The sequence below is a fragment of the Botryllus schlosseri genome, chromosome 9, assembly GCF_051294905.1.
Source record: "Botryllus schlosseri isolate E-star chromosome 9, Bs_hap1, whole genome shotgun sequence".
NCBI classification, from domain to species: domain Eukaryota; kingdom Metazoa; phylum Chordata; class Ascidiacea; order Stolidobranchia; family Styelidae; genus Botryllus; species Botryllus schlosseri.
Window position 1 is genome coordinate 8,079,701 of NC_137244.1, and position 576,716 is coordinate 8,656,416.

A 576,716-nucleotide genomic window follows, 5' to 3' on the forward strand; every position below is an offset into this window, starting at 1 on the left:
CTGTGAACAAGCATTCGTATCAGATTAGTTTTGCGCTTTGTCGGACAAAACGCATTCCAAGCGATATATTGGCCAGTGGAAGTGGCTTCCCGGAAGTTAGAAACTTCTGATTGAACTTTTTTACGAAGACGTCAAGGAATGCAAGAGAATTGTTATGTTCCTTTTCCATAGTAAATTTGAGCAACGGATGAAGCTGATTTAAATGCCTCAAAAATATATCCCATTCCGATTCTTTGTTAAAGACCACGAAAGTGTCATCAACGTACCGATGGTATATTTCCAAGCTCCCTTTTTAGTCGTAATCTTGATGTGCGGGGTGCAAGAGATTTAACGGTAAGCGCGGATATTGGAATTCGTTTATTATTATTAAATCGCGTTTCGGGTTTCTCTGGAGACAGGGCAGCTTTTGAGCCAGATTTTATGCAGCAGTGCGATCACAGTTATTTGAATTATATTCTTGAGTAACATATTTTCCGTTATAACCTGCATATAACGGTCCGCATTAGCGTTTTCGCTTATGTGAATAACTGTTTTTGGTACATTTTTAATTACAGCTCTGAACGTAGTGTGCATTCTTTGGTTTATCGAAATTGGGTGTCAATGTCATTGACTTATTGCTAATGGTAACTAGAGTGAAACTGCAACACTGTTGTCGGGTGATTATAATGTGACCTACATGCTCGACAATTGCGGCCTCGAGGGATTATTTAATGGAGTGGTTCCCAACCTTTTTCGTCTCGTGGACCCCTTGGTCGATATTTGAGCCAAAATCCCCCCCTAAGAATAAGTTGTCTGGTGACTAAAAAGGTGCTTTTTAACAAACAACCATTTGTTGACTAAGCAATATTTACCGAAACATATTCAGATATGCCCAAACTCTGTTTAATGCGGACCGCATTACACTTTAGTAAAGTACCGCGCACTACTTCCATAGCAATTATTTACCACTGGGTGTAGTTTTATTTAGAAATTAACTAAATCAAAGGAAATTAGGTCATTACTAGGGCAAGTTTTTGCAACTTTTTTTATAGCTTCTGACAGCTTCCTAGATACTCAGAATCTATGAAGTTTTACGCTGTTTGGATGGATTTTATCGTGCAACTTTTTATCCAATGTTGCGTTGAAATGTGAATGAGTGAGTTGAAAACATGTTATGAACTATTTTTAGTATGGTTCTATTCTGTTTGATTTGCAAAACAAAGAGCTGTTGTGTCAACTGCGTCTCATTGTTATCTATGACACAATAGCTTACCAGCAAGAAGTTCAACTACTCCTGCCAAGTACGACCGTGCGCGAACAACATGTAAATAGATCGCTTCATTAAATCTGTCATTTAAATTTGAAATAATTTCCAATTTCATGAGCTCCCAGGCGAGTCCACTGAACATTACATTTTCACTGAGTCACCTTTTTCAGGCTATTTCCTTTGTTAAAGTTACAGTTTTTCTGTAAAGCTTTGGGTCAAGTTTGCAGACCTAGGGGGTTTGGGGTGTGTTATTAGACTGGTATTTGGGAAAGGGGTATCGCTATGCTGTTTGACTTTTTGTGTAAAATTATTCCCCTACTGCGTAATTTTCTTGCTATGTGCCAGAAAAAAAAATTTTGTGGTTTTGCCCGACCGTGCGTTAAATGGCAATAAAGTAACATATTTGACATCTCCGGGGCTATTCAACGGAACCTTACAAGTATCTAATACCCTAATAATTCCACAAACATTATTAATGCAACTTTCTACTGCAACTTTTGTTAAAATGAAATGCTACTTTCTCCAGATTTTAGTGCAACAAAAACTTGCCCTAGTCATTACTTTCCGCTGTGGTGACATTGCTTTAAATTCGGCCTGGTTTTTACCAGTCGGGTAGCTGCTAACTACAAATAAATCACCATTAAGTTCGATTGTCCGATGGCCTTGCGTTGAATCGATGAATTTTTTTTGCTGGCTTAATAAAGGTAAACATTTTCCCCAGCGGTCGTATGCTGAGTTCAGCATGAATTTTCCCTGCCTATTAGCAATTTGGTCGAGAGGCTATTGCGGGCCCAACAAAATCGTCTCACGCGTCTCATTTTTTCAGGGGGTAGAATTTCTACGGAAAGGGAGATTTTAAAAATCATTTTAACATATATCTAGCTAAGAATCCGCCAAAAGAGACATACAATTGTATTGAATTATTTTCATACTTTACAGTTCTATCATAAAAGTCGAAAATCTTGTGAACCACATGTATCTTGCGTTACAACCCTGGTACCAGATTCCCCTCAAAAAATTTCAAAATTCCCCCCGGTTGGGAACCACTGATTTAATAGAAGTTTTTCTTACAAAAATCTCAACATTTGTTTCAAATGTGCCGGATATTACAAGCATTTTTCAATCTATTCTGAATTGCTTCGCGGGCCGAATGCGGCCCGCGGGCCCTATGTTTGACACCCCTGGTGTACAAAAAGGTTCGCGTTCACACGAACCTGAACCTTTTAGGGTGTCGCACCATCCCTATATCTTACCACTCCGATGGCGCATGCCAATCTACCGCCATATCTCAAAAGATTAGCGGTTTGTAGAGAATTCCTGCCAATAGCAACGTCCACGCGTACGTCTTCTGTTCCACGAGAATTTCTCCACAAGCAGACCAAGGCCGAATCAGTGGATTCGTAGTCGAAGCCCGTAACTCGTCCCGGCACTGTTAGAATACAAGCAAGCGGATAGAAGAATTCCACGTTGACTAGGAACCTACTCAACATATCGGGAGTACTTAAAATATACGCAGATAGCAATGACTATTACCATAAAACTGGCTACTTTAAACATAGCAATCATTGAAATCTCGTTCAGCAAACATTTATCACCCACACTGTAAAAAATCTGGTAGATTTACTGGGAAATCTCTGTAAATTTTACCACAAATTACCGGTCGCAGCCAATTACTGTGCGTAGCTAGTCATTTTACATTTTGATATGTAATATTACCTTAATATAGCTGTAACGTAAGTTACCAGAATTTCTTCGCAAAATTACTGACAGTTACTCGTTACTGCAGTTTACCGGGCTATTGGCAAAATTGATTAGCTTCAAAATCGCTGCAGCCAATGTATACGTAGAACTGAATGTTACTGATATATCATTCTATAGAGGCGATTTGACCTGATTGAACCTCGTTTGCGAGACTGGGGTCTGTCATACCGAAATTGTTGGCCCTAGTATCAATTTAAGCTTAGCAGGGTACAAGAAATAACTGACGATCGTAGCTAATGTGGTACACCGTAGCCATATTATATTATAAGGCAATGGCTGTACGGCCAGTCTCGCTGGTTACATTCGTTGTCACGGATAAGGCTGATAAGTTAGAAAATTAGTTCAGGATGTATAATATTGCTCGGGGAAACTAGAAATATCAGCACCGCATGCTCAGCTAACCATTTGTTAATGGCGGACAAGGCGACCTGTAATAGGTGACATTAGGTGACTGCTTTTTCTGAGATTCGTAGTAAACAACCAACGCACAACTGTGACATCACAAGCAGCGTCTGGTTAGGTAAGTACAGTAAGTAGTGAACAACACATGGAATATACATCAATTTATACGAAATTAGATGAAAAAAGGGACTATATGCAATGATAAATGTTTCTGTATGGAAAAAACGACCCAGATCAAACATTATAACGTGGCCAGTAAATATTATTGGTGTCATGTGTCAGCGGATGAATACCATTTATTTCGAAATCGTTCGAGTGTCGTCTGGCCAGTGGCCATTAGTGAGATTTGAGCAAAGGGTGGAGCGAAGCTTGTGCTTGAAGAAAGTGAACACGATCGTTGAAGATTCCTAGGAATGCTGAATGGCATACGCATCTTAAAAGGTAATACAGTACTACATAGTATTTGTTACCGTGAATATCTGACTCTGCACACCAGCCCTCGATGACTTAGATTTCATGATTGATATATTTCATTCGCCGCATTCTCTGTTCTATTTTGGGATATTTGTCGACTTATATAGTGACCACATACTCCGCTGCGGAGGAGTTGAAACTGTTGGCTTGTTAATGTCATTTTCGGGCCATAGCATAGATATATTTTCATCCACTGCTGGATTTGTTTGCCACACCTTAAATTAGGAACCTTTTGCTTCAATACAGAGATAAAGTCATGAATCTCTGCTATGTCATGTAAAAGGCGGAGCCGTCATCACACAATGTGCCAGTACCGGTACTTCAAAACATGTTATATTTTTGTTAGCCTATTTGTCTTAGTCTTTATAATGTCATGTCCACTGTCCAGGTTAGGAACTTTGCTTTATATAGCTACTTACGCACGAATTCTTTTTAGTGGAACTGCAAGATACTACTTACACAGAAGGAATGAGAACGAGAAAAAGAAACAATTGGAAGTTTGGCCGGTGGTGGAATTAATTCACGTTTTCTTGAGACCACTCGTGTTACTGCATGTCTCCTAAAGAAGAATTAGACCTCCAGCAGCAATATTTTTCCATCGATAACCACTTCATCGTGATATCATGAATGAATATACAGTAGGGCTGTTCAAAAATAACTTTTTTTCCCCGATTCAAGCCGGTCACCTCTTAAATCGTCAAGTTGCAGTAGAAAACCTTGCTCACCAAATTTCACTCGATTCCAACCAGTAAAGGCCTCCGCAGATCCAATTAAAAATTTTAATTTATTATGGAAAATTAAAAAAAAAAATTCCAAATTTTTTTGCCAACCCCATGAAATTGTTGAGCTGTCTTCAAAGACGTTGCAAAACAAATTTGAGTCAATTCCGACCAGTAGAAGCGGAGTTATGTGAGTTTTTCGTTGCTAAATCACGGATTATCCACCAATCAAGGATAATCCGAGAAATATCATCGAAAAACTCACATAACTCCGCTTCTACTGGTCGGAATTGACTCAAATTTGTTTTGCAACGTCTTTGAAGACAGCTCAACAATTTCATGGGGTTGGCAAAAAAATTTGGAATTTTTTTTTTTAAATTTTCACTAATAAATTAAAATTTTTAATTGGATCTGCGGAGGCCTTTACTGGTTGGAATCGAGTGAAATTTGGTGAGCAAGGTTTTCTACTGCAACCTGACGATTTAAGAGGTGACCGGCTTGAATCGGGGAAAAAAAGTTATTTTTGAACAGCCCTAATATACAGTTTATTCCAATGTCGTTTTGTGGATGTGAAGAAAATGTTGCGATATTTTTGCATCGGGTTGCTTTGCGATAGGTATGGATGTACGTGAATTTACAAGCTGGTATGTAATCCTGATTTACAGGAACAGCATGTAGGTAGGTAGGCGGTAAAATGACAGTCTCGATCGCAAATGTACAGGAGAACATGTAGATTAGATATACCGGAGGTGACTGTAACATTACAGTCTGGCGTGTAAAGTGAGATTACCGGACGAGTGTAAGTTAAATTTACATTGACTAACGGTAATGTTAGATTACCACGAAATGTCTGGCTACCGTGCTTCCAAACATTTCGCGGTAAATCGAGGTTTTTATTTTTTACAGTGCAGTCGCATGAAAATAATGGTGAAATTGCATCTCAGAATTGAAGCGATGAATCACTTAAATTAGTCATTAGCAAAGAATGATTGGAATTTATAGATAATAACCCATATGAATATATGATAATAGTGATTCTTGCATATGATCTGCGGCCTGCGTAAATGATCAAAAAGAAATACAATAAAAATACGTACAAGTATAACTCTTAGAGCACTTCATCGCTAATCCCGGAGAAGTCGCTTGGCAAAAGGTAAGGGTGATGCAAACCTCATATAGATAGCCAGCACCAAGGCCCGAGAATTCCCACCGTGAATCCGTTGTGCTAAAAACAGGACATGATTACTATCGTTTTTCTGAAACATATGCAAGATTTTTCGATACCTGACTTCCCTGTTGTCTTCAATATTGAGACCTTTAAACGAGATCAAGTATTCCGTGCCGTTGTATGGTTTGTCCCAAGATGCAAATATTGAATCATTTGAAGCTCTCAAACTTGGTATTGGTGTCTCATAAGGTGCTAAGAAATTTAAAAACAAGCACAATTTACAAGGTAACAGGCAGAAATTAAATTACTGACATGGACGGCCAAAAATCCACACTTATACCACGTCTTTCATTGCGTTGATTGTCGTGGTTTGTGTCTAATCATTTGCAGCAAAAATCGTACAATCCAGTCTAGGATTGTAGGATTGGTACGCCGATCGCACGTGACAAGCGAAGGGAACTCGCAGTTTCAAGTTACTTGTGATGTGCGATAAAACAGTAAAATATTTAGCCCTCGTTGTCTCATCTCCACTGGTAAATCAAGCTCGGCGTGAAGATTTGATATGGCTTGTAACTGATAACAACTGGGTTTGCTGAAGAACGTGGAGTAAATGCATCCAAACGGTCCACCATCGCTCCCTCATTAGACTAAAAATCACGCTACGAAAGTTTGAAAAGTTTGCTCGATATGCCCAGCTTTCCGTTTGTGAATACTTAGTGACTTTCTGCCGTCAGCTTCACCCGCAATCACACAGCATAAAAAACGAAATAAGCTACATGTAGGTGGTCAGCAAGTTGTGCTTACGGTAATAATATAAAGAATGCAACGTTTTCTACTGTAAAAGTCCAAGATGGATAAGGGACTTATCTTGATTTAATATGTTTATTGCATCATAAAAATCCAAATCCGTCCGATAGGGCTCTTAGCAACCGTATAACTTGATTTTGCGGTAATATCTGTCGGAAGTATGAAACTGGTTGGTCACTCAGATCAGTATCAATGTAGCAATAGTCAGATAGCTGGTGAACATATTGTCCCGTCTAACCTAGTCCGATTAGGAGTTGGCGAGTCCGCGTCGAAATTGTTGGCCAAGCGACGGGATGTATTGATTTGATATTATATTATTGTTTGATATTGATTATTATTGCATTTATTGTTCCAGTTGATGAATTTGCTGGTACTCAAAAATGTCAGCCTGCACTTTGGCATTGTGGCCTAATGTTGCCAAGTCGTTGTTGGCAAGTCATTATTATAATACTTCGTGGAAACGTAAAATTGGAGGTAGCAATATGACATCACGATCATCGTTCCCCAAATATTGGGAACCGAAAAATGGGCATACAACCTGTAATCACCAGCGAGTTGATTAACAAAAAGGCCAACTTTCTGCATTGCTCGACCTCGATATTACACTTTTACAGCTAAATTTTCGTGAGTTGACTAAAAAAAGCCATTGCTCAGACTTGACTCCAATATAGCCGTTTTAACGCGTCATCGCCTTCCTATCGCCCCTTCGGTATTTTCGCCCCCTAGACCGGCAAATCGCCCCCTGGGGGCGATTTCGCCCACGTTGCGGACCACTGGTGTAAGCTAAGTGAAGAAATCCATTTGAGCACGGATAAACGGTGGGAGTAACTAGTAACCCATCGTATTAATCAGTACTCAAGAAATAGTTCTTGGTTTCAAAAAGGTTGGTGACCCCTATGACGCACAAGGCTAATACTTGTGATGTAATAATGGGCAATCGAGTCGAAAAATTCCATGATTTTTTATGAATAACCCAATAGAATATCGCACTATTCCTGTTCATCAATGTTCATTGTTCAATCACTGTGTTGGTTCTTGTACAAGAAACAAGAAACCCTTCATTTGCAAAGAAATCGATTAGATATGTGAAATAAATCGATTACAATTACGATTACTTCCGATTTTTGTGAATGTAATCGATTTCGATTACGATTACAAACACGACTACCGCCATGTCTGATCCCAACCAACAACGCCAAGTTCTATGAACCTAAATATTGGGCCGTATGCACCAACATTGAACACGTTCAAGTCTGATCGTCTGTTCGCTCGAACATAACTCAAACGAAACATCAGTTCAAAATTTCTCGCGATGCACCATCAATATTTAAACGCCGTTCAGACGAACTGATGATCATTGAGACGAGCTAGCGTTCAGTAAATAGATGCTCAATTTGCACCCTGAAAAGCTACTCAAGGCCGACCGAATGGTAAACAAAACAAGTTTTTTTGTGGTACTCAGCGGCAGGGCATGGTATGGTATGGTATGGAACGAGAATTTTCCATACTCCATACTTGCCTTACTCGCTCCATACCATACTTGCAATTTTCCATACCATACCAACATTGTTCCATACCATACTTGATACATATTCCATACTTTCAAATACTAAAATATCGTAAGTATATTTCCTTTTCTAGCACCTATATTATTGATATTTCGGATGTCAATATTGCTTAAACTAGCCATGATGCGAATCTATCTCCTGGTAATAGTTTTACAGAGTCTGTTTTGGTGAGGTCTAGTCCACGGTGGTGTGGTACCGTGTAAGTCTACTCCAGTGGCGTATCCAGGGGGGGGGTTTAGGGGGTCGGAACCCCCCCCTTTTCAAAATCCTAAAAATTCATGTCAAATATAGCCTCTAATATTTGCTAATTTATTAGTTCAACATATTCATTTTTACGTATGAGAAGGTGAATATGGCGTCTTAATGTTATTTAAGGGGACTAAAACCCCTACAAAATATTGGAATTATGCGCCGAATTAGTCGAAAGGATAAAATAGGTCGTTATATTTCGCTAATTGCGTACGAATTCTGCGCTTGGTCAGCTACATTTCAGCTGTGGCAGATGCTAACGTTCACAACTTTCTTCCCTCGATTTCTCTCTCGCCTTGCTAAAACGAGAGACGCATTTTAGGAAAATCTAATCTAATTGGCCGACGCGATACCGCCGATACGGACAAAGACAAAGTTGTCGGCAATGAACATCGCCCGCGAATTCGCTATGCCTGCTCGCCTTGAAATCCTAATTAAGAATTGCATGGCGTGTTGATTGATCAGCGAGACGCAGACACGGCGGCACCGGTACGACAATGCTATTCTCAAATCCACATTGTCTTCGCGATTATCGGCGAGAAATGCCCTACGATTGAAATTCACATTTCAAATTACAAGCCTAAAGCGATACACGTTCAGTCGTTCAAGTTCCCGATTGTTAGGTGGCTGTCGTTGAAATACAGGACTATGTTGCCGCTGAACGGGAGAATTGAGTAGGCCTATTAGTAAAGTTAACGTAATGATATCGGCTGACAAGGTCCTCTGTCGCTCAAGTTATTATCCCAGTGTGTACTCTGTATTAATAGAGTGACTTGCGTGCCTGCAATTAAGGGCTAATTATCTTCGCGCGTACTACACGCTCGACCGTGCTAGCCTCGACCGTAAAGCCATCGAAATGCACACATTCGTGTACAGCTGTACACTCCACACCTCTCTGTGGCGATCGCGATCGCCCTCGTGTATGCTACCGCACTATTCCGCGCTTGTTCGTCCGCTGCGATACTACCGGCTGTGCGCATAATATAGTCAAAACCTAACAAAATCGTGCATCTCTGGCCGGAACTAGGCGCTTGGAGACCGGCGGCGTTAGTCGGTCGGCTCATGACTAAATGTGAGCATTTACGAATTTCGTTCAATCATAACGTAAAAACACGAAATTTCAGGCATTGTCTGTATCGAATTCGTACATCTCCCACTCACCGCAAATCTCTTTTAATTATTGAACTATAATATATCGTAAATATTCGCCTTGGCGTGTAGACGAGTGGTCGTAATTATGACGTCATAATAGGTAATTTCACTTAAACCCCCCCCCTTTTTCGCGCTCTGGATACGCGCCTGGTCTACTCTATAGCTTCCGCGAGCAAAATGAGATAGTCAGCAGATTGTTATCGAGGACCGTCCATAAAAGGGACAGGTAACATACGGCCCGCGACGAGATTTTGCCCGGCCCGCGGACAGTTTCCCGTCTTACATGATAATGTGGCCCGCGGCCCCAGTCAGCCGAGATTCTCCACCACTTGCTTGAACGTAAAATTTTAGTGACTGCGTATGTAATTAAGGTGCGAGAGTGCGAGAGTGGAGCTTACGCGTAAGTTCGTCGAAGCGAGAAGACTTGCATTATCGGCATTTATCATGTACTCAACCATAATGAATTGATATATCTTGGTGAATTTTGGGTACCGGACTTATGAAACGCTTTGAAATCTTAATTAAGGATTGCACCGTGAGTTAGTTGATCAGAGAGAAGCAAACATGGCTACGCCTGTATGACAATGCTGTTTTCAAATCCACATTGTATTATCATTATCGGCGAGAAATGGTTTTGAAGCGACATTGCTGTCGATAAAATACATTCATTAAATACGATTTATTCCCTGTATATATATGCGCAAATAATGTATCCATTCAGCAATCCGGCTTGCCAAGTACTTAATTTTCCTATATACGGCCCACCGACTAGCGAGGTTGCCCGCCCCTGCTCCAGAAGAATATCATCGCATTTCCGCTACATTGGCATGATGCACATGCAAGTTTGAAGTAAATACTCGCACCCATAAAATATCCCAGCTACAGGCGATTAATACTGCAGCGATCTGCGTGATTATTAGTACAGCATGTGGTTGGAGTGCGAGAATTTCAAATGTCTACCCCACACCCTAATTTATAATCCTAATGCGAGAGCGTTTGAAATATGACCAATAAGATATCTCGGTATGCAAATAGTATAAATGTGCGGAGCGGACAATCTTTCAGAAGAAATGTAATTATCAATCGCATTGAGCAATTAGTACGTTGCATCATGATTAGAGCCCGACCGATATTAGATTTTTGGGCCGATACCGATAAAACCGATATCTAACACTTTCACCGATAACACCGATATATTCAGCCGATATTCAAATAAGGTGGAATCTACCTCAAAAGGCGCATTTTCAAATCTTCAGAGCATTCATTTCAACAGCTCTACAGTCATTGACATACTTGAACATGAAATATACTGGAAAAGCTGTATCTGAACATATTGCAAGTATAAGCTATATGAAATACAGCAATATTCCCAGTCTAGCGGTCAAGGATTATAGTTTTCTGACTTCCTACCACCATGTGACGTCACGAAAATTGCCGATATATTTTCACCTCCAATGGCCGATACCGGTAATTCTTTCAAAGTGTGATATCGACTCGATATTATCGGCGAACCGATAATCGGTCGGGCTCTAATCATGATTGCTTGTGAGCTGTCGTCACTCAAGGAATGAGGTATAGTTGGAGCTGCCTACATTGCCAATTATTGCGTCACGTGATAGACTATGCTCGGAGACGTCGTGTCTAGACTCAATAGAATATCAGATCAACATCTGTTGTCATTATTATATCACAAAATCATGTTATTTCAAGTGCTCCTAAAACCGTTGCACAAGCGCGTATTTGTACCTATACAGCGTCCACACATAACAAAAGCGATCGTGTATTGAGTGAGCAGCGATCAACGTACGATTCATGAAGCTTGCACAGATCACGATAAAATGTATAAAATACCAAAGTATGGAAGTATGGAAAGGTCGTTCCATACCATAGATTAAAATCTTCCATTCCATACCATACTTGCATTCTTCCATATTCCATACCAAAATATCGATCCATACCATACCATACCATGCCCTGCTCAGCGGTCGCTAGCGCGATGTCCATTTCAATGATGAGCACCTGAGCACCTGAGCCCATTCACAAAACTCCGGCTATATTTCTGTAACCATTTTCGAATCAAATACCATTGCTAGCTTTGCCATCATGCTTTTAAAGTTCCAAAATTATGTCATGGCTTTACTGGCGATGCTCTGCCAGGAGGTAAATTGAAGTACAGGGCGAAAATTTACAATATCCTGGCTTATGAATATATATTTGACACCACACTGTCTGTAAAAATCGAGTGCCAATGGCGCTTTTCACCCACTGTCCTCACCCCGCACAACTTGTTCTGTGTGTTCACAGTGCGTGTTTTGTTGTTCATTGTTTTACCCACATTCGAATCTAACCCGAACGGAATGAGTGTCCTGTGCTTCCTTAATTCCTTGGAAGTACCGTACTGTCACCTTGAGAATCATCAGTGCTCCCCTAATCAATTGCGCAAAACTTGCCGAGATTCCACCATTACTGTGTTCTCTCAATAGCCCGACAATCCAATCCAACTACCATATCTGCACAGCATATATTCAACATTCTGAACTGATAAAGTAACACAAATCGACAGACTTATTTCATTGTTCATGATCATGTTGTATACTTGAACAGTTTGTGAAAAGAACTGAAATCCTTCAATTTGCATTTTTGTCAAGTAAATAGGAATCTCCAGGGTCTGGTCTTCATCATCACACAATAAATTATCATGATAGCCAAACACATGAAATGAAAATAGTCTACAAATACAAACTCATCCAAGTAAAAACCTTTTCATTCAATCATGAGTACTGCACAGTGTGCACACCTAACATTTTCTGCTCTAGACACGATAAAATACCATGCTATACATACCCAATTCTTTCAAGCATTATTGTAAGCACCTTGCTTTCATTCAATCATGAGTACTGCACAGTGTGCACACCTAACATTTTCTGCTCTAGACATGATAAAATACCATGCTATACATACCCAATTCTTTCAAGCATTATTGTAAGCACCTTGCTGGAGATAAAAGATTATTTGTTATAGAATATGTAAGATTTGTACATCCCTTATCATAGTGCCAACCGAAGTATTCTTCAGAGTCGATCTAATCATTCACTATATTTCGATTGGTGGTATATACATATTTTTGGCGAGTTGACTCAAGCATCAAACTTCGGAATGACGGTCAGTCAAAATATAAAGTAATTGACTTTCGGACCAAGGTAGTTAGTCCCATCATCACACAGGCACAGTAGGCTACATCAATATCAGAATGGACAGCCTTCAGTTGCATGTTGATGCTATTGTAGAAATTGAGATGAATGTGGTCCATGTTGATGTAGGCAACATTCCCCCAACATGGTACAATTCCAAATCGGTCGAGCGAGATCGTGTAATGGTTATGCGTCCGGCTTCTCGAGCGGTAGGTCGTGGGTTCGATCCCCGGCCGGGTCATACCAAAGACTCGAAAATTGGTATCCGCAGCTATCCTGCTAGGCGCTCAGCAATCACGGATAGCATGGAGGAGAAAAAAAAACGGGGGCGCAGACTAGATGACCTCATGGGGCCGTATCGCAACTCCGTCGTCAAAGCATCTCGATGGTGCAGGCGAAAAAAAATATCATATCTCTCTCTCTCTCTATTTGTACATTTCCATGACTGGTTTATTCTTGATTTCACGGTCCTACCACTCGAGTATTCTTGTAGTCATTGACTTTTAGGGGAATTTGACACAGACAGCAAACTTTGTAATGATATTCAGCCCAAATCTCTAGCAATTGACGTTCGACCCAGGGCAGTTTGTCACCTCTTTGAGCATGAGCAGTAAATCAATATCAGAATGAATGACCTTCAGTTGCATGTTGATGATATTGTAGAAATCGAGATGAATGTGGTCCATGTTGATGTAGGCTACCTTCCCCCAACATGATTCAATTCCAAAACAGTCATATTATGCACATTTCCATGACTGGTTTTTTGATTTCTCGGTCCTATCACTAGAGTACTCTTGCAGTCATTGACTTTTAGGGGAATTTGACTCAGACAGATAACTTTGTAATGCTATTCAGCCAAAATCTCTAGCGATTGACATACGAGCCAGGATAGTTAGTCCCCTCTTCTTTGCGAAGTACATCAAAATCGGAATCGATAACCTCCAGTTTCATGGTGATTCTTTTGTATATGTATGTGTCTTCTTCCAACATAATATTATTGCATATTATGCACATTTTTGAGGATGGTCTCTTGGCCGACATCACTTGATAATGCTGGTTCTCATTGACTGTGACCAAATCCGAGAATCTCCAGATTAGTGAAACGCTTTATCGTTGTTAGGACGTGTATATATTTCACTCATGTAACCTAAAACCTGTAAAATTACTATAATATAGAGATTTGCAAGACATGCGGCTCCAAAACTACAAAACTACAGCCGACCGCGAGCGCAAATCACAGGACCACGATTCCTGACGTCTAGTACAAATCCATACAACTTCTGCTCCCACTACTCAATCGACAGCCTACATCATTAGCAAGCAAATCAACTTTCAGTTTTGTCTTGGGTCCATTTTACTAAATTCCGTACTCATACTTCATACTAAACTTAAAACAGTTACATAAAAGAGGATTCAGCAATTCATGACATGACGTGACATTGGCAGCCGACAGCTACGTGCTTTCCATTTCGCCAATATGGAATCGGTGTCTCGTGCACATCAAAGATTCTACTAATACACACAGGTGTGACGCTGAAAACCGTCGTGGTACACCAAATATATTACGCTAAACGTACCGGGATTCCAACCCGGTCATTTGGGCTATGAGGACAATCTACTGTAATATCGGCTGTACTGGCATAGCTTCAATGATGGTGAAATATATCAAACTTTATAGGGAAAACGCCTCATCAATTGCACCCAGCAGGGTACTTCAAAAACTGTACACTGTATACAGACGTCAGACTTGGTCATAATTTTCATTTATTTTTGACCCAAAAGTCTTTCATTCAAACCTACAAGGCGCAATACAAGAATATTGCATCTTCATTACAGGTACCTTGAGGCAGTCATATGGATTTCCTGGTTCACCACTATACTCGCTAATACCGGTATACCGATCAACTAACAGTAAACTGTAAGCCATTCGGCCTCACATTGGTGTAACTGGGTTCGGAAACATCTAAAATCTATTCACACAGCTTAGAAAGTCTGCTAATTTACGGAAAGATAGCAAATTGTGCACCTACGTCTTCAACATGAACCAATTTACAGTCAACCAGTCGCGAGAAACAGGAGACCACAATCAGCGACTATCAAGCCAAAGCACTGAACTACATTTTAAACAACCTCCCGCGGTTGTTTACTTTTCGATCAAATTCGGCGCGAATGAACGCTAGATCACTGACGTTTCGGTGTTGGTGCTTTGGAAATCTCTCCTGAACCCCTGTTTGAGCTCAGTTTGGGTTCAAAACATGTTGGTGCATACGGCCCATTATCTAGTGATAGCGATGTTTCAGCGGAAAATACAGGTCTTGCAATATCATGGCTAAAATCCCCAACCACAGTTATTACTTTCTGATTAGATTAGATTCCAACACACATGGAATACACAGATCCAAGTAGAAGATACACTCACGGACAAATATCGTTTCATTGTTGATTACGACGTTTGTAGAAGCATCATATAAAACTATCCGGTATATTAATCCCGGTATAAGGTCCGTTACATTGGTGCCTGTATCATTGATATTAATGGTGAAGAACTTTCGCTCTATAAAAAGAAACAAATACAAACATGTTCGTAGTACAAATTAATGTGCAAATTTACCTGCTGGTATGTCACCGCAAGCTTGCATGGATGTTATATTTCCTTCGTAATTTGTTATGATCCCCGTTATTTCCGAGACAACTACCGAACAATTGATAAATGAATCTATATCCGTTTGAGACTGCAGTATTGAGCAATCGGCTGTAAAAGAACGGGGCTATTATAAATGTTTTGAAGTGCTTAAACCAGACTTAAAGACACGGTGACTTTGATCCGTTGATAATATGGTGATTGCGATGGCGGCTACTATGTGAAGTTGGCAAACACGTGATAGAACTAGTATGTCTGTGTGATGTTGCAGTAATTTTTCAATCTATATATTATTATAGATCGCTCATTCCCGAGTTCACTTATTGCCGTTCCGTAGTTGGATACCTTTTATTATTAAATCAGCATTCGACTTGCCGTTCCTTGCTTCCTATCGTGACTGTAGTGTAAAAGACCACAGGCGTAAGATGTGCAAGTGAGAAAATCTCGATATTGTACGCGAGTAGGCTAGGCTAAACGGAAAGGAATGTGTCAGGCGTAAGGGTCATCGTCACGACTATAGTGTGAGTCAAACTTTCTATTCTTCCGACACTGTCTCTACTTCACCTAGTAGCCTACTATTGATTTTACCTCGGTAATTAAAAAATGTTTTTCTCAAGTTGTAGAACTTTGCCATACTTCTGTGATCACTTAAAAACATGTAGTATGAGTCCTCGGACGATTTTCTCCTAACATAGTCGACGTATACGATATGGAATGGTTCAAAGATATTTCGGTCAGTCTAAGACATGGGTCGGAAGCCCTTTTCGTCAAAGAAGTTATCTTCACCTTATATTTTCAATTCTCAATGTCATTCCAGCGTTACGTCACAACTTACAGACCATGACGGCTGAAAAAATAAATAAAATAAAAAACAGGTAACTAGCAAAAATTTCAACTTGTCACTGCAAAAAGGTTCAACACTGAAATATTACTCGGTTTTTAACTACGCGTGTACTTGGCTTCGAAGAAGGCTTTGATCCTTACTTGTGAGTCATGTAAATATATGCCAGTAGATTCATAAATGGTATTTTGACTTATCGGTGATGTATTAACTAGAATGGAAATGGAAACAACTACAGCTAAACTCACGGAGACACATTCCGTTTCGCCGAATGAATCCTGCATTGCAAATTGAATTATTGCCACAGTTGTTGAAATAAGATGAGTCGCATTCAGCGACATATTGACATTGTTTGCCGTTTCCAGTGTATCCATCATTGCAGGTGCAAATGTAACTTCCATCAGTATTGTAACAAGTAGCATTTTCGTGACAACCGTTGTCGTACAAGCGTTCACATTCATTGAAATCACAATATGTGCCATTTCCAATGTACCCTATAATACAATTGCAATCATAACTTCCATCGGTGTTAGTACAAGTGGAATTTTCGTGACATCCATTCCCGTTTGAAATGTGGCATTCATCTAAATCACAATAAGTGCCGTTTCCAGCAAAGCCCTCATTGCAAGTGCAAAAATAACTGCCCTCGGTGTTGGTACAGGTAGCATTTTCGTGGCAGTCATTCCAGTATGAGGTGTGACATTCAACGAAATCGCAATAAGTGCCGTTTCCACTGTAACCAACACTGCAATTGCAAGTATAACTGCCCTCGGTATTGGTACAGTTGGAGTTGTCGTGACAGTCATTATCGTAAGAGCTGTGACATTCATCTATATCGCTGCAATATGTCCCGTTTCCACTGTAACCGACGCTGCAATTGCAAGAATAACTGCCCTCGGTATTGGTACAGTTGGAAATGTCGTGACAGTCATTGTCGTAAGAGCTGTGACATTCATCTATATCGCTGCAATATGTCCCGTTTCCACTGTAACCAACACTGCAATTGCAAGTATAACTGCCCTCGGTATTGGTACAGTATAGGAGTTGTCGTGACAGGCATTGTCGTAAGAGCTATGAAATTCATTTAAATCGCTGCAATATGTCCCGTTTCCAGTGTACCCGTCAATGCATATGCAAGAATAACCTCCATAAGTGTTGTTACAAGTGGCATAATCTTGACAATCATTTTCATAAGAGCTGTCGCATTCATCGAAATCGCAATGTGTGCCGTTACCAGTGAAATTTGCATGGCATTCACAACTATAAATGATGCTGTTTTCATTCGCTCTTGTAACATTTTGACAAGTGGCGTTGGCGTGACAAACATCACTGGCACAGTAGTCGATGAGCACTGAAAATGGAAAATATTAGCATTTCAGATTTCAGTTTTGAAGGAAGTCATCATTCACTCGCAAATAGACCTACTATCAAATACTTCGCTTGGTATTTACACTTTATGGTATTTGAGGTAGCATTCTGATGCGTTTTGCATTCCAAATCTGGAACATGTCGAAATAGCGTTTTTCCGTGTTTCCAGCTTACTCGTTCTTGTTACCCATATCAGGGAAACGGTAAATTGACGGACATTTCACTCGTTCCTATATCCTTTACTTTGCTTACTCTTTATAAAAATAATCACCTTATCATGAAGTGACATCAATCTAGGCAATAAGGCAACGTGAAATTTTTCAATAAAGAAGCACTGCAGTCTTAATATGTCGTGGTTTCCTTCAATTAAGTAGCGTGTGGAAAACATATGATGTGTCACTCACATTTGTTGCAGATGCAGTACCATATCGTGTGTACTACAAAAATACTCTCATTTTTCATCAATAAGGATGAGGCACAACCGGCACCATCTTCGTTATATCGTTCTTGCGGATTGTCTATTCAACAATATACATCTACAAACATTAATTCCCCATTAGATCAGAAGGCGTTCGCACAGAAGTACTGGTAGCGTATAACTATCGAATTTGACCAACTGAACATGGAACGACAACGACCGAATTTTTGCTCCGTTTTACTTCGCTCGGATTGAGAACAGGATTGTTCGCAGCAGCGTCTGTGTGGGATCCAAATGCAATCGTCCAGGACGTGGAAGCTACTGAAACCGGTCTTGATTGGAAGCACATGTTGCAAGTAGCGTCGAGAGTCCGTGCTGTACTATCATGTGGGTGCAAAGTGAGTGATACATCATATGTTTTTCACGTACTACTTGATGTCATGATGCATTTTCCACTTGCAGCATTTTGTCTGTATCTCATTTCTATGACAAGTTATGCCAAGTGCAGCAACAATTTTATCCAGATTTTTAAAAATGTGTTTTTTTTTGCAAGGCGTGGATACTACGATACAGTACATCACATGTTCAGGATGTGCGTGGAATGCCAGTCTGCAAGGTCCCGTCAGATAAGGCCTACTTGGGAAAACATTGAATAGCCAAGCCCTATCACTGATGCTGCGGCCCGCGGCGTCATCAAGAATTAGGAAATTGGCCCGCGAGCACATTTGAGTTTGAGACCCCTGCAAGCATAATAGACTGAGATCAGATTTCTAGTCTGACCGACGCAGATTTCGTAATTGAAAATGCAGTACTAGCACCTATACGTTACAAACCTATGTAGTCACAAGCTTATGATATGTCATAAAGTTAATGATGTATTATGATATAGTAACAGATCCTATATGAGATCTAGGGAAAATAGCCAGTGTCAAAACAGCAAGTGGCGAAAAAGCGATTCCAAAATAGCGAGGCATCAAAAATGGCAAGTATTAAATTAGCGAGAGTCATGAAAGTGAGGGATTTAACATTGCGACGCAGTTAAACAGCGGAGTGTTAGTGTGGTGCCACGTAGGACATGTTCATTGACCATGTAAAATATCGAGAACCAGTTACTAAGATATTTTGAAATTTTTTAATCGATATCAATCATTTCCTGAAGACAGGGATATCTAGATGTCCCTGATAATAGAATTAAAATTCGAATGTCCCAACTGTGATTTAACTTACGTGAGGTGATATTCAAGTTCCCTACCGCTACTTCTGTCGACATGTCGTTGTTTCTGTACGTCAGAGTGATGTTCACTGATTCCTCTTCAGTTATGTTGCATACGGGCATCTGAGATAGATTAAATATTGGAAGTAATATAGAGCAGTGGTTTTCAACCTTCGGTCCGCGACGACCTTCGTGCCGGTCCGCCAGGTATTTTACAATTTTATACCTTGATTACAAGATGCGAAAGGTACGAGCTAACTCACCAAACCGCGCAGTTTGCATGATCATTCGTTTTCGATTTATTCATTTCGTGCAGAACCGTAACTACCGCACCCAAACCCCTTATTGAAGGAGGCCCAAAGTGATTTCGTGAATGAACATAAATTATAAAGTATTTCTTTGAAACTTCATCCAACTTTAAAAAAAAAAAAATCCGCGCTTCTCCCGATTTAGTCTCACTAAATGCCTTGATTATTGGGTGCCCTTCCCCCAAGAAACACGCATGATATATAGGAATAGGCATTCCAGCGTCAGCCATTGCCGCGCTGCGACGCACCAACACATAATGAAGTTTAGGCGAACCTAGGACTCCGAAAAGTGTGCCAAAGATTCGGCAGAGAGAACACCTTGGTCGAAAAGGCCTGCCCTTTGTTGACCGAAAACTTCGATATATATGTGTCACATTGTCCATAGGCACCTAAATGGCTGGCGCAGAATCTCGCCGTCCTGACAATCTGTACCCAACAAGACAAATACCATCTCACAGAGTACAGTTATTTTCCAGTGAAGAAATACTTGGAATTGTGTGCGTATTCTAGTTTAGTGCGCTTGGGCGATACCAATATCTATTCACTATGTATAACAGACAGTGCGTCATGAAATAATGACATACAACAAAGTAATTATTCCAACACGCCCGCCGAATATGTTTAATATTGATGACGTGTCCTGAATTTTCCAAGACAACGCCTTACTCAGCTCTACAGGAAAATATGATAATTCTGAAAAGATTAAAAAAAATTTGGGCAACATATACGCAATTACTAATATTATTGACCGATTTGGTCATGAATTATAAAAAATTTCCGCACTTCGCGCGATTAGGCTTCATATACTCTCTGCATACACGGAGTAGAATGGATGTGTTCGCGGTACTTGTGAAAAAATCCATCTAACTGTAGGAGGAATAAGACCAATCCTTTTTGAGGGGTTGGGTGACGAAGTGGTTTTGCGGCTCCGGTTTTGTGGATGGCCAGGTATAGCTGTGGTCAGGTGTTTTCGTGCGGCGCATTGTATCTGTTAGCAGGAGTTGCCTACGTCTGGTGTTGTTGGCAATAAGCATTGAGCAAGGTAGCACGACAAGGTGCTTGGTTCGACTCCGAAACACTTCTTCTCTCGATATTGTCGAAGAGAAGAATATTATTCCAGTTGGCGTGGTCGGTTACATCCATGGCCTACGGCGCGAAAGACTGTAAAAGACTCTCGACGATCGCACGTGTATCTGGGCAAGGCAATTTTACTTCGACTCAGCCGACTCACTACCGTAAAATCACATGGATGCCATCATGAACATCATCAATTTCGGTCAAACCCCTCAAAATGTCACTCTATAGCACCATATACTTGCAAAAAAACGGCAGCATACTTTAACTTTTCGGTTGATTTCAAATTTTGAAAGCCACCGGTCCGTGAAGTATTTTTCCAAATTTTACCGGTCCGCGAGGTGAAAAAGGTTGAGAACCACTGATATATAGCACAAAGAAGGGCTGTATAGTAAAAAACTGTTAGGAATAGTCGCTATGGTAGCCAATATTTAACTTGTGAACAGTACTTAGCTATTGGACGAGAAAATCATCTCATTCCATATCTCCTTTATAGTCTATTATTCAGTAACAATATCTACCAGTGGTTCTCAAACTGGGGCCCGTGGTCCTTTTAGGGTCCGCAAGAGAATTATTCAGGACCGCGGAGCACGTCCCAAAAATTCAATCGATTCAGAAAAAACAAATTTTTGGATTATAAAGAATTTCAGGCAACTTATTTTCAAACCAAACTCGATGACAGCCCGATATTGCATATCGTTTATCAACACATATTAGAGTACTTTGGTGCAAATTATTCACCTTTAAATGTCACTGTATTTCATGATCTTATTGAGCCTATGAATACCCACCCAAAACAACGCACTCACAATTTTACAGAAATAAGTCTACCTGTATTCTCAATTATGACAGCATCGCTTGATGGCATTGAAATACTATATATTCTAGGGGCGGGAAACGTGCGGGTACATCATTGGCATTTCGGCTGTGATGATTTCCGCACCAGGACACGAAATATATCAATTAGGAATGGTGGGAACCCCTAAAAGGTTTAGGTTCGTGTGAACGCGAACGTGAACCTTATGACGCCACATGACGTCATATTGCCAATTCAAATGCTTCATTTCAGTGAAGTGATACATAAATGTTCACGATAGCTAGCGACGTCTCAGGCCTCATAAGCCACAATGCTTAATGAAGTACATGCTGGCGTTTAAAACGTCACCAAATGTATCAACTGGAGCAATCAAATGCTATAATAAAATCAATTTTTTCGTCGCTTTGCCAACAATTTCTACGAGGACTTGCAAGGGAATACAAGCTTGTGCCTCAACGGTTCAGGCCAGACCGGACAATGTATTAGGCGTCTGACTATTGCCACATTCATATTATGCAGAGGGTAAAACGGATTTTCATACTTGCTACCGATATTGCCCCATTAACAAGTTATGTAGTAGCCAGCAACCCAATCGCATGTATTTGGTTTTTATGATATAATAAACATATCAAATCAAGTTGGATCCCGTACGCCATTAGATAACATTGTATCGTTTACATCAATTTCACTGATTGTTTGAATAAGCATAATTCGCTGACTTCCCACATGTAGGCTACTGTATTCCGTTCTTGATGTTGTGTTATTGCGGGTCCAGCCCAGTAGAGAGTCACTAAATATCCACACAAGGAAAGCTGAATATTCCGAGCAAACTTTTGTAAAAAGAGCAAGTAAAATATTTGAGATTGGCAAGATGTATTCTCGTTTAGTGTTTTTTTTTCTATGCTACCAGTGCTATGCATAAAGTGTGCCGAAGTTGAAATGCGAAGAATTTCAACTAATGATGCTATAATGACATGAAAAATGGTAATATGTGAAAGTCGTTCACAGTGCAGAACCTACCCAGGTTCGTTTGTGAACGTTAACCTATAAATTTCGGAGGTCCACACACAGAACGGGAACGTGAACCTCACGTTCACACCATATACCTAATATCAATGTCTGGCCAACATACGACTTCACGAGAAGTGCGCTGTCAAAAAGATCACTGCTGATAAAGCCGTGGCCCAAAATCATCACCGGATGTTTGCTGTAACCTTCGATATTGATATGTCGAAGCATCGAATAGTCCCAATTTAAGCCACTCGCGGTACAAATGCGGCCCGCGGAGGAAATTGATGTTCCCTGTGTAAAAATGTGAATTGAAAAGGCCTTCGCGCTTCACGCGACAAGAAAACAACTGCATACTGATTTTCATAACACTGGTTGTTGCTTACTAAGCCGATAGAAGCAAATTAATAGGTCTTGCGTCTGCCGTTAGCTATTTTGGTTCGGTCACGAATCGCGTAATTCCGTTTGTTGGTCTGGTATACAAATGATAGTAATGAAATTAAACGTAGGGGTAAGATAGGTCGGAAGGATTCACCCCCCAGAGATTAGGCTGATCGCCCTACGAGGCAAAGGCACTGTTTTCGTGAGTTGATTGTGAATAAAAACCGGTTGAATATGATTCACGATATTGGAGTTGCGTTCTCAAAAACCCAACCAAACATTGCCGAGCTGGTCGCGTAAAATCTACTATACCTGTCACTAGGGTTGCATTTAAAACAAACGGTATTTTAAAACACCAAAGGCCTTTTAGAGAAAACAATTTTTTTTTTAATTGTAAAATTATTTCATAATTGTGCAAATACTTTCCCAAAAACATGTTGTATGAGCCTACGGACAATTACCACCCGATATAACCGACATATATCGAATTTGAATGGTTGGAGCCCTCAAAATAGTCTGTTCAGCATTTATGGTACAGATATTTCGTCAAAGGAGCTATATTGACCCTATTTTTTCAATTGTAATTGTCAATCAATTATGACGTCACAATTGAATATTTGTGACGTCATGGTTAAAAAAAAACATGTTTTAAATTAGGGCCTTGTTTTAAACATGTTTGTTTTAAATATAGTTTTGTTTTAAATGCAACCTTACCTGTCACATTGACACCATAAAATCAAACGATCTGTTTTGTTTATTTTGTAAGCCTGTAAGGGAACGTGAGTCTTTTAAAAATTGCGAAGACTCCGTTTCGTGAATTTTTTAAAAAGTTCGAGAACCACTGATCTATACCAACCCATATACGCTGTATTATTCGCAAATCTTTCTATGGCAGTTATATGATACATGAATGGGGGAGCAGGCAAAGTGGGGATGTCAAAGCACGACACCATTCGACAGTTCTCTTCCAAGAGTATTGTACAGGAATTGCTGGTAATATGGTGATAATAATTTGACCAAGGAGCTCAAAAGTTGTCGCAGGGTAATCTAGCAATTAAGTAGACGTCGAGGGCCGCAGCAATACAATAATGTTGTTCAATCTCTAGCGAAGAAGGTCGCATATGTGGAGATATGGAACAGTGTTATAGAAAATGAGTCGATTTTTATGACTGTAATTCACAGAGGTGGTCAAAGTAGTCATCGTCAGTACTTAAGTAGAAGAAAAGTACCAATAGCGGTACCACCCCTTTTTCTGTTGCCCTTGTTACGTCGTCCGTTCGACACCGTAAATAAGTATATTAGTCTATAAAAGTACTTTTCAATCTTTTTCAGCACAACCCCCATTTTTGTCGAGAAGAAAGATTTCATTCCCACGAACCTACCGAAAGTTGTTTCACAGAAACATAATGAAGATATTTTGTTCAGATGTGCGACAAGTAGGCAACGTATTCATGATAAAGACAACTCTTTTTCCTAGTTTTGATTTCGACTAATTTTTCCAAGTACAGCTCAAATGCGAATCTCTACTCAGCTAAGTATCGACCGATACTCAAAGTTGAATGCACGCCAATTTTCGCGACTCAGATGATGTGATGTGTTCCGTATGCGCGGTGTCCTACAATAAGCCTAGAGGTGGGTCGTGCTACAAGCCGGCAGATACGGATGAAACATGAAAAATATCAGCCAGGTGTAAATGACTTTTGTAGTCGACACACACCGTGAATACCACAAACAAACAAACTATTCGAGTAAAGCTCCATACATGGGCGGCATTTTAAACGAGAGGTGTTTTTAAAACTCTTTGATTAAACATATTTTAAACCTGCGGTTCTTAACCTTTTTTCCTGCAGCGCTCCTTTTCGAAAATTGCTTAGGTCTGCCCCGCACCGCATTTTAAGGACGTTAATAAAAACAAGGGGTAAGAGTTCGAAGTCCATACCATCTGGTACGAGCCCGGTGTACACATCCCGAATTCACCTCTGTGACTAGCAATTAGGGAGCGTTAATTGTATTGGGTGTTGTTTCATTGCTTTCTGTGACAATTGCCACTGAAGTTTCAATTTTCAATTTTCAAACGTTGTATAATTGTGCCGTAATTGGATAAATATTGTGGACTCGCAGAAAAGAAATAGTTGGCATATGCAATATTGAGAGATTGGGATCCTCAACATTGGCGTGGCTTTAGCAGTTAACACCCAGGCTTTGATATCACTTGAACCGAATTGATGGTTTGGCCGTAATAACGCAGCATGATTAAGTAGTCCAGGCTCAAGACATTCTTTGGTCCGTGGTTCACAAATTCAGCTTCAGTTTCAACTAGCCTACTTCTTTGGCTACAACTGTGTAACTAGATATAGGATTCGATTTTTCTGCAATTAGGGTACATTGATTGTATCGAGTTTAATATAATACTGATCGATACGCGAAGTTTGTAAGGCTCTTTGTCGCCATAAGCCAGTGGTTCTCAATCTTTTTTAGACACGCCCCCCTTTATGATTGTGGCAAATTTCGCGGCCTCCTTATCGTCATGTCACAGAATGCAACCACAATGCAGGTAATCCTAAAGGATAGTTTGATGGCAAGGGCGGTTATTACTGTTGATGAGAGAAATATGAAATATGAAAGTCGGGCTATACACAGAGCAATAACTATGAATTGGAGGCGAAGCGCGCGAGGCGCGAAAAGAAATCAGTTTAACGCAGCTTCGCGCCCCCCTTCAGATGATCTCACGCCTCAAGTTTGAGAACCACTGTCTTAAGCAGAAACAGGCCAGAAAACAATACAGGACTCGACGCCTGGCAAATTGACAAATCTCAGCATTGAGGTGGAGCGTCAAAATAAATGTAAGCTATATGTGGGCCCTAGTCATGTATGATTTTGAACGCATATCATGTTGAATAGCATTCACTTGCATTTATGTCGCGCCATTCTAGAGTAGTGATGGTGAATATTGAATGCCTGTCACTACTCGGTTTATTTACAAATGATGTGACAGGATACGATTGACCCACTGCAAAAACTACAGCAGCGGATTCTCCGTATCATTGCCAAGTTCCCAAAGGGGCCTGAATGTGCAACTGATAAATTGCAACTAAAAAGATTTGGTGTTCTAAACATAAAATATGAGAACGCAAAAAAATTGCCAATTTCATGTATCAGTTTTATTTCGGTCACTGCCCCACTATTTTTTAACGATTACTTCATCTCGCACACACCGGCGTCCTCGAGGAACAAATGCCATATGATCAGAGCGGAGTACAGCTTAACAACGCTCATGGCTGCATCAAAAATGCCGGACCAGAAGTGTGGAGCAGCATCTTGCAGTTTAACCGATAATCGCCGAGCATGTCCACATTCAAGTCGAAATACCAGCAACTTTGCTAAGTCAATACCAGTCAGCCCTTGAGAGTATCGAGCCAAAATCTGACACATCGACCTCGCCTACCGACATAAAAATCCTGCATTCATTCTCGTCGCTTTCTTTCGTGTTGTCTTTTCCTCAATCCTGTGTACATGCCTCTTATCTACATAATGTAGGCCAAGTTCGGTATCTGATTAAAAGACTAACCCAAGTCGTTCCGGCCACTCGTATCTTTTCATTATGTCGCAATCTTGTGGTGTATTGATTTGAAAAAAAAAATGATGACATGATGATGAGGCCAACCATCCAGTGTTGGGATCAAGTCACTACCTTCGAGTCACGAGTCATTTCGAGTCATTGCACATTTTGACTCGAGTCAAGTCAAGTCAATCGATTTTCAAAGGTGACTCGAGTCAAGTCAAGTCACTCGGCTTTTGGAGGTGACTCGAGTCAAGTCGAGTCAAGTCAAGTCAAGTCACGAGTCAAGCCACAATTCAAGTCAAGTTGCCTTTCCAAGTATGAAGCATGATAACGTCATTGCATTTTGCTAGCTGTCTAAAATACAGGTTGATTGGTCATTGATTTCGAACCGATGAACGAATATAGTGTTAAATATACACGAAAGAAGGCGCTCTATCGCTCACATATAGGCTACGTAGAACTGCTAAACTACGTAAGTAATTGCATAGCCTCAGTTCATAATTACCATCCAAAATAAAGAATTGAGAAACGATTTGATAGGATATGCAATACATTACCCATTTACAAATTGATATGACACAATTCGAGCCTGCGCCAATTGGTGAGGACCAATGTTCCCCCTAAGCCGCGCACGTGCGCAAATGCGCAGTGCTGACACTGTCTCTGCGCACAGAAAATCTAAGTTGCGCACAAAAAATCCGAAGTGGTGACCTTTTTTTTAGTCGTTACGCATTGTTGTCCAAGGGTCTGCGCAGTGAGTTGGTGACTGTGCGCAGATTGGTCAAAAATTAGAGGGAACATTGGTGAGGACTATATGTAAACTATATTCGAATTCAATTTCAATAAAAGAAGGGGTTTGGTTAAGGTAAGAACAGAGAAGAGAAATATACATTTTGCTATTATATTACTTTATAATACTAGTTTACGACAAAGTTGAGTTGTAAGCTTCGACTTTGTTTGCGGTCAATATATTTGTTAGAGTGAGAGAACAATGGAGGCTCAGTAAAACGCACGATCATTGAATGATTGGTCGCTCTCGCGGGTTACACCAGCGTTTCGTGAACAAACCGAACAGACACAAGATACAGTGATTTTTATCGACACTGATTACTTGATGACTTGAAATTGACTCGTGAATTTTGCTCCGAGTCACGAGTCAATCCACATTTTTGATACGCCGAGTCAAGTCAAGTCAAGTCATTTTAGCAAAGTGACTCGAGTCAAGTCAAGTCATACCAAAAAGGTGACTCGAGTCTGACTCGAGTCAAGTCATGACTCGAGTCATCCCAACACTCATTTATACCTTCCACAAATCAGATCCGTCCAGCTCATATTCCTTCAATATTTCGTTTGTCGACGATCCGGTAATATTAACTTGCACGACTTTATCGTGCACGGGAATGCGGAGAAGCCAGCATGGTCCATTCTGCAGTGGTTCGATGGCATAACCCGTTGCGGTCCACGGCGCAGGACCTATAAGGATAACGCAAAAACGGTAATAAATCGTCGGGACCAGATAAAAAATAAAGGGAAGTACTGCAAGTAAATTGAGCTCCTTTTCAGGTCTGATTACGCACAATTTAATTTCCGAATATCTCGGTCAACGATGTTGACAAGACGGCAAATATTACGTTTATCATATGTATTCATAAGTAGGATTTGTTCCCTTCAATCAATCAACCAATCGACAGATTATATTTTCATCTGCTCAAGACACACACACAATGTACAATGCGGTATAATGCGATGAAATGAGCAGATAGGGGGATGCCGAGCGGCCAATCAGTTCCGGTCTCTTGAACTGGCATCAACCTCGAACTATAGTGCCCGATGCCACAGTCTTATTCGATGTTATTCTTTTTTCGTGGGTCCTATTTAGAAGCTATTGCTTGCTCTTTTCCTTTATCGGGTCTTTTTTCTAGGCTTGTTTTTGTCGCCGTAAGAACAACGACACAGGGGACTAGGAGCCCAGAATAACCTCCGACGGCGGGGATCGAACCCGAGCGACCTGCTTGGATGGCCCCGACGCTCTCCACCACGCTATCTCCTTCGAGGACGCTCAATAATGCCAAAATGTCTTTTTTTTTTCAAATATCAAATTAGTTGCTCACAATTACAACAAGACTTTCAGTTGAACGTTAATTTCATGAAAAAAACGTAGTTAAGAAACTTGCAAACGCTGGTTTGAAAATGGTTTTCCAACAAATTGCCATACTAGTTTATATTCGACGAAATGTCGCAGTTTTTCTAGCGCATGTTCGAACTTAACAGACATATTATAGTCCGATCAGTTTATAGCAGTGCTTCTCAAACTTTTTTAGACACGCTCTCCTTGATGACAGTGAAAGAATTTGCGCTCCCCCTTTATCGCCATATCAAAAATATTTAAAAAAAAAACACACACATCGAATGTTTGCAATCCCAATGCATAGTGTGACTGCATGGTAGATTTTGACTGCTGAAGGAATTCTCAAATATTAAATCCGGACTATATACACGGAGCAATAACCATGATCTGGAGGTCAAAGTTCACTGTACTTGACTGCCTCGTAGCACATTATAAGTATTTTTGCGATCTTGATGTCTAATCCCTACCATCACCCCACTTGGGCATAGCTAACACGTAAATCAAAAACCTATTGCGCGGACCGCGCGCCCATAAAACTGTAAACTTTTTCACAGGACAAACAATTTTTATCTACGGGTCCTGGGTGTTCGGCAGGAGAATAATTCAATTGAGTACTTTTGGGTTGCGTGAAAATGCGCTTCCTAAGAATGACATTCCGCAAAATGTGTCAAAACTGAGTAGCCTATACACAGAGCGGCTACTCCGAAGTTGTAAGCCACTTCGATCCAAATCTTTGTTTCTTAAAGTGCATATTATGCATGGCACATGACATGGCCTTACAAAGAAGTATCTTATTATCCATACCTTTGGGCCGGTCTGCGCACTCTAATCAGATCTTTAATCGTAATAGCATCAGCTAACTTGTTGCACGATTTACACAGTTAATCTCAATTCAGAGATCTCATATGGTCGGCGATCGGTATCGGTCAAAGTCTCTAGCATCGGTTTATGGATGATACGATGCAATAATAACCTTTAAAATAGTGGCATATTTAGGGTAATTGCCGTTGTTGAAACGTTTTTTTTCGCACATATTAAACTCATTTCAAGTTCAGGAAAATCATTCTCTCAGATGGCTTCGTGCCCCCTTCAAATGCTTTCACGCCCGCAGTTTGAGAACCACTGGTTTAGAGCATCTTGACGGTTTCGTATAATTTCAATGATATTTCCTGTGAACAATTTCACGAACTCGTGATCATCCGTTATGGGCAAAAGTACTCATGCTCTGAATATGAAAAATAAATTGATCGACTCTAATTGTTTCATTAATCCGGACAGTCTTTAGCACCGACTAGCGCGTTTTAAAATGAGGTATGACTACATTGTCCGTCAATATACCGTCACATCAGTAATGCTTTGCCTATCCATTGTATATTGGAATGGAATTGCACTGAATGAAAGAGTCAAGAATTGACTAGATGACTAGGCTATATTTGGCCATCTCTTTTTTCATCTTTGGTTATCTCTAAGCCTGCGAAACAATTTCATGCGGTCCGCGAAACCTTTAAGTATGTAAAGTGATTGATAACCCAATTTTTATCTTTTTTAATCAGGAAAAGCATGAGACAGTTTCGCTCAATAATTGCTGAAACTTTATGACTCTCGTCATTAAAATGGTTATCTGGGGTGAAATATCAGACTGTGAAAGTGTGCAAACTCATTTTAGTTGTCAAGTTACAAATAGCCAGCCGATGCAAACAAGTTGCTGTTTAGTGATGTGTTGCTGGGGTTTGTAAGAAAATGAAATGTTGGACATAGCATTTTGGATTTGGAGTTTTCAGTCTCAGCAAATTAGTAACCGTCGTTTGAAATAGAAATTCCTGAAATTGTTTCCCAATCCCTCCCAATGAAGGAATTGAAACCTCGCCACGAAATCTATATTTTATAACTTCAAGATGAGATGCTATATAGAAACGACTATACTGCACGTGATTTTTTCATTTTTTCTCATTTCAGACCAAAAGCAGTCGTCGGAAGCGTTACGCGTCAATGTTACATTCGCCACCGCCTTTTTCTTGTGGAAATGGATTTTAGGCACTCGTTCATATCAAATCGAAGACGCGGATTTTCAAGACAATAAATACTGTTGCAACATTCGCTTCGAAATAATAGAAGTCTACCCAATTTCTACATATAGTGTGATGTTATTTTCAATAAAAGTCATTTTGTGGCTGTTCATCAGTAGCTTAGTCTAATATTTGAATGGGACAGATTATGGTTGCACGATAATTTAGCTAATTTTGAACAAAAACTTGAGGGGATCCGCGGGGATCCGCGGTGGTCCGTAGCGGTCCAAAAAAGGTGCGGGAAGACAAAAAGGTTGAGAAGCAATGCTCTAAGCTAGGGCTGCTAATCACATAGTGTCTGTGTCGACTTATTTTTGCGCTATTTTCCTACTGCTTTGCCTGCTTTAGAATTTTCTTCAGCGGATGTACTCAGTGTGCACTGTGCAAGTCAGCATTTCAGACACATTCTAAATTTTGCCACGCCAATTAAGATAATTGGCCTTCAGCTACTGTGGTTCAACTCCACTCATCCATGTATCCGAAATACAGCACTGTATTGTCGTTCAGGACGTGATAATGGAATTGGTGCTCGTAACGCAATAAACGTTTACTTTAAATACTGTTAGGTCCAGAGTGGGGTTACCATATGTCAGCAACCCAAATTCCATACACTATTTAGCGCCGACTAGTGGATTTCAAAACGTCACACTAATCACGTCGCACTAGCAAAGCTTTGCTCATAGACCAGAGGTGGTCACGATCCGGTTCAGGAGTATGTGGCTGTGTGTTATGTAATCGGGACCGATAGCACATGTTTTCAGCCCCCTCCCGCCCAAATAAACAATGATTTTGAGCCCACACTTTAGAGTATCTATGTCACTTGCCGGTGCGCACCACAGAGCTTTATAAAAAAAATCCAGTGGTTTCCAAACTTTTATGGTCGCGACTAGGGATGGTGTGAACCTCATGACGTCACGTGACGTCATATTGCTAATTCCAACCCTATATATCAGTAACGTGATAGACTATATTGATGTGTACACGATACCTAACGACGACTCGGGCCACATAATGCCACAATGCTGCATTCCATTTTGACGTTTTACACTTCGCCAAATGTATCAACCAGGGCAATCAAATGATATAATAATCCCATAAAACCAATATCTTCCGTCGCTTTGCCAACAATTTCGACGAGGACTTGCAATGGAATATAAGCTTACGCCTTAACGGTCAACGCCAGACCGGGCAATGTATTCGGCGCATGAGTATTGCTACATTGATATTGAGCAGAGTGTAAAACTGGTTTCTATAGTTGCTACTGATATTACCCCAATAACAAGTTATACAGCAGTAGCCAACACCTCAGCCGCACGGATTTTTTTTTTTTTTATGATACAATGAACATATGAAGAATGACACCGTACGCCTGCTGGATTTATTTTTATATCGGATAACGGTATCAAGTTTCTTGATTGGTTGAATTAGCATCATTCGCTGACTATAGTGTATTTGGTCTTGATGTTGTGTGATTTCGAGTCAAGCTCACAACAGAGAGTCACTAAATATTCACAAACGGAAAGCTGGATATTTCAAGCAAACTTTTGTAACAAAGCAAGTAAGATTTTTGAGATTGCCAAGGTGTATGGTCGTTTAATGTTGATCTTTTTATGCTGCCAACGCCATGCATAGAGTGGCCCGCGCAGTTGAAATGCAATAAATTTCAACCAAAGATGTTGTAATGAAGTGAAAAATGTAATATATAAAAAAAGGTTCACAGTGCAGAACCTACCAAGGTTCGTTTGTGATCGTGAACCTCCAAATTGCTGAGGTTCACACACAGAACGCGAACGTGAACCTCGCGTTCACACCATCCCTAGTCGCGACTCCATCTCCAATTTGAAAATGTTACATGACCCAGATCAACATTTGACGAGCTGATTACTAAAAGAAGTCAGCACCTTTGCCCAGACTTACTCACGGGCTATTTTGGAAGCTGATTACGTTCAACATATTCGTAAACCCCAGAATAAAGGCAAACGAACCCCCCTTCCCGTTTGGAGCCACTATCTTTGAATAAAGCATTTAGGCGGCCTTAACGATCTCTAGCAATATACCGTTCTCCTATAATTGCGATTACAATTAGGCTTATTCCAGTAAATGAAGATTGTTTTTAGTTACATTTTATTGCAGTTTTTGCAAAGGTGGTAGTCTCCATATTAAAATAAATAAATGTGATAATAAATCGCACGCAGCGCGAGGAAAAATATCATGCATCAGCATAAATATTCCCCCCCCCCCCAATTTTTTTAAATGGTGATTTATGAAAAAGATATGAGCCTACGTCAAGTCTTGAAAAGTCCGGACATTTGGCGTATTTTAGAAATTCCTTCCGGACACTAGTTTGAACAGTGAAATTCCGGACATGTCCGAGAAATTCCGGACGTATGGCAACCCTAGTCCAAACGAAGTACTTCCACTTTTTTGAAGTACTCAAGTAGTTTTCCTCTAATTGGGTACTTGCTCAAGTAGATCTAATTTCCTGCAACTTTTACTTCGTAATAATTTTTGATCGACTTACTTACTTTCCTCTATTTTCAGTTGGTCAAGTAGAACTAGTTTGTAGGGATGGTGTGAACGTGAGGTTCACGTTCGCGTTCTGTGTGTGAACCTCGGAAATTTTGAGGTTCGCGTTCACAACAGAACCTTGGTAGGTTCTGCACTGTGAACCTTTTTCATATATATTACAAATTTTACTTCATTATAACTTGTTTGGTTCAAATTTATTGCATTTCAACTGCAGAACACTCTACGCATGACGCCGGCAGCATAAACAATCATTACTAAACGATCATGCACCTACACAATCTAAAAGATTTTACTTGCTTTGATACAAAAGTTAGCGCGAAATAACCAGCTTTCCGTTTGTGAATATTTAGTGACTCTCTGCTGTGAGCTTGACCGGCAATCACATAACATCAAGAGCGAAATACACTACATGTAGTCAGTGAATGATGATTATTCAATTGATATCGTTTTCTGATGTAAAAATCTAGCAGGCGTATACGGGTGGGTCAATCTTGACTTTATATGTTTACTGTATCGTAAAAACCAAATCTGTGCGATTGGGGTGTTGGCTACTGTTGTATAACTTGTTAATGGGGTAATATCGGTAGCAAGTATAGAAACCTGCTTTACACTCTGCTCAATATCCAGCAATACTCAGACGCCGAATATATTTTCCGGTCTGGCCTATAGACCGTTAAGGCGTAAGCTTATATTCCCTTGCAAGTCCTCGTCGAAATTGTTGGCAAAGCGACGGAAGATATTGATTTATGGGGTTAATTTGATTGCCTCAGTTGATACATTTAGCGACGTTTAAAACTTCAATATGTACTTCAGCATTGCGGCATTTGTGGCCCGAGTCGTCGCCAGGAATCGTGTACTGTACACTGTACAGTGTACATTAACATAGGCTATCACTTCATTTAAATATTGGGTTGAGATTAGCAATATGACGTCATGAGGTTCACGTTCGCGTTCACACAGAACCTTTCAAAAAGGTTCGCGTTCACACGAACCTGAACCTTTCAGAGGTTCACACCATCCCTACTAGTTTGATCCTCTAATCTGAAAGATAGCCTGATGAATTTCAGGGCTGTTTTCACGGAGTATCAACATTTAATTTTCATGAAAGCTGAGTAAATCCAAGAATTTTCGTCGCGCTTCTCGCACAGTAGACTGATGTGATTTCACGAATGATTCGGTGAATGTAATTAAGGTAGCGGGATCCGTGGTTCCGTTCACGCCGCATTGTCGCCCATATGAAATCTAGCATTTACCTATCATATCGTAATCTAGCAGCCCATGGCGTGTACTATCCTAATCTGAAAAGTGGACTCTGACTTTTCTTAGCTTTAGACCTGTTTTAGAAGACCACTGTTGAAACTTTCTTGACAAAAGACATGAAATATATTCCCTCTTTTTTGAAGTAGTATTTATATTACTCTTTCAATTCCCAGTATCATACTTGAGTTCTTATTAGTTTCGGTTCTTTTGTGTGGCGAACATAAATGATGAAGCATAAAAGCAAGTGTAGTAATAACTCTATTTTCCGAAAATAAAGCTACACTCTATGGCATTTTTACGATCAGCCATATTTTTAGTACCGTTTACTAATCGCGCAAAGTGGTAACACCGTATCCGACACCATATCTCCGTGTTGCTCTTCGACTAAACTACGGGCCTTATAATATGGGGGACGGCGCCATACCATGTCGGACGTAGAAATCCTTGGTAAAATCTGCACGTAAACATCAGATAGATTGGGGCGCAGCTTTGTCTTGTTATTGTTCATGGTCGACAATATTGGCTCGCAAATGTAGATCATTCGTCGCTGTGCAATAAGTATGGTAATCGCTTTCAGTTACTGGGTTTAACTAATTATGAACTCGCAATGATGATTTCGTCGCGCAGACTGATCACTACTGCTCTGAAGACTGCTGATTGCCCAGTCCTGAATTAGCAAATTTTGTCTTGCGTTAGATCCTTTTTTCGGATATCACACTGCCATGTATTCTAACTTTTTGCTGCCAAAGATCACTGTCGAAACCGTGGTGATAAGTGCGCTAATTCTAACTCTAACCTCATGTGGACTTTCAAACTTAATTTATAAATAAATATAAATTTATAAATTTATAAGTAAATAGTTTTCGTTTGGGAAATGTCTCAAAATACAGGCGAACCAACAGAATCATCATGCGATTCAACTTTGGGCCGCAACCCATGAGATGAGAACTACCGCATTACCGTACCTGTTGTGTATAGTTGTGGTTTCACTATTCTTCCGGTTAATGCGGGAGAGTCAGCGTTGGAATCCAATTCTTGTATAATATATAACATTGTATATATAGTCTTATTTCCAGTCTGTGGACAATCTTCTATCAGGTACTCTGGAGCGACTCCGTAGGTGGTACTTGGGGTTAGAATGAACGTTGAGGTATCAAATGAAATGCTTCCATCGTCTAAAATATTGAAAAATACCAAGTAAGCGAAATGTACTTATATAACAAGGCGAAAGATTCAAAGTTGAAATACGTTCACGGTATGATTACGCGCAAATAGCAAACATAAACAGAACATAGTTGTCTACCAGCTATAGATTTGCCATCGATCTGCCGGTCAGGTGCAATGCCAGGTTCAGCGGGTTCTTGTGCTGTGATAGTAAATGTTTCTTCATACTCCTGGGTAAACAGTAGACTTCTAGTCACAGAACCAGAGCTCTGAAATGCAAATATTGATGCAAAACGTTGCTTAATGTTTCTCCTAGGTAAGAAGTGAATTGGACACGAGCTCAAATAATGATGTCAAACAGTGGTTCTCAAATTGGGAAATATTGCCCGTAAGGGGTGATTATGAGAGACGGCGGCAAAAACAGGTGTTGAAGTGCAAGTAGACAAGCAACACTGCACGAGTAAGTCGACATAACCTACCTGAATACTACGGAAAACTAGAAGGACAACTTTCCTGATGACAAATCCTCTTTAGTAAAGGCGATAGAGATATTTTGAGCCTGATAATGAGGATATGGGTCAAAAACGTTCGGGAACTAGTGCTGCGAAACATTCGTTTTATTTATTTCCATGGCGAACGTGAAGAAATTGCTCATGTAGCAGCAGAGACAAACGAATTGAAGGATACCATGTAGTTGGTCAGTACTGAAGTATTTCCACTGTTCCGAAGTTTCATGTGGTTTCTATACATGCACTACTTGCTTAAGTGGAAAAGTTTTAGACTAGTTTTACTGCTACTTCAACATTGTCGAATACAATAATCTTAGTTTACCCTTTTTTGATATTTTTTTTTTAGATCAAGAGCAATGTACGACTAGATTCTCATCACCTAGATATGAGCGACATGGCAAAATGGTGATGCGGTCCGAAACTGACGATAACAGATGAAACCCCGAGGATTACCATCAGTCATTTAGCGTTAGCCACATAACGTGTATAGTAATTCTGGACATAACATCAAAACCTATTTACTTGAGTAGACTACCTAATTATCAAAAATGTTACATTCTAATTCTAAATAATATGCTGTTAAAATCGCAACCTTTCTATTTTGTTATAGGAAACTTAAATCGCAAGATATGGATTAGACGAGGGATCTAGAATCTGCAAGATGCATTTCCGCATCCCTACACTTTAAACATTTATACACATTGATTGGTGGTGCCACAAATACAGGCGATAAAGGGATTTTTATCGGTTGTTATCTGTGGTTGTCAGTTATCCATTGTTAGGACTGTCACTCAGAAACCGTTATATGTAATAGAAAATGCATTTTCTACTAGAAATAAGCCAAATCAGTAAGGTACGAATAGTCAGTATAGGTTTGCGTGAAAATCCATTGAAGTAGAAGGGGAAGCATCATGAACACCATTCTCGGAGTAAGCAATACAAGTAGACTAAATTACTTCTTCATAAAATACAAATAGGCTACAGCCTTGATATCAATAATTCAGCTCATATTTCCACTGTTTGTCCCTCGTCACCCCGGAATGTAGTTTCATTTACTCGTTTCCACTACTTACGGATAGTTTGAAAAGTTAATAGATGCCGATGATCCTGAAATTATTTGCTTCCTTCGAGCTGTCTTTCTTGTACAAGAAACACTACTTAAGTCCTGACCTTAATAAGCAGATTTGGTACTATTTCCGATTACTCAAAGACGTTTCGACATGTCTCTACTCCTTACTCAAATGGTAATGTTTTTTAGACTGACGCTATTTCAACTTGGAGAGTATTTGAAAAAAGTAATCTTTCAGTTTACTTGTGAGTAAACCCTTCTGTGAGTGATATTGACATACTCACAGGCAGTGTTGGGATGACTCGAGTCGTGACTTGTTTCGTGTGTAGTGTATTGTACGATATCAATTTGTTTCAACTTTTCAAGGCTTTGTATTCGATCCTCAATTTTGGATGATAATTACTAGGGATGATGTGAACGTGAGGTTCACGTTCGCGTTCTGCGTGTGAATCTCAGAAATTCATAAGTTCACGTTCACAAACGAGCCTCGATAGGTTCTGCACTGAGAACCTTTTCAGATAATAGAATTTTCACTTCATTATAACATCTTTGGTTGACATTTATTTCATTTCAACTGCAGGCCACTATATGCATGGAGCTAGCAGCATGAAAATCAACACTAGACGTGCATTCACCTTGACATTCTCAAAAATTAAACTTGGTTTGTTGCAAATGTTTGCTCGAATATTAAGAGACTCTATGCTGTAATCTTGACCCGCAATCACACAACATCGAGAACGAAATACGCACTACATGTAGGTATAGTCCGCAAATGATGCTCGTTCAACCAATCGATAAAATTGATATCGTTGTCTGATGTAGAAAAATCTATCAGGCGAACGGGGTCACTCTTGATTCCAGATGTCCATTGTATCATAAAAACCCAAATCGTGCGATTGGGGGTTGGCTACTGCTGTATAACTTGTTAATAGAATAATATCGGTAGCAAGTATCGAATCCCGGTTTACACTCTTCTCAATATCAACGTAGCGATGCTCAGACGCCGAACATTGTCCGGTCTGGCCTAGACCGTTAAGGCGTAAGCTTATATATTCCATTGCAGGTCCTTGTCGATATTGTTGGCAAAACGACAGATGGTGTTGAATTTATGGGATTCATTATGATATCATTCGATTGCCCCAGTTGACACATTTGGCGACGTTCAAGACGTCAATTAGAACTTCAGCGTTGTGGCATTACGTCGGCCGATAGTCGCTAGATATCGGGTACATTAATATAGGCTATCATATCACTGAAATGTGGGTTTCGAATTAGCAATATGACGTCACAAGACGTCATGAGTTTCGCGTTCTAACAGAACCTTTCAAAAAGGTTCGCGTTCACACGACCCTGAACATTTCAGAGGTTCACACCATCCCTAATAATAACAAACTGTAGCATGTAGCTGTACACTTGTAAAGTTACTCACGTGTCTTATCAGCAGTTCTACGTGTGCGCGTGAGTGATACAACGCCTTTGTGCATATATTTAACTTTAAATTCGGTATTTGATTCAAGATAAATGGTCAACTAATCTGTATTTCACGAGGCGAGCAAAATGTTTCGACTTTGAATCATCAGTCATACCTTGAAAATTCAATTTGACCTGAATTGTGACTTGACTTGACTCGAGTCACCTTCGAAAATCGATTGACTTGACTTGACTCGAGTCAAAATGTGCAATGACTCGAGATGACTTGTGACTCGAAGGTAGTGACTTGATCCCAACACTGCTCACAGTTCGTTGGTACCCCTCAACCATAACAATAGGATATTATTTCAAAAGTTGCAACTATAGCTGTGACATTATGATTAGTCAATCCGCAGTATTCACAAAGATTCATCATGCAATTTTGAAACTATGAAGTCTAGTAATGAAACCAGTTTCGCCAGGCAATGAAAGTCTCTACTTCTTTCTGTAATTGAATGTTGCTGGTTCTGCATACACTCTCAGAATAGTTTTCATTCTAGCGACATGGACCTATTCATTCGTGATTAAGTTATCAACAAGGAACTGCTTGTGATGTGCCGCATTCTACCTTCACAAGAATGTCACCTTTTTCGGAGCAATTTTTAACGGATAATATACACACAATTGCCTTGGTAACGCGCTGCTCATCCCTAATAGTAGGACAGCATGTTCTTGCGAGTTACTCACTAATACTTTTTATCACATTGTTTGAAGAACCAAAGTTTAACCTACACACTGGCATGCTTCACAATCACGAAGGATTCGTATTCGCATTATATCTCACAGCTAGCAGACTACATTGTACTCGAAGCTACCTCTGTAAAAGATATAAGATTGGGAGATAGGTTAGTAATTTAACTATATTCAGGAGGCGAAACGGATCGCTATGACTTTCTGAATCAACCAAGTTTATTCTCTCTCATTATTTATATACACAGTCATCATCATAATTATGAATTATAACTATATTGTAAGAAACCTCAAGATACGATTCGACTTGAAATGGAAATTTAAAAATTTCACTCCTGCTTACTTCACATGATCCTATCCGAGCATAACCCATGTCATACCGGAAAACAACATTTCCTTCAGAGACACTTTCTCTTCTCATGTAGGAGATGCCTGGGTCCCCACCTAGAAACATAAAGATGCGTTGAATGATATGCGGTGTGGGTTTGCCTAGTAGTCCAGTCCATGGTGTCTCTTAAATATCACTATATATTAATGTTGACATCATTTATATGCCTTGTTTTATGTGTTTGCTATATGTGTCTTGTTACCATTTAACCTTTACGAGGTGGTTGTATCATATGACATGGCATGTCTCTGTAACCGATTTCTCCCTGTTGACACGCCCCGGACATCGAGTACTACGTTTTTCGAGAAGCTGAGACTTTTCCGATTCATTTGGTACCTAACTCAAAAATGTTTGGTTTGCAAAAATAAAAAATTAAACACAAAAACGGAAGAAAATTGGTAATCACCTAAAATTTCCGAGTGGGAAATAATGTCGGAAATACTGCCATAAAGTCAGAAGTCGAATTGTACGATATACCATATGAATAGGCCATTTGCAGGAATTCGATCACGTGACTAGATACGCATAGCAACCACAAATTGGTTAGCAAGCTACTTTCTCGCGCACCTGCTTCAGTGCTAAATATCGCATACTGTACTGTTGATTTCTGGTTGTAAACGTTTCAGAAATTTGTTGTGAAAGTCATCAGAGATTCACCTATGCTAGACGTCAGTCCTGTACAAAGCATTTCGAATGACATCGTCAGAATTATGCAGAAATCCATCTGTAACGTAGTCGTATTACGGTACTCAACTCTGATCATATGTACTTAAATTCTGGCATTTGAAGTAGAGCGATTGGTTTAAATTCTAGTAAGAGTATTTGTTAGTTCAAGTAGTACTATATGTCTGTTGTGGAGCCTGATTTTGGATGGAAGATATGACTGAAGCAGCTGAGACCAGCAAGGATCAGAATATACTGTCTGCTCTGCTGTCGTGCTGACATAAAACAATGTCGCTGAACACATCGGAAGTATCTTTTGGGAGAACCTGACATCAAGACTAAACAAAGCAGTGCACTTCATTGTTGCCTTATATAATGCTGATTTTATTAGCACAACTTGATTGACTACATGATATTCAATGCAGCATTAAGTTTGGTGGGGATAGTATACTATAGCCTACTATAGTTCTATTGTATAGTGGTAGTAGGTAATCATTGCAGTATTTTGATGATTGATATCGTTTGCAATATATATAGGATACCGCTATTTTTAAGCCTGAAGAGACAATGACTGCCAGTACGTTGATGTGCTAGGAATTCATGCAACACGCTACATACAATACATATATAAAACATCCTATGCTATTGTATGGCTTCTCAGTAAACAATTCAAAATATTTAGACCTCTATACAGTGGCGGCTCGTCCTATAGGGCAACTGGGGCATTGCCCCACCTAAAATTCTGTTCAATAACAATTTAACCATTTATAGACGCACAGCAATCAGTATACACCGAGATCACGACGAAACCCGCATTATTCTTGTGCTTTCGCTAACAAATGCCCATACATAGCGAAGTCTCTGCGAAAATCGAATTCTCTTCTGTGTTTTCGCTTTGTGAATGCCTAGCCGGGGCTTGCCCCGGTAGCGCTCATAACAAGCTTTCACCATAGTGTCCTATATGGTGTCGACACAAGCAAATCGCACGGTTCAATGAAATTGTATCACGTCACAGTTTCCATTTGGCTACAGGCAATTTGACGGTGATTTTTGACCGACTTGCCGAGCATCAAATTTGATAAAACGGGTATCAATCGAAAGCTGCCGCCGTACTGATTACGAAAATATAAATTTTATTCCGCTCGCGGCCCTGGAACCCCCACAATCAGCCTCTAATTTTTCATTGTTATGGAGATTGGCATTGGGACGCAACAATGCTGTCTAGCGAAACGAGACAGGTGCTCGAGAAAAAGGGAGCCAGACAGTATTGTTGCGTCTGTCGTTTCGCCAGACAGCATTGTTGCGTCCCAATGCCAATCTCCATAACAATGAAAAATTAGAGGCTGATTGTGGGGGTTCCAGGGCCGCGAGCGGAATAAAATTTATATTTTCGTAATCAGTACGGCGGCAGCTTTCGATTGATACCCGTTTTATCAAATTTGATGCTCGGCAAGTCGGTCAAAAATCACCGTCAAATTGCCTGTAGCCAAATGGAAACTGTGACGTGATACAATTTCATTGAACCGTGCGATTTGCTTGTGTCGACACCATATAGGACTCTATGCTTTCACTATCTATTCTCTCAAAGCCGCGCACAATAAAGAAACGGTGATTTACTCTCTCCTATTCGTAAAATGGCTGAGCAAGTGGGGCAACTATGCCTGTCGCCCTTAAGGTGTGATGTAACAATCGTATCTATATCTGAACTCGGTTACCGTGATATGCGTTGACTCGACCTTTGCTGGTATATGTCGATTTTGACGGTGTTTCGCACCATGATAATTCTTGAAACTTGGTACGATATGTCGTGAAGGTAGTATTTAGCACTGCTCCAAGTTTCAGGCTTGCTACTCAAAGATAAGGGTGGTAATTTCGTTTCCGAAGTTCAGTGTGTGCTGATCTATCATGTACATTGTACAGCAAACAGATTTTACTCAAAAGCCGGTATTGGTCTCCATTGATTTTGACGATGTTCCATACCGAGATCGGTCATGATATTTGGCACAGTAAGTCTTAATGTTAGTATCGACCGCTGTAATAAGTTTTAAGTTTGTCACTGAACTATGTGGGTGGTAATTTCGTTTCCAAAGTCGAGTGAGAGCTGACTCTTCATTTATCGCTAACAGATTTACGCAAAAGCCGTTATTGGTCTCTATTGATTTTAACGATGTTCCATACCTAGATCTGTCATGAGCTTTTGCACGGTATCTCTTGATTTTAGTATCGAACGCGGTGCCAAGTCTTAAAGTTGACGCTCAATGATTGAGGCAGTTATTTCGTTTTCGAGGTCGAGTATGGTAGAGATGCGCGCTGATCTGATACTTAGCCTACCTACATCATTGCGGATCTCACGGAAAAGCCGGTGTCTGTCTGTGCTAATCTAGTCTGCGTTCCATAACGAGATCGGTGATGATATTTCCAATGGTATATCTCGATGATCGCATGAAACAGCTAACTAAGATTCTCGGTTTGCATTCAAATATTCACATAATTTTATGTTCGCCAATGTGCATTTCACTGTGAAATTGTGGCCTTCAAACCATTTGCTTACAATCCCCTGTCAAATGCGATAGCTATTTCATTTTCGATGTCGGCTAACAGCTGATCATTCGATCAGCCTATTCCTCGATCTATTTTACTCAAAGTTCGGTGTTCGTCTGTTTGTATTGATTTTGACAGTGTACCATGCCGGAATGGGTTATGAGATTGCGAATGCTACTTCTCGATGATTTCATGTAACAGTATGCTAAGTTTACGGCTTTCATTCATGTATTTATTGATTAATATATTTTCCAACGGCGATTTGGCAGCAGACAGTAAGCCGTATGTGCTGCGTCACAATCTCCAGTTTCAAGGCCAAAATGTACTATGTTGTTCCGAGACCGAAGTTCCGAGGCTGCTGTCCTTAGTTCTTCAAAGACCATTCAAATTGATGTTCTGGATTCAATATGACAGGCCCAATCTATGAGATAACAATTGCGTATGTGTCCGAAGTCGTTGACCTCTGCAGTTAGGCTTACGCAATCTCTCGAGTTCTAGTCATTGGAATTAGTCTGGTCAAGTCAAGTGCGAACATGAATCGTATTGAATCTTTGCTCCGTACGTAGGCTAGTTTACGCAGTTGCCTTTAGAGCGAAAATTAAAGGTCTAGAAGACTACTCCTTGTCGCTTCGACATCTTCCTGTCTTTTCATTGTATCGCATTTTTGTGGTGTATTGAACTGATAAAATTGCTAATAAACCAATGATGATGATGATAGAAATTGTCCAGTCCATTGATCCAATCGTACGCCGGGTACCTCCGCTTTGGTTGCCTATCACCTGGTCGTAACTCGTAACCACCAGCTCAGTGGTCGTAACACACCAGGATCGTGTACGAAACACTTTCGGACGGCCTATCGATTTGCGTAATCTCTAACTCTACCATGAAATCATAACGCATGCTACTAAGGATGACCTGATAATTGATTCGTGGCATAGGGACGATTCTTAGTTCACGTACATTATGTAAAATAATCCTTTGATTAAAAAAAAAATGAATAAAACATTTGTTACCACACTTCAAGTCACGGCTCACCGGCAAACCTCTCGCGGCACCTACGTTAAAATCACTGTTGTCGGGAAATTCATGTGACCATCATATTAAAGTTAATTTTTTACGTTGGAAAACGCCATTGTGACGTCATGTTGATAAAAGTCGCTCGCAGCCCTTGCCCCACCACCCGATATTGTCACGAGCCGCCACTGCCTCTATACCTATATTACAAGTCATTGATCGATCTGTCATGCTGCCAAGGGCCACTACCCGACGAAAAATGATCATCAGCTCCAACTGATGATGCAACAAACTGTCTGGATTACTTGATTGATTGCCTGGATTGGATTACTTTACTGTTCGGCACATTGCAAATATCTTGAGTTTCACGACATGGCTTTACCACATGTATACGAATTAATGATCTGATGGATTATCCCAAGAGAGCCGAACATAGGCCACTAAGAAATCGATGATGCCCTCGTAAAAAAAATCAGCCTGGAGCCAATTATGATCACCACATAAAATTTGGTCATGCGGTAGCGGTAAAAGGCAGTGAGGTTTCATGCCGACAGAAATGTCAGCGGATGATCTGACCACTGACTAACTGTCCTGAACTTCTTTCCCGATGCTGATATCTGCTTTGAAAATAATATTTCATTTGCGTACAGCAAGATAAGCGCTCTTCCGTAGATGCTATGAATCTGTCTAGACAAGTGGTTCTGGAGGCAGAGGAAAAGACATGGGCATAAAGTGTCGGCAGTTATTGAACTTGATAAGGTTGACATGCATTCTTCAACTATTTTTTATGCTCTTGGTATCGAATGCAAAACAAAAATTAATAAATTACACTTCTTTCCAAGTATATTTGTAAATTCAATGAATCAAACAATATCATTTGTTCAGAATATTACGAAGTCAATGCAAAAGAAATAATGTTCGTCGTCTTTAGAGGATGTTTCTGAGTTGGTTGAACCAATATACAGAGGGGATCAGCAGCGAAGTACTATTTTACCTGAGTTCTCGCGTCATTATGAGTTAGGCTACTCCCACTTCTACTTGACACTTTTTGTCAGACTTGAAATCTTGTCAACTAGAAAGTAGCTTTGGCGCATGATTGCCTTCCCTTCAAGCGTGAGGTTGTCATAGCAACTGGGCATAATAGCCCCAGTACCACGGTAGCTAAATCAATTTTTGAAAATTGCACTTATTTGTAGTGCCATTACTCTTCTGCGTTGATTAAGAAGATGCACTGTGCAATGTTAACAGTTGTCACCTGGCATAAATTTCTAAAACTAAGCAACCCTCAACCAAATCTACTTCATGTAACGAATTTCTTGACTACTTTTCAGAAATTCATTTCTACTTCTACTTGAAGTACTTTTGACCTGTCTTGGAAGTAATTAGTTCTACTTGAACTGGAGTATAAATTACGGAGTTAGTTCTACTTCTACTAGGTTCCCAACAATGGCTACGTTGACCACCTCTGGGTATAGGATGACCAATCTTGTCACTGCGGTTGAGCTGCTCTAAGATTTATTTGATAGTTAGGGGAGATGTGGTACCGATGGATCACTGGGACCGAAAATACTTGAACAATTATCCATGATAATCCCATGATTACACTCCGTGAATATGTCTACAATTACATGCTGACAGAATCTCTCCTCACATGCTAAAAAAATCGACCTGCGTGAGTTATGAGGTCTGTGGCGGATGATTTACGTTTTAGAGGGTGTAAAGTAAATTTGGATCGACATTTGCATTTTTCTATATCACCTTTCAGACTAACAAAACCGCCATAATTTTTGATGTGAAGTATAGGGCTTGTATCAGGGTATATAATGGCACATCTTTTTTGAATCAATACCATCCTCGAATGGACTGTTTTCAAGTCAATTACAATATTTATGGGGTGGGGCACCTATGGTACCATAGCCAAATCAAGCAAAATAGATGGACCTACTAATCACTTAACAGCAGAAACTCGCCTACATATATATTAGGGTGGAGTGAAAATGACTTTTTTTTCAAATCAAAAAAAGGGCTTCCTCAATCCTGACAAATGACCTAAAACTTCAATAAAAAGTGACTTCAGGGTATTACCCCCATTTTCCAGCCGGCAACCCCCCAATTTCTGCGCGTGGGGGGAGGGGGGTAAAATGGCCCATCTCGGCAACCGCTGGTCGCAGAGTCATGATATATAGCTCAAAATCTGCGGAAACATCATGTTTCTATCTGTTATAAGAAGAATGTTTTCACTATTGTGAACACAAAATGAGTTATAGCCAAAAAACAATATATACGCACATTTTGTTGAAATTCAGCATTTATTCTGACAAATTGTGATTTGTCACTAGTTTTTTTGAAAAGAAAAGTAACACACTGACAATACCGAATATTGGGCCCATAATACAAACATATTCACAACACAGTCCTTTTAAAATCGGTTCAAAACATCATAATGAAACATTCACATTTAACGACTTATTGAAAATGCATTTTTGTGTCAAAATTTTTCATTAGTTTACGAGACTTGATTTTTTGGCAAATGAGGCCATCTCGTCCTTCAAATCCCGAAACTTGCGCTGATGCTTCTGTTACGAGCTTTAGATGTCGTTCCACTGTTGGATTGTGGCATAGATGAAACAAAATCAGAGGCTTCTCGTGGCATTCTTCCAACTCTGCATCAGTTAAGTGCTCAATCGCTGGAGGAAGTTGTTGATAAGTTTCAATATCAACCAACTCGTGGTATGCCTTTGCTGCCAAGTTCAACTTTGGCAAACAGAATAAACGAATAGGACCGCAGTTCAATTGGTTGGAACTGCTATGACTTTCAATATCCATAAGTGAATTTTGTTCAGCGGCATGTTTTCGAATCGCAAGCACCTTGCTCACACCATTATTTCGTTTGTCTTCATTATCATCTGCCAGCATTGCAATCATAATATTTTCGGGGTGTTCGAAATAACCGTTTCTTATCACCACATTCAAAGCAATTTTACGAACGTTTTGGTCAGAGAAATTCAAAACCCGTTGAATCAAATTGAAGAAGTTTCTGGATCCGTGTGTTATATGTTTGTTTAGCTTGATCTCAAACCAAGTCGGAAAATATACTTCAAGGCAAAAACGAACCAGAATCTCCAGGTTCAAAGGCGGTTCATCAACTGTCACATAATACCGTAAATCTCTGCATCCCAAAGTTAGCCATCTTGAATGCACAACTGGTCCAACCTACAAATAAGCCAGATCATCATCAACATTTCCTTGAATAACTGTTCAGCACATTTTATAAGCATATAGCTGGTCCGTAATTAAGTCATTCACAACTTCGGATGGGAGCTTTGGAAAGGCCAAAAGTGGCGGCGGGAGCTTTTTGAATTGAGTAACTGGCCAACAAGATACACTTCCATGTAGTTTTTTTTTTTCAATTGGGTGTGGTCCACCAAGGTGCTTGCGATTCGAAAACATGCCGCTGAACAAAATTCACTTATGGACATTGAAAGTCATAGCAGTTCCAACCAATTGAACTGCGGTCCTATTCGTTTATTCTGTGTCCTAAAGTTGAACTTGGAAACAAAGGCATACCACGAGTTATTATTATTATTATTGATGGAAAGTTGAGTGACGCTTTCGCCTGTGGATACCACGAGTTGGTTGATATTGAACCTTATCAATAACTTCCTCCAGCGATTGAGCACTTAACTGATGCAAAGTTGGAAGAATGCCGCGAGAAGCCTCTGATTTTGTTTCATCTATGCCACAATCCAACAGTGGAACGACATCTAAAGCTCGTAACAGAAGCATCAGCGCAAGTTTCGGGATTTGAAAGACGAGATGGCCTCATTTGCCAAAAAATTAAGTCCCGTAAACTAATGAAAAAATTTGACACAAAAATGCATTTTCAATAAGTCGTTAAATGTGAATGTTTCATTATGATGTTTTGAATCGATTTTAAAAGAACTGTGTTGTGAAAATATTTGTATTATATGCCCAATATTCGGTATTGTCAGTGTGTTACTTTTCTTTTCAAAAAAACTGATGACAGATCACAATTTGTCAGAATCAATGCTGAATTTCAAGAAAAATGTGCGTATATATTGTTTTTTGGCTATAACTTATTTTGTGTTCCCAATAGAGAAAACTTTTATCTAAAGACAGATAGAAACATGATGTTTCCGCAGATTTTGAGCTATATATCATGACTCTACGACCAGCGGTTGCCGAGATGAGCCATTTTACCCCCCCCCCCCCACGCGCAGAAATTGGGGAGTTGCCGGCTGGAAAATGGGGGTAATACCCTGAAGTCACTTTTTATTGAAGTTTTAGGTCATTTGTCAGGATTGAGGAAGCCCTTTTCTCGATTTGAAAAAAAAAGTCATTTTCACTCCACCCCAATATATATGAGCTATATATCATAGGTACCTGTGGGGTTTTTTCGATATTACGAGGTATTTGAAAGTCAAAATGTCGATTTTCGGGTAATATGTATGTGGCATTAATTTTGTAAGTTTAGGCGTGAATAAAAACATGATTTTATGCCAACAATTGAGTTGATATAATCTATTTTATTTTTGAAGGTCGCGACGAAACATTCTTCATTGGCTTTCTGTAGCTTAGCTTATAGTACACAACAAAACAAGTTAACAAATTTGAGTTTTTGAGCGTATGTCTCATAGGTCCCATGGCCGTGTGCCTTTGGACCCACCGGGTGGGGACCGATGACACGTTCGAGCAACAAATTTTAAACGTTTATGAATATTTTTTGAAAAGGCGGATATTCATGTAAATATCCGCGATAGGTAGAGCTTGTAACGAAGTGTTGAGGCAGCAAAAGATCTGCTATTCTCTGTTGAAGATTTGAGGGCCAGAGATCATTTTGCAATTTTTGATCCATCGGTAGGCTACCACATCTCCCCTACTTCTCGTAGTTTCCTAAATAGCGCACATGTGACATCAACTATTTGTCAAAATCGCGTTTGATTTTCTAAATCCACCTCCATCGCAGTTGCGAAGTAGTGCTAATAAAATCAGCATTGTATAAGGCAACAATGAAGTGGACTGCTTTGTTTAGTCTTGATGTCAGGTTCTCCCAAAATATACTTCCGATGCGTTAAGCGACATTGTTTTATGTCAGCACGACAGCAGAGCAGACAGTATATCCAGATCCTTGCGGGTCCCAGCTGCTTCAGTCATATCTTCCATCCAAAATCAGGCTCCACAACAGACATATAGTACTACTTGAACTACCAAATACTCTTACCAGAATATAAACCAATCGCTCTACTCCAAATGCCAGAATGTAAGTAGGAGAAATGTGGTACCGATGGATCACTGGGACCGAAAATACTTGAAAAATTCTCCATGATAATTCTATGGTCGCACTCCGTGAATTTGTCTACAATTACATAATGACAGAATCTTTCCTCACATGCAAAAAAATTTGACATGCGTGAGTTATGGGGTCTGTGACGAATGATTTACGTTTTAAAGGGTGTACAGTAAATTTGGATCGACATTTGCATTTTTCTATATCACCTTTCAGACTTACAAACCCGCCATAATTTTTGATGATAAGTATAGGGCTTGTATCAGGGTATATAATGGCACACATTTTTTGAATCAATACCATCCCCGAGTGGACTATTTTCAAGTCAATTACAATATTTATGGGGTGGGGGACCTATGGTACTATAGCCAAATCAAGCAAAATAGATGGACCAACTAATCACTTAACAAAGGAAACTCGCCTACATATATATAGGCTGTAAATCATAGTTACTTGTGGTGTTTTATCGCTATTACGATGTATTTCAAAGTCAAAATATCGATTTGCGTGTAATATGTATGTGGCATTAGGTTTGTAAGTTTAGGCGTAAATCAAACATGATTTTATGCCAACATTTGAGTTGATATAATCCATTTTATTCTTGAAGGTCGTGACGAAACATTCTTCATTGGCTTGCTGTAGCTTAGCTTATAGTACACAACAAAACAAGTTAAGAAATTTGAATTTTTGAGCGTATGTCTCATAGGTCCCATGGTCGTGTGCCTTTGGACCCGCCGGGTGGGGACCGATGACACGTTCGAGCAACAAATTTTAAACGTTGATAAATATTTTTTTAAAAGGCGGATATTCATGTAAATGTCCGCGATAGGTAGAGCTTGTATCGAAGTGTTGAGACAGCAAAAGATCTGCTATTCTCGGCTGAAGATTTGAGGGCCATGGATCATTTTGCAATTTTTGATCCGTCGGTACCACATCTCCCCTACATATGATCAGAGTTGCGTACCGTAATACGACCACGTTACCGAGGGATTTCTGCGTAATTCTGACGATGCCATTCGAAATTCTTTGTACAGGACTGACGTCTAGCATAGGTGAATCTCTGATGACTTCCACAACAAATTTCTGAAACGTCTACAACCAGAAATCAACAGTACAGTATGCGATATTTAGCACTGAAGCAGGTGCGCGAGAAAGTAGCTTGCTAACCAATTTGTGGTTGCTATGCGTATCTAGTCACGTGATCGAAGTCCTGCAAATGACCTATTATCACCGTTTCGAACATCAATAAGTTTTCTGAGGGTTTTGTTAATTGCGGTCACTCTTCGGTCATTTTCAAGATCTAGGTCAAGATCAAGTCCAAATTCATGACGGCATATGAGTCATAAACTGGTTTACTATGTTTGCAAATGGTTGGATATGACAAAAGAAAGTATACTGCGTTGTTTTATGCCATGAACCAGGGGTTCTCAACCCGCGGAAGCATATTCCGCTGCCCCCGGCCTGTTGATTAAAACCGCAACTCTCATTTTGATCAAAACCGCAATTATTATTCCGGTACTGCTACGTGTTGATATGCGACTATCGCAGCCTACTCGTCCATCTCTATTCGATATACACACTAGCTGAGGTATGAGGCATAAATTAAAGTGGTTGAATTATTGTTCATCCAAATTTTAAAAATTGTGAAGTAGGTGATTAATTACCGGTACTGACTGGATTCTGAAAATTTTTCCTGTACGGAGATCATTTATTGAAGGAAAAATTATTCTATCATTGAAACGATTTGATGTCAGCCAAAGCCACTGGAGTCTAGATTTGCTTCCTTAGTTTTAAAGTCATGGGTGTATGGCTGATTTTCTATTTCGAGGGGAGCCTAGCGCCTTAATTCAGTTACTTCGCTCACTCATCCCTTGATCGAAAGCTATCGTCGCACTGATCACAAGAATATATAAATTACAATTAGCTCAGGGCACTGGATCCTAACGCAAAATCATCGTCAACATCCGAAATCTCCGTTGTTCAGAACAATCGGAGTGTCGCAAGCCAATGATCATAACAATGACCTATTGGGCCATTCCATACACATCAGAGATGAGCATGGATTAGGATTAGGTTTTGAAAAAACAGGATTTGTCAAATTTTTTCGGATTTGGATTGGATTTGGATTATACATTTTTTTCGGAACGGATTGGGATTTGGATTGGATTTACTTATTTTCTGGGAGATTGAAATGTCGTGTGGCGAATGGCGACAAACTTTATTCAGATCAGTTATTAATGTACTCATGGTTACCAAGTTATCTTGAATCAAGTGAATCGTCGGTTGTGAAAGAAAATTTTCGAATCCCTCCATTGCATATATTAGTATTTTTTTCTGAATTTCCAGTTGGAATCGGATTAGGATTGGACATGGACTTGAATATGAAAAAGTTATGGAATAGGATTTGGATTTGGATTTGAAGGTTCGGATTTGGATTGGATTAGGACAGAGAAATTTCAAATCCGCTCATCTCTGATACACATACAACCGATGTTCACATCACTACCTCTTCAAATCTCCTGAAATTTGGTACACACACAGAGGAGCTAATTTCAAACAGGATGAACTTTATTTTATGAAAATTGGACTTTGGGGTCAAAAGTTACGCCACTTTGAAAATTGACGATTTTCTGCTCATTTCCGGTCTGCACATCTCAGGTTTTATCAATGAAATATTCCAGAAGGTGTAGCTAGATGCTGGACGACAGTTGAGATACGGCACTTGGATTTATCTGACGCTTGTCTGATCGGCCACATTTCCAGGTGAAATTTGATGCCCTGTAGATTAGGCCCAAAGGTTAAATTGAGGGCGAAATCTAAAATCAGTCAGGCGTTACACGATTTAGACTGCGAATTGCTCAAAAACACATTAAAATATTTTGGAAAAAACGATCTTAAATGAAAGTTTGCTTCAAGGATGATTCGTTCATAGCTGTTTGATTTTGGTTTTTAGACTGTTAAGTGATGAAATTGCAGTTTCAAGAGCACACTTCATTTGTATATGGAAATGCAGTACTAGTAGGGCGTGTTCGGACATCGAGTCTGGGATGTGTGCGGACATCATGTCTGGGGTGTGTTCGGACTGCGTTGCCATTCGGACATCGTGTCTGGGCTGAGTTTGGACTGTTTTGCCCCTCGGACATCGTGTCTGGGGTGTGTTCGGGACATCGTTTCTGGGGTGAGTTTGGACTGTTTTGCCCCTCGGACATCGTGTCCGGGGTGTGTTCGGGACATCATGTCTTGGGTGCGTTTGGACAGTTTTGCAACTCGGACATCGTGCCTAGAGTGTTTTCGTAATGCGTATTTCCATTCGGACATCGTGTCTTGGGTGTTTTCAGACATTATATCTGGGATGATAGGACTGTGCTGCCCCTCGGACATCGTGTCTGGGGGGGGGGGTGTTCGGACTCTGTTGCCATTCGGACATCGTGCCTGGGATATGTTTGTGCTGCGCCAGACATGCCTCAGACCTGATATCTGCTCACTTTTTTTTATCCGGTGCTGATACCTGCGCACTAAATTCCCCCAGGCATGGCTCGGAACAGATATTTGCGCGCTTAATGGACACAGACATGCGTCAGACGTGATACCTGCGCCCTGAACGACGCATGACCTTTATATCAGTGTTTCTCAACCGCCGGTCCGCGGACCGGTGCCGGTCCGTGACGACATTCCTACCGGTCCGCCAGGTATAATACAATTATATACCCTAATTTCAATATGCAATGTTAAAGGCTTTTGTCCCTTGTTAAAATAAATCAAACATCAAATTTTAAACTCGTTCGGAACTTCGTGGGGTAACATTAGGGCCGGAGACATGAACGATTTGACTTGAAGTTCAAGACATGTCATCAGACGACATGCCAGCGACAAGTACAGAACAGATACGAGCAGACTCATCGCTAAACAGCGCGGTCTGCGCGATCATTCGTTTACGATTCATTCGTTTTGTGGTGGACCGTAACTGGGGCACCCCGAATCGCCCAATTGGAGGAGGGACGAGCTTGAAAGGGAGCCATAATTCTTTCGCAAATGAGCATAAATCATGACGTATATTTTTGAAAGTTTTTCCCTCGTTTTTCAATTTTTTTCGCGCTTTGCGTGATTTACTGTCAATAAATGTCTTGCTTATTAGGTGCCTTTCTCCAAAAATACGCATGATTTATAGAAATAGCCATTTCGGCGTCAGCCATCACAGCGCCACGACGTATCAACACATAATGAAGTTTAGGATAACATGGGACTCCGATAGCTGTTCAAAAAATTAGACAGCTACAGAATCGATTCAGTCATGAATGATCGGAAATTTTCGCTATTGGCGCGATGATGCTACATAAACTCACCGCTTACACTAAGTAGAATGAATGTGCTCTCAAGTACAGGTAAAAAAATCTAACCAAATGCTGGGTCTGGGGGCGAAGCCCTCGGAAGTTTGGCTTATCACCCTGTGGGGGCCCAAGACCACTGTTTCTGGGGGTGGGCTGGCGAAGTGCTTTATCGGCCCGGATTAGCGGATGGCCGGTATAGGTGTTTTCGTGCGGCGCATTGAATTCGTAGTTGCCAGAGTAGCCTGCGTCTGGTGGTAGTAGGCAATGAGTAAAGCGGCACGACAAGATTCTTGGTTCGACTCCGAACCGCTATTTCTTTCGATATCGTCGAACAGAAGAATATTATTCGGGTTGGCGTAGTCGGTTGAAGCCAAGACCTTCGGCGCGAAAAATTGTAAATGACTCTCGGCGGTAGCACGTTTATCTGGACAAGGCAATTTTACCTTGACCCTGCAGACACACTACCATAAAATCACATTTATGCAATCATGAAGATAATTATTTACGATAAAAATTCTCTAAATGCCACTCTTCGCCGCCATATAACTGCATAGAATTCTTGCAGACTTTACATTTTGGCTTCATTTCGATTTTTGAAAGTCCGCTGGTCCGCCAGACATTTTTTGAAATTTTACCGGTCCACGAGGTGAGAAAGGTTGAGAACCACTGCTTTATATGACCTATATGTCTGCGGTTTTTGCTGATATGTGCGATAGCTGGTTATACCTACAGTAGTGATAGATGAGTATATATCCACGCCCACAGTAGTGATAGCTGTACATGTCCTGGAAGAGTCATATTCAGTCCTAGCTAGACACAAAATTATCACCGAAGTGCGGCCTGTTCTACAGCCTACAACCTGCATTTCATGCCAGCCTGGGTTCTTCTGATACTCTTTAAATCCCTAATCTAATCGAAGTTACAATATGGCATCCTCTGTTGGGGTGCTGCCAGGAAAACTGCACTAAACCCACTGTAAAAACTACAACATAACGTACTCCGTATCATTATTGCGGCCCCAAAGGGTCCTGGTTGTCAATCCAACAAGTCGCTGCTGAAGAGATTCGATGTCCTAAACAGAAGATATGCGGAAACTAGAAATCGTCAAGTTTATGAATCAGTTTCACTGCGGTCATTGCCCCGAATATTTCAATGACTTCTTTGCTTCGGAATCAAAAGTGCACAAGTACAACACACGCGCGTCCACGTCGTTCAAATATCATATGATCGACCGAAAAGATGATCGCTCTATCAAATATGCCGGACGTGACGTTTGGAACAGTATCCCGCAGGCCATCCATCAATCGACGAGCATGTCCACATTCAAGTCGACATACAAACAATTATTACTAAATGAATACTCGTCCATCCTCAAGATTACCGGACCACGACCTGGCCTATCGATACTCATCTAATACTACTGTGGCTATACCAGCTATCGCAGATGTCAGCAAAAACCGCAGAAATATAGGTCATATATAGGTCACTCGTCGTTTGGACGCTGGTATCACGACCATTAAGCGCGCAGATAGCCGGTCCGGACCATGCCTGAGGGTATTTATTGCGCAGGTATCAGCACCGGAGCATGTGCGGATAAAAATAGTGCAGAGATATCAGGTCTGAGGCATGTCTGGCGTAGAACAAACATATTCCAGACACGATGTCCGAGTGACAACACAGTCCGAACACCCTTCCCCCCAATACGCGATGTTCCAGTCGTAACTCAGTTCTAACATCCCAGACACGATGTCCGAATGGCAACAAATTCCGAACACACCCTAGGCACGATGTCCGAGTTGTAAAACTGTCCGAACGCACCCAAGACATGATGTCCGAACACACCCCAGACACGATATCCGAGGGGCAAAACAGTCCGAACTCACCCCAGACACGATGTCTGAATGGCAACGTATTCCGAATACACCCCAGGCATGATGTCCGAACACCCCAAGACCCGATGTCCGAGGGACAATACAATCCGAACACACCCCAGGCATGATGTCCGGCCATCCCCCAGACACGTTGTCCGAGTGGCAGCACAGTCCTAACGCCCCAGACATGATGTCCGAACACGCCCTAGACACGATGGCCGAATGGCAACACATTACAAACACACCCTAGGCCCAATGTCCGAGTTGCATAACTGTCCACATGCACCCAAGACATGATGTCCCGAACACCCCCCAGACACGATGTCGGAGTGACAACACAGTCCCAACACCCCCCCCCTCAACGGGATATTCCAGTGGCAACACAGTCCTAACATCCAAGACATGATGTCAGAACAAGCCATAGGCACGATATCCGAGTTGCAAAACTGTCTGAACGCACCCAAGACATGATGTCCGAACACACCCCAGACACGATGTCCGATTGGCAACACAGTCCGAACACACCCCAGATATGATGTCCGCACACACCCCAGACTCTATGTCCGAACACGCCCTACTAGTACTGCATTTCCATGTACAGATGGAGTGTGCTCTTGAAACTGCAATTTCATCACTTTACAGTCTGAAAACCAAAATCAAACAGTTATGAACGAATTATCCTTGAAGCAAACTTTCATTTAAGATCGTTTTTTTCAAAATATTTTAATATATTTTTGAGCAATTCGCAGTCTAAATCGTGTAACGCCTGACTGATTTTAGATTTTCCCCTGAATTTAACCTTTGGCCCTAACCTACAGGGTATTAAATTTCCGTTGGAAATATAGACAATCAGACAAGCTTCAGATAAATCCAAGTGCCGTATCTCAACTGTCTTCCAGCATCTAGCTACACCATCTTAAAAATTTCATTGATAAAACCTAAGATGTGCAGACCCGTATTGAGCAGAAAATTGTCAATTTTCAAAGTGGCGTAACTTCTGACCTCAAAGTTCAATTTTAATAAAATAAAGTTCATCCTATTTTGAATTAGCTCAGGAGATTTGAAGAGGTAGTGATGTGAACTTCGGTTGTCTGTGTATGGAATGGCCCTATTACGATGATCCGATTATCATCGGACAATGCCGTATTGCCGACTCTGTACGCGAATTCCGGGCTCATTCACATTCGATAGTTATACTATAGAGTATGAGTCATACTCTATAGTTCAGTGGTTCCCAACCGGGGGCCCGTGGCCCCCTTGGGGGGCCACGAGACAGTTGCTGGGGGGCCACGATAACGAAAGATTTTTCACCAACTTTTCCGTTTGACGGTTTTGAATTCGTGCTATTTCTTCGGTGTCGTGCAGTCTGCTGCGTAAGATCGGAACCACTGCATCACAGTGGGTGCTTCGTACGTCACTGTTACGTTAACGCGTAAAGTTTCAAATATGACATCACAATTGTGGTAAAGTCGAGGATCAGAGATGGCTGAATCTGGCATGCAGATAACGAAGACGAGGTCCTAGTCAGCGGTTGTACCTCCTCAGCAGGCTAGTTGTAGTTTCTCTATCATTCTCTGTCGGGAGTAAGGGGTTGGTACGATATTAAACAATATGAGTAATGAAGTTACGGTTCGACGATATCGAGTAAATATCTCGGGTCTACGAAAAAACGCAGATCGCACCGTTCTAGGCTAGTCTTTCCCGGCACGTGATGCCCGAAGAACTATATCAAAGGTACGTTCATTACAGCCCTGGGGCAGGGTTTGCGAATGGTGGCCTACGGTGGGTGTTCCCAGCTGGGCAATGTCTGTGACTTGAGCCTGTACCTGTGTGTTGTTCTGCCGTATGAGGTGGGCGGTATGCCGATATGAAAATCATGCGGTATGCCGTACGTGAGAAATCTGTAATGCCGGTATCCCTGCATAGTTGTATAAGGCTACGTCAAGAAAATGCAGCTACTAGTCTCGTTCTCAGGAGCTCAAAATTGAATCTTTTCATATCAAGTATAGAGAACCAACGGTCAAACCTAGCCTATTTTAGACTCAAAAAGAAATTACCGTAAATTTTAAATTCAAAATGCCTAAAGTTCGAAAATGGAAAGAAAGTTATGTTACTTTCGGCTTTACAAAAGTTCTCCGAGATTGCCTAGAATGCGCGCAATGTATGCATTGCTCGTATGTTATGTCCAATGAGTCATTACGTCCATCCAAACTCAGAAACCACCAAGAATTATCCGCGGAGAAATGACATTGGCAACGATGCTTTCGACCGTGAAGCAACACTAAGCCATTTCGGATTCCTGGCGGAGGAAAATCCAGCTCTTCAATGCAGCTATGAAGTGGCATATCGGATTGCAAGGTGCAAGATGCCGCACACTATAGCTGAGGACCTTATCAAGCCATGTGCGGAGAAAATGGTAGAACTACTGATAGGACCTGCAGAAAAGAAAAAGATTCAGCAGATTTCTCTTTCAAATAATACGATTCGCCGACGCATTGATGATATGGCTGTTAATGTATGTCAGCAAGTTTGCTCTGAAATCAAGCAAAGCAAGATTCAGCTGGACGAATCTACTGATTGCGCTCTGGAAAATCACTTGATTGCCTTTGCTCGCTATGAAAAAGAGGGAAAAATAAAAAAAAACAATTCTTGCTTTGCAATACCATGCCAGGCACCACCACCGCAGTAGATGTGAAGACTATTGTGAACTCGTTTTTCGAAGCGAATGGGCTCGGCTGGCAAAATTTCAAACATATATGTACGGATGGTGCTCCAGCGATGGTTGGAGTCAAAGGGGGGTTCGTCACACTTGTGAAGAAAGAATGGCCCCACGTGACGTCCTCGCACTGCTCATTACATCGGTACGCTCTTGCATCAAAAACTCTACCTTCCAGTTTGATAAAAGTTATGGACGACTCGGTAAAAGTGATTAACTTGATACGTGCGAGGGCCAAAAACCACAGACTCTTTCAAATTCTTACCAAAGAAATGGGAGCTGAACATGTTCGGCTCCTATTTTATACAAATATTCGATGGCTATCCAGAGGGAAATGTCTATCACGGCTATATGAACTCCGTGTTGAGATGGAAATCTTTCTGCGAGAAAACAAAAACAATCTCCACGCCCACTTTCAAAATGAAGAGTTTGTCATGATACTGGCGTATTTGGCAGATGTATTTGGGTGCTTTAATGAAATGAATCTTTCCCTACAAGGCCGTGATGTAACAGTCGGTGACGTTCAAGATAAACTAGCTGGAATATGCGCTCGAATTGGAGTTTGGGGAGAACGAATCAAGGTACGCTCAACTTCCTCGTTCCCTCTGTTAAGCCAATACCTGGAAATTAAAAAAGTTGAGTTACCCGTGGGCATCCAAACTTGCATCTCTGAGCACCTGAGAATCGTCTCTGCTGAGTTTGAATCTTAATTTCCCGAAAAACGTGTGCATATTCCGTGGTACAAAGACCCGTTCAACACCGAAATTGACCCTATTAAAGAAGAGGCAGAGGAACTGGCAGAACTAAAGGTTTCAAATGCACTAAAATTGGTTTTTGAAAACAGAAGATTTTGCCAGTTTCAGGATGTCTCTTTACGATTTATATCCGCTACTCAGGAAGAAAGCTTCTGTACTGCTGGTTCAATTTGCCACAACCTATCTTTGTGAATCTGGGTTTTCTGATCTGGCTACCATCAAAACAAAATCTAGAAACCGTCTCGATGTTGGCAGTTACATTCGTCTTGCTGTGTCAAAGATTGAGCCAAATATAAAGAGCCTCGTCAGACGATCCCAAGAGCAAATCTCGCATTGATGGTCAATTAAACTTCGTTGACTTTGTTTCGTTTTGTTTTGTTTGCTTTTGAACACCATCAAAGATGGCATTAAAATAATAAACGCAAGCACGTTCAAACAAATCTTTTTTTAGTGGTAAGCAGGGAGCCACCAGTGGTAAAAGCCTGCGCAAGGGGGCCACGGGAAATAAAAGGTTGGGAACCACTGCTATAGTTATACTCACCGCGACCGACTGGAACATATGGCGACAGAGAAAAGGAAGGTGAACGACGAAAATAGGGAAAAATGAATTTGCTTTTACCGAGATAAATGGGAAACCCATGTGCCTGATTTGTCAGAGAACAGTGGGCGTGATGAAGCGAGATAATTTAAAACGACACCACGAAAGGCTTCACCTGGAGTTCAAAAATACTCATCCACCTGATAGTGGTCTTCGAAAAAATAAATTCCAAGCGTGGCTAGCTAGTTTTCAAGCCCAGCATGCAGTTCGTATTTCGCGGCATTCGTAATAATGCGGATAACGTTACAGAGTCATCGTTCACAGTGGCTTGGAACATTGCCAAAGCCAAGAAGCCTGCTACAGAAGGTGAGTTTTCAAGAAAACACTGGTAGACTGTGTGAATTCCCTGTTTTCGGAATTTAAAAACAAGAACAGCATCACCAAGCTAATCTCGAAGCTGCAGTTGTCTGATTCAACCGTGACCAGACGAGTAGAAGCAATCTCAGACGATCTTTTATCGCAGTTGCTGAATCACGTTTAGAGAGCTGAGTACTTTAGTCTAGCATTGGATGAACCGACCGACTCCACAGACATTGCGCAGCTAATTTTCTGGGTGCGTTTTCTCAAAGTGGACACGTTTGCAGAAGAAATGTTGGCTTTGATACCGCTGACAGGGCAAACGCGGGGCGAGGACATTTGTGCCGCAATGATGAGCTTTTTTCGAGGACCCGGAAAAAACATCAACTTGAAAAAGCTGGTTTCTGTAACTACTGATGGGGCTCCGTCCATGGTAGGCCAGGGAAAAGGGTTGATTAGTCTGCTCGGAAAAAATAACGAAATGCTCAGAAAAAATTACGAAATGCCAGACTTCTTCTCATATCAGTTCATTTTGCACCAAGAGCAATTGTGCAGCAAGCTGAGAGGTGGAGAGCTGAAAGTAACAATGGATTCCGTGACAAAACAGTCAATTTTATACTTGCTCACGCATTGAAACACAGAGAGTTTTGTTCTCTTGTGGAAGGATATAAAAGTGCATATACCGACTTGACAATGCATGCAGAGGTGAGGTGGCTTAGTCGGGGAAATGTTTTCGCACGATTCATGGAGCTGCTTCCGACAGTCAGCATATTTTTAAAAGAGAAAATTCGGCATGATTTACTTGCGTCACTGGAAGATGAAATATTCATACAGAATGCAGCTTTTCTAACTGATATAACGCGCCAATTGAATTCATTAAATCTTTTCCTTCAAAGAGAAAAAATTGCCGACGATGATGAATGATGTAGCCGCATTCGAGACAAAACTAAGCCTGTTTGTCCAGCAGCTTGAGGTCGGTGATTTCACGCATTTTCCTGTTCTAGAGACCCGAGTGTCACAACAACCATGCTTTTTCTCAGCAACCCCTTACTGCACCTACGTCAGGGATTTGATAGCTGTGTTTTCATCTCGATTCGCGAACATTAAGTACCTACGACCAGTGCTATCATTCACAGAAAATCCGTTTTCTTGCAACGTTCAGACTACTTCATTGTCAGTTAAGGCAGCACAATTTGAAGTAAAAAGGGCTGAATTTGAGGAACAATTCATCGAACTGCAGCACAACAATATCCTCAAAGACAGACAAAAGGAGGAGAGCATTTAAACATTCCGGATATCCTACGTACTGAAGAATTCATACTCAGCATTAATTTTGTGTGCTCATAAGATTCTCTGCTGTTTCGGATCTACTTATTCATGTAAAACTTCTTTCTCTGCCATGGGAATGATAACATCAAAAGAGCGCTCCCGTATCACTGACAGAGCTGCTACAAACTGAGCTAAGACCGGATTTTAAAGTGCTTGTGAACAGAATGCAGACTCAGAACTCTTACTAAATCAACAATCGTACTATGTTTTCATATATTGCAAATAAAGGAACAGACACTTGTTGTTTGGTATAATTCGCACTAGGACAGGATTACAACTGCAGATTTACAAATGCAGTCCAAGTATTCCCACTTATGTTTTAGAACGCATAAAAATTAATTAGACATCAGTGTAGGACAGGTAAACAAGCCGACGCGGAACCAAATATTACGAATGCGTTGTTCTGCGGCCCGTTGCATCTGTTGTTGTTCAAATGCGACCCGCTATGTTTATGAAGTTTAGAACCCCTGCCATAAACCGTACGGTAGGGGTCTGGTTGGGTCTTGATCATGAACTTAACCTCTGTGACAACTCAGTAACCACGCCCATTTGCTAATTTTCCATTTTTAGATATCTGACGAACAGCGCGGTTTACAACCATGGTTGACCGCTTGTTTGAAACCAGGCAACGGGGACTACGGATTGGAGTGTCATTTTTGTCTCTCTGACGCCATCCTGAGGGTCAGCCTTGATAAATGTTAGCGAGAGAGAGTTTTTGCAGATTTTTTTTAATTTAAGATTATTAAAAAAAACATGTCATGGGATGTCGATTAAGGGTGGAATCGGTAGAGGGGTATACTCCACCCATTCTTAAACCAGAACGGCCAAGATCCAAGTCTTGGCGGGGTCACGGTGTGAATTTGAAAGGTGATGGTCAGAGCTGCAAAATATGACGCCAAGTCGTAAGGGTTAAATACATCAGAAATGATGTGTCCGTCCTCAAACAGATGAATTTCAACTAGCGCTGTGACTTTATCTGTAGCTATATTTATTGCAGACGTCACTCTTACAAGTGGGATGGAATTATTTGGGCAGTGGTTCTCAAACTGGGGGGCGTGAAAGCATTTGAAGATGAGGCGCAAAGCTGCGGTCAACTGAAATAATTTTTTGCGCTCCGCGCAATTTACCTCCTGTTCATTTTTCTTGCTCTGTGTATAGTCCGAATTTGATATTTTAGGGCTGGGATTGCTAGCATTCTGGTTGCATTTTGTGATATGACGATAGGGGGGCGCGAAAATTTTCACTGTCGTGAAGGGAGGCGTATCTAAATAAAATTTGAAAACTAATGGATTAAGGAATTTCGAAATACTGAACTTAATTGATTACTCAGTGGTTCTCCACCGGGGTGCCGCGGCACACTCTAGTGCCGATTGGACTGCTCAGGGGTGCCGCGAGAAAATGTGATAAACAAGGTCAATGTAAAACAAAAACTAAGGAATCCGAATTCTGAGTTTGAAACAAGACACACTATGTACAATGCGACGCAATGAACAGACAGGAGAATATCGAAAGAGCCAAGTATGGTCTCACAATCTGGCCTCCTCCTCAACCTAATGCCAGTTTTTCGATCCTTATGTTTCATTTATAGTTTGGCTCGCTCTTTTCATTTTCTTCCCTGAATTAGTCCTTGATCCAGTTGTTCTCTGGGCTATTTATTGCGAAGAAGCTGCAAGCACAGTGATAAACGTCCAGCGCTACGGAACTTGCTATTGCCAAGAATCAAACCAGTGCATTCATCGTCAATAGGCGTGGGACGCTAACTCGCTCACATATGGTAGCATTTGTAAGGGTGATAACTAAACAGGTCATCACCCCGGAAATTGGGCCGTGATTTTGGAATTTGGCCGAAGGTTCTGACCTTTTTTCTTGTTACCCCCATCGGAACTGGGGGCTGAATAGTGACGTGATGATGGTTGCTGACCTTTTTCTGTTTCTTTATTTAGACTTCGTCTTGCCAAATATTTGTCATCTAGAGTCATTTTACACCAGACCGATATTTCTTATTATGATTCCCGAGATGCCATGTTACAGCACGCCCTACTCTCGCTCCGGACTCAATGTAAGACACCTATATACAGATCGGATGGCGAGGTGAAGCCCCAACACATAAGAAGGGATTCTGGAGTCTATGGCTTGTTGAGACTCAAACTCGCGACCAATTTGTGTTTAGGGGTGCAACGTACCACTGCACGCGCCACTCAAGGTATACTCGAAGTATTATTTGGTGTCGCGAACTATTTTCTGCTTTGACAGGGGGCCGTGAGATCGAAAAGCTGGAGAGCCACTGCGGTAATTCTAACAGATATGGTATGTGCTAATTTAGGAAAATAGCGGGGGTCTAAACACCTTCAAGCTTTCCAGCGATGGAAAATTGTGGCGCAGAGATTTCGGCAATGCAACTCAAATTTTTCATCAAATCATTTTTTACTCTTATAGCTCCGCCCGTACAGGTTGCAATGCAGCCAAATCTGATCAGCAGCGTTCTTGTAGGAAACCTTCGGATTTTATCAAAATGACCAGTAAAATTTGAAAGAAAAATATTTTTGTTGAAACACCCTACCGTACGGTGACGTAATAGGCTGCGATTGTTCGTGAAATAGCGTAACACCACGAGCTGGCTTATAGGGTAATTGTGTTCAAGCAAATAGCCTACTTGTAAAGACCATTATAAGAACAGAACTAAAATGGTGTGAACAAAGCCATTTTTAATATGTGAATACTGCATATAGATAGAGCTATGTCGAAATAAATACCCTGCTCATATGAAAAAAGCACACTAATATGCGACGCTGTTAATTTCAGACCAATAATGGATAAAATTCGGGCGTCGTAATCAGAAATAGTCCGATTGTTCGGTTTCATCCTTGATTGTTATCTCGCAAATTTCGCGAAATATTATCATTATTCATTTTTTACATGCTGGAGGTTTTACCAGAATTAACAGTAGGCAATTGATACATCACTAAGCGATGTCACGAACATAAAAGTTCTGACTCAAAGAGAGCCGAAAATATGAACGCTTAACGCTTAACGCAGTGCTTTTCAAACTATTTTTGGTAATGGCCGACGTTACAATTTGAAAATGTTTTGTGGCCCACGTCGCAGAGCGGGGGTCCTTCACATGGGGTCAATAGACCCGTTGACAGTACACGACCTAGTTTTAGAGTCCCTGAAAGGCCAATATTGAAACAACAATTTCAAAACTGCTTTGACCTTATTTTAGGTTGTGTTCACCACAGGTCATACCAGATTCACGCACGATGCGAACACTAATAATATTTGTACTACAGCCGTTAATGAATGAGGCCGTGACGAGGTCTGGGCATAAGTGACGAACTTTGTTTTTAGTAAACAGCTTCATAGTGTTTTTTGTTTAGGAGTCCATACAACCATCCAAATAAATTACTGTTCCCCGCCTGTCAAAGGTCAAAAAACGCTGCCCCGTTCGCTAATTAGTAATGAGGTCTGTAATTGCAATGTAATAGTCGCAAGCTGTTATGTGTCTGAAGATTGCAAGTAAACCGGGACGAGGGTAAATTGCTACATATATATGACAATCAATTATTGCAATGTGTGGTCTGACGATGATCAGCAGTCCGGAAGATCCGGAAACCTCAATTATTCACCGTTTTTCGCAGGTAGGTGAGCCGACCCGTAATTCCTACTGCATGACGGTCGAATGGTAGCCTACTGTCTTCTCAAGCATTATAATACAATGACACAAATTAGTTAGCTTGTATCAGGACCGAAACAGCACTTCGTTTGCCCCAAAAACTTTGGTCTCGGGTCCTCTTAAGGCAGTGGTTCCCAAACGGTGGGGAATTCAGTGGTTTCTAGTGGGGAATAGACGCGTTTGTTCAAAATTATCTACAGCAGTGCTCTTCAACCTTTTTCGTCGTGGTACACCCTTTTAACATTTTCTCAAAACTCGTACACCCCTGACCGTATAATACACCGACAACGCCGAAAGCCGCATTTGATTACATATACAATACGTCCGGATTCCAGCGGGGATTCACCATGGCGCATGGACGACAAATGCTCATATGAAATTTGATACTGGGAACTTAACACCGCGGAGAGCCCTTGTGATGTCCTGTGCCTTCACTTATTTATTGAGATATGCAATGCGCAAATTTTCTTATTGTAGAAGCAAAACATCCCAGCAGGCTTACAATATATATTTTATGTACCAAAATCGCGAGTATAAATGTCAAGAAAAGACACTAGGGTTATGTGTGTAGTCGCGCAGAGCACGAAAATTTTGCCCCTTGAATGGATGTCATCGAAAATGTTGGTAGTTTCACGTATTATTGTCAAAAATTTATTCATTCTCAGCTCACGTGATCACATTAACCCAGGGGTGGGCAAACTTTTGAGCTCGCGGGCCGCATTCAACATCTGAATGCATTTGCGGGCCGCACTATATGGAATTGTGGTTATAAACCAAAACGCAATATTGGTAATTGATTACATAGTGAGGACATGGAGATAATATATGTGCTTATTTAAAACAAACCAAATACTGTGTTGATGATATCGTACACGCGTCAGAAACATAGTGAGAGAGAGAGAGAGAGAGAGAGATCTGATATTCTTTTTCGCCTGCACAATCGAGATGCTTTGACGACGGAGTTGCGATACGGCCCCATGAGGTCATCTAGTCTGCGCCCCCGTTTTTTTCTCCTCCATGCTATCCGTGATTGCTGAGCGCCTAGCATGATGGCTGCGGATATCAAATTTTGAGTCTTTGGTATGACCCGGCCGGGGATCGAACCCACGACCCACCGCTCGAGAAGCCGGACGCATAACCATTACACTATCTCGCTCGATGGCGAGATTTCATAGGCTGGTAGACCTCTATAACCAATTTGTAAAAACTATAGAGATGAAAGTCGGTTGTCCCGCTTTTTAGAACAGGATTGAAATTTAGATCTATGAGCAGCGATCTGTTCATAGATTTACTAATTCCAGTTTTGGTTCTGTTCCATGACACACAATGCTGACAGCATCATAACCATGTTAGCTTCAAATACACTTCTTCTATGTGTAGATATAATATATTATTACACCGATTCTACGCATACAGAGAACGAATCTACCTAAAACACGCGCGAATCGTTTTTATAAGCACATCACTGAAATAAATAAAACTGGAGTATAGCCAATCTGAAATCACACTCGTGATCCGAATTATGTCAATCTCGTTTGGGATTTCTGTGATGTTCAGCAGTTGAAACCTTTCAAACGGCGTGGGTCTTGAGATCGGGCTGTCGCGCCAGAAATTTAACATAAAAAAGAATATAGGAAGTATTTACCCTAAAACAGTGGTTCTCATTTTTTCAAGACACACGCCCCCCCCCCTTATGATGGTGAAAGATTTCGCGCCCCCTTATCGCCACAGTACAAAACGCAACCACGATGCTAGCAGACCTAACGGATAGTTCACTGGCATCGAAGGTTACGACTGTGGATGAGATATTTTGAAACATGAAGTTCAGACTAAATACAGAGCCAGAATTATGAATTTGAAGTAAATCGCGCGGAGCGCGCAAAAATTTTTCGTTTAGCTCAGCTTCGCGCCCTCCTTTCAGATGCTTTCACGTCACCCAGTTTGAGAACCACAGTCTTAGAATTATCATGGTCATTTATACTAAGAAAAAGTTTAATCAAATCCCTGCATTAATTCGATTTTTTGTACGCATTTTATCAATATTTAAAAGAAGTTTCCATTGACTCTCGCGGGCCGCACAGAACGGTGTTGCGGGCCGCATGCGGCCCGCGGGCCGTAGTTTGCCCACCCCTGCATTAACCCGTAAAGCTGATGGAGGGTGTTGTCGAAAATATTGGGTACAATATTAATGATGATGCATCTTGCGGTTCTTATTAATCACTTAGTTGCATGTTGTTATTTCTTGGCCTCCCACCAGGATTGTTTGTATTCTTATTGCTAATATTTGATTACACCTCAATGACAGTGGTGATAATCGCCTGTTTAGAAATTGTGCGCCACGACAGTGCATTTCCTAAAGTTTAGTATTTTTGCTTTGGGTAATGAGGACGACCTTCGCTTGCACGCGCACTCCCATTCTTCTAATTTAAATATGTGTAGAAGATCGCAAAATTATGGTTATGCGACTGAATGAGGCCGTACGTCCGCAGGTTGAGCACCCCTGGCCTAGCCGAAATAAGGATGGACATTTGAGCAAGGCTGCAACGTATAATAAATGATAAATACGAATAAGGGCTCGAGGTTACTTGACCACCATCTAACGCAGTGGTTCGCAAACTCGACCTCGTGGCTGCGTAAGCATGTATTCTGCGCTGTTCATAAGCTGGCCGCAGGAAGCACAAATTCAAAATGTCCGAGATTTAGCGGTGGTTTCCTCGAGAATCATCAGACAGATATCGCAAGTTGAACACATGCTAACTCCACCCTGCTCTACTCGAAAAGGAAGTAATAAGTCCATTACCAAAGGTTGAATGATTAGAAACATTTGCTTATGACATCACATTGTACGATATTACACATCCAGTCATTCTGGTTTGAAGCATAAACTGGCGTATTTTTGTGATAGCTATATAGTCATGGTATCATCGGTTCATCATAATGTGGATCTGGTACACCCTGTACACCCCATCCGAGCGGTACACCCTTTGAAAATTCTGGTACACCCTAGGGTGTACGACGACCTCGGTTGAAGAGCACTGTACAGTATTCACTGGACAGTATTCATATTCACGGAGACACATGCGCAACCACCGTTACCGGTTAACTGTTCTGGAATGAATGTATCGAAAATTATATTGCGTGTTGTTCACAAAACCTCATTGTCAACTCTGGATGGCCAATGATGGCGTCGAAAACGCATCCAGCACGACTAGTTAAACGTGAAATAACGCTTTCACGTAATTTTGAGTGTTACTGATATCAGTTCACAATACGTTTTACGTTGCAGTTATAGGCAATTGTATTGCGTACTGGTGTGGTTGTGTGTCTTCTGTAATCAAACCAGCAAATAGCTGCTATGTGATGACAAAAGTGTTGGGTGGTGGGAAACAGGACCCTAACTGCGGCATCCCAAATCGAGCTCGAAGGGGCCCAAAATGATGTCGTGAATTAACATAAATTATAGAGTATTTTTTTGGAAATTTATGTCACTTTTTAAATTTTTTTGCGCCGGGCACGTGATTCATTATTACCAAATATCTTGATCACTTGGTACCCTTCCCCCACGAAAATACGTAGATTTTATAGAAATTGAGACTTCGGCGTCGGTCATTACTGCGCCACGACGCACTAAGACATATGAAGATATAGGCCATGTAACATGCGACTCCAAGAATTGTGCCAGAACGATCAGCAGCGAGAAGACCTTGGCCGAGAAGGAATGCCCTTGTGGTGACAGAAAACTTCGATATATATACAATATACATATATGTTTAGTTGTCCATAGGCGGCTAAATGGCTCGCGCTGAATGTTCATTGTTCATGTCCTTGCGATCTGAACCCCACAGGACAAATGCCATCCCGCATGGAAAAATTATTTGTCAGTAAAGCAATACCAATTTGAAATCGTGTGTGCCTTTTAGTTTTGGCGATTTCCATATCTCTTGACATAGTTGATATATGAGGTCACGAAATAGCATCATGTAATGAAGTCAATATATCAACGGGTCTGCCCGAAGATGTTCAATTCATATTTAGGGGTCCTACCTTTTCCAACACACCTCACTCAGCTCTACCGGTAAATCTGTTTACGTGAGCAGAGAGGGGGTAAAAAATTGATAGCACAATATATGCAATTCCCGATCATATTGACCGATTCAAACATGGAATATATAAATTTTTCGCGCTTCGCGCGTTTACGGTCCTGGTGGGGAATGAAGGGTCGGAATAAATCTGAAGTGGGTAATGAAGACAAAAAGGTTGGGAACCACTGCCTTAGGGTGATAAACCAGACTTATAGGGGCTTTGCCTCCAGACCCCCCATCAAGATATGCGTTTTCACCACTATTTTGTAAGCGAGATTTGTTATACTCATTAGATAATCGGTTTATATCGCCTAATCGCGCCAAGCGCGAAAATCTTCTATATTTCGTGATTGAATAACACCGGGAATTGCATATATATCGCTATGAATTTTTTATCCTCTCTCTGCTCATCCAATCAGATTTACCAGTAGAGATGAGTGAAGTGTTGTCTTGGAAATGTAGGGCCTGTAAATAATGATTGAACATATTCGAGCGGGCCCGTTGGTCTGATGAATTCGTTACATATGATGTTATTTCGTGACCTCCTGTCTGCTATGTCAAAAGATTTTGAAATCACCCAAACGATCTCGCCCAAACGTACTAAACTAAAAGACGCACACGATATCAAATTGGTATTTGTTCACTAGCAATAATTTTCTTTGTCGGATTGCATTTGTCGTGTGGGGTTCACATTGCCAGGAATGGAACATTCGGCGCCAGCCATTTAGGCACTTATGAACAATTAACCAGATATCTATGTATATATCTATCGAAGTTTTCGGTCAGCATAAGAGCAGTCCTTTTCGGTCAAGGTTTTCCTGCTGCCGATCGCTCTGGCACACTTCTCTGAGTTACATGGCCTTAAACTCCAGGTGTCTTGGTGCTTCGTGGCGCGGTAATGACTGGCGCCGAAATGCCTATATGTCTATAAATCAAGCCCATTTTTTCTTGAAGGAAGGGTACCCAATATTCAACATTAAATCGGCAACAAAAATTTTTAAATAAAGTTGCTTGATTTTCATAAAAATACTCTATAATTAACGAAGTAATTTTGGGCCCATTCGAGTACAGCCCGCCAGTTGGGGGGTTTGGGGTGCGGTAGTTGCGGTCCTGCTTGTATCTGACAGTAGAGAAAACGCAAGAACTGTTCGAGTATTAGTGCTGTCGGTAATCTGCAAAACTGGTCGCACGCATTTTCGGTGCTACACGTTCCGGACTGTGGCGGTCAAGTAGGGAATTTCGTAAAAGGTTAGGAATCGGTGTGTTGTGGCCTTGATGGCACAGGGTTGCTGCATAACAATGGCACCTTTCGTAACATTATTTAGCTACAGTTCGAGTACGGTAGCTTGATTAGGAAAATGACTTCTACCAAAATGCTTTTTCACACTTTGAACCTTATATTGAGACCACATCATGTTACAGCGCATGGAGCCTTTACGCTATAGATAAGTCAGTTAGTAAGTCAGCGGTACAAATAAACAAAATGCACTTCGGGACTTGGGAGCAGAGCACATCTAATTATTGAAAGTGCAATTTGCACATCACCACTTCGTATTGAGTATGCACATTTAGGATTACGATGATCATACCGTTCCGGAAGGTCCAGTCACTGAAAATGCCAGATGAAATGTTGTTTTTTGTTGGCTCTTCTCTGACATCGATCCTGAAATGCACAACCCCATCGACAGTCTCTAATATCGTGACGTCCCCGTCAACAGGCTGCCCAGAATCATTTAAGGCTTTCTCGATATCCGTTGCTTCGATTTCCAGCGTAATGTTATCTTCGACCACTTGAACTCGACCGGTTACTGCCAGGTAATCTGAAACAAAACAGTTTTAGGTAGTATCACTCTGGGTCTGGGAATTCAATAAATCCTCCTGCTGTCAAAAAACTATGCTTGAGTTGAGAGTATATGCTTAACGGGTCTTCCGAATAAAATCCTAATTTGCTTAGGTGTTTCGGATTGTGAGACATGAAATGAATTTACCGTGAGACTATAGAGGATGTCTCTACAATCTCTATAGTGAGACATCGCGAATTGAGTAAAGAACATAAAATGAGTTAGGAATCTGTGGAAGTTGTCTCATGACCGCTAATAAAGGTATCAGGACACAAATCATTATAACCCTGTAACGCAGTGCTTCCCAAAACTTTTCTATGCGCGGGCCATTTCGATAATTTTCACTGAGCTCACTTACCAGTTACCACCTAGTTATGTCGACCACAACAGAGGTCACTAGCTCGAAAATGTTGAAGGCCACTAATTTAACGTGATCATAAGTTAATATAGTAGGCCTAGTTAGCCTTGGTCAGCGGACTGGTGCCGGTCCGTGGCAAGTTTCCTGCTGGTCCGCCAAATATATTAAAATTTTCCATCTAAATCAAAAAATGCAAGAAATTCGACGCTTGCCCATTGAGAAATAAATCACCAAATATTAAATGGATGTAGGAGTTTGGGACGTATTTTCTGCTCTGTGTCGTAATAGCAAATTCATGGTCTACTTCAGGCGATCGCGCAAGTGTTGTACGAGACTATTTGCAAGTAGACTGCAACTCGTTTCGGACAAATTACATGTGAAAGCTACGGAGACTATTAGTCGACACTTGGTAGTGTGATAGAGGCTTCAGTAAATAGCAAAATCGCATTTCTTTCGAAGAAAACCGAACAGCACTTCGCTTACTTCGCCTTGAAAAAACTTCAAAATTTTCACGTACAAATATCCAATATCAAAGCGCCAACATTAAATGAAGTTTCCAACAGCACATTTGAATTGACAGAGTTGCATAGATAAGTCGTAATCAGATTTAGGGTTAATTTTGATTTTTGAAGGACCACCGGTCCGCAACATTTGTTTCTAAGTTTTACAGGTCCGTTAGGTCAAAGAGGTTGGGAACCACTTTATAACGTCATAACAGTATTATGATATGAAAAGTTTGAATATGTACCTTTTATGCGACCACATAGAACTTAATTCCAGTTATACATCACATTAAAGATTTGTGACAACGCTATGGGTTGGTCACGACTTCAACGATATGCGATTGCCACTAACGTGCGTGTAGTACATGTTTTGTATGATGCGATACTACCAATCCAGGTCTACAGCCTTCCCCAGTGCAAAACAGTGTCGAAACTAAAATTCTCATGGCAGGGAACGTCTAACTTCAGTACACGGAAAAATGATCTTTTACTAATCGACTGGAATCAAAAGAATTAATACTCGATTCAAGTTCTTTAATTCTTAAAGCATTGTGCCCAGCCCCAGTCAAAACTTGGCTGATGCGACATTATCGCGTAACTCGTAAGACTGAGAATTGTCCGCCGACTGTCCAAGCCCGAGGGTCATATGTTACCCACTTTATTATGCAGTGTGTGATGTTGCTGTAGCATTCGACTTTTTTTTGGTATTCAAACATCTGTCTATAAGAGCGATTCCCAACCAGCTCTGATTGACCTTTAAACATGTCACAGAAATATATTGCATGACACTTGCTGTTTGCTATAGTTGTTGTCAATTTCTGAATATGAATGCTGAAATGAGGGACATAAGTTATGTTTAAAATCGTCCAAGGCCGCTTCTGAAAACCGAGAAAAAGAATTCTTGCAGACAAGCGTCAAACGCATAGATAAATACCCGTCAGAGAAGGATAAATTTCCAGTTCTGTTGGACATTGACCTTTATATATCGTCTCTGGGAAGAGTAAATTTCCAGACAATTTTACTAACATCGAAATAACGGCTTATAGTCAAGTATAAATTGCAATTGCAAGTCCAATAATATTCAGCTTATAATACCCCGCAAACTTGTGCATTAACTGCTGGAATTTATGAAGAGCTATCACATAACGACACAATAGTATGCTGTAGTATTGATTTGCATTTTCGATGCATAGCACTCGCCAATCTGCGTCTATCAAGGCGAAAATAACCGATGTAGGATCTATAGAAGTCTATGTGCATGCTATTGAATTAGCTGGAGGGTGAGATCCAGAGGTAGGCTAGCTACCTTTAAGTTTTCGTTGTAGCTCAGCCTACTGGAGGGTTTTTGGCGGCTTCATAGGCAGGGCTTTGGAGCCGGAGCCGGAGCAAGAAGCCGGAGCCGTGTATTTTCAACGGAGCCAGACCTCTAAATTAAATTCTGATGGAGCCGGAGCTGGAGCTCGATCGTTGTTTGAAAAGTAGTTCCGGCTCCGATGTGGTCTATAAGATGCTTTGCTAAAAGTTTTGGCTGAATTCACAAAATTTTACGGTAATCGTTCAAAAAATTAGGAATTGTTGTCTCGTTGGCGCCACCATTTTTAAACTTGGGTATGCGAGATATGCCGTGCATTACTATATTCAGGGACGCAATACCCGGAATTTCGTCATCAGCATAACACTGATGGTCAATAGAGCGATTTAAAAAATATTGATCACTATGTATTTCACAAAATGGGACTGTTGCTTATGTGAGCTTGGCAAATTGACTAATGAGTAGGTAATTGTCCAGTGCAGTGCTTTTCAACCTGTGTGACGGTTCGCACTTGTGCGAATGAAACAAATTGCAGTGCAAATGACGAAGGTGGTGCGAATAGTGCGAATGAAAATCCGGATCAAGTGCGAATGACGAAGGTAGTGCGAATGGTGCGAATGAAAATCCGGATCAAGTGCGAATGAAAATCGTGATTAATTGTTAACTTTTCTGACGTGGAATAATTCAAACAAACCTAATAGGAAATTGAAGATCAGTGTAATTTTTGTAGTTGCGACGCAATTGTAAAACTTGATACGACGCACCACTCATCGTAGCTCTCACAAGCCGTAGCGAATTAATATTCCCGCACTCTAATTATTACGTAATCAAAAGCCTGGTTGGAAACTGGTGTAGTGGCAGTATAGAGATCTCTACAATCTCTATAGTGGCAGACACACAGCACATCAGCCCGTCTGAGCCTGCGGCAGGCTGAAAAATGTCAAATTGACTGTCTGCTTTCTTTCGCTAAACAATCATCATATTTTCGTAATAACTGTTCGATTTGCGCGAGACACGAGGATAGTAGTAAATATCATCATTACAGACTCACATTTGCAAGTTACTGCACCGCAAATTTTTACCCCTTCAAGGGTTATTAAAGTATGGACCGCAAAGGGTGTAATTTTTGGTCTACACGGTGTCAGAGCTATATGTTAATATGTATGTAATATTTATTGAGTTTATTGCAAAAAATCCTGCGATCGTTTCTACATATCGTAGCCAATAAGCGAGACGCGCATTAAATGTGGCTTTATCATGAGAATTCATGATAAGATTTGTCCGACTGTTTTTTCTGGAAGACATGGTCGAATACCGTTGGGATGAACTAGTGTAGGGGTGTGCATTGTGCAACGAGCGAGCTCAGGCCTATGAGAGTCATTCATTTCGAGGCCAACCCCTTCTGCGTCGGGGCACATGAAGACGTAAAGTTTTAGCGAACAAACCGCTGATAAAATGCGGTGCCAAAAACATAAGCGGCGACAAAACCTCGGTCTAAAAATTGCCGATGTCGGATGGCCAAACCTGTCGAGATTGATAGGATATGTTCCGTTGTCTGCACGGAATGGTCCCGTTCTTGCAATCTGAGTAGACAGTAGTACAACTGCGATGCGCAGAGGAATTTGATTCGCCCTAATTTGAAATCGTCTGCGTCAGACTTGTTTTGTAGAGCTGTGTTGGGTAGAATTGTGGTGTGCGCGTTCTGTATGTCATACATGCCCGTAAAATCGTAGCATACAACTGTAATGTTAAAAATCAATTCCTTTTCATGGGTGAGGCTGGGGTCGCGAGATGTCACAAAAACTCAGATTTTGGTGGCAGTTCAAAAGCTGCTTTACCGATATTAAACTGTCATGAATTCTCAAGTTAGATTGAGCTAAAGAGTGGAACACACATTATCGTGAGGTATTTGCTCTTCTTATAAACTTGCGAGACAGATATTGGAGCAACGTATCATCAGGTAGCCAGCTCTAATGTGCCTACTCTTCTTGATCGTTTTGCACGTTATGTTCCAAAGAAATAAAGCAAAAGCCTCAAGACAATCAAGTGGGTTTTTCATCCTTTCGACAGACTGGAGCCTCGCGGGACCTTTGTGTCAGCTCTCAAGTACGATTTCTGCCAGCAAGCATTTTTCACTCGCGAATAATACGCTGTATTTTGGATTGGAGTGCAGAACAGATTCTACGACCTGGCCATCCACGCACTAGTAGACGTTTTTGTACAAATTCCCAACAACATTGTTTGGCCGAGAAGGGTTTTAGTGAAATAATTGGAAGCAAATCGAGCGAACAAAGTTGTCTTCGTATTGAGACACTTGATAGCTTAAGCTACATAGTAGCTAATTAGTTGCACATCTGAACAAAATGTTGTTAAGTAGGCCTATCTTCATCCACTTTTCGTATAACAATTTTCGATTAGTTTGTGCGAAGGAAATTTATTTTACAAAAAAAAGTGCGAACGGAGCACAAAAAGGTTGAAAAGCACTGGTCCAGTGGTTCTCAAAGTGTGGTACCCGTACCACAGTGGTTCACGAGAGCTTCTTAGGTGGTACGCGAAGAGTTCCGTGAGTAATGTCGTACCTCAGATTCTGCATAAGACACAGATGCAATCATCTCATTAAATTGTGCATTCTTGTTATCCATTGTTGTTGCGGTATAGTACTAACAGGAATAACCAAACAATACCGGTACATTCAAGAAAAATATTTAATTCAGGTGATACGACCTGTAGTGAAAAACAAGTTAGTGGTACGCCGTGTGGTAACAAAAAGCAAATTAGTGGTACGCGATGGGAAAAAGCTTGAGAAACACTGAATTACATGAAGCGACGCCAGAGGATAAACGTCACCTTGCTGAACTTGCACATGTCGATTTGGAGGCGCGCACGCAGAGATACCGTACTCTGCCTACTCTCTGCATTAGGCGAGCAAATGCCCGTTCTTTGGTGATAGCTTTTTAATCATACGCCGAAATGCAACAGTGTGTTATTGTGTGTGCTTGCGAATTTGAATTCAATCCTGCGTATGATCGTGTATTGCCGTAGGGATCTGCGAACGTAACTACTAACTAGATAAACGTATCCTAGAAAGCCGTTATAGTCCGCGAACAATTTTCGCGATGCGAGCAAGTCACTTCGATGCCCGAACCCCATGGTGTTGGATATAATAGAAAATAATGAGTGATTGAATGCGCGCTTTCCCGTAGTTAATCATCTAATTTGTGCATTTATTCGTGTCTGCTTGAAACAGTGGTATTCCTGAATTGTCACGGAATGAGCGTGTATAGTTTAATTCGTTACTGACATAAGTGTACTGCACACCACACCAGATTCTCGGCGTCACTAGTTCTGCATTTATTCGATTCTTTTGAAGGAAAACTTTCTATATTCCAGTAAACTTGATCTACACCGGACGGACTGGTAACGAGCGCATTAAAATCGAATTCTAACCCATTGGGTACTTGGTAGAAAGCGAATTTCTGGTCGCGACATGCGCTCATGTTTCGCTTGATTCAAGTTACACTTGAACGATGAACAATCTCACACTTTCAAGAGTACAGTCATGATATGATCAAGTGCAGCGCCGGTATTAAAACGTCGCATTAGTGTTTTGATGTGGTGCGCCTCAATGCTGTGAAGTGAGTTCTCATACGATTATGACGTTTCCGACAGCTGACATTGAATAATTATGACGTCATAGGACTGTGCATACCCACACGAAATACCGGTTCGACGCGACGACCCCCGGCGTAACGATAGGTATTGAATACATGACTGAACCATTCAATAGTTTACGGAGCCGGAGCAGCGGTATCAATGAGCTCCGGAGATTGGAGCCGGAGCTAATGCATCATAGAAAAGAGCGCCGGAGCTGGAGCAGTTTGAAATTTGTGCCAGCTCCAACGCCCTGTCTATAGATATTTTGACGTTTTGAATGCGGCTCCGACATCCGAAAAAGTTGAGAACCACGGATCTATACTCATTATTCATACACCACAATCATACGTTTGTCCTTATCTGTTAACTTCTAGCGTTCGAAGGAGCCGTTGGCTCACAATATCTGTAAGACAGTGACTATACGAAGCACTGGTGGTGGTGGTTTGTTTTGTATGTTTCATTGAACAATTTTGACGCTAATCACGACTTTTCATCAACATGACGTCACAGGGGCGCTTTTCAACGAAAAAAAGTAACTTTATGATGGTCACATGAATTTCCCGTAAACATTGATTTTTAACGTAGGTGCCGCGAGAGGTTTGCCGGTGCCGTGACTCGAAGTGTGATAACAAATGTTTTATTCATTTTTTTTTATTCAAATGATTATTTTACAAAATGTACGCGAACTAAAAATCGTCCCTATGCCACCAATCAATCATCAGAGCATCCTTAGTTGCATGCGTTATGATTTCGTGGTAAAGATTATGCAAGCGCCGAGTAAGACTACCTACACATACACAGACTAACTATACCTACAAAGAGCATTCGCGTGACACTTTCCGGCCTTTTAATTGTACCATACTCGGTAATTCTGTAAAGTATAGCAGCGCCTCCGACCCGATTTGTATGGTAGGTTTCGCGTCCCGAAAGCGAGGCAAATCGATTGGCCCGTCCGAAAGTGTTTGGTACACGATCCTGGTGTGTTGCGATCAGGTGATAGGCAACTAAAGCGGTGGCACCCATAAGCGTAAAACATTATAAAAAGTCAGCTGTTATCCATTGAAGATGAATTACGAGTCTGCCTACCACCATTTCAAGCATGAATCCAAGCATTGTGTTTATTGAAATGCGAGCACATATCGCATTAAACAATTTCATGAATATATTATTTTATGTTGATGAATTTTTCACTTCTTTTTTTATTGCCAGATAACAAGATATATTGGTAAATTAGCTGTCAGTGTGCCTCGAGTAAACAAGGATGAAAACCACTCACTTTTCTATAGCCATAGACGTGGTTGAATTACCCGGGCTCACTTAATTGAAATTATTCGGAAAGAACATGATGTATAGTCGTCCGCCCACCCGCATATAGGCTACTTTATTGCTTGTATAAGTATTGTGGGCGGTGTGATTTATTAGTAGCAATATGTTCAATAACGAGTTTATTGAAATCTGGAATACCCAGAATTAAACATCGTTGTGAATCAAGAGCACAGCCAACGCCTTGAGCCTATTTGGACCCATCCTGATTCTGAGAAAGGTCTTGATGCGTTTCAATGTGCTGGAGCTGCGCTCGGATTCCGCAGATGAAATCGGGGTCGTCAAAATGATATTCAGAAAGCTAATTACTGTAGCAAAGTTGATCGAAAGCGAATTTTCAACTAGAAATTTTGAAAGTTCACTAGTGGTTTTAACTGCCGAAAAAGATGTATTAGAATACAAACAAGTCAACTCGCTCTCCATCCGAGCAATGTCGATCATCGGGTAATAACGAGGCCTGCTGCGCAGTAGTCCAGAAGGAAAATGAATTTTGTAGGCAGGGGAATTTCTCGGATTTAACAGGCCGAAAGTAAGCAACTGGTCATTATTCAGACGATGTTGGATTTGGGACATCAGTATATCTAGGATAGCATTTAAAACAAAAATCAAGTTAAAACAAACATATTAAAACAAGGCCCTAATTTAAAACATGTTTTTTATGTTTTTTTTTCAAAGTCATGACGTCACGAGTATTCAATTGTGACGTCATAGTGTATTGGCATTGACAATTGAAAAATAGGGTGAAAATAGCTCATTTGACGAAATATAAGCCTATGTACTATTGCTGTTGAACCGACTATTTTGAGTGTTCCAACCATCCCATATCGATATACGTCGGCTACGTCGGATGGTAATTGTCCGTAGGATAACACATGTTTTTGTAAAGTATTTACTCAATTATGGCATAATTTTACAACTTGAAAAAAACACAATTTTTTTATTGGCCTTTTTTTAAAACACTGTTTAAAACATGTTTTAAGCAAAGTGTTTTAAAACACCGTTTGTTTTAAATGCAACCCTAAGTATATTGTAGCATTCGTAAACCGCAACAAGCAGATTTTGTACACTTATTCCACGGCGTAAAAGCACATTGTCACCGGCGAGGTGAACATTCTCCCGGATATGCGAAATTGCCTCACAAAAATGTGCAATACACAATTGCGCAGTAGTGCCATCGGTCTTACGCGACTGAAAAGTGCTGTACATCGTATCGACGTGCATGAAAAAAAGCTTTAAAAAGAACAAAAATTGTTCATCTTCCAAGAGTCGTTTAAGCCCCACCGCTTCACGTACGGAAGTATCATCCCAAACGGGAGAGGTTTCAATCACGGAGAAGGATTCCAGAAGCTCCACCCTTCTATCTGACACGCGTTGCATAACTCTGGATTGGAAGTTCCACCGTGTTGACACGCATCTAGTCGGTGCTTGTATATGTCGCGCAATAAATCAGATCGCTGTGGCAAAACAGAGAAAAAGGAGAAAAACCCTGAAAGATTTGCAAAATAATATTTTGACAGAAGATATTCATAGGCACATTTTCTTCACTACCAGATTGAGACGATGCACGTAGCAATGCAGAAAATGCGCATGCGGGTGAACTTCTTTCATTAAAGCTTGTACGCTATGTCGCGATCCGCTCATGACAGACATGGGGTAATCGCGATTAGTAATCGTAATCGATTACGACGATTACAGCATTTTCAAGTAATCGTAATCGTAATCGACTAGTTCCCATATCTAATCGATTTCTTTGCGAAAGTACGATTACTTTTTATTTGTATAAGGACTATGACATAAACTGAACATTCGTGAACAAGGAAGATATATTATACCAAGTGAGTGAAGAAACAATCGTCTGATTTACAAACGCCACTGCTCATTATTACGTCAGAAGTATTAGCTTTGCTCGTCATTGCGTAAGAAGTCTCCGCACATATAAATACATATTCGATGTAGGTCAGGGTTGTCAAACTCAACTTGCATGGCGGGCCGGATACAAACCTCCAAGTCGCTCGTGGGCCGCACTATTCAAATAATTCCATAGTGTTAGCTCGAAATCCATTGACTGGTATTTCACTTGAACACTTTCATTATATTACGGATCATATGGGTTTTATTCTAGCAACACCGTTAGTACCATAACAACAAAATTGGCAATTACGATGATGTACCGGTTAAATACAGCAGTTATTACCACTGAAACAGTTGCTCTAACGGCAATATAAGTTGGCATATTTCAATGCTCCCTTTGTTTTAGCCGGGCTGCAAGGGATATATAACTGTAAACTCGGACGTTGATATTTAGCTCATTAGGCTAATATGAAATCTGGATACGGTTAGCTCTGGAAGCCGGGAACTTTTAAGTCAGAAGGGAAACAGTACTGCGAATCTGCGATCACGGATATTTGAAGTATATTTTCGTGTAACTTGAATATAACAGTTTCGCACTGGCGATTTCGTTTCTGTGAATAACTATTTCTCGGTAATTTTTGGCATATAGAACTCGAAATCCAGTGTTGGAATTGGATGCTAATATCGCCGATTTTGTTTCTAATGATGTATAGAGTTAAAATACAATACCACTGTCAGATGGCTTTAATGTGACCTGACCATGCTCGACATTTGCTGTCTTGCGGGATTGTTTGATGGAAGTAATCCCTACTAAAAATTCAACAGTCGTTAGAAATGCGCTGGATATTAGAAGCATTTTCAATCTACTCAGAATGGCTTCGGATGAAATCGTCTGACGGGCCGGATGTTTGACACCCCTGATGTAGATGGTAGTGTGATTGTAAGAACACCCGCCGTGCTGTATATCAGGTTATCAATACACTTGAGTCGCCATTCCCTCGCAACAGGATAATGATCACAACTCTGCCTAGTTTCAAATAGTAACTTATGTATAGTATGTTTGGTTATGCTTAGTTAAATGCAGTTTGACCTCTGCTGCTTGGCGAGCAGCAGGCCTATGTAGTACATACAAACGTATACTGACTGCACAAAGATTTGAAAATTTGTACTCGCCAAATAATACATTACGATTTCGACAACGAAGCATTAAAAATCAGCAGCTGTTGATATATATCATAACCAAGCCGTTATTTGTTGTTTCTCGTAATGGCAGCTTGCAGTAGGCTATCTGTATTATGTGGATGGCAGAATTTTATTTTCTTATTCTTAATCTTATTCTTATATTACTATCCTTGAATGGGGGCCAATCGTTATTTCGTAATTCTTTACTAAACATTTCGACCTGCCGCCATAGCCGTCCACTTATACACCATGTTAGCGTGGGTCGTAGCTAGAATCAGGACTAAAACAGCAATTCGCCCCCCACTTTAAACGTTGGTCTTGGGGCCCCCATAGAACGGTCAATTTTTCAAGTTGAAGACTGGATTTCGTCAATAATATTGGTAATTGCATTAAATTACTCTTCATTTTTGATCCTCTCCCGATGGCCAGGTTTACATTTAGAGCTAGGGACACGTAATTCATTATTATAACATCTGGTACGTTGTTATGATATGACTTTATTGTATGTTATTGATTCGTGACCTCCGGTCTGTTCAAAAGATTGTTGTCGCCCAAACGTAGCAGACTAAAACAAAACCTTCGTGAGACGCACACACAAATTCTCATGTCTTTATTCCTCTGTGGATGCCCCAGGTGGCATTTGTATTGTGGGCTCAGATCGGAAGGACAGGACTATTAGTCACACCCACCCAATGGGGCTATTGACAATGGACACATACCCAAAGTTTCGACCAATTTCTTTCTTTACTATAGCATGTCGCATGTTGGCCGAAAGTGCATGACTTTTGGTGTGTCGTGGCGCGGTAATAACCGGCAACAAAATCCCCATTCCTATAAATTATGCATGCCTTTTTCTTGGGGAAGAGAAGTATGCATTTCAATTCACTACAAGCTATCTAGAGACATTTAGATCGCGAAGCTCGAAGAATATTTTAAAATAAATTAAATATCTCGAAAATACTCTATAATTTATGTTGGTTTACGAAATACTTTTGAGTCCCCTTTGAGGTCGCTCCCCACCCCAATGGGGAGTTTGGGGTGCGGCAGTTACGGACCTGGCAAGAATGCAAATCGTATGGTGTGATATGCCGTCCCCTGTTAAGTAGGGCAATGGGTACATTATGACGTAACAAACAAATGGCGCATCAATTAAAAGAAAGTTGTTTTCTCATTAGGCCTTTTCATCGCAATCCTTATATTGTCTTCCAATATATGTTCTGAGTTTAGCTCTAAGAAGCAAAATAAATGTAATCGTGAGTAATCGTGATTACTTTTCCAATGTAATCGTAATCGTAATCGACTACTTCCTGATTTTGCTGTAATCGTAATCGTAATCGCGTGATTCAGAAGTGGTCGTAATCGCAATCGATTACATTCATGAAGTAATCACCCCATGCCTGCTCATGACTGCTGCGCCGTCGCAGGTTTGCGCAATAAGTTTTGACTCAACTGAATAGGGCAGTAATATTATTTTTATTTCGTAAGAAATTCCGACAGCCGTGCGTTCGTCAACAGCCACATAGCTATGGAATCGTTCGACTGGCATACCCAATTTCGTGAACCGAAAAATTACAAGCTGTGACATGCACGTAATGCCGGTATTTTCGTCAGAATGAATAAATAGAATTCCAGCGTCAACAATTTCGGAAAACAAATGCCGTAGATAAATGTGATATATCCAATCAAGCACATCATTTTGAATAGTGCTTGAAGTACCCTTAGCTACTGTCGCGGTGTCGAGATGTTCGAGCTAAATGCTATCTATAGAAGCCGTGTATTTAATTAGATCCAAAAATACCCCTCCTGTTGAGAGAGCATTCTTTCTCATCGTGGCCTCGAAGGGGCAATTCATGAACTCCAATAAATTTAATGGCATCAATCACCCGAGAGAGAACAATAATATGCCTATTCTTATCTACAAGATCATATAGTGCTTGCTTGCAGACAGATACACTATAACTTTCATTGAGCTGCGGCTTTACACCAACTCTACCAAACAATTTATATTTAACTGCATTAGCCATGTGCACTTGGGATTTTTGGTGTGCTTTCACACGCTCTGACAAATGCTTCAGATCGCGAAAACCAATATTGTTCCAACAAGAGACATAACTTCCGGTACCGGCACTGTTGAATAAAAGACAATAAAAGCAAACAAGGCGTTCTTATCCCCGCTATAAGTCAGCCATTCATTTTTATGGAAAACGCTGAAGAAAAGGTACGAGTGCGTTTTCCTCCGGCGTACGATTGGATCAATGGACAATTTCTAGGCTGATAAGGACCTATTCTTGCTCTAAAGGCAATTGTGTAAAGGGCGAGGATCAGAGATTCAACACAATTCATGGTAGCACTTGACCTGACTAATTATCTGCAGAAATGGAAGTGACTGGAACTCGAGAGATTGCGTAAGCCTAACTGGAAAGGTCAACGAGTTCGGACAAATACACCATTGCTATCTCATAGCTTGGGCCTGTCATATTGAATCCAAAACATCATTTTGAATGGTCTCTGAAGAACTGAGGATAACAGCCTCGGAAATTCGGTCTCGGAACAGCAGGAGATTTTGGCCTTGAAACTGGAGACTGTAACACAGGGGTGGCCAACCTTTTGAGTCGAAGGACCACATTCGATTGACGAGCTATGGCGCGGGCCACCAGCCGCGCGAAGCGCGAAAATTTTTTGAAGCTCATAAGTCAATAATATCGTCACTTGACTGTGTTGCGGGCCTGCTGTATATCGCTGGGCTCAGTTTGCAATGACTGGAATATTCGGCGCCTGAACATAATAATATCGAAAGCTTCAAACAACTTGCGTCAATCGTTTTGTGCCGATAGGTTTCATAGTCGACGGTCTTTCTGCAAGCGCAAACGTAAGGTCGCATATATGCTGAACGACACTTTGTCTCGTAATCGCGAAGGGGTAACAATATTAAAAGCAAGAAATCAAGTGACAACATGTTGCGAGAAGCGTGTAGAACATTTTAACTTTTGATAAATCGATCGCAAATTATTCTGCTTTATCGTAGTGTACGAAGATCTACCAAAATGTGACTGATTCATGGATCTGCCAATGCGTCGGAACTGATATTTTAGTCATCACATTTCAAGTGTTGCGGCCAGACTAATCAACTTATTGGTTGGCGTTGCAAGTTCACAATCTGTGCAATCCATTTTTGATAATATCACTAATTTCGGAAATTACCTCGCGGGCCACTCAAAACCTTCTCGCGGGCCACGGGTTGGCCGGCCCTGCTGTAACACAACACATACGGCTTACTGTCTAAGTGTCTATATGTCTGCTGCGAAATCGCCGTTGGAAAATACATTACCGAATAAATAAGTGAATGAAAGCCGTAAACTGTACACTAGGGCTGTTCAAAAATATCTTATTTTTCTGGATTCCAGTCATTCAGTGATCAAATTGTCAGGTTACCCTAAAAATCGCTGCACTCCAAATTTGGTTCAATTCTAACAAGTATAGGGCTCCACAGATCCAATGAAAATTTTTAAATAAAACAGGAAAATTCAAAAATAAAATTTTCAAATTTTTCTGTCCACCCCATGAAATTGTTGAGCTGTCTTCAGAGACGATGCAAAACAAATTTGACTCAATTCCAACTAGTAGAAGCGGAGTTATTGGAGTTTTTCGTTGATAATTATCGGATTATCCTTGATTGGTGGATAATTCGAGGATTATCAACGAAAAACTCCGATAACTCCGCTTCTACCAGTTGGAATTGAGTCAAATTTGTTTTGCATCGTCTCTGAAGACAGCTCAACAATTTCATGGGGTTGACAGAAAACTTTGAAACTTTTTAATTTTCATTTTTCCTGCCTAAATTAAAAAAAATAATTGGATCTGCGGAGCCCTATACTTGTTAGAATTGAACCAAATTTGGTGTGCAGCGTTTTTTAGGGTAACCTGACAATTTAATGACTGAATGGCTGGAATCCAGAAAAAAGTTATTTTTGAACAGCCCTACTGTACACTGTTACATGACATCATCGAGAAGTAGCATACGCAATCTCATGACCCATTCCGGCATGGTACACTGTCAAAATCAATACAGACGGACGAACACCGAACTTTGAGTAAAATATATTGAGGAAGAGGCCGATCGAGTGATCAGCTGTTAGCCGACATCGAAAATAAAATAGCTATCGCATTTGACAGGGGATTGTAAGCAAATGGTTTGAAGGCCACAATTTCACAGTGAAATGAACATTTGAGAACATAAAATTAAGTGGATATTTGAATGCAAACCGAGAATCCTAGTAAGCTGTTTCATGCGATCATCGACATATACCATTGAAAATATCATCACCGATCTCGTTATGGAACGCACACTAAATTACCCCCGACCGTCACCGGCTTTTGCATGAAATCCGCAACGATGTAGGCAGGGCCGTAACAGTACTTCGTCATCCCTTCCCAAAAAAAACGTTGGTCTTGGGCCCCCCATACGGTGATAAACCGAACTTATGGGGGGCTTCGCCCCCAGACCCCCCTTTCCCAATCCAATCTTTCCCGCTACTTGTCATCTACATTGGGTGTGCGTTTAGTAAGTCAGGTATTCCCGCCTGGACGCGCGAGGCGCGAAAAAATTATATAGTTCATGATTGAACCGGTCAATATTATCGGGCGTACACCCGTTGGCAGGAATGAAACAGCACTTCGTCAGCCCCCCCAAAAAAATTGAGTCTTTGGGTCCGGTAGGGTGATAACCCACCCCCTCCCCCATCACGTTGTTCGTTTTTGTCACGAAATTAGACGTACTGTCTAGTGAGCCAGCGCTAAGCGTGGAAATTTTCGATAATTCATGATGATAAAAGCGGTCAATAAGATCTGGAATTGCATATATATTGCTATCAATTTCTTGTCCTCTCTGCTCCCGTTATCAGAATTACCGGAAACTGTAGGGCCCGTAAATAATAATTAAACATCTTCGGGCGGGCGGACCCGTTGGTATGACTTCGTTACATGATGTGACGTGACGTGACCTCCTGTCTGCTATATCAAAAAATATAGAATAGCCCAAACGTACTAAACTAAAAGACGCAGACGATTTCAAATTGATATTTCTTCACTGGCATATAATTTGTCCCTGCGGGATGGTATTTGTCTTTTGAGGTTCAGATTGCCAAGACAGGAACATTTGGCGCCAGTCATTTAGGCGCCTATTGACAATTAAACCTATATGTATTTTGTATATATAACGAAGTTTTCGGACAGCGTAAATGCGGTCCTTTTCGGCCAAAGTTTTCGCACTGTCGATCGTTCTGGCACACTTCCTGGAGTCGCATATAATATGTCCTAAATCGTTATATGTCTTGGTGCAGTAATGGCCAACGCCGATATGTCTAATTCTATAAATCTTGTGGTTTTTTCTTGGAGGAAGAGTAGGCTACAAATATTGAAGATGTTTGGCAGCTTGACATCGCGCGCATCGCGAAAGAATTTGGAAAAAGTTGCATAAATTAAAAAAAAACTCTTTAATTTATGCTAATTCACAAAATAATTTTGGGCCCCCTTCGAGCTCGCCCCCCCCCCAATTGGGGGGTTTGGGGTGCGGCAGTTACGGTGCTGGATGTAGGAAATTATCAGATCTGTACACATCTCTACCATACTCGAACTCGAAAACGAAATAACTGCCCCAATCATTGAGTGTCAAAGTTGAGACTTGGCACAGCGTTCGTGTACCGTGCAAAAGCTCATGACAGATCTAGGTATGGAGCATCGTTAAAATCAATAGAGACGAATGGCGGCTTTTGCGTAAATCTCTCAGCGATAAATGATCAGTCAGCTCTCACTCGACTTAGGAAACGAAATTACCACCCACATAGTTCAGTGACAAACTTGAAACTTGTTACAGCGGTCGATACTAACATTTAGACTTACCATGCCAAATGTCATGACCAGGCCTGTTTATTTTTGGATATTGGGTTTTAATTTTGGAGATTCTCCAAAAATAAGATTTGAAAACATCCAAAAATAAGCTTTTTTGAATGATGTTTTTTTAAGTTTTTTTAGTGAAATAAACGAGTCAGAGCGGCTTAAATACTGTTGCAACAACCAGGGAACTCACAAAAACACGCAAGAAACAGCATGTGTGTGTGAGAGGGGGTCTCCGAAGCGCTAAAAGTACTTCCACTTACTGGATTGATCAGAGGCGTGGCGACAAGGGTTGAACAGGCGGCAGCGTATGAAATTGTGTGAGTGCGGTGCGGGCTGCGCCACTGGACCTTGTGGCGCAGGCCGAATACCGCCAGCTCTACAAGAATCACTTCGTCCACACGACAATGGGACTGAATGGCTACCTCAGACGGCAACAGAACTTGATCCAGGAGATGAAAAAGTACCTGCCCCAAGTTTGTTGACACCGGTTGATTGTCAATTAGGAACGTGAGCACTTGCTTGACTGGACACGGTACCAAACTACTCGAGGTTATCAACGAGAAAAGTCCGGCCTGTGCACCTTCGTCGCAGTGGTGGATCCAACTGATAGTCCTCGATCGCATGGCCACAGAGCTGAGCACCATCGTCACGAAGCTTCAAGGACTTGGATTTCTGATCGTGAAGCAGCAGGAGGTGCTACATCGCCTGGTCGAACGCCTTCGAGCTCGGTGCTCAGCTGAGGACTGGGACAATGTCACCCACAGCAAGGACGGTTTTCTGGTCAGAAGGTGCTGGGCTATCAAGTTCACTGAGGCACGCAACTTCGTGGAGGATCAGGAGTGTGCAGTCCTCGACCTCGAAGGCGTTCGATCAGGCGACCAGTCCTCGACGAAGAGGAGACACAGCCCACGTTCGATACAATCGGGAGCCTTATTGCAAGGCTCATCGACGGCAATAAGAATAGCGAAGTTGCCGACAATGAAAGGGTCCTGCCCTGTCTATAACACCCAGCGGTGCAACCTCGTGGGCCGTGAGAGAGGACACAACAAACACTTGCTCTTTTTGATTCTAATAATATAAACAACAATGATACATAGGCTACTTCATTTGCGGCTCCGTGAATTGATCCACAAACACCGAGGTCGGCTGTCGATCAAGTGGACATCCGAGTAAATGCAGAATGTCGAAGACCAATTACAATCCATGTCTTTCCGATACAAAATGGACGTCACTTTCCAAGAGCATTATTGACCAGCGCATGTCAGGAGCAAAGGCTTGGAAGATTGAAGAGTTTGAAGCCATCCGACAGTCCTTTGGGCCTCTATCGGCTCGATGTTTCCCACAACTGCGACGGTCGAAGCCGATTTTTCGAAAATCAAATGCGAGAAGGGTCTCTGAAGGGCGTCTGTCACTGATTTTGGAGGGCATTGCACATCATGCACGCATCATGGTTTGCTTATGTAGTGCGCACAGATCGTGGCTAGCCTATATGTATGTCATGCGTTGCTAGGCTACAAGAGTGAGTATATATGCCGCAAATACATCAAGTAAAAAATACACAAAACGTCCCATTCATCGTCCCTCTCTCTCTCTCTCTCTCTCTCTCTCTCTCTCTCTCCCTCTCTCCCTATATAAATATATATATATAGGCCTAGTCTATCTATTACCGGTTGTGAAAGTCATGCATGGTGAGAATTCCACCTCCTCCGCAGTAAGTTCGCTGTCGTGGTCGGTGACTTTGAGAGCTCTCGCGGAAATACTGTAAGTGGTGTACGGTGCAAGACCATCGAGTCTGAAAAAATTTGGAGGGCTAAAACGATGTAGCAATAAAGTGTCGGGGATATTTTGTATTTTACACCGATGGTTTTATTAGCAGCGAATTAATATGAAGGCAAAACCATCTTTCCAGAATACCTCGAGTGAGCATGTCCCCTATTGTAGGTCGAACGCATCATTGACACAGTGCTGTGTGGTAACTGTGTATATAGTGTATAGGCTACTCGTGCGCCGTAGCCAAATGAATCATCAAAGCGATATCTCGCTTTCACGAGCGGCCGCAGTTCAAGTAGGTCACTGCTAATTCATAAGAACATAGGTCGTGTATCACACGATATCTTCGATTGTCGATTGGGCGAATCGAAACATGGACTCTATCAGATATTTTGATATTAGTATCGCCATTTGGGCAAGTGCTCTATCGCATAAATATAATCCATAAATGTCTATCACCTGTTAAAAATCGATATATATAATCCGACCCTGGTATGCCACGGAGGTAGGCCTACGACGTACGTCCAATCGCAACGCGAATATCACAAAGTACTGCGGTCACGCAATTTGATGGAATTCTTTTACCGGTTTCAAGTACCGCCCTGAGTAACGTTGATTAACGAATGCTTTTCATGAAATCCAACCGCAAATGTCAATCAATAGTATAACGTACGATACGTCAGATTATGTGACAGCTAGCCTACTCATGCCGGCATATGCACATTGCACATGTTTGCGGATAATGTAGCCTACGTTGTACGATATTCTATGTTGGTATATTTTTCTGTAACTCACTGGCTGTGAGGAGATCCCCAATTCCTTGAATTTCTAACGTACTGAATGGGGAGGATTTCAGAATTACAGAACTTCAATATTGATTCTTTCAGGATAATCTTCGACCGACTCATGTACATACCGAAAGGAATTCAGCCAGCGTGTTGGTACTAGTAGTAAAGTCAGTGGTATGTGACACATGCACATGACAAAACAATTTGTGAATGCCTATCATGGGTAGAGCCGAAGATGCATCCCATCATGTCACGAGCGTACGTCCATGAGTTTGAAACTAAGTGCAGTATATAGTCCGCAGTCATTCTCTTTTCAGTTTTGAAAAGTGCTGTACAGCAGTGGTTCTCAACCTTTCGCACTTTGTGAACCGGTAAAATTCAAAAATATATCTGGTGGAACAGTGAACCTTCAGAAATTGAAATCGACCCAAAATGTAAAGAATGTAGCCGTCTTTTTAGCAAATATTATACTAGAGCAGGGGTCGGGAACCTATTGCTCGCGAGCCATACATGGCTCTTTTGGTGATATGATATGGATCTTAGAAAAATTATTAACTTGCCACTTAATTCGCATCTTATTTATCAATCTGTTGACTTTTCTTGTAAATCTTGATAACGATCGAAATCGTTGTTCTAGTGGTAGCTGAGACAAGTCTTTCTAGCGTTAAAAAGTAGCACATCCAAGGGCGTTAAGTGCTTTGAAGTTGGAATACCCTTTTTAAATTCTCAAAATTATTGTCAAATATTGCCAGCTGGTAATTGCTTATTTAACAGTCCAATGTAACAAATTTATTTCTCTAAGAGTATATATACTTCAATTTTTGGGGGTCTTAACTGAACACAAATCTAATCGGTCAATCCCGATAATTGATAAAGTTTGTATAATTTGTATAGTTGCAAAATGAAGGTTGCTATCGCGCAGGTCCCCATGCTTTGTCATAATTCGCTGTACCTCACATCGCAAGCATTCCTAATTTCAAACATAGGCATCCGAAACCCGATTGTTAGCTACTGCTAACTCGCAACGCCAATAAAATATAGGTTTTAGCGCAACGTTATGTTACTGCTGCAGGATTTGAAAATTGAGTGATTAAGTGAACCAAATGATATCGGTTAATAATGGTATTCGCCGGTGAAGTTTTTTCCCGGGATGGAGCCACTGAATGAACTGCGCGTCACTGTCAGTAGAACTGTGTAACAATTGAGGCTACCCTTGTGCACGTTGCACCGATTCCTTGGAATGTCGTGCTACTGCAGACAATGCAGTTAATTATATTTCGTGCGTTTACCCTTGTCTATGATTGTTGGCAACACGCTAGATTAGTGCTGATGTTATACCAGTTATAGCATCACACCAGTGTTTATGCAGAATATATGGCGCACGTGACGAATCCATTATGTAGTTAACTTTGCTTTTGTGCCTCTATTACGTCACAGATCTTCGATTGTGACGTAACAGTTGATATCGATGTATGGCTCTTTGGGGTAAGATGAGCGGATTTAAAATTTCTATGTCCTAATCCAGTCCAAATCCGTAGTTTCAAATCCTAATCCTAATCCATCATATTTATATATTCCAATTGTAATTTTATTCCTAATCCAATTCAGAATTAAAATTCCACTGCCTATAATTCTGTAAAAGGAAATAAAACGCCTAATTAGTGCCAAACTACCCGAAGTAACTTTGGTAGAACGAAAAACTTTGTCGCCGTTCGGCACATGACATCAATCTCCCCGAAAATCGGTCAATCCAATCCTAATCCTAATGCATTTAAAAAAACAATCTCAAATCCTAATCCATCAAAATTTCCGAATCCGGTTTTTCTAAATCCTGATCCTAATCCATGCTTATCTCTGTTATTGGGAATTACATTTGAAAATTTAGGGTCAATATGGCTCTTTTGTTAAAAAAGGTTTCCGACCGCTGTACTAGAGAGCAATGTTCCCACTAATTTGTGACGCGTCTGCGCACACTCACCTACTCACTGCGCAGACCCTTGGAAGACAGTGCGTAACGACTAAAAAAAAGGTCATCACTTCGGATTTTTTGTGCGCAACTTAGATTTTCTGTGCGCAGAGACCGTGTCAGCACTGCGCATTTGCGCACGTGCGCAGCTTAGAGGGAACATTGCTAGAGAGTGACATTTGAGGGTTTTGTACGTAATTAAAAATATTATCATGATGCGTATTCAGATTCATGTAATTTTACGGTAGGGAGTTTGCTGAGTCGAGGTAAAATTGCTATGTCCAGATAAATGTGATACCGCCGAGTGTTGATTACAGTCTTTCGCACCGAAGATCGTGGAATAACCGACTACGCCAACTCGAATATTTTTTTTGTCTTCGGCAATATCTTCGGCACCTTGAAATTAAGGTATGAACTTTTAATATACGTGTCGGACCGGCAAAAAGATGTCGTGGACCGGTACGTGATCGCAAACCGGCCGATTAGAACCACTGCTCTAGAGCAGCTTACACGGGTTTCGCACTCCTAGACTAGAGCATCGCAACGGACTCAAACGTTCTCTCGCAATTGCGAATACATTTTTTGAGTGAATTTCCGATATTAAAATCAGTAAACTGCTTAATCATTATCCCAAATCCACAGAATAGGACTCTAAGGGTGGAGACCAAAAGTTTTACCTTAAAACAGACGCTAAACGCCGAAAACACGCTCACGTAAATCAGTCTGATATTCTTAGCTAAACGGTGACCAATGTTAATGACTGTGACTGGTTTAGCGGAACCTGAAAATTAAACAAATGTGCTGACTCATGAATCCACGCGCTCGCGAACTGCTTGAAATACGTCATCCTGCAACGCCGTTGCCATGACGGCCGCCTTGACGTTAACCGGAGTGAACAGTAGAAACGACGTTGTACCAAAACATCTCAACTATACCACTGTTTGTTTTTGTATGAAAAAATACAATCGATATCGCCTGCACGAACATGGACTGGCTGGAACATGTCCTTTAACTTGGATTGATTTGCTTCATTGCTGTTTGATAACCAAGTAGTTGCCACCAGCAGTGTTGCCACTCCCTCTAACTTTACACCATATCATGTTCTGCAGTGTTTTGAACCAATAATATATGAATATGTGCAGCCTAGTCTCATCACCGTTTCTTCAGGATAGATGGGGTATTTGCCTCATATTCATGCTGATACAGCATTGTGGTCTACAGGTCTATGGTATTTCCGACTAGCTGATGTGACGAGATATTTCCCTCTTACCTGATATTCGTGTTGACGACGCAAAGAGAAAGCAATACTCTGTCATTGGTCGATAGATGCAATTTAATCAAATTCAAGAACAACTCAAAATTAACAACAGTAAAATAATATGATCAACAGACAAACTATTTAGCTAGAAAATTCATTTCTCCAGCTGCTTCTTCATTACATCAATTTTAAACCTATAATACTCCATCTGTATTCGATGGAGTTCAACTTGACGCAATCTCTCTTCTTCCCTCAGTTTATTTTCTTGCGGGAGGTTTGCAAACTGGCTCTGTAATATTTTTTGTTTCATCGTTGTTCCCCTCCGCGAGTGTGTGGGACGATCATCAGTTATCGCAGCCTCTGAACCGATCCAATCTGCTGTCTGACACATAAAGCCTGCGGTAGTGTGGCCTGAAGTACGGGGCTCACTGGTCCGGCTCACACCAAGAAAACTATCAGAAATTTGCCCAGTTTGATTCAATGGGCCATCGGAAAGCAATTGAACTGTAAACGAATGGAATAATGAGTTAATGACAAGGCCTTTACTTAACATTTCCAATATAGCTAAGCTATGAAACTATACTCACATGAAACATCGACGAATGTATCATTATCGTCGTCATATTCATTCGTAGGACATGATATCTGCTGCGGTATTAATGCTGAAATAAAACTTTTTTCTTTTAAACACGGAAGTTTCAGGATATCCCTGACATTGTTTTACATATACCTTCAACTTCACTGCTTAATGGATCTGGTTCAAAATCCATAAGACCTCCCCCTGTTTTTCTAAGCTCGCGTTTCCTTGATGCAATATCTTGTTTCGCTTTAGTCTTCATGTTTTTCCACAAGGATTGCAAGTTCTTTGTGGTACGATGACACTCTCGGCCCATCGCATTAAAGTCTACAGTTAATTCTGCCCATGCTTTGCATTTTTTTTTGTTGACTCTCTCTGTCTGTCTTCTTACATTCCAGCTCCCTATATTTTTTCATTAACTCGATCAACAATTGTCTCTCGCTCCGGGTGTAATTAATAGATCTGTTCCTATTCATCTCTCCTGTTGTTTCTAAATAACTGCTGAAAATGCAAAATAAACATTGATAACTTCAGAACTGAACTGATCCAGAACTGAACTGAAAGCTATAGCCTAGTACAAATAAAGAATATGTACATTGTACAGTGTACAACTGTACATGTACATGTAATTCAAAAGTACTCTTGCAGAATTTGATTTCGAACAGTTCTGCCTAACGTTATAGCGGTTGAAGGGGGTAGAGCTGTTGCTTCGACCAAATCCTCCAAGTACTCATCATCATCATCATCCAGACGTTGGTGTGTTGCGATGGCAAAGTTGTGTAGGCAGAAGATTGCGACAATAGCTGCGTGTGAATTCTCCAGTGCCATGCGTAAAGGTGTACGGAGGGAGCGAAATCTCTGCTTCAAAATTCCAAAGCTTTGTTCGATCCTCGATCTTGTCTTTGCATGAGCATAATTGTAACGCCGCTCTTTTTCTGTGGCTGGTGCACACACTGGAGTCATCAGATACCGGCGCAATGCATACCCTCCATCTCCCAAAAGCAACCCATCATGCAATCCTTCTTCCAATTGGTCCCGAATTATTGAATTTTCAAATATGCGACTGTCGTGACAACTTCCAGGCCACCGACAAACAACATTCGTAAATGACCTACTCGCATCACAGACTGCCTGGACATTAATCGAAAACCAACCTTTGCGATTACGATAAACCTCGGCTGATTCTCCTCCTGGGGAAACTATGGGTATATGAGTACAATCTATGCAACCAATTACCGATGGAAACTGACTGATTTTATAGAAATCTGCCTTTGTTCGATCTAAATTGACAGGGAATTTGCTGAATTGACATTTCTGTCTCGCAATACACCTCGAAATCCTGTGTAATACCCGTCCTGCAGTTTGGCGGCTTACACCCATCAAGTCGCCATCTGTACGTTGGAAGTGACCTGTTGCATAGAATCGCAATGTCAGTAGTAGCTGCTGTAATTTTGGCACAGCATGCTTGTGCTGGTTCAGTTCTAAATCGCTTTCAATTACTGCTAAAATATCCAAGGTTGATTTCTTGCAAAATCTAAATCGATCTTGGAACTCCGAATCTGAATATTTTTTGAGTGGATTCTTCAAATCTACCAGGTAACAGCGTTGTGGTCTACTCTCCTCGCATAATTCATCCAAAAGCTCAAGTACGTCCATGTCTGTCAACTACCTATATAATATACTTCCTGAGTTGAGAAATAGTCAAGTCCAACTGTTATACATGATAGGCTACTACTACGTAGGATGATGGTGCGATAGCCTACGGTATCAGAATGATAACTAAATAATAACAAAGTCGACTTGAAGAAAATGAAAGTACTGCGGGACTCCTGAAGTGTAGATCACCTGCGGCCCAGCGGCCGTACCAGAAACAACAACAATAACAACGCAATGCGATCTCGTATCTGTCACGTCACACAAGTTCAGTTAAAATTACAAAATGATCAGGTGAGCTTGTGCCGCATTCCGCGATAAATGAGCGACTTTACAGTTAAACCAGCGAGGGTAGGTGGTTTAAGGATCTGAGGTTTAGCGGTCGCAGATTTAACAAAATCACAATTTTGGTCACCGGTAAGTCTAAAATAACGCGCTAAGCGCCCAACAGCCGCTTAGCGGAACTTTTGGTCTCCACCCTAATTCACTGATTCCCAAAATCTGCTGGTTATCAAAAACAAATCCTACTTTTATGCGTGAGGATAACATGCATTTTAGATCCTAATCGTAGGGTGACGATGAACGGATTTGTGGTACATCTACGATTTAATTGCTTGTTTTTTAGCCTTTTCACTACGATTTTGATCGGACGTCCACGCGCTCCTTAAAACTCCCTAGCTCCCTGCAGTAGAGGAAAGAGGGATTCGATGGGGCGGAACCGACCAGTGGTTTCGGGCAGAGGTGGTCAAAGTAGTCAAGAAAGCTACTAAAGTAGAAGTAGAAGTAGCGACGAAAAAATCTACCAAAGTACGAGTAGAAGTACTTCTTCCATGAGCAACCTAAAACTACTTGAAGTAGAAGTAGAATTGACTGACTTTAAAAGTACTCAAGTAAGTAAGTAGTTGTGAAAACGATCCTAATTCGTTCACATGGATTGTAAAAAGGTGCAAATTGAGCTATGCGAAAGGTGACGAGCTTGATTCATATTGATGGATGCATACCAACAGGTATCCAATTTTCGATAGCATAAGCATTCATCAACATCATGATAGTATTGATATGGAAATGCGATACTAATCCTTTGTTTTCTCGAATAGCACGTTTTAGAAAATAGCATGGTACATCGCCATCCCCCATATTATAAGGCCCGTAGTTTAGTCGAAGAGCAATACGGAGAAGTTGTATCGGATACGGTTTAAACACTTTGCGCGATTAGTAAACGTTAATAAAAAATATGGTGGACCGTAAAAATGCCATATTGTGTAGCTTTATTTCGGGAAATTAAAGGCATTACTACACTTGCTTTTATACTTCAACATGTATGTTATCCAGACAAAAGAAGTGATATTAATTGTATCTCAAAGTATATGATACTGGGAATTAAAAGTGAAATATATTAATACTACTTCTAAAAGTGGAGCATGTATTTCATGCCTTTAGTCCAGAAAGTTTCAAAGGTGGTGTGCTGAAACAGGTCTAAAACTAAAAAAAAGGCAGAGTCCACGTTTCCAGATTAGGACACGCCATGGACATGCTAGATTACGATATGACAAGTAAATGCTAGATTGCGAAACATCATCAGTTTCAAACGTTATGATGAGCCATATATACTGTGATGAATTATTTCATATGGGCGAAGGGCGACAATATGGTGTAAACGGAACCACGCCAACCCGCGACCTAAATTATATTCACTGATACTTTCGTGAAATCATACTGGTAACTCCGTATCCACTGCGCGGGAAGCGCGACGAAAATTCTTGGCTTCACTCAACTTTTGTGAAAATTAAATGTGGATACTCCGTGAAAACAGCCCCGAAATTTCTCAGGCTATATTCCAGATTGGAAGATTGAACTACTTCTACTTGACAAACTGAAAATTGCAAAAAGTAAGTAAGTAGATCGCCAAATATTACGAAGTAAAAGTAGAAGTAGCGAAAATCAGATCTACTTGAGTAAGTACCAAAAGTAGAGGAAAACTACTTACTTCGAAAAAGTAGAAGTACTTCGTTACTGACCACCTCTGGTTTCGGGTTGGGAATGCGAATTTAAACCGGTTTCATGAGATTCAGGATATTAGGGTATGCATCCCGCCATGTCATATTCTGCGGTCGGCGACTGGTTAGAGATTTCAGAAAAACAAATTGGAGCCCAATAAAATCATTTCTTTCAGAAACAAATCCCATGTTTGTCCGTATCACCAAATGTAAAATTCGAAAATACTCACGAACAAAACACGAAACGAAGTTTTGTAGCAAGTGTTTTACTAGGCAACGCAACGTTTCGCGAATCTTGACGAAATGCCGATGACAAAATGAATGTCACTAAATCTTTCATACGTTCGCCACAGACAGGCGAACATTTTCAAACAGGCATTGAATAAAGTACGACAGGGGTCGGCAGAATGTAAAAATTTTACCAACTGGCGTGCCAAACACTTTTAGACTGGTCATATTTAGAGCGTTTTTTTTGACATGTCAAATTTTGTCAAAATTGTAGCGTTAGGTCAAAATTGCTTAAAAAGTCTTCACTGTCGGTGAACTTGTCAATTGATATTTTACAGCTTGTAGCCTACTTTATAGGCCTACCGTTGTAGAGAGTCCATTGTCTGCTCCTTGTGAATCATAAACGGTCAAATGAAACAAATAGGTTGACATGGTGTTATGATCAACATACCGCAATATGCTAACTGAAGCAAGACTGCCTGGGCATTGCATGTTTCTTATATCAAGAAGCGCATGATGAAAAATTGTGATGTAGATAGCATACTCGGAATGAAGCAACACGGTGCGTGCACCAGCAGTGTACGCACAACTTCAGTATTTCAGCCAACAATTGCTTCTTCGGGCGTTCTTTCTCCATTCTTGGCAAGCTACTTAGTGGGCCTAAGGACAGACACTTTCTACCCGAGAATGCAGGAAAGTATCCTTCGTTGTACTACAGCAAATTTTATTTATTTCTACCATAATACGTGTAACTACTGGAACTACTGGAATTCTTCATAGGGCCAGATTTCGTTGAAATACTAGATTTTTAATGTAAAAATTTGTCAGTTTTCAAGCCACAAACGTGTTTTCAGGCCAAACTAATGCGTAAGGACAGACAGTTCCAACCAGAAATGAAGATAAGTAGTACAATTTTAACAATATATGCGAAAACACCTAATTTGCATACGTGAAGTCAAAATTTGGTCAAAATTTTGATTTTTTAGGTCAAAATCTTCCGTATTTTAGGTAAAAAAACCGCCCTAGTAATATTTATAGATCCTAACAACTGCTTATCTGAAGCTGACAACGGTTTACCAATTTCGCCAGTGGTTCTCAAATTATTGGTTGCGAAGTGTTAGTTTTTACCGCACCAGAGCAACACTTTAATGAATGACTAATATTTGCTCAACTTATTGCAAAAAAATTTATTTGCCCTAAACCGATTTTCTGTGGCTGCTTCGGTCATTTCGAAGTTCATCCTGCTCGGTACCGTAGCTAATCAATGACAAGTGCGCTAAGGTTATTAAGACGACACGGCTTGATAATGAAAATTGGTCAACCATCATGTATCATATATGTCAGTTTGATGTCAAATCTTAGGTTGGTCTGAAAATGAGTTTTTCTGCAAAACTCTACAGATCGATGTCAAGATTGTCGCTGCTCAAAAATATATTGGAATCGCTTACAATCGTACATGTACCAGGCGAAAATAAAAAAAATCTCCGTTCGTGCTATGTTTTGGTGTCTCTTAGCGTGGATATACCCAGCTCCAAAATTCCAATTCCTATAATAATAGCGAACCCACAGGTTGCAAGGTCCACACCACTAGAGCAAAAGTAACCCAACGGACTAACACTATGGTAGGATGCCGTTTTCTAATAATTGCTAATACGATTGGATAATTTTCTCTATATAGTGCATATATATTATTTTCGATATTTATTAGGGGGATTGTACCCACACTAAAACAAAGAAATGCCGTACTAGTAAATCACATCATGTGAGGAGAAAATTTTCAAGATGAATAACATCTGCACCAAAACACGCTACTTCATGTTGATTTACGAAATAAGTTTGGGTCACCTTCGAAATTTTTTCATTTTGAAAACTTTTGTTCCACGACAAATATGGTTACAACGCGTAAAATCATTTGGCGTGCAATGAAAAATTATCTCACGGGCCAGGGGTTGCCGACTCCGACCTACCGTATTTTTCACCCTAATTAACTCGTAACGATCAAGCGTTGCCAAACATCGGGTGTGATTCATAATACAAATGAAAATCGAGTCCGCAATCGTGTCATCTGATTTTTTAAAGTTTTTATTCACGTTTCTTCAGCAGATGTAGTAAATATTCTATCGCCCGAATCAGACGAAAAGTGACATAGTGAGTGACACAGAATCGTAGCAATGTATTTCAAAGCGCGGCTTATAACTCAGTAATGTTTCGATATTGCAATATTGCGGGCCCGCGGCACCATACGAAGTTGGAAAAGTCGGTCTTTACCCATTTGGAGTTGGTGATCTATACATCTTTCAGAATTTTGACGCAGTCATCCACTTATCTTTCGTGTTAGGGAATCTTACTGAACATTTTTTCGAAATAGTATAATTGGTATTGTCGGAATGATAGTACTGTATAATCACCTGTTCTATTTTTTTATACACTTAAGACACTCAATATAGAATGCGATACACAAGGCAAAATATAATCTTATGAACAGAGGATGTCGCAATGAGTGAGTAAGCTCTCTTAATCTAGCATCCACCTCGGCTTAATGCCCGATGTAACAGTGGCCGATCCAGGGTTGTAATTACTCGAGTCATGACTCAACTCGAGTCCGACTCGAGTCACCACTTTCTGATGACTCCACTTAACTCGAGTTATTTTTTCAAATGCATAAAAGGACTCGACTAGAGTCAAAATGTGTATTGAATCGACTTGGCCTCCAGTCATTGCGCATGACTCGAATCAATTTATATGACTCGAGACTCAGACGGCCAAGGCCGACATTTCATTGTGCTTTACTCGAATTTAAACTATAAAAGTGAGAATGACTTGTGACTCGGAGCCTGCATGGTGACTTGGTTACAACCCTGGTCTGATCTTGATATATTCCGCTGTCTTTCCTTTTTTATACGCTTTGACTTGCTTTTTTATTCGTCATTCACTACGTCTTGCACTCGGCTTTTAGGGAAATATACCACAAGTACAGAGACGTAGGCGAACAGATGTCCAGATATAAACCTTCAGCTCATCGACAATTTGAAAAATGCTACTACCAACACTGAAACCAGGGTCTTTTCCGTCGATGGCGGGGAACTTACCAACCACGGCAACTTCGCCACAATGGGGAAATAAGGTGGCTCAGGATTAATATACGACGATTGGCTACGTCGAGCCTGCGATATAGACTAACGGCAAGAGATGTAGCTTACAACATAAAATCCAGTGCTACAGTAATGTTGGAAGAATATTGATTGTAAAACAAGAATATATTTGAAACAGCTTCACATATGCCTTACACTTCCAAGTTTTCGAAATTCAAGTGGAACTCACACGTAAGCATAATACTCGTTTTCCGTCGTGTTGATTAGGCTACCGTTGCTGGAGTGCGGCTCATTGCAGAAACGAATCTGCCACTGCGAAACTCTGGAATTGCGCGCCGATTTGAAAAATACGAAGACCGAATCCTGTAGCGGCGTGGATAAATGAAGAATTGGAGGTTCCGGCACTAAAAGGGGGCAAATTCATTTCAATTCCAAGCGAATACTTATACACGAATGGAATGTCATCAAAGAAGTTACTAAAGGAAAACTGCGACTAACAAAAAAACGTAATTTACGGACAAATAAATATGCTACAGTGACATTTCCACAATCACATCGGTATAATCCAATCAATATTATTGCGATAAAATGATTAAATTCTAAAATGCATCGGATCACATCAGGACTATACGCATAATTCACTATACAATTGTTATTTCCTTAATCCATCCTCATCCTCAGTCAACAGTCACATCAAATTCGATTTGCAAAAGTCAGTAACAAGGCATCAGGGAAGCACAAGAAACGATAATAACTTCACAAGAAACTCACAGGTAAAAACGGTCGTCGCAGTACTGTCGGGTGAAACATCACCGCTGCCGTCCTGTGCTGTGATGATGACGTCATAGATTATGTTCGGAGATAGATTTGTGATCTAAATACACGATCGGAATAGTGGCGTCTGATACCGCGGCATTTTTGAACATTCGCCTCATCATACTGTATCTCCACTTGTGATATTTCTATACTCGTATGAACCAGATGAATGTCGTTTCATGGCGGTGACCGTGTACTCCGTGGCGTCAGCTACCGAATCGAACGAGATATCGAAAGATGTAGATCGTACGTTCGATATTATAGGAGCTGTCATCTGATCTGAAATAAAAATTGAAGGATTTTTAGAAGTCATTTTGGAATAATATATTCAGTAACTGTGACTTCGGAGTTTCACCTACCACTGATTGTGAACTGGTGTGACACGGATAAAAATAGGTTTAACGCAAAAGATAACTATAAACTAAAAATATCTTCATACCAAATATTCGAACACTATTTATATATATATGCCTGCCGCACAAAATTACGAACTTGGTGTCTTCGGAAAATTATTGGGATTGAGTCAGTAAATAGTTCACGGTTCAAAGCAGTGGTTCTCAAACTGAGGGGCGCGCCCCCCTTGTGGGGCGTGAAAACATCTGTCCTCTTTTTTGAGAGTTTTGGTTAAATATAGGGTAAAAGTCGACCGAGTACAGAAGATCATCGCTTAATCAACATCCCGGCCGCTATTTCGGGAGCTGAGCCGGTAAGTTGACCTTATTGTTTAGTCAACCAACCACAGAGTCGAGAAAAATTCACCCTTTTTTCCGTATTTCATTCCAGTATTTTAAGTCCGGAAATTTTGAAAAAGTGTCCTCTTATCAGATTTCCAACATATTTAAAAATTCTTGAACAACGAGTAGTGCGATATTATATCAGGTTATTGATTGCAGGAACTTCTGATTTTCAAACTCCATCGCTCATTATGACGTCACGTGTATTAGTTTTGTTCGTTCATCATTGCTTAACGAATTCTACAATTAGTAAATATACATTCGATGAAGTAGTATGATAGAAGGAACAACCGTCATGCCGTCAAGCCGAACACCTCACAAGAGGAGGATAATATTCACCACTCAGCGTAGTTTCAAATAGTAACGTACTCATAGGTCTTTCGTTTTTCTTAATTTAACGCAATTTGAACATTGCTGCTTGGCGAGGAGTAGCCTATGTCAATGTTAACCGGACAAAGATTTGAAATTTTGTAATCGCCAAATAATTAGTGATGATTTACACATCGAAGAATTAAAAATCAACGACTACTGATGTAAAACATGACCGGACTGTTTTTGTCCGTTAATTGTAACGACAGCTCCCAATATCTGATGAACGAACTATCTTGACCTGATCGATTAGGGCTTGAGATATATTTTCAATCGAACTATATTTATTACAGAGAAGCAGATAATCTGTTTTAACAGCTGCAAGTAGGATCCAACGTAGAAAAGACAGGTAAATTAACAGCAACTGCTAAGGAACACACGAACGCATTTAGACACTATGTCCTAACCCAGTGGTTCTCAACCGGGGGTCCGCGAAGCAATTTCAGGGGGTCCGCGAGACCTCTAAATTTGCGAAACGATTACTAACCTAATTTGTAATTTTTTTTCCAATTAGGGAAATAATGAGGCAGTTTTCCTCCACAACCGCTAAGACCTCATTACTCACATCATCAGAATAATCGTCTGACATGAAATATCCTACCGTTCAAATCCATTTTAACTGTCAAATTGTCAATAACCTACTGATCCAAACATATTGCTGTTTAGAGACGTTTCGTTGGGGTTTGTGGAGAAAATAAAAATATGGAGATAGTAAGGTCAATCAGGATGACTTCGTAATGTTTGAGAAACCTTTTCGATTTCAAGTTTTCAGTATCATCAAATTAGAAAACAGTCGTTTGAAATAAAACTCTTATGAAGTATTTTCCTCATTTTTCCCAATGAAGGGATTGAAACCTCGCCACGAAGTCCATTTTATCCAGCGATATACGTAACCACTATTCCATAATAACTTCAAGATGAGATGCTAGATAAAAATGACTAGGCTGCACGTGACATCTTCATTAAAAATATGTTTCTTCATTATAGTGCCATAAATGTTGCGATCACACCAAAAGTGTCGTCGGAAGCGTTTCGCGTTAATATTACATTAGCCTCCATCTATCTTTGTGGATATGGATTTTCGGCACTCATTCATGTCAAATCGAAGACACGAATTTTCAAGACGATATAATTCAAGAAATACAGCTGCAAAATTAGCTTTGAAATAATTTAAGTCTAATCAATTTCTACGTAAATAGTATGATGTTATTTTCAAGAAAAGTCATTTAGTTGCTGTTTATCATAAGCCTGCAGTTCATATTGGCACAAGACAGATGACGGTCGCACAAAATTGAGCCAAATTTCAACTAAAGCTTTAGGGGGTCCGCGAGGGTCCGTGACGGTCAAAAGGGGGTCCGCGAAGCCAAAAAGGTTGAGAACCACTGTCCTAACTCATAGGTTCTCAACCTTTTTGTCTTCGTGGACCCCTTTTGGACCGTCACGGACCCCGCGGATCCCCTAAAGTTTTATTTCAAATTTAGCTCAATTATCTGTCTGGTGCAAATGTTAACTGTGGGCTAGTGATAAACAGAAACCAAACGTATTTTCTTGAAAATAACATCATACTATTCATAGATCGAGTACCATAGGTGTGTGTGTATATGCATGCAGTATCCAAAGTAGTTAGCAAATGAATTTGGAACTTGTTGTTGGTTAAACATGTACATGAACTTTGCTAATTCAAATATATATGTCTACAATTTTGAGAATGCGACGTTTCTTATAACATGGAGATAAGCGATGATAGAAGGACAGTCCAGCAATGGCCCGAATGGCTTTATTCTGCAGTACTTGTAGAGGTTTCAAAATAGTTTGGGTTGCAGATACCCACATAATAATACCGTATTGCAAATGACAGTGAACGATGGAGAAATAAGGACTTCTAAGCAAATGCCTAGAAACAATTCTATTTAGACGCCACCATATAGACACCAGTATTACGAGAGCAATGAAACAAAAACCAATACAATTAACTTCACCATATTGCCAATCGCAGAGGTTAATTCGGGATGTTTACATCGGCCTAGTGTCAGATGGTATGAGCCGCTCACGATGGTTGCTATATTAACCTTGATTTGATGCTGAATATAGCACATACTATTATTAGCGTTGATTAGTCGAGTGGTCCTCGGGTGCGATTCAAGTGCTAAATATTTCCTATAGCAAAGTCACAACTCCCAAAGTAAATACGAACCGGACCTTTTACCCATTGTTTTTTACTACAGTCCTTAAAGTACAGGGGGGGGCGACAGACCTACGCAATTTAAAAAATGGCGCTGCAGGAAAAAGGTTAAGAACCACTGCCCGACATGAAGAGGGAGCCAATCGTTATTTCACAATGCTTGAATTCATGGATCGTTTGAATCTGCCGCCATAAACATCGGCAGCTTACACAGTGCATGCACCATATTAGCGTGAGTTGCAGCTAGAATGAAATTCGTTGGGGCGAGAAATCGTCAAACAAGGTTGAATAATGTATATATTGTAACGTAACAATTGAATGACGTCACATTTAAATAGAAAATTGTTATCTCTTGAGGCCTTGTTGACGGATGATCATCGCAAGCGGTGTATTGTCTTCAAAAATGTATCCAAGGCTTTGTTGTAAGAAGTTAAATCAATGTAGTCAAGAGTAATCGTGTTTGCTTCTCCATGTAATCGAATCGTAATCGAATACTTCACGATTTTGCTGTAGTCGGGATCGTAACCCCATAATTCAGAAGGAATCGCAATCTAGGGTTACCATATTTCAGCAACCCAAATTCCGGACACTCTTCAGCACCCACTAGTGGATTTCAAAATGAGTTATGACGTCACACCAGCAAAGCTTTGCTCATGGACCAGAGGTGGTCACGGTCCGGTTCAGGAGTATGTGGCTGTGTGTTGTGTAACCGGGACCGAAAGCACGTGTTTTCAGCCCCATCCCGCCCAAATAAACAATGATTTTTAGCCCACATTATAGGGTAATCGATGCAACTTCCGAAGGGGAGTGCTTGCTATATGAATCTAGTTTCTATATGCATCTGGTCGTTAAATTATTTGAATGAATTCTGTCAATAATATTGGTCGTTCCATATATTACCATATAGATACTACTCTCCGCCCACATAATCAGAGTTAGCGGTAATGCTGGTTGAGGATGATGAGCTCGAAAATGCTGGGAGCGTAATTGCACATCGTTAACTCATGTTCATGTCCTACCGATAAGATGGATAATCAGCCTTATGCCGGTCAGCACCACGGAGCCTTGTAAACACCCCACATCCAGTGGTTTCCAACCTTTTATGGTCGCGACTCCATCTACAACTTGAAAATGTTTCGTGGCCCAGATCAAAATTTTAGGAGCTGATTACTAAAAGAAGTCAACACCCTTGCCCAGACTTACTCACGGGCTATTTTTTAAGCTGATTACGTTCAACATATTCGCAAACCCCAGAATAAAGGCAAACAAACCCCCCTCCCGTTTGGAACCACTATCTTTGAATAAATCATTTAAACGGCTTTAACGATCTCTAGGAATATAACGTTCCCCTATAATTTCGATTACAATTTGACTTATTCCAGTAAATGAAGGTCGTTTTTATTTATATTTTATGGCAGTGTTTACGAGGGTGGTAGTCTCCATATTAAAATCAATAAATGTGATAGTAAATCGCGCGCAGCGCGAAGAAAAATATCATACATCAGCATAAATATTCCCAAACAAAATTGTTTTTATGCTGATTTACGAAAAAAATTATGAGCCTACGTCAAAATTCCGGACATTTGGCATATTTTAGAAATTCCTCCCGGACGCTAGTTTGAACAGTGAAATTCCGGACATGTCCGGGAAATTCCGGACGTATGGCAACCCTATCGTAATCGCAATCGATTGCATTGATAAATTAATCACCCCATGTCTGATCAAAATTGACGCCAGAGCCAATATTAGGATATACATTGCACATAAAACATCTCAATTATCGCAGAGTAGGCTGTATACTTACCAACTCCATAAGCATGGTGCATCGATATTGTAAAAAGTAGTGTCGTCAATGCGGCGTGCATGCTGTCTGTTCGATCTTGAACAATAATGCTTTATCACAGATACGCCATATTATTACCTTACGGATATAGATTACAGATAGGCTCTGCGAAAGATATGAAACAAACATACCGCATTAATATTGTTTGTTATTAAACATGCATGGGTTCGTTCAATAGAACCCGCCGAACCCGCGCATTACCCTGTGTTTTTGTGAGCATGCGAAATACCATCAATTTCGACCACAACACCAGTTTTGGTTCGAAAGAATTATCGATCCAAGTGTCAGAACGTATTGACGCTTATCTGGGCAAAGTAACGACATGTACAAACGTGCATGTCTAATTTGAACTCAATAATTAGTCATCAGACGAGCTGACTCGACCTCGTTGAAGAATAGATTAGTTTTGGAAGCAGTCAGTTTTCTAAGAAAACCCCCGTATTCAAAGTATACAGTCCTATCGCACTGCATGTATCTCTGTGTTATCGAGGTCTCGGTTTATCGCTTCTTAATCCATGGCGAAATTTCTGGATATTCCCTGGCACAGGCTGACCCCCATTTAAAATATCTTCATAACATTAGCTGACGACTATGGCAATCTTGTTCTCCGGTGGACTGATTATTCGCGCCGGTAACGAGCAACGTTGAAAAAATTTATGATAATTATAAATATTTTCTGTAATAACCATTACGGTTTTCAGTTACAGTTGCTGAAGATCTTACCACACTGACTGGTAAAACTGCATCCCGATTCGCATAAATCACCACCGAACGCTGTTGCTGTCAGTAAAACCAATTCGTAATGATCAACTGTAACAAAATTTGCCTATAGTCTTACTTCCTTTTATAGTTCACAAACTGTAGGCTATATAAGAACAATTTTGGTAAAGCTAATCGACTGGACCAGTTTTCGTCATGATCGTATGCTACATATTCGCTTTAGCATTTTAGTTCTAAACACTTCATCGAGAAACCGTCTGTAACCAATATATTACATGCAAATAGCGTACGGTAAACATTTCACTATTGAAGTGCGACAACCCATTCAGGATAATATAGTTATCTCAGGTCGGTATTGGGGCAAAAATAGATAGCGCCTAGAAAATGCCTTAGCTCGATTTTCTCACTGCCGTCGAGTAGCCAGTTGCCCGTGACGATCTTCCACATATTTAGGCGCGTCTCATAACATTTCAAACAAAATAAAACAGTGACTCATTGGAACTTACTAGAGTCAGACTTTGGCCTGGGTCAACTCCCTAACTTACACGAAAAGACATTACAGACGCTGAACCATAAGCAAGTGTGTTTTTATTTACGTAATAGCCTAAGCGCCAGCGCGTTAGGTGACGGTTCCACTTCTCTTTTGCATGGAAGCGTGAACTAGATTACACCAGATGTTGTTGATGTTGTGCATGCGTCTATGTTGATGTCAGATGTGTACTTCCTTGCCAACATCACAAATATTAGATGCTTCGCCTTTACCGGTCATTTATGAGTTGTCATGCTCAATTACCATGCAAGTCGTATTTGTCGGAGATCAGGAAATTGTATTAACCCGACTTTGACTTTGATCAAAGGCGTGAAGAATTCAAACGTTCTAGAGTGTAACTACGCCGGCGTCTTATGTCTCTGTCCACTGGAGTTAGCGATATCTAGCGCACGTTTTGAGAACAAATCATGCGTTTAGTCCGCGAGAATGAAATATTTATCCACACGAGTTAATTTCGCGAGGTTCAAAAATGCGCCGACTAACTTGATAGAATACCAGAAGTTGCCGTCTAACCCAGGGGTGGGCAAACTTTAGAGCCATCGGGCCGCATTTAACATCTGAATCCATTCGCGGGCCGCACTAAATAAAATTGGGATTATAAACCAAAACGCAATATTGGTATAGTGAGGACATGGAGAAAATACACATGCTTATTTAAAACACACCAAACATTGCTTTGATGATATCGTAGACGCGTCAGAAACAGTGGCGAGATTTCATAGGCTGGTCGACCTCAATAACCAATTCGTCAAAACTATAGATATAAAAGTCGGTTGTCCCGATTCTTAGAACAGGATTGAAATTAAAATCTGTGAGCAGCGATCTGTTCATAGATTTACTAATTCAACTTTTGGTTTAGTTCCAGGACACACAATACTAACAGCATCATAACCATTAGCTTCTAACACACGCTTCTACTATGTGTAGATAAAACATAAATACCCAAATCCCACGCATACAGAGAACGAATTTAGGAAGACACGCGCGAATCGTTTTTTATAAGCACATCACTGAAATAATTAAAACTGGAGACTCCAGTCTGGAGTGGCCAATATGAAATCCCACTCGTAATCTGAATTATGTCAATCTCGTTTAGGATTCATGTGATGTTTAGCAGTTAAAACCTTTCAAACTGCGTGGACCTTGAGATCGGGCTGTCGCGCCAGAAATTAAACCTAAAAAATAACACAGAAAGTATTTACCTTGGAACAGTGGTTATCAAACTTTTTAAGACACCCCACCCCTTATGATGGTGAAAGATTTCGCGCCCCCCCCCTTATCGTCACATCATAAAACGCAACCAAGATGCTAGCAAACCTACCGGATAGTTTGATGGCATGGAAGGTTACGACTGTGGATGAGAGATTTTTAAATATGAAATTAAGACTAAATACAGAGCAATGATTATGAATTGGAATTAAATCGCGCGGAGCGCGAAAAAAAATTCAGTTGAGCTCAGCTTCGCGTCCCCCTTCAGATGCTTTCAAGACCCCAATTGGGGTGCACACCCAGTTTGAGAAACACTGCGTTAGAATTATCATGGTGATATATACTAAGAAAAAGTTTAAACAAGTCCCTGCATTAATTAGATTTTTAGTACGCATTTTATCAATATTTTTAATAAATTTCTTTAGACTCTCGCGGGCCGCCTGCGGGCCGCAGGCCGTAATTTTCCCACCCCTGGTCTAATCACTGCGAATTTAGAAAAATACTTCCTATGCTCAAAACCTGTTTGTTACTATCTATACTATGATATCTGCAACAAGAATCCCATGTCAGACATCGCCAGCGTGAAAATAGGTCAAATTCACCCAGAACAAGTATACTACTGTCAAAACGTATCCAAATTATTTTTTTGCGCTGGAACACCTGATTAGCACTCATTATGTGTGGATGATTTATATTGCAATAACAAACTCAAAGAATGACTAGGAGCGAACAAAGACAAATCTATATTATCGCGATCAAATTGTCAACGATATCACATCAATATTTGTATAGTAAGTTGAGCGACGATGATGTGTTGGTTATATGCGATCCGTTACAAAATATCTTAGGAACGAGCATAGTATGATTGACGTTTTGAGCATGATTCTGCAGATATGATGCATCGTAGCCGTGAATTGATTTATCGTTATAGGCTATCGTCAGTCATATTTTATTTAGTATATCTTTTGATGTTTAATATCTAGTATACTCTTAGCGAAAAGAGTGTTATTTCCACCCGTGTACCACCCCTGATATACGGGATGAATATACACTTATGCCACACGAAATCAGGACTTACCTCAGACTCACACCACGGTATAAATCGAGTACAAGATTTCAATCCAAGTTATGCATGCACGTAGGAACGTAGGATTTATGACCGCGACATAATTCTGAGTTAGGTACTGTTTCACGTATCACCCTTTTCGGCCCTTTGGGTGTGAATGCACACTCTTTTCGATAAGCGTGTACGGACGATATAAATATCGAATGAAACGCGCACATTTTTCATTCAGGTGAAATTAAGGTTCTACATAATTATGAGGGAAAAGATTATAATTTTCGTGTAAGTTAGAGAGAGAGACGAGACTAGTTAAATGCGAAAGCTTCATCAACCGTGTTTTTTCCAGAGATGGAAGTCGGGCCGGGCTTTTCGGGTTCGGGCCGGGTTCGGGCCGGGCTCGGGCCGGGTTCGGGCCCAAAGTTATAAAAATTATCGGGATTGAATCGGGCCGAATAGTCACTACGAAAAGCATTGACTTCATATACAAATTTGATTTGCAATTTTGTTCGAAAGTGGCACAACTACATATAAGATACACCAATACCGTATCACGTATAAGTATGGCAATATCTGTGAATAAATTTTATACGAAGTACGAACCCAGATAAATTTCATTATAAGACGGCCCGAAGACTATGATTGAATAATGAAACAATGTCAGCTAAATAGTAAACAAGTGTCCCAAAAACGCCAGACATTGATCATTGTTCAGGCCACATTGTGACGAAAACATGACTTACGGATGGATGGATTACCATGCTGGAGTCTGGATTACTACCAATTTAGTTTTAATTTCGATGACGCATGCTGAACTGAACAGCTAGAAGCAGGTGATGAGACGACGGCTTCCGTTGTGGCACAGCAGAATTGATCGATAGATGTGTTACGGCGGTGTTAATATTTATTAAAGAAAGCTTTTAGATGCGCCATAGGTCTATACGGAAACTAACTTATATTGTATTAGGCTATGTGACAGCGGTAGTATTGTTATATAGCAGTGTTGGGATCAAGTCACTACCTTCGAGTCACGAGTCATTTCGAGTCATTGCGCATTTTGACTCGAGTCAAGTCAAGTCAATCGATTTTCAAAGCTGACTCGAGTCAAGTCAAGTCACTCGATTTTTGGAGGTGACTCGAGTCAAGTCGAGTCAAGTCACGAGTCAAGTCACAATTCAAGTCAAGTTGCCATTTCGAAGTATGAGGCATGATTGCATCATTGCATTTTGCTAGCTGTCTGAAATACATATTGAGTGGTCCCTGATTCTGAACCACTAAACGAATATAGAGTTGAATATACACGCAAGAAGGCGCTGTATCGCTCACATATACGTAGAACGGGTAAACTACGTTGATAGTCACCAGCCAAAATAGAGAATAGAGAATTGATTGAGAACGAATTGATAAGATGCAATACATTACCCATTTACAAATTGAGAGACGAACCCGACTGTATCCAGTAACTGTTGAGGCTATTGAAATAATCAATTCTTCGTATAACGTGTGAATGCAACGCCCTTTGTATGGATGACAGTTGACTTGTATTTTGAACACACTATTTTTTCTCATCTTGGCCAATTTCATTCCTTTATTTCTTTAATTTAGTTTAATATTGAACCATTTAATACAGTTCACATTTTGCAAAAAGGATGGTGGAACTAAGTTAACAGTGGGGCTGTTTTCAGCGTATTCTCATTCAGATATATTAAGTTCTCTTGCCATATGCAAGATTGCTATCGAAAGAAAACAAAGTGAGAGCATTGAAAAGCTCGAAATTTGAATCGTATATCAGCTTATTTGCTCGCAACAGTTGAAAATTGCTATTTGAACTTGGTTTCGGGCCGAAACGGGCTCAAAACTCGACCGCCGGGTTCGGGCCGGGTTCGGGCTGAACTTGTCGGGTTCGGGCCGGGTTCGGGTCCGGCTCACCCGGCCCGCTTCCATCTCTGGTTTTTTCTGAACAATTCGTAGACTCATTAAAAGTCTAAATAAATGTAATATGTTCAAAGTCTCCACCAACATCGTTGCGACGGAAACGTGGTAAACGTTTGCAATGCTCCCAGTAGCCGGCCGATACATCTTATACACGTTATGAATCCATAAAATGAACAGAATATATAAATGAAAATGTTCGGTGAAAAAATTATTGTAATTAGTATTACAATAGTCCTAATTTCAGAACAAAACAGTTTTAAGTCTCCGATGCATGCACCACACATTGAATGGGACTGAACACTGTTTTGTTGAACGCAATTCTCTGACTTTTCTAGCGCTTTGTTAGTTATATGCGTACCGTGGTAATTGTTGAGCGTGCACCGCACAATGCTCAATGCACAGTCCACACGTTCCTATCCTATGTGTAAATTCACCAGTGATCACGAGCAATTAGATATTCGTAATATTCCCCTTTTTAAGTAGCAACGCTGAGACGCAAATCGATTGATTCGCTTTACATCTGGATTAGAATTGTTCACTTTCAACTACCCGTAAAGCAATGCCTGCACGCTTCCATTTATTTAGTAACGAATGACTGCCAAGCAGACGCATGCTGCTGTAAGCGCCGGCGGAACTGTAACTCTTGTTAATATATTATACCATATCGTAGCGTTAGACGATAACGAAATGTGATTTAAACGAAAATAGAGTGAAGTCATTAAGAACATAAAATATATGCGACTATACAGAGTATCCAGCTTGATGTTGACACAATATTATTACATGATGCCAAGTGACACTTCAACCAGACCATTATCTGTGGCACAAGTGTAAGCTCATTCGTTTGTTACGAAATGCATCCATTATTGCATCAGTTCTGCAACGATACAACCGAGCCGTCGTATTTCCAAAGAGTTGACGAGTCCCGTGGTCTTACTTTATTTTGCGCAGTACGTCGGAACATGGCCTACTAAAAACACGGCCTTACAGTCTGCCTATTGACCTGAAAATTAAGAGGCCTAAAGTCTACTTTCCAACCCTTACCAGCTGTGCACTCAATTGGTCAGAAATGCGATATTTTTATAATGCTACCTGTCTCTGGTACTCTACTAACACACCGGTGCAGAATGTATGTAAAAAATAGTCTATTGCAGCAATATATAACGAAAAAATTAAGAACGAAATTTGCATAATCAAAGAAAAATAGGTGCAGAAACTCTTGAGTTAGAGCCTTAGGAAACAAATATCACAGCCTTACAGGACTATAACTTCTTTTGCCTTTGCCTCGCTTTAAATTGGCGAACTGAGTCTTCCCTGAGTGAGGAATTTGCAAATTTTTGCTGATTATTGTAAAATATGTTCACAATTTTCTTGAACGCGACATTTGTACAATTTTCACTATGTGCATTGCAACCAATTCGGGATTTACCTAACACAACTTTCAACACACGTAATGCTGCACGGCGCAGAGGAACAGTTTTAGCCAAAACTAGAACTGCGAAGGAATCAAATACAAAATGGGCCACTTCAACGGCAGGTACAGTCAACCGTCCCCTATCCACCAAACTGAAATATTCATCATATTCCTCTTCGGTTTCATCAGTCGTGCGGGATAAGCTACACTCGGTGCAGTCCGCAGAATGACAGCATTACCAAGACCTCTCTGCTTGCTGTTCACAACACTCCACCGTCACATATATATGACTTTGAGGTATCCGCCTTATCTGGAAGTATTTGGAGCAAGCTGCTATGGTTTTTTCATCAACGATAGCCAGTGCCAGGTTGACGTTCTGCTTGTTGTGGCCAGGATGTAGTGCTTTTTTTGTTAGCTTTGGAGCCATTCGCAAATTACACTCCAATTGCCATGCAATATAACCAGCAGGGCTAATTATGGATATATCGCCACCTTTAATATAGAATGATGGAAGGAAAATCTCCCAGCATTCAGTAGATTGTTGCGAATGTTCTTCACCAAATGAACGTTGTCATGAAATAGATAGATTTTTGTCTTGCAACTTGGATGATTGATGAACAACTCGGAGTTTGAACCAAACTGCGATGACAGTATATTGAAAGCACGAACGTTGGTACTGTGGTTGTCAGAAACAATACCTCTCATATTAAATCCTAGATCCAAGATTTTCGTGATGCAATCAGACAGCTTTTTCGCTAACCAGGTACCTTAAAATTGTGTTTCTGGTAAAATTTGTAGGACTAACGGAAGTGATTTTCAAGTCCCTTGAACATAATCAATATGACGCCTTTGTAAAGATTTCCATCTTCATCAGCACCATAATATTTGCCACCATGATATTGCAGACTTTTTTGCAGATACATTTCATTTTTCATCCACCATCATGATAACATCCTCAGAAATTTCCATGGCCTTCGAAAAATCAATAGTCCCTTTAGTCTTGTTCGTAAACAGCTCAAAGATGGCATATGGAACGTTTCCAAACGTGTCTTGTACGCTTGGCAAGGAATAGAACGCAAAAGCAAGCAGTACCGGATCATATTGCCAGAGTATTGCCAGCCTTGTGGTATCTTGGATTATGCAGCTCCTCTAAAATATCTACTTCGGGATCCGGATCAGTTAGACTATCCAAATAGCTTGGGAAGTTTAGTAGCTCGCATTTCCTTTTGAGCAGAGTATTTCTGCTTGTGCAGAACCATGTTGGTAAAGGCACACGTATCCCATTGTATTGCATCTGCACTAGGGCTGGGCAAAATCGAGTACCTGGGTGATTCGATTCTGAATCACGTAAAATGCTTCGAGTCGAGTCGAGTATTCGAGTATCACTCATTATGACGTCACAACCTAGTGTACTATGTCAAAGTTCAAATATGTACCATTTATACCACCACGAAGAACATAATGCGTCTTATCCGTCACATTCAAGATACTTTGGTATTTTTTTGACCGTCCCGATTTCATTGCACTTCTTGACAATGTTGTGGGATGATCATGACTTCGGAAATGTGTTATTTCCAGTAACGTTCCTAGCTTTGTACTATGTCTCGTATGCTGCGATACGGCCAATCAAGATTTCAAGACTTCCTCATTGGAAAAGAGTATCAAAACTATAACTCTCGTTAGTAAATTAACTTTTAGTTGCGAGGAGCGTATAATTTTAGTACTCGAAAAAATCGTCTTTTACTACTCGACTCGAATCATTAAAATTAATACTCGATTCAGATTCGAGTACTCGAATCATTGTGCCCAGCCCTAATCTGCACCCTCAATTGACTGTCAATTTTTATGGCATTCTTGATTTTCGGAAAGCCTTCCAAACATAGCTCATCATAGTATACAACATGCTGATCCCCTGCTTGAGACTTTGGCAGATTTGGCAGTAGTATATCCAGAAGTACACCCAACCACGCGACACTCAAGAACCATCGCCTATTAACTACACTAGAAAATGAATATTAACAAATTATACATCACTGAAGCAAAATATTGTTCAGGTACAGCACCCTATCCAAGCCTTGCAACAATTAATGAAATTCTATAGAAGCAGTTAAATGAACATGCCTTCGTCATTATATATGTCTTAGAACCAACGCTACCAGCTATACAATTCGTCAAAATAGACTACCATATCCAAGACTATGTTAGCGAGCAAGCAGATTATCATACTACAATGGAGCCGTTCGAACACGACGTTATTCGCGTCAACTTGAACCGCTGGCATTATCGAAGAACCGTAACCTGATTGCTAACTAAACTATCAAATGATAATACTGACCCTCAGCTCGTGAATATACCCTAGATAGCGAAAGAAACAAGTGCAATGCGACGACCAGCACCACACAGCTCAACCCGAACAACTACAAATGTCTACTCTTGACTTCAACAACAACAACTACAACAACTGTATTCATCCGCACGAGTTTTTGCAGTAATATCCGTGGATTGTCCACCTGACTGGCAGCTCTTTTTGGACTAAAATAATTATTTCCTTGTTAAAACGATACTCCATCATCTTAACACAATAAATCCTAGTCAGAATCCACTGTGATTTTGACTTGCGCGCTACTTACCATCTGTGTAGGTATAACCGTGACATTTACACTTTTTCAGAACTGGCCTCTTAATTTTCAGGTCAATAGGCAGACTGTAAGGCCGTGTTTTTAGTAGGCCATGGTCGGAATGATTCCATTTTGTCATAAATGCGTGAGTAGTCAATGCGATGCAATACAAAAATGGTATGCGATAGTCGCAGTATCTTTGTAAGATTTACTGAGGTTATGTTGCCTGTGGTAAAGTTACGAAAGCTGGCGTGTAGACTATGACGTCAAAAAACTATCTGTTTACACGAACTGCGAATTCGATATGTATTCTCATTATTCTTCAAACCAGCGGAAGCAAGACTAAGAACTAGACGCATTTTATTTGATTTCTTCTCAACGGGCTGTATTGTCGCGTTAGTTAATGTCGAGCCAAGCGAATCGCTTTCACGCAGCTGCAATTATCCAATTCCTACTTCTACGTTACGATGGATGAACCAACCCAATTAATCTCTTGCTCTATGACACAAAAAGACGGTTAGCAGCATTTCTGAAAATCAACAAACCAGAGGCTGTCTCCTGACGCCATTACTACAGCCAAATAACATCATTGGTCAAGATATTGCCAAAATCTGCTAATATTTAAAGTTATGGCTATGGAAGGGAAAATGTTTGGATCCAGAAAAAATATAACCATATGACACTTGAATCCGAAATGTAGATGTTTTTTAGTCATTTAACGTAATCCTAATTGGTTTTGAATGTTTAAAAACCTAGACGGAATAGTGTCGATGTCAGTATTTAAAATCTTGTCATATCTGATTCCGATCCGTATCAAACAGGTGTTAATGGAATGGTAACGTTTAGCGACTGAAACTATGGAACAAAGTGCGTATAAGCAACACACTGCCAGTGACATTGTACTTTTATCGCCACATTGGACCCACTAGCTGCAGATAAACAAAATCAGAGCTGTCGTCGATTGTGAAATCCACTGGCATTCTGGCAAATTTAAATCACTCATATTGACCCTTTTCTTTTGAAAGCGTGTTCAAATGCCATTCGATTCGCTTTCGTGGGTCGGTGTCGTGGGCGGAGCCGCAAAGGCTAGGAACCACTAATTTAGGTAACGAATCCATGCATGTAAAATAAGTCATTCTCTTCACACGGGTTTGGAAAATTTACATGCAGAAGTTTGGCAATCAAGTTTGACAGTCAAACAAATGCATTCATACTATTTCAGTGACTCTACGATACGTATGTGTACTGTATATATGTGTATGGTGTTTCAATGTTTGGTTGTATTTGTAGATTGCACAAATGAGACTTGGAATGATAAAGATGACATATGACATTTGAATAAGATTTGCAGCTTCCTTATTTTGAAGTATTTCCCTTGACTTGACTTCAGTGGGGGGTTATCGGTATAAATCAGAGTCAAAGAATACCGGGAAAAAGCACGGATATAACATATTCAAACCTCATTTGGCGTAATAGGCTTCGAACCCCTGTCATATACGGACCCAGAATATCTTTAACCAGGACTACATCGTCTTTCATCATTTTTACCGTCGGCGGTCATCATCATCAGAATATTCTTTTCGTACCAATGATCTATATCTAAGTGCTATAGCTGTTGAACCGACTATTATTAGATCCGCTATTCTTGGCTGAAGATTTGGGGGCCAGAGATCAGTTTGCAATTTTTGATCCATCAGTACCACATATCCCCCCAGACCTACTTCATCCTACCACATCAAGCCTAAAAGCCTAGAGGTGGATCGTGCTACCAGTAGGAAGATACGGTATCATAATAATGAAAGGTTGTCATGCTCAGGAAAGGCTGTATCTGTGCCTGTATCTGTGAAGGTCTTCAAGAGCCACCAGGAAGTCTATGTCGTGTTGTGGAAGCTCGATGTGACAAGTGCGAAAGGGGAGGCAACACTCTTTAGCGAAACGAGTATGTATTCATACCTAAAAGGGTGGTGTTTCGACGCGGCACTGTTGTCAATGAGTGCCGATTTACCAGGCGTCGAATCCTGTCTGCTCAGCTAAAATCTGCTACTGTGGACTAGGCAAACCTTGCGTATCGTTCTCGTATTCTTCTCAATCCAACCCAATGACCCCAGTCGAAGAATAATGTAGACTTGAGAATTCGTCGTTACAAATACAAAAATGAGAATGCAAGCGAGATTCGCAATGGTGCTCGCTCGTCCGTTGCTCGATGGAATTGAGGGCGAGACAACGGTAACGAGGGCAATTTATACAAGCGAAGAAGACAATTCAAAACAGTAATCAAATCACTGAAATCGAACAAATACAATTAGTACAAACATGAAATACAAATAAGGACAGTTAAAAGACGATCTGATTCCTCTCAAAACGTTATCAAATAAAGGATTGTAAAACTTGCGCAATCGCAAACACTGGGACGTGGCGACCCCCAGACCCCCGCACCCGCCAGTCCGACTATTCAATACTGCATGTTACAACCAGAGGTGGTCAAAGTAGTCAAGACAGCTACTCAAGTAGAAGTAGAAGTATCGACGTAAAAATCTACTCAAGTACGAGTAGAAGTACTTTTTTCATAAGCAACCTAAAACTACTTGAAGTAGAAGTAGAATTGACTGCCTTTAAATCTACTCAAGTAAGTAAGTAGTTGTGAAAACGATCGAAATTCGTTCGCATCGATTGTCAAAAGGTGCAAATTGAGCTTTGCGAAAGGTGACGAGCTTGATTCATATTAATGCATCCCAGGAGGTATTCAATTTTCGACAGCATAAGCATTCGTCCGCATCATGGGATGAAAATGATGGTATTGATATGAAAATGCGATACTAATCCTCTGTTTGATCGAGCAGCCCGGTCTAGAAAATATCATGGTATGGCGCCCTCCCCCATATTATGAGGCCCGTCGTTTAGTCGAAGAGCAATACGGAGAAGTTGTATAGGATACGGTGTGAACACTTTGCGCGATTAGTAAGTGAATAAAAAATATGGTGGATCGTAAAAATGCCATATTGTGAAGCTTTATTTCCGGAAATAAAGGCATTACTACACTTACTTTTATGCTTCAACATGTATGTTATCGAGACAAAAGAACTGATAATAATTAGAGCTCAAAGTAAATGATACTGGGAGTTGAAAGTGAAATATAAATACTACTTCTAAAAGCGCAATATGTATTTCATTTCTGAAGACAGAAAGTTGCAAAGGTGGTATGCTAAAACAGCTCTAAAACTAAAAAAGTCAGAATTCACTTTTTCAGATTAGGACACGCCATGGACTGCAAGATTACGATATGTTAAATAAATGCTAGCTTGCGAAACATCAGTTTCAAACGTTATGATGAGCCATATATACTGTGTTGAAATATTCCATATGGGCAGAGGGCGACAATGCGGTGAGAACGGAACTACGCCAACTCTCTACCCAAATTATATTCACCGATACTTTCGTGAAATCATACTGGTTACTCCGTATCCACTGAGCGCGAAGCGCGACGAAAATTTTGAGCTTTACTCAAGTTTTATGAAAATTAAATGTTGATACTCCGTGAAAACAGCCCCGAAATTCCTCAACCTATCTTCCTGATTAAAGGATTAAACTAATTCTACTTGACAAATTGAAAATAGCGAAAAGTAAGTAAGTAGATCACAAAAAATTACGAAGTAGAAGTAGCGAAAATCATATCTACTTGAGTAAGTACCAGAAGTAGAGGAAAACTACTTGAGTACTTCGAAAAAGTAGAAGTACTTCGTTACTGATCACCTCTGGTTACAACACAATCGTGACATTCAAGATGTGACTTTCCTGTGTTAAAGTAATCAGAATCACTAATGAAGTTACAGTGGAAACTCTAAATGAAATGGAGACAGGGTTGTAATGACTCGAGTCATGACTCAACTCTAGTCGTGATTATTTGGTGACTCGACTTGGCTCGAATCATTTTCTTAGAAATGGAAAATGATTCGACTCGACTTGAGTCAAGTGGTCTATTGACTTGACTCAGACTTGCGTCATTGCGCACGACTTGTCCAACTCGTATGATTTGACCCTCGTATCGCACTCAAATGAATCGACTCGATACTCTGCTTCTTTACTTTGACTCGGTGGTGAATTGAAAAACAAGGCTTGTAGCAGACGTAAATGTAGGGGTCGATGCAACGACTTGTTGCAAGACACGCTGGTATATTGCTTGATTGGAGTCGACGCTACGGCTACAGTTCCTGTTGTACGCACTGTGATAAGAATAAATCAAATGCAATCATACAGAGGCGTCCACCAAATCTGCTAGTGACGAGAATAAATCACCCATAAATAGTAGAGAGGCATCGAGCAGTTCTACAAGTGCTCAGAACGTTGGTGTGACGAAAAATCGAATGCGGCTCCAACGCGAACGTTTTACTCAAGTGCTTGATGACAGCTATAGTTGTCGGGAGAATCTTGTTACTGTCGCAAAACTTCGTTGATATCCGAGAAGTTAACGTTTATATCCGAGAAGGTAACCATCGTCGACATCTGAGGCGTATTAAACATCCGTCTTTGCAACGATCTTTAATACGGCAGTCAATCGAAGCGATTGCTCGTCAAACGTCGAAAGACGAAAACTGAATAGACTGAATGAAACTAATCTTGAAACCCGCACCGGTGAACGTAGATTGTGGAATTGGGCAATCGTCCGTTCCGTTTAAGGGCAACCGACATCATTCAACTGAACGTGAATTATCTACTTGTCCAAGTCTGAGCCTGGTGTGGTGGAAATATATTGTATTCGCTCAAACTTAGTCCTACCATAAACAAATTTCCTTCTTGATGAGTACAACACAATTACAGCCTTACCTACCTTTTTCTGTACTTCTGTAGTGTTGACTAAAAAAGGTCATCACCTCACATTTGCCGCCCCCTTGCAGCCTGCTCCCCATGGCGCAGAACCATAGGCGCCAGGTGGCTGCTACGCCACCGAGCAGACCGTCACTAAATTCATAAACGGAAAAGCGGGAAATTTCAAACAAACTCTTGTAACAAACTTTTCAGATTGTCAAGGTGCATGCTCGCTTAGTGTTGATTTTTATAGGCAGCGCCGTGAATAGAGTGGCTCGCAGTTGAAATGCAAAGAATGTCGACCAAAGATGTTATAATGATTTGAAAAATTGTGATATGTGAAAAAGGTTCACAGTGCAGAACCTACCAAGGTTACCTTGTGAACATGAACCTCTAAATTTCCGAGTTTCACACAAAAAACGGGAATGTGAACTTCAAGTTCACCTTCACACCATCTCTGATGCGTAGTACGTACACAATGTGATTGTCATTGTACTACATATAATGATTGAATAGAATCGTCTGGGGCGACTATGACGTAACACACCATTCGCTCTTTGCGTGACGGAACGACCACGCTTGGTACTATGTCTATTATGCTGCGACACGGCCAATCAAGGTTTCAAGTCTTCCTCAGTGGAAAATAGTATTGTGGAAAATCTATATATACATTTACCGTGGCTGGGCCCCATCTCTTCCCGGTTTGAAAAGCAATTGATTTCTGCTGCAAATCGCTGTTACGATAATGTAAAAACTAATGTTGTGTTTACCACCAAACAAATGCTTCCTGCAACGCGCAAAGATGTTCTTCCTGCTTCTCAACAAAGCAATATAGTCTATGATTTCAAGTGCCACTGTGATTGTCGGTACGTGGGAAGAACAACTCAGCGCTTGCAGGAACGCATCAAACAACATGTTCCTAGCGTTATTAGATCACGCACATTGGACTCTCGCGAAGACGCAGCTTTAACTGATCTGCGATTACTAGAACGTAATCAGGCCATGGCTATGAACTCTGCCATCGGCAAGCATTTGGCTGAGAATGCAACTTGCGCTAAAACTACCGCGATGAAAGATTTTCTATATTAGGCAGAGGCCGCACTAATTTCCATCTGTCTGCACTGGAATCGACTTATATTAAAATCCACCGACCGCGCTTGTGTCAGCAGAAGGAATTTTTAGAGAATCTAAAAATTGGCCACTAGCTGCGCTCGCGGTATGCTTGTATTTCATGTTGTTTGTTTCTATGACGTCATACTTGGTTGTTTGCAATGTAGCTAGATGCATGTTTTTGAAATCCTCCATATGCTGACGATTGCCCTTGAAAAGTGTCAGCTCGAAAAGCTTCGGGTTTTAATATATTTTATTATGAATATATTATTAAAATGTATATTAAAGTTCTGTACCCCAAAGAGTCTCTTCAAATACTTCCGAAAACGGTACAACAAGCAGCAGCTAAATACCATCAATACGCTGATAAAGAGTCGGGGAAGATTGAGAACTGCTTTATCTGCAACAGCCTTTTTGAAGGCTTGCATCGCCAAAAAGACGTTGCCGAAGTTTATCAAAGGTAGGATAGAGAGGTCTCGAGCACGCCTCACCCCATTGAGCGTGCATTTATATATGATGAAATCGACAAGAACAACAAGTTGCTTGCTACCATACATCGTATGTGTCGGTCACTACAGAAGGAAATTCGTGGATTTTTATCATTCTTTGATTTGATTCGGTTCACCCGGTACCTGGCATCTATAGATAGGCCTACCATAAAGGAAAAAGAGAACTTGGCTAAGAATGAACGGAACTTGAGCCGTCTTATTACCCAACGCTTTGGTAACAATGCTAGTCCTGACGGGAAAAATATTGTTAACTTATCGGACTACAAGCTCACGTCTACTGAAGAGTTTGTACTGTCTCATGGTATCAACTTTTGTTTACCACCTACTACCATAAAAAGTGAAGAGGTATTCGCAGAATTTGAAGTGTTAATGGCTCAACTATATCATCGCAAAGCGAACTCCGCTGATAATTTGCCTGCCCTCAAAGCAAGATTGAGTGATTTGGCACATGCCTATTGTGGATATCCTATTGATTCGGAAAATTTTTAAATGACGAAGGAATGTTTTCGTGCCATAAAAGCATTGCGACAAAATCCAGACATTCACATTAGCAAACCGGATAAGGGCTCTGCACTGTAAATCCGCAAGGTCGCATTGAACACTTCATAACACTTTTTTCTGCATACAGACACACTTTTCGGGCATATAAACGCATTGGACCATTATCTTCGCAACGCTTCTTCGTATTTCTCCGTTTACATGTAACACTTCGCCACTGCGGCTTATTTTCAAAAAAATTCATACTTGGTAATTTATCATCAATTTTGCATTCATAAACCATCGGTACGTTTGGAGATCACACTAAATCATGTTATATGTAAAATAATATTACTCACTTGACTCAACACTAAGTTTAAGGGTAATATTTCAATGAAATATACATATTTCCCTGTGACACAGAGGGGTCACGACCTTCGTTACGGTAGAGCGCGCTCGATTTCAGTTTGGATTTGAATTGGTGGTTCGTCAGGCTTCAGGCAGAGAGTAGGGTACACGAAAAACTTAGGCGAAATGGATATATTGAAGCAGTTTCTACTACCTGATGGCGTAAAGGATCATAACATCCATGTACTGTAAGGTATGGACATGCGGTAAATGTTATTGAATGTATGTAATGTGAGAATAGTCATAAAATGAACTCGCTTTGACATTGCAGTAACGTTGTTTGTTTTAGATGTTTTAGTAGGCTACTGATATCCCTTATTCATATGAATGTTCTTTAGATGTTTTGTAGTATATGATTCGTCTGATATTATTGCTGGATGATCGAACTTCGAATCTGATAATATACCAGACTGCGACCAGGTCCAGTACTACGGTACCGATGGGAAGCTGCTATAAAAATAACTTTTTTGACATATAATGGATAAAGGGATGTTCTCTCTATACACACTGAAATATCACTATGTATGCGATATTGTGGTCCATTGTTGACAAGTACTGCAATGTCAGTAATTGAATGCCGGTATGACAGTCATGCAACGGTTTTGATTGTTTTTCCACTGCAACACATTTTACACTGTACTGTTTATTCCAAGTGGTAAGGGGTTAGCTAAAGCGATTTTTTGACATGTCAAAATAGGTCAACCGTTAGGTCAAAAATTGCCAAAATTATTTACAAAATCAAAATTTTGTTGGCAACTTGCATTTCGTTTGTATCATAGATGATTGCACTGTCGGGGAACTTATCATTTTACAATTTACATCTTGTATCCTACTTTATAGTCGTACCGTTGTAGACGGACCATCATCTGCTCATTGTGAATCATAAACTATCAAATGAAACAAATACTTAACGTAGCCTATTGCACTATCCAGTCTATCCTAACTGAAGCAAGACTGCGTGGGCATTGGTTCTTCTATTAGAAACCGTATGATGAAAAATTGCGATGTAGACAACTTTGTCATAATGAGAGAGAGAGAGTGCAGTGTACGCACAACTTCAGCGTTGCCGGCCAACAACTGCAGCTGGTGAACATTCTTTCTTAATTCTTGTCAAGCTACTTAGTTAGGACAGACACTTTCTACCCAAAAATCTAGGAAAGTATCTTTCGTTGTACTACAACCAATTTTTAATTATATCTACCATAATACGAGATGTAACTAATACTAGAAATATTCATGGGTCCAGATTTCGATAAAATAAGTTCTTTTTCATGTAAAAATTTGTCAAAATTTCCATGCTAAAAGATTTTTCAGGTCAAAGTACTTTGGAAGAACAGACAGCTCCAGCCAGAAATAAAGATGAGTTCCGGTAATACAATCCTAACACTACACTGTCAATTTGAGATCCCAGAATCGCGAAATTATCCGCTTGAGGCATCACAAAGGAGAGCTTTCAGCGCATGGCCGCGAAAAAAGCTAGGCGCTATAGAGAAAATTTCTCTTTTTTTCCGCTTTGCGTAAGTTCTGTGTTGCCCGTCTCGCTCTTTTGTGATTCAACGTGCTGGGAACATGACAGGAACTGATTGTGCTGCAGATTTCAAAACTTTCATGGTGAGTAACGGTGTTGCATCGCGCCATATCAAGAAATTGGAAGGTAGGTAAATAGCTTCAGCATTAATGTACCCTGTTATATAGATATCTGATATAAAGTACGATCCTAATCTGTATATAGCTCACGCATAGCTTAAGCAATATGCCAGGCTGTTATAACAGCTATAGCTATAGCTCTCCGCTTTAAACTTGGAACATTGCATAACTAGCGATTAGGGCTGGGCACAATGCTTATAGTACGCGGATTTTGAATGAGTATCAATTAACTCTTTCGACGCCGCGTATCCCCATATGTTCGCTAGAGATTGTCTTCAAAACGCCGCGTATCCCCATATGTTCGCTAAATCGAGAGAGCGTATTTTTGTCTCGAAAATCTGACATGCCGTTTTGCGTCCATGGCAGTCGGGGCATTGTGCGGTAATGAATTCAAAATTCAAGACTTGCTACTAAGAAACAATTTTGCTGGATTACCTGTTCGGAATAGTAACTTTATTTGATATATATTTCCACGACGGTAATGATTTTCAACAGATGCCAATACCTGAAGACATTTTACATCATTATCACCAATCTTTAGCGACACATCGTGCGTTAAGTTTATATACGGATCTACTGAAGCCACCAAGTCAGTACATGTACTGTGACAACACAGACTTCACACCAATATATACGTATTTATTCATGTTTTTCAAACGTAAAATTGCATCGGGAGATGACGAGGACTCAACGGAGACAAATAATGATGTTTTTGTGCAGATCGTTGCTTGTAATCGTACACAAATGGGCTCCGTCGGTATGTTACTGCGCCTGAAAAACAAACTTGAGTACCGGTACTAGCAGAAGTCAAATTTTCGAGCCATTATTGCGGATTTGACGTCACAATGATAACCTTGAAGCATCGACGGCCGAAGATCATGTCGGCAGCAGTATTTCACGACGGTTCTGAACCTCCGCATTGCCATTGAAAAGGAATTAACGATTTAAGGATAATATATTATCAATATATAATATAATAAGAATATTCTGTGAAATTTACAACGTCACAGCTAATCTATAAGTACCATAGAAACACCAACAAAATCCATACCTTGGCAGCAGCGCGCCTGAAATCAGCCAAACTTCAGTTCGTACCGAAGCCTGTCCTAGCAACACGACAGGATCAATCAAGGCACGTTACGCATCATTAGATAGATATCGTTCGCGGCTACAGTACGGACGTAGGTACGTCTCGGTAACTAACGACAAAGTTACGATCGGTTGAAATAGGGGTTATTTGGTGAAAATCGCGGCGTTTTGAAGACAATCGTCAAATTTAGCTCGGCGTCGAAAGAGTTAAACTGATTTAAGTGTATAGTGGTAAAAGACGATATTTCGAAGTATGAGACGCTCTTTCGCCATGAGTATCAATTTTTCAACGGGAATTGAAGTTGTGATACTTATGTCTACTGTGTTAGCATTGATTGGCCGTATTGCAGCGTACCAAACATAGTAAAAAGCTTTAAATCTTGTCTATTTACATTCTGTTATGTTGTCATAATGCGTGGTCCTAGAATACTCAACTTGAAGCATGAGTCGTGATCCATCAATGCACTATGGCACTCGATTTCGCCCAGCCCTACTAGCGTTGGTAATCTACACAATTTAGTGAGCAGTTGTGATCGATGCATCTTGTAGGGGGTTGAATGGTGTTACGAATTGTGATCTAGAATGTTTTTCTTTTCATTTTGTCTAGAAATAATTATATTAGAGTGTCGTAAATGTCAAATGAAAAATTATGTTGGCTGTGCCCATTTCGTTGGGAGTTCAGATCGGATTACAAAACATTTCTTGTAACGTCACAAGGACCATCCAAGTCTGATTTATACATGCAAGCTTGTGATAAAGACTTTTGGCAAATATTCACCATTGGTGTGACGCACCATCTGTTAAATCTGCAAGAAGTAAGAAGCTAATCAACTGAAATGTGATCATGCAACTAAGTCTTGTTGTTTCAGTTGTGGAAAAAGCTGTCAACAAATCAAGGTCGAAACAATATATCCGATGAATCAGCCTCGATTGCTGAATCGGATACCACCTTGCCGGGAGAAGCGTCGGTTAATGAGGATTTAGATACCACCATGCCGGTAGAGCCGTCAGTCAATGACGATTTAGATACCACCGTGCCCGTAGAGCCGTCAGTCCGTTGTGATTTAGCTTCTTAAGAAGCAGCTATGCCAGTAAGTATTTGATAAAATTTTGCAATGAATTTAGCTAACCTGTCTGCCTCAGCAGTCCATACTTCCTCGAAGACGACAACTCGACAGATCTCCTTATTCTAGTACAGTGGTTCTTCAGTTCTTGAAGAATGGGTCGCGACCCAAACGTAGGTCGCGAAGGGTATAATTTTGTGGCGCGACGGTACCAGAGCGGTCTTTTAATATGTATGTAATATTATATGAGGTCATTGCAACAACAAAAATATCTTCGCTTTTCGCGCGATTTACTGTAGTTGGTTTGAGCATATCAGAGGTCACTGAGTTTGGTACCACGGCCAATAAGCGAGACACGCGGAGAAGTCGCCACCACAACATGACTTGATCATGAAAATGTGCCGACCTTTGTATTAAACAAATTGGTTTGATTTCATGATGAGATTGATCAACATTGGTTTCTCTGGAAAACACCGTCAGAGACCTGAGACGCTTTAGTGTAGAGTTGTACAACGAGCGGTTGCCGGTTTATGAGGCCAAAACCCGTCCACGCTTGGACACATGAATATATGGCGTTGGGCCAACATACGGCTGGGCAAAGTGCGGTGCCAAAAAGTTCGGTGGCGATAATTGACCGTCGTTGGGTGGCCAAACCATTCGTTATTGATATAATTGGTCGGCACCCAAATGCATTCATTTTGATGTGTGTTGCTTGGGTCGCGAGATACCACTAAAAGTCAGATTTGAGTCGCGATCTAAAAAGTATTAGAACCACTGTATCTAGTAGGACACCAACTCATATTTTCATCAATTAACAGCCACCATGCATAACAAGCACCTCGATCCTCCGATGCCCTTGCCGGAATTCAGTGTGAAAGTTGAACTAGCGCTGAAGCAACGTACAGCTTATGAAGTCTTCAACCTCGTAGTGGAGCAGTGTGTAAATCACATCCTGAACAATGGTGACATGACCAATAAGTCATCGTATCGAAAGTTTTGGGAAGGCACTTGTGGAAAAGTATCCGTGCTTAGGATCTACCTTACAGAACCCCCCCTGGGTAAAGTAAACTGGTCTCATTGGTCTAAATTATTTGCACTGATTATCTCATTTTTTTCTAGAAAAATATCAACACGAAACTGTCTCAGAAATTGAGAGCGCTCAGACAACGTCCTGCTTCCTTTAAAAACGCCTCCGTGTCAGGTAAATTACTAAATAGTATGTAATGTGTGTATATAAGTACATAGTTTGTACTGTGAGTATATAGAAGTAGTCCTGTGACGTGCGCCGGTTTAATTACAACGTAGTTTGTACTGTGAGTATATAGAAGTAGTCCGGTGATTTGCGCCAGTTAGATTACAACGTAGTTTGTACTGTGAGTATATAGAAGTAGTCCGGTGATTTGCGCCAGTTTAATTACAACGGAGTTTGTACTGTGATTATATAGAAGTAGTCCGGTGATGTGCGCCGGTTCAATTACAGCGTAGTGTGTACTGTGGGAATAGAAGTAGACCTGCGTTGTTCATGGGCATAAGAGCGTTGTGGGTAGGAAATTAGACCAGACCCTGTTTGCGGTAGCACCAAGCCATTTGAGTATTGTGTCCCTACTAATATTTACACATTCAGGTGGATTCAAGTTGACTGTTAAAGAAGCGACTCGTCAGCTGCAAAAGGAATTCGACAACGGGGACTGCAACTGGCAGAAAATCGTGACTCTTTTCAAACAATTGTACGGACACCGGCGTGCTCAGCTAGCGAAGAAGGGGATCCCTCAATGAAATTCTGCAAACGTTCCCTTCCTTGGGTGATATCAGACTGGTGAGTGAACGCATGTATGATTTATCATTAGGCCTCTGCGATATCGAGTGCGGGTCAGTGTATTGACTCTGAATTGAGTATTAGGGTCGAGACTAGTATTCCTGTATCACTCATTCTGATGTCACCAACATGAATGATGTGGGGTAGGAATTATGTGCCTTTTATACGGCCACAAAGAATAAAGTGCCCGTTCTTAATATAATACTCGAAAAACTCGTATTTTTACAGGTCAGGGAAGATTTCTGGAAGTTGATCGCACCAATTGATGAGATGAGAACTAATTACACAAAAATGATGCATACATAGGATAAGACATTTAGGGTAAATTGGGACTTGCAAAGCTATTATGATTTAGAACTGATTGATAATAACTTCTCGATTTTTTGTTTTTCAGTTCAGTGTGAATGATCAACTGGAAAATCTGCTGAAAGTACAATCGCAACTCGCCGATGGCAGAGTAAAGTGGAAGAAGACCGACGCCAGCCTGAACTCTAAGAAGAAGTCCACAGTATCTGCATTGTCAGTGGAACAGGTACTCGATTATAACTAAGTTTATATAATGATGTCAATCACTGATACATGCAGCTGACTGTGCGGCAGTGGTGAACGAGATAGTGTAATGGTAATGCGTCCGGCTTCTCGGTCGGTAGGTCATGGGTTTGATCCCCGGCCGGGTCATACCAAAGACTTGAAAATTGGTATCCGCAGCTATCCTGCTAGGCGCTCAGCAATCACGAATAGCATGGAGGAGAAAACAAACTTGGGTGCAGACTAGATGACCTCGCGGTCGTATCGCAACTCTGTCGTCTAAGCATCTCGATGGTGCAGGCGAAAAAGAATACCATATCTCTCTCTCTTAAACTGAGGGGCATGAAAGCATATGAAGGGGGGTGGAAAGCAGTGGTCAACAACAAAAAGTTTTCTCGCTTCTCGCCATTTACGTAAAATTCATAGTTATTGTTCTGTGTATACTCCGAATTTTGTACTTCAGAATTTTCTCATTACTAGTCATAACGTTCCATGCAATCAACTTTTGTGACATGACGATAAGGGGGCGTGAAATTTTACACTTATTGTGTGGCGTGTCTAAATAACTTGGTGAATTACTGGTGTAGAGATGTTACCCCTGTTGTTGACAGTCGTATGCATTGTTTGAATTTTTTTTAAATATTTCAATTTCAGGCTCAAGATACTCAAATCCACTGCAAAAGATCACAACCTCCGCATTTGATTGTCGCAAAGCACGAGAATGGGAAGATCCAGGGCTGGATTCTGGCTGATGGCCACAGAATTTCGTGTCAAGAATATGATACGGTCTTTGATATGCTGATTAATATCATGGCATGCTATTATGCCTGGGACCTATCGTATCCGAAAGATTTTCAGCTTCTGGCTTTCGTCCAGCATGTCGTAATAGGTGACAAAAGTGCTCAATATGTGTCTACCAAATCGCCCGATTTCTTTCTAAGATTTCAACAATATGCTCCAGAATAAGACTTTTTAAGAACGGATTTCTCACTACATTCGTTTTTGAGTAGTACTTCACAAGTACTACAAGTTCGTTACATGGTACAAATCCTGTATAAGGTCAATTTTCTCACTACATTTGTTTAGTGAGTTATACTTTCAATTAAGTAGCATAATAACAAATTCTGTAATAAGTTAGAGTAATTTTTACAAGCTGGGCTTAGCATGTGGTTTATTTCAATGCGGGTACTCACTACATTTGTTTAGTGAGTTGTACTTTCGATTAGGTAGCATAATAACAAATTCTGTCAATTAAGTAGCATAATAACAAATTCTGTAATAAGTTCAAGTAATTTTCCCAAGCTGGGCTTGGCATGTGGTTTATTTCCATGTGGGTAGGGCTGCGATATTCTAATTAAAAAATTCCGGCTACGATTTATGCTGCATGTCCTATTTCTTGCCTTCAATTTATTTTAGTGCAGTATGTTCATTTGCATACACGTTCATTTTTCCGTTTATAATAAAATGTCCCATGCGGGATTCAAACAGTTTGATTGACGAGTACACCAGGTGATTTTAGCGTTATTGAGAGGACAGAACGGAGGTCGACATGTACGCCAGATTATTTAGTATTCTATATCAGGCTGCAGTGAGGTATCACCTAGATCGGAAACACCTAAATACGGAAACACCTAAATATAAAGCACAATCGACATCATCTAGGACATTTTACGTGGGATCTTTTTTGACGAAAAAAGTGTTGTCTTTTCTGATTTCAACGACATGAAAAAAATTACAGTGTATGTGAGAAACACCTACGGTAATTTAAGTATATGGGGTCAAAATTAAGGTTTCATCATCAACATGTGTGTGAATTTGAATGTTTTAGTCAAAATCTTACCTTTTTAGGTCCAAAAAATCGCCCCAATAATAGCACAGCCAAACAGACAATCTTTTCAACAAACCATGGATCACAAGGGGTAGTATTTGTTTTGCCCAATCCCCAAATTTGACTTTTCTGAGTTTATTGTGATACGGTAACTGAACTAAACTCTATTTTGCAGGTAGTATGGATTGAACTTGGCACTTTTTAAAATGCATTTGCTGTATGGAATACTGGTAAGCATCACGGTGTTTTGTAAGTGAACTGGTATATCCTTAGAGAATGAATTTGATTCTGTTGCAATCGGTTATCTTTGTGATAAAGATTTTTATGAATGTGTGATGATAAAATTTCACAAAAATTGTTAACAATCCAGGAAGTATTCTAACTGTGCCAGAGTAAAATTGGTGGTAACGTCATGTGCTACTTTCCATTCCATTACTTAATTATTCTATGAAAGACACCCTTCTGTCACGCACAACTTATTGCAGTATGTATCCAGTATGATATCTGCGTGATTAATGAGCAGATCATTTGTATTGCGAATTTTGGCAACAAATATTTCTTTTCAATAGTCTTGGATTGATCTTCAAATTCGTTCAACTGATGTCCAATCTTTGAAAAGAGCCCCCTGGGTCTACCGTGCCTGCGCTATCAGACAATGTTGACAGCGACGTGAGGAGTCGTTCGTAACTGGTTTCGTGTCAACACAGTCATCTTATGCGATGCAGACCTTTGTCTCAAAAACCCATGGATACATGTGATTACGTAAGCCTATTTATTCATTTTATGTATCACCATTGATTATATAATTTGCTGGTTTTTGCAGTCCTTCTTTTCTCACAAACTATCTCGCAGAGTAGCTTACGGACTATTCGATAGGAGCTGAAAAAGGCTTCATCTGTGTACACTGTACAGTGTACACTGAACTGTATACACTGAACACTGAACAGAGATGTAGTTGAACGTAATGAGCTCGTGTAACTAGTACTTTAACTATTGCTTACTGAACTATAATTGACTAGGTCAGTGGTTCTCAACCTGGGGGGCTGAGCACCTCTCTTCCGCTTCTGTAACCTACCTGTGTAAAATATTTATATTTACTGCTGCATAAAATTTACAATTTTCCTTTGGTATTTATTGTATTTTCTAGGAGCAGCATTTGGATTTGACCAGTAAAAAAGAGCCGCCATGGCATGCCACGAATCAGGGACTCATCAAGCCTGGGTTGCAGCTGATGGAAAGACTATGATGTCCTAATGTGCAGGCATTTGTTGTTTAAGATACTGGTAAGCATCGCCATGTTTCGTAAGTAAACTGTTATATCCTTAGATAATGAATTTGATTCTGCTGCATTCGGTTATTTTTATGCATGCTTGCGAGTAAAATTTCACCAAAATGATTAACGATCCAAGAAAGTATGGTACCTGGGCTGGAGTAAAATTGGTGGTAAGGTCACATTCAATTTTCCATTACAATAAATAATTGTTCTATGAAAGACACCCTTTCGTCACATACAATACATCCAGTCTGATATCTGCGTAAATACTGAATGTTGGTGACCTCATATTTTGTGATACGATTGTTGATGTACAACGTTTTTTCGAGTTCTCCACTAGTTGCTGACGATTACGCCTGACGAGTCTCAGCCGAAAATATTCGGGCTCATTTCAATATGCATAATTGCATATACTATTTAATTTTATATTGAAGTTTTGTACCACGAAGAAGCTGTTCGAATATTGAAGTTCCCTTGTATTGCAAATTTTTAAATCAGGTGTTTTTTTTTCAACAGTCTTAGATTCATCCTCAAATTAATCCAACTGATGTCGACTCTTCGAAAAGACCTCCTGGTTCCTCCGTGTCTCTGCTAACAGACAATGTTGATAGTGACGTTAGCACTCATCTGAACGCATTTTGTACCGGTGCAGTCATCTTTTGCGATACATACTTTTGCCTCAAGAACCCATGAAAACATGTGATTATGTAAGTCTATTTATTCATTTCATATATCACCATTGATTATGTAATGTGCTGGTTTTTGCAGTCCCAATTTTCTCAAAAACTATCTATATATGCTATATGAGCTGAAGAGAGGCTTGTTCTGTGTACATTGAACAGAGGTGTTGTTGAATGTAAAGAGCTGGTGTAACTTGTATTTAAACTACTGCTTACTGAACTATACTAGGAACATCTAATGGAGATCATTTCCCATGTCGTGCTAATTCCAATGATTTCGTTAGTTAAATTTAATCAGGAATGAAGGATTTTGAAAGATTGAGAACAGTTACAATTACTGCAATGAAGGAAATATATTCAACACCTTCGATAAGATGTCACTAAGTTTTTGTTCTAAAGACAATCAATGTATCCTTTGTCTGTTATATTTTCTCGTCTCAATTCAAAGCAGCCATAAAATCTTGGAATCAAAGTTATATGTAAAGCCTACCGTATTTCAATTATTATAATGGAAATCCGAACCCATAGGGATAACAAATCTACAATATTTATTGATCTTGTTTGCAATCAATTACATTTTCAGCCAAACGAGGTTGATGAAGTCAACTGTCTTCTTCTCAAAGCTAAATTGAGAGACAAACAAATATAATCCAAGACCCAAGCGCATGTCTTATTGAAACAGGTACCGTAATCTTTCTTTTTTGTGGACCATACAAATTTACATAGACCTGCGACATTCTGCTATAACTGTCATTCTGAGTTACAGTTTTGCATTCTCACTGTTGCCTGTGCGTCTGAATGTCAATGTAAATGTCAAAATGGCCGAATTGAAAAAAACGCAGACCTGATTCAAGATATTTTTATGGTATGCTAATTTTAGTCCTTCTCAGTGATAGGATTTTACATGTATCCGAGCGTCTTTCCTAAGCTTGTGTAACCTGCATGTGTGAAATATTTATATTTATTTCTGCATAAATTTAGAATTTTCATTGACATATTCAAAACTTTGGAATTTTTCACATTTTCAAGGAGCACAACTTGGAGTCGACCAGTAGAAAAGAACAAACACCATATGGCACGCCACGAATCAGAGATTGACCGAGCCTGGATTGCAGCTGATGGCAAGAATATAAAACTGCTTCGGTGAAAATGGAGTATTCAGAAACATTCTTGACGATTTGTGCTGCTATACATTGGATTATCATACACACACTAAAGGAGTGGTTCTCAAACAGGAGAAAGGATTTGAAGCGGCGTGAAGCCGCTGTCAACTAGAATCTTTTTCGCACATGCATGCATGGCAGCTTGCATGGCAGCTTGTAGTTATTTCTCTGTCTATGGTCAGAATTTAATATTTGAATATTCTTTCATCAACAACCATTACCGTCACTGCCACTGGGATTTCTAGCGTTCCGGTTGCTTTTTTAAATTTTATTATACGACAATAAGGAGTGTGTGAAATTTTTTGCTATCATATGGGAGCGTGTCCAAAAATGTTTAAGAACAACTGCCCTAATGACTTCCAGATTTCATATTTTGCAGCAGACTGGTAAATAACAACAAAATCTTTTATGTATATCTGCAAAATTTGTATGGACTCAAAAAAAAACGATTTCTTTGTTATTTAAACAAAAGTAATTGGCATTAAGCTGATATAAATACTTCTAATGCAAGCCCTAGGATATTTTTAGCACCATTAATTTCATTAAAGAGTAAAAAATACTTATGGTTGTTTATCGTCGTAGTTTTTGTTTACAAAAAATTATAAATTTACAAGCCGTAATTTGATCAGTTTTAAATAAGTTGTAATGATTTGTGTTGGTCATGTTTTCCGCTAACGGACGTAACCAATGAATTTGATTCCATGCCCCTGTCACGAAAGTTTGGGATTCTAAATGATATTTTGTTATCACTATCCCTAATTCGCTGTGCATTCATTTTCATGATTGAGCGAGTTGCATGATATTTGTAGTGAGTTTGCTCCTGATCATTTGTGATATTCGTGATTTCATCGACTCTTCCGGAACGGTTTCAACTGCTGATCTGAATTTATGAAACCCTGTCACAGCAGCTATTGGAAATTTCAATGTTTGCATGTATTTAATCACCCAGGTTGGGTATTATAAGCGTCATTTATTCATGAATCAATAAAATCTGATTTAATTTTGAGCCCTGCGTTCCGGTGACTGGTCAATCAACCACTTTGAGACTGAACACTTTTTAGGTAAACACCTTTAATTTGAACACTTCGCAACACTTCTCGGCGTTCAATTTTTGGATCACATTTCGTGTTCAATTTTCCGGGCTGAGCAACACTTCAGAATTTACAGTGTGGGGTTGTAATCCTAAACAAACGGGATTACATACTCAAAATGGAAGCAATCTTGGGTGACGAATCAAAATTCAAGACACTTGGTCCCGCTGCGGAATTCGATACCATCGCCAAGATCGAAAGACGGATACAGCGCCGACTATTCAGCCTCAAGAAAAACGGCTCAATAACACCTGAGGTCTACGCCTCCATCAGACCGGTCGGGGCACAAAAGCCACGTATGTACGGACTGCCAAAAACTCATAAAACCAACGTGCACGTTCGACCAATTCTTTCTATGATTGGATCGGCGCAGCACAAGCTCGCGAAGTGGCTTATCGGTATTTTGGAACCAGTGCGTTCCATGTATGATTCGCATTGCGTCGCTGATTCGTTTACATTCGCGCACGAGATGAAAACCACCGACCTTCCAAACTCGAATATGTTTCTCGGTCCATATGATATCGTTAGCCTCTTCACGAACGTGCCGCTGAAGGAGACCATTGATATCTGTGCGGACGCGCTATATGGTGGAGGTGATTTAGCACCACCTTCCTTCTCGCGTAAAGTGTTCGTTGAACTTCTTAATACGGCTACTTGCTCTGTTGAGTTTAGTTTTAACGATACCATCTACATGCAAACCGACGGCGTAGCTATGGGTAGCCCTCTTGGCCCGATTTTAGCCAATATATTTGTGGGATTCCATGAAAACAGACTTTTCGCGGCAGATGAAACCAAGCCTCCATTCATGTACCGTCGCTATGTCGACGACACCTTCGTTATCTGTCAAGATAAGACGGAGTTCGATGACTTCTTTGATAACTTGAATTCTCTACACTCGTCTTTAAAATTCACATTTGAAAAAGAGCGTGCTAACTCGCTACCATTCTTAGACGTTCTAGTGGAAAAACGGGGTACTAGCTTTGTCACATCGATTTACTGGAAGCCAACGTTTACAGGGCATTATATACGCTTGAATTCTTTTAGCCCGAATCGCCGTGAACTAAATTTGATTGGCACGTTGGTGCACAGAGCCTTGATGATTTGTTCGGATGAAAAATTAAACGCGGAGCTAGAATATATCCGCAAAATTCTAATCGATAACGGGTACCCCGAACACATCATCAAGAGTTCTGTTGACAGAAAACTCAGGAATTTCAATCCGAACAAATCACAAAACACGAACACACGGTCTGAGGAAAATGTATATATACATTTACCATGGCTGGGCCCCATCTCTTCCCGGTTTGAAAAGCAATTGATTTCTGCTGTAAATCGCTGTTACGATAATGTAAAAACTAATGGTGTGTTTACCACCAAAGAAATGCTTCCTGCAACGCGCAAAGATGTTCTTCCTGCTTCTCAACAAAGCAATATAGTCTATGATTTCAAGTGTTACTGTGATTGTCGGTACGTGGGAAGAACAACTCAGCGCTTGCAGGAACGCATCAAACAACATGTTCCTAGCTTTATTAGATCACGCACATTGGACTCTCGCGAAGACGCAGCTTTAACTGATCTGCGATTACTAGAACGTAATCAGGCCATGGCTATGAACTCTGCCATCGGCAAGCATTTGGCTGAGAATGCAACTTGCGCTAAAAACTACCGCGATGAAAGATTTTCTATATTAGGCAGAGGCCGCACTAATTTCCATCTGTCTGCACTGGAATCGACTTATATTAAAATCCACCGACCGCGCTTGTGTCAGCAGAAGGAATTGTTAGAGAATCTAAAAATTGGCCACTAGCTGCGCTCGCGGTTTGCCTGTATTTCATGTTGTTTGTTTCTATGACGTCATAATTGGTTGTTTGCAATGTAGCTAGATGCATGTTTTTGAAATCCTCCATATGCTGACGATTGCCCTTGAAAAGTGTCAGCTCGAAAAGCTTCGGGTTTTAATATATTTTATTATGAATATATTAATAAAATGTATATTAAAGTTCTGTACCCCAAAGAGTCTCTTCAAGTATCGTAACTATAATTCTCGTTTGTAAATTAACTTTCAGTTGCGAGGAGCGTATAATTTCAGTACCGGTACTCGAAAAAATCGTCATTTACTACTCGACTCGAATCATTAATTAAAATTAATACTCGATTCAGATTCGAGTACGCGAATCAGTGTGCCCAGCCCTACTCGCGAGGCGCATGTGGCTCTTCAATGATTTCACAATGCACATTGCACATGCATCTCGCCATTTTGCTACAGAGGTTTATCCTGATTATAAATTGTTGCATTTTATCGCGTATTAAAAAAAAATATACGTACCGGTATTGTTTTCGTGTTCTTACTTTCTTGTGGTTTAAGCAAAACTTGTAAAATTTAAAGGAAGGTGGCACCAAAGTCACTCAACTATGACAAGTCGTCCGACTAATAAGCGCAATGTTACGAGAGTACTGGAGCGCAAAATGTTGCACAAAAGTCCGTCGGCGCTAACCTGCGGTAATGGAAATCCTTGCTTGCCGACCTTATATTTCGACTTTTAACGGTTATTTGTCGAAAATTATTTGGCTGTGTGTGATTTCAAGGATTGCAGTATGTATTTCAACGACATTAAAACGAAATATTTATCAATGGGTGACCTTCAAACGAAATATACCTTATATATGCGGCAATCGAGTCGAGTCGAGTCGAGTCGAGTCGAGTCGAGTCGAGTCATTTTCCCATTTCAAGAAAATGACTCGAGTCAAGTCGAGTCATAAAAAAATCGTGACTCGAGTCTGACTCGAGTCATTACAAACCTGGGTCTTATATGAATGATAAATTATTGTTTGTTTTGAGGTGTGGTCGACTACTATGGTCATTTACAGCAGGCCAATCTTCTTCATTTTTAGTCCGTAGATGCCGACTTGAATCACGACGTACTAGGCTTTTATAAGACACCGCTTACGTGGATGAAATGAATCATTGTGTTCCAACAATGAACTGGATAATTAATTACGCCACAACAATTTCCGGTCTAGCAATGGCGAATACGGCTAGCAATAACTGCAGAGTTTGGCCAAGAAAATGTCAAGATTACCGAGCTGAAATCTTTCTTGAATTCTCATCAGAACTTGAAGGATCTGCTCCTTGTCCGCACTTAGACATCTTAATAACATGATTTCAAACACCTTGCAGCCCAGGTGCCCAGGTGGAGATGCACCGTATCACCACACAATAATAAACCTCATTCGATTGCCTACATTCCATCATGACGTCATCAATTCTTATTTTTGAATTTTGTATTGTGGCTCTTTTAAAGCTAAGATTTATGTAATGCCATGTCAACATGAAAATATTTTAAAAATCCGTCTCCCTACCCTCTCAGATTTTTCTCTAAATTTATGTGCAACAAAAGTATCTAGTTCTGAGTACAACAAAAATTTATTTCAAACAATTTCGTTGAACGGGTCTTGGAGTTATTGCAGTTTGAAAAATGATGATTTTGTGGTTACTCAACCATGAAATTTGGCAACTCATTACCTGTGTATGATTGTGATTGTTATAACTTACAGGTTACATAGAGTAAAGGTTTGAATGTTATTTTGCAATAATTGTTGGTAAAAGTTCTTCACTTGCCATGAATTTCCCTGTTCCTCAGTATTGGGTCAAGGTTCGAACCGCAATTTCAAAATTGACATATGTTAAAATCAGTGAGGCATAACTATATTTTTCGACTCATATGGTTCATTTCAATGTGAATGTACTATTTAATTGAATATTGAAGTTCAGTACCTCCGAGAAGCTCTCATCTGGTACAATTCTATTTAAACCAAAATTCACAAGCAAGGTGTCATATGAAAGCTGTTTCTAACTAGAACGCACGAAACGTAGTTTTATTATAGATATTTGACAGTAACATGGTTGAAAATATAATATGGCCCATAATGCAAAATAGGTCATTATTTAATTAATTTTAATCAATTTACTTCAGTGATTATCTGGTTTTGCCATCATCCTACTTCTTATATGATAATGTGTTTCAGTAGATAAGTATTGCCATACTCAGAAAGTACTTCTATTTATTGCATGTGCATTATGCTTGCCAGTGTGCTTCTCGGTTTACTGACTATCAGTAATTCGAGTCAACATCGAAATAATATTTAAATCCGTCTTCACACCGTGTCAGATTTCTCTGCAATATTGTGTACAACTGAAGTACCCAATTTTGAATAGAATAGAATTTATTAACTATAACTCCACTGGTCGGTTCTTGAGCAATTGCAGTTTGAAGAATGATGATTTCATGCTCACTCAAGCATGAATTTAATAAGTGGGAACCTGTGTATGATTATAAATGCTAAAATCATTACCGTAATTTTCCATGTATAATCCGCAAATTTTCACGATTTTTTGCCCTAAAATCGGGGGGTGCGTATTATACATGGGAACAACACGCTTGAAAAAAATCTCCCTCGAAACAAAGCTTGAAATCACACCTTCCTTCATGTTTGTATCACTTTCAGCCATCGTGCCCAGTAATTCGTATTATCAGTGTCACGCGCTACCAATTAGCAAAATGCGTGTTGCCAATTAACGAGAGTCGTCTGCACAGCACGCAATCTCCCGTTTGCACGCGAGCGAAATTAGGTCATTCATTGATTGCTGAACGCGCGCGCGGCAATCCTCGCTAATTCATCGGCAGGCTATGTGCGCAAAATATAATCCCTTGCGTAATCAGTCGCAGCTCCAGCAGGCGTGGTGTGCGCGACATAACCGTTGGCCTGAGCAATCGCATCTGACCTTGTGCGCAAGATGTCGCGTCGCCGGCCGCAGGTTTGGCTGTTATCTACTATCGTATAGAGGCAATACCGTTACTTGTATAATGATTAGCAATCGCATCTGTAATAGGCCTAGTGCGCAAGACGTCGTGTCGCTGGCCCGAACTATCGGGTCGCCAGTAGGGCTGGGCAAAATCGAGTACCTGAGTGATTCGATTCTGAATCACGTAATATGCTTCGAGTCGAGTCGAGTAATCGAGTATCACTCATTATGACGTCACAACAGGATGTGGTATGTCGAAGTCCAAATATGAACCTTTTATGCCACCACAACGTAATGCCTGTTATCCATCACATTAAAGATGCTTTGGTATTTTTTCGACCATACCGATTTCATTGCACTTCTTAACAATTTTGTTGGATGATAATGACTTCGGAAATGTGTTATTTCCAGTAACGTTCGTAGCTTTGTACTGTGCCTGGTATGCTAAAACACGGCCAATCAAGGTTTCACGGCTTCCTCAGTGGAAAGTAGTATCAAAACTATAATTCTCGTCAGTAAATTAACTTTCAGTTGCGAGGACCGTATAATTTCAGTACTCGAAAAAATCGTCTTTTACTACTCGACTCGAATCATTAAAATTACTACTCGATTCAGATTCGAGTACTCGAATCATTTTGCCCAGCCCTAGTCGCCAGCCTCACAGGCTTTGGCTCCTCTGTACTATCGTTTAGAGACAATGCCGTTAATTGCATAATGATTAGCGATGGTTATGTCATGATTGTTCGACAATGTTAAAGTAGTCACTTTGCATTCATGTGGAGGTAAAAGAAATTCAATAGATTACTACTGAAGCAGACGTAACTATTTCTAACACATCGCAATTAAAATATTCGAATTGGAAAATGAAGATATATAAGATACGAGTAGGTGGCTTGAAAAATTAGATTTGCTCTAGATCAGAGGTCTCAAACTCAAATGTGCTCGCGGGCCAATTTCTTAGTTTTGATGAGGCCGTGGGACGCACCAACAATAATTGGGATATTCAACGCAGAATTTTCAAGTATTTGACGGGAGCTTGAAGACAGGCATTCCAGAAACATCATGAATATGTAATTTAGTATTGTACTATTCACGCTTGACACGGAAAAAATCATATATTCAATTATTGAATAAATTTGTTTTTTATGCCTGGCTTTATTTCTTCAAATATATATATATTATTGCAGCTAGTGGACCTTATGACGTGCCACAATTTTATGTGGAATCTTTTAAAATCTACTGAAGATTAATATGATATCAGAGCATTTGAGCGGTGTAGCCTAATCCGGTTTATGATATAGTTGTGATAAGTAGGCTATTGTTACTATGTCATTGCCAAAGTCAAATTAAATTAGCGTCAGATTTTGCCTTTGATTATTAATGGAACATATCAATAACAACTTGAATATATTCATTATTGAGCCATAGTAATAGCATTGTTTCTTAACCTTAGTGATCGTACTAGGGATGGTGTGAACCTCTGAAAGGTTCAGGTTCGTGTGAACGCGAACCTTTTTGAAAGGTTCTGTGTGAACGCGAACGTGAACCTCGTGACGTCACGTGACGTCATATTGCTAAGTCCAACCCTACATTTCAGTGAAGTGGTAGCCTATAATGTGCACGATACCTAGCGACGACATGCCACAATGCTGCCGTACATATTAACGTTTTAAACGTCGCCAAATGTATCAACTGGTGCAATCCAATGATATAATAATCCCATAAAATCTATATCTTACGTGGCTTTGCCAACATTTTCGACGAGGACTTACAAGGGAATATAAGCTTACGCCTTAACGGTCTAGGCCAGACCGGACAATGTATTTGTCGACTGGGTATTGCTATGTTGATATTGAGCAGAGGGTAAAACGGGTTTCTATACTTGCTACCGACATTACCCCATTAACAAATTACACAGCTGTAGCCAACACCCCAATCGCGTGGATTTGGTTTTTATGATACGATAAACATATGAAGTCAAGATTACCCCGTACACCTGCTAGATTTTTTACATCAGACAAAGATATCAATTTCATTGATTAGTTGAATAAGCATCATTCGCTGACTGCATGTATTTCGCTCTTGTGTTGTGTGATTGCGGGCCAAGCTCACAGCAGAGAGTCACTAAATATTCACAAACGAAAAGCCGGAAATTTCGAGCAAACGTTTGTAACAAAAAAGCAAGTAATTTCTTTTCAGATTGTCAAGGTGCATGCTCGTTTAGTGTTGATTTTTTTATTCTGACATCGCCATAGATAGAGTGGCCCGCAGTTTCAATACAATAAATTTCAACCTAAGATGTTATAGTGAAGTGAAAGTTGTAATATATGGAAAAGGTTCACAGTGCAGAACCTACCAAGGTTCGTTTGTGAACGTGAACCTCAAAATTTCCGAGGTTCACACACAGAACGCGAACGTGAACCTCACGTTCACACCATCCCTAGATCGTACCCCTCGTGCTTCCAATAAGATTTCTCGTAGCCCCTGTTCATTTTCAACACAATTTCTTATTGTACCTACTACCTATATATTAAAATTAGAAAGCCCATACACGTAAAATCGCGCGTAGTGCGAAGACAATTTTCCAGTTGAGTAAATTAGTCAAGAAAATATTCTCCAGCATATGCGCCTAATTCCACAATGCATCTCGTAACCCATGATGTAGTGCTCCGTACCCCGAAGGGGTCTACGAACCCTGGTCAAGAATAGAAATGTCCAATCGCCGATGAATTCATTGGTGTTACAGCTGTGGAGCGTACTACTACCTTACTCGCCACCGATAATAACATGGATAAAGAGATCAGACAACACCTAGCATGTAACCAACTTTAAGTCACGGGGGTCACATAATGCTCATGGTTGCCATACTGACCTGATTGGATATCTATATATACCTTACGCAGCGCAAGCTACCGCCTTTTGATATATTACTATTCCCCCACGACAGTTTCATAGATTGTTACGTCCATAGGATTGCCAAGTCACCGTTCCGCGTCGCAAGTCCTTCTCCGATTTAAACGTTTGACTCGATCGACTCAACTCGAGTGATTTTTATTTAATCACCCAATCAATCTGAAATCGAGTCATTTTACGAAAGATCGCACAAAACCAAATCACTATATTTTCAGTCACGAATCATCAACGGGTCATGTTTTATCATCATGAACTAGACATGTGACGTAATAGCTGCTCTTCCATCGCATGGTAGCTTTTAAAAGTGATGTGATAGTGTATAGCTTGTTGAGATTTCAATGTTTTTATAGCAGTTGTAGGTTGAACTTCAAGTTCTTATATCTAAAATTGATATATGGCCAATAAATATATTGTCGAATACTTGAAACTCAAAAATGCCATCGCGGGCCGCACGAAATGCTCTCGCGGGCCGCGTGTTTGAGACCTCTGCTCTAGATGTTGCATAATTTAGTAATTCATCGAAATCAGTGCTCCCTCTTATTTTTCGGAAGTCTGCGCGCAATCACTGCGCAGTAGGGCTGTTAAAAAAACTTCAGATTTCACTGGCTACCTGATAAAATTGTTAGGTTGGTGAAAACAACGCTACACACCAACTTTGGCTCAATTCCAACCAGTAGAAGCGTTATTCTTGCAGTAGAAAGCTTTGAATTTATCAGTAAGAAATAAATTTTTCTGTTAACCCCATGAAATGGTTAGGCTATCGGTAGAGATAATGCACACCAACTTTGATTCAATTGCAACCACTAGAAGCGAAGTTATTGGAGTAGCGAAATTAAGACGGACTTTCAGCATTCCTGTGGCCACCCACTGGCCACGGATTTTTTTGTGGCCGGCCAAAAATATTCCGTGGCCGGCCATGAAATTGCTATTACATGGTCGGCCACAGTGAATATCATGACCGGCCATGAAATTTCGCTGGGGCCGGCCACGAAACTTCCTCGGCCGGTCTTGGAAAACTCGTTTTCATCGCCTGCCATGGAAAACTCGGTTTCATGCCCGGCCATGAATGAATTCCATGGCCGGTAACCACGAAATTTCATGACCTGCCGTAATATCCCACCTTGAGATTGAATATCAGTACTGTCTGTGACCCAGTCGTGGTCAAATGTATGATCAATTATGTTCTATTATGGTAGGGTTGCCATACGTCGAAATTTCCTGGACATATCCGGAATTTAACTGTAAAAACTGCGTCCGGGAGGAATTTCTAAAATATCCCAAAATCTCCGGAATTTTGACGGCTTGAAGTAAGCTCATATTTTTTTCGTATATCAACATAAGCAATATTATTTTTGGGCAGATTTATGCTACATGAATTTTTTCTTCGCGCTGCGCGCGATTTAATATTGCATGTATTGATTTTAATATTGGGGACTACCACCCTCGCACAAATTGCGATCAACAATAAATAAAATAACCGTCATTTAAAGAAATAAGTCTAATTAAAATCGCAATTATAGGAGAACGGTATATCCCTATAGAGTCGGTTTAGGCCGTTTAGATGCTTTATTCAAAGATAGTGGTTCTAATCCTGAGGGTCGTTTGCCCGTGTGCTGGAGTTCACGAAGATTTTGAACGTAATCAATTTCCAAAATAGGCCGTGAGTAAGTCTGGGCAAATGTGCCGACGTGTTATTAGTAAACAGTAGGGCAAGTTTTTGCAACTTTTTTTACAGTTTCCGGCAGCTTCCTAAATACTCGGAAGATATGTAGAATGCTGTTTTAAGCTGTTTGGAGGAATCTTATAGTGCAACTTTTTGTGACTTTTGTTCATTTTTTTTCACGCAACTTTTTGCAACATTTTGCTACTTTTTCGATTTTCCATGAAAATATTTTCGATTTTGGTGAAATACAAGGCCAAATTCGACTGAAATACCGTAAGTCAGCGCTGAAGTAACGCTCTTACGGGTATTTCGGGAGCTGAGCCGGGAAGTTGACCTTTTTTTAAGTCAATCAATAGAGAATGCGGATGGAAAACTCTGTTTCGGGAGTGGTATTGAGAAGTTGACCTTTTTTTTAGTCAACCGAGCAAAATGTGGTCTTTTAGTGAAAATTTTGGGAAAAAATAAATGCAACTTTCAACTGCAACTTTTGTCAAAAATAAATGCAACTTTCCACGGATTTATTTAACTGCAACAAAAACTTGCCCTAGTAATCAGCTTATCAAATTTTGAGCTGGGCCACGGAGCATTTTCAAATTGGAACGGAGTCGCGACCATAAAAGGTTGCACACCACCGGGTGTGCAATGTTTATTTGGCTTAGTGGTGCGCAGTGCGCACCAGCATTAGGCTGAAATAATCTTATCGGTGTGACATGAACGTGACTTGACGATGTACAATTACACTCCCGCCACCAGCTCTACCGCTAACTCTGATCATGTGGGCCGAGAGAGGATCAAAATTATATAGTAATATATAACAGAACCAATATTATTGACAGGATTCTTTCAAATCATTTAACGACCAGATGCATATAGTAAGCCCCCAGAAGTTGCATCGTTTATCCCACGGTGAGCCTAATAAGATCAGTGTTTATTTGGGCGGGAGGGAGCTGAAAACATGTTGCTTCGGCCCTGGTCAAAATTTACGACACACAACCACATACTCCTGAACCGGATCGTGACCACCTCGATAGGAAAAGCTTTGCTGGTGTAACGTCATGTTTATCAACATATGTGCTCGTACCTCATTTTGAAATCCGCTAGTGGGCGCTAACGAGCATCCGGAATTCGTGCGACATAAATATGGTAACCCTATCCAGCATTTCCCTATCATATCGTAATCTAGCAGTCCATGGCGTAGGCTATGCTAATCTGGAAAAGTGGAATCTAACTTTTGTTAGTTTTAGAGCTGTTTTAGCATACCACCTTTGAAACTTTCTGGACTAAAGACATATGAAATACATTTTCCGCTTTTATAATTAGTATTTATATTTCACTTTCAATTCCCAGTATCACATTTTGAGTTATAATTGATATCAGCTCTTTTGTCTGGATAACATACACGTTGAAGTATAAAAGCAAGTGTAGTATAGGGTTACCATATTTTTGTGAATCAAATTCCGGACACTCTTTAGCGCCCACTAGCGGATTTTAAAATGAGGGTTGACACATTGTCCTTCTATATGACGTCACACTAGCAAAGCATTGCCCATCGACTGTATACACAAGCGGTTCTCAACCGGGGGTCCGCGAAGCCTCTAAATTTACAAAATAGTTGATAACCTCATTTTTATTTTTTTATTAGGAAAATCACGAGGCAGTTTCGCTTCATTACTAGTAGAACTCACATGAACAGAATGGCCGTCTTGGATGACATATCCTACTGTGTTGACTCATTTTAGTGGCTAAATTGTCAATATCCTACTGATACAAATATTTTGCTGTATAGAGGTGATTTGTTAGGGATTGTGTAAAATTAAAAAGTTGGATTCAACAATCACAGTGACTTCGTAATGTTTATAAAAATCCATTTTCTACCGTGATATCCATGACTGTTTTCCATAATAGTTTCAAGATGAATTGCTTGATAGAAATGTCCAGGCCTGACGTTATATGTTCAATGAAATAAATTAGTTTGTCAATTTTGATGCCCTATTTGTTGCGATCTTACCCAAATCTGTGGTCGCAAGCGTTACGCGTTATTATTACATTTGCCACCACCTCTGTTTGTGGAGACAGATTTTCAACACTCGTTTAAATCAAATCAAAGGCGCAGATTTTTAAGACACCACCAAGTATTTCAAAACATTTAGCTTCAGAATTCGCTTTGAATAAATAAAAGTCTTCCCAATTACTACTTAAATAATAGGCTTTTATGCTATTCTCAAGAATGATCAGTGGTTACTTCGTTACTGTGTATTGTTTGTTTTGTTTGTGTGGGGTATTCATGGCGTTTGTAGACTACAATGGTCAATTGGTAATTTTCACCGGGCCGTTTTTCCTGCATTTTTGATTCCGTATCTGCCAACTTGTAGCACGACCCACTTCTAGACTTTTTATAAGACACGGCTTACGGGGATGAGATGGCGAGGAGCAGCCGAGATAAACCTTCAACACTTAGGTTGGAATTCTAGTGTCGACCTCGGCTAAAACTTCGGGGAGTTCGCGGGGGTCCATGACAGTCCAAATTGGGTTCGCGAAGACAAAAAAGTTGAGAACCACTGGTATACACTACAGAGGAATGGAGTGGAACATAGGTCATGAATTGGGCTATCTGTAATGTGAGCTCTGGTGATTGCTACTTGCTAGGGTCTGCAATAGATTTCTCCACGGGCCGGATGAAATCATCTGAAAGGCCGTGTCTGGCCTGTCAGGATTGTGTTTGACAGTCCTGCTTTACTGTTAGGTCGGTGCGGTTATCTGTTGATGTGTTTTAATGAGGTCCAAAACTACATTTTTTTCTCCTCCCTTCCGGCCAAAAAAGCACTGCTCTTGGGCCCACCATAGGGTATTCGATGTAACTTATTGGGCACTTACTATATGCATTTGGGTCTTAAATTTTATGTATGAATTCTGTCAATAATATTGATTCTTCCATATATTAGGCTTCTATAAAATGCAACAACAGGTTCCACATCTGGTGATTTCCAACCTTTTATGGTCGCGACCTCATTTCCGACTTGAAAATGTTCCGTCGCAAAGCTCAAAACTTGATCAGCTGCATGATTACTAAAATAATCCAGCTTGCCCAAACTTACTCACGGCCTAGGAAGCTAATTACGTCCAACATCATCGCAATCCCCAGATAAATGCGAACGCCCTCAAGATTTGAAACCACTGTCGGTGACTGAAGCATCCAATCGGTCTTAACCAACTCTAGGAATGTACCGTTAGCTTAAAATTGCGATTACAATCAGACTTATTTCAGTAAGTGATGGTTATTTATATTTATTTTGATAACATTTTTGGCTAGGGTGGTGCCTGGTGCCTATATTAATATCATTATACGTCGCATGAACTCGCGCGCGGCGCGAAGAACAATTTTGAATCTCATATATCTGCTTGAAAATAATATTGTTTATGTTGATTTACGAAAAACGTTTGAGCCTGCTTCAAGCCTTCAAAATTCCGGACATTTGGGCATATTTTAGAAATTCCTCCCGGACGCAGATTTTTCAGTGAAATTCCGGACATGTCCGGGAAATTCCGGACGTATGGCAACCCTAGTGTAGTAATACCTTTTATTTCCGGAAATAAAGCTACACAATATGGTATTTTTATTCACGTTTTCTAATCGCGCAAAGTGTTTACTCCGTATCCTATACAACTTCTCCGTATTGCTCTCCGACTAAACTACGGGCCTTATAATATGGGAGAGGGCGCCATACCATGATATTTTCCAAAACGTGCTGCTCGATTAAACATAGGATTAGTATCGCATTTCCATATCAATATCATCATTTTCATCCCATTATGCGGACGAATGCTTATGCTGTCGAAAATTGAATACCTCGGTATATGCGTCAGTATGAATTAAGCTCGACACCTTTTCGCATAGCTCAATTTGCACCTTTTGACAACCCATGCGAACGAATTACGGTCGTTTTCACAACTACTTACTTACTTGAGTAGATTTAAAATCGGTCAATTCTACTTCTACTTCAAGTAGTTTTAGGTTGCTTGTGGAAGAAGCACTTCTACTTGTACTTGAGTAGATTTTTTCGTCGATACTTCTACTTCTACTTGAGTAGCTTTCTTGACTACTTTGACCACCTCTGACTATACCGACGTTAGCGTTAAATATAGTAATAAGAAAAATTCCGGCCCGCCAAAAAGTTGTGCACTCGGAATTTGGCCCGTGACTAGCAAAAAGGTTGCTACGCCAATGAATAGTATTTATGAGTGGCAAAAGCATTTCTAGTACTTTACATAAGCGTTAATTGATACTAGAGCTTTTTATGTGCTCAACACTTTGAGAGCTTCATGGAAACCAAATGGTGACCCACTGAGCTTATAAAGCACATCAGTCATTTTCTGGTATTCCAATATATTATTTGAACCCCCTTTGTCATGAAGTAATAAAAAGCATTGGTGTTTTACCACGATATATGGATACAATTAGAAGGTATTCACCGAATGTGGAGGAGGATATGAAGAGAGGACGATAACTTTTTGATAGAAATAAGATCATCATCATCATCATTGGTTTATTAGCAATTTTATCAGTTCAATACACCACCAAAAATGCGATACAATGAAAAGACAGGAAGATCTGTCACGATGTCTAATAATTCGCCTGTGAGAGTAAGGAGTAGCCTACTGCAGAACAAATGATGGAATATCATATAATATCAAATGGTATCGTGAAGAAATCTACATTGGACCGACAAAGAATATAGATATTGACCATTAATTGAGAAATATATTTGCCCGTATTTTACTTGCTTATTATATCAGTTCGTACCCTTTTTGTGGTCGTTGATTTCAGTTTGTAAAGTAGGCCTACTCAGTCTGAAAATTATCTCACCATCGTTTTAACGTGTCTATTTCAATGAAGTGGACTGATTTCCAGCTAATCATTGTCATATCTTTTTTCGCTTACTGGCGATGCCTTCATCCAAACTACACCATATGCCCTTGTCGAGATCAAACAAGTCGAAAGGACATCCCTGCCTCTTCAGGCATAACTGGAACACGATTTTTGGTCATGACGGTGTGACAAAGTTTGTCACCGTAAACACTTTTATTTCAAAAATGACCGAAATTTCAATTTGACTGACTTCGACTTCTACTGGATGGAATTGAGTCAGATTTGGTGTGCAACGTTTTTTCAGGTAACCTGACGATTTCACAACGTAGCCGATGAAATTCGAAAAAATAAGTTTTTTTCGAACACCCCTAGGAAACATGCACCGCTCTCGCAAAAATGCGATCAAAAATAAATAAAAATTCCATCATTTACTGAAATAAAAGTAATTGTAATCGCAATTGTAAGATATCGGCATATTCCTAGAGTTGGTTAAGGCTGGTTGGATGTTTTATTCAAAGACAGTTGTTCTAAACCTGGGGGTCGTTTGCCATAATTCTGAGAATCGCAAAGATGTTGGACGTCATCAGCTTCCAAAATAGGCGGTGAGTATAAGTCTGGGCAAGCTGACTTTTTTATTAATCTGCCTATCATTTTTTGAGCTGAACCGCGGAACATTTTCAAATTGGTTATGAGCTCGCGCCATAAAAAATTGGAAACCACCGCATGCGCAATTTGCTGGTGCATTTTATAGCAATATTCGGAAGAACCAATATTATGGACAGAATTCATTCACAAATTTTAACAAGCAAATGCATATAGCAAACTCGCAAGAAAGTTGCATCGATTAGCCTACCCTATGGTGGGCGCAAGTTTAGTGCTGTTTTAATTGGAAGGGGGCTGAAGAAGGTTGTTTCCGACCTGTTTACCGCACAGAACCAGATAACTGCACCGACCTGATAACCACACCGACCGAACAAGATGGCAGGGCTGTCAAACACACAACCAGCGGACAGGATAAGACCCACCAAACGATTTCATCCGGCCCGTGAAGAAATCTGTTGCAGATCCAAGCAAATCAGATGTCACATCAGAGATGGCCCATTTCAAAACCTATGTTTCACTCCACTCCTGTGTACAGTCGATAGGCGTAGCTTTGCTAGGGTGACGTCATTTCGACTGACAATGTGTACAACTGTACATACCTCATTGTAGAATCCGCTAGTGTCCGGAATTTGATCAACAGAAATATGGTAACCGTACTCTATTATCGTGCAACCGTCATCTGTCTTGTGCGAATACCAATTGTAGGCTAGTGCTAAACAGCAACAAAATGGCCATTCTTGAAAATAACATCATAACCTACTATTTATATAGATATTGGGAACACTTTTAATATTGCAAAGCGAATTCCGTAGCTATTTTTATTTAATACGCGGTCGAGTCTTGAAATTCCGCGCCGTCGATTTGTTATGAACCAGTGCTGAAAATCAATTTCCACAAAGATAGGTGGTGGCAAATGTAATATTAACGCGCCGCGCTTCCGACGACACCTTTGGGTATGATCGCAACATATATGACATCAAAATTGAGATACACATTTTTAGTGAATACATAACGTCCAGCAGTAATTTCTATCCAGCAGCTATTCTGGAATATCGGTTATTTATGCATATCTCAGAAGGAAATTTATTTTTACCAATAAATTTTTCCAAAACACCAATAAAACATTTCTAAACACCAATATGTTTGTATGAGAAGGCTATTGGTAATTTGGTTATTAAAATGAGTTTGCACAGTTTATTATTTCCTCTCATACGGCCATCTGTTTATGTGAGTTATTAGGTTTTTGCAGTTATGAGGCGAAACTGTCTCGTGATTTCTCTAATTTGAAAAAGTACAAATTAGGTTATCAACCATTTCATGGGTTTCACGGACCCCTGAAAATGCTTCGCGGACCCCCTGAAAATGCTTCTCGGACCCCCGGTTGAGAACCACTGCACCAGGATTTAAAAAAAAATCATGAATTAGTTCGCAACATGTTGGTATAAAGTATACAACAACTGTCAACTCAAATTTTAAAATAAATCATGCCACACTTTAGACGGGACATCTGTTTCAAGTGCGCTGTAGCCTACTCTGGTATTTAACTTAACACTGCAGCTCCGAGAGGGTGTTCCAGATGTGCATTAGGGAGGCGTGTTCTGTGTTTGTTTTTGATGAAGTTCATGTCCGAAAAGGCTGATTCAGAACGTTAAGTTGAACTAAACACGCTGGCAAACTTCTGATGCATCTACACCACCGTACTTTTCCGTGTCAACCAAGGAACCAAAAGTATGCTTCGGCATGGTGGGCTTTGAGGTGGAGATCATTTTGCAGTGTTACAATTTCAATCTCCAACTGTTCTGCATCCGGACATGACAGATTTCATTATACCGGACATCATCACTAAACTGGTACTAAACTGCGTTGAGTGTAAGAGAAACAAGCTGTGTCAAAAGATACAATACGTAATGGACACATATATATTGAAAATCTGGTAGTACGCCACGGCTAACTGCTACGGAATAGTATTGTTTACTACTTCGGCATTGTCCTGGACGTCAACCTACTATAACGGATCCCCCTTCCACTTCAAAAAGGCCGTGGATGGCATTCCGTCATGTCGCCTGTATAAGCAGTGCACCGTGTCCTATACGTCCTCGATATCCTGTGATTCTATTAAATGTTGGTATATTACCTATTGTTATTGAGGATATTTTAAATTATCATTTTAAGTGTTTATATATAGCAGTGGTTCTTAGCCTTTTTTCCTCCAGCGCCCCCTTTCAAAAATTATCGTGCTCCAGCGCCCCCCACCTCATATTGTAAGGACTGTAATAAAGACAATGGGCAAGAGGGCCCCCAGCACTCCGTCAGCCCCCTAAAAACGATTGTCTTGCGCATCCATAGCGCGATAAACCAAGCTTATGAGGACTTCGCCCCCAAGAACCCCGTCGCGCGATTTCGATGATCAGCAAAGTTTGTGTGGCCTAGACGCGAAAATTTTATGCAATGCATGAATTAATAGGTGGTAATTGCATATATATGTCACTAAAAACTTTTCATCTTCCCAGCCCACGTAATCAGATTTACCAATAGCGCTGAGTGATATGTTGTATTGGAAAATGAAGGACACGTATTCGGGAATGCCCCTTGGTACAATTAATTCGTTACATGTTGGTATTTTGTTACCACTTGTCCGTTATATAGTCAAAAGACATTTAAAAGCATAAACGTCTTTAACTGAAGTAAGCGCACGATTCAAAATTGGTATTTCTTCACTAGCAAATAATTTTCTCTGATGGATGTTATTTGTCCTGTGGGGTGCAGATTGCGACGACATGATAATTCGGCACGAGCGATTTATGCACCTATGAACAATTAGACTTATATAGATCAAAGTTTACGGGCAACATAAGGGCAATCCTCTTCTGCTAAGATTTTCTCGCTGATGATCTTTTTGACACACTTCTCTGAGTCTCATATTGACCGGAACTTCATATGTCTTCATGCATCGGGGCGTGGTAATGGCCGACACCGAAATGCCTATTCCTATTTCCTATAATTATACGTATTCTTCCGTGGGGAAGTCGTCAAAACATGATGTGTAATTTATGTTCATTCACCAAAATAATTTAGGGCACCGTTCGAGCTCACCGATTGGGGGTTTGGGTTGCAGTAGCTTCGGTCCTAGTAAGAGGTCAAAGTCCAGTCAGTCTCTTTAATTGGGACTTTGGCATTGAAAATATATTTCGCGCTTTAGTCGCGCTCGAGGACCATTCGATTATAATAAACCATATAATATTTGTATGTGGTATATTCAGGGTCAAATCAAGGTTGTTATAACAACAATCGGGCACGGTCTCATACCCTGTAGTTCGAACCAGCCCGAATTCAAATCTGCAATTGGCAATACGGGGAAATTATTGGTACTGGATTTTGTCTTGATGCTTTGTGTAACTACAAGTAAGTCAACTGAGAATGGGATGCATATATCTGCTCACATTTAATTTAGTGCTGTACCCAGTTACTAATTTTTACAGGAATGCATTCCAAATAAAGCAACTCATTATATATTAAAACGTTCATGTGAGATTGTGAGGCACAACACTAGATAGTATCATCCTTTATAATACGATAAAGAAATATTCCGACGATGTAATTTTGTAGCTCTCAAATACATGTATATTTAGTTAATAATTTCGTGCACAATGCTTATTTTATGTACAAGGGGGCTCTAAAAGTATTCACAATTCGTTTTAGATGAATTATAATAACCCACTAAAATTATGAAAACATATGTAGCAAACATCGCCGCGTAGCGCGACCAAAAATTTCGCTATTTGACAAGTTCTGTGGAATGTTAATTTGCTCTGAATACTCATTAAGGATATATCTTACTACCACATCATCTATTTTCTCCAGCGCCCCCCATATCGCCCCCCTGAGCACAGCGCCCCCCATATCGCCCCCTGAGCGTCACCGCCCCCTTCAAAATCGCCAGCGCCCCTTGGGGGGCGCTGGTGGCAAGGTTAAGAAGAACCACTGATATATAGCTTATGTATTGTCATTTGTAAGTTACATGTTTGTGATTTAAACAAGAATTGCTAAATCAATCAATCTATATATTTAAAAGCTCACTGGCAATAATCTGACGAATATTGGTCAATGCTGCTATTCGATCTATTTTTAGAAAAGGCTCGTGGGCTACTCGTCTGATCCTCGCGGGCTATCTTGGGCCCGCGGGCCCCGCGTTGGTGACCCCTGGCATAGACATTGCCAAGACCCAGATACTTAGAAAACAACCTATGGCGTCCTACGAAATCAATATTTAAGACGAGATGGTCTTTCAGTTAGTAACATGTCTGGCTGGCCCAGAGGTCGCCAACACAAAACGGGTAGCGGGCCACTTTTCAAATTCCGTAGCGGCCACGCGCCGCATGATTCAATATCGATATAAATAAGGCACCAACGTTTTAAAACTGTACGTCAGTACAACGCCGTGCTACCTAGCATGAGCGATAGGCACAAAAGAAGTAAACTTTTTATTAAAGGGATACAAATACAACAGAAAATCATTATCATCAATTTCATTTTATTTTGAACTGAGCTGTGAACGATACCTGGAAACGCTTTTCAGCGAATAAGGAATCTATATTGGGTAAGCGAGATACGTTACTAGCTGAAAGACCATCTCCACGTAAAGCTTGATCTTGTGGGGAATCCCTAAGCCAGTGCATGGTTCCTAAACTTTTTTTAGACAACACCCCTTTATGATACTGAAAAATTTCATTCCCCGCTTATCGTCCTATCACCAAATGAAACCATAATGCCGGCATTCCCAACGGATAGTTTGATGACATGGAAGGTTATGACTGTTGATGAGAAAATTCTAGACTATGAATTCCGGACTACACACAAAATTTGAATTGTATGTAGATCACGCGTAGCGCGAAAATATTTTCAGTTTACCTCAGCTCCCCACCCCCAGTTCGAGAACCTACTGCCCCATATCGTTTTCTAAGCGTCTCGGTCTTGCAGCGTTCGGGCCATTGCACGTCAAGGCAATACATGCCCAGCCCATTCATAACAGCTGACTATATTCCTCATCGATGGAATCGGGGCTGTCGAGTCGGTAGATTTTATCACCGACCCCGACTTCACACATTTTCAGTATACCGACTCCAACTCCGACTCCTGAGTCTTTCAACGTACTGACTCCGTCTATTTTCGTAAGAGAACTCTGACTCCGACTCCACAGCCCTGAATGGAACGCTGTTGCCATCGCCAACGCCGTTTTAGCTAGAGAATAGTGCTGTTAGGCATAGGAGAATAGCTTAGTTTGAAACAACAACAACAAGATGTTGAAACTGTAGTAAATTTCAGCATTTCAAAATGGTTTTCTTAGCTTTCTTCCGAAATTGAAATCAAATCGCGGGCCGCAAACCATGACCTCGCGGGACGCGTGTTGGTGACCCCTGGGCCAGCCCCAATATTGATTCATTAGTCGCTGAACAGGGTTGAGATGGTATCGATTTTAGCTCATATTTCCAAATAAAATGAGGTTCATGATCATGATATTCCTTGTATTTGTACTACTTAAATAAAATATTACTTATTTTGTGGTAACCATGCCTATCGCCCGTATTAGTGAGCACGGCGTTGTACTAACGTAAAGTCGGTAAAACAAGGTTTCTCAACTGTTTGGCCTATTTTGTCTCGATATTGCATACTTGAGGCCCGTGGCCTCTACGAATTTTGAAAATGACCCAGCTAAACTCTTGCCGGTGGAGCTGATGTTGTAGTCATGCCTACGAGTTCTCGAGCAGCAGCAGCCTTGAAATGAAGACAACGATTTTCTCTTTTTCAGTAACTCAAAACATCATAATCCATGCTCTCACTCTCTGCTGTGAAATATCTTCACTTCACCCCACTTCATGCTCTAATATATTTTCTTTGGTTAGATTTGAAGCAATCATCCTAATTTTTTCTTGGTGCAGTTGAGGGCATGAAAGTGATAACTACCTCTTTTTCTTTGCCGCTGTTCTGTTAGTGATCGAAACTAGAATGTCGTTCTCAAACTTCAATGGTACTAGGCCAGCATGGCTATTATCCGTCGCACAATACCTGCTATGACTTTACGGTGCAAGTAATGCGATGGCGGCTTGGCACTGGATTTACCTGTGTGCAAGGGATATTTTTGTTACCTCGCTGCAAAATGCCGCGGACAAATAGGCATTTTCAAGGAAAAAATAGATTGGATTAGAATTAGAGCATGGAAACATTTACCAAATTAGATTAGAATTAGATTACTGGCACTTCACCCTAATTAACGACATTACACAACTATAGAATTATCTAGTTGTCCAAGTCTGCTAATAGGCTACAGATAAACAGTCTGGGGAATCTCTAATATAATTAGGAGAATTGGCCTCTGAACTTTGGGCGCTTTGAGGGAAGGAAGTTCACGATGATGAAATTGTTCATAAAGTGTTTTTGTGTACTAAACCATTATTTGGATCACAATATCCGAAGTTTCCTGACATTTTTTCAAATCTGAACAACCCTAGTGTCCATGTTGGTATAGACAAGCATAGCCATCGCATTACCACATCAATCTTTTTTTTAAGCAACTTTTTTTGTGTGCCGCTAGTGTGCAACAAGCCAAAAATGTTTGGGAACCACGGATCTAGTTGCTGAGGTTTGCCCCTGAAGAGCTTCAGCTCCAAAATATGCGGTTATATTTATATGGTGAATATACTATTCAATTGTATGGTGAAGTTATCTACCTCAAAGCGTCTCTTGCTGCACGCAATTCCAATTCTCGAACAGCGCAATGTTTCGATTTCTACCACATTCACCATGAAAAGTGCGAATGTCATTTGACGAGGTTTCACTCGCAAGAGTGCATGTGAAACATTCAGTATGATTATCCGCCACTGTGTCATGCTGCATTCCTATAATTCACGCCATTTGTGAGTGGAACTTTTAAGTTAGCCTACTGGCTGATAGTTCGCGCTTCATTGAGCTTCGGCATCGAACTACCTCAGTTCCAACCAACCCGAAAGTCACGTCTGCATTGATTTAGTAACATATGATTGCGCGGTAGTAACGCTCGTAACAAATGCCAATATTGCAGTAAAATGCGGGATAACAGTAAAACAACAAGGCAAAACAGTGAAACAACAAGACAAAATCGGCAATCAAAAAAGGAAATGCGTGACGATAAAATTTCCAACTTGAATTTAATAAAACGCAGTTGAGTATTCACGAGGGCAATTATACCTTGTCAATTATAAATAATTCATTTACGTGTCCAGCATAATTGAAGGCGAATCATGTAGGCCTACTTATAAAGATGCATTAGTCGCCGCAGTTGCTATCACCGCTGCTGTGAGGCATATAGGCCTACTCTACAATTGTGCTAGTCCTTTCGGACATTATTATCTGATGTGAGCGTTATTTGGATGTGAAAATACGAAGAATATCACAAAGAGTTTCGTCGAACTAGGATGTTTGTGAAACGTGAACACGTTAGATTTAGTCATCGAATTTTAAACAGCCTCTCACTTCGTTGTCATATTCGACGAAGAGGAGTCACTACAAAATCTACTCAGTTCCACAAGAGCGATTTAGATGCCAGGAAATCGATTCGCAAACGAGAAACAACGTTTGGATTTGTGACTGTGAAATCCACACCTCTCTAGTGCATATGCAAACTTCCGTCATGTTCTTCGTTCAATGTAAGACTTGGCTTTCTGTCACATTAGGTATCCCACGAAGCGTCGAAGCTCCTCCCAGAATAGTGGTCTCAAATATTCTTTCACGGGTCCTGTGGACTTACTTTGTTTCGCACGATTTCAGCAGAACGATTTGACTCATCATTCATTCCATATTCGAAAACATTGTTTGTTCTTGACCTTCGTCTGATAACTTCGGAACATTTCGGGCAGAACAGTCCCAGAATTTTCGGTGCCAAACCGACACTCGACACAACGCAAAAGACGTTAACGATATTCGCAATATCATACACAGTTTGCCTGAGGGCTACCGGAGCGTCGCTTGGCAACGCTACAAAAGCTACCGTAAGCGCTATGACGTCAGTGGTAACCATGATAATACCGCTAACCATCGCTCTACGGGCAGTGATCTCTATTGGGTTTCTTATCATCTTCTGGCGTCGGCGAAAGCAGGAATTCAGAATTTCGCGTATTTTAGTCGACTTCCTTTTAGTCGGCGCTGGCGCGTCAGTAAACACCGAATCTTCCAGCGAATCGCTAGAGGCGTTGCCAAGGTCAAATTTCACTTGTACGATAGGATAAACCAACAAAAATATTATAGTACCTTGTGAAAGTAAAAGACTGGCTACTACAATAATGTTTTTACCGAGTCCTTCTATAAAAGTACTGTTTTTCGGCAGGGCCAGCACGCAAGCACGCTCATGCTGATCCAGCTGGTAAGAGTTGAACATGACGTAGCTCAAGCTCAGGCCGACTGCTATCAACGCGAAAAATATTCCAAACAGTCTGCTAACCCAGTTGATAACAGCTCCGATTTTGGGTTTCACGTAGGGATGCGTGTAGATCTTCCTCTGTAGCAGCCACATGAAAACGTACGTCGAATACATAGCAACGCTGTACAACAGGTTGTCCACGTCGCACATCAAGTCACACAGACCCATTCCATTGCTCAGTCTGGGAAGAACGTAGAGATACTCCGTTATGGCGATCCGTGGAATCGTAAGCAGCACAGAAAGGGTGCATACGCAGTAGATAAGTCCACAATTTAAGCTCGATGTGCCTGGCTTTTTTATCCATCTTTTCGTCTTTGTTCCATACACGACTATCGATATAAAAATCCATGTTGCAGTAGCAAGAAGACCGATGGAGATAATTTCAAAGGCGAGCAGCGTTTCTGACCACTCATAAACCGACCCCTCGTCATTGATTAAGGTTTGGTTCTGCATTTCTTTTCTTTACACAAAGTGCGCGGCGACGAATATTGTAGTTGTCACATCTAATCTCAGGTTTGAAAATATATCTGCAAAAATAAATTATAGGCATTAAGAAATGTTCCCTGCAGAGGCGTAAATTTATTGTCAGGTAGACTTGCTGCCGTGCAGTGCAATTAAATATTGGGTTTCTACTAACGCATGCGCAATTTTTGCCAGAAGTTACATGCAGAATTCATATCATAATTATATTCTCACCAGGTTTTGAATCATTCATGTAGATTGTGTCACTACCCTCTAAGCTGCGCACGTGCACAAATGCGCAGTAATGAGACGGCCTCTGCGCACAGAAAATCGAAGTTGCGCACGAAAATTCCGCCGTGATGACCTTTATTTTAGTCGTTACGCACTGTTGTCAAAGGGTATGCGCAGTGAGCATAGGGTATGCGCAGTGAGTTGGTGAGTGTGCGCAGACTTGTCAAAAAATAGAGGGAACATTGATCACGACCCGATCAATAGACATCAGATTTGTTCCAAATAGCCAATGCTTTGACGTTCGATATTGCAATGGCGCATTCGTTTCCAGTTCATCCTGTTTCGATCAAGATTGTCGGAATGTAATATTTTCCCGATGAAACAAATCGAATAATTGAATTAAACACTGATGTGTAATGCACATTGCGCCGTACCCGTAACGAATTAAACTATGCACATTTGCAAGTCCCAGTGCGCGATAATTCATGAATACTAGAATATATCCGGCAGACATCAAAAATGAATACCCAAAACAGATGATTACAAATTGGGAATCGCGTATCAAATCAGTAATTTGTCTCCTACATAAAATACCATGGGCTTCTGACATCGCATCGAGTAGCTCGCACCGCTACAATTGTTTGCTGAGTGTACGGCGTTTTGGGCTACTCTTCTGCCATCCCCTATTAACGCTGAAAAACTCTTACTGGAGGGAATGACGATCATGCGCAGTAATGAATTCCAATTCGTATGCATATAGCTTCATACAACTGCCAATTTCACGGCCCGATTAAGACAATAACACGAAAGAACGAGCTCATCCGATTCATAGCAACGATGAGATGAAATTTCTCGGTGCGTGCTCGTCAAATCGACATATGCAACGAAGTAACATTTTTATCCTCTATCGCATTTCGCGTAATACATACTGATCAATATTTTCGGACCGTACAAACAATTGGCCAACAAACAAGGTTGTGCCGATGATGAAATTGCGGGTATGCCGAATACCACAATATTCACAGGCATTTAGCATACCGAGGTTCGGTGCTCATGTATGAAAGTTGAACATTGAACATATGACTGCTCTGCTGTTAAATCTCCAGGAATATGGTTAGTCGGAAAAGGTAGCGCCAAAGAGGCAAAAGTTCTTCCTCTGTTGAAATTATGTGAAATCAGCAGATATTGATGTTCCACATATAATAGCAACTTATGAAATGCGTAGGAGCCGGAGTCACTCCTCAAATAACTGGCTCTAGCTCCGGCTCCGGCTGAATTTTATGTAGAGCTCCGGCTCCAGCTCCAGTGAAAATGCACGGCTCCGGGGCTTCGGCTCCTAGCTCCGGCTCCGGCTCGAAAGCCCTGGTCACTACACCGGTAAATTATTTCTGAGAGCCTGATGTAAGTTTGTAAGGTAGCGGTCAGACTTTTATCACTGTGGTTGCTTCAGAGTTAAAATAATGCCGCGCGCACTGTCCTAATCCTCTCCCGCTTTCAAACGTCTGGTTTACATCGGGAAGCTATCCGTTCGCCTGGTACGATAGGCCTACATAAATAAAACGCGAGAGGCAACTAATTTGATTTGAAACGCGACGTCATACTTTCTAATGATCAATTTTCACATCCGCGCATCTCAAGACCAGATTTTGTATATGGATCCACTTTCTTTGAAAGCTGTATTCGTCGTAGATGTTAAGAATACAAAGTATACTAAAAAAAATTGAACGTAAGTTTAAGATCATTACGCTGTTCATTCGTCGACATTTATTCCCAAAGAAGCATTCGCTCGCAAGAAAGCAATCACAACTATCAAATGAAAGTGCTATATGTAATCAACAAATCCGCGTGAGAGATATTTGCTTTTACTCTATGTATAAACATATAATGTTTTTCTTTGTGGAGCGGGGAATTCGAAAAGTACAGTTAGTTAACGGGACACAAAAAAATTCAAAACACTGTTCTCTCTTCTTCCTGTTTGCAATATCCCCACAGCACGCATGCATATACAAATTACACAATTTTAAACTTTACCAGCGAAAGTAAAGAACGATACAGCACTCCAATCTCAAACTACCGTTTTAGTGTCTGAACGTGGTCCTAACATGAAATCCCACTCAACCGAAAAATTGATTTAGTTGGCAGTACGATTTGGCGTTTGCTTTCCCCCAAAGTTTATTCTTCTTTCGCTGTCGTAAGCGTTTGTAGTTTACGTTTGATAGCTTGTTGACAGAATAACTCTCTGTTGATCCAAATAGAAATCAACAGTAAGTAACAATCATAAATATGGCTTTCTCAGCATAAACTGTTCCCAGTGCTCACGTACTCATGCGCAATTATCAAGTTAAGATTTACATTTAACCGTAAGGCTGTCAAACAAAAGTATGGAAAATAAGTGACCGCAGGGATTGGCAGCTTTCTACATGCCCTTTCTTTCACTGCATCGCGACAAGATTTTGTGATATTTCAGACATAGCCCCCCCCCCCAATGCTTATCGTTGTTGGAATATCCAGACAGAGATATCAGCCAATCGCGATGCCCCAATTTCTACATTTGACACCGTATGCCTGGTTTGGTACATTCATAACTGTCCATAGGCGCAGCAATTTCGGGCTAAGAACTGTCACCAATTATTATCAACCACCACTGTTCTATTACAGTGTTATATAGACGAAAACGTGCAGAAGAGGCATTTATTGGTATAGCCCAGGGGCGGGCAACTTCTCCAGTCGGCGGGCCGGATATAGGAAAGTTAAGTACTTGGCGGACCGGATTGCTGAGTCGATATATTATTCGCCCATTTATCTACATATACAAGGAATAAATCGTATTTAATGAATGTATTTTAACGACAGCAATGTCACTTCAAAGCCATTTCTCGCCGAAAATGACGACAACGTGGGTTTGAGAATAGCATTGTCATACAGGCGCCGCCATGTCTGCTTCTATCTGATCAATCAACGCACAGTGCAATCCTTATTATGATTTCAAGGCGTTCGATAAGCCCACTACCCCTAATTTACCAAGATATCAATTCATTGGGGTTGAGTAGGTAACGAGATATAGCGTCGTTGTTCAACTGTGTGGCCTGATTAATCTCGATATTGAATTCATGCGGTCCGCGTCCTTTACGAAATTTGAAAAGTGGCCCGCGACCCGTTTTGAGTTGGCGACCCCTGGAATAAGCGGTGTCTTACTAGGGTTACCATACGTCCTCTTTTAAGAGGATTTGAACTCTTTTATGACTCTTTTGAAAGTGTCCTTGGAGGACGCCCAAATGTCCTATTTTTTTTAGAATTTTGTCCTCTTTTTTGAGAATTTTGGTAAAATATATGGCAAAATCCACTGAGATACAGTAAATTAGCACTGAAGTAACGCTTCGGGAGCTGAGCCGGAAAGTTGACCTTTTTTCCTAGTCAACCAACTGATAATGTGAAAGGGAAAACTGTATTTTGGGCACTGAGCGAGGAAGTTGACCTCTTTTTTAGTCAACCGGCCACGAAGTGGGGAAAATTTATCATTTTTTTTCAGGATTTTCCTCCGGTTTTGCAAGTCTGAAAATTTTGAAAAAGTGTCATCTTTTCAGATTTACAACATATGGTAACCCTACGTCTTACAAAAGTCTTACGTCTTACAAAAGAAGTGTGCTACAAGTCGGCGGTTACAAAATGAAAAATAAGAAGTATCAGCCTGGTGTAAATGACCATTGTAGTCGATAAACACCATGATTACCACAAACGACATTAGGTTTGAGTACATCGTAAATGCCGATAATGCAAGTCTTCTCGCTTCGACGAACTTACGCGTAAGCTCCACTCTCGCACGCTGCGCATACACGTATAATAATAACATACAGTCACTAAAATTTGACGTGTACGCAAGTAGTGGGAAATCTTGGCAGACTGGGGCCGTGGGCGACATTATCATGTAATACGGAAAACTGTCCGCGGGCCGGACAAAATCCCTTCGAGGGCCGTATGTTGCCCGCCCCTGGTATAGCCCATATAACTATGCCTGATCTCAAACGTCTCATCAATCTATATGACCTTTAATCTATGTAATACAGCCTCACCTAGCACGATAAATAAAAAAATTCGTCAGTGATTGATTCAACAGCAATAGGTATATGTTTTATCATATCCTAATACGTTTTAGTCTGTGATAAGGGGGCGGATCACGGGCGTTCAACCGTATTTTTCAAACGGTCACATCACGTTTACGAATGATTGCGCGGGCCCCCTGAGTATTGTTGACTTTTTACAGTCGTCAACTAGATTTTTAGGAATCCATTGGCAATATGGCCGTGGACTTGGCGAAAGTGATGAAATTTTTCTTTGTACATCAGCAGACAGCAACGCGATTATCTTTTACCTAAAAACGGAAGATTTTGCCCATAAAGTTAGAATTGTAGTACCTTTCTACATTTCTGGTTGGATATGTCTGTCCTCACGAAGTATCATGGTGGGAGTAGGGAAAAAAGAACGTTCTACAGCAGCCGTTGTTTGCTGGCAGCATTGAAGATCAGTGTATACTGCTGGATTGCTACACTGTAAAAAATCTGGGAGATTTACTGGGAAATCTCTGTAAATCTTACAACGAATTACCAGTCGCAGCCAATAACTGTGCGTAGCTTGTAATTTTACATTTTGATATGTAATATTACCTTAGTTTAGCTGTGAAGTCAAGTTACCAGAATTTCTTCGCAAAATTACTGACAGTTACTCGTAACTGCAGTTTACCGGGCTATTGGGAAGATTGATTAGCTTCATAATCGCTGCAGCCAATATATACGTGGAAATGAATGTTACTGATATATCATTCTCGTGGTGATTTGACTTGATTCAACTTCGTTCGCGAAACTGGGGTCTGTCGTACGGAAATTGTTGGCCCTAGTACCAATTTCAGTATACTACATAGTAGGGTACAAGAAACAACTGGCAATCGTAGCTAATGTGGTTACACCATAGCCATTATTTATATTATAAGGCTACGGCTACACGGCCGTTCTCGCTGGTTACATTCGCTGTTACGTATAGGCAGGGTTGCCATACCGTCCTTATTTCTAAGATTTGTCCTTATTTTTAAGGGCCGCGTCTTAGGAAACTCAACTGTCCTTATTTCTAAGAAATGTCCTTATTTTTGACTTGCGTCCTTATTTTGTCTTATTTTCAACAACTACAGAACTTCGATCGTTTTCCTCTGGTGTCTGTGTTGAATAATATTCTAAAATTATGCTTTTGTGTCGAGATTTTATGACATCATAAAATACACACCTCAAGATTTGACTTCCAAGTGGTGAGATAGCTAAGGGCGGCAGTGAGCGATATAGCAGTTTCGGCTGTACCAAGCAATCGCCACGTAAGTCATTTTAGCAGTAAACAGCAACACCAGGTTTCTGCTGTTTAGTCTACAGCAAAATGAGAATATAAGCTGTGGGGAAGGCAGCATTTATTGCGTAACTGAAAAAGGGCGCTGTGCAGTCGACACTTGGGTTAAAAAGTAGTAAAGCTATAAATCATTGATAAATCATTCTAAATTATATTGCACGTATGGGTTTAGCTACTACAAGTGCTAAATCTGGTTAGTTAAAATGAGCAGGCGTAAAATCGTTTTTCGTGACGATTATGAAAGAGAATTCAAATGTATGAAAGGAAGCTTGAAGGGCGAGTGTTTCGCACATTGCAATATCTGTAATCGTGTCATTAACCTGGAGTCCATTGGAAAGACCGCTATTTCAACTCACATTGCGATACACCAAAACACAAGAAGTGTATCATAATGATAAATTCGAGTCAGTCGATGAATAATTTTTTCACAAGTCGATCAGCACCAACGACCACAAGGCCGCTGCTGCTGAGTGTGCAAGGGCATTCCATACTGTCAAACACCAGAAATCATTCCTCTACAACGACTGCACATCGCAATTGTCCAAAGCAATATTGTCCGATTCAAACATCGCAAAGAAGTTTGCTTCGGCCAGGACCAAGACTACAATCATTGTCACTGGAGTTCTTGCTCCATACGCCCAAAAAATGATTTTGTCTAAACATTGTGTACAGCCTTTTTCCATCTTGGTAGACGCGTCTAATCAAAACGAAGTGAAGAAGTTTGGTTTATCATCTTATGGCAGGCCCCAGACCAACGCTTTTTTTTGGGGGGGGGGGGCTGACGAAGTGCTGTTTCGGCCCTGAGTGAAGGTTAACCTAGACCTGAGCTGTCGTGAGATCCAAGACGCAAGGAGTTGCTGGAGCAGGTTGTTTCTTGCGAAAAGTATGAAATGTGATATTCCACGGCTCGTATAAATACAGAGTATGTACAAAAACACTTTTTAATGCTAACCTAATTTTTCGATTGTCCTTATTTTTGGGTCCATGTCGATGGCAACCCTGCGTATAGGGCTGATAAGTTAGAAAATCAGTTTAGGATGTATAATATTGTTCGGGAAACTAGAAATATCAGCACGGCATGCCCAGTTGACCATTTGCTAATGGCGGACAAGGCGACCTGTACTAGGTTACAATAGGTTACCGTTACGCGTTACTGGTTTTCTGAGATTTGTAGTAAACAGCCAACACACAACTGTGACATCACAAGCAGTGTCTCGTTTAGTAAGTACAGTAAGTAGTGAACAACACTTGGGATAAATATCAATTTATACGAAATTAGATGGAAAAGAAAGGAACTATATGTAATGATAAATGTTTCTGTATGAAAGAGAAATATCCTAAGTCAAACATTATAACGTGGTCAACAAATATTATTGGTGGCATGTCAGCGGATGAATACCACTTATTTCGAAATCGTTCGAGTGTCGTATCGTTGTCTGGCCATTATTGAGATTTGAGCCAAGGGTGGGGCGAAGCTTGCGCTTGAAGAAAGTGGACACGATCGTGGAAGATTCCTAGGAACGCTGAATGGGATACGCATCGTAAAAGGTACAGTACTACATAGTATTTGTTACCGTGAATATCTGCGACTGTGCAATGTGCACACCACTTTGATTTCATGATTGAAATATTTCATTCTCCGCATTCTGTTCTATTTTGGGATATTAGTCGACCTATATACAAGGGCGTAGCCAGAAAAAATATTTGGGGGGGGCAAAAATTCCATGACGTAAATGAACGTTAAAGATAGAGAAAAATAGGTAAAAAACGATGGACTTGGGCCCTTATTGGATGATTAACATAACATCTGGGGTGATCGTTATACCTATATACTCCATTCACAGAAATCATGTGATAGTATGATGAATGTGGAAAACCACGACGACAACACCTTCGCGCGAAGCGCGAAAATTTTTCTTGGTTGATGAATAAAATTGGTTCATTATATTGTTATTTGCATATCGCAAATAAGTTTTCATTAACAGATTTACCGGCTGGGCTGATAGAAGTGGTGTCATCAAACATTCGGGGGGCGCTTAATTATACATCTTGAACTATATATGTTGCATATGAACTATATATGAATGTTGATGAACTTTTTTTACTCTTCCGATAGGATCGTACCGGATAATAGGTAACGGGGAAAACAATACTTATATTTATAAGTATCAAAATTAATAACAATTATGACATGAAGACTTCTGGTGGATCCCCGACCTAGCCGCGCGAAATATTGTACAGGACGATCTACGAAAATTGTGGCGTGCGTCGGAATTGGTATTTTAGTCGTCAAAATCCCAAATTTCGCGGTCAAGCTAAACAAAATTAGGTTATTTGGTTCTGGTAATTTATTTTTTGATAATATTAGTAATTTCGAGAATCAACCCGCGGGCCAGTCAAAACCTTCTCGCCGGCCACGGGTTGGCCGCCCCTGTTCTAGAGAACGTGCAGAACGTAAATTCTTTTTTTTTTAATAAATGAAGGATTAATTTGATCAATAATATTGGCGCGTCTACTCTATATAAACAAGTGGTGTCCATTCTTATTATCACTTCATTGAGGCACGGTTAGTTCGTAACCTCTGTTACAGATTGACGCTATAGCCTACTTTAAAGATTGAAATCGCTGATACAAATCAGACCAAATAAAAAACTCCTTTGATCAGACTCGTTCAATTTCAAATTAGCACTTTTTTAACCTGAAGTGGTGATATTTTCTTGTACCATGCAGTCGCATTTGTGTTGGAGGGGCCTAATTGCAGGGACAGGATGATTAGGCGCCATGCAGCCATTTAAGTACGCGAAAATGTTTCTCGAATGCTTTCGGAATACATGGGTCGGTTTTATGGCCGTCAATCATTTTGGGAGCGCACTTTGCGGAGTCGCATGTACCCTACTTTATATATCTTCGTGTGTCCCGGAACGGAAGTTGCCGGAGCTAACAGTCCTCAACCCCCATACTGAACTGACACTCCTATAGACTCAATCAACCCAACGACCTCGGGCTACTCAAATGTATCTACTGGTACTGTTGTATTTTCATAATAGAGAATGCAGCTAAATTCTATAATGGGTATTTGCGGAAAGAGTTCGTGATACCGATAATAAAATTAAGACATGAATGGACAATAAATCGCGCGAAGCGCGAAGAAAAATTTTAGGTTACATACATCTGCCCAAAAATAATGTAATATCTATTGATTTTACGAAAATTTTCCAAAAATTTTTTTTTTTGGGGGGGGCGACCGCCCCTTTCGCCCCTCCCTGGCTACGCCAGTGCCTATATAGTGACCTGTGATACCACATACTCCGCCGCGAAGGAGTTGAAACTGTTGGCTTGTTCATGTCATTTTCGGGCCATAGCATAGAGATGTTTTCATCCACTGCTGGATTTGTTTGGCACACATGTCACCTCAAATGAGGAACCTTTTGCTTCAATACATTAGATAAAGTAAGTCATGAATCTCTGCTATATCATGTACAAGGCGGAGCCTTCGTCACACAATGTACCAGTACCGGTACTTCAAAACATGTTACCGTGTATTTTTGTTAGCCTATTTGTCTTAATAGTCTTTATAATGTCATGTCTAGGTTAGGAAATTTGCTGTATATAGCGACTTACTCATGAATTCTTTTTAGTGGAACTGCAAGATACTAGTTACACAGAAGGAATGAGGACGAGGAAAAGAAACAATTGGAAGTTTGGCCGGTGGTGGAATTAATTCACCTTTTCCTGCGACCACTCGTGTTACTGCATGTCTCCTAAAGAAGAATTAGACCTCCAGCAGCAATACTTTTCCATCGATTACCACTTCAACGTGATATCATGAATGAATATACAGTTTGTTCCAATGTCGTTTTGGGAGTGTGAAGAAAATATTGCGATATTTTAGCATCGGGTTGCTTTGCGATAGGTATGGATGTACGTGAATTTACAAGCTGGTATGTAATCCTGGTTTAGGTAGGTAGATAGGTAGGCGGTCTCGGTCTCAAATGTACAGAATAACATGTAGATTGGATATACCGGAGGGGACTGTAACATTACAGTCTGGCGTGTAAAGTGAGATTACCGGACGAGTGTAAGTTGAATTTGCATTGACTAACGGTACTGTTAGATTACCATGAAATGTCTGGCTACCGTGCTTCCAAACATTTCGCGGTAAATCGAGGATTTTATTTTTTACAGTGTAGCAACACATCTGTTGTTTCATATCGAAAATTATGTCTTACATCGCACGTTTACACCTCAACCCAAATCTGAGTTTTGCTGTCATCTCGCGATCCACCTACATACGTTCAGAACCAATATGCTATAAGAACCAGTGCTCACCACGCGTTCAAGATGCATATTCAGATTTGAGATATCGGCGTGACCTTGTATAAACTTCAGACTTACTAAAAGTGTCACTCGGCATGAGGTGTGCAGAGTATCCCACTGTATATTAGGGTCGGATTATTCGGTAACGGTTAACCAGTAAGCCGATTAACCGCTATTTCATTATCTATCTGATAACTGGATATAATTCTGCCGGCTAACCTGTTAAAAGAGTATCGTTGTTAATGCGTTTGACATCTTTTAGTAAGTTTTAATAAGTCGTATTATCAGAGTTGCGCGCGGCCAATTAGCGAGAAGCGTGTTGTCAATTAGCAAAATTCGTCTGTGCACACTGCACAGTGCACAATGTAATGCGATGCGACCTCCCGCTGATATGATCGCAAAATTAGGTCATTATTGCCGCGCGGTCGGCGAACGTCGATGGCCTGATGTATCGCGTTTTCAACATGCCTAGTTCCGCTGGCTTGAAGAATCGCATCTGCAATTGGCCCTGTGCACACTATAGCATCGCTGGCCTGCAGAATCGCATCTGCATTGGCTTGGTGCGCATGATATTATCGCTGTCCTACACAATCGCATCTGCAATAGACCTGGTACGAAAGATATCATCGCTGGCCTAACTATCGCGTGTCGGGCCTAGCATGCGTTGGCTTCTATCTCTCGATGGCTTGGAGACAATATGCCGTTAGGTGTATGCTGATTAGCGATTGTGATTAAGCAGTCACTTCGCGAAGTGAATAACATCGAATGTTCGCAAAGGTGTGCATCTGTGCATGCGTAACTGATTTCCACTGATACTTGATTCGAAAAAAAATAATTTGAAACCACCCCAATTTATTTCAACCCCCTCCTTATTTTTCGGCGGGCCACGAGTCTGATCGCGTAAATTTCTCGAGGAGGAACTAGAGTGAGCTATCATGTCGGCATCAATTCCAGTACTAGCTAGTACTCCAATCCTAAACAGCAGAATGGTCCAAAAGGAATGTAAAGTCTTTGAAGCTTCTGGGAAGCGACCTGCAAACCTTTAGACTCTCTACGAAGCGCTGCTTACTATTCAGCCCACTTCCGTGGAAGCATTAAGAACATCCAGTGCATGTGGACTCTTTGTTACAAAACTCCGGTTTCGTCTACAGGACTCCACAATTAATGCGTCGTGCTTTATAAGGAGGGCGTTGCAGAAGCAGGGAACATTATATTTGCGTGATTTTTCTCGTATTCGCTCGTACTGCGTGTGTACGACTGTACGTAGATATACAATAACACTATGTGTAATGATTTTACGATCCCTTTTTCATACGAGCCTCGTAAAATCTATTGTCTCGATTAGCAGTTATTAACCAGGTAACCGGTTGGATAGATTCCAAATATACGGATATATCCGTTATCCGGATAGTGAAAATTATTGATATCCGAACTAACCCTGGAATATTAATCTACGGATAGATGCACAACACGTGACTCACGGTTGAATGCGCAGAGACGCGTACTAATAAAAATTAAAATCTCATCAGGGCAATATAACCACTCTAAAGTAGCCGTCAAACACCGATTGCTTTTGACAATGATGGCGCCGCAGCATAATGACCAATTGGGTGGCCAATGGCCAATTGCGTCGAGGGATTGTTCAGAAAAATGCCATTTTTCAGACTTTGACGACTATTTTGTGTGTGGTTCCATTGCCCTGGCACTATTTTATTATATTTTCGGAATCAGTGCGACACTAGCTTCCAATTAAGACCAGCCATATTAAATTTAAACGCTTGGATCGCCGGCTATAGGCAGAGATGGTCAAAGTAGTCAGGAAAGCTACTTCTTTCATAAGCGACCTAAAACTACTTGAAGTAAAAGTAGAATTGACTGACTTTAAATCTACTCAAGTTAGAAAGTAGTTGTGAAAACGATCGTAATTCGTTCGCATGGACTGTCAATAGCTGCAAATTGAGCTAAGCGAAAGGTACAGAGATTGACTCATATTGATGCATACCAGGAGGTATCCAATTTTCGACAGCATAAGCATTCGTCCCATCATGGGATGAAAATGATAGTAGTGACATGGAAATGCGATACTAATTCTCTGTTTACTCGAACAATCCGTTGTAGAAAACATCATGGTATGGTGCCCTCCCCCATATTATAAGGCCCGTAGTTTAGTCGAAGAGCAATACGGAAAAGTTGTATCGGATACGGTGTAAACACTTTGCGCGATTAGTAAACGTGCTAAAAATATGGTGGATCGTAAAAATGCCATACTGTGCAGCTTTATTTCCGGAAATTAAAGGCAATACTACACTCGCTTTTATACTTCCACATGTATATTCTCCTGGCAAAAGAACTGAATGTAATTGGAACTCAAAGTATGATACTGGTAATTGAAAGAGAAATGTAAATACTACTTCTAAAAGCGGAAAATGTATTTCGTGTCTTTAGTCCAGAAAGTTTCAAAGGTGGTGTTCTAAAACAGGTCTAAAGCTGAAAAAAAGTCAGAGATCACTTTTCCAGATTAGGACACGCCATGGACTGCTAGATTACGATATGATAAGTAAACGCTAGATTGCGAAACATCAGTTTCAAACGTTATGATGGGCCATATATACAGTGGTGAATAATTTCATATGCGAGACAATGCGGTATAGACGGAAAAAATTCTGGCCTTTACTCAATATTTGAGAAAATTAAATGTTGATACTAAGAAAGCAAAGTGGCGTAGCCAGGACCGAATCAGCACTTCGTCACCCCCCTAAAAAAACGTTGGTCTTGGTCCCCCATAGGGTGCTAAACCAAATTTCTGGGGGGATTCGTCCTCCAGAACCCCCAATCAGGTTGTATCATTTTGCCGCTACTTATCAGAGCGATTTAATGTACTTTTTAGTGAGATATAGCTTCTAACGCCCAGATCGCGGGGAGCGCGAAAATTGTCTATACTTCAAGATTGAATCGGTTAATATGATCGGAAATTGCATAAGTATAGCTATAATTTTTCATCCTCATTCTGCTCACGTAATCAGATTTAACGGTAGAGGTCAGTGAGGTGTATTGGAAAATGTAGGGGCTGCAAATAATAATTAAACATATCCGGGTGGACCTGTTGATATAATGACTTCGTTACATCATGTTATTTTGTGACCTCCTGTCTGCTATGTCAAAAGATATTAAAATCGCCCAAACGTACTAAACCTAAAGACGCACTCGATTTCAAATTGGTACTTCGTCTCTGCGGGATGGCATTTGTCTTTTTTTGGGGTTCAGATTGCCAGGACAAGAACATTCGGTGCCAGCCATTTAGGCGCATATGGACAATTAAACATATATGTATGTATATACATCGAAGTTTTCGGTCAGCATAACGACAGTCCTTTTCGGCCAAGTTTTGGCATATTTCTCTGGCACTGGCCTCAAACTTCATATGTCTTGATGCGTCATGGCGAGGTAATGGCCGACGCAGAAATGCCCCTTTCTATAAGTCATGCGTAATTGTTCTGGGGAAGGGTATCCAATAATTAAGATATTTGTCATCATTAAATCGCGCGCGGCGTGAAAAATATTTGAAAAAGTTGCACAATTTTTCAGAAAAATACCCTATAATTCATGTTCGTTCACAAAATAATTTTGAGCCCCCTTCGAGCTCGGCCCTACAATTAGCGGTTTGGGGTGCAGCAGTTACGGTCCTAGGCATAGCCTAACAAAGAAAGTGTCGCGGAGGGGGTCCAGATCTTTGATGAAGGAATTATAAAGTGTTTGTTTTATAGCAGGGCTGCAGTAACACCTCACCAGCCGCTTCATCCTTCTACAGGGAATTTCATCAAATCCCAACAAGTTGATACATACCATTCACAGATACACACGCACAGTCGCACACATTTCCCGCATCGAACTATTCACGAACGAGCCAGATTAGGCATCGGCGTAAGCAAGACTTATCTCTTTATATCGATCTGTTTACATCGAACCAAAATCGCTAACATTAATGTTATGAAAAACAGTGTGAATATTATGATGCAGTCGCGCCAGGAGCGAAAATCTTTCCAAGGTAACGAATGAATTTGGTCAATAATATTGGTACTTGCATATATTGCATACAGCGATCAGATTTATCCTTAGAACTGATTTAGCATGGGAGTTTAGGCTAAATGAATGTTCCTCAAAGACTTTACTTCATGTTAATTTACGAACAATATCCAGGATTGAGAAGTCACCATTTACGACAGCGATTAATAACAATTCAATTCGAACATTACAGCACGACTACTTATAACCTCAGAACCGGGGCCGCGCTTGGCCACCACTGCACTACATAAATCACTTGCTAATGTGCTTCGACACGGTCTACATAATCGAATTACTCGCTGTGACATTGTGGTAAATTTCGATCATGATTAGATGTACCGCACGAGCGATCTACTGATTGTTATCGTATACCTCACTTCCACCAACGAATTCTATCATCGTGGCAATCTTTTTGTCATGTCTACTGTCACGAACGATCTTCTATTACCTCTCTCCCAGCGATCTATATAGTTCTATATCAATAGCTCGCTTGGATGTCTGTGATCGCATACATTTATCCGTAGAAACTCATCGTGAAATATCAGCCTTCCACACATACCATACATGTCGGAAGTTCAATAACAATTTTGCGGACTATTCTACATATCGCAAAGCAAATCTTCAGAAATAATGCAACATCTGTCAGTTTCCTAGTTATTTCTTTCTATCAAGTACTGATTTAAGATTAACCCGATTACTAGTTATAAGTATCAGTATCCACTATCTAACCCAGTGGTTTCCAACCTTTTTCGAGCCATCGCCCTTTTTTCAAGCTCAACACCGATCATCGCCCCCCAAATTTTGTGTACCGAAAATTGGGCATACAAACTCTAATCACCGGCTGGTTGACTACAAAAAAAGGTCAACTTTTCGGCTCGATGTCTAATTTGACACTTTTGCAACTAAATTTTCGTGGGTTGACTAAAAAAAAAGGTCAGCTGTTTTGACGCGTAATCGCCCCCCTATCGCCCCCTTCGCTATTTTCGCTCACTTTGTCCATTTTCGCCCCCTATCGCCCCTTCGTCATTTTCGCCCCCCTAGACCGCCAAATCGCCCCCTGGGGGGCGATATCGCTCACGTTGGGAACCACTGATCCCACCCATACTGCAGTTTCGATAATTCCGTTAGGCACAAGCAAGCCTAATATTACGAAAGGTATTCACGTTATTTGATCAGCATCGAGTATCAGCTTAATGTCATATGTCTAACGTGTAACAGCCTTCTATGACAACTAGGACTGGGCAAATTCGAGTACGTGAATGAATCGATTCTGAATCACTCATTATGCTTGGAGTCGAGTCGAGTATTCGAGTATCACTCATTATGACGTCATAACATAATGTAATATGTCCAAGTTCAAATATGTACCGTTTATGCCACCACACCACACCTGTTATCCATCAAATTAGCCATTTTTAGACCGTACCGATTTCATTGCACTTTGTGACAATTTTGTGGGATGACCATGATTTCGGAAATGTGGTATTTACAGTAACATTCGTAGCGTTGTACTAGTACTTTATGCTGCGTTACGGCCGATCAAGGGTCCATGGCTACCACGGTAGAAAATAGTAACGAAGCTATAATTTTTGTTGATAAATTAACTTTCAGTGGCGCGGAGCGTATAATTTCAGTACTCGAAAAATGGTATTTTACTACTCAACTCGAATTATCAAAATTAATACTCGATTCAGATTCGAGTACTCGAATCATTGTGCCCAGCCCCAATGACAACGAAATGCATGATGATCAGGACTGAAAACAAGAAAACGCATTGCTCTATCAAGTATGCCGGACCCCAATTGTGGAACAGCATCTCGTCGGCTATCCGACAGTCGTCGAGCATGTCCGCATTCAAGTCGAAATACAAGCAATTTCTTCTAAATCAATACTAACTAGCCAATCTTCAGGATTACCGGACCACGACCTAACATCGACCTCGCCCTCTGCCACATGCCACCTCATGTTGTCGCTTGCGTCTTATATTATCTGCATTACTTTTCATTCAGTGTGCATGCCTTTTATTTACTTCGCCTATAGGCTAAGGTGGGTGTCTGATCTTAATGGCTACTCCAAGTTGTTTCGACACCTTCCTATCTTTTCATTGTATCGCAGTCTTGTGATGTTTTGAAACGATGAAAATATTAATAAACCTGATTGACTGATTGATGTTGTCAGAGTCATGTCCTGCGCCTTTGTCGCTGAAGCTCTTGTCAAGATTGGGATAACGGCTTGTACGGCAACGTCTTGTACGTGTTTTCTACGAACATCTTCCACTCGTTTTGACACTCTGCAGTGTGTGGTTTTATGGACGCGGTGGAATACAGTTAGTACGTAATGAGAAAGTTAACTGTTTTGCGAATCCATTGAAATTCTTTTCCGGTAGAATGATTGTGCGATGCACGAACTCGATATCGCACGCCCGGTCTAAGCCGTAAGCTATGTTGTTGAAAAGTGATTTGTCTTTGGTAAAGGCACTCCCGACTTGTTAAATTTTATCACTATAATCGTTAGTTTAGTCACTCGACACGCTTACAAAACCATTTCCACAATGAAACCATGCAAGTCAAAACCCTCACCAAAGTGAACGAGTACGGCGTGCTCTTCGAGCAATACACCGTAATCTCATACTGTTATTTAATGTAGCAGTCCTGCAGATACAATCAGACTTAAACATGATTACTGCTCTTCGAATGCCGATTCCAACGCAATTTAACGCCAACTGAGTGTCTTGAATCGGGCGATTCGGCGAAATTTGAATACAAGTCATTCACTGTCTTTCTATAATGGACTATAATGCTATGACCAAGCACCCCGCTTGTTTCTAAGAAAATCACAGCGGTTAACACGTATTCCGTTGCATATCTGAATGTATTCGCGTCTGTTCTCTATTCTGCCGCAACCGCGTTTCTTGGAAGATATACTGACTAATAGGGCACAAGACATTTACGGATAGAATGGAAAAGATAACCCTGAATGTGCTCGCATTATGTTCTAGGGTTCTATGAAATACCGCAACAATGATGTCGAGAGTCGATGAGTCTAAAGTCGTTTCAGCATTGTTGTTAACGTGATCTTATAGACTAGAGAAATTTGGCTGAATTAGTTAGTAAGTAGTTGCCAGGGATAAGCTAATGATGCCGAATGCTGCATACATGACCTTCACAGCCAGACTGTTCACAGTCAAGTGTACCTGTTTGATGCTGGTGTGATCAGACTAGATGACCTTCACGGTCTTATCGATCATTCCTATCTAATACCGAATACTATGCACGCATATTTTCTGTACCGCCATCACTGCCGTTTGTTATGTATTTTGGTTGGATGAAAATAAAGACTTTCTCTCTCTCTCTCTCTCTCATTGGATATAATAGCAATTCACATTGCACATTATTTATCTTATTTTGTGCACGCCTGTCCCTTAATCTACCTGCTTCTAGCGTAACACGAATATCCTGTTTCATATCGGGATGTAGCCAACCTATGTTAGCAAACGTTTGAACAGGGTTCGATATGTTATGAGTTTATATCGACCTTTCCGCTTACTAGGATTCCAAAGAAAACTTATAGTCATACGTGCAGCTTCGCAAAACCTACTCCGTAAGAGATGGTGTCAGTATGTTTCGGTCGTCCTATTGAATGGGCGGAAACGATCACTATGCGAACCCGTGCAAGGTGTTAGCTACTGTCGCATCCCGGAGAAACGCATGACGCTCAAGGCGAATTGTTTCGAAACCAGCCTGTATATCGCGGATGACGAATCCGTGACACCACTCACGATTATCGCGTACGTGCGCAGATACCTCGCTATATGCGATCAGATGTCGCGAAATCCGAAAAGATTTGCACTGATATTGCCGCAATTGGCGAACCCTTCGGGCTTAAGCAGAGCGCGTCAGAAGCAGTCATAATGTAGCCGGAATTGTAAACGAAAATATATGTTTCGGTTCCTATGTATCACCGAATAAGGACGTTTTCATCGTGTTTATACCGTGGAACTATACTGTAAACCAGTGATTCCCAAGCGCGGATCCGAGGGACGTATGGTAACCCTATGATAACTAGATGTGCAACACGTGACTCACGGTTGAACACGCCGAGATTCATACTGCTTATAGCCGGCTAAAAGCAGCATAATTGGTAGTCCAATAGTCAGGGCCGTAACTGCCGCACCCCAAACCCGCCAATTGAGGGGGGCCGAGCTCTAAGGGGGCCCAAAATTATTTCGTGCATAGCATAAATTATAGAGTATTTTTTGAAAATTTATGCAACTTTTTCAAAAAATTTTCGCGCTAGGCGCGATTTCAATTCGCCCCATATCTTGATTATTGGGTACTCTTCCCCAAGAAAAAATACGCAAGATTTATAGAAATGGGCATATCAGCGTTGGCCATGACCGCACCACAACGCACCAAGACATATAAAGTTTTAGGCCATATAACATGTGACTCCAAGAAGTGTGTCAGAACGATCGGCAGCCAGAAAGCCTTGGCCGTAAAGGACTGCTTTTATGCTGACCAAAAACTTCGAAATACCAAAAACTTCGTTATATATACAAAATACATATAGGTTTAATTGTCCATATAGGCGCCTAAATGACTGGCGCCGAATGTTCTTGTCTTGGCAATCTGAACCTCACAAGACAAATACCATCCCGCAGGAAAGAAAATTATATGCCAGTGAAGAAATGCCAATCTGAAATCTTGTGATCTTTCAGTTTAGCAGGTTTGGGCAATTCTACATTTTTGATATAGCAGACAGGAGGTCACGAAATAACATGATGTAAAGAAGTCATACCTAGGGGTCCGCCCGCCCGAAGATGTTTAATTTTACGGGGTCTGCAGTTTTAAAGACACCTCTCACTCAGCTCTACCGGTAAATCTGATTACGTGGGCAAAGAGGACAACCATACAATTCCCGATTGAAGGATGAAAATTGATAGCAATACATGCAATTCCCGATCATATTGACCGATTCAGTCATGAAACTAAAGAAATTTCTCGCGCTTCGTGTGTTTAGGCGAGAAAAGCTGATTCACTCAACGGACACCCAATGCATCAGATAAGTAGCGGTAAACAGTGTACAGTTTTGAAATCTCGCCAGGGCAATAAAACTACTTCGAAATAGCCGTGATGACTGTTTGGGTCCGTTTCATAGCCGCAGTATTCGTGCGGCCCCTACCGTACTCTGAAATTCTAAATTTGGCCCTCACACCGAAAAAGTTTGGGAACCACTGCTGTAAACAATCGCAGTAGATTAAGGATGGTAAATCCAAACGTTTCATGTTCGTTTTTCATATATGCGGGGAACGGTAACTTGTATGTTCCTAGTCGCAGAAGAAATTATTCGACTCAACGCGATGAACAGGACAGAAACAGCAATTCGTCAGGCCCCCGAGACGTTGGTCTTGGCCCCGTATAGGCTGATCAACCAGACCCACCATTCTTCGACCGGTCTTTTGACTTTCAGCGGGGTAGTCAATGTGTATGTGTCATCTAGTCGCGCGGGACGCGAAACAATTTTTTATTGAATAAATTTTGTCAATAATATTGGTAATTGCATATATTACTACTATTCATTATAACTTTTTCCGACGGGCCAGTTGTTTTGAATAATTTTTGTATGTTGTTATTTCGTGACCTCCCGTGTGCTATATAGTCAAAAGATATTGGATTCGTCCAAACGTGCCAGACGAAACTTAACGACAACCTTCTTTCGTGTAATTTTTTCGTTTTCCTCTGTGGGTGCCCCGAAAGGCATATGAAATGTGAGCTCAGATTATTAGGTAAGGACTACGTCGCAGGCTATTCTTGTCTATAGACATTAGACAATTGGGCGTGTGTATATCGAAGGTTTCAGCCAACAAGCCGAAAATTAAAACATTTCAAAATATTATTCTATGTTAAAATTAAGAAGGAGTGAACGAATCGCGGTGAAAAACTTTGCAAGTTGCATTGATCACTCAAAAAATTCCCTATAAGTTATAATGATTTACGAAATAATTTTTGGCCCATTCAAGCTCGGGCCTCTATTTGGGGCGTGTGGGGTGCGGCTGTTACGGCCTTGACGATGAGTCATGCTGAAGAGAAATACAATTCATCGAACAAATTTTATACCTTGCTTGGTCAATTTTCTTTCAATTACAAATTCGATTCGGCCGATCCATCGTATCACCAGCTGAGAATACGACCCATCACGAGACCTGCTCACCGTAACGCACAGAACTACGATCGACGGGTAATTGTTTATGATACACGGAAATCAAGTTTGTATTAGGTAATGACGTATATGATAAGCGTGGGTAACTTATTTCCCATGCGTCATGTCATAACGTAGTATAGTTAAACAAGTAGAAGCTATATTATAAAACTCTGTACCTGCACATGGTGCAGTCAAAGTCATCTTTTGTGAATAATCGGCGTCTTTCGTATGAAACTATTTTCTACCCATTCTGTTCCAACTATACTCCATTAGTATAGCGCAGTGCTTTTCAACCTGTATGACGGTTCGCACGTATGCGAATGAAAAAAATTGCAGTGCGAATGACGAAGGTGGTGCGAATAGTGCGAATGAAAAATCCGGATGAGTGCGAATGAAAATCGTGAATAATTATTTATTGTTCTGACGCGGAATAATTCGAAAAAAGCTAATTGGAAATTCAAGGGCAGCTTGACTGTTGTAGTTGAGACGCAATTGTAAAGAAATGTTTACCTTGACGTACCACTAATCGTAGCTCTCACAAGCCGTAGTGAATTAATGTTTTCACACTATAAATATTACGTAATCAAAAGCCAGGTTTGGAAGTTGGTGTAGTTACAAACATACAGTGTATCAGCTCATCTGAGCCAGCGACAGGCTGGGAAAATGAGGTCTAATTGATTTTTTGCTTTCTTTCGCTAAACAATCAACATTTTCGTAATAACTGTTTGATTAGCGCGAGGCTCGAGGATAGTAGTAAATACCATCATTACAGACTCACATTTGCAAGTTAATGTAACGCAAGTTTTACCCCTTCAAGGGTTAATAAAGTATTGGCAGCATGGGTATAATGGGTCGACGCGATGCAAAAGCTATCTGTTTATATGTATGTAAAATTTGTTGAATTTATTGCAAAAACTTCTGCGATCGTTTTTACGTATCCAAGGTCAGTGTGTTGGGTACTGTAGTTAATAAGCGAGACACGCAGAATTTATGGCTGGATCATGAGAATCAGCCGACCTTTGGTTGGAATTCATGATAATATTTGTCCGAATGTTTTTTCTTGAAAACATGGACGAAGACCGTTGGGATGAACTAGTGTAGGGGTGTGCAACGAGTGAGTTCAGGCCTATGAGACTCATTCATTTCGAGACCAACCCCTTCTGCGTTTTGACTACCATACCGCTGATAAAATGCGGTGCCGCTGATAAAATACGGGGCCAAAAACATCAGCGGCGGTAAAACCTTGGCTAAAATTGACTGACGCTGAATGACCAAACCTTTCAATATAAAAATGCTCCGCTGTCGACACAGAATAGTCCCGTTCTTGCAATCTGAGAAGACAGTAGTACAAATGCCACACGCATAGGAATTTACTTCACCCAAATATGAGATCGCGTGCGTCAGACATATTTTATAGAGCTCCGTTGGATAGAATTGTGGTGTGCGCGTTCTGTATGCCATATGTCCGTAAAATTATAGCATACTACTGTAATACTAAAAAATTAATTCCTTTTCATAGGTGAGGCTCGGGTCACGAGATGCCACAGAAATTCAGACTTTGGTGGTAGTCTAAAATGCTGCTTTAAGGTTATTTTAAACTGTTATGAATTTTCAATTTAGATTGAGCTAAAGAGCCGAACAAACAGTATCCTGACTTTATTTGCCATTCTCATAAACTCGCTAGACAGAAAATGGGAAATCGAAAACAAAAAACAGATCTCAAGTTGGAGCAACGTATCATAAGGTAGCGAGCTCTAATGTGCCTACTCTGATTGATGGTATTGGACTTTATTTCACAAGACATCAGGCACAAGCCTCAACACAAGCATGTGGATTTTTCACCCTTTCGACCAGGGCTTTAGAGCAGCCGTAAATTTGCATTGCTCCAGCTCCGGCGCTTTCTTCTATCATACAATAGCTCCGGCTCCAGCTCCGGAGCCGCATTATTACCACTGCTTCGGCTCCAGCGCCGGCTCTGAAAACTATCGAAGGTGTCTGTCTATATCAGGGGTGGGCGACCCGCGGCCTCCGGCCCATATATGGTCCGCGAGGAGGTTTGAGTAGCCCGCGAGCTAATTTCCCATTATATTATCGAAATCCTGTTATATTATCGAAATTGAAATGCTCAGATTGTGAACTTGCAAGGCCGACCAAAAGTATGATTTGTCTGGCCGCGACACTTGGGATGTTGATGACTAAAATATCAGTTCCGACGCATTGGCAGATCCATGGTCTAGTCACATTTTTAGTAAATCGTCGTACATTACAATAAACTAAAAGAGTAGTAAAATTTTTCTTCACGAGTCGCGTGTTTAATTGTCACACGATTTCTTTCTTTGTAGCCTACCCCCTCCTGAAAATGATAAAACGCCTGATTTAGCCGATTGAGTCTAATTATATTCGCAGTTACGAGAGAAAGTCTTTCGGCGTGTGCTCTCGCAGGAAGATCGCCGACGATGACATGTAGGCACAAAATGATTGTCGTATATTAGCGGAAATCTTTGATATCGATATGTCCAGATGCCGAATAGTCCTGTCCTTGCAAACTGAGCCCAGCAAGCGGTATACAGTTGACTCGCAATATACCTAAGTAATAATAATATTACCTTTGAAAATTTTACACGCCTGGCGCGGCTAGTGGGCAGCGCAATCGTTCGTCAATTTCATATTGCCCTTAAGCCGAAAAAGTTGGCCCCCTGGTTTGTATAGAATACTAATTTACCTTGTAGGTTAGTTATCTATGGTAATCTCGAGTCTGTCAGCCGTCAGTAGCATCGGATGAGGCAACGAAGACATAGGTGCCGCCGTGCCTGCTTGTGACGTCATAATGAATACTTGTCAATTGTCGATAACATCATAGCTGCACTAGAACCAAACCATTGCTGCGTACAGCATCAAAATTCTGATGCGGTGTTTTAACACTGGCGCTGTACTCGTTAACATCAAGCAATACAGCTCAATTCAATCTTTAAATGTGCGATTATTATTCACCTGTAACTGTAGTAAGAGCTATATGGGCAGATATCACGACCTCATCAATACAAATTTGATTTGTACCAAATGGCCAATGCTTTAACGTCGGTATTGGTGCACTCGCGACCAATCCATCCGGTGTCGATCAAGTATATCGGAATATAATATTTTCCCTTTTAAACGAATCGAATAATCGAAATAAACACTGTGCCATGCACATTGCGCCATGCCCATAACGAATTACACTATGGAGCATGCACATTGCACATTTACAAGTCACAGTGCGCGATAATCCAGGAATACTGGAGTATCAAGCAGACATCAAGAATGAATTTACGAAACAAATAATTACAAATTGGAAATCGCGTATCAAATCAGTAATTTGTCTACAACATAAAATATTATGGGGTCCTGACATCGCATTGAGTAGCTCGCATCGCGACAATTGTTTGCTGAGTGTAACGGCGTTTTGGTCTACTCTTCTTCCACCCCATATTTACAATCGAAAATCCTCATAGGAGTGAATGACTATCATGCGCAGTAATGAATTCCAATTCGCATGCATAATTGCATACACAATAACACTGTCCAATTTCGCGGCCCGATTAAAGAACAATCACGAAAGAACAAATATTTGCTCATCCGATTGATAGCAGCGATGAGATGGAATTTCTCGGTTCGTGCTCGTCATACCGACATGTGCAACGAAATCACGTTTTTATCCTCTCTCTCATTTCGCGTAATACATATTGATCATTATTTTCGAACCGGACAATCGGCCAACCAGGTTGTGGTGATGATGAACTTGCGGGTATGTCGAATACCCACAATATTCACAGGCATATTTAGCATACCGAGGTTCGGCACTCATGTATGAAAATTGAACAATGAACATGTGACTGCTCTGCTGTTAAATCCCCAGGAACTTGGTTAGTCGGAAAAGGTAGCGCCAAAGAGTAAAAGATTCTTAATTTCGCGAAGGCCTGCTGTTGAATTAACTGAACTCAGCAGATATGGTTCTCAACCTTTTTTGACACGCGCCCCCCTTGGCGATGGGAAAAAAAATCGCGTATCCTTTGACCCCCCTTACATTTGTTGTCATGTCAAAAAGAGCACATCATCTAATACAGAGGTGGGCAACCTTCCTGCTAATCACGGCCGCATTTCGATTACTTAGGTAGCCTAAGGCCGCATTCCAGGGCATAGCCGCAATGAACGATCTGGACGCAAAATACCTATGGTAAACTGTCCAGTGTCCACATCCATTCCCGGTGAACTCCGTCCTATTCTTATTTTCACAACGGCCTATTGTGCGCACCGAAATCGCGAGTGGCAATGTTGTGAGTAGTTGCTGGGAGTGCATATTGTCGCGCAGAGCGCAAAAATCTTTCAGAGCCGCGAATGAATTGTTATTTCTTGAGGATTCCCATTCCTGCTCCAATTAAGGGCACTACTGCATTAAAATCGAAAAATGAAGCCTTGTTGAATTGCGCGGAGAGCGAAGAACATTTCAAGATTAAATAAAATCTCTCGAAAATTCGGGAGTGAATTCGTAATTGCAATTTGCATGTCTACGGCTGCCAACACATACTAATTGAATTGGGCGGTGACGGCTGCACAAATTCCCTTCTACGGCCGCATGCGGCCGTACGGGCGGCCCACCCCTGATATAATAGTATACATAAGGTATATCTTACGCCAATTTTGAATCCGCATTAAAGTTGTTTATAGTCTTTTACATTGATGACAAACTTCCCCAAACTTGTTTAAAAATAACAAAAAAGCATTGAAAAGGACATCAATTAATTTCAAGGTGGGTTGCACTGAGACTAATCCTGATGCTGGTGGTGACTAGAGAGAGAACGGCGTCGTTATGTCCTGCCATGCTAAATTTGATCAGTTTTGGAAATGAATTAAATTGTGTTGAGTTATAGCCAAATTGAGGGCGAAACCGGGCAACCTATATTGCATCTAAGTCTGTCTTAGGCAGTGCAGTTCGCCAGCTATCAACAACAGCTACTAGCGCACAGAGATTTAGGCTACTGCCAAAGCTATAAAGTAATGAATGACTTGTACGTAGGAATTTCTCCAAATCTTCAAAGAATATCAAAAATTTGCTCAAATAAAGTTGAAGTCAGCCTATACTCCGTTGAGCGCGACTGCTGGAGTTTGAGTTTGTCAAGCTTTCTAGAATACGAATTAAGTTTAATCTTCAATAATCGTATCTTCAGAATGGTTGTGAAACACATGTTTAGTCACAATTTATACAGACATTGACAAAATTGACAAAAATTTCTCGCGCCCCCCCTGAGAGCCTCCCGCGCCCCCCAGGTTGAGAACCCCTGTGCTAACACGATTCACGCTGATTGGCCGCAGCCTCGCGCAACAGCGATAATACATCTTATTGAATTGCAACTGAATATTAGCGTCAGAATGCTAATTTCAAAAGTACGGGGTTTTGCGTTTCAAAAAAAGCAGATTCGATTCCCTAACCCCCTGGCTACGTGCCTGGGTAAATCCCGAATCGCTTGTGATGAACGTACAAAAATTGCACAGATGTTGCGTTGCAGGCAACTGAAGTCTTTTTTTTATAGAAAAAATAAATAAATAAAATTCTTACTCAGAGAAGACCATGTTTGCCATTAGAGACAGAGGCAAAGACAAAAGAAATGATTGTGTAATAATGTCTGGACAAATTTGTTTCCTGAATCTCAAGTTCGAGAGCTTTGCAAACATTTTTCCTAAGTTATGCAAATTTTGTGGCCATCAATTTGCATTCATTATGCAAATTTCGTTGCTAATATTTTTAGTTCATATTCACCATGCCATTTGAAGTTCAAAGTGTATACTTGCAAAGTTCTAAACAGATTTTGTTGATATCGTTTTTCAGTTATATGCACCATACTTATGAAGTTCAATGTGCATCTCGTCATGCAATATATATATATTTCCCTTATATAAGCCTGCAATAGACTATTTTTTACAAGCATTCTGACTCGGTGTGTTAGTAGAGTGCCAGAGACAGGAAGCATTATGACAATATGGCATTTTCTGACCAGTAATAAGTGCCCAGCTGGTAAGGACTGAAAAATCGACTTTAGGCCTCCTAGTTTTCAGGTCAAAAGGTTGGGCGTGTGACTGTGTTTTTAGTAGGTCATGCAATGCAGCGTATATACCAACAAGCAACTTGAAGAAGTGGTGCACGCGTGAGGAATAAAATACAAATATAGCGAGACAATGTTGTAATACAGAAGAAAGAAATTAGAATGAAAACACGAAAAACACCAGCCGAGCAGCGACAGTTAGTGGGATATCTTAAGTAGGGAGAGAGAGATATAGCATTCTTTTTTAAGCCTGCACCATCGAGATGCTTTGACGACGATGATGCGATACGGCCTTTATAGCAACGTCATCTAGTCCAGTGATTCCCAAGTGCGGCCCCCAGATAGCCTTCTTGCGGCCCCAAAAATATATTAAGAAATCGATTTATGACAAAAAACAAAATTTATATTTATAAAATACTCTTGCCTGGCTTGGCCTCTGTAGTTTTTAATTATAGAATTGCAGGAAAGTTGTGAGTATAGACTGCTAACGTTACGTCACTGCTGTTTCAATGCAATGTGCCCTAACTTTCCAGTTGAACGAGCAGTAGCTATAGATATAAATAGGTAATGATAACTTTCAAAACCAAAGGAAAATCCTGAAAAAATGGTAAATTTTTCCCACTTCGTGGTCGCTTGACTAAATAAGAAAAAGAGGCTCAACTCCCGGAAAATAGAGTTTTTCTTTCACATTAACAGGTGGCTAACTGAAAAAAAGGTTAACTTTCCGGTCCAGCTCCCGAAATAGCCGCCGTAGCGTCCCTATAGCGCTGACTTAATGTATATCAGTCGAATTTGGCCCTATTTGTAACCAAAATCCTCAAAAAAGAACACAAAATCTCAAGAAAGAAGACATTTGGGCGTCCTCCTTTTGAAAATTTATGCAACTTTTTCAAAATTTTTCGCGCTGTGCGCGATTTCAATTCGCCACATATCTTGATTATTAGGTACTCTTCCCCAAGAAAAAATACGCAAGATTTATAGAAATGGGCATATCAGCGTTGGCCAGGACCGCACCACAACGCACCAAGACACATAAAGTTTTAGGCCATGTAACAAGTGACTCCAAGAAGTGTGTCAGAACGATCGGTAGCGAGAAAGCCTTGGCCATGAAGGACTGCTTTCATGCTGACCGAAAACTTCGAAATACCAAAAACTTCGTTATGTATACAAAATACATATAGGTTTATAATTAGGCGCCTAAATGACTGCCGCCGAATGTTCTTGTCTTGGCAATCTGAACCTCACAAGACAAATACCATCCCGCAGGAAGGAAAATTATATACCAGTAAAGAAATACCAATCTGAAATCGTGTGATCTTTCAGTTTAGTACAGCGGTTCTCAACCGGGGGTCCGCGGACCCCTGGGAGTCCGTGAAGCATTCTCATTTGATATTTGATAACCTAATTTGTATTTTTTTAATTCGTAAAATCACGAGGCAGTTTCGCTTCATTACAAGTAAAACTCCAGAGCTCACATCAACAGAATTACCATCTGAGATGAAGTATTCTACTATGCAGACTCATATAAATTACTAAATTGTCAATAGCCTATACTGATACAAACATTTTGCTGTTTAGACATGTTTGTGGGCGATTGTGGAAAAAAAGTTGGATGAGTAAAGTCAATCACGATGACTTAATAATGTTTACAAAAATCCATTTTCTGCTGTGATATACATAACCATTTTTCCATAATAACTTCAAGATGAGCTGCTATATAGAAATGACCAGGCTTGACGTTATACGTTCAATAAATAAATTTGTTTGTCAATTTTGGTGCCACCTTTGTAGCGATCATACCCAACTGTGTTGTCGGAAGCGTTACGCGTTAATTTTACATTCACCACCACCTATATTTGTGGAAATGTATTTTCGGCACCAGTTCATATCAAATCGAAGGAGCGGATTTTCAAGAAATTACCACGTAGTTCCAAGAAACGCAGATGCAGAATTCGCTTTGAAATAATAGAAGACAACAAAATTTTACATGAATAAAGGAATGGTGCGAACCCTGAAAGGTTCAGGTTCGTGTAAACGCGAACCTTTTTGAAAGATTCTATGTGAACGTGAACTTGAATCTAAGACGACCCCGAGAGTACGGTTTATCACCCTATGGTGGGCCCAAGACCAACGTTTGGGGGGTGACGAAGTGCTGTTACGAGCCTGCTTATGCCTTAACGGTCTAGGCCAGACCGGACAATGTATTCAGCGTCTGACTATTGCTACATTGATATTGAGCAGAGTGTAAACATGTTTCTATACTTGCTACCGATATCACTATACAATCATCAAGTTATACAGTAGCCAACACCCCAATCCCACAGATTTGGTTTTTATGATACAATGTGAATAAACATATCAAATCAAGAGGGATCCGATACTCCTGGTAGATTGTTTACGTTAGACAACGATGTATCAATTTCATTGATTGGTGTAATGACTAATGAGCATCATTCGCTGACTACCTACATGTGGTGTATTTCGTTCTTGATGTTGTGTGATTGCGGGTAAAGCTCACAGTCGGAGTCTGAGTCACTAAATATCCACTAACGGAAAACTGAGCGAACGTTTGTAACAAAGAAAGTAAAGTTTTTGAGATTGGCAAGGTGCATGCTTTTATGCCGCAAGCGCCATGCATAGAGTGGTCCGAAGCTGAAACGCGGGGAATTTTAACACTAGAACGATCAAGTGGCTTTTTTGACGCATTTTCATTTTTGAAGAGCTGGCATTCAGTCAAATCTTACGCTCTTCGGCTGAAACTTCTTGACTTTTATTTATTTTATGTAGGCCACCTTACCCATGATTTTCATCACTCATCTAGTACAAATAAAAAAGTTATGCACAGAACTACCTAGAACAGTGGTTCCCAACCCTTTTTCGGTGGCAGGGCCAAATTTAGAATTTAAGAGCACGGACGGGGCCGCACGAATACAAGGGCAATGAAAGGAACCCAAAATAGTCACCAAAATATGAAAATTGGCATTATTCCGATCATTCGCTTGACGCCATTGGCCATTGTGTTGCCGCGCTCCCATTGTTCAGAAGAATCAACCTTTGCTGCCTATTTCGGAGTGGTTTTATTGCCCTGGCGAGATTTCAATTCGTATTTTTTGGAATCAGTGCGACACTTGCTTTCTATAAACACCGACCGACATATTAAATTATTAGGACGCTTGGGTCGCGAGCTATAGGACTACCAATTATGTTGCTTTTTGCCGGCTAAGCAGTACGCATCACGGCGTATTTAATCGTGAGTCACTTGTTGCACATCTCTCCGTAAATTAGTTATCAATACCCAGGGCCGTAACAGCACTTCGTCAGCCCCCCCTCCATAAAAAAACGTTGCTCTTGGGCCCCCATAGGGTGATAAACCGAACTTCGAAGCCCCCCAGACCCCCCTCAGGCTAGATGGCTGTTTACCGCTATTTATCCTCTAAATCGGGTGTCCGTTTAAGGCAGCTTCTCTCGACTAATCGCGCTAAGCGCGAAAAAATTTAATAATTCAGTATTGAATCGGTCAATATAATCGGGAATTGCATATATATTGGTATCAATTTTTATCCTCTCTCTGCTCACGTAATCAGATTGACAGGTTGAGCCGAGTGAGTTGTGTTTGAAAAGGTAGGAACACTCAATAATAATTAAACATCTTCGGGCGTATACCCGTTGGCAGGAACGAAACAGCACTTCGTCAGGCCCCAAAAAAACTTAGGTCTTGAGCTCCTTGAGCTCCCATAGATTGATAAACCGCCCCCCGGCCCGTTGTTCGCTTCTGCAACGAAATCAGGATCACCGTTTAGTGAGCCAGCGCCGGGCGCGAAAATTTTCGATAATTCAAAATAAAATAGGTCAATAAGATCGGAAATTGCATATGTATTGCTATCAATTACTTGTCCTCTCTGCTCACGTAATCAGATTAACAGGTAGAGTTGAGTGAGGTGTCTTGGAAACTGTAGGGCCCGTAAATAATAATTAAAATAATTCGGACGGGCGGACCCGTTGGTACGACTTTGCTACATGATGTTATTTCATGACCTCCAGTCTGCTATATCAAAAGATATAGAATCGCCCAAACGCACTACACTAAAAGATGCACACGATTTCAAATTGGTAGTTCTTCACTGGCATATAATTCTTCCCTGCGGCATGGTAGCCTTTTTGTCTTGTGACGTTCAGATTGCCAAAATAGGAACATTCGGTGCCAGTCATTTAGGCGCCTATGGTCAATTATACCTATATGTAATATGCATATACATAACGAAGTTTTCGGTCCGCGTAAGGGCAGTCCTTTTCGGCCAAGGTTTTCTCGCTGCCGATCGTTCTGGCACACTTCTTGGAGTCGCATGTTACATGGCCTAAAACTTTATATGTCTTCTTGCGTCTTGGCGCGGTAATGGCCAACGCCGATATGCCCACTTCTATAGATCTTGCGTATTTTATCCTGGTGGAAAATTACCCAATAATTAAGGTACTTGAAAACTTGAAATCGCGCCCGGCGCGAAAAAAATTTGAAAAAGTTGCATAAAATTTCATAAAATACTCTATCATTTATGCTAATTCACTAAATAATTATGTGCACCCTTCGAGCTCGCTGGCCCCAATTGGGGGGCTTGGGGTGCGGCAGTTACGGTCCTGTCAATACCTATATCTATACCCATATCTATAGGTACTGCTCGTTCAACTGGAAGTTAGGGCATATTGCATTGAAGCAACAGTGACGTAATCTTACCAGTCACTCACAACTTTCCTGCAATCCTAATTGAAAACTCCTGAATCCAAGCCAAGCAAGAGTATTTTGTAATTTTTTTTTTTCATAAATAGATTTCTCAATATTTTTGTGGGGGCCGCAAGAAGGCTGGCTGGGGGCCGCATGCGGCCCTCAGGGCCGCGGTTGGGAATCACTGACCTAGAACTACCGAGTGGCTTTTTGACGCATTACACTTTTTCTACCTTCAGGGATCTCAGTTTCATATTCTTGAAAGTGGTTATGTATCTGATAAACGCAGAAAAGTCGTTTGTAACAACAGATCTTTGTTAATATCGACTTGGTCTAACTGTGTTAGCAACAACATCCCTTGTAATTGAAGGTCGTAGATCTTCCTCGTTCCGAGTCACCAAAGCTCTGTAATATTATATTTCTGAAGCTCAGCGTGTTACAGGACATGGAATTTGAAATGTACCATTAGACCAAGCCGACATCTGTATTGTCCATACTAATATACTAGGGTTGTACAAGGGCAAAGGGTCTTTGCTTCGGTCTACGAGATGGATCTTCGGGGGGAGAGTGAGCTGAATCTAGTGAATTGAATGCATATGAGGACTGAAGGCATGGGTGCATTATGTTTAGTCAGGCCCTCTCGAAGAACAGATTTATGGAAGTCATGATCTTTCCATTGACATAAGGAGTAAAAAAAGGTGTGGATTCGATAAAGATAATATGGTTTTCGTTCATTACATGGTCGAAATGCCAGCAAATAATTGGGGTAAAATGTCAGATGGTGGACGCTGCTGCTACCAAGTATCTGTACAAGGGCGTCTCATATTTGGGCAAGGATAGGACAGGACACCTCTTCCATAATCTATACATTTGCCAAGCATAGTAATGTGAAGAGTCTGATGTAATCCATCTCGAAACAATGTTACGTGAATGTGGCTGTATACGCTTGGAGAAGCAAACGAAGTCCCAGTTGACACTATTGTCAAAAGTTGCTTGAAGCTACCCAGGACCAGAAGGAACACAGGCAGCTTCATGTAGCCACACTTTTCAAAGCTATCATCTTGTTGATAAGTGTAACGGCGAGATGCCAGTGTAGAGATCGAATTTGTACACATATATATTGAGTTCACTGCAACCTCAGGTAACTGTTTCCTTCAGAAACAACACAAACAAGAAACCAGTGACGGTTAAATGTTATACCGAAACAAAACCAGGGGGTTATTATTGGTCAGGTTGCAAGGCAGTATTCTATGAGGGTACCAACAAGTCGACGATGGTCCGTGCATGTTTTCTTAGAATGTGAATGATCGTCTACTTGCCAAAATGCCGATACTCTAAAAATATGCAAATCGAGGATTAGTTGCAAAATTGAATTATGCAAATCTTATATGATAAGCTTTATGATATGTCAGCAATAACCAACAATGATGATGTGGCTAAAGCGGATCTGGAACCTACTCTAAATTTTTAAAGAACGTGCTCAAATGCCAAATGCGCACCAGAGCAACACTTATATGTTGCACCAAAAAACGGCGATTTGTTTTATAAGTGTTGACCTAAGGTGTATGTAAAATATTGCAAGTAGCTGTGAGCGCAATAAACAATGGTTTCTGATGCCGTTTGTTGAGATTTGTGCTGATTCTTAGGTCCGGTAAATGCATTTAATCGAAGAAGATTCAACATGCGTCAAAAAAGCCACATGGTAGTTCTAGGTAGTTCGAAGTTCCGGTAGTTCTAGTGTTAACCAAAGATGTTATGAAGATGTGAAAAAATGTAATATATGAAAAACGGTTCAAAGTGCAGAACCCACCAAGGTTCGTTTGCGAACGTGAACCTCGAAATTTAAGAGATCCACACACAGAACAAGAACGTGAACCTCACGATCACACCATCCCTAATGAAATGTATGATCTTATTTTCAAGAAAAGTCATTTTGTTGCTGTTTATCACTAAGCCTACAGTTATCATTTGCACGAGACAGATGACAATTGCACGATATTTGAGGTAAATTTTAACTAAAATTTATTGGGGGTCCGCGAGGTCCGTGACGGTCCGAAAGGGGTCCGCGAAGACAAAAAGGTTGAGAACCACTGGTTTAGTAGGTTTGGGCAATTCTACATTTTTTGATATAGCAGACAGGAGGTCACGAAATATCATCATGTAAAGAAGTCATACCTAGGGGTCCGCCCGCCCGAAGATATTTAATTTTACGTGGTCTGCAGTTTCAAAGACACCTCTCACTCAGCTCTACCGGTAAATATGATTACGTGGGCAAAGAGGACAACCATGCAATTTCCGATCTTATTTACCGATTTTATCATGAATTATCGAAATATTCGCGCGTCGCGCTGTCTCACTAAACAGTACAGCTTTAATTTCGTGGCAAAAGCGAACAACGTGATGCGGGGTCAGTTTATCACCCTATGGGAGCCCGGGGTCCTGACGAAGTGCTGTTACGTTCCTGCCAACGGGTATACCCCTGGAGATGTTTAATTACTATTGAGGGGGCATGTACCTTTTCAAACACACCTCACTAAGCTCTACCGGTAAATCAGATTACGTGAACAGAGACAGGATGAAAATTGATAGCAATACATGCAATTCCCGATCATATTGACCGATTCAGTCATGAAACTAAAGAAATTTCCTCACGCGTCGCGCGTTTAGGCGAGAAAAGCTGATTCACTCAACGGACACCCAATGCAGCAGATAAGTATAGCGGTAAACAGTGTACAGTTTTGAAATCTCGACAGGGTAATAAAACTACTCTGAAATATCCATGATGACTGTTTGGGTCCGTTTCATAGCCGTAGTATTCGTGCGGCCCCGACCGTACTCTAAAATTCTAAATTTGGCCCTCACACCGAAAAAGTTTGGGAACCACTGATCTAGTCCAGTGGTTCTCAACCTTTGTCACTTCGCGGACCGGTAAAATTTCAAAAAATGTCTGGCGGAACGGTAAACTTTCAAAATTGTAATGAAGCTAAAATGTAAAGTATGCAACCGTTTTATGCAATCATACGGTGCTAGAGAGTGACATTTAAAGCAGTGGTTCCCAAACTTTTTTAGTGTCAGGGCCAAATTTAGAATTTCAGAGCACGGTCGGGGCCGCACGAATACCAGGGCAATTAAACGGACCCAAATGTCATCAAAATATGAAAATTGGCATTGTTCCGATCAATCACTTGACGCTATTGGCCATTGTTATGATCATTGTGTTGCTGCGCTCCCATTGTTCAGATCAGTCGACCTTTGGAGGTTATTTCGAAGTAGTTTTATTGCCCTGGCGAGATTACAATTCGAATTTTTGGAATCAGTGCGAAACTAGCTTTCGATAAAGACCAGAACTATGAAATTATGCGGACGCTTCGGTCGTGATCTATAGGACTACCAATTATGCTGCTTTCAGGGCGATTTAGTGAGTCAGGTTTTATCGCCTAGACGCCCGAAAATTTTCTGTAACTCATGATTGAATCGGTCAATATGATCGGGAATTGCATATATATTGCCATCAATTTTTATCCTCTCTCTGCTCACGTAATCAGTTTTACAGGAGCCGAGGGGAGTGTGTTTGATAAGGTAGGGCCCCTCAATAATAATTAAACATTTTCGGACGTATATACCCGTTGGCAGGAACGAAACAGCACTTCGTCAGCCCCCCCCCCAAAATAGTAAACTTGGGTCTTGGGCTCCTATATGGTGATAAACCTATCCCTATCACCTTGTTCGATTTTCCCACGAAACTAGTTGTAATGTTGAGTAAGCCAGCGCAAAGCGCGAAAATTTTTGATGATTCATGATAAAATCGGTCAATATGATCGGGAATTGCATATATATTGCTATCAATTTCTTGTCCTCGCAGCTCACGCAATCAGATTTACCGGTAGAGCTGAGTGAGGTGTCTTGGAAACTGTAGGGCCCATTAGTATGATGCCGTAACATGTCATTTCGTGACCTCCTGTCTGATATATCAAAAAAATATAGAATCGCCCAAACCGGCATCTAATCTAAGAGACCCACACGATTTCAAATTGGTATTTCTTCACTGGAATATAATTTTTCCCTGCGGTATGGTATTTGTTTCGTGAGGTTAAGATTGCCAAGACAGTATTTTGTATAGATAACGACGTTTTCGGTCAGCATAAGGGCAGTCCTGTTTGGCCAAGGTTTTCTCGCTTGGTGCGTCGTAGCGCGGTAAAGGCTAACGCCGATATGCCCATTTCTATAAATCCTGCGCATTTTTTCTTGGGGATGCATGAGTACCCAAAAATCAAGATATTTGGCGGCACGAAATCACGCCTACAGCAAAAAAAAATTAAAAAGATGCATAAATTTTCCAAAAAATACTCTATAATTTATGCTAATTCACGAAATAATTTTGAGCCCCGTTCGAGCTCGCCCCCCCCTTTTCATTGGGAGTTTGGCGGGCGGCAGTTACAGTCCTAGCTTTACCTATATCTATAGCTACTGCTCGTTTAACTGGACGTAACGATAGCAGTCTACTCACGACTTCCCTGCAATCTTAATTAAAATCTCCAGACTCCAAGCCAAGCTAGTGTATTTTATAAATATAAATTTAATTTTTTGTCATAACTCGATTTCCTAATATTTTTTGGGGCCGCAAGAAGGCTATCTGGGGGCCGCATGCGGCCCTCTGGGCCGCGCTTGGGAATCACTTATTTAGACGGTTTTGATCGTAATTCTTCATGAAGCATCCATGTGATTTTATGGTAGTCAGTCTGCTGAGTCGAGGAAAAATTCCCTTGTCCAGATAAACGTGCTACCACCGAGAGTCGTTTACAGTCTTCGGCCGAAGGCCGTGGGTTTAACCGACCACGCCGACTCGAATAATATTCTTCTCTTTGACAATATCAAGAGAAGAAGCGTTTCGGAGTCAAACCAAACGCCTTGTCGAGCTACTTTGCTCGCATTATCCACTGCGGCCGAACGCATAGGCTACTCTGCCAACTACGAATACAATACGCGCCGGAAGAAAATACCTCACAGCAAATATACAGGTAATCCGTGCCGAAAAAGCACTTCGTCGGCCCACCCCCCAAAACGTTGGTCTTGGCCCAAAAGGCGCCAATAGCGAAAATTTTCGATAATTCATGACTGAATCGGTTTTCTCGCTGCCGAATTTTCGGCACACATTTCGGAGTCCCATGTTAGCATAATCTTGATTATGTGTTGGTACGTCGTGGCGTGGCAATGGCTGACGCCGAAATGTCTATTTCTATATATCATACGTATTTTTAGGACAAGGGCACCTAATAAGCAAGACATTTAGTGACAATAAATCGCGTCAGGCGCGAAAAGAAAATGGCAAATGTTGGGAAAAGTTACAAAAAATACGGTATGATTCATGTTCATCTGCAAAATAATTTTGGGCTCTTCTCAAGCTCGCCCCCTCTCCAATTGGGCGGTTTGGGGTGCCCCAGTTACGGTCCTGCACAAAATGAATGAATCGGAAACGAATGATCGCGCGAACTGCGCTGTTTAGCGACGAGTCTGCCCGTACCTGTTGTACTTGTCGCTCGCACGTCGTCAAATGACACTTCTTGAGCTTTACGTCAAATCGAACATGTTTTCAGCCCTAAAGTTACCTCGCGAAGTTCTGATTTAGTTTAAAATTTGATGTTTTAATTATTTTATCAATGGACAAGCCTTCAACATTGCATCTTGAACCTAAGGCATAAAATTGTAATATACCTGGCGGACCGGCAGGAATGTCGTCGCGGACCGGCACCGGTCTGCGGATCGGCGGTTGAGAACCACTGATCTAGTCGGTATCCCCGTTTTTTTTCTCCTCCATGCTATCCGTGATTGCTGAGCGCCTAGCATAGGGTTGCATGCACAACAAACGGTGTTTTTCAAAACATGTTTTAAACAGTATTTTAAAAACGAAATTGTGTTTTTTTTTAGTTTTAAAATTATGCCATAATTGTGTACTTTCCGAAAAACATGTTGTATGAGCCTACGAACAATTACCACCGGATATAGCCGACCCTTGTGGTGACCGAAAACCTCGATAAATATATTATACAATATACATTATACATATACGTTTAATCATCCATAGGCGGCTAAATGGCTGGCGCAGAATGTTCCTGGCCTGGCGATCTGAACCCCCAGGACAAATGCCATCCAGCAGGGAAAAATTTATTCGCCAGTAAAGCAATACCAATTTGAAATCACGCGTGCCTTTTAGTTTTGGCGATTTCCATATCTTTTGACATAGCAGATATTGGAGGTCACGAAATAGCATTAGGTAATATAGTCAATATATCCACGGGTCTGCCCGAAGACGTTAAATTCATATTTAGGGGTCTTACCTTTTCCAACACACCTCACTCAGTTCTACCTGTAAATCTGATTACGTGAGCAGAGAGGGGATAAAAAATTGATAGCAAAATATATGCAATTCCCGATCATATTGACCGATTCAAACATGAATTATACAAATTTTTCGCGCTTCGCGCGTTTACGGTCCTGGTGGGGAATGAAGGCTCGGAATAAATCTGAAGTGGGGAATGAAGACAAAAAGGTTGGGAACCACTGCGCTAGAGGTTACGACCCACACCCGGCTTGCGCAGTGAACTATTTTGAAGATATGTTTTGAGTATTATCCAAGTGCCAATCTTGATTTCATTTAACAGCTTTGCAATCCACATTTATCAAACTAAACAACCCAGTCCTTTGTCGCCAGAAAGAATATTTGTATAATCCTAATGCATCCAATAACGATTTTCTACACAATAATTCCATGTCAGATTTAATAAAGTGACGAGTGACTCTAATAAGGCTCAAAATGCGGCGATGCATAGCATTGATCGCTTCCACAACTACAACGCAAATGGGTTGCGGGTTCAAGTCCAAGAGGTGACCTCCCGAATTCCTACATAGATGTTGTGGACTTATTGATGCTCCTCCACGCCATCCGATCCAACTGAGTGGTGTCTTACAAAAGGGGAAAAGAAAACTGGAAGGTGGTAAAAGTCAACAGCTCATGATTAGGAATGAAGAATATTAGCCAAATGCAAAATGAACTTGGTAGTAGAACACAACTAAAACAATACTACCAGTAACCAAAACAGCAATAACAACTAGGCTCAATATGAATATCAGATGCCAATTGTGCACAAGAACGAGAGTTTCGTCGTAAAAGGCACATTCTGGTTTTGAATTCTTCTTCCAAACCACCATTTCTAATGGAGATATATTCCAGCAGTGGAGGGTGTTTTAGATGTCGTGTACACTGTACAGTGTACACTGAACGTAAATACGAATGCGCAAATACACCTCTGGGATACATCTCCATAATGAATGGTGTTTTAACTCGTTTTCACCTATTATGATGGGTGGGAAAGTGAAAACTATGTATCATAAAGGGCCGATGGACTGATTTGCACCTTTGGTATTGGTGTAAATCTAGTGATACACCTATTTACCACCCTTGTATTCCAAGTAAGATTTTGGTTTGCATTGAAGAGTGGCATTGAAAATTGTATGTGTCCTTATGTTGACAAGTAGCTGATGTCCTGTGAATAGTAGATATAAACCGGATCTGGTGGATAATCCGTTCGGGAAATGGTGCAGAGATATCATTTCATCAAATTTTGGCGCAGTGGGACCTATGGTCAGCACCGTAACTGCCGCACCCCAAACCCCTCAATTGGGGGGGGGGCGAGCTCGAAGGGGGCCCAAAATTATTTCGTGAATTAGCATAAATCATAGAGTATTTTTTTAAAATTCATGCAATTTTTTCAAAAATTTTACGCGCTGCGCGCGAATTCAAGTAGCCATTTAACTTTATTATTGGGTATTGGGCCATTACCGCGCCACGCCTCACCAAGACATACATTAAAGGTTTAGGCCATGTAACATGCGACTCCAAGAAGTGTGCCAGAACGATTGGCAGCGAGAAAACCTTGGCCGAAAAGGTATGTGCCCTTATGCTGACCGAAGACTTCGTGATATATACAAAATACATATAGGTTTAATTGTCCATAGGCGCCTAAATGACTGGCGCCGCATGTTCCTGTCTTTGCAATCTGAACCTCACAAGACAAATACCATCCCACTGGGAAAAGTTTTATGCCAGTGAAGAAATACCAATTTGAAATCGTGTGCGTCTCTTAGTTTAGAAGCCTGCGTTATGGCGATTTCTATATTTTTTGATATAGCAGACTGGAAGTCACAAAATAACATCATGTAACGAAGACATATCAACGTGTCAGCCCGCCTGAAGATGTTTAGTTATTATTTACGGACCCTCCCGTTTTCAAGACACTTCACTCAGCTCTACCGGTAAATCTAATTACGTGAGTAGAGAGGACAATAAATTGATAGCATAATATATATGCAATCGCCGATCTGATTGACCGATTTTATCATAAATTATCGAAAATTTTCGCGCTTCGCGATGGCTCACAATACAGTACAGATGAGTTCGTGACAAACGCGAACAACGTGATGGGGGGGGGGTCGTTTCATCACCATATGGGAGACCAAGACCAACGTTTTTTGGGGCCTGACGAGGTGCTGTTTCGTTCCTGCCAACGGGTATACGCTCGAAGATGTTTAATGTCCTACCTTTTCAAACACACCTCACTCAGCTCTACCGGCAAATCTGATTACGTGAGCAGAGAAAAGATAAAAATTGATAACAATATATATGCAATTCCCGATCATACTGGCCGATTCAATCAGGAATTCCATAATTTTCCGCGCTTCGCGGGCTCAGGCGACAGAATCTGATTCACTAAACTCCCAACGATTAATATAAATAGCGGTAAACAGTGTATCGCCGGAGGGGGGTCTGGGGGGGGGCGAAGCCCCCCATAAGTTCGGTCTATAGCCATATGGGGGGCCCAAGACCAAAGTTTTTTTTGCGGGGGGGGGGGGGGGGCTGACGAAGTGCTGTTACGGCCCTGCCTATGGTTGGCATTTGAAGTTAATTTAGAACGTCGGACGGCATGTCATTTATTTTCTATTAGCTGGATATTTCAGACTGACAAGACAGATCACTCATTCCAGCGGTCTTTGCAGTACAAGATAGAGACAGAGTTCAGCATTTGGCAGTCAGCTCATTTCTGTTTCAGACCGAATAACAATGCTGATATTTCCTGCATACCCTTTCGTCCATTATTGGACATACTCGTCCATTATTAATATTAGGGTTGCATTTAAAACAAAAATCAATTAAAAACAAACATGTTTAAGACAAGACCCTTGTTCAAAACATGATTTGTATTGTTTTATAAGTCTTTTTCAAGCCATGACGTCACGAATATTCAATTGTGGCGTCATAGTTGATTGACATTGACAATTGAAAATATAGGGTATATATAGCTCCTTTGACGAAATATCTACGTACAATAGCTGTCGAACCGACTATTTTGAGGTTTCCTACCCTACTATATCGTATACGTCGGCTATATCGGGTGGTAATTGTCTGTAGGCTCATACAATATGTTTTTTGGAAAGTATTTACCGAATTATGGCATGATTTTGAAAATTCAAAGAAAAAAACATTTTAAGAAAAGGCCTTTGTTTAAAACACTGTTTAAAACATGTTTTGAACAAAGTGTTTTAAAACACCGTTTGTTTTAAATGCAACCCTAATTAATATACAGTTAACCAGGGGTGGTCAGTAATGAAAAGCTTTTTTTGGAATACTCAGATGTTGTGACTATATACACATTTCATTCATTACAGCTATCGACTGACAACGATCTCTAATTCATTGCTTGGTCTGGTCAGGAAAGCGATTTAGAGAATGGTTATAAAGCGATAGCGCATGATCTCGACGCCACAGAGGTGTATTTTTAATGTCAGTATGCTACGCTTTTATACGGGTATGTATGAAATAGAAAATATGCATATAACCAGTTTTACGCAACGCAGTTTTATGAAACTTGTTTGACGAACGTGATTACAAATTCGGGTGCATTATTTCCATTTGTACGGCGGGGCTTAGATTAAAAGGACCCGACTAGACGGTAACGACCATTTCAACGATCGGACCTGTATCGAGGGTTTAGGCCAACCGGCGACCGTCATTTTGGGTCAAGGTTTCATCGCCACCGATTTTTTGTGTTGCATGGAACCTTACATTGCTGCATGTTGGTCCAAACTTCATACCCCAAGCATCTTCATGCAAAATGGGTCGGTTCCAAAATATCTGTTATACCAGCTTTCCAGAGAAGTCAATGTCAGACAAATATTATCACAGCATCAAACCGATATCGGCACAGTTTCATGATCAAACCGTATTGCAATCATGTCTCGGTTATTGACTGCATTACCCAAAACGACGACCTCGCACATGAATAAACTAATCGTAGGAGATCTCACGATGCGCGAAGAATTTTTTTGTTGACAGAAATTCGACAAATATTACATACATATTAACAGATTGCTCCGATCGTTTCATTGAATATATACTGAGCGTGGTGCAAATAGCCATCATCGGTTGAAAGCGCCACTTTTTCATATTAATAATATTAACGGCTCCGGTGACGCCGCGACCCAAAATTATACCCTTCGCGACCCTTACTTCAAGAACCCCTGATGAAAGGGAATAGCAGAAGCCCCACGGATGATTAGTAATAAATATTCATTATCACGTTTTCGATGCGTTTGAACACCATATTTTAGGGAATTTATTCTTATAAAACGCAGTTGATGCAAAAGTTAATTTTGTGCACCATAATCTAATATAACGAATTATATGTATGCGCATAGTATTTAGATGAGGTATATTTTTGTGTTTGTGACTGCCGCAAAAGAATGATGTTTGCCAATTAGGAATGGGACGTTATATGTATTTTCCTTGGTGTTTTATGCGGCATATACACCGACTCAGGATATACATACACACGAATGGTGCATATGCATACCATGAGTAGCCTACATGACGTGCATATGCCGCTGGACAAGGAAGCTGAAGATTGCCTTGTGAGGCTTTCCGAGTCTTGCAACACCCCTCCCCCTTTCCGTGTCCAACTCTAATGGTGATGAGAACTCTGTATTAATATCCTACACCAATTACAATGACCCACGTTGTTAATGCTTGCCTGTTTTTAGAGTCTAACTGTGACAGTGGTTTCAACCTTTTTATGGCCGTGGCCCACTTCCAGCTTTGAAACAGTTCCGTGGCCCTCCTCTAATTGAAATATAGATATATTCTGTCTTTGTGCTGTGATAGTCCAAAGCTCACATACTTTGATGATTACCAGTCAACTGAGATTCGAATAGCTTGGAAATGAAGTTATTCATTTCAATACAACTAGTTCTCAGGCTTTGGGGTCTAACGTCCAACATGGTAGAGTGCATATTATTTTGTAACTGACGTGACGTGGGCTCTGCGTATTTGCATCAGGGAACGTTGAATCCGATATGATACGATCGATTTCTGTGATTCTTCGCTGGCGTCATTATGGCTGGTTTTGTCGAACATGTGGCGACACCATGCGGCACCACCTCTGTGGTCATGGAGGCGTACAGTGCCTTCTCTTTATATTGACATGTCGCTTTGTATATAATGCTATATTGTGCTTTCCTCATACCGCTCAAGTGCTTCTCGCAATAAACTTGTTATCAGCTTGAACGGTGCGCCTAGCCCTTTTCAGCCGGCAGCTGGATAAGTCGGAGACAAAATACATGGCCTTCGACCAAGAACTTTTCTCTCCGAATTTATGCATCAGGCATTTCCAATATTTCCTGCAGTGACGTCCTTTCACAGCTTCCGCCCCGATTACAAGCCACTCACCCACGCCTCCAACAAACCGTCGGAGCCTTGGTGAGAACGTCAACAGCGCCACCTTCGTGCAATTACCACCACCCAAAACAATCAAGGTTCTACAAGATCAACTTGTGACAACTGATCAACTTCTATCAAATATTCATGCCTGCAATCGCAGACACCAATTGAAAACCCCACAGCAGCCTCTCATTTCTGAACTGGTATCTCAAAAGGGAAGAGCAGATTTGCAATGAATATTCGTTATAATGTTTTATTTTGTGAGGAAATCATATTTTAATGGTTCCGTTCTTTTAACACTTTGTTGATGCACATTGCACAGTTACGTTTGCATACCACCAATATATAGTATTGTATTAGATGTGTATTCCGGTAGATTTTTAGTTTCTGTGACTCTCCGAAAATTTGGGGTTCCGCGAAGACTTGCGGATTAGCGTAGGTGTTCCGTGGATTAGAAAAGGTCAAAAACCACTTCTCTACATTTATCGCGATTGCTAAGGCGTTAATATTCCATTGGATTTCTAAGTTTGGTGTACACTATCATCCCTCATCGGATGGTGGACCCCAATTTACAACGGAATTGTTGTCAGCAATCAATCAACTTTTAGGAATCAAACTTCTACACACTACATCCTTCAACCCACAATCAAATGGTTTGGTGGAACGGTTCCTTGACATTTGAAAATGCGGCAATGTCTCGATTGACCGATGCGAATTGGTTAGACCACATACCTTGGTTTTGATCGGGATCCAGACAGCTGAGAAGAAAGATCCAAAGACGACATCCGCAGAGATAGTTTACGCGACTACACTGATAGTACCCGACCAGTTTATCTCCCCGGAAACCACACAAGAAGCGGCCAAATTTATGCCATCGCTGCGAGAAACGCTTCGCAAGTTACTGTCTACGCCAATGTCAACGCACGGCAATAAACGTAAATTAATTCTTTCAAGTTGTTTGACAGATTGCAGTTACGTGTTCGTGCGACGGGATACAAACGTACCTCCAATTACGAAACCATGCTACGCCCATTAACGGTCATCGAAAGGACCCCAAGGACATTCAAGCTATGGTATTTACAGGCTGACTTCGCACCGAAATCGCAAGTATAATAATGATATTTAAGACCAGTGGGAATCAGTTCCCTAGTCGCTCTATGCGTGAAAACATTGTACAGTTATTGAATGAATTACTTTGATTCGGTCCTTCATCAGATCACGTGATTAGATTTACCGGCGGAGCTCATGCAGCATGGTTTCTTGGGGCACGTAGTTGTATATCTTAATTATAGGTAATGTTCATGCCACACTGTTCCGACTGTATTCACGAAGATATGGCAGGATAGCTTCGAATGGGCCCATTGTTATTAATTACCCAGTCGAAGAAGACCAACGGGTGATAAGCGCCCATTTTTCTTTTATTAAACAACAACAGCAACAACCCTGTCGAAGTATGCTATTACTTTGCGGCCCCCGGTGAAGATTGTTGCTATTCAAAAGATATTTGAATCGCTCACATGTATCAGAATAAACACCGTGAGACTCCGTTTGACCGACACACGCGATTACAAACTTTCATTTCATAACGGGTGCAAGATGTTCCTCTGCGGGTCGCAGTTGTAGCGACGAGTTCAAATAACACGGCTAGTATCATCCGGCGCTGACCATTCCGTCGATTCTGTCAACATCAAATGTTTTGGCGACATGGCATTCACGACCATATTCACTTCTCACGATCTTTCGGCTTGAGACGTCGTCGCGTGCGGACCTCTTGCTGCGCTTCCTAACTGTGTAGTCTGAGATAGACAAGCGCTCTATAATAATTAGTGATCTACAAGGCCAGTATCGAATGGAAGTCTCTTCCTCTGGCAAACGCAAACTGTCGTGTGTCTCTGCGGACGTGGTCAATAGTGATAGTGATAGCGATGCTCGTGCCTCCTTAGCAAAAGTATCTGCTAAGGATTTTGCTAGTCAGCCTACGAAGCAACCTTCCAGCACCCAGGAACCGGAATTGAGCGACGGAGCTAGTCAAAAACATTGTAGCCAAATGAGAATCGTTGTATCAGGTGAAGGCCTTTCGTTGAAGCGCCTCCATCCTACAGTAGTGCATAGGGCACTCTTTTCATTGATCGGTGAATATGAGGGACCTCGTCCTCTTCGGTCGGGAGACCTTCTAATCACATGCACTAGTCAGAAACAGGTCCAAGCTCTCCTCCAGTCTGACTGCCTGACAGACAAAGTTTCTGGCTCTAAAATTAACGTAAAAACCTCTCTGTACCCCGAAAAATCCTATGCTAGCAGAGCTGTCATTTCTGGCGTGCCCCTAGATATCAAGGAGTCGGAACTCCTCGACAGCCTTGGCGGTGTTGGAGTCACAGCCGTAAAACGCCTCAAGAGGAAAGTCGACAATGGTTATGACTCCTGTTCCGCTGTTCTCCTTTTCTTCCGCTGTGACAAAGTACCTGAGAGTGTAAATTTCTCTTACCTTCGGTTCTGGACTAGGCCTTATAATCCTCCCCCTTTGAGATGCTATCGCTGCAATAGGTACGGCCACTCCAAAGAATCGTGTAGAGGAAAAGCAACTTGTAGTAAATGTGGTAGTTCTGACCACGAGCATGCCTCGTGCACGAAGGATAAATTTTGCATCAACTGCAAAAAACCTCACAGTGCCGGCTATGGCGGTTGTAGCGTATATAAAACCGAAGCTAAACTGCAAATTATCAAAGAACGTACAAAAATCAGTTATGCCGAAGCGAAGGTCGTGTTAAACTCGGCCACCGTTGCTACCCCTTTGCCTACGTCTCATATGCACAGGACTTTTAGTGAAGTCCTCGCTAACGACTCCTCCACATCTTCCCGACATCTACGAACTCGTCGCACCAAAATCAGTTCGATCCTTAGCAAACATACCATTTCCGCTCCTGCTCCCAATCATGGGGATTTGCGACATTTCAGTCAGACCCAATCGAAAGAAAATACTGTTAACCATGCTGCTAGCCATACCGAATTGGAAGAGAATACCCCTATGTCTTCGTGTCAACCACCCACCCCAGATCTTTCGCAGTTACTTTCCCTACTTGTAGGAATCGTTGAATATACGATGGAGGCTGTCAAATCTGGTCAATGCAATGCGCTTGAAATCGTGTCCAGAGCATGCCTTAAGCATGGTTTTTCGGCTCCTGCTCCTAAAGTTAATGTCTAATCAAGCTCTCCGTTTCATCCAATGGAATTGTAGAGGTATTTATCGTAAATTACCCGAGCTGAAACAATTTATCCACAACCTTCCAAATACACCTGACGTGATATTGCTTCAAGAGACTCATCTCATCGATAAGTATTCCCCCAAGTTAACGGGTTTTCGGGTCTTTCGTAAAGACAACTCGCTTCATTCCGGTGGCCTGGCCATTTTTGTGCGGGAATCTCTTCCCGCGACTGAGATCCAACTTGACACTCCATCTTGCATTGAAGTGTTGTGTATATCCATCGGCCACCTACGCATCTGCAACGTCTATATGAGCCCTACCGCAGTTTCAGAAGATAGTGCTTTTGTTTTCCTTGAATCGCTGTCACGTCGTGCCATAATCTTCGGGGATTTTAATGCCCACCATCTCTCCTGGGGTCAACGAAATAACCGACGGGGCCGCCTCCTATTTGACGCTATCGACCAAAATGGATCGGTGGTGTTGAATAGCAGCTCGCCAACCCATCTCAACATTGCCTCCAACGCCATAAACCGCTACTCGCTACTTGATTTATCTATCGCGTCAGCCGACGTATCTTCGAAGTGTCGAACTGACGTCACGGATCGGTTACTGGGAAGCGACCACTTTCTTGTAATAACTAATTTCAAAGAAAAGTTTTCAAATGAAACAAACGGAAAAACCTCGTGGAATTTTCGCAGAGCGGATTGGGCGGCCTTTGAGAGAAAAATCGACAGGAGCCTAGAAACCTCGGGCTATGAAGATGTAAATCTTTTGAACAAGACTTTCTCAGAATGCGTAATGGACGCGGCGCATTCATCAATTCCGAAGTATCCTTTAGTGAACCGAAAACCTTCTGTGCCATGGTGGAATGCGTCTTGCGATAGAGCTGTAAGACGCAAGAGAGCTGCTTTCCTCAAAATGAGACGAACTTTCTGCATAAATGATGTCATCGAATATAAACGCATGCGGTCGGAATGCCGGAAAATGATACTTTCTTCTAAAAGGGAAAGTTGGGAAAACTTTTGTTCTTCTCTGAATGATTCAAGCAATTACTCCAAAGTTTGGAAGGTAGTTCGATCCTTTTCTGGTGTTCGTTCCTACAATATCATACCTCCGATCTCTATTGGTGGCGTCGTTGCTGGTAGTGACGACAGGTCGAAGGCTGACGCTCTAGCCTTGCACTTTTCGTCGGTTAGCAGTGATAGCAATTACACGTCAGCATTCCGAACAAGGAAGGAAGCGGTTGAGGATCAAATAACCTCCCGAATCGCCAGTTTCTCAGCACCTAACAATGATACCATTAACGGTCCTTTTTCCATGGTCGAACTGAAATCAGCCATTTCGTCTCGAGGAAACACCAGCCCGGGCTTGGACGATATCGCTTACGCCATGTTGAAGCACTTGTCTGACGAGTCTCTAACATATATCCTCCGTTTGATCAATTCTTCTTGGAGTAATGGCCTTCTTCCTGACTCCTGGAAACATGCTGTTGTTGTCCCCATATTGAAAGGTGGGAAAGACCCCGCTGCGGCAAAATCCTATCGTCCCATTTCGCTGACTAGTCATTTATGTAAAGTAATGGAAGTTATGGTAACGAGGCGCTTGAGATGGCACTTGGAATCGAACTCCCTTCTCAACGCCGCTCAGTCTGGATTTCGCCATGGGCGTAGCACCATGGATAACATGCAACTTCATGATACCGTGTACAAAGCGGTAAACAATCGGTATTCCGTGGTCGCAGTCTTTTTGGACATTCAATCCGCGTATGATATGGTATGGCGCAACGGTCTTCTGTTCAAACTAACGGAGCTTGGAATAAAAGGCCAAACGTTGAATTGGATAAGGAGTTTTCTGTCACACCGATCTTTTCAAGTTCGAGTTGGTGATTCTCTATCCAACGTTCATTTTTTAAAAAATGGCCTGCCACAGGGTAGTGTCATCAGTCCTCTGCTCTTTGCAATCATGATGGCCGACCTACCCCTGTTGGTCAACACCTCCCATGCACTCTTCGCAGACGATCTCTTACTTTGGGATTGCGGTCTCTCCATTCCAAACCTACTTCCGTCCATACAGCGCTCCCTGGACTCCATACAAGAATGGTGCGACAAGTGGGGTATGCTCTTGTCTAAATCCAAAACCGTCGCAATGTTATTTACACATAGAAGAAAAATTCCTCCCCTTGCTCTCAAACTGGATGGTTCAAATATACCGTTTGTGGAAACATTCAAATATCTCGGCGTCGTTTTTGATAAGAGGCTATCCTATAAAGCACATATCGAATACATCTCCTCTAAATGTAGTAAAAGACTAAATTTGCTGAGAGCTCTCACTGGGACAAGTTGGGGAGCCAGTAAGAAGAGTCTCCTGAGTGTCTACCGTTACCTCGTCCGCTCCATCATCGAGTACGGAATGCCGGTGTACTTCTTTGCCCCGGCCACACATCGGAAGAAGATTTAGGTTATCCAGAGTAAAGCTTTAAGGATTTGTACAAATGCCATGCGTAGCACCCCGATTTGCGTGATTCAAGCCGAATGTCAGGAAATGCCTCTGCATCTGCGGCACAAGTTTCTTTCAATGAATTGCCGGTGTCACCTGATGAACCAGGACCCGAGAAACTCGTTTATCAGCCAAATTATTGAAGATTCCTGGCATGACATTTACAGTCTCACAAATCCTAGCTTTCAGACATTCAACACCTATACTAAATCGCCGCTATTCAACGGCTTCATATTGGACAGGTACCGGCTTCCCTCGTCTCCTCCTTGGTTGTTACCTCAACCAAGTGTTGATTTATCTCTCCTCTCGGAGAATGCTTTTCGTGGTGTTTTTGAGGCCTATAACCAGACTTGTTTAAGTCACGTTGCCGATCACTACGATGCACACACGCTAATATACACGGACGGATCTAAATCGCTTGTTGGAGGGGGAGCGGCGTTTTGCATCCCTTCACTTGACGTTTCAGTTGCCCAGGCTTGTTCAGCCGAGCATTCCGTCTTCTCCACTGAGATGATAGCGATCGACCTAGCGCTGATTTGGATTACAAGAAATCGCAACTCGTCAACCGAATATCTGATCATGTCAGATTGTTCGAGTGCCCTGGCTTGCATTGGCAACTTCAACATGTATCCTCGCCATAAGCTGGTTTATGAAATATTATTCTCCCTGTCTCGATTGAGGGAATTCGACGTCAACGTATCATTCCTTTGGATACCCGGCCACATGGGCATTCACGGCAATGAAGAAGCTGACAGATTGGCAAAGAATGTCTCCACCACCCCGCCAAGTTCCGAAGATATGCCGGCGCTCTCCGAACAAGAAGCCCGGCACATAATACGTCGTCACTGCATGGCATTGTGGGACCAAGAATACCAGAGCTCCGAAAACGGCCTACGTTACAAGTCCTTCAACAGTTCTGTTCTACATCCTTCTCCTGGTTATGGTAATCGCCTTTATGATAGTATAATCCTTCGATTGCAATCGGGTCATTGCCGATTAAATGGCCATTTGTTTAAACTTGGAATGGTAGACTCTCCTGCGTGTTGTTACTGCCGCTACCCCGAAACTGTGGATCATTTCTTAATTAGTTGCCCTAAATATGACTTTCATCGTTCATTTCTTATTGATAAATTGATAAATGTGTTCAATTAAAAGTGAATTTCTGTATTGATGATTTGCTCACTGATTCTCGTATAGTCCCGTATGTCGTTGAATTTGTGTTATCGTGCAACCGCTATTTATAACCGTATAGTCTGTAATTTATTTTGTAATTTATTTCTGTTATGTTCGTGCGTGCATCAATTTGTGTAATCGCCTCATCTCACTTGATTGATTCTACTTCATTGTGCCATTGATCCTTGTGCTATTGATCATTATTTCGTGTTACCTCCTTTATTTGTGTACTATGCTCAATGACCGTGGTGCAAAAGGCCGTCAGGCGATAAGCGCCAATTTTTCTGTTTAATAAACAACAACAACAACAACACCTTCTCACGATCTCGTCATCGAGACCGAATTCTGTCAGTACTTTGAATTCCAGTCATCGCATATATTGACTTTCATTGATGATGAGATGTCCAAACCACTAAAGCTTGTAGTAGAATTATGTCAGCAATATGAATAGATGGCTAATGAAATAACGCCATACAGAAAACTGAGCCTTTTTCACAACTTCGTAATTTTTCTAATATAGTAGGTCTGCAGCCAAGCGCGGTTGAAAACCACAGGACTTGGGATTTCAAATCTTGCTTGCGATATCTTTCTGATTAATACCTGGTGATACCAAGGCTTGAAATTACACACATTTTCGTTTTCGATCACCCATTTCGGACACGACTATTGTTTCATCGTAAATCATCGTTGGATCTCCTCTGGAGTCACTGGAGTTGGAAATGGAAGAATACGAAACGACCAATTTTACCTGTGATTAGAACCGGTGAATCGAAATTGAATCAATTGCGATTGCTATTTCATTACGGACTACTACCGAACAACACATTGAATATTTTGTAAAAATGACTTCTTACCTATCAGTTAGCGGAAGCCCGCGGAACATCACAAAACCCCACGCCTCAGGCCAAGTATATGATTTGTGTAGCCGACGCATTGTCAACACCAGATGTCTCAAACTCAAACGTGCTCGCGGGCCAATTTCCTACTTTTTGATGGCGCCGCGGACCGCAACACCAATAACAGAGAAATTCAAATGTATTTCCGAGTAGGCCTTATTTGACGGGACCTTTCAGACTGACATTCCACACGCATCTTGAAAATGTGATTTACTATTGTGAATTCACGCCTGGCATGAAGCAATTACATTTTAAAATATTTGAATAAAATTGTTGCTGTAATTGGCATAGTTCCTGTATATTTAGTTGTAGACACCATGCGAGAGTACAAATGCATCAAGACATCGTAAAAGCTGTTACGTCATAATGTTGCAGCACGTCATAATGTTGCAGCTAGCGGACATCTGACGTGTCACAATTATAGGTAAAATATTTTAGAATCTTACAAAGATTCATCTGATATCGAAGCATTGGAGTAGTATATTATTATGGATAAGAACACAATGTAATAGCCTACGTGGCGCTTATCGCAACTATAGAGGCTATTTGCGCCACGCACAGAACAAGTTAAACGCTACAGAACGTTCATAATATATATATGGGAGGTATAAAGCTACACATGCGCACATGAAAGGTTTAAATAGGTTCTACAACGTTACTCGACTCGATCTAACATATTCAACTTCATATCGAAGTGCTTGTGGGGTCAGTGAGTAGAGTACGTATGTCGAAAGCTACCTCCTTCGAATCTGCATGGCTTCGTAAGCATGCTCCTTGATCGCGGTATTTTCTGCAATTCATCAAATAGTGCTCTACGGCAGCGGTTCTCAACCTGGGTCCGCGAAGCATTTCCAGGAGGTCCACGAGGCCTCCGAATTTTTCAAGATAGTTTTTAACCAAATTTGTATTTTTTTTAAATTAGGAAAATCACGAGGCAGTTTTTCTTCATTAGCAGTAGAACTCACATCAACAGAATGGCCGTCAAAGATGAAATATCCTGCTGGGCAGACTCATTAGCTGCTAATTGCCAATATCCTACCGATACAAATATTTTGCTGTTTTGTTGGGGATTGTGAAAAAAATAAATAGTTGCATTAGTAAGGTCAATCACTGTGACTTGGATATGTTCACAAAAATCCATTTTCTCCTGTGATATACATAACCACCATAATAACTTCAAGATAGAATGGTGGATAGAAATGAACAGGCTTGACGGTAAATGCTCAATAAAAAAATTGTTTGGTGCCATAATTGGTGCGATCGTGCCCAATTGTGTCGTCGGAAGCGTTACCCATTATTATTACATTCGTCACCACCTTTCTTTGTCTAAATCTGAGGTTCTCAAACTGGGGGGCGCACGCTGGGGGGGGGGGGTGCTTCGCGCGATTTACCTGCAGTTCGTTGTTGTTGCTATTTGTTTAGCCCGAATTTCATATTGAAGAATTCTCTCATCAACAAGCATAACCATCCATGCAATCAATCTATCCATTGGGTTTGCTAGCATTCTGGTTTCACTTTGTGTTATATGACAATAAGGGGGCGCGACATTTTTCACTATCGTAAAGGAGGGGGGCGGGCGTGTCTTAAACAATTTGAGAACCACTGGTCTAAATGGATTTTCAGCATTCGTTCATATCAAATCGAAGGTGCAAATTTTCAAGGCACGATCACGTATTTCAAGAAATGCAGTTGCTGAATTCGCTTTGAAATAATAAAAGTCAACCCAATTTCTACATGAATAGGATGTCATTTTGAAGAAAAGTCATCTTGTTGTTGATGTTTATCACTAGCCCTACAGTTATCATTTTCACAAGACATAGATGATGATTGTGCGAATATTGAGTTAAATTTGATCTAAAAGGTCGGGGGTCCGTGACGGCCCAAAAGGGTTCCGCGAAGACAAAAAGGTTGAGAACCACTGCTCTACGGTTTCATCAATACCACATACGTCGCACAGTCGCGAGTCGATGCGTCTAATCTTGCTGAGATGGTACTTCTGTCTGCAATGCGTCGTTCTTAACCGCAGAATAATCGAGTTTCAAAACCTTGTGTCCACTTCCGAGAGTCTATCATGTACTGAGGGTCCCAGTTCTTTGTACGATCTCCTCATCTCCCAGTATCTGTTGATTGATGAATGCGGTCTCACTCATCTTTGCAATGCGCAAGTACGATCGTAGATCGGCGAGTGGGATGGCATGATTTCGTCGTCTGTGTGTAATAGAGGCTTCCGCCCTTGCTAATTGGTCTGCAGATTCATTACCGGTATACCGGAGTGTCCAGGTAACCATACAAACGATGTGGTGATTTCTTCTGCCCGTAACTGATGATTCAGCTCGATCATTTCATTCACCAGTGCCGTGTGGTATAGTTCAGAATGTTTGATCGCATCCAATGCACTCAAGGAATCGCTGAATATTGCAACTTTCTTAACTTGACTCTGCCGCACCCATAGTAGCGCATGGGTGATTGCAATGAGCTCCACCGAGAAGATCGAGAGAATTCTGGGGAGAAAGTACGCAATGGTCATATTTGTGCAGGAACGTGAACCGAATATCCGCATCCTATGTCCGTTTTAGACCCGTCTGTATAGATCTCTGTGTGTTCTTCATAGTTGGCAGATATGTGATCCTTGAAGAGTATCGCAACAGTTTCTAGAGCTGTTTCTCTACTTATTGACAGCGATAGTGAGGAATCGACTTCGGGATATGACGTTGCCCAAGGTAATCGATAGTATCACGTTTCCTGCAATATTCTCACAAGACAAGGCATTAACATGTGTAAAGGTACGAAACGTTGAAAATCGATCATTAATAAGAGCGTATATTTCCTCCCACGTCTACTGCTATACAGAATAAGTAGGATTGTCCTGCTGGGTAGTCGTAGTCGTAGTCGTAGGCGTACCAATGTCTTATGTGAAGAGGCATTTCATTGCTTTCAATTTCGAGTACGCACACCGGGGTATTGCACAAGTGCACATGGCGCCACAGCATATTCTCAAGGCTTGGTTCCTAATCACTTCATTTTTCTTAACGTGTGTCTTGGGCAAAGAAATAGGCCTCCATTCCATAATCGATCACCAAGCGAATTAATGATCTATATAGCATCGGCAATACATTTTTAGACCCACCTCTGGTGGTGCCTGATAGCATTTTCAGCAAATTTAGTCGTTTGGCACACTTCCCTATACCGTAATCAATATGATTTTTGTAGTTCAACCTCTTATCAAAGTATACTCCAAGATATTTGAAATTGTCTACACAAGTTAGATCATTTTCACTCAACCAAAGTCTTGGTGCATCCAGATTGCGTTTTCTGGTAATTAACATAGAGTAGTAATGCCTAATGCGACTTTCGGCCACACTCCTGATAACAAGGCTATTTATTGATCATGTCATTACCTAAGTCAAAATAAATCAGCGTTAGATTTACCTTCGAATATTGGAACAGATCTATAACAACTTGAACATAATGATTACTGTGCCATAGCAATAGAAATGTCCAATCGCCGAAGCATTTATTGATCTTCCACTACGTGGTAACTTTTGAAAGTGATCTAATAGTGAAGTTTGATGAGTAGTTTCAGGCTTCTGGAGTAACTTTGGGGCAAATTTCCAGTTTAAATATAAAGAGCAGATATATAGTCGAACACTTCGAAATCCGAGATAACGTCGCGGTCCGCACAAAATGGTCTCGCAGTCGGCATGCGGTCCGCGGGATGCGTGTTTGAGACCTTTGGTCAACACCATTTAATAAACATTTCCGGAGAATTGCTACATTTTTACGCGCGACGAGAGCAAGACAAATAAACGAAAATCTCGAATTATACCGATCTCCGCGTTCGAGGTCAACGGTTTAATTTGTGGTACCAAATATCGCATTCATACCCAATCCAATTGATATGATGCATGCGCCAACACGCCATTGAATATGTTTTACTGCGTTGGCTCTAATATGGTTTCATCGTTTCTTTTTTGCGAAATGACCTGAATTGAGTGGTACTTTTAATCTTAAGATCCACCTTAGCGAAATACTACCACATACACCATTGCATTCGTGTTGGGCTGTAACTTTAACGTCCGACTCTCGAGCCTTGAATATATGTACTCGTTTTGGCGAAATGATATTTCTTGCTATGCTATTTTGTACGTTATTACTGACCAATTCCCGTTGTGTCACGAATGGTTCAATTGTAATTGGAAGGGGAAATATTGCAAGTCATGAAGGAGATATGAATGATTTTGTGTGGACAATATATAATCATTAACAGTTACGTGCCAGAGAGAACAAAATTGTCGTTCTCTAATCCGAGTACCTATACAAAGGCATCTCCGCCGGGACTCGAACCCGGAACCTCTGGATTAGAAGTCCAGCGCGCTATCCATTGCGCTACGGAGACCACGCGGCGTTCTTGTCTGGGGTACCGATACTCTTAGCTGAGAAGGCGAGAACCCGAACGCGAAGATGAACCTCTTTCACCTCACGGGACATCACTTTGCATGAAATACATTTATGAATGTGCGAATACATATATGCATACATAGTAGTGCGTATATTTAGATTGATTGAATGACAATGATTCTTGAAATCGCTTTGTCGAAATTAGCACGAAGCCAGATTATCTACTTATAATCTTGGCAATTTTAATCGTGTACTTGTCTATAGGAAACCTCATTTTCATTCCTTTTTAACGTAGCTGTTTGCATATTAAGAAAGTCAGATGTAGTTAATAATAATAAAAAACTGGTAAAGTGGTCGACTTCAACTGGTTCGCATTAGGTCTATAAAACCATGTCACGATATTTTACGAGATCAGCAAAACGGTTACATTCAATGACTTTTGTAATGATACCGGCTGGTAAGATTCGATTTTTGTGATTGAACCGGCTTAACGTCATATCATATCATACGTGAATAACTGTAACAGATCGGGGCACATCTATTCAGCCCGGAAGAGCCTCTAATTCCACCCGGTATTTTAGGTTGCCAGAAAATCCACCAGGGAGATTTGTCAAAGATTATGCAGCCACAATCATACAAACGGAACATCAACATCATACATACGGAAGTATCTTCCAGTGCGCAGCAGTACAGCCTCCGATCAGCTCTACCCAGTTTCATCCTTGCCAAGCCCACAAAAATATAAGAGCCTCGAAAACTGGTATATTTTTCGGTATCGTCAGATTAGTATCTAAGTTTACTTGTTGAATTTCCTTTTGTACATAGGCTAAGCCCTCATAACAAGCAAATGAGTTGAATACAAAGACTCACGATTACATATGCTGAGGTTACCGGAACGTTGTTTCATACCACTAAGTTGGATTACTGGTATGATGGATTATCGCGTTAATCAGAATTCAACTTCCCAGGATTCTGGAAACCGGTTGATCGCAGCGTATAAAGTCAGTTTTAATCTCATGATGTTACAAACCAGAACAAACTGGGTATACACTGCGTAAAATTAGTATATTTCCGATAATAACCGTGACGATTATCTCCTAGGTAATGGCTTCACCAAACCATCGGATAATCAACTAATTATGTACGCACCATTGCAGAGCGATACATCCGTATCTGTAACATTCTGTAATCCGTTTCTTCGCTATACCGTACTGATTACGCACTACTTTCATTTCACGATGATGATAATTCTACCTATTCTAGACGTAGTATCTTTATCAGCAGGCCGCCGTTTCACTCAACAGATTGACCACTGACAGCCAATAACGCGTTTTCGCTTTAAGATGCAACAGATAACACCATTTGATTGAAAACTCGGGACACCTCGAGTAATCATCTCCCGTAACCTTATCCTACGTTATGTGTCGCGATTAGCATTTTTTAATCCGACGATCAGCGTTCTTCCGGTGTCTTAAAAGGATTAGAACTTTGATATTGAACTCTCGAATCTAATTACAGATAACTAGCCTACGGATTGATACGCAACACCCGTCGTCACGCTTGCTTGCTCAATGCTCAGAGATGATTACTGCTCAGTAATCTGAACGCAACATAATTGCTAATCCCATAGCTGACGACCCGAGCGGTCAAATTAAATAAAGTTGACCTTATTCGAAACCTACTGTCGCACTGATTCCGAAAATATACATTAAAATCGGACCAGAGCAATGGAACCTCCTTGAAATACACCCAGGGCCGTAACTGCCGGACTCCAAACCCCCCAATTGGGGGGGGGGGCAAGCTCGAGGGGGGCCCGGAATTATTTCGTGAATTAGCATAAATTATAGAGTATTTTTTGAAAATTTATGCAACTTTTTTGAAAATTTGATTTGAATTTGCCAAAATTCTTGATTATTTGGCACTCTTCCCCAAAGAAAAAATACGCAAGATATATGGAAATGGGCAGATCAGCGTTGGCCATTACCGCGCCACGATTCACCAAGACGTATAAAGTTTTAGGCCATGTAACATGCGACTACAAGATGTGTGCCAGAACGATCGGCAGCGAGAAAACCTTGGCCGAAAAGGACTGCCCTTATGCTGACCGAAATCTTCGTTATATAGGCAAAATACATATAGGTTCAATTCTCCATAGGCACCTAAATGACTGGCGCCGAATGTTCCTGTCTTGGCAATCTGAACTTCACAAGACAAATACCATCCCGCAGGGAAAAATTATATGCAAGTGAAGAAATACCGATTTGAAATCGTGTGATCTTTTAGTTTAGTACGTTTGAGCGATTCTATATTTTTTGATAAAGCAGACAGCAGGTCACAAAATAAAAAACATGTAACAAAGTCATACCAACGAGTCCGCCCGCCCGAAGATGTCTAATTATTATTTACGGGCTCTACAGCTTCAAGATACCTCACTCAGCTCTACCGGCCAATCTGATTACGTGAGCAGAGAAGACAAGAAATTGATAGTAATATATATGCAATTCCCGATCTTATTGACCAATTTTATCATGAATTATGTAAAATTTTCGCGCTTCGCGCTGGCTCAGGTACGTCTTTAATTTCGTGGCAAAGGCGAACAACGTGATGGGGGATCGGTTCATCACCCAATGGGAGCCCAAGACTCTTTTTTGGGGGGGCTGACGAAGTGTCGTTTCGTTCCGACCAACGGGTATCATCCCTGAGATGTCTGCTTATTACTGAGGTGTCCTACACCTTTTCAAACATACCTCACTCAGCTCTGCCGATAAATCAGATTGCGTGAGCAGAGAGAGGATAACAAGTTATAGCAATATATATGCATTTCCCGATCATATTTACCGATTCAGTCATGAATTATAGAAATTTCTTGCGCTTCGCTCATTTCGGCTAGAAAAGCTGACTCATAAAATGGGCCCCTAATGTAGATGATAAGTAGCGGTAAACAGCGTATAGCATGACGGGGTCTGGCCCTGGGGGCCCCCGGAATTTCGATTCATCTACATATGGGGGCCCAAGACCAACGTTTTTAGGGGGGCTGGCGAAGTGCTGTTACGGACCTGAATACACCTCAAATCTGAAAATCGATATTGTCCTGAACGATTGCAACCACGCAAGGGTCAATATTATGGTCATTGTGCTTCGTCGCTGCGATTGTTTAGAACAATGCCGATTTTCAGACTTTGAAGGCTGTTTCGGGATGGTTCCATTGCCTTGATAAAATTGTAATGTATATTTTCAGAATCAGCGCGACAGTAGCTTTCAAATGAGATTAACTTTATTTGATTTGAGCGCTCGGGTCGTCAGCTATGGGATTAGAAATTATGTGACTTTCCTATTGCTGAGCAGTTATACCCTCTTAGCAAGCAAGCGTGACGATGGGTGTTGCGTATCTATCCGTAGGATAGTTATCTATAATTGAACTGATAGAAATTGCTAATAAAACGAACCGATATTTGACTGCCGATTTTCAGATTTGAGGTGTATTACGAGGAGGTTCCAGTGCCCTGGTCTGATTTTAATGTATATTTCCGAAATCAGTGCGACAGTAGGTTTCGGATAAGATCAACTTTATTCAATTTAAGCGCTCGGGTCGTCAGCTATGGGATTAAAAATTATGCTGCTTTTAGATTGCTGAGCAGTAATTACCTCTAAGCAAGCCAGCAAGCGGGACGACGGTAGTTGCGTATCTACCCGTAGGTTAGTTATCCCTAATCCAATTCACATAAACGTTTCACCCGCAACAATGGTGCCTGGTCAGTGGTCATCAATCAATGATAAATCATTGTGTTCAACACTGAACTTGATAATTAAAAACGTCAGCGCAGGTCACAATCACTTCCAGACTAGCAATGGTGGATATGGCTTTTCCATTTATATTGCAAAGGCTTGGAATAACTGAAGCTTGGACAAGAAAATATCATCGAGCGATAATTGCTAGAAAAGAAAGTATGAACAGGAAAACAGAGCAGTAAACTGAAACCTCATTACGAAACCAAACATCAAAACTTTGCCACGAGTTTCCCAACGTAGACAGATTTATTGAGTTATAAGATTACCGAGCTGAAATTATCCCGAAAGTCTCATCAACGCTTGAAGGAACTGCTCCACATTGCTTTGAAGTCATATCAGCTTGATTTCACACACCTTGGAGCCCAGGTGGAATTGCACCGTATCACCACACAATAACAAATTTCATTCGGTAGCCGACATTTGCTTGTGACGTAATAAGTCTGAATTTTATTTTTGTGTTGTTGTTGTTGTTCCATAGCTAAGATTTTTGATATGCGACTTGTGCATGAATCATGTCTTCCCACTCCTGATATAGTAGCCTACGTATAAGCTACATTGCTTGACTTATGGATTCACCACTCACATGCGTGATTGCACCCAAAAGTCTCACCATCCTTAAGCAAACCTCAATGCAATTCAGACATGGGGTGATTACTTCACGAATGTAGTCGATTGCGATTACGATTACTTCTGAATCACGCGATTACGATTACGATTACAGCAAAATCAGGAAGTAGTCGATTACGATTACATTGGAAAAGTAGTCGATTACGATTACATTGGAAAAGTAATCACGATTACTCACGATTACATTTATTTTGCTACTCAGAACTAATCTTTGAAGATATATTGGAAGACAATATATGGATTGCGATGAAGGGCCTAATATGAGATAACAACTTTCTTTATAAATGACGCATCATTCGCTCGTTACGTCATAATGTGTAACCATTGCTCAACTTTATAAGGAACGATTTATCGCACCCAACGATTTGCATTCTTGCCAGGTCTGTAACTGCCGCACCCGAAACTCCACAATAGGGCGGGGAGCGAGCTAGAAGGGGACTCAAAAGTATCTCGTGAACCAGCATAAATTATGGAGTATTCTTGAGAGATTTTATTAACTTGAAAATTTTCTTCGAGCTTCACGGTTTAAATGGCTCTAGATTGCTTGATTTTTAAATGTATACCTCTCCCCCTCAAGAAAAAAGCATGCGATAGGAATAGGCATTTCGGTGCCGGTCATTACCGCGCCACGACACACCAAAAGACATAGGCATGCAGTTTCGGCCAACATGCGACTCCACGAAGTGTGCTACTAAAAAACGACCTTGACCAAACTTTGAGTCTGTGTACATTGTCAGTAGCCGCGATGGGTGGGCGTGACTAATATTCTCATCCTTCCAATCTGAGTCCACAATACAAATGCCACCGGAAGCACCCATAGAGGAATGCCAATTTGTGAGTGAGTCTCACGTAAGTTTTTCTTTTAGTGTGCTACGTTTGGACGACTACAATATCTTCTGATCTAATAACAGACCGGAGGTCACGAAATAGCAACATAAAATAAAGCAATTATAACAGCATACAATTATTATGAATTATACATGCACCCAGCTCTACCGGCAAATCAGACCACCGGGGGCTGAGAGCGGATTAAAAATAAATTGTAATATAATGCAATACCTAATATTATTGACGAAATTCGGTCTTCAACTTGAACATTTATCACCCTATGAGGGCCCAAGACCAACGTTTGGAATGGGGGACGAATTGCTGCTTTGGTCCTGATTCTAGCTACAACTCACGCTAACGTATTATATGCGCGGATGGCTATGGCGGCAGGTCCAAATGTAGAGTATAGAATTGAGAAATAACGATTGATGCCCGTTTAAAGTAGAGTCGTATGAGAGAATAAGATAAAGTGAACATAAAATTCTGCCTTCCACTTAATACAGATACTGCAAACTGCCGTTACGAGAAACGGATAAGAACGGCTCGGTGATCATATATAGCAGTGGTCGGGAACCTTTTTGGGCCGAAGAGCCGTATTGACCCAACATTTTCAAATTTAAATCCCAAAGAGCCATAAATGTCAATCAACTATTACGTCACAATTAAAATTTCGTGACGTAGGCTATTGGCAGCACTAATACATGTGATTCGTAGTGTGCGCCATATTTTCTCTGCTCACATGCGTAGGTGGAGCCAAACATCGTCACTACAGCAGTAGGCCTACAACTACATACATTGAAACCTTCAATGATTACACTGGTCAACACATATTTTTAGGCAGACAAAGAAAGAGTGGTTTTGGGGGTTCTGAAGGGCACTGATTCCGAATATGACTTTAGTTTTTTCAAATTGGCTCTTGTTGTGGAGATAACCCATGGGGCTATTTTGACCAAAATTTCCCATTTTCGCGGTAATGACTGGATATAAAATCGGCTTAGTCGTACTATAAAGTTTAGAAATTCAATCTACTTGTTATTTTTACACACAAAAGACTATTTTAAATCAAAATACAGAAACAGCACAATATTTAGGGGTATTAGATTTATCATAATTACATACTTTCACGGATATCATGAACATTAGGGCGGTTCAAAAATAACATTTTTTCCTTAATCTTGCGGGCTACATGATTAAATCGTCAGGTTACCTTACAAAACGACGCACACCAGATTTAAATTCATTCAAACCAATATTCGCGGTTTACGTAGAGTTTGAAAATTTTGAATTTGCCCAGAAACGCAAAAAATTTTTTTTTTCAAATTTTTCTGCTAACCCCATGAAATTGTTGGGCTGTCTTCAAAGACTATGCAAAACAAATTTTACTCAATTCCACGCCGTAGAAGCGGAGTTATTCCAGTTTTTCGACGAAAATTCTTAGATTATCCACCGATCAAGGATAATCCCAGAATTACGGGTACGAGACCCTAATCCTGGATACCCCACTGTCTTGACCTCTCAAAGACATGTTTAGGCTGCCACGAGAATAATTACTCTGAACGTAATGAAAATTTGCTAACAAGTTGCTGCAATATTGATAAATTTAGTACAAAATTAAAAAAATTGGTAAAGAGCCATATTTTATACCCAAAAGAGCCATATATGGCTCGCGAGCCATAGGTTTCCGACCACTGATGTATAGCCTATCAGCAGCTGTTGATTTTTAATGCTTCATTGTGGAAATCGTAATGTTTTATTTGACGAGTACAAAATTTCAAATCTTTGTCCGGTGTCCGTACGTACGTACTACATACTAGGCCTACTGCTCACCAAGCAACAACGTTCAGACTGCGTTTAACTATAGATAACTAACCAACGGATAGATGCGCAACACGTGATTCACGGTCGAGTGATGCGACAACGGCAGATTTGTTGTCGCTTCATAGCTTGAAACGGCAACGTAATTGCTACTACCAAGATGACGACACGAGCGCTCAAATTAAATAAAGTTGATCTTATTTGAAAGCTACAGTCGCGCTGATTCTGATAATATACATTAAACCTTCATCAAGGCAATGGAACCACTCCGAAATAGACTTCAAAGTCTGATAATCGGCATTGTTCTATAGAGGTCTGTAACTCAAATGTGCTCGCGGGTCAATTTCCTACTTTTTGATGGCGCCGCGGGCCGAAGCACCGATAATAAAAGAATACAGTGTATTTCCAAGTAGGCCTTATTTGACGGGACTTTGCAAACTGGAATTCCTCACACATCGTCAAAATGTGATTTACTATTGTGGATTCACGTCTGGCAAAAAAAATCACATTTTAATATATTCGAATAAAATTGCTGCTGTACTTGGCATAGTTGCTGTATATTTAGTTGTAGACACCAAAACACAGTACAAATGTATGAGGACATCGTACAAGCTGTCGCATTAAAACTTTGCAGCTAGCGGATATTTGACGTGTCACAATTATAGGTAGAATATTTTAGAATATTACAAAGATTGATCTGATATCAGAGCATTTGAGCAGTACAGCCCGTACAATCCGGTTTTCAGGCATGCATACGCCTGATAACTATAGGGCAGCGGTCGGGAACCTATGGCTCGCGAGCCATATATGGCTCTTTTGGGTATAAGATATGGCTCTTTGCCAAATAAATATTTTTTGTTACTGAATTGATCAATATTGCAGCAACTTGTTAGTAAATTTTCATCACGACCACAATAATTATTCTCGTGAGCGTATAAACATGTCTTTGAGAGGTAAAGACAATGCCGTCTTCAGGGTTAGGGGTTCGGACAGCCCTTTTCAAAATCCCTAAATTGAAGTTACTGTCGCGCCGGCGACCAATATCACTCGCGAATTCGATGTACCCGACTCGAAATCTTGGATTGCAAGATATGTAAATTGATCAAAGAGAATGGCAGACACGGTGATGCCAATGAATGACAACGTAGTTATCATATATATATACGAACCGTCATCCTGATCTATGGCGCGAAATGAACTGCCGTGGATGTGACATTCACAATTACAAACAACGCCATAGCTATCCACGTTCTTGATTGGTATGTCGCTTTGTGACACCAGTGATAAGATATAGGCATGTATAGCGCAACGTTATGTTTTCGCCAAATACTTTCAGAATTGAGAAGTCGATCAGTATTTAGATTTTCGGAATCAGTGCAACAGTTACATTCAGTTCACATCAGTTATTATAAATTCTAAGCTATTTACGATGAATTGCGGTATCAATGGCGAAGTTTGGCCCGTCTGCGCCTTACCTATCGCATCGGGCTGTATTTTCGAATAATAAATATGCAAGTCGCCTAATTTTGGGAGGAAAATGTTCAAAATTCAGTCATTCATTAACATCGATAGAAAATACCAATAGTAAATGAAATTTTCACAATTTTCGTTCACTCATCGTAGCGACAGGTGACGAACTGCCTCGCTTGCCTCCCCCGACCCCATGTCACTGATGTATCACACCTTACATTGGGTATATACGGCTGTAGCGATCATGTTTGGCTCCATTGACGCATGTGATCATGGGTTGTCGCAATAAGCTACGTTCTCGTAACTCAAATTCGCATGCTTGAATACGGTTACCAGCATGACTAGTACGAATTTTTTACAGAGAAAATGAGGCGCACACGGCGAATCCGATGTGCTACCATGACGTCACGGATTTTCAATTGTGACGTAACAGTTGATCGACGTGTATGGCTCTTTAGGAGTTAAAATGGAAAAAATGGGGCCAATATGGCTCTTCGGACGAAAAAGGTTCCCGACCACTGCTATATAGGGTATTGATCAATTCATTACAAAAGTCATATTAAATCAGCGTTAGATTTACCTTGGAAAATTGGAACATATCTATAACAACTTGAATATGATGACTACTGTGGCATAGCATTAGAAATGTCAAATCGCCAATGAATCCATTGTCATTGACGTCACAATTTTCAGTCACGAATCATCAAGGGGTCATGTTTAACCATCATAAACAAGTACTGTGACTTAGTGCGACTTTGAAGTCTATTTCGGGGTGGTTCCATTGCCTTGATGAAAGTTTATTGTATATTATCAGAATCAGCGCGACTCTAGCTTTCAAATAAGATCAACTTTATTTAATTTGAGCGCTGGGGTCGTCAACTTGGTAGTATCAATTACGTTGCCGTTTCATGCTATGAAGCGACAACAAATCTGCCGTTGTCGCATCACTCGACCGTGAATCACGTGTTGCGCATCTATCCGTACGTTGGTTATCTTTAGTTTAACTAAGCATACCAAAACATCGATGCAGATGTTTCTATTTGAAACTAGGCAGAGTGGTGATTATTATCCTGCTGCGAGGTATTGGCGTCCGGATTATATTGGTGACCTGATATACAGCATGGCGGATGTTCTTGCATTCACACGACAATGTACATCGAATATATCTGATTATTATGTGTGGATACTTGTTACGTAATGACGAGCGAAGCTAATACTTCTGACGTAATAATGAGCAATGGCGTGCGAAAATCAGACGTTTGTGCTATCACTAACCCGGTGTAATAATTAATATCTCTTCCAAGTTCACGAATGTTCAGTTTTTGTACAAATAAAAAGTAATCGTTCATTCACAAGTAAATCGATTAGATATGGGAAGTAGTCGATTACGATTACGATTATTTCGGATTTTTTCGAATGTAATCGATTGCGATTACGATTACTCGAAAATGCTGTAATCGTCGTAATCGATTGCGATTACTAATCGCGATTACCCCATGTCTGCAATGCATTGCCAAGGAATCGCAAATTTTCGATGGCAAGCGGTATGGATTCTCACTTTTGTATGGGGGGTTTCAGGTTCGATTTTGACATTAGAGAGAGCAGGATCGGGATTGAATCAAGATTTCTTTTATCGAACTGGATTAGTTCCGAACATCTCTGTTATAGCAGACCAGTGCGCCACCTTCGGTTATATGACTATTGACCAGTGCTAAAGACCCGGGAAATTAGTAGTGAATACGCCACGAATGTGCCAAATGGTTGATCCACAGCTAAATATTATAGTCTGTATTCTAACCGCGTCAATATCAAATAGTGCTATAGCAACCAACGATTTCCATAATCCCGATTAACGGTACATTGCTGTCTAATAATGCGAGTATACGTGTCAGCACGATTGTGTAATTGTACAGTACATGGCAAGGCTATTCATTATATAGATTACTACACATTGTGCGTATATAAATCAATAATATTAGCCTACATATTGGAATATAATTCTTACTGTCACATAAATCGTCACTATTAATCAGTTTCTGGCCTGCTGTTTAGTATTGTGCACTTTGAAATGGTCATTCACACAATAGATGAGCTATAAAGGTGATACTATAAAAATCCAAGCTCATTCAGGCATATCCTTGATCGACAAACAGAGAGAAGAATCGAGTTAAAGAAACGTGCTATTCACATTATGACCAGTATTTCCGGGGCCGATATTGTACGAATCAGACGAAGTCTCCCTATAAGAGACACTGTTCCACTGTATTAACTATGGCCGCAGAATACATTGGTCTGTCATCGTTCAATATCAGCGATTGGAAGGATTCCACGGTAGCATCATCCATGGTCCAAAATTCAGGAGCTCCGAGGGAGAGTCTACTTGGATTGCCTATTGGCAAGGACGTTCCTATGCGTATTAACGGTACTGATAATCCAAAACTAGTGCTTTGCAGTTATCCGCTTTTTATGGAGGCAGAAAGGTGTCACTCCGATATGCTGATATCATCGTGTACGAATAGCTGGAAAGCTGGAATCTTCGGGTTAGCAATTGCGATCCTTGGTCTGGGCATCATTTGCGTGAATGGATTAATTATAGTGGTAGTTTCATACACCCCGGCGATGAGAACGCAGCAATATCTCATGAAAGGTAAGATTATTTCCTCATCAATGACCAATGGTAAGTCCTCTGCATTATATAATTGTAGATATAGACTACGACAGCGTTTCCCAAATTTTTATGGTCGCGACCCCACATTTCCTTTTGAAAATGTTCCGCGAGTCCACCCCTCAATTTGTCGTTCGGATTACTAACGAAATGGTCTGCACCTCCGCCCAAACCTGGCCGGTGTAGGAAGCTGGCGACTATATGTACACTGCACAGTATTAGCAGTTATACAATTATGAACTTGTCAACATCCAGCAGTCAATACTATAGCAACATACCATAGGTCTGTAAAATACAGATAACGTTCTATAGCTTATTAGGCCGCGACGAGTGCGTGTGTAGGCCTATGTATCATACTGCTAACACACAGCACTACGCCACGGCCGGTCGCTTTTAGCTTTCATGAAAGGATAACTTACTGTCGTATTGATTTGTATACTCCTGACACGTTAATCTTCATAGTGGTGGTCAGAAACCAATCTTACGTTATAGTAGGCCTAGCAGCGGTTCTCAACCTTTTGTGACATGAACCCCCCTTGGCGATGGTCAAAAAATTGCGCCACCTGACCCCCCCCCCCGGCACTTATCGTCATGTCCATTTCCGGTGAACTTCATATCATTAGACTTTTCACAAAGCCTTATTGTACGCACTGAAATCATGAGTGGCAATGTTATGAATAGTTGCTGGGATTGCATATTGTCGCGCGGAGCGCGAAGATTTTTCAGTTTCACGAATAAATTCCGTAATTTATAGTAGCAGTATCACATACTACTATCAATTATTTATCTTTTCTCGGCCAATGCGATCAGATTCACCGGTAGGGTTCATGGAGCGAGTGCTTTCGAAAATTTAGGGCAAGTTATAAATGATAATGCATCTTCGGGTTGGCCAATTGTTATTACTCACTTTATTGCATGCTGTTATTTCTTGACCCCCGATCAGGATTGCCGATTGTATTGGTGGTGGAAATATATTGAAATCACCAAAATGTACCATAAACAAATTTCTTTCAGATTGGGAAGGGCGCTACTATATTAAATAAAAAAAATCAAGCTATGTTAAATTGCGCGGAGCACGAAGAAAATTTCAAGAATAATTAAAATCACTCAAAAATGTGGGAGTGAATTCGTTATTTCAATTTGCATGTTGACGGGTGCCAACATATACTAACTGAATTAGGTGTCGACAGCCGCACTAATTCCTTTCTACGGCAGCAGGTTGCCCATCCCTGATCTAATAGTGTTCATATGGTATGTCACACGCCAAGTTTGAATCCGCATTCCAGTTGTTGAGTATTTAACATTTCCGCCAAATTTCCCTAAACTTGTTTGAAAATAACAAAAAAGATTAAACAGGACATCAATTTATATCAAGGTAGGTTGCACTGAGACTAATCATAATGATGGTAGTGACTACAGAGAGCACGTCGTCATTCTGTAATGCCATGCTAAATTTGATCAGTTTTGGAATTAAATTAAATTGTGTTGATTTAGGGTAGCTTAATTGAGGGCTAAACCGGGCAACCTATATTGCATCTAAGTCTGTCTTAGGCAGTACAGTTCACCAGCTATTAACAACAGCTACCCAGCGCACCGAGCTCAGGCTATACTGCCAAAGCTATGAAGTTTTTTTTGTTCACACATACACAGTGGCCTATACGGTCATTTGCGCCACGACAGTAATTTCAGTCCATCGGCCTTCGTAATGTTTCGGACGACTTCCATGCTCGCTCTCTTTCATCATCGGTCACTTTCGTGTTGGATGCCACCATATCTTGAACTTCGCTGCTGACTTTTGGCTCGGCTCACCTTCACTCCGGGCTTTGGAAACACTGCACGGCAGTGAGGTCGCGATGGGGCGCCCAGAGAAACCTGCGACACAAAGTAGTTGGCCCGAACCGCTTCGAACCACTGCCATTGGTGTCGCGACGCTGGCGCTTAACCAACTGCGTCACTCGCTTCCAACAGCTCCAAATCTTCAAAGAAGATAAACAATTTGCTTAAATGAAGTTGAAATCAGCCTATACTCCGTTGAGCACGACTGCTGGAGTTTGAGTTTGGCGAACTTTCTTGAATATGAAATTAGTTTCACCTTCAACAATCGTCCTCTCAGAATGGTTGTGAAACATATGCTTAATCAGAAGTCATACAGACTTGGTCAATTTCTCGCGCCCTAGGTTGAGAACCACTGCTCTAAAATGACAGTCAGACTCATGTGATACCTTATTGCAGGGCTCGCATTCCTCAGACCCGGCGATAGCATCCGCTTAATTGACATTCTTGAAATGGTCATTAGTAGTTTCTTTTCGTCTCCTCAACCCCAGAGAACATGCAAACGACCCCATTTGGGGCGCGACCCCTCGTTAGGGAACCCCTGGACTACGACTAATGATAGATTTCCGATCAGCTGTTTAAATTAATTAGTAGGATGCAGTTGTATCGCCCATGTTTCAATTTACTAGAAAACATTTTTATTACGCTTACGATACCGTAGCGACTGCTGTGGCGTCGCTCATGTGTGAAGTGATATTATCGATTCTAGGATCTCAATTCACTAGGATTATAAGTTGCAGAATACTATTGACATCCTCATAATTTTCCAGCTTCTTTAGCTGTAGCGGATAGCATCGTGGGATTTCTACTATTATTTTCTGCGCTTAGCAACTTGGTTTGGCTGACAAATGCAACGCTCTACGACCTCGAATACGCTGCAATGAACGAGGTCAACTCAGGGAACGCGATTTTCGGGGGAGCCTTAATGGCTACTTCTGCAGCTGTGAGTGTTAATCATTGTACCCGGTTAAGATGGTGCAATTTGTCATCTGAAAATATTCTTTGCAGGCATCTCTGTATCACCTCCTATTTTTGAGTATAGAACGCTTTATAGCCATGAAGTGGTCGTTCTGGCACATGAGAAGAAAAAACAAGTCGGTTAAAAATGCCATCATACTTTTATGGCTGGTCTCTGTCACCGTCTCCTTAGAACCAGGTAAAGACTTTGACTGTAGGACATGTGTAGATTTTCTCTCATATAAGAGTTTAATAGCACATGATGATGAGCCTGACAAAGGCACCGTGTTTCTTAATGCTTACTTTATATTACAGTTGCATTTTCGGAGTATCTGGCTTATCAATTTCAACCTGCACTTCTGTTGCACGTGATGTCACTTCAACCTGGGTCTACATGGCACGGACCTCTATTAATGACCATTTGTGTGGTCATTCCGTACGCTGTTATGGTAAGACGTGGACATCCTCACATTGATGTAGGAATTGAAATATACTGACAATAACCGGTTATGATGTTAACAGTTGAGCAAGGTTGACGAATAAATCGGAAGTATAGGCCTATACTATAGTAGTTGTGATTACCATTTCATTTTAGTTGATTGCAGAAGCGGTTGTATCCAAGAACTGGTATAGTTTTCTAAGATCTCCAGGACTTATATTTGTGAAAGTTTTGATTCCTACTCTTGCTTGAACTCCTGTTCATATACTAGCCCACACCCAATGTTCCCTCTACGCTGCGCATAAAAAATCCGAAGTGGTGACCTTTCTTTAGTTGATACGCACTGTTGTCCATGGGACCGCGCAGTGAGTGAGTGCGCGCAGACTCGTGAAAAATTAGAGGGGACGTTGCGCCACACCATCTTTGGCGGTCTTGCAAATAATGCAAATAGTCATATCTGCTACTTTAATTTCAGATTTTTTGCGTTTGAATTCGTTTTCACATTTGAACGGCTTGGCTATACCCACAATCAGTTCAAGTGAGCTTATAATAGGCCATGAAATTCCCTCCATTTGGCTATGAGCGAAGAATTTCCACGGCTTAACTTCTTTTATGAAATTCGAGTATGTTGAAGTTGAGGGTTGTCAAGTTAGCCAAGGTGAGAAAGTGGTGCTTGTAAACTACTAACGCGAAAGAGCGTCATGGTATAGGAAAGTGGTCGGGAACCTTTGACTCGCGAGCTATATATGGCTGTTTTGGGTATAAGATATGGCTCTTTGCCATATATTTATTTTTGCACTGAATTGATCAATATTGCAGCGACTTGTTAGTAAATTTCCATCACGGCCAGAATAATTATTCTCGTGGCAGTATAAACAATTAAACACGTCCTTGAGAGGTAAAGACAATGCTGTCTTCAGGTTTAGGGGCTCGGACCCCTCTTTCGAAAATCCTCAAATTCAAGTTAGTCTACTGTCGCGCCGGCGACCAATATCTCTCACAAATTCTATGTACCCAACTCGAAATCTTGGATTGTGCGATACGTTGAATAATCAAAGAGCATAGAAGACATGGCAACGTCCATATCACAACGCAGTTTTCAAATACACTTTGTCTTCCTGATCTACTACGGGAAAGATGAACTGCCGTGGACGTGACATTCACAATAACAAACTCGAATTACAAACAACGCCATAGCTATCTACGTTCTTGATGGGTAAGTAGCTCTGTAGTACCGGCGATAAAATATATGCGTGCAGCTCAACGTTATGGTACCGCCGAATACTTTGGGAATGGAGAAGTCGATCAGTATTTAGATTTTCGGAATCAGTGTGCCAGTTACATTCGATCAATATCAGTTGTAATAAATTCTAAGCTATTTATGATGGATTGCGTTATCAATAGTGAGGCTTGGCCCGTCTGTGCCTTATCTCTCGTTTCGCGAGCTTTATTTTCGTACAATAAAAATACCATTTTTTTTCTAAGAAAATGTGGTGCACTCGACGAATCCCATGTAGTGAGTTCGAATAAGTGCTACCATGACGACACGAATTTTCAATTGTGACGTAACAGCAGATTTGCATGTATGGATCTTTGAGAGTTAAAATGGAAAATATAGGTCCAATATGGCTCTTCGGACAAAAATGGTTCCCGACCCCTGGTATAGGATCATCTACATATTGACGAGGTCACCATTGTGTGTTGATTATTGAGGTGGAGGTTATAAATCCACAACCATATCTTGAAGCTCCCGCGTCCGAACCACTCTGGCTACAAGACAGTGCATACACACTTGATTGCAGAATTCGTTCTGTGCGGCAACTGCTATAGTCGTAATCTTCAAGATGAAGCGGGCCAAAGGGAAATTTGCCGTTGAACACCGGAACCATAGCTCTAGTTCGATGGACGCGGAGCGAGCGGATCGCCTCAACTGTAACCGAAGGAAAGCAACCCCGGAGATATCCGTTTTCGTCACTATAGCCATGATGATGGTTATCTTTACACTTACCTTGAGTAAGTTGACTGTTTCGTTTTATCCCTCAAGAAAAGTTATCTTCATAAATTGAACTCTTCTAGATCAATTCATGAAATTAAATTACTTAAGTATAACCGCTGGAACATAGAGCAATCGACTGATCTGATACCTGGTTTGCCAGTTTCGTAGACATCCACGATCGTTTTTTCTTATTATTTTGAAGAATGAACTGAAATTTTCGGAAATTAGCTGCCGATAGCATCAGGTTAGCTGGCATTCTCGCAATATTCAGTGGTACCGGTATCTAATTTTCGTCTCCCCGACCGCATAGAATAGGTAAACGAATGATCTGTCCACTCTCGTGAACGTATATTCATTACAAATATTCAACATATCACAGTATTTTCGATCAATTGTGCGGTCGGATCATGAATTTAATGTGAGATTTAAAAAAACATTTTATACGTAGTTGCAAAATGTACACGGATTGTTGATGCAGAGTATATGTAGGCGATTTGAATAATATGCTCAGTTCAATTCAGTACAGTACAGTTTACTACTAATTTTAATTTTATAATTTAAAGCACCACGAGATTGCGACGAAATAAGAACATAAGAAGGATTCGAAATGACGTATGGTAGAGCAGTCCAACACCAACTCATCATCCTATATTCACGTTTGTCAACTATACTCGCCATTGGCATATGTGTGGTTACAGAACAACATACTCGTAAAAGTGATATGTATCGTAAAACTACAATGACGTGACGTAAGGCTTAGGGGAGAGGAGGGCCGATGAGACCGTGGCATCGAAAATACTGCTCCACTATAGATAACTAACCTGCGGAGGTAGGTAGGTTAGGTTAGTTATCTATAGTTCCACAGTCCCGGTATGTCAGACGTGATGGCACGATGCGTTCTCTTGTAATGTCTGCCGAACATGTCGTGATGGGACGTTGCGGACGCGCATGTGTTGTCGTCTAATGCGCTTGGATTCCAAAGTTAAGTCCGTAAATTTCATGGGACGGTGACCGCAATTTATTAGTTTCATAAGCTTGAAAATTTCCATATTTTTAATGAACTTTTGGCATTTTGTGAGGCGCAATCACAATGGGGAAGAAACGTATTCGGCAATATGTATGTGTAAGTTCGGAGATGCATATCGTCGACGAACAGTGTGGTACTCGTTGGGGAGATAACAGAGATATCTTTCAAATATGGTGAGAATAAGGACCTACCCAGGTACCGAGCCTTGGAGTAGGCTTACACCACAGGTAACCAAACCGGGAAATGGCAAGGTTTTTAGGATTGCTGGCGTCCTGTGTGCTAACGTTTCATGAAATCTAGTTACTGACCTCATAAACCGATTAGTCTCCCATTTATTAGGAACAATAATTTTGATAGTGTTTATTTCATATAAGAAAAACGGTACACTCCACACTTCGTTTCTCCAATATTTCATAGCACTCTTAAACTCCTGTTAGAGGGCATGGGATGTTTGTTGTTTTAGCGGAAGTCAAATTCGGTGAGGAGAACTGCTGATATACCAGTGATGAGCGGATAGTGCTTTTCGAGACTCCGAATCCCTCCGACAATTTTAGTGTCTGTGGAAAACTCCCTCCGACTCCGAGGAGATCAATCCCAGACTCCGAGATACTCCGATGAATCTCGTCAAGTTTCCGAAACAGTGGCAAGCATGGTACATGGTACAACATGGTACATGTGATAATATGGTTGGCCTCATATAGTATTGTTTACTCTCCAGTCCCCAATGTGCAGTGCAGATGGCTGATTTTTATGCACTAGGCATTAGGCAATCATTTTTGCATGTTACCCGTCATATTACTACTTTACAAGGTGTCAACTGTCGGTGTTTTGGTTTATAATCATAATTAATAGTATATTCTGGTCAGAGCTATCCAAAGATATGGGAGACAAAAGTTACAATACTCCGAAATTATCCGAAAAAATATCTGTAGTAAACTCCGACTCCGCTCCGACTGTCACAAAATCGGCAAAACTCCGCTCCGAATCCACTCCGACTCCGCTCCAATGCTCATCACTGTGATATACATCTTGGCATAGAACAGGCCGAGAAGAAGTATGTTTTCGAACACAATCCCGATACACATGAGAATAGATAGCTATAGGTCGGTAGCTGGCGACATAGTTTTTATCCTCCTCTTTGTAAATTGAGGCCACTATATGGCTGTCAACATTACAGATGCGATTTCTAAAATGACGAAATCTTCTCCCGTTCATCTTATGGACCCTTTTTTATGGCGTTGGTTTCGTTTGTGGATATTTTGGATTATCTTTTGAGTGAATACTAGTCAATGCTTGTGTACTGTCCAATCTGAATATATAAATCTGTAACCTATTTATTTGCTCCTTGTGCACATCGATTCTGTGTAACTGTGATATGTCTTCCATATATTTTCTTGATATCGCTGCTCCATTAGTCCTATTGCATTTTGTACGACATATTTTATTATCCTGGTTAGTTGTTAGTTTATGACGTAATTTTTTTTAGTTATCAGTTTATGACGGTATTTTCTTTAAATAACCATTTACTCTGGTACCGGTTGACTCGAAGATCATCATGATCATATCACCGGTACCGGTCAATACCGATACTGAAGCACTGTTTTGTTTGTTGCATACTTATACTTTCATTTTTGCCGTCATCCGTTGACGAAACGAAATATATCTCTATCTCTCTCTCTCACTCTCTCTCCCCATTCATTGTACAAACCTTGAAGACACACGTGGCATTCTGATCAAGTTGATATAGACTTGGTACATAATTATGGGCTCAATTTGCTTATTTGAAGAGCTTCTTGGAGGTACAGAACTTCAATATACAATTAAATAGTATATTCATATTGAAATGAACCCGAATATTTTCGGCTGACACTCGTCAGGGGTAATCGTCAGCAACTAGTAGAGAATTGGAAAGAACATTGTATATCAACAATCGTATCACAAAATATGACGTCACCAGCATGAAATTTCGAATGAGAGAGCGTTCAATGTACTATTTTTAGGTGATACACGAACTCCTTTTGTTGACAGAGTTTTGGTTGGTGTATTTTGATAAAAGTTGATTCCAAGGCACACAAATGGAATTGTGAACGGCCTCGACCTACGATTCGAAATCGGTCGTCTCGATAATTATTCGCACAAATCGGATTATCCAACAAATGTTTGCCGATGGCAGAATTAATTGCCTTTGATCGATCAGCATCAATCTTAAGTGGATGAGTTAAGGGTGAGCTTTTCACATCGCGTGACGCACGTGTTCTGATAAATCTGGGGACATGTTGGTTTATGCGGTCCTGCAGACGTCTTGACGTTCTTCCCACGTAGCCACAATCACAGTGGCACCTATATTCGTACACTACATTACTTTGTTGAAGTGCAGGAAGCACGTCTTTGCGTGTTGTTGTAACACGCAAAGACGTGCTTCCTGCACTTCAACAAAGTAATGTAGTGTACGAATATAGGTGCCACTGTGATTGTGGCTACGTGGGAAGAACGTCAAGACGTCTGCAGGACCGCATAAACCAACATGTCCCCAGATTTATCAGAACACGTGCGTCACGCGATGTGAAAAGCTCACCCTTAACTCATCCACTTAAGATTGATGCTGATCGATCAAAGGCAATTAATTCTGCCATCGGCAAACATTTGTTGGATAATCCGATTTGTGCGAATAATTATCGAGACGACCGATTTCGAATCGTAGGTCGAGGCCGTTCACAATTCCATTTGTGTGCCTTGGAATCAACTTTTATCAAAATACACCAACCAAAACTCTGTCAACAAAAGGAGTTCGTGTATCACCTAAAAATAGTACATTGAACGCTCTCTCATTCGAAATTTCATGCTGGTGACGTCATATTTTGTGATACGATTGTTGATATACAATGTTCTTTCCAATTCTCTACTAGTTGCTGACGATTACCCCTGACGAGTGTCAGCCGAAAATATTCGGGTTCATTTCAATATGAATATACTATTTAATTTGCTTATTTGCATTTCAGTGCCATTCACGGTTGTCATGATATTGTTTGTGGTGGGTTACCTGGATTGCGGCAATTTCGGGGTGTATTATGTGACGTCATTCTACATCTATTTATTCAACAGGTAGGTATGCGGGTTGTTGGCTGCATATGAGATCCTAGACAGGTCATGGAATCCGATTGTATATAGTCTGGCGAGAGGTAGCCTATACAGTAGAGGTGGTGCGAACGTTCTGTTCACGCTCGTCCTCGGTACGTGAACTTCAATATATCGAAGGTTCGTGTTCTTACGCGAACAATGGAAGATTCTACGACGTAAACATGTTTGCGAAATGGTAAAATTTCACCGAGATTGTAGGATCTTTGATAAGAACTCTTCGAATTGCAACTTTCGATCAGTAGGCTACCTGGGTCACGGTAAAATTTCCACCGCAAAACTAAGTTAAACCTAACATAGTTCAATACTTCATTGATTCTTAAAATATCGTATCATCTCAATTGTGGATGGGTATGCCGCACCTCCGTCGCCGCTACGAACTTGGCTTGGAAACTGGCTAGAGGACATAAGCTTATGTTTCCACACAGTGACAGAATTCGTCATTTCTTACGAGGTAAAAATATTATTTGATGGTTCATGGGCTCAAAGGATTCTGTAGGCCATATACCCAGCGATACAGGGAGAGACAGAGATCAGATTCATTTTCGCCAGTGTTGGGATGACTCGAGTCATGACTTGACTCGAGTCAGACTCGAGTCAACTTTTTCGTATGACTTGACTTGACTCGAGTCACTTTGGAAAAATGACTTGACTTGACTTGACTCGGCGCTTCAGAAATGTGGATTGACTCGTGACTCGGAGCAAAATTTACGAGTCAATTTCAAGTCATCACTAAGTAAATGGTGTCAATTAATTGTTCGGATTATCCGCGATACGCCGGTGACACGCCGGTGAGAGCAACCATAGTCATTCACTGATTGTACGTTTCACTGGTCCTCCATTGTTACATCACAAATAAATTGGCCGGAAACGAAATGATCATAGCTTACGTTGACACAGTAGTAGCAGATTAATAGCAACGTATCCCCTTTTCGTAGACGGATCACTGCTTATATTGCGCAGAGCTCACCTTTATCAACCCACTTGTATGATTTGAATCGAATGAATATAGTTTATCCGTTTATATTCTCACGGATGTGTAGATGATGGGTATTGTATTGTACCATATCAATTTGTTTAAACTTCTCGAGGCTTCGTATTCTATACTCTATTTTGGCAGATTATAGTAACAGACTGTAGCATATAACTGTACAGTTACTCACGTATTTTATTAGCAGTTCTACCTGTGCGATACAACTCCTTTTTCCATGTATATTTAACTTTATACTCGTTATTTTATTCAAGATAAATCTGTCTTTCACACAGCTGGCAAAATGTTATGAGTTTGAATCATCACTCGCCCTTCAAAAAAATCAATTTGACTTGAATTGTGACTTGACTCGTGACTTGACTTGACTTGACTCGACTTGACTCGAGTCACCTCCAAAAATCGAGTGACTTGACTTGACTCGAGTCACCTTCGAAAATCTAATGACTTGACTTGACTCGAGTCAAAATCAGCAATGACTCGAGATGACTCGTGACTCGAAGGTAGTGACTTGATCCCAACACTGATTTTCGCACGCACCATCGAGATGCTTTGACGATGGAGATACGATACGACCTTTGAGCATGGCCATCTAGTCTGCATCGCCGTATTTGTCACATTCATGGTATCCGTGGATGCTGGGTGCTTAGCGGGATAGGCTCGGGTACCAGATTCCGAGTCCTTGATCGGGGATTGAATCCACAATCTTCCGATCAAGATAAGTCGGATGAATCGCCATGCGCTATCTTGCACGGAGTGTGAATAAAGGTTCTTTGTGCGCTGACAGTTAACTCCGAATCTATTACAATTTAACCAACAAGTTGTCATAATATCCTGACATTTCGCTCCAGCCACTTCGTCACGTGTAACGTCTTTCGAATGAAACCCAATGTGGGCCCACATCGATAGTGACTAAAGCGATGTCTTAGACATACAGCGATGCCGATAGGTGAGCAACAAGTGATTTGAGTTTGTAATGTGAGCTCACATGAGGACATATTCGTATTCACGTTGGTGTTCACAGCGAATCTTTTATATTAGTTCGTGTTCACGTGAATCATAGCCTTATAGGGGTTCGCACAATCTCTAGTATAGCGGTCAGTATATTATCAAATTACGAATCGCTGATTCATGATTATTATGAGAGGCAAAGTGGGAGAATGTACTGGGATCTGTAAATTTTACATTACTTAATCCTACCACCTATCCAGTATCTGATTTCGATAGAGATGCCGCATGTTTGCAAACATGATGGGATATGAATTCTGTATTTGCAGTCTGTCGAATGGGATAATTTACAGTGCAAGAGACCGGAAATTCTGTCACGCAGTCAAGAACCTTCTTTGTAGACGATGGTTCGAAAGTGCTGAGTGGAAGAGTGACACGTCTACGTCACTTTCGATTGTCTCGTCGGAACATCGATCCAAGCTCTAAATAGCACGAAATATTTTACGACGAAACTTGAAAATATGTATTGTTTTGGGATGGTGCGACCGCGTTCGGCATGCGAACCTAAGAAATTCGGAGGTTCGCGTCCGCAAACGAACCTTGTGTAGCGATAGCATATACCATCGTTATTTAGAAGTATCAAGTCATGCGTGCATTCACCAAGCCATGCTCTTGGTCTGTTTTTGTTGGTTAATTGGCATATAAAGTATTATTTAATTTTCTACATGCGGGTTTAGTAACTAATATCAATGACCTTAGTTTAGGATTGTTGCCGGAATAAATTGGTAAGATTTGCATTGTTAGATAGGACATAGCCTACTAGGCTAGTATTTCATTCTTTTCGTTTGTTTGTGTAACTTTTAGTTCACCGTATCACCTCCGCATTCCGCTCCACTGCAAGAAGTTTATGTGCCTTGGCTCGGTCCGCGAATATATTTAAAGGATATACAACGTGTGGTTTGGCTGTGGTACTACTACTAGTCAACTACCGGTAAGCCTATCTACCTAATTCGAGTTTGATCCCGAAGGAGCTGTAATACCTTGGTAGGTTCAACACTGTAAACCTATTTCATTTACTACAAAATTCCCCTTCAATATATCCAGGGCACGGTATATGGCAGGAGTGGACAAACTGCGACTCGCGAGCCGCATGCGGCTCTTTCAGCCTTTGTTTGCGGCTGTTTATTGAATACATATGCGCTTCGCCATTTTGCTGGAGAGGTTCAACCTGATTATAAACTGATGCATTCTATCGCGAATCACCAATGTATGTATTTCTTCGTGATTGTTTTTTTTGTGGCTATCGCAAGCCTTGTGAAGTTTAGCGGACGTGGCACTATACGGTTAGACCGTTGCAACTGAACTCTCGGATCGGATTTCACCCGCAACAATGGTGCCTGGTCTTCAATCAATGATAAATCAATGAGTTCAACAATGAACTTGATAATTATAAACGCCAGCGCAGGTCACAGTCATTTCCGGACTAGGTTAACAATAACTGCCCAGTTTGGCTAACAAAATGTCGTCGAGCGATAATTGCAAGAAAAGAAAGTATGACATAGAATAGTTACTTGAAACGTCATTACGAAACCGAACATCAAAACTTTGCCACGATAGCTCTTTTGAAGCTATGATTTTTGATATGCGGCTCGCGCATGAAGCAGGTCTGTCCTCCCCTTCCGATCCCCCGTTTTGCTGGTTCTGCCCGCCATGTACCCATTTGCTGTAGTGCAAGAGGTCCAGCATTTTGGCCAATGAGCCACCTGGAGTTTAAAATGATTGTGCGGGTCACTTTAGTTCTTAGTGCTTACTGCTAATTGTAATCGTGTGATTGGAGGTCTTATAACCAGGGCAATACCAGAAACCTGTCAGCCCTCATAAACAAATGTTGGTCCTTCCAGTCACAAGGCGAGTAAGGCCTGACCGCCTCAATTTCCGTTCCGCAGACAGCGTTCACCTATATTTAAATGGGAACATATTTATTCATATAACAGTGGATATAATCCTAAACATGAAGCTAATTATGGAGAAGTATTTTGATAAAGGTAGTACATATCCATAGCAACACCGGAACAGACTGTTAACAACTATCGACGGGCAACCCATTTCAGAGCGATGGGTTCGGCAATTTCTCTGCAGAAGACGATCAGCTCATTGATTTTAAGACGACCCGTTTTGCAACACGGTTCATCAATAAATAAATGACATTATCTTTGACTGCCAGCTTCCCAATCCCTTTCTATGATCGGTGCAAAAGAAATCAGAATTATATTGTCACGGGCTTCTTCGTGTCTATCTGAATAGCGACAGTCGACCAGCACGGTTCTGATCACGTTTGGCCGAAATGAGCGGAGGAACGGCTTTGTCCGAGTTGAGCAGAAAATCAATTGTTCGCTTCATTATCGTGCGTAAAGGCTAACAACGCATTAAAATACGATACTATAGCGTACTAAATTATTAGAAGCTGCAGTATCCTGCAGTAATTTGCACAGATAGCATAAAACGCACATTAGTTGATTGTCGAACAAATTAAAAAAAAATGGTGTACCGTATTACTGTGTAACACCCGCATGTTGGGTTCAAATACTACTTTGTGATACCCCCACCGACACAACTAACTCCCAAACGAAAGATAGGCCTACTGATTCCAATTGATGAAGAAGTACGGAGATGTCTGTCAACAATAATCTCCCTCCTGTTCCAGTCATATATATATTCATATGTGAACAATCGCATCCATCGCAATAACATTTTTAAATCAACATTTTAAAATCAACTCTACTTGTCTTGCGAGAGTGCTGCGAGCTTTTTATGATTTTGCTATTGCGCCACAAGCTAAACCACTGCGATGAACTCTAGAATAGGGAGCCTTACAAGAACTGCAAGCCACCTAAATCGCGATCGCGGGCCACAATATTTTTATCAAATTACGTATGAAAAACAAAAAATACACGGGCTGGAAGAGCTGCGACCGAGATGAGTGGATAAGTCGCAGCTTGCCACTCAAGTAAACATGTTATTACTATAATTATACTTTGAAACAAGTTAAGTGACGCATACCACAACAATGGTTTGATGGCATCGCGACTTTACAGGAGGAGATGTTACAGGAGAGGTAATATATAATAATAAGTAAATATATTCTGTATAGAGCATTTTGAGGTCGAAAGTTGAGGCAGAGGTTGAGGTTGAGGTGAAAGGTTGCCTGGAGTCCAGCACGGCAGAAATCTTAGGTCTCTCCTGAGTCTTTCATCAAAGGTACCACCCAATTATTTTTTGAAGGATTCAACAGACATCACGTCATGACTTCTAAGGACAGGCCGGGCGTGATCGCGTTTTCTTCTGAATATTATTGCTACGTTGTTAATTTCAATGGCTAGTTCTCCTCGGATTCTAAAGCGCACAAGTATAACATTGGCACCTCTTCTACTTTGCATAAAAGATGCTTAATTCACTTCTTATGAATGGATTTACTATGCCCAAAAGCTGTTAACAGCAATTTCGGGCATTGCTCTGCTCAGGATTTGCGATATTGTCGTCTATGATATGATTTACTAGGAGCGGGAATACTATATTTCACTGCCCTCCCGAAACAAACAATCGTCATATTGACCGTATATTATTCCGTCGTAGGGCAGGTCACTGCATTGTAAAGACCCACTCATTCCATATTGTATGTATCGACTCCTCATTCTTTTCCTCATACTGCCTACCAGACACTGTATCGCACTTACTAATGAGATCCATGGAATTTGATTGTCTTCGCCAAATAAAAACGGTGCTTTCTATTTAGGAAATCATTTCGCACTTCGTCGCTGAACTATCCTAGAATTCATACTCTGCTGCCAATTGTTTCTTTCTATATAATATATTTATTGTAATTTATATTTGCTTCCATTCTCGTGTCGGTAAGTCTTGATAAGAGCCGCGCAGCAAGAGTTAGTAATTGTTATTGTGAACCTACTCTGGAAATATTTATTTCAGTTCTGTACATTCAACAATCCCGTTGCCAAACGAGATTCTGACATGTTTCATTTGAGGTTAATTCGCAGCTTGATTATTTTCGTAATAATTCATCGATACCAGAAAGCAGCACTTGCGTGTCGATATAATTTTGATTACGATGCATATAAGATACTTGATGATCCCTAGAGAATCTCGATACTAAAATATTCTGGCTTCCTGTTCGGAATATTTTCAGCGTGAATCATTACGTCAAGGCCTATAAGCATGCCACAGGAAACCAACACATCTAAATTTAGATGATACGAAGAACTATCCCAAGAACTGGAGTTATTCAATTTTTCGTATTTGTGATGTCTTGATTAGGGATGGTGTGAACGTGAGGTTCACGTTCGCGTTCTGTGTGTGAACCTCACAAATTTAGAGGTTCGTGTACACAAACGAACCTTGGTAGGTTCTGCACTGTGAACCTTTTTCATATAGTACAATTTTCACTTAATTATAACATCTTTGGTTGTAATTTATTCCATTTCAACTGCGGGCCACTGTGCGCATGGCGCTGGCAGCATAAAAGCAGCACTATAAACGAGCATGCACCTTAACAATCTAAAAAAAATTACTTGCTTTTTAAAAAAGTTTTCTCGAATATTTAGTGACTCTCTGCTGTGAGATTGATCCGCAATCACACAACATCAAGATACAATTAAATAGTATATTCATATTGAAATGAACCCGAATATTTTCGGCTGACACTCGTCAGGGGTAATCGTCAGCAACTAGTAGAGAATTAGAAAGAACATTGTATATCAACAATCGTATCACAAAATATGACGTCACCAGCATGAAATTTCGAATAAGAGAGCGTTCAATGTACTATTTTTAGGTGATACACGAACTCCTTTTGTTGACAGAGTTTTGGTTGGTGTATTTTGATAAAAGTTGATTCCAAGGCACACAAATGGAATTGTGAACGGCCTCGACCTACGATTCGAAATCGGTCGTCTCGATAATTATTCGCACAAATCGGATTATCCAACAGATGTTTGCCGATGGCAGAATTAATTGCCTTTGATCGATCAGCATCAATCTTAAGTGGATGAGTTAAGGGTGAGCTTTTCACATCGCGTGACGCACGTGTTCTGATAAATCTGATTTAATGATAAAACAGATTTATCAGAACACGTGCGTCACGCGATGTGAAAAGCTCACCCTTAACTCATCCACTTAAGATTGATGCTGATCGATCAAAGGCAATTAATTCTGCCATCGGCAAACATCTGTTGGATAATCCGATTTGTGCGAATAATTATCGAGACGACCGATTTCGAATCGTAGGTCGAGGCCGTTCACAATTCCATTTGTGTGCCTTGGAATCAACTTTTATCAAAATACACCAACCAAAACTCTGTCAACAAAAGGAGTTCGTGTATCACCTAAAAATAGTACATTGAACGCTCTCTTATTCGAAATTTCATGCTGGTGACGTCATATTTTGTGATACGATTGTTGATATACAATGTTCTTTCTAATTCTCTACTAGTTGCTGACGATTACCCCTGACGAGTGTCAGCCGAAAATATTCGGGTTCATTTCAATATGAATATACTATTTAATTGTATATTGAAGTTCTGTACCTCGAAGAAGCTCTACAACATCAAGAACGAAATACACTACAGGATGGTAGTCAGCGAATGATGCTTATTCAATTAACCAATGGAATTGATGTCGTTGCCTGATGTAAAAATCTAGCAGGAGAATGGGGTCAATCTTGATTTCATACGTTTATTGTATCATAAAAATCAAATCCGTGCGTTTGAGGTATTGGCAACTGCCGTATAACTTGTTTATGGGGTAATATCGATAGCAAGTATATAGAAACCCGTTTTACACTCTGATCAATATCAACGTAGCAACATGCAGAGGCCGATAACATCGTCCAGTCTGGCCTAGACCGTTAAGGCGTAAGCTTATATTCCCTTGCAAGTTCTCGTCGAAATTGTTGGCAAAGCGACGGAAGATTTCATGGAATTAATTATTGTACCATTTGATTGCCCCAATTGATACATTTACTGGAGTTTGAAACGTCAGTATGTACTTCAGCATTATGGAATTATGTGGCCCGAGTCTTCGCTAGGTATCGTGTTCATTAATAGAGGCTATCACGTCACTGAAATGTAGGTTTGGGATTAGCAATATGACGTCAAGTGACGTCATAAGGTTCACGTTCGCGTTCACACAGAACCTTGTAAAAAGGTTCGCGTTCACACGAACCTGAACCTTTCAGAGGATCACACCATCCCTGGTGTTGATCATTCCTAAATCTATAGTAGTCCAAGTCCTATTGTCACATTTTGATCAATTCTCGTCCGATTCGGTCGCCTATATCCTATCTCAAATTAAAAATATTATTATTGCCATCAATCGTCTTTGCCTGTGCCTTATATTACGAACTAGAAGATAACATTCATGTCCGACCACAGGACACAGGTCAATCATTCATATTTACCTTAAAGTAGGCTTGGCTATCTCTGATTCAAATCACATGATATGACTGTGAATGAATGACAGATTTAATGAAGCCAATAGACGTTAAAAGGTTTTCAATTTACAGTAGTTCGAATTGTAAATAATTGTCGCCTGCGGCATAGCAGTCACCGCGTTGGACGTCAATTTTGTACGGACTATCTTTGCCTGCGTAATACCGTACATACCCCAGGAATCTACAAACGAAACCTTTAATTATATTACCAATTTCATGCTACATCCATCAACAGTTCGGTGATGGGGCGACTTGTCGTAGTTACATAATTCAAGCATTTATAACATTCACAATTGCATTACCTAATCTGTTATTACGTACCTATTGGAGAAGGCGTCTACAGTCTGTTTACAGATACTGAGTATGTCGCCTAAACTCGAACCGAAATTGATGTAAGAAATTACTATTTCGCCTAATAACGTGCATTTCGTAAGTAATCCTGTGACTCATCAATCATTAACCACAGTCTTTCCTGGTTGCAGATTTCAAATTTCTTCATGATGTCACACAATGCTGCAAATTACCAGATGTTGATTTCTATCAGACTTGGTCAGCTCGGGGAAATCCCATATTTTTCGAAGATTTGTTAATAAAAAGTGTCGCAGTTTAATTCATTCATTTGACAAGCATTTGTAAATGAGAGCAGCCCAATGTCGTGCGATTGGTTTTCTACCTTACGAAGGATGCTTTACGTTAACATATTACTCGTTGCATGCGGAGCTGCTCATGGTATGTGATGTAAACTTTTACAGTGTTCATAGGCATACGTATATTAGATGAAATCAAAGTGTTATCACTAGTCAGTCTAGTGCCGTGCAAAATATTGTACCAGAGTAATTTAATTCCCAGTACATTATGAGTTTTTGAGTATTTCCTATCATGTGCGTACATCACAGGAAAATTTGAAAAGCTATTATATATACCTTTCCTTCCACGATTCCACCAAACACGACATTCCGCGTGTTACACTTGATCAGAAGTAATATCGTATGCATATACCGTAAATAAAGCATAAGACATTGCAAAAATGCAGCAGTTGATCACTACTTAAAGAAAATAAAGTTTTTACAAGCATGCATGACCCAGTGCTACATGCTTTGGATGCTCTTGTATGAAGGAAGTAGAGCAGAGGTCTCAAACTCAAATGTGCTCGCGGGCCAATTTCCTATTTTTTGATGATGCCGCGGGCCGCAGCATCAATAACAGATATATTCAATGTATACTTTCCAAGTAGGCCTTATTTTTCGGGACCTTGCAGAAGGCATTCCACAAACATCGTGTAAATGTAATTTAATATTGTACCATTCACGCTTGAAAAAAAATCACATTTTCAAATATTTGAAAAAATTGTTTTTGTGCCGGGCACAATTCTTTTTAACTAATGAGTTATAGACATCAGACGAGAGGATGCATCATGACATTGTGAAACTGTTGGGTTATAATATTGCAACTAGTGGAGCTTTGACGTGCCACAATTTTATGTAGAATATTTTAAAATCTACTGAAGGTTGATCTGATATCAGAGCATTTGAGCGGTGTAGCCTAATCCTGGTTTAGGCTATTGTTACTGCCATTGCCAATGTCAAATTAAATCAGCGTTAGATTTTGCCTTCTATTATTATGATTGGAACATATCAATAACAACTGAAATACAATCATTATTGAGCCATAGTAATAGCATTGCTATTCTTATCCTTTTTAGCGATCGTACCCCTTGTGCTTCAAATATGATTTCTCGTAGCCCCTGTTCATTTCATACACAATTTCTGATTGTACGCCTACCTATATTAAAATCAGTAAGCTCATTCACATAAAATCGCGCGTAGCACGAAGACTATTTTCCAGTTGAATAAATTGGCCAGGAAAATATTCAACAGCATATAGGACTAATTCAACAATGCATCTCGTACACCCTGGTGTGGTGCTTCGTACCCCGATGGGGTATACGGACCCTGGTTAAGAAACCCTGGAATAGAAATGTCCAATCGGCGAAGAATTCATTGGTGTAACAGCTGTAGAATATACTATTACCTACTCGCCACCGATAATAACATGGATAAAGAGAACAAACAACACCCAGCATGCAACCAACTATAAGTCACGGGGGTCAAAGAATACCAATGGTTGCCATACTGACCTGATTAGGTAGCTATATACTCTACGCAACGTAAGCCACGACGTTTTGATATATTACTATTCCCCATGACAGTTTCTTAGATTGTTGGGTCCGTAGGATTACCAAGTCACCGTTCCGAGTCGCAAGTCCTTCTCTGATTTTAACGTTTGACCCGACTTAACTCGAGTCATTTTCATTTAATCACCCTTTCAATCCGAAATCGAGTAGTAGTTTTAGCGTGAACTTCAAGTTTTTATATCTAACAAAGATATATGGCACTTGAATATATTGTTGAATACTTGAAATTCCCAAATACCGTTGCAGGCCGCACAAAATGCTTTCGCGGGCCACGTGTTTGAGACCTCTGAAGTATAGAGATACGATATTTCTTTGCGCCAAAAATTGCCTCTCACATAGTCGACTCAATCAGTAAAAAATAGTCGACTCGGATTCGAGAATCAATATGCCCGTCATTTTGCACTAGCGATCCGTGACGCTATCATGACGTCGTCATGTTTATGACGCCAAATCAGTCAGGGTCGTGGTTGTGTGTGGCTGTAACTATGTCAGTCTGCCATAGGCTATATGATAGTGGGAGAGTGGTAGGCCGTTCATTTTCTTTTGCACAATCCCGGTGCCTTGCCAAAGAGTTGCAAGATGTTGGTCTATCGAGCTAGAAATACCTGTTTCTTTTCCATTCAACTCTGTAGTATCATACACATGGCAGAGAGGCCGTGTTCCACAGCCACGTGTTTGTTTCGGCTGCGTTTCCAACCCCATGACCTACCGACCGAAAAGACGGACGCTTGACATGCAAAACACAATTGGGGATGAATTCTAAATATACGTTTATACGACGTTGGTTCGAATATTTTAGCGACCTCGTTCGGAAACTGCTTTGAAATAAGAGACTTTTTCGGGGTACAGAACTTTATTATGCAATATAATAATATATTCATATCATAAATATATTAAAATCTGAAGCTTTTCGAGCTGACACTCTTCAGGGGCAATCGTCAGCAAATAGAGAATTTCAAAAACTTGCGTTCAACTACATCGCATACATCCAATTGTGACGTCATAAAAACGAAACAACATTGGGTACAGGCAAAACGCGAGCGCAGCCAGTGGTCAATTTTTAGCTTAAGCAAACGCTCCCTCTGCTGGCGTAAGCGCGGTTGATGGTTCTTAATATATATCGATTCAAGTGCGTACAAACGGTGAAGTGTGCGGCCTCTGCCCAAAATCGAGAATCTCTCGTCACTATAGTTTGGACGCAAGTAGCATGCTCAGCTAAATGCTAGCCGATGACAGAATTCTTGGCCACGGCCTGATTGCGTTCCAACACCCGCAGATCAGTTTCAGTTTCAGCAGCATGTTCCCGAGAAGATATTGTACGCGATCTAATAACTGGCGGAACATGTTGTTTGATGCGTTCCTGGAAGCACTGAGTTGTTATTATTCCTACGTACCGACAATCACAGTGGCACTTGAATTCGTAAACTATATTGCTTCGTTGAGAAGCGGGAAGAACATCTTTGCGCGTTGCACGAAGTCGGTTGCTTGGTGTTGAATACAACATTCCTTTTGACGTTGTCGTAAATTTGAAATAACGAGGAAGGGTGGGATTTGAATGTCCTTAAGACTTACATATACGTCTGATAGAGTTTCAAAGAATTGCAGTGATCTGTCCGGCTTTCTGCTCGGGCGAATGTTGCTATTAAACATACACAAGGTCTACTCGTTTCACTCATATATTTTTGTATTTCGCAGGACAAACTCAACTTGCTCTAAATGGAAGGATAACCTACTTTGGTAAGAATTTACGACAAATGGAATGTTTTAAATAAACTGTGATGTCACGTAGCGCCATATCGTCATATCGTTCACCTACCGGACACTTGGACATAGCATGTAGAATCGGTCGGCAGCATCGTTTCTGTCGCAATTTGTAAGTGGAAACTGCCATATTGTGCCGAAATGATTTTACAAGTTCCCGGCTTGCACGATGTGGAGAAGAGACATGAAAATATTTTTTTCTCCCGTGTTTCTCCATTTTGCCGAACACACATTCTTTGAACCCCTCTCCGGGATGCCGTATACGAAAAGTCATAAAAAACGATCATGATTCCCCGCCCGTTTTCGCCATTTCTAACCGCAGAGCTCTGTTTTCAGCAAAAGTTGGATTATATGCTGTTCAATCCTTTTATCAAATCCCTAATAGGCTGTATCAAGGATTGTGGGGTCCTATACATTGTGACCGTGTAATAGCAGATCTGATCAAATAAAAAAATCTTGAAGGTATAGATGTAGATATATAGCTCAACTATTCGTAATGAAATGTAACGATGACGTGCAAATTTTGGCGCCTACGATACAATTTGCTCGAGGTCAGTTAATGAGCAGTGATTTGATCCACAAAATATATGAGATACGTTGCCAGCACTTGTATAAATGGCTACGCAACGCAATATGATCCAATTGCAACCGCATTTCATAAACTACGAAATTCAATACTTTGTATTCCGAAAAAAGTTCAAAAAGACGTCACAATGTAATTGTAATGTAACAATATTATATTATTATTTGAACTTATAAAATCATGGTGTTGTGTTTATAACGATGAAGGTCATTCGAAGCATAAGCTACATAATTTTATCAATCAACACAAGCTAAGTAATTTATTTTGTAAATTACTATAAAGTAAATAAAATATTAGGCTAATTGTCCTGAATTATACATGCGGTGTCTTAATGCAACTACAAAAAACGATTATATTCAGTAACATAGCTGTGTAAGTAAGTTATTCAAGGTAAATGTTCTTCACTATCCGGAACTCTTCCAGTGACGAACAATCCATCAAGGAATGGTGGACCTCTTCGTACCTTCCGCAGTTGTTACAAAATGGCGTCGCGGAAAAACCTATTTGGTGAAAATGCCCATACATTGCGCAATGCCCCGTTCGCAATCGGGATAAAATAGATCCATGCGTTCTTGACGTGTGTTTCGGTAATGTCGTTTCAACGTATGGTTGGCATGGTATGGTACTATCGATTCCAAATAGATAATAATTGACAACGCATGGCGTTGTGTCAAGTATTCCCAATCACTCAAGTATTTGAAGAAATCTTGCGTAGAGACTATGATGTATGTTGTGTACTCTATATTCGGAAATGTTCTGACAACAGGTAGTGCTGGATTCCATTAATTGTTAATGACTTTTTCTCTACCATACAGATGTCTCCTCCGTCAATAATACAAGTTGGCAAATGGCGTCAGACCGTTGCCAAGAAGCTGGCATGCAGCTTTGCATGAAAAAGAACCTGTGCATATTCGCGAGAAGAATGGCCGTTGACGTACCAAGGCGGTTCATTCAACGGTTTTCAAGTGATAAATACGTAGCAGTGGCCGATACATACAACGAATGGCTGTACATCGGACCACAAGCGTCCAAGCGATGTCAACGTATCACTGAAGTAGAAGGGCCGCCCGTATGGAAAGGAAAATGGTGCTCAGGCGCGGAAAGACCATCGGGCAAATTCACGGAGTTTTGTCAAGCAAGCAGCGGGTTCTATTGTTGCAAGACGTCTACTGTCGTGCTAGATATCGCATCACATCCAATCAATGTGTATATTGGTAGATTCACAAAGAAAAATATTGTTCATTACACATTTTCTCTGGAACCGCCAAAACATGCCCAAAACGCATCGTTTAACACAAAAAAAGCATCGACAGATTTGGATACATTTTCGCTGATGTCACGTAAAAGTGATGGCAAATTTGAAGACCCGATATTTTTCTGTCAGCAAAGCAATGCGAACGGCCCTTACTACGTATCCGACAAATGGTGTCCGATTGGATGGAGTATGAAATTCTTCTTGTACGGCTCTTTGAGTCCTGTTCCGGAATCTCAGCGATATGAGGCGAAGACATTTGGATTTCGAAATAGTCTCCGAAGTACAATAACAAGTGAACGAAGTCCTCGTTTGAATCATGCGAGCTTTGTGTTTTACGGACCGAAGTTTGAAGAGGAAGAGGATAGAGCAATATGTCGAAACGAATCCGTGCTACTTACTTCCGAAAACGGGATAATTTCCTCGAAAGGAACCAAATCGTCTTCGGTGGTCGAATGTCGATGGAAGGTACGAGCGCAGCCAAATAGCATCGTGAAAATTAAATTTACAAAAATGAGCATGGCGCCGTCAAAAGATAGTGGGAACGATGCAGGGGTGAGTAACGCGTTGATATAGATCAAGGGTCGTCAACTCAAAACGGGTCGCGGGCCACTTTTCAAATTTCGGAAAGACCTCGGGCCGAATGAATTCAATTTCAGGATAAAATAAATCGCATAGTTTATTAACCACGTTTTCAAAACTTTGCGTCAGTACAACGCTGTGTCCTCTACCATGGGCGGCAGGTTACCACAAAATATATAATATTTTATCAAAGAAATAAAAATACAACAAGAAATATCATGATAACACGTTTTCAGCGACTAAAGAATTGTCATTGGGGTTAGCGAGACACTGTGATTGCTGGAAACTATCTCCTCCCGTGGGAAGCATCGAGTCGTTTTCCAAGCGTCTTGGTCTTTGGCAGTGTCTGGGCCATTGCACGCCAAGAAAAGATGTACATTCATATCAGCAAATTCCTCCTCCTTGGAATGCAATTACCAGCGCCGAAGCCGTATGAGCTAGTGATGAAGAATGATGTTGGGCACATGAGAATAGCTTATATTGAACAACAACAAAAACAATATTCTCAAACTGAAATCAATTTCAGCATTTCAAAATGCTCTACCAAGCGTTCCTCCGAAATCTCAAATCAGGTCGCAAGCCGCAAAATAGGACCTCGAGCGCCGCATGACGCCCGCGTGTTGTTGACCCCTGATATAGATAAGCAAGATCTAACAATGCATTTCCATTCGACTTCCGATTGTTTAAGCAGGCTATAAATTTATTTCTTTTTAGCCGCAAAATAGTCAACATATCGTTAACGGAGAGTCTGCCCGTGATTTTTACCAAACCTGTCCCAACGAACACATTGAGATAACTGGATACGGGAGATTTTGTGGCAGCAAATTACCGCCGTCGTTCTTCACCATTGACAACGAAGTTGATATCGCTTTTATCAGAAAACGGTGATACAATAGGGTAATTATTATGTGAATGTTTAGTAACGTTTGCTATCGAATTCAGGATAAAGGACAGGAGAGGCCCGACCGAGTTTTCGCTTTCATTTCAAGTCGTGCACCCTCGCAGTGGGCTAGTAAGGATGCAACCATTCAACGGCAACGTGTCTTGGACTTCGGCCAATTCCACTTGTGGATCGATCGGAAAAACCTTATGTCGATCACGAGATATATGCGATCACACTGGCAATCGGCCATTTTACGGCATCCATCAGAATGATCAGTGGACACCGATACTTGATGAATACAATGATTGGGTTCAGGTTATGTCACGACATACAACCCTCGTAATAAACGCTTATTGAATTTTTTGCCTTGGATGCTACAGATCGGAAACGGAAATGTGCGTACTTGCAGCCGACACAATGCCCATTTCGGTCCTCCTCTTTGGGGAGATTCCGGTCACAACTGTACGGATTACAAGAACCGAATTCCACAACCATGCCCAAAAAGGAACTTTATATACTGCTGCGATAAGGGAATCACGATGGAAAGGAATGGAAGAGTGATCGATATCCAAGTTTACTCCATAATTAAATCTGGAGTCGTATTTTCAAAGTGAGTATTTAGATGTCTTTATCACTGCGAGTAATATGATTATAGCTTCAACACAGATAGAAATCTCCCGGAATGCGGGCTTTTGAGGTGCTCGAATTCATTTCCCATTGCGCGCCAAATGAATGTGTTCATATCTATTGTTGAAATACGAAAAAAGGTTGTAATTGAAAATAAGTATCGATACACCAAATTACAGTTTGTTGAAAATTCTGGCAGTCTGTGTGCTACGACAAAACTTTCAATCGAGGTTTCATCTTAACCGAATTCAATGAAAATATTTTCTCTGTTGCTGCCATACGCTCACCGTTCGGTCAATAACGAAAGCCAAAATTTGATTAATATATGAAGCTAGGCAGAATGCGTAGCGAGAAATCCAGACATGTCTGAGCTACTCTAATCTCAGTACAGGATTGGCCACGTCTACATCGATCATAAAAGTTGAAGCCGCAAAATGTTATTCATTTTTGTGCACCTCTTAGGGAGATAGATAAATCAACTTATACATATTGTTTACAGATACATTCGAAAAGGTATCGATGACATTTCGTCTTTTGACGACATGAAATTGAATTGGATTCAGCAGAAAAGGAAGCCTCAAGATTATCTCGTCATCAAACTGAATTCACATCGCGCACCGGTGTAAGCATCAAATATTCTGTGTCAATATGGAAAAAAACATTACACTGGAAATTTGTAATTTAGGTACACAAAGCCAATCTATTTCTGCCAAAAGGAAGTGGTACCGGCAATCGGAAATGTACGATTTGCATATACAATGACATCTAAACCTTGCGAGAACAAGGGTGCAAAATATCTATATCACATGTACGGGACGAGCTCTGAAATGGTGAGCGCTTGCTGATTCTCGAAGAATGCTTGTTTAGATATTTGAAACTGCGGACTAGGGTTGTCCAAAGTTCGGAAAATCTTTAAAATGCTCCGTGATAGTGTCTTATTCTATAGATTATTGATAAAAACAACAGCTGTGAGCCTGAAAGAAGCTCACAGGAAAGCCGTTAAGAATTCTAGCAATGCATTTGAAAGTAGCTTCCAAGAATGGGCGTGGAACCGACCATAGAACGGCAAGAAGACTAGTATATATATATAACCACGGCTCTTGATTGGCTAATTGGCTAATCGGCTATGCTTTAATGATCACGACAGCAGCAGCTTGCTGACTAGGTGTTTTAAGAGTCTGCTACCGGCAGGGATTCTGAAAGCGCATTGTCGGTAGGTTGGCAGATGATGATTTAAAATTAATTCAGGACATGTTGAGGTACGAAATACAGGATGAACAAACAACAGCTGCTTCACCCAAACTTCTACAGCATCACCGCTTTATTGTGAAAGAAACGGCAGTAGACTACATGCCTTGTTTTCATCGAGGGAAAGCAAAGGCGGTTATGCAAGTGGCGAACGAATTTCACGTTTCAGAAGGGATCCATCATCATTGAATACAAATATATAGCTTAACAATGACACTATACTTTGTGTGATCTTATTGGGCTCAAGCTGTAATATATTGGTGACGTTTTGAATGTTCTAGAGATCAGCTGAATCATCCGGTTATGCTTGGCACTTATCAGATATTAACAGCACTTGTAAGTGTTGTCATCATCTGCCAACCTACCAACAATGCGCTTTTAGAATCCCTGCCGGTAGCAGACTCTTGAAACGACTAATCAGCAAGCTGCTGCTGTCGTGATCATTGGAGCGTAGCCAATTAGCCAACCAGGAGCCGTGGTTATGTGATTACTAGTATTCTCGCCGTTCTGTGGTCGGTGGCACGCCCATTCTTGGGCAGCTACTTTCGAATGCTTTGCTCGAAATCTTAAAGGCTTTTCTGTGAGCTTCTTTCCGGCTCATTGTTTTTTTATCGATAATCTATAGAATGAGACACTAATACGGAGCATTTTAAAGATTTTCTAAATTTTGAACAACCCTGACTGCGGCCGTTCACGTTCTGATGACGGGAAATAGATTTCTGATGGACGTCTCTTGTACATGCAATCTGCCTGGTGTCCTCATTCGCCATATAATATGTCTCGTGGTACAATGCCATTTATAGTACCACAAGCTCATGTGATTCGAATAGATCAGTTGTTGTGTTGATGGGTCGCGAAGTGTAGCCTATATATATTGGGTCGCAGACGCAAAATAGCGATCCTTTTACGTAGGCTACATAATATTTCACGAAATTTTGTGCATACTTAAGGCTACCCAGTACCCATTTACGAGTCCTCTGTTTTCGGTACTATGCTCAGTAGGGCTGTTCAAAAATAACTTTTTGTTCTGGATTCCAGCCGTTCAGTCATTAAATTGTCAGGTTACCCTAAAAAACGCTGCACACCAAATTTGGTTCAATTCTAACAAGTATAGGGCTCCACAGATCCAATTAATTTTTTTAAATTAAACAGGAAATTAGAAAAAAATTCAAAGTTTTCTGTCCACCCCATGAAATTGTTGAACTGTCTTCAGAGACGATGCAAAACAAATTTGACTCAATTCCAACTAGTAGAAGCGACGTTATTGGAGTTTTTCGTTGATAGTTCTCGGATTATCCTGGATTGGTGGATAATCCGAGGATTATCAACGAAAAACTCCAATACCTCCGCTTCTACTAGTTGGAATTGAGTCAAATATGTTTTGCATCGTCTCTGAAGACAGCTCAACAATTTCATGGGGTGGACGGAAAAATTTGAATTTTTTTTTTAATTTCCTGTTTAAATTAACAATTTTAATTGGATCTGCGGAGCCCTGTACTTGTAAGAATTGAACCAAATTTGATGTGCAGCGTTTTTTAAGGTAACCTGACAATTTGATAACTGAACGACTGGAATGCAGATAAATAATTTATTTTTGAACAGCCCTAATGCTCAGTCAATTTGTTACGATAATATGACCGGATCATTAAAGTATAGAACAGGGGTTCTCAAAGGGTGGGCCATGGCCCACTGGTGGGCCACAAGAGCATTTGAGGTGGGCCACAGAGCTATTTGGAAATTTTTTAGAAATAATCTAAGTTTAGGAATATTTGATGTGTTATTAACTAAAAAATAAATTCATATTAGTTGATTTTACATTGGCTACATAAAGCTTTTCATTCGACTCTGATAAGACGTAGTGGTAGGTATGGAGTCCGCATCTCAAGTCGAAAATGAGAGGCAGAAACGACGGCTTTTTCCACTGGCTATGACTACCTCTGGCTAACAGCAACTAAAATAATTTCGCGTATATAATACCTGGAAGGTAATGCTGAAGTAACCAATTATTCCGGCATGGTCATAATGTCGTATGCCGTTGAATGAGGTGTACGTGCAATAAACTCGGAATGAAGTGTGATTGATGTATAGATTTACTGTACTTCGACGGTAAGTCGTATTATTGTAAGTTAAAAATGGCCATAATTGCAAATTATTAGCAACTTCTGGTGGAGGTATACTGCACCACCGCAACGAATAGTAATGGATTGAGGATTCAGCGGAGCGCATCAATATTTGGAGTTAGTTTAAAATGTCATGCCTGGAAGTCAATATACATAATGGAAGAGTCACATGAATTGATAGTATCACTGCATTGGATATACCGACATCGAAACTTCAGTTGGTTCAGTACGTGACATAAAATGTACATTGTACAGCATGCATAATATGAAAATCTTTCTCCACTCCTCTGTAGCACCCCATTCACCAATGAATCGTTTGAAGGTGGCCCAGAATGATTATACTATTCCCCTCAATAGTGGAACTAAAATCCTAATCACACAGTGTATGCGGGAATCCGATCATCGTGTTTCGCGAAGCGAATGGAGCAGCGGACGATCATAAAATACTCGGAAGTTTTAGCATATCATCTACCAGAGCCGTAACTGCCGCACCCAAACCCTTAATCGGGGGAGCTAGAAGGGGCCCAAGATTATTTCGTTGGTCGTTTGTTGGAAGATATTCATTCAACTTAAAAATTTTTGTCGCGCTTCGCGCGAATACATGCCCCGACATGTTCATATTTGAATTTCATTGGTCAATAAGGAGAAAAATGCGAATATTTTAGAGACATAGGCATATCAGCGCCGTGATTACCACGCATTGAACAGGATTATGACTTTAAAATTAGAGGTGGGCCACAGCACATTTTCAAACCGGAAAATGGGCCACGGCGAAGAAAGGGCTGAGAACCCCTGGTATAGAAGATTGTATCTGTAGAAATATTTCACATTTGTTTTCGAATGCATGTTTTTGTAAAAGGATGAGTAAGCTCCAATCGTAATGATGCAGAGGTTGCTGTGAATTTGGCAAAACGGTAAAGCGATCATCCACCTCTAATATCACCCCAAAAGTAGTCAAATAACACACCTCAAACCAACGTGACGAGTTAGCGTAGTGGTGTAATCCACAGCTGCAACAGCAATTGGTTGCGGGTACTCGTCCGACCGAGGTCGACTCTCCGGAATTCCTATACCTAAGTGTTGGAGTGTCAACTTGAAAAAGTTGACATCGAAAGAATAGACACAACCTGCTCCCGTTTGTGCGGCTTGGCCAAAAGCCAAGTGATACTTCCAACTTTTAATTCAGTTCAGACACTGTTGCGCTTACCTGGGGTTGTTGAACTTTTAGCTTGCAAGCCAACTGTTGCGTCATAGATTGGCTAATATTCATATTCAGGTAATCCGTCACATAGCTATTTGTTACGCAAATCAAAGAGAACAGAACCATACTAGAAATATAAGTGACATTTTAATGATTGGTTTCATGCAGCAGAATCATTCCTTCATATACTACGTCGGTATGTACAAAAAGCGACCGCACCACAGCAGAGTTCAGTCCGATAACTTTAACGTGAATTTTACTGGCGAAGGCAGCTTTATTTTGTATTCACACAAACCTCGTGAAATTTCCTCCAATCCGGTAAGCGCGTCGAGTCTCGTTACGTTAGATACATTTGGTAGCCTTTGTTTTCGTGTTACAGGAAAATACAAATAACATAAAAACTTCGGTATGCGGAGGAAATGAACTTACATTGACTGCACCCGCTACGATTATGACTCCGGGATACCCGATGTCCTATCAAGCACTCTCGAATTGCCGGTGGATTGTACGCAAACCTAATGGCACTGAAGGCAAATATTGACTGTTATAGACCTGTAGTTGTCAACCTTTTTGTATTCGCGAACCCCTGTTCAACTGTCACGGACCTCCTAAAGTTTCTGTTCTAATTTAGCTCAATTATAGTGCAACCGTACTCTATTTGGTGCAAATATTACCTGTAGGCTATTGATAAACAGCTGCAAATGTATTTCATTGAAAATAACATTCTACTACTTATGTGTAAGTTGGGTAGAATTTTATTATTTCAAAGCTAGTTCTGTAGCTGCATTTCTTGAAGTACGTGATCGTGTCTTGGAAATCCGCGCCTTCGAATTGATATGAATGAGTGCCGAAAATCCATTTCCACAAAGTTGACATCGAATGAATAATGATGCGTAACGCTTCCGACGACACATTGGGGAATGATCGCAACATATACGGCACCAAAATTGAAAAAAAAGTTTAATGGACTTATAATGTTCCAGCTGATTATTTTTGTCTAACAGCTCATCTTAGGTTATTTAGGTCAAGTGGTTATGTATAGGCCTCACGTGATAAAAGGAATTATTGCTAACATTGCAAAGTCACCCCGCTTGATCTTAACACTTCATCCTCTTTAATTTTCAACAAACCCTAACCAAACATCTTTAAAGAGCAATATGTTCGTATCAGTAGACTATTGGCAATTTGAAAATTGAAATTAGAAGGCTAGGGTTGCATTTAAAACAAAAATCAATTTAAAACAAACATGTTTAAAACAAGGCCCTGGTTTAAATCATGTTTTTTTTAACCATGGCGGCACGAATATTCAATTGTGACGTCATAATGTATTGACGTTGACAATTGAAAGTATAGGGTAAATACAGCTCCTTTGACGAAAATATCTACGTACTATAGCGGTGGAACCGACTATTTTGAGGGTGGGTTCCAACCATCCCATATTGCATACATAGGCCATATTGGGTGGTAATTGTCCGTAGGCTCTTACAACATGTTTTTACAAATGTATTTACACAATTATGGCATGATTTTACAACTAAAAAAAAACAATTTTTTTTCATCAAAAAGTTCTTTGTTTAAAACACTGTTTACCTTTGTTGTTGTTTGTGGTATTCATGGTGTTTGTCGACTACTATGGTCATTTACACCAGGCTGATATTTTTCATTTTTATTCCGTAACTGCCGACTTATAGCACGGCCCAATTCTAGGCTTATTGTAAGACTTCGCTTATGCGGATGTGGTGGCGAGGAGGAGCCTCGATAAACCTCCAACACTTAGGTATAGGAATTCGGAGGTCGATCTCGGTCGCACTCGAACTCGAACCCGCAACCCATTGGTGTTGCAGCCGCGGATTATACCACTGCGCTATCTCGTCACCACTGTTTACCTTTGAAACATGTTTTAAACACAGTGTTTTGAACAACCCTTTGTTTTAAATGCAACCCTAGAGACGGCCATTCTGTGTATTTGAGTCCTTAAGTTTTAGCAGTTATGAAACGAAACTGCCTCGTGATTTTCCTAATTTGCAGAAATACAAATTAGGTTATCAACCATTTTGCAAATTTGTAGGTTTCGTGGACCCACTAGAAATACATCGTGGACCCCCAGTTGAGAACCACTGTTATAGGCCGTTTTAGTGAACATAGTTGTATTGTCAACGATGAAGGCCTGGATCACCAGATTGCTAGAGCCAAGCCAGCACAAACTACTGAACGCAAAATATAGCCTACTTAGATTCTATTCGGTTATTCTGGTTTTTCGAAACCCAATATGCAATACTCATTCCTACAGGAGACACGTTGAAGCTTACAGTTAGAGAGCTGGACTTGGAAGATCCAGTAGATGTCCTGACTATAAGTGAATATACAGAAATCAGTAATAACCCTAATGCCGCTCACGAACCCATAAGAGTACGAAGTTTCTCTGGGGTGGTCAATGAAGTGACCATGACAACGACTGGCTTCTTCGAGTTGGTTTTCAAATCCGATCGGACCGTATCTAAAAAAGGATTTTTAGCGGAGGTTGCTGTAGTTGGCACAAAGTGCGGCGGAGAGGTTCGCATAAACGGAGATTACATCGAAAGCCCTAACTACCCCGCGTCCTATCCTCCTGAATTGGATTGCGAATGGCTCATCGAAGCCCCATCTATGTACTATGATGTTCAGGTGAAAGTGGTGGCACTCGACTTAGGTCGCGATGAGGATTGTAACGACCACATAACAATTTTTCATAATAAGTCCATCACGACTTTGTGTCGAAGCGAGGTACCTGAGGATATAATATCCCTGGGCGGAAGTAGTGGGACCGTTCGTTTCAAATCGTCGGGAATCAAGAAGGGAGGAAAAGGTTTTGCTTTGCAAGTTATCTTCGAGAAACTACGACAAGGCCCAATGAAGCAGTGCGGTGTACAATCTCATCCGTTTCGATTCTCGGATCTTGTCCAAGATAAAATCGTCGGAGGATCCAGAGCGACCATAGAGAACTTTCCGTGGATGGTTCACATCCACAGTAATTTAAGTTATTGCGCCGGGAACCTGGTCAGCGATCGGTAAGTAAAGCTCCGTGCTGAAAAGCATTTTTGTCTCAAGTCGCACGTTTTTTGCAGATATTCTCAAACCGATAGAGGTCTAATGATTTCTTGTAGATCTCCATACACTCTTAGCGACAAGACTGTGTATTTACATCGAAAGGACCGAAAAGAGTGGTACACAAAAAGAAAACATAACTCATAATTATATAGCGGTTATAAATCCTACACGCTTACGTACCCTGCATACATTCCTGCATCCCTACATGCAAGTATCATTTGGATTGGAATATTGTGTTTTATTTATAAAGTGGTGTTATAAGTATGAGGTAGGTTAGGTTTCGCGTACCACTGGTGGTGCACGGGTGTGAATACTAATTTTTTTGCTAAGAGAGTAGTTTTGCGAGCAATCAAAGTCAATTTCTCGCATGAAATTGACTTCAAATCTTACTGCCAGCAATTACCATATAATCGTACGCAGAGATGGTCGTCGTAGTCAGCGTCAGTACTAAAGCAGAAGTATTCGAAGGTATGACGTATGATTCTGCACACTTACAAAAATAAGTGACGTTTTATACGTCATGTCAATAGTAATGCAATAGGGAAAACCCACCCGAGTACTTCTACAAAGTAAATTTACTTCCTTATTCATCCCCTATCGTTTCACTCTCCAGACAATATCAATGCAGTACTGGCCCTGGATCAGTAGAAAACATATTCTAGCTTTAACTTATATCACCCGGACCGTATAAAGTACAGTAACAGGGTATGTATAAATGGAAAAGTCCACGGTGGTAACGTTGCCGAAGTTGATCGATTCAGTTGATATCTTAACTTCCTGCTGTTAAACCTTCGGTTGAGGTTATGATTTTTATTATTAAATTGATTGAAGTCATTACCGCTACCCTTATAGCCGTTTAGGTCTTGTTAACCGCGGCATCCATATTTGCATGCTACAGCACATTATGACTTCGTCCTTGTTATCGCGGACGACTTTCCATCGCTCCCTATTCCACTCCTATAAGACATCCTCTCTTGCATGCTTACTGTTTAATGTCTTTTCGCACAGTGTACCATTATTTCCTCGGTTATGATTTTATTTCAATCAGAAATAATGGTCGTATCCGATTTAATTAAGTATAATTTAGCTCCGGCGACTACGTAGCAGGTAACGCTGTGGTATGTTCTACACTGCTGTAAAGCAATCGGTTGCGGGCTTGGGTCCGACCACAGTCAACTCGAGATCAGCTGTTGGCGGTTTACGTAGCGGGTTCCGCATAGCCACGCAAACCGTGAAAGCGGAACTCTATCACGAACGTGCTAGAAGTCGGCACCTCAAGAATTATGATCATATATATTAGCCTGTTGAAATATGAGCGCTGAAGTCGAATTACTCGGAATACTAAGTCGGCAACTCAAAAATTATGATCATAAATATTGGCATGTTGAAAAATGACCGATGAATTCGAATTACTACGAATACTACAAATCAGGGAAATAATTTCCTCTTCAATGACACTTCAACGTACTGGACGCTAGGTTCATCGAGGATCCACATAGCTGTCTAATCCGCGTAAGTCGTACCATACAGAAGACCAAAGAAACTGGTAGCCCGGGAATAATAGATATAATTATTGGCAAGCCTGCTGTGTTATATTACCATTGAAGTGGAAACACCATGCATCCTAACAGACATCAACTAGCAATTGATCCATCAATCTGATAGAACTTGACGAGTTTCGGCCCGTTTCAAATGCTGTTTGACATACCAGCATGACACATTGAAAATTTGCGATGCACCCACTTCTGTGTCACCCACTTCTGTGTCTTGACGAATAATGATACGTGTTAGTCGTGTCTTCTGTTGAAGCTTTCGTAATTAATATGATTGGACGCGCCTAAGGTTGATCACACGTACGCATGTGTTTCAGATTTGTTCTTACCGCGTCGCATTGCTTGATTGAGCAAGTACAAATCGGCTGGACGTATTACGCGGTACTGAAGGACCGAGCGGAGACGTATAGGGTTATTGCCGGACGCTCGAAGCGAAAGGTTGCGAATCCGGGGGAGCAAATCCGAAAATTTTCTCATCTGGCGATACGCAGGGAGTATGGAACATATGCAATGTAATGCTCTCAATAATCGATACGATTGAAATCCGATCATCCTTTTAGCTACCATCAAACTATGTACATCAATTTTCGCGGAGGATCCATATCCATATCGTCGATACCATACAATGACATTATTATGGTGAAAATGGACCAACCAATGACTTTCACTCCGAAAATCCAACCAATATGCTTGCCGACTCAAGTAAGATACCTGCTGATCCTTTACAACAACTAAACATCAAGGAGCCGAATGTTTCATCAAAGCTGTTGTAAAAAATGACAATTAACCACGTGACAAAACAAAACAATGAAGTTTACGCCTAGGACGCACATGTGGGGGATACTTGCTACATCGCGGGATGGGGTGACGTTCACGAGGACCGTACGGAAACGAAAGTACTTCATTATACAAAGGTGCCAATTCTTGAAACAGAGCTCTGTAACACATACGAGCTTATGGAAGACAGAATCTCCGATACCGGGGTTTGCGCAGGTGGGAATATTGGGATTATTACTAATTTCGGATCGGCAGAGGCGCCTAGCTATGTTTCCGGCTTATTTGATTACGGAAAAGTTGGTACGGAAATATGATGGCTATGATACCATGATTTATGTTCCATATCATTGGTTATTTTCATGTTGTAATGTCGCTTATGGCGATACAGTCGCAGACAACTGGGTTATAACTAGACGATGGGAGAATGTTCAAATACAATGTCATATCTCGAACAGCATTTTCAAATGTTCCCTGTTTTACTTTTGAAATTTCAAAACATTTATTCGCAGACATGATTTGATATTGGTCGATTACTTATAGTAACTACACGGTTATTGGATTGCTTTGACATTCAGTACGCAGATGTAAATAAAATCACCGACGCCCTGACATAAATTTGCCTGAATAACCCTCGTTTGTTATCGCCTGAAACTATCCCCTACATGTGTCGCTATGTCTGCTCCTTCTATTCTGTTCCTGAATCCCCACGGTCAGTAATTAGTAACGCCATGATTTCCTGAACCAGACACAGCTTACCGCTCCGATTTGTTCGATACAGACCCGTAGTGGTATATTCCACAGCTGCAACACCAATGGCTTACGGTTTCGAGTCCGACCGAGGTCGACTCTAGAATTCCTACCTAAGTGTTGGCAGTTATGGAATCAAAATATGAAAGACTATCGGCCTGGTGTAAGTGACAGTTGCAGTCGAAAAACACCACGAATACCACAAACAAACCAAACTAACGTGTGTCGTAATGCTTTAATGATTTATTTTTAGGTTACCCATTGAAGCGAACCGGAATATGCTTCGGCGACTCCGGTGGGCCCCTGTTTTGTCGTGGCCAGTACGGATATTTCTACTTGAACGGCATAGCGTCCTGGAGCAACGGGTGTGCGAGGATAAAGCAACCTGACGTCTTCACGAGAGTGTATAAATATAGGGATTGGATAGGACGGGTTCTGAAAGAACACGAATTCGACCCCGATTCGACCTCAACAAATGATACTCTGCTGAGTGACATTAACTAAGCTTCGCTTAAGCCACATAGCGCAATTGTGAAAATATTTTCATAAAATAAAATATTCACTGCATACATGAGTATTTATATTCAATTCTATCTGTGCTTCACATATAACGTAGATCAGATAATCAGTAGTAAGCCAAGCGATGGTATAATGAGATTTCAAGATTCAACAGTGCTTAGCGTTTTTACATACTGCCATCGGAGAACACTAACTGTAGATAACTATACACCTACATGAGTATTGATACCATAAGAAGCTTTAAAGATTACATATACATAGCGCTACCGAGGTAGCATGTCATTGGTTCTTGCAACTTAAAGACGGGCAAATAGATTGGGAGGTTGATTTGTGGACATATGCAATGCGGCGCCCATTATATTGACTTCCTATTACTATTGCATGGACAAATATATCTTCCAGCACACATTTAATAATTTTTATTAATTTTTATGTTTATTATGTTCCCATGTGATAGGGAGGATATGTATAGTCGTTATGTTAATAAACAGATCTGCTCAGAGACATGATAACGCATTGCTAATCGGGTTAGATGAGCAAGGTTTATAATACGATTTAATTTCTAATTAGGAAAATCATATTATGTTGGGACTTTTAAATAATAAATTTCAAGTGAAATTTATACCAACATATTTATGCCATGATGAATAAATAGAATACTATTACGTAACGGGTCACATGGAAGGGGCAAGTAGTTAAATTATGCTATGCTAACGCCGGTATCACGATTCCCATTGACGACACGTGTTTTCAAGTGGTTCGGCCACCAAATCAGTTTTTAAATGTACAGCTAAAACTAAAACTAGAAATACTCCAAAACCAGTATTTCGTCTGCTTCATACACGCTCGCATTCCCTAATATAAATTATATTTGCACCCATTGCGCCAACAGTAACTCGTAAGCGAGTTCCATGATATTTTTAATCACAGCGCGAAATTGGACAGCAAGGTATTGTGTATGCCTGCGAGTTGGATTTATTTCCCGCGCATAATCGTTTCCAACAATGATGGAAAAGCCCTGAATACTGATGTCAGGACTCAAAAGGCACCGGGATACGGCATAACATAAACGAGATACGCTGTTGTGACGCAATGGACAGCGGTTTGTTTCGCTGCTTTACGATTATCCGAAAACAAAGCAATTGTTATAGAGGGGTACTGGTGTCCCGTTTGGAATATTATTGGTATTTCCGGAATAAAAGAGACCGTATATACCTTTCAAATATTACCGGTTCGAATGTATTTTCAGCTACGACCACCTTATTGCAGTAAAACGTCCCCTTTGGTTCTTTCCTCGCCATTACCCTACTCGAAGAGTCGCTTACAGGCATATATCTATGATGATTTGCGGATGGAGAGGCGGGGCTCGACTCACGTATAGCTGCCACTACGCACAATTTACCAGATTTTAAGCAATATCTATGCCTTTCATTTTAAGGTAATATATATTTGTATTCAACATGATAGGAGAGTAGACTCCGTATACCTGCCACCCTGACTGAAGGTTCTTATCCCAACTGTCTGTCACACGGCGTTACCAAGTCCGCGTATCGCAGTTACCTGCAGTTTTGGTTATATTGGAGAAGTCGCAAACGATACATGTATAAATTCCGCACCAAGGCTGTATTTTGAAGCTAGGCGCAAAAGATGCTTGGAAAGCGTTCATCAGGCTGGCTAGACTTTACCATAGGTACTTCCTTGGAATTTGGATAATGAAATCTATTTATTATTGTTAATGTGTGGATAAAAACTCTTGTATAAACTGACCCGGAAATGCGTTTACTTTGAAATCAAGTTTATTTATGTACCTTGATTAAGTAACCTACGCAGTACGCGCATCGTGTAATTAATTCAGGTTCAAAATAAAGCCAATATAGCAAATTATGTCGTAACAATGTTAAGTTACAAGGTCATTGTTTCCATATTCAAGTTTAAATCTTGTTCGTTGCCAGTCCCGTTACGTCATACGTTTCGAAATCGCAATTCGTAAAGTAATGCAATTGGTGCACATGATTAGCGGTCATCTTCACTCACAAACGATGTCATGATAAGCAATGAAAGATGCGACTGAAGGCCGACATTCCAACAAGATCTGGCTTACTAAATATTTGTATACTGAATTCACCCGTGTACCAGTCTTTTTAGTTTATGGCGAGCACCAAGCATGCCTCCGTGTTTCAGGAATATAATTTGAGTCAGCATTATGAGAATAATTATGCAGTGAATACATACACTCGGCCGATGCGTGCCTGCTATATAAACAAGCCCATCTTACCAAGCCGAACAGAGCCAGGGACCCATGTTTAGTATTACCGCATCCACTTAGCAACATGCGTTAACAATGTAATTCACTGTTTCAACTCGGACATAAACTGCACACCGCAGAACATATTATCTAAACTAACGGTTCTCAACCTTTTTGTCTTCAGGGACCCCTTTATACAGTCACGGACCCCCATGTACCACCAGGTTTTAGTTCAAATTTATCTCAATTAACGTGCTACCGTCATCTGCCTTGATGGATATTAACTGTAGGCTAGTGATAAAGAGCAATGAAATTACTTTTCTTGAAAATAATATCATACCATTTATGAAGAAATTGGGAAGACTCTTTGTAGCGAATTCTGTAGTTCCATTTCTTGATATACCCGGATTTGATATCAACGGGCGCCGAAAATCTATTCCCACAATGATAGGTCGTGGGCAATGCAATAATTGCCCGTAGCGCTTCAGACGACAATTTTGGGAATGTTATATATTGCTCCAAAATTGAGAAAAAGAACATATACCAATCCAGCCTAGCCATTTCTATGTAGAAGCTAATCTTGAAGTTATCTGGAACAGCGGTTACGTATACCACAGCATAAATGGGATTTTGCAAACATTTTTTTTAAACCCAACATAGCATCTCCAAGCAGTATTGTGTTTGTATCAGTAGGCTATTGGTTATTAAAATGAGTAATATCTAATCTCGGGCGGCCATTCTGCTTATCTGAGTCATGAAGTTTGAACAGTTGTGAGATAAGCTACCTCGTGAATTCTCTGATGGAAAAAATACAAATTCGGTTGTCAATTATTTGTTATGAACGATGATAAAAGTTGCTGGAACATGAGGGCTATTCCATACACAGACAACCGATGTTCACATCACTACCTCTTCAAATCTCCTGAAATTTGGTACACACACAGAGCAGTAGGGATGGTGTGAACCTCTGAAAGGTTCAGGTTCGTGTGAACGCGAACCTTTTTGAAAGGTTCTGTGTGAACACGAACGTGAACCTCATGACGTCACGTGACGTCATATTGCTAATTCCAACCTTATCTTTCAATGAAGTGATACCCTACTAATGTACACGATACCTAGTGACGACTCGGGCTACATAATGCCACAATGCCGAAGTACATATTGGTGTTTTAAACGTCGCTGAGCGCGGAGATAATTAAGTTAGCTGATTCGGGAGAATGCTAATCGTGTGATTAAATACTGCTAATCGCGACGCATGAAGGTGAAGAGGGTTACGCGCGATGGTTAGTCGCGGTGTCCCGAGTTTTCAATCAAGTGGCGTTATCTGTTGCATCATAATGCGAAAATGCGTTATATATTGGCTGCTAGTTGGTGAATAAAACTAGAGATCCCACAATCTCCATACTGAAACAGCAGGCTGCTAACGACGATACTGCCACTGTAATAGGTAGCATTATCATCATCGCGAAATGAAAGTCGTGTCCAATTAGTACGGTACAGCTAAGAAACGGATATCGCTTTGCAATGGCGGGTAGTCCTACATAACTCGTTGATTGTTTAGTGAAGCCATAACCTAGGAGACAATCGGCTCGGTCATTATCGGGAATAATTAGACGTAGGAATGGTACGCAGTTTCTATAGATAACTAGAAATCTATAGTTGTTCCAGTTTGTTAAATCATGAGATTAACACTAACTTTATGCGCCGCGATCAACCGGTTTCCTTAATCCTGGGTTGATAAATCCTGACGAACGCGCTAATCGACTTTATTGCTAATCCAACTTTATTATCTTTGCCCTAAATCAGGGGTGGGCAAACTACGGCCCGCGGGCCGCATGCGGCCCGCCAAACTGTTCTGTGCGGCCCGCGAGAGTATAAAGAAACTTATTAAAAATATTGATAAAATGCGTACTAAATATCGAATTAATGCAGACACTTGATTAAACTTTTTCCTAACCTATTTCACCATGTTAATTCTAAGGCAGGGGCCCGAAGCTGGGCTCAACTGAAAATTTTTTTCGCGCTTCGCGCGATTTACATCCCATTCATAATTATTTCCTAGTATTTAGTCTGAATTTCATATTTAAAAATCCCTCATCCACAGTCGCAACCTTCCATGCCATCAAACCATCAGCCCACGCAGTTTGAAATGTTTCATCTGCTAAACATAACAAAAATCCTAAACGAGATTGTCATAATTCGGATCACGAGTGTGATTTCAGATTGGCCACTCCAGTTTAAATTATTTCAGTGATGTGCTTATAAAAACGATTCGCGCGTGTCTTAGGTAGATTCGTTCTATGTATGCGTAGAATTAGGGTATTTATATTTTATCTACACATAGTAGAAGCGTGTATGAAGCTAACATGGTTATGATGCTGTCAGCATTGTGTGTCTTGGAACTGAGCCAAAAGTTGAATTAGTAAATCTTTGAACAGATCGCTGCTCTGAGATTTAAATTTCAATCCTGTTCTAAGAATCGGGACAACCGACTTTCATCGCTATAGTTTTGACAAATTGGTTATTGAGGCCGACCAGCCTATGAAATCTCGCCACTGGGTCTGAGGCTTGTACGATATCATCAAAGCAATATGTGGATTGTTGTAAATAAGCATATATATTATCTCCATGTCCTTACTATATAATCAAATACCAATATTGCGTTTTGGTTTATAGTCCCAATTTTAAATAGTGCGGCCCGCGAATGGATTCAGATGTTGAATGCGGCCCGCGAGCTCAAAAGTTTGCCCACCCCTGCCCTAAATGTATCAACTGAGGCAATTAAAGGATATAATACTCCCATAAAATCAATATTTTCCGTCGCTTTGCCAACAATTTCGACGAGTACTTACCAGTGAACATAAACTTACGCCTTAACGGTCGAGACCAGACCGGACAATGTATTCGGCGTCAGAGTATCGCTACATTGAAATTGAGCTGAATGTAAAACAGGTTTCTATACTTGCTACAAAAGTTATACACTATACAGCAGTGGCCAACACCTCAATCGCACGGATTTGGTTTTAATGATGCAGTCAAGATTGACCCCGTACGCCTGCTAGATTTTTTTTCATCAGAAAACGATATCAATTTCATTGATTGGTTGAATAAGCATCATTCGCTTACTGCGTATTTTGCTCGTGATGTTTATGATGGCGGGTAAAACTCACAACAGAGAGTCACAAACGGAAACCTGGATGTTTCGAGCAAACTTTTGTAACAAAGCAAGTAAAACATTTGAGATTGTCAAGGTGCATGCTCGTTTAGTGTTGATTTTTAATGCTGCCAGCGCCATGCATGGAGTGCCCCGCAGTTGAAATGCAATAAATATGAACCAAAGATGTTGTAACGAAGTGAAAATTGTAATATATGAAAAAGGTTCACAGTGTAGAACCTACCAAGGTTCTGTTGTGAACGCGAACCTCTAAATTTCCGAGGTTCACACACAGAACGCGAACGTGAACCTCGCGTTCACACCATCCCTACAGAGCAGCTAATTTAATACAGGATGAACTTTATTTTATGAAAATTGGACTTTGGGGTCGAATGTTACGCCACTTTCAGAATTGACAATTTTTTGCTTCGGTCTGCACATCTCAGGTTTTATCAATGAAATATTCAAGAAGGTGTAGCTAGATGATGGACGACAGTTGAGATACAGCACTTGGATTTATCTGAAGCTTGTCTGATCGTCCACATTTCCAAGTGAAATTTGATACCCTGTAGGTTAGGGCCAAAAGTTAAATTTAGGGGGAAATCTTAAATCAGTGAGGCGTTACACGATTTAGACTGCGGATTGCTCAAAAACATATTATTTTATTTTGGAAAATACGATCTTAAATGAAAGTTTGCTTCAAGGAGAATTCGTTCATAGCTGCTTGATTTTGGATTTTAGACTGCAAAGTGTAAAGTGATGAAATTGCAGTTTCAAGAGCACACTTCATTTGTACATGGAAATACAGTACTAGTAGGCCGGGCTGTGGAGTCGGAGTCGGTAGAGTCGGAGTTTGTGAGAATGACCCTGACTTCGACTCCGACTCCGACTCCAACTTCTCTATCATGAGAACATTTGCTTTCAAAGAATTTTCAATATAATTTTTATGTACCGCCAATCACTGTTATTAATAACCATACAGATCAGGTGCGGCCAGCCCATGGCACGCAGGCCAGATTTGACACACGAGAAGGTTAGATGTGGCCTGCGAGGTAATTTTCGAAATTATTCATGACATCAGGTACAATTGCAAAGCCAACCAAAATTTGATTAGCATGACCGCGAAATTGGATGATGACTAAAACAACAGGTCTGACGCATTGACGTATCCAGGGGCCAGCCACATTTATCCCAGATCTTCGTATTTGACCATAAAGTAGAATATTTCATAGCAACTTTATTTGACTTGAAATTTTTCTCGGTACTTCACATGATTCATTGTCACTAGATTTCTTACATTAAGTATTTGAGCCCCCTTCTGAAAATTATAAGAACATACTATTCACAGAATTGAGTCCAACTATACTCGCAATTATAGGAGATAACGTGTCATCCAACATGCGGCTTCGCTTGTGCACTCGCAGCGAGATCGTCGACAAAGCATTTGCAAAAAATGATAGGGGCATATTCACTGATACCGTCGATTTTGCTATGTCTAAACGTCGAATAATGATGTCCTTACCAAATGAGCGCAGTGGTATACAGATGCGACCCCCAATGTATGTTAGCAACATATTTATTGATATAATTCAGTCATTATCTTGCAAAAAAATTTCGCGCATGCCGCGACCATAGGGCTTGATTGCGCATAGTTGCATGACATATTGTTATCAATTTTAGAGCGTATTAATATAAGTCTTGTTCGCAATGTTACCCAATTCGGTTCGCTCCTATCGGACGACTAAAAAAAGATTATCAACATTCCAGTTGCCCACGCAATGCTTATTAAATCTCATGTGTCCATTTGGCCGAAAAAGTTGCCCACCCCTGATATAAATAAAATTAGACATTAGTTGCAAATTACAACTCAGTTGCACAGGGGCTGAAAATCGCAATATGCGTCTTCGCGATGCAGTCAAAATTGATGCAATTGTTGGAATTATACCATGATACTGTGACAGAGCAAATGCATCGGCTGGTTTTGTAAAATTGTAAAAATGATGTAAATATGACCAAACGATGCTTCCCACTTGACAAAAGTAAAAATATTTGTAGTGTAGCCAAGCCGTTTGGGTCGAACAAATTATTAAGAAGGACTGCAAGTCCCAATCCTTGAATACTTGATTATGTATAGGCTACATGTAGACTAGACATAGGCTCTGGTCTTCGACTACTTAACTAAATTCCATTTATGACCAATGACTGTTAGTAAGAGTGTGTGTGCTTGTAATCAGGATAGTGTGCAATGACAAAATTAGTAAGTTCAATCTCTTTATTAGTTGCTGACTCATACACAAGCGCTACACTTGGATTTTTTTATCTACATTTTTATTATACAGGATTGGATTCATACATTTCAGGACATTAGAGAGTCCATGTTATAAAAACTTGAAAAGGGGAGGACATTTAGCAAATCTTTCTTTCATGTTAATAGCATAGCGGATAATTCGAGCTGTTCCACAATGAAACAATTCAGCATGCCACCGTTAATGATATGTTTGCATATGTTTAATGGTTGTATGATAGTCATTCAACCGACAATGTGGCATATAATTTTCGAAGTAAATTGGTAATAATGCTGGAGTCGGAGTCGGGAGTCGGAGTCGGAGTCGGTACGTTAAAATACCGAGGAGTCGGAGTCGGAGTCGGAGTCGGTATATTGAAAATGTGTGGAGTCGGAGTCGGAGCCGAGTCGGAGCCGGAGGTAAAATTTACCGACTCCACAGCCCTGCTAGTAGGGCGTGTTCGGACATCGAGTCTGGGTTGTGTGCGAACATCATGTCTGGGATCAGCTCGGACTGTTTTGCCCCGCGGACATCGTGTCTGGGGTGTGTTCGGGACATCATGTCTTTGGTGCGTTTGGACAGTTTTGCAACTCGGACATCGTGCCTCGGGTGTGTTTATAATATGTGTTGCCATTCGTACATCCTGTCTAGGGCGTGTTCGGACATCATATCTGGGGTGTTAGGACTGTGCTGCCGCTCGGAAATCGTGTCTGGGGGGTGTTCGAACATCATGCCGGGGGGGGGGGGGTGGGGTGTTCGGACTGTGTTGCCATTCGGACATCGTGCCTGGGATATGTTTGTGCTGCGTCAGACATGCCTCAGACCTGATATCTGCGTACTATTTTTATCCGGACATGCTCCGGTGCTGATACATGCGCACTAAATACCCCCAGGTATGATCCGGACCAGATATCTGCGCGCTTAATGGACACAGACATGCGTCAGACGCGATACCTGCGTCCTGAACGACGCGTGACCTATATATGACCTATATGTCTGTGGTTTTGCTGATATCTGCGATAGCTGGGTATATCCACAGTAGTGATAGATGAGCATATGTCCACGTCCACAGTAGTGATAGCTGGACATGTCCTGGAATACACTAAATTATCACCGAAGTGCGGCCTGTTCTACAGCAGTGATTCTCATCCTTTTTTTAGATACGCCCCCCTTTATGATAGTGAAAAATTTCGCGCCCCCCATTTTCGTCAGATCACAAAATCCAACCAGGATGCTAGCAACCCCAACAGAGTGTTTGATGGCATGGAAGGTTATGACTGTTGATGAGATAATTGGAAAATATGAAATTCGGTCTATATATAGAGAAACACGCGTGAATTGGAGGTAAATGCGCGAAATGCGCTTCTTCTCGCCCCCTTCAGATGCATTCATGCCCCCAAGGGAGACGCGGCTCTCAGGTTGAGAACAACTGTTCTACAGCCTTAGACACTTCATGCCAGCCTGGGTTCTTCTGATACTCGTTAAATCCCTAATCCAATCGAAGTTACAATATGGCAGGGTTGCCAGACATCTTTGGCGAAAAAGGGCCAAACAGCGCCGGAAAAAGGGCCAAAAGGGGCCAAAAAGGGCCAAATTGTTCAATAACGTCAATAACGTTGCAACATTACCCATAGACACCTGGAATTCCAGTTTTCTATTGTTGATACTGTTGTAGGACACCAAATCCACTACCTGCAACTACACTGGATCCTACTACAATAACTGCTTCATTATTTCAAGCCTTTTCCGACTGAATATGCTATAATATGAGAGTGATTAAATTTTATGAATTTTAATTAAACATTGAGAGAATATTTTCTTTACATTTGAAACTTATCCAACTTATATACCTAATTTTTAGGTTTTTCACCAAAAAACTCTTCGGTTATGTTGAATTTTTTTCTTTGAAATTTCTATCAATCATTAAGTACTATAAGGGTGCTCTTCTTCAGACTTTTTCTGCTACATAGCTTCCAGCCATGTTCGATGCTTTTTCGTACACCTGTTCACAAATCTGTATTTACAATTCCAAAACAGTCTACATTCTACAAAAACAAATCCAAATCTTCTACAGTGTTTCCACTCGAATCTTTGACATTGGCATAAACATTGTCAGCTCAATTTGCGAGATAGATTTATTTGAATACTTAGTTTGACGGTATGTCTCAACTGCTTCCAAAAAGGGCCAAAAATTGAAAATAAAGGGCCAAGGGGTCAAATTATTATTTTGGGGCCAACTGCCTCTAAAAAGGGCCAAATTTCACGAATTTGGCCCCGAAAGGGCCAATCTGGCAACCCTGCAATATGGCATCCTCTGTTGGGGTGCTGCCAGTAAAACTGCACTCGAGTCACTGCAAAAACTACAACATAACGTACTCCGTATCATAGCTAGGGCCCCAAAGGGTCCTGATTGTCAATCCAACAAGTCGCTGCTGAAGAGATTCGGTGTCCTAAAAAGAAGATATGCGGAAACTAGAAATCGCCAAGTCTATGTATCAGTTCCACTGCGGTCATTGCCCCGAATATTTCAATGACTTCTTTACCTCGGAATCAAAAGCGCACAAGTACAACACACGCGCGTCCACGTCGTCCAAATATCACATTATGATAGACCGAAAAGATCATCGCTCTATCAAATATGCCGGACCGGACGTGTGGAACAGTATCCCGTATGCCATCCGTCAATCTACGAGCATGTCCACATTCAAGTCGAAATACAAACGATTACTACTAAATGAATACTAGTCCATCCTCAAGATTACCGGACCGCGACCTCATCATCATCATTGGTTTATTAGCAATTTTATCAATTCAATACACCACAAAAAATGCGATACAATGAAAAGAAAGGAAGATGTCGAAGCGACTAGGAGTTGTCTATGGTTCAGACACCCACCTTGGCCTAGGCGATGTAAAGAGGAGGCATGCACACTGAATGAAAGTAAAGAAGATAGTATAGAAAAAGGAAGCGACAAGAAATAGGGCGGCATGTCATGGGAAGCGAGATCGATAGATCAGTCGTGGTCCGGTAACTTTGAGGATGGACTGTATATCAGCACTGGAGCATGTGCGGATAACAATAGTGCAGAGATATCATATCTGTGGCATGTCTGGCGCAGCACAAAGATATCCCAGGCACGATGTCCGAATGGCAACACAGTCCGAACACCCCCCCCCCGGCATGATGTCAGAACACCCCCCCCCCCCCCCCAGACACGATTTCCGAGTGGCAGCACAGTCCTAACACCCCAGATATGATGTCCGAACACGCCCTAGACACGATGTCCAAATGGCAACACATTATGAACACACCCTAGGCACGATGTCCGAGTTGCAAAACTGTCCAAACGCACCCAAGACATGATGTCCGAGGGGCAGAACAGTCCGAACTCATCCCAGACACGATGTCCCAATGGCAACACAGTTCGAACACACCCAAGACATGATGTCTGCACACACCCCAGACTCGATGTCCGAACACGCCCTACTAGTATGGCATTTCCATGTACAAATGAAGTGTGCTCTTGAAACTGCAATTTCATTCACTTTACAGTCTAAAAACCAAAATCAAACAGCTATGAACGAATTCTCCTTGAAGCAAACTTTCATTTAAGATCGTTTTTTCCAAAATATATTAATATATTTTTGAGCAATCCGCAGTCTAAATCGTATAACACCTGACTGATTATAGATTTCCCCCTAACCTAGAGGGTATTAAATTTCACTTGGAAATATAGACAATCAGACAAGCTTCAGATAAATCCTAGTGCCGTATCTCAACTGTCGTCCAGCATCTAGCTACACCTTCTTGAATATTTCATTGATAAAACCTGAGAAGTGCAGATCCGAAATGAGCAAAAAATTGTCAATTTTCAAAGTGGCGTAAGTTAAGTTCATCCTGTATTAAATTAGCTTCTCTATGTGTGTACCAAATTTCAGGAGATTTGAAGAGGTAGTGATGAGAACATCGGTTGTCTGTGTATGGAATGGCCCTCAAGTGAAATTATATTGTTTGATTCAATTATATATTCTACTTTGCACCCCATAAGGATATGGTATTAGGTAACCTTTTAAATCCAAAGCCAAAGGTAAACCTAGAACGAACGTCTCGCACACACAGAGCTATAATGAACTCGACTATATGGATTTTGTAATTTGAACAGTATTGTGCGGCATCAGAAAAATACTTTGCATGATTCATTGTTACTAGATTTCTTGCATTCAGTATTTGAGCCCCCTTCTGAAAAAAACATGCGGCTTCGCTTGTGCACTCGCAGCGAGATCGTCGACAAAAATGTGCACAAAATGATAGAGCCATGTTCACTGATACCGTCGATTTTGCTATGTCTAAACGTCGAATAATCCTGTCCTTGCCAAATGAGCCCAGTGGTATACAGATGCGACCCCCAATGTATGTTAGCAACACATTTATTGATATAATTCAGTCATTATCTTGCTGGGCCTGATTGCGCACTGCACATGCATGACATATTGTTATCAATTTAGAGCGTATTAATATACGTCTTGTTTGCAATGTTACCTAATTCGGTTCGCTCCTATCGGAAGACTAAAAAGGTTATCAACATTCCAGTTGCCCGCGCGATGGTTCGTAAATCTCATGTGTCCTTTAGGCCGAAAAAGTTGTCCACCCTTGATATAGATAAAATTAGACAATACTTGCAAATTACAATTCAGTTGCACAGGGGAAGGAAATAGCAATATGCGTTTTCGCGATGCAGTCAAAATTGATGCAATTTTTGGAATCATACCATGATACTGTGACAGAGCAAATGCATCGTCATGATCGTCATCGAGCATGGTATTGTAAAATTGTAAAAATGATGTAAATATGACCAAACGATGCTTCCCACTTGACAAAATTAAAAATATTTGTAGTGTAGCTTAGCTGTTTGGGTCGAACAAATGATTAAGATAGACTGCAAGTCCCAATCCTTGAATACTTGATTAAGTATATGTAGACTAGACATGGGCTATGGTCCTTGACTACTTAACTAAATTCCTTTTATAACCAATGTTTATTAGTAGTAAGATTGTGTCTGCTTGTAATCAGGATATAGTGTGCAATGACAAAATTAGTAAGTTCAATCTCTTTATTAGTTGCTGACTCATACACAAGAGCTACACTTGGATTTTTTATCTACATTTTTATTATACAATACAGGATTGGATTTCTGACATATTTGAATGATTCATACTTTTCAGGATATTAGAGAGTCTATGTTATAAAAACTTGAAAAAGGAAGGATATTCAGCAAATCTTTCTTTCGTGTTAATTACATAGTGGATAATTCGAGCTGTGCCACAATCAGGGCTTTGGAGCAGCCGTAAATTTGCATTGCTTCAGCTCCGGCTCCGGAGCTTTCTTCTATCATACATTAGCTCTGGCTCCAGCTCCGGAGCCGCATTATTACCACTGCTCTGGCTCCAGCTCCGGCTCCGACTCTGAACACTATCGAAGGTGTCTGTCTATATTTCCCATTATATTGTCGAAATTCTGTTTATCGAAATTGAATTGCTCAGATTGTGAACTTGCAAGGCCAAGCAAAATATGATTAGTCTGGCCACGACATTTGGGATGTTGATGACCAAAATATCAGTTCCATTGGCAGATCCAGGGTCCTGTCACATTTTTAGTAAATCGTCGTACATTACAGTAAACTAAAAAAGTAGTAACAATTTTCTTCACGCTTCGCGTGTTTAATTGTCACACGATTTCTTGCTATGTAGCCTAACCCCACCTGAAAATGAAAAAACGCCTGATGTAGCCGATTGAATCTAACTATATTCGCAATTACGATAGAAAGTATTTTCGCGTTTGCGCTCGCAGAAAGATCGCCGACGATGAAATGTAGGCACGAACTGATTGTCGTATATTTGCGGAAATCTTCGATATCGATATGTCATGATGCCGAATAGTCCTGTCCTTGCAAACTGAGCCCAGCGGGCGGTATACAGTCGACCCGCAATATACCCAAGAAATCATAATATTGAAACTTTGAAACTTTGAAAAAACTTTGAAAATTTTACGCGCCTGACGCGGCTAGTGGGCAGCGCACTCGTTCGTCAATTTCATGTGGCCCTTTAGCCGAAAAGGTTGGCCACCCCTGGTCTATATAGATTACTAATTTACCCGTAGGTTAGGTATATATGGTATTCCAGTGTTTGGATCAAGTCACTACCTTCGAGTCACGAGTCATTTCGAGTCATTGCACATTTTGACTCGAGTCAAGTCAAGTCAATCGATTTTTGAAGGTGACATGTTATTTCGCCATTCCCAGAAAATAATGCGCTATTGAAATGATATCAGTATCGCTCACGTGTACGAGGCCATACTCAAAAAATATCTTCCGTGAGGCGCAGGTGATTGTGAACTCTCATTTCTTCACGGAGCGCAATAGTTACCTTTGCGGGGCGCACTTGTACCTCGGTTTCAGACTTCAGTGATAACACTATTTGGCCCTGGCAATGTTCCATCTTAATTTTCACGAATCTGCGCGCCTGCGTGGTCCATTGGACATCAGTGCGCAACAACTATAAAAAAAAAACATCATTTCTGATTTTTTGTGCGCAGCGTAGATTTTCTGTGCTCAGACACCGTTTCAGCACTGCGCATTTGCGCACGTGCGCAGCTTAGAGGGAACATTGGCTGTAAGCTTCGATCACTCCGTTTGCGTTCAATTTATTTGTGAGAGAACAATGGCGGTTCAGTGAAACGCACATTAAATGAAAGATTGGTCGCTCTCACGGGTTACACCAGCTTTTCGCGAACAATCCGAACATATGCAAGATGTAGTGATTTTTATCGACACCGATTACTTGATGACTTGAAATTGACTCGTGAATTTTGCTCCGAGTCACGAGTCAATCCATATTTCTGATACGCCGAGTCAAGTCAAGTCATTTTAGCAAAGTGACTCGAGTCAAGTCAAGTCATACGAAAAAGGTGACTCTAGTCATCCCAACACTGTAGTATTCTAGATTCTGTCAGCCGTCAGTAACATCGGATGCAATAACGAAGACATATGTGCCGCCGTGCTGGCTTGTGACGCCATATTGGATACTTGTCAATTGTCGATAACATCATAGTTGCACTAGAACGCACTTTACTCGATGGCATTGCTGTGTACAGCATTAAAATTCTGATGCGGCGTTATAACACTGGCACTGTACTCGTTAACATTAAGTCATACAGGTCAATTCCATGTTTAAATGTGCGATTATTATTCAACTGTAACTGTAAATAAGAGCAATATGAGTGGATATCACGACGTGATCAATAGAAATTCGATTTGTACCAAATGGCCAATGGTTTGGCGTTCGATATTGGTGCATTCGTTACCAGTCCATCCGGTGGCGATCAAACTTATCGGAATATAATATTTTCCTGTTGAAACGAATCGAATAATCGAATTAAACACTGTGTCATGCACATTGCGCCATGCCCATAACAAATTAAACTACGCAGTATGCACGCACCTTGCACATTTACAAGTCGCAGTACGCGATAATCCGGGAATACTAGAGTATCAAGCAGACATCAAGAATGAATTTACGAAACAGATGATTACAAATTGGAAATCGCGTATCAAATCAGTAATTTGTCTCCAACATAAAATACCATAGGTCCTGACTAGGCTCCTCCTCGCCATCTCATCCGCGTCAGCGGTGTCTTACAAAAGCCTAGAGGTGGGCCGTGCTATAAGTCGGCAGTTACGGAAAATGAGAAGAATACCGGCCTGGTGTAAATGACCATAGTAGTCGACAAACACCATGAATACCCCCCAAAAAAAAAAAAACAACATAGGTCCTGACTCCTGACATCGCATTGAGTAGCTCGCATCGCGACAATTGTTTGCTCAGTGTAACGGCGTTTTTGGGCTACTCTTCTGCCATCCCCTATTTGCACTCGAAAATCCTTACTGGAGTGAATGAAGATCATGCGCAGTAATGAATTCTAATTAGCATGCATAATTGCATACTCAATAACACTGTCCAATTTCGCGGCCCGATTAAAAAACTAACACGAAAGAACGAGTATTTGCTCATCCGATTCATAGCAACGATGAGATGGAATTTCTCGGCTCGTGCTCGTCATATCGACATGTGCAACGAAGTCAAGTTTTTATCCTCTCTCCCATTCCGCGTAATACATAGTGATCATTATTTTCGAACCGTACAATTGGCCAACAAGGTAGTGCTGATGATGAAATTGCGGGTATGCCGTCTACCCACAATATTCACAGGCATATTTCACATACCGCGAGGTTCGGCACTCATGTATGAAATTGAACATTGAACATATGAATGCTCTGCTGTTAAATCCCCAGAAACATGGTTAGTCGGAAAAGTTAGCGCCAAAGAGGAAAAGATTCTTAATTTCGCGAAGGCCTGCTGTTGAATTATGTGAAATCAGCAGATACGGTTGTTGCATATATAATAGAATCTTATGAAATACGTCGGAGCCGGAGCTACCCCCAAATAACTGGCTCCAGCTCCGACTCCGACTGAATTTTATGTAGAGCTCCGGCTCCGGCTCCAGCTACGGTAAAAATGCACGGCTCCGGGGCTCCGGCTCCGGCTCCATAGCCCTGACCACAATAAAACAATTTAGCATGCCACCGTTAATCATATGTTTGCATATGTTTAATGGTTGTATGATAGTCATTGATCCGACAATGTGGCATATAATTTTCGAAGTAAATTGGTAATACTGCTGGAGTCGGAGTCGGGAGTCAGAGTCGGTACGTTTAAAGACCCAGGAGTTGGGGTCGGTACGTTCAAAGACTCAGGAGTCGGAGTCGGAGTCGGTATATTGAAAATGTGTGGAGTCGGAGTCGGAGCCGGAGTCGGGGGTAAAATTTGCCGACTCCACAGCCCTGGTTACAACTGATAACGACGTTACAAAAACCTTTCTTATAGGAGGAGATTCTTCTGATGTACGGCTCAGCTAATAAACGAAATTATCTGCAGAATAACCGATCAAATTAATCGAGCTTTCGCTGCAAATAGCCGTTCCTCTGGAAAAAGTTTTATTATATAAAACAGCTATGTATGACTATCGACACCTAAATCGTATATAGATGCACGACCATTAGAATATCGCAGAAATAATAAGGGTGCTGAAGAGCTTAATAAAACATTTGTAGCAATTCGGAAGCAAATAATCGGCTTTTAAAAATCCAAAATTAGGTGTTTCCACAAGAACACTCAAATAAAAGAGCGGGTAGCGACAAATACAATCCCAGGAATGTGCAACTGAAAAGTAATGAACTACATGAATAAACGATTTCTAGCACTCTAAAAGTCAATGAATGGTTTTTAAAAAGCTTTTAAGATTCATAATTTGGTATTGCCCTACCACCACTTAGACATAACGGTACTCATTGGCAAAAAGGACGTACTTGAACCACGTAGAACTTGATGTAACAGCTCACATTGAACCAAACAGAGAAACGGAGTGGCTGATGCCCCAGAATTTGACTGAGACAGGTGATATTTGTGTTTGATATCGCATTTGATTTTCTAAGAAAGAGTCTTGTATTATATTATATATATATATGTGGTCGATCAATTAGGGATGCTATTTTGCAGCAACCTATGTAATCAGCGATAATTAAAGACCATTGAGTTCGATATAGTTATTTGAGCTCCCATTTCTGTATAGGTCTTGGCATGCTTAATAAATATTGTGTAACGTGACGACACATTTTTGCACCGCCTTTCCTACTCTCTGCAGTAGTGGGCATACACGAGTGTCTGTTATATTCATGGTGTTTGTCAACTACAAGCGTCATTTACATCAGATCGATTTTCTTTATTTTTATTCCGGAGCAGCTGACTCTAGCACGGCCCACTAATGCTTTTATAACTGAAAACGAGGACTTGGAAATAAGATAAATGCTTTCACTGGAGGCCTCGTGATAGATTCGGCACGACCTTTGCCCGCATACGAGAAATTTGGTTCAGAGACCGTTGCGGGCACAACAGAATTGTCTCGCGAACTTCAGTTTTAGCACATCTGCATTAGTTTATGAAATAAGGGGGAATTTGTATGTTAAGGAGAGATTTCACATAGAAATTGAACATACTTGAAGAAAACTGAAACAGCCAAAGGAACATACGTTCGGGAATAAATAGTTTACTACGTGACTGTACGGACATTAAGAATAAATCACTGGTCTGCACGGATGAGACGGTCAGGAGGACCCTTGATAATCTTTTAACAATTAGGTGGAAAATCTGGAGTCGACCTCTGCCGGACTCGAACTCGCAATCCCTTGGTGTCGCAGATTTGGATAATACCACTATGCTATCTCGCTGCTTTAGCACGAGTTATAGGATAGCAATACACAAATACAAACGTAATAAGGAAGGGGTGGCCAACCTTTTCGGCCAAAGGACCACATGAGATTTACGAACCATTGCGTGGCCACTTGAATGTTGAGGACGTTTTATTAGTCGACCGATAAGAGAGAACCGGATTAGGTAACGGCGAAAACAAGACTTATCTTACTACACATAAAAATCGCTAACTATTGAGTAATGAAAACTCATGGTTCATAAATAATCTAGCCGCGCTAAGTGTGAAAATTTCGCAAATATAATGAATGAATTTGGTCAATAATATTGTTGCTTGCATATATTCCGGGTTGCCTCTGTATACCACTACGTTCATTTGGCAAGGACAGGATTATTAGGCGCTTGAACATATCGATATCGAAGATTTCGGTGAACATGCGTCTATCATTTTGTGTCAAGGTTTCATCGTTAGATTCAACTCTGGAGAAGATACCAATACTAAAAGCAAGACATCGAGTAACAATAAATCGCGTGGAATTGTGAAAAATTTCAAGTCAACTAAATCTACCGCGAATTTTCTACTTAGTGGTCACTGGTCATATACGAAGATCTACGAAAATGCGGCTGGCCCCTGGCTATACGCTAATGCGTCGGAACTGATATTTTAGCCATCAACATACCAAATTTCACTGTCAGGCGAATCAATTCTTTTGTTGGCCCTGCAAGTTCACAACAAATTACCTGCTAGGTAAATATTTTTTTGATATTATAACTGATTTAGAAAGTCACCTCGCGGGTCACTCGAAACCTTCTCGCGCGTCACGGGTTGGCCGCCCCTGTAATGAGGTGTACGATAGTCACGCTGCCGGCAGGGTATGGTTTGGTATCCTCTGGCACGATAAATGTCTATCTTCCGTACTTAATGAAGTCTTTCCGTGAGATATGTTAAACTGTCCATGTATTGCCAATATTCTTCCATGTGTTACATTTACAAGCTAATACATATACAGGCTATTTAACATCTTTGGCAGAACACTGGTCTATCTGGTAGGGATGGTCTGAACCTCTGAAAGGTTCCGGTTCGTGTGAACGCGAACCTTTTTGAAAGGTTCTGTGTGAACGCGAACGTGAACCTCATGACATCACGTGACGTCATATTGCTAATCCCAACCCTTATTTCAATGAAGTGATAGCCTATATTTAAATCAATGTGCACGATACCTAGCGACGACTCTGGCCACATAATGCCACAATGCTGAATTAAATATTGACGTTCTAAACGTCACCAAATGTATAAACTGAGACAATCAAATGTTATAATAATCCCATAAAATCAATATCCTCCGTCTCTTTGCCAACGATTTCGACGAGGACTTACAAAGGAATATAAGCTTATGCCTTAACTGTCTAGGCCAGATATTGATATTGAGCAGCGTGTAAACGGGTTTCCATACTCGCTACCGATATTACCCAATACCAAAAGTTATACAGCAGTAGCCAAACCCAAATCGCATGGACTTTTCTATGATAGAATAAACATATACACTCAAGATTGACCCCGTACACCTGCTAGATTTATTACATCAGACAACGATGCCAATTAGATTGATTGGTTGAATAAGTGTCATTCGCTGACTACATGTAGTGTATTTGGCTCTTGATGTTGTGTCATTGCGGGTTAAGCTCACAGCAAAGAGTTACTACATATCCACAAACAGAAAGCTGGATATTTCTAGCAAATTTTTGCAACAAATGAAGTAAAATTTTTAAAATTGCAAAGGTGCACATGCTCGTTTAATGTTGACTTTTTTATGCTGCAAGCGCCATGCGTAGAGTGGCCCGCTGTTGAAATGTAATAAATTTCAACAAAAAATGTAAAATAATGAAGTGAAAATTGTAATTTATGAAAAAGGTTCACAGTGCAGAACCTACCAAGGTTCGTTTGTGAACGTGAACCTCTAAATTTCTGAGGTGCACACACAGAACGCGAACGTGAACCTCACTCTCACACCATCCCTACTATCTGGTATTAACCACATTAAACACATTGTGTCAGACTTCGTGATCGGTAGGTCGTGGATTCGATCCCTGCCGGGGCCGACCAAATACCCGATTAGTAACATTGCCATAACTTCCCCACTTTACTTTCGGCAATACCGGGATAGCATGGAGGAGTGGTACAAAGACTTAAAATGCCTTACAAGGCTTTATCAGTCTATCAGATAGACTGATAAAGCCTTGTAAGGCATTTTAAGTCTTTGTACCACTCCTCCATGCTATCCCGGTATTGCCGAAAGTAAAGTGGGGAAGTTATGGCAATGTTACTAATCGGGTATTTGGTCGGCCCCGGCAGGGATCGAATCCACGACCTACCGATCACGAAGTCTGACACAATGTGGTTCCCAACCTGGGGGTAAATTACCCCCCGGGGGTAATTTGGCATTTTTGGGGGGGTAAAAAGGGGTCGGATTTTAAGTAAAAAAATAATTGTTGTATTCATTGTTTTCTTCGTACTTTTGTGAAAAAAAATATAAAAATTCAAAGGTGACTTTCGTCAGTGGGTGTGCACAGCTTTTCCAAACTTCATAATGGCGCCGTCCTATCATAGCAATTTACAGCGAAGCCAAAGAGGAAGTCAAAGCACGATGCGATCATAGCAATTTACAGCGTAGCTGGCATGGAGAGTTCCATCTGAATACGATCGATGTTGTGGTTTACAGCGACACCTATCGCTAGCGTAATACTTTTTAGCCGTCATTCAGATTTCAGAACAGAGATGTAAACATTAGCCGTACTAACGCTGTCTTCCGATACTTGTGGAGATCATTTCAATAGTTGCTAAATTAGGATATATAAAAGCAATGTTTTCTTCTGTGTGATGACTGCATCTATTCTGCTGAAGCAGATTCCGAGTGTACATTATTCCAACGAGTGGAACCTGCCTGATTTTTTACATTCTGTATATTTATATCCAGTTATTGCAAATACTCCAGAAAGAACATATTTACAGTGGCCATAATGTGACAACTTGATTGAACAGTGAGCAGTCCGAGCACTTATGTATGAACTACAGACTGACAATATGTGAACCAAGAATGAGTGCAAATTTTGCTGACCTAACTATAAAAGTTGAAATTCCAACTGCAACTCCATACGCTGACAGATCAGTGACATCATTTTTCCAAAAATAGTCAAGTAACTTCTTCTACGATGATATGCGGAGGCTTCTGTGTTATACCGTGTATTTATCGACGGTTGTGTAAATGCGCATTGCGCAACGACGTGAACTACCGTACTGGTATTGGGATACGCGTTACAGCACGGCTCATCTCCGCTCAGTGGCGTCACAATCATACGAAAAGTTAATCGGCGATTGTCGGCCGGCGACCCCATTGTGTGAAACAATGACGATTTAAGACTTTGAAGTCAATTTTCAGAGGGTTTCAGTTCCCGGGCCGGATTTCCACTTATGTTTTTGGAATCAGTGCGAAATTTGCTTTCGATTGATACCAGTTTCATTTACTTTTGTGCTCTGGTCCCAGCTGGAAGATTACCCAGAAACACACTAAAGCAGGTTGAAGCAGCAGCATCTGTACGCCACCACTGGAGGCAGTGCAAAACGCAACATTGCTTACGGAGTTTCCATGCCAGCTACGCTGTAAATTGCTATGGTCCTATACTTCTTGAAGTTGTTTTTTTTCCTCCGTGACTGCTCTCATAGCTCATAGGTCAGTTTATAATTGAGTTTGTTAGAGATTTTATTCTTTGTGTGATAAAAGTTCCTTATTACCACATTACTTCACCTTAGCATTTGATGCACTCTAATCATCCGCTTTTTACGCTCCTCAGAAGAACTGTCATTATGCCGGGCAAGAAGCGACATTATGCAGAGGCGTTTTTGAATCACGGCTTTGTAAACACACCACAACTGAATGGTGACGATCGACCACAGTGTGTCATTTGTCTCAAAGTTTTGACCAACGAAAGCCTAAAGCCGTCAAAACTGAACGAGCACCTCATGAAGCGTCATCCGCTACTGGCCGGAAAGAGTCGAGGATACTTTGAGGGCAAATCGAAGCAACTTCGAGGCATTCAATTTGGATCAGGTGGCATGGCTTCGGAGAAGCTAACGGCCGCTGTTGAAGTTTCGTACGAGGTGGCATACCGAATTGCAAAAAGTTCCAAGAACCACACAATCGCAGAAGACCTTATTATGCCTTGTACCAAGTTGATCGTTTCCAAAATGTGTGGGGAAGATCAGGCCAAGAAGCTGGAAGGAGTATCAGTCTCGAACACCACAATTCGAAGAAGGGTTGATGATCTTGCAGCTGACATCCTTGCCCAAGTCGTTGCCGAAGTGAAGGCAAGTCCTCACAAAATGTTTTCTCTCCAGTTCGATGAATCCACGGATGTAAGCAGCTGCGCAGTTTTACTCGGATACGTTCGATACATTCACGAGTACTCTGTCAAGGAGGAATTTTTGCTTGCCAAGAACTTGAAGACAACAACGAAAGGAGAAGATATCTTCAACCTTGTGAACGATTTCTTGGGCATGCACGGTTTGGAGTGGAACAATGTGCAGCAAATCTCTGTTGACGGCTGTCCCGCTATGATGGGTGGAAACCGCGGTTTCAGGGGCTTTGTGCAGCGGGAAAACTCGGACATTCATGTGGATCATTGCGCACTGCACCGCTACTCGCTTGCGTCCAAATCTCTGCCGGAGAGCTTGAAAATAGTGTTCGACCAAGCAGTGAAGGTTGTAAACTTCATAAAAGCGAAGGAGTTGAACAGTCGTCTTTTCAAGGAACTGTGCAAGGAGATGGGGCAAAAATATGAGGCATTACTGTACCACACAGAGGTGCGATGGCTATCTCGTGGCAAAGTGATCACCCGTTTGTTTGAACTTCGTGAGGCTGTTGAGATTTTCTTGATAGAAAAGAAGTCGGGCTTGGCCGAATACTTTTCAGACCCCCATTGGATTGCCCAGCTTGGCTACCTGGCCGATATTTTTGTTGAGTTGAACAAAGGGAATCTGTCAATTCAAGGCAAGTGTGTGACTGTGATCCACTCGAAAGAAGCTGTAGCAGCATTTATCGCGAAGATGAAGTTGTGGATTAAGCGGGTCAACAGAGGTGTACTGGCACAGTTTCCAACGCTCGACATTTATCTCGAAGGCCTGGAGACAGAGAATGAACCCGACTTCACAGAGGCGTTGAAAGGGAACATAGCTGACCACTTGGGACAGCTAGTCGAGAAAATGGAAGAATATTTTCCGGATTTGGACACCACTAACATGGGATGGCTAACTGAACCGTTCAGGTGTCTTGACAGCCAAGTGGACGACGATGACTTTCCCGCCAAGGAGGAATTCATCGCCCTCAGAATGAGTGAGGCCTTGAAAATTGATTTCAAAGAAAAGAATTTGGATGCATTCTGGATAGAAAGACTTCAGGATGCACCAACATTGGCCACACGGGCATTGAATGTTCTCATCTCCTTTTCGACATCATATCGTTGCGAACAAGGATTTTCGACCATTGTAGGGTTGAAAACCAAAAAGCGGAATCGCCTGGATGTCGAAAACGACGCAAGAATTGCCCTCAGTACAACCAAACCCAGAATTGCAAAGCTAGTGGTAGATATGCAAGCTCAACCTTCGCACTGATTGAATATTATCTTTGTCATTCCACGACAGTTGTCTTGGTGTTTGCTATCCCTTGCTTGCATTTGTTCCTTGGCAACGAACGTCTGCAGCCTTTTTCCACTGATAAACCAATTTATTTCTCTTTCAAACTTGATGTCGCTTTTTCTCAGGTCGGTCTCTCCCTCAGGTAAAACTCCCATCCTGGACTGGACGATCGTTTTTGAGTGTTTAGTGATGAAACGTGGTTTTGATGGAAGAGGGGGGTAAAAACCTGTCTGGAAAGTCTGGTTTTGGGTAACGGGGAGAAAAAGGTTGGGAACCACTGGTCTATCTGATCATTCCTTGTCCAGCGATATATGCACATCATGCACTGATAACATGGTATGCATATGCACGGATCGTGTGTTTTGTATATGCTGCAAAACATCAACGACAAAAAAATATACTTCGGCCTATTCCTGTTCGGAAAATGAATGATTGGCCGCAACACCAGAGGCGAAAACGCCATAATGCGAACGATTGTATGCAAGTTATATAATGCTTAAATGATATAATGCAGGTATCTGTGAACGCATATCGATATAACTCTGACTCAAAAGGCCGCCGGCTGCACAACGTCATTAGGATTATTGAATAGTATAGTAGGTCATACTATAGTGATCTTTACAAATACAATATGCCCTCGCCCAAGTCCTAAGTTTAATTGATATAAGTAAATAATTTATTAAATATAAAATATGTTTGAGTTCAAATATTATAGATAATGAGTACGAACGAACATCAACGACAACAACTGCTGAGGTGTTGTGACGTAATCGTAGAAAATATGTATTTCAAGTCAATACTAATGTATAGTCAATTACCTCAGATTCCGCGAAATCTGTCTTACTGCGCACTACTACATTCTGATGCAAGTGAAAGTGTTATACGTTCGGAAACTTAAAAGTTTCACATATATGGCCAATATAACTTGCCCTTTAGTTGAAAATGAAACTCGCCAAACTGGTAATACAGTAAGTTAAATTTAATGTGGCGTTCTAATTATGAAACAAGTAGGCTACATGATGACTTTTTAAGCGTCGCCAGATGTATCAACTGCAGCAATCAATTGGTATAATAATCCCATAAAATCAATATCTGCTATCGCTATATCAATAATTTGAACGAGGACTTGCAATGAAATATAAGATTACGACTTAACGGTCCATGCAGATCAGACTGGACAGTGGACAATATATTGCTACGATGATCTGAGCAGAGTGTAAAACTGGTTTCCGTATTTTCTACCGATATTACCCCATAAACAAGTTGCACAGTAGCCAACACCCCAATCGCACGGATTTGGTTTGTATTATACAAGACACATCAAATCAAGATGGTTTCCGATGGTTTCCTGCTTCATATTTTACATTAGAAAACGATGTATTTTCTATATCAATGTCATTGATTGGTTGACTAAGCATCATTCATTGACACACAGGGGTGGGCAGCCTGTGACCGTAGAAGGACATTAGTGCGGGCGAGTTCACCGGAAAGGGACAGGGACATAGTTTAAAATTGGTATTTTGTGTCTAGTTACTTCGTTGCGACTATATATGACCTGGAAATGCGGCATAAGGCAACATGAGTAATCTAAATGCGACCTTCAATAGCAAAAAAGTTGGCCAACCCTGACATCTACATGTAGTGTAGTTCGTTCTTGATGTTGTGTGGTTGCGGGTCAAGCTCACAGCAGATGGTCACTAAATATTCACGAATGAAATGCTGAATATTTTGAGCAAACTTTTGATGTTATAATTACGTGGAAATTTTAATATATGAAAAGGGTTCACAGTGCAGAACCTACCAAGGTAGGCCTACATTTATGAACGTGAATTGGCGTATTTACCTCAACTGCTCTACATTGCCGTATTTACAGTTTATAGTAATTTAATCCAGCATGAATGCAACAACTAGGCCTACCCATTTTACGAATGAAACAACTGCAATTACTATCGGGGATATCTTTCGACGAGGTATGTCAGATAAGGAAATGCTGTTGATCGGGATAGCTTTCGGCATCGTGTGGAATTTTGGATTTGCTGCAAATGTGATTACTCTCGCGGAATTATGCAGAATAAAACAAACACCACTCAATGTCATTACCATTGGCTTATGCTGCTCTGATATTATCTCAGCACTCGTATCGCCGTTCATCGTCAAGCATGTATTCAGTTGGGCAGTCAATGAGGATTATCCTTGGAACAGACTTCTTAGCAAGACGTTAGTTCCAGTACAAAGTATAACATCAGCTGTCACAATTCATTGGTTCTCTCCTTATCGGTTTGGAGATTGTATGCAGTCCAGAATCCCACTAAAGCGATCACTTTTATGGATTTAAGAAGAGCGAAAATATTGGTGATCAGCGTGTGGCTAACTGTGACAATTGTCATCCTATCTCCGTCAGCATATTATTACGACATCGTTCCAACAACTAGAGGAAACAATCAGATATGCTTCATAAAAAGTTCAGCCATGACGATTGCTTATGTATCTCATTTCATTGACATCGTTCTCATGACTCTTTTGCCTGTATCGTTAATCGTCATACTGTGCATTGCCATCGCATCGTCGTTAGTTCGAACGAAGATGAAAAGACAGGAAGTCACCGGCAACCAGGATTTTCGGGAATAGGGGAAAAATGCTATGGTCCAACTTAGTTGTATTATATCGGTTTTCCTAATTGGCTACATCCCAAAGGTTGCTTTCGGCATTTGGGATGTTTCCAAACGGCAGGATATTCGTTATGAAGTGACAGGCTTCCTTGCGTCGCGTTGGATTGTGAATTTCACGGAATCAATCAACCCCATAATCTACCACATCGGTTCCCAAGATCTCAGGAAATCATCGAAGAAGACTCTCAAATTATTGGGCTGCGACTGTGTGCCGCTTGGACAGCGAAGAGAGACAATGTCAAAGGAACGATCGCTGCCGATTATTGAAAATCAAGACATCTCCGAAAAGGAATACCAAGAACAATCCGTGTGATGGAATTGACACTGATATATTGAAATTAGGTTAAGATAAGTTTTTGAATTTAATCAATTATAACATTTGGCAGCAAAATAAAATAAAAATTTGGCACAACGTTTCTGAGGCTTTCATGGTTTCTGATAACGAATATGTCAGTAGTTTTGCCTGATAGACTCAAATTAAGAAGATACGTATAGGCCTACCCCTAAAAAATACCAAATTACTGGATTTACCCTATAACTATTTCCCTTGGTAGGAAGCAGATCCTACACTGTAAAAAATAAAAACCTCGATTTACCGCGAAATGCTTGGAAGCACGGTAGCCAGACATTTCGTGGTAATATAACATTACCGTTAGTCAACGTAAATTTAACTTACATTCGTCTGGTAATCTGACTTTACACACCAGACTGTAATGTTACAGTCCCCCGCGGTATATCCAATCTACATGTTCTCCTGTACATTTACGACCGAGACTGTAATTTTACCGCCTACCTATCTACATGCTGTCCGTGTAAATCAGGACTACATACCAGCTTGTAAATTCGCGTACATCCATACCTATCGCAAAGCAATGCGATGCTAAAATATCGGAAAACTTTCTTCACACTCCCAAAACGACATTGGTACAAACTGTATATTCATTCATGATTCACGATGAAATGGTTATCGATGGAAAAGTATCGCTGCTGGAGGTCTAATTCTTCTTTAGGAGACGTGCAGTAACACGAGTGGTCTCAAGAAAAGGTGAATTAATTCCACCACCGGCCAAACTTCCAGTTGTTTCTTTTTCTCGTCCTCATTCCTTCTGTGTAACATGCAATTCCACTGAAAATAATTAATGCATAAGTCGCTATATTAAGCAAAGTTGCTAACCTAGACATGACATTAAAAAGACAAAGACAAATGGGCTAACAAAAATATAACATGTTTCGAAGTACCGGTACTGGTACATTGTGTGATGACGGCTCCGCATTTTACATGATATAGCAGAGATTCAAGACATACTTTATCCAATGTATTGAAGCAAAAGGTTCCTCATTTGAGGTGGCGTGTGTACCAAACAAATCCAGCAGTGAATGAAAACATCGTTATGGTATGGCCCGAAAATGACAGTAAGAAACCAACAGTTTAAACTCCTCCGCGGCGGAGTATGTGGTGGCACAGGTCACTATATAAGTCGACTAATATCCCAAAATAGAACAGAAAATGCGGCGAATGAAATATTTCAATCATGAAATCAAAGTCATCCCGGTGGTGTGCACAGTCGTAGATATTCACGGTAACAAATGCTATGTAGTACTGTACCTTTTACGATGCGTACCCCATTCAGCATTCCTAGCAATCTTCAACGATCGTGTCCACTTTCTTCGAGCACAACAAGCTTCGCTCCACCCTTTGCTCAAATCTCAATAACGGCCACTGGCCAGACGACACTCGGGCGATTTCGAAATAAGTGATATATTCATCCGCTCACATATGCCACCAATAATATTTACTGGCCACGTTATAATGTTTGATCTAGGTCGTGTTTTCCATACAGAAACATTTATTATTACATATAGTCCCTTTCTTTTTCATCTAATCTCGTATAAATTGATATTTATTCCAAGTGTTGTTCACTACTTACTGTACTTACTTAACCAGACGCTGCTTGTGATGTCACAGTTGTGCGTTGGTTGTTTACAACGAATCTCAGAAAGCCAGTAACGCGTAACGGTAACCTAATGTAACCCATTACTGGTCGCCTTGTCCGCCATTAACAAATGATCAACTGAGCATGCGGTGCTGATATTTCTAGTTTCCCAAATAATATTATACATCCTAAACTGATTTTCTTACTTATCAGTTCTATCCGTGACAACGAATGTAACCAGCGAGACCGGCCGTATAGCCATAGCCTTATAATATAATATAATGGCCATGGTGTAAAACCACATTAGCTACGATTGCCAGTTGTTTCTTGTACCCTACTATATACTATACCGAAATTGGTACTAGGGCCACCAATTTCCTTATGACAGACCCCAGTTTCGCGAACGAGGTTGAATCAGGTCAAATCACCACGAGAATGATATATTAGTAACATTCAGTTCCCCATATACATTGGCTGCAGCGATTTTGAAGCTAATCAATTTTGCCAATAGCCTGGTAAACTGCAGTAACGAGTAACTGTCAGTAATTTTGCGAAGAAATTCTAGTAACTTGACTTCACAGCTAAATTAAGGTAATATTACATATCAAAATGTAAAATTACAAGCTACGTTCAGCTATTGGCTGCGACCGGTAATTCGTTGTAAAATTTACAGAAATTTCCCAGTAAATCTACCAGATTTTTTACAGTGTAGATTTCTTTACTTTTATGCTGCGCATAAATAGATATTTGACTTTGAAGATCTTTGATTGTCTAAAAAACAGACTGTCGAGACTAAAAATTGTACTCTTGCTCAACGGAAATATATTTTTTCCTGTACCAATCGGTCGTTCTATACCAACATGAAAGAGGAAAGCTATCAAATTTGTCCTTGTCAGGGTTGAAACCAAGTCACATGGTTCCGAGTCACGAGTCAATCTGACTTTTTTGGTTTTGACTCGAGTCGAGTCGAATCATTTTCAATTCATCACCGAGTCGAGTCCGAGTCCAAGTCACTGTTTTAAGGGTCAAGTCCGAGTCATAGTGTTATGACTCGAGTCAAGTCCAAGTCACAGTATTGAAGTCATGTTCAACTTATGTTTTCAATCCTGCTTTGGTGATATCGAATTCCTTGCATGCCAAACATGCTTATTTTGTCCCTATCATAGTCTTGGCACATGTTTATTTAGGCAGATAACGGACAGTTCCTGGCCTCATTTACCGATGCTACAGATAGACGAGACAGGCCGCCAATACGACAACTTTAATAATCTTAGAACTTTAAATCAAATATCTGTCTTGTCAGTCTGATATATCACAAATACAAGCATTCAGTTTTTATTACGAGCACATCGACGACCACTTACAAATAGCTTATAGAGAATTAACGAATTCACGTTTACATACTATCTGATAGAGAACCTATACGAATTCACGTCTAGATACAAGCTGGTAAAGAATCAACAGATAAACGTTTATGTAGAGGTACACTTTTGCTTTCACATTATATCAGGTGGTTGACCAGAAAAAGGTCAACTTTCCTGCTGAGCTCCCGAAATAGTCGCCGGAGCGTTACTTTAGTGCTGATTTACTGTTATCTTAGTCGAATTTGCCCTACATTTACCAAAAATTCTCAGGAATGAGGACAGAATCTCAAAAAGGAGGCTACTTCTTAAAATTGTTAGATTATCTAAAAGAACTCAAATTTGGCTCAATTCCAACCAGTAGAAAGCAATGCTAAGAGAAAATATTTTGGAATAATTACAAATAGAGACTTTCGAATTTTACCGGCTACCTCATGATATTGTTCGATTGTGTAAAAATATGATTCATAGCAAATTTGGCCCAATTCCAACTAGAAGAAGCGAAGTTGTTAGAGTGGAATATTTTGGATATGAAAAAATAGTCGACTTACTATACTAGTATGTAATTATATTATATGAAATCATTTCTCACTAAAAATACTCCATGTATTTTCAAATCCAAAATTTTCTCCTCTCATATCATTGATTCCACTTTTTAAAATTAAGCCAGATTCAGTGTTCTTTTTATGCAACGTAACAATTTTATCAAGTAGCCACCCAGTAGAATAAAAAAGAAGTTATTTTTGATCGGCCTTATTGTACAAACATCACTCAACATTAGCCATTCATTATTACTCACGTGCACAATGCACATACCTAACAAAACGTCAAATGGACGGAGGGTATTGTGTGTTTTCACAGACAGCAGATCAAATCAATGAGTTACACTTGAAAAATACTAAAGTGGAAAAGAGATTCTCATATATGTTGAGGCGGCATGGCCTTAGAACAGGGGTGGGCAAAATTTTGAGCTCCCGGGCCGCATTCAACATCTGAATCCATTCGCAGGCCGCACTATATAAAATTGGGATTATAAACCAAAACGCAATAGTGGTATTTGATTACAATGCTGACAGCATCATAACCATATAGCTTTAAACACGCTTCTACTATATGTGTAGATAAAATATAGATACCGAAACTCTACGTATACAGAGAACGAATCTAAAGAACATCACTGAAATAATTAAAACTGGAGTGGCCAATCTGAAATCCCTCTCGTGATCCGAATTATGTCAATCTCGTTTAGGATTTCTGTGATATTTAGCAGTTGAAACCTTTCAAACTGCGTGTGCCTTGAGATCGGGCTGTCGCGCCAGAAATTAAACATAAAAATATTAAAGGAAGTATGTACCTTTAGAACAGTGGTTCTCATACTTTTAAGACACGCCCCACCCTTATGACAGTGACAGATTTCATGCCACCCTTATCTTCATATCGCGAAACGCAACCAGGATGCAAACAAACCTAACGGATAGTTCGATGACATGATAGGTTACGACTGTGGATGAGTGAATTTGAAATATTAAATTCAGACCCCATTTTGAGAACCACTGTCTTAGAATTATCATGGTGAAATATACTACGAAAAAGTTTAATCAAGTTCCGGAATTAATTCGATTTTAGTACAGATTTGATCAATATTAAAAAAAAGTTTCTGTAGACTCTCGCGGGTCGCACAGAACGGTGCTGCGGGCCGTAGTTTGCCCACCCCTGCCTTATAGAATAATCCACATCCACTGAATACACGTTCCACTGGTGCATTAGATGCAGGAATTGAAAAGCAATTTTGAACCACACTGAAGACCATTAGATACTCATCCATTCTAGTGGCCCAAAAATGCAAAGAATCATCGCCTTCAAATCTACACATGAGCTTATCAGTCTCTTCCAAGTAGGCTACTTGACCATCTGAGTCATATCATTGGCTCTAATTGGACTTTGCTTCGATTGTTTGCTTGTATAATTGAAAAGTCTTGAGTACTTTGATGGTGGAGGATATATTACCTATTCATCACTGGATGATTTTGTACAATGCATTGCTCTTTGCTACTATGTACCATTGTCTTTTGTTTTTAAGTCGGCATATCTGATATCAGACGAGTGCAACGAAAGCGATGACGACAAAATTCGTCACATGCGTTGATCTAACCATTGTGATTCGCAAATTTCTTCACCTTCAAGTCATATAAAATAAGCCGAGTCAATGCGTAATGACTCGAGTACATGTCGAGTCAATCCAAATATTGACTCGAGTCGAGTCGAGTCATTTTCCCATTTCAAGAAAATGACTCGAGTCAAGTCGAGTCACAAAAAAATCGTGACTCGAGTCTGACTCGAGTCGAGTCATGACTCGAGTCGAGTCATGACTCGAGTCATTACAACCCTGGTCCTTGTAAAGCTTAACCACAATACTCCTATCCGTCTCATCTCGTTTGACTTTTAAATGGATAGTTTTCTGCTGATCCATCAAAGTGAATATACCTAGTATCCGTATCAACCGAGAAGCTTAAAGCTGGTATAATTGATGGACCTCAGATTCGAACACGTAAAAATAATTCTAATTTCATATTAAGGAGGAAGCTCACTACATGGAATTCCTTCAAGGGTGTAGTAAAACAAACTTATGGAAGATCACGCTGCACCCAACTACAAGCAGGTGATCTGAAAATGGGTATCTGCATTTGGAAAACGTGGAAAAATATGAGCATTAAAGTTCATTTCCTGTTCAGTCATCTTTATAGATCTCCTGATCATGTTGGTGATTATAGTGAAGAGCAAGGAGAAAGGTTCCACCACGACATTAAAACAGTGACGTGCGGTCAGGAGAGGCAAGTGAGGCAGTGCCCCACCTGTCGTTAGCATGGTTAAAGGAAAGTTGTGAAATTATGACACTGGTTAACAGAATAAAATAACAATTTTAGAAAGAACATCTGATAGCCGTTTCTGGGGTTTTTGATGTTGCTCATTACGAATATCACAGTAGTTTTGTCAGATTGGCTCTTTGTCGGAAGATATTTATACCCCTAAAACGCTCAAAATAACTGTATTTACCCTTAAGTATTTCACTTGGTGGGAAGAAAATCGTATTTTTTTCTAATTTTATACTGCGCATAAATAACTAACTGACTCTATGAAGAACCCTCATGTCATTATCAGTAATTCTATCAATATTAACCTGACAAGATGCGAAATATTTGTTTGTCAAAAAAGCAGGTTGTCAAGCCTAAAAGTTGTACTTTTGCACAACGGAAATACATATTCTCCTGTATCAATTGGGCATTCTACAAAGATAAAAGAAAACTACAATACTCATATGCGTCTCCTTTCTTTTGACTGGTAAATGGATAATTTTCCGATGAGTCAACAAAGTGGGTATACACTGTAAAAAAATAAAAACCTCGATTTACCACGAAATGTTTGGAAGCACGGTAGCCAGACATTTCGTGGTAATCTAACATTACCGTTAGTCAATGTAAAGTTAACTTACACTCGTCCGGTAATCTCACTTTACACGCCAGACTGTAATGTTACAGTCACCTCCGGTATATCTAATCTACATGTTCTCTTGTACATTTGCGATCGAGACTGTCATTTTACCGCCTACCTACCTACATGCTGTTCCTGTAAATCAGGATTACATACCAGCTTGTAAATTCACGTACATCCATACCTATCGCAAAGCAACCCGATGCAAAAATATCGCAACATTTTCTTCACATCCACAAAACGACATTGGAATAAACTGTATATTCATTCATGATATCACGATGAAGTGGTTATCGATGGAAAAATATTGCTGCTGGAGGTCTAATTCTTCTTTGGGAGACATGCAGTAACACGAGTGGTCTCAAGAAAACGGGAATTAATTCCACCACCGGCCAAACTTCCAATTGTTTCTTTTTCTCGTTCTCATTCCTTCTGTGTAAGTAGTATCTTGCAGTTCCACTAAAAAGAATTCGTGCGTAAGTAGCTATATAAAGCAAAGTTCCTAACCTGGACAGTGGACATGACATTATAAAGACTAAGACAAATAGGCTAACAAAAATATAACATGTTTTGAAGTACCGGTACTGGCACATTGTGTGATGACGGCTCCGCCTTTTACATGACATAGCAGAGATTCATGACTTTATCTCTGTATTGAAGCAAAAGGTTCCTAATTTAAGGTGGCATGTGTGGCAAACAAATCCAGCAGTGGATGAAAACATATCTATGCTATGGCCCGAAAATGACATTACCAAGCCAACAGTTTCAACTCCTCCGCAGCGGAGTATGTGGTCACTATATAAGTCGACAAATATCCCAAAATAGAACAGAGAATGCGGCGAATGAAATATATCAATCATGAAATCTAAGTCATCGAGGGCTGGTGTGCAGAGTCAGATATTCACGGTAACAAATACTATGTAGTACTGTATTACCTTTAAGATGCGCATGACATTCATCATTCCTAGGAATCTTCAACGATCGTGTTCACTTTCTTCAAGCACAAGCTTCGCTCCACCCTTTGCTCAAATCTCACTAATGGCCACTGGCCAGACGACACTCGAACGATTTCGAAATAAATGGTATTCATCCGCTGACACATAACACCAATAATATTTACTGGCCACGTTATAATGTTTGATCTGGGTCGTTTTTTCCATACAGAAACATTTATCATTGCATATAGTCCCTTTTTTCATCTAATTTCGTATAAATTGATGTATATTCCATGTGTTGTTCACTACTTACTATACTTACCTAACCAGACGCTGCTTGTGATGTCACAGCTGTACGTTGGTTGTTTACTACGAATCTCAGAAAAAGCAGTCACCTAATGTAACCTAAAACCTATTACAGGTCGCCTTGTCCGCCATTAACAAATGGTTAGCTGAGCATGCGGTGCTGATATTTCTAGTTTCCCCGAGCAATATTATACATCCTGAACTAATTTTCTAACTTATCAGCCTTATCCGTGACAACGAATGTAACCAGCGAGACTGGCCGTACAGCCATTGCCTTATAATATAATATGGCTACGGTGTAGGGGAGATGTGGTACCGATGGATCACTGGGACCGAAAATACTTGAAAAATTATCCATGATAATTCCATGATTACACTCCGTGACTTTGTCTACAATTACATGCTGACATAATCTTTCCTCATATGCAAAAAAATCGACCTGCGTGAGTTATGGGGTCTGTGACGAATGATTTACGTTTTAGGGGGTGTAAAGTAAATTTGGATCGACATATGCATTTTCCTACATAACCTTTCAGACTAACAAACCCACCATAATTTTTGATGTGAAGTATAGGGCTTGTATCAGGGTATATAATGGCACATATTTTTTGAATCAATACCGTCCTCGAGTGGACTATTTTCAAGTCAATTACAATATTTATGGGGTGGGGGACCTATGGTACCGTAGCCAAATCAAGCAAAATTGATGGACCAACTAATCACTTAACAACAGAAACTCGCCTACATATATATAGGCTGTAAATCATAGCTACCTGTGGTGTTTTATCGCTATTACGAGGTATTTGAAAGTCAAAATGTCGATTTGCGGATAATATGTATGTGGCATTAATTTTGTAAGTTTAGGCGTAAATCAAAACATGATTTTATGCCAACATTTGAGTTGATATAATCTATTTTATTCTTGAAGGTCGCGACGAAACATTCATCATTGGCTTCCTGTAGCTTAGCATATAGTACACAACAAAACAAGTCAACAAATTTGAGTTTTTGAGCGTATGTCCCATAGGTCCCATGGTCGTGTGCCATTGGACCCACCGGGTGGGGACCGATGACACGTTCGAGCAGCAAACTTTAAACGTTTATAAATATTTTTTGAAAAGGCGGATATTCATGTAAATGTCCGCGATAGGTAGAGCTTGTATCGAAGTGTTGAGACAGCAAAAGATCTGCTATTCTCGGCTGAAGATTTGAGGGCCAGAGATCATTTTGCAATTTTTGATCCATCGGTACCACATCTCCCCTACCACATTAGCTACGATCGTCAGTTATTTCTTGTACCCTACTAAGCTTAAATTGATACTAGGGCCAACAATTTCAGTATGACAGACCCCAGTCTCGCAAACGAGGTTCAATCAGGTCAAATCACCTCTATAGAATGATATATCAGTAACATTCAGTTCTACGTATACATTGGCTGCAGCGATTTTGAAGCTAATCAATTTTGCCAATAGCCCGGTAAACTGCAGTAACGAGTAACGGTCAGTAATTTTGCGAAGAAATTCTGGTAACTTACTTTACAGCTATATTAAGGTAATATTACATATCAAAATGTAAAATGACAAGCTACGCACAGTAATTGGCTGCGACCGGTAATTTGTGGTAAAATTTACAGAGATTTCCCAGTAAATCTACCAGATTTTTTACAGTGTACCTATGAAACGATAAGCTTAAATCTGGTAGCCTATCTGGTATTTTCCAATACCGATGAAAGATTGCAATCTCACATTAGGAAGGAGTTCATTGCATGTAATTTCTCCTAAGATGTAGCAAATAAAATGGCCAGTTTGCGATAATGTAGGTGCTCGGAAAACCGGTTTCAGGGTCTACTTTCCGTTGAGATGACCTTTTTTCCGCGTCATATGCAGAGTAAGCCGTCTTCACGTGCATTGTTTGCATATCTTAATTGACGTCTGGACGTTCTAACATTTTTGCCACCTATCGTCCCAGTCGCCCCCTTTGGTATTTTTGCCCCCTTGTTTCACAAAATCGCCGTCTGGGGAACGATATCGCTCACGTTGAAAATCTCTGCTGGCATCTACCTACCACATTGTGGATATCACACAAACGTCGGCGTAGTTCTATGCTAATTTTGACGGTGTTCAATAGAGAGATAGGGGATAAGACTTCGAATGGTGTCATGAATGTTATGTTGATGATGTCATCTAACAGCTTATCAAGTTTGCCGGTCTTTCAATTCACCTCCAAATCGATGTTCATGGGACAAAGTAACATAAACAACCACGTCTGAACTTGTTCTATTCACTTTCTGAGTGTATCGATTGTTTCGTTATTATCGATCTCCAAATCGGAAAATAGCTCGGGAAACACCATAACAATCTCGACGAAGGAATATTTGAAGGATATTGAAGAACGGGAATATATACTTGCCAACACTCTGAATGCAAATGGTCGGTTTCGAACAATGCTGTGAAGCACATGAAATACCGATAATTATCGGTCGAAAGCTTTTAGCGAATAAATTAACAATATAAAGTTATTGTTTCGCGTTATTCGGAAGTACTGTACCCCAAATGGCTTGTTAAAAACTTGAATGCAGCAAATGATAATGAAGGTATAAAGAGGATTTTTCAAGCTCATAGCTGCCACTAATTTTAGGGTTGCCATACGACCGGATTTTCCCGGACATGTCCGGAATTTCACTGCGACCGAGAGGAAATTTTAAAGTATGCCGAAATGTCCGGAATTTTGAAGGCTTGAAGTAGGCTCAATATTATTTTAGGCAAATTTATGCTACTTAAAAGTTTTCTTCGCTATGAGCGCGATTTAGTGTAACATATATTGATTTTAATATGGAGACCACCGCCCTTGCAAAAATGCAATCAAAAAATAACTACCATTTACTGAAAAGATTCCACTGGTAAACGCAAATATAAGATGACGGTATATTCCTAGGGTTAGTCAAGGCCGTGTGGATGCTTCACTCAAAGACAGTGACTCTAACTAAACCTTTGTTCTGAGGATTGCGAATATATTGAACGTAATCAGCTTCCAAAATAGGCCGTGAGTATGAGTGTTGGTAAGGTGACCTCTTTTAATAATCTGCTCATCAATTTTTGAGCAGGGTCATGGAAAATTCTCAAGGAAGTGTCTAGTCGTTCGGTACCCGACGAATAGCCGTATACCCTTTCTCAGGCTATTCGTCCGTCAGATCTGTCGGCCACCCTAACTGTTAGTATTCCCGAATCAGACATCTATATATATATATGTAGCAGCTATTCATAACCACCTAGATTCGGTGAAGCGTCAGGCTTTACGTATCGCACCTCGGTGGTTTCGTACGTCATCCGGCGGCTGCATTGTAATGACTCGAGTCCCCATTTTTCGCTCATAAAAGCACGAGATCTGCATCCAAGGTGGCCACCGATTTCTGAGCTAATTAAGAATTTGCATCGAAGGGGGCGCTAGCTATTGGGCGATTGATGACTGGCTATTGAACACCATAGACACGACAACGACAGTCAACCGAGGTCTCTAAAAAGCTTCAAATTGTCCCAATGGTACGTGGTCACACTGACATGTCAGCATGACACCATAGCTAATTCACCGCGTAGCTACGTTGTAAATTGTTATGATGTGACACTTCAGAATGCGGATAAAATTTGGGATTAGGGCCGGCTAATGTTTAGAATGAGGATCAGGTTAGGGTTAGGTTCGAGGTTAAGATAACGTATAATATCAGGATTATGGTGGGCTTCAATTAGGAGCATACCGGTCAAATCAGTAACCAGGAATGCGAATAAATAATTCACAACCGAGGTATGTCTGTCACTATCGTGCAGTGGTTCTTAACCTTTTTTCCTCCAGGGCCCCAGTTGGAAAATTATCGTGCTCCAGCCCCCCCCCCCCACCACAAATTGTAAGGACTGTAATAAAGGCAATGGGTGAGAGGAAGGCCTTCTTCGTCAGCCCCCCTAAATAACGTTTGTCTTGGGCACCCAAAGCGTGATAAACGAACCTCATGAGGACTTGGCTCCCAAGAACCTCGTCACGTGATTTCGATGGTAAGCAAAGTTGATGTGGCCTGGTCGCCCTAGGAGCTAAAATTTTATATAATGCATGAATGAAATAGGTTGTCATTTCATATGTATGTCACTATAAACTTTTTATCCTCTCAGCCCACATTGAACATGTTCGGGCGTGCCCGTTGGTACAATTAGGTCGTTACATGTTATTTTGTTACCTCTTGTCCGCTATATATTCAAAAGTTATTGAGACGCATAAACGAATTGAACTGAAGTAAGCAAACGATTCAAAATTGGTATTTCGTCACTGGCAATTAATTTTCTCTGATGGATGTTATTTGTCCTGGGGGGTGCATATTGCGACATGATAACATAACATAACATAACATAACATGGTTGGGGTTATATTTTTATCTGAACAAGTCACACACAATGTACAATGCAATAAGACATAATGCGATGTCATGAACAGATAGGAGGATGTAGAAAGACACGCATCAGTAGCGATCCTTTACTCTAACATCCACCTCGGCCTAGAGTGCCCGATGTCACAGTTCTTTTTCGATGTTGATCTCTTTGAAGCCGCGGCCCTTTCTACTAGTTCTTTTCCATTCATTGTGAGTGCTTTCTTTCGTCGGGTCTTTTTCTGGGCTTTTTTGTCGCCGTAAGAACGGCAACGGCAGGGGAAGAGGAGCCCAGATAAACCTCCGGCGGGAATCGAACGCGGTTCGCCTGCGTGCTGGGCGCTTATCGTAACCACTACACTATCTCCCCCGCATAATCCCTGATAATGCGGCATGAGCGATTTAAGCGCCTACGGACGATTATAGACTTATATACATCGAAGTTCACGCTAAGGTTTTCTTCAGCTAAGGTTTTCTCGCTGGCGATCTTTTTGACACATTTCTGGGAGTCCCGTGTTCACCGGAACTTCATATGTCTTCGTGCATCGTGGCGTGGTAATGGCCGACGGCAAAATCCCTATTCCTATTTTCTATAATAATGCGTATTCTTTCGTGGGCGAGTCGTAAAAGCATGATGTTTAATTTATGTTCATTCATCGAAATAATTTAGTGAACCCTTCGAGCTAACCGATTGGAGGTTTGGGTTGCAGCAGTTTCGGTCTTGGCAAGAGGTCAAAGTTCAGTCGGTCTTTTTGGGACTTTGGTATTGGAAATATTGTACGCTTTAATCGCGCTCGAGGATCATTCGACTACAAAATAAAACATATAAAAATTATGAAGTGTATATTCAGGGTCAAATCAAGGTTGTTATATCAACAATCGGGTATGGCCAAACACCCTGTGGTTCGAACCCTCCTGAATTCACATCGGCGATTGTGGGAAATTCCCCGATACGGGTAAATTATTGGTATTGGATTTTGTCTTAGTGCTTTGTGTAACTATAAGTAAGTCAACTGAGAATTGGATGCATATACCTGCTCACATTGAATTTAGTACTGTACCCAGTTATTAATTTTAACATGAATGTATTCCAAACAAAGCAACTCATATTATGTAACGTTCATGCGAGGTTGTGAACCACAACACGATATGGTATCATCCTTTATGATACGATGAAGAAATATTCTGACGATTTCATTTTGTAGCTCTTAAATACAAGTATATTTAGTTATTCATTTCGTGCACAAAGCGTCAAAACTTATTTTATGTAGCCTACATGGGGCCGTCAAAAGTGATATACAGTGCCTCCTTCTTCGATTTTCACACGTTGTGCGCTGTGGGATATATAATACCTAATTCGAAACATTTTGTTGAAGCAAGTGTGACGGTAGTGTTTTAAATAACGGAAAATTAGTGATCTACAAGTACGCGCAATTCGCTGTATATGAATTATAATAACCCACTACATTTATGCAAACATCTGTAGCAAACATCGTCGCATTGCGTGACCAAAAATTTCAGGGTTTGACATGTTTTGTGGAATGTTAATTTGCTCGTAATACTCATTAAGAATATGTCCTACTACCACATCATCTACGGCATTTTTCTTCAGCGCCCCCCGCCCATATCGCCCCCTGAGCGTTTCCGCCCCCTTCAAAATCACCAGCGCCCCTTGGGGGTCGCTGGAGGCAAGGTTAACAACCACTGCTATAGAGTATACTGACACTAACGCATACGGTCTCCACGGTCTCGAACTTTTCATTGTCATGGAGATTGGCATTGGGGCGCAACAATGCTGTTTGGCGAAACGAGAGAGTAGCTCAAGAGAAAAAGATCCAGACAGCATTGTTGCGTCCCAATGCCAATCTCCATAACAATGAAAAATTCGAGGCTGATTGTGGGAGTTCCAGGGCGACGAGCGGGATAAAATTTATATTTTTGTAATCAGTGCAGAGTCAGCTTTCGATTGATACCCGTTTTACCAAATTTATTGCTTGGCAAGCCGGTCAAAAATGACCGTCAAATTGCCTGTAGCCAAATGGAAATTGTGCTGTCTCGAGTTCCCGCTTGTAATTATACGCCTAGATGAGAACGTCCGCTCACTACGACGTCCACCTATCGAATGACACAATCGGGGTTTACGCCGATACATGTCAAACCGAATTCCAGGTATGCCACATACCTAAAAATATGTCTAGGATGATCCAACTGCATCAACATTGCGCAGAATCCGCGTCCCTGACACTATTTCCGTGTCCGTCTGGTGCTCATCATAGTTATCTTTGGTTTTTATATATCCAACCAATATATTTGGTAGTTGCATGGTCTTAACATAGAATGTAAAAAACATGTTGCGTTTCAGTTTTGAACTGGATTAATTGGAAAACACGTCGCGTTTTCGGTTTTAAACTTGAATATTTCCAAAACACGTCGGCGTTTCCGTTATTAAACGTGTTATTGGAAAAAACATGCCAAAAACACGTTAAATACACGGTTTATTTTTTACAGTGTATGCGTGGCATACCATGCATACCCAGGTTCGGCGCCTATGTTTACTCCTATCCACACCGGAACTGCCTTACGAGCGATGCGCTGGTACAAATAAATCAGCACGCACTCAAGTAATCAATGCATGTTTATTTGAAACAACATTTTCACCATTCCTACAGGACATTTTGCGATATTACAAGTAGTTAGAGTTCACTGGCAGGGGTCAGAAGAGAACCATTTCTTGTCGTCAAATCGGGATCCAAATCGTGTTCCTTCAGAACTCTTTCAATCCAATCTCTGAATTCATACACTCTCGTGAAAATATCGACCGTGTAATAGTCGAGGCATTCGTTGCTCCACGACGCTATGCCGACCAAGTAGAAATTTCCGTACTGCCCGCGACAAATTAGAGGTCCACCGTAGTCGCCACTGCATATTCCACTCCATTGATATGTCCTATGGGGATACCCTGGAAATACATCGTTATAGCATTATGCCACACGTGATACATTTATGTTAGATGTGTGGAGTTGTATTGAGAGTACGGGAGACAAGACTGCACATAATGGCGACTTAACTAAATACCTATATCAAATATCAAGGAGAATTACGAAAAACGGAAGCAATAAACATATTCATGCGTGATTCGGATATTGATTAGCGATAATAACAAACGATGGTAGTTATTCATTTTCGTTCCCATGATCATCAAGACACCACACAATTGCGACTAGGGATGGTGTGAACCTCTGAAAGGTTTTAGTTCGCGTTAACGCGAACCCTTTTGAAAGGTTCTGTGTGGACGCGATCGTGAACCTCATGACGTCACGTGATGTCATATTGCTAATTCCAATCCTATATTCAGTGAAGTGGTAGCCTATATTAATGTACAGTACATTGTACACGATACCTAGCGACGACTCGGGCCTCATAATGCCACAATGCTGAAGTTTATGTTGACGCTGTATAAACCGGGGCGATCAAATGAGATAATAACCCCATAAAATCGCTATCTGGCGTCGCTTTGCCATCAATTTAGACGAGAACTTGCAAGCGAATACAAGCAACGTTCCCTCGAATTTTTGACGAGTCTGCGCACACAAACCGACTCTCTGCGCAGACCCTTTGGCCCTTTTTGTGCGCATGCGCAGCTTACATTTTCCGTGCGCAAAGACCGTATCAGCACTGCGCAATTGCGTACGTGCGCAGCTTAGAGGGGGCATTGAATACAAGCTTACGCCTTAACAGTGTATTCGGTGTCTGATTATTGCTATGTTGATATTGAGCAGAGTGCAAAACAGGCTTTTATACTTCCTACCGATATTACTCCATTAACAGGTTATACAGCAGTAGCCAGCACCCCAATCGCACGGTGTTGATTTTAATGATACATTAAACACATGAATTCAATATCTTCCCCGCACGCCTGCTAGATTTTTTACATCAGACAACGATATCAACTTCATTTATTGGTTCAATAAGCATCATTCGTTGACTACATGTAGTGTATTTCGCTCTTGATGTTGAGTGATTGCGGTCAAGCTCACAGCACAGAGTCACTAAATATTTACAAACGGAAAGCTGCATATCTTTAGCAAACTTTTGTAATAAAGCAAGTAACATTTTTTGAGATTGTCAAGGTGCGTTTGGTGTGGATATTTTAAGGCGGCCAGGCCCATGCCTATAGAGCGGCCCGCAGTTGAAATGCAATAAATTTCATACAAAGATGTTATAATGAAGTAAAAATTGCAATATGTCAAATAGGTTCACGGTACAGAAGCCACCAAGGTTCGTTTGTGAACGTGAACCTCTAAATTTCGGAGGTTCACACACAGAACGCGAACGTGCCCCTCACGTTCACACCATCCCTATAAATGAGACGAGCTTTACGACAATATGTTACGACGGCCAATATAGTATATTTGTATGGAAAATAGATCGAAACAATTTTAGAATCGGTAATTTAATTTATGTAATCGACCAACAGCAATATTTTTAATTAAAACATGTTGCACCATACCATGAAAATTTCAGGAATGGGCATGCGGGGAAAAAAAGTTAGTAAGTTGGTACAGATAAAGGTCTGAGAAGTCGTTGTGTAATTGGTTGCATTAAGTAAATATTAACGTGAGGTACCAGAATTTTAGCTGTGGAGTGGAAATTGCGATATGTATATTTACGACTAACATTAAAGTGACCTGAGATATCACAATTGTGTGAAACCTTCGAAAATATATCTTCATTTACCACAATACAAAAGCAAAAACAATCAGTTGTTGTGAGAAGTTCACTAAGGTAGGTAAAATATCACAAAACTATATTCGACTCTACAATGATCAATCAGGGAAACATCGCAAAGTTTCCAAAACACAGTGGATTAGTACTGCCGGTATCAGGAAATTACTGAATATTGACTTGACAGTTACCCGACAATGCTTCCGAAGTGGTGGGAACATCTACATGGCATCTATTTTCATTTTGCAGTTTAGACTTGCCTTCACAGTTTTGTTATTAGATTACTATAATAATCATGTGTTTCAAGGCGTGCCTGTCGCCGTTTCCCGCGTTGTGCGCTACGGACAAAATATGTGAGCGCGGTCGGATTTTCATGCTATATAGGACAAGGGGCACCAACATGCGGCCCGCGAGGTCACATTTTGCGGCACGCTATTGCTGATAATTGTATACACTAACACAATTTCCTGAAGGCAAAACCCATAATCCCAAGAACAAGTCAAAAACTTTCTGAAATGTATTTTATATCTCTATTTGATGGCCAACATCGACGTTTCAGAAGCATTGTGATAAAGAGGGCATCATTTGCACCCAGCCATACTCATGACGAGTAATCAACAACTATATACTGTTCTGTATCAGATCTACCTTAATAATGGTGCGATTCATGTTTGCATCTTCAACTTGCTATCACTAGCGGTATCATCATGGCAATACAGAAGGTCATTCAACGAAAAATCGAGACTATTAACCTTGCCTTGCCACGCCTTATACAACTGCATGCAATATTTATGTTCATTTGAGCAGGAATCTTTCTCGGGTCCGAACACCTTCTTTGAGTATATTTCAGCAGGCCCCATACCTACCGGAACGAGGGGCTCTCTAACACGAAATATATTGGAATCATTTCTTACGCAATTTTACCAACGTTTTGATCTATAGAAGTGGTTCTCAACCTCGGGGGCGCGGGAGGCTCTCAGGGGGTGCGCGGGAAATTGACGAAGTCTGTATGAATTCTGACCAGTGTTGGGATCATTGCACATTTTGACTCGAGTCAAGTAAAGTCAAGTCAATGGATTTGCGAAGGTGACTCGAGTCACTCGAAGTATGAGGCATGCTGACGTCGTTGCATTTTGCTAGCTGTTTGAAATACAGACTGATCGGTCATTGATTTTGAACCGATGAACAAATATAGAGTTAAAAATACACGCAAGAAGGCAATGTATCGCTCACATATACGTAGAACTAAGTAATTGCACACTGCACATTCTCAGTTTATAGTTACCAGCCAAAATAGAGAGTAGAAAAAACGAATTGATGAGATGCAATACATTACCCATTTACAAATTGATATGATAATACAATTCGAGCCTGCGCCAATGGTTGAGGACTACATAAACTGCATTAGAATTCAATTTCAATAAAACAAGAGGTTTGGTTAAGGCAAGAACAGGAAACAGAAATATATATTTGGCTATTAAATTACTTTATCATACTAGTTTACGACAATGTAAGCTGTAAACTTCGATCTCAGCGTTCACGGTCAATTTGTTTGTAAGAGAACAATGGAGACTCAGGAAAACGCGCGGTCATTGAATGATTGATGGCTCTCACGGGTGACACCAGCGTTTCGTGAACAAACCGAAAGTATGCAAGATACAGTGATTTTTATCGACATCGATTACTTGATGATTTGAAACTGACTCGTGAATTTTGCTCCGAGTCACAAGGCAATCCACATTTCTGATACGCCGAGTCAAGTCAAGTCAAGTCATTTTAGCAAAGTGTCTCGAGTCAAGTCAAGTCATAAGAAAAAGATGACTCGAGCCTGACTCGAGTCAAGTCATGAGTCGAGTCATCCCAACACTGATTCTGACTAAACGTGTTTCACAACCATTCTGTGAAGACGATTGTTGATGATGAATCTTATTTCGCATTCAAGAAAACTCGCCAAATTCAAACTCCAGCAGTCGCCCCCAATTGAGGATAGGCTGATTTCAACTTCATTTGAGCAAAATTTTGATATTCTTTGAGGATTTAGAGCAATTCCCACGTGTGAGTCATTCATTAATTCATAGTTTTGGCAGTAGCCTAAAGCTCGGTGCGCTCGTAGCTGATGTTAATGGCTGGCGAACTGCACTGCCTAAGACAGACTTGGATGCAATATAGGTTGATCGGTTCCGCCCTCAATCAGGCTACCCTAAATCAGCACAATTTAATTCAATTCCAAAACTGATCAAATTTAGCATGACATTACAGAACGACGCCGTGCTTTCTGTAGTCAGTACCAGCATTAGGATTAGTCTCAGTGCAACCTACCTTGAAATAAATTGATGTCATGTTCAATGTTTTTTGCTATTTTCAAACAAGTTTGGGGAAATTTGTCAGAATGTTAAAGACTCAACAACTGGAATGCGGATTTAAACTTTGCGTAAGACATACCATATGTATACTATTAGATCAGGGATAGGCAACCTGCGGCCGTAAAAGGGAATTTGTGCGACCGTCGACACCTAATTCAAGTAGTATATGTTGGCGGCCGTCAACATGCAAATGCGAATTACGAATTCATTCCCTATTTTTTTAAGACGTCTTAATTATTCTTGAAATTTTCCACGCGCTCCGCGCAATTCAACATAACTTAGTTTTTCGATTTTGATATAATAGCACCCTTTTCAATGTGAGCCGGAATTGGTTTCGTGTGCTCATCGCGAGAGAAATTTGTTGATGGTAAATTTGGGCGATTTCCTTATATTCCCACTATTTCCACTACCGATACAATCGACAATACAGATTGGGGGTCAAGAAATAACTGCATGCAATAAAGTGACTAATAACAATTGGCCCACCCAAAGATGCATTATCATTTATAACTAGCCCTAAATTTTTGAAAGCACTCCCTCCATGAACCCTACCAGTGAATCTGATCACATGGGCGGAGGAAAGATAAATATTTGACAGTAATATGTGATACTGCTACTATTAATTACGGAATTCATTCGTTAATCTGAAATATTTTAGCGCTATAAGCGACAATAAACAATCCATCAACTAATCATAACATTGCCACTCGCGATTTCGGTGCGTACAATAGGCTCTTGGGAAAAGTAGAATCGTCCGGAGTTCACCGGGAATGGATATGGACGGATTAACATATGTATTTTGCGTCCATAGTTAGTTCATTTAGACTATGCCCTGGAATGCGACCTTAGGCTACATAAGTAATCGAAATGAGGCCGTGATTAGAAAAAAGGTTGCCTACCTCTGTATTAGATGGTGTGCTCTTTTTGAAATCACGATAAGTGTAAGGGGGTCAGGGGCGCAATTTTTTGGACCATCGCCAAGGGGGGTGCATATCCAAAAATGTTGAGAACCGCTGATCTATAGCAATGGACCCAATCTCTTTATGGTCGCGAACAAATGTTTTATTTCAAAACATTCCGCGACCAATCGCTCAATTTAGCTGGTACGATTATTTTTAATTACATAAAGGGCGATTATTTTTAATTACCTTAAAAACAAACTGAATATTTTGCGTTACAAATGAACATTGTTTTATATTTAAAAACTTAAATTTCAGAAAACGTTGTACTATAGTGTTAAAATTTGGCATTGTTGTACGTAATGTTACAAAAGCTTACAAATGAAAGTTAGCCGCTTATAGTACAATTGCTACGTTATCATTTGTGTCTAACGCTCGCATTACTGTTTTACGCCACCCTTGGTATATATGATGCATTGTTGCTATGTTCTGGCTCCTTCGACGTTATTTATAAATTTGACAATATTGCGTCTGATTCTCCAATTGGTTTTGAATTCAACTCTGTTTTATTTCCTTCATCGTAACGGTAGATCTTGATAAGTGAAACGCGAAAAAGTTCTTCGAGTTTCAATAAACGTACTTTTGAATGCAGTACTCAAATATTGTACCACCAACCAGTTATTCAAATGTTAAAATAGTTGGAATTGCAGTAATTTAATATGTTTTGGAAGGAACTGCCTGTCTTACTAAAACTGCTTACTTTCGTATCGACGCAACTACAACTATCTGACTAATTGATCGTCAACTAGTTCGCGATAAATGACCGGCGAAAGTTTGCATTTGTAAGACATTAGGCCTGGCATTCGTTAGGTCGTTTTAATATGATTTTCATAAATTTTGTCTTTATTCCCCACTTCAGATTTATTCCGAGTTTCCTTCCTCACTACCCAAAACTCCTATATACCCTTCAAATAGGATTACCATATTTTGATATCCTAAAAAGAGGACACTTTTTATCAATTCTGAAAGCTCCATGAAAACTGGTAATTTTGAAATTTTTCGACCGATAGTATATTGTTTGGCTAAAAGAAAGGTCATCACTTTGACTCGGCTCCCGAATTTTTACGAAACTCTGATGTTCGCCTCGACGGAATCGCATTTTTCATGGCATGTCTAGATCCTTGTCAGAGAAACAGATGATAAATTCCCCAAAAAGAGGACATTTATGCGTCCTTCGAAGACACTTTCAATTTATAATTTTCGATACTTATATTCCAGGGATGTTAACTGATAACGGTAATCGCGCATGTGTCTCCGTAAATATGTAGACTATCCTGTATATAATGTTTTAGAAATGTATCTGTTCCCTACCAGAAACCATTGAATTCCCCAGCAGTGGGGAATTCTCCACCGGTTGGAAACCACTTTGTTAGAGTTAGATCCTGCTGGCCCGGTAATCTCGAGAGCTCCGAGTAGTGTTTCTTATTTCTTATGCCTTCAAGCCTTGCTAGTCTTTATTCCGATTGGGAAAGTGCGGTGGCGAGAGAGCGTAGTGGTATAATCCACAGCTACAACACCAATGGGTTGTGGATTCGAGTCCAACCGAGAGCGACTCCAGAATTCCTACCTAAGTGTTGAAGGTGTTTCTACGCTCCTCCTCGCCATCTCATCCGCGTAGGCGGTGTTTTATAAAAAGCGTATAAGTGGACCGTGCTAAAAGTCGGCAGCTACGGAATCAAAAATAAGGAATATCGGCCTGTTGTGAATGACCATATTGTAGTCGACAAACACCATGAATACCACAAACAACTAATTGACCGTCAACTATTTGAATTGATTTTTGTACACGTCTACTTGGTAAAGTAACGTCTACCTGATTTTTTTTTTAAATATTAAAACTGATCGTTTTGTTTTAATATTCGTGCAAGTGAATTATGAATTATTATTTTCTTGGTGATATACATTCTCGATAATAGCAATCCCGGTATAATACATTCTCGGTAATGTCTCTTCTCAGTAATAGCAATTCCGGTATTGACCGATCACGATCCCAATAAATTGTTCTCTATTGGCAGCTCATTTCTTAAAATTTAGTTCATTTTTCGAAATATAAAAATAATTACCTTCGAGGTATGCGGAAAACAAGGTATCAGCGGAAACTAAGTTTAAGCAACTAATATATCTCAAGAATACTTGTTTCAGTTTGTGCGGGTATATCCAAAAGCCAAGTCATACTTTCACTTCTAATTTAGTTCGGCCACTGTACGTACTTTGCTAGGGTTGTCGAACTTCTTGCTGGCAAGCCAACTGTTGCCAACAAGCCAACATAACTCTTAGTTATGCGAATCAAAGAGAATAGAACCATATTAGAAATAGTTTTTAGCATGTTTTTTTCAATTTCTCCTTTACATGTTGAGCAATACAAAAGTTGCTGGAAAAAGGTGCTGGAAAAGAAGGGTTGCAGAAGTGCAGAAGTTGCAATATAAAATTCATACAAACGCCTTAAAACATCGTACTACATGCATTCTGAGTATTTAGGAAGCTGCCGAAAGCTGTAAAAAGAAAGTTGCAAAAACTTGGCCAGGGTTGTAATGACTCGAGTCATGACTCGACTCGAGTCAGACTCGAGTCACGTTTTTTTGTGACTCGACTTGACTCGAGTCATTTTCTTGAAATGGGAAAATGACTCGACTCGACTCGAGTCAATATTTGAATTGACTCGACTTGTACTCGAGTCATTACGCATGACTCGACCCAAGTCAATGACTCGGCTTATTTTATATGACTTGAAGATGAATAAATTTGCCAATCGTAATGGTTAGTTCAACACATCTGACGAATTCTGCCGACATCGCTATTTGTCACCATTGCTTTCGTTGCAGTCGTCTGATATCAGATATGCCGACGCAAAAACAACAGACAATGGTACCATAGTGTCCTATGTGGTGTCGACACAACTAAATCTCACGCCTCAGAAATTGATTCACGTCACAATTTCGATTTGGCTACAGGGAATTTGAAGGTCATTTTTGACCGGCTTGGCGAGCAATAAATTTTGTAAAACGGGAATTAATCGAAAGCTAACTCTGCGTTGATTACGAAAATATAAATGTTATTTCGCTCGTGGCCCTGGAACCCCTACAATCAGCCTCCAATTTTTCATTGTTATGGAGATCGCCATTGGGACGCAATAATGCTGTCTGGCTATTTTGCTCTTGAGCTACTATCTCTTTTCGCCAGACAGCATTGTTGCGTCCCAATGCCAATCAGGGTAGTACTAACTATACCAGCCCTGCTCTCCCTCTCACTCCACAACCATGCAATTAGGCACACTGTCACTGTCAAGTGGAAGACTTGAAAAATTGTATTTTAAAGCGTTTGGCAGGAGAGTTTGTAAATGTGAACATGATCACCACTGATGAGTCTTTGGATTGGCCTATCGGTAATCCCAAACCGTTTGGTGAAACCATCTTCTTCACATCATGCGCGTTCGATCCGAAATTTGCTTTCCGTTAGCTTATGGATCTAAATCGCTCAGAACAATCCCGAATTGTACTGCAGCAGAAAATAATCGAGTTGACGATGACTGAGGCTGACACTCATTCATACAGGATCACCAGCCAAGGTACAAAATCATCTGGCAAAGGGGTACTAGTAACTAGATCCTCCGCAATCAACGTATTCAGGACTTTTCAATTATACAAGCAAACAATCGAAGCAAAGTTCAATTAGAGCCAACGCAATGACTCAGATAGTCATAGTCAAGTACTTGGAAGAGACTGATAAGCTCATGTGTAGATTTGAAAGCGATGATTCTTTGCATTTTTGGGCGACTCGAAAGAATGAGTATCCTATGCTCTTCAGTGTGGTTCAAAAATTCTTATCAATTCCTGCATCTAGTGCACGAGTGGAACGTGTATTCAGTAGAGGTAGATTTATTCTAAGGCTCTAATATATCTGAGGATCTCCTTTCCACTTTGGTATTTTAAAGTGTAACTCATCATTGATGTGATCTGCTGTCTGTAAAAACACACAATACCCTCTGTCTATTTGAGGTTTTGTTAGGTATGTGCATTATGCACGTGAGTAATAATGAATGGCTAATGCTGCGTGATGTTTGTAGAATAGGACTGTTCAAAAGTAACTACTTTTTTATTTTACTCGGTGGCTACTTGATGAAATTGTTACGTTGCATAAAAAGAACATTGAATCTGGTTCAATTTTAAAAGGTAGAATCAATGATATGATAGGAGAAAATTTTGGATTTGAAAATAAATGAAGTATTTTTACTGAGAAATTCTTTCATATAATATAATTACATACTAGTAGTAAGCAGACTATTTTTTCATATCCAAAATTTTCTACTCTAATAACTTCATCTCTTCTAGTTGGAATTTGCTATGAATCATATTTTTACACAATGTAACAATATCATGAAATTCGAAAATCTCTATTTGTAATTATTCTAAAATTTTCTTTCATAGCATTGCTTTCTACTGGTTGGATTTGAGCCAAATTTGATTTTTTAGGCAATCTAACAATTTTAAGAAGTAACCGGAAAACTTGAGAAAGTGTTTTTGAACAGCCCCATTGTACAATTATTTCTCCAATGCTGTAACCGCGATGTAGTCTGTAATGCAATTGGGAAAACCTTAAGTAATATCAAAAGGTATCTGTGTTTTGTCACTGCACAATGCACATAGCTGCATGCACGCTTTTACAGCATGCTGGCTTGGTGTAAATACCTCTTCATAAACATGCATCTGTTGATTCTCAATCAGCTGGTATCTTGACGTGAACTCGTTGGTTCTCTATCAGCAATTTATGAGCTATCATCGATGTGCTTATCATAAAAACTGAATGCTTGAATTGGTGATGTATCAGAATGACAATACAGATATTTGATTATACGTTCTAACTTAGTGAAGTTATCTGTAGCATCGGTAAATGAGGCCAGGACCTCCCCGTTAACTGCCTACATAAACACGTGCCAAAACTCTGATAGGGACAAAATGAGCATGTTTGGCAAGCTAGGAATTCGATATCACCTAAGCAGGATTGAAAACATGAGCTGAACATGGCTTCAATACTGTGACTTGGACTCGACTCGAGTCATAACACTATGACTAGGACTTGACCCTTTAAACGGTGACTTGGACTCGGACTCGAGTTGGTGATGAATTGAAAATGACTCGACTTGACTCGAGTCAAAACCACAAAAGTAAGATTGACTCGTGACTCGGAACCATGTGACTTGGTTACAACCCTGAACTTGGCCCACTGATCACTTATAAAATATGTCTATATTTCAGGCTCACAAGATACCGGAAGCATTTGCAGCTGGATTTGATTAGCGCCAGACATCAAGATGAATCGAACCTAGGCTGGACTGTTGGGGAACGATTCCTTCTTGTAATTAGGACGCAGCGGTTATTGCCATAATATATGATATGATGGCTTATTATTTTACCTGAGACGTATCTTATCCTAAGGAATTTCCATTCCTGGCATTCATTCAATGTAACGAAGTCAGTGACAATATCACATATCATACAATAGGTGTCAAAAAATGGAACAAAGTTTTTTCGGATATTCAAACATACTGCGCCCCAATAGCATATTTGTTGTCCTGTAATATCCACTTGCTATATCGTGCAAGTTCTGTATAAAGTTCATACTTCTTTACTTTTATCTTGGCTCCATGTCGTTGTCGTTGTTGTTAGTATTGAAACATATGGTGTTCGGCTACTATGGCCTTTTACATCAGGCCTTAAGAGTCTGATAAATCCATTGTTTCGTTGATTTGCATCATTCCAATAATTTGATTGGATTTTTCCATTGTAAACTATCAACTATTTATGCTACGGTAGAAAAGACTGGGAGTGTGTCAACTGCCCAAGTAGCATACGCCATACTTTTTAACTTTCATCTTCACACATCCATACCATTATGCTATGGTCGTGTTTCATTCTGCATTATTTCCTTGATTTAAAATGGTGTTTCATGTTAAACTATAATAATGTTATCATGTTTAGAGTGTATACGTGGCTATAGTCTTCATAGGCGGAGGTTTGCGTCTTTGCGAGTTAATGATTGCATAGTTACTGGGCAAATAGTCGCCAACTTCTCATACGGAGCGTGAGTAGGTTTGGACGAAGTTGCTGGTCATGTTTTCGTAAGCAACACCTCAAATTGAGAGTTAAATAATGGTTAAATAATGGTATAATAACAATCTCTTTTTTTTTAATGCTCAGTCCCTTCATTCTTAAGGCTGAAACCGAGCTCGTCGCCATCACGGATCCAAAAATTAATAATAAGAATATTATTCTCACCTGCGCAGACACCGGTATCGATGATTCTGTCTGCCATATTTGGACGGGTGTGACAATACTCTGTTTCATAAATTTCCGCTTCGAAATAATGAAGAGCGTCCGTATCCGTAGACTTATAGGTCTTGCCCCATCCTGCGATGTAGCATACATCCCCCACATGTGCGTCCTAAAGCATACACTTCATATATAGCTCTGATTGCAACGCACGATTAAATGGTACTTTTCTGATCAATCCTTAGAGAACAATTGCCTTGCTGTTAGCCACGCTTCACAGTGAAACACTAAAAATAGGATATTTACTCATCTATATATATATTTATATATATTCTGAATCAGAAGAAATAGGTGTTTTTCTCCAGAATGGTCAGCGGTCACTTCGTTGCTGTTTATTACTATCCCACAGTTGTTATTTGCACGGGCGAGAAAACGGTCACACAATAAAAGAGCTAAATTTGCATTAAAACTTTGGAGCAGTTGCAGAATTCGCTTTGAAATATAAAGTCAACCCAATTTCTACATAAAAAGTACGATTTATTTTCAAGAAAAGTCATTTTGTTGCTGTTTATCACTAGCCTACAGTTATCATTTGCATAAGACAGATAACGATTGCACGATAATTGAGCTAAATTTAAACAAGAACTTCGGGGGTTCCGGGGGGTCAGTGACGGTTCGAAAAGGGTCCGCGGGGATAAAAAGGTTGAGAACTACTGGACTAGTTGCTCTCACAAGTGACACCGGCGTATCGCGAACAATCCGAACATACACAAGATACGATGATGTAATCGACGCCGTTTACTTGATGACTTGAAATTGACTCGTATAATTTGCTACGAGTCACGAGTCAATCCACATTTTTGCAAAGTGACTCGAATCATCCCACCACTGGTGCAATGTAACCCCGTTTCAGTCGTATATATATTGCTTCTTGTAAATAATCATGGCCATCGCATAACCATATTAATTCTTGTGCCGCGAGCAGTTTATAAGTTATTTACTGTGCAACAAGACAAACAAAATTGGAAACCACTGGTCCACCCCATGGAATTGTCAAGTTGTCTAATAAAAAGCTAAACAGCAAATTTGGTTCAATTCCAACTGGTAGACGCGTTATTGGAGTTGGAAATCTAGGATCTTAAAATAGTATTTACTGTGGATAATCCAAGAATTCATTGGTCTACAAATTTCAAAAAAAAAATTGCGCACAATACTTGGATTGATTCAGGCTAATTTTTGGTTGCTGGATCCGATTATGAACTCAGGATTGCTCTGTCAAGTCAGATTTTTCGCGATGAATATTGGTCAATTTATGAGCAATATTCATCGCGAAAAATCTGACTTGACAGAGCAATCCTGAGTTCATAATCGGATCCAGCAACCAAAAATTAGCCTGAATCAATCCAAGTATTGTGCGCAATTTTTACTTTCGCTAGAGACATTAAAGCGATCCAATTACAGTAAGACGTCCAACATTGTTAATAAAATCATCAATGATGAAACCTGAGCTGTTGTAGAATACAATAACTGAGTTTTCGGTGAACTTTGGTGCAATATGGTTCTCAGTATTCTTTCAATCGGAACCGCTTCATGACTTTTTTGAAAATAGAAGTGGGCTCAACCATTTTGGTCGGTAGCAATTATCACCTATATACATCGCCCTTGGTTTACAGATTGTGTTTAGTAGCTTCAAGCGTAACTTAGTTACTACCGTTATCTTTGTACATCTGCCTTGCAGAGTTAATCGGCAAGTGCATATTGTAACAGCACCCTTCTCTTTCGTGAATCGTAAAAGTTTGTAAACAACAAACATTACATTTTTCGTATATAAGGTAGAAGAGAATTGTGCAAGCTGGCACTTTACCCAAAGGAGCGGCCCTATAGGCTTGCATTGAAACAATAAAAGTCACAGGATGTCTTTTTTCCGAGAGAATCGAACTCAGGGGTGGGCAAACTTTTGAGCTCGCGGGCCGCATTCAACATCTGAATCCATTCGCGGGCCGCAATATATAAAATTGGGATTAACATAACATAACATGGTTGTTATAAACCACAACGCAATATTGGTATTTGATTATATAGTGAGGGCATGGAGTTAATATACATGCTTATTTAAAACAATTCAAACATTGCTTTGATGATATCGTATACGCGTCAGAAAGAGTGGCGAGATTTCATAGGATGGTCTACGTCAATAACCAATTTGTCAAAACTATAGAGATGAAAGTCGGTTGTCCCGATTCTTAGAACAGGATCGAAATTTAAATATGTGAGCAGCGACCTGTTCATAGATTTACTAATTCCACATTTGGTTCAGTTCCAGGACACACAATGCTGACAGCATCATAACCATGTTAGCTTCAAACACGTTTCTACTATCTGTAGATAAAATATAAATACCCTAATCCTACGCATACAGAGATCGAATTTAATACCGAAGACACGCGCGAATAGTTTTTATACGCACATCACTGAGATAATAAAAACTGCAGTGGCCAATATGAAATCACACTCGTGATCCGAATTATGTCAATCTCGTTTAGGATTTCTGTGATGTTTAGCAGTTGAAACCTTCCGAACTGCGTGGGCCTTGAGATCAGGCTGTCGCGCCAGAAACTAAAGATAAAAGATAATATAGGAAGTATTTACCTTAGAACAGTGGTTCTCAAACTTTTTAATACACGCCCCTCCCCCTTATGACGGTTAAAGATTTCGCTCGCCCCTTTATCGTCATACCACAAACCCAACCAGGATGCTACCAACCTAACAGATTTAGTTGGATAGCATGGGAGTTTACGACTGTGGATGAGAGATTATTAAATTTAGACTAAATACAGAGAAATAATTCTGAATGGGATGGAAATCGTGCGGTGCGCGAAAAACCTTTTCAGTTGAACTCAGCTTCGGACTTCCCTTCAGATGCTTTCATGCCCCCAATGGGGGTGCGCCCCAAAGTTTGAGAACCACTGTCTTAGAATTATCATGGTGAAATATACTAAAAAAAATTAATCAAGTCCCTGCATTAATTCGATTTTTAATAAGCCTCTTGTTTCTTTAGACTCTCGCGGGCCGCACATAACGGTGTGGATGGCCGCATGCGGCCCGCGGGCCGTAGTTTCTCCACCCCTAATCTAACTGTTTATCATGATAACTGGGAGGAGTTTATCATCATTAATCTGATTATGCTAACTTGAACGCGTGTGCCCATCGTGCTAATTCTTCTCCAGTATTGATTACTCTCACATTTCATCGGAATCGAGGATAGCTGTTTAAAAGTGTCTATGAACTATATTTTTCTTTGGAAAGGTTTTTGGATTATTATTTTGCATCGTATAGACAAACAGTTGCATGGAGACTGTTTATTGACAGCTCAACCCGAACCTCCGTGAAGTGCGTGATATTTCACAATTGAAACAAGTAAGCAATGCATGGATTCTTAGACATTGGATTCGTGTGAACATAGAACATTCTGTGACACTAGAAAATACGTGCCGGAGTTGAGTCACTTTTGTTTTGCATAGTTTTTGTAGACAGCTTAATCATTTCACGGTTTAGCAGTAAAATGTAATTATTTTAAAAACTTTTCCATCATAAATTCAAAATTTCCAACTCTAACAGCTTCACTTCTACTCTACTCTACAACCTCACAATTTCAGCTGATAGCCAAGGTATCTGGAAACGAGGTATTTTTGAACAACCAGTGTGTATACGCACTATGCAGTGTGCACGTACGAGTAAAAAACACAACATTTCACTAAATGAATAGGCTTACTACCTAGCAGTCGAGGTTACGAATATAGGATCGTACGATACAGGTCACATCTCGTCCTTGCGTATCTTTTTTTGACGTCTTTTTCTATTATTTTTCAGTCAGTTGTTTTATCCCTCATTTTATGACTCTATCTATAGGATAAAGTGTGTGTGAGATAGTTACCTCACATCGCAATTCTGTTCTTAATGTCAAACATGTGAATGATGACAAAAATGTGAATGAGCGAACCCAGCGACTAAATTAACCGAATAGTTCCATGTATATTCATTTATATTTCATCATGTACTGTATTTTCACGATCTTGACGACAGTCTGATGGGTCACTTCGCGTCTTACCTGAGTCGGTAGGCATATTGGTTGGATTTTCGATGTGAAAGTCAGTGGTCTGTCCATTTTCACAATAACAATGTCATTGACTAATACCCACTTCATTCTTGGGACGCCGTCTTGCATTTCAAAGATTCCGGTATCTTGGTAGCTGAATAGAGCAGGAGATTCTCATGGTAGATATTTCTAACATTATGTCGCATGTCTTTCATACTCATCGCGCATCGCTAAATGCGATATATTTCGGATTTGCTCCCCCGAATTCGGAATGTTTTTTATCGACCGGCCAGCAATAACCCTGTAATCTTCCGAACGGCCCTTCAAGTATGTAAACTGCATGCCCCACAACATGAAAGACATAGTCAGGCAATTCGCAGCAGATATCACAAAGCTGAAATACATGAGAACGTGGGATCAAACTTGTGCCCGCGTTTCATTATATGAGTTACGACAGCTTCACGTAAAGAAACGAGCAACACGCGATACTCTTCGACGAGGTGCGGCGAGATCGAAACGGCTGCATAGCAAATAGTGTAAGAATCTTGCCTTCATGTCAAAAATCATTTGAAATTGGCTAACTGAAACTTCAAAACCCATGCATTTCTTTCTAAGGAGGCATTATTAATAAGAGACCGTCACATCTGTTGTTGAGTACTAGTGCGATTTCAGCATCAGGTCACATTAACTCAGGCCCATATTAATTTTATGAGGCATGAGGACCCGACCTCTAGCATGGTTGAATTTCGTTCTTAGCGTTTGTAACATATCGCTTACGAAGATAAACTGGGGTTCATGGACTAGATATGGGTCAGCGAATTGATTTTAGGGGGCCAGTGAAAGGGCAATGTTGAAATACATCATTAAAATACTGCAAAACCAGATTATGTGCTCTTAATAACACCGTGAGTAGGACTGTGGAAACAGTCATTAGTTAGTCTATTTTTTCTCATAAACTTGAACTTGAAGGGGTCTGCAATCAAAAAATGTATATGAACTTCTGAGCTAGACCGTGCTTCCATCTGTTGCGAGACAACCCGTGTTTCTGATCCAGGGTCAATCATAAACAGGGGAGCAAATGGCAAAGCGTACGTAAATATACACATGCATGTAAACTGCAACAAAACGTGATTTAATTTCCTCCGCTGTTGAAGAACAGAAATAAATATATTCCGTATCAAGGCGCACAAAGGCCTAAACTGGCTATTATCGTTTATTTAAATTCATAACCGTAAGCGAAGGAATGACCCAAAGCCTAAAGTGAAACAGAATATGCATCAATTAATTCAATTAGCTTTCAATCCAATTATATCGTTGTCGCTTTGTACCCTGCATGTTATACTGTAAGTGAGATATCTTCGGAAAGTTAAAACATGGGGGGTCTAATCATCAATGAAGTAATTCTAGTATTTTTAGGCCTACTCAAGTATGTAATTCCTACCTGCTATCCTTACAATTATATTAATTCCACTTTTACCTCACGGTTTTTGGGCAAAGATTTCTCTATTTCTACTTGAGTATACGAACGCAGATTGCTGCTATCTTAGACAGCAATTGAGGTAATTTTAAAGTAAGATATACAAATCCGTCGTGTATACAAACGTTATCACGCTGATCTCTCTGGTGCGGAAACGAACGTAAAAATATTGAAACATGAGAAATTAACCCCCGCCAGAACTGGTTTTCGTACTTACTGATCATTAATCAGGCTCCCAGGACAATAGCCGCGGTTGTCGTGGATGTGCACCATCCAAGGAAAATTCTCTATTACTGCTGTACGGCCGTAAACGATTTTTTCTTGGACAAGATCTGCAAGATCAGAAGGTATGCCACACCGCTTGATTCGGTCGTCTTGGCGTTTCACGAAGATGACTTGCAATACAAAACCTTTGCCCCCCTTCTTGTCTTGTGACGATTTGAATTGAACGGTCCCACTACTTCCGCCGAGTAATATTATTTCATTCGGTACTTTACTTCTGCACAATGTCGTGATGGTCGAATTACCAAAAATAGCTATTTGATCGCTACAATCCTCATCTTGACCTAAATCGAGTGCCTGTACTTTGATCTGAACATCATATTCCGTCGACGGGGCTTCGATTCGCCATTCGCACTTCACTCCGGTAGGATAGGCGGATGGGTAGTCCGGGCTTTCGATGTAGTCACCATTTACGCGAATCACTCCGCCGCACGCCGTGGCTACGACAGTAGCGTTCGCTAGAAATCCTTTTTTAGATACGGACCGATCAGATGTGAATGTCAATTCGAAAAATCCAGTCGTTGTCATGGTCATTTGATTTACCACCCCCGACAATCTTCGAATGCTGACCGGCTGATGAGTACCATTCCGATTTTTACTGATTTCTGAATATTCTCTGATCGTCAGAACATCTGCAGGATCTTCAAGGTCCAGCTCTTGTATTGTAATTCTTAACCTGTCCCCTTTAAAGAATGGATATATTTGCTCTGATGTTTGAACGATGCATGAAGAGCAAGGAGAGTGTACGTTCTTTCACAGTTTTGCACGCTCTCTAGGCTCGACCAAGGTGATCGTTAGCAATCCGATTGTCAGTGGTGACCCTAGGACTGCGGGGGGGGGGGCTGGGTGGGCTGCCGAAGGCAGCACAGCGGTACAAGCTTGAACAGCTGTGCACACAAGGGCGCAGTCAAGGACTTCCACGAATGTATCCACCAGATTCCTTGTCAGGGTTTCAACTTTCAAGAGAATGTATTATATATGTAGGTTTGCCATACCGTCCTTATTTCCAAGATTTGTCCTTATTTTAAAGGGCCACGTCTTACAAAACTGAACCGTCTTTACTTCTAAGAAATGTCCTTCTTTTCGACTTGCGTACTTATTTTGTCTTATTTTCAACAACTACAGAACTTTGATCGCTTTATTCTGGTAGCCTATATGTGTTGCAGTATCTGCAATTGTGACATTAACCTGGAGGCCATAGAAATGATCGCTATTTCAACTTATATTGATACCCCAAAATACAAGAAATGTGTCATTGATTACTTCGAGCCAGTCGATGAATAATTTTTTCACAAGGCAATCAGCACCAACGACCACAGACCACAAGGCAGCTGCTGCTGAGGGTATATTGGCATTCCATACAGTCAAACCCAAGCAATCATTCATCAACAACGATTGCACATCGCAATTGTTCAAAGAAATATTCGCCGACTCAAACATCGCAAAGAAGTTTTCTTTGGCCGTAAGACCAAGATTACAAGCAGTTACTGGAGTTCTTGCTCCATACTTGCAAAAAATTATTTTGTCTGAACCTGGTATAGATAATTTTTAGAAGTTTGGTTTATCACCCTATGGGGGGAGGGGGGGCTATACGACCAACTTCTTTTTCTAGGGGGTGGGGGGGCTGGCGGAATATTTCCACATATGCAAATAACTTTTACCTGTGCGAGTTATGGGTTTTGTAACATATGTTTTCTGACTTTTTGGGTATAAAATCAATTTCGATCGTCGTATACGTTTTTTGTAAACTACCACACGACCAAACCAACAATAATTTTTAATCAGAAGAGTAGGGCATATATATCTATGTAACGAAACATATTTTCTTATTCAATATCATCCTTGAGTGGACTTTTTTCAATTTAAATAAAATAATTAGCGTGGGGACCGGTGATAACATAGCCAAAACAAAGCAAAATTTTTGGGCTAACTATTCATGCTACAACAGAAACACGCCTACATACAGAGAGACTGTATTTCATAATGGCATGAGATATTTTATCGCTATATCGAGCTATTTGGAGGTCAAAATGTCGATTTACGGGTAATATGTATGCACCCTCCAATCTGTAAGTTCGAGATTATAGTACACAGCAAGAAAAGTTGGAACATCTATGAGTTTTTGAGCGTTTGTCTGAAAGGTCCCAGGATCGTGTTCTTTTGGATCCACACGGTGGGGACCGATGATACTTTCGAGCAACAATTTTGACCGTTCATGAATATTTTTTGACAAGGCGGATATTCTTGAGTATATCCGCGGTAGGTAGAGCTTGGATAAAAGTGCGGGGCCAGCGAAAGATCTGCTGTTATCGGCTAAACATTTGGGGGACAGAGATCATTTTGTAATTCTTGATCCATCGGTACCACATCTACCCTACCCCTTCCGTAACCATTATTGAGTTCTGTGCTTTGTCTCTGGGAAGTAGTTCGATTTGCCGGTAATAAGTTAGTTTATCCTTTTAGGTCAATCACGGATCAAAGAATCATGAATATTATCAAGGTGTAACACGCAGAGCAAAGAAAAGAAAGCTTGTCACTATACCAACACTGCCACCACCAGCAAACAGAGAGCTAATAGATCCGGAATTTAATAGGAAAGCCTTCCAGGACAAATTTCAAAAAAAAAATGTGTAATTGCAGAAGGTGTCCTGCCATTCATTTTTTTGGAGTTACCCTCATTTAAAGACCTAATGGGTGATTTTGTCGTGTTCAAGTAATGAGTAGAGCCACTCTGAAGATGCAGATGGACGAGATGGCAAAACGGTTAAGGAAAACCTTTTAACGGCAATGAGTGAGCTCGACTGCATTGCAACAACGACGGATTGCTGATAGTCGACAAGACGTCGAAGTTACATAGGAGTTACTGATGACTGGATAGAATATTCTAACCTAGAGAGACAGAGTGTGGCATTAGCGTGTCAGCGCTTGAAATGCTCACACACCTATGACGCACTTGCAAGCGCCATTGACGATGTGCATTCTGCATATGGCATACGTGACAAAATTGTGAAAAAAACTACTGACAATGGCTCCAATTTTTTCAGGACTTTTTCTGTCTCTGGAAATAATGATGATAATAACGATAGTGACAGTGATGGCAGTGACGACGAGGAGAACCGAGTGGAATTTGCCAATGCCACCGAATAACTTAATGCGCGACGAAGTTTGGAGTACAAACTACCGCCACATTGTTGCACTTGTCACATTCTGCATCTGATTGCTAATAAAGATACACTGGACGCGACAATGAAGGATGAAAAATTCAAAAAGCTCAATCGCTCTACTTTCGGAAAACTATCAGCGGTGTGGAATACAGTAAGCCGGTCTACGTCGGATGCCGAGATTGTGGATGCTTATTGCCTAGTGTGGTATTCATTTCACTAAGCTAATCTGTACGAGATGAAATTCGATGTATCTAACTGTGGAAAGAATTTTAGCAATCTTAACCAGATATAGAGGGGAAGCGGCACTGGGGAAGGTCTTCAATTCTTTCGAAGTGTCAATGCTGACTGCTGTAGAGCAGTAATTTGTCGAAGATTACTGTGCTGTGATGACGCCGGTTGCCACGGCAATCTACAGTCGCAGAAGAATGCTTATATGGGTTGACTTCTTCTAACACTACAGCAGTTTCTCTGTAAGCTTGAAAGAGCACAGGATTCATCTTCTCATTGCAAAACATTCACAAATGCAATTATTACTAGCATAAAAGTCAGATTTGGTACCATGATATACGATGAGCAGTAAATAAGCACAGCAATTTTGCTGCCGTAATTCGAATTCAACTGGGCGTTGGATGATACTACAATCCTAAAAGGTCTCGTGTACTTGAAGAAAAATTTGGAAGAAGAGAGTAAGCCACCCGAGTCAACCTGCGAAGAATGTGAGAAGGAAGACTTTTTTCTGCGATGGAGAAATACAGCCGCTCTGCATCTAAGACACATACTGAATTGGAGACATGCTCACCAAATCTCGGTATATGAAAGTGTTGAAGAAATGACCTGTCCCGAAAAAGCTATTTCTAAACCCCAAGACAGGTTTGGCGGGATATGCCGCACTTGGGAGACTTTTTTAGCTCGGCTGGACGTATATTCACCCCGAAGCTAGCAAACATTAGTTCAAGAAATTTTGAGCACCAGCAGCTTCATATAGAGTTGAATCATAAGTACATTTGAATTTCGACATTTACAAATGGAAACAAAGAAGTTTCCTTCGTTGAACATTGGTGTGGTTGTGTATCAATGATATGACACCTCATTTTAGTGACAGGAACGTCATCTAAAGAGTTATTTTTATGAACAGTCAACGAGAGCGTATATTTGACTTTTCTTAAACTACTTGCTCTTTTTGAAATAATTTGAAGGCCTTCCAAAAATCACTACTTCTACCTGTACTTGAGTAGAATTTCATGTCGTTACTTCTACTTCTACTTGAGAAGCTTCCTTGACTACTTTGTCCGCCTCTGGGTAGATGAGAACTGTGTTGGATTCAAAACTTGCCTTTGGTGCCGTGCTGTTTGCGAACTATCCAGTGACAATTCGAAAGTGCTTCGTAAGACTTCGGGTATCCTGGAGACATAATCGTAGCCGGTGCGGTCAATGTAGTTTGATTGCCATTGCATGTCGGATCGTGTATGTCATGCTGCTATATCAATACACCAATACTTCACAATTGTTTCCAACGTAGCAAGGCTTCATGCTCTTACCGTGGCAACGACAGTAGCCTCCACTATAAATCCCTTTCCAGATATGAGTATACCGGATGTGAAAGTCAATTCGAAAAATCCAGTCGTTGTCATGTTCATTCCAATAACCGCACCCGAAAAACCTCGAACGCTGACCGGCTGATGAGTGCCATCCCGGTTTTCATTGAATTCTGAATATTCTCTTACCGTCAGAACATCAAACTTATACTGCGTCTCCATCCCTTTTATTGAAATCCTCAACTTGTACCCTTTAAAGAATGGATATTTCCTCTGAACTTTGAACGAATCATAAAGATTACATAGAGTCTACGTTTTTTCATAGTTTTGCGCGCTCGCTAGGCTCGAGCAACGTGATCTTTAGCAATTCGATTGTGTTCACTAAATCGGTATATTATATAAGTGCACTACAACAGCGCGTATCATAGTTTTTAAATAGTGTGGCACTCTCATAGGATGTGCTAGGGTGTACCAGATACCGTAATACAATTGATCGATGACCAAGCTGTCACCATATATAGGCAGGTTTATATCTCAGAGCGGCGTGACTGCATGGATGTACGTTATGGTTTAATGATTATCAGTAGGGCGTTTTTTTTTACCTAAAAAATCAAAATTTTGACTTTTTTTGACCTAAAAAAACGGAATTTTGACCAAATTTTGACCTAACGTATGCAAATTAGGTGTTTTCCCGAATAATGTCAAAATTGTACCAGCTATCTACATTTCCGGTTGTAACTGGCTGTCCCAACGAAGTAGTTTGGCCTGAAAAAACGTTTTTGGCTTAGAAACAGGCGACTTTGTACATATAAAAAACAATATTTTACTGAAATCTGGCTCTATGAAGAATTCCAGTGGTTGCAATACGTATTATGGCGGAAATAATTTAAAAAAATTGCAGTACAACGAGAGATACTTTCTTATATTCTTGTGTAAAAAGTGCATGTCCTTACTTTCCAAGGACGTTCAACAGCAGCAGTTGGCTGACAACACTCAAGTTGTGCAATGTGCATACACTACTGGTGACGCAATATGTTGCTTCATTCTGACAATGTTGTCTATTATAATTTTTCATCATGCGCTTCTCGATATAAGAATGATGCCCCAGTTAGGATATTGCGGTACGTTGACCATTGACCATTGATGATTCAGTGTGAGCAGACAATGCGCCGTGTACAACAGTAGGCCTATAAAGTAGACTACAAGCTGTAAAATATCAAATGATACGTTCACAGGCACTGCAAAATCTATGATACAAACGAAATAAAGACGTCAAAAAAATTTTGACTTTATGAACAATTTTGACAAATTTTGACCTAACGCTACAATTTTGACAAAATTTTGACAAATTTTGACATGTCAAAAAAAAACGCCCTAATTATCAGTTATCACATATGCACGCTGCTTTAATATTAGGCTACATTCTACTTGATATCGCATCAGAAAATGCTGATCTTCCTATTGTAGCGTTAACCATTGGTAATGGTTGTTTTTGAGTATAACAGGATGGATTCAACATGTGTTTGCATGAATATATTCTAGTGCACATTCTCTGCTTCAGATCCTGCCGCCGTTTACACACGAAGACTATCACGTGGTATACTCAACCTTTGAACTTGAAATACCATTACAATATCAGAGTTTAAACAGTCTAAGACAGGGGTGTCAAACTCAACTTGCGTAGAGGGCCGGATTCAAACCTTCAGATCGCTCGCGGGCCGGATTAGTCAAATAATGTAAAATGTTTACCTCGAAATCCATGCCCTTGTTTCTCACTTGAACACCTTATTACCAAGCCTATACACGTGATATTATATTACATTATATTACTATCAAGTGGCTCCATATTCTAGCAACACCTTTATTCGAAAACAATGGAATTGACAAAGCTAGGATGATTGACCGGTTGAATACAGTTAAACAACTCTGGAACAGTGGCTCTAGCGACGAAATAAGTTTGCTTATTTCTATTCTTCCTTTGCTATAGTCGTAATCTGGTATTAGCCTTGGGTAAGCGTTGTGACTTGTGAGTAGCCTAATACAAGAGATCAGACATGGGGTAATCGCGATTAGTAATCGTAATCGATTACGACGATTACAGCATTTTCAAATAATCGTAATCCTTATCGATTACATTCGGAAAAATCCAAAGTAATCGTAATCGTAATCGACTACTTCACCTATCTAATCGATTTCTTTGTGAGAGAACGATTACTCTTTATTTGTACAATGAATATGCATAACAGAACACTCGTGAACTAGGAAGAGATATTTTACCAGGTTGTTGATAGCGCAAACGGTTGATTTTCAAGCGCCACTGCTCATTATTACGTCAGAAGTATTAGCTTTGCTCGTCTTTGCGTAAGAAGTATCCACACGTAGTAAATATATATTCGATGTACATTGTTTTGTGATTGTTAGAGCAGTGTAAGCCATGCAGTATATCAGGTTATCAATACACACCAGACGCCACTACCTCGCCGCAAGATAATAATCTAATCACCACTCTGCCTAGTTTCAAATAGTAACTTATGTATTGCTGTTTGGTTATGCTTAGTTAAGCGCAGTTTGACCGTTGCTGCTTGGCGAGCAGTAGGCCTAGTATACGTATGTATTGTACGCACACCGGACAATGATTTGAAATTTTGTACTCGTCAAATAAAACATTACGATGGTTAAAATCAACAGCTGCTGATCTATATCATAACCGAGACGTTATTTGCCGTTTCTCATATCGGCAGCTTGCAGTATCTGTATTAAGTGGAAGGTAGAATTTTAAGTTCACTTTATTTTATTCTCATATGACTCTACTTGAAACGGGCGCCAATCGTTATTTCACAATTCTTCACTCGACATGTATACCTGTCGCCATAGCCATCCAGTTATACACCATGTTAGCATGGGTTGTAGGTACAATCAGGACCAAAACAGCAATTCGTCCTCCACTCCAAACGTTGGTATTGGTAGGGTTGTAACCAAGTCACAATGTCATTCTCACTTTTATAGTTTTGACTCGAGTCAAGTCAAGTCATTTTCAATTCATCTCCGAGTCAAGTCCAAGTCCAAGTCAGCTAGCACAGGGTCGAGTCCAAATCGTTATATTCACAGATCAGTTTTCAGGTCAATCCGGTTTAACCCACTTTTTCCAACTCTTATCGAGTGATATAGAATGGCTCGTATTCATAATATAGTAATCTTCATCAGTTTTCACAGTTCACGGCCCTATTTCCAAGTATCAGAACTGATAGACGAAATACAAATGATGTGGTAACTTAACTATTCTTCGAAGTTTCATGGAATGTCTGTCTTGGCCGTTCTAGTCTCGAGTCATGTGACTTGGTTCGAGTCATGCAAAATGAATCGAGTACATGTCGAGTCAATACAAAAATTGACTCGAAACGAGTCAATTTACGCATTTAAAAATACGACTTGAGTAAAGTCTAGTCACCGAAAAATTGCGACTCGAGACGGACTCGAGTCATTACAACCCTGGGTATTGGGACCTCATAGGGTGTAAGTTTTCAAGTTGATGACTTAATTTCGACAATAATATTGGTAATTGCATTATATTGCCATTCATTCAGATTTACACGTAGAGCTGGGGCACCTAACTCATAACTATAGCATTTGGTATGTTGTTATAATTACTTTATTGTATGTTGTTAATTCGTGACCTCCCGTCTTTTATATAATCAAAAGATACTGTAGTCGCCCAAACGTAGCAGATTGAAAAAAACTTTCGTGAGACGCACACACAAATTCTTATGTATTCACTCCTCTGTGGGTGGCATTTGCATTGTTGCGGCTCAGATTGGAAGGACCGGACTATTCGTCACGCCCACTGAACGCGGCTACTGATACCGAAATGCCTATTCCTATAAATTATGCATGCTTTTTTTCTTGAGGGGGAGAGGTATGCATTTCAAAATCAAGCTATTAAGAGACATTAAATCCCGAAGCTCGAAGAAAATTTTCAAGTTAATAAACTCTCTTGAAAATACTCTATAATAATTTATGCTGATTTACGAAATACTTTTGAGTCCCCTTGGAGCTCGCTTCCGGTCCTATTGGGGAGTTTGGGGTGTTGCAGTTACGGACCTGGCAAGAATGCAAATCGTTGGGTGCGACGAATAGTCCTGCATAGAGTTGCGCAATGGGTACATTATGACGTAACAAGCAAATGACGTATGATATATAAAGAAAGTTGTTATCTCATTAGACCTTTTCATCGCAAGCCTTATATTGTCTTACAATATGTCTTCTGAAAATAGTTCTTCAAGAAGGAAAACAAATGTAATCGTGAGTAATCGTGATTACATTTGAAATGTAATCGTAATCGTAATCGACTACTTCATGATTTTGCTGTAATCGTAATCGTAATCGCGGGATTCACAAGTAATCGTAATCGCAATCGATTACATTCATGAAGTAATCACCCCATGTCTGCAAGAGATGCAACTATAAACGCAGACGTTGGAATTTGGTTAATCAGGACTAAATCGCGATTCAGGTTTCTATGGAGGCCAGGGACCTTTTGAACAAAAACGGATGAAGCAGTGTGACATCAAATATTTGAATTATATTTTCTGACTATTTTATTCTCCATGCAGCATGCGTATAACGGTTTCGAATCGATGTTTTCGCTTTTGTGAAGAACTACTTTTGGTCCATTTCCCCCCAACCTCTGGCCGCAGTGTGCACATTTTGCCTTTGTGGAATTGGATGTCAATGCCAACGACTTGGTTCCTAACGGTGGCTAGAGTGAAACCATAACACCGCTGTCGGGTGGTTATAATCAATGTGACCTATGAACATGAACATACTCGACATTTGCTGTCTTGAGGGATTAATTGATGGAAATATTTCTTCCTAAAAATGTAAGCATGTGCTGGATAAATACAAGTAATATTTTAATTTCCTCAAAATTGCTTCGCGGACAGGATGGAATCATCTGGCGGGCCGGATGCGGCCCGTGGGCCGTATGTTTGACACCCCTGGTCTGAGAGCTATAGTAAATTTCGAGCATTGCTTTACAATATGCCCTAATACCGAATGCACAATCTAATAGCGATTTCCCTACTTCTTCGCATACCCACGATATAATTATGCTAGTAATGATCAGAGTTGTAATGAATCGAGTCCGGCTCAAGTTACGATTTCTTGTTGACTCGGTTTGACTCGAGTCATTTTTTAAAGCGCGTAAAATGACTCGACTCGACTCGAGTCACAACACTATGACTCTAACTCGATCCGCTACTCACTGACTTGGACTCAAACATGACTCGGTAGTGAATTGAAGAGAACTCGACTTGACTCGAGTCAAAACTATAAACCTGAGATTGACTTGTTACTCGGAACCTTGCGACTTCGTTACAACTCTGGCAATGATAGGCTTCTTTTCTTAAAATTAAATGTAAAAAAGAATTTCTATCAAGGATGTTGATATACTTTTGAAAGTAACACTAAATGAAAAGTAACGGAAGAGGATAAAAGCACTGAGAGTTTAGTGATATTTGTCGGATAGGCGAGGTTGATGCGGCTGAGCCGGTAGCTCAAGCTCCGAGTAATGTTTGAGAATTTCTTATGCCTTGAAGCCTTGCTCGTCTTTATTCCGATTAGGAAGTGCGGTGGCGAGATAGCGTTTGTTTGTTTGTTTGTGGTATTCGTGGTGTTTGTCGACTACTATGGTCATTTACACGCAGGCCGATATTTTGCATTATTGTCCGTAACTGCCGACTTAAGCACGGCCCACCTATAGGCTTTTTGTAAGACACCGCTTACGCGGATGAGGTGGCGAGGAGGAGCCTAGGTAAACCTCCAGCACTTAGGTATCGGAATTCCGAAGTCGACCTCGGTCGGACTCGAACCCGAACCCATTGGTGTTGCCGCCGCGGATTATACCACTGCGGGCGAGATAGCGTAGTTGTGGTATATAATCAACACCAATGAGTTTTGGATTCGAGTCCGAGCGAGGTCGACCATTACCAATTGACCAATTGAGCATAGTAGTTGACAAACACCAGGAATACAGCGCGCAACAACAACAAGGGACAGTGCGAGTTCGGTGTATTATGTGAAGAGGGCTGAACAAATTCTGAGCAAACGGTAACATGATGTATATTTCCGAAGAGGGTAGAAGAGCACTATATTAAATTCTATACTTGCCTTTGGTGCCGTTCGGTTTCCGTACTATCCAGCGACAAGTCAAGCGTGGTTCGTAAAACTTCGGGTATCCTGGAGACATGATCGTAGCCGGCGCGGTCAAAGTAGCTTTATTTCCATTGCATGCCGGAGCGTATGAGCTGGTGTCATATTCCTAAATCAATACACCAATTCTTCACAATTGTTTCCATCGTAATGACGATATATGCGCTTACCGGAATCAAAGCTGATACACGGGATTCTATTGAATATATAATAAAGCTGCCTTCGCCGGTAAAATTCGCGGTAAAGTTACCGGAATGAACTCTGCTTTGGTGAGGTGGATCCGCATACATGCCGACATAGTATTTTACCGAACCAGGCTGCAGAAGAAACAGATCGGATATATGTTAATTATGTAGATGAATTTAAATCATGGAGAAAAGAGAAATGGGAAGAGTGAGGTTGTCTGAGTGTGCAGCATAAGCAAATGACAAATCTGAAAGTTCTACCATGGATAGTTGTATGATGTTTGATTAGGACCTGATGTAGGATTCCCTAACTCAAGACGGGTAAAGAACCACTACTATCCGAACTTATTTAAGGACATGGGCTCCAAGATTGCGCGTCTACGACGAAAATAACTATAAGACGCTACGTCCTATTAAAAATTGGATTTGGTCAATAATTAAGCACCTGCTAGTTTGAACCGCCTCTTTTTTGTCCTCGGCAAACATTTAACCACAAAGCAATAATAACCGAAAACGTTTTGACGACGTCCCGTTGCTTCATGCTCGTATTAACATGAATATTCGGTTACAAATAAATATCTGTCGTCATGCAACCAGATGGTTCTCAACCGGGGTGCCGCGACACCCTGGCGTCCGCATTGGAATGGTCGGGGTGATGTGTGGAAATGTGGCAACGCGACTTATTACAAAAGTTGACGTCGTCCAAATTCAAAAACTTAGATCCGAAGGGACAGAGAGTTGTTGGCTGAAACCCCTAATATTGATATGTCAACTCACCGAAATGACAGTGGCAAATCGTCCTGTACTTGCTTAATGAGGTCACGGGATGCAAATGCGACCGCAAACGAAAATACTACACCACGTGATAAAATCGGAATTTGGAATCTGGTGCGTCTCATCAACGGAGATTTTCATTTACGTTGGTGTGGCATGTGAGTGATTCCAATACAGTTACACTAACACTGTTGCCTTACCTCGCCCAGACATTGCTTCATTGATCATTTGCTACCATCGTTTAATTTGTCTTCTATTTTATTTTTTCAACTACTGTAACCTTTCTTACAGCCAGACTGCTTAGAGTCAAGTGTACCTGTTTGATGCTGGTGTGATCAGACTAGATGACCTTCACGGTCTTATCGATCATTCCTATCTAATACCGAATACTGTGCAAGCATATTTTCTGTACCACCATCACTGCCGTGTGTTATGTATTTTGGTTGGATGAAAATAAAGACTCTCTCTCTCTCTCTCTCTCTACAATGTTTAGCGGAGGTCACGAAATAACAACATGCTTCAAAATGTCCACGTCATCGGATTAACACGTGGAGCTGATGGAGGGGCGTATTCGAAAAATTTGGCCACAAAATTATGGATGATGCACCCTCTGGTTTTTATTAATCCCTTTGTTGCGTGTTGTTATTTCTTGACCTCCCATCGGGATTTTCGGAATAGTCAAAATATATTGAAATCTCCCGAACGTACCAGACAAACTTATTTCGTGAAACGCCATCTATACCAACTTGGTATTTCTTTATGGGTTCAGCGGTTCGCATTTTTACGGTGGGGCTCAGATTGCAAGGAAAATGTTGTATTAAAATCTAAAAATCCGAGTCGCCCTGAATCGCGCCAAGCGCGTAGGAAATGTTTAAACTGAAGGCCGCATAATTGTTGTTTTACGGTGGCATGCCCTGGCTTAATCGCAATAACGATAAGCAGGACAGTAATGTATAGGTACCAATGAATAATAACCATGACTCTTGGTTACCGCATCACCATTTATTATAGTGGTTCTCATATTCAATCCCGCAGGCAACGCGCCGGCATACTGCGGCTAGCACCAAGTACCAATTCAACATATCTGAGCTATCCCAGCGGTTTACTCGAGAGTCATTACAGACAGAAATCGCAAGCTTAACACATATTACCTTCACCCTGTTTGACAACAATAGCTCCATTACCATCGATTTAAATGATGAGCGGGGCGATTATTTTTTAACATTAAAAAAAAGTCAAAATTATAGCGCTGGGTCAAAAAATATGTCAGAATTATTTGCAAAGTCAAATCTATTTTACAGACTGAATTTGGTTGGTATCGTACATGCAGGTTGCAATTTCAGTGAAATAATCAATTGACATTTTACACCTTGTAGCCTGCTTTACTGGCTTAATGTTGTACATGGCCCTTGGTGTACTCATTGTGAATTGTAATGCATCAAAAGAAACAAATAAGTTTACATGGCGTGATGATCAACACACCTAAAAACGACTAAAATTTTTAGTAGGTCCGACGATTTTCCAAGATCCCGCCGATAGATCAATTCTGAATCTGAAACTCATTGGTTGCTATATCACAGTGTTTCTAAACGTTTGGGTGGATCGTGAGATGTTAACATAACTCGGAATTTGGCTGATGTCTAAAAAGTGCGATCTTGACAATGTGGTTAGAATGAAGCAACAGCCGTGTCCGCCAAATATGTTGGACATTTATATCTTAATGTTTAAAAATGCCAAAAATGGGGACGTTCTTACATTATTCGAGAAATGAAACAAGTTTTAAATTCATCTACAAAGTTGGAACCTATATTTCTGCATGATGTCTTAAAATATACTTCATGGTCTACTCTAAGCTTACCATACGCAACAATGTAAAACTGCTTAAAAGTAATCCTATACCAATCGTTTATGACCGGATATATATGACAGCAAAATTCCTAAACGAAATTCGGTAAATTTCGACTGTTAGATTTAGCATCATTTGTCAGTATGATAGGGCTAGCAAACCAAAATCCGAAAAATATAAACCAAGATAATGAGTCTAACAGGATTTCGCCTTGGATACACTTCTAATATAACAGAAAGGTAACATTAAATAACGTGTCCAATATTTACGTTTGAGTTACATTCATTTTCGCAATTACATTAGGGGAGAGGTCGGGAACCTTTTTTCCGAAGAGCCATGTTGGCCCTATATTTCCATCGTAACTCCTAAAAGAGTCATTAACTTTAATCAACTATTACGTCACAATTGCAAATTATTAACGTCATTTCATCATCGAAATTAGTTATAACTAGGGCCATTTAAAGTCATTGAACTCATATTTTTTTCTATGCATCAGTAAGTCGTGAAATCAGTTTTAACGTGCAAACCGCATCCCTATATGGGGTATATTAGGAAAGTTATAAAGTCATATAAAGTCATATTTTCCAGGTTAGGTCATATTTGAGGCATAAAGTCAGATTGTTGCATACTTTGAATAAAAAGTGCCAATTTAAGCGGTGAAGCAGTTAATCACTAGGAAAATAAGGCAATTTCTGATTGAACGAAGGCCAACTGTAAGGATTGCCTAGTAACATTACAGTCATAGACCAATGAGGTCACACATTGCATTATGAGGTCACACATTGCATTGTCTTGCTACTTAATCTGTTTTACTTTCGTGCACTGAAGTGGGACGTCATTTTAAGTTCAGTCAGTGGTTAGGCTGGCTAAAAAGCTCAATTTTGGTCTATATACAAATACAGTACAACTAGTAGCAAACTGAAGTATATACCAGTTGAATACATACAGTTCATTTCAAGTTTATTCATATCAGACTTAGACGTAGAAAGAATATCTGGTTCAGCATGCCAACTGGTTCAGCAAGCCAAAAGTGAGAGAATCGAATGCAGCGAAAGTCAAAGCTATTGTAAATGAATTTAGGGACTTCACAATCTCCCGTACAGAGAAACTGTTCTGTCAGGTATGCAGTTGCATTGTGAAGCATGAGAAACGTTTTTTGATGTTGAACAGCATCTTGCAACACTCGCTACGTTGATCGCTGTTCACGGAATACGATCGCTTTTGTTATATGTGAACTATTGAACGCTGTGTAGGAACAAATACACGCTTGTGCTTATGCAACGGTTTTTAGGAGCACCTGGAATGACATGATTTTGTGATGCAATAATGACAACAGTAATGTTGATCCGATATTCTACTGAGTCTACTAGACACGACGTCTCCGGGCGTAGTCTATCATGTGACGCAATAATTGGTAATGTAGGCTACTCCAACTACCTCATTCCTTGAGTGACGACAGCTTACCAGCAATCATGCTGCAATGTACTAATAGCTCAATGTGATTGATAATTACATTTCTTCTGAAACACTGTCCGCCACATTTACACTATTTACATACCGAGATATCTCATTGGTCATATTTCAAACGCTCTCGCATCAGGATTATAGATCAGAGAGTGGGGTAGGTATAGTTTGAAATTCTTGCCACGCTAACCTCAACCAAATACTGTACTAATCATTAGGACTGAGCAAAATCGAGTAACTGAGTGATTCGATTCTGAATCAAGTAATATGCTTCGAGTCGAGTCCAGTAATCGAGTATCACTCATTATGACGTCATAACAGCATGTATTATGTCAAAGTTCAAATATGTACCTTTTATATCACCACAAAGAATATATTGCCTATTATCCATCACATGAAAGATACTTCATGGTATTTTTTCGACCATACCGATTTCATTGCACTTGGTGACAATGTTGTGGGATAACCAGGACTTCGGAAATGTTCTATTTCCAGTAACGTTCGTAGTTTTGTACTATACGATTCGTATGTTACGATACAGCCAATCAAGGTTTCAAGGCTTCAGTAGTGAAAATTAGTATCGAAACTACAATGCTCGTTGATAAATTAACTTTCAGTGGCGAGGAGCGTACAATTTCGATACTCAAAAAAATCGCCTTTTACTACTCGACTCGAATCATTAAAATTATTACTCGATTCAGATTCAAGTACTCGAATCATTGTGTCTAGCCCTACTAATAATCACACAGATCGCTGCAGTATTGATCACCTGCAGCTGGGAGTGGCGAGATAGCGCAGTGGTATAATCCGCGGCTGCAACACCAATGGGTGCGGGCTCGAGTCCGACCGAAGTCGACATCCGAATTCCGATACCTAAGTGTTGGAGGTTTACCAGTGGCGGCTCGTGACAATATCGGGTGGTGGGGCAAGGGCTGCGAGCGACTTTTATCAACATGACGTCACAATGGCGTTTTCCAACGTAAAAAAGTAACTTTAATATGATGGTCACATGAATTTCCCGACAACAGTGATTTTAACGTAGGTACCGCGAGAGGTTTGCCGGTGAGCCGTGACTTGAAGTGTGGTAACAAATGTTTTATTCATTTTTTTTTTAATCAAAGGATTATTTTACATAATGTACGTGAACTAAGAATCGTCCCCATGCCACGAATCAATTATCAGGTCATCCTTAGTAGCATGCGTTATGATTTCATGGTAGAGTTAGAGATTACGCAAATCGATAGGCCGTCCGAAAGTGTTTCGTACACGATCCTGGTGTGTTACGACCACTGAGCTGGTGGTTACGAGTTACGACCAGGTGATAGGCAACCAAAGCGGAGGTACCCGGCGTACGATTGGATCAATGGACTGGACAATTTCTATCATCATCATCATTGGTTTATTAGCAATTTTATCAGTTCAATACACCACAAAAATGCGATACAATGAAAAGACAGGAATATGTCGAAGCGACAAGGAGTAGTCTTCTAGACCTTTAATTTTCACTCTAAAGGCAACTGCGTAAACTAGCCTACGTACGGAGCAAAGATTCAATACGATTCATGTTCGCACTTGACTTGACCAGACTAATTCCAATGACTAGAACTCGAGAGATTGCGTAAGCCTAACTGGAAAGGTCAACGACTTCGGACACATACGCAATTGTTATCTCATAGATTGGGTCTGTCATATTGAATCCAGAACATCAATTTGAATGGTCTTTGAAGAACTAAGGACAGCAGCCTCGGAACTTCGGTCTCGGAACAACATAGTACATTTTGGCCTTGAAACTGGAGATTGTGACGCAACACATACGGCTTACTGTCTGCTGCCAAATCGCCGTTGGAAAATATATTAATCAATAAATACATGAATGAAAGCCGTAAACTTAGCATACTGTTACATGAAATCATCGAGAAGTAGCATTCGCAATCTCATAACCCATTCCGGCATGGTACACTGTCAAAATCAATACAAACAGACGAACACCGAACTTTGAGTAAAATAGATCGAGGAATAGGCTGATCGAATGATCAGCTGTTAGCGGACATCGAAAATGAAATAGCTATCGCATTTGACAGGGGATTGTAAGCAAATGGTTTGAAGGCCACAATTTCACAGTGAAATGCACATTGGCGAACATGAAATGATGTGAATATTTGAATGCAAACCGAGAATCTTAGTTAGCTGTTTCATGCGATCATCGAGATATACCATTGGAAATATCATCACCGATCTCGTTATGGAACGCAGACTAGATTAGCACAGACAGACACCGGCTTTTCCGTGAGATCCGCAATGATGTAGGTAGGCTATGTATCAGATCAGCGCGCATCTCTACCATACTCGACCTCGAAAACGAAATAACTGCCTCAATCATTGAGCGTCAACTTTAAGACTTGGCACCGCGTTCGATACTAAAATCAAGACATACCGTGCAAAAGCTCATGACAGATCTAGGTATGGAACATCGTTAAAATCAATAGAGACCAATAACGGCTTTTGCGTAAATCTGTTAGCGATAAATGAAGAGTCAGCTCTCACTCGACTTTGGAAACGAAATTACCACCCACATCGTTCAGTGACAAACTTAAAACTTATTACAGCGGTCGATACTAACATTAAGACTTACTGTGCCAAATATCATGACCGATCTCGGTATGGAACATCGTCAAAATCAATGGAGACCAATACCGGCTTTTGAGTAAAATCTGTTTGCTGTACAATGTACATGATAGATCACCACACACTGAATTTCGGAAACGAAATTACCACCCTTATCTTTGAGTAGCAAGCCTGAAACTTGGAGCAGTGTTAAATACTACCTTCACGACATATCGTACCAAGTTTCAAGAATTATCATGGTGCGAAACACCGTCAAAATCGACATATACCAGCAAAGGTCGAGTCAACGCATATCACGGTAACCGAGTTCAGATATAGATACGATTGTTACATCACACCTTAAGGGCGACAGGCATAGTTGCCCCACTTGCTCGGCCATTTTACGAATAGGAGAGAGTAAATCACCGTTTCTTTATTGTGCGCGGCTTTGAGAGAATAGATAGTGAAAGCTTGTTATGAGCGCTACCGGGGCAAGCCCCGGCTAGGCATTCACAAAGCGAAAACACAGAAGAGAATTCGATTTTAGCAGAGACTTCGCTATGTATGGGCCAGAGATGAGCATGGATTAGGATTAGGTTTTGAAAAAACAGGATTTGTCAAATTTTTCCGGATTTGGATTGGATTTGGATTAGACATTTTTTTCGGAACGGATTGGGATTTGGATTGGATTTACTTATTTTCTGGGAGATTGAAATGTCGTGTGGCGAATGGCGACAAACTTTATTCAGATCAGTTATTAATGTACTCATGGTTACCAAGTTATCTTGAATCAAGTGAATCGTCGGTTGTGAAAGAAAATTTTCGAATCCCACCATTGCATATATTAGTATTTTTTTCTGAATTTCCAGTTGGAATCGGATTAGGATTGGACATGGACTTGAATATGAAAAAGTTATGGAATAGGATTTGGATTTGGATTTGAAGGTTCGGATTTGGATTGGATTAGGACAGAGAAATTTCAAATCCGCTCATCTCTGGTATGGGCATTTGTTAGCGAAAGCACAAGAATAATGCGGGTTTCGCCGTGATCTCGGTATATACTGATTGCTGTGCGTCTATAAATGGTTAAATTGTTATTGAACAGAATTTTAGGTGGGGCAATGCCCCAGTTGCCCTATAGGACGAGCCGCCACTGAGGTTTACCTATAGGCTCCTCCTCGCCACATCATCCGCGTCAGCGGTGTCTTACAAAAGCCTAGAGGTGGGCCGTGCTATAAGTCGGCAGTTACGGAAAATAATATCAGCCTGGTGTAAATGACCATAGTAGTCGACAAACACCATGAACACCACAAACCAACCAACCAACCTGCAGCTGGGATATGTAGTGGGTGCGCTTATATTATAAATTATTGTGCGAATATTTACTTCAAACTTGCATGTGCCTCATGCCAATGTATCGGAAATGCGATGATATTCTTATGGAGGGTCCTAGGTAACAATCCGATGACTATCTCATTTTGCTCGCAAAAGCTGTAGACGTACACGGCACCTGACCAAAACAGACTCTGTAAAACTATTCCCAGAAATTAGATTCGCATCACGGCTGGTTTAAGCAATAACTACACCCGAAATATCAATAATACAGGTGCTAGAAAAGATACTTTACCACGGTTGTAACTAAGTCACAAGGCTCCAAGTCACAAGTCAATCTCACTTTAACGTTTTGACCCGAGTCAAGTCGAGTTATTTTCAATTCACTACCGAGTCAAGTCCAAGTCCAAGTCAGCGAGTAGAGGGTCGAGTCCGAGTCATGGTATTATGACTCGATTCCGAGTCCAAGGCATTGTGTTGATTGCTTAATTTCCTGTTAAAGTATTTGTAAACCTGCCTTTTATAACTCTATTTATGATATCAAATGGTTCGCATTGATAGTATACTAATTTTCCTCACTTTTAGCAGTTTCTGGTCGCATTGTCAAGTACCAGTACCAATAGACGAAATACCAATAGTGTGGTTACGTTAATATTCTTCGAAATTACAATGAAATGTCCTTCTTGGCCGTCTGAGTCTCGAGTCATATGACTTGGTTCGAGTCATGCGCAATGACTCGAGCCCAAGTCGAGTCAATACACAAATTGATTCGAGTCGAGTCATTTCCGTATTTTGAGAAAATGACTCGAGTCAAGTCGAGTCATCAGAAAATCGTGACTCAAGCCGGACTCGAGTCATTACAATTACCGTGTACTTTACTTATGATATTGAAGTATTTGAAAGTATGGAATATGTATTAACTATGGTATGGAACAATGTTGGGTTGGTATGGAAAATTGCAAGTATGGTATGGAGAGAGTAAGGCAAGTATATGGAAAATCCTCGTTCCATACCATACCATACCATACCATACCATGCCCTGCATATATGAGCCTAGAGTAGACTATTATTTCGTAGCCGATTTATTTGAGTTGAAGTTTTTCCTAGCACTTCGTATGATTTATTGTCACTCGATTTCTTGCATTTAGTATTGGGGTCCCCTCCTGAAAATTATAAATACGCGTAATTTACTGTATTGAGTCTGACTATATTCGCAATAAGGAGTAAACGTGTCGTATAACATGCGACTTTGCCTGTGCGCTCGCAGCGAGATCGTCGACGAAATTCGGTATTGCTATGTCTAAACGTCGGATAATCCTGTCCTTGCTAAATGAGCCCAGTGGTATACTGAGGCGACAGCCAATATATGCAAGTAACATATTTGTTAATCGACGTCTAAAGAAGGTAATCAACATTCAAGTGGACCACGCAATGGTTCGTAAATCTCATGTGGACCTTCGGTCGAAAAGCTTGGCCACCCCTAATATAGATAAAATTTGACATTATTTGCAAATTACAATTCAGTTGCTTTGAGGAAGAAATCGCAATATGCATCTTCGCAATGCAGTCAACAATTGATGCAATTTTTGGAATTATACCAAGATACTGTGACAGAGTATAGATACATCGTCTGGTTTTGTAAAATTTTAACATTGATGTAAATATAACCTAATGCTGCATCCAACTTGACAAAATTAAAAATATTTGTAGTGTAGTTTAGCTGCTTGGGTCTAACAAATAATTAAGAGAGACTGCATGTCCTAGTCCTTGAATACTTGAGTAAGTGCATTTTGACTAGGCATATGCTATTTCACTGCTTCCTAAATTTCGTTTCTGATCAATGTTCATTAGTAGTGAGAGTATGTGTAATTGTAATCAGTATAGTGTGTAATGAGCAAATTAGTAAGTTACATCTCTGTATTATAGTTGCTGACTCATGCACTAGAGCAGGGGTTCTCAACCCGCGGCCCGCAGACGTTTATTTTGCGGCCCGCGACATCTTTCAATATGAACGCAATTATTACTGACACGGTATTGTTACATATTAATTTAGCTGCTTAGCTCTCTTATCGCATCGTCTATTTCGTTTGGTTAATCATTTTGATGTGTTCTGGTTTCTTGATATATGCTCGATTTTAGATTGTTATTGTTTTGAATCTGTATTCGATTCGACTCTAGTTCAGGACAATCCCGCTACGTAGTACATTTTTTTAAAGAGTCTTTCACTCACCACGAATGGTTTGAACAGAAACAAGAGCAAGGAACGGGAAATTAAACGGCGAAAACTGGGTTTGTAACTCTGCGTGGAACAATGAATTTGCTTTCTCAGATATAAATGGAAGACCGTTGTGTCATACTAGTTGAACAACAGTTTTCGTAACTCGTAACGAAGCGTCGAAGCTTAAAATACGACAGTTTTTTTCTGGAGTTATTCAAATCGCCTGATCTTATGAATAACGCTGCTATAGCTAGGTGTCAAGCCCAGTAATTCATTTCTCTTGGCATTGTCAAATTTCTGGGAATATCGCTAAACCAAAGAAATTTGCTAGCGAAGGTGTGATTTCAATAAAACTATGTGAGTATTTGATGTTTCCGGAACTTAGCAGCAATGACAACGTCACCTGACAGATGCCGAAGCTACAGTTGTCTGATTCGACCATAACCAAAAGAGTAACATCAATGTCACTCGATCTTTTATCGCATGTTCTGAAACACTTTGTCACGTAGACTACTTTATCCTAGCATTGGACGAATTCGCTGACTCTACAGACTTTGCATAGCTATAATTATCTGGATGCATTTTGACAGAGTAGACATATTTGCAGAGAAAATGCAGGCTGGGCCAATCCGGGAGGGGGACCAGCGAATAACATCAACTTGACAAAGCTAACTTATGTAACTAATGGTGCAGGGCCTCCGCCATGGAATGAAAGGAGAAGGGTTGTTCGGTTTTCTCAGAAATGACCCCGAACGCCAGACTTCTTCTCATATCACTGAGAGCTCAATGTGATAATGGCTTCTGTAACGAAAAAGTTACCGTAATTGTATACTTGCTCTCTTCCGCTTTGAAACAGAGAGTTCGGTTCTCTGTTGAAAGGGAATACCGGTGCATATACCGGCCTGTATACAACTGGTAAATAGGCTACAGTAGTTTAAATTTAATAGTGGCCCACAAATACATGGTAATAATGTTCTGCGGCCCGCAGACTCTTTTGCTGTTAAAATGAGACCCGTGGTACAAGGGAAGTTGAGATCCCCCGCACTAGAGCTGCACTTCGATTGTTTTATCTACATTTTAATTATACAGGGTTGGATATATGTCATGTTTGAATGATTCATACATATTAGGATATTATGGAGTCCATGTTATACAAACATATAAAATATGGAAAAAGGAAGGACATTTAGACAGGCGTTTTTTCATATTAATTGCATAGTGAATAATTCGAGCTGTGCCACAATGAAACAATTTTGCATGCCATCGGTAATCATATGTTTGCCTATGTTTAATGGTCATATGATAGTCATTTAAACGTCACTGTGGCATATAATTTTTGAAGCATGCTCGTGTCGGTGATTCGTACTTTCAGATCCCCCCTCTGCTGGAGTCGGAGATGGGGTCGGAGAGAAGATAGTCGGGTGTGTGGTGTCGGAGTCGGAGTTGGAGTCGTTATAATGAAAATGACTGGAGTCGGAGTTGAAGTCGGTGGCAAAATTTACCGACTCCACAGCCCTGCTTAGAACGTCGAAGTATCCACTCCCAGTTAACTCAATTAGGACACATTTTGTAGTATGCTACTCATGCTACTATGCAGTCCAAAAGTAATCAATTGAATTATTCTCTTGCTGAACACGTGCTACCTAATGAGAATAATTGTTTGTCCATCATCATCATTTCTTCATTTGTCATCAAATCATCACTAGATTGCGATATAATGAAAAGATAGGAGGGTGTGGAAACGACTTGGAGTAGTCTTTTAATCAGACACCACCTTGGTCCGTGAATAAGTGTTAAGTTCGAATGGCGTGCGACTGGCGCCATTGGTTTTTGATTTATAGCTTAAGGTCGGGTACGTTTGAGCCAACCCAAGACAAGAAGTAGGAGGGATTAGAAACCGAAATCGGAAAAATTTATACTACGTGCTACCCTTGCACACGATTACTTCTAACTATACACTGTAAAAAATCTGGTAGATTTACTGGGAAATCTCTGTAAATTTTACAACGAATTACCGGTCGCAGCCAATAACTGTGCGTAGCTTGTAATTTTACATTATTATATGTAATATTACCTTAGTTTTCCTTCGATTACCACTTCATCGTGATATCCTGAATGAATATACAGTTTGTTCCAATGTCGTATTAGGAGTGTGCAGAAAATTTTGCGATATTTTAGCATCGGGTTGCTTTGCGATAGGTATGGATGTACGTGAATTTACAAGCTGGTATGTAATCCTGATTTACAGGGACAGCATATAGGTAGGTATGCGGTCTCGGTCTCAAATGTACAGGAAAACATGTAGATTGGATATGCCGGTATGGACATTACAGTCTGGCGTGTAAAGTGAGATTACCGGACGAGTGTAAGTTGGATTTGCATTGACTAACGGTAATGTTAGATTACCACGAAATGTCTGGCTACCGTGCTTCCAAACATTTCGCGGTAAATCGAGGTTTTTATTTTTTACATACTCGACTGATTTGCTTCCACCTCGTATTTATTGTTTTGTGTGTTGTTCCGGTTTCAACAGTGATAAATTTCCATGCCATCAAACAATGAGTTGGGATTGAAAGTATGCTGGTTGCTCTTTTCAATATTTTTCATATGACGATAGGGGCGCGCGAAATTTTTCACTATCATCAAGGGGGCGTGTCTAAAACATTTTGAGAACCGCTGGTTTAAGGTCTTTCTGAAGACTGCTCCTATACTGTATTTGAAGAATTGCGGTAGGATTTAAACCCTATATGTGTGTGGGACACATTAATACACTATTTACCGAATCGTTTGTTATCGAAATGCTTGGCTACATGAGTAATTTGGATAGTATAGGCTATGTGTCTCATACAACATAACGCAGTCCAATGCATAATTACACAACAGTAGGCATACCCCCTATACCAGCGGTTCTCAACCGGGGGTCCGCGGACCCCTGGGGTCCGCGAAGCAATTTCAGGGGGTCCGCGAGACCTCTAAATTTTCAAAATGGTTGATAACGTAATTTATATTTTATTTTTTATTTTGAGAAAGCATGAGGCAGTGTCGCACCACAACTGCTAAAACCTCATGACTCATATCATCATAATTATCGTCTGACATGAACTATCGTAGTGTGGAAATTCATTTTCATTGCCAATTTTCCAATAACCTGCTGATACAAACATATTGCTGTTTAGAGACGTTTTGTTGGGGCTTGTTGACAAAATAAAAATATGGAGATAGTAACGTCAATCAGAGTGACTTCGTAATGTCTTGTCGATTTGAATTTCTTAGTCTCATCAAATTAGTGAACAGTCGTTTGAAATAAAAATTTCCGAAGTATTGCCCTAATTTGTCCCAATGCAGGGATTGAAACCTCGCCACGAAATCCATTTTATCCTGTGATTACATAACCACTATTTGAACAGTTTCTTGGAGGTACAGAACTTCAATATACAATTGGATGGTAGATTAATATTGAAATGTACCCGAATATTTTCGGCTGACACTCGTCATGAATAGGACGATGATATACCTGCTCTTGAAGCTCGGCTATCAGATTTGGCGCATTCTTATTGCGGATGCCCTATCGACAAAGCTGATTTTTTTTCATGAACAAGGAGTGTTTCGTTGCTATCAATGCATTACGCTCCAACCCTAAAATTCATGTCACCAGTTATATTGGTATGCAGCCTTGTCTTGTTAATGTTCAATTGTTCATGGTCCAAAATGTTTGCTCGTAAATATATATGTAAACCCGAACAGAACAAGTCGTTTCGTGACAGTCTTTCTCAGGTTGAAAAACTTGGTTCCATTATTTGGCGCATAAAATTTGTCTATACTATTAGACTAGGATTTCACTTTGACGGTGGAAACTCTCTGCGGGCCGATCAAAATGCCGTCGCGGTCCGTATGTTGCCCGTCCCTGCGCTAGATGCTGGACGTGATATCTTCATAAAATATATGTTTCTTAATTTTGGTGCCATAAATGTTGCGATCACACCAGAAGTATCGTCGGAAGCGTTATGCGTTAATACTGCATTAGCCTCCATCTATCTTTGCGGAAATGGTTTTCGGCACTCCTCGTTCATATCAAAACGAAGACACGGATTTTCAAGACACCACCACGTGCTTCAAGAAATACAGCAGCAAAATTAGCTTTGAAATAATAAAAGTCTATCCAATTTCTACATAAATAGGATGATGTTATTTTCAAGAAAAATCGTGATTTTGCTGTTTATCACAAGCCTACAGTTTGTATTTGCACAAGACAGATGAAGGTTGCACCATAATAGAGCTAAAATTGAACAAAAACTTCAGGGGGTCCGCGAGGGTCCGTGACGGTCAAAAGGGGTCCGCGAAGCCAAAAAGGTTGAGAACCACTGCCCTATACAGTGCGTTGCCTTCCTCCCTGTGACCATGACCATGAAACGAACAATTGACCTTTCGTGGAATTCGGCCAAAAGTGTGCGGAACAAAAGTATCCTAATCAAGCGAAGTCGACTGCATCTACAACCTACATTCTTCATTCTACATTTTTCATACCATATGTTCGTTATACTGATCAAGGACTCACCGTTTCAGAGCTCATCCCGTACATGTGAAAAAGATACTTTGCACCCAGGTTCGCACATGGCTGAGATGAAATTGAGAATGAATCTCTCCACCTGTCCAGTCGTGGACCTGGTAGCATAATCTTACAGAAATAGATTGGCTGAGAGAACCTAAATTATCAATTGATCGTGCATTGTTTTTGATACTGACACATATTATAATATTCTCTCTTACGTAGGTGTGTAATGTGAATTAAGTGGGAAAACGAGATGATCTCCGGGCAGCCGACTTTCACTGTAACTCCAATTAAAATAATTGCCTCGACGGGACCAAAGGTTATCGATGCCTTTTCGTAAGTATCTGTATACAGAATGTGTAAGACAGGGTTGTATTGATTCTAGCCGCGATTTTTTGGTGATTTGACTTGACTAGAGTCATTTTTTCAAATCCGCAAACTGACTCGACTCGAGTCAAGTTGTGTATTGACTCAACTTGTACTCGAGTCATTGTGCATGACTCGAACCAAGTCATATGACTATAGAGACGGGGACGACCAAGACGGACATTTCGTTGTAACTTTAAGGGATAGTTAAGTGACCACAATAACGCGGTATTTCGTCTATCAGCCCCGATACTCGGAAAATTGGACCAGAGACTGTTATCACTGAGGGAAATCACGACAATATGAATGTGATCCATTCTATATCACTCGATCAGAGTTTTAAAAAGCAGGTTGGACCAGATTGAACTCAAAATTGAAAAGCGAACACAATGACTTGACCCGGGCTTGAGTCACAACACTATGGCTGGGACTCGACCCTCTACCCACTGACCTGAACTCGGACTTGACTCGGCGTTGAATATAAAATGACTCGTCTATAGTCCGGTCAAAACTATAAAAGTGAGATTAACTTGTGAGTTGGGAGCTTGTGACTGGATTACAACCTCTGAACCTTGGTGTAAGATAATATATTCATGTCCCTGTTTCATTTACTACCAGTTTGGCAATTTTGTAAATGTACGGACCAGAGTTGGATCAATTACATTATTTCAGTTCAATTACAATTACAATTACAATTACTTTCATGAATGTTTCAATTACACTACAATTACAATTACTCCATGCGAAAAATATCAAACTACAATTACAATTACATTAACTCCTTGCATGCTTCAATTACATTACAATTACAATTACAATTGCTGCTGTTGAACGTGTAATTGAATAATCATAAATTCAAACGTGCTCCTTGACAACCGTAGCGTCGTATTTAACAACAATTCAAGTCTAGTTCAGATTGTGTAGTAATAAATGCGTTTATGTGCGTACATAGTATGCTATGTAGGATGTCATTGTGACGTAATATAAGCGTGTTTTGTATGCTCGGTAATTATGGCTCACGTAATTGTAAATGTAAAATGTTATTTACCTAATTTCCTATGGGTTAGGATTAAGGATAGGGTGCAGTATGTCGTTGAAAAAGTATTATAATATATGCTCGTGTTGGATTTGCTTATATAGTATATAATTAAAGAAATAATATTATTTTTATCGAGGGACGTAGGAATTAGGATGAGGAGTAAAAACAAAACCGCGCTTTGTCAGATAAGACGTTATATAATAGCCAGTGGTCTGGTTAGTTAGCCAGACGAAATAACGATGCAGCATCGTGATCTGAAATCGTATTGTAGATTGCCAACCCACGGATAGATGCGCAAGATGTGAGTCACGGATGAATGCACCGACAAACGTACTGCAGAGCCGGCTAAAAGCAGCAAACTTTGTAGTCCTAGATCTGGCGATCCATGCGTCCAAATTTGATGCGTCTGGTCTTTATCGTAAGCTATTGATGCACTAATTCCGAAAATACAAAATAAAATCTCGTCAGGGCAATGTAACTGCTCCAAAATAGCCGTTTAAGGCCGACTGTTCTGAAAAGTGAGAGCGCTGCAGCAGCATGACCACAACAATTACCAATTACGCCCAGCGATTGTTCAGAACAATGCCGATTCCCAGACTTTCACGACTATTTTGGGATGGTACCATTGCCTGGAAATAACTTTTATTGCGGAATCAGTGCGTCACTAGCTTTCGATTAGGACCATACATATCAAATTTTGACGCTTGGATCGCCAGCTATGGGACTATCAATTCTGTTGCTTTTAGCCGGCTCAGCAGGTCGCTTCTCGGCGTATTCAATCGTGAGTCACGTGTTGCGAATCCATCCATTGGTTAGTAATCTAAAAATTGTATACAATGGCAGCCGAGGCCAGCATAGCGGTAAAAATTAAAAAAAACTTTGCCCGCAAGGGCGCAGTCAAGGGCTTCCGCGAATGGATCCACCAAATTCCTTGTCGACATTTAAAGAGAATGCATTATAAGTCAATTGTTTTATGTTGTGCTTGTCAGGTCTCAATAGCAATTTAATGTAATTGAAATTGTAATTGAGCAAAATTTTTTGTCAAATTACAATTACAATTACAATTACACAAAATAAAAATGCTTCAATTACAATTACATTACAATTACATTGAAAAATGTAATTAATTACATTCAATTACAATTACAAATTACAATTGATCCAACTCTGGTACGGACACTGCTGCTTGAATGGAAGGAAAGGAAAGGACGTATAGTTTCTTTTTGTCCTTGATGTTTAACTGAATGGGAAAGTTAAGAAGGGGAATTTTTAAAAGATATGTCACACAATTTCAAATCAACTCAAACAATCGGTTTCGATTCATCGGGATAATGATCTCAAATGCCACAATTTAGCGCATGAAAGAGGCTGAACGCCGGCATAAACTGTAGAAAATGACAGATTATTAATAGTAAACATAAGGATGTCTTAAAAACTCACTGATAATAGACGGTGCCATCTTTAACCAAGGAGTACACAATGATGTCGATCATCCTTCCTTTCTTTTCGACTGCGATACTCGGATCACAACAGTATATAAAGTCCTTTTTAGGGCATGGATCGGGAATATACTCCTCGTATTCCGTACATTTGTGACCGGAAATTCCCCAAAGAGGAGGACCGAAATAAACATTGTGCCGACTGCAAGGTCGCAGATTGCCGCGTCCAATCTAATGTATATTAATGCCGAAATTCAAGAAACGTTTGTTACATGTGTTGCGAGTCGTGAAATAACCTGAATCCAATCGTTGTATTCATCAAGTATCGGTGTCCACTGATCACGTTGATGGATGCCGTAGAATGGCCGACCTCCAGTGTAATCGCATATATCCCGTGATCGACACAATGTTTTCCCTATCGATCTACATGTGGAATTGGCCGAAGTCCAAGACACGTTTCCATCCAATTGTTGCATCCTTACTAGCCCATTGCGAGGATAAACGACTTGAAATGAGAGCGAAAACTCGCTTGGCACTCTCCGGTTGTTTAACCTTTAACAGATTGCCAACGTATTGAAACATTACCGATGTAGCAGCCCTTATTCTGTTGTATTACCGTCTTGTGATAAAAACGATATCAACTTCGTTGCCAACGGTGAAGAACGTCGGTGGTAACGCACTGCCACAAAATGTCCCGTATCCTATTATCTCAATCTGTTCATCCGCGCAAGTTTGGTGAAAATCGTAAAAAGACTTTACATTCAGGATATGCTGATTGTTTTGGGGCTATAAAAATAAAAGTATTTATGTTACGAATTACTAAATTTTAATGGCCGCGCGTTAGCAAGATATTAACTATTGATTCTACTACTGCTATATATCAGGGTATCGGGAATCGGGAAAGGGGAACACTTTTAAGTTAGTTTACCGAAACTGAAAACAGCTGATTTTGAAAAAGATACTTAAAATCTTGTTGTGTTGGCGGAAAAAAGATCATCACTATGATTTGACCCTGGAATGGTCCGCTTGAATGTCCGTATTACCTATCCGGGACATTTAGGCGTCATCGGAAGACATTTTCAATTTCCTGAAAAGGAGGAAGTATGGGAAACCCTACTATATTTAGAACTCATTATAAAACCAGAGAATTTTCTGCTAAGAATCGGAAAGATGCGCAGGACTGTGTTTCGTCATGCGCCATCATTATAGCAAATCAACGTTGAAGCAATTTTAAAATCAATGGAACTACATTTCCAAGCCTTGTTTATCTACGAAAATCATGTCACTCACCATCGTATCGTTTACACTTTGCTTTGGCGGCGTTAAATTCATTCTTGTAAAATTAATTTTCAGGATGTTATTAGTCGACGCGCGTAACTTCCACCGACATTCAGCCACCGAAGACGATTTGACTCCTCTCGAGGAGATTATTCCGCTTTCGGAAGTAACTAACACGGACTCGTTTCGACAGGCGTCTCCAATTCCAACCTTAATCTTCGGCCCGTAAAATATGAACCCTTTAAAATTTAATCGCGAACTTCGTTTGGTCGTCACTGTAGTGCGGAGGTTATTCTGAGATCCGGCGGTTCTCGCCTCATATCGCTGAGATTCCGGAACACGCCTTAAAGAGCCGTACAAGTAGAATTTAATACTCCAACCAAACGGACACCATTTGTCGGATATGTAGTTATTTCTCTTGGAATGCGAGTCACCATTAGCGAGATTTCGCTGACAGAAAAATACCGGGTCTTCAAATTTTCCATCAATTTTACGTGACATCAACGAAAATTTTTCAACATCTGCTGAGGCCGTTTTTATCATTGACGTACGTCTTGGCGGCTCGAGAGAAAATGTGTTGTGGCGAATAGTATTCTTTCGGAAACTGCTAATATATACACTGAGTGAATGTGATGCGATATCTTGTACATCAATTGAGTTATTGCAGCAATAGAACCCACTGCTTGCTTGACAAAACTTCATGAATTTCCCGAATGAGCTTTTCGTCTGATTGCACCCTTTTCCTTCCCATACGGGCGGGCCTTCGACTTCGGTGATACGTTGACATTGCTTGGACGTTTGCGATCCGACATAAAGCCATTCGTTGTAGGTATCGGCCACTGCTACGTATTTATCACTTTGGAATCGTTGAATGAACGGCCTTGGCACGTCAACGGCCCGCCTTCTCGACAATACGCACAGGTTCTTCTTTATGCAAAGCTGCATTCCCGCTTCGTGGCAACGATTCGACGCCATGTTCCAAGTTATTTGCTTGAGTGAGGGAACATCTGTACGGCGGAATGCGTATCGTAAGAGGTTGCTTTTGGAATAATTTAAATGCAAGAAAACTTGTCGGAACATTACCAATATATAATATAGTACGCATAGTTTAGTCGCCAGACTAATTGTTTCAAACGTTTCACTTTGGCCTGACGTGGTCGAATATTGCCAATGATATTATTTCGTCTTTTTCATGTTTTTTCGACATAAGCCGACACAATTTATCAATCCTTTCCAAGGACAAAAAATATTTATTTTAAATGGTGTTGTCAACTATAGAGTTCTAGTTTCGATGATTTACAATAATTGACTTATATTGTATATAGACATGCGTATATATATATAGGCCTACTCCTGAGAAAGTGCTGCTGACAACAAATCTCACACTCATATATAAAATTAATTTAAATTCATGGTAATCTCTTTAATTGAAACTTGTGCTTTACTGGCAATGTTTGTTCTGAGTCACGAATCATGACTCGTTTCCGAAACGCCGAGTGAATCAAGTAATTTTTGCAAAGTGACTAGAGTCATGTCAAGTCATACAAAAATATGATTGGAATCAACTAGTAAACGACTATCGGTTCGAGTATGTGAAACTAAACGACCCTTTCCATCGTAGATTCATAGTATCAATCAGAGAAATATAATTTCAATGTTCCTTGAAAGCCCACTTGATCGTATTATTTTTGTGAAGTCGGGATGAACGCATATTATTTTCGGTTTTGTCGTAGTCGAGTAGGTACAGCGTTGAATACCAAAATATCTTCAAGTGGTGTTGAATTGTCAGCCATTTTTGATGGTGTCATAAATGTTACATAGTTGACATTTCCATAATGGCATGAAGAGCTTCTTGGAGGTACAGAACTTCAATATACAATTAAATAGTATATTCATATTGAAATGAACCCGAATATTTTCGGCTGATACTCGTCAGGGGTAATCGTCAGCAACTAGTAGAGAATTGGAAAGAACATTGTATATCAACAATCGTATCACAAAATATGACGTCACCAGCATGAAATTTCGAATGAGAGAGCGTTTAATGCACTATTTTTAGGTGGTACACGAACTCCTTTTGTTGACAGAGTTTTGGTTGGTGTATTTTGATAAAAGTTGATTCCAAGGCACACAGATGGAATTGTGAACGGCCTCGCCCTACGATTCGAAATCGGTCGTCACTGTCTCATCTTATCAATACAATACAATACACATAGACGTCTATAGGAGCATGCGTCGAGACAGCACCATCTAATACAAAACGCATTCTAGATCACCTTCTGCATATTTCAATGAAGTTATAATCTCGTACTGCATTTCTCTAATATACAATCATTCAATCAACAATATTTTGAAATTAAAAATAAAATGGAAATATATTTGGTTGAGTGGCTGAATCGCTGACGCTCACCGACGGTTCAAAGCCACCAGTTTTTATGATTTTTCTCTCGCGTTACTTTCTCTGGCCCCAATAGTTATCGATACGCTGCAACACACTGTAGCAGCATATTATAGAAATTTGGTAGTTGAAAAATCTCACCGAAATAGGTTATCTTTCCGTTTATATCCACTTGTGCTTTTCCTGCGAGATTAAATAAAGTATTACAGTTAAATGGGTACAACTGTATATCTAACAACAACATTTGCAGCCGGAGGAAGTTACCAGACGTATGCAAATTCCCTTAAATTTCATGTCGTGGTGATAAAAAATTTCTAGTTCTTTGTTTTTTGGGGTATTCATGTTGTTTGTCGACTACTTTGGTCATTTACACCAGGCCGATATTTTTCTTATTTTCCGTAACTGCCGACTTATAGCACGGCCCACCTCTAGGCTTTTGTAAGACACCGCTTACACGGATGATATGACGAGGAGGAGCCTAGGTAAATAATTTCTAGTTCGTTTGTGGACGTGATTTTTCAAGAGTCAAAATAAATCCATCGTAACCGTAAATTTAAAATGTGTGTTTAGTGCCTGTTTGCATGTCGATAAGAGACTATATAGCGACTAGCCCAGGGGTTCGAAACCTTTTTTTGGTACCGGTAAATTTTCCGGTATGAAAATGTTCTGTGCCTCACCTCTTATCCTAGAGCAGGGGTTGTTAAACTGTGAGCCAAAGGAGCATTTTGGGGTGGGCCACAGAGCTACTTGGAAAATTGAAAAAAATAGTGAAAGTTTATTATTTGTTGTGTTATTCGCTCAAAAACATATTCATATTAACGAATTATACGTATTCGTATAGGCTACATAAGGCTTTTCATCCGTCTCTGATGGGACGTAGTGGCACGTATGGACCCATAATGAATAAGTCGAAAATGGGAGGGGAAAACGGCGGCTTTTGTCGCTCCGCCTATGATAACTTACGGCCAGGGCCGTAACAGCACTTCGTCAGCCGCCCCCCCCCCAAACGTTGGTTCTGGGCCCCCCATAGGGTGATAAACCTAACTTCTTGGGGGCTTCGCCCCGCAGACCCCCCTCAGGCTGTACGTCGTTTACCGCTGCTTATCTTCTATATTGGCTGTCCGTTACGTCAAGCAGTTGTTATCGCCTAAGCGCGCGAAGCGCGAAAAATTTCTATGATTCATGACTGAATCGGGCAATATGATCGGGAATTGCATATATATTGCTATCAATTTTTATCCTTTCTCTGCTTACGTAATCAGATTTACCGGTAGAGCAGAGTGAGGTGTGTTTGAAAGGGTAGGACCCCTCAATAATAAATAAACATCTCCGGGTGTATTGTATTGTATTGTTGGTAGGAACAAAACAGCACTTCGTCAGGCCCCAAAAAACTGGAGTCTTGGGCTGCCATAGGGTGACAAACCGACCCGCCATGCCGCCACCACGTTGTTCACTTTTGCCACGAAATTACAGACGTACTGCTTAGTAAGCCAGTGCGAAGCGCGAAAATTTTCGATAATTCATTATAAAATCGGTCAATAAGATCGGGCATTGCATATATATATTGCTATCAGTTTCTTGTCCTCTATGCTCAGTTGCTCACGTAATCAGATTTACCGGTAGAGCTGAGTCAGGTGTTGTCTTGGAAAATGTAGAGCCCGTAAATAAGAATTAAACATCTTGGGGAAGGTGAACCCGTCAGTATGACTTCGTTACATGATGTTATTTCGTGACCTCCTGTTTGCCATATAAAAAATATACAATCGCCCAAACCTACTAAACTATAAAAGATCACACGATTTCAAATTGGTATTTCTTCACTGGCATATAATTTTTCCCTGCGCGGTGGTATTAATCTTGTGAAGTTCAGATTGCCAAGACAGTAACATTTAGGTGCCAGTCATTTGGCGCCTATGGACTATTAAACCCACATGTATTTTTTATATATAACGAAGTTTTCGGTCAGCATAAGGGCAGTCCTTTTCGGCCAAGGTTTTCTCGCTGCCGATCGTTCTGGCACACTTCTTGCAGTAGCATGTTACATGACCGAAAACTTCATATGTCTTGGTGCGTCGTGGCGAGGTAATGGCCAACGCTGGTATACCCATTTCTATACTTATTGCGTATTTTTTCTTGTGGGAAAAGTACCCAATATTCAAGATACTTGGCATCTTACAATCGCGCGCAGCGCGAAAAATTTTTGATAAAGTTGTTTAAATTTTCAAAAAATACTCCTTGGCCCCCTTCGAGCTCGCCCCCCCAATTGGAGGGTTTGGTGTGCGGCAGCTACGGCCCTGCTTACGGCTAACAGCAATGACAATAATCTTGATTATATAATACCTGGAGGTTAAAGCTGAAATAGCCAAGTATTTCGGCGGGGTCGTATGCCGTTAAAAAGGGAGTGCATTTTCATGTGCAATTGTACATGAAACTCGGACTGAAGTGTATATGCTGTAGATTTACTGTACTAAGAATCCCCATTATCGCAATTTATTATCAACTTAATCATAATGGATTGAGGATTTAGCGCATCACATCAATCTTTGGAGTCAGTTTTAAACGTCCGGCCTTGAAACCATTGTACGTAATGTATGAGTCGCATGAATTGATTGTATAACATTGGATTGAATCTTCTGACATCGCAACTTTGGTAGGTATACAAGACATAGTATGATTCTTCAACTTCTCTGTATAGTATCCCATTCACCAACGAATTGTTTGAAGCTGGCCCAGAATGCTTATAGTAGGGGTGGTGTGTGTGTGACCTCGGAAATTTAGAGGTTCACGTTCACAAAAAAAACCTTGGTAGAATCTGCACTGTGAACCTTTTTTAATGTATTACAATTTTCAATTCATTATAACATGTTTGGTTGAAATTTATTGCAATTCAACTGCGGGCCACTCTATACATGAGGCTGGCAGCATAACAAATCAACACTAAACGAACTTTCCGTTTGTTAATATTTAGTGACTTTTAATCTGCTGTGAGCTGGACCCGCAATCACACAACATCCAGAGCGAAATACGCTACACGTAGCTTTGTTTGTTTTTATATTCATGGTGTTTCGACTACATTGGTCATTGTAGGCCTACTCCGGGCCAGTAATCGTGCGGGCGAGCTAGTAATTCAGATGTTTATTGTATCATAAAAATGAAATCCGTGCGATTGGGGTGTTGGCTACTGCTTAGGGTTAACATATTTTGGAAACATTTGGGCTCACCTCCCGAAATACCCCCCGGAACGTTACTTGAGTACTGATTTCCTTTATCTCAGTCGAATTTTAACCTATATTTAACCAAGATTTTCAAAAAAGAGGACCAATTCTCAAAAAAGAGGACATTTGGGTGTCCTCCGAGAACATTTTCAAAAAAGTCAAAAAAGAGTACAAATTCTCTTAAAAGAGAAAGTCTGGTAACCCTACTATTGCTGTATAACTTGTTAATGGGGTAATATCGGTAAGTATAGAAACCCGTTTTACTCTCTGCTCGATATCAACGTAGCAATACTCAGATGCCGAGTACATTTTCCGGTCTGGTCTTGACCGTCAAGGCGTAAGCTTATATTCTCTTGCAAGTCCTCGTTGAAATTGTTGGCAAAGCAGCGAAAGATATTGATTTGATGGGAGTATTATATCATATGATTGCCTCAGTTGATACATTTGGCGACGTTTAAAACGTCAATATGTACTTCAGCATTGTGACATTATGTGGCCCAACTCGTCGCTAGGTATTGTGTACAGTAGTAATATAGGCTCATATATGACTTTACAGAAATGTAGGGTTCGAATTAGCAATGTCATATCACGTGACGGTCCGTGGACATATTAGCATGCGACACAATAGCAAGCGACACTTGAGCATGCGACACTTGAGCATAGCGACTTTTGGTCATGGCGACTCGTGGGCATGTAGACATATCAGCATAGGGACATATTAACATGAGGACATATTAGCATGGCGACACATAAGTATAGGGACACACGAGCATGGATACACGTGAGCATAGGGACACACCAACATGGTGACAATTTAATAAGTGCCACTTGAGCATGGTGACACATGAGCATACGATACATGAGCCTTGACGCAGATATGATATGCAGACAATTGAGCATGCGACACTTGAGCATGCGACACTTGAGCATGCGACACTTGAGCATGCGACACTTGAGCATGCGACACTTGAGCATGCGAAACTTGGCGACACTTGGGCATGCGACACTTGGGCATGCGACACTTGAGCATGCGACACTTGAGCATGCGACACTTGGGCATGTCGTCATGCTACACTTGGGCATGCGACACTTGAGCATGCGACACTTGGGCATGCGACACTTGGGCATGCGACACTTGGGCATGCGACATTTGGGCATGCGACACTTGGGCATGTGACCATATATTAGCGAGTAACCAATTTGATTGCCGCGCGAGGAAAGTGGCAAACTGATTGAGTGGGTGGGTGCATGGTCTGTGACTATATGGATTTGTCTGAAAAGCTCCAAAGATCGGGGTAAAGCGATAAAGGTTGTCATTGCTCCACATATATTGGAATCGTTTACACCAGACGAAATAAAAGGATATATCCTTTCGTGAGACGAAAGCAATTCCAAATTTGCAATTCGACACGGGACTTATTATTTTATTTTGTGGGTCTCAATTTATACGTGAGGTTCAAGCTGCGAGCGCTGGTCTTTTCGGCGACTGGACACTAGACAGTGGTCATATCAATGTTGAACATTTTGGTCAACATGTGGCGGTTATTTTATTTCAAGGTTTTATCGCCGTCAGTACCTACGGGGAGTCGCGTGTTGCCCGAAACGTGGGCCTCGTGGTGTGAAAATGCCAAACGCCGAAATGCCAGTCGATCTTGAAATATGGCGTTTGAGCAAGCGTTTTCCGAGTCAAACCATGGGCAGACTCAAGGCCTAACTCATTCCCTTTTTTACAGTTTGGCCCTGAATATATTGCGGAAATTGCGCTGTGAGCATGTTTGGTGCCTGCACTCACAATTTCAACTGTAATATATAGCACCGTTATAAGAAGGAAATCTTGTTCTAGCGCGTAGGCTGCGTAGGCTATTCTCAAATCGGCAGACATTTTTCACCAGAAAGGTTTCCGATGGATTCGCAAAATCGGTTAATTCCTCACAACGCTCTGTTTTATCACTTAATATAAAATGTAGCATCAAGATATGTAGAACAAATGGACGATGACTGTTACTGAAAAACCACACACAAGCTGTTGTCTACAATAGCGATCATCCAATCCTAACAAGAACCGAATCTTCAGCGATGTGGACAAATGCAATACACGATGGTAGATGACCTGGCGCTTTATGAATGTACGCAATGTTAGATCATCGCAATACAGTTGATAAAACCGTCCGTCCCTGTGTATGGCGGAAATAGCAATAACGCGGTACCAATACCCATCATCAGTAATCCAATAAATAGCTTGTGCTTATGCCTGAAAACTTCAGGATGAAGTCTGGTGTTTCATTATTTGAAAATATTTGCTTTGGCTACTACAGTATGTCAAATAGTCATGTTATTGAGCGGTGTTATTTCGTCTATAAATCCAGCGTATAATTCTAATATAATGTGTTGACGTAATTGAAGGCAATATTAGGCAACCAACATCACACCCACACCCGCGTATGGCCAGATCGCGAGAAATTAACAAAACCGCAGACGTCTGCAAGCACCAAGCAGTCATCAAGCTGTCTAATCTATCGAGTAAAGACTAGGGATGGTGTGAACGTGAGGTTCACGTTCGCGTTCTGTGTGTGAACCTTGAAAATTTAGAGGTTCGCGTTCACAACAGAACCTTGGTAGGTTCTGCACTGTGAACCTTTTTAGTAAATTGCAATTTTCACTTCATTGAAAAATCTTTGGTTCAAATTAATTGCATTTCAACTGCGGGCCACTCTATGCATGGCGCTGGCAGCATAAAACATCAACACTAAACGAGCATGCACCTTGACAATTTTAGAAGTTTTACTTGCTTTGTTACAAAAATTTTCTCGAAGTATCCAGCTTTCCGTTCGTGAATATTTAGTGACTCTCTGCTGTGAGCTTGACCCACAATCACACAACATCACGAGCGAAATACGTAGTCAGCGAATGATGCTTATTCAACCAATGAATTACATTTACATTGATATCGTTTTCTGATGTAAAAATTCTAGCAGGCGTACGGGGTCAATCTTGACTTCATATCTTTACTGTCTCATTAAAACCAAATCCGTGCGATGAAGGTGTTGGCTACTGCTGTATAACTTGTTGTTGTTTGTGGCAGTGTTGGGATCAAGTCACTACCTTCGAGTCACGAGTCATTTCGAGTCATTGCGCATTTTGACTCGAGTCAAGTCAAGTCAATCGATTTTCGAAGGTGACTCGAGTCAAGTCAAGTCACTCGATTTTCGGAGGTGACTCGAGTCAAGTCGAGTCAAGTCAAGTCAAGTCACGAGTCAAGTCACAATTCAAGTCAAGTTGCCTTTTCCAAGTATGAAGCATAATTACGTCATTGCATTTTCCTAGCTGTCTGAAATACAGTTTAAGTGGTCATTGATTTTCTACCGATGAATGAATAAAGAGTTAACTATACACGCAAGAAAGCGCTGTATCGCTCACATATAGGCTACGTAGAACTGCTAAACTACGTAAGTAATAGCACACCCTCAGTTTATAGTCACCATCCAAAATAGAGAATAGGGAAACGAATTGATAGGATGCAATACATTACCTAATTACAAATTGATATGATAAAATTCGAGCCTGCGCCAATTGGTGGGGATTATATGTAACCTATATTCGAATTAAATAGCTGGTTCGTGGTACAGAACTTGAATATAGCTTTCAATACAACATCCATTGTAGCAGTATATTTATTAAACTCGAAGTCTTCGAGTTTAATAAATATACTGCTACAATGTATGTTGTATTGAAAGCTATATTCGAATTAAATTTCAATAAAACAAGAGGTTTGGTTAAGGTAAGAACAGAGAAGTGAAATATACATTTTTCCATCAAATTACTTTAATATACTATTTTACGACAAAGTAAGCTGTAAGCTTCGACTTCGTTTGCGGCCAATATATTTGTTAGAGTGATAAAACAATGGAGGCTCAGTAAAACGCACAATCATTGAAGGATTGGTCGCTCTCGCGAGTTACAGCAGCGTTCCGTGAAAAATTCGAACATGCGTGAGATACAGTGATTTTTATCGACACCGATTACTTGATGACTTGAAATTGACTCGTGAATTTTGCTCCGAGTCACGAGTCAATCCACAGTTTTGATACGCCGAGTCAAGTCAAGTCAAGTCATTTTAGCAAAGTGACTCGAGTCAAGTCAAGTCATATGAAAAAGGTGACTCGAGTCTGACTCGAGTCAAGTCATGACTCGAGTCATCCCAACACTGGTTTGTGGCATCGGTAGCCAGTGTAGAAACCCGTTTTACACTCTGCTCAATATCAACGTAGCAATACTCAGACATTGTCCGGTCTGGCCAAGACCAATAAGGCGTAAGTTTATATTCCCTGGTAAGTTCTCGTCGAAATTGTTGGCAAAGCGACGGAATGTACTGATTTTTGAGATTATCATATTCTTTGATTACCGCGGTTGATACATTCAGCGACGTTTAAAACGCCATACTTCAGCATTGTGGCATTATGTGGCCCGTGTCGTCGCTAGGTATGGTGTACATTAATATAAGCTATCACTTCATTGAAAGATAGGGTTGAAATTAGCAATATGACGTCATGTGTCGTCACGACGTTCACGTTCGTGTTCACACAGATCCTTTCAAAAAGGTTCGCGTTCACACGAACCTGAACCTTTCATGGGTTCACACCATCCCTAGTAAAGACTCGAAACCGAACAACGCTCGAAATCCTACCAACTTGGTTGACACCTCTAATCACAACGAGGTGAAGAAGTTTGGTTTATCACCCTATGGGAAGCCCAAGACCAACCAATGTACAAAAGCGCTTTTTCATGCTAATCTAATTTTTCGATTGTCCTTATTTTTGGGTCCATGTCGATGGCAACCCTGCTTATAAAGAAAATTTAATGGTATAGCTATAGCCTACCTCTGGATCTCACCGTCCAGCTAATTCAAAGGCATGTACGATGCACATATAGACTTCTATAGATGCTATATCGGTTGTTTTAGCATTGCTAGATAAAGACTGGCGAGTGCTATACATTGAAATATACTAAAAACGCATATCATCACTACAGTATACTATATATAACGTTATGTAATAGCTCTTCATACATTCCAGCAGTTAATGCGCAAGTTTGATTGGGATTATACGCTGAGTAATATTGATAATATTGCAATTTATACTTGACTATCAGCCGATACTTTGATGCCAGTAAAATTGTGTCGAAAGTTACTCTTCACAGAGACAATCTGTAATGGTCTATGACCATCAGAACTCAGGATATATCATTTTCTGACGGGTATAATAAATCCATGGTTTCGACGCTATTCTGCAAAAATTCTCTTTCTCCGTTTTCAGAAGAGGCCTTTGGCAAACATCAGCGACTGTTTATAATATTTTAGTGGCATATTCAGGGGTCTATCAGAGCCGCAAGAAGGTTAGCCGGGTTAGGAATCACTGGTTTAGAATCTAATTTCAGAACAAACGCTATATCCAGTATCGTGGCGTCCCCGCATCGACAACAAACTTCATTCTACATAGGTATGCACAATTGCACATGCACACTGCACACTGCACAGTCTTGTGATGTGCAGGATTAAAATATACAGACTGCAATTTCCACTGATGTCATGTTTCACTAACCGCAGTCGAAGCTAGCCGTGAAATCGAGTTATTTTATTTATTAATAAAAGCATGTTGTGGTGCTTATCACAGCGTGGTTTTTTGCACCTCGTGACAACAAATTCCATCACTAACACAAGCTAACTTGCTCAAGTGTCACATGCTCAAGTGACGCATGCTAAAATGTGGCACATGCTAAAATGTGGCACGCTCAAGTGTCGCATATGCTCAAGTGTCGCATGCTCAATTGTGGCATGCTCAATTGTGGCATTTCTAAGTGACGCATGCTCAAGTGTCGCATGCTCAAGTGTCGCATGCCCAAGTGTCGCATGCCCAAGTGTGGCATGCCCAAGTGTCGCATGCCCAAGTGTCGCATGCCCAAGTGTCGCATGCCCAAGTGTCGCATGCCCAAGTGTCGCATGCCCAAGTGTCGCATGCTTAAGTGTCTGATGCTCAAGTGACGCATGCCCAAGTGTCGCATGCCCAAGTGTCGCATGCCCAAGTGTCGCATGCCCAAGTGTCGCATGCCCAAGTGTCGCATGCCCAAGTGTCGCATGCCCAAGTGTCGCATGCCCAAGTGTCGCATGCCCAAGTGTCGCATGCCCAAGTGTCGCATGCTCAAGTGTCTGATGCCCAAGTGTCGCATGCGCAAGTGTCCGCATGCTCATTTGTCACCATGCTAATATGTCACCATGCTAATATGTCACCATGCGCAAGTGTTAACATGCTGAAATGTCCCAATCGTTATGTGCCCCCATGCTCACGTGTTACCATGCCCATATGTAACCATGTTCATTAGTCCCCATGCTAATGTGTAACCATGCTCAAGTGTCGCACGCTAAACTGTTCCCATGCCCATGTGTCCCCTTGCTCATATTTCAACATGCTCAAATGTCCCCATGCGCATGTGTCCCCATGCTCATGTGTCCCTATGCTCATGTGTTACCATGCTAATGTGTCCCCATGCTGTAGCGTCGCATGCTCAACTGTCGTTTTGCATTGTGTCGCATGCTCATATGTCGGGCAACCCACGTGACGTCATGACGTTCTCACGAACGAACCTGAATCTTTAAGAAGCTCACACCATCCCTAGTTTCTAGGATCCCCACCATGGTGGAACCGAATCCTAAATCACTCAGTAAATGCGGGGATTAGATCATTGGGTTTGGCGACGTTGGAACAGCGGACAGCCATAATGTAGCCTGTACCAGAGTTACGGCCCTGGTAGATCGTATAACTATTGCGTACATTATGGCAGACCGCTGTTCCACTCACGTCGCAAAAGCCAATCATCTAATCCCCGCATCCACTGTGTGATTGTTTTTTTTTTGGTGAATGGAATACAGCAGAGAAATGGAGAAGGATTTTTTTAATATGCAAGCTATAGGTAGATTGTACAATGTACTTAGTATCTCTTGTACTTGTTGACGTTGCGATGTTAGAACATTCAATACAATGACACAATCAATTCATGCGACCCTTACAACATGTAGGCCTACAATGATTTGAAGGCAGACTCCAAAGATTATTGCGATGCGCTAAATCGTCGATCCACTACGAATGGTAGCGGGGGTACCGTATATTGCACAGGAAGTTAATAATTGATACTAAAATGGAATAATACGACCTGCCGAACGACCGTGAAACTTCATCAAATACAATTCGTTCTAGTTTAATACACAGCCTTTTCGACGGCATACGACATATGACCCGGCAGGAATAATTGATTACTTCAGCATTAACTTCCAGTAATATATTATACAACCGAAATTATGTTCGTTGCTGCATGTTAGCCGTAGGTTGTCATATCCGGGGGGAAAAGTCGCCGTTTCCATCTCCCATTTTCGACTTGTATGGATGAATTGGATGAAAAGCTGATTGTAGCCGACGTTTAATTCGAAAACATAAAAATACTTTAAGCGAAAAACAAATATAACTTAACTTTCACCAATTTTCCAATTTTCCAAATAGCTCTGTGACCCACCTCAAAATGCTCTTGTGGGGGCCATGGATCACTGTTTGAGACGCCCTGAAGTAGCCAATAGCCGACGAGCAAGCTTATAGGTGGATTAGCATGGGGCTTTGCAATCGGTCGGTTTTAAGGGCTTGGGTCAGACCCATGAATTGCTTGCAAATCTGGTATGCACAGCCTCTCTGCCAGTCGCTTGCTACTCTGGGATTACGAACAAATGTTGCCAGTGACGCGTAACTACAACGGATACTTTGCATCTCCATGAATAAAGCACCTCGATGGTGCAGGCCAATATGAACGCTCTTGCTTCCATTCAGTATCATATAGGACAGTGGTTCCCAACGCGGGCGATATCGCCCCCCAGGGGCGATTTGGCAGTCTAGGGGGGCGAAAATAACGAAGGGGGCGATAGGGGGGCGAAAACGGACGAGGGGGCGATAGGGGGCGAAAGCAACGAAGGGGGCGATAGGGGCGATGGCGCGTTAAAACGGCTATATTGGAGTCGGGAGCGTAACTACCGCATCCCAAACTCCTCAATTTGGGGTGGGGGCCCGAACTCGAGGGGGGCCAGAATTATTTCGTGAATTAACAATAATTTTACAGTAATCTTTTATAAATTCATGCAACTTTTTCAGAAATTTTTCGCGCTGCGCGCGATTTAATAATATCATATATCTTGATTTTGGGGTACCCATCACCCAAGAAAAATACGCATGATTTATGGAAATGGGAGACTTCGGCGTCGATCATTACTGTGCCACGACGTACCAATACATATGAAGTTAGAGGCCATATAACATGCGACTCCGAGAAGTGTGCCAGAACGATCAGCAGCGAGAAGGCCTTGGCCGAAAAGGAATGCCATTGTGCTGACAGGAAACTTCGATATACATATATGTTTAATTGTCCATAGGCGCCTCAATGGCTGGCGTCGAATGTTCCTGTCCTGGCCACCTTAACCCTACAGGACAAATGCCATCCCGCAAGGAAAAAATTATTTGCCAGTACGGAAATACCAATTTGAAATCATGTGCGTCTTTTAGTATGGTACGTTTTAACGATTTCCATATCTTCTGACATAGCAGATATAGGAGGTCACGAAATAGCATCATGTAACGAAGTCAATATAACAACGATTCCGACCGAAGATGTTTAATTATTATTTAGAGGTCCTACCTTTTCCAATGCACCACACTCAGCTCTACCGGTAAATCTGATTACGCGAGCAGAAAGAGGATAAAAAATTGATAGCGATATATATGCAATTCCCGACCATATTGACCGATTCAAACAGGAGTTGTATAAATTTATCGCGCTTCGCGCGTTTAGGCGACATACGGTGACTCACCAAACAGTACATGAAATCGGGTATAGCTGATATGTAGCGACAAAAGGCCCACTGGCCGAGGGGGGTCTGCGGTTTGGTTTATCACCCTATGGGGCCAAAGACCAATGTTTTGGGGGCTGACGAAGTGCTGTTTTTAGTTTCCCAATATTTGGGGGGCGATGATCGGTGTGGAGCTTCAAAAGGAGGGCGATGAGGTTGGGAACCACTGATATAGGACATATTGATGCATTTATAGCAGGAAAGAAGCATACCGATTACCCAGTGTTTCTCAGCCGGTGGGGAATGACCCACTTGTCGGGAATTTAGGGGTTTCTGATAGGGGTCTTGGTTCTCAACTTTGACTATTTTCCAGTCCTTAATAAACAAATTCTCACCAAAGTTTATCGGAGAGAGCATTTTAAAGAGTTGGATTTTAGGTTGAAGGGAATGAACACTCGGAATACATCAGAAGTGTGAAACGAAGAAACAAGGCTGGGAACCACTGACTACGCCGTTTGATGGTGATGTCATACAATAGTCAAAGTCACAAAGCGTCATTCGTCAATAATAAGGCATGCTGCAAAGATTCTAGTACTCGAATTCGAATCTCTCATTGATTATGATGATTCGAGGCGACTAACATGTGCGAAATCTTTACGCTTTCTGAAACTAAGAATCATTATCGTATATTCGAAATTCTTCAATCTACACAGCATTCAAAACATGTAAATAAGAGATCCGCATATTATTTCTTCTTTGAAGTATTGATCAAGCCTCGGCATTGTCACAATGCCCATATCTCAATTGCGGTCGTAAAGAAGGAGTCTATTTCAGAATTTGCAATATCATCAATATGTATTAGCCTACAACCAGGGTCGAATCAGCACTTCGTCAGGCCTCCCCTAAAAAAACGTTGGTCTTGGGCTCCTGTAGGGTGATAAATCTAACTTTTGGGGGTTTAGCCCGTCAGAGTATATAGGTCTACACCGCTACTTCGAAGGGAGATGTATTATGTTTCGTAGCAGGCTAGTTTCAATCGCCCAATTGGGCGAAGCGCGTAAATTATCTATAATTCATGATTGAATCAGTCAATAATATCGGGAATTGCATATATATTGCTATAAATTTTTTAACCTCTCTCTGCCCACGTAATCAGATTTACCGGTAGCGCCGGTAGCCTTGGAAAATGTAGGACCCGTAAATAATGATTGAACATATTCGGTTGGTATAATGACTAGGTTACATGATGATACAAGTTATTAAACTCGCCCAAACGTATTAAACTAACAGACGCAAACGATTTCAAACTGCCATTTCTTAACTGGTAAATATATTTTTCTTCTGCGGGATACGATTTGCCTTGTATGTTGCCAGGACAAGAACATTTGGCGCCACCCATTTATACGCTCCTATGGACAATTGAACCAATGTTCCCTCTAAGCTGCGCACGTGCGCAAATGCGCAGTGCTGAAGCGGTCTCTGAGCACAGAAAATCTAAGCTGCGCACAAAAAATCTGAAGCTATGTTTTTTTTTTAAGTCGTTGCGCACTATGTCCGATGGACCACGCAGGCGCGCAAACTCATGAAAAATTAGAGGGAACATTGCAGGGGGCAAATAGTGTAATCGCTGATATCTTACACCGAGGTACAAGTGCGGCCCGCAAAGGTAAATATTGCGCTCCGTGAAGAAATGAGACTTTGCAATCACGTGCGCCTAACGAAAAATCTTTTCTATTAGTATGGTCTCGTACGCGTGAGCGATACTGATATCATTTCAATAGCGCATTATTTTCTGGGAGTGGCGAAAAAACATGGTTTAACAAAGTTATAAATAACAATGGGCTAGCTCGAAGCTAATCTGCGAGAATCTAGCGCAGGGGTCACCAACCTTTTTGCAACCAAGGGCTACTTTTGTGTACTGATTGAAGCGACGGGCTACCATTTACTCCCGCCGTTTACCCGTGTCAGACGGAATTTCCGCTTCGATATTCATAGCATTGTGCAGGTATCGCATAGCAGTAAGATTTCTAAGAGATTCTTTTAATTCAAAACATCTCATTACAACCAACTAGCCACAAAGACTTTAAGAAATCACGAAATACTTCGCACCGTGTTTATATAAATTGTTATATAACAACTGTAAGCAAAGATCTTAAAATAAATCACGTCATACGTTAGACTGGACATCGTGTTATCTGTTTCTATACCAGTCGGTGAGAGGCCCGGCATTGAATGCTATCAACTAGTGCGCTGTACTCTGGTATGTAACTTACACTGCAACTCTGAGTGAGTGTTGCAGAAGTGCAATGTGCATTAGTGAGGCGTTTTCTGTGTTTGTTTTTTGATCAATGTCGTGTCCGCAAATGCTGATACACAACGATAAGTTGAACCGAACACGCTTGCAACCTTCATCGCTGCTGCGCAAGTGCGCAATAACCACTGTACTTTTCCGCGCCAACAAGGCACCAAAAGTTTGCTGCAGCCTTGTAGGCTTTGAGGTGGAGGTGATTTTTGCAGTGGTACAATTTCAATCTCGGACTGTTCAGCATCCAGACATGACAGATTTCATTATACCTGACAGCAGCATCGATTACAGAAAGTTAGAAACATGGTACTATAAACTGCGTTGAGTGTAAGAGAGACAAGCTGTGTCAAAAGATGCAATACGTAATGGGCATACTGCATCTGCTAGCACGTCACCGCTATCTGCTACCGGATAGTAATGTTGTTTACTACTTTGGCATTGTCCGGGACGTCGGGCTACCATAACTGAGCCCACACCATTTCAAGAAGACCGTGGATGGCATGCCGTCATATCGCATGTATGGGCATTGGGCAGTAGCCTTCGCCGTATTCTACGTCTTCGATCACTTTTTATTCTATTACATGTTAATTGTTAGTATATTACTAATTTCAATTGCGGATATTTTATATCATCATTTTAAGTGTTTCTATATATGTATTGCCATTTCTAAGTCACATGTTATACTTTGATTTAAACAAGAATAGCTAAATCACTCAATTTATATATTTAAAAGCTCACTGGTGATAATCTGACGAATATTGGCAAATGCTGCTCTTCGATCTATTTTTAGAGCAGGCTCGCGGGCTACTCATCTGGTCCTCGCGGGCTACCTGGTGACCCCTGATATAGCGCATAGTCTTCTCATAGCGTGACATGAACATTGCGTAAGATTTCCTCAGGACCGTACCTGCCGTACCCCAAACCCCAAATTAGGGGGCCGAGCTCGAAGGGGGGCACAAATTATTTCGTGAATTACCATAAATCATGGTGTATTTTTTGGGAATTTTCCAAAATATTTTTGCGAAATAATTTTGTCAAATATCTTGATTATTGGGTACCCACCACAACAAAAAATGGGCGTGATTAAGAGAAATGGGCACTTGGGCGCAGGGTTGTAATGACTCGAGTCATGACTCGACTCGAGTCTGACTCGAGTCACGATTTTCTGATGACTCGACTTGACTCGAGTCATTTTTTCAAAATCCTAAAATGACTCGACTCGACTCGAGTCAATCTGTGTATTGACTCGACTTGGACTCGAGTCATTGCGCATGACTCGAACCAAGTCATTGACTCGAGATTCTGTCGGCCAAGACCGACATTTCATTGTAATTCCGAAGCCAACACACCATTGGGATTTCGTCTATTGGTACTGTTACTTGAAAATGCGACCAGAAACTGCTAAAAATTAGGGAAATTCTTATATTATAAATGCGAACCATTCGATATCACCAAACAGAGTTAAAAAAAGTGGGTTTACCAAGACTTTAACTGGAAACTGAGCAGTCAACACAATGACTTGGACTCGGACTCGGGTCATAATATCATGACTCGGACTAGAACCTCTGCTCGCTGACTTGGACTCGGACTTGACTCGGTGGTAAATTGAAATGACTCGACTTGTCTCGAGTCAAAACTATAAAAGTGAGATTGACTTGTGACTCGGAGCCTTGTGACTTGGTTACAACCCTGCTTGTGCGTCGGCCATTGCCTTGCCACGACGCTCCAAGACATATGAAGTTATAGGCTATGTGAAATGCGACTCCAAGAAGTACGCCAAAACGATCAGCAGCGAGAAAACATTGGCTGAAAAAAACTGACCTTATGCTGAAAACATCGATATATATACATATAAGTTTAATTGTCCATAGGCGCTTAAATGGCTGGCGCTGAATGTTCATGTGCTGGCGATCCGAGTCCCACAACAAGACAAATGCCATGTCGAGGGAATATTATTTGCCAGTAGGTAAATACCAATTTGAAATCGTGTTCGTCTTTTAGTTAAGTACGTTTAAGCGATTTCAATGTCTTTTGACATAGCAGATAGGAGGCCACGAAATAGCATCATGTAACGAAGTCATTATTCCAACGGGTGCGCCCGAAGATGTTTCATTAATACTTAGAGCAGGGGTTCTCAACCCGCGACCCGCAGACCGCATGCAGCCCACAGACGCTTTTTCTGTGTCCCGTGAGATCTTTCAATATGATCGCAATTTCTACCGGCACAGTATTGTTGTATACGGTATCAATTTAGCTACTAAAGCTCTCTTATCGCTCCGTCTCTGTTTCGATTGGTGTATTCTCATTCTTCAATGTTTTCTGGTTTCTTGATATATGGTCGAGTTTAGATTCTTATTGTTCTGAATAGGTCTTCGGACACTTCCATCTCGAGGTACACATATCACCTGATCTTAGAAAAAAAAGCGTTGCTAGCTAGGTCTCAAGCTAAGCAATCCATATTTTTAGGTATTGTTGAGATTACCGACGACGGTAAAACGCATTGTTCAAAATTGCTTGGTATATCGCTAAACCCATGAAATCTGCTAAAAAAGGTGTTTCTCCAACAAAACGTTACTATACTGTGCGAATCTCCGCTGTTTCCGGAATTTAGCAGCAAGGACAACTTCACATAAGAAATTTCGAAGCTGCAGTTGTCTGATTCAACCGTGACAAGAATAGTAACAGCATATGCATATGCTTCGTCAATTGGTCAGCATTTGAGTGAAAACCTTGCCTGTGCACAGCACTATGATGACAATATGTTCACTGTCATTGCGCGTGGTAGGTCTTTGTTTCATCTAAAAGTGCTTGAGTCTGCTATTATTCAGTTGAACAAACCTATTTTATGTAGACAAAAAGATTTCCTCTATAACCTACAAATTTCCCATTAGTGCGTGTTGTCTCGTGCGTGTATAACTGTTTATTTATGAATTGCGTTGCTACTATAGCAGTGGTTCTCAACCGCCGGTCCGCGGACCGGTGCCGGTCCGCGACGACATTCCTGCCGGTCCGCGGGGTATATCACAATTTTATACTTTAATTTCAAGATACAGTGTTAAAGGCTTGTCCTTTGATAAAATAGATAAAACATCTAATTTTAAACTGATTCAAAACTTCGTGAGGTAACATTAGGGCTGGGATCATGTTCGATTTGACTTAAAGTTCAAGACGTTTCATTTGACGACATGCGAGCGACAAATACAGAACAGATACGAGCTCACTCATCGCTAAACAGCGCAGTTTGATCATTGGTTTTCGATTCATTTATTTTGTGCAGGACCGTAACTGGGGCACCCCAAATCGCCCAATTGGAGAGGGGCCGAGCAAGAAAAAGGCCCAAAATTATTTCGCAAATGAACATAAATCATAGCGTTTTATTTGAAACGTTTTCCAACATTTTTCAATTTATTTTCGGGCTTTGCACGATTTAGTGTCCCTAAATGTCTTGCTTATTAGGTGCCATTCTCCGATAAATACGCATAATTTGTATGCATTTCGGCGTCAGCCAATACCGCACCACGACGTATCCACATTCCACACATAATGAAGTTTAGGTTACCGAATGGGACTCCAAAATTTGGGCCAAAAATTCGACCGCGGAAAAACCACTTCAGTCGTGAATGATCGAAAATTTTCGCTATTGTCGCGATAAGCCAGGGGCGGGCAACATACGGCCCGTGACGGGATTTTGTCCGGCCCGCTGACAGTTTCCCGTCTTAGTTAATAATGTGGCCCGCCGGTGGGTGTTCGGTCAATGCCGAGAAATCAATAACTGAGAAAGCCATTACCGAGAATGGACCCCACTAAGAAGGGACCTTACCGAGAATGCAATGCAGGCATGTTATGCATATATACAGGTCGTGTAATTGTGCATGACGGGTCTGCCGCATTCGGTGTCGATTCTCAGCTATTAATTTCTCGACAACGCCTTCTCAGTAGGTTAGATTCGTGGCATTGGCCGTGCTCTGTAATGTCTCGGTATTAGGATATAGAACCGTAAATGCCGATAATGCAAGTCTTCTCGCTTCTACTTACTTACGGCATTTACGATGTACTCAACCCTAATGAATTGATATCTTGGTAAATTTGGGGTACCGGGCATATCGAACGTCTTGAAGTCTTAATTAAGGATTGTGCAATGTGTTGATTGATCAGAGAGAAGACATTGCGGCGCCTGTATGACAATGGTGTTTTCAAATCCACATTGTCTTCGTCATTATCGACGAGAAATGGCTCTGAAATGACATTGATGTCGTTACAATACATTCATCACATACGATTTATTCCTTGTTTATGTGGATAAATGGGCGAATAATGTATCGATTCCGTCATTCAGCTATATCCGGCCCGCCAAGTACTAAACTTTCCTACATCCGACCCGCCGACTGGAGAAGTTGCCCGCCCCTGCGATAAGCTATAGGTAAACTCTCTGCTTACGCTGAGTAGAATGGATGTGATCACAAGTACAGGTGAAAACATCCACCCAAGTGTAGGGTGAATGGGGCTAATGGGGCGAAGCCCCCAGAAGTTTAGCTTATCGCCCTGTGGGGCCCCCAAGACCAACGTTTTTTTGGGATGGGCTGACGAAGTGCTTTTTCGGCCCGGATTTGCGGATGGCCGCTGGTCGGTATAGCCGCTGTAATGTGTTTTCTTGCGGCACGCATTGTATTCGTAGTTGCCAGAGTAGCCGGCGTCTGGTGGCAGTGGGCAATGAGCAAGGTAGCACGACAAGGTGCCTGGTTCGACTCCGATAGCTTCTTCTCTTGATATTGTCAAAGAGAAGAATATTATTGGAGTTGGCGTGGGCGTTTAAACCCACGGCCTTCGGCGCGAAAGACTGTAAACGACTATCGGCGGTAGCACGTTTATCTGGACAAGGCAATTTTACCTCGACTCGGCAGACTCACTACCATGAAATCACATTTTTGCCTTCATGAATATAATTAAATGCGATCAAAACCCTCGAAATGTCACTCTCTGGCATCATATAATTGCAAAAAACGGTTGCATACTTTACATTTTGGCTTCATTTCAATTTTGACAGTTCACCGGTCCGCCAGACATTTTTTGAAATTTTACCGGTCCGCGAGGCGAAAAAGGTTGAGAACCACTGTACTATAGCACCGTATGTCCGAATACTTCATAGTTTGTTATTGTTGCCACTGTTACGATGCGAATTTCATGGTCTGTGATTTTGATTGTTACGTCATACTTTGCCTTTTTGGTTTTGCTTTTAAATCTGTTTAAATCCCTTTAGTGTGCCGCTAACTCAGGGGTGGGCAAACTTTTGAGCTCGCGGGCCGCATTCAACAACTGAATCCACTCGCGGGCCGCACTATATAAAATGGGAATATAAACCAAAACGCAATATTGGTATTTGATTATATAGTGAGGACATGGAGATAATATATGTGCTTAATTAAAACAAAACAAACTTTGCTTTGATGATAACGTACACGCATCAGAAAGATAGTGGCGGGATCTTATAGGCTGGTCGACCTCAATACCCAATTTGTCAAAACTATGGAGATGAAAGTCGGTTGTCTCGATTCTTAGAACAGGATTGAAATTTAAATATGGGAGCAGCGATCTGTTCATAGATTTACTAATTTCACTTTTGGTTCAGTTCCAGGACACACAATGCTCACAGAATCATAACCATGTTAGCTTCTACTATGTGTAGATAAAATATAAATGCCCCAATTATACGCATAAAGAGAACGACTCTACTTAAAACACGCGCGAATCGGTTTTTATAAGCACATCACTGGAACATTTAAAACTGGAGTGGCCAATCTGAAATCCCACTCGTGATCCGAATTATGTCAATCTCGTTTAGGATTTCTGTGATGTTTAGCAGCTGAAACCTTTCAAACTGTGTGGGCCTTGAGATCGAGCTGTCGCGCCAGTAATTGAACATAAACCTTACCTTAGAACAGTGGTTTTCAAACTTTTGAAGACACGATCCCCCCTTATGACGGTTAAAGATTTCGCGCCCCCTTATTGTCACATCACAAAACGCAACCAGGTTGAGATTTTTAAATGTGAAATTCAGACTAAATACAGAGCAACAATTATGAAATTGTTGGTAAATCGCGCCGGGCGCAAAATTTTTTTTCAGTCAAGCTCAGCTTCGCGCCCCACTTCTGATGCTTTCACGCACCCCAGTTTGAGAACCACTGTTTTAAAATTATCATGGTGAAATATACTAAGAAATAGTTTAATCAAGTCCCTGCATTATTTCGATTTTTAGTACTCATTTTATCAATATTTAAAAAAAGTTTTTTTAGACTTTCGCGGGCCGCACAGAACGGTGTTGCGGGCCGTAGTTCGCCCACCCCTGCGTTAACTCTTGAAAAGAGGCACCCGAAAAGTCTTCGAGTTCAATAAATATTATTTCACAATGGATATTGTATTGAAAGCTATATTCAAGTAACAGCAATGTCAGTTAATCTTTTTTCGCATGTTTTGAAACACGTTACCCCGTAGACTACTTTAACCTAGCATTGGACAAAGTATACGGACATTGCAACGCTAATTGTATTGGGGTATTCTATCAGAGTGGATATATTTGTAGACGTAATGCTGGCTGGGCAAACGTGGGGAGAGGGGACTAGCAAACAACATCAACCTAACAAAGCTGAGTTCTGTAACTATTGGTGCAGGGCATCAGCCATGGAAGGGAAGAAGAATGGTTAATTGGTTTGCTCAGAAATTGCCCCGGACATGAGACTTCTTCTCATATCACTGAGAGCCCAAAGTGACAATGGCCTCCGTGAAGAAAAAGTCACCGTAGTTTTATACTTGCTCGCTCACGCATTGAAACAGAGAGTTCAGTTCTCTGGTCCAAGGGTTTGAAGGTGCACATACCGACTTGGGAACGAATGCAATGCACGCTTCGTGAAGGGATTTACTTGTTCTGTCGGAAGAAGACATAATATCACTAGAAACAGCAACTGAACGCTGTACATCATGCTGTCGAATGCATAAAAACTAAATGCTAGGCTATATTAGCCTAACTATATTAGTATAGTCCACAAATATACGGTAATAATGTTTTGCGGCCCGCAGCGCTTTTTGCTGTTAAAATGCGGCCCGTTACGCAAGGAAAGTTGAGAACCCCTGATTTAGAGGACCTACCTTTTCTAAAACACGTCACTCGATCAGCTCTACCGGTAAATCTGATTATGTGAGTGGAGAGAGGATAAAAATGGATAGCAATAGATATATGCAATTTCCGATCATAAGGACCGATTCAATCATGAATCATATCAATTTTTCGCGCATCGCGCGCTCAGGCGACACAACCACCCAACCGGCCCCCGATGTAGATGATAAGTATCGGCAAAAAGCGCAGAGCCCGAAGGGGGTCTGGGAGGCGAAGCCCCCAAGAAATTAGGGCTATCACCTTATGGGGAGGGACCTGGTTGCGCACTATTGTCCAATGGCCTGCGCAGTGAATTCACGTGTTTGCGCAGACTCGTGAAAAATTAGAGGGAACATTGAATTGAACATATGTGAATTAGGGTTGTTCAGAATTGATCGACTTTCAAAATGTCGTGGTTTTCAGTCCGATTCCCATGCCTTATACCATAAAAACATATTCTAGGTACTTTTTTTCGTAATTCATCCCTTGCATCCGTGTGCACATTGAGCTGGAAGAATATCGGCTAAAAATAGGGGATTCCCCTAAAATTTGAGTGTCGCTATTCGGACTACGCTAGTAAAACGTCATATATAAGCTGGCTTTATGTAGCTATTGCGGTTGGAGTGCTACATAACCTCACTATAGAAAGTATTGTCAGTTCAGGACACCATTTTCATGTCCCACACTGCCTTAGAACTCTACAAAACTGTCTAAGACTGATAGTCATTTTGTTGGATCACCTATCCCACACTCCTCAACCCTACCCGAGATTGTTCATCAATTGCCGGGATCCCCACGTGCAAGAATACAACTGTAAATGTATCATTCACTCACAGTCACATTATAAACATTACATTGTTCAAAGGAAACGAAACAAAAAGGCAAAGAAACAGATCAACTTGGCAAATACTACTTAAATCAGGTCCGGATGAAATGGCTGCTTTAGAGAAATCGGCATATCTATTCCCGTTATCTTCCGCGGCTTGTAAGAGGCTCGCTCGCTGTTCTTTTTCATCTGTTTTGGAAGCATCAAAGTCGGTATTCAATTTCACCAAACGCTCTGCTGCGCCGTTAACTATTTCAACGCTACTCACAAATTCTTGAGCAGTCACGAAATGCGAATCAGTATGCCATTCCGAAACTGGAAGACTAAACCAATCATGTTCGACATGTATAGCATTGAATAGAAACCTTGATTCCGGTTCAAGTAAAGCAACCATACTCATTTACTCAGAGACAGAGTCAGAGATTAGACTCAGAGGTATAGCCTACCTCTGCGAAACTGTTCAAGGATTGGCATTTGCAGCAATTTAGTAGCCATCGCTTCCTTCACTTTGTCAGGAATCTTTGGTTTAACCGAGAACATTGTTGATACCACCGTTTCCTCGGTGAGATGCCAATGATGTTCTCGCATCTTTTTATATGCCACATCAGCAACTGTGAAATTGCACAATGAAAAGTATGTCATGCCATGAAGGAATTTGAGATCAATATACTGTGCGTCAAATGCATTACCAGTTTTCAACCAAGCTGGGACATAAAACAGGGCAACTTTCTAATGAACTCTTCAGAATAGCCCTGTTTCTGCGCGGCAGTCTGAATCTTGCGCTGCCGATTATAGGCGCAGAAGCCTGTCTATGGGGTTATCTACGGATGCTAATCGTTGTAATTCATACACGTGATCCATGACTTTAATGACACAATAGCACGTCCAACTTCACGATGATAGCTGACACTTAGCACAGCAACAGCAACAGCAACATACAGCCGGCGAACGTAACAGAATCAAGATAAACGTAACTAATGTAAGATTTACAATTAATTTTGCGTCAACGTAAATAACCAACAAATGGTGGTTCGCAGACGCTTTATATAGCGGTAAGAACAGCCTATCGGAGAAGGCTTGATTACAAATGATCACTAAAATCAAGATTAACAAATGAAATGCGTAAGCGCAAACACTCCCCCATTTGACTGATCCCAGTCAACAGAATTGTCAATGTTATGCACATTCAAAATAACCCGACTACTCGAATCACCATTCACATGGGCAAAGTGAAATTGTACAAGACCAACATACAAGGAGCTACTGAACCTCCAATCCAAATGACGTTCTATATGTCACCCTAAATAGTAGAAAGGCGTTCCCCAGCTCTACAAGCGACGAGAATGAATCACTTTTTAAATGGTAGGGTGGCGTTCGGCAGCTCTACAGGTGAGGAGAAATAATCATTCGGAATAAATAAGGAAGCGTTCAGCAACTCTACACAAGCGATGAGAATATATCACCTTGAATTGGTACAGAGGCGTTCAGCATGTCTACAAGCGACGAGAATAAATCGCTATGAATGAGCGCAGACAATCGAACGCGACTGCAGCTTGGACAGTTTCACCTAGGCGCGCGATGATGACTCTCGATGTCGGATGAATCGTATCACAATCTCCGAAATTCGTCACCATCGGAGAAGTAAAAATAATCTTAGAGGAGTCCCCGCAACGCGCAACAGCTCGAAATGAATCTTTCGGAATCATAACAATTTTTCAGGCTTTGCTCGGCTAAAATTCTTCAAATAGCCGAATTCCCTTTCGATGCGAGGTGCCTGACACAAATCTAACAGACGATGAGCGTTAATACCTGGAGGGAACGGTAGCGAGGGCGAAACCGAAGCGACTGCGCAGAGGAATGAATGTGTGTGCAGATAAATTGTTCCGTCTCGACCCTATGCTGCCTTGAATGCCAATCAGCTTCATCGTCAGGTTGAGTTCTCATTCATCTCCAAGAGGTCGTTTCTGTTGAAATGGAATCACACAACACAGAACCTACGTCTTCGTCGGTTTCACGCAACGGACCAATCTTCCGCATCCAACGTCTGTGCATCTCTGTCGGCAACTGTGACTCAAGCACCCGAGTGAATATGGTCCCTGGTGATAGAATGCTGTAGACAAGATTAACGCATTGTCGGACTGAACTGACGGAATGAAACCGAGCTCTTGATTGGCGAGACGGTGAACATAGACTGTGGAAACATCGCAATCGTCCGCTTCGTCCAGGAGGAAACGCCCTCTTCAATGTAGAGAACATTCGACGGAAATCTTCCACCGGCGAATTGATTGCAAAATTGCGAATTAATTGTAAATTGTTTCTGCGCGGCAGTCTCAATCCTGCGCTGCCGATTATAGGCGCAGAAGCCTGTCTATGGGGTTATCTACGGATGCTAATCGTTGTAATTCATACACGTGATCAATGACTTTAATAACACAATAGCACGCCCAACTTGATGATGATAGCTGACACTTAGCACAGCAACAGCAACAGCAACATGCAGCCGGCGAACGTAACAGAATCAAGATAAACGTAACTAATGTAAGATTTACAATTAATTTTGCGTCAACGTAAATAACCAATGAATGGTGGTTCGCAGACGCTTTATATAGCGGTTAAGAACAGCCTATCCGAGAAGGCTTGTTTACAAATGATCACTAAAATCAAGATTAACAAATGAAATGCGTAAGCGCAAACAAGCCCATTTGCTCTCTCCACATGAACACTTTTGACAGTACAGCACTTGACTCATCCATCCAGTGCGTTTAGTAGCACCAGGCTTGCGAAAACGATTATCAATATATTGGGCAGCTACAATCGCCATGGTGCCTGTTGCAAATTCTCTGTAGTCATTTATTATCAAGACTTCTTTCTGCTTTCCATTATATGGCTTCATCAGTGGAATTATTTCTTGCTTAGCTTCATCAGTTTTGATCGCCAACCAGCTGCATTCATCAAACTGAAGTGTTTTAGAGCTTCTTAATTGATCAATATCTTTCCACTTCTTGGAAGGTATTAAAATCTGTGTTTTCAGGGCTTGTGGTCGCAGATCCAAACACACTTTACTCCAGACCTCCCCTGATGACTAGTTCATAAATATGATGGCGACAAGCAGAAGTAGAAAGTAGAAAACTTTCCTGTTTATCAATTCTTCAACTAACAGAACCTCACCTTTATTTTTTCCATTGTTTGAGGGTGTTGTGTCAAACACAAGAGCTCAGACATTATTTGTTAAATTATAAAGTTCCAGCAGTTCAAATGACTGATCAGCCTGTGCTTTTACTGTAGCACTCTCCAGAGTTCGATTGCCAAGAAGTTTGCCTTTCTCAAATGCGTTGGAATACGCAGACTATGCCAGCACTGCCAAGGCCTCAAATTTCCCTCCGAAACGACTTCTAGTGAGCTTTGCATCCCAGTGCAATGCAATGTGCCAAGCTGATCTGTTTCTTTACCATTTTGTTTCGTTTCCTTTGAACAATGTGATGTTTATAATGTGGCTGTGAGTGAATGATACATTTACAGTTGTATTCTTGCACGTGGTGATCCCGGCAATTGATGAACAATCTCGGGTAAGGGTTGAGGAGTGTAGGATAGGTGATCCAACAAAATGACTATCAGTCTTAGGCAGTTTTGTAGAGTTCTAAGGCAGTGTGGGACATGAAAATGGTGTCCTGAACTGACAATACTTTCTATAGTGAGATTATGTAGCACTCCAACCGCAATAGCTACATAAAACCAGCTTATATATGACGTTTTACTAGCCTAGTCCGAATTGCGACAGTCAAATTTTAGGGGAATCCCCTATTTTTAGCCGATATTTTTCCAGCTCAATGTGCACACGGATGCAAGGGATGAATTACGAAAAAAAGTACCTAGAATATGTTTTTATGGTATAAGGCATGGGAATCGGACTGAAAACCACGACATTTTGAAAGTCGATCAATTCTGAACAACCCTAATGTGAATACATATCGAAGTTTTCGGTCAGCATAAGGGCAGTCCGTTTCGGTCAAGGTTTAGCCGTTGACGATCGTTCTGGCACATATCAAGGAGTCGCCTGTTACATGGCCTAAAACCTCATATGTCTTGATACATCGTGGCTCGGTAATGGCCGACGTCGGAATACCAATTTCTATAAAGGATGCGTATTTTTTCTTGGGGGTAGGGTAGTCAATTATGAAGAGATTTGAAAACATTAAATCGCGCGAAAAAAATTGAAAAACTTGCACAAATTTTCAAAGAAATACTCTATAATATATGTTATTTCACGAAATAATTTTGCCCCACCCCCCATCGTGCTCGTCCAGTCTCAGTTGTGGGGTTTGGGGTGCGGCAGTTACGGTCTTGCCTACAACATAAGTGCAATTGAAATACACATAGCCTATTAGACGTGGAATTGAATACTGCCAGTTATTTATTATTCACACTCTTAGACTCGCTACAACTCTATTTCATTTTATGCGCATAGGTCGATTTATCGATTTATAAGATTATGTGACATACCAGGTGCAGTGCTCCATGAAACGAGTAAAAGCGTAACGGCAAATATCCCTCGTAAAGAAGAATATCGATCACGCGACATCATGCTCCTCTCTTTAACGAATGCTTCTAAAACGCATGCAATTTGCTCCGCGAATATTTATATAAGAGGCAACCGAAAACATCGGATTTCCTCGAACTTACCATGTCAAATCGAAATTGGCATTTGTTAATTTGCAGCATTTACTGGCATCTTAGGAAGTTGAATTCTGCAACCACGAAAGTTTGAGGTTCTGGTGAATCACGGGATCTACATGCGACTTGTGTGCTAATGGGAGAGATAATAATTGGTTTTTTCAATTTCGGTCCGAGTAACGGCGAAAACATGGGTAACCATAAACAAGCATAGCCGCCCACTTGAATTCACAATTAGGTTGTACAACTTCAAATATCATAAATGGTTGGATTGTGTTACTATAGGAATAGTTAAGCTATCACTTGAACTGTAATAAAACATGTGTCATGACAATAACAAGACAGACGAATAAACGCATCAGCAGTTTGTTTGCGGTATTCATGGTGTTTGTCGACTATTATGGTCATTGAAACCGGGCAGATTTTCATCAGGTTTATTCCGTAGCTGCCGACTTATAGCACGGCCCACTTCCAGGCTTTTATAAAACCACGCTTACTCGGTGGAGATGGCGAGAAGGAGCCTAGATAAACCGCCAGCACATAGAGGAATTCTGGAGTCTACCTCGGTCGGACTCGAACCCAGTAACTATTTGTGGTGTAGCTATGAATTATACCACTACGCCATGGGTGTCAAACATCCGACTCGCGAAGCAATTCTGATTCGATTGAAAAAAACTTATATTATCTAGCACAGTGGTTCTCAACCTTTTTCACCTCGCGGACCGGTAAAATTTCAAAAAATATTTGGTGGACCGGTGGACTTTGAGAAATTGAAATCAATTCAAAATGTAGAGTATGAAGCCGTTTTTTGCAAGTAGGCCTATATGGTGCTAGAAAGTGACATTTTTAGAGTTTAGATCGTAATATCGTAATTGATTATGTTCATGATGGTATCCATGAGATTTTACGGTAGTGAGTCTGCTGAGTCGAGGTAAAATTACCTTTCCCATATAAACGTGCTACCGCCGCGTGTCGTTTACAGTCTTACGCGCCGTATGCCGTGGATTTAACCGACCAAGCCATCTCGAATAATATTGTTTTCTTCGACAATATCGAGAGAAGAAGTGTTTTGGAGTCGAATTAAGTGCCTTGTCGAGCTATACCTTGCTGAATGTTCATTGCTCAATACCATCAAGCGGAGGCTACTCATGCTACTACGGATACAATGCGCCGCACGAAAACACCTGGCAAAAGCTATACCTGCTGGTCAATGGCCATATACATACACAAAACCGTTCCGAGAAGGCACGTCGTCAGTCACCCCCCCCCCCCCCCCCCCCCGAAAATCGTTAGTCGTGGGCCCCACAGCTATATGGATGCTTTCACCACCACTTGAGCACATCCATTCTACTAAGTGCAGGCAGAGAGTTTACGCAGCCGAGGCGCGGAAATTTTCTATAATTCATGACCGAATCCGTCAATAATATTGGTAATTACGTACATATTGCTATAATTTTTTCATCCTCTCAGAATTATCAGATTCTTCGGTAGAGCTGAGTGAGATGTCGTCGTGGAAAATTTATGGCACGAAATCAAATTAAACTTATTCGGGCTGGACTGTTGCAATAATTACTTCGTTGCATGTCATTATTTCATGACCTACTGTCTGTTATATAGTGACTAGATATTGAAATCGCCCAAGCATGCTAAGCTAAAAGAGGCACACGATTCCAAATTGCCATTTCTTCACTGGAAAATAACTTTTCTTTGTGGGTGGCGTTTTTGCTGTTGGGTAGAGATTGCCAGGACAGTGAAATTCGGCTCCAGCCATGTAGGTGCCTATGGACAATTTGACATGTATATCGAGGTTTTTGGACTACAAAATGGCAGTCGTTTTCGGCCAAGTTTTCTCGCTGCCAAATTGTTGGCCAACTTTTCGCAGTCCCGTGTTAGCCCAAACTTCATCATGTGTAGTTGCGTCGTGGCGCGGCAATAGCTGACGCCGAAAATGCCTGATCTTGCAAACCATACGTATTTCTTGGCGGACGGGCACCCAATATTCAATTTATTTAGTGACACAAATAATCTATAATTTATGTTCATTCACGAAATAACTTTGGGCCCCCTTCAAGCACAGCCCCTATCAATAAGGGGTTTGTAGTGCGGCAGTTACTATACGTCCTAGGCTAGTCATTAAGCCCAAAATGAATGAATGCAAAACGAACTTCGTGCAAATTGCGCATTTAGCGAGTCAGCTTGTCAGCTTGTCAGCTATCAATGGACAAGCCTTCAACATATTGCATCTTGAAATTAATGTATAAAATTGTAAAATACCTGGCGGACCGGCAGGAAAGTCGTCGCGGACCGGCACCGGTCCGCGGACCGGCGGTTGAGAACCACTGATTCTAGCATATTTGTATTAAATGTTGAGATATTTTTGTAAGAAATACTACTATTGAATATTCCCTCAAGACAGCAAATGTCAAGCATTTTCATAGGCCACATTCTAACTATCCGACTGCGGTGTTGTGGTTTCACTCTAGTTATCACTAGGAACAAGTCGATGATATTGACACCCAGTTTAGAGAAGGCAAAATATGCGTACTGAGTTCAGAGTTTTATGGGAAATTGACCCAAAAGTAGTTATTCACAGTAACAAAACGCCAATGAGTAGCCGTTATATGCTGCTTACATGGAGAATATATCAGTTACACAAAAACATAACTTAAATATCTTTGATTGCATATCTGTTACTTTCCGACTTCGAACGTTCACGGCCTCCAAAGAAATCCGAATCGCGAATTAATAATAATTATGATTATAATCAACCAAATTCCAACATCTGCGTTTACTGTTAAATCTCTTTTATTCCTTACAACATTGCAGCAAACAATTCCGTCATATTGCCAAATTGATTCCTTTCGAATCTTTTCCTCATAACACATGCGCAGGACTAACACCAGGAAGTATAGAAATATGCCAACTTGTATCGTCATTGGCGCCACTGGTTTAGCGGTTTATAACTGTACTTAGCCGGCCAATCATCGCATTTGGCCAACTCCATTGTTCGCGAATAAAGGTGTTGCTACTTGCTAGGATAAAACCCCTACAGTCCGTCATACAATATAATAAATGTAATAAACTATATATAAATTCTTCATAATAGTAGTCAAGTGAAAGGGAAGAGCATGAGGTCATATTTTGTAATCAGTTCACTGGTCCGGCCCGCCAGCGATTTAAAGGTTTGAATCCGGCCGGCGACGCAATTTGAGTTTGACACCCCTGCACTACGCTACCCCGCCATCTTGCCTTCAACAGGAGATTCATTCGGTGTGGAAGATATTACCTAGAAAAGACATTCCGTAAAAAATTTACATCGATTGACATGAATGATATTCAGCCGCAGGCGGCAATTAGTTCCAATTCGAACTACTGCAATGTGGAAACTTTCAAGTTCTCGTGACATCACTCAATTGATCATTCATTCGCACTCGTATCTAGTGGTTTGACATGAAGCCACGCCTACTCAAAGACATATTCCGTTGATTGATTTTGATTTGTAGCTTTCTGGTCGGATATGGAATTTCCCGTTTACTTCGTAGTAATGGTACTTGATGACAATAATATTGTGATCAACTCGAAACTCGATTTGGTGATCGCATCGACAAATATTGATCAAAATCTCATAATGCCGCGCAACCGGGGATGGTGCGAATTCCTGTAAGGCTCGTGTGATCGCGGACCTTTTTGGAAGGTTCTATGAACACGAATCTTTGATGTCACGTGAATTACAACCCAACAATTCCGTAAAGTAACATATATATGTACGCGATATATATAGCTACGACAACGGCCACATTATGCCGCAATGCTGAACTGCGGGCTGACTAAGCATGACCATATGTATCAACTGGAACAATTAAGTGCTATAATTCCATACTAATAATATCCTCCGTCGTTTTGCCAACAATTTTGAGGGGCACTCGCAAGAGAATAGCAACGAATGCTTTATCGGTCTATAGCAGGAGTGGTCAACCGTAGAAGGAAATTTGTGCGGCCGTGGACACGTAATTCAATTAGTATGTGTTGGCGACCGACGGCATGCAAATTGAATTTACGAATTGACTCCATATTTTTGAGAGGTAATAACTATTCTTGAAATTTTTTCGCGCCGTGCGCTATTCAACGTCACTTGATTTTTCGAATTTAGTAAAGTAGCGCCATTTACAATCTGAGCCCCACAGTACAGATGTGAACAGCAGATGAAAATGATGCAAACCATATAAAAATACCAACTTGGAATCGTTTGCTCCTCACGAAATAAATTCGTTTATGGTACGTTTGGGCAATTCCAATATCTTTCCACTATATCGGCAATGCTTATGGGAGGGCAAGAAATAACAGCATGCCACGAAGTGACTAATAACAATTGGCCCACCCGAAGATCCATCATCACATATAGGTTGCCCTAAATTATCGAAAACACCTCCTCCATCAACTCTACCGGTGAATCTGATCACATTGGCTGAGCAAGGATAAATGTTTGACAGGAATATGTGAAACTACTAACAGAATTCACTTGTGAATTTGACAATTTTTCGCGTCATGTGCGACCATAACGAATCCCGGAAACTATTCATAACATGACCACCCGCGATTTCGCTGCGTATAGTAAGCCGATATGAATAACTAGATTCGTCCGGAGTTCAGAGAAAATTGACATGGACAGTTTAATATGGGTATTTGGCGTCGATCAGTTATGTCATTGCGACTATGCTCTGGAATGCGGCCGTAGGCTACATCAGTAATCGAAATGCAGCCTGAGTACTGTTAATGCGAGGATTGTGTATACAACAAAACAAATTTTGCCAAACACGCGAAAGGATGTGCTGCCTGCTTTTCATCAAAGTATGGTAATATATGAATACAAATGCCACTGTGACAGTCGGTACGTGGGACGCACATCCCAACGCTTGCTAGAACGTATCAAACAGCACGTTCCTAAGAGGATAAGATCGGCATCGCAGTCCCCTGATTCTGAAAGTGTCACTCAGCAATGCAAACACGCATCAAAATCCCAATCGTACAGCCAAGTGTTGACAAGCAGTTCTTCAATTGGCCACCATTTGATCGACAACCCGTCCTGCGCCTTGAACTATTCAGACGACATGTTTTCAGTTTTATCCCAGGGTAGATCAATGTTTCATTTAACTGCTTTGGAATCCACTTTCATCAAACTAAACAACCCGGTCCTTTGTCTCCAGAAAGAATTTTTGTATAATCTTAAAATTTCACACTAGTTGTCGTTGCTTAGCTGTTCGTCCGTGTTTTTGTTCAATTTTTTCCTCTGTGTTGCTGCATTGTCTCATTGTATTTGTATTTTATACCTCACGCGCTCTACTTTTCAAGTTGCTTGTTGCTATATACGCTGCATTGTTGCTATGGCTGAATTTCCATTCATATTATTTATAAATTTGCATTATTGCGTCACAATTCGCCATTTGGTTTTGAATCCATCTCAGTAGTATATAAATGGGCGATTTGCGCGCATGCACCCTATTTACTTAAACAAACCAAGATTATCAATATAATAAGTAATTAAAGAATTAGCTCATTCTCAATTTTGCAGCAATACTCGAGGGGAATTCCCTTCTGACTGTGCGGCAATCAAAAAAGGGGGAATAATTAACGATAGAGAGAAAACGAACAAAGAATCTGGATTGACCTTTGTACTCAGACATGAGACTAGAGTCATTCTACTTGTACTTTTCCACTCGCCTCCTGATTCTACCTGCCTTTATTCTGGGGTTTGCGAATATATTGAACGTAATCAGCTTCCAAAATATCGATTGACCTTTTGTACTCTGGCCAGACGTGAAACTTATTGATTAGTAATTCTACTTGCACTTTTCCACTCATGATTTAATCTGTCTCGCTCGACCTCTGAACAAGGACACGAAACTACAGCTGACTCCGGTCGTATGCGACTGGGCTTGATAATAGTTGTCTGCCCTGACCCGTCGTCTAGTGGTCCAATTTCGTGGCTTGGGAGCCCGTCAAACTGGTTGACTCGTCGTTCCGCGGTTGATTCAATTTCGTGTACGGTGGGTCATAATTGCCGGTCGTGACGTCAGTGTGGTTTTCTCCTGATCCGTTAGATTCTGGTGCGTGTTTTAGGTGTCCATACGTTCGGCTGTGTAAAGTGATGCTTGTGGTCTGTCTCATACTGTCGTACTTGTCCACCTTTTGCTTTTTTTGTTGACTAAAATAGTGAGGAGAAATGATCTGTTATGATTATAAATATGTGTGTCATTTCGAGTCATACCGAGAATCGGGTTAAATGTGGTAGTAAAAATTTGTATTAGGCGCCCCGACATGGATTGACTTAAATAAAGTAGCATTATGAATATATAATAAGTAATTAAACAAATAGCTGATTCTCAATTTTACCCGCATCAACGTGTTAACGGCCGGCATTAGTATATCGGTATATCGATCACGAGCTCACCACGCAGTTGTCGTTCGAGGGCGAATAATTTCGCTGCAGACAATCACCGCGTGTGCCGTAAAACATCCTCAAAACCTGTTATGCCAACACCTACACACATATTTACAATATCATACTACGGAACTATTACTTCGGCAGCCACGCACTATCGCTCGAAGTCGACAAATTTCGCTGCAGACAACCAGATGTGTTCGCGTATGTGTCGTAAATATATCCTCAACACATGCTATGCCAATACCTCCAAGCATATTTGCATCATACTTAGGGTTCTGGTTTAAATCAGGCTGATTTAAATCATCACGTGTCGACAATCGATCGAAGCCCGTCAACTGGTATTTTGAAAGCTCCCGGTATGGTGTATTATTGTGTATGGATTGTTGCGGAATTAGAATTGTGGTTACGGCTCGTTGGCGGTGCGAGGATCAGGTTTATAGTATACTATAACTACTTAGCTCGGATATTATACGACGCGCTGCTATCGTTGCTTTGTCCAAGACCTAATTCACGATAATCAATCTCGCTGTCGAAAATGACATGCGGCCGCGTAGACTACATAGCGCCATTTTGTTTTGTGATCCATCCTGCTGTGCCGAGGATCGAAACATATCCTCAACACATGTTATGCCAACACCTCCAAGCATATTTGCAGCATCATACTACGGAACTATTGACTCGGCGGAGTGTTACCGTCAGAGAATTGCTGTGTCACGGCTTGGAGCCTCGCATATTTCCCGTTCGAACTCGGTAACTGCGAGTCAGTGTTGCCAATTTAGCCGATTTTCGCGCTAGATTTAGATATTTTCCATCCAGTTTAGCACCATAAAATATGGATCTAACGCCTAGCGATAATTCTAGTGATTTTTGAACAAGTATTTAGCGATTATTTAGCCCTTTTTATCCAAAATAACCAATAAAGATCAGTTCTGGCCGACGATTGCATTGGCTATACCGGTCACCCGAGTGCGGACTCCGATGATATATCATTATAAATTTCTAACCTGTGGATAGATAGTAGATATGCAACTCCTGGCGGTCACGCATGGGCAAACAGTGTCTCTTCTTGCTGAGTAATCTAAAAGTAGCATATTTACCAGTGCTACATCTGGCGACCCGAGTACTGAAATCTAATATAGTTGACCATGATCGAAAGCTAGCGTCGCAGTGATCTCGAAAATACAAAATAAAATCTCGTCGGGACAATGGAACCATGCTCCCCGAAACACCCCTCAAAGCCTGAAAATAGGCATTGCTTCATGAATGGCAACGCAATGAACATAACAATGACCACTTTCGTCCAGGGAGTGTTCTGATCTATGTCGATTTTCAGCCTTTGGGGCCTGTTTTGAGGTCGTTCCATTGTCCTCATAAGAATATAATTATTATAAATTTCATACCACCCGGGTTGATCCTCGGATTATTTTCTTAAGGTCTCTACTTATAGTGGCTGGCAATCTCGGTACAAGTCGTGTTGTGTCGGGTCAAGTCGCATGTCGCGAACATTGGGTGTCAAGTTGCATGTCGCATTCAAGTACTCCAACACCGTTTAGAGAAGTCAAGCGCATTTCCACCGTACATCGCATAACTTATTCACGGACGCATCGAGCAAGGCACGCTTATATAATGAGCGGTTATGCCTGTAAACCTGGTCGGTGGTCACGTATAGCGATCATTGCGCAAAGCGATCTGCTTCATCGAAATGCACTACACGTTTTGTCCCATCCAGAGATGACGACTATTACGTATTATGAACTAGAAATATGATAACTGACTTTGGCCCCAAACGAGTAAAATATCGCTGAGAAGAATATATCGATATATTGGTTCAATTAAACACCTTTAGCAATTAATACAGATTTTAGCGCACGATGGCACATTCAATTGTACAGTGACGAATCGGGGTAGCTCGCTTCATCGGGGTGGACTGACCTTATTTGGCTGAAACGCGCTCGGTGGTGCAATAATGGGAATGAATTATGACAGATCATACGTGATGCGATCTATAGCCTGAGGTGAGGTGTAAAGTAGAGTGGGATATTTCGGAATCCACTGCGACTATAGGATTGCAAAATCAAAGTCCAAAAAATCCGACTGGCCCGTAAAGTCCTGGTATTTCCATGTATTAGGCTGGTAAAATGTAACATAAATCCGACTCTCAAAGACACTTGGCCGCGTCCAGCCCGGGTTTAACCAAAACTGATGAAATCTACGCCGGGTCCGGTCCGCTGTGACCAATCGAGCGTGACACAATCGATGTCAGTCATCAACCCGTCTGTTTGGAAAAACTCGCGTTTTCGCCGACCCGCCGACTGAAGAAGTTGTTCGCCCCCAACAAATATGTAAATGGTGCAATAGCGACAGCTAGCGGTTGTCGATCATCAATAAAGATACACCTAACCAGTAATACAGCTGTCAAGGATAAACTAGGAATATCTGTGTGAGTCGCCTTGATTGACCCATGGGGCAAGTTTAGACACGAGCGTATTTTGAGGTGTGATATAACCCTAGTAATTGTACTGTATTTTTCCACGCACACATACCACAATCGAAAACGGGGTTCGCCCGTCTCATTCCCAGCGCTTGCCTCGAACAAAAGTATCGGAGTGACCACGGATCTACGCCAAGTCTCCTCACCACTTTCGAGTCGATATTCGGGAAGACCGGCTCGTGATCACCCCATACAAGGCCTATTAGTTCTGCGTGCAGCGAAACTTTGCAGCGACCTGCGGTCTGTGCATGTGTTGTTAGCTCAATCGTGTTTAACACAGCATGAACGTAGTCATTTGAGGATGAATAAAATATTATCCCACAACGATACCAACTTTACATCCCTCAGCGACTCCAACGGTATGTATTTATGTGAATTCCATATTATTATGAAAAGCTGATCGACCACAAGATACTGTTACGTGCCATCTTTTTTGATAGAGTTGTTATATTGTAACAGGATGATCGGGGAGCTATGGCCTTTTACACTAGCTCTAAAAGGATAGGGGAATTCGTTAGTGATACACCCGTCTGACGGTGGGGTATTCGACAAAATCACTCTGTTTTACTACGGAACCGATGATCACACTGACGGGCTCGCTTGTCGTACGAGTGCTTGTAATTTCGGTGTGGTGTGCGCAATTCAGCTGTATTCACTCGAGTGTGACTCTAACGAAGTCAGTCCTATCAGCTGCTTGAGAAAACTCGTATATTCAGTCAGGTTGACGGCAATGCGGTATTTTTGATGCCCCATTGATACTAATGGAGGTTACCGTACGTCCTCCCTCTCTAGGAAAATATCCTCCGTACAAATGTTGTGCTAATTTATCCTCCGGTTCAGCTTAAAATACCCAAAAGACGATGAGTAACGCGAAATGAGGACCTACGAGAGACGGGTAGGGTCTATCTTGCTGTTTCGCATAATCCTGTTATTCAAACGTAGGATTCTGGTGTAGGTCTGATTGATAACTTTATACAAGTGGAGTAAACTCATTACAAAACTACTTTCTGCTTTTTAAAGTCAAACGTGTAAAGAGGTAATTTCACCTGAAACGATTGAGGAGTAAGTTAAAACGACTTGAGTATATAGCACAAGTACCGAGTACTCGAATCAGTAGCGTGACACCATTACTCACCCAAGTCCACAACACGCAAACCGAAGAAATAATATACAGATATGGAAATAACCCACGATATTTTCCGCTGACACGTTTCAGATTCAGTACAACTCGACAGTCAAGTCCATCTGGCTGCGGCTTGTAATTTGAAAGAGTTTGAAAAACCGGGGGTGGTACCTAAAAACGTGGTATTGTTTTGTGTATTTCAGTGAAGCAAATTCAATTTAAATCTCAAACCACTTTACCCTGTGCCCGACCTCATTAAAAATCGATCAAAACCTTATCACCACATGCGTAATCAACCCGTCGTGTTTAAAATGGTATACGATGTTGGTGTCGATCGTATATTAATTTTTCGATTTGCGTCGATCTGCTGTCAAACAGATATGTTTTTGACCACCCTCGAAATATACAGTATTACCGCGTTGTCGATATTACGGGTCTGTGGTTAGGCAATAAAGATGAGCGACACCCCCAGACTGATCAATAGCGGGATACTCAAGCCCGTAAAACTCTCATTATCCTGTAAAATTATGCGACGCGTTTGGCGCCGCTACGTTGTCTTTGTAGATCGCCTTGAAATCTTAATTAGGGATTGCAGCGTGTGTTGATTGATGAGAGAGAAGCAGAGATGGCGGCTTCATGTTTATGCCAATGCTGTTCCCAAATCCACATTGTTTTCCTCATTATCGGCGAGAAACGGTTTTGAAGTGACATTGCTCTCGTTAAAATACATTCATTAAATACGATTTATTCCTTGTATAAGTGGATGAATGGGCCAATAATGTATCGATTCGCCGACCGCCCGTGGTATGGGATAGCTCAAAGGTTCAGTACTCTCCGTATTTTGAGGTTATTGCACAATCTATCTTTAATATGTTGTAATATAGACAGGTCCAGACTTGTCTATTCACTTCCGTAGACCGACTTTTATAACACATTTTACACAAATACACATGTTCAGTTTATTTGAAGTAATAGCGGACAAGCACATTAACTAATCGTCCAGAACAAGGTGTAGAGCTTCTTTCAGATCTTGGCATACTTTCTTGATATCAGAATCCTTCTTTTGATTTGCGATGTAAAAGCAATACCAGTTTCGCATACATGAGCATATGATTGCGTATAAATCGATATTGAAGTCTTCTGAGAGCATCTTCATTATTCTCCAGTCTACACAATATTATTTTCCTCTTAGTACGTTATGTCTCTCAATCCAACAGAACAGTTGAATTGCTATTCGAAGGTATCTGATACAGACAACTGTAAACTAATTCTTTAAGTTTGTTCATCGTAGCGTAACGACCATTTTTACGAATCCATAACTGTATCATTTGATATCGTTGCTCAGTTAAGTTATAGCAATCCATGTATTGACATTCGGCAATTTCATTGTCAGATAGCTCAAGTTTTTCACGTGCAAACCTATACCAGTTCATCGGGTCAATCCGATCCATTATGACGTATATATCACTAGCAGTATTCTTGGACATATTCGATCTACAGCAGAGGTCTCAAACACGCGGCCCGCGGGCCGCATGCGGCCCGCCAGAGCATTTTGTGCGGCCCGCGACGGCATTTTGAAATTTCAAGTAATCAGCAATATATTTAAGTGCCATATATCTTTTTTAGATGTAAGAATTTAAAGTTAACGCAAAAACTACTATAAAAATCACCGAAATCCCAACAAACATCACTATCACATCACTTTTAATAGCTACCATGCGGTAGAAGATCAGCTATCACGTCACATTTCTAGTTCATGATGATAAAACATGACCCGTTGATGATTCGCGACTGAAAATTGTAATTTGGTTTGGTGCGACCTTCTTGTAAAATTACTTGATTTCGGATTGACTCGGTGATTAAATAAAAATGACCCGATTTGAGTCGGGTCAAACGCTGAAATCGGAGAAGGACTTGCGACTCTGAATGGTGACTTGGTAATCCTACGGACGCATCAATCTATGTAACTTTCATGGGGAATAGTAATATATCAAAAGGTCGCAGCTTGCGTTGCGTAGGGTATATAGATATTTAATCTGGTAAGTATGGCGACCATGGGTATTCTGTTACCCCCGTGACGTATAATAGTTGGTTAAATGATGTATGTTGATTTTTCTCTTCATCCATGTTATTATCGGTGACGAGTAAGGTGGTAGTACGCTATACAGCGGTAACACCAACGAATTCTTCGTCGATTGGACATTTCTATTCGAGGGGTTCTTGACCAGGGTCCGTGTAGACCCCATCGGGGTACGAAGCACCACATCAGGGAGTAAGAGATGCTTTGTAGAATTTGTAGGCCGATATGCTGTGGAATATTTTCTTGGCCAATTTATTCGACTAGAAAATAGTCTTCGCGCTTCGTGCGATTTTTTGAATGGGCTTTCTGATTTAGATAGGTACCATCAGAAATTGTGTTAAAAATGCACAGGAGCTACGAGAAATCTTATTGGAAGCACAAGGGGTACGATCACTAAAAAGTTTATGAAGCATTGCTATTACTATTGCTCAATAATGAGTGTAGTATTTAAGTGGTTATTGATATATCGAAGGCAAAATATTGCGCTTATTTAATTTGTGTTTGGCAATGACAGTAACAATAGCCTATACTTACCACGACGATATCAAAACCATGGGATTAGGCTACACCGCCCAAATGCTCTGATATCAGATCAATCATCAGTAGATTTTAAAATAGTCTACATAAAGTTGTTGCTCGCCATAGGTCCACTAGTTGCAATATTATAACCCGACAGTTTTACGATGTCATGACGCATCCTCTCGCATGATGTCTATACCTCGTTAATTAAAAAATTTCTGCCCGGCACAAAAACATTTCTATTCAAATATTTGAAAATGTGATTTTTTTTCCGTGTCAAGCGTTAATAGTACAATAGTAAATTACATTTCCACGATGTTTGTGGAATGCCTGCCTGCAAGTTCCCGTCAAATAAAGCCATTAAATATCTCTATCATTGATGCTGCGGCCCGCGGCGTCATCAAAACTAGGAAATTGGCCCGCGAGCACATTTGAGTTTGAGACCTCTGATCTACAGTGTACAGCGAATAATCATGTAATAAATATTACACGTTATATATTGCCTTGCACTTGGTTCAACTACAATAACAAATAAGGCGATCAACTTACGCAATAATGACGTAATCATATCTCAGCGTTACTGGACTGGAACCAAGCAAAGCCGCTCTCGTAATAACTAAAGTAATCAACTACGCAATCATAATGACGTAATCATTACTGCACATGCTTGAACTGCAATACGCAATCATAATGAAGAATATATATATATATATATATATATATATATATCAATTTTTGCAATTTTTAATTTTGCTCGCACTGTACGCGATTTCATGTAGATAAATGTTTTGAATATTAGGCACCCTTCCTCCACAAAAAATACGCATCATTTATGAAAGTAGGCATCTAAGCGTTGGCCATTACCACGCCCAGATGTAAGAAGACATATGAAGTTTGGGCCAACATGGGTCTCCCCAGTAAACACAGTACAGACCAAAGATGTAGAAAAGCCGAGCCGATATAGTAGATATTAGATCTCGGCAGGTCGTAGAAAGGGGGATTTTGTGTCGACTCAATTCAACGTCTTTTCCATGTCCTTCAATAATGTAAATATTATGCAGATGCTACAGCCTTTAAACATGGTGAGTAGAATGTAGATCCTACGTTAGAAGAAGAAGATCCTGATATAATAACCTGTTTTCTACCACTATGGGCTTAACCTGATCACGGCTGCGTACACACACCACATTATTTACTACATATTAATCACATTCGTGATAATTTAATTTCAAACGAATTGGCAATAATGCCGTTGTAAAAAATAAAACGAACAAACGAACGAATGCCTTTAGAAAGAAAGTGAAAACAGTCCTTATCATCAGGTTTCATCTTCTGATGAGCCAGTTAAATAACCAGCATGCGGCCTTTTCTTTTCAACACCCTGCAGAAATAAAATGAAAATGATGATTAATAGCTAAGACATTCGTACTGCGAAAATGGCAGAGGTAGCGACTAACGAATGACTCCTACATTTTTTTCGCCCTTACTTAGTAAAATGGATTCGATTCTGAACTATTTCCACTCAAGTTTTCAAGTTTTATTATTATATTTTTTAATATTATATGACTAGAGAACTGACTTCAATCGTCACTTCTACTTGATTATCAAGATCAACGATGACTACTTCAGCACTCTTTGAAAACAGCCACTAACACAAAAAGAATTCTTGACTAGAGAACTGACTTCAATCGCCACTTCTACTTGTGTATCAAGATCAACGATGACTACTTCAGGAATCTTTGAAAACAGCCACTAACACAAAAAGAATTCTTGACTAGAGAACTGACTTCAATCGCCACTTCTACTTGATTATCAAGATCAACGATGACTACTTCAGCACTCTTTGAAAACAGCCACTAACACAAAAAGAATTCTTGACTAGAGAACTGGCTTACTTTCGAGCTTTTGAATAAAGGAAGACCATATATGTTGAGCGCCAATTTCAGAGTAGTTACTGAGTGAGTGACACTTACTGGTAAGCTCTGTATCACCTTCCCAAGTTCATTGCGCAGACCAAGATAGTAGTATTGCATTGATGACTTGCAGCCAAGATCAACACTCCTGAGACTTGACTGCAATGTTCTCGCAGTTTTGGGCAAATCTTTAAAAACATCAGTTTCTTTAAAATCCTTCATTAAACGAAGCAGTCGTTCCGTATTTCCCTGTGTGATATTGCATTCTGAGGCCCAAACTGCAAGTCTATTTCTGAAAATTACTCCTCGATCCTCATCATCTGAAATTTCATCGGCTTCGTTATCCGTCGAGCTTGACAATTGGGAAAGTGATTCTTCAGATTCCAGTACCGGAACCGCAGCGATCACACTTGAGCTACCTTCCATGCTGTCTGCGAATGAAGATTCTTCTTCGTGGCTATCAGTATTATCAGATGTTGAAAATGTGCCTTGTTTGAGCTTCAAACGCTTAGCCTTCACCCAACGTCTCTGATAGGATCGGCGCTTCCGCATTGTGTCCTCCATATATTCTGATTTCAAGTCACCGTGCAGTCACTTGAGATTCCGCAGAAACAGCAATGACCAAAACAATATTATTAATCTGCAGACCTATATAAGTAAAGTTTCATTTTAGGCGATTAAAGTCGACTGTTGTGACAGGTATCTATCAATCACATCAGTTTTTGCAAAATCGGGTCTGGTTTACCTTGTTGGCCACATCAAGAAGTGCTCACTGAGTGATGTGACGACCACCGGTTAGTGAGTGTGAGTGGTCCCCATCAGACATGGGGTGATTACTTCATGAATGTAATCGATTGCGATTACAATTACAGCAAAATCCGCGAGTAGTCGATTACGATTACTTCGGATTTTTTTCGAATGTAATCGATTGCGATTACGTACGATTACTTGGAAATGCTGTAATCGTCGTAATCGATTACGATTACTAATCACGATTACCCCATGTCTGGTCCCCATGAGCATGCCCAACGATTGTTGTTTCACGTGATCAACAACTGTGCTCCCAACGAAACCCAATCATGACCTGTCCTAGTCTGAGATGCAATCCTAGAGTATATCAAATTGATGCGTTGTGCAAACCACTAAACCAGTTTACTTAATTGCTGATACATGCTCATCTTATCAATACATTATATACCATGTGATGAGCACGCTTATAATTTGGATTGGGTTTTGAGTTACTTAACACATCAATGACTATTGACTATACTTTCAAAGTCATTACAAACAACATCAATAACAACTTCAAAATTGCAGATTATCAAAGGATGTGATAAAATGTTTCCGCGTCAATTTCGGTTATGACCATGCACTATTGCAGACCTTCATTCACTGCTAGTTTAATTGCCGACAAAAGCAAGATAAAGCAGAAGTCAGCCCGCGTACGCATACAGATTCCAGAGCGAACTTCTATATTAGCACTGTAAATGTCCTAATACGTTTGCTAAAGCACCAGCTACCCCAAGACAGTAAGCTAGTCGTACCGTTCTAAACTTCCGACGGCCTGCGGTACTTCTTCGGTATTCTCCACTCGCCGACCAGTGTTCCCCAATGACACCAACAAATGTTTCCCATGAACACGAACAAAAATTTATACACGTCAAAATAAATTGTTTTTTTGTGTCTTTGTACTACTGGGTTGCGGGAAAGGGAGATTGGAGGTGGGTTAGGGTATCCCACCTCCCCTAACCCTAATCATAACCCTAACCTAAACCCTAATATCCCACCTCCCCTAACCCTAATATTCCACCTCCCCTAACCCTAATATCCCACCTCATCCAACCCTAATATCCCCCCGCCCCTAACCCTAATCATAACCCTAACCCCTAATCCTAACCTAACCCTAACCCCTAACCCTAGTATCCCACCTCCCCTAACCCTAATATCCCACCTCATCCAACCCTAATATCCCCCTAACCCTAATCATAACCCTAACCCCTAATCCTAACCTAACCCTAATCATAACCCCTAACCCTAGTATCCCACCTCCCCTAACCCTAATATCCCACCTCATCCAACCCTAATATCCCCCTTCCCCTAACTCTAATCATAACCCTAACCCTAACCTAACCCTAATCATAACCCCTAACCCTAATATCCCCCTTACCCTAATATCCCCCAACCCTAATCTTGGGATACCCTACCCCAACCTTGGCCCTAACCCGCATCCAATCCCCCTTTCCCCAACCCTAATACCCCCACCCAAATATCCGTCTCTACAAAGACACAAAAAAAACAATTTATTTTGACGTTTATAAATTTTTGTTCGTGTTCATGGGAAACCTTTGTTGGTGACATGGGGGAACACTGGTCGCCGAGTGGAGAATACCGAAGAAGTGCCCGGCCTGCTCTCAATATCTAGGAATATTCACTAACGCTACACACAAAAGACAACCCAATTAGTCTATGAATATTTACTTCCTCTTTTCCGACATCAGCAATCTGCTTCAGTCCGGCAGCAACCAGAACCAGCACGCTACTATACGCATGACTGGTCTTTTCAACCGAGGGCTCCGGAGTTATTATGCTTCCGGAGCAGGGTAAGTTGCACTTCACGCAACATAATGAAGGGTTAATGATGTTTTCTAATGGATATATCGAAGCTTTCGCATGAGATCGAAGAACACCGGATAGGAATATATATCGTTTTTGAATGTAACACCGAAGTATCCTTTCTACGTATTTTAGACATACCTGCAAGCGATAGAAAATTAGCTTATTAGGTTAACAACGGGATATAACGAAGTCTAACGCATGTCATGGAACAACACCGAGTAGGAATTTATTTTGATTGAATATAACCTCTAGAGACCATCCTACTACGTATTTTAGACATTCCCCCGACACTTAGAAAATCAGAACCTAATCGAGATGATCCCGGATGATCCTTTTACGGTTTTGTGTTTGCTGGGTCATAGAAGAGTGCCAAAAAGATCGTCAGCGAGAAAACATTGGTCGAAAAGGATTGCCCTTATGTTGACCGTAAACCTCGATATAAATGTATTTGTATGGGTGCCTAAAGTGCTGGCACCGAATAATTATGTCGTGGCAATCTGGACCCCACAGGGCAACTGACATCCCATCCCGAATTATTATTTAACAGTGAAGAAATACCAATTTTGAATCGTGCGCTTCTTTTAGTTTAGTAGTCTGTGTATAGGCGAGTTCAATATCTTTTGATTACATACCGCACAGGAAGTCGGACTGAGAGGATACAAAATTTATAGCAATATACACGCAATTATCAACATTATTGACCTAATCAATCATTAATTATACAGACATTTTACCAGGTCCACGTGGTCGCATCTGAATGGAGACTGCATAGGTCAAAAGTGCTACATTCGGTCAAAGTGGCGATCACCGAATAGATATAGGATTCTTAATTGTATCAATGTGAGGCGAGATGCTATGTAACAGTCCCTGGATTTATGACTTTTACCTATACAAGAATAATATATTGCTCAGAACGCAGTAGTCAAAGCAGATGAATAGAAAATGTGACCTAATATGACAGCGGGTGTAATCATCCCCTCTCCACATCCACAACAATTTCGTTGCTAGAGGCACGAGAACAGCCCCAACTAGCATAATAAATAACAATATATCTCGTCATAATTTTCCAAATATACGTAAGGGCCAACGGATCATGTGACCTCAAACAGCTTTCCATACCTTCGCAAGTTTGTTGCAATTCCATAAATTGTTGTAATCACCCTATCATCGTCACCAGAAACACATATCTGAGTTGAAAACGCGTGATATCAATCAAGCGTACGTTTAACAGTAAATTCAACTAAGTAGCTCATGTCATCCTCTCATACCATGCAGCAGTGTTGATCGAAAAATCGAGCTGGTTTATTCGTCATCACATACACGGATAAAATGACTCTGCAAAAGCTGACATAAACAAATAATGATGATCAGGCTGAAATGTGGCAACATAGGATTGGAAAGCAGCCGAGTGCAAGTAGTAAATTAGTTGACACTCTTTGAAAACAGCCACTAACACAAAAAGAATTCTTGACTAGAGAACTGGCTTACTTTCGAGCTTTTGAATAAAGGAAGACCATATATGTTGAGCGCCAATTTCAGAGTAGTTACTGAGTGAGTGACACTTACTGGTAAGCTCTGTATCACCTTCCCAAGTTCATTGCGCAGACCAAGATAGTAGTATTGCATTGATGACTTGCAGCCAAGATCAACACTCCTGAGACTTGACTGCAATGTTCTCGCAGTTTTGGGCAAATCTTTAAAAACATCAGTTTCTTTAAAATCCTTCATTAAACGAAGCAGTCGTTCCGTATTTCCCTGTGTGATATTGCATTCTGAGGCCCAAACTGCAAGTCTATTTCTGAAAATTACTCCTCGATCCTCATCATCTGAAATTTCATCGGCTTCGTTATCCGTCGAGCTTGACAATTGGGAAAGTGATTCTTCAGATTCCAGTACCGGAACCGCAGCGATCACACTTGAGCTACCTTCCATGCTGTCTGCGAATGAAGATTCTTCTTCGTGGCTATCAGTATTATCAGATGTTGAAAATGTGCCTTGTTTGAGCTTCAAACGCTTAGCCTTCACCCAACGTCTCTGATAGGATCGGCGCTTCCGCATTGTGTCCTCCATATATTCTGATTTCAAGTCACCGTGCAGTCACTTGAGATTCCGCAGAAACAGCAATGACCAAAACAATATTATTAATCTGCAGACCTATATAAGTAAAGTTTCATTTTAGGCGATTAAAGTCGACTGTTGTGACAGGTATCTATCAATCACATCAGTTTTTGCAAAATCGGGTCTGGTTTACCTTGTTGGCCACATCAAGAAGTGCTCACTGAGTGATGTGACGACCACCGGTTAGTGAGTGTGAGTGGTCCCCATCAGACATGGGGTGATTACTTCATGAATGTAATCGATTGCGATTACAATTACAGCAAAATCCGCGAGTAGTCGATTACGATTACTTCGGATTTTTTTCGAATGTAATCGATTGCGATTACGTACGATTACTTGGAAATGCTGTAATCGTCGTAATCGATTACGATTACTAATCACGATTACCCCATGTCTGGTCCCCATGAGCATGCCCAACGATTGTTGTTTCACGTGATCAACAACTGTGCTCCCAACGAAACCCAATCATGACCTGTCCTAGTCTGAGATGCAATCCTAGAGTATATCAAATTGATGCGTTGTGCAAACCACTAAACCAGTTTACTTAATTGCTGATACATGCTCATCTTATCAATACATTATATACCATGTGATGAGCACGCTTATAATTTGGATTGGGTTTTGAGTTACTTAACACATCAATAACTATTGACTATACTTTCAAAGTCATTACAAACAACATCAATAACAACTTCAAAATTGCAGATTATCAAAGGATGTGATAAAATGTTTCCGCGTCAATTTCGGTTATGACCATGCACTATTGCAGACCTTCATTCACTGCTAGTTTAATTGCCGACAAAAGCAAGATAAAGCAGAAGTCAGCCCGCGTACGCATACAGATTCCAGAGCGAACTTCTATATTAGCACTGTAAATGTCCTAATACGTTTGCTAAAGCACCAGCTACCCCAAGACAGTAAGCTAGTCGTACCGTTCTAAACTTCCGACGGCCTGCGGTACTTCTTCGGTATTCTCCACTCGCCGACCAGTGTTCCCCAATGACACCAACAAATGTTTCCCATGAACACGAACAAAAATTTATACACGTCAAAATAAATTGTTTTTTTGTGTCTTTGTACTACTGGGTTGCGGGAAAGGGAGATTGGAGGTGGGTTAGGGTATCCCACCTCCCCTAACCCTAATCATAACCCTAACCTAAACCCTAATATCCCACCTCCCCTAACCCTAATATTCCACCTCCCTTAACCCTAATATCCCACCTCATCCAACCCTAATATCCCCCCTCCCCTAACCCTAATCATAACCCTAACCCCTAATCCTAACCTAACCCTAACCCCTAACCCTAGTATCCCACCTCCCCTAACCCTAATATCCCACCTCATCCAACCCTAATATCCCCCTAACCCTAATCATAACCCTAACCCCTAATCCTAACCTAACCCTAATCATAACCCCTAACCCTAGTATCCCACCTCCCCTAACCCTAATATCCCACCTCATCCAACCCTAATATCCCCCTTCCCCTAACCCTAATCATAACCCTAACCCTAACCTAACCCTAATCATAACCCCTAACCCTAATATCCCCCTTACCCTAATATCCCCCAACCCTAATCTTGGGATACCCTACCCCAACCTTGGCCCTAACCCGCATCCAATCCCCCTTTCCCCAACCCTAATACCCCCACCCAAATATCCGTCTCTACAAAGACACAAAAAAAACAATTTATTTTGACGTTTATAAATTTTTGTTCGTGTTCATGGGAAACCTTTGTTGGTGACATGGGGGAACACTGGTCGCCGAGTGGAGAATACCGAAGAAGTGCCCGGCCTGCTCTCAATATCTAGGAATATTCACTAACGCTACACACAAAAGACAACCCAATTAGTCTATGAATATTTACTTCCTCTTTTCCGACATCAGCAATCTGCTTCAGTCCGGCAGCAACCAGAACCAGCACGCTACTATACGCATGACTGATCTTTTCAACCGAGGGCTCCGGAGTTATTATGCTTCCGGAGCAGGGTAAGTTGCACTTCACGCAACATAATGAAGGGTTAATGATGTTTTCTAATGGATATATCGAAGCTTTCGCATGAGATCGAAGAACACCGGATAGGAATATATATCGTTTTTGAATGTAACACCGAAGTATCCTTTCTACGTATTTTAGACATACCTGCAAGCGATAGAAAATTAGCTTATTAGGTTAACAACGGGATATAACGAAGTCTAACGCATGTCATGGAACAACACCGAGTAGGAATTTATTTTGATTGAATATAACCTCTAGAGACCATCCTACTACGTATTTTAGACATTCCCCCGACACTTAGAAAATCAGAACCTAATCGAGATGATCCCGGATGATCCTTTTACGGTTTTGTGTTTGCTGGGTCATAGAAGAGTGCCAAAAAGATCGTCAGCGAGAAAACATTGGTCGAAAAGGATTGCCCTTATGTTGACCGTAAACCTCGATATAAATGTATTTGTATGGGTGCCTAAAGTGCTGGCACCGAATAATTATGTCGTGGCAATCTGGACCCCACAGGGCAACTGACATCCCATCCCGAATTATTATTTAACAGTGAAGAAATACCAATTTTGAATCGTGCGCTTCTTTTAGTTTAGTAGTCTGTGTATAGGCGAGTTCAATATCTTTTGATTACATACCGCACAGGAAGTCGGACTGAGAGGATACAAAATTTATAGCAATATACACGCAATTATCAACATTATTGACCTAATCAATCATTAATTATACAGACATTTTACCAGGTCCACGTGGTCGCATCTGAATGGAGACTGCATAGGTCAAAAGTGCTACATTCGGTCAAAGTGGCGATCACCGAATAGATATAGGATTCTTAATTGTATCAATGTGAGGCGAGATGCTATGTAACAGTCCCTGGATTTATGACTTTTACCTATACAAGAATAATATATTGCTCAGAACGCAGTAGTCAAAGCAGATGAATAGAAAATGTGACCTAATATGACAGCGGGTGTAATCATCCCCTCTCCACATCCACAACAATTTCGTTGCTAGAGGCACGAGAACAGCCCCAACTAGCATAATAAATAACAATATATCTCGTCATAATTTTCCAAATATACGTAAGGGCCAACGGATCATGTGACCTCAAACAGCTTTCCATACCTTCGCAAGTTTGTTGCAATTCCATAAATTGTTGTAATCACCCTATCATCGTCACCAGAAACACATATCTGAGTTGAAAACGCGTGATATCAATCAAGCGTACGTTTAACAGTAAATTCAACTAAGTAGCTCATGTCATCCTCTCATACCATGCAGCAGTGTTGATCGAAAAATCGAGCTGGTTTATTCGTCATCACATACACGGATAAAATGACTCTGCAAAAGCTGACATAAACAAATAATGATGATCAGGCTGAAATGTGGCAACATAGGATTGGAAAGCAGCCGAGTGCAAGTAGTAAATTAGTTGACTTGTTTTGTCATTTCATAACGTCACAATGCTGCGGTAGGAGAGCGTCAAATCAAACACTTATCAAACATATTATGGTATCAGCTTTAAATACCCAGAGGATCGTCTTCGCACAATGCGTCGGTTACAACGCTCAGTAGGCTTACAGCCCAAAATCCTACTTTATATACGTTGCACTAACTAATAATTTCCACGAGTACAGATAGTTTCCTTATAATAAAACACGGTAAGAAGCAGCCAGATTCGGGTATCAATTACGACCCCCGTCAGTTTAAGCCAAGGCAAGGTCAACATTACATGTATTGACTGACTGATATTGAAGAGATCATAGCGTGTAACGGCATTATCGTTGCTCATTATGGCAGACTAGGGAGTGATATTCACATTTGTGTCTGGTTATAATGAAGTCTCCGCAGTCCGCATACACTTATCGGTCACGCATTGAACAGCTCGACGGCAAATTCACACGCTATTGTACGCAGAATTCAGCAGTTATGTAGAATACTCTTCAATACGCAGAACGAATCGTTCGATGAAAACACTGATTGAGAAGTAACTCCATCACACATGTTTGCATCTTAAACTTTTCTAATAAGATTCGTGTTTATAGGATTCATGTTAATATACTTGTCATGTTAATATACTTGTCAGTCGGGGGGGCCGGGTCTGGGAAAATTAATACTTGGCGGTCCGGATTGCTGAATCGATACATTATTGGCCCATTCATCCACTTATACAAGGAATAAATCGTATTTAATGAATGTATTTTAACGAGAGCAATGTCACTTCAAAACCGTTTCTCGCCGATAATGAGGAAAACAATGTGGATTTGGGAACAGCATTGGCATAAACATGAAGCCGCCATCTCTGCTTCTCTCTCATCAATCAACACACGCTGCAATCCCTAATTAAGATTTCAAGGCGATCTACAAAGACAACGTAGCGGCGCCAAACGCGTCGCATAATTTCACAGGATAATGAGAGTTTTACGGGCTTGAGTATCCCGCTATTGATCAGTCTGGGGGTGTCGCTCATCTTTATTGCCTAACCACAGACCCGTAATATCGACAACGCGGTAATACTGTATATTTCGAGGGTGGTCAAAAACATATCTGTTTGACAGCAGATCGACGCAAATCGAAAAATTAATATACGATCGACACCAACATCGTATACCATTTTAAACACGACGGGTTGATTACGCAGGTGGTGATAAGGTTTTGATCGATTTTTAATGAGGTCGGGCACAGCGTAAAGTGGTTTGAGATTTAAATTGAATTTGCTTCACTGAAATACACAAAACAATACCACGTTTTTAGGTACCACCCCCGGTTTTTCAAACTCTTTCAAATTACAAGCCGCAGCCAGATGGACTTGACTGTCGAGTTGTACTGAATCTGAAACGTGTCAGCGGAAAATATCGTGGGTTATTTCCATATCTGTATATTATTTCTTCGGTTTGTGTGTTGTGGACTTGGGTGAGTAATGGTGTCACGCTACTGATTCGAGTACTCGGTACTTGTGCTATATACTCAAGTCGTTTTAACTTACTCCTCAATCGTTTCAGGTGAAATTACCTCTTTACACGTTTGACTTTAAAAAGCAGAAAGTAGTTTTGTAATGAGTTTACTCCACTTGTATAAAGTTATCAATCAGACCTACACCAGAATCCTACGTTTGAATAACAGGATTATGCGAAACAGCAAGATAGACCCTACCCGTCTCTCGTAGGTCCTCATTTCGCGTTACTCATCGTCTTTTGGGTATTTTAAGCTGAACCGGAGGATAAATTAGCACAACATTTGTACGGAGGATATTTTCCTAGAGAGGGAGGACGTACGGTAACCTCCATTAGTATCAATGGGGCATCAAAAATACCGCATTGCCGTCAACCTGACTGAATATACGAGTTTTCTCAAGCAGCTGATAGGACTGACTTCGTTAGAGTCACACTCGAGTGAATACAGCTGAATTGCGCACACCACACCGAAATTACAAGCACTCGTACGACAAGCGAGCCCGTCAGTGTGATCATCGGTTCCGTAGTAAAACAGAGTGATTTTGTCGAATACCCCACCGTCAGACGGGTGTATCACTAACGAATTCCCCTATCCTTTTAGAGCTAGTGTAAAAGGCCATAGCTCCCCGATCATCCTGTTACAATATAACAACTCTATCAAAAAAGATGGCACGTAACAGTATCTTGTGGTCGATCAGCTTTTCATAATAATATGGAATTCACATAAATACATACCGTTGGAGTCGCTGAGGGATGTAAAGTTGGTATCGTTGTGGGATAATATTTTATTCATCCTCAAATGACTACGTTCATGCTGTGTTAAACACGATTGAGCTAACAACACATGCACAGACCGCAGGTCGCTGCAAAGTTTCGCTGCACGCAGAACTAATAGGCCTTGTATGGGGTGATCACGAGCCGGTCTTCCCGAATATCGACTCGAAAGTGGTGAGGAGACTTGGCGTAGATCCGTGGTCACTCCGATACTTTTGTTCGAGGCAAGCGCTGGGAATGAGACGGGCGAACCCCGTTTTCGATTGTGGTATGTGTGCGTGGAAAAATACAGTACAATTACTAGGGTTATATCACACCTCAAAATACGCTCGTGTCTAAACTTGCCCCATGGGTCAATCAAGGCGACTCACACAGATATTCCTAGTTTATCCTTGACAGCTGTATTACTGGTTAGGTGTATCTTTATTGATGATCGACAACCGCTAGCTGTCGCTATTGCACCATTTACATATTTGTTGGGGGCGAACAACTTCTTCAGTCGGCGGGTCGGCGAAAACGCGAGTTTTTCCAAACAGACGGGTTGATGACTGACATCGATTGTGTCACGCTCGATTGGTCACAGCGGACCGGACCCGGCGTAGATTTCATCAGTTTTGGTTAAACCCGGGCTGGACGCGGCCAAGTGTCTTTGAGAGTCGGATTTATGTTACATTTTACCAGCCTAATACATGGAAATACCAGGACTTTACGGGCCAGTCGGATTTTTTGGACTTTGATTTTGCAATCCTATAGTCGCAGTGGATTCCGAAATATCCCACTCTACTTTACACCTCACCTCAGGCTATAGATCGCATCACGTATGATCTGTCATAATTCATTCCCATTATTGCACCACCGAGCGCGTTTCAGCCAAATAAGGTCAGTCCACCCCGATGAAGCGAGCTACCCCGATTCGTCACTGTACAATTGAATGTGCCATCGTGCGCTAAAATCTGTATTAATTGCTAAAGGTGTTTAATTGAACCAATATATCGATATATTCTTCTCAGCGATATTTTACTCGTTTGGGGCCAAAGTCAGTTATCATATTTCTAGTTCATAATACGTAATAGTCGTCATCTCTGGATGGGACAAAACGTGTAGTGCATTTCGATGAAGCAGATCGCTTTGCGCTGATCGCTGTACGTGACCACCGACCAGGTTTACAGGCATAACCGCTCATTATATAAGCGTGCCTTGCTCGATGCGTCCGTGAATAAGTTATGCGATGTACGGTGGAAATGCGCTTGACTTCTCTAAACGGTGTTGGAGTACTTGAATGCGACATGCAACTTGACACCCAATGTTCGCGACATGCGACTTGACCCGACACAACACGACTTGTACCGAGATTGCCAGCCACTATAAGTAGAGACCTTAAGAAAATAATCCGAGGATCAACCCGGGTGGTATGAAATTTATAATAATTATATTCTTATGAGGACAATGGAACGACCTCAAAACAGGCCCCAAAGGCTGAAAATCGACATAGATCAGAACACTCCCTGGACGAAAGTGGTCATTGTTATGTTCATTGCGTTGCGGCGGTGCCATTCATGAAGCAATGCCTATTTTCAGGCTTTGAGGGGTGTTTCGGGGAGCATGGTTCCATTGTCCCGACGAGATTTTATTTTGTATTTTCGAGATCACTGCGACGCTAGCTTTCGATCATGGTCAACTATATTAGATTTCAGTACTCGGGTCGCCAGATGTAGCACTGGTAAATATGCTACTTTTAGATTACTCAGCAAGAAGAGACACTGTTTGCCCATGCGTGACCGCCAGGAGTTGCATATCTACTATCTATCCACAGGTTAGAAATTTATAATGATATATCATCGGAGTCCGCACTCGGGTGACCGGTATAGCCAATGCAATCGTCGGCCAGAACTGATCTTTATTGGTTATTTTGGATAAAAAGGGCTAAATAATCGCTAAATACTTGTTCAAAAATCACTAGAATTATCGCTAGGCGTTAGATCCATATTTTATGGTGCTAAACTGGATGGAAAATATCTAAATCTAGCGCGAAAATCGGCTAAATTGGCAACACTGACTCGCAGTTACCGAGTTCGAACGGGAAATATGCGAGGCTCCAAGCCGTGACACAGCAATTCTCTGACGGTAACACTCCGCCGAGTCAATAGTTCCGTAGTATGATGCTGCAAATATGCTTGGAGGTGTTGGCATAACATGTGTTGAGGATATGTTTCGATCCTCGGCACAGCAGGATGGATCACAAAACAAAATGGCGCTATGTAGTCTACGCGGCCGCATGTCATTTTCGACAGCGAGATTGATTATCGTGAATTAGGTCTTGGACAAAGCAACGATAGCAGCGCGTCGTATAATATCCGAGCTAAGTAGTTATAGTATACTATAAACCTGATCCTCGCACCGCCAACGAGCCGTAACCACAATTCTAATTCCGCAACAATCCATACACAATAATACACCATACCGGGAGCTTTCGAAATACCAGTTGACGGGCTTCGATCGATTGTCGACACGTGATGATTTAAATCAGCCTGATTTAAACCAGAACCCTAAGTATGATGCAAATATGCTTGGAGGTATTGGCATAGCATGTGTTGAGGATATATTTACGACACATACGCGAACACATCTGGTTGTCTGCAGCGAAATTTGTCGACTTCGAGCGATAGTGCGTGGCTGCCGAAGTAATAGTTCCGTAGTATGATATTGTAAATATGTGTGTAGGTGTTGGCATAACAGGTTTTGAGGATGTTTTACGGCACACGCGGTGATTGTCTGCAGCGAAATTATTCGCCCTCGAACGACAACTGCGTGGTGAGCTCGTGATCGATATACCGATATACTAATGCCGGCCGTTAACACGTTGATGCGGGTAAAATTGAGAATCAGCTATTTGTTTAATTACTTATTATATATTCATAATGCTACTTTATTTAAGTCAATCCATGTCGGGGCGCCTAATACAAATTTTTACTACCACATTTAACCCGATTCTCGGTATGACTCGAAATGACACACATATTTATAATTATAACAGATCATTTCTCCTCACTATTTTAGTCAACAAAAAAAGCAAAAGGTGGACAAGTATGACAGTATGAGACAGACCACAAGCATCACTTTACACAGCCGAACGTATGGACACCTAAAACACGCACCAGAATCTAACGGATCAGGAGAAAACCACACTGACGTCACGACCGGCAATTATGACCCACCGTACACGAAATTGAATCAACCGCGGAACGACGAGTCAACCAGTTTGACGGGCTCCCAAGCCACGAAATTGGACCACTAGACGACGGGTCAGGGCAGACAACTATTATCAAGCCCAGTCGCATACGACCGGAGTCAGCTGTAGTTTCGTGTCCTTGTTCAGAGGTCGAGCGAGACAGATTAAATCATGAGTGGAAAAGTGCAAGTAGAATTACTAATCAATAAGTTTCACGTCTGGCCAGAGTACAAAAGGTCAATAGATATTTTGGAAGCTGATTACGTTCAATATATTCGCAAACCCCAGAATAAAGGCGGGTAGAATCAGGAGGCGAGTGGAAAAGTACAAGTAGAATGACTCTAGTCTCATGTCTGAGTACAAAGGTCAATCCAGATTCTTTGTTCGTTTTCTCTCTATCGTTAATTATTCCCCCTTTTTTGATTGCCGCACAGTCAGAAGGGAATTCCCCTCGAGTATTGCTGCAAAATTGAGAATGAGCTAATTCTTTAATTACTTATTATATTGATAATCTTGGTTTGTTTAAGTAAATAGGGTGCATGCGCGCAAATCGCCCATTTATATACTACTCATCTCTGTTCTGTATCCTTTATCGTGCCGGTTGCTCTTGATAAGAGGCACGCGAAAAGTTCTTCGAGTCAATAAATATGAATATACTGTTAAAAGCCGTGTTCAAGTTCTGTACCACCAACCAGTTATTCATATTAGCACAGAAGTGAAGCTCCGGCGGGTATTTCGGAGTGAAAAACGGTGATTTTAGCTCTGAACGGAAAAGATGATTTTTTTTTCTTAGTCAACCGATCACAAAGTGGGAAAAATGAACCGGTTTGAGAATTTTACTCCGGTTTTGCAACTTGCAAATTTCTGAAAAAGTGTCCTCTTTTTGGATTTCCAAAATATGGTAAGCCTACAGTTTGGTACATATCATTATCAATTGAAGAAGCATTCGGTAGACCCAGTTGTTGAATTCAGCTGATATTTTGTTCACCGAGAAATAGTTTCATGACCGCAGTGAAGAAATTACCACCATGGCTTAACGGTACATCACGAATGGGCCTCCTGAAGCATTTCATGCCATTTATCAGTTAAGAAATATTCAGTATCATTGTCTTGCAGATTTTGCGATAGAGCGATAGATGATTCCATGTCAAAAAATCATCTCGGTGAGGAGGCACGAGATCCAAATAGTCAGATCGTGGCCATCTTTGCCAAGATTTCAATGGAATGTGCCCAGTATAATATATCAGGATATCCACTGTTGACGTGATGCAAATGCTGGAACAACGCGTTTGTTTTTCCGGAATCTGCAACAAAAATGAACAAATGATGTATTTAGAGACACAAATTAACATTAAGAATATATATAAATGTATGCAGAGTTGGTCAGTAATGAAGAACTTCTACTTCATTGCAGTACTCAAGTAGGTGTTGCCTATTTTCGAAGATACATCTTGTAATTTTGAAGCAGTGATCTCGTAACTTAAGTACCTTGCAGGCATTTCACTTTCTACAGCTACTTGAGGAAGTTTAAATACCAGTACGCCCGGGAATACGACTGTTACTTGAGTAGCAATGCAGACTACTTTAACCACATCAGGATTAATGTAAATCGCTCATTTAATAGCGTATCACTAGAATCAGCCAAACTTACCTTGGGCCGGCTGAGAAGAGGTCCATGCGTTATTGTGACGATTAGAATAAACCTTGCAAATTGAAAGCAATCTTCAGAGTTTTCTCTTCCTCCATCGTACAGGCCTATAGCCTATAGGCTAGGGTTGCCATATTTTAGTGAAGCAAATTCCGGACAATCTTTAGCGCCCCCTAGCGGATTTTAAAATGAGGCGTAACACATTGGCCGTCAATATGACGTCACACTAGCAAAGCATTGCCCATCGAGGAATGAAGGGGAACATAGGTCATGAATTGGGCCATCTGTAATGTGAGCTCTGGTGATTGCTACTTGCTAGGGTTAGCAATAGATTCCTCCACGGCCGGATGAAATCATCTGACGGGCCGTGCCTGGCCTGTCAGGATTGTGTTTGACAGCCCTGCTATACAGTTAGGTCGGTGCGGCTCTCTGTTTATGTGACTTAATCAGGTCCGAAACAACATTATTTTCTCCCCCCCCCCCTCCCGCCCAAAAAGCACTGATCTTGGGTCCACCATAGGGTAGTCGATAAAACTTGTTGGACACTTACTATGCATTTAGCTGTTATATTTGGTACAAGTGTAGTAAAGGCCGTAAATAGTAACGGGGTATAATGGGAACACTGAGTATAGTTAGTGAAGTGTTGCACTATGTACATGTATATGTTGCAAATAAATGGGAAATATGCGGGTTGATTGGGTAGTACGACCCATATGGAACATGTGAAAAAAAAGCCCTAGGACGTTAAAACGTAGATTTGCCGTATCCAGAAATTACGACTGGAGTGGGCGTTTGCGAGCAAGCTGTAAAATCCAAAAATATCTCATTTTGTGCAGAAGCATACCGACAACATTATGCGCTCGGTAAAAAAGGGAAATATCATACAAATGCATGTATCTTTGCTGTCTTAATATTACAGAAGCATTGGGAGTACCTCGCAACGTTCTACGTCTAGCCCAATCTTGAATTTTACTGGCGTTGTTTTGGGTAAGGTTTGGCGGCGGGAGATATATATAGCGCGCCATGAATTAGATTTTAAAAATCGGACAGACCAAGACGACGATTAAACAATGAGGGAGGTTATTCATGCAACAGACGCCAATCACAACAGAACTGAACTAAACAGACACGCCTGGAACTGACGGTCAGATATAGTCCCCACGAGAATGTGCTTTTCACATATAGCAATGTAAATCTAAAATGGCGACATGTTTTATGGTTTAAGCAGTTCGTTTCAGGTAACCTGCACCCATGGAAATTGTTGGTGACGCAATGGCGGACTTCGGCAAAAGTATATATACCAACCACTCCGGTTTTCTTCCCGGCCGAGCTAATATCATGTCAAGTAAATTTATCATTAAATCTCCGAATGCAACATCGGTGACGGGTAAGCAAGATAATTTCCATCATGTTACCACACTGGTGTATTTATCAGTCGAATGGCGACGAACGGAGAAGGGCGACTCGATGCAGGAGCTGACTACGACAACCCCTGAATCACGCGAATTTTGCACCACGAAATATACGTCAATTGACCTCAGCTTTACCGTTATCGCTAAGGAAAACCAGCTACATGACGAGCATCTCGAAAGTATCACAAATGAAGGGGAACACATACATCGTAAGAAACCTTTCATCGGTGGTGAGCAATTGGGAGTAGTTTCAAAATGTTACCTAAGCTACCATAATTGTTGTATTAATAATGATAATGTGGATGGTGTCTCGTTAACGCAATAAACACACAAGCGCGGAATGATTGAAAGGCATAATAGCGATTACTAGTGACGTATATGGACATTGGACATCTTAGGTCATTACTCGGAAAACGACTAGCATGAAAAGAACAACAACCCGATAGTATGATTGCTTCGAAAATGTGTTCTCGGGAACGTATTGCTAGAATAGAGCCCGTGTTTCTGTAATCCGTCTGTGTGCATGGACTTTAAATTGAACTTATGACCATATGTCTAGTTTTATAGGTAGATATCAGGCTTGATTAGACTGGCCCGGCTCAAACGATCAAGGTTTTGGTCCGGCCCGCGACGCTAAATCGAGTTTGACATTCCCGTCTATGGTTGACCGTATACGATAGATCAGAATTAAAGGCGATAGTTACTATCGTCATTTGCGTCCGGTATAAAGCACTCTGTAATGACAAAAGTGATACAACATCGCGCAATGAGGCTGTACGTACACGTGTGGTAATATTGAATGTTAAAATGCAAAAGTATTGGCGCACAAGCACATACTGGGTATTCAGTCAGTAAATTGCCTCTACGCGTAAGATCTGTAATTTCTTTAAATTCGGTTTTAACTTCCGGACGCCCGTTTACCAATAAATAAAGGCTCTTAACTTGAATTGACCATTGTGACGCGAGTCCACTTTACCTCGGTATTTTCATTCATCGGCCTGGTTAAACTATTTGTAAAAGTGTCGCACTCGTTTCTGCGGTCATGGGCTAAATTGATACATGAATGCTTGCTTGCTTGCTATAAATTGGTTGTGAGGATAATTCCCTTGGTCCACTAGTTCTTTTTGGACGCATGGCGAGACTCAATATCACCTCGGTTAAAGTTTAAATCGTACAAGGCATATGGTGCCAGCCATCCGGCCTGGGTAACGATCCTGCATGGTCGAGGCAGTACTTGTTCTGCCCAACATATTTCGATCAAAATGTAAATTTTTAATTAATGATTTCCTCCATAGAAATCACCACACGGAGTGTGTAAAACATATTAATTTAATACGTCATACCGTAGTCGTGGAACGTGATAATGCGATTTTGCTCGGATTGTCGTTGTTGGTAAGTTTGTAACGCCACCATCGTATTCTAGAAAAAGGGGCAAAAACTGATATAGTTCGCAGGTTTCGTGCAGTAGACCGGAGTAATACTTATACTGCTATGCGCCAAGTCTGTGTAGTACGGGCAATAAATCTGTGACGGCAATCGTGTCTTAACAAAGTACTGCAAAATCGAGTTTGCAGCTAATGTTCTGCCTTATGTCATTCTTATCGCGTGCGCGGCGAAAACGCTCCATCACCAAATATGGGAAACCCATGTTGTAATATTCTTTTTGTGTGTGCGGTTTTTGGGAGGGTCATAAGTGGAAGGCAGGCGCTCACGGCATGCCGTGAGAGTAGAAACATTCCGGTACTACTGCAACGTGCAATTTCTGGAAAGGAAACACCACTGGCCATACGGATATTAATCCCTTATGTAGGAATGTAGGAGTTTTTGTGACAGTTTCCTGGGGCGCTGGGCACGGTAATTGACTTCGCAAAATAGCAGAACGATTATCTTGTCATCCACCAAACCCTTTTAAAGATGACGCAATTCCTTACTCTGAAGGCATATAAGCATTTGTACGTTAACTTCTTCATCAGTATGTACTTAGGTTGGAGTTAGATAACAACCTAATCGTCTATCTTTGTAGTTATACTCAGATGAAAGCTTGGAGAAACTGAGGTTGACTTATTCATATTCACATATGTGTATGACTGTATGTTCCTGTACTCGTCTTTATGTACGAATGTATACCATTGGTATTATGCGTATTGTCCTATCATTACAAGTAGACGTAGATAAGGACTTGGAATGGATCAGTCTGGTCTACATATAGCCTACATAGCTACGCGACCGAGATAACTATGGGTTGAAAACTACTTACATGTTGGAAAATTATTTTGTTTTGCGTATATATATGAGCAAAGATTTGAGGTCAGCTACATCAAATAAAAACATAGAGTGATCAGAATCGCTTCAATATCTAAGTGAGTATCGTAACTCGAGCAAGGAATCCTGTATCAGATGTATGGGCACTAGGCAGTCTGCACTATTGTGAAATTATCGATTGAACTCACAAGGCTATTCTTACATCTACGCTTTTGGCTTTCGGAATCAACAAGGTGCGTGTGCAACTGTGCATTAGAGTCGTACACGCGATGAAGTATTTTGTATACGTCTTAATTAATGGTGATAACAGTAAGTGCTATGTTTCCTTCATATAATTGGGGAAGCGGTCTTGCGAGTATAATAGTGTTGGGTGGCCTAATTGTTCTGTAATTTAGGACTTTATCATAGTGTGCTATCGCCATTCACCTTGACCAGAGTTTCTATGTGAGCCTGTTATAGGATTTGGAACCGTCCCACTATAGTATTTGAATTTAACGAATATACAATTTGAGCATTTCATTGCGCATTATCATTGGAATAAGCTTTAAATTGGTAAACTAACTCGCAAATGGGTCGGCAGTTCATCGTATTGGGTTAATTTGTCTGCAAAATCTATTGACCTTGAGTCATGGCTTCTATTTTGGAAATTTATGTTGATTTGACTAAGAAATTGACTTGAGTCACCTCTCTAAAGAGGAGTAAACTGGGGTATAGATTGAATGTCGTAACACGGGCAACGAACAAGATTTGAACTTAACTGTGGAAACAGTGACTAAATTGTAACTTCAATTGTTACGTCATAAATTCATACATGGGCATTACTTTCAATTTTTCTTGGGACGCTCAGAATGGCGTCATGGCCGGGTTTAGATCAAGACTTTGAAATATTTTGGCGAAATCAAGGTTCTCGGTTGCAAGCAAGTCGCTTCAACAAGCCTAAATTTCAGAATTGGGAAATATGTGTATATCAAGGTCTTTAATCCGATTTCTATCCAAGTAACGATGTGGCTATTAAAACTAGATCGTATAATTAAGGAAGGTGGCATCATGTGGCGTGTACTTAGAAATCCAAATGTAATAACGGTATAATGAATAATGGTGCATACGCATGTTTTGATTTGCAGCTAATTTAAGGCCTCGGTTTGAATTTGATTTGACGCATATTGAGAGCATCCCTATACTCCCTAAACCAGGGGTGGCCAACTTTTCTCTATGTATGGCCATATTCTGTTTATTAATATAGCCTACTGCCGTATTCCAGTGTTCGGTTGTGTAGTAACTGGACGCCCGATATCCCATGTTAAAAGATCCGTGCCCGATGAAGTAAGGACTAATGTGTTTGTTCGTATCGGCTTGGGCGCGCCGAGAGAAGTCATGTCACGAGTAAATACTGCGATTTATCGAATCCATATATGAATTTCGTCATTGATATTTGTAGTTGCAGATATTGCTATATAGTATTTGTCCTTTCCCGACACCTATGGTGTGATTCATCATTATTATCAATGAGCGTAAGTCTTCGAAAATTGGTGCCTAATATTAATGATGATGTATCTTTGGGTGGGACAATTGTTATTGATTTAAAAAAAAAACGGTAAATTTTACGCTAAATAAATGCACAATTTTTGCATTCACCAACATTAAGAGTTTAATTTTGACAAAATTTTGCATTCAAGTATTAAAATTAGGCATTGTTCACATAAGGTTGGTCTCTGCATTTTGGGTTGGAACTAGCTGTCCTTACGAAATACCTTGGCAACAATAGCGACTAAACGTTCCACAGTAGCAGTTGTGTTCTAGCAGCAATGAGGGTCAGTGTATACTGTGGAAGCGCTGATAACACACCCGTTGCTTGATACCAACAATGTTGTCTACATCGTATTTTAAAGACCGCAACCTAATAACACTTTTGCTGAGATGTCGCGAAACACCGATCTGTTAAGAATCACTTTACTATGAGAAACAATGTCCGTCAAGCCGTCAAATTTCAGATTCAGAATTAGGCTATGGGCGTAAGTTTGGGAAAACATAAGACCCTAAAATAGGCTCCAGGGTGTGGTCTAAAAAAGCGAGAGGATAGGGTCACAGCCGCTGCAATCTCTACGTAAGAAACGAAATGTTGTTTGCAAAGCAAATTTGAATTACGTACAGAATTTTGACAATTTTTTTAACCAACGATATAATTTTTGAATTTCTCATGTATATCAAAGAATGGTCGCCCTAATATTGGTCATTTCGTTACATGCGTTGGTTTCTTGGCCTCCTATCGGGATTGGGAAAAATGTTGGACTCGCCTAGGTGTGCCGTAAACGACACTCTTTCGTGAGACGTACCCAATTCCCAAGTTGGTATTTTTTATGGATCACCTGATTTTCTTCTGCGGCTCGCATTTGTGCTGCGGGGATCAGATTACACGACACTGCGGAGTTGGAATCGTCAAATCAATTCGCATCAAATCGTGCGTGACACGATGGGAATAGCGCTAAATCTCGCCAAAGCTGATTCTGTATCCCCTGCATAAACAATGCTTCAGATATATGCTAGGGCTTAACTCAATTTAGCAGCTTTGCGCATATGTGATTATTGACATTACCGATTTTCCAACATTTAAATCTGTGCTCGTTCGCTGTTGAGGATAACCATAGGTACCCGGTCTATATACTGATCAGCTAATATAGTGCAACGAATCATTGTGGTTGATAACTCTTTTGTAGACCCGACTCGGCATGCTCAGAACCACCTACTAATTTGGCTAGCACAAGAGATGTCATGACTCAAGATCTATTGTCGCACAAAGATGGTGACATATTTTTGAAACCAATGTGATTCCCTATTATTAGAAATACTCGCCAGCTTGTAACACTATTATGGTGTTCCCTCACTTTGCGTAAGCGCTGCTGTATTAGCGCAGGTTAGAAGAAAATAATTGGTCAGTAAAAGTGCTAATACTATTTATTCTTGATTGAACTAGCAAATTGGAGATCATACGAAAACACCCCATAATACTGAATACACCCCGTAGCCAGGGTGGACAATAAACCTATATGTTGGTATATGCCTTACTTTTCGTGTTTAAATTCTGTTAATGATCCCTATTTGTGGCAACGCGATATGGCGTTAGTTACCAGAAACAACGCCGAACTACCCTGCCTAAAGGTTTGAATTTATGTGACACTTCCCCTATTTGAGACGAAATATTTTCTGTGTCAACACCCGTATGAATTAACCTTTCATATCTATAAATGTGATTTATGGCGCACATATGATATTATTGATTGGCTAATAATGGGTTATATACTACTCTAATTGTTTACAGTTGGTATCGAGCATTTTGTCATCATGGTACTGGTAGTTATTAGCCTATGTTTAGTGCGACTGCGCACTAACCTATTTGCTTGTAGATATCCTATTATTATACTGGATTGGGTGTAATCATAATGCCCTTTATTACCCCCACTCCCAAAGGGAGGCAGCGCACTGTGATTAACAGACGCTGCGCCTCGTCGCCATTTGAAAAATAAATTATTCTGTTTGAGGAAGAACCATGCTCACATTCTCTACTGCCACGACACTAGGGAATAGCATGGCTTCATGGCATCCTCCGCTAATTAAAAGAAGGGGAGGGGGTGACTTCGTTGTACATATTTTGTGGTATCCGTCAGAAAATGAAAAGGATAAAAAATGAATAAAAAAAATTTTGATGCTTGTATGTAGAACATTAACATTTTAAAGAAGTGCAAAAGATTAAAAAGTAACCGAAAATGCGAAAAATATATATATATACATCCCTACAAAAAGAGCCGCGTTCGGCCAGAAAAAAATGTTTTTATTTTTATTTTATCAGACAATTACTGATGCGAGCCAAGAGAATCATTTATATCCCCTTTTTGAATCCCCTAGTGCAGAGTTTTGCATACGCGTCAACTCGAGGAATAAAACTGGCCTAAACGTGGATATCACCTTGAAGGTGAATGCTTGGTAGATTGCCGTGATTAAGCTGAAATTCATTTTGTAGATTATTATAGTTATATATGTTTATTTCCGTAAATTTGTATCATGTATCGTAATTGAAAAAAATGATGCTAGTTTTAAGTGCAAACCTGAAGCTAGCTAACCCTAAAAATAACTACTTGTATATTATTAATTGAAAATTATAATGCAAATACCCTTAGAACTGCAAATGCACTACTTAATGCATAGCAATGGTGTATAATGCAAATACCCTTAGTACTGCAAATGCACTACTTAATGCATAGCAATGGTGTAATATATGTACCGTACACGGAATGCTTGGAATTCGCTTGTTTTGTGATATATCAGTGTACTAACAAAAATGAAATAATGATGATATGAGTCAATTATGTAGTTATGTATATATTAATTTAATCGACACGGTCTCTTTAGGATTCCGATAAGGTCCTCCCCACCTAAAAGCTAAGAAAATAGCACCATAATGTCTAGATTATGAAGAAGGCTATAGTAATTGAAACGAATAGGGGTGGTTTATGAGAATCACCTAGCTACCCATACGAAGCTGCTATAATACGGAATAAGCCGTCGCTGAAGCGACAGATATGTAATCACCCTATCTTGTTTGTGTTGAATATTATAATTATAAATCTGTAACCTTACGCATAGAGACAATTCGAAGAAAGTAATGCTGAATAATACTTGGCCAAGAATAATATCACTAGTAGTGCGCCATATTTGGCACGATAGCCGTGTTCATTGAGCTAAGACGGTGGCATTCTTGACACTGGAGTCGAATCTATATGCGTAATTACAGAGTTTGGGCTATATCCTCCCGCCCCTATGTAAGAGTGGATGGACCCTGAAATCGAAAATAAAATATAAAAGTATATAAGTATTATGCCTAGCAGGGAATGGCTTGCCCTGGTCATAATATATAAAAAAAAATCTTAAATACCATCAAAATTTAATGATTGGAAAAGAGTGGGCAGTTTCGGATGGTTGATTGGAATGAGCTCGCCATAACTTGTGGTATATTTGCTTGGCTGGATAATTTCATTGGCGTCTTTATATAGTGCGGCGTAGCCATTCAATCACCAGTACGGAACTGAAACTATGGTTTGCGATACAAATGTGTCGAAAATAGAGTGATGCTTATATGGAATTGTCGTATGCATGCCAGTTTTACGATCATGCTGCCATTAAATGGGGCCACCATTTTTCGTGCATGCGAACTTTTGCAGTGTTGCCGTTATTTTATATTAGTGTATGCATTTTATATCTATGTGTCATTTGGTGCCCACACGAATTGTATATCAGCTGCGGTGAACAGTTGTTACTCATGTAGGTAGCATGGATGCCAAATTCAACCACCACCACCACCGAAGCAGAACATCTAAAGAAGTGTTCAGACATCCACAAAACATTGACGAAGACATTGAAAGAGTCTGACGTCATTTGGGCTCGAAAGGTGATGTTCGGATGTCCCCCTAAAGGCTCTCAAGCATACATTGATAGGATCGCCTGCTTGCCACAGTTGTAAGGTGCACAGAAATGATGCAGCGCGATCAAATGCGCCGGTACAGCTCCATGAAACAGATGAATTAAAGATGGACCGAACCAGAACAGTAACCGAGATATATTGCATTTGAAATCTCGCTACGACAGATTTACGGACGAAATCCCGTATCCTGATGGAATTCCCTTGCCCCGAATAGACACGAAAGTATTTGAAGAAACGACTCAACAAGACATCAATGCCTCAATTGAAAATGGATATCTACATCTGAAAAGACTGCAATACTTTTATGACTGAACTGGTGATCTGCCAATTGGTTGGCTTGGACTCTGAGTGTTGATACTTTTGTGGGCATCTAATGGCATATCACTTGTATATTATATACGATTGTATGGCAGGAAAGGCCATCACATCTATTGTGAAAACAAACCTTGGAGAATTATTTTGAATTTAGATTGTGCATGATGATAAATAGGCTAACATTTGGTTTTATATCAGTATGTACAATGTGCATAGAGATGCCCTATTGTTATCTGCGTGATCTTATTGGAGTATTTGGTTGTATTAAAGCTTATCTTAATCTTATATTGATTATTATGAGTCCCTGGGCCTGGGAAGGTCATTGCTTACTTCGATCAAGCTGCGGCCAATACTTCAATCCGCGCCACAAAGCACCAACAAGGCGTGTAAAGGGGTGAAGAAAGCGTAACGAACCGGGATGACGTTCAACACTGTGAAGCAAATTGAACCGAGTGTAGACTACCCGCAAAGCAATCGTTTTGGGGCTACACTTTAAAAAACTGGAGGTCCCAACCGTTTCTTCCGGCGTTAAACGTCATTTCCCGGCAGTTCCAGAGGACGGGGGAGAGTCTGGAGACGAATAATTGTCGATCAGCACTCTCCTATCTGCAATTGCCAACCGGTACACAACCCCTAACGTTTCCTCGTCTCACCTATGGACTCATAGCGCCAGATTGAGAAGCTCACGGCAGAAGCAAACGGTATCACATCCGACATCTCGTACCAGGACCTTCTACTTGGACGATTAGCCGAATTTCCAATTTTCGGCAGTGTGAGCGCGAGCACTGAGCATCTCAACTACGAAAACACACAGTGTACGTTGGAGGCAGCGTCAGGACTGGACGCGGAATCCAGTAGTCCAAAGCAACACATCGCAACCAAGAATATATCATTGAACAGAAAAAAAAAAGCTCGCCCGAAACGCCACTGATCAGACGAACGTATTCAAGAGGAGAGACTCAAGCTATAGCGCAATGAAAATAACCCCATCCGGCAGTCAAGGGACACGTCAAATCCACGAAAGCCCTGGTACGAAGTAAAATTTCCTGGCCGCTTCAGAACAAATCAGAATTCTAAATAGATCATCTCTATTTTACTTAAATTCCCTGATACCGCGTATGGCCCGACACCAGAGGTGGTCAAAGTGATCAGCATGAGCATTGAGCATTGGTAGTTAAGTAGAAGTATCTATTTCCAGTATAGAATAAATGATTAAAAAAAAAGTAAATTTCATTGGCGGTTCCCTTTGTAGCAGTAAATCACAAGTGGTTGCTTTGGAAATTGCAAAATGAATATTCGCAACTTCCCAAAATGTCACAAGACACTACAAAAACAGCAACTTTCAAAAATGTATTTGGCCCCTATCTTACTGTGGCTATTTCAGCAAGTTCCTGCTATGACAGTTCCATTTATAAAACTAAAACAACCCGATTCCAAATCTTCTGTCTACTTCTGTGTAGCTAAAATGTGCATAGTAAAAGTAGAAGCAGTCTAAAAAGATGATCAAGAAGAGGGTAAAGGAAAAAAATGCTGACACTATGTCACCCCTACCACCAGTGCATATCTATAATGTGCAACCACCGGGGCTGCCTGCCTGCCGGCTGGCAGGCCTCCCCAATCTTCGCTAGCAACCGGACGTCAGCGATACCCAGCACCAAATCGTAATCCGCCGCCGCGGCGAAATCCTGCCCGAACAGCTGAAACAAATCGTTTTCCTAATGACGTGATGGCCGGTGAAAACCCCTATCGGAGGAGCGCTGCACCCGGAGGGGCAGACGGGATCGCGGGTCTCAGGAAGGTCGGGAAGACAGCCCGACGCTAGAAGAAACAACAACCCGCATTCGCGAAACTCTCAGAACGTGCGAACGGCTCCGGGAATGCCAGCGTCAGACCAGAGGGGACGCGGCCTTTCGCAGACTCACGACTCGGGTGTCGGGGTAGATCATTCGCAGTTGACGCCGTCCAGCAGTCAAGAGGCGAGCCAGATTTCGAACACCCAAGACACAAAAACAGCTGCCTACCCACAAAGCTGGACTGAAAGACAGCCTCTCGAAATGAAATTGCGCGGCATAGGAGGATCATCCTGTGTCAACTTTGTCGTCGTCATCAAGCTGGACGACCTACCAGTACCGTTCGCAACTGGTGAAGGAGTCCCGTTAAACATAATAGGACTAAAATGGATTGAGCAAGTTCAACGGCTACCCTCAGTAGCAACAGAACTGAAGGATCCCACTACAGTAAATTATGAACTATCATTGTCCGTGAATTCGGACGCGGCAAAAACCATAACTGGAAGCAGTACTTGCAACGCTGCTACTGGTGATGGGTCGGTGGAAGCTGCAACGTTACACAGCGTCGAGACTGGAAGCCCAGCTGACGCCCCACGGGACCAAAGATGTCCCTGCCTCTCGGAAGGATTTTGCGCCAAGTGTGGAGAAACCACAGATACAAAATTAAGTCGGGTGAGCGCTGTGACCCCGAAATCCTTGCGTGCTGAGCGCGGAAGCCCCGCTAGCACCTCTCAGGAACATTATGTTAAAGAGATTCCTGAAAACAACGGCCTCTGCATTCGCCACGATAGAAGAGTGGGAATCGTTTACGACGGCCCCATGGCCGCAGCAGTTGTGCCGCATACCGAGAAGATTACATTGAAAGCAGCTGTCGACATCCACACTGATGTGACAAATTTCGTGGATAAAGAAGAGTCTGGAGGCTATATGCAAGCCTCTCCAGAAAAAGGGCCCCCGGCGGGCGTTTTAACCGCCGGCGTGAAGTTGGATGCGGGCACGCAACCCCTTCAGAGGCAGAAAAAAATCGAGTGTGGAAGCCCCACTGAATACAGATACCCTCGCCCTCTCTCCACCGACATCAAAACCGCGCCACGGCCTCTATAGACATGGTCGCGGCCCGATAAAAACGTATGAACTGTATGATGGAACTGATAAGAAAGTGAAGACAGAATTGGAACGGTTATGCAACCGGGTAGTTGAACTTGCTAATCTTCGTACAAACCTCCCGAATGCGTGCCACAACTATGCTTGCAGCAACTCCTAAAGGACAGGTTGGGCCAGGATATTCCGACTACAACCCTAAAAGAGATCATGCGGGGCTGTACCAGAGCGGCAGTCTCGGATGAGGGGTTGGCGGCCGCACATGTCCATATCGTGGGGAAACCCCCTCATTATGAACAGAACTTGAATGACGACAAATTGTATCATCTGACTACGCGGAACAAAGCCATACAAATCATGAAGACTGAACTCAGGCGAATGGGCCGGAGGTACGTACACCTCAGCATACACAACCAAGCTACGAGTACACACGAGGAGCAGCTTTGGAAATGGACTCATCCGATCACCGAAAACTGGGGTTAACTCTATTGCAATCGCCTAATTCGGACGTGGTTTGGTGTGAAGGCCTCAACCCTAACTCACACATACGACTCGCTCACGGAATCGTGAATCGAACACGATCAAACAGCGCATAAAATCATAGACAGAAAGTCACGTAAAAAAAATATTTAAAAAAATGATAAAAAATATTTTTTTCTTGTTTGAATCTGCTTTAGATGTTTAAAAGTAGTACCGCGAAGATTGGTTGCTTGTTGCATTTGATTCTATATGGAATTCATGTATTATAAGCCCTTAAATGTATACGTAATTTCGATGTTCATGGGGAAACACTTGAGATTGGATAAAAATTTATGTGAAACACTAAAATGATAGTGATTCACATGTACGAGTAAAGGACGGCGGCTTGTGCATGAGTTCCTTATATTTTATGTATGAATTCTGTCAATGATATTGATTCTTCGATATATTAGGCTACTATAAAATGCACCAGTAGGTTGCACATCCGGTGATTTCCAACCTTTTATGCTCGCGACCTCATCTCCCACTTGAAAATGTACCGTGGCAAAGCTCAAAACTTGATAAGCTGATTACTAAAAAAATTCAGCTTGCCCAAACTTATACACGGCATAGGAAGCTGATTACGTTCAACATCATCGCGATCTCCAGATAAAGGCGGACGTCCCCAAGATTTGGAGCCACTGTATGTGATTGAAGCATCCAATCGGCCTTAACCAACTCTAAGAAAATACCGTTAGCTTATAATTGCGATTACAATCAGACTTATTTCAGTAAATGATGGTTATTTATATTTATTTTGATTGCATTTTTGGCGAGGGTGGTGCGCGCGGCGCGAAGAACAATTTTGAATAGCATAATTCTGCTTGAAAATAATATTGTTTATGTTGATTTACGAAAAACTTTTGAGTCTGCTTCAAGCCTTCAAAATTCCGGACATTTAGGCATATTTTAGAAATTCCTCCCGGACGCAGATTTTTCAGTGAAATTCCGGACATGTCCGGGAAATTCCGGACGTATGGCAACCCTACTATAGGCTATAAGTGTTTATATGGTAAAGACAGGCCGTATCTCAGGGTCGTATCGTGTCCTGACGATTGTGTTGGCTTATCCATTCAATGGAGTGGGCATCTTCATGGCTTCAGTAAGAGCAAATGGTCAACAAATGCTGTGGCCATATACTGGGAGTCAGCCATTGGCAGTTCACAACAGTGCACTTCTGTTGAAGTATAATTCCAGTACTGTAGCATTGAGGTGCCGTTCATTAACAAACATATGCCTGCCTTGTTTTACCAGACATGTAACTGATGAATAGTATCTGTAACAAGAGATTGGATTCAACAGTTGTTATGGACACTTACAACTGCAACGACCTTGACGTGTTGTATTGTGTTTGTATTTGATTCAAATGTTTGGTTATCCTTAATTGAAATGCCTCTTGAATCTTGCACACCGGTGGTGTACTCAGTGGCTCCAATTCTTACTAGGAACAATCCAGCAATGATCTGGAATACCGGTAAGCCTGCAATACCAGCACTACCTGCATAATCACATATTAATCGATAGTACAAGATCTTAACTGACGAAGTCCCTCCTAACGGTCGCCTTCATAGTTGACACGGCACAGTGTAAATGTACACTTGTACTTGTATAATGTAGACTGTACAGCCTTCGATGGTGACATACATTCGCATAACATACCGGTAAATGAAAAACATACCGCAAGGCGTAATCAAAATCATACTGCGGATATCAATGTTAACGTTGGAAATTATTCTACATTTTGTTATCTTCTCACGATTATCAGCGCAGCAAAATATGTTACATAAGATACTACAGAAGCAGAGATATTCCGAAGGCGAGTAAATGACCGTACCGGTATACCGGTAAATTGCTGCTGAAGGAATAGGGCTAATACCGCAAAGTTTCAGACTACCTGAACATCTCATAACCTAGTTAACCTCTAGCTTTATATAATAACATAAACATGGATATTATATGCCTCTACCGCTCTCAAAAACTTAAAATTACACACAGATGAAGCGGGTGACCGGAACGTGCATCAAAACTGAATGCGCGAATCTGGACCCACTTAGGTAATACCGCGATGACGCAATTGACGCGTTCAGCCATCCCGGAGTTCTATATATCCCTGACGTACTTGAGTAGATTTCTTTGTCGATACTTCTACTTGAGCAGCTTTCTTGACTACTTTGACCACCTCTGGAGGCAAACAGGTGCACACTCTGTTTAGAGCAGAGGTTGCCAATTCAAATTGCGTCGCGGACCGGATTCAAGCCTTCAGATGGCCGGCGGGCCGGACCAGTCTTCTGATTCCCAAATGTTACCACCTGTCCTTGCTTTACACTTGAATACTTTATTATCAACCATATATAGATAATATACGGATATAGGCAGTGTTTCCTTTAATTTTTCGCGAGTCTGCGCGCATTCACCAACTCACCTCGCAATCCCTTGAAAAATAGGTCATCACTTCGGCTTTCTTGTGCGCGGCAAACGTTTTTCTGTGCGCGGCGACTTTAAAAGCAGCTTGGAGAGAACAGTGATCATAGGAATTCTATTCTAGCAAGTCGCCACAACTTTATCCGTGAAGGATGGCACAATACGATGATATTGCGGTTGAATAGAGTTAAGATCCGCTAAAACACTGGCGCTAACGACAATAAGTTTTCATATTCCCATCCTCCCTTTGCGGCAGTCGTAATCTACCGTTAGCCAATCGTGTGCGCTGCGAGGGATGCAAGATATTTAACTGACAACGCGGGCAATTAAATCGCAATTCGGGTTTCTCTTCCCGAGTCCGGGGACCTATTGGTTAGAAAGTGACCCAGCAGTGCGTTCATGGATATTTGAATAATATATTTGTGTAGCCTACTTAATATATTTTCCATGTAAATTGCATATACTATCTATAACGCACTGGCGTTTTCACTTCTGTGAGTAGTTTTGGTCCATTGTTCCATAAAAATTTGAACTCCGTGTGCACATTTTGCATTCTAGAATTAGACAGAGTAAAACCACAACACCGTATTCGGGTGGTTATAATGTGGCCTATGAACCTTGGGGTTGTCCAAAATTTGGAAAATCTCAAAAATGATGGGTATCAATGTCTCATTCTATAAATTATCGATTAGAAAATCACCAATGAGCCTACAACAAGCTCAAAGTAAATACGGGAGGATCTGGAGAAGACGTTTGAGCCGAAGAATGCGAGGATGTTTCTATCACTGAAACGGCAGATTGAAATGATGCCGAATTTTAGGGATAAGAACATTATTGAGAAGATTCAAGAATAGCAATTGCTGTTTCAAAGAATGGCTTGTATAGGTCATGCCGTTAGTGGTATTGATCAGGTTTTCGAAGTGATAAAGCATTTGCCGTCCAATTTTGAAGTGACGCGCTCGTATCTTGTGAACGAAATACTAAGTAAGCTGGATTATTCGTTTGGAGGATTTGCTGTGGAGAGTGAAAACCGGTAATTTCGCTTCTCCCACCGCAAAGTGTTCAGGCCTATCCGGCGATTGGGGAGTAGGCCTAAGGTAAGCCGAAATTTATTGGTGCGTGTGATCATTGTGGTAGAGTTGGGCATAAAATGTCCATGTGTTGGGATCTGAAAAGTGATGCTAATCCACGTGATCGGGAATTCGAGCCTCGTGGTTACGGGCGTGGAGGTGTTTCTGGTGAAGGCAGATGACGTTTTGAGCGTCGGAATGCTCATTATGCTGAGTGTGGAAGTGATAATTTTCGAGAAAATAAATTGACCCGTGTAGGAGAGAGACATTCGCTGTCTGCTGTTTTACCCATGGAAAGTAGAAATCTGGGTATGCCTCACCGTGGTGACAGTGTGAGTAAGCAATATCAGAAGCTCACGTCTGTTTTCCTGTCTCGACACAGACTGTCTGTTATCTGTGATAGTGGTACAACCAGTCATATGAGTTGCAATTCTGATATGTTTATTAAACTGCGACCTTTTGATGCCAAAATCGAATTGAGTGATGGTAAATTCGATGCTGAGGGTATTGGGACCCTTCGTATGGTCATGTATGAAAATGGAAAAAGAACTGTTATTGCTGATTAACAAAACGTAGCCTAGGCTACTCCATGTTCCCGACTTGTCGACAACCCCTGTTTTCCGTTGTCAATCCAAAATATGTCGTCGCTTTTAATTCGGTGGTATTCGGATTTTTGATAAAGTTGCTGGGCACAATGTTGTTACTGGCAGTATCGTGAACAATTTGTATGTGCTGGATTTTCTTCCTTATACTGAAAAAGACATGTGGGAACCTTTGTCCCGCCCCGTCGAGAGGGGGCATCGTTCTCTTGAAGTTGATAATAATGCGAAAAAGTTAACTGTTTTCGTGGTTGTCGAAACGAAGTTGATAAACCATGTGTTATGACAAGTGAAGTCGGTGATACAGGGTCAACCGATGACTCTCCCGCGTGGATCAGAAGGAGTGTCTTCCGAATTGTCAATAAGTTACACGAGGTGTGATACTTGCGATAAAGCGTTTGTTTTGACGGTTGATACTGTTTGGGAATGTTACTGAAAATCGTCTGGCTGGAGACGTTTCAGCTGAGTTGCGGCTTCGTCGTATAGGCCACGGCCCGGCGATCCGGGATCAAATTGAAAATTTCATTTGAAACGCTGATTGTTGTTTTCTTGCATGCTTCCAAAGGCTGCGTAGTCGGTGGATTGTACCAATGACTCCAACTCCGACTCCAGACATTTTCATTATACCGAATCCAAATCCGACACCGACTCCACACATTTTCAATTTTCGACTCCAACTCTGACTCCGACTCCTGAATTATTAAACGTACCGACTCCGAGTATTTTCTCAAGAGAACTCCGACTCCGACTCCAACAGTATTAGCAATTTACTTCTAAAATTATACGCCACAGTGACGGTTAAATGACTATAATATGCTAACATAAGCGAATATTTGATTAACGATGGCATGCAAAATTGTTTCATTGTGGCACAGAATTATTCAGTATGCAATTAACATGGAAGCATGCCTTTCTAAATATCCTTCCTTTTTCATATTTTATAATTTTTTTTAACGTGGACTCTCAAATACCCTAATATGTATGAATAATTCAACGGTGACATTGATCCATTCCTTTATCATTGAAATGTAGATAAAACAATCGAAGCGTAGCTCTTGTGTATGAGTCAGCAACTAATACAGCGATGTAGCTTACTAATTTTCTCATTACATACTATACTAATTACAAGCACACATACCTTCACTACTAGTAAACATTGGACGGAGACGAAATTTAGCAAGTAGTCAAATGGCACCTGTCTATCTACATGCCCTTACTCAAGGATTCACGGACTAGGACCTGCAGTCTTTATTAAGCATTTGTTCGACCCAAGACGCTGAGCTTCACTACAAGTATTTTTAATTTTGTCAAGTGGGAAGCCGCGTTTGGTAATATTTACATCAATTGAACAATTTTACAGAACCAGACAATCTATTTAATCTGTCACAGTACCATGATATAGGCTAATTTCAAATATTGCATCAATTTGAAACTGCATCGCGAAGATGCATATTGCGATTTTCTTCCTTTGTGCGACGGAAATGCAATATCCAAATAATGTCTTATTTTATTATTAACGTTAATAATAACTGTGATTTATGGTGTATAAAAATCATATTCTAGTTAATATTAGTAACTTAAAGACAGCTTTGAAAGCAATTGAAAGCAAAATATAGGAGTTGGAGTCGGAGTCAGGGTCATTTTCACAAACTCCGACTCCGACTCCAGCCAGTATTTTCTTCACGACACTGACTCCAGCCACTATAGTTTTCACGACTCCGACTCCAAGGCGTGCTAAAAAGAGACTTCGAATCCATTAAGCAAAAAATTGCTAAACCCCGACATCACCGACTCCGACTCTGATGCTTTCATCCGTATATATGAATGTAGATAACTGCACCTATACCAGAGGTCTCAAACACGCGGCCAGCAGGCCGCATGCGGCCCACGAGATCGTTTTGTGCGGCCCGCGACGGCATTTAGGATTTCGAAGTATTCGACAAAATTTAACTACCATTTTTTAAATTTGAGAACTTAAAATTTGGTCTAAAACTACTCCAGAAGCCAGAAACTACTCATCAAACTTCACTATATTACATCACTTTCGAAAGTTTACGACTCAGTGGAAGATTACCTATTATACGTGACATTGCTTGTTTATGATGGTTAAACATGACCCGTTGAAGATTTGTACTGAAAATTGTGATTTGAACTTGGGCGCGATCTTTTGTAGAATTACTCGAACTCAATGGGGGATAACATGAAAATGAGTCTAGTTGAATCGCGTCAAAAGATACAATCAGAGAAGGACTTTTGTGACGCGGAGCGCCGTGAATTAGTACAACCACGGACGCAACAAACTATCAAACTGGTATGGAAAATAGTAAAATATCAAAAGGTCGTAGCTTGCGTTTCGCGGCTTATTTAGGTATCTAAGCAGGTCTGTATGGCAACCCTTGGCATTATGTTGTCATCTTGATGTATAATTGGTTACATCCTGTGTCATCTTGGGTATCTTTATCCATGTTATTATCGCCAATTTAATGTGGCTATATAGTATAAAATAGTCGTAGCCCACGCTGCACAGCTGTAACACAAATAGATTTATCGGCGATTGGACAGTTCTATTGCCATGGCACAGTAATCATAATCAGTATATCCCAGTTATTAATGACCTGTCAAATATTAGAAAGTAAATCTACCGCTGATATAATTTGACTTTGCCAATGACATGATCAATGTAGCCTAGTTATCAGGAGTATACCCGAGACCCGGATTAGGCTGTACTGCTTCAATGATATGATATCAGATCAATCTTTGTAAAATTCTAAATTTCTACCTATAATGGCGGCACGTCAAATGTCCGCTAGCTGTAAAATTATAACGCGACAGCTATTACGGTGTCCTGATGCATTTGTACTCTCGCGTGGTGTCTACAACTAATTATTTTGACAAACTATGCCAAGCAAGGTATCAATTGTATTAAAATATATAAAAATGTTATTTTTTCGTGCCAGGCGTGAATTCACAGTAGTAAATCAAGTTTCCCGATGCATGCGGAATGTCAGTCTGTTAGGTCCCGTCAAATAAGGCCGTCTTGGAAATACATTGAATTCCGCTAGTATATTGGTGCTGCGGCCCGCGGCGCCATCAAAAAGTAGGAAATTGGCCCCCGAGCACATTTGAGTTTGAGACCTCTGACCTATACCTTGGAATTGACAGCATACAAGGGGATTTAGTGATGACATTCACTATTCCTAAATCTATACCGAAAGCATGTCAGTTGGTGCTACAAGTTAATCGAGGGATGAACAGATTGAGGTTGATTAGTGAACAGATGCATTTAAAGAGTTTTGAGCGATCGTCATATCGACGTCAGGTTCGAGCAAGGTTGATAATGAAAAGGGTCGCGACGTTACGTCACGAGCGCAAGCACCAAATTACAGCATTGCATGAAGCGTAAAAGGGAGATTTCTCAGTTCACCACGCCTATTGCGATCGACAAGCGAAATTCGACCATAAGCTCCGGACTGGAGTCATTCTCATGAATGCGTAATTCGTTTTGCGTTCGGTGAATGTGACCCGTAAACGAGAAAACACTGTGATCATGGTTATTTAAATAACTTGCCATGGGGATATTTTGACTAAAATTAAACCAGCCCCATGGATCAATTTTATTATAATACTTAGGACTAGAGCCCGACCGATATTGGATTTCTGAGCCGATACCGATAAGACCGATATCCAGTACCTCCGCACCGATAACCCCGATATATTCAGCCGATATTCAAAAGATATGAAATCTAGCTCAAGGCCCATATCTAACACCTAAGAGCATTTCTTTTAACAACTTTACAGCCATTGATATGCTTGAACATGAAATAAATGATCAAGGAACCATAAAAACATATCAAAAGCACCAATCAGTTGCAGATTACAGTTCACGAAGCACAATTTCTTGGCCCTTTCTCCAAGGAGTGAACTTCTGTGGTCTTCCATAGATGATGTATATAGTACTAAACAGTAAACACAGTGAGCGGTCTTTCACTTGGTACCATAGTTAGTGGCACAGCAAGAATTGGAAATCTTTCTTCATTTCGGTTTCACAGCTCCCTTGCAGGGGATCTTTCCTTCAATGGTTTCAACAAATATTGATTTTTATATTGATATTCTTCTGGCAATGCACCTGGAGCCTTCAGCACATCATTAACAAATACACACTAAATATTTTTCCGTTGGTGACAACGCCAAAGAGAACGCGTTGCACGTAAAAAAAAAAGAACACCTGAATAGCCGTTGATGTTGTGGTTTTGTGTTGTGGCATGTGGTGTAGTCTCATATAGACGTTTCCTAGGCACTATGTAAAAACTGTGCCGACTTTGAAGGTGGATATATAAAAATCACCCTAAAGGTGAAATCCTATTTACACCCTATTGAGCTGAAAAATCCAGAATATTTCTCTGGCATTCGGACGATTATTGCTAGCCTCGAAGATTCTGCCAGCGCTACCCAGCTACTTTGTGCTTATAGTGCAACGTCAACGATTACTGCACAGTGCACATATTTATTCCATTAGATTACTACTACTACTACTACTACTACTATTACTACTACTATTACTGCTGATGAGAGTTAGTCGAAAAGCTTTTAGCGAATAAATTAACAATATGAAGTTATTGTTTCGCGTTATCCATTAGATTACCGTAGTATATAAAGCCCACTTACTACTAATGCTCCAAACCACAAATCAATATATACGGCTGTCTGAGTCAAATAATAGCATTTGTGGTGAGTGTAAGACCACCACACGCATATCAGAGAAAATTAACAAGGTGCTGCGAATTGGTTGCTGTGGTGATAAAAACATTTATTTGATGAATTAGAAGTGGCACTTAATAGAATAAGATGGTACCACCAAATGTACATGTGCAGGAGGGGATTGTCGGTCGTAAGAGCGATTACTAGCTGATCTGGAGTTGTCGACTCAGACCCCACCGCTTGCATGTAGCATTGAAAAATCTTTTATGTGATAATGAAACCATCGTATTCAAAATCAAATACAATATCAGACCATCATGTGAAAATCAGTGATAACACGAAGCATGAAAAAATTGATAATAAAAGCGAACAATGCACAATAAATCAGGAATTCTGGCATGGCACTATTGCGCAATTTACGCACAGCATGAAATAATTAAGGCTTGCAATGTAACCATTGATTATAATAAAATGGAAGTCAACAATATGATGCACAATGAAACAGGGCCACGGCAGTACTAAAAAATTATTACTTACTCAAGACGCACATCTCCGAACTTAAAAGCGCAAGATATTTATATAGTTTACAGTGTAACCATCAAGTCAAGTCAATGATTAAATGCAAGGCAACGAAGTAATGCACAGTAAAACAGGACCACTGCAATAGTATAAATCAATATTTGTGGCATAGTTACTTGAAAGTTTAAATACCTTAACGTAACGTTCAACCAGATGTGGCCAGCAAGAAAAATTCACCTTATCTAAGTTAGATTAGAATTTTAACAAGATTAGATTTTTTCAACTCAAATTAGAATTACAGCTACAAGGTTAGTTTTCAAAATTAACTAGAATTAGAATTACAATGTTTTAAAAATTAAATTACAATTACTGAATTTGTGAAAACTTGGAAATTCGATGAAGTTCAGTTCCTATCACGTCAGAGTTCATGCTCGAACACATGAGAACGGCAAATATCTGTACAAGCTCAGCTCAATAGACACTATGTAGTTCTCTTGTAGAATTTTCAGGAAAATATACCAAAAAATAGAATTATCATGTTGTCCAGTTGTTCATGTCTACTTTTAACAGGATAAAATGGTCATAGTTTACAATGAAACATTGTAAATGAACGAACGAATGTCCAATAATCCAGCCTTGGATCGATCCATTTTGATGCCTGGCGCCGACCAGATGCGGTGGATCATTCTTCTTACTTATGGTATCTTGTGAGCCTGAAACAGACATATTTTTATAAGTGATTGGTATGACAAGTCTTTGCAACATTTTTTCAACAGCTGCCAGCAGCTTCCCATCCTATCCTCTTTGATTTCCATAACCAAGAGGTATGTAACGGTATTAGCTGCACCTCAATGTTATCTATGATGCAACAGTTGACCTGCCAGCTGGACGTTCAACAACCCCAATAAAGCACGACAGTGCCCAACTAAATTAGAAGTGAAAGTATCAATTGGATTTTGGTCAAACCAGCACAAACTGTAATGTTTTCTTGAGATAGCTCAGTTAGTTCGAACTGTGTGTTTATAAAAGTACATTCGCTCCTTTCTAAGAAGCGATAACCTTGACGCAAGTTGAAATGACAGACTAAGGCAGAGATCTCCAGCATGAGATTTTTGTGCGGGTAGCTTCTCATTTTTACTATAAGAATATTTTATACATTGAATTTCAGCCTAATGAAACTGTAGCAACCAGCTTTTAGGGGCGCAGTAATAAATATGTGACCTGCTGGGTTTTACATGCATGAATACAACTTTGTTCGGCAAATTTTGTTGAAATTAAATGTAACTTTTACCGGATTTCAGTGAAACAAAAATTGCCCTAATTACAAGGTAAGGACATTCATGACATACACCCGTTAATAGGTCTATCTTTCCTGCTTGGTTGCCATAGTTCATAGTGTTATTCCATGATTTGGGCAATCATATATATTCATTGAATTTGCAGTTGTGTGTACCTGTTTTGACTTGCAAAGCAGATAATCCAGTCTTTTATTGGCGGTTTATTCAGGCTTTCAAAAGTAATGACTGCAATTTCAGTAGCTTCGTCAATCCTGCTGTCACTATCACTGGATTGATACAATTGAATAAAACAGTTATTACTAATGATTAAGCCAGATGTGTTCGTAGTCCTAACGTACCTGAAATGCCACTGTCCAATCTATGTATCCTTCGTTAATAATTCTTTTTCAAATCATCATTTGTGGTTGTGATAATAGTCTTGGAATCTTCTCTATCCTGATACGAAAAGTAAAACCGTCACGAAACACTAGTACAGGTGGCTGATAACATTAGGCGAGGGCATTATTGACATTTAGACTTGTTCAAAAACCCATGACAAGTTCTGTCTGTAAGTGTGTAGATTATGAGGTTTGTATCTATGGCTGCAGCCGTTCTGACAATATCAAGGTAAATAAGATTGGGAAAAATGCAATTCTGCATAGCATATACCGGTCACCACGCAACATTACAGTTGGTAGCAGCATTCAACCCACACAAGATGCATTGAATATTTTGAGTCAGCAGTGTAGGAAGATATCACAAGGCAAGAAAATGCAAGTGTATTTCAACATTCACCAGGGCGAGCTAACAGAGCACATGAATGAAATTATCACTGCTGACAAAGTGGTGGCATAAAGCAACAATCATAAGGATTCCCTGCTGTCCTTTTTACACTACATGACCATGGGAAACACCAATTAGTGGTGGACATGCAAGCACTTCTCAATTTTTACAGGCAGACCTAACCACAAAAACGACCCTCCATTTTACATCAATTTCTAAACCGATTATGATTTGCAACTCTACTATGACGAAGCGTGCAGGCATTAAGTCGAATATCATGATTCTTATGTCGTTTAAGAAAATGTTTTCCCTAGCTGATCTGGGCTTTAGTCTATCAAAATTGGTAGAGCCAACAGTGCATTGTTAACGAAATATTATTCTAACAACATACTAAATTATGAAGTAGTAATCTCCACATTAATAGAATACAACTTTGAAATGACAAACTGAAGACTACAGTAGATGGTGACATTTAATCCCGGAGAAGATAAACTGATAATTATACTGTGCAGTATGACAAGGTACCTCAACTCGAACAGATTCATGTGGATTTCAACATTTACCATGGAGAGCTGCTGCTCTGCACTTGAATAAAATCATCACTGCTGACAGAATCAAGCAATTATTCCAAGGATTTTCATGTCAAGTTTCTGCTAATCCACACTTCATGCACAACATTCCCACGGGGAACACTGAAAGGTAGTGGTCATACGATAACTTGTGGGTGTTGGTTTACCTTACCCGAAAAGGACACCAATAACCTTGAACCAACCTCCGCCCTCTCGCGTTTCATAATTAAGCCAGTGAATGATGCAATAGCTGGCCAATTACGTAATTTTCCGTAACAGTACGACATTAAAGCCTTGATTATGGTAAGTGAATCTTGTACAAATAAAGAACAAACAAACCAAGGTGGCATACAATTTAACATTTACCTTTAAAATTGTCGATAAGCTGCGATACAATTCCACTATTCACCGAGCATCTCTTCAAATCTGCGCTCTCTGTGACTGTCGTGATGTCGTATTGCAATAGAATCAGCAGCGGACTTCAACTTTCGCCGTAACGATGTCCGCGTTGTGAGAAAATAGAGGAATAGACGCGAAGAAAGAGAAGACACCAAATTTCTCTCGAACCTGATGTTGTTTACGCGATACGGCGTTGCCGCCAACGGGAAAAAAGGCGATACTGTTGTCTCGTATTTAGAGTGTAGCTGATGAGAATGTGCAAAACAACTCAAATTGTCCACGTCTGCAACTGCTCCACCCATCCCCTTGGGCCTTGACCATGACCAGCATTTCAACAATCAAGAATCAATCGATCACTATTTTACGCTCTTTTGTCAGAATTGGCCAATGTCATCATGGAATCGAAAATGTTCGTATCAATTATTAGCTTTACTCCACGTTTGCTTGATTTTCTTGCCCTCTATGCTCGCATATTTCCCATCATGGTGGCTCCGGCTCCGCAGCCGCAGGTCTCAGTCAGACGACTTCATACATTACCGGTATAATAAGCTCTGTTGGTACCGAACCGAGAAATGTTTCGACGCGACAATTTTCTCTATCATTACGAGGGTCAGTCCAGCATGATTGGAGTTCTCATTTCTCTTAGTGATTGAAATCTTCTGCAGACAACTATCCATCCAGCTGCTCTGTGCTTTGGTGATCGATTACTGCAGGGGGATTCCCACGAAGTCAGTGGGGCATAACGGTGGTTAGCTAACATAACATAACAGTATGCAGTATGCACTATATGCAGCTTGGCCATTTATTTTTATAATTTACCGTCCTCACGTCTTCTATCGATTTCTCTGACTCCCTGCCACCATGTTGTAACGTCATGAATATGGCCGATATCTTTTTACCTTCAATGGCCGATACCGATATTTCTCTCCAAGCGTGATATCGACTCGATATTATCGGCGAGCCGATAATCGGTCGGGCTCTACTTAGGACCAATCAAGATTGAAATGGAAACAATCCCAGAGTCTATCTTCGATTAGTTATTCTCTGCTTTGTGGTGAAATGGATGTACGAGTGTCTGGCCGTTGATACAATCACCGAGGCCATCGAAGACAGAAAGTTTAGGTGTAGAGCAGTTATGGCGCGCTCTGGCACGCTACCTGAGTATGGACTATACGCCGCGTTCCCTCTAGGGTCCGCAACAGAGAGTCGGCGAATACGTTGGCCAGCACTTTATTGTACAACTTAAACTCGAACAGACTAAGGATAAAACATTGGATAAAATAAACAGCGTTGGTCGTGCAGCGTCGGTCGATCGTCAGATAAAAAGCCGGCAGTCGTCAGGTAGCAAGGCCGTAGCGCTGGTCAGATAAAAAGTCAGCCCGCATCTAACGAAGGTCTTCTTTAAATAGTCGGAATGCAGACACCGTCGCGCACAATGATCAGCAATGATTGTTAATCGTTCGTCCGACGTCGAGAGGGTATGTGCGGTACACCAATCCGCCATAAGGGTCCCCCCGCTTGGAAAAGCTTAAGGTACAGGACGAGAGCGATTCAGATCGAGAAAAAAAAATCATTAGAACGGAGTGAAAATAGCATAGCAACCAAGCATGTATAATACACACATCGAATAACAATACATGTTCAGTACATACCGAAGGGTTATAAACAGTGAGACACAACATAGCAAAAAAAATTCAAATCTGCATTTCAAACACTGGTGAGAGTACAAAATTTTGCAAGTGACTTGGTGTTCTGACAACACGACCACTATTCGTAATCGTTGTAGTTTGAGATTCGGGAAGGGTTGCGTTCTGAGCGGTATCATTATATTGGGAGTTTTCAAAACATTGCAAGGGCAACCGACCCGGAATCAAACGATCAGTTGAGGCGTCATAAGGACCTTTACTAGTCTCGATAGTAAAACACTTCGGAGTGCGCTTCAACACTTTGTGCGGACCAGTATAAACGGGGTCAAGTGATCGGCGTGAGCCGTCGATCCTTAGAAAAACGTGGGTGCAAGTGGTTAAATTATTCGGAACGAGTGACTTTGGGTTACAGTGGAAATTAGTGGAGGTTTGACCAATGGTCGAAAAGAATCGTCTCATATTGCTCACGAAGGTGGGATTGTCGGTGCTATTCCTACACGGGACGGGATCAACTAATTGACCAGGCAAGCGTAATGAAGTACCATAAGTCAATTCGGAAGACGAGTACCCTAAATCCTCTTTTATTGCACAACGCAACCCCAAGAGTACTAAGCCTAAATTATGATACCAATCGGACGGGCTCTCCTTTGTACGCAACGCATCTTTTAACGTGCGATTAAATCTTTCGACCATTGAGTTTTGCTCAGGTTTACGGGCTAGGGTAGTAATATGATGAATTCCAAGCAATTGCATTAGTTGGGACCATTCGCTAGACGTAAATTGGCTACCTCGATCAGTTATAAGTTTCCTGGGTGCGCCGAATCTAGATATATAGCCGAGGTTAAAAGCGTCAATGACTGTCTGGGTGCGCATATCACACATAGGGATACACTCCGGCCAACGAGAAAATCTATCAATGCACATTAATAAATATGAAAAACCGCAACTATTAGGCAAGGAAAGGATATCGACATTTACGGTATGAAAACGTTCAGAGGGCACTGGAAGGTTGGTTATTGGCGTTCGAGTATGTCGGGTTATCTTCGAGCGTTGACACGGGAGACACTGTCGAACAAACTCGGTTATGTGCCGCTTCATATGAGGCCATACGTACCGGTCCGTTATCAGCTTCGTAGTCGCTCTAATGCTAGGATGAGAAATGTTGTGAAGTCCGTTGAGCACTGCGTCGCGCAAAGAATGCGGTACGAACGGGCGATGTTTGCCAGGCAGCGACCTGTCGAAAAGAACGGGGCCATGCAACCCTTCAACTGTTACCTCCACAAGATCCAAAGAATGTTCGTCGGAGTTAGACAGTAGATCTCGCAATTCGTCGTCGTCTTTCTGGGCGTCAAACAGCATCTGCGGAGAAATCGGTACGGTATCCGGGAAAACCACATGGACTTCTAATCTTGAAAGAGTGTCGGCGGCAGTGTTCAGCGACCCCTTGATGTGGCGGACGTCGCTCGTAAACTCCGTTATGAACCTTAATTGTCTAGATTGGCGCGCAATGAGTCTTTCAGTAGGGTTCTGCAACGCTTTGACAAGACCATCATTATCTGTGACTAGTTGAAATTTCCTGCCCTTCAATTGGACGTGAAAATGTTTAATAGCAGAATACGCTCCTAAGAGCTCGCGATCGAATGCCGAATACGTTCGTTGGGTACGATTAAGGGTCTTCGAATAAAACCCAAGAGGTGACCATATACCTTTGTGTTGCTGTTGCAGAACTGCACCCATTCCTACTTCACTTGCATCCACGACTAGAGAGAGGTCCGAGTCATGAATAGGATGGACAAGTAATGCATTACCTGATAGATCAGATTTGATGCGGTCGAATGCTGACAATGCGGAGTCAGACCATATAATACGTCTGCGTTTGTTGGATGATTGATTTGCTATATCGTAGAGCGGCTTCAATATAGTTGCGCAGTCTTTCACAAATCGATGATAGTAACACACAAGGCCGAGAAAGGATCGTAGTTGCTTTACGTTATCTGGGCGAGGGTACTTTGTTATCACATCAACCTTTGCAGGCAGGGGACGGATTCCCTCGAGACCAACTAAATGTCCAAGGAATTCTATTTCCTTTTTACCAAATTCGCACTTGTCAACGTTAATAACCAGACCAAACTCACGGAGCTTCGAAAACAGTGTTCTGGGCGTCGTCAAATGTTCCTGTTCAGTGCGGGTGGCGATTAAAATGTCATCTAAAAACACGAAAATATGTTCGATTCCGGATGTAACCTCTGAGATAAAACGGCTAAAAGTGCTGCATGCATTCGTCAATCCGAACGGCATGGTAGTTGGTTGAAACAGTCCTTCAGGGCAAATAAACGCGGCCTTCTCTTGGTCCTGGGGATGGAGAGGAATCTGACGGTACGCTTTCTGTAAATCAATCTTGCTGAATATGCTACAACCGTGCAATTCGTTAGTGAGTCTCGTAAAAAGGGGACTGGCCATCGATCTTTGATTGTTTGATTGTTTAACTTACGGTAATCGACGCAAATCCTAATATCGTCTTCACCTTTAGGAACAACGGTAATAGGTGACGCATACGGCGATTTTGAACGGACAATGTCTCCGGACGCTAAAAGCTCGTCCAATCGATCCCTTACCTTGCGTCTCAAATACGGCTGTAATGGGCGACAACGCGAACGCACAGGACCGCCAGTAGTTAATATCCGATGTACAGTGCCATGCTTGCCACGTAGGGACGCAATCTTTGGTGTGGTCAAATCTTTGAATTCCTTCAAGATATCGGCATATGGTTGCTTATGGTGGGGTGAGACTAAGTTGAGGCCGAAAACAGACACAGGTTTGTTTCTTCCTACCTCTCACGAGAGTGTTCGAATTTGGGTCCAACATTACGTTATTTCTAATATCGACTACAAAAGAGAACTCCTCCAGGAAATCAGCTCCTATTATCGCAATTTTTGTATCAGCTACGTAGAATACAAAATCATACGTGTGCCCGTTTGAGAGTCGGATCCTGCGAGATTTCATACCACGAGTCGGAATAGCGGTGCCGTTCGTTGCATACAGGTTTGGTCCACGGTCTTTGTTACGACGATCTTGCCATGTGCTGGGCATGAGTGAAACGGATGCGCCTGTATCTACTAAAAAATGAGTTCCAGAAATTTCGTCCTGTACATGTAATAGAGACACATTATGAGAGTTGTGCGAAACAACCAATGGATCTGTACGGCGCGGACGAAATCCTACGCCGTACCTCTGTCTAAAAAAGGACGGGCAGATTCGTAGTGAACACAACCAGTGCGACAATTTCGTGCACGATCACCAAACCGTTCGTGATAATAGCAGAGACCGCATTCCCGGCTTCGCGGAGGGACGTCGGTTACGCCAGTCATTACGAGGAACGGGATTTCGATGCCTAGAGTCGGTATGCACGTCTTCGAAGCGAGGGTGGTGACGAGCCGTTACACCAGCGGCATAGGTCGGTCGTGGAGGCACATGGACAGGAAGTGTATCCCGTACAGGCGGTCGAGATTGAAGCTGCCTAACGTCACGATTCAGGCTTGAAATTTCTCTTCGCATCTGATACAAGTCAGGGTTACCGGGCGCTTGATGATTAGTATGATGAGACCCACGGGCGTAGATATTGTCAGCTCGTACAGCTAGTTCATCCGCGGTATCAGTTACGTGTGATGATAAAATATTGGCCAAGGAATCAGGCAAGTGGTGCAGGAAGGCTTCCCGGAGGTAGCAATCGACACCAGGCCCTCCATGGGACATTCCCGTCGCACTCCATGGGACATTCCCGTCGCACTCCTCAGCTTCTTGAGTATCTCTGACGGTTTCAAACCACGGCAGCGTCCACTATATAGCTCTTGAACACGATCTCGTAGCGGCACAGTGTATTCATTTAGCAGGATTTGGCGTAAAATTACAAAGCAATCGGGGTTCTCGATGCCAGGAAGCCGTATTCGGATAGATTCAAGTTGATTTCCATCAAGGCAGCGCAAAACGTAGTTGTACCGAGCAACATCATCGTCGACACCATAAGACTGGAATCCAGCTTCTGCAGACACAAACCAGGACTCCGGTGCATGCGACCAAAATTGCACTACAGGCATAGCTCCCCGCAGATGGGCGTTGAAAGGTTGGGCAGCAAGCTCCTCTCGTTCATCTTGCACGGCTCGTCGTCGGCGACTTCTCGTAGACATCACGTCGGGCTCTGATCACGTCGGGCGGTAGATCACGTCGGGGTCACCAAAAGTATGGCGCGCTCTGGCACGCTACCTGAGTATGGACTATACGCCGCGTTCCCTCTAGGGTCCGCAACAGAGAGTCGGCGAATACGTTGGCCAGCACTTTATTGTACAACTTAAACTCGAACAGACTAAGGATAAAACATTGGATAAAATAAACAGCGTTGGTCGTGCAGCGTCGGTCGATCGTCAGATAAAAAGCCGGCAGTCGTCAGGTAGGAAGGCCGTAGCGCTGGTCAGATAAAAAGTCAGCCCGCATCTAACGAAGGTCTTCTTTAAATAGTCGGAATGCAGACACCGTCGCGCACAATGATCAGCAATGATTGTTAATCGTTCGTCCGACGTCGAGAGGGTATGTGCGGTACACCAATCCGCCATACAGTCCACCTCACCTAGAGTTCTACCAATCTAAATCAGCATCTGGAAATGGCCCTCAGCAACTGTCTCCCGCAAGTTCTGCGACTTCAGCATTGAAATATGAGGTTGGTTCGTTACGCAAAAAGGTTTGCATACATGACGTCAGCTAATTAATTGGCGAAAATACTCTGCCCCTCGAAATATTCATTTTCCGGTGTCTTAAGAGCTGTGTAATCGCAATGTCTATCCATTTCGACATTATATGCATGCGGAACGCGCAAGGAGAGTAGTCGCCGCTTGTAGGCACTGCAGAGTGCTCATCCGATAGCTGTGTGCATTTCATCGCGACTTACCACTCGCAACCCGCTCAACCCGCAACTCGCGATGTTGCGTCGCAAGGCCAATATGCATCGGGTCGTGACAGTCGCAAGCTATTGCCGGTAAACTGGGACAAGGGTGAATTGGAACCGACAGGTTTCACATCGACTTGACATTAGCGACTTGGATTTGTTAGGGCAGAGCCTATATACATGGCAATCAACGACTATTACAACGCATAGTTTTATACTATAGATTGATAAGCAATCCCTAAGTTGCGGAACCTACTCATCATTATTTAGCCGCGAAAAAGCGTACAGTGGTGAGTATCGGCGCCGCTTACTATTTTGGGTCATAATCATACTAAAAGCATCTCAACGGCAACCAGAGGCCGCCGTTCTCTCGTAATTGCAGCACGATTATACCAATTTCTGTGAATTACCCTCAATATTTTATTATTTTTTACTGTTATATTTTACACTTTATGAAACCTAGTGACACTAAATCGCCCGAAGAAAAACTTGAAGATGAATAATTGTTACTGAAAATATATCTACTTTTTGTTTATTTACAAAATAATAAAGGCTTGGTGTGCGAGGGTTATTATAGTCTCACACATTAGTTCGTATGCTTTAGCAATTTGAAAAAAAAATTAGGTGCATGCTCTTGGCTTACGACGGAGTCTATAATACGCAAAATGAATTGCCGTTACGAGCGCTGTATCATATTTTCAATAGTCGAAAGGAATTCGAAAACTGGATAATCTTCATTATATCAATTTTATTGAACTTTTCGGCAAGGAGGTAGTCTAAAATATTAATACCTAGCAATATAATTTCGATTTCGATTGATACTCACTAGAATCAGAAACCTGCTAAAGCAGGGGTCACCAACCTTTTTGCAGCCGAGGGCTACTTTTGCGTAATGATTGAAGCGGCGGGTTACTATTTACTCCCGCTGTTTACCCGTACCACACTGAATTTCCGCTTTGATATTCATATCACTGGGCAGGACTGGACATCATGTTATCTGTTTCTATAGCAGTCAGTGGGGTGTGGCGAGATAGCGCAGTGGTATAATCCGCGGCTGCAACACCAATGGGTGCGGGTTCGAGTCCGACCGAGGTCGACTTCCGAATTCCGATACCGAAGTGTTGGAGGTTTAACTAGGCTCCTCCTCGCCACCTCATCCGCGTCAGCGGTGTCTTACAAAAGCCTGGAGGTGGGCCGTGCTATAAGTCGGCAGTTACGGAAAATATGAAGAATATCGGCCTGGTGTAAATGACCATAGCAGTCGACAAACACCATGAATACCCCAAAAAACAAACAAGCAGTCAGTGGGGAACCTGGCATTGTATGATATCAACTAGTACGCCGTATTTAACTTGACACTGCAATTCTGAGTGAGTGTTCCATATGTGCATTAATGAAGCGTGTTTTGTGTTAGTTTTTGATGAAGTTCATGTCCGAAAAGACTGATTCACAACGATAAGTTGAACCACATGCGCTTGCAACCTTCATAGCTGCTGCGCATAATACACCACTGTACTTTTCCGCATCAACAATGCACCAAACGTTTGCTGCAGACTGAGGTGGGGGTCATTTTGCAGTGTTACAATTTCAATCTCCAACTGTTCAGCAACCAGAAATGATAAGATTTTATTATACCGGACAGCAGCAGCGATTACAGAAAGTTAGAAACATGGTATATTAAACTGCGTTGAGTGTAACAGAAACAAGCGGTACCAAAAGATGCAATACGTAATGGGTATACAGATATTGCAGATATGCTAGTACTTCACGGCTATCTGACTCCGAATAGTAATATTGTTTACTACTTTGGCATTGTCCTGGTCGTCGAGCTATCGTAACGGAATCCCCCACCATTTCAAGAAGACCGTGGACGGCATGTCGCCTGTATAGGAAATATAATATATCGTATCTTGAATTTCTGGTGATTCTATCACATACATCTATATATTACTAATTGTAATTGAAGATATTTTTAAGTGTTTATATATGTAAGTTACATGTTAGTGTGTTTTAAACAAGAATAGCTGAATCAATCAATCTATATATTTAAAAGCTCACTGGTAATAATCTGACGAATATTGGTAAAGGATGCTATTCCACCTATTTTTAGAATGGGCTAGCGCAGTGCGTCATAATTTTATGACATGCTTTAAATCGCCCGCTGTTTTTGGGCTAGAAAATGTTAGCATCAATATATTTCGTTATGTATTTCAGCTCACAGTTATTACCATTGGAATGATTTCTTTGTAGACGAGCGTCATTTTTTCTCGAATATAAGGTACCAACAACGTGAGCCATCAAAAACTAATCACTTTTATATAACAAAAGGTCACATGGTAAAGGCGAACAGGAGAAACGCCAGCGTGGGAAGTCCAGTTTCCTATATTTAGTTTCTTCTCCACATGTGTTCAGTACAAGTCCTGACAGTATATATCAGAGGTGGGCAAACTTTTGAGCTCGCGGGCCGCATTCAACATCTGAATCCATTCGCGGGCCGCACTATATAAAATTGGGATTATAAACCAAAACGCAATATTGGTATTTGATTATATAGTGAGGACATGTAGATGCTTATTTAAAACAAATCAAGCATTTCATTGATGATATCGTACATGCGCCAGAAACAGTGGCGAGATTTCATATAGGCTGGTCGACCTCAACAACCAATTTGTCAAAACTATAGGAATGAAAGTCGGTGTTACCGATTCTTAATATAGGATTTAAATTTAAATCTGTCAGCAGCGATCGGTTCATAGATTTGTTAATTCCACTTTTAGTTCAGTTCCTGGATACACAATGCTGACAGCATCATAACCATGTTAGCTTCAAACGCGCTTCTACAGATAAAATATAAATACCCTAATTCTACGCATACAGAGAACGAATATACCTAAGACAAGCGCGAATCGTTTTTTATAAGAACATCACTGAAAAAATTGAAACTGGAGTGGCCAATCTGAAATCATAATCGTGACCCCAATTACGTCAATCTCGTTTAGGATTTCTGTGAATTTTATCAGTTTGAACCTTTCACACTGCGTGAGCTTTATTTTCGGGCTGTCGGGCCAGAAATTAATCATAAAAAATAATCTAGGAATTATTTACCTTAGAACGCAACCAGGATGCTAGCAAACCAAACGGGTAGTTTGATGGCATGGAAGGCTAGGGGAGACCGGGGACAATTGTAACACTTTTTGGATTTTCTAATATTACGTGTTATTCTCGTGGAAATTTCATTACCAAAGTTTTATATAAAGAAGCCAACAACTCGATAGTTGATATTAAAACTAAAATGGAACTCAATCAACACTCAATCATGGAAATTTTGGGTCGCGAAAATCGCCGCTAAAATGTTACAATCACCCCGTACCCAGGGGCAATTGTACCAACTATGCGGGACAATTATAACTGTGTTATTTATAACTAGAAACAAACAAAATGAACAAAGAAAACGGGAGCTCATTTTGTATTATTATATTAAACTAATGAAATAGAAGTTTGAACGCTTCCAGGATACGCCCCATAGAATTTTGGCATCTGAATACAGTATCACCCTTCGTGCCTTCCTAATGTGCTCGAAGTGTACAAGAACCACATTCATTCCATTATCTCCCTACACATATTAGGCATCTTCTACCAAGGTGCTTTTGTTCAGCGTGCAGAATGGATTGGGCATTCGGTCACCTGCGAAGGTACGAAACCGACCCGGCTAAAATATTTTGGTTGAATGGGCCGGTGATAGTGTAGCAAAATGAGAACGCAACATTGTGCGGCGTCAAAGCTAATGTCAATCTTCTGTTCTGCACAAAATTAAAATAAATTGTTCAGAACAAATGACAAAATATAAGTGGGCCATGCTCAAAGTCAGAGGATGAGCATTCAGTCATGGGCAAGTTCTTAAATGGCCCTTGAAGGTCGACACACCGAAAGTCGATCAACATGAGAAAGGGTGGTAGAATCACGGAAATAACCGAACCCTGAGATTCACATCAGCACTGCTGTATGGCCGTTCCGACAGATTATCATGTTAGAATTGGTATGGCAAGGTATTATCTGTTCTGGTATTGAACTTATGACTGTTGCAAGATTGGTCCTCAGTAGATAAATGGTTATACCAAAATATGAATATAGATATTCAGCATTGAAAGGATATTTTAACGGGCAAAAGTAACAGAGTGTTATGATTGCCCCTGTTTCTGCGCGGCAGTCTGAATCCTGCGCTGCCGATTATAGGCGCAGAAGCCTGTCTATGGGGTTATCTACGGATGCTAATCGTTGTAATTCATACACGTGATCCATGACTTTATTAACACAATAGCACGCCCAACTTGATGATGATAGCTGATACTTAGCACAGCAACAGCAACATACAGCCGGCGAACGTAACAGAATCAAGATAAACGTAACTAATGTAAGATTTACAATCAATTTTGCGTCAACGTAAATAACCAACAAATGGTGGTTCGCAGACGCTTTATATAGCGGTAAGAACAGCCTATCTGAAAAGGCTTGATTACAAATGATTACTAAAATCAGGATTAACAAATGAAATGCGCAAGCGCGAACACTCCCCCATTTGACTGATCCCAGTCAACAGAATTATCAATGTAATACACGGTCCGAATCACTCGAATCATCATCCACATAGGCAAAGTGAGACTGTACAAGGCAAAGTCAGATTGTGCAATGACCAACATACAAAGAGCTGCTGAACCTCCGATCCAAAATTCATTATATATATATCACCCTAAATAGTAGAAAGGCGTTCACCAGCTCTACAAGTGATGAGAATGAATCACTTTTTAAATGGTAGGGTGGCGTTCGACATCTCTACAGGCGAGAAGAATAAATTATTTGGAATAAATATGGAAGCAGTCAGCAACTCTACACAAGCGATGATAATAGATCACTTTGAATTGGTAACGAGGCGTTCAGCATGTCTACAAGCGACGAGAATAAATCACAATGAATGAACGCAGACAATCGAACGCGACTCAACTTGGTCAGTCTCACTTAGGCGCGTGATGATGACTCTCGATGTCGGATGAATCGTATCACAATCTCGAAAATTCGTCACCATCGGAAAAGTCGAAATAATCTTAGAGGCGTCCCCGCAACGTGCAATAGCTCGAAATGAATATTTCGGAATCATAACAATTTCAGGCTTTGCTCGGTACAATTCTTCAAATAGCCAAATTACCCTTTGGATGCGAGGTGCCTGACACAAATCTAACAGACGATGAGCGTTAATACCTGGAGGGAACGGTAGCGAGGGCGAAACTGAAGCGACTGCGCAGAGGAATGAATGTCTGTGCAGATAAATTGTTCCGTCTCGACCCTATGCTGCCTTGAATGCCAATCAACTTCATCGTCAGGTGGAGTTCTCATTCATCTCCAAGAGGTCGTTTCTGTTGAAATGGAATCACACAACACAGAACCTTCGTCTTCGTCGGTTTCACGCAACGGACCAATCTTCCGCATCCAACGTCTGTGCATCTCTGTCGGCAACTGTGACTCAAGCACCCGAGTGAATATGGTCCCGGGTGATATCATCTGGAGAGAAAAGAATAAACTCCCCATGCAGTTGCGCTGCCATCTTTGCAATGATCCTGAATGTGGCAGCCATGCAATCGATGCGACTTTCAGACAAACGGAGAATGCTGTATAGACAAGATCAACGCGTTGTCGGAATCCGGAAACTGAACTGACGGTATGAAACTGAGCTCCTGATTCTCGCAACGGTGAACAATGAACATAGACTGTGGAAACATCGCAATCGTCCGCTCCGTCCATGAAGAAAACGCCCTCTTCAATGTAGAGAACATTCGAACAGAAATCTTCCATCGGCGAATTGATCGTAGATTGCAAATTAATTGTAAATTGTTTCTGCGCGGCAGTCTGAATCCTGCGCTGCCGATTATAGGCGCAGAAGCCTGTCTATGGGGTTATCTACGGATGCTAATCGTTGTAATTCATACACGTGATCCATGACTTTAATAACACAATAGCACGCCCAACTTGATGATGATAGCTGATACTTAGCACAGCAACAGCAACATACAGCCGGCGAACGTAACAGAATCAAGATAAACGTAACTAATGTAAGATTTACAATTAATTTTGCGTCAACGTAAATAACCAACAAATGGTGGTTCGCAGACGCTTTATATAGCGGTAAGAACAGCCTATCTGAAAAGGCTTGATTACAAATGATTACTAAAATCAGGATTAACAAATGAAATGCGCAAGCGCGAACAGCCCCTGTCACGCTCGACCATGATTAGCGTCTTAGTATGGTACCTTCCCGGTGATGCAAGTCCTAGTGTTCCTATCATCACGGTAGACTATGGTAACATTGTTCCAGCAACATATATTTCGTTGTAACTACTTGAGGTACTATCCGCCAGAACAAAATATTCCAGACCAAAAAATATTTACTCAAGGGCCCAAAATTTCGTTTCTTTCAAATTATTCCGGGGTTGCGCGTCGTAGCTCAATGTAACTCTAGGTATGTTAGGAGAGATAACTACAGCATGCGCACTCAAAATATCAAGGCGATATCTCCACCCTATTAGCGGTGAGGTCGATTGTTACATTTGCCCCTAGTTACATTTGTCCCCGGTCTCCCCTACGACTGTGGATGAGAGGTTTTTAAATATGAAATTGAGACTAAATACAGAACAACAACGGTGAATTGGATGTAAATCGCGCGGAGTGCGAAAAATTTTTCAGTTGATCTCAGCTTCGCGCCCTTCTTAAGATGCTTTCACCCCCTCAAGGTGGGCGCGCCCACCAGTTTGAGAACCACTTCTTTCAAAATATCATGGTGAAATATACTAAAAAGTTTAATCAAGTCCCTGCATTAATTCGATTTTTAGTATGCATTTCATCAATATTTTTAAAAAGTTTCTTCAGACTCCTGCGGGCCGCACAGAACGGTGTGGCGGGCCGCATGCGGCCCGCGGGCCGTAGTTTGCCCACCCCTGGTATATATGATCGAAATTTCGGAACATTTTTGCTTAGGCGGGTTTTAGCCAATTACCATCATTGTAATCCCGTGCAATGACCACAAATAAATCACTTAGCGTGTTAGATAGATACCGTGATTGTTATTTCGTACAATTGTTAAAAATGAAACATTGTGGTCGGCGCCGAGCCGGAATATTATAATCTGATACAAAAGGCATCTTTATATTGACGGATGCGTCATTTGATAACCTCTTTTTTCAGCGTCTTCGGAAATGTTGGGTGTACGTACAGCTGTGCACTCAACGGCTCACAAAGCTCAAAGTGATCCGCGAACAAAAAATTTAAAGTAACATACAGTGCTTCTTCTCTTTCAAGTGCAAAAGCAGCAGTCGAACCGCTTACCATTATTGCAATCTCTCGCATTGTGAACAACGAAATCGTAGTGTGGTAGATGCCGTAATTGAATGATTAGTTAGAACAAAATGATATTGTCAAGACAAAATATGGCGGGATCGGGGAATTGCGTGGTCGGCAGATCACGTATTCGAGTCTGGTCGCTTCATACAAGAACTGATTCGATCGACCTTTAGTTTATTATAATACATAGCTATATATCTATTTGTACGATAAGTAGCCGTTGCTAGTGGATATACTATGTTTTTTTATATTAATCCCAATCAGCGATATACATTTATCCCGGGTCTTTAGGCATCGTCCATTACCGGAGTCAATTTTTCCGGTCTTGAAATATAGTTGTTGCTATTGACTCGTGGTGCCATTCAAAATAAGTTACTTTGTCTCTATGCTGCAGATATTCGGTGTCTGATGTACAGGGCTTTGGAGCAGGAGCCGGAGCCCGGAGCCGGAGCCGCGGAGCCATGCATGTTCACCGGAGCTGGAGCCGGAGCCGGAGCTCTACATAAAATTCAGCCGGAGCCGGAGCTGGAGCCCGTTATTTGAGGAGTAGCTCCGGCTCCGACGTATTCCATAAGATGCTATTATATATGCAACAACCACATCTGCTGATTTATCATTGTTGAACAGCAGGCCTGAATTTGAATGCTTTGCACAGCAATGGCATAGAGTAAAGTGCATTCTAGTGCAACTATGATGTTATCGAGAATTGACAAGTATTCATTATGACGTCACGAGCCGGCACGGCGGCACCTATGTCTTCGTTGCTATATCGGATGTTACTAACGGCTGACAGACTCTAGATCAGAGGTCTCAAACTCAAATGTGTTCGCGGGCCATTTCCCAGTTTTTGATGACGCCGCGGGCCGCAGCACCAATCTTAGCGATATTCAATGTATAATTTCAAAGGAGGCCTTATTTGACGGGACCTTGCAGACAGGCATTCTACAAACATCGTGGTAATGTAATTTACTATTGCATTATTCACTCTTGACACGAAAAAAACACATTTTCAAATATTTCAATAAAATTGATTTTGTGCCGGCATAATTTTTTTAATTAATGAGTTATAGACATCATACGAGAGCATGCCTCATGACACCATAAAACTGTCGGTTTATAATATTGCAGCTAGTGGACATTTACCGTGCCACAATTCTATGTAAAATATTTTAAAATCTACTGAAGATTGATCTGATATCAGAGCATTTGAGCGGTGTAGCCTAATCCTGGTTTTGATACAGTCGTGATAAGTATCGGCTGTTGTTATTGTCATTCCCAAAGTCAAACTAAATCAGAGTTAGATTTTGCCTTCGATTAATATTGGAATATATCAATAACCAATAACAACTTAAATATAATCATTATTGAGCCATAGTAATAGCATTGCTTCTTAACCTTTTTAGCGATCGTACCCCTTGTGCTTCCGATAAGATTTCTCGTAGGCGTAGCCCCTGTCCATTTACACCACAGTTTCTGATGGTACCTATATTAAAATCAGAAAGCCCATTCACATGAAATCGCGCGTAGCGCGGGGACTATTTTCCAGTTGAATCAATTGGCCAAGAAAATGTTCCACAGCATATATAGGCCTAATTCCACAATGCATCTCGTACACCCTGATATGGTGCTTCGTACCCCGATGGAGTCTACGGACCCTGGTTAAGAACCCCTGGAATTGAAATGTTCAATCGGCGAAGAATTAATTGGTGTTACAGCAGTAGAGCGTACTACTATCTTACTCGCCAACGATGATAACATGGATAAAGAGAACAAACAACACCTAGCATATATTCAACTATACGTCACGGGGGTCACAGAATACCGATGACTGTCATACTGACCTGATTAGCAGGACCGTAACTGCCGCACCCCAAAACCCCCAATTGGGAGGGCCGAGCTCGAAGGGGGCCCAAAATTATTTCGTGAATTAGCATAAATTATAGAGTTATTTTTTGAAAATTCATGCCACTTTTTCAAAAGTTTTTCGCGCTATGCGCGATTTCAAGTTGCCATATGTCTTGAATTTTGAGTAGTCTTCCCCCAAGAAAAAATACGCAAGATTTATAGAAATGGGCATGTCGGCATTGGCCATTACCGCGCCACGATTTACCAAGACATATAAAGTTTTAGGCCATGTAACATGTGACTCCAAAAAGTGGGCCAGGACGATCGGCAGCGAGAAAACCTTGGCCGAAAACGACCGCCCTTGTGTTGACCGAAAACTTCGTTATATATACAAAATACAAATAGGTTTAATTGTCCATAGGCGCCTAAATGACTGGCGTCGAATATTCCCGTCTTGGCAATCTGAACCTCGCAAGACAAATACCATCCCGCAGGGAAAAATTATATGCCAGTGAAGAAATACCAATTTGAAATCGTGTGCGTCTTTCACTTTAGTAGCCTATGTTTGGGCGATTCTATATATTTTGATATAGCAGAGAGGAGGTCACTAAATAACATCATGTTATGGAGTCATATCAAAGGGCCCTACAGTTTCCAAGACACCTCACCCAACTCTACCGGTAAATCTGATTACGTGAGCAGAGAGGACATGAAATTGATATCAATAGATATGCAATTCCCTATCTTTTTGACCGATTTTATCATGATTTATCGAGAATTTTCGCGCCCCGCGCTGCCTCACTGCACAGTACGGCTAATTTCGTGGCAAAAGCGAACAACGTGATTGCATGTAGGTTTATCACCCTATGGTAGTCCAAGACCCAAGTTTTTTGGGGGGACCTGACGAAGTGCTGTTTTCTTCCTGCCAACGGGTATACGCCCGAAGGTATTTAATTATTATTGAGGGGTCCTACCTTTTCAAACACACCTCCCCTGTAAATCTGATTACGTGAGCAGTGAGAGGATAAAATTGATAGCAAAATATATGCAATTCCCGATCATATTGGCCGATTCAAACATGAATTATAGAAATTTTTCGCGCTTTGCGCGTCTAGGCGAGAAAAGCACCCTGAGTCAAAGGCGCCCAATGTAGATGACAAGTATCACGGTAAACAGCGGATACCGTGAGGGGGGTCTGGGGGCGAAGCCCCCCAGAGGTTCCGTTCATCATCATGTGGGGGGCCCAAGACCAACGTTTTGGGGGGGGCTGATGAAATGCTGTTACGGCCCTGCTGATTAGATAGCTATATACCCCACGCAACGCAAGCTACAAACTTTTGATATATAACTATTCCTCATGACAGTATCATAGATTGTTGCGTCCGTAGGATTACCAACCAAGTCACCGTTCCGAGTCGCAAGTCCTACTCTGATTTTGACGTTTGATCCGACTCAACTCGATTCATGTTAATTTAATCACCCAGTCAATCCGAAATCGAGTAACGAAAAGGTCGCATCAAACCAAATCACAATTTTCAGTCACGAATCATCAAGGGGTCATGTCTTATCATTATAAACTAGAAATGAGACGTAATAGCCGATCTTCCACAGCATGGTAGCTTTTAAAAGTGATGTGACAGTGAAGTTTGTTGAGATTTCGGTTATTTTATACTAGTTTTAGCGTGAACTTTAAGTTCTTATATCTAAAAAAGATATACGGCACTTGAATATATTGGTGAATACTTGAAATTCCAAAATGCCGTCACGGGCCGCACAAAATGGTCTCGAGGGCCGCATGCGGCCCGCGGGCCGCGTGTTTGAGACCTCTGCTCTAGATTACTATAGATAACTAACCTATGGGTAGATTAGTAATCTATATAGACCAGGGGTGGCCAACCTTTCCGGCTAAAGGGGCACATGCAATTGACGAACGAGTGCGCGACTCGAAATCTTGAATTGTGCGATACGTTGTTTAATCAAAGAGCATAGCGGAAATGGCAAAGCCCATTTCAAAACGTAGTCTTCCTGATCTACTACACGAAATGAACTGTTGTGGATGTGACAATTAGAAACTCGAATTCCAAACAAACGTCATTGCTATCCACGTTCTTGATCGGTAAGTATAGCTCTGTGTAGTACCGGCGATAAAATGTATAGGCGCGTAACGCAACGTTATGTTACCGCCGAATACTTTGAGAATTGAGAAGTCGATAAGTATTTAGATTTTCGGAATCAGTCGCATTCGATTAATATCAGTTATAATAAATTATAAGCTACTTACTCTGAATTGCGTTATCAATGGTGAGGCTTGGCCCGTCTGTGCCTTACCTCTCGTTTCGAGCATTATTTTTATGTTATAAATACCAGTTTTTACAGTGAAGATATGGCGCACACGAGGAATCCGACGTAGTAAGCTTGAATTAGTGCTACAATGACGACGCGAATTTTTATTTGTGACGTAGCAGTTGGTTGGCACGTATGGCTCTTTAAGAGTTGAGATGGAATAAATAGGGCTAATATGGCTCTTCTGACAAAAAATGTTCCCGACCACTGAGTTAGACTCAATCGGGTAAATTAGGCGTTTTTTTCATTTTCAGTAGGGGGTAGGCTACCAAGCAAGAAATCGTGTGACAATTAAACACGCGAAGCGTGAAGAAAAGTGTTACTACTATTTTAGTTTATTGTAATGTACGACGATTTACTGAAAATGTGACTAGACCTGGATCTGTCAATGCGTCGGAACTGATATTGTAGTCATCAACATCCCAAGTGTCGCAGCAAGACTTGTAATTTTTGGCTGGCATTGCAAGTTCACAATCTGAGCAATTCATTTTCGATAATATAATGGGAAATATACCTCGCGGGCAACGCAAAACCCTCTCGAGGGTCACATTTGGCCCGCAGGTTTTACGGCTGCTCCAAAGCCTTGCTGATGTAGCATGGAGTCAGTCGCAAGCCCTATACTATATGCTGACGCGTATAGGCATCAAAAATATAGGGACTTTTTCCAGAGCTCTGATTTGTGATTCCGTTAAGCTTGTGGTATTGTTCAACATACGGTTCCTAGTATAATAATCTCATGGTATTAGCACAATACTTCGTCACATCTTCCTAATTATAGCGATTTGTTTTACCGATTCATAAACATCGTCTGCTTCCAGGCCATAATATTATAATTACTCGTAATCATAGGCAGTGGATTCCGTAATTCGCTGCGCCAGACAGAGCCCGAAAGGTCACCACACTAATGCCAATATTGCGAACATTAGCATTATAATCTTTGAACATTAAACTAAAATCTACAGAATATCGAAAACTCCAAAATGATAACCACGTCGGCTTTCGTGTAATCAGGTTGCTTACTGACTCTATGCTAAATATTTAGGTAAAATATATTACCGAACGTTGTTATCTGCGACGAATAATAATTTTAGATAAGAATATAGCATATGGGTCTGCGAATGGTACATATTTATAATCCTCTTTAATGGTATATTGAGGAACACTCATTTATGCGTCAGCTTTTCAATTGGTTACTCAAGTTGTGTATCATACTTCCTGTAATTCGTATCGCCCTGTTGATTATTTTGTAACATAAATATGCTAGTTTTTATTGTTTGTATACGGGAAGCAGACACGTTCACACGTAAATGCAAATGGTGACATCATCAGCAAAAACGTACAAGACATTGATGAGTTTCTAAATATACATAAAATCGAGTTTGGTTATGGATAGGTCGATAGTAGTTTTCCTGCCTTCAGACAAATGTATAACTCTTACTGATCAATACGCACCAATTATCGTGTACCAAATATAGAGATCATACATATAGTACGGTGTCGTACCGATAAAGACTCTTCTATACGAATCTGCAATGTAGCAGACTAAAACAGCTAGTTTGTAAATAATAATATTGCAATTCCCGCACCTATGAGTTCATACTTTTGGCAGCGATATATTTCCATATAAATACAAATGCACTACACACAAGTGGCATACATGAGATAGAAATATCGTTCCAATCATGTTGAAAACCGAGCAATTCTGCGCACGAGGAATATTCTTTCTAGTGGCGATGCAAATCAGCAGCTATTACTGGTAGGCGAATATGACTTGTCAGTGACAAAGGAACATGTATCTGGAGACATAATATCGTTAAGCAATGATGGGTAGCCTAATTGTAACCTTGGCGAAATGTACGGCTCCCAAACGGAGAATATGTTTCCATAACTGATCGTGGTGAATTTCAATATTCTCAATTACAGGACAATCTGAGTTCGTGATCAACAAACGATTGAGTTATTTTGGTAAGTAGGTATATATATATATATGTTCCATTGTTCGCATGTTCGTAAGCAGGTAGTCCGACCAATAGCAGAATTTTAAGCCGATATCGATATCTCCGATGTAGCAAGTTTTTCATGGTCAAGACGATAATTTTTGCCGATTTCAATTGCGACATTTTCAAATTGAACTTTTAGGTTGGTGTAATTCTTAAAATAAATGCCATGTTTGTATGTGGCATTCATAGTACTTGTCGACTAACACGGGCATTTACACCAAGCCAATTTTCTTCATTTTATTTCGTAGATGCTGACTTGTGGTACGCCCCACTTCAATGCTTTTTATGATATGGCGAGGAGGAGCCTAGATAATCCCTTCTTTACAATAAAGCCACAACTGAATAGGAATCCATGGACTATAGTGTTTCACTTTGTACATGCCTACTTGTAGTTTAGTAAAATCAGGGATATATATATCCGTGAGTAAAAGCATCTTAATCGAGGAGTGACGTCTTATGATCTTCATTAATCAATCCAACAGCACTGAATAGCCTCTAATACTTGGGACAGTTGTAGTATAGTGATTTGGTCATTGGACAGGTCGATGAATTTTCAATATGGTCGATGTCTGCCGATGCCGATGTTTCTATGAGGTCTGAAATCGGTTGGCCGTTGGTAGTAAGAGCGTATACTTACCATATTTAGCTCCAATCAGGTTATTATAGTATACGAATTATAATCGTCTATATACGTAGCCTTGTGCAACATGTTTTGGATGCTTAGTTTCTACCACCCCAGATTTGAATGATCCCATGATGGGAAGAAAGATATAGAAACTATACTTCTGATTTACAGGCTATGTAGCATGCGACTCCAAGAAGTGCGCCAGAACGATCAGCAGCGAGAAAATCTTGGGCGAAAAAGACTGCTCCGGTGCTGACCAAAAACTTCGATTGTATATAAATTCAAATGCCACTGTGATAGTCGGTATGTGGGTCGCACATCTTTGCGATTGGCTGAACGAGTGAACCAACATGTGCCTAAATCGATTAGGTCAGTAAACAAACCTATCGATCGATCTGCACTTGTTCGTCGGTGTAAGGAAGCGGTTGACTCTACTTCCTACAACCCAGTGGCGGCTCGTCCTGTAGGGCAACTGGGGCATTGCCCCACCTAAAATTCTGTTCAATAACAATTTAACCATTTATAGACGCAGAGCGCTCAATATATACCGAGATCACAGCGAATCCCGCGTTCTTCTTGTGCTTTCGCTTGCAAATGCCCATACATAGCGAAGTCTCTGCGAAAATCGAATTCTCTTCTGTGTTTTCGCTTTGTGAATGCCTAGCCGGGGCTTGCCCCGGTAGCGCTCATAACAAGCTTTCACTATCTATTCTCTCAAAGCCGCGCACAATTAAGAAACGGTGATATACTCTCTCCTATTCGTAAAATGGCCGAGCAACCGGGGCATATATGCCTGTCGCCCCTAAGGTGTGATGTAACAATCGTATCTATATCTGAACTCGGATACCGTGATATGCGTTGAGTCGACCTTTGCTGGTATAGGTCGATTTTGATGGTGTTTCACACCATGATAATTCTTGAAACTTGGTATGTCATGTCGTGATGGTGGTATTTAACACTGTCCTAAGTTTCAGGGTTTCTACTCAAAGTTTAGGGTAGTAATTCCGTTTCCAAAGTCGAGTGTGTGCTGATCCGTCATGTATCGCAAACATATTTCACGCAAAGCCGGTATTGGTCTCCATTAATTTTAACGATGCTCCTTAGCTAGATCCGTCATGAGCTTTTACATGGTATGTCTTGATTTTAGTATCGAACGCTGTGCCAAGTCTCAAGGTTGGCACTCAATGATTAGGGCAGCAATTTCGTTATCAAGTTCGAGTATGGTAGAGATGTGCGCTGATCTAACACTTAGCCTACCTAACGCATTGCGGATTTCACGCAAAAGCCGGTGTATCTGTGTTCCATACTGAGATAGGTGATGAGATGATGATATCATGAAACAGTTTACTAACATCCTCGGTTTGCATTCAAATATTTAGTTTTATTTTATATTCTCCAATGTCAATTTCACCGTGGAATGGTGGCCTTCGGGCCATTTGCTCACAATTACAACCCCTGTCAAGCGCGATAGCTGTTTCGTTTTCGATGGCGGCTAACAGCTTATCGCTTGATCAGCTTATTCCTCAGTAAATTTTACGCAAAATTCGGCGTTGATCAATTCGTATTAATTTTGACAGTGTACCATACCGAAAACGGTCATGAGGCTACTTCTCGATGATTTCATGTAACAGTGTACCAAGTTTTCGGCTTTCATCCACGTATTTATTCGGTAATATATTTTCCGAAGGCGATTTTGCAGCAGACATATAGACAGTAGACACTATAGACCGTAAGCCGTATGTGTCGTGTGACAATCTCCAGCCTCAAGGTCAAAATCTCCCAAGCTGTACCGGGACCGAATTTCCGAGGATGCTATCCGTAGTTCTTCAGAATGATGTTTTGGATTCAATATGACATTTCCTTGTCCAATCTATGAGATAACAATTGCGTATGTGTGCGAACTCGTTGACCTTTCCAGTAAGGCATACGCAATCTCTCGATTTATAGTCATTTCCATTTCTGCAGATAAGTAGTCAGGTCAAGTGCGAACATGAATCGTGTTGAATCTTTGCTCCGTACGCCGTTTAGCCAGCTGCCTTTAGAGCAAAAATTAGAGGTAAAGCGACTAGGTCCGTATCAGCCTAGAAATTGCCCATTGGTCCAATCGTACGCCGGAGGAAAACGCACTCGTGCCTTTTCTTCAGCGCATTTCGATAAAAATGAATGGCTTACTTATAGCGAGGATAAAAACGCCTTGTTTTGCTTTTACTGTCTTTTATTCGACAGTGCCGGTACCGGAAGCAGTGGCTCTTGTTGGAACAAAATTGCATGGTTATCGCGATCTGAAGCATTTGTTAGAGCGTGTGAAAGCGCACCAAAAATCCCAAGTGCACATGGCTAGTGCAGTTAAATATAAATTGTTTGGCAGATAAATGTAATGTCGCAGCTCAATGAAAGTTATCGCGTATCAGTCTGCAAGAACGATGAGCTTGTAGATAAGAATAGGCATGTTCTCTCTCGGGTGATTGATGCCATTAAATTTATTGGAGTTCATGAATTGCCCCTTCGAGGCCACGATGAGAAGGAATGCTCTCTCAATAGGGGAGTATTTTTGGATCTAATTAAATACACGGCTTCCATGGATAGCATTTTGCGCGAACATCTCGACACCGCGACAGTAGCTAAGGGTACCTCAAAGACTATTCAAAATGATGTGCTTGATTCGATATATCACATCTATCTACAGCAGAGGTCTCAAACTCAAATGTGTTCGCGGGCCATTTCCCAGTTTTTGATGACGCCGCGGGCCGCAGCACCAATCTTAGCGATATTCAATGTATAATTTCAAAGGAGGCCTTATTTGACGGGACCTTGCAGACAGGCATTCTACAAACATCGTGGTAATGTAATTTACTATTGCATTATTCACTCTTGACACGAAAAAAACACATTTTCAAATATTTCAATAAAATTGATTTTGTGCCGGCATAATTTTTTTAATTAATGAGTTATAGACATCATACGAGAGCATGCCTCATGACACCATAAAACTGTCGGTTTATAATATTGCAGCTAGTGGACATTTACCGTGCCACAATTCTATGTAAAATATTTTAAAATCTACTGAAGATTGATCTGATATCAGAGCATTTGAGCGGTGTAGCCTAATCCTGGTTTTGATACAGTCGTGATAAGTATCGGCTGTTGTTATTGTCATTCCCAAAGTCAAACTAAATCAGAGTTAGATTTTGCCTTCGATTAATATTGGAATATATCAATAACCAATAACAACTTAAATATAATCATTATTGAGCCATAGTAATAGCATTGCTTCTTAACCTTTTTAGCGATCGTACCCCTTGTGCTTCCGATAAGATTTCTCGTAGGCGTAGCCCCTGTCCATTTACACCACAGTTTCTGATGGTACCTATATTAAAATCAGAAAGCCCATTCACATGAAATCGCGCGTAGCGCGGGGACTATTTTCCAGTTGAATCAATTGGCCAAGAAAATGTTCCACAGCATATATAGGCCTAATTCCACAATGCATCTCGTACACCCTGATATGGTGCTTCGTACCCCGATGGAGTCTACGGACCCTGGTTAAGAACCCCTGGAATTGAAATGTTCAATCGGCGAAGAATTAATTGGTGTTACAGCAGTAGAGCGTACTACTATCTTACTCGCCAACGATGATAACATGGATAAAGAGAACAAACAACACCTAGCATATATTCAACTATACGTCACGGGGGTCACAGAATACCGATGACTGTCATACTGACCTGATTAGCAGGACCGTAACTGCCGCACCCCAAAACCCCCAATTGGGAGGGCCGAGCTCGAAGGGGGCCCAAAATTATTTCGTGAATTAGCATAAATTATAGAGTTATTTTTTGAAAATTCATGCCACTTTTTCAAAAGTTTTTCGCGCTATGCGCGATTTCAAGTTGCCATATGTCTTGAATTTTGAGTAGTCTTCCCCCAAGAAAAAATACGCAAGATTTATAGAAATGGGCATGTCGGCATTGGCCATTACCGCGCCACGATTTACCAAGACATATAAAGTTTTAGGCCATGTAACATGTGACTCCAAAAAGTGGGCCAGGACGATCGGCAGCGAGAAAACCTTGGCCGAAAACGACCGCCCTTGTGTTGACCGAAAACTTCGTTATATATACAAAATACAAATAGGTTTAATTGTCCATAGGCGCCTAAATGACTGGCGTCGAATATTCCCGTCTTGGCAATCTGAACCTCGCAAGACAAATACCATCCCGCAGGGAAAAATTATATGCCAGTGAAGAAATACCAATTTGAAATCGTGTGCGTCTTTCACTTTAGTAGCCTATGTTTGGGCGATTCTATATATTTTGATATAGCAGAGAGGAGGTCACTAAATAACATCATGTTATGGAGTCATATCAAAGGGCCCTACAGTTTCCAAGACACCTCACCCAACTCTACCGGTAAATCTGATTACGTGAGCAGAGAGGACATGAAATTGATATCAATAGATATGCAATTCCCTATCTTTTTGACCGATTTTATCATGATTTATCGAGAATTTTCGCGCCCCGCGCTGCCTCACTGCACAGTACGGCTAATTTCGTGGCAAAAGCGAACAACGTGATTGCATGTAGGTTTATCACCCTATGGTAGTCCAAGACCCAAGTTTTTTGGGGGGACCTGACGAAGTGCTGTTTTCTTCCTGCCAACGGGTATACGCCCGAAGGTATTTAATTATTATTGAGGGGTCCTACCTTTTCAAACACACCTCCCCTGTAAATCTGATTACGTGAGCAGTGAGAGGATAAAATTGATAGCAAAATATATGCAATTCCCGATCATATTGGCCGATTCAAACATGAATTATAGAAATTTTTCGCGCTTTGCGCGTCTAGGCGAGAAAAGCACCCTGAGTCAAAGGCGCCCAATGTAGATGACAAGTATCACGGTAAACAGCGGATACCGTGAGGGGGGTCTGGGGGCGAAGCCCCCCAGAGGTTCCGTTCATCATCATGTGGGGGGCCCAAGACCAACGTTTTGGGGGGGGCTGATGAAATGCTGTTACGGCCCTGCTGATTAGATAGCTATATACCCCACGCAACGCAAGCTACAAACTTTTGATATATAACTATTCCTCATGACAGTATCATAGATTGTTGCGTCCGTAGGATTACCAACCAAGTCACCGTTCCGAGTCGCAAGTCCTACTCTGATTTTGACGTTTGATCCGACTCAACTCGATTCATGTTAATTTAATCACCCAGTCAATCCGAAATCGAGTAACGAAAAGGTCGCATCAAACCAAATCACAATTTTCAGTCACGAATCATCAAGGGGTCATGTCTTATCATTATAAACTAGAAATGAGACGTAATAGCCGATCTTCCACAGCATGGTAGCTTTTAAAAGTGATGTGACAGTGAAGTTTGTTGAGATTTCGGTTATTTTATACTAGTTTTAGCGTGAACTTTAAGTTCTTATATCTAAAAAAGATATACGGCACTTGAATATATTGGTGAATACTTGAAATTCCAAAATGCCGTCACGGGCCGCACAAAATGGTCTCGAGGGCCGCATGCGGCCCGCGGGCCGCGTGTTTGAGACCTCTGATCTACAGCATTTGTTTACCGAGATTGTTGACGCTGAATTTCTATCTATTCAGTCTGACGAAACAACTGACATTACGTGTTTGTCACAACTAGTCGTGATTTTTCGGTTCACGAAATTTGGTATGCCAGTCGAACGATTCCACAGCTTTGTGGCTGTTGACGATCGCACTGCTGTCGGCATTTCTTACGTATTAAAAAAAACATTACAGCCCTATTCAGTTGAGTCGAAACTTATTGCGCAAACCTACGACGGCGCAGCAGTCATGAGCGGATCGCGACATAGCGTACAAGTTTTAATGAAAGAAGTTTACCCGCATGCGCATTTTGTGCATTGCTACGCGCATCAGCTCAATCTTGTAGTGAAAAAAATGTGCTTAGGAATATCTTCTGTCAAGATATTCTTTGCAAATCTTTCTGGGTTCTCCTCCTTTTTCTCTGTTTCGCCAAAGCGATCTGATTTATTGCGCGACATATGCAAGCACCGGTTACCTAGATGCGTATCAACACGGTGGAACTTCCAATCCAGAGTTGTGCAACGAGTGTCAGATAATAGGGTGGAGCTTCTGGAATGCTTCTCAGTGATTGAGAGCTCTCCTGTCTGGGATGATACTTCCATACGTGAAGCGGCGGGGCTTAAACGACTCCTGGAAGACGAAGAATTTTTGTTCTTTTTGAAGCTTTTTTGTGACATCTTCATGCACGTCGATACACTGTACAGCACTTTTCATTCGCGTATGGCCGATGGAACTACTGCGCAAATGTGTATTGCACACTTTTGTGAGGCAATTTTGCATATTCGGGAGAATGTACACTTCGCTGGTGACACAGCACTTTTACGTCGTGGGATAAGTGTGCAAAACCTGCTTGTTGCGGCTTACGAATGTTGCGATATACTGATGTCCCAAATCCAAAATCGTCTGAATAGTGACCAGTTGGTTACTTTCGCCCTGTTAAATCCGAGAAATTTCCCTGCCTACAAAATTCATTTTCCTTCTGGACTACTGCGCAGCGTGCCTCGTTATTACCCGATGATCGACATTGCTCGGTTGGAGAGCGAGTTGACTTGTTTGTATTCTAATACACCCTTTTCGGAAGTTAAAACCACTAGTGAACTTTCAAAATTCCTAGTTGAAAATTCGCTTTCGATCAACTTTGCTACAGTAACTAGCTTTCTGAATATCATTTTGACCACCCGATTTCATCCGCGGAATCCGAGCGCAGTTTCAGCACATTGAAACGTATCAAGACGTTTCTCAGAAACAGGATGGGCCAAGATAGGCTTAATGCGTTGGCTGTTCTCTCGATTCACAACGACGTGGTTCTGGGAATTCCAGATTTCAATAAACTCGTTATTGAACATTTTGCTAATAAGAAATCACGTCGCGCACAATACTTATACAAGACATAAATTAATGCTGGTGGGCGGACGACTGTACACATCATGTTCTTTCCGAATAATTTCAATCAAGTGAGCCCAGGTAACTCAACCATGTCTATGGCTAAGGAAAAGTGAGTGGTTTTCATCCTTATTACTCGAGGCACACTGACAGTTAATTTACCGATATATTTTGTTATGGCTATGGAAAAAAAGTAAAAAATTCATCAAGATGAAATAATTTATTCATGAAATTGTTTAATGCGATATGTGCTCGCATTTCAATTTAACACAATGCTTGGATTCCTGCTTGAATGATGGCAGGCAGACTCGTAATTAATCTTCCCTGGATAACAGCTGGCTTTTTATAATGTTTTACGTTTATGGGTGCCACCGCTTTGATTGCCTATCCCCTGGTCGTAACGCATCAGGATCGTGTACCAAACACTTTCGGACGGGCTTAGAAAAACGAGGGCAAATCGATTTGACTCGCTTTCGGGACGAGAATCCTACCATATACAAATCGGGTCGGAGGCGCTGCAGCACTTTACAGAATTGCTGAGCATGGAACGATTAAAACACCACAAGGTGTCATGCGAATGCTCATTGTAGGTAGTTGGTCTGTGTATTTTTTGGTATAGTCTTACTCGGCGCTTGCGTAATCTCTACCACGAAATCATAATGCATGCTACTATAAGGATATCCTGATGATTGATTCGTGGCACGGGAACGATTCTTAGTTCGCGTACATGTTGTAAAATAATCATTTGAATAAAAAACAATGAATAAAACATTTGTTACCGCACTTCAAGTCACGCCACCGGCAAACCTCTCGCGGCACCTACGTTAAAAATCATTGTTTACGGGAAATTCATGTGACCATCATGAACGTTGAAAAACGCTACTGTGACGTCATATTGATAACAAGTCGCTTGCGGCCCTTGCCCCACCACCCGATATTGTCACGAGCCGCCACTGCTACAACCAGGTCTCAGCGTTCAACTCTGCAATTGGTCAACATTTAATGAACTACCCGGTGTGTGCCAGTCATTACAATGACAGTATGTTCACTGTGATTGCTAAATGTAGATCTGCCTTCCATCTGTCTGTCTTGGAGTCAACTATAATAAAATTGACCAATCCGGATTTATGTAGGCAGAAAGAGTTTCTATATAATCTCAAAATTTCCCATTAATATATACCGCTATTTGTCTGTGTGTTGTCTTTCGTGTATTATAGTATGATTTGATTTTCTCTCGTCTCTTGTTATGACTACCGGTACAGCTGACTTTGCCTAGCGTTAATTTTTTATTATTGTATTATTACGTCATACTTTGTCAATTTGGTTTTCGTTTGAATCTCTCTCTGTATGCTTATTATTGTGCCGTTAACTCTCGATAAGGGGCACACGAAAAGTCTTCGAGTTAATAAATTCTTTACTGCAATGAATGTAGTTGTGAAAGCAATACATATATGCTATGTAGCAACAGTCGTATAACCTTGCGGTTCACAATAAACATTGGAGGTGCCTTCACTTTATCCTGCGAAATTATTATTCCGCCCAATGGTCTGATCACAAAGAAACTTCACCAGGAAGAATTGACCTGGACATCCGCAAACAAAGCGTGTGCCGCACTTGGGAAAACATTGTGCCACGCGAGCGAAGTTTGCGAATATACGGATGACAGACCATTCTACGGCGTAGAAACTGGGGACCGGTGGACTCCAGTCATTGCGAATACAACGATGGGTTACAGGTTTGTTGTTGTTCTTGTTGCTGTTGTAAAAGTGGTAAAATATCTTAACATCCAGCTTGAACTGCAACAAGTTCATTCATTCCTTCATTCATTAGCAAAAGAGCAAATCATGCTTTCGATGTGCATTTCGTGTGTCGATTTCCCATCCACGAGATATGAACGTGATCACATGAAAATCGTAGCGGGGAAGCGAGTGGCGCAGTGTGCAATGCGACACCGTCACGACACCAATGGTTGTTGGGTCTAGTCTCAGCTCTACCAAGTTTATCTGCTTCCTCATCGCTGACCTCTCTGCGATTGCAGTGAAGCCCAGAAAGTACAGTGAGCAGGGCTTAAAAGTCGGCAGCAGTGATCCAATGAAGGAAGATGCATGGAAAAGAGAGAGAGAGAGACACTGACTGATTCGTGGAAGAGAGAGTGCAAGAAAAGTGGTCATGGTCATGAAACAATGAATTGGATTGTTGAAATTACAATTGTGCTGTTGAAATTACCATCGTGCCATTGTCGTGGAGCACAAAGCCTCTTAAGGCTATAAGCACCACTGCCGTACCTTATCAATACAATACAATACATGAAAATCGTTTTGAACCCCTCCGCACTGATACTTTCTGCTGGTTTGAGGAGGGACCGTTATGATATACAAGTAGGCCTACCTTATACACTCCATATGGATATACGTTTCAGCTCGATGCACGTATTCGAAATCTCAATATGTTCGCGGGCTGCACCGGGCTAATTACAATTATGAGCGAAGTGTGGTTGTCGTAGTGTCAAAAGTGCGACCGTACTGGGAGAATGTGCGCACTACACAGTTGGTGGTGCGACAACACAATTGGTAGCTGTGGGGAGACAGCGTATAGTGGTATAATCCACAACTGCAACCGAGGTCGACTCCGGAATTCCTAACTAAGTGTTGGAGGATAATCTGGGCTCCTCTTCGTCATGTCATCCGTGTAAGCGGCGGTGTCATATAATAAGCCTATAAGTGGGCCGTGCTACAAGTCGGCAGCGACATAATAAAATATAAAGAAAATTGTCATGGTGTAAATGACCATAGTTTAGTCGACAAAAACCATGAATATCGCTAACAACAACAACAACCATTGATAGCTGATTCCAGCTTTGGCTACGCTAGTTTTGTGGTATTTATGGTTTCAGCCGTCACATGACGTTCCATTTAATCTGATGTTTCAAAGTACTCGTTATTGAGTAAATGATATATTACTAACTTTCTATGTTGTGATCTCATTTCATATTGGGCATGAGAATATAAAGACGTGCAAGAGGCATAACCCCGTATTCGGACCTCCCATCTGGCGTAGGCCTACATAGTGCAACTCGTCCAATGATTACCTGCCATGTCCGATACGAGATCATGTGTATTGTTGTGACGCAGTCCCGTCGCTATATGAAAATGCTGGGGCCGTAATCGAAGTCTTGATATATTCCGTCATACAAGTTGACATCCCATTTTCAAAGTAATATATTATTAAGTATTCTGGTCGCAGATGATCTCATAATATTCTATTTCGCAAGTGTCTTCGACAAGGGAAAGATCGTATTGCTTCTTTGGATGATGTGGGCTTACTGTGGATTCAAAGCAGAAGAGGCTGAGGGGACTTCAGTAATATAACACCAAGCGGGTACTACTCGCCCACGTAATTCTCGACTTTAATAGGTCGTCATAAGAGACCAAAGTACTAGACGAGTCGATTTATTTGAATGTTCGACAAGCCATCATACTTTTGTCAAAGAGAAGTGGTCTCGGCAAGTGGAACACTCCACTTCGCGTACGGAATGCTACCCAACCTATGTGAAAGTAATGGTTGAAAATATATGTACCACTTGTACGGTATGAGTACGCGTCAAGTAGGCTACGTCTTTTACTTGCAGTGATTTGGATGTGATAACGAAACTATACGATTTCCTATTATTTATTTCGTTATTTAGGGAGGGTCGATCAAATACTACTTGGGAATATACAAGAGCAGACCGCACCACTGCAGCATTAATCACAGCATTCTCCCCGATGATTTTCACCATGAAGAGGGCTACGTTTTTTATTCATACCATCCTGGTAATATGACGTCAGGCCCCAGCGTAAGATTTATCACAGGAATCAACATTTTTCAATGATAGCCTGTATATCAAAGAATGGACTTTAAAATATCCGGTATTCCGTGCTTTAATATACTGCGACGGTGTGTCTAGGGCGTATATCAACAGTGTAAATTCACGCTATATGCGCACGTGACGCAACTTCCTATTACGATAATATCGAGCATTATAAACTCGTGCGATAGCAAATTCGAGATGAGATTCATGCTAACCTACTGAATTACGTAGAAGAATAAACTGTGTTCTGAACAATATATTCGTCTGAAGAGTTCACGATAGCAGCAACCGAAGAGGACAATCTCTCTCAGTTAAGTACTAGACAGTTACAGCCTACGCAAGGACAACTACTTGTCTGAAGTTCTACTTACAGAGACATAATACCCTCTATTAAACAAGTTGTTACATGGTGCCCCGAGTGAGGATCGAACTCACGACCTTGAGATTATGAGACTCGGACCGCTGCAAGTTTGTCTACGTGAAAGAGCCTGGCTTAATGCATGGATTGCGCCCGACATATCTGGGACCTTACGAGGTATTGTACAGAGGCAAATATCATCTGAAAATTGCAATTTCAGGCAGGCAAATGAACGTGCCTTTGGACAGAGCTAAGGTCGCATTTTACGAAGGAGACGGCCTCTCAGATTTTTTGCCGCCAGCACCGAACAAGCATGAAATATCCGGTTCCCACGAAATTCGCGGTAAAGGGAAACACGTGGAAAACGCGCTGGATGTGAACAGGCATCTCGATCATAATGATTATGTCGAGGTATTTCCTTCAGATCAGATTGAGCCGGCAAGGGATACAGTGGCTACGGGCGTTTTAGGAAATGCGGACAATGGCAGACCAGCAAGCGCGCCTTCCAGTCAGGAGGTATCGAATAATAATCTGCCAAATTCTACTTCCAGGAACGATATAGTTGCTCCGGTTAAAACGAGATTAGGACGTGCTGTGAGAAAACCGGCGTGGCTGAAAGATTATGGAGTATCCGTCAATTCTGTATCTGGCGATTGTGCTGTCAACCGTGACGTTGATTCAAAGGACGACGGGAAATAGCACGGACATTTCTATAGACATTGAAGTTTGTACAAAGAATGCTGTTTCTGAATTTATTGAAATTACCAAACCAGACGAATGTGTCCATAACCCTGTGCTTCGTTCGGAAAAGTGCACAGCGGACATATATGCATTACGTGACCGATTCCATCATTTTCCGGGACAGATGTGTTATGTCACCGAACGTCAGTGGAAATCTCATTACTTCTTTTTTGGTACTTACAGTCAAGAAGTATCTGAAGAAGTTCAGTACCAGATTCCATTGGCGGAATGTCGGCACGCTATCGTGACTAAATTGTCACAATATGGAAATCTACAACCGATGGGGGAAGGCCTGTATGCTACCAACAATTCTTTGCACGTCGATTGGTGGTGGCCAACTTCAAGCGAAGGGTATTTGCGAAACCTGATTGTGCATGACTTAGATATCGTGTATGACACGATGAGCGTCTGTGCTATTTCAAACTCAAATAGTGTTCTCAAAGTGATAGTGCGAATCCAAATCTAGACTCTCCGTGTCGTGACTTCAGAAATTCGTTTGACCAACTTAAATTCATTCAGATATCGAATGAAAAATCAATAATAATTGGGTGTTTGATGTCATTACCCAAATTACTCTGATGTCTACATTAAAGTGTTACATCCGAATTGGAACCAAGTTTGGTCACAATCCTGAATATCCTCAATTTCTTTGGACCCAACTCTAAATCCGTGATTGTGACCTCACGTTCACACCATCCCTAGAAATAGCCCGAGTTAGCGCGACGTTTTAACGAAGAATAAACGATCAAAAAGTACGCGCAATTAATTTTACAACAAGTGGAAACATGTTGCAAACATTGTAGATGTATATTTCGTGCGGAGCGCGATGAAAAAATCATACCTTTGATAAATTTTGTTGAATGCTTCGTTGCAATGAGAAGTCAGGAGGGATATATGGAACTAATATACTACTATATAATCATATGTCCCTACTTTAACATTAACTTAGACCAATTTCCTTCAGCGCAGCGCCCCCTATTCCACCCTCTGATCCCAGCGCCCCCATCTCGCATCCTGAGCGCTTCCGCCCTATTCAAATTTCAAATCGCACCTTGGGGACGCTGAGGTCCAGGTAAAGAAACACTACATTAGAACATCAGGATCCGTGATTGATGTTTTTATTTTGAATTCGAATCAACAAGAGTAGGCTGGACTACAAATTAACTCTAGCGCAGTGCTCGTCAACCTTTTTCGCCATATTACACTCTTTTAACGTTCACTCAAAACTCGTACACTCTTGAACTCTGACCACATAATACACCGAATCCATAGCAAGCCTAATCCAGGTCTGTGCAACCTTTTTGCTATACACTGCGGCATTTCGATACATATATAACATACGGTCGCATCCCAGCAAAGAGTCGTCATGAGGGGCCATCTGGACGATAAAAACTCATGATAAATTGGCTACCGGGATCTCCACATCGCGGAGAGCCCCTGTGGAAGCCGATTCTGTGCCATCACTGATTTCTTCGGATATACTTTGCGTATAGACGTTTCCAGTTGTAGAACAACAGCGCTCCCACATGCTTACTATATATGCACTAAAATCGCGAGTAAAATTGTGAGAAAAAGTTACTGGAATTTAATTTCTAGTTTAGCCGAGTGCAAAAATGTTCTCAAACTCGTGAAAGAATTTTGTCCGGAATATTATAGTAGTTTCACATATTGCTGTCAAATATTTATCCATTCTCAGTCCACGTGATGATATTAATCAGTAGAGTTGATGGAGAGCTTTATCTTCGAAAATATTGGGTACTAAATTAAAGGTGATTCATCTCTCGGTTTTTATTATTCACTTTGTTGTTATTTCTTGACCTTTTAGCAGGATTGTCGGTATAGTGCAATTGCATCATAAATCGCCGAAACGTACCATTCGTGAGATGCACACGGATCCAAATTAGTATTTCTTCATCAGGCACATCATTTTCCTCGGCGGTTCCCAGTTGTATACGGTGGGGTTCAGATTGCTAGTACACTATTATATTAAAAACGAAAATCCAAGTCACCCTGAATCGCGCTATGCGTCGAGAATTTTTTAAGTAGAATTAAAGTCTCTCAATGATTTGGGAACCAATTCGTTAATTCAAATTGCATATTGACGACATGCGCTTATTAAAATACGCGTGGACAGCCGCATAATTATTGTTTTACGGCTGCATGCGGCCGTACGTCCGCAGGTTGGCCAGCCCTGGCCTAATCGAAGTGAGGAGGAGTAAGGCTGCATCGCATAGGATTAAATTGTAAATACCAATCAGGGCTCGAGATTACCGGATCATCGTCTAACACGGTGGTTCTCAAACCCGACCCCTCTTCCCCCTACCTACTACAACCCTCCAATTTTTGCAGTGCGCTATCAATGAGCATCTCATAGGAAGTACCAATTCAAAATGTTTGAGCTGTCGCAGCGGTTCCCTCGAGAATCATTATAGACCAGTGGTTCTCAACCTCTTTGGATGTCGAAGCCGTATTTCAAACTTAGGAATATGTATGGAGTCGCATGAAAACACTAGATCTTACCATCCAGCTACTTCAAAAGCATGCACATAGACTTCTATACATTGGAATAAACTGAAAATACATTTCATTACTACAGCATACTATTATATCGTTATCAGAGGTGGTCAGTAACGAAGTACTTCTACTTTTTCGAAGTACTCAAGTAGTTTTCTTCTACTTCTGGTACTTACTCAAGTAGATCTTATTTTCGCTACGTCTACTTCTACTTCGTAATATTTTGTGATCTACTTACTAACTTTTCGCTATTTTCGATTTGTCAAGTAGAAGTAGTTTAATCCTCCAATAGCCTGATAGCCTGAGGAATTTCGAGGCTATTTTCACAGAGTATGAACATTTAATTTTCATTAAAGTTGAGTAAAGCCCCCAAAATTTTCCTCGCGCTTCTCGCACAGTGAATATATGACGTAACCAGTATGATTTCACGAATGTAATTTGGGTAGCGGGTTGCGTGGTTCCGTTCACACCGCATTGTCGTCCATATGAAATATTTCATCACAGTATATATGGCCGATCATAACGTTTCAAACTGATGTTCCGCAATCCAGCATTTACTCATCATATCGTAATCTAGCAGTCCAGGGCGTGTTCTAATCTGGAAAAGTAGACTCTGACTTTTTTAGTTTTAGACCTATTTAAGCATACCACCTTTCAAAATTTCTGGACTGATGACATGGAATACATTTCCGCTTTTAGAAGTAGCTAGTATTTATATTTCAATTTCAATTCCCAGTATCATAATTTGAGTTCTAATTAGTTTCAGTTCTTTTGTCTCGATAACATACATGTTGAAGTGTTGAAGCAAGTGTAGCAATGCCTATTTCCGGAAATGGAAATAAAGCTACACAATATGGCATTTTTGCGATCCACCACATTTTTATTAACGTTTACTAATGGCGCAATATGTTTACACCGTATCCTATAAAACTTCTCCGTGTTACTCTTCGACTAAGCTACGGGCCTTATAATATGTGTGAGGGCTCCATACCATGATATTTTCTAAAACGTGCTGTTCGAGTAAAAAGAGGATTAGTCTCGCATTTCCATATCAATGCTATCATTTTCATCTTATGATGCGGACGAATGCTTACGCTGTCGAAAATTGTATACCTCCAAGTATGCATAAATATGAATCACGCTCTGCACTTTTCGCATAGCTCAATTTCCAGCTTTTGACGATCCATGCGAACGAATTACGATCGTTTTCACATCTACTTACTTACTTGAGTAGATTTAAAATCGGGGGATTATACGCCAAGTAATATTGGTCTTATTGCAAGTAATACTTGACTATGAGCCTTTATTTTGATGTTAGTAAAATTGTGTCGAAATATACTCTTCATAGAGACAATATATAAAAGTCTATGACCAGCAGAACTGGAGATATATCATTGTCCGACGGGTATTCATCCATGCGTTTGACTCTAGTCTGCAAGAGTTCCCGGTTTACAGAAGCGGCTTTGGACGGCTTCAAGCATAGCTAATCCTACCTTATTTTAGCATTCATATACAGAAATTGTCTGTACCTATTCATAGAATCAAACTACAGCTGTCGTCTATTAGATTTTCTGGCATATTTAGCGGTCAATCAGAGCCGCAAGAAGGCTACCTTGGAGCCGCGGTTGGGAATCACTGTTATAGACAGATATCGCAATCAGAACACATGTTAACTCTACCCTATATCACCCCAATAATTGCACTACGAACGGTTAAATGATGAGGAGAAACATTCGCTTTTGACACCACAAAATGAATGTAATTTACAAGCTGCGTACAGTTGATACGATCATTGTACGATATTGCACATCTGGTCAACCTGTTATGAAGCATAAACTTACGTATTTATTGTGCTAGTCATCGGCCCATCGGATCTGGTACACCCCAGTACACCCCATCCGAGTGGCACACACTTTAAAAACTTTTGTACATGCTGGGGTGTACGATACACCCGATTGACGAGCCCTGCTCTGGCAGACTTGCTAGTGAAAACATATGGTGGTCAATAATATAGGCGTCACTAAAGTAGAAATGACAAAGGAGTAGTTTAAAATTGGAGGAAAAAGACTTTAATGAAACTTGGTGCGTGTGCGGAACCTATGTCGCTTGTGATGCAATGAGCTGGTGAGAATAACATCATTTGGGGAGGAGGGGCTTTCTTCAATATTTCGAATAATGTTAACCGAATTTACTGACGTTCGCTCCTGATGAGAGTCAGTCAAAATGCGTAGCGTGGAATAAATTGCACAAATGATCGTATTGTTTGTTGCAAAATATTGTATTATTTGAAGGATGTTCGCACTGTGATGCATGTTATATCGCCGGGTGGGGCGACATCACTGAATCCGGAGTTCTGACTGAATATCTACAACAGGGGTCTGCAACCTTTTGCTAGTCGCGGGCCAAATTTCAGGTGCACAACATGTTGGCGGGCCGGACCGGAATTTTTCCTAATACTATATTTAACGGTCACGTCGGTATATTACCCTACAATGCTGCAATCTCAATCATACAAATCACAAAAAGAGCAAAACACATGTATTTACACTTCAACAACGCAGCATAAATGTGACACAGGGCGCAGCTTGCTTTGTGAAAGGTTTTCCACTTCTGGTAACAAGTCAGATGAAGCTAGAATCAGGCCAGCATATTCTGAATGTGCGTTGGGATACGTGATCTTAGCTTGCTCTTCGTGAATTTCATTGTTGAAAACTATTGTTCACATGCGCACGTGCTACCAAAAGTCGATGCTATTTCTTTTGCATTGTTGGTCAAGCTGGGATGAAGACCCATTTCAAGAACTTACTCTTTGTCAAAGTCAATCAGCGATATGCTCTTTGTATGAAATTTGTCATTCAATTCAACTGCATGGCATTTCAAATGGGCCCATTTCAAATTTTCTGGCAATGGTATTGGCGCCCACATTAACCGGAGTACTGGGTAGTCAGAATTTATTTTGTACAGAACGAATGTCGGAAAAGCGGATGGAAATTCATTAATTAAATTTGGTATATGACAGTTACAAATGTATAGTGCTGGTACTAGGTTTACTCTCCTCCAGTATAGGAAAGTCAGGTTATTCAGTTGTTTCCCCCTGAAGTTGCAAATTCAATTTGTTTAGATGTGACGTTAAATATTCTACGAAAGCAAGATTAGATACCCATTTTCGATGACAAGATTATGAGTCGGCGATGTTTGTATTTTCAAGGAAAGTTGCTATTTCATTTCTCAGTTCATACACTCGTGCAAGCATCTCGACGTAACAAAGCATGTACCCGTTTTGCCAGTGACACTTGCAACTGACGGGTTTGCCCAAGACACAGAAAACTTCAGAAGAACGCATATTGCTTGGAATGCCGAACAGCGTCTTGTAATTGAAGTGCTCTATGTTTCGTTGTTCTTGTGTTTGAAATATACGTGACAAAGCAATGCTTATTGGGGTAGTCCTATCTTTATTATTGCTTTTGGGTCTGCATTCATTACAGTGGAACATATTGACTCAAAGGCTTTTCGTGTGCGCCTTGTCAGGAGTTAGCGACACAAGAAGAGCTTACTGAAATATGGACATACGAAAACCAAATTGGCAAAATATGACGTAACAATGCAATAATAAAAAGGATCGCTAACAGCTGTACCGGTACTCCGGTAGTCATAACAAAGTGACAAGAGAAAATCAAATCATACAAAACACATTGTCATTGTCGAAGCTATCGGGACTACATATAAGTCATCATATCGTATAATTGCGGGAAATGGTGATATCGAGTTAATACATCGACTAGTCAGATTTCGTTTAAAATACCACGAGAAAGAACTACGATTGTAAATGATGCTACAACAAATTTACAGAGGTCTTGAAAGTGGTCATTATTACTGTCTAAGTAGGAGTAAAACTATTGTTGTCAATTTCCACTCAATGCCTCCTCAACTAGATTCGGAATTAGCAGTTTTCGTGGTTTACCAGATATACTAGGGCTACCGTATTTTGGAGATCTGAAAAAAGGACACTTTTTCAGACTGAAAAATGGTAAATTTCTCACACTTCGTGGTCGGTTGACTAAATAAAAGCTCAACCTTCTCGCTCAGTGCCCAAAATACAGTTTTTCTTTCACATTATCAGATGGTTGACTAAAAAAGAAAAGAAAAAAAGTCAACTTTACGGCTCATCTCCCGAAATACCCGCCAGAGCGTTACTTCGGTGCTGATCTACGGTATATCAGTCGAATTTGGCCGTAAATTTGACCAAAATTCTCAAAAAAGAGGACAAAAGGGCGTCCCCCGCGGACACTTTCAAAAAAGTCGTAAAAGAGGACCAATCCACTTAAAAGAGGAATTATGGTAACATTGATAACCCTAAGATATACCTTACATCAGGGGTGGGCGAACTACGGCCCGCGGGCCGCATGCGGCCCTACACACCGTTCTGCGCGGCCCGCGAGAGTCTAAAGAAACTTATTAAATATATTGATAAAATGCGTACTAAAAATCGAATTAATGCTGGGACTTGGTTAAACTGTTTCTTAGTCTATTTCACCATGATAGTTCTACGGTAGTGGTTCTCAAACTGGGGGCGCACCCCCTTTGGGAGGGGGGGGGGTAAAAGCATCTTAAGATGGGCGCGAAGCTGATCTAGAATGAACAAAATTTTCGCGCTTGGCGCGATTCACATCCCATTCATACTTGTTGCTCTCTATTTTTAGTCTGGATTTCATATTTAAAAATCTCTCATCCACAGTCGTAACCTTCCATGCCATATAAGTACTAATCGTTAGGTTTGCTAGCATCCTGGATGCGTTTTGTGATATCATAATAAGGGGGCGCGAACTCTTTAACCATCATGAGGGGGTGGGGTGGTGAGTCTTAAAAAGTTTGAGAACCACTGTTCTAAGGTAAATACTTCATATATCATTTTTTATGTTTAATTTCTGGCGCGACATCCCGATCTCAGGGCCCCCGCAGGTTAAAAGATTTCAACTGATATGCATCACAGAAATCCTAAACGAGATTGTCATTATTCGGATCACTAGTGTGATTTCAGATTGGCCAATCCAGTTTAATTATTTCTGTGATGTGCTTATAAAAAAGGATTCGCGCGTGCCTTAGGTAGATTCGTTCCCTGTATGAGTAGAATTAGGGTATTTATATTTTATCTAAGGAAGTGGAAGCGTGTTTGAAGCTAACATGGTTATGATGCTGTCAGCATTGTGTGTCCTGGAACTGATACAAAAGTGGAATTAGTAAATCTGAGCGGATCGCTGCTCACAGATTTCAATCCTGTTCTGAGAATCGGGACAACCGACGTTCATCTCTATAGTTTTGACAAATTGGTTATTGAGGTCGTCCAGCCTATGAAATCTCGTCACTGTTTCTGACGCGTGTACGATATCATAAAAGCAATGTTTAGATTGTTTTAAATAAGCATATATATTATCTCCTTGTCCTCCCCATATAATCAAATACCAATATTGCGTTTCGGTTTATAATTCCAATTTTATATAGTGCGGCCCGCGAATGGATTCAGATATTGAATGCGGCCCGCGAGCTCAAAAGTTTGCCCACCCCTGCCTTACATACAATTGTAACAACAGGCCTGGGAATTACCATTGTAAGTATAGCATGAAGAGATTTATTGAGGGCTAGTCAATCACCGGCGCCAGTTTTCCATATTGCAAGATACATCTATGAAACTCAAGATAGTGATCAGAATAGACGCAATTTACTAAATTATAAATCGGTAATGGGGGTATGCAGTGTTCATTTACCATTACAATTTCACTACTTTCTACCTGACGAAATTTTGAAAGGGGCAAGTGCGTAGATCCACTTCGATATAGAATTGAATAATATAGTCATATTGAAATAAACCGAATATCTTCGGCTGACACTCGTCAGGGGTAATCGTCAGCAACTAGTAGAGAATTGGAGAGAACATTATATATCAACAATCGTTCCACTTCATAAAGCGTTGAAATAAAAATGAAAGTACTCTGTAAATTGTATATTTCGAAAAAGTAGAACTCGTTCGTTACTAGCCATCTCCCGAAACACAAATATATCCTGACTACTAGAATATCTGGCATTTCCGGAAATTTGAGAAACCTCCGACGCAAAATCATTTCAAAATAATCCCATATGTATGATTCGTTGACCAAGTATTTGACATTTTGACGTTGAAAACGGCACAGTCGACCGTGCCTTGTGTTCGTGTTACATAAACGTTTTTAGTACGTGGAACCCACAGTTTAATGGATCGCCGATAGTGAGACCTGGGAATTGATTCCGTTCAGTCCGAAAATACTCAGGTGTAATTTTTTTAGTAGCGTCTGATCTAGGATTGCATTTCAAACAAAAATCAATTTCAAACAAACATGTTGATAAGATGGGCCCTGTTCAAAACATGTTTTTTTGTTGTTTTGTTTTTTGCCATGGCGTCACGAATATTTAATTGTGACGTCACAGTGGATTGGCATTGGCAATTGAAGATGTATAGTATAAGTATGGTTCCTTTAGAGCAGGGGTCGCCAACTCAAAATGGGTCACGGGCCACTTTTCAAAATTCTTAGAGGTCGCGGGCCGCATGACTTTAATATCGAAATTAACATAGCCAACGCAGCGTATGATAACTCTACGCAAGTACAATGCTGTGCTGTCTTACATGGGCGATGGGCATAGTAACCAAAAAATGAATAATATTTTATTGAACAAACACAAATGCAATAAAAAATATCATGCTCATCAGGTTCATTATATTTGAACTAAGAGCTGCGCACGATACCTGAGAACACTCTGTAGCTACTAAAACAGGGTTGGCCAACCTTGTTGCTATTCACGGCCGCATTTCGATTACTCATGTAGCCCGCGGCCGCATTACGGTGCATAGTGGTAATAAACAAACTGGGACCAAATATCCACGTTAAACTCGCCATGTCCATTGCTGGTACACTCCGGTCAAATCTATTTATTCATATCGGCTTATACTATGGGCACCGAAATCGTGAATATAGTCATGTTGTGAAGAGCGACAGGGAATTGTACTGCAGTCGCGCGAAGCGCGAAAATGTTTTCATGTACATGAGTGAATTTCGTCATTAAATATTAGTATAGGTTCACATATTATTATCAAATATTCATCCTTTCTCGGCCCACGTGATCAGATTCACCGGTAGAGTTTATGCAGGGGGAATCTTCAAAACTTGGAGAAGTTATTAATGCTGAGGTGCATCTTTGGGTGACCGACTTCTCATTAGTCTCCCATGTTGCATGTAGTTATTTCTTGACCTTCCATTACAATTGTCGTTATAGTGGAAATATATTGGATTCGCCCAAACGCAGGCCTACCAGAAAAAAAATTAATTCGGGATGAGAAGAACACGATTAAGTATTGGTATTTCTTTATGGGGCGCATCATTTTTATCTGCTTTGGCTAACTTTGAACAGTAACAACAATATGTTTAAACTGAAATCAATTTCGGCATTTCGAAATGGTTTACTGAGCGTTCTTCCAAAATTTCTCCAAACCAGGCCGCGGGCCGCAAAACATGACCTCGCGGGCCGCGTGTTGCTGACCCTTGCTTTAGAGAATTAGGCTTCCTATCCCTGTCATGAACGGAGCAAAAATTTGTTTAACCAGGACTACATCATCATGCCGCATTTTTACGGTCGGCGGTCATCATCATCATCATTGCCATTATTTACCAATGATATATATCTACGCGCTATAAACCAGTGACGAGCGGTGAGGTTCATGGCTGGTGAGGCATGGAACCCCCCCCCCCCCACTCACACACACACACATGCACGTACAGTAGCCTACCTGATAAAGAGATCCAAAATGTGAATAACAACAGCAGCGGGTATAGAGAGCATTTTATTTGCACACTGATAGCCGTTGCAATTCCATATTTTACAATACATGTAGGAATCGTCGCTATTGTGCTAAATGCGCAAGTTTAGATGGTAATAATTATTATCTCTTAAAGTACCGATATAAATTATTCGAAGCATAAAGCAACGACAATGCAGCCTATGCAAGTAGCTATCACATACCACAATTTAACGGAAAATATATAACAGCTACATAAGTAAGGGAATGTATTTGCTCCGCATTACGTATTGGCCGTCGCTACTATATAATTTCTTAAATAGCTGGTTCGTGGTACAGAACTTGAATATAGCTTTCAATACAATATCCATTGTAAAATAATATTTATTGAGCTCGAATACTTTTCGGGTGCCTCTTTTCAAGAGTTAACGGCACACTAAAGGGATTTATTCAGATTTAAAAGCAAAACCAAAAAGGCAAAGTATGACGTAACAATCAAGATCACAGACCATGAAATTCGCATCGTAACAATGGCAACAATAACAAACTACGAAGTATTCGGACATGGTTGCCAGTAAATTCGGCCCTCGGTAAATTCGGCCAGTGAATTCGGCCCTCGGTTACTTCGGCCTTCGGTAAATTCGGCCTTCGGTAAATTCGGCCCCCGGTAAATTCGGCCAGGGCCAGGGTAACAATAACAGTTACAATAACATTACCTAACCTTAACCCTAACCTAACCCTAACCTAATCCTAACCCTAACCTAATCCTAACCCTAACCAAATCCTAACCCTAACCTAACCCTAATCCTAACCTAACCCTAATCATAACCCTAACCTAACCCTTAATGATTAGGGTTAGGTTAGGATTAGGTTAGGGTTGGAATTAGGTTAGGGTTATGATTAGGGTTAGGTTAGGATTAGGGTTAGGTTAGGGTTAAGGTTAGGTAATGTTATTGTAACCTAATACTAACCCTAATCCTAACCTAACCCTAATCATAACTCTAACCTAATCCTAACCTAACCCTAATCCTAACCGTAACCTAACCCTAATCATAACCCTTATCATAACCCTAACCTCATAATCAATTGATAATAATATAATTATGTAATATAATTCACATTAATAGTTGGTAATACAATTTTACACAGAATTCTCCGAGGGCCGAATTTACCGATTGAATTCGGTGGTCAGTAAATTAGGCCCCGTAAATATCCGCGTTATCTCCCGTGACTGTACGATATACGCATACCCTGACCTTCAAATCACTCGATAATAAAATAATTATGTAATTCATTTACATTAATAGTTGGTAATACATTTTTATACAAAATTCTCCGGGGGACGAATTTACCGAGTAAATTCAGCTATCGGTAAATTCGGCCCCGTGAATATCCATATCACATAATAATAGTATAATTTTTTAATTAATTCATGTTAACGGTTGGAAATACATTTTTATACAATATTCTCCGAGGGCCGAATTTACCGAGGTCATGGACCGAATTCACTGGCCGAATTTACCGAGGGCCGAATTTACTGTCAACCTTCGGACATAGTAGTAACCCAATTCATAAATAAACAGTTATACACGCGCGAGACAACACGCACTAATGGGAGATTTGTAGGTTATAGAGGAAATCTTTTTGTCTACATAAAATAGGTTTGTTCAACTGAATAATAGTAGACTCAAGCACTTGTAGATGAAACAAAGACCTACCACGCGCAATGACAGTGAACATATTGTCATCATAGTGCTGTGCACAGGCAAGGTTTTCACTCAAATGCTGACCAATTGACGAAACATTTGCTTGATAATCGTCATAGCAGTCTGTTTTGGCAGCCAATTTGCACTGACGTGCAAGCTCCGTGCGATCATTTGCGCATGTTGTTGCAAACAGCTACCAGTTGCGTTGAATTCAGCTTCAATGACACGATCGGGTTGGATTATCCGGATAACGGTTAACCGGTTAACCGCAGGTTTTTTATTATCCGATATCTGGATATAAATCTGCCGGTTAACCGGATAAAATAGTATCGTTAATAATGTGTTTTAAACTTTTAGAAAGCTTCAATAAGTTGTATTATCAGTGTTTCGCGCGGCCAATTAGCGAGAAGCGTGTCGCCAATTAGTGGGATACGTTTTTTTGTTTGTAATATTTTATTTCTGCAAATTTCCACAAAATGAAAATGCAATACGAAATAAATATAATCGCGACTTCGGTCACCTTGCGAAAATGGATAAACATAAACGCAGAACAAAACCCACCATTTACGGTGGTGGGGAAAAAGGATTTTATTTTACGAGAAATAAATGCGAAAATCACATATAAAAAATGCGATATTATATTAACATGGGCCAGAGAAGACATGGCCAGTTCGCCCGGGGACAGGGGACACCAACACCGACAAAGGCCTCCACCAAAACACACAATATATGTGGTGGAGGCCAACAAACAACACAAAAAATAAAGGGGCGAACTGGCGAGGTCCGACTGCAGGCATTATCATAATAGTTGTGGTGGTGAAAAATCAAATCAAACTTTTTGTCGAGAGGTGGGGGAACTCTAGCAGGGGTCCATTTATGTTAATTTGGGGAGGAGTTCCGTGAAACAATCCAGTGTCCAGTTGCCTGCAGTCGAACCCCGTGATGGCTAGCGGGTTGACTAATAGCCAGTACACAAAACATAAAACAAATAAGAAACACGTGAAGGGGGGGGGTCAAGTCCTCTCGTGGTCCCGCACACTACACCAAGCCTTCCAGAAACGATGAGAGCCGCGCTGAGAAGCGACCACGGCTCGCTCGGAGACCAGTCTGGACTCGAAGACCGAAACACCCATCGCACGTAAGGTGGTCAGGTTCCCGGGGTGGTAACTCCCCAGGGACCCGACCGCGAACGTGTGCATCTCCACCACCTTGGCCGTGGCAACGTGGAGAGACTCACAGAGGTCCTTGTACTTTGCGTGTTTCAGTGCAACGGCAGCGTCCATACTGGCTACCCCATTCTCGAAGGGGCACACCACATCGATGACTAAGACCCGGCGACGATCCGCTAGGATGAGGTCGGGCCTCAGCCGCCTGTTGGCCAATGTGGCGTGCTCCTCGCAAACGCGGTCCACATCGCATCTGAAAAAAGAAGAAGAGCTTGGAATACAGTCCAGGAGCACCCCAAGTACCGAATTGTGCCTGTTCGTGATGCTATCCATCACTGGCAGGCAGTGGTTCAGTACGTGGGGCAGGGTCTCGGTATGCTGTCCGCACTTGCAGCAGACCACACTTGGCTCCACACGATTTCTAAACCGACCCCGGATCGACCGGAGCGGCAGAAGATTCAGTCGAGCCTTAAGCATCCAGCTACGCTCGACTGCCGTCAGGACGTTGGAAGACCGGAGGAAGCGATTGGAGCTCCCGTACCGGCTGTGGCACTCCACAGTTTTGCCCTGGTCGGGAAGCTCCATCCACCGTGTCTTCCAACGTTGGTTCACCTTCAGGTGAAGAAATTTGGTAAAACGACCCAAATCCTGACAACAGTCGGCGCCTAGAGCCAACTGATAGAGCCCGTCTTCGGTCACGAACCAGCGAGCACCGAGACGCCTAGCGACGGGTCGGACCTCGGTCCAAAGCCTGTAGGCGTCTCCGTACGCCCTGGAATCGTGCCCTGTTAGACTCACGCAGTTTAAAAACTCGACTGTCAGGGTCTCCGACGCCTCTGGGACTCGGCAAGTCCTCCGGACGACCAGCCCCAACGTTCCACGCGCAACCGCCCGCACAGAGGGGTCAGTGGAATTGACCATTTCGGCGGCCTGGGAAAGCCTCAACACATCTGCTTCGCAGCAGAGGTTGGGAATCCCCAGACCGCCAGTCGTCAGCCCAGCATGGAAAAAGGGCTGACACGCTCTGTTAGGGAGGCGGAATTCCGCCTTCACCAACGTGCGGATACGCGCATCCAGGCGACGCAGATCGCTTCGGGAGAACTTGCGGATTCTCAACTGAAAAAGGATTCTTGGAATAACGAACCTCTTCAGTGCGAGCAGCTTCTGAAATGAGATGTGACAGAAAAAGTCTATCACAATAGGCCTCGAAAGTTTTAAGGGCCTTCCCACCTTTCTCGGTTGCCTGGTAACCCATGTTCTTGCCCAAGTATCGCCGGAAAGAGTCACGATCGAGGACCCGGACCTCGCCACCATCAAGGCAGAACGGGGCCGAGTCCACGATCGATCGGCTTCCCTTGAATCCCAAGGCAAGAACACGACACTTGGCGGGCTTGAACTTCATACCAGACCACCGAGAAAATTCATCGCACAGATCTAATTGTGCTTGAAGCTGGACGCGAGACGAAGCACACAGACAGGTGTCATCTGCGTAACCCTGAACTCTGACAGTGACGCCATCCGCCGCAGAAAACCGATAACCGCTGCTTTGAAGCCCAGCAACGCCACGCAGGAGAACCTCCATGACCAGGTTGAAGGTGATGGCCGATAAAGGGCATCCTTGACGGACACCCTTCCCCGCTGGAATGGGGTCTGTCGGACCAGAGCTAGTCGCGACTGCAAACACGTTAGACGCGTAGATATCGGTCATCACCTCCACCAGATACTCCGGGGCGTTAAAGTGCTTCAGGACCTCGATCACGGATCCATGCCGAACGGTACCGAATGCATTGCGGATGTCAAGCCAGGCAAGATAAATATCCTGCCTTGACGACTTGGCATCCGCAAGCAAGGACTCAAGCATGAACACGTGCTCGAAGACCCCCTCTCGCGGAACAAACCCCTTTTGTTCCATGGAGACAACATCTCCATCGGATGCCCAGCTCTGAAGACGGCGAGCGATTACGGACGCGTAGATCTTATACAGCGTCCTGGATAGCGCGATGGGTCTCCAGTTGCCGACGTCTTGCATGTCGCCGTCGCGGTCCTTTGGAATAAGGATTACCCGCGACGAGCGCCACACAAGTGGAATACGTCGGCAACGCCTACAGACTTCGAAAAGCTCAGAGAGGATTTCTCCCTTGGGGTCTAAGCGTTTCCAAAATCCATAGGTGAGACCATCGGAGCCTGGCGAACTACTGGTGTTTAGGGTCGCCAGCACTCCTGCTACCTCTGATGGAATAATCGACTCGTCGTCAACAGCAGAAGCCAGGTTGCCCTGGTAACTGTGCTGAGACATCCAGCGAGGAAAAGCAGCAATATTATCAGTGACGTCAGCGGCGGCGTCAGCACGAAATTTCCGCTCGATTATGTCGGCAGAAATTTCGCACCGTTTACTGCCAGAATCATCCTCGATGATCTGTCTGACCGTTTCCTTCTGATTGCGCCAGAAGGCGGACCGAAGATGTTGGGCTGCCCCAGGTCGACACTCGCGCTGGCCATTCAATTGATTGACCTTCGCACGGCGTTGTGCTTCGCGCGAGTATCGGTTCCTAGGGCGTTTACGGCCGGGAGGGCGGCTGCAATCAGAGGCACGGTCAGTCCAGAGGTCCAGCTCACGTTCAAGGTGCCCGAAAGACTCGGTGTTATGAGGACATTCTGACACCAAGTTCGCAAGCTCCGAGCGCAACTCGCGCAGATCGACTTGTGCACGAGGTGCGCTCGGTTCGCGGGAAGGCACGTCGACATCTATTTCGTCGCGTGCATTTACCGAAGGAGGCAATCTCGTCGGGCTTTCACAGCCATCGACAGCTCCGGTAACTTCGGAGCGTTCGACCGCTGTTCCAGCCGTCACAGAACGTGTCTCGTCCGCAAGTGGGCGCGAGGGAGACACGCTCTGACCGACGGGAGGCGAGTCTACGGTGTTCGGACTCGATCCCGCCGACGATATCTGTTTCAGATCATCGCGTGTGGTGGGGAAGGGACTTCCCCGGTCCAACCTGGCAAGGAGCTCTTGAGTAGAGCTCGGGCTGCCAGGCAAAGGTGCTTTAAACAATTCCGAAAGCGATGGAATGGGGCTTGGTGAAGAGACAGGGGTCAAACGGCTCTTCACTAACGATTGGGGTGGGGAGGGAGTAAAATCCCTTGGGGGGGAAATCACAATTTTTGGGGGTGTGGTACGTCGGCCTAGGGACTGTCTGCTATCCCCGGCAGTCCGAAGCCAGGCACGGGCGGCAGGTAAGGCCCCAGTGACTGGCCTACGGACCGGGAATCGGCTGATAAGGATAGATGAGGGGGTTCGGGGCGCACAGGAATTTGGTGACGTCACGACTGTTGGCGAGTCGCGCGGCCCAGAGGATGTAGCAGAAAACACGGAGCTGTTACTATTAGAAGAGGGATAGAATCTCATGGACTTTATTTTAGTTTTGGAATTTTTAGAAGAATTGACAGAGCGTCGAGATTTATTCGAAATCCGTGACCAAGGCCTAGATGACACGGTTACCAAGGAGGTGGTATCCGACGAGAGTGAAAGATTGGCCACGGATAAGGCAGGGTCCGGTATAGTACCGGGAAAAGAAGTAGGAGAGTTTTCCGCTGCGTCAACGGCAAAGGGGACTACAGAACGCGAAGAAATAGGGGAGATCGAGTCGACTCGCGAAACAGTCGTGGACGTGGTTGGGGATAAGTTACCGGATGCAGGCACAGCTTCCCGTAGGCGGCAGGCGGACCAATGGTTCTTGGCAGCGATCATATCTGGCTGCTCAAGAATTGTCCATTGGTCACATCTGCCGCACACGACATCATAATTTATAAGATTTTTTGTGATGTCGTGCTTGCTACAAATGTGCTTCTGGAGAGAAACCAACAATTTGTACGGGAAGCCCTGCTTATTGCACCCGGTAACTGGGCAAGGATACCTAGTTGCATCCTTGCCGTTATATTTAATGGGGACCGTCAATAAAATTTCAGAGGGGATTCCAGATTGCTTAAAAGCCGAGTCCAAGGGGAGAGCAGACTCGGGGTGACTGGATTTAAAATGGTCCTTCGCTTTCGGAACCGCGTTAAAACACTTTCCACAAGTGGGACAGGCAAACCAACTATGATGTCGCGTGCCCTTGCACCGCCTATAGTGACAGCTTATTTTATGGTCAGAATCAGAAAGGAAATTACCGCATCTCATACACTTGTATATAAGACTGTCACAGCGGTGCAAAAAAGCCAAGTGTTCCGCTAAGCTTATGGCTGCAGAAAAGGACGCACCGCAATTTAGTTTCGGACACGCGACATCAACGCTCGTTCCTGGACCGTGGTACGGAACAACGAGAGGGCTTGAGTTTCCACTAGCCATCGAAGAAAATTGCGGAATCTAGGCCTAAAGATGACCGAGTCGCGACCTATTACAAATAATAATATGAATATAGCCAAAATCAACTTACGAATACAATTAAACGAAATGAAATTAGAAGTGGTACAATAACAAGAAGCAAAGACTAAGGGGCCTGCACCGGCGTTCGCTATTAGAGTGGATAGGAAAGAGCACAATACAAACGAATACGGACGGACAATTACACTTAAAAGGTTAACTAAGGGTTCACAAAGGAATAGCGAACGCGTTAGGATGCAGGCCAGACGTAATTGTATACCCACGCCGGACTTGATTACCCCCGCGTCAGCAGCGCTACTGCTACGCCCTACACGTATGTTAACGCGAACGGTAAAAACGAAATTTACCTTACGAATGCGCGTTAACACCCGGGTTTTCCTCGCCTTTGCAGATCGACGGCTCTTTCTTGATATAGATGTTAATTCCCAACGATTCGCCGTCGATCTTACGCCGTCCTTACGAAGCGGTCTTGATGTTCTTGATATTCCGCTTCTTATGATGTTGTTTTGGACGGCGTAGCAGTTCGTCTCGCTGCTTTGAAGATGCTTTGCAGCGAGGTGGCGAGGAATCCCGACGTGTAGGGCCTCGACCAGAGTTGCACACGGCAGCCTTTCTGCTATAATCGAACAGTTAAGGCAAGCGATCCAAGATCACTCCGGTGGTTGAACGACGTGTTCAAATCACACCGTACCGTGGCAAAAGCAACGGAATTGATAGGCTTCTTCGTTTTTTTTTTTTTTTTTTTTTTTTTGGGAACCCGCAGGTATCCACAACTTTATTGCACATGAAAAGTGAATACACATAGTAAATCAATCACACAGGCTAATAAAGTGACACAAAACTAATACCCCACAAAAAGCTAGTCTATGTCCTTTCGGCGGTGGACGGGGATACGTTGTCCCTTCACATCCTCCTCTTCGGCACATAGCCTCGTTATTTCCACACAGGAGTTTATATCCTTTTTCGAGCACATAGCAGGAAAAGGTGGTGAGGACAGTTGAAGTCAGACTGTTTGCTCTTCAGGAACCTTCGTTTGTGGCTCCCGGATTTTCCCGTAAGAGGCAGGCTGCTTCAGTGGTAGTACCGGTTAGCTTGCCCTTCGTATTATACACGAAAGAAGTGTTCCAGTACGTGAGTGCCACGTTTTCACGATAGTGGGCCGCGATCGTGTTGTGCCGTTGAATGGCAAAGCTGAGTAAGCGACGAGTCGACCCCCGGTTGCCAAGCGAGTATCGTCACACCTCTCTGGTACATCTAGTTGAAAGAAGTAATGGTTTTCTCACAGTATATGGTACGCCTTTCCCCGATTTCTCAGGCGAGCGAACCTTAATACAACCAAATTGTTCGTTGCTTATCCCTTGTTGCAGCGTAGACGGCTACGCCTTAGTTGAGCAACAAGGAATCTCTGGCCGGCGTTGGAATTGTAGCTCCGGAATTACTAACCTTTCCGGAGATTCCAACGTTGTAGCAGAAGATGGTGGTGAATGACCGGCGGCAGAGGCGCGGCAAGCGGCTGCTGAGACGGAGGCGGTCGAGAATGCCGCAAAACCTCTCCTCTATTTTAGATATGTCGATGACACCTTTGTTGCCTCTAAAAATGAGCAAGAGTGCAATCATTTCTTCGAAAAATTGAACTGTCTCCATCCAGCTCTACAATTTACCGTGGAAAACGAAACTGATGCTACCCTTCCCTTTTTAGACGTCTTAGTAGAGAGATCAGGACAAACGTTTTTAACGTCGGTGTACAGAAAACCTACCTTCACTGGCCATTATACCCGTTGGGATACATTTTGCCCGAAGCGGCGTAAATTAAACCTCATTTCATGTCTCGTCAATCGGGCCCTGCGCATTTGTTCACCGGAAAAACTGTCACGCGAATTGGATGATATCCACTTGATTCTGTCCAAAAATGGCTATCCAGATCACATATTAAAATGCTCCATCTCTAGGGTTTTGAATAAATCGGACATAACTCCCAAATACGGACCAGAAAAATGCCCGGCATTTTTACACCTACCTTGGCTAGGTAACGTGTCCAACCGTTTCGAAAAACTCATTAAATCGGCTGTTCACCGTTGTTATTACAGCGTAAACACGCATGTGGTGTACACAACGAAACCCTTGTTGCCCAACTCTCGAAAAGATGTACTTCCTGCCTTTAATGCAAGTAATGTTGTTTACCAATACAAGTGCCACTGTGATAGTAGGTATGTAGGACGTACAATGTACATCTCAAAGATTGGTTGAGCGTATTAAGCAACACATTCCAAAATTGATTCGGTCAAAAATATGCGCAAATGATCGCACGGAGCTTGCACGTCAGTGCAAATTGGCTGCCAAAACAGACTGCTATGACGATTATCAAGCAAATGCTTCGTCAATTGGTCAGCATTTGAGTGAAAACCTTGCCTGTGCACAGCACTATGATGACAATATGTTCACTGTCATTGCGCGTGGTAGGTCTTTGTTTCATCTAAAAGTGCTTGAGTCTACTATTATTCAGTTGAACAAACCTATTTTATGTAGACAAAAAGATTTCCTCTATAACCTACAAATTTCCCATCAGTGCGTGTTGTCTCGTGCGTGTATAACTGTTTATTTATGAATTGCGTTGCTACTATAGTACCGTATGTCCGAATACTTCATAGTTTGTTATTGTTGCCATTGTTACGATGCGAATTTCATGGTCTGTGATTTTGATTGTTACGTCATACTTTGCCTTTTTGGTTTTGCTTTTAAATCTGATTAAATCCTTTTAGTGTGCCGTTAACTCTTGAAAAGAGGCACCCGAAAAGTATTCGAGCTCAATAAATATTATTTTACAATGGATATTGTATCGAAAGCTATATGATTTCTACAAGACACTCAAGACTGCTGTATTCCGAAATCGATAGCGCGTTTCACTGTGCTGCGATTGTCCAATTGTTAGCGAATAGTGCATGAGGCAAATTCGTTTGTGCCTTACCTGGCTATTGTTTCTCTGCTATGGCATTGTTTGTAATAATGCCGAATTTCACCTTCATTGGCGATTTTGAGGGGGTTCTGGTGCTCTGACACTGTTAATATTGGGATTTTCGGAATCAGTGTGACGATAGTATTTGATTGATACCAGTTGGTATGAATTCCGATCTATTTATGATGAATCGCATTGTCGCAGGTGAGGCCCGACGCGCCCGTGCCTCACCTGTGCCGCAACTCTCCTTTCGCGCTGTATTTTTGAATGATAATTATGAAAATTGATGATGTTGTGTGAAAAAATGTTCATATTTAGTCATTTATGAACATCGATGTAAAATATCAATAATCATCGACTCATGGAGGGTTTTCACAATTTTCACTTATTCGCCCTGACGACAGGCGAGGCACTGCCTCTCCTGCCTCATTGGACCGCACGTCACTGCTATAAACTGACGACGATATCGAGGGTTATAACAATGCCATGTCGTATACGTCGATTACATCGGGTGAAAATCGTCCGTCAGCTCATTCCACATGTTTTGGTGGAGTGACACAATTATGAGATAGTATTACAACTTTTGAAATATAAAAAACATTGTTAAAGGCAATATTTTACCACACTCTTTAAAACATGTTTTAAACAAAGTATTAAAACAATATTTGTTTTAAACGCAACCCAAGTCTAATTACGATACTAACATATGGATAAAACGAATTGACGACTTCGTTTTCATCGCTCGATTATGATATTGAAATATGCGGAAGTCACTTCATCGTTGATATTGTTGTTGATCAGTTATCACGTGTTGAAATAGACATTCTTTTGGAGTTAGTAGCTTAGGAATCGTTACTCTCTCTTTACTAGGTGCGTAGTAAGATCGAATAGAGCAGTAGCATGTTTAGTCAGAATTGTTCAACGGTTCGGAACGTTCTCATTGTGGCTACATTGATTACTTCATGGACAACGACAGTCGGTATGTCTCTATAAAAGTTGAAAATAAGTGTTAGTTGTTGGTGTCTTTTCGTCCTTTTATTTTGCCCGAATCGTTCTGTGTTTTGAACTGACAGAAATATCAATGAACCGAGGGCAACAAATCAAGTAAAAAATAAAAGTATATAATTCGAAATATGACAGTTCTCCTGGGAGTATTTGTATGTCCAGACAGCAGGTAGCCTACACTATAAGTATCTTTGATGAATCATATGTATTATCTCTCGTCTATCAATAAGTTATTTTTGCAAGAGATGTCCATCAGCACAGGTAAAGGGGTACTTACGCAGTAGTTATATACTAATTAAATATAGCCGTGCTTGACATGCAACAAAATCTTACGTTTTCAATTATTGCCGTCTTACCAATTCTATTAGCAGAGCCAGTCGAAACGGTGATCAACCAAAGAATGAAATACTATGGTGAGCACACGTAACCTCTATTTTATTGCCTTAATCACACTTTGCACAGGCCAAGTATTCAAGTAATGTTATCGAATTTACCGAGCGATCAAGTTCATGTTGGCATAACGCGTTTCAAGGCCTGCGGGCTAACAATCCCTTGGTACGGTATAGTAGATATCTTTATCGATTAATCTCGATACTACGGGAGGCTACGCGGCTAAACAATCCCATATAAATATAAATATATCTATATAGGCTTTATTAACTACGTATAAATAGGTCAAACTCCATTGGAGTGAATATTTTACACTATAGGCTTGTTTTCGTTTATAATTGATCGTTTGGGGCCAAAGCTTGCAAATACAAATTGTTTATGCCATCACCCGAAAATTGACAACAGGCATTCGGGTTGATTTTTCGAAACCGCGGCAATATGATGCGCATATGAAGCTTAACAGAACATCTTAAAGCAAGAGTTATTAAAGCAGTGCTTCTCAACCGGTGAGTCGCGACCCACCAGTGGGTCGCGAAGACGTTTTAAATGTTACACTTTCGTATTCAATTTTCCAAATATTCCAAATATTCTCAAGATTAGAAGAGTAAATGTACATTAGCACCTCCTTCAAATTAAATTGTTTTGCGACCATAGGCGCCACACGCCACGTTGCTGTGCTCACAATAATTCGTGAGCCTGATTTTCACCACAGTCATATTGATTGCAGCGTGTGTTGCCTACTGTGTATGGTATGCGTGAGATTGAATTTCATTCTTTTCTCCAAAGTCTTCCCGAACGTTTATTGGGTAAAAGTGGTATTCGTCGTATTTTTCTACTACAATGGTCATTGGTCATTCACATCAGGCCCGACATTTTTTATTGTGATTGCGCATCCGCCGACTTGGAGAACGATGTACATCCAGACTCTTTTAAAACACCGCTTAACCCTTTTAATGGGGGGTCAGTTTTTGCAGAACTGACCATCACTTTTCAAATTCACACCGTGACCCCACTAAGACTTCAATCTGAGCTGTTCCAGTTTAAAAGTGGCTGGAGTATAGCCTTCTACCGTTTACGCCCTCTATCGACACCCCATGCCATGTCTAGGGTTTTTTATAAGACTAAATAAACCAACTGTTTTTCTGAAAAATCTCTTTCTCTCTCTAATTTTTCCTGACTGACCCCCAGGGTAGCGTCAGAGAGTCAAAAATGAGGCCTCCATAATGTCCTATATGGTGTCGACACAAGCAAATCTCACGGCTCAGTGAAATTGTATCACGTCACAATTTCCATTTGGCTACAGGCAATTGGACGGTCTTTTTTGACCGGCTTGCCGAGCATCAAATTTGGTAGAATGGGTATAAATCGAAAGCTGACTCTGCACTGATTACGAAAATATAAATTTTATTCCGCTCGCGGCCCTGGAACCCCCACAATCAGCCTCTAATTTTTCATTGTTATGGAGATTGGCATTGGGACGCAACAATGCAGTCTAGCGAAACGAGACAGTAGCTCAAGAAAAAAGGAGCCAGACAGCATTGTTGTGTCTCTCATTTCGCCAGACAGCATTGTTGCGTCACAATGCCAATTTCCATAACAATGAAAAATTAGAGGCTTATTGTGGGGGTTCTAGGGCCGCGAGCGGAATAAAATTTATATTTTCGTAATCAGTGCAGAGTCAGCTTTCGATTTATACCCATTCTACCAAATTTAATGCTCGGCAAGCCGGTCAAAATGACCGTCCAATTGCCTGTAGCCAAATGGAAACTGTAAAGTGAATCAATTTCACTGAGCCGTGAGATTTGCTTGTGTCGACACCATATAGGACACTATGATGCCTCAGTGCGTAGCCACCGTTGCCTGGTTTCAAACAAGCCGTCAACCATGACCGAAGCCACGCGGCTCGCCAGATATTGAAAAATCAAAAATACATGAAAAACTTAGATATGGGCGTGGTCAGTGAGTGGTCATAATGGTCAAGTTCAAGATCAATACCGAATCGGACCCCTACCGCCTAGTTAATGGCATGAAACAACGTGGTATACTTTCTCCTATCATATCCCACCATTTGCAGGCATGGTAAACCAGTTGATGACTCATATTCCGTCGCGAACTTGGACTTGAACTTGACTATGTTCTTGAAAATCATCGAAGCGTGACCACAATTACCAAACCCCCTCACAAAACTCCCCAGAACAAGGTTTGATGTTCGAAATGGTGATAAATTACACATAATACCGTACGAGTTGACTTCTGATGTTCTGGCAGAATTTCTGACTATATTTCCCACTCGGAAAATATCTGGAAATTTTAGGCATGGGTATTTTCAGCCGAACTCTTCGTGTAAGATCGTCGGTATTCGAAAATTGTCATGCCCAATACCTTCAAATTAAGTATCATATAAATCAGAAGATAGCAGGCTTTCCATAGAAGCCAAAAGCAGTCCGCTACGACAAATATATTTGCAGTAATTGAGAGATGAACTTGAACTTGGATCACCAGTGACCCCCCCCCCCCCATTAAAAGGGTTAAGCAGATCAGATCGCGAGGAGCCTATAGACAAGTCTTTCATCTGATCAGTAATCATCTGTTACATGCGGGACCTCAACTGCCGCACCCCAACCCCCAATTGGTGCATCGAGTTCGAAGAGGAGCCTAAAGTATCTCACGAATCAACATAAATTATGCGGTATTCGATTGGACAGTTATATTGATCTTCTGTCAAATTTTCTTCGCGCCGCCCGCGATTTGACATCGTTCGATGTCTTGGTTTTAATAGGGGTACCCTTCTTCCTAATAAAATAATACGCATATTATATACAAATAGGCCTTTCGATTTCGGCCTTCACCGCGCCACGACAAACCAAGACATATGAAGTTTCGGCCAACGTACGACTCCACGAAATGTGCTTCCAAAAAGATCCACAATGAGAAGACCTCTGCCGAAAATGATCAAAACCTTCGGTATATATATGCCGAATTTTCCATTGACTATAGGCGCCTATATGGCTGTCTCCAAATATTGCTGTCGCCAAAATTCATAGTAGTATGCAATTGCCAATATCATTGACCTAATATCATCATAAATTCGGGAACCTAATCACGCTAGGTGCGACCAGATAAATGTAAGGCACTGAAAGCTTAAAAACTGGCACCCACGGGCAGTGGTTTAAACGTCAGTAGCGAAAGGGTGTATGGGTTGCGCAATGAAATTTGGATGAAAAGTGGGTCGCGAACTGAAAAAGGTTGAGAAGCACTGTCTTAAATTATAGGTCGCGACGCATCACAGCAATCTTTTGATATGTAAGTAATGTTTGCTGAATTCCTTGCTACAATCAAACTTCTTGTCGCTTTGCGCTAACTCCTGGGATACTGGATAGTTTGTACGCATCCAAGATAACTTTGTTGGTAACTTTAGTCAGTAAGCGAGCCACGCGGAAAAGTGATTGCGACAATCTGGCTTGAACACGAAAATGTGAGCCGGCCTCTGTATTACACAAATTAGTTTAATTTCGCGATAACATTTTTTTTGACGTTGGAAAGCTCTTACTTGCACGAATAATACAAGGGCTTTTCTTCAAAATTACAAAAAGAGCCGCAGCCCACCTGAGGATCTGTGGTGGTAATCGTCGCGACATTTTGACCGCATGCCGAAAGTCTCAATTGTACTGCCATGTACCTTAATCAGTTTTATGATTTAGATGTGCCATCAGTGCGGGATATCACTTGGAAAAATGCGTCCGACCGCTGCATTGCATCCGGATTGCAGCTGTGCTCGAAGAAGGATGTTTGCATTTTTGCCAACAGACTGTCTTTGGAGATACCAAGGAAATTTGTGGTAAAAGTGTCGAATGACAAGTATGTCGCTGTGGCAGACTCTTACAATGAATGGTTGTACCTGGGATCAATCCGATCCAGACAATGTCAACTTGTAACGGAAACAGAAGGCCCGCCGGTATGGAAAGGACAGGATTGTTCAGAAGCAACCAACACCAGCAGAAAGTTCTCGACGTTTTGTCGAGCAAAAAGCGGGTTTTATTGCTGTAAAAGGGCAACATACTTTGAGAATATCACCCCGCGTCCAATTACTGTTCGCATTCGTATTACCAAACGACGTGGCATTGGATATCATTCATTTTCGATGACTCAACAAGGGAGCGTCGATTCATTAGTCTTCGTTAAATGGACGGGAACAGAATTATCGTCTCGTGAAGTGGCCAGATTCACTCTGATGTCAACTAAAGTTGACGGGCGATTCGAAGATCCTATTTTCTTCTGCCAAAATAGAAATCCCCTCATCATCAGGCACCGGTCGATCGAACGATACTACGTCTCCGATAGCTGGTGTCCAATAGGATGGAACTTAAAATTTTATTTATACGGGTCGTTGAAGGAAGTCCCAGAATCTCAACAGTATGATGTGGTCACTCTGGGACTAAAAAGTGACCTTCGAACATTTATATCAGTGAATCGTAGCGGCGATATGAATCCGCGTGACTTCACATTTTACGGGCCGAAATTTGAAGACCGGTCGCACATAGCATTCTTCTCTAATCCAGCTAAGAACGCCGAATGTAACGGAGATACGATTTTGATTGAGGCAAGGGATCAAGGAATTATTGGTTCAGATGACATAGCAACGACAGGGAACGTGGTGTGTCAATGGAAAATTCGCGGATCACCCAGCAGTGTTTTGCGAATACAATTTTCGAAAATGGATCTTGAGCCGCCGGTGCAAAACCCTGATGATTTCGCAGTGAGTAGGCCTATTACTTCAGTTGGTATTTCGTTATTACTGACATATATTCATTACCACCCAATCCATATTAGAGGATTTGCATTTCTCTACAAGACCTTTAAAATGGCGATGCCGTCATATTTTAAGCGTTATTCATTCCGCCCATTCAAATCGTGTTGTAATTTATTACGGATGCTTGACCAACTTACATTGGCATCCGCAGATGACTTGTTGCCATTGGAGTTATTTTGTCACATAAATAGTATATAGTAATAACATTGATCTGAATATATTTGGAGTTTCAACCGGTATAGATGTTGGACGGTTACTTCGATCAAGTGATCCAAATTGTATACATAATAACAGTACATATCGCTAAGTGATCGAAGCTTCGCTGAAGAGCAATATTTTTACGCCTGCCTTACGGAAGACTTGATTGTATGTACTATATATTATATAACAGGCGGTTTCATCACGTTATCATTTCCGGTGTCAGTTACAAGTTCAAGTTATCAGTTAGGATAGCACAGCCTGTTTACGTGCGACAATGCTTGCGGCAATTGCAGGAAAACGCGTTATTTACAGGATGCGAGTTGCGTATGGCAATTTCTTGGCGCAGAAGCAGGTCTAATGGTATATCTACCAACGTTAATCGTTGTAATGCAAACAGGTGTCGTAATCAGTGACATGACCCACATAAAGACAGCAGGCAGATTACAGCATCATATAACCGAAGGAGCGGAAGATTTACAATTAATTTTGCGACGTTCAGAGTCGCCAACAACCGGTTGTTCGCCAACGCTTTAGAGTTGAGAACAGCCTATCCGTGAAGGCTCAATTACAAATGACTGTTAAATTGCGAACGAAACTGAAAGTTAACAAATAACAGGCACAATCGTCAGCCTACGCTAATACTAATCCTTCGCAGTACACGAGCCTCGCAAGGATGAGCAACGCGATGTGTGCAGTTAGGGTCGTGTTTAAAACAAAAATCAATTTAAAACAATCATGTTTAAAACAAGGCCCTTATCTAAAGCATGTTTTTTTTTGCTTTTTGTTTTTTGATTTTTGTTTTTTCCAAGCCATGACGTAACGCATATTCAATTGTGACGTCATAGTGTATAGATATTCACAATTAAAAATATAGGTTAGAGATAACTCCTCTGACGAATTAGGCTTCCAACCCGTGTCATATACGGACCCAAAATATGTTTGATCCCTTACGAGGTGGGGCCATATTTTGCAGAATTGACCATCACTTTTCAAATTCTCACCATGACCCCACCAGAAAAGGTTGAAAATCATTGGATTAAAAGTTGTATGGGTTATTTTATTATTACCGCAGTAATTATGATGTTTGTGACTGGTTACCCTGCAACGAAGATTTCAGATTTCAGATGCCACTCTCTCAAACTTCTGCATCGTGGAAAGACTTGCAATACGCAACCACGGGCAATTTTGCGGGCGGTCTTTGCCTGCATCGTTCTACTCGGTTGATAATGAGATCGAGGTTGTCTTCGCAAGCAACCGGTAAATACGGAATGATGTCATAGTCGAATAGTTTTATCACATGAAGCAAGTCACTTCCACCGCAATTAGTTCCAGAGCACGAGGGGCGTTTTCGCTCTCGTACAAAGTTATCCGACCGGCCAATGGACTGGTTCGCCGACTGGTGTCTTCAGAGCAATTAACCTGGACATCGGCCAACCAAACTTGCGCCGATAGTGGTAGATCATTATGCAAAGCAAGCGATGTATGTGGATATACCGGTCGTCTGCCAATATACGGAGCTTATGAGGGAGATCAATGGGCTCCAATCTTCGATGATTTCAACGATTGGATACAGGTGTGCATAGAGCTTATCGGTGAATCTTGTTACTGTTTTGTACTACATAGTTTTATATTTGACACTAGTCACACGCACCTCTAATGTCCCCTCTAATTTTTCACAAGTCTGCGCGCACTCACCAACGCTCTACGCGGTCCCTTGGAAAACAGTGCGTAACGAATAAAAAAAATAAAGGTCATCACTTCGCCTTTTTTGTGCGCGGCTTAGATTCTTCTTGCGCAGAGACCGTGTCATCACTGCGCAATTGCGCTCACGCGCATCTTATAGGGAGCAGTGATCACATGGCAATTGTCGATTTAGGGAAGAAGTATAAGATGCTAATACCTAATAATGATCTGAGAATCGACATTTACACTCGAGAAATAGTTGTGTGCTAAATAAGAATGCGCATCGCAAATAATGTCCTTCGTCAATAAATAGGTAATTATATAACTGTTTGTATGCATATGATCCCCTTGCCTGCATCATTACCACAAACTGTCCTAAAAAGCAATCTTAAATAAGCAAGGTTCCAATCAACGTGAGTGCTGGGACTCAATCGTTTTCATTGAAGCCAATGAGGTGAGGGATAACGGATAAAGCGTGTCGCAATGGACCAAATTTTTCCTTCTAAATCTCGAATTGACGTTCATAATCATACGCATTTAACGTGTCGATTAGGAGAGCATCAGCACAATTTCCATGTATACTGAGTAGGCCTGAAAAACCAAGTAATTCTACTTATGAAATTAGAATAATTTATAGGGAAATACAAGTAATCTAACTGCAATCTAATTTGGTAATTGTTTCTATGCTGTTTTCTAATTTCTATTTTTCTTGAAAATGCTGCAAATGCTGCAAGAACTGCATAGTGCGAATTAAACCAAAATAGGTGTATTGACAATTTGGCGGGTACTGAGTATAGCAAACGCGACAGCACGCCTTCATCTTTTCACCTTTTATCTTTTCAGATCGGTCGAGGGAACATTGATACCTGTGAACATCACAACGATTATTTCGGTCCTCCGTTATGGGGACTGTCTGACGACGAGTGTAACCCGGCAAGCAGGCATATCCCGGTTCCTTGTCCGATAAGAGGCTCGATTTACTGTTGCCATCCGACGAACTCTTCGCCGCCCAAAGGGAAATTGTTAGACGTTCTGATATACTCGATAGTGAAAAATGGAATCGTGTTTTCAAAGTAGGGATCGGTGTTTTGGGCATTTTCCCGCTTCCAATCAAGTGGGGTTGCATTAATAACGGTGCAAATCCATGACAATTCGCGTTCTGGTGAACTAACATTACAAATTCGAAATACCATATATCCGGAAAGTATCCAGATTGCTAGCATAGAGTTGATTGTAAATGTAACGATGCTGAGGATTGGTCGGTTGCACAATGCACATTGCACATTCACCGACTAATGACATAATTTATTTAGCTTGTTCTTATAATGTCGATCATGTTCGTTATTGAACAATGTATACCATATTTTTATTTCTAAACCAAAATTGCCTTTATAGTATTTATATGTTACATAGGCTTACCATATTTTGAAAATGCAAAAAGAGGACACTTTTTCAGAAATTTGCAAGATACAAAACCGGAGTAGAATTCTCAAAAACCGGTGAATTTTTCCCACTTTGCGGTCGGTTGACTAAAAAAAAAAAGGTCTTCACTTCCGCTCAGATCTCAAAATAACGTTTTTTACTCTACATTGCCAGGTGGATGACTAAAAAAAAAAAAAAAAGGTCATTTTTTCGCTCAGAGCTAACTTCACCGTTTTTCACTCCGAAATATCCGCCGGACCGTCACTTCTGTGCTAATTTGCGGCATAACAGACCTGAATTTTAAAAAAAGAGGACAAAATCTCAAAAAAGAGGACAAAAGGGCGTCCTCCGAGGACACTTTCAAAAAAGTCAAAAAAGAGGACAAATCCTCTTAAAAGAGGACGTATGGTAAGCCTAATGTTACAAGGCTGCCTGGGGTAGCCTATTTGTTTCATTATACTGCTGCTTACACGATGCAGCGATCAAAACCTAAATGCCAAAAATTTCAGCATATTATCTATAAAATTTCCGATTCATTTCGTTGTTTATCAAAAATGGCAAGTTGCTTTTGCGATCGAAACCTCCAAATTCGTACGGTTCGCGTGAAGCGAAAGTTAACGTGAACAATAAATTTGCACCAGTCAGATTTTGATCACCAGAAATGTAATGCGATGCGCCCTGAGAGTCGAATCGTTTTGAATAGCTTATATTAAAACTATGTACCAATACTAGGCTTACCATACGTCCTCTTTTAAGAGGATTTGTCCTCTTTTTTGACTTTTTTGAAAGTGTCCTCGGAGGACGCCCTTTTGTCCTCTTTTTTGAGATTTTGTCCTCTTTTTTGAAAATTTAGGTCAGATATAGAGCAAATTGCGAGTGATATGCCGCAAATTAGCACAGAAGTGACGCTGCGGCGGATATTTCGGAGTGAAAAACGGTGAATTTAGCTCTGAGCGAAAAGATGACCTTTTTTTTTTTTAGTCATCCACCTGGCAATGTGGAGTGAAAAACGGTATTTTGAGCTCTGAGCAGAAGTGATGACCTTTTTTTTCAGTAAACCGATCACAAAGTGGGAAAAATTCACCGGTTTTTGAGAATTCTACTCCGGTTTTGCATCTTGCAAATTTCTGAAAAAGTGTCCTCTTTTTACATTTTCAAAATATGGTAAGCCTAACCAATACCGTATCTGCTACAGTGACACGATTCGATTTAAAAACGTGACACTACGGGGGCCAATCTCCGTTGAATGAAACTATAGAAATTCCGAGAGATATCCGAAACTGTTCATATGAGAAATTAAGAATCAGATTTGTCTTCGTGGAATTATGAAATGCATCTTCCGGAATATTACTGGATACGATAACGTCGTGGCTAACCGTCATCTTTTTGTAATGAATTTCACGGCGACTGTCATCTTTCACCTACAGATACTACTTTCATATTCATAACCGGTCTACGATATACAGCGAATTTCAATGACTTCAACAACAATCATAATATATATACTTGAAGTTCTTTGGTCCGCGTAGCTCTGCATGAAACTTCATAATCACTACGACGTGCTATTGCGCTTTTGTTCTTATGCTCGTTTGCATGAGTTTCTACAAAAGAATATTTGATGATATCATTTCGGTGTTAGAGATAGAAAGTTTTGCTCGTTTTGTGAATGAACTGTATTTGACCCTTCTTCCCTCAGATACCTACGGAAAGGAATCGACAACGAATTGTCGTTCGATGCAATGAGGTTACGTTGGAGCCGTCGCCAACAAAGCAGTGACAATCCCATTCTCATCAGGCTCAATTCTCATCACACACCATCGTAAACACGGAAGCATTGGCTATTCCACAAAGCATCAATGATGCCATGCTTTTCATTTTTATCAGGTTTGACATGGCAATATATTTTTGTCGACAAGAGATAGTCCCAACGATGGGAAGACTTCGCTTTGCATACAGTATGTCGTCTATTCCGTGCGAAAATCGGGGTTGGAACTATCTCTACCATTTGTATGGGATGAGTTCCGGGAATGTGAGTAGCCTATTGCAGTTGTCGTGAAGAGTGTGACATATTACTATTATGAATACCTATCTTTATTTGAAGATTGAAGATTGCTAATTCTTTTTTTTTGGTTATCGAATTCTCACACCAGTTCGCGAACTTGGTAATGGTAATGGTTATAATAATAACCGGTACACCCTGAGTTCGTCGGTTCCATAATATATTTAGCTTAATTAAACACTCACATTAACTCTTCGCCGTCAGGAAATGATATATTCTACCAAATGGTGACAAATTGAAACTCGATACCTATTCATAAATTCAACGTATATATATATTATTCCGGATAAATTCAATACTGTTAATTCGCGTTATACTGGCTATCTATCCACTGATTGACCGAGATCAAATTTGTAAACCCGAAAGATGAGATCGAGGCAATCGAGGAAAATCATAGTAATGAAGGTTTATATCAAAGCAGCATTCCTCTAAATCAGGGGTGTCAAACATACGTCCCGCGGGCCGCACCCGGCCTGCCAGACCATTCCATCTGGACCGTGAGGTCATTCTGAGCAAATTGAAAAACTATTGTATTATACAGTACATTTCCAATGGAAGTAAATGTCGAACATGTTTATCGGCCACATTATAACCATCGGTCGACAATGTTGAGTTGTCACTCAAGTTACCATCTGGAACAAGGCGGCGACATTGACACTGCATAATGGTGAGGCAAATAGTGCACCCGCTGTTCAGAGTTTTCTGGAAAAATGAACCAAATAATAACTATTCACAGAGGCGGAAACGACAATTCGACACCGTTGCATGTAAAATACATGACGAATATAATAGCTACACGAAGAATAGAATTCAAATATCTCTGGTCGCACTGTAGCTTGCATTACTCTGAGCCAAAAGGCCCCAGTCCCGGTCTCCAGAGATATCGAATGGTGAATTGGTGATATAGAAATGATGAACAAAATTCCGGCGCCCTCGTTAACAATCTCTTATATTCCTCACCACGAATATACGCGGGGCCAACGAAACATCATGATTGAAGCAAAAAAGAATATTGAAATAATCCAACTTATATCATCGTTATAGAATATTTTAGTGATTTACTTTACAACTGCATTCAACCGGCCAATCATCACATTTTGTCAATTCCATTGTTTGCGAATAACGGCATTGCTGGAATAGAGCCCATATGATCCGTGATATAATATATAGTACTATTTTGCATGGTGGTTATAATAAAGCATTCCGGTGAAAACAAAGGTATGGATTTGGAGGTAACATTTTGGATCATTTGACTGGTCCGGCCTGCGAGCGATCAAAACTTTTGAAGCCGGCCCGCGACCCGAGTTGAGTTTGACACCCCTTCTCTACATACAAACATTCTAGAAACCCAGTAAAGTCCGTCTCTGAGCTCTCTACCCTCATTTGCAGTATGGATCAGTAAAATATTATGTTGGTATGTTCCTGAAAAGACCTTATCACTCTAATTTACGCATTGGAAATTTCGCCGTTCGCTTTCGGGGAGTTAACAGCTTCGTCTTCTACACCGCGAAATTATCGCTCCCAAAACAAGTTAGTTATTTCCACACTTGATTTAAACTTAAATTTCATCTCCATACTCAATTCCACAGGAAGCTAATATAGTATCTTCAAACTGTCCCAATGGAATCAATACTGTGATAACTGCGCCTGCTACTATTTACTCACCCGGTTATCCAAAATCATATCCATCACAATTGGATTGCCGCTGGACAATAAGAAAGTCGAAAGAAACGAATGAAAGTAAGGATACTTTTGAAAGTTAACTCATTGCTCGCATGTATCGCGAGTAAGTTTTCAGGATATTGAATATTTTGTCAGAGATATTAGCGTGCAAAGTCAGGATAGCTCAATGATTAAAAAAAGCCAAGTCACTACACTGTAAAAACTAAACATGGATTTTATCATGGAAATGACATGACTTCCTCTTTCTCATGTTAATTCCATGAAAACACCGACATGGTTTTAAAATCTCATGTTGACATGACAAAAACTTCCATGATGGGACATGATGGGAGCCATGTCTATGGTTATCAAGTAAGAGTATCACGTTGAGCTTTAGTGATATCATCATAATTATCATCATCATCGTCACTGAGAGAGAGGAAGAGAGAGAGAGAGAGACGGAGAGAGACAGAGAGGAGCGAGAGAGGGAGAGAGAAAGAGAGGAGGGAGAGAAGGAGAGAGAGGAGATAGAGATAAAGAATAGAGCAGAAAGAATAGTGGGGGAGAGAAAGAAGGGAATGAGAGCATATATAAAGGAGAGAGAGAAAGAGAGAGGGGAGGGAGAGGGGAGGGGAGGAGAGAGATAGGGGAGAGATAGAGAATAGAGCAGAAAGAAGAAAGGGGGAGAAAGAAGGGAAAGGGAGCATAGAGAAAGGAGAGCGAGAGAGAGAGAGAGAGGGGAGGGGGAGGGGAGGAGAGAGATAGGGGAGAGAGAGGGGGAGAGAGAAATCAGACTTATTCTCGTTTTCACCATTGAGATGCTTTGACGATTGAAATGCGATAACCATACTATCCCTGAATGCTGAACGTTGAGCCGGATAGCCACGGATACCAGTTTTTTAGTCGTTGGTCTGACATGGCCGGGAATTGATCATATGACCTACCGATCAAGAAGCAGGACGCTTTACCATTTCAAGAGCTTCTTGGAGGTACAGAACTTCAATATACAATTAAATAGTATATTCATATTGAAATGAACCCGAATATTTTCGGCTGACACTCGTCAGGGGTAATCGTCAGCAACTAGTAGAGAATTGGAAAGAACATTGTATATCAACAATCGTATCACAAAATATGACGTCACCAGCATGAAATTTCGAATGAGAGAGCGTTCAATGTACTATTTTTAGGTGATACACGAACTCCTTTTGTTGACAGAGTTTTGGTTGGTGTATTTTGATAAAAGTTGATTCCAAGGCACACAAATGGAATTGTGAACGGCCTCGACCATTTCACTATATCGCTATTTCAGCTGAGTGACAAGTAAACATCGTTACATCCTCACAGGATATATTGCAATACACAAACATCGTGATTCGTACATAGCTACATCATCGCACGCAAACATAGCCGTTCGGTTACGGAGCCATAATGACTCCGGATTATCTGGTTACAAAACCAGTCATGCGTACAGTATAGACGTAGCGCTCAATTCAAAAGGATTGCAAAAAAGAGGAAGTTTGATGGAGTCGGTCATTTCATAGGTTGTTTTGTGAAAGTTGCAAAGTTTATGGCTTGTTGCTGTATTAAGCCGTGGATTGGATGGTAAGTATTGATGTATTTATTGTTCCTGTCTTCGTTGTAATATATCCGCCGAATCTGCAATGCGTCACTGGGTATAGTCGAACCTGAAGCAACTTAGTCGTATTCAGTCAGATACCGGCATATAGCGGGAACTGCCAAACGGCTGCAAATAGTGATCGAAGTTTACTGCGTATGCATTTGTATGTAGTTGTAGATCATGTGGTAGTTGGTAATGCGTTAGTAGTCCTAGACGTTTCACAAGCTTCCTTACTTTTATTTTGTACCGTACTGGGCAATGAGTGAAGTATTTATCCAACTGGAGGAATATTCGTCCTGAGGTGATTGAAAAAACTTCAGCTTTAAAAAATATGGGATATCATGCTATACTCGAGCCTTTGATTCAAGATTTGAAAACCCTAGAAACATAAGAACCTGATGTAAATTTGTATTTTACAGATATACATACTGCAGTTGTTTGTAATGTTACTCCTGTGATATTTGTGACATTGAAAATGAGGCTGCTGGAGATCATGAAAGACTGAACGAGTGATTACAGTGGATCACAGATCTGAGATAGCTGAAACTGTGAGAACTGTATTTCGGAGTAATATCGGGGACAGTATATTCAACTTCTATATTACGATGAGGCATTTGCCTCGTATGATCTCTCGACAATTCAAGATGAAGGAGTAATACGACTAATCTTGACAGACGATGAAAGTAAGTAATTATTACCACACATAAATTGGTAGGCTACTATACTAGGATTACACTCTTAACGCATATTCGAAGAGTTGTTTCGGGGTTCCGAACGACACTGATTCCAAATATGACCTTGGTGTTTTCAAATTGTCTCTGGTTTTGGTGATATCCCATGGGGTTATTTTGACGAACGTCACATTTTCACTGTATGGTCCAGATAAAAAAAACGGCTAAGAAATTAAATCTACTTGTTATACTGAACACTGTATTAAATCAAAATGCAGTAAAATAATTATATTTAGGTTAATTGGATTTACCGTAATTTTCCAAGTATAGTACGCCCCCATGTATAATACGCACCCCTAAAATAGCATGTAAATTCTGGGGAAAAGCCTGTACCCATGTATAGTACGCGCCCTACATTTCAGTACATGAATAGAATAGTTCCGATTTCGTATACAATGTCATTCTGTTTTGCGATGTCAGTCTTGAACAATCATTACACAGCGATCGCTAATCATTATACAATTAGCGGGATTGTCTTTGAACGATAGTAGATAGCAGCCAAAGCCTGCGAGGCGGGTGGCGCGATAGTTCAGGCTAGCGACACAACATCTTGAGCACGAGAAGACCTTTTACAGATGCGATTGCTAATCATTATAAAATTAACGGTATTGTGTCTAAACGATAGTAGATAGCAGCCAAAGCCTGCGACGCCGGCAACGAGTTAGTTTAGGCCAACGAACCGACATCTTGCGCACGATGCCTATTATAGATGCGATTGCGCCTAGGCTAACGCTTATGTCATGCGCAACAGGTCTGTTGGAGATGCGACTGATTACGCAAGCGATTATATCTTGCGCACATGGCCTCTTGTGTATGTATAAATTGCGTATGCGATTGTTCGGGCCGGTCGTTGACGCGATGAATTGGCGAGAATTGCCACGCACGAGTGTCTATTAGTGACCTAATTTTGCTCGCGTACAAACGGCAAACCAACTCAGCAGGAGATCGCGTGCTTTTGCACACGACTCTCGTTAATTGGATACACGCGTCGCTTCCCACTTATTACTACGCGCGATGGCTGAAAGTGATGCGCGATTGGAAACAATCATGAAGAATGAAGATAGGTGTGATTTCAAGTTTTTTATCGAGGGAGATTTTTTTCAAGCGCGTTGTTCCTATGTACAATTAAATAGTATATTCATATTGAAATGAACCCGAATATTTTCGGCTGACACTCGTCAGGGGTAATCGTCAGCAACTAGTAGAGAATTGGAAAGAACATTGTATATCAACAATCGTATCACAAAATATGACGTCACCAGCATGAAATTTCGAATGAGAGAGCGTTCAATGTACTATTTTTAGGTGATACACGAACTCCTTTTGTTGACATAGTTTTGGTTGGTGTATTTTGATAAAAGTGGATTCCAAGGCACACAAATGGAATTGTGAACGGCCTCGACCTACGATTCGAAATCGGTCGTCTCGTTCCTATGTATAATACGCACCCCCCGATTTTAGGGCAAAAAATCGTGAAAATTTTGCGCATTATACATGGAAAATTACGGGTATCATAATTGGAGTTTTTTATAGATTATTTCTTAAGAGACCACATCATATTTAGAGTGGTGCCCCTTTAATTTCAACCTTGCAATCGATTTCTTACAAGCGCGTTGCTATTTTTGCGCTGAAGAGATATTTCCATGGCTAAGCCAAGTATTATCGTGACTCTTCTATACTTGTGCAGAGAAAGCTGTTTGCAAAGTCAACACATCTACCCTTCCGAAGACGAATTTAGCGTCGACGAGCATCAAAAGGAAATAAGTCAGAGTGGAAATAGAGGGTGCCAGATGAAGAGATGCTGCAAGATCGAATGAGAAGAACTTTTAAATCAGGCCGCGACAGTGTCGTAAATGGAACATCAGCAAGAATACTGATGGAGAATGAAGATCAGTTTGGACCCATGCTCCCTTGGTAGGTACAATCTAACGCAGTGGTTTCAAACACAACATTGCCATGATTGAGTCAACCTGCGACTTTGCAACAAACTCACAAAGTGTTCGTTTTACAGAATTCTATGATAGTACAAAACAAACTACATATATATATTCCTGAAATAATTTACGATAGTTCTGACATATCCTCGACCACAAGCCCGACCTGTGCTTAAATTGAGACTACTGATAGTACTAAAGGCTCCTGCAGACAAACTTAATTAATTAGCTATGATGTAAATCTGTCACAATGTTCAGATTTTGGAAGAAGTGAAAATATGTTGCCTGAATCAAGCCTGTTTGGATGTTGACTTGACCGCAAAGATTTTGGAAAAGATTTGGAGCTCAGCACTCAGTCTCCTGCAACCGCAAGAAATTCCGATAGAAATTCAAAAAGTTATGGGTAAGTAAGATACTTTCGCAAATTTAGTTAGTTGGCGGTCAATATCTGTCGAGTAGTTCTAGTCGCGGATTGTGAAAAATGATTAGTTCAAATTTTAGTTGCGGGTTTCGGGAAGTGAGTAATTCTTGTTCCAGCTTCGCAGTTGTGTAGGTGCTCAATAACTGAAAAACACATGTCATCGCGAGGGTGGGTTGAAATCGAATAGCCTACCTGAGTGATTCCACAGATCTAGTTGGTTCAGGGATGGGCCATTATTTTTCTCTGCAGGCCACTTCAGTAATAGAAAGTAAGTTGGCGTGCCGAGCCAAACCAACATGTTCAGCTATATTCTCCAGTGTATTGATTTTATTTATAAATGGAGAGCAGTGAATTACATTTTTAATAAATACGTCTCCGTGGATGTGTTGATATTAGATAGCCTAATGAGAAAAGTACGGTTAATTAACGAAATGAAAATTTATATTTATTTTCCCTCCTAATTCAAGATAATGTTAAACATGATACATTTTGAATTCTCTGTAATCCGGGTTTTTATATCAATACATTAAAAGGTAGGCTATATCTTAACAGTGCGACTTGATGAAATTGACATATATATATATATCGGTTTCGGCCGACATGTGGCGGTACTTTTGGTCAAGATTTCCTCTTCGTTGAGCTTTTTTGCAGCACACTTCGCAGAGTCACATGTTAGCCGAAACGTCATTGTCAACGTCTTGGTGTGTCCTGACGCGCTAACGGCCGACGCCGAAATGCTGATCTCTATAAATTAGCTGTTCTTTCGGGTAGAGTGGTACCCATATTATTATCAAAACATCTAGTCACTATATATCGCGCGAAGAAAATTTGAATTAAATTTCATAAATTATAGGATTTATGTCCATTTACGAAGTAATTTTTGGTGCTTCGAGCTCGGGCCCTCTCCATTTGAGGGGTCTGGGATGCGGCAGTTGCGACCCTGTCTTTAGTGCTCCATACCTTCTTTGCATTTCAGCTTTCAACATTCTTTTTATGATATGTCCATTCACCCTTTATGTATAATGAGGTCTCAGTCAAAACGCGCACTGACAATGGCAACAAAGAAGGTTTGAACCAAACTATACGGAAGGAGTAACTTATTGTGACTTATTGTTACGACTTTGCTACATTGACTTGATTTTAAATCTGGATTACGCATACAAGCTTGGGAGGGACGTACGCTATGTTATCGCGATACATTATTGAGCAGGTTTCAAAGTAAATCAATTTCCGTTCCAGCTCAGTTTATCCAGCTTATGGTTTTATTCAGTAATATTCAAAAGTAGGTTTTATGTTTTTAATTCCAAAAAATGGCCCCACATGCTTCTCAAAATAGCGGGGCTCACTTTGCCCTTGGCTGAGTTCGATGTATTATAGTTCGTTAGTTGCGGATTTATAAAGGTCATTACTTGGTAAGATATTATAGAGATAGGGTATTTCAAGTTGCCGATTTTAAAAACTGTCTGGTTCCTAAGGCAATGTTGAAATTTGCATATTTTTTGCCACGCCCATATTTGCAGTTCACACTACACAAACAGTAACTGCATTCATTTAATTTTTGTAACTGCATTTATTTAATTTTTAAACCGTTTTTTTCTCGAATGTTCCACTTGAGCTGATCTCTCACTTCTCATTCAGGTAATCAGAAATTGGACTGGGTGGTCGGCATACCCACCATTTTCAATGAACGCTTCGACAGCTTCCTGATTGTGGATAAGGTGAGTTGTTGATAATGGCCAAAACTGGTTTGCTCAATAATACTACAAGACAATACTACAATAATAATAATAATAGTTAATTCAGATTCAAGTGCTCGAATCATTATGCCCAGCCCTACAAACAATGTGCGTTTAGTGTGCGCCATTGCCTCGCGGGAAAACCAGTCAAAAACCATTGATATTGTTGGTTGTGATTTAGTTCGTAAGCTCCTGATTTTAAAAGGTTGCTAGTACTAGTTCTAGTATCAAATTTTAAAAAGTTCTAGACTGTATAGTTGTAAGTTATAGTTATATATGTGGATTTTGAAAATTGAGTAATTTTAGTTACAATTCTAGTTTTGAATTTTATAAGGTGATTGATTAGTCCTAGTTTTAGTTTTACTTGCGGATTTGAAAAAGCGAGTAGTTCTGTTTTCGGAATTCCCAGAAAAGACACAAACAACCTTTGGCCGGGTCGCAATCACCAAAATACAAGTTTTCAAATCCTGGATTAACCGCCCATCCGTGCAATAATCCATCCATTTATTAATAATTGGATAATATAGTAGGTCGTAGCATCAAATAGTATAGTGGTGCAGAGGTAAAGGAATGGAAGACTGTGCATGTGTGCATACTTGATATTGTCAAGTGAAAAGTAGATTTTGTACATACCGAGACAATTCATAGACAAGGTCATTGTAATGAGGTGCTAATAGATTTTTGTCATCTTAACTGGCTGTGATTGATACAACTTTAAACCACCTTGGAAACTATTCATATGTATTCTATCAACCCGTGTGCCTTGAATAGTGCATGCATGGTAATGACATTTATATTCATTATAGGATCCGAAGAATGTCAACCCGACGATGAAGTGCGATACTCTTCAGAAAAAGTGGACAATCCATTTCGTTTGGGAATCTGTCGATGGACTAATGAGTTTCCATCATACAGTGGCGACATATTGCGTTTTCAACATGAAGTTTGCGCCAGCGTCAGCGAGTTCATTGAACTTTTCGCAGATTTTCTTGCAAACATTCCAGATGTCAAATACAGCTAAATACATCTAACCACAGGGTATGTGTACATTAATAGAGGTGAAAGGTCAATTTGAAGCATTATTAGGACATGGGTAGGGACATGGATGTCAACAGGTCTACATGGATGTCGACAAGTTATCATGGGCCTTTTCCATGTCAACATGACTCAGGTGGGACCAGGTCTAGACTATGGGTACACCCATGATTATTTTTTACAGTGTACTGGAATTCGTATACTTATAACCTGTATTTATACATGATGTCGATTGAAACACGCGTCTCGACCTTCATTAGGATGTCAAAATGATCGAAATTCGCAGTCATATTTTCAGGTGACATGCTGAGCCTAACCGTGAACGAATTGGATTTGGAAGACCCATCCGATGTTCTCGTAATACGTGAATTTACTTCGGAAAAGTTTTCTGTTCCCAAGAATCCGGTACACGTTCAAACATACACTTTGTCTGGAATCCGTCATCGATTTACCGTGACCACGCAAGGCTTTTTCGAGCTCAATTTCCGAACCGACAGCTCTGTTTCCAAAAAGGGTTTCCGATTGGAAATCACCGTTGTAGACCCGCGATGTGGCGGGGAAGTTCGCACCAGCGGCGATTACATCACGAGCCCGAACTACCGTTCGAGCTACTACCCTGCCAACTCGAAGTGCGACTGGCGCATCGAGGCTCCATCCAAGCAATACAATATTCAAATACGTGTGATTTCCATTAATCTGACGAAAACGGATAACTGTGCCGATAGAGTGATTTTATCGCAACACAATAAACCACACACCGTTTTGTGCGGACACAACGCATCGAAAGACATCGTGACACTGAACGGGAGCACCGGATCGATTCTATTTCGTACCTCTGGATATGAAAAGGGAGCGAATGGCTTTGCTCTGCAAATATTTTTCGTGAAACGCAGACCTTCGAAGACGACGCAATGTGGAATACAAACATCCCCGTTCCGATTTGCAGATGCAGTTCGAGAAAAGATTGTCGGTGGAACTAGAGCGACAATTGAGAATTTTCCCTGGATGGCTCTTCTTCGAACGCATACTACATTCTGTAGCGCAAGTCTCGTTAGCAATTTGTGAGTATGGTATAAATGCATACGTCGGAAAGTGTTAATGAATATCGAGAGATAGCTGACTTACTCAGCTTCGGACACATGAAAATCAAATGTGATGGAAGATAATTCCGGCATACCCCTTTTGACAATTGGTGATTACTCAGATTTCGATACCACGTTTGTAATTAGACCGGATGTTCTACACCGAAATGCCCGGAAAGTAAGGATGGTGTGAACCCCGGATTGGTTCTGCTTCGGGGTTGCATTTAAAACAAACGGTGTTTTAAAACACTTTGTTTAAGACATGTTTTAAACAGTGTTTTAAACCAAGGCCTTTAAAAAATATGTGTTCTTTTTTAAGTTGTAAATTTATGTCGTAATTGTGCAAACACTCTCCGAAAAACATGTTGTACGGACAATTACCACTCGCTATAGCCGACGTATATCGATACGGGATGGTTGGAACCCTCAAAATAGTCGGTTCTACAGCAATAGTACAGATATCTCGTCAAAGGAGCTATATTTACCCAATATTTTCAATTTTCAATGTCAATCCACTATGACGTCACAATTGAATATTCGTGACGTCATAGATTTTAAAAAAATATAAAAATTAAAAACATGTTTTAAACAAGGCCCTTGATTTGAACATGTTTGTTTTAAATTGATTTTTGTTTCAAATGCAGCCCTACACGAAAACATTTTTGTAAGGTTCTCTTATATGATCTATGTGAATTGTGATCGCGACCGAAACACGAACCTATGACGTCACATAACGTCGTGTTGCGAATTTCAACCCTGTATTTTCGTAATTAAGGTACAGTACACGATACTTAGCAGAGATGAGCGGATTTGAAATTTCTATGTCCTAATCCAATCCAAATCCGAACCTTGAAATCCAAATCCAAATCCTAATCCAAAACTTTTTCTTATTCAAGTCCATGTCCAATCCTAATCCGATTCCAACTAAATTCAGAAAAAATACTAATTTATGCAATAGAGGGATTCGAAAATTTTCTTTCACAACCAACAATTCACTTGATTCAAGATAACTTAGTAACCATAAGTACATTAATAACTGATCTGAATAAAGTTTGTCGCCATTCGCCACACGACATTTCAATCTCCCAGAAAATAGGTGAATCCAATCCAAATCCTAATCCGTTCTGAAAAAAATGTCTAATCCAAATCCAATCCAAATCCGACAAAATTTCACAAATCCTGTTTTTTCAAAACCTAATCCTAATCCATGCTCATCTCTGATACTTAGCGACGACTCAGGCCCCATTATTGCCATAGTGCTGAAGTACAGGCTGACTTTTTAAGCACGCTAAATGTATCAACTAAGGAATAATCAAATACTATAATAATTCCATAAAATCTATATCCTCCGTTGATATTGATCAGATGGAAACGATTTCTTCACTTGCTACAGATATTACCTTAAAACAAGTTACATAGTAACAGACACTCCAATCGGATGGATTTGGATTTATGATCCAATAAATATTTCACATCAAGATTGCGTACGTCTGCTAAACTTTTTAGATCAGAAAACGATGCATTCTTTAAATCAATTTCGAAGATGTCAATAATTGATTGGTTGAGTGAGCACGATTCGCTGACCAGATAATTAAAGTATATTTCTTTCTTGATGTTGTGTGATTGCGGGCCATAGCAGAAAGTCACTACATTTTCAGTGTTCACAAGCGGAAAGCTGAATATTTCGAGCAAAGTTTTCTAACCATATGAATCATTTTAAATGGGCAAGGCGCATACTCGTTTAGTCCTGAGTTTCTTTTCATGCTGCCAGAGTGAGAGTTCAGGACCTACCAATGGGTTCGTTTGCGAACACGAACCTTCAATTTCTGAGGTTCACATATCGACCGCACCATCTTCACGTTCGAAACATATCTGCCGCTAAGTATATTTGTAGCCCCCGCAAGGGCTATGAAACAGGGATTCTCAACGTTTTTGAGATGCCCACCGCGACTATAGTACACGCATGCAGAGACACCGCTTATCATAAGATTACCGATAATAAAAAGTGCAACGACATGATGTTGCGATAACGAGGCATTATTTCATGATATGGAAGGCTACAACCGTTTGATGATAAGAAAATTTGGAATCTGTAGCCCGGGGTGTGCGGGTCAGATATGACCAACACAGCAGAACCAGAGGCCACATATCATAGACTATCTAGTACAGCGCCTCACGACCAGGGGATTCCCCACTTGGGAGGAATACTGTAATGTTTTGGGAGTAATCTGTAAGAGAAGGAAACCGGGACTCACCAATTTTTTCATTAATGTGGAAAATTGTAAAGTCAAAAACCAGTTCTTATCAAATGCGTGTTCTGTTTCACTGATTTTTAGCTAGGATTTTGAATAAATACTATTTGAAATATTCCCTGGTCCATACCTAAACTATTTTGAATCTCATTCAGCTTTGTTGTGACCGCGGCGCATTGCTTAGTCAAAATGGTGCGAGTGGATGGTGTGGAGCGTCCCGTATTGCGCCACCGTGCAGACCAGTTCCAGGTGATTGTTGGTCGTTCGAAACGACTCACTAGGAATCCAGGCGAGCAGACCAGAAACATTACTCACATGGCGCTTCGTGACGAGTGAGATCGATATGTTTATATTATACACATTAGCAGCGAACATTGGCGTAGTCAGAGGAGAGCTAAACGGGCCATCGCTCCCCCCAAATTTTCGGAAAACTTTCCTAAAATCATTAAATATTACAGTATTTTTGGGGCAGATGAATGCAACCTAAAAAATTTCTTCGCGCTTCGCGCGATTTAGTGTTCACTGTCTATACATGTCTTAATTTTAATAACGGTATCCCGAAGAAATAAATTCTTCCGCAAATACCCGGAGTTCAATTTAGCTGCATTCTCAATTATGGGAATACAACAGTGCGATTAGATTCACTATATATAACAGTGGTTCTCCACCTGGGGCGCGGGAGGCTCTCAGGGGGACGCGAGAAATTGACAAAGTCTGTATGGATTCTGACTAAACATGTGTTTCACAACCATTCTGAGAAGACCATTGTTGAAGACGAAACTTTTTTCGTACTCAATGAAGCTCGCCAAATTCAAACTCTAGCAGTCGCGATCAACGGTGTATAGGCTTATTCCCCCATTTTTGAGCAAATTTTTGATGTTCTTTAAAGATTTAGAGCAATTCCCACGTGTCAGTCATTCATTACGTCATAGCTTTGACAGTAGCCTAATGTTCGGTGCGCTGTGTAGCTGTTGTTAATAGCTGGCGAACTGCACTGCCTAAGACAGACTTAGATGCAATAAAGGTTGCCCGGTTTCGCCCTCAATTAAGCTACCCTATATCAACACAATTTAATTCAATTCCAAAACTAATCAAATTTAGCATGTCAGTACAGAACGACGCCGTGCTCTCTGTAGTCACTACCAGCATTAGGATTAATCTTAGTGCAACCTACCTTGAAATAAATTGATGTCCTGCTCAGTGTTTTTTCGCTATTTTCAAACAAGTTTAGGGAAATTTGTCAGAAATGTTAAATACTCAACAACTGGAATGCGGATTCAAACTTTTCGTAAGACATACCATATGTATACTAGTAAATCAGGGATGGGCAACCTGCGGCCGTAGAAGGGAATTCGTACGGCCTTCGACACCCAATTCAATTAGTATGTGTTGGTGGCCGTCAACATGCAAATTGAAATTACGAATTCACTCCCATATTTTTGAGCGATTTTAATTAATCTTGAACTTTTCTTCGCGCTCCGCGCAATTCAACATTACTTCATTTTTCGATTTTAATATAGTGGCGCCCTTCTCAATCTTAGCCGGAATCGGAATCGTGTGATCCTCACAAAAGAAATTTGTTTATGGTACATTTGGACGATTTCAATATATTTCCACTACCGATACAATCGACAATCCTGATGGGGGGTCAAGAAATAACAACATGCAACGAAGTGACTAATAAAAATTGGCCCAGTCGAAGATGCATTTTCATTTATAACTTGCCCTAAATTTTCGAAAGCACTACCTCAATAAACTCTAACGGTGAATCTAATCACATTGGCCGAGAAAGGATAAATATTTGATAGTAATATGTAATACTGCTACTATTAATTACGGCATCATTCGTGAATCTGAAAAATATTCGTGCACCGCCCGACAATATGCAACCCCATAAACTCTTCATAACGTTGCCACTCGTGATTCGGTGCGTACAGTAGGCCGTTGTTAAAATTAGAATACTCCGGAGTTCACCGGGACTGAATATGGACAGATTGATATAGGTAATTTGTATCCAGTTAGTTCATTACGGCTATGCCCTGGAATGCAGCCTTAGGCTACATAAGTAGTCGAAATGCGGTCGAGATAAGCAAAAAGGTTGCCTACCTCTGCATTAGATGATGTGCTCTTTTTGACATGTCGATAAGTGGAGGAGGGGTCAGGGGGCACTATTTTTTTGACCATCGCCAAGGGGGCGCATGTCCAAAAAGGTCGAGAGCCGCCGATCTATAGAGTAGCCTAAGGTCGTTGAGTTGATTGAGTCTAGGATTGTCAGTTCAGTATGGGGTTAGTTCCGGCAATTTCCGTTCCGTGACACACGAAGACATATAGAGTAGGCTACACGCGACTCCGCAAAGTGGGCTCCTAAAATGATTGATGGCCATAAAACCGACGCATGTATTCCGAAGCCTTCGATATAGATTTTTGGGTGCTTAAATGCCTGGCGGTTGTTGATCCTCTCCCTGCAATCAGACTCTCCGACATAAATGCAACTGGGGTACAGGAAAATATCGCCACCTCCCGTCAAAAAGTTTTAAAGTATAGCGTCAATCGACACCAGAGGTTATTAAATAACCGTGCTTCAAGTAATCAAGAAGAATGGATACCACTTGCTCATATACACGCACCAATATTATTGATCAAACTCTTCCATTTATTCAAAAAATAGATACGCTCCGCGTGACTTGGCCCGAAATTCACACTCACTCTTCATCACCTAATGTCAGCGAAACGGTCGATCTTAAAAGCAGCGTTACGAACTGATTGTCTAAAACAATTCACAATTATGTAAAATTATAACCAACTATGGCATAGCAATGAACTGCACAATCACTTCCGTCGTAGTCTACGGATCGTAGCAGTGTAACGCAGTATTGGGGCGTTGCAAAGACGGTGTTGTGGAGGTGAAATAAAGGTCGGGATAATAGCGAATTTCGAAGATGTCAGTGTGAAGAAAAAATCACATGTGTGGCAAAACCTTTTGTTTTGAAAGTTTCAGGGTCTAGCACAGCGGTTCCCAACGTGGGCGATATCGCCCCACAGAGGGCGATTTTGAAAAACAAGGGGGTGATTTGGGGATGAAAATGTTAGGATGTTCAGTGAGATATCTTTAATCAACACGGCCACAAAAATGCACCTGGACATGGCTTATTCTGCATACGACGCCAAATTTGACTCACAAATGGTCAACTTAACGGCGGAAACGTGTTTTTAGAGCACCTCCTCGAAAAATTACCTTTTTATTCACTCAATTCTTTAGGTGAATAAGTTTTCCCGTTTACATGTCCTCTTCTTCGAATCCGTAAATATGGAACGGTAGGGGATGGGCGCGAAAATTTGTGTCGAGCTTGATAAGGGGGCGATGAGTCGAAAAAGGTTGGGAACCACTGCATGGTATAGCACTGAACGAGCTAGCACTTAAACAAATTGTTCCAAAGTGAGCGAATTCGTCGAGCCTTCAAGGCTGACGGCTATGACTTGCCAAGATGTCACAAACGGGTTCGCGACTTCGTGATCGGGCACAGCAAAAAATCCGCAAGTGTGTAGAAGAAGAGCTAATGGCAATGTAACGGACGTTTTTCGATCACGTTGGACAAATCAACTCCTACACGTAACAGGCGGTACATTAATTTAAACGCTCATTATCGGGGTGGCTTTCTATCGCTGGGTTTCATTCGTATTCACGGGAGCATCTTTTTGCGTCAATATTACAAGTAATAAATGTTGTTTGTGTAGCTTGTATGTGCATATTGCTACTTTGGTAATCCCGGGAAATCCCGGGATTGAAGAGCCAAAATCCCGGGAAATCCCGATCCCGGGATTTGAAATTTAATCCCGAAGTCCCAACCCTACATAGGGCTGTTCAAAAATAACTTTTTGTTCTGGATTCCAGCCATTCAGTCATTGTCAGGTTACCCTAAAAAACGCTGCACACCAAATTTGGTTCAATTCTAACAAGTATAGGGCTCCGCAGATCCAATTAAAATTTTTACTTTAAATGGGAGAATTAAAAAAAAAAAAATTTTCTGTCAACCCCATGAAATTGTTGAGCTGTCTTCGCTGAACAATTTTATGGGGTTTACAGAAAAATTTAAAAAAAATTTTTTTTTTATGTTCCTGTTTAAATTAAAAAATTTAATTGGATCTGCGGAGCCCTATACTTGTTAGAATTGAACCAAATTTGGTGTGCAGCGTTTTTTAGGGTAACCTGACAATTTGATAACTGAACGACTGGAATCCAGAAAAATAAGTTGTATTTGAACAGCCGTTGTACATTGTACAACGATCGCCCCAGATGTTGTGTTAATCATCCAATAAGGACCCAAGGCCATCATTTTATTTATCGTTAAAGGGGGGTCGTTTACGCACCCCCCCTCCCTAACATTTTTTTCTGGCTACGCCCCTAGCAGCGAAAAGTATATTGCGAAGGGTTCGATGTAGAGCACGCCGTTTTCTAAATGCGAAATAGGCATGGGGCCGGCACAAAAACTTATAATGCTCGACCGAAATGGATGACAAAAAACATGTTTATCATCAAACGTCGAACAACATTTCTCGTATGTCACTGCATGGTTCCTTACCCCATTTACATACCTTACCCCATTCGACAAAGAGGTGACTAAATATTCCTCCAATGAACGTGTACAAGATTAGGGTGTTTAAAATGAAACGAATTTAGGGAAATACTTCAGAGTTATTCATTTGATAAGTCTGTTGGAACCATGTTAGATCTAGATTAGTGCTCTTCAACCGGCATGCACATTGCACCCCAGGGTGCATGAAAATCTGGATGGAGTAGAGCAACACAAAAAGGTGTCCTACACAGGGGTGCATGAGAAACAATGCACTCAAAATCAATGGTTTATATCCTGTAGGTGAATCTCGTGATTTTTTCGACCTAGTTTCAGTAATCAGTCTCTGCAGTGGACCAATATTTAATAAAAGTGAGAAACTTATTTTATCCGGTGCACATATAACAGTATTAAGCATATAGTATGAACACCGATATCTTATGATTTGACAGACAGATGAAATAACTGTTGGCTCTCTTTTATTTGACACACGCATTTTATCTAGCTTGACCTGACATGGGTACATAGTCAGAGCAACATCTTTGAATTGTGCACCACTCCAAAAAAGGTGGGGGAATACTGATCTAGAGGACGTTTAGATACCTATCCACTGATGCGCAAGGCGAATGTTGGATTCAACGTCATGCCTATTTCATGCACTGGATTTAATTGTGAGCAACGCAGACAAGCTAGAGCCCACTCTCACCCGCAGATAAGCCGACGAAATCGGTGCGGGAACCAGAATAACCAGACCATGGATATGGGTATCCGTGGATAGCAATGTTGCATTTAACATTAACCCAAAACTCCTCTTGTTTACCGGTATGAAATTCACCTTTAGCAGCTGCATAAGTCCACTCATGAAAACAAACCTCATCTCAAGTACAATTTCAAAATCCTTTCCGGTTCTATCCTATAGTGAAGGTTGCTGGCCCCTAACATTAACCGAGGATCTAGTAATCCGACACCGCTATTCTGAAGTAGCTTCAATCGTATAATGGTGTAACAATGTTGCAGACTACAAGCAAGATTTAGAAGCGGAAAGAGGCAATTCAGTAAATGCCATTGTTATATTTCAGCTATCACTGGGTGAATCACTTCCTCTCTAGAGGTAGTTCACGCTACGATGTACATATACCTATCAACGATATCGTTCTTCTGAAATTGAATCAAGAAGTGGCCTTTTCCGCAACGATCCAGCCTATCTGTCTTCCCACGCAAGTAAGAAAATGGTTGTGTGTGTACCCTTTGATTTAGTTTAATATTTCGGAAGTGATTCGCAATATATGGATTTATTAACATTGCTATGTACATTACTGATCGAAAATTCACCTACGATACATGCGATCGCAGCGATGCAACTGCAGCCTTTCCCGTAGCTCTAGCGAACGTATAAGAGTTACTAAAACTAATTTTCAAAGCAGCATAATTACAATTCTCCATGCGCTGGAGGATTAGCTGCCTATACTTTTCACCGGGCATTAAAGCCCTCATACATACCTGCACTCTTACGAAAAGCGTGTTTATTTCCAACCGTGTACCACCGCTGATATACGGGTGCGAATATACACCCATGACACACGAAACCAGAACATGCCTTCTCGTATTATATCGATTTAGGTAACGACTGCATATACACCAGATTTGTGACTATTCTATGTTTCCTATATTATCGAGCAAATACTTTGCTTATCAAAATCTTAACCAGCTACAAAAGCACCGGAGTATATTGCTATTTGATCCAGCGTACGAGGTCCTCAGTAGCGTGTAAGTGAATATTATGACTGTTTATGGAACAGAGATATCAACGCTATTATATTAGCATTGGTTTTCAACTGTTAGCGATATGCGCCGTTTGTTCTGTCAAATTCTCGCAAAGGAACCGATATAGTTCTTTTTGATTCTTTTTCAGGACGTACAAGAGGGTGATACATGTTATGTGGCTGGTTGGGGTGATCTTAATGACGACGGCAGAGAAACTCTCTATCTGCATTACACTAAAGCGCCAATTCTTGATGCAAAGCACTGCAGCTCATATCGTACCCGGACAGACAGAATATTTGAAACTGGAGTTTGCGCAGGTGCAAACTTTACGTGATCAGAAAATACTGGGAATGTCGAAATGTGGTGGTTGAGAGTGTGATATTTGCTATCATTGCCATTCTAATCTTATTTTCTCTCATTTGCATTGTTTGTATCACATAGACATAGAGCGACGCTCATTCTGTCCTGGCAATTAACCGATAGCATCTAGTCCAGGCGTGGGTAAATTACGGCCGCATGCCACCCGCAACACTGTTTTGTGCGGCCCTCGAAAGCCACAAGAGACTTTGTAAAACTATTGATACTTGAGTACCTGATTAAACTTTTTCTTAATATATTTCAACATGATATTGATTAATCATATTCTTACCATAGTATTTTTTCTATTTCATTGGTGGCGCATCAGTCCGATCTCGAGACCCATGCACTTTGGAAGGTTTCAATTGTGAAACATCACAGAAAGCGAAACTTAAATCACTTAATGCGGACCACGAATGTGATTTTTGATTGGCTACACGAACAAATTTATAGCTTTTGGTGCTGTAGCCTACTTGGAAAAACCGCTTCGCGAGAGCGTTGGATAGATTTGTTCTTTGTATGTGTCGAAGTATATAAATTTTAATATTTATATATTGTAGAATCGTATTTAAAGGTAACGTGGTTATTATTCTGTCAGCACTGTATGTCCTAGAGTTAAACCAAAATTATAATCAGCAAGTCTATGAACAGATCGCTACTCACATACTCAAATTTACATCCAGTCCTAAGAATCGGTACACCGGACTTTCATCCCTAATTTTGACAATGAGGACAACAAGCTTATAAAGTTTCGTCAATGTTTCTGACGCGTGTACATGTACATTATCATGAAAATAATGTTTTTTAAATATAGAAATACATATATATTATTTCCATTTCGCTGGCCACTATATAATCAAAAGACAATATTGAATTTTGGCTTTGTATACCAATTTTATATAGTGCGGCCTGCAACTAGATTCTAATGTTGAATGCGGCCCATCCCTGATCTACTCCATTATGCCGCCGCTGCTTACACTGTGTTGAGCATAGAACATAATCATAATAATTATTCTACATTACATTCTATTATTTTCATCTGCTCAATTCATACAGCGTACAAGGCGATAGACAATACGCAGTGCGATGAAATAGGATGATCATTTGATCAAGTATGCGGTCGATCAATATAACATCAAACTATCCTTACTGGTATTACGAGTATCAATGAATGAATGAATGAATGATCTTGTTCTTTCTTTTAACGCTCTTGTCATTCTCTGCGCGAACCCCCCGATATCATATCATTGGCTTTAAAAAATCAAACTTAAATTTCATCGTATTGTTTACTATTTATGGATAATTATAATCATTATCTAATCGTTTTCGTGATAACATCCAGTTCATCATAAAATCCTCGATTTCTATAAACTTCAGGTTACCCGGCCAAGCGGACAGGGATGTGTTTCGGGGACTCAGGTGGACCTCTTTTCTGTCGTGGGGAATATGGCAATTTCTATATAAACGGCGTGGCATCATGGAGTATAGGCTGTGGACAAGTTAATCTACCTGGAATATACACCAAATTGTACACTTTCGTGGCTTGGATCGTACAAGTTTTGGAAGAGCATGGCTCAAAATTAAATCCCCAAAACGCGAGCTTACTACGCCCATTATTTTAGTATAGTCTACCCCTCAACCCGCATAATGTTTTTTTTTCAGCAAACGCATTTCAATATCAGTCAGAATAGGCTAGTTTATTTCAGTGTTATTCTTATTAGCAACGTGTTTCTTTAATGTATTTGATGGATGTCTTCTAATAGGTCATCATTTAATGCGACTATCGCACAGCCATGAAAATAATATTTTTCGGCTTCGTTGATGTCATTGCCCGCTGAAAGTGCATTTATTAAAAAGTGAGGGTACTGATTTTCGTTGATGTGATTTCTGTTTTGTGTCGGATACTGTCGATCATTTTCTTTTGTCATGATGTAAATACACCCTCGACTTTCGCGAAGGGGCTATTGCATTGCCGTAGCTGACTATCGCTTAAGTAAAGGTAACCAAGGATTGCCTATACTTACGGATCACCACGGATTAGAGCGAATAAACGTGGAAATCCGTGAATCAATCAGGAAGATGACTCCGCACAGATGGGTCAATCATCAAATCTCTGCATTGTTAGAAAAGTTCCCTATCCCGATAATCATCAAGTCTCTGGATGCGTAGAAGTACCTAGTTTTGATGTAGTCTATCCTTGCAGACATGCTATTCCGGGGTTCTCAACTTCCCTCGTATAACGGGCCGCATTTTGATAGCAAAAGACGCTGCGGGCCGCAGAACATCATCACCATGTGTTTGTTGGCTGCTATTAAATTTAGGATACTGAAGGCTATTTACCAGTCTTATACGGACATTTAGTATATTTTTTCGCATTCGAAAGCATTGAAGGACAGCGTTCGTAAGTTTGCATTTGCTGTATTTTTGTGAGAATATCGATCTTCCAGCGGCGCAACTAAATCCCTTCATGGATCGTGCATTGCATTCGTCGCCAAGTCGGTATATGCACCTTCAAACCCTTCCACCAGAGCACCAAACTTTTATGTTTCAATGCGTGAACGAGCAAGTATAAAATTACGGTAACATTTTCGTTACAGAGGCCATTATCACTTTGAACTCTCATTGATATGAGAAGAAGTGGGGCGTTCGAAGACATTTCTGAGCAAACCAATCAACCTTTCTTCTTTCCTTCCATGGCTGGAGCCCTGCACCAATAGTTACATAAGTTAGCTTTGTCAAGTTGATGTTTTTCACTGGTCCTGCCCCCACGTTTAACCCGTCAGCATTTCCTCTGGAAATATGTCCAGGGTCCACTGTCCAGTCTGGAAAAACGTACCTGGATAATTATAGCTACATACAATGTGTGTGAAGTCGATGGATTAGTCCTATGATAGGCTAATGTAGTCTACGTGGCAAGGTGTTTCATAACATGCGATAAAAGATCGACTGACATTGCTGTTACTCTTCTGGTGACGGTTGAATCAGACAACTGTAGCTTCGAAATTTGTCAGGTGATGTTGGCCTTGCTGCTAAGTTCCCGAAACAGCAAATATTCGCACAGTACGTTACAGTTTTATAGAAGTCACACCTTCTCTAGCAGAATCTTGGTGTTAGCGATATGCCAAGCAATTTTGAACAATCCGTCTGTAACGTCGTCGACAATTTTAACAATGCCTCGAAATATGGATTGCTTGGCGTGACACCTAGATAGCAACGTTTTCTGCAAAATCAAGCGATATGTATAACTCCAGAAGAAACGATCGTGGTATCATTTTAAGCTTCTACGCTTCGTTACGACAACTGCTCTTCGACAATTATGACACATCGATCTTCCATGACAACACCGTGCCAGTATCAGTTGCATTCATAATGAAAGATGTCGCGGGCCGCAAATTAATCGTCTGCGGGCCGCGGGTTGAGAACCCCTGAATAATATATATGGTCTAATCCATCAGAGCCTGGCTCAAACCATGACGTGGTGTGCTTGCTTATTACTAATGTCAGCCAATAGCTTTCCGGATTACTGTGGTCTACTTAGCCTGCAGCAGTTGTATCGCTATTTTATTATTTCACGCTACATGCCATACATCTTCAGCAAAAAGATATGACGTATAGTTAACTGAATCACTTCTATAATTTGGAAAGGGCTCAGAAGGCTCAGGAGCTAGAGCAATTCCACATTTAAGCCAGCTGCAAAGGCGTGTTATTGTGTCATACACACAATGCGTACTTCAGTTTCCATACGGCGCACTAATAACATATGCGAAAGGGGGCCGTTGGCGGACCCCACCCAGTAGCTGCTATTACATACTTATAGGGGGTCCCCGGAAAGTCTCGCCCACGGCCCTCCAATCGTAGGGCGACCACAGGTCATGGGTTCGCCTGCCGGGTCAAACCAAAGACTCCAAAAATGGTATCCGAGGCTCAGCATGCACGGATAACATGGAGGAGAAGAATCGGAGTTGCAGACAAGATGACCTTACGGTCCTATCGCATCTCCGTCGTCAAAGCATCGCGATGGTGTAGGCGAAAATGAATATCAGCTCTCACCATTGCTAGCGTAGATGATAAAATTTTGGACCGGCGTGTCGTTAGGAACGGCATTTTTGTAGATACTGACTATCCCTTATGCTCTGGGATAGGTGATAAAAATAGTAATTCATAATAGTCAAGTACAATTGTAATGCCGTATCAGTAGAGGTAGCGAATACTAAGACCTAATTGAAGTGAAAAAAAACGAATAGTGCAATAAGCACTCGGATAGGTAGTTTGAAGAAGGAAAACGGAAAACCCGTCGCACACCTTTTTAGTCAAGTATCAGACACAAAACACTCGTATTTCTTTGCCTTGCTATGCAGTTGTGCCAAATGAGTCAATGAGTGGTTCTCAACCTTTCTGTCTTCGTGAACCACTTTTGAACCGTCACGGACCCCCGCTGACCCCAAAGTTTTAGTTCAAATTTAGCTAGATTATCGTGCAACCGTCATCTGTCTTGTGCGAATATCAGTGCATGGCTAGTGTTAAACAACAACAAAATGCCTATTTTGAAAATAACACCATAGCCTACTATTTATGGGGAAATTTGAATGACTTTTATGATTTAAAAGCGAATTATGTAGCTAAAGTTTTTGAAATACGCGATCGTGTCTTAAAAATCCGCGCCGTCGATTTGTTATGAACGAGTGCCAAAAATCCATTTCCACAAAGATATAGGTGGTGGCGAATGTAATAATAACGCGCAACGCTTCCGACAACACCTTTGGGTATGATCGTAACATACATCAAAATAGAAATACAGATTTCTAGTGAACAGGAAACGTCCAGCAGTCATTTTTTCTAAAAGCAGCTGTTCTGGAATATCGGTCATGCATATCAGAGGAGAAAATGGATTTTTGCAAACAAATTATTTCCAAACCCCCCAAAAAACATCTCTAAACAACAATATGTTTGCATCAGTAGGCTATTGGCAATTGGGATATTAAAATGAGTTTGCACAGTATAATATATCATCTCAGACGGCCATTCTGTTTATGTGAGTTACTAAGTTTTTGCAGTTATGAAGGGACACTGTCACTTGATTTCTCTAATTTAAAAACGTACAAATTAGGTTATCAACTATTTTGCAAATTTGGGGGTTTCGCGGACCGCCTGAAAATGCTTCGCGGACTTCGGATGAGAACCACTGCCGTAATACACGTACACGAGATGCGATGTCCCAGCATTCTCTGGACGCTGAGATGGGCTCTATCACATTCTATAACTTTTTCGTGAAAGATCATTATTTACTCAACTTAAACCTCGAATTTACAAGATTGTAGCTGGTCATCGGCCTTAAAACGTAATCCTAGTGTGATGTATTTACAGATGCGATAATCTCGGAAGAAGGTGCGGTATCACCTATTCCACTTTTCGAAGATTGCAAGAGGACAGGCCTACTCGAGCGAAACTTTGATATATGCTGCTGAAATATAACTAACCGTATCCTTTGGCGTCCGGGGCTGGAGGAAGCAATAGATACTTAACGAAAAGCTAATGAGGAAGTCGGATTGAAGTGCTTTCCGCCCGGTTGGCCGCGACCCACCTGTGGGCCGTGAAGCTATTTCAGCTGGACCGTGAAGAGCATCTAAATGCCATAGTTATTTATTCAATTTTAAAAAATATACCAAACACCTTATCTTCTCACGATTAGACGCGCAAAGATCCGTTCCCTTCCTTCCAATTAAAATACTTTCCCCATAAGTGCCGTAAGCCACGTTCCCGTGCTTAGGATTATTCTTGAACAAGGCGAAATTTGACAATGTGATTTTATTTATACCTTACAATTGGATCTCATTCCTTATTTTCTCCAAAGGCTTTGCGAACGTTGATTGGTAAATGAAATCGAGCTTAATTATAAAATCAGCGAACATTTGCCGCGATGCAAACTATGTTCGAAACGCCTTTGTGTTTGACGTAAAAGGAAAATTATATACTGTTTCACTATACGCATCATATCGTTTGTAATCATCTTATGACGTGTATTCTTACCATGTTAATTACTCGTATTCACGAGTATTCCCGTAATTTCACTTGTAGAGGATGTAACATAACTCGTACATGGCCGATTTCAAAAAAATCTTTTCAAAAGTTGCATAGTTATGCCATACTTTTGTAAATACTGTCGTAAAAAATGTAGTATGAGCCCAGGGCTTTGGAGCCGGAGCCGGAGCCCGGAGCCGGAGCCCCGGAGCCGTGCATTTTCACCGGAGCTGGAGCCGGAGCCGGAGCTCTACATAAAATTCAGCCGGAGCCGGAGCCAGAGCTGGAGCCCGTTATTTGAGGAGTAGCTCCGGCTCCGACGTATTTCATAAGATGCTATTATATATGCAACAACCACATCTGCTGATTTATCATTATTGAACAGCAGGCCTGAATTTTAATGCTGTGCACAGCAATGGCATAGAGTAAAGTGAGTTCCAGTGCAACAATGATGTTATCAACAATTGACAAGTATTCATTATGACTCACAAGCCGGCACGGCGGCACCTATGTCTTCGTTGCGTCATCGGATGTTACTGACGGCTGACAGACTCTAGATTACTATGGATAACTAACCTATGGGGTAGATTAATAATCTATATAGACCAGGAATGGCCAACCTTTTTGGCTAAAAGGGCACATGCAATTGACGAACGAGTGCGCGGTCCACTAGCCGCGCCAATCGGGTAAAATTTTCAAAGTTTATAAATAAACTAGGTCAATAATATTATTACTTGAGTATATTGCGGGTCTACTGTATACCGCCCGCTAGGCTCAGTTTGCAAGGACACGACTATTCGGCGTCTGGCACATCGATATCGAAGGTCTCCGATAATATGCAACAATCATTTTGTGCCTACATTTCACCGTCGACGATTTTTATGCGAGCGCAAACGCGAAAAGACTTTCTCCCGTAATTGCGAATACAGTTAGACTCAATCGGATAAATTAGGCGTTTATTTTCATTTTCAGTAGGGGGTAGGCAACCAAGCAAGAAATCGTGTGACAATTAAACACGCGAAGCGTGAAAAAAAATTTCACTACCATTTTAGTTTATTGTAATGTACGACGATTTACTGAAAATGTGACTGGACCCTGGATCTGCCAATGCGTCGGAACTGATATTTTAGTCATCAACATCCCAAGTGTCGCAGCCAGACTTGTAATTTTTGGTTGACATTGCAAGTTCACAATCTGAGCAATTCATTTTCGATAATATAATAGGAAATTACCTCGCGGGCCATACAAACCCCTCTCGCGGGCCACATTCGGCCCGCGGGTTGGTCACCCCTGATAGACAGGCCCATTCGATAATTTCAGAGCCGGAGCCGGAGCTGGAGCCGGAGCAGTGGTAATAATGCGGCTCCGGAGCTGGAGCCGGAGCTAATGTATGATAGAAGAAAGCTCCGGAGCCGGAGCTGGAGCAGTTTAAATTTACGGCTGCTCCAAAGCCCTGTATGAGCCTACGGATGTTTTCACCAGATATTGTCGACGTACACAATTCGGAATTGTGGAAGCCCTCGCAATCGCCATCGGTTCAACAGTTATAGCGCATAGTTTTAGATCATTGGAACGGAATGGATGTTCTGATGATGATGATCGCCGACCTTACAAATGCTGCATTGGCATTACAGTGTAGACGTGCATGGTCAAACATATTTTTGGTCCGTTCAATACAGAGTTCGGAAGCCTTTTTCGACAAAGGAGCCATACTTACCCTTTATTTTCAATTGTCAATGTCACTTCACTGTGAAGACATGTGGTGACGTCAGGGCTAATAAAAAAAATGGAAAAAACGATCAAAACAAGGGCCATGTTTTAAATTGATTTAAGTTTTAAATGCAACCTTAGTTGTACTTCGAATTACGTTCTCATTCGTTTTGTCAAAGCTCATGGTGGGTCGCACAATGAAACATTGCATCAAAAGTGGGTCGCCAACTGATAAAAGGTTGAGAAGCACTGGATTGGAGTACATCGTCACAGTGGTATCAAAGTAGCTTATGTCCAGTTTTCAAATTTTGAAGGTCCATTTTTAAAACTTGAAAAAAATTCAAGTTTATGAGAATTTTCAATTTTATTCGGCCATATCGTGGCCATGGTTATGTATGTCTCAATAATTTAAAGTTAATCAGGGTCAATACATGACTAAAAGAAGATGAAAACTTTACGTAAAGTCAATTTTCTCAAAATGTGTAAAATGGACATAAGTCAATTTGATATCACTACGACGATATAGTCGAGTGGTTCTTATTCAGTGGAGAATTCCCACCTACGGATAATTCAGAGGTTTCTGTTGGGAAACAGATGCACTGGTACAAGAATACATTCAGTACCTACATACATATGTACGGCGGCGTAAACGCGGAATTACCGTTGTCAATTCATTGCTATGGACAAGCGTCCTTAGCATTATCGCGCCTCGTTCCCAAAAAATGCAGTTGAACTCCGGATAATAGCACGAACAGCATGACGTGCAATAAGGCTTTCGCAGAATTCTGAGGGTAACTGGTATACAAGAAGTATATGGTTGAAATAAAAGGCATTCAACAATACAAAAAGCCTAGGAGTGGGCCGCGCTACAAGTTGGCAGATACAGACAGAGGTGGTCAAAGTAGTCAAGAAATCTACTCAAGTAGAAGTAGAAGTAGCGACGAAAATATCTACTCAAGTACGAGTAGAAGTACTTCCTCCATAGGCAACCTCAAACTACTTGAAGTAGAAGTAGAATTGACTGACTTTAAAAGTACTCAAGTAAGTAAGTAGTTATGAAAACGATCCTAATTCGTTCACATAGATTGTAAATAGGTGCAAATTGAGCTATGCGATAGGTGACGAGCTTGATTCAGATTGATGCATACCAGCAGGTATCCAATTTTCGATAGCATAAGTATTCGTCCACATCATGGGATGAAAATGATAGTATTGATATGGAAATGCGATGCTAATTCTCTGTTTTCTCGAACAGCACGTTCTAGAAAATAGCATGGTACGGCGCCATTCCCCATATTATAAGGCCCGTAGTTTAGTCGAAGAACAATACGGATAAGTTGTATAGGATGCGGTGCACTTTGCGCGTTTAGTAAACGTTAATAAAAAATATGGTGGACCGTAAAAATGCCATGTTGTGTAGCTTTATTTCCAGTAATTAAAGGCATTACTACACTTGCTTTTATGCTTCAGCATGTATGCTATCCAGACGAAAGAGCTGATAATAATTATAAGTCAAAGTATATGATACTGGGAATTGAAAGTGAAATATAAATACTACTTCTAAAAGCGGAACATGTATTTCATGTTTTTAGTCCAGAAAGTTTGACAGGTAGTATGCTAAAACAGCTCTAAAACTAAAAAAGTCAGAGTCCACTTTTCCAGATTTGGAGACGCCATGGACATTGGACATGCTAGATTACGATATGACAAGTAAATGCTAGATTGCGAAACATCAGTTTCAAACGTTATGATGAGCCATATATACTGTGATGAATTATTTGATATGGACGAAGGGCGACAATGTGGTGTGAACGGAACCACGCCAACCCTCTACCTAAATTATATTCACCGATACTTTCGTGAATTCATACTGGTCACCCCGTATCCAGCACTGCGCGCGAAGCGCGACGAAAATTCTGGGCTTTTTTAAACTTTTATGGAAATTAAATGTTGATACTCCGTGAAAACAGCCTCGAAATTCCTCAGGCTATCTTCCTGATTGGAAGATTGAACTACTTCTACTTGACAAACTGAAAATAGCGAAAAGTAAGTAAGTAGATCACAAAATATTTCGAAGTAGAAGTAGAAGTAGCGAAAATCAGATCTACTTGAGTAAGTACCAGAAGTAGAGGAAAACTACTTGAGTACTTCGAAAAAGTAGAAGTACTTCGGTACTGACCACCTCTGGATACAGATTAAAAAGTAAGGGATATCGGCCTGGTGTAAATGACCATAGTAGTCGACAAACACCATGAATACCACAAAACAACTACAACAGTACCGGATAAATTGAGGGGAAATCTGGAGTCCAGCCGTGGCTACGCACACTTGTCCAAGGGACCGCGCAGTGAGTTGGTGCGGGTGCGCAGACTCGTGAAGAATGAAAGGGAACATTGCTCTCGGCCCTGTTACCAGCAACATAGTGCTGGTTATTTCCGCTGGAATCAGAACTCTACGAATCAATTGTACTGTTCCTTTGACAAAACAAAGAAGTCATGCAATATATTACAATTTGATGATTGTGGCGTGTCAGTTGCTGGATTTAGGTACATAATGACGTGTAGGTACTATCAGATCATGTTTCGGATTAACATGTGACCAATAACACAGTGCTCACCTTGTTGAAGTACGGTGCCTTATCGAAAATGTAATGCAAACGAATCAAAGTATCGAATCATTATTTTCAGGATTCACAATGGGATGTATTTGCTTGCTTCTGACAAAGAACATCCGGAAATAATTTTAAAAGTTTGCGATCGAAATTACCGAACAATTTTGCTGATGCGTCGGGATGCGGTAACGCCGCGTTACTCGTACCGATTCGGTTTGCTTTATCGTAATCTGACCGCTATCAACAATCAAATCGATTGACGTGATAGTATTCGTGAGTCGATAGTGCGTGAGAACGAAATTATTTTGTCCAGGCATGATATATAAAATCTGTGAAACTTTGCTATACAAGCCCTAATGATGTTTGAAAGGATTCATCGCTTGTTTTATTGCAGAAACTATTGCGCATGGCCGTCGACAAATATCCGTACATCATAACAGCTTTCTACAATACACATAATGTGTGACATTAGGAGGTCGAATTTAGAGTAATACAGCCTTGCTGTATATATAGCGCTGCCCCAGTAATCCCGTAAAATCATTTTGTTTATGAATGACCCCGGGTTTCACCACCAAAGCCCGGGTCTTCCTGACATGGGGATAATTAACAATGTGTCTCATATTCTAATTAAAATTCAGCGCTACACGGTGCCCAGTTTGGCTACATAGCCATTGATACAGCAAATACACTTTCTCCCAATTTCTCATTCGTTTACGCCAAGTGCGCGTTTATATTTAAAACGCCTTTGCTATATTTGAATCCCATAACATAAACAATGGTGGTGCGTGTCGCATCTTCCCAATAATTGCGAATTTGTGCGAAACACGGTTAATTTCCGAATTTTCAAAACATTGATCAACCGCGGTAATGACATATTAACACGACATTGTATTCGCTCGTAAGCAAATCTGCGGATTACGTATCAGGCTACACTACTCGCTGCCCGAAAATGTAACAGCGTTGTTAACAATAGATCAGCAGATATGTAATAATATATTTCAAATTGCAAACGCAGAAGTATCGGTTGTTAAGAGCTATAACTGAAAACGGGATTACTATACCTCACAGCCATTGCCATAATTGCGTTGTTTTTAAAATATTTTGACAAACAAATATCTATTCGTCCTTTCGACATACGACATATTTCCAACGAAGTGATTTTGTAGAGATCTGCATTTCCAGAAATATCGTAATGAAGAATCTCTTATGCAGCGTTTTCTGCGTATCAGAAACGTACATTTGGGTAGCTTTTGAATTGACCTACACATATATAAACGTAAATGCAGGGTAGCATAATACTGTTTACGGCTCGACAAACATAATTTTGACAGGGTTGCCACGCCAAATTTTATCGGCGTTACGCCACACAAAGTTATATCACATCGTAAAATATGAATATAATAGTCACATAAAACACCTTGCATTGATTGTACTATGGAAGTGAATCTATCAGCATTTATCTTTAGCCAGTATTTGCATCTACACTATATATGCATATGAAAACACGGAAGAAAACTATACTGAGAAAAAAAATATTCGAAGTTGTCGAGCTCCAGGAGTGGCTTATAAATGCGTTCACAGCAATAAATTTATAACAAACATGGACCAGGCTAGAGAGTTATGAATCAATCCTCCCACTTCGGACAAACCTATAGAAACTGCCGAGCCATCACTATAGGCTTACTAACTGCTAGTAGCAATCACATACACCTGGGGTTACCATATTTTGGAAATCCAAAAAGAAACACTTTTACAGAATTTTCAGACTTGCAAAACCGGAGGATAATTTTCAAATAATGGTAAATTTTCCCCACTCGGTGGTCGGTTGACTAAAAAAAAGGTAATATTTCTCGCTCGGTGCCCAAAATACAGTTTTTCCCCTCACATTGTCGAGTGGTTGACTAAAAAAAAGGTCAACTTTCCGCTCAGCTCCCGAAATACCCGCCAGAGCGTCACTTCGGTGCTGATTTGCGGCATCTCAGTCGGATTTTGCTATATATATGACCAAAATTCTCAAAAAAGAGGACAAAATCTCAAAAAAGAGGACAAAAGGGCGTCCTCCGAGGACACTTTCAAAAAAGTCTAAAAAGAGGACAAATCCTCTTAAAAGAGGACGTATGGTAACCCTACATATACCCAACTTTTTGACCGCGTGTATCATTGCACGGGCTATTTTAGTAAACCACTTTCAGTAAACCGTTCCGTAATGCGCCCATAGAACAATAAGGCTAAGTAATTCTATTATTATTCTACATACGGTGACATATGTACTTATGGTTAAGATTTTTTTTCTGTATAAATACGCATGTACTGCAAGCTACTGAGATAGACGAGAAACGAATTTCGTGGAGAGAAAGAACGATGATGACACGCGAACATTTCTTCGTTCGAGGGATACTATACCTGGTGATGATGCTTGCACCTACGGTAACATATGGTGCGTATGCAGTAAAAGATCAATAGTGTATGACTTCCATCAGGGATGTATAACCATCTTGAAAATAAACTGCAAAATAGAGTTCATTTCTATGTACTAAATTTCACTTATGTTTATTCCAGGACAGTCAGAGTCCGTGATCAACAAACGACTGAGTTATTTTGGTACGTATTGGCGTATACACGTAGATATGCATATTTAAATTGGAGGTTTCTAAATTGAATGCGCTACGTATAAGATAACATCAAACTTATGATACAAGACACTGTTAGATCGCTGCCCGGGTGATTAAAAATTTCAGAACGGGAAGCAACTTTAAACAAAGCATTATGTGACTGCATGGATTATATATTTCTTATCGAACTACATCGTGGTATCATGTGAAACTTACAGCTCCTCGCGCTTATGTAATATGGGCGGCTATGTTGCGGTAATACACACGATTATCCTATGCTATATCTACTTTGCAGACGTTTCTTCGGTAAGCCAGATACAATGGGACAGTGCGTCGGAGCGTTGTTCGGCGATAGGAAAACGCCTTTGCATGAAGAAAGACCTGTGCGTGTACTCGAACGTTCGGTCGCGCGATGTTCCGAGAATGTTTGTGAAACGCTCTCTGCGTCACAAATACGTGCCGATTGCTGATACTTACAACGAGTGGCTTTACCTGGGCCTGCACAAACCCGAACAGTGTCAGCGACTAACAAAGGCTGAAGGTCCTCCTGTCTGGAATGGTGCGAAATGCGACAATGCAGTACGGCCCAGTGGGAAGTTTCTTAAGTTTTGTCGAGCAGATAGTGGATTTTATTGCTGTCATAGAACAATCAAAACAGTGGCTCTGGTGCCGCATCCAGTTGAAACTTTCATTACCAGATATCAGCAGCGAAATGATACGTACTATTCGTTTTCGCTCAATAGACCCGAAAATATGAAGAAATCATCGACATCTCCGCGCAAACAAACAATGCAACAAGCTGGTGAACTGACGAAAATAACTCTCATGTCAGGGAGTTTAAAAGGGCGATTTGAAGATGTGATATTCTTTTGCTCCCGTAAATTAGAGTTAGGCGAGGGTGAACACATCAACTATCACTACTTGACCAGCAAATGGTGTCCGTATGGTTGGAACATAGACTTCTATATGTATGGTTCTCTTAAACAGCTGGCGAACACGCAGCGTTACGTGACCATATCTTTAGGAGGCGGATCACAGCTTAGGACACAGTTATCAGCGAACGACAATGTCCAAATGCAATCTGAGTCCAGTTTTGTATTTTTTGGTCCAAAACACAGTGATGGAAACCATATGAAAATTTACTCTGAACCGACCGTTACGCCGGTATGCGGTAGTCAGATTCTTCTGCGGACGTCGCCAACCGGAATCATCAGTTCTGACGAGATGTCATTATCAAACTCTGCTACATGTCGATGGAAGATAAGTGCGCCCTCGAATTCCGTTGTGAGGATAAAATTTTCACGGCTAAACCTAAACCCGCCTGAAGATGGTGTTTCCTCTGAGGTACGTAGGCTACATAGTTTAGCCATACCGGTTGGCATGTTTGTTCCAATTTATGATAAGAGTTTCTGAACCCAGAGTAATCCAAGCCAGGCACCAGGCGAATTACTGCGTCAGAACCACTTGATGGACAATTTACATGTAAAATAGCATCGTTCATAAAATGATGACATAGGCCTACATATAAGATCCGACAATTGACATCAACTTAAAGCAGTTTTCTGGAGCAATAGCCACTATCAAATTACCATAACAGCACTTCTGAGTGGGTATACGTACAAAATCATAGATAGTTGCTATCTTGGAAAATGTAACAGATAAATAAACTGGTATACTAATATGGGCGAAACCACCAGGTCAAATGACCAATGACACACCCCACTCCAATATTTTTGATTTCGACGAATTTCGTGACATTTGTGCTTCTTAAACGTCATCTGTGATGTCTCCTAATTGTAAAAATACTTCTACTGATGTTAAACATGATTCCCACGCGGATTTATGTACTGATACTGAGAATACGGGTTTTTGGATTGATGCTTCACATTTCTAGTAAATCTGTCCGCTAATGCAGAGTCAGCGAAACGATTTAGGCACTGTATACATATAATTCGCTATGGGCTACTCCACAATATAGGCTGATTTTGTTATAGGTTTCAAGCTATCGGATTACTGGATACAGATTTGACAGTTATCCCTTCTACAAAAATTGTTCAACTGAAATAATTGACATCTATGGCTATGGAAAATTCTGCGGGGACTCATTGCCACCAACCTTCATTACGCTGGACAATGAAATTGACATAGCATTTACGCGAAACGGGTAACGTTATAGGCTCAAGTCTCGCGACTGCATTACAGTTTGCAATATATCTAATAATGCAACATTGCGGTTCAGGGTGCAAAGTCAAAGTAACTTCTCGTTAACCTACGAAATTATTACTCCAACCAATGGTCTGATCAGAAGGAGGCTATACGAAGAAAACTTGACATGGGCACTTGCAAATAAAGCTTGCGCCGAAGTTGGGAAGACATTGTGCCACGCGAGCGATGTTTGTGAATACACAGGTGGCAGACCGTTCTACGGAGTTGAAGAAGGAGATCAGTGGACTCCGGTCATTGACGAATACAACGATTGGTTGCAGGTTAGCATACATATTATCACTACTAATACTATATGATATTAGGCTTGCAATTACTATTGATAGTGCAGCATTTTAAGCAAGAACGCAGGCCTAAGTACTTCTTGATATTAACACCTACCGTTGAAAGGTATTGCAATCGTCTCGAAAGGGCTCAAGCTGCTTGCGGCCGTGAAGTTATGCACGCATGCTTTTTATTTGAGCACTATTGCTATGTGCTATATCAGTATAATGGTTGGATTTTCCTTCATTGACCAAGCATTTAGGATAGTAATCATTCGGGAAGGCAAGCATATCCAATAAACTTATAAGCTTCTCCCGTTTCATGAAACAAGGATAAGCAGCTCCGGGGATCGTTGGAAGTTTGGTGAGCGGTCTTCGGAATGGGAGCGCACATGGTCACCACCACATTCAATTCAAAGTGTAACTGGGCGACGCTCAAGTGCAATCTGAAAATACCAATTGTAACCATATGGTTTTAGCAATTACATTACTTGCTAAGAACTATTTTCCCCAGTATGATCTCCTGATCCAAATTGAAAAGTCACTTCCGAATTGTGCCATGAAAGATTTTGTATGGGACTATACTTGTGATTGTGATGGGTGAGAGCTAAACTTTTGGATCGATTCAGGTTTTGCGCTCATCAGATAACGGCTGATATTCTCTCCCTCCTCCTGATTAAGATGAACTAGTAAATAAAACAATTAATCCAGTGTTTCTTAACGTTTTAGCGTGTTTTTACCCCTTGAGCTTTCAGTAAAATTTCTGATACCCCTGCCCATTTTCAATACATTTTGTCATGATGCCTATATTTATAAGACCATTGACATGAAATCGCGCCTGGCGCAAAGAAATTTTATCCAGGAAAGATTCCACTTTATGTTGGTTTGCAAAATAATTTTGGACTCTACATATCGTATAGGCCAGAGGTGGGCAACCTTTTTGGCGTCCACGGCCGCATTTCGAATACTTCGGCGCCATACGGCCGCCAGCCATATGTGAGTTGACTAAAAAAATCTCAATCTTCCGTTTTGAATCCCGAAATACCCGTTAACGTTATTTGGGTTGATAAAGTCAACCATACCCATTGTCGTCGCGAATGCCGAAATCCACATTTCACGCCACTTTAGTGCAATCCACAAGCATAAAGACGCGGTATAATTGCCTAGGAAGACATTTGGCCGCCCTCGGAGGACATTTTAGCTTTGTTTAAAAACTTAATTTCTACTAATCTTATCATATCAAATAAATACCAAACATATTTTGAAACGAATATATTTAAGGAAAGTCTCTAACATTGAAATCAGTGACTTCCTTGATTTTGCATACGAGATGACAAACTTGCAAAATTGGGAACCTCACGCGACACCATAAGTCTTAGTTGCGACTCTAGGTTTCCGTTCAGTAAGCGAGTTCGGTACTCGTTCTTCAGGTATTTCATTTGCGAAAAGGCAGACTCGCACACGTAAGTGCTTCCGAAAATAACAAGAGTTTCTCTAGCCAATTCTCGCAAAAGTGGATATTCATGGGCCATTTTCCACGTGTCAATCAAATTCTCCTCGCACTTGAACTTTGTCACAAGCTGCTCATCATTCTTCAATTCCAACAGCTCCATCTGAAGGTGTGGCGGTGCACTTTCCGTTTCCACCAGGTGTGGAAAGGCAACAAGTCGTAATGTATGTGATATTTTTTGGAAATCTTTGAAACGATCTGCGAAATTCTGCAACACAGTATCAAAAATCCCCGAAAATAAAGTGATCGGAATCTTTTCTACCTTTATTTCGCAGCTGTCGATGAGAGACTTAAGTTGTGTAAAATGGAAAAAATCACGCTGCTGAATATGAAGTTTAAGGAGACGACATTTGTCACGAAAATCCGATACTTTTTTGTACATGGTGCATATCGTTGCTTCTTTTCCTTGTAGGCTTCGGTTTAAAATGTTAACATGGGACAGAAAATCCACAAGAAACGCCAAATATATGACAAAGCTCTCATTTTGTAAGGGGCAGTCTTTATTTTTTGTGGAATAAAATTCCAGTATTTCTTCTCGCAACTGTAGAACACGACGAGATGTGTCTCCTTGGGACAACCAACGTACTGCGGCGTGGTAGAGAATGTCTTCTGCCGACGTTTCGCGCTCTTGCAGAAGTTCTTGAAATTGCCTATGATGAAGACCATTTGCACGAATGTACAAGATGATGCGATTGACGTCTTTCAGAGTGTCATTTAAGGCAACAGATTTGACACTCAGGGCTTCTTGGTGGATAATACAATGAAGGTTTGTGAGCTGGTTATTATCGTACTCTTTCGACACGAATTCTGAAAATCTTGTCACAAAGCCATTTGTGTTACCTATCATTGCAGGTGCTCCATCTGTACAAATACCGCGAAGATTTTTCAAGTCTAATCCATTGCGAATGCAAGCATTCTTAACAGCCCCAAATATGTCTTCACCACGAGTGTGGGTGGAGAGTGTTTCCATTGAGAGCAGATCTTCGCAGAACTCAAAATTTGGAGACAGAGAGCGAATGAAGATCAATAGTTGTGCAGAGTCCTTAATGTCAGTCGATTCGTCGATAGCCAGTGAAAATAAAGTTGCTTCCTCATTAACCTTTGTCTGTATGGAGATCGTCAACTGTTTGGCGATATCATCTTGCCGACGCTGAATTGTACGACGCGAGAGAGGAATTGGAGAATAATCAGTTTCCTTACCAGGATGAATGCACCTAACAACGTCCACGAGACATCGCTTATGTAGTTCGCCATCTGAATAAGGCTTTCCCGCTGCACCAAGATGATATGCGACTATATAAGACGCTTCGCACAACTTATTTTTCGACTGAATGAAAGCTGATATGCAAGATGTCTGCATTTGCACACTTTTCTTCAAACTTTCGAGACGACTTTTCCTCGACTCACCCACCATTTTTGCGTACTTGTGTGACACATGACGACGAAAATGCTGCCTTGCATTATCTCCTTTAACAGTTTTGACCACTTGATTGCATATCAGACACATCATAGTATGGGCTGCCGTTTCTACCATAAAATAATCCAACTCCCATTTGATATTAAATGCCCTCTTCTCCTCTGTTACTGTTCTTTTTCGTTTTACTGACATATTGCGATGTAGACCAACTTTATAATGTAATTGGGCTATAAGGAAAAAGTTTTGTCTCAATGTATTATTCTCTTTCCGTTTGCTCAATACACCCACACCCACTCAATGTTATCCGCTTACCAAGGCTTTTATAACTACGGTTCAACCTATCGCAGTATCGCCAATAGGCCCCTCACATTTGGACTTCGCGACAAGACTGACTAAGCTTAGTCCTTGGTCCTCATACTTAACCGACATTGGCGAAGTGTGACGTAACAATGCAATAAGAAAACGCTAGGCGAAGTCAGCTTTACCGGCAACCGGTAGTCATGACAAGTGACGACTGGAAATAAAATTATCCAATTCACTGAAGGCGTTACACAGACAATTACGGGTTCATGTTAATGGAAACTTTCAAGATTGTATAGAAACTCCTTCTGTCCACATACATGAGGATTGGTCAATTTCATAATGGTTGACTCCAATACATACAGATAAGAAGCAGATCTATATTTAGCAATCATTATTGTGCCCTCAACTCTCGATAAAGTGCACGATAGTCGCATATTCGTATCGCAGGAAGCCTAATAAGCAAATCTGAAATTGAAGAACCCGGACGAGGACGGGGCTCGTTCACTTTCGGACCAAAAACACATTTTCCCCGTAAGGATGTAGTGAGTTTGGTCCGAAAGTGAACGAGCCCCGCAGGTCCGTCTTTTAGTGGGTAGATTGCAGTATTATATTATGTCGATTGAAGCAGCTGGGAACGCAGTCACAGAGTATGCAGTGAAAGAGTTTACCACAGTGATTTAACAATACCCTTCATCGTCGTAATAAGTTTTATCATACATGTAACATATGATCCATCAACACACGGCCGCCAGCACATGCATTTCACATCACGCGCTCACGGCCGCACAATTATGCCTCCACGGCCGCAGGTTGCCCACCCCTGGTATAGGCCTAATCCCACAAATGCACCTCGCATTATACCCTCTGATTTGGTACTTCGTACCCCCAAGGGGTACACGGACCCCAGGTTAAGTGTAAGTGAATTAATCGAATTTCATATCAACTACATATCAATTTTGCGAATACTCATTAGATCGGAAGAGGAAATATAAAGACCTGCAAGCGGCACAACGCTATGTTTGGGCCTCCCCTTTGGGGTACTACTGAATACAAGTGTGATTCGGCCAATCATTACCTTCCATGCCCGAAACGAGATAATGTGTATTGTTGCGACGAAATTGCGCTGTCACAACAAACAGCGGAGACTATGATTGATGTATTGATATACTCTATCATACAAAATGGCGTTCCATTTTCAAAGTAAGCATTAAAAGCTTGAAAGTTCTCAAAACAGTTTAATCCCTATTATGTTATCTTACTAGGTACTTGCGAGAAGGTATTGATGATATTTCGTCATTTGATGATATGGGATTGCGATGGACCCGACAAAGAATAGGCAAAGGAGACTCCATTACTATGAAGCTAAACACCCATTACTCGACCACGTCAGTATTGCGTCATTGCAGGAATAAGTGAAACTTGAACAGTCCACATTTTCAGGTTCGACAAGCCATTATACTTTTGTCGGAGAGAAGTGGTTCCGGCAATTGGAACACTCCGGTATGCGTACGGGATCCTACCGAAGCCTTGTCAGAGTGAAGGATGGAAGTACTTGTATCACTTGTACGGTATGGGCACGCTAAAAGTAAGTTTTGTGCTAGCTCTGGTAAGTTATCGAACGAATCTGTATTAAAGCTCGGTTGTATTTTACCTTGTTTCTAGGAAGGGGCGGTGAAATGTTACGTAGGGATATACAATAGTAGGCCGTACCACAGCAGGATCAATCGAAGATATTTTCCTATTGGTTTTAAACGTGAAGGCAGTTACGTGATTTACTCCTACCTTCCGGGAAATTCGATGTCCGACCATCGTGTGAGTATTCTATTATTCCCTATATTGTTGTAACTTTAATACTATATTACAAGGACCGTCTATATATGTGACCTGCTCATTCGTCCTTGAGTCACGTTCTTGGAGGTCCGTTGGTTTTCTGTCGTCATGTATTTTCATAACCTCTTCCCACATTCATGTTGCAGACAGGAAATATCTACGTTTTCGTTCTCCTGTTACCAGAGGTGGTCAGTAATGAAGTACTTCTACTTTTTCGAAGTACTCAAGTAGTTTTCCCTCACTTCGGATCACAATCGTAGAGACGCAACGGGTCATTGTTATGGCCATTGTGTTGCGGTTACCCGATTGTTCTGAACAATGCAGATATTTCAGACTTGGAGGACAAATTCTAGGTGGATCAGTGCCTGATCAATATTTTAACTTATATTTTCGGAATCAGTGCAACAGTAGCTTTCGATCAATACCAGATTCAGTAATTTCTGCGCTCAGGAAGATAGCTTTTGGATTGCCAGAAATCCTACAGTCGCTTACCCAAAACAATTCTCCTCTCCAGCCTCAGCGAAGCGGAACGAAGCTGCAAAATCGGTCGTTGCCGTTCCATGTTTAATTTCTATAATTATATGCTGTTACTTGGTCATAATCACGCATGGTAACTAGGGACTGTGATGATGAAGCAGACATGTCATCACCCTGCGAATTCCTAATCTGACGTGGGACATGTTGACGAATTCTTTGTTGCAAGCGTTGAGATGTGCGACCCACACACCGACTGTCGCATCGGCATGTATACTACGTCACAACGAGAAAATTCTTTCTATATTTCGAACTTGGTTAACCTCATTTACTGGCGTTCACTGCTGAAGAGAGCCAGTCGAAAAGCTTCCGGTGGAATAAATTTGGCAATATGAACGTATTGTTTGCTGCAATATTGAAGTTCTGAACTTCGAAAAGCCTATAAAAGCAAGTATAGTGATGCCTTATATTTTCCGGAAAAAAAAAGCTATACACTATATCAGGGGTCGGGAACCTTTTTCGTCCGATGAGCCATATTAGCCCTATATTTTCTATCTTAACTCCCAAAGAGCCGAACATGTCAATCAACTACTACGTCACAGTTGCAAAATCGTGACGTCATGGTAGCGCAAATTTGAATTCACTACATGGGATTCGTCGTTTGCACTTATTTTCTTTGTAAAAATTCGTGCTAATCATGCAGGTTGCCTTATTTGAGTAGTGAGTATGCGAACCTTGAGTTACATAGATCTTTTGCAAGTTATATATTTTAATTGTATTGCACTGAGAGGTATATGATACTTGTCGAAGCTTAAGAAAATTAACAATTCGATTTCCGACAGACGCATACAACAGTAAAAGTATGAATCTAGTTTTTACACGCTTTTTAAAGTTTATGCATCTTTTGGTGTTAAATGGTATTCCTGGTGGCTTTGTAGTCTGGGTGATAATTATTGTTAAGACTTTATTCAGTTGTACAAGATCGTAGGTTCGTCTTGATGCTACTCTTAAATGCGAGGACCCATGATGACATACGTAGGTGGAGCCAAACATTGTCACTATACAGCAGTATACATACCCACCGTAATGTGTGATGTGTCAGTGACGTGGCGTCAGCGGAGGCAAGTGAGGTCTAAATTTTGAACATTTTTACTACCAAAATCACGCAACTTATTGTCTATTTATCGTCCGAAAATAAAGCGTGAACGGAGAGCTAAGGTATATGTGAGGCCAGGCCGGGCCATGCCCGCACCTGTGATAGTGCAATTCATCGTAAATATCATAGAATTTAATTAATTGATATTAATCGAATGTAATTGTCGCTCAAAGTATTCGGCGGTAACAGAGCGTTACGCCACACGCCTACATTTTAACAGCGACTACAGAGCTACATTATCAATCAAGAACGTGGATAGCTATGGCGTTGTTTGTAATTGTGAATGTCACTTCCACGGCAGTTCATTTCTCGCCGTAGATCAGAAAGACAATTTGTATTTGAAAACTGTATTGTGATATAGGCGCCGCCGTGTCTCGTAGGCGCTATGATCAATCAACGTATCGTGCAATCCACGATTTCGTGGTGGGTATATCGAATTCAGGAATGATATTGATTGCCGGCGCGACAGCAACTTAAATTTGAGGATTTTGAAACGGGGTCCGAGCCCAAAACCATGAATACGACACTGTATTAACCTCTCAAATACATGTTTATAGTACCACCACAGCAATAATTATACTGGTCGTGCTGAAGATTTAATAACAAGTAGCTGCAATATTGATAAATTATAGGCAAAAAAACAAATATTGCGAAAAGAGCCATATCTTATACCCAACCATTGTACTATTCCCGACCATTGTACTATATGGTATTTTTACGAACTGCCATATTTTTAATTAACGTATACTAATCGCGCAAAGTGTTAAAGCCGTATCCAACACAGCTTCTCCGTATCGCTCTTCGAATGAACTAGGGGCCTTATAATATGGGGGAGGGCACCATGCCATGATATTCTCAAAGTGAGTTGTACGAGTAAACAAAGGATTAGTATCGCATTTCCCTATCAATACTATCATTTGCATCCCATGATGTGAACGACTGCTTATTCTGTCAAAAATTGACACCTCCTGGGATGCATCAATATGAATGAAGCTCACTACACCTTCCGCAAAGCTCAATTTGCAGCTTTTGACAATCCATGCGAACGAATTACGATCGTTTTCACAACTACTTACTTACTTGAGTAGATTTAAACTCAGTCAATTCTACTTCACGTAGTTTTAGGTTGCTTATGTAAGAAGTACTTCTACTCGTACTTGAGTAGATTATTTCGTCGCTACTTCTTCTTCTACTTGAGTAGCTATCTTGACTATACTCTGACCACCTCCGCCTGTTACTCGACGTAATTCGAGTAGGCGAAACCCACTTTATTTGTTGAGGAACTGCAACATTATTCGCCCCGTTATAGTGAACTGTGTGTTCAGTTGACTACAAAGCCCAGGAATATTGCCGCCGGTATTGTCATTAATTGCCGCATGCTGGAAAACACAATGTAATAGCTGAGAAATCCCCATTTTCGTTTCAGACACCTGTCCCTATTCTGGAGCCAAAAATATCGTCATGTGAAGGCATTCCGACAACGGTATCAGCACCAACCATTATTACGTCTCCCGGTTATCCGGAAACTTATGAACCGCAATCCAATTGCAGCTGGATTGTCAAAAAACCTTTGGGGTCCAGACAAGGTAACTAGACATAATATTTGGTGCAAATTTGATAAAGGATATTTATAAGGGATGGTGCAAATCCCTGAAAGGTTCTGGTTCGTGTGAACGCGAACCTTTTTGAAAAGTTCTTTGCGCACGCAAACGCGAACACGAGCCTATAACGTCACGCAACGTCCTGTTTCTAATTTTAACCCTACATTTCACAATAATATATTAATGTAAGCCTACACCAGAGGCGAGAAACATACGCGAATGGATTTTAAACGGCCCGCAGACAGTTTCCGGTCATACATGATAATGCGACCGGAGAAAGGTGGCCAGGCCATGAAAATATTTGTTCTGTTCGGGTCTATACATTTGCGAGTAAACATTTGCGACCATGAAAATGAACAGAAAAGCTGCGGTCCAATCTATCTGCTGTTCACGCGCAGTCTTTACCAAGGGTTTTCTACGTCCGACATGTAACCAGAGTTCAAAGATCAACTTTGATCGACCACAGATTTTATTGACTTCAACAGCAATTGAAGTAGCCTATATTACGTTAATAAATTTATTAAATACTGTTTTGGGCCTCTATACTTTCAACTTAAAAATCACATCATATAATTATGATTTCATAGGTGTATAAAATACAGTATAAGTATAGATAAAACTTGTATAGGTGAATAAATATACAATTACTGTAACGATTTAGAAATCCGGCCCGCTGACCAGAGATGTTGCCCGCCCCTGATGTACACGATGCCTATAGCGACGACTCAGTCTACATTATGTCACAATGCTGAAGTACATGCTGACTTTTAAGTATCACCAAATGTATCAACTGGAACAATGAAATGTTACAATAAGCCCATAAATATCTTCCGTCGTTTTACCAACAATTTCGACGAGGACTTGCAAGGGAATATAAGCTTAGGCCTTAATGGTCAAGGCTAGACCTGACAATGTATTCACCGCTGACCATTGCTACATGACATTGATCAGAGCAGGGTTGTAACCAAGTCTCAAAGCTCCGGGTCACAAGTCAATCTCACTTTTATAGTTTTAACTCGAGTCAAGTCGAGTCATTTGCAATGCACCACCGAGTCAAGTCCGAGTCCAAGTCATCTAGTAGAGGGTCGAGTCCGAATCATAGCAGGTCATATGACTTAGTTCGAGTCGTGAACAATGGCTAGAATACAAAAATTGACTCGAGTCGAGCCGAGTAATTTTACGCGTTTGAAAAAATGACTCGAGTCAAGCCGAGTCTCCAAAAAATCGTGACTCGAGTCATTACAGCCCTGGATCAGAGTGCAAAACGGGTTTCTATACTTGCTATCGATGTTACCTCATAAACAAGTTATGCAGTAGTAGCCAACACCCCTATTGCAGAGATTTGGTTTTTATGATATAATAAAAATATCAAATCTGCATGAACCCCGTACGACTGCTACATTTTTACATTAGACATCGATGTATTGTTTATATATCAATTTCATTGATTGGTTGAATAAGCACAATTCGCTGACTACCAACATGTAGCGTGCGGGCAAAGCTCACAGCAGAGAATCACTAAATATTCACAAACGGAAAGTGGAATATTTCGAGCAAACTTTTCTAACAAAGCAAGTAATTGTTTTAGCAATTGGCAAGGTGCATGCTCGTTTAGTGTTAAATTATTTTATGCTGCCTGCCAGCGCGGTGCAAAGAGTGGTCTGAAGCAGTGTTGGGATCAAGTCTCTACCTTCGAGTCACGAGTCATTTCTAGTCACTGCACATATCGACTCGAGTCAAGTCAAGTCAATCGATTTTCGAAAATGAATCGAGTCAAGTCAAGTCACCCGATTTTTGGAGGTGACTCGAGTCAAGTCGAGTCAAGTCAAGTCAAGTCAAGTCAAGTCAAGTCACGACTGAAGTCACAAGTCAAGTCAAGTTGCTTTTTCGAAGTACGGGGCATGATTACGGCATTGCATTTTTTAGCTGTCTGAAATGCAGATTGAGTAGTCATTTATTCTGAACCGATGAACGAATGCAGAGTTAAATATACACGCTGTATCGCTCACATATATGTAGAACTGTTAAACTACGTGGGTAATTGCATATCCCCAGTGTAGTTCGCAGCAGAATAGAGAATACAGAAACGAATTGATAAGATGCAATACATTATGCAATTACAAATTGATTTGATACAATTCGGGCCTGCGCCAATGATTGAGAACTATATAAACTATATTCGAATTCAATATCAATAAAACAAGAGGCTTGGTTAAGGTAAGAACAGAAATAGACATTTTGCTGTTAAATTATTTTACTATACCTAGTTTACGACAACGTAAGCTGTAAGCTTCGATCACTTCGCTTGCGGTCAATTTATTTGTGAGAGAACAATGGTGACTCATTAAATCACTGAATTATTGAATGATTGCTCACTCTTACGGGTTACGCCAGCATTTCGCGACCAATTCGACCATATGCAAGATACAGTGATTTTTATCGACACCGATTACTTGATGACTTGAAATTGACTCGTAAATTTTGCTCCGAGTCACGAGTCAATCCACATTTATGATACGCCGAGTCAAGTGAAGTCATTTTAGCAAAGTGACTCGAGTCAAGTCAAGTCATACGAAAAAGGTGACTCGAGTCTGATTCGAGTCAAGTCATGACTCGAGTCATCCCAACACTGGTCTGAAGTGGAAATGCCAGAGATGTGGCCATGACGTGAAAAATGGTAATACATGAAGAAAAAAAAATTCACAGTGCAGAACCTACCAAGGTTCGTTTGTAAGCACCAACCTACACCATCCTTATAATGTAGGCCTAATACTTGATACAAATTGGAAAAAGCATATTTGTTGATATATTTATTGCATGCCGTGAAAGAAAATGAAACATGAAACAACGCGTGACATTAATTGATGCTATTTCAGGAGACCTTCTAAGACTGACGGTACATGAGCTCGACTTGGAAGACCCCGTTGATATTCTAACCATTCGCACTTACGAAAACGGATATAATAAATCAGCGTCTATCAATAAAATCCGTACTTTGTCCGGAAGTATCGCCCAATTCACCTCGGAAACGGCAGGTTTCTTTAAACTGGAATTCATTTCTGACGCCACTATATCTCGTAAGGGCTTTCGAGTGAAAATTGAAGTTATCAACAACAAATGCGGAGGATACGTGCGCACGAATGGTGATTACATTACGAGTCCGAATTATCCGTCTCCATATCAACCAAATTCAATGTGTGAATGGCTTGTCGAGGCTCCTTCTAACAACTATGAAGTCCAGGTCAAAATAGTGGCTCTGGATTTTCCCCCAAATCAAAACTGTGAGGATAGAGTGATTATAACGTCGGGGAAAATGTCACGTCTATTGTGCGGGAGCAACACCCCGAAGACACCGATTCGTGTGAAAGGGAGCACCGCAAAAATACAATTCCTTTCTGGTGGCAAGGTGGCGTTTGGCAAGAGCAAAAATGGCTTCGCTTTGAGAGTGTACTTCGTGAGACGTCAGTCGGAAGAAATCAGTCAGTGTGGAGTGCAGTCTGTACCTTTCGGATACACCGATCCAGTTGCAGAGAGGATAGTTGGCGGTACGGGAGCGGAATTATCGAATTTACCGTGGTTGATCCACATCGAGGCGAACTCTGCGTATTGCGCAGGATCATTGATTAGCAACTCGTGAGTATGAACTAAAGCTATAAGGTTTTGTCTTTCTTTCGCCCGCAATGCCGTAATATTCACCTTTCAAAATACTCTTTGTCATCAATGCTTATCAGTTAAAGACGTGTTCCATTTCGGTAACAAATCCACCCTTGAAAGCACGGTTTCAGAGGCTGTTGAAACGTTATAGCAGGCACTTGATTCCGCGACTACCGGTAGAACGGCGGTTCTAAACCTTTAGTATCCTGCCGAACACTTACACTCATCTGCAAGCCTTCGAAGATGCCCAAATTTCTGCAGATTCTTAAATATTACTGGCGCAAAAAATGACCTGTGCGTCATCAAAGCGTTAAAATCAGCAGAAGCATAATTATATGTTTTTCACGCAAACGAAAATCTCACAGTTAATATATATAAGAGATGGCAAATCAGTGATTTATGATGTTCCCTTTCCGCTACCAGTGCAGAAACACAAAGCTTTACCTTGAAAAGTGTCATCGCAATGTACGGTAAACGCCTAATTACATGTAAGCTTATAAATGTGACCGCCATTGCACTCGACGTATCAGCCACCACCACAGTCACAGTTCGACTAGTGATCAGGCATAATACCACAAGCAATGTTGGATGGACATCGGACAATTAGACTTGGACGAGACGGTGTATCATACTTAGGGTTGCATTTAAAACAAAAATCAATTAATAACAAACATGTTTAAAACAAGGCCCTTGTTTAAAACATGTTTTTATTGTTTTTTTGTTGTTGTTTTTAACCCATGACGCCACGAATATTCAACTATGACGTCATTGTGGATTGGCATTGACAATTACAAATATGGGGTAATTATAGCTCCTTTGACGAAATATCTACGTACTATAGCTATTTAACCGACTATATTTTGAGGTTTTCGACCATTCCATATCGTATACGTCAGCTACACCGGGTAGTAATTGTCTGTAGGCTCATACTACATGTTTTTGGAAAGTATTTACACAATTATGACACGATTTTACAACTTGAAAAAAAAACAATTTTTTTTAAACCTTCGTTTAAAATACTGTTTAAACACCGTCTGTTTAAAATGCAACCCTAATCATACTACTTATGAGTTGTGTGTTTCATGGAACAACCGTTAAGAACAAATGCGGTACAAGGCTAATAATTAAGTTAACCAGGGTTTATGAATCTCTGATTTTATCGTATCATAACTATCCCGTATCTTACCTATCTTGTTTTGCAGTTGGGTGATCACAGCCGCGCATTGCTTCATAAATGGGCGGACTGCAGACGGTATACCAATATTTTTCGATCCACTGGAATCGGTTCAACTAATTGTTGGCAGAGAGAAGCGTTACACTCCGAATGCTGGGGAACAAATCAGGAGGATCAAGCATTTCCGATATCGCGACGAGTAAGGGATCTCAGTGATGCGTTTTTTAACGCTCACGTACAAACTATTTTCGACAGTTACCGCGAACTGGGACACCTTTTTTTTGTCAACGGATTGCTTTCCTTTGCCACGTTTGCGTATAATGATATAGTTTTGATGAAGATGGACAAAGAAGTGGCTCTATCACCCACTATCCAGCCCATTTGTCTTCCTAACCAGGTATGCCGCATCAAATGGTTCTGAGGGTTCCAGAAGTTCACTGTAAGCACTAATAGCGCTTACTCACTGTTGACGAAAAATTCATCCAAGTTGCGAATACCAAAAATTCACAAAGTGATTCCTCGCTAGTGTATGCACTAGGGATGGTGCGAACCCCTAAAAGGTTCAACGCTAACGTGAAGCTTATGACGTCACGTGACGTCATATCGCTAATTACAATCCTACATTTCAGTGACGTGATATATTGATGTACACATTTTAAACGTCACCAAATGTATCAACTGGAGCAATCAAATGCTATATTAAAATCAATTTTCCCGTCGCTTTGCCAACAATTTCGACGAGGACTTTTAAGAGAATATAAGCTTATGCCTTGACGGTCTAGGCCAGACCGGACAATGTATTAGGCGTCTGACTTTTGCTACATTTATATTGCGCAGAGGTTTCTATACTTGCTACCGATATTACCCCATAAGTTATACAGAAGTCAACACTCCAATCGCACGGATTTGGTTTTTATGATACAATAACCATATCAAATACTTTTCCAGCATCAATCACATCGTTATATAGAGTGACTACAATAGTTCAACTACATTACGCAGTCTAGTTATTTGAGTCCACAAATGCCAGTCACTTCAAGGAATCGTTGCCAAAAGCAGCTACAAGCTCTGGGCACTACACGGCAATTAATTTAGGAATATCGCTCCCTGAATTTCAATCACATTTTGTGAAAGCTTACTTGCATATAGTCACTAATGCTATTCATTTGACGCTAATGAAATATGCGTGATTCTATCCAATTGGAAGGTAATGGCATTTCTAATGCAAAGGGCAAAATTTTAGGTCGAAATTCAAAGATTGAAATAGTACACTATGTAAACGTATCTTTTAACGTCAAGAGGTTACTTTTAATATTCTAAGTTGTTCCACCGTCAATCGAACTCGAAATAGTTATTAGTTTCTTAAGAATCTCACATTTCATAACTATTTTGGCTGTTACATGCCGGCGATAGCCCTTATTTCATTTCCCAACCAGTGGGTCTAGGCCAGGGGTGGGCAAACTACGGCCCGCGGGCCGCATGCGGCCCGCAACACCGTTTTGTGCGGCCCGCGAAAGCCTCAATAAACGTTGTAGGAATATTGATAAATTTCGTAAAAAAATCAAATTACTGTGGGTACTTGATTAAACGTTTTGTTAATATATTTCAACATGATAATGATAAGTTATACATTTTTACCACAGAATTTTTTTTTTAATTTTATTGATTACGCGATGGCTCGACCTTGCGGCCCATATACAATAAAAGCTTTCTATTGCTAAACATCACAAAAAGTGACTCGTTAATGACTGAATTCGGACCACATGTGTGATTTAAGATTGGAAACACGAGATGAACCGATTCGCGAGTGTGTTAGATAGATTCGTTTTTTTTATGTGCAGTAGTATTATAATATTTATATATCGTAGAAGCGTATTTAAAGGTAACATGGTTATGATGCTGTTTCATGTGCCCTGAAGTCAGAACCGTAACTGCCGCGCCGTTCGAGCTCGAAGTGGGCCCAAAATTATTTCGTGACTGAACATTAATTTTGGAATATTTTTTTGAAAATTCATCCAACTTCATTCATTTTTTTCGCGCTGCGCGCGATTTACTGTTGCCAAATGAAGTTGACTATTAGGTACCCTTTCCATTAAGAAAAAAGACGCAAGATTTATAGAAATGGGCATTTCATCGTGGGCCATTACCGTGCCACGACGCACGAACACATATGAAGTTTTGGGCCATGTAATTTGCGACTCCGACAATTGTGCCAGAACGATCGGCAGCAAGAAAAGCTAGCCCAAAAAGGACTGTCATATGCAATGTTCCCTCTAAGCTGCGCACGTGCGCAAATGCGCAGTGCTGAAAGGGTCTCTGCGCACAGAAAATCTACGCTGCGCACAAAAAATCAGAAGTGATGTTTTTTTTTATAGTTGTTGCGCACTGTTGTCCAATGGACCACGCAGGCGCGCAGATTCGTGAAAATTAAGATGGAACATTGCCAGGGCCAAATAGTGTTATCACTGAAGTCTGAAACCGAGGTACAAGTGCGCCCCGCAAAGGTAACTATTGCGCTCCGTGAAGAAATTAGAGTTCACAATCACCTGCGCCTCACGGAAGATATTTTTTTTGTATGGCCTCGTACACGTGAGCGATACTGATATCATTTAAATAGCGCATTATTTTCTGGGAATGGCGAAATAACATGGTTTAACAAATTTATAAATAACAATGGGCTAACTCGAAGTTAATCTGCGAGAAACTAACGAATGATAGTCTTCTTCGCGTGGCATGAACATTGCGTAAGATTTACTCAGGACCGTAACTTTCGCACCCCAAACCCCCCAATTGGAGGGGCCGAGCTCGAAGGGGGTCGAAAATTATTTTGAGAATTAACATAAATCATGATGTATTTTTTGAAATTTTTCAGGACTTTTTTCGCGCTATGCGCGTTTCATTGTTGTAAGATATCTGATTATTGGGTACCCTTTCCCAACAAAAATTAGGCATGATTTATAGAAATATGCAGTTGGGCGTCGGCCATTACCGCACCATGACGCGCCAAGACATATGAAGTTAAAGGCTACGTAACATGCGAATCCAAGAAGTGCGCCAGAACGATCAGCAGCGAGAAAACCTTGGGCGAAAAAGACTGCCCCGGTGCTGACCGAAAACTTCGATATCTACAAATATATGTGTAATTGTCCATGTCCATGGGCGCTTAAATGGCTGGCGCCGAATGTTCCTGTCCTGGCGATCCGAGTCCCACAACAAGACAAATGCCATATCGAGGGAACATGATTTTCCAGTTAAGAAATACCAATTTGAAATCGTGTACGTCTTTTACTTTGGTACGTTTTGGCGATTTCAATATCTTTTGACATAGCAGATAGGGGGTCACGAAATAGCATCATGTAACGAAGTCATTATATCAACGGGTACGCCCGAAGATGTTTTATTATTATTTAGAGGGCCTATCTATTCCAACACACCTCACTGGATAAGCTCTGCCGGTAAATCTGATTATGTGAGCAGGGAGAGGATAAAAATTGATAGCAATATATATGCAATTCCCGATCAAATTGGCCGATGCAATCATGAATTATAGAAATTTTTTCGCGCTTCGCGCGTTTAGGGACGTCACTACTAAATGTGCACCTAATGTACATGATAAGTACCGGAAGAAGCCTAGAGCCGTAGGGGGTCTGGGGGGCGAAGCCCCCCAGTAGTTAGTTTTATCACCCTATTGGAGGGTGTTTGCGCACTGTTGTCCGAGGACCTGCGCAGTGAGTTGGCGTGTTTGCGCAGACTCTTGAAAAATTAGAGGGAACATTGGTCATATGTATAATTGACCATAGGCGCCAAAATGGCTGGCGCCGAATGTTCGTGTCCTGGCAATCTGAACCCTACAAGACAAATTTCATTCCGCAGAGAAGATTATCTTCCAGTGAAGAAAGACCAATATGAAATCGTGTGCGACTTTTATAGTTTAGTAGGCTATACGTTTGGGCGATTTCAATATATTTTTACCTAGCAGACAGGAGGTCACTAAATAACATGATGCAACGAAGTCATTCTACCAACGGGTCCACACCCGGACAGCATGTTTAATTATTATCGGTAACGGGCCCTACATTTTCCAAGAAAATATCTCACTCAGCTCTAACGGTAAATCTAATTCCGTGGGAAGAGAGAGGACAAAAAAGTTGATAGCAATTTATATGCAATTCCCGATATTATTGACCGATTCAATCAGGAATTATAGATATTCGGCAGGACCAAAACAGCACTTCCTGAGCTCCCCCCTAATTTCGGTTTATCACCCAAGACCAACGTTTTTTGGGGTGGGGCTCACAAAGTGCTGTTTCGGTCTTGCATGAAGTTAAACCAAAAGTACAAGCAACAAATCTATGACCATATCTCTGCTCACACACTCATATATACAACCAGTTCTAAGAATCGGGACAGGGCTGTCTAGAGTTCTAAATATCCCTGAATCGGGACAACCGACTTTCATCCCTAATTTTGACAATGAGGACGACCAGCATATAAAATATGTCAATGTTTCTGAAGCGTGTACGTTTTCATCAAATCAATGTTTTGGTTGTTTTAAATATACAAATACATATATATATTATTTCCATGTTATCAGTCACTATGTAATCAAGTAACAATATTGAATTTTGGCTTAGTAGCCCAATTTTATGTAGTGCGGCCCGCGAATGGATTCAAATGTTGAATGCGGCCCGCGAGCTCAGAAGTTTGCCCACCCCTGCTCTAGAGACTTGAAAATGCCATGAGTAGCTTCGCTTGAAGTGCTGTTGTTGGATAAAACGCACACGAGTCATCAAAATCATTCCGTAGAACCGATAAATGCTGTCGTCTCACACGTAATCGCGAGATCGTCAAAACAATTCAATGCTATAAATCAGCTGTCTGAAACGTGGAATGTGACCCTATGACCTGGTATTCAAAGGACGTTCGCGTCGGCGATACCTGCTATATCGCCGGCTGGGGCGATATCACCGAATCCAGGATTTCCTCCAAATTTCTGCACTACACAAAAGCGCCAATTCTGGAAAGTGAGCTATGCAATTCGTATCCGATGATGCGGAACACAGTTTACAAGAATGCATTTTGCGCGGGTAAATAATACACGAATTGTTTTATGTCTGCACTGCATGCTCGGCATTTATCGCCGATAGCCGCCAGTCATTATTTTGCAATATTTAGGGTACCCTGCCGGTGGGACAGGTATGTGCTTCGGCGACTCCGGTGGGCCATTATTCTGCCGCGGTAAATACGGAAACTTCTATTTGAATGGCGTGACATCGTGGAGCATCGGGTGTGCGAGGGATAAGGCGCCTGGTATTTATGCAAGAGTTTACAACTTCGTCGAATGGATAAAGAGGACTATGAAGGAAATTGATACCTTGTAAACAAATTGTGGTTCTCCCATTCACAAACATGAGTTCATTACAACATTCCGCAGTTTTGAATTGACAGTAATTATCGTGTACGTGGGATGGGGGAAGAGTGCCGTTGACCAAAGCAATACGTACTACGTGGCTTGTTAAGAGCTGATTGGGGTGAAATAAATATACTGAAGAGCTGCGAATATATATGATATCGTAAGGTTACCATACGTCAGTAGTTATATAGATCGCTCGTGATGTGGCAGGGGTTCTTATGGCGGGGTGGCGATTCGCCTGGAAACCCGGGGTGGCGATTCGCCTCTTATCTCTTATGGCGGGGTCGCGATTCGCCATGTGTTCTTATGGGTGCGGTCGTGATTCGCCTTTTCGGGTATAGGCCGCGGTCGTGATTCGCCGTGAAAACTCGTGGTCGTGACTCGCCTTTTTTGCTATAGGCGGTGGCGGCGATTCGCCTGTCGTGTATTCTTACGGGTTCTGTGGTGAGGTGCCATGTGTTCTTATGGATGCGGTCGTGATTCGCACTTTCAGGCATCTCTCGCGCGGTGTTGAATAGTCACCAACAATAACCGCACAAACGGAAACGTGGCTTGTTGTGAGGATTAAGCAGTGCGACCTATATTTCGAATGACCTGCGCGCTGAATTGTTTCACGGCCAGCCGCATGCTACTATCGATTATTCCACTAATCCAGTAAGTACTATTACATACAGGAGTATTCAGTATTCAGCAACGACACGAAAAGCGACCAACAAATAACCGCACTCGTAAATTAACACCTAAAAAAGTGTAAAATTGATTGCAAATCCCGCGATCGCTAACAAGATAATGTCTCGGGCATAACCATTTTAGTGACTTGGTGTTACAAACATACCGATCGCGCACAAGGTAATATTTCGGTAATTAGTTTGTCACAGAGCCGTCGTAGACGGTGATTCGAAAACCAACAATTTGACGCTTTCTGATGCTTGCTATATGTTTTGACACTTAGGAACGTGGTTGACTTTAGTTGTATGATAAGAATCATGTGAATATACAAGTAATGTATCAATTTGTCAACTTGAAATGAAACTTACTACACAAACCAAGTTGATTCGTATTTGAATGTGTTAATTCGGTACAGTTCTAATTATTTTGAGAATTCTTTTCGTGATCTTTTGATTCGACCGTAACCTGAATATTACTGACGCCTACTTTCAGCCGCATCGAATTATTCGCACATTCCGCGCCGCTGTTTTCACACTTATAGAATCAATACCAACTATAACTCTACAAGAATCAAGAATCACAAGTATGTGCATTACACAGTTATTGTCTTATCAACTTGAAATCAAACTCTTAACAAAAACACGCAACTAATCATTTACCAGCTCTAACATTATGAAAATCCTCGAGTCTTTATTTTTAAGAATGTTATAGTACGGTGTCGGAATCCATTCGCGGGGTGTACTAAAGCTAAATCCAGATAATCCAAAATGAAATATTTGGACTTTGACATAGTGTGACTTGAAATAGGATTGACAAACATGACTACCAACTTTGATCCAGCCACATTTCAAGATCATACTTTGAACCAAGTAATGTAACATTACAACTCTATTCACGATCCTGCTTTCCGTTTGTTAAAGAGATATTTTAACATCTTACCATACTCAAAAGAATTATTCACAACATTAACAATTGTTAAAAATCTAGTTTTCACTTACTTGATTATATCACTGCAACTCATAAATTTGAATTAATTCATCCTGGTTGTATTCGTATGCTCGGTCTTTTTTATTCAATTGTAAAGGTTGTTACTATTCTGAAGACAAACTATTTACTAATCGGTGCATATACAATTTGACTTGGACATATTATATTTTGAGTATACGAGATTTGAACGTCCGAACAATAACTGAGAAATAATTTATCACAATTAAATCCGTAATATTACAGCGTAAAAGATATTGGAATGTCAGCAACTCTGTACGGTCATAGTTACTACCACATTACCTAATTTACCCGACCAACTCGTCATGATCATTCCTGAAATCAACACAAACGTGACCACTGACTTGAGTTAACCACAAAACAGCATCAAGTTTTAAATCCACTTGTAGCTTACGGCTTATTTGAATGCGGGTTATGTTTTGTTGTAATTGAGTGTACGGAAATAGTATTACGTCTCGACATATCACCATCTTACCATATTCAAAGAGTCAACCACGAAAACATTGTCAAGTAAATCCGTTTGTAACTTACCCGACCAACTCAAGCAGTTAGCCAAGCATACTCGAGTCCATACAAACACTAAAACCTAAAATCCATAGCAAGTTCGGTTGTACTCATATCCCTACGACACCTCATTTTTATTCAACTTTAAAAGTCGTTACTATTCTGTAAGAAAGAGAAATTACTACGCGGTATATTCTGCAAGACAAAGTAATTATTACTCGATATATTTTGTAAGACAAAAGTAATTACTACCCGCTGCAGGTGACTTGAGATTAACATAATATGTTTGAATATACGAGATTTGAAAGTCTGATCAACGTAGTTGCGACTTCATTTCTTACAATCGAACGCTGGTGTTATATTCAAAGTTATGATATCAGAAAATATTTTACAAATGTAATTGTTTCCAGTACCCAAGACTAAAGATGTAATAGTTCCAGTATTCATACATTGAACAACCGATGCAAAATGCTTTATTATCCCGATTCCCAACGGGTAATTGAAACGACTAAGTGTAGAGTCAGTATATCACAATATCGTTACTATTGAATCCAGCAATTGATACGATTTATTGTCGGAATTTGTGACAGAGAATTGAAACATATGCACTTTACAGAGTGTGAAAATATCACTTTGAGTATCGAGTACCGTTCGAAGCCGGCGATCAATTCTTAATCATTTCAGTAACTCCCCATTGTGCGTGCTAAATGTGAAATATCGCGAGGTTATACACTCTAAGACTTTGATCATTACAAAAGTAAATTGTGATATGTTTGTTAGATGCATCCAATTCAACTAGAAGTGTCTAGTGCCCAACACTCGTAATATCAAAAAAGTACTTGCTACACTGTAATTCACTAAACGTGTTTTGTATTGTTGTTCATTTGTAGTATTGATTAAAATTGTTTTTGAACCCTCAAATAATAATTCCCGACATGAAACTAAGCCACTGAAAGTCGTTACCATCACAAAGAAACAATTTGCATGATGTTTACTAAATGTGTCCTATAGTTAGGTGTGCTGGAATTATTTGTAAAACACACACACACACACACAGGATCAGAGAAATTGGAAATTTTTCCGTTGTTATTATCTAAAGTAAATGTCATCACAATACTCTGCCACTAAAAGACGTTACTTGTATGTGATTGAATCCCTAACAATTAACCCACTATTCCAAAGAAATTTTACTCACTCGACAGATATGAAACAGCGTCACTTAATCGGTCTATCGTTTTTCTAAAGGTAAATCATATCCATCCAATAGAAAACAATTTTCACTAGCTTGGTAATAAAACCGAAGTCTCCATTCGATATTTTGTTTGTGTCAAATACTTTACAATGAACACATTTGAGTGGTTGAGCTTTACATCATCAAGCTGTTATTTGTAAATCAAGATTTCGGTAAACTTGTAAATGTATCGTTTAACTAACCGACATTTAGTGATTGCTGAACATACCACTTCGAAATACTGCGTTGATCTCAATTCCCTTTATCCTGATAATCGAAGTACTTTTGTTTTGAATTCATAACAATCGGCTTTTCTATGACATGATAAATTTTTGACAAGTTCTGCTTAGAAGATTGGTTGCATTTCACGAAAAATAATATACCACACATATTATTACTGTTACTCCATTCATCGATATTTTTTCCGTTGTCGATTTTCAAACGAGTAAAATTTATTACTTGAGTTGCTCTGCTTACTATATTTAAATGTAAACTCGCCCGTCTTTCAACAACAAACAATGTTAAAAAAGTATGCAATCAAACACAACAAGTTTTACGATACTAATTATTATCCCACATAACCCATTTCTTACCGATGACATATGAAATATATTCATGTTACACGAAAATATTCGCTCATGCTACAAACCTGTACAATGATTGGTGGTGCTTTCAAACTGTTTCGATACCTCAAGAACTTTATTGTCTGAATGGTTGTTCATGTATCGTAATAATCAAGTAGTTCAACACAGAACTAGTATTAACAGAAACACCAGAGTTGTTTACACTAGGGATGGTGTGAACCTCTGAAAGGTTCAGGTTCGTGTGAACGCGAACCTTTTTGAAAGGTTCTGTGTGAACACGAACGTGAACCTCGTGACGTCACGGGACGTCATTTTGCTAATTTCATCTCTATCTTTCAATGAAGCGATAACCTATACCAATGTACACGATACCTAGCGACGACTCGGGCCACATGAGGCCACAATGCTGAAGTACATATTGGTGTTTTAAACGCCGCTAAATGTATCAACTGAGGCAATCAAAGGATATAATACTCCCATAAAATCAAAATCTTCCGTCGCTTTGCAAACAATTTCGACGAGGAAATTACGAAGAAATATAAGCTTACGCCTTGAAGGTTTAGGCCAGACCGGACAATGTATTCGGCGTCTGGGTATTACTGCATTGATATTGAGCAGAGTGTAAAACGAGTTTTTATACTTACTACAGATATTACCCCATTAACAAGTTCTACAGCAGTAGCCAACACCTCAATGGCACGGATTTGGTTTTAATGATACAGTAAAGATATGAATTTAAGATTGACCCCGTACGCCTGCTAGATTTTTTGCATCAGAAAACGATATCAATCTCATTGATTGGTTGAATAAGCATCATTCGCTGAACACGTATTCGGCTCGTGATGTTGTGTGCTTGCGGCTCAAGCTCACAGCAGAGTGTCACTAAATATCCACAAACGGAAAGCTGGATATTTCGAGCAAACTATTGTAACAAAGCAAGTAAAACTTTTGAGATAGTCAAGGTGCATGTTCGTTTAGTGTTGATTTTTAATGATGCCAGCGCCATACATAAGAGTGGCCCGCAGTTGAAATATAATAAATTTGAACCAAAGATGTTACAATGAAGTGAAAATTGTAATCTATGAAAAAGGTTCACAGTGCAGAACCTACCGAGGTTCTGTTGTGAACGCGAACCTCTAGATTTCCGAGGTTCACACACAGAACACGAACGTGAACCTCGCGTTCACACCATCCCTAGTTTACACAAAAGTTTGTATGTGTACAGTATACGAATACCATGTGTAAGTCCAGCACAATTGTGGTATCCATACGAGTTTAGTTAACACAATTTACGACACCGAGGTCGCGTCATCTTTCGTAAGACAACAAACCAAGGCTTCAGGATATGTCCATGTCATAGCAATAAATCAGCTACTCCTACAACAGAGTGCATATGTTTTCTAGTTACGGTGCTTACATCTTACACACAAATCAATCTACTTTGCTAACGAAAAGTGGTGAGTCGTCACAACAATACAACTATCATACAAAATGGCCGTTATAGTTTGCACACCAACGATACATCGTACAAGTAACAAGTCTCGAGAATCCAGTTATTCAAAAAACGTGAAAATATTTCTACACCAAGTCGTTATGTTGACGAAAGCGTATATTGTAATATCATGATCGATTTGCATTCGTTGGTCACAAACTGTCACTACTCTAAATGATTCTTTTTCACTCAAACACAAACGCATACTTGTCACCATTCGTTTTCATCAAGCACGAGTTCAAGAAACTTACTTACTACGACATGAATTTTTATTTTTATGTTGTGTAAATAGGTAATAATTAATTTTAGTAACACTATATCAACATAATCGAGTTGCGCGAATAGATTTACATGTGGTCTTGTGGTTTTAATCGAAGTATACAGCACGGTCTAATGTAGAGTCATCTCTACTGTACAGCAACTCGGTAATCGAAATGCATTAACATGTAAACAACGATCTTGTTTCGTCACACCAAAAATATGTTCACTGTCGCGATACTCCACACAAGACGTGTATAGCCTTTTCACACTCGTAATAGTATACCAACGTCAAGCGATAACGTTTAACAAGACCAACGACACTGAACCCACGACGTTTACCTATGTAAAATTACCACTTTCACTTGCCAGTCCATCGTTTACCTGACTAAACATATTATTTTCTATTCGAGATCTGACGTTTACCCAGAGTAAGAAACCATTTTCACTTGTAAATATTTTTTTTCCTCGGCTAACAAACCTTTTTTCACTTGGAAATATATTTTTTCTCTGGGTAACAAACCTTTTTCACCTGGAAATATATTTTTTCTCTGGGTAACAAACCTTTTTCACTTGGAAATATATTTTTTCTCTGGTTAACAAACCTTTTTCACTTGGGGAATATATTTTTTCTCTGGTTAACAAACCTTTTTTCACTTGGAAATATATTTTTTCTCTGGATAACAAACCTTTTTCACTTGGAAATAAATTTTTTCTCTGGGTAACAAACCTTTTTCACTTGGAAATATATTTTTTCTCTGGGTAACAAACCTTTTTTCACTTGGAAATATATTTTTTCTCTGGTTAACAAACCTTTTTCACTTGGTAATATATTTTTTCCCCGGGTAACAAGCCATTTTCCCTGAGCAACAAACCATTTTCACTTGGTGGTCCGTCGTTTTCCCGAGTAAAAATATCATTTTTTTTTGGAGATCCGGCGTTTACCCAGTGTAACAATACATTTTCACTTGGAAAAATACTTTTACCTAGAGTAACTAATCATTTTCTCCTGGGTAACAAACCCTTTTCGTCTGGAAACTATCATTTAACTGACTACCGATACCGTTTTCACTTGGAAATACATTTTTTCCCTGGGTAACAATACCATTTTCGTTTTGAAAACTGACAACCACACCGGCCAATTTGATATTTTTGTATATTGTTACAACGGACAGTGACAAAATATACACCAACAACGACTCCGATACATTTGTGTAATCGCATACTCACTTGCTCTGGCGCATCCCATCAAAATCGACGGTTAGCCACACACACACACAAACACAATAACAATGTGCTATTTCGATATGACTGCGATGTCCGGGTTCGTGCTTTAGATTTTCCAGAACCAATCCGTCTAAAGTTGTAATCCCCCACCTTTGTTAACTGGTTGATACACGGATAACAATCTTCGGAAAATCTAGGAACGCATACTACCCATCGTGCTAACGATTCCGGGTTACTTGCGATTAATTTCCTTGCTCACCCTATACAGATTATACGTACAGCGATATGTAGCGGTAATCGGTTTGGTCAATACATATCACCCCATTCAGTATGGAATTACAAACCCAATACAGGTCAGTTCATAACCGGATCCGGATATTCAATGCAAAGCGATAAAGCAGAACCAATGACCAAATGTAATTAAACATGTAGATTCACAACCCTTGATTTTTTTTTTCGTGGAAAATGACAATACATATCGAATATATATTTTACGATGGTTCAACCCTACCAAGTATTTACGTAAATGTGGTTTATGACATTACATACAATGTATCAGTGTATCAATGTTGGGTGTTTATGCACACATCGGTATGACCCATAGACAACATCATCATACCCTCCAGGACTTCGTTATTACATAGTGAGGTCAATAAAATCAATCGGAGACATAGACGACAGAAGGCTTGGAGATCCAATGTAAAATTCAGACAAACAAACGGATATATTTGTCCATCTTGGTTATTTACTCAACTACCATTGGTGCTCTCGATACAGCGAACGGTACAGTATGCAACGCATATCATTAGAGTGATATATCCACAGGTAAATATGGGGCCTGGCCACAATAATTGTATCGAGATTTAACCCAGATTACTATCCGTTCACTGATTCACTCGATGGTTTTAGCAACTTGTAACAACACAAGATAGATACGACTGGAATTACTAATATTCATAATGTTTATGATAAGTGTCGTTACCGATCGTTCACTAAGTCGATATGAATATTCGAAAAATCGGATATCACTACTCTCAACACCAGTGATTCGGTTTAAGTTTAAAATCGATTTGATAATGTAATCCAAGGTGTGTTTCTGTGGGATCTGCTAACCTTTACGAGAGAGTGCTGTCTCTTTGACACATGAAACAATTCTTATCAACCACACCTTGCGTGCATCGATTTGTCGGCGTCGTACAATTATTGTGGCCAGGCCCCATATTTACCTGTGGATATATCACTCTAATGATATGCGTTGCATACTGTACCGTTCGCTGTATCGAGAGCACCAATGGTAGTTGAGTAAATAACCAAGATGGACAAATATATCCGTTTGTTTGTCTGAATTTTACATTGGATCTCCAAGCCTTCTGTCGTCTATGTCTCCGATTGATTTTATTGACCTCACTATGTAATAACGAAGTCCTGGAGGGTATGATGATGTTGTCTATGGGTCATACCGATGTGTGCATAAACACCCAACATTGATACACTGATACATTGTATGTAATGTCATAAACCACATTTACGTGAATACTTGGTAGGGTTGAACCATCGTAAAATATATATTCGATATGTATTGTCATTTTCCACGAAAAAAAAAATCAAGGGTTGTGAATCTACATGTTTAATTACATTTGGTCATTGGTTCTGCTTTATCGCTTTGCATTGAATATCCGGATCCGGTTATGAACTGACCTGTATTGGGTTTGTAATTCCATACTGAATGGGGTGATATGTATTGACCAAACCGATTACCGCTACATATCGCTGTACGTATAATCTGTATAGGGTGAGCAAGGAAATTAATCGCAAGTAACCCGGAATCGTTAGCACGATGGGTAGTATGCGTTCCTAGATTTTCCGAAGATTGTTATCCGTGTATCAACCAGTTAACAAAGGTGGGGGATTACAACTTTAGACGGATTGGTTCTGGAAAATCTAAAGCACGAACCCGGACATCGCAGTCATATCGAAATAGCACATTGTTATTGTGTTTGTGTGTGTGTGTGGCTAACCGTCGATTTTGATGGGATGCGCCAGAGCAAGTGAGTATGCGATTACACAAATGTATCGGAGTCGTTGTTGGTGTATATTTTGTCACTGTCCGTTGTAACAATATACAAAAATATCAAATTGGCCGGTGTGGTTGTCAGTTTTCAAAACGAAAATGGTATTGTTACCCAGGGAAAAAATGTATTTCCAAGTGAAAACGGTATCGGTAGTCAGTTAAATGATAGTTTCCAGACGAAAAGGGTTTGTTACCCAGGAGAAAATGATTAGTTACTCTAGGTAAAAGTATTTTTCCAAGTGAAAATGTATTGTTACACTGGGTAAACGCCGGATCTCCAAAGGAAAATGATATTTTTACTCGGGAAAACGACGGACCACCAAGTGAAAATGGTTTGTTGCTCAGGGAAAAAGGCTTGTTACCCGGGGAAAAAATATATTTCCAAGTGAAAAAGGTTTGTTAACCAGAGAAAAAATATATTTCCAAGTGAGAAAAGGTTTGTTACCCAGAGAAAAAATATATTTCCAAGTGAAAAAGGTTTGTTATCCAGAGAAAAAATATATTTCCAAGTGAAAAAAGGTTTGTTAACCAGAGAAAAAATATATTCCCCAAGTGAAAAAGGTTTGTTAACCAGAGAAAAAATATATTTCCAAGTGAAAAAGGTTTGTTACCCAGAGAAAAAATATATTTCCAGGTGAAAAAGGTTTGTTACCCAGAGAAAAAATATATTTCCAAGTGAAAAAAGGTTTGTTAGCCGAGGAAAAAAAATATTTACAAGTGAAAATGGTTTCTTACTCTGGGTAAACGTCAGATCTCGAATAGAAAATAATATGTTTAGTCAGGTAAACGATGGACTGGCAAGTGAAAGTGGTAATTTTACATAGGTAAACGTCGTGGGTTCAGTGTCGTTGGTCTTGTTAAACGTTATCGCTTGACGTTGGTATACTATTACGAGTGTGAAAAGGCTATACACGTCTTGTGTGGAGTATCGCGACAGTGAACATATTTTTGGTGTGACGAAACAAGATCGTTGTTTACATGTTAATGCATTTCGATTACCGAGTTGCTGTACAGTAGAGATGACTCTACATTAGACCGTGCTGTATACTTCGATTAAAACCACAAGACCACATGTAAATCTATTCGCGCAACTCGATGATGTTGATATAGTGTTACTAAAATTAATTATTACCTATTTACACAACATAAAAATAAAAATTCATGTCGTAGTAAGTAAGTTTCTTGAACTCGTGCTTGATGAAAACGAATGGTGACAAGTATGCGTTTGTGTTTGAGTGAAAAAGAATCATTTAGAGTAGTGACAGTTTGTGACCAACGAATGCAAATCGATCATGATATTACAATATACGCTTTCGTCAACATAACGACTTGGTGTAGAAATATTTTCACGTTTTTTGAATAACTGGATTCTCGAGACTTGTTACTTGTACGATGTATCGTTGGTGTGCAAACTATAACGGCCATTTTGTATGATAGTTGTATTGTTGTGACGACTCACCACTTTTCGTTAGCAAAGTAGATTGATTTGTGTGTAAGATGTAAGCACCGTAACTAGAAAACATATGCACTCTGTTGTAGGAGTAGCTGATTTATTGCTATGACATGGACATATCCTGAAGCCTTGGTTTGTTGTCTTACGAAAGATGACGCGACCTCGGTGTCGTAAATTGTGTTAACTAAACTCGTATGGATACCACAATTGTGCTGGACTTACACATGGTATTCGTATACTGTACACATACAAACTTTTGTGTAAACAACTCTGGTGTTTCTGTTAATACTAGTTCTGTGTTGAACTACTTGATTATTACGATACATGAACAACCATTCAGACAATAAAGTTCTTGAGGTATCGAAACAGTTTGAAAGCACCATCAATCATTGTACAGGTTTGTAGCATGAGCGAATATTTTCGTGTAACATGAATATATTTCATATGTCATCGGTAAGAAATGGGTTATGTGGGATAATAATTAGTATCGTAAAACTTGTTGTGTTTGATTGCATACTTTTTTAACATTGTTTGTTGTTGAAAGACGGGCGAGTTTACATTTAAATATAGTAAGCAGAGCAACTCAAGTAATAAATTTTACTCGTTTGAAAATCGACAACGGAAAAAATATCGATGAATGGAGTAACAGTAATAATATGTGTGGTATATTATTTTTCGTGAAATGCAACCAATCTTCTAAGCAGAACTTGTCAAAAATTTATCATGTCATAGAAAAGCCGATTGTTATGAATTCAAAACAAAAGTACTTCGATTATCAGGATAAAGGGAATTGAGATCAACGCAGTATTTCGAAGTGGTATGTTCAGCAATCACTAAATGTCGGTTAGTTAAACGATACATTTACAAGTTTACCGAAATCTTGATTTACAAATAACAGCTTGATGATGTAAAGCTCAACCACTCAAATGTGTTCATTGTAAAGTATTTGACACAAACAAAATATCGAATGGAGACTTCGGTTTTATTACCAAGCTAGTGAAAATTGTTTTCTATTGGATGGATATGATTTACCTTTAGAAAAACGATAGACCGATTAAGTGACGCTGTTTCATATCTGTCGAGTGAGTAAAATTTCTTTGGAATAGTGGGTTAATTGTTAGGGATTCAATCACATACAAGTAACGTCTTTTAGTGGCAGAGTATTGTGATGACATTTACTTTGGATAATAACAACGGAAAAATTTCCAATTTCTCTGATCCTGTGTGTGTGTGTGTGTGTTTTACAAATAATTCCAGCACACCTAACTATAGGACACATTTAGTAAACATCATGCAAATTGTTTCTTTGTGATGGTAACGACTTTCAGTGGCTTAGTTTCATGTCGGGAATTATTATTTGAGGGTTCAAAAACAATTTTAATCAATACTACAAATGAACAACAATACAAAACACGTTTAGTGAATTACAGTGTAGCAAGTACTTTTTTGATATTACGAGTGTTGGGCACTAGACACTTCTAGTTGAATTGGATGCATCTAACAAACATATCACAATTTACTTTTGTAATGATCAAAGTCTTAGAGTGTATAACCTCGCGATATTTCACATTTAGCACGCACAATGGGGAGTTACTGAAATGATTAAGAATTGATCGCCGGCTTCGAACGGTACTCGATACTCAAAGTGATATTTTCACACTCTGTAAAGTGCATATGTTTCAATTCTCTGTCACAAATTCCGACAATAAATCGTATCAATTGCTGGATTCAATAGTAACGATATTGTGATATACTGACTCTACACTTAGTCGTTTCAATTACCCGTTGGGAATCGGGATAATAAAGCATTTTGCATCGGTTGTTCAATGTATGAATACTGGAACTATTACATCTTTAGTCTTGGGTACTGGAAACAATTACATTTGTAAAATATTTTCTGATATCATAACTTTGAATATAACACCAGCGTTCGATTGTAAGAAATGAAGTCGCAACTACGTTGATCAGACTTTCAAATCTCGTATATTCAAACATATTATGTTAATCTCAAGTCACCTGCAGCGGGTAGTAATTACTTTTGTCTTACAAAATATATCGAGTAATAATTACTTTGTCTTGCAGAATATACCGCGTAGTAATTTCTCTTTCTTACAGAATAGTAACGACTTTTAAAGTTGAATAAAAATGAGGTGTCGTAGGGATATGAGTACAACCGAACTTGCTATGGATTTTAGGTTTTAGTGTTTGTATGGACTCGTGTATGCTTGGCTAACTGCTTGAGTTGGTCGGGTAAGTTACAAACGGATTTACTTGACAATGTTTTCGTGGTTGACTCTTTGAATATGGTAAGATGGTGATATGTCGAGACGTAATACTATTTCCGTACACTCAATTACAACAAAACATAACCCGCATTCAAATAAGCCGTAAGCTACAAGTGGATTTAAAACTTGATGCTGTTTTGTGGTTAACTCAAGTCAGTGGTCACGTTTGTGTTGATTTCAGGAATGATCATGACGAGTTGGTCGGGTAAATTAGGTAATGTGGTAGTAACTATGACCGTACAGAGTTGCTGACATTCCAATATCTTTTACGCTGTAATATTACGGATTTAATTGTGATAAATTATTTCTCAGTTATTGTTCGGACGTTCAAATCTCGTATACTCAAAATATAATATGTCCAAGTCAAATTGTATATGCACCGATTAGTAAATAGTTTGTCTTCAGAATAGTAACAACCTTTACAATTGAATAAAAAAGACCGAGCATACGAATACAACCAGGATGAATTAATTCAAATTTATGAGTTGCAGTGATATAATCAAGTAAGTGAAAACTAGATTTTTAACAATTGTTAATGTTGTGAATAATTCTTTTGAGTATGGTAAGATGTTAAAATATCTCTTTAACAAACGGAAAGCAGGATCGTGAATAGAGTTGTAATGTTACATTACTTGGTTCAAAGTATGATCTTGAAATGTGGCTGGATCAAAGTTGGTAGTCATGTTTGTCAATCCTATTTCAAGTCACACTATGTCAAAGTCCAAATATTTCATTTTGGATTATCTGGATTTAGCTTTAGTACACCCCGCGAATGGATTCCGACACCGTACTATAACATTCTTAAAAATAAAGACTCGAGGATTTTCATAATGTTAGAGCTGGTAAATGATTAGTTGCGTGTTTTTGTTAAGAGTTTGATTTCAAGTTGATAAGACAATAACTGTGTAATGCACATACTTGTGATTCTTGATTCTTGTAGAGTTATAGTTGGTATTGATTCTATAAGTGTGAAAACAGCGGCGCGGAATGTGCGAATAATTCGATGCGGCTGAAAGTAGGCGTCAGTAATATTCAGGTTACGGTCGAATCAAAAGATCACGAAAAGATTTCTCAAAATAATTAGAACTGTACCGAATTAACACATTCAAATACGAATCAACTTGGTTTGTGTAGTAAGTTTCATTTCAAGTTGACAAATTGATACATTACTTGTATATTCACATGATTCTTATCATACAACTAAAGTCAACCACGTTCCTAAGTGTCAAAACATATAGCAAGCACCAGAAAGCGTCAAATTGTTGGTTTTCGAATCACCGTCTACGACGGCTCTGTGACAAACTAATTACCGAAATATTACCTTGTGCGCGATCGGTATGTTTGTAACACCAAGTCACTAAAATGGTTATGCCCGAGACATTATCTTGTTAGCGATCGCGGGATTTGCAATCAATTTTACACTTTTTTAGGTGTTAATTTACGAGTGCGGTTATTTGTTGGTCGCTTTTCGTGTCGTTGCTGAATACTGAATACTCCTGTATGTAATAGTACTTACTGGATTAGTGGAATAATCGATAGTAGCATGCGGCTGGCCGTGAAACAATTCAGCGCGCAGGTCATTCGAAATATAGGTCGCACTGCTTAATCCTCACAACAAGCCACGTTTCCGTTTGTGCGGTTATTGTTGGTGACTATTCAACACCGCGCGAGAGATGCCTGAAAGTGCGAATCACGACCGCATCCATAAGAACACATGGCACCTCACCACAGAACCCGTAAGAATACACGACAGGCGAATCGCCGCCACCGCCTATAGCAAAAAAGGCGAGTCACGACCACGAGTTTTCACGGCGAATCACGACCGCGGCCTATACCCGAAAAGGCGAATCACGACCGCACCCATAAGAACACATGGCGAATCGCGACCCCGCCATAAGAGATAAGAGGCGAATCGCCACCCCGGGTTTCCAGGCGAATCGCCACCCCGCCATAAGAACCCCTGCCACATCACGAGCGATCTATATAACTACTTACGTCCTCCGTTAGGGAGATTTGTCCTCCTTTTTCAGGTCTTTGAAAATGTCCTCCGAGGACGCCTAAATGTCCTCCTTTATAAGATTCTGTCCTCTTTTTTAAGAATTTTGGTTAAATATAGGGCAAAATCAGATTGAGATTCAGTAAATCAGCATTCATGTAACGCTCCCGCGGCTATTTCAGGAGCAGAACCGGAAAGTTTACCTTTTTTTTAGGTAACCAACCACGAAGTGAGAAAAATTTACCATATTTTCATGATTTTCCTCCGGTATTCTAAGTTTAAAATTTTTGAAAAAGTGTCCTCCTTTCCCGATTCCAAAATATGGTAACCCTATGATATCACAATATATCGAATTGGTGAGGTGCGAGAGCGTTTCTTCAGTTCGGTTTATTGGCAATTTTTATCAGTTCAATACACCACAAAAATGCGATACAATTAAAAGACAGGAAGGTGTCGAATCGACTTGGAGTATAGTCTTTGGAATCAGACATCCACTTTGGCCTAGGACAGTGGTTCTTTACTTAACCTTGTCTCCACCGCCCTGAAGGCGACAGTTGGGATTTGAAGGGGCAGAAACGCCCAAGGGGCGATATTGGGGCGCTGGGTTCAGGTGGCGGTAAGAAAAATGGCCTCACATCAAATCACAACGTTTTTTGTTGTGCTCATCGCTGAATATCCACCGACGATTTTTCCACGAATGCAGGGGTTCATTTTAATTCATGTAAACTGAATTTGGCGTAATTTTGGATTGCCAATTCCCGTTAAACCACTCCCGTCACGCATGGCTACTCTAAGTCGTTTGGACACCTTCCTATCTTTTCATTGTATCGCAGTTTTGTGGTGTTTTGAAATGATGAACTTGAACATATATATAAACTGATACTGACACTGATAGCTCTGGTTATTTCCCACAAAATGTTTTGAACTAGGTATTGTATCCTGCAGCGCACTGCGTGTCGAAATCGAGAAGGCACAGTACTGTACAATAGGGCTCTTCCAAAATGACTTTTTTCCTCACATCGTACTGGCTACTGAATAAAATAGTTAGGTTACCTAACTTAGCCTAAGCCTACACACCAAATTTGGTTCAATTCCAACCAGCAGCCGCATTGCTACATGAGAAGACGGTTTCTATTTATTATATAAAAATAAATAATAAAAAATTTGAAGATTTTCTGTTCACCCCGTGAAAATGTTAGGTTGTCTATAGAAACGATGTTCACCAAATTTGGTTCAATTTCAACCAGTGGAAACGGAGTTATTGCCGTCGAAAATTTTGCATTGTGAATAAAATATAGTATTTACGGTGACCAATTCTTTAATTATTTTTTACAGTGGTGCCCACCGTAAATAATATTTTATTCAAATCCAAATTTTTTGGGTCTTTATCCCAGAGACTCCCATATTGCGTTCGATTTCAAAGTTTATCAAGCTTACGTTGTTGGAATTGTATGTTTCTTCATCATGTCACGGAATTTTATCACTAGCAACACATATTGTTTCTTCGCTGTCCAACCCGAGGTGATCATGATTAGGAGCAGTAGCAGGATTTTGGAATGGTTTTGAAATTCGTCTTTTAGAAGGGTTTTTCGATTGAAATATGAAACATTATCGATGTTCTGTACAATAATTGATTCGGACTCTGGAATTAAAATTTGCCAGTCGGGGTCGAATGGATCGGAATCCTAAAGTTTAATCTACTATCCCTGTGCCAAATGCAGACCAAGCTTGCACCTTTAAACATAGGGTTAGCATAATTTGGAATTGGGAAAGGAGGACACTTACCAACTCCGAAAAGTTAGTTGATCAAGACTGAAAACAGCCGATTTCGCTACTTTTGCTGTAAAAGTTGATGAGCTAACTAAAAAAAAGGACGTCACTTTCGATCGCACCATGAATTTCCCGCTCAAACGTCCGTCTTTGCTGTTTAGCGTCAGTTATATCCCTTTTCACTCAAATCTGTCCATTACCATAGCAGAAAAAGCTGTAAAGTATGACGAATTGCCAAAAAAGAGGACATTTTCAAAAACCTGAAAAAGGAGCACAAATCCTCCTAAAGGAGGAGGTAGGTTACCCTCAGAGGTGTTCAGTAACAAAGTACTTCTACTTCATCGAACTACTCAAGTAGTTGTCCTCTACTTCTAGTACTTACTCAAGTTGATAGAATCTTCCCTACTTCTACTTCTACTTTGTAATATTTCGTGATCTACTTACTTACTTTTCGCTATATTCAGTTTGTCAAGCCTGAGTACTCCAAGTCGTTGGAATCTGATTCGAAAATATATAAAGCAGCCCAGTGAAAAACAAAGGTATGGAATTAGAGGTAACAATTTCGAATTATTTGACTGGCCCGGCGCCTGAGCGATCAAAAGGTTTGAATCGGGCCCGCGATTCAAGTTGAGTTTGACGCCCCCGCGCTGGGTTAGCTGATTCCTTTTAAAATTCCTTTCTTGTTAGCCTACATATTATCACTCTTCACACGCAGGCTACGTAAAAATGTTCTACGTATACACACAATCGAAGGCAGGTCTTGAAAATACATGACAATAATGGTCAGAAAGAAAGGTATTTACTCTGCACTATATAGTGTGACCGTCGTAAGTAATTTCGCAATTCATGGACTGTTGTAAGTACAGTTCGCGAGACGATGATAGCGCACACTGCTGTTTCAGTGCTCTGCGTATACGCGTAGGCCAACGGGCTACGATCAATGTGACAGATGATTTACCGCCTGATCTCGTATTGCGCTTAAATTGTGGTATTGTTAGGTCACAGTCGGTGCTGCAGATTAATTTATGCCACCCCTCGTATTGTCTTACTGTGCTCTCATTGAACGTAACATATTTCGTAAGCATATTTCGACGCTCCTCGGTGATGCTGAGGAGTTCTGGTGCCGTGCCATCATTTACTTGTGTATTACCAGAATCAGTGCGACAAGCAACTGGACTTCTACAACACCAGCTCTAACGTATTTTTTTCGTCATCCTTGACTGTGACTGCCGTTGAAATCCATATTTCGCGTCATTTATGGCGTTTTTTAGTTGTGCCTATACCATCGCCTAGATGCCAAAGCTATAAAGCAGGACGACTTATCTAAAAGAGGACATTTGGGTGTCCTCGGTGGACATTTTCGTTTTCTTTAAGAAGGATATGCCATCACGTGCATCATAATTCTGAGTGCGTGTGTGGGTGGTCCGGAGACTACTCCAAGTCGTTTCGACACCTTAATATCTTTCATTGTATTACAGTCTTGTGGTGTATTGAAATGATGAAAATCGTAGCAATAAATTGAATTATAAAATCAGTAGTTATAGTTGGCCATCAATTAACTATGGATTGGTAGTCTGCTACTCGATGCTGCAGATAACTTTGTACTGACTGTGTTGATTGACTGTGGTACCATGATCCATCACAAAACCAATTCCGTCATTGTACTTGAATGGTTGAATACATTTACCTTGCTGGGGAAAATGGGGGCGCAGTATCGAGCTAGATCTCAGAGATGAGCGGATTTGGAATTTCTATGTTCTAATCCAATCCAAATCCGAACCTTCAAATCCATATCGAAATCCTAATCCATCACTTTTTCATATTCAAGTCCATGTCCAATACTAATCCGATTCCAACTGAAAATTCAGAAAAAATGCTAATTTATGCAACGAAGGGATAGGAAATTTTTCATTCACAACCAACGATTCCTTTGATTCAAGATAACTTGGTAACCAAAAGTATATTAATAACTGATCTGAATGAAGTTTGTCGCCATTCGCCACACGACAGATCAATCTCCCAGAAAATTGGTACATCCAATCCAAATCCTAATCCGTTCAGAGAAAAATCTCTAATCCTAATCCAATCCAAATCCGACGAAATTTCACAAATCCTGTTTTTTCAAATCCTAATCCTAATCCATGCTCATCTCTGCTAGATCTAGATATAGATTACTAACCTACGTAGGTTAGTAATCTATAATCTAGACTCTAGAGCAGTGATTCCCAACCGCGGCCCCCAGCTAGCCTTTCTGCGGCCCCCACAAAAATATTGAGAAATCGATTTATGAAAAAAAAAATATTTATAAAATACTCTTGCTTGGCTTGGAGTCTGGAGTTTTAAATTAGGATTGCAGGAAAGTTGTGAGTAGACTGCTAAGATTACGTCACTGCTGTTTCAATGCAATGTGCCCTAACTTTCCAGTTGAACGAGGAGTACCTATAGATATAGGTATAGATATAGGTATTGACAGGACCGTAACTGCCGCACCCCAAGTCCCCCAAGGGGGGGAACGAGCTCGAAGGGGGCCCAAAATTATTTAGTGAATTACCATGAATTATAGAGTATTTTGTGCAACTTTTTCAAAAAATTTTCGCACCGCGCGCGATTTCAAGTTTCCAAGTACCTTCAGTATTGGATACTCTTCCACCAAGATAAAATACGCAAGATTTATAGAAGTGGGCATATCGGCGTTGGCCGTTACCGCGTCACGACGCACGAAGACATACAAAGTTTTAGGCCATATAACATGCGACTCCAAGAAGTGTGCCCGAACGATCGACAGCGAGAAAACCTTGGCCGAAAAGGACTGCCCTTAGGCTGACCGGAAACTTCGTTATGTATATACAAAATACATATAGGTATAATTGACCATAGGCGCCTAAATGACAGGCGTCGAATAATCCTGTCTTGGCAATCTGAACCTCACGAGACAAATATAGGCTACCATCCCGCAGTGAAGAATTCTATGCCAGTGAAGAACTACCAATCTAAAATCGCGTGCATCTTTTAGTTTAGTGCGTTTGGGTGATTCTATATTTTTTGATATAGCAGACTGGAGGCCACGAAATAACATCATGTAACGAAGTCGTACCAAAGGGTCCGCCCGTCCGAATATGTTTAAATATTATTTACGGGCCCTACCGTTTCCAAGACACCACACTCAGTTCTACCGGTAAATCTAATTACGTGAGCAGAGAGGACAAGTAATTGATGGCAATATATGTATGCAATTCCTGATCTTATTGACCTATTTTATTTTGAATTATCGAGAATCTTCGCGCTCCACGCTGGCTCACTAAATGGTGATCCTGTTTTCGTGGCAGAAGCGAACAACGGGACGGGGGGGTCGGTTTATCACCCTATGCGAGCTCAAGACCAAAGTGTTTTGAGGGGCCTGACGAAGTGCTGTTTCGTTCCTGCCAGCGGGTATACGCCCGAAGATGTTTAATTAATATTGAGTGGTCCTACCTTTTCAAATACAACTCACTAGGCTCAACCGCTCAATCTGATTACGTGAGCAGAGAGAGGATAAAAATTGATACCAATATATTTTCAATTCCCGATTATATTGACCGATTCAATCGCTTCGCTCGATTAGTCGAGAGAGGCTGCCTAAAACGGACACCCGATTTAGATGATAAATAGCGGTAAACAGCCATCTAGCCTGAGGGGGCCAATAGCAACGTTTATGGGGGGCTGACGAAGTGCTGTTACGGCCCTGGGTATTGATAACTAATTTACGGATAGATGTGCAACAAGTGACTCACGATTAAATACGCCGAGATGCGTACTGCTTAGCCGGCAAAAACAGCATAATTGGTAGTCCTATAGCTCGCGACCCAAGCGTTCGAATAATTCGATATGCCGGTGTTTATCGAAATGAGGTGTCGCACTGATTCCAAAAATACGAATTGAATTCTCGCCAGGGCAATAAAACTACACCGAAATAGCCAGCAAAGGTTGATTAATTGTTCTGAACAACGGGAGCGCGGCAACACAGTGGCCAATGGCGTCAAGCGAATGATCGGAACAATGCGAATTTTCATATTTTCGTGACTATTTTGGGTTCCTTCCATTGCCCTGGTATTCGTGCGGCCCCGACCGTACTCTGAAATTCTAAATTTGGCCCTGCCACCGATAAAGGTTGGGAACCACTGCTCTAGAGCAGTGATTCCCAACGTGGGAGATATCGCCCTCCAGTGGGCAATTTGGGAATCAAGGGGCGAAAATGTTAGAACGTCCAGTTGGATATATTCAAGTAACACGGTCGAAAAGGCACGTGAAGGGCGCATCTTCTGTACATGACGTGAGAAAAAAGGTCAACTCAACGGAAAGTAGACGCGAAAACCTGTTTTCCGAGCACCTACCACCTCGAAAATGGCATATTTTTCAGTAAATTCACCCGCGATCATCATCATTGGTTTATTAGCAATCAGAGTTAGGTGTACACATTTCCCGATTTTATCTCTTCTTTTTCGGATCCGTAAATATGGAGGGGGTGCCAAAATTTGTGTCGAGATTGATAAGGGGGCGGTGATTCGAAAACGGTTGCGAACCACTGTTCTGGAGCAAAGTCACCTAGATTCTGAAAATATACTGACAATACGACCTATCTGGTTTGTGCACGCTCCCAGGTGATGCTGGACCCATCTCTGTCTCACCTCTCCTTGGCCAATTTGAGAATAACAAATATGCACATTGCGAAACTTCGGGTGTAGACATGTTCATTGTTCATAAATAGTTTTTCATAAAGACCAACAGACAAATATCAATTAGCATTGACATTTTATAAAATATTCCTTCACTTATACTGACAAGGGGAGGCATTGCTTCATCGATTGCCGCACGTCCCTGCAACTGCAACGATTAGAAATACTCTATTCCGCGAAAAAACACGACTCATTCAGAGACTTATCAAAGTTATATTCCGCTTATATAAAACACGAGCAAGACCCAGTTATAAACGATGACAAAAATGCTGAAGCCACACATTTCGGGAGTGTCGAGAAATAGGCTGATAAGCCCTCTGACCAGGCGACTAGTCCGAAAGTTGTCTGGGAAATGCGGTTGCGTCCTTCAATGGAAATACCTGCAATAAGTCACAATTGAATCGGCGCGGTTGACACTAAGGTTAATAGGCTGCGCGAGTGACGCATTGCAGCAAGCACCGAAATATATTGACTGGTGTAAGACATATTGACTGAATTTTACTAACGGTGATAGCTCGTTCTAATGAGATGCCGCAGCGTTGAAGAGAGAATTTGATCGACGAATTGGAATCTGGTTTGGACAGTTGAGATTACAATTAATGATCGACTTCGACTAGTTGGTCCCTTGACCCACATGAGTGAAGTGATGTTTTCATTCCTGGGATGCTCAAAGCCGTCACTCCTACCAAGTCGTGATTTCCAAGATGTCCCAGAATATGTACAAAACGGAGCGTCCGCTACATTCAAAATTTCAATAAGCATTTGCCGAATGACTACTCAAGAATGGGGCTACGAAACTATGTCGTCCCGAAATTATTTTCTCCTACAATTCTCCTATAATTTGATTATTTTAGGCCAAGAAGAGTGTTGCAGTGCCACCTTCCAATTCCAATGAAACGTTCAATAATTCAGTATTGAACCGTGTACTCGATCACAATGCTAAACACACTCATAAATTTGGTACAATTGTGACAACGATGACAAATCAGCACTATGCGTTTCAATGGAAATAGAATTACTAAATTTATCAAACATGGGAATTTTTTCAAGAGGTATAACGGTCTTGGGTAGTGAATGCAAAAGTGATGCAGTAAATAACTAATTCGGATCTGAATTGGTACAACCAGAAACTACAGATGTATTTTGAAGGACAAAGGAAGAACAAAACGGCTGGCAATCCCGATATTTATTACACCACAATCACACAACTTGTATCTAATTCAAGTTGTCGTTTTCTTTACGCCAAGCCCTGTGTTGCCAAACGCAGTGGTTCTCGAACTGGGGGGTGCGTGGCTGCAGTCAACTGAATATTTTTTCGCGTTCCGCACGACTTCCGTCGAATTCATAGTTATTGCTCTGTGTACAGGCCGAATTTCATATTCGAGAATTCTCTCATCAACAGTCATAACCTTCCATGCCAAAAAACTATCCGTTGGGATTGCTAGCATTCCGGTTGCATTTTGTGATATGACGATAAGTGGGGGTGCCAAATTTTTCACTATCATATAGGGGGAGGCGTGTCGGAAAAAGTTTGAGAACCGCTGTGCTAAAATGAATAGGGAGAAAATTTATCGAAAGACTACTCTCTACTTACAAAGATAAAGGGAAAATTATGTAATTCGCCTCCCAAACTGTTCAAGATCATGTTTTCCAGAAACAAAACCTATTGAGCAAGCCATCCCGGTTGGTAAAACCCTACTTGCGTACTTTCATACACTAAAAATACTAAGGTATGTACCCTACTGTCTCCGAGCAAATACTATTAGTTTGAATTTTTTTCACATCGTCACTCACCTTACATACCACTCTGGCTTGCACTAATCCCATAGGCAGAGGTCCGTAACTTCGCGAATCCATCGAATGGCCTTTATTGTCACCCTCCACCCACACATGACCTTTCGGAACGTACACAGATTTACTTCCGAATGTCAGCAAATCCAAATAACCGCTGAAACATAATCGACGATGAAAAAGAAATGTATTCGGTATGTTGCGATGGCACCTGTCTTTCCTCTGGACGGGTTTGGAATCACATATCAAATCGCCTTCCAGCCCAATCACGCGTTTGCAAATCAGTAAGGTCGGTGCCCTCGGCGATTTCATGATGACGATATCCCCTCTAAAAAGAAACAATGCTCATTGGTACATACGTCACAGTAATAATGTGGAAGGGGAAAC

The 576,716-nt window shown here is 40.9% G+C and overlaps 10 protein-coding genes, 8 long non-coding RNA genes and 1 other non-coding gene across 26 annotated transcripts in view; 9 read left to right on the forward strand and 10 right to left on the reverse strand.

Annotated features, from left to right (window-relative positions):
- The first annotated feature begins 2,846 nt into the window (after positions 1-2,846).
- Positions 2,847-4,367, forward strand: LOC145447141 (uncharacterized). The gene is made up of 2 exons (XR_013917464.1): positions 2,847-3,850; positions 4,320-4,367. It is a non-coding gene; the product is annotated as an uncharacterized LOC145447141 (long non-coding RNA).
- A 35-nt stretch (positions 4,368-4,402) lies between these two features.
- Positions 4,403-290,702, reverse strand: LOC145447147 (uncharacterized). The gene is made up of 3 exons (XR_013917470.1): positions 289,806-290,702; positions 289,128-289,325; positions 4,403-5,135 (listed from the first exon to the last, which is right to left on the reverse strand). It is a non-coding gene; the product is annotated as an uncharacterized LOC145447147 (long non-coding RNA).
- Positions 17,160-486,964, reverse strand: LOC145447125 (uncharacterized). The gene is made up of 13 exons (XM_080325546.1): positions 486,949-486,964; positions 105,970-106,113; positions 101,005-101,159; positions 100,836-100,938; positions 100,294-100,468; positions 88,403-88,527; positions 70,406-70,636; positions 39,597-39,697; positions 35,655-35,784; positions 35,317-35,526; positions 27,672-27,841; positions 19,233-19,341; positions 17,160-17,570 (listed from the first exon to the last, which is right to left on the reverse strand). The coding sequence occupies exons 2-13, from the start codon at positions 106,028-106,030 to the stop codon at positions 17,176-17,178; spliced, it is 1,965 nt and encodes a 654-aa protein (XP_080181672.1). The 5' UTR covers positions 106,031-106,113; positions 486,949-486,964; the 3' UTR covers positions 17,160-17,175.
- On the reverse strand, positions 91,431-95,052 carry LOC145446918 (uncharacterized). Its single transcript, XM_080325286.1, has 3 exons — positions 93,248-95,052; positions 93,105-93,179; positions 91,431-93,021 (listed from the first exon to the last, which is right to left on the reverse strand). The coding sequence occupies exons 1-3, from the start codon at positions 93,408-93,410 to the stop codon at positions 92,672-92,674; spliced, it is 588 nt and encodes a 195-aa protein (XP_080181412.1). The 5' UTR covers positions 93,411-95,052; the 3' UTR covers positions 91,431-92,671.
- Positions 124,205-130,453, forward strand: LOC145446515 (uncharacterized). 6 transcript variants are annotated; one of them, XM_080324835.1, is made up of 8 exons: positions 124,205-124,432; positions 126,427-126,648; positions 127,440-127,679; positions 127,741-127,822; positions 128,246-128,437; positions 128,666-128,758; positions 128,832-128,969; positions 129,620-130,453. In XM_080324835.1, the coding sequence occupies exons 3-4, from the start codon at positions 127,445-127,447 to the stop codon at positions 127,803-127,805; spliced, it is 300 nt and encodes a 99-aa protein (XP_080180961.1). In that variant the 5' UTR covers positions 124,205-124,432; positions 126,427-126,648; positions 127,440-127,444; the 3' UTR covers positions 127,806-127,822; positions 128,246-128,437; positions 128,666-128,758; positions 128,832-128,969; positions 129,620-130,453. The 6 variants fall into 5 exon arrangements, with proteins under 6 accessions (XP_080180963.1, XP_080180961.1, XP_080180964.1 ...); XM_080324837.1 differs by having other exon boundaries at positions 124,205-124,475; XM_080324832.1 differs by lacking the exon at positions 124,205-124,432 and adding an exon at positions 125,933-126,372.
- LOC145446516 (uncharacterized) lies at positions 124,717-125,669 on the reverse strand. The gene is made up of 2 exons (XR_013917299.1): positions 125,520-125,669; positions 124,717-125,239 (listed from the first exon to the last, which is right to left on the reverse strand). It is a non-coding gene; the product is annotated as an uncharacterized LOC145446516 (long non-coding RNA).
- Positions 130,728-134,915, forward strand: LOC145446517 (uncharacterized). Its single transcript, XR_013917300.1, has 4 exons — positions 130,728-131,023; positions 131,363-131,555; positions 131,941-132,076; positions 132,583-134,915. It is a non-coding gene; the product is annotated as an uncharacterized LOC145446517 (long non-coding RNA).
- LOC145447145 (uncharacterized) lies at positions 165,388-168,268 on the forward strand. The gene is made up of 2 exons (XR_013917468.1): positions 165,388-165,925; positions 168,016-168,268. It is a non-coding gene; the product is annotated as an uncharacterized LOC145447145 (long non-coding RNA).
- On the reverse strand, positions 213,610-213,682 carry Trnar-ucu (transfer RNA arginine (anticodon UCU)). Its single transcript has one exon. It is a non-coding gene; the product is annotated as a tRNA-Arg (tRNA).
- On the forward strand, positions 242,512-261,884 carry LOC145446608 (uncharacterized). Its single transcript, XM_080324953.1, has 15 exons — positions 242,512-243,432; positions 246,593-246,634; positions 248,057-249,048; positions 249,790-249,959; positions 250,018-250,273; positions 250,339-250,568; positions 251,085-251,207; positions 251,271-251,415; positions 255,323-255,472; positions 255,534-255,684; positions 257,364-258,201; positions 260,112-260,288; positions 260,355-260,496; positions 260,619-260,787; positions 261,572-261,884. Exons 1-15 carry the CDS (start codon positions 243,354-243,356, stop codon positions 261,820-261,822), a joined length of 3,915 nt encoding a protein of 1,304 aa, XP_080181079.1. The 5' UTR covers positions 242,512-243,353; the 3' UTR covers positions 261,823-261,884.
- LOC145445759 (uncharacterized) lies at positions 394,081-395,639 on the reverse strand. Its single transcript, XM_080323886.1, has 2 exons — positions 394,866-395,639; positions 394,081-394,273 (listed from the first exon to the last, which is right to left on the reverse strand). The coding sequence occupies exons 1-2, from the start codon at positions 395,367-395,369 to the stop codon at positions 394,211-394,213; spliced, it is 567 nt and encodes a 188-aa protein (XP_080180012.1). The 5' UTR covers positions 395,370-395,639; the 3' UTR covers positions 394,081-394,210.
- On the reverse strand, positions 432,611-435,589 carry LOC145445895 (uncharacterized). The gene is made up of 4 exons (XR_013917138.1): positions 435,317-435,589; positions 433,958-434,054; positions 433,775-433,885; positions 432,611-433,034 (listed from the first exon to the last, which is right to left on the reverse strand). It is a non-coding gene; the product is annotated as an uncharacterized LOC145445895 (long non-coding RNA).
- On the forward strand, positions 436,488-441,475 carry LOC145447092 (uncharacterized). Its single transcript, XR_013917451.1, has 2 exons — positions 436,488-436,690; positions 441,418-441,475. It is a non-coding gene; the product is annotated as an uncharacterized LOC145447092 (long non-coding RNA).
- A 2,067-nt stretch (positions 486,965-489,031) lies between the features above and the next one.
- On the forward strand, positions 489,032-521,272 carry LOC145447120 (uncharacterized). The gene is made up of 15 exons (XM_080325538.1): positions 489,032-489,555; positions 489,950-489,994; positions 493,673-494,727; positions 496,100-496,239; positions 496,309-496,555; positions 497,509-497,738; positions 499,784-499,906; positions 499,972-500,116; positions 501,536-501,676; positions 501,736-501,886; positions 509,585-510,347; positions 512,776-512,952; positions 518,271-518,412; positions 519,104-519,272; positions 520,690-521,272. Exons 1-15 carry the CDS (start codon positions 489,477-489,479, stop codon positions 520,932-520,934), a joined length of 3,852 nt encoding a protein of 1,283 aa, XP_080181664.1. The 5' UTR covers positions 489,032-489,476; the 3' UTR covers positions 520,935-521,272.
- LOC145447149 (uncharacterized) lies at positions 498,996-499,267 on the reverse strand. The gene is made up of 2 exons (XR_013917472.1): positions 499,147-499,267; positions 498,996-499,076 (listed from the first exon to the last, which is right to left on the reverse strand). It is a non-coding gene; the product is annotated as an uncharacterized LOC145447149 (long non-coding RNA).
- On the forward strand, positions 503,720-509,290 carry LOC145447137 (uncharacterized). Of its 2 annotated transcripts, XM_080325559.1 has the most exons (5): positions 503,720-504,112; positions 505,848-506,074; positions 506,353-506,497; positions 508,154-508,233; positions 509,058-509,290. In XM_080325559.1, exons 3-5 carry the CDS (start codon positions 506,494-506,496, stop codon positions 509,280-509,282), a joined length of 309 nt encoding a protein of 102 aa, XP_080181685.1. In that variant the 5' UTR covers positions 503,720-504,112; positions 505,848-506,074; positions 506,353-506,493; the 3' UTR covers positions 509,283-509,290. The 2 variants fall into 2 exon arrangements, with proteins under 2 accessions (XP_080181685.1, XP_080181684.1); XM_080325558.1 differs by lacking the exon at positions 503,720-504,112 and having other exon boundaries at positions 505,595-506,074.
- Positions 521,273-531,934: 10,662 nt separating the features above from the next.
- Positions 531,935-553,292, forward strand: LOC145447121 (uncharacterized). The gene is made up of 15 exons (XM_080325539.1): positions 531,935-532,088; positions 532,211-532,252; positions 532,559-533,607; positions 534,258-534,427; positions 534,503-534,749; positions 538,953-539,179; positions 539,242-539,364; positions 539,420-539,564; positions 539,642-539,791; positions 542,866-543,025; positions 545,917-546,673; positions 547,897-548,067; positions 548,124-548,265; positions 552,787-552,955; positions 553,044-553,292. Exons 1-15 carry the CDS (start codon positions 532,013-532,015, stop codon positions 553,247-553,249), a joined length of 3,834 nt encoding a protein of 1,277 aa, XP_080181665.1. The 5' UTR covers positions 531,935-532,012; the 3' UTR covers positions 553,250-553,292.
- Positions 535,993-537,868, reverse strand: LOC145446985 (general transcription factor II-I repeat domain-containing protein 2A-like). The gene is made up of 2 exons (XM_080325394.1): positions 536,522-537,868; positions 535,993-536,457 (listed from the first exon to the last, which is right to left on the reverse strand). Exons 1-2 carry the CDS (start codon positions 537,866-537,868, stop codon positions 536,344-536,346), a joined length of 1,461 nt encoding a protein of 486 aa, XP_080181520.1. The 3' UTR covers positions 535,993-536,343.
- A 21,439-nt stretch (positions 553,293-574,731) lies between the features above and the next one.
- The window catches only part of LOC145446265 (mitochondrial inner membrane protease subunit 1-like), a 7,308-nt gene continuing 5,323 nt past the window's right edge, over positions 574,732-576,716 (reverse strand). The window contains exons 3-5 of one of the 2 annotated variants that reach the window (XM_080324511.1): positions 576,541-576,657; positions 576,333-576,486; positions 574,732-574,918 (exon numbers count right to left, since the gene is read on the reverse strand). In XM_080324511.1, the coding sequence (XP_080180637.1) occupies positions 574,868-574,918; positions 576,333-576,486; positions 576,541-576,657 (322 nt within the window). In that variant the 3' untranslated portion in view covers positions 574,732-574,867. Of the gene's footprint in view, positions 574,919-576,104; positions 576,255-576,332; positions 576,487-576,540; positions 576,658-576,716 lie in introns of those variants that run through there. The other variant, XM_080324512.1, reaches the window with a different exon arrangement.

Coding starts and splice junctions, on each gene's coding strand:
- LOC145447125 (XM_080325546.1), bottom strand. CDS start 106,030: ATGCACGCCGCATTGACGACACTACTTTTTACAATATCGATGCACCAT. Junction 100,939..101,004: donor ATATCACAAGTGGAGATACA/GTATGATGAGGC, acceptor TCGTGTATTTAG/ATCACAAATCTATCTCCGAA. Junction 19,342..27,671: donor ACGGATCTGATTTGTGGAAG/GTATAAATGAGT, acceptor AATCTATCTCAG/ATGCCCGTATGCAACATAAC.
- LOC145446608 (XM_080324953.1), top strand. CDS start 243,354: ATGTCGTGCGATTGGTTTTCTACCTTACGAAGGATGCTTTACGTTAAC. Junction 251,416..255,322: donor ACGGGACGAGCTCTGAAATG/GTGAGCGCTTGC, acceptor GGTTTCATGCAG/CAGAATCATTCCTTCATATA. Junction 255,473..255,533: donor GTGAAATTTCCTCCAATCCG/GTAAGCGCGTCG, acceptor TTCGTGTTACAG/GAAAATACAAATAACATAAA.
- LOC145447121 (XM_080325539.1), top strand. CDS start 532,013: ATGATGACACGCGAACATTTCTTCGTTCGAGGGATACTATACCTGGTG. Junction 532,089..532,210: donor TGCACCTACGGTAACATATG/GTGCGTATGCAG, acceptor TGTTTATTCCAG/GACAGTCAGAGTCCGTGATC. Junction 533,608..534,257: donor AAGATGGTGTTTCCTCTGAG/GTACGTAGGCTA, acceptor ATTTTGTTATAG/GTTTCAAGCTATCGGATTAC.
- LOC145447120 (XM_080325538.1), top strand. CDS start 489,477: ATGTTTAGTCAGAATTGTTCAACGGTTCGGAACGTTCTCATTGTGGCT. Junction 512,953..518,270: donor CACATGGCGCTTCGTGACGA/GTGAGATCGATA, acceptor GTTATATTTCAG/CTATCACTGGGTGAATCACT. Junction 519,273..520,689: donor TGAAACTGGAGTTTGCGCAG/GTGCAAACTTTA, acceptor TATAAACTTCAG/GTTACCCGGCCAAGCGGACA.
- LOC145446515 (XM_080324832.1), top strand. CDS start 126,190: ATGTCAAATGAAAAATTATGTTGGCTGTGCCCATTTCGTTGGGAGTTC. Junction 126,373..126,426: donor ATCTGTTAAATCTGCAAGAA/GTAAGAAGCTAA, acceptor TTGTTGTTTCAG/TTGTGGAAAAAGCTGTCAAC.
- LOC145446918 (XM_080325286.1), bottom strand. CDS start 93,410: ATGGGCCGAGAGTGTCATCGTACCACAAAGAACTTGCAATCCTTGTGG. Junction 93,180..93,247: donor ATTAAGCAGTGAAGTTGAAG/GTATATGTAAAA, acceptor GTTTTATTTCAG/CATTAATACCGCAGCAGATA. Junction 93,022..93,104: donor TACATTCGTCGATGTTTCAT/GTGAGTATAGTT, acceptor ATTCGTTTACAG/TTCAATTGCTTTCCGATGGC.
- LOC145445759 (XM_080323886.1), bottom strand. CDS start 395,369: ATGGAGGACACAATGCGGAAGCGCCGATCCTATCAGAGACGTTGGGTG. Junction 394,274..394,865: donor AGGTGATACAGAGCTTACCA/GTAAGTGTCACT, acceptor TTATTTCTGCAG/GGTGTTGAAAAGAAAAGGCC.
- LOC145447137 (XM_080325559.1), top strand. Junction 508,234..509,057: donor GCTTCCTGATTGTGGATAAG/GTGAGTTGTTGA, acceptor TATTCATTATAG/GATCCGAAGAATGTCAACCC.
- LOC145446985 (XM_080325394.1), bottom strand. CDS start 537,868: ATGTCAGTAAAACGAAAAAGAACAGTAACAGAGGAGAAGAGGGCATTT. Junction 536,458..536,521: donor TCGACAGCTGCGAAATAAAG/GTAGAAAAGATT, acceptor AGAATTTCGCAG/ATCGTTTCAAAGATTTCCAA.